Source organism: Typopeltis vanoorti, chromosome 13 (genome assembly GCF_054136105.1).
Source record: "Typopeltis vanoorti isolate ZY-2024b chromosome 13, IOZ_Tvanoo_1.0, whole genome shotgun sequence".
In the NCBI taxonomy this organism is placed as follows: Eukaryota; Metazoa; Arthropoda; class Arachnida; order Uropygi; family Thelyphonidae; genus Typopeltis; species Typopeltis vanoorti.
The window spans coordinates 67733774-68218647 of NC_143561.1; the positions used below are offsets into that span (position 1 = coordinate 67733774).

The 484874-nt window shown below is 35.5% G+C and overlaps 3 protein-coding genes and 1 non-coding gene across 4 annotated transcripts; 1 reads left to right on the forward strand and 3 right to left on the reverse strand.

Annotated features, from left to right (window-relative positions):
* Positions 1–47971: 47971 nt before the first annotated feature.
* DUBAI (Deubiquitinating apoptotic inhibitor) lies at positions 47972–260370 on the reverse strand. The gene is made up of 14 exons (XM_090402619.1): positions 260282–260370; positions 237392–237595; positions 231925–232002; positions 222269–222375; positions 203991–204183; positions 165617–165832; positions 156746–156847; positions 148634–148792; positions 132790–132998; positions 88325–88344; positions 82595–82630; positions 77254–77291; positions 63438–64514; positions 47972–48245 (listed from the first exon to the last, which is right to left on the reverse strand). The coding sequence occupies exons 2-14, from the start codon at positions 237590–237592 to the stop codon at positions 48075–48077; spliced, it is 2607 nt and encodes an 868-aa protein (XP_090258745.1). The 5' UTR covers positions 237593–237595; positions 260282–260370; the 3' UTR covers positions 47972–48074.
* A 12112-nt stretch (positions 260371–272482) lies between these two features.
* On the forward strand, positions 272483–303704 carry LOC150100247 (thiol S-methyltransferase TMT1A-like). Its single transcript, XM_090402971.1, has 2 exons — positions 272483–273259; positions 303309–303704. Exons 1-2 carry the CDS (start codon positions 272714–272716, stop codon positions 303543–303545), a joined length of 783 nt encoding a protein of 260 aa, XP_090259097.1. The 5' UTR covers positions 272483–272713; the 3' UTR covers positions 303546–303704.
* A 6000-nt stretch (positions 303705–309704) lies between these two features.
* On the reverse strand, positions 309705–466218 carry sgl (UDP-glucose 6-dehydrogenase sgl). Its single transcript, XM_090402533.1, has 13 exons — positions 465996–466218; positions 452089–452296; positions 447040–447177; positions 436013–436177; positions 397360–397557; positions 390696–390843; positions 386460–386554; positions 383040–383170; positions 382577–382672; positions 374638–374678; positions 360847–360938; positions 329825–330025; positions 309705–316490 (listed from the first exon to the last, which is right to left on the reverse strand). Exons 2-12 carry the CDS (start codon positions 452245–452247, stop codon positions 329849–329851), a joined length of 1440 nt encoding a protein of 479 aa, XP_090258659.1. The 5' UTR covers positions 452248–452296; positions 465996–466218; the 3' UTR covers positions 309705–316490; positions 329825–329848.
* TRNAK-CUU (transfer RNA lysine (anticodon CUU)) lies at positions 448205–448277 on the reverse strand. Its single transcript has one exon. It is a non-coding gene; the product is annotated as a tRNA-Lys (tRNA).
* Positions 466219–484874: the final 18656 nt, after the last annotated feature.

Here is a 484874-nt window from a genome sequence, read left to right on the forward strand (position 1 = left end):
CCTCCTCTGCTGCTGATGAGTCTATCTGTTTTGTACATAGTATAGTTCCGTAATTTGGGATTATTAGCTGGTCTGAGATGGATTTAATTTATCAGTATTATGTCATGATTATGCCTGTGGGAGAATTCTTGTAGTTCTAGAATTTTGTTTTTGAGTCCGTTGGCATTCCATCCAGTGATCATGAGAGAGTTGAGATGGAATTTTCTTCTATTCATTGTTGAGGGCTGTCAGAATTGAGTGGGTACCTTGTAGGAATCTTTTCGTGGAGGACTGCGAAGGATTCGTCATACTGAATTCTTGTAACATGGTAGCTAGTGAGGCAGTTAGTACTGATGTTAGATTTGAGCCTATATGGTCATGAGATGGAGTAGCCTTTGTTCGTGCTGCCTCTGCGTAAGGTTTAGGCATTTGTTTCCTTTCTTGAGTTGTCGGGCTAGAGATAGTTTGGACTGGGGTGTGACTAGCACGGCTGTCTTGAGCATCGCTGAATTGTGTTGGAAGGGTAGTTTTTCGTAACCTTCGGTTATTTGGGTATGTAATGCATCCCTTGTAGTTTGCGGGGTGATGTCCTCCACAACTGGCGCATTTAGCTGGAGTGGATCTTGGTTTTGTACACATGACGGTCTGGTGGCCCTCGCCACATTTTAAATTCCTGCAATTTGCCTTGCAAAGTTTTTGGGCATGGCTAAATCTTTGGCACCTATGGCACTGCCCAGCCGTCGACTTCTTCCTTAGTGGTTCAGTAGAAATTCTGAGGCCACATATCGTTGTTAGTTCATAAATCTCTTTCTATATCTTATCAATTTCTACGAGTATCAGTGGAATTGGCCGTTTATCTGCCCTGAGCATCCTGCTCACTTTCACTGGTGTTAGGTTCCGACTCATAAGATCAGTGGTGATTTCTTCACAGGTGACACCCTCGGTCACTCCGCGAAGCACAACCTTGAGATTTTTCTCACTGGGTAAAGCAAAAAGTATGATATGGAAGACTCTTGTTATCCATTAATCTTGTCAGCTGTCTGTAGTCAGTGACTGAGGCTGGTTGGATTTTGACTCCTTCATCTTGATTTTTAGCCCAGGAATATACAATTTTGTGTTCCCTAAGGGCTGTTGTGAGAGTGGGCCATTTGTCCTTGTCACTTAGTATTACTGGTGGAACCTTTTCGGTGTTCCTTGGGACTTCTAATGTTGGTATGTCTTCATCCATTTGGCCTTCAATGGTTCTTCTTCTGTTAGAGTGCTCCCCTTGAGAGATGTTTTGACAGGGGGATTTTGGTAACAGAGCAGCAATGAGATCCTCTTGTGAGATCTCATTCTCCTCCTCCTCTCATCCTGATCGTTAGAGTGAATATATTCTTTTATGAATCCTAGCCAGTCAGTTTCTAATTTGCTTATTATGAGTTTGAGTGCCTCTAGAGACTGCTCCTTGTTAAGGATCTGGATGTGATCTTTGATGTTGTCCTTGTCAAAATGGCGATTTCCTGCCAGCAGAAATGGGTTAAAAGCAGTATAATAATCCCGCAGGGCCGGGGTCCTGCCAGCAAAGTATCCTGTAGACCTAGACGGACTACTAGCAATGTATAATCCCGCAGGGCTTGAAGCCTTCCAGCAAAAGTCCTGTAGACTGAGTTGGTCTACTGGCAAAATCTTCTTAGAACCTAATTTAGGAAAAGGAGTATCAATACATGGCCACAGTTAGAAACCTACCTCCCTATAAAACCTTAATACCACCACCACTGGTCCGCACTGCGGGTGGGGCCTGCCAGCCATTTGACCTCTTGCACATTTCGTGCAGAGGGGGGGGGGGAGACAGGAATCACACTGTGTTAGCACCAGTGCAATGCGAGTTTACTGAGGTAACCTTGTATGCAATATAATCAGGCTCAGCCTAAAGTAACACGTCCGTTCTCATCAAAATCGCCCCTTCTGCCCTCCTCAATCCTTATAAGGACTGGCCTAAAGGGGCGAAGCAAGAATGCTTTTCATCTTCCCCACTATCTGTAGAGGACAGTGTAGGTATAAGGTGTTATTGAGCTATTAAAGCTCTGATCATGGCAGGAGGGTAATAGCAATATGCCGCGCCTCAGTTAGAACTTCATTGGCTACAGCATTGCTATCCATTACCCTCCAAGAGTATTCTCTCCTCCCCCCCTCAAGTCCTCAATCCTTATAAGGACTGGCTTAAAGGGGCTAAGCAAGAATGCTTTTTATCTACCTCGTTATCTGTAGAGGACAGTGTAGGTGTAAGGTGTTATTGAGCTATTAAAGCTCTGATCATGGCAGGAGGGTAACAGCAATAGCCGAGCCCCAGTTAGAACTTCATTGGCTACAGCATTGCCATCCATTATTACTCTCCAAGGGTATTGGATTGAATGAATCAATCACCGCATCTCACCAAATCCTCAATCAAAATGTTTCATAAAGTTCATATTATTTTGTTACTAAATAAAAAGGGGTGTTTTAATCTTCCTAAAAATTCTCTTTCTATTCTCAGTTAATAGAAGAATCTTCAAAAATATTTTGCTTTGTATTTAACTTGAAAGAAGATTATAGAAGATATTTTTTAAAAAATGTCTTAAGAATGATTTAAATTATCGGTTAAACTAAACAAGCTACATATTTTTCATAAATATTCTTGGCAACATAATCAGATCATAAATGAATTGCAGAAAGTCGATTAAGAACTGTATTAGTATCAGTGGCGGCCGATGAAAATTTTAAGTGGGGGGGGGGTGCTGCATATACAAAATAAAATTTAAAAAATTCTTTTTTTTTTCCCTAATCAGTAACGAATTTATTAATCAATAAATTTACATATTAAAAAATTGCTTTATTAAAAATATTTCCACGAACAAACACCAATAATAAAAGTTTCGTATCTCACAGAAATAACGCACGCAAGCATACGATACACTGCCCAAAGGAGCAGTGTCGCAATCACTTGTAACGTGCAATGAGAAGCGCAAACGAATATCGGCGAGTCTGGCTGCAATTCTGGTTGAACGTGATAATTCCGACACTGCGTTAGATGGCAGTGTATTTGTTTCGTAATCTAAAGCGTTAATCGAACGATTCTAATTATTAATCATTCAATCAATGTCGAAACATAAGCTGTAAATTTAACATGTTGTACTGCATTTATATAATGTTGTAAGCATCGTTATTATTTATAAACAGAAACAAAATTTAATTTTTTCATTCGGGGTGCTGCAGTGTCGCAGTTTAAGGAATGGCAAGTTTAGAAGATTCTCTGCAGAAGATTCGGATATTATTGAAGTAGCGACACAGCAGCGAAGGGAGGGGGAGGAGGAAATCATGGGTATCGACTGAAGAAAAACGGTAATATCGGTAAAACCTGTTTTTTTTTATGTTGAAATATTATTACATAGTTAGACTTCACATTACGGGAAAAAGTTCTGCTTGTAATTAGCAGAATTGTACTTCGAAGTGCAGTATGATCGGCGCCATCTGCTGAGGAGTTTACAGTTTACAGAGCGAGCTGTGTTTTGAAAGTCGGTGTACACGAGCAGGAAACTGATTTTGATTAGTGATCGGAATATTCCGAATGAAGGAAAAGATTTCTTTCTTTGCGTCAAATAGCCTTAATGAGAGACAGCAAGCTCGTCTGTGGTTTCAACTGGAGGTAATTTTTTTTTTTTCTTTATGTAAATTTTACTCTGTCAAAGTCTACTTTGGGTTTGTTGATGATTTTTTACAGATGTCGCGTGGGGTTGTAACGTAAGATGAGTGCAAATCTGGGGGTGGGGGCATAGCCTATCTCCAACTATTAGGCGAGTATATATATGTGATGTGTGCTCGAACTGCTCAGCCTGTTTTGTAGGATGAAAAACCCGAGTTTCTGGGAGAAAAGTCCTCTCATCTGCAATGAGATTAACTAGGGTTTTTGTACCGGGAATTCTGGGACGAAGTGCAAACAGTCACAAGTGATAGACATTCCTAGAATGATCCCTGTTTAACAAAAAGAAAAAGAGAAAAAAATCACTACCAATGGCAAACGGACTTCATGTTCTAAGTCAGTGTTTCTCAAAGTGTGGTATGCGTACCCACGGGGGATTACGTGAAAGGTCTTCAGGGGAGTACGTGCCAATTTTCGGTTATGCATCATTAACGCATGCAATCATTATTAAGAAAAAAAGAATTAATTTAAACGTATAAATTTTTTAGTAATATATATATATATATATAGCAACTCGCTCCCTGCGGTAAACAACACGTCCTCCTCAACAGCTACTATAACTACAACATTATAACAAGTAGTTTTATTATGTCCCTGAATAAGGTACAGAAACATTTGCAGGCTGTAATATATTTCTCAACAAATAGTGCAATTGGAGACAACTGAGATAAAAACAGCACTAACTAATGAATCACATGTCCCGTCCCATGGAAACTACTGTATAGACTCAAGCAAAATCATATGTTGCCAGTGCAACATATGGTTTTGTTTGACACCACCCAGTCGTGAATGTGTTAAAACTAAGAAATATATAGTGAATGTGTTTTAGATCTTATGCAATTCGGTTGAAGAGAATTAGCATTTCAACTCAATTGTTGAAATGAGAGCCAACCTAATTGTCGGCTTGCTTTTGTCTTTGGGTCTCGCGATCTTTTGTTAATTCTGCACCAATCAGTGGCGCACCCAGAGGGGGTCAAAGTGCCACTTATATTCGAATAAATACGTATTTTTTTTTTTTTTTTTTTTTTTAGCATTCGAATTCTTAAGTATAGATCATTGATTAAAGACTAGATTTATAAAACGCACCAAAGAGAGCAATATAGAAGATACAAGTAGCTGTAAGCAACAAGAAAACGTTGGTATAGTGTATCCCTTTCATTGATGATAAATTATTTAAATTAAGTAAAAATTTATAGTATCTTTTATAAATTTTGTTCTATTAAAAATAAATCATATTTTTGTTTACATGTGCATCTAAATTCAAATGATGACATATACTTCTTTCTTTATTTATTATGGTTATTTTGATAAGGGGATACTTTGAAATAATGAAAATTTAAGGAGCACACGGATATCTGAAGTTTGAGAAACACTGCTGTAATGTATGGTGAAATTATTATTTTTCATTTTAATTTTAAAATTTGGAAACCTATTGGTAAGTTAAAATTGTAGATAATTATTTAATTTTAATCTGGATCGTTCTTAATTTTATAATTTTTTTTTTAAGTCTCAGAATTAAAACAACTCAATCCGAAGTTTTGAAACCTTTTAATTCTGTGAAAAAAAAAAAAAATCGGAAAAACAATGTCTCATGTGATATTTTTTTTTTTTTTTTTTTTCAGTCCTATCAGACATAATAGGCGTAAATAGTCATATTTACGCCTATTATGTCTGATAGGAGTAAATATGTTTACGTCTGTATAAATAGACGTAAACAAACAAAATAGACGTTGACGTAATACAAATATCATATCGTTAGCATCCATAAAATTATTTTCTCTCTCTCTCTCTCTTTTTCTTAAATTTCGAATCTCTTGTTTTATAAGATTTCCATACAAATCTTAGATTCCTCATTTGGTTTTAAAAATCTAAAATAAAACGAAAAAAGTCAGATATTGTGTTTGATTTATCATTTTCTTAAACTGATCCTAGCAATTGCGTACGTGGTGTGTGAGATTTAGTGTAAAATTTGTGCGAAAAGAATGCGGTGTACCCTGGTCAGGAAATGTGACTGAGATATTCAAGTAACAAGGAAGCAGCAACTGTTAAAATTACTGAAAAGATAACCTCTTTGAGCATGTTTATAAAAGTGGCTCTGGACCTGCTGGAGTTAATAATGCTTGTTTTTTAATTATTAAAAAAAAAAAAAAAAGGAGGGAAAACCATCCTGGTTTGCGGTTTCGAAGTTTTTCCAAGCCTGCCTCTGTTTAAGTAAAGCATATTGGTTCATTGCCAAACGATTTTTGCACACGATACTTTCCTATTTCTTTGTCAATCTATTTTTGATTATTGCATCGTTCGATGCATAAAAAACTGTTGAAGGTACATACAGAATGGCGCTTATCATCGGTAGAAATGTTTAACTAGCAGCGCGATTACTACTTAATTGTAGATCTTAGTTATTAGCCATTAACATCTCATAGATTAATAGCTACACAAAAAGAAGACTTCAATTAAATTTTTAAGTTAACCAATGTGGGACGCAGACAGGGCCGTCGCCAGATTAGATCGCGCCCTGAGGCAAACAATTAAATATCGCCCCTGATGGATTATAAGACAAAAATATAAGAAAATCTCCAATTGCTAATTTGTTTTTATTACAAGAGAAACATTAATGCAAAACGATTACATAATAATATTAATTAAATGTTTGCTCTACGGGGATATATATATATATTAGGGTTATCAAGTAATTTTATAAATTTGGTTATTTTACTCCTAATCTTAAGTAAGCAAACAGTTAAGTTTGCGCCTGAACGTAGTTCAAGTCTAAAGGTGGTGCAACACCAGGCAACTCATTGTAAAGGTGGATAAAGCTCTGATCACTATTCTTAGTATTTTCCATAATGTAAAGCACATCTCACAAAGAGATGTATATATAGTGCAATGCATTATGGGTGGGGTCACTACCCAGACCGGTTTCAACCTTTTTTGAGGTCTCCTCAGTGAGTAGTACATCTAAAGCAATGTAAAGCACATCTCTTAGTGAGATGTGCTTTACATTATAGGAAAATACTAAGAATAGTGATCAGAGCTTTACCCACCTTTACAATGAGTTGCCCTGGTGTTGCACCACCTTTAGACTTGAACTACGTTCAGGCGCAAACTTAATTGTTTGCTTACTTGGGATTAGGAGTTAAAATAACCAAGTTTATAAAATTACTTGGTAACCCTAATATACATTACCCAAAGTAAAAAAACTTATTTACACACACACATACACACACACACACACACACACACACACACACACACACACACACACACACACACACACACACACACACATATATATATATATATATGACAAAATTTGGTGAGGACCACTTTTCTCTTGTATTATTTTTCAGAGAATTTTTAATTCTTCAAATAAATCTATTGCATCTACATCAGATTTTGAAAAATATCTTGTTGCTCTAATACGGCCCCCTACTGCAATATGGCTGAACGAGCGCCCTTAATTAAGCGGCACCGTGAGGCAGGCTACCTCTATGCTACACCCTGTCGACGGTGCTGGACGCAGGTTTCATTTTCATATGTGTTTGGCGTTACGTAAGTACTGCACGCCCACAGATGCGAGACCCGTCGACACTTCTGCGCATGCCACAAGAAGGAGAATCCATTCCGAAAATAGGGTAATGAATCCGTCTTCTGGAATGAGTTTGTTTATTAATACAGGTCAGAAAATTTAGCTTTTCTTTTATGATCATTGTAGTTTTTAAAGCGGTAATTATTTTGCTTGTAACAGTTGGAAAAAGTGTACGTATAGTATTAACAAAATTTTAAAAAAGTATAAAAAAAAATAAAAATTCATTCCTCCATTTCTTTCTCCCCTTCAGCATGAATTGACTATTCTTGGCAATTCGCCAAACTAGGTTCTCGGAAGTGTGGGCGTAGCGATGAGCGGATTGGATTTTAACCGAGCGATACATTGCTATAGAGAGTAAAGAATGCAAGAGGGATTGGAGGAAGCACAAAATTATTCGTACACAGGGTGTTACGTAGTTGAAACCTGGCACATCCATCACACAGGAAAGCTCATGAAGGGTGCAGTGATGGAGATGGACATAAGGAAAAGCCTGACGAGTGGGCAAAAAATGAGGCAGAATAACTGGATCCTGAGTATGTGTGATGGGGACACGAGTGCGGCAGATATCTGCCCTTGAGGAGGGGGAGGAAATGGTGCAGGTCATCCATAGGGAAGGAACTGGTGTCCTTCCCTATGGATGATCTGCATCTGAGGGATCATCATCATCATCATCATCATCAAATTCCTGCCTTGTACCCTCAAGGGGTGTACAGGATATGATGGTACTACATGAAAAATTTACGTCATTACTCAGCAGAACCGCTCACATTCTAGGGAAAAGCATCCACTGACAAGGCCCCTCACAGGCCACGCCGGAGAACACTCTCCCCAGAGACACAAAATGCTCTTAGGGCAAACCCCCGAAATCTAGCCCCCCCCCCTCACTGGGAGCAAATTCCGGAAGAAACTTAAGAGAGTGAAACTCTCTAAACTCTGCGTCCCATTTTAGTCGCCTCATACGACATGAATGGGCTACAGTGGCGCTATTCTTATCCCGGCTACCACACGGGGATTATTATTATTTTTTTTTTTTTGTCTAGATGGGTGAAGCAAGAATGCTTTTCATATTCCTCATTATCTGCAGCGGTCAATGTAAGGATAGTGTTATTGAGCTATGAGAGCTCTGATCATGGCAGGAGGGCAACAACAAGACCCGAACCTCAGTTAGAATTTCATTGGCTACAGCATCCATTACCCTCCCTGGGTACCCATTTTAGTCGCCTCGTACCACATGAATGGGCTACAGTGCGGCTATTTTTATCCCGGCCACCACAGGATAAAACTCATTCATAAAATTTTTAATAAATAATATTAATAAATATAATAGTTTGATGTTTATTATTGAATGGTGATTATGTACAAATGTATTTTTATTTAATAACATATAAATAATTTATTATTGAATGGTGATTATGTACAAATGTATTTTTAATTAATAACATATAAATAATTTATTACTAATAAGTTCATTATATATTATAAAGTTTTATTATTAAGTTTATTAAAATTAAATTGAATTGTGCTATAATCTGAAAATATTCATCTACTACACATCCGATATTTGAACTTCATATTAGTTAAATATGCATGTGTGTATGTGTGTGTAGTAGCAGTAGTATTGCAATTCGAAAAGACAGGCAGCTGACTGAACAGAAGAACCTAAACATTTACGTAATAGCCAGAGGAATAATTACAATGAGTATTGTATCGTACAGATTATAGACAATGGCTAAAATTTATATTAATTCCATAATTCTGTAGTGGACCATTGTTCTTGGTTTCTCCATGGCTGCAGGTAGAAAAGATATGATTTTACTTTTCATTAATTTTATAAGTTTAATATTGAAAATAAATCTATCCGAAGTTTAGAAACGCTTTAAGAAGTGTGAAATTGACGAAGCGATTCAGTGCAATTATTGTCCAAAGCAAACACATTTCATGTAAGGGTTCGAACACTATTGGACTTTTATTTATTTATTCGTATGGAGTTTCCTCCCTTTTTCTCCCCCGTCCCTACTGGGGCGAGTTGAGTCCCCTCATGGGGGGTTAAGTATTTATGGCTGTAGATCCGTGTGTATATGTGTGTGTGTGTGTGTGTGTGTGTGTTCACGGGGCCGGTTTGGTTGCTTGCAGGATGAAAAACCACAGATAAACTGGGGAGAAAAACCTTGCTGTCCAAGCCCAAGACCGGATAACTTTGCTATGGCTGAGGAAGATCCTTAAGCTTCTCACGTCTTCGACGGGAATCGAACTTAGGACACTCCTTCCCCAGGCATATGGTTGCAAAGCGCATAACCACTAGGCTAACCGCGTGGATACTATTGGACTGATGAGGCATTTAGAACGTACGCAAGAATCACATTTTAAAAGAATGCGGAACCCTCCAGTAGCTCAAAAAATATTATTATTATTATTATTCGTGACGCCTCCAAGGAGTCCGAAGACTCATCGCGGGAGGATACCTACTCTACAACTGCCTAGACCACTACACCGAACCTCTAATACCAATCATCTCCACCAACGCCATCTACCGTCCACCACAACTAGTATTTTTTTTTGTCTGTAAATTGCGTGTGTACTGAAGGGCCGATTTGTCTGCATGCGGGATGAAAAACCCGAGTTTCCGGGAGAAAAAACCCCGCTACCTCCGTATGAGATCGACTAACTCACCTTCGATTGAATAGTCCACTTAAAGATTCCTCCCGTCACAACGAGAATCGAACTTAGGCCTATTCCAATCGAAGGGCGCAATGTATCTTCGTTATTTTAAACTTTTGTAAAACGAGAAAATTAATCGAGATTGGATATCGATTGATCGCCGAAGATTGTTTCTCTGGAAATTTTTCCATCATCTTCCGTAACCCAAAGATAGCATCTGTTGTTGATCTACCAGACATGAAGTCAAATTGTTCCTTTGCAATCTCCACCTCCTTCCTCAATCTTCCATCAAGAACCCTTTCTAGGATTTTCATTGTGTGGGACATCAACTTTATTCCTCTGTAATTTTTACAGTCTTGTGCATCCCCTTTACCCTTGTAGATGGGGATAAGAGTACTCTCCCTCCATTCCTCGGGTATATTTTCCTGTTGGCAAACTTTCATGAACAGGTCTAACAGCAGGTCAATTCCCTCTTCCTCCAGTGCCTTCCATGCCTTCACTGGAATCCTGTCGGGGCCCACCGATTTTCCATTCCTCATCCTCTTCATGGCCTCCGTCACTTCCACTCTACTGATGTTCTGCACCATCCCATCAGAAGGCTGCCCATCTTCTCTGTGAGTCCTTGCATTTTCCTCATTCAAAAGTCCCTCAAAGTATATTCTCCATCTGTTTCTTATGTCCACATCCCTCCATAATACTCTTCCTTCAGCGTCTTTGATCTGCCACACATGTAAGATGTTCTTTGCTGCTTTATTTCTACATTTCGCTAGTTGGTAAATTTTTCTCTGTCCTTCCTTTGTTTCTAATTGATCATACAGATCTTGATATGCCATGGCCTTCGCCTATGCCACAATTCTCTTGGCTTCTTGCTTTCTCTCTCTGTACACCTCTCTGTCCTCTTCCACTCTTGACTCATCCCACTTCTGCTTTTCCTTCCTCTTAGCTGTCACTGCCACTTGTACATTATTATTCCACCACCAACCCTCCTTCTGCTCTCTAATCTTTCCAGATGTCTCACCAAGCACCTCGTTTGCACAGCTGAGGATTACTTTTGAATTATGTTTCCACCAATCTTTTACATTTTTCAGTCCAAGATTGGTGGAAACATTCAAAAGTAATCCTGTTTTATTATAGCCAAAATATTATTTGGGAAAAACTAATATTTTGGCTATAATAAAATATGAAGTAAGGGTGATGCCAAAATGTGGATGTGAAAGTTCAGTTGAAATTTCACTCTGCCTTAATCATGCCATTTATTTAACACTTACTGACGCATTTTATAAAAATATAATAAAATGCATAACAAATATACTTTAAAAAAATAATTTTTGCGAGCGAAGTTATATATTTCCGGGACTTAGTATAAATGCGAGAAAAATATATCCACTGCTGTATACTTTTGTGGAGATATTATCATATTGGATTACCACTCACTTAGTTTCCTTTGTTCCAGGAGACAATAAAAATTCAACTTCATTTTGAAAAGAGGCAGTGAAAAGAGCTTTTCACTGTCAGGTTTAAATTCATTTTAACTGTAAAATGAACATCATTTACAAACATAACGACATTTTTCCCAGAAAGGTGGATTTTTCTTACAGCAAGACAGACAAACCAGCCTATATACATGCAATTGACAATATGGTACGTATATCAATTTTAAAGGACTCTTCCTTAACTTTTACGGAATTTTTAACAAGCATAATTTATCTATTAATGGTCCATTACTTTTTTTGTGTGATTTATTGCTTTAATCCACCAATGATTTTCACTTTTCAAGAATATCATAATGAATTAATCAGAATGAATAAAATGTGGGAACCTTTTTATGTTTAAAATTAGCTCGTGATTTACATTTATAGATAAAAAAAAAAAATTAAATATTGTCTTGAAAGACAACGAAGACGAAATCTGAATAAATAAGGAGCTGCTTAAGAAATAAATTCAAGCATTTGAAAAAAAAAAAAAAAAGAAAGAAAGAAAAAGAAATTCTCTTAAACGCATTATCTCACACGAGAAACGTTAAAAGCATATTCACAGTTAATTATAATCTTGTTTAGGAGCGCCCTCTAATTTCAAATAAAACATTTATTATCGCCTGCAGTCGGGAAAAATCATTCTTAGTGTTATTCCTTTTAGACTTAAATTCCATTAGGAAATGAATAAATCAGCTAAACTGTAATGGAATTTAGACAGAGATTTACCTCACTACTAAATGCAGTTTTCTTGTGTAGGGAATAAACTTTCAATGAAAAAAAAAATGAATTAATTCACTCGTCTCGATGTGCTTATACAGTTGTGGGGAAATAGATAATTAATCTATTAAAATTAATCCGCGCAATCAACAAGAAAGAAATGTCAATACAGAGATTCATAATGATTAAGATGACGGAAATTTATTTAAATTATATTCTAGGTCATCCAAGAAACTTTGGGTTTATTTGGTAGTAATAATATAAAAATGAAATCCGACTAGTTTTGCTACACATACTTGTGGCGTATTTTGGCTTAGCTGAACAAAAATAGAATAAAAGGTTAACTTGAACTACAACATTATTAAAATACAGAACATGTAGAAACCGTTACAATATAAGTTGAAAAAACGGAAACTACAGAAACTGGCATGGTTAACTATTGTTTGATAATGTGCGCAAGTTAAAGGTTGCGTGCACTGAAATCTTCTGTGTAAGGTATGGGGCTCTTATACTATTCAATGTTATGATGTGTGTGTGGGGGGGGGGGGTGAAAAGCTAGTTCCGAGCTGTCTTTTCTCTTAATACTAAAGTATCCTTTTCAACTTTCAACATTACTGGCCTAAAGGGTGAAGCAGGTGCTTTTCATATTCCCCGCTATCTGATGAGGAAAACTGAGTGGGAAAAGATTTATGAGCCTGTTGCTCGCCCTAAGTGGGCCTGAGAATTAGTCATATATTGGAGTTGTGGTTTACAATAGCTTTTGGTCTTTTGTGCTTGGAGTAGTCTGTTGCGTCGTAATTTACCGCTAGTTGAATTAGATTATTGGGATGCACAGATGCTTTTGAGAAGAACTTAGTTGCCATAGTCTGCATGAAGGGTGTAAATATAGGGGACATTTGTGTCCCGGTGAAGTTGCACAGTACGTACGAACCATGGTGCGTTGAGGATCATTCTGAGACATTTATTTTGCACACGTTATAGTTTGAGGATAATAGTATTAGCAGTATGGCTCCAAGCCGGAAAAGCATAGGTGGGTATAGGACGAATCATCAAGTTATATATAAGTAGCTTGATTTTGGTGCTCAATTTGCTGTTCCTGTTGATTAGTGGATAGAGCTGTGCAATGATTTTTGATGTCTTTAGACATAGAGTTTTGATATGGGAGCTGAAAGTCAGCTTTCTGTCCAGCAATACGCCAAGATATTTGATATCGGTTTGCCATGGGATTTTTGTGTTAAACAGGAGGACATTTCCAGTAGGAAGCATTGATCTTCTGGCGAATAGCACGGCTACACTCTTCTGGGTATTTACTTGGAGTCGCCATTTGGCGAAGTATTGTTCAATTAGCAGTAGATTTTCCTGCAGTTTTTTGATTGCTAGGTGCGGTTTTAAAGATCTGGCTAATATCGCTGTATCATCCGTTTAGGGCTATCATAGATGATAGGGGGGGGGGTTGTGCGGACATCACACATATATATGGAGAAGAGAGTCGGTGCCAGTAGGGATCCTTGTGGGACTCCGGCTAAGTTGCGTTTTTGAGTTGAGAGTGTGCCATTTAAGTTAACTTGCATGCGCCTATCTTGGAGGCATGATCTGATCAGATGAATCACTTCCAATGGTATTCCAGATGTTATCATTTTGTATAGCAAGCCATAATGCCAAACTTTGTCAAATCTACTGGCTATGTCAATGAAAACATCCCCAGTGCATTGATGCCAGCTAAATCCCGTGGTGACATATTCCACTAATTTGAAAATCTCTTGTGTGGTGCTGTGAAATTGACGGAACCCAAACTGCTCCTCAGGAAGAATGTTTAGCTTGCGTACTGATTCTTGGAGTCTGGTGAGAATAACGTTCTCAGCAATTTTGCCCAGATTAGAGAAGATAAGGCTGATAGGTCTGTAACTTTGAGGTAGTCGCGGATCTTTTCCAGTTTTGTGGATTGGGATTATATCCGCCAGCTTCCAGTGGGAAGGGAAATATTCGTAGTGTAGGATGGAGTTTATTTGTTAGTCAGATGTACAATAGCTGTGCAAGGTAGTAGTTTTATCACCTTGTTGGTGATTCTGTCAGGTCCGGGAGCCTTTTTATTCTTTAACTTCTTGATTATGTCATATATTTCTGCAGGTGTTGGGTGCAATTTGACTAGAGCATGTGACAAAAGATTTGAGCGAAGATCTAACATGTCGATGGATCTTATATGTGTGATTGAAGTCGAGGTGGTCATATGAGGGTTTACATTGCTTTTCTAGAGTTTTTGCTATTGCCTCGGCTTTGTCTGTATCAGTATGGATAAGGCCAAGATGTGTTTGGAGAGGGGGAAGATGTTTGTTTTTGTTCTTGATGTTTATGATTAGATTCCATATGGAGTGGTTGTCAGGAGAAATAGAAGTCAATTTTTCTTTCCATATTTGACTTCTGTGCGGCGAGGGCATCTCTTACTGCAGAGTTGAGTCTATTTAAGATTCGTTTATCTTGAGGTGCTCGAGTATTGTGATATCTTTTTCTTGCCCTGTTCTTCTCTCTGATCAAGTTCATGATATCTTCTGGCAAATGGTTAGATCTGCAGGTATTTGTGGAAATAGTAACTGCTGCAACAGCTGTGTTGATTTATTTAGTTAGATCCTTTATAGCTGTTTCAATTTCCTTTATGGATTTAATGAACGGCACAGGACCAATATATTTTGGGAATACCTTGGATAGCCTATCCCAAGGTATATATGAGTGTGGGGGAGGAGACAGATTGTCCTGGTTTCCCAGCTTTAATAGAATGGGATTGTGATCAGATGATAGATCATTAATTGTCGCACTAGAGTTTTACATTCTGTAGGATAGTTACGTCTAAGACATCATCCCGACCGTATGTGTTCTGATGGGTAGGCGCTGTGGGGGTCTGCCACAACCACATTGTTGGATCCTGAGTAGTTAGCTAGGTAGGATGTGACCAATTTTATTGGTGGTACGGCTATTCCAGGTAGGGTGCTTAGCATTAAAGTCGCCGGCCATGATGACAGGCTCCCTATTGACCAGTACGGCATTCAGATCTGAGAAGAGTAATGTTTTTTGGGGAGGATTATATGCTGCGAAAATCCTTAGGTTTGCCCAGCGAACATGTGGGAATCTCAAGATTAATAGTGGATGGAATATTTATATAGTGATGATTGATATAATTCTTTATGTAAATAGCAGTGCCACCGCCTCCGCAGGATAATCTGTCTGTTCTGCACAGCTGGAATCCACTAATTTTGGGGTTATCTGATGGTCGCAGATGTGTTTCTTAGCAAGAGTACATCCAGCTGACGTCTTTGGGCAAACTCCAGGAGCTCCAAGACCTTACACCTTAGGCCATTCGCATTCCATGCTATGATCTGCAAAGAATCTGATTTTAATTTATTTCTGTTCATTGGTGAGCGCTGAGATAACGGCCTGTGTATCCTTTAGAAACCCCCCTCACCAAGCTCTACTAATAGATTTCTATTAGTAGAGCTTGGTGAGGGGTTGGATCTACTAAAATCCAACAGCATATTTGCCAGAGAAGAGGTAATGGTAGCTGTCAGATTGGTATGTGGTGTTGGCTGTTCCAGGGATGACTGTTTAAGATGAGTTACAATTTGCATATGTCCTAGACTGTTGTTGTTGAGTTATTCTTTTGGGAACCTCTGGCTTCGGCAGATGGGCGTCTGACCCTTTATGCTGATCTTCAGGAAGCTGTGAAGTAATCTCTGACGTAGGTCTACTGAAGGAGGAAGAGAATGTTCTTCCCTCAGCAGACCTACTTCTGATTTTCTATTTCTTGGATTGTGAGCGCATCCTTTGTAGTCGGCAGTGTGGGGACCGCGACAATTGACACATTTAACCGGGGTAGATTTTGGTTTAGTGGATGTATTTGTTGGGTGGCCTACCCCACATTTTTAACATTTAAATTCAGCCTTGCACATTTTCTGGGCATGGCCAAATTTTTGACATTCATGGCACTGTCCTGTTGAAGCACTTTTTCTTAATGGTTCTATTGTAATTTTCAGTCCACAGATGGATGTCAGGTTATAAATGTGCTTATAAGCTTGACTGATCCAGTGGCATTGGAGTCTTGTCTTTTTTGGTCATTCTTCTGACCTTAACAGGTGTTAGGTCTTGCTGGTGTAGATCCGCAGCCACTTCTGTGGATACATCTCTAATCACTACCGTGAGGTTTTTCTCTGATCCTAGTGAAAAGGTGTGGTACTGTATACCTTTGGCATTCAATTCACCAGTTAACCTTCGATAATCCATCACTGACCTAGGTTGGATTTTAATACCATCTGTGACATTCTTCGCTTGATTGTATGAGACCTATAAATTGGACATCGTAGTCCTTAGGGACATCCATTTATTATTTTCTCGCAGAATAATCGGAGGTATCTTTTCCCTTGAGGAGAGTCCAGGACAGGACCGTCTTCTTCCATTCGATCTGCTTTGGGTGGTTCAGAGGCTGCAGTTTTGCGAGCGCGAACCTCCTGATAATCAGTGTGGTCTGCAAGGGGATTATCATCAGCTGTTGTTGCTATTTCGCTGGCGCTGTCTTGAGGGATGCTGGGAAGAAGTTCTGAGAGTTGAGGGTCATCTGTATCAACTTCTTTCATCTGATGAATTATGACTTTTCCTGGACATTTGGTGTGCAGTAGATTGCCTACATGTTTGAAAATTGCCAGTTCTTTAAAATTAAGTTCTTCATATGGCGTCTCCATGGTTAGCCCTAAACTTTGTTCTGTGGGGCAGGCTATGCCTTGCCCTTACCACAATAATAAATAGACAGTTGCTTATCAAGTACAGTATATGAAACAATGGCGATACTAACGGCAGTAGGCCTAGCATATCGCCCTTGTTGTAAATTCAGTTGACTTACCTGCGTAAACCTCTTTCAAAAATAAACCGTTTGTTTATAGTAGCAAAACTATTAACTAGTTTTGTAGTAGCAAAACTAAATTAACTAATAAAAATCTCCTTAAATCACATTTTTCTATATCTCAGCTTTGATAAAAGACTAATTCAGAATTGTCCTTTGCGAATTTTGTTTGCGTGATGTATTTTCACTAAAGTCTCCTTATATCCTTATAAGGACTGGCTTAAAGGGGTGAAGGAAGAATGCTTTTCATCTTCCCCGTTATCTGTAGAGGACAGTGTAGGGATAAGATGTTATTGAGCTATTGAAGCTCTGATCATGGCAAGAGGGTAACAGCAATAGCCGAGCCTCAGTTAGAACTTCATTGGTATTATACTGATACACACACACACACACACACACACACATATATATATATATATATATATATATATATATATCAGTATAATACATAAAAAAAAGGACTGGCTTAAAGGGTGAAGCAACAATGCTTTTCATCTTCCCCGTTATCTGTAGAGGACAGTGTAGAGATGAGGTGTTATTGAGCTATTAAAGCTCTGATCATGGCAGGAGGGTAACAGCAATAGCCGAGCCTCAGTTAGAACTTCATTGGCTACAGCACTGCCTTCCATTATCCTCCAAGGGTCGTTTTCACTTCCCCCCACTAAAGTCTCCTTCCTGACGGTAGCCTTACTATAAAGATCATATGAATAACCAAAAATGGTGTACTCTTAAAATTTTCAATATTACTCAAATTTTAAAAATAATAAACATATTTTAAAACATTTACATAATATATATATATACCTTTCTTTTTCATTATATACAAAATACTTAATTAAAATACTTGAGTTAAATATTATTATATTTTTTGTACAATATGTATAAACTTGCGACACATCTTAAAACATAGTTGGCCTTTAAAAATCGGAACATAAGATGATGATTCAATTTTTAGTTCAGAATATATAGTTCCTGTAAACAGAACTTCGAGGTTATCAGGTTTACCAATATGTCACTGCCGATGTAATTAGTATAACATGAACTAACGTGAAGGTAATAAAAACCGAATTGAGAAAAAGTGTTAGCTATTAATCCACCGGTTTTGTTTCTCAAATGTTTCAATGTTAATTTGAAAATTTTATGTTATTCTTTGTTTTAACTGATTTTATCTTTTTTCTGTAATGTTGCAAGGTAGATTTTTCCATATGATTATGGAAAAAAAATTAACGTATGACACTAATCTGACAAGACGATCTTCAATCATCACGACACCAAGTCGTTATTGTAAGATTTAATTTGCATTTTTATTTGTTGAAAACTAGCTTGCGAACATTACATTTCGAACCAGAAAATAGCAATAAAATATTTTAAAAATTACTTTAGAGATATCGAGACAAAAATGAACTGCAAATGACCGGTAGAACTGCTTGGTTTGAAGCCATTATACTGTTATTTGAGACCATTAATCACTTCTAGATAAAACACCAAGCCATTTAAACCTTGGTGATAATACAGCGTTCCAGATGAACGCCCTAGGCTGCCATGGCGTGCCTGCTTTAACTTTCATGTAGCAGCCATCACATCATTTGTCATATTCAACAGAAATCTGTCTCTACGCATGTCGCTTACTTCTACAGATCACTCAGTTGAGCTACCGATACGTTGATGAGCTACCTATAGAAAGAATGTCTGTAATATGTATTTATTGTAGGTTGAAAAGCGTCGTCTGCTGTAGATGATGTAATTCTTACTTCGGCTGACAAGCGCGGCAGTGTAAGATGTAATTTCCAGTTCAAAAGACAGACGACGACCATAGTCGCTACTTATTTAGCACGAAGATGAAATATGGAGATTTTTTGTTGTAACCAAGTCATTTACCTGAAATGCGCTCGTCTGATAAGGTGGGTAAGGAAGAGAAATGAAAATAACATACGACCACTTTATTTCCGTCGGTAGCGAGTCGTTGGCACTCGCGAAATTCAAGAAAATAGATTGCCTCTGCCATGGATTCATTTTCGGCAGACGACGCGAAACAATCACATATCTCTGTTCTCTCTGACAAATGGAACTAAAAACGCTATCGGCTGTCTAATTTGTTTGCTGGATTCAAAAAACGCGGTGTTTGTCGTGCGCGATTTCTATTGCATACATAATTCAGAATAAATACTTAATGGTGTAATATTACTTACTGTCTCGAAGCAAAGAAATATTTATTTTAAAGAAATGAAAGGTGACCAGTTAGCGTCTCTCAAAGTTCTTTAGGCCTGAAAGGTAGTAAACTTATTTATTCTGGAGCAGATGTTATTTATTATCTGCTTATTATTTTTTACTTGTTTACTTTTTATTTTATTGTACACATGAATAACATAAATAAATAAATAAATGAATAAATATAAATATGTATATTTATATATGAATATTGTCAGATTAGTTAACAATATAAAATCCATTGTTGTATATTTTAAAACAAACCTTACATAGGTTTAAGGAAACGTGTCTCTTATAGGAATTTCATTATAAAAAGGAAATATGAATTAAGGAAATAGAAATGTGATGACTGGTAACTTAAATTCATAATACAGAATTCCATGGATAGTAAGGTTATGTTACATTAAAAGAAAAATACTGCTCAACTCATGTAAAAAGGACTGTAGGAAGAAGCAGACACTGAGCAGATTATGATGTTAAAAATAAGGAAAAATAAATTGTACGTAATATATATTATTAAGATCAAGAAATGTAAATCAAAATGCCAATTAGAATAAGCATTCTATGTACAAATGTATATATATTTATTTGGATTGTACGTAGATGCTTTATGGTTAATAAAATATACCCTAGTGGCTGTGCGCTTCGCAACCATAGGCCTGGGGAAGGAGAGTCCTAGGTTCGATTCCCGTCGGAATCGGATGTGAGGAGCTGAAGGATCTACCATAGCCAAGTTAGCCGGCGTGGACAGTAGGGTTTTTTCCCAGTTTATCCTGAGGTTTTTTTTTTCCATCCTGGACATAGGATACACCGGGGCGTAGGGTTAACCACGTTATCCCGTGAACGATTTGAGGTCCAATGATTAGTAAACCCTCGACACCTTGGGTAAAAATATAGGTAAAAAGAAGATGATATGAATACGAACTTATAAATAACTGTTGACCAGTAGTTGTTCGTATGTTTACAGACTTAAGAGAAAGTGAAGGAATTATGGTGGCCAGTTCAGCCGATTTCGACCAAATAAGGAATATAGTTGTTATTTCTTATGTCGTTTATCTCTCTCTCTCTCATGGAACTATTGTGCCAACAACAAGACAAATTTGACCTCTTTGGCCTCACCCTTCTTTTCCAGTTTCTGCATAGACAGCCAAAACAAATCACCTCTGATTATTCTTGAAACAACGCAGAACCTTCCACTAGAAAGACATCAGAAGAAAATCTTAGAATCTGGATACCAAAATGGTTTCTAGTCCTGATTCTCCCCATTTGTACTAAAAAAGATGCGCTCCCGAACTAACACCTATTCTTTATCATTTCTACGCTGTATTTGTACTCAGCTGGCACCAACCCCATTCAGCTGTCTCAAAAATAAAAAAAAAAGTGTCTCATACTTATTGTCCTTACCTCAGTGCTGTCGAAAGTAATAGAAAAGGTCATCAACAACGAACCTCTTCAACCCAGAGAACTTTTAGTAACTTCCAATATGGATTTTGCCAGCCAGTCATGATCTATGGCAAAGCTCCAGGTCCATGGAAAAGTTTGGAGAAATCTATCTTGTTGCACTCGGTATTTCTAAGGCATTTATAGAAGGCCTCTCAGCAAACTGCGATCTTATTACGGTCTGCATACTATCCTTTGTAAGTGGATTACGAGTTCTGTCTCACGAACGTTCTCTGCGTGTAATGGTGTAAAGTGTTCTCATGTAGGTCTCGCTCTTATTTCACTTACCCACTTCCTCATATATTTCTCTCATCGATCTCAAACCCTATCCACTCTTTTAGGGTACTTGTTTTTTTTTTTTTTTAAAAAACCCTATCTGGCTTTTGGAGACTGATTGGGAGTTCAATCGCCACCGGTAGCCAATCAGAGGTAGACTTTCACTAATTATAAGAGGCAACCGACGAAGAGACGGGCAAACAAATGCTGCCATCTCTTGGTACCTAGTTCTAACAGCATGGGTTACTCTCCTAAATAATGTGGGTTCTACGGTCGATTTTCTTGAGTTTAACCTGAAAACTCGGGAGAAAAAAAACCAGCTTGCCCATGTCAGACATCGACTAACTCAGGAACCGGTCGAAGAAAGACTTAGAAAACTTCCTCCAATCGGCGACTAGACTTCAACTTAAGTCTGTCTTCAAGCGACCTTGCGCAGAGGATGCAAGCTTCACTTCCACTGAGTCACACAGACCCCTGTACATATTCTCGACTAAATTTGTTTCATGGGAGAAAAACTCTGCTGCTGATGTTTGACTTGCCTTGTTTGAAAGAAAATAGCTGTATAGTTTCTTTCATCCTCGAAGAAATTCGAACCCAGATATTTTTAAGTTTTACCTTTATAAATTAATAGAATATTAAAAATAATGTTAATGAATATAAAATAAAATTATATTTAAATTAATTGAAGAGAAAATATAATCCGTCTTTTATCATGAATTTATAATAAAATTAATGATTGACATGAAAAAATAAAACAAAATAAGTTGTAAATGAATATAAATAATCTTCACAACCCACCCTCAATGAGAAGGTGTGACCATGTTTATTTATTTATTATTGTTTTTGAACAAAAAGCAAGACCTCAAGATTCAGGCCTTGATTTTCATGCCATCGACAATACCAAGCTGCTACACTACAGTAGGTTCAATTTTGACGTCTATTTTTTTTTTTTTTTAATTGTCTGGGAGCGATGTCTTGTCCTGTGAAGTATCTCCATTAAAGAGGTTGATTGACTATTATGGATCTCTATCTGAGATCCATAATGTGCAGTACAAAGATAAGATTGGTTAGAGGCTCTTCCACCTCGTAGTTCTCATTAAAAAAAAAAAATCAGCTAACGCCTTTATTCCTTTTATTCCCGTATAGGGAGTGGGCTAGGCCATTTTAGCCTTATCTAACTTTTGGAGACTGAGTGGGCAGTTCAATCTCCACTGGTCAATCAGAGATAGCTGGCCCAAGACTATAACTAATTAAGCGGCACGCAGTGAAGAGAGACAGCTCAACAAGTGCCGCCATCTCGTGGTGTTATGTAACACAATATATTTAATGTCTGAAATAGTGTGGGTTCTACGGTCGATTTTCTTGAGTTTACGAGAGAAAAAACCCACTTTCTCGAACCAGAGATCGATTAACTCGGGAACCGGTTGAAAAATGCTTAGAAAAATTTCCTCTAATCGCCGACTACATTCGAAACCAAGAATGTTTCCTTCGTGCGGTCAAGCGCTGTGGTGTGCAAACGCCACATCCACTGAGCTGCACAGGCTCCACCTAGTTAATATCCTATATTTGTAGAGATGGGAGTGTTCACAGGGCCGATTGGACTGTTTTGAAGGACGAAAAACCCGAATTTCCAGGAGAAAAAACTTCACCACCATATGAGACCAGCTAACTCACTTTCAGTTGAAAACCCTGATAAAGGTTCTTCATGTCCTAAACAGGATTCAAAAGGTCTTTCTAACCAAAGGGTTTCTTAAACTAACTGAGCTACTGAGGCTCTATGGGAGTGATATATATCTATCCTATATATATATAAAATGATAAGCCTTTTTATGTCACGTTTTTTGTCAAGTTATTTGAAACGTTTTGAAACTCAGGGCTACCCTGAGTGTCGAGTCTTCAAAATTTGAGTCATCAGAATTCAAGGAAAACCAGCCTACCAATCCGGAACTCTGGGGGGGGGGGGAAGCCGTAGACGCCAGGGGAGGAACCCCCTTTCGAGTTTTCAAAATTCGAGTCATCAGAATTCAAGCAGAACCGGCCTACCAGTCCCGAACTCGGGGGGGGGGAGAGTTGGGCGCCAGAGCCCCTAGTATATATATATATACAGGGTGTTCGGGATAAATTTGACAGTTTCGTAAGGAAAAAGAAAATCTTCTTTGTATCTATTAAATTTAATGAATTGACAAAAAAACATTACAGGCAGAGTTAATTACAATACTATCAACAAGATTTACTCAAAATAACCACCATTAGCATCGATCACAGCTTCATTTCTGCTTCGGAACCTCGAACAAGCTGATGCTACAGTCTCCCTGGGAAGGGCCGCAAAAACTGTTTTAATTTTATCCATTAACTGGGCTTTTGTATTACTGGAAGTGTGATTGGTGTCTTTTTCAACTGCGCCCCATACAAAATAATCCATGGGGTTAAGGTCTGGGGAGTTTGGAGGCCAAACATTTGGACTGGTGAAGTCGTAGAAATTTTCAGACAACCATTTTTGACTTTTCCCAGAGGTGTGGCAAGGGGCCGAATCCTGCTGCCATACATACGGCCTACCATTGGCTACCCTTGTTATCCAGGGCTTGACTACAGTTAGCAACTCCACGAACAAAGCCCGAATTCCAATGCCAGGGTTCTTCAACACCTGTTCCTGCAGATTTGCGAGGAATTCTGCTGTACGAACGCAATCAGATCGTCTGCTAGGGATCTTTCTTCTTGCTACATCCTCGTAGTCACCATTGCAAGTCTCTAGTTCATGCCTGATTGTTTTTACTGTATTCAGGGAGCATTGGGCAGCAGTCGTAATATCCTTATTTTGATGGCGGGCACGAATCATCATGATACAAGTTATTCTCTTCCATGATTCAGGTGGGTTCCAGCTATTCATCCTTTCTGACATCTTGTATATAAATGAAGAAGGGTCCAAACTTTTAAATGAAGAGAAGTGTGTGTTAATACATGTAACTTACGGAAAAATATAATTAATTATAAATATGTCAAATTTATCCCGAACACCCTGTATATATAAATATGTAAATAAAACATAAAGTTGGAAGTAATGGAGGCGAGTTGTAAAAGCAGAGGGGGGGTGGGAAGGTAAAAAAAAAGTAAAAGTAACACGGATACCAAAACATAATTCAAGCGGTTTTGGCAAGGCATTCCTGGATTGTTTTACCTGCTTCATTTAAAAAAAGCAAACGAATCTCATAAAAAAAGTGAGCTCAGTAGGATTGCAGTTTATGAAGCGGTATTTTACTGTCATTATCGAAGAACACACGCATTTATATATATATATATATATATATATATATATATATATATATATATATATATATATATATATATATATATATATATATATATATATATATATATATATATATGTGTGTGTGTGTATGTGTGTGTGTGTGTGTGTGTATCTTTGACTTGGAAGCCAAAGATATTTGGCTTCTAAATATCATATTGCCACGAGAGTTCACGTGACTTTATTTCGCTGAAGTAGTTCTCAGTTCAATATCAAAAAGTTTCAGTGTAAAAAAATAAATAAATAAATAAAATAAAATAAAAATTTGCTAATGCCTTTCACCATTACTGCTAACTGGCATAAAGCTATCAATGATTTTATAGGTATCAGGGGGAAGAGTATAGTAGACAATTGCCGTCATCTCATGGTTTCTAACTCTAACAATGCAGTTATGCATTGAAAAGAACTATGAGGAGTATAGCTAATGTATAGCTTTGCAAGAGGACTTGAATATGTTGGCCGAATGGACAAATGAGTAGAGAAACCAGTTCAGTGTTGCAAAGCATAGGGACCATGCAAAAATTCGGGCCCATAGATGGAATTCACGGTATGTAATTGGTGGGGGAGATCTTAGAGGAGGTTGACGATTTTAAGGATCTTGGGATGATGGTGGACAAGCACTTGAAGTTTCAGGGGAACATTTCTAAAACGGTAAGGACAGCATAGCGGATTTTATCAATGATGCGAGGTCATTGAAGTAAGATAGTAAGTAAGGATATTATGGTTCTATTATATAAGGATTTGATCAAGCCACATATGGATTGCTGTGCACGGATTTGGTCACCTGCTTTTCAAATAGATGAAGTATTGGAAAGGGTTCAGAGACGATTAACTAAGATGGTTGCTAGTCTATGGAATGTTCAGTATAAGGACAGATTGAAGGAACGTAATTTGTGACTATTTTTTTCTAAAACTAAATGAAATTATAAGCCAAAGGTTCGGATTTAATTCCATTAGCCAATATTAGTGCAAATTTTGGTTAAATTTATGTTGTATGTTTATATTTATTCAAAACGTTCATTTGATACTCCCCATAGACTTTCGCTCTGAATGCTATCGCAAGTTTTTTTTTTTTTGTTGTTGTTTTAAATCTACAAATAGAATCTGAACAGGCTAATAAAAATAACTCTCTAGTAAATTATAGTTTTAAAACGAATATTCAAATACACAACAATCTTAAAAATATTGGACAACATCATAATATAAAATTAAATTTTGTATATGGAACATAAAGTTCAATGAATTATTTGTTCGATGATAACTAATTATTAAGTTTAGAAGGCTTCGTAACATTCTGTAACTTAATAAGGTAAGCATTCATCAAACACAATAAATAAAATCCGCTAACGCCTTTTATTTTCCAAGCTATGAAATAAAAAAAAAGAGAATAATATATACAAATTGAGCTAATTATATTCAGAAATTTTGCACACATAATTTATTTTTAGTATAAAAATTTATTTGCATTATAAGTCGAATTTACATACGACATTTTTTTTTTATAAGAAACCATTTTTTTAATATAATAACTAAATGTTGTAATTCTTACTTCCCTAAAGTGGTCTATTTATAACTGTAATAGACAGATGTAAATATAACAAGAATTGTTATATTTCACTAACAAAGTTGTAACGCCGAGTAGAGAAATTTTCAGCTATTAGTGAGTTGTGTGTTTGTGCATGCGAGAGAGGAATTAAGTCAATATTTTTTTCAGAAACATTCATTTTATCTTTCATTTGAAAGTCAATGTTACTGGGTAGCATTCTCCACTCTGCGACGGCAAAGAAAGAGTGCTAACGTTCCCAACCGCGCGTTTAAATACATTCGTTTCTAAAATCACTTCCGATTTCGCTTTCATAAAATTCCACTGGATAAAGTACTATCACCGATAGGATACCACTTTCAAGAAATGAGATTTTTTTTTTTTCCCGCGTGTGTGAGTGAGCACGTGTGCGTGCTGGAGAACGCGTTACCAGAGAAGGAGTAATATTACATTTTGTTCCCAAAGGAAAACAGATTTTGAGTTTGTGGAGGGTAAAAAAAATAATAATTTATTATTATTATTAAATAAAATTATAAAAAATTAAAAAGAATAAAATAAATTAATCCAGCGATTCATATTTTACCGGGCTTTCTTATATAAGAAGCCAATTTTTCACATTTATTCTACTCTACTGTTTGTGTGAGAGGCCGCTCTAATTTCATATTCTTACTGCTTTATGCGTCTGCCTGTTTTCATGCTCTTTTTTTTTTTTTTTTTTTAATCACTCGCTAAAGAAATACATGACAATATATTATTCATTTGTGTCGCGTGCAGACTAAAGATTAGATTATCCAAATTTTTTTCTTAGAGGTCAAAACCAATTCTGGCCTCTACAAACAGGATGGTAGTCTCACTTCAGGTCACCAAAATTATCCCTCAGCTAACGGGACTTTTAACAAAATTTTGATGCCGTTTCAATTTTGGTTTACATTAGCCAATATAAAAATTAAACGAACGTCAGAGTGATCACCTATGTTTAGGATTCTTGGATTCATTTTCATCTTTAATTCAAATATTAAACTAAGTTTGAGCCAGAGTAACAGCTCACGTAAAATGTTGTGCTTAATACGTTTTCCAGAAGTTTACAAAAAAAAAAAAAAAGAAGTTTTTGCTAAATTCTAAAAGTAAATGTGAAATCAAAGGCCTCGTGACAACGTTTCCGTTAATCTACCAGAACAAAGATTGCTATAGGTATAATTTTACTCGTATATTAGATTTTTTTTTTTTTAACTTCAGTCATTTCCAGAGTTAATCAATCTCTGACACAAGCAGGTTTTTTTAAAAATGTAATTAAAGTTAATTAATTTAATTTAATTAAGTATCAACCGGTCGTGACTTTTTCTTCTATATTAACTAAATATGATTCGCTGTAGTAAACCAAGCAGCCTAGAGAGAGAGAGAGAGGTATTAATCTTTGGTCACAGCTATTTAGAGGTTAACATTTTTAATTCCATAAAAGGAATACGAAGAGGTCCTCTAAACGGCGAATCAGATATACCGGTATATATATATAATACATTTTTTAACTTGGGGATATTGTATATTAGGATAACCAAGTTATTTTATAAACTTGGTTATTTTAACTCCTAATCCCAAATATGCAAACAATTAAGTTGCTTAAATATAAAGAGCTAATAAGCTTCATTTCGGCAATGAAAACATTACTTAAATTAAGGGGATATAACGGTTATAAAACTGTTTATATATAACGGTATATATATATATATATATATATATATATATATATATATATATATATATATATATATATATATATATATATATATATATATATATATATATATATATGTTTTAAAAACTATGTGAGATTTAATATCCCCTTAATTTAAGTAATGTTTTCATTGCCGAAATGAAGCTTATTAGCTCTTTATATTTAAGTAACTTAATGGTTGCACCTGTTTGGATAACTCGTTCGCAGAGTATATAAGTTCTTTTCGCTCCACTCTTTGGTATTATTAGGTCTAGCTATTCACTGATGAAGCCTCAAAAAAGGCTGAAACCGGTCTGGGTAGTGACCTCCCTCCATAATGTAATAACAGCATACATTTCCTAGGAAATGTGTTTTTACATTATGGAAAATACCTAAGAATAGCGATCTGAACTTCTCCACCTTTGCAACGAGTTGCCCTGTATTGTACTACGTACTAGGATCACTTGAATTTGCTAAAGCTAGTGTTGCCGATACTTTATAGTTTACTATATTCGGCAAGAAACTCTCTGATTCCAATCTTTGAGTTTCTTATTCGGTTTTAAAACTATGTGGGATTTAATATCCCCTTAATTTAAGTAATTAAGTTTGCGCCTGAAACAAAGTTCAAGTCTAAAGATGGTACAACACCAGGGCAACTCATTGTAAAGGTGGGAAAAGCTCTGATCACTATTCTTAGTATTTTCCCATAAGGTAAAGCACATCTCACTAGAAGATGTATACTGCAATGCATTATGGGTGGGGTCACTACCCAGACCAGTTTCAACCTTTTTTGAGGTCTCCTCAGTGAGTAGCTAGACCCTAAATACCAAGGTTATAGTAAAACGGAGCCTTATCATTATAGGATTAGGAGTTAAAATAACCAAGTTTATAAAATAACTTGGTTATCCTAATATACAATATCCCCAAGTTAAAAAAATTTATTACATCTATATCTCCTCCAGATATTTTTATTAAAAATAAAAACACCTTGTTGCAACTTCTATAGGTAAAGTTGATAAGGCTCCGTATTACTAAAACCTTGGTATTTAGGGTCTAGCTACTCACTGAGGAGACCTCAAAAAAAGGTTGAAACCGGTCTGGGTAGTAACCCCACCCATAATGCATTGCAGTATACATCTTCTAGTGAGATATGCTTTACATTATGGGAAAATACTAAGAATAGTGATCAGAGCTTTATCCATCTTTACAATGAGTTGCTCTGGTGTTGTAACATCTTTAGACGTGAACATTGTTTCAGGCGCAAACTTAACTGTTTGCTTACTTGGGATTAGGAGTTAAAATAACCAAGTTTATAAAATAACCTGGTTATTCTAATATAATATAATATATATATATACTATAAATGTACTACTTTTTTTGGACTAATGTCCAAAAAAGTAGTATATTTAAATGAATACAGTCTCCATCTGTTCCAAATTAAGCTTCCTATTTTATTCATAATCTTAGTTCGAAGGTTAGTTATCATACGTAAATCTTGAATCATATCATGTAATGCATAATAATTTTATAACGTAATCTGTAGGTTTTTGCATTTCAACTTTCTTGGTTTCCCCCTAATCACTCACTACAAATCAAAATAAATAAACGGCAGTTATGAAGTCAACTGTTATGTACATATTTGCGGCTAATTTCTATATTATGCGGCAGTTTTGAAGTAGCGATATTTTTCCTACAGTTTATCTTTTGAAACGTGTAGGTGCATGCATCAAAATGAAATTTTATTTCCAAAATTTTCATAATAGGAATAATTTGCCTTTAATGGCTACATTAAAATTATCACCACACCTCCCAAAATTATCACCACACACACACATACACACAAATACTGACAGATAACATGTGCGCACTTTCTTTTTGTTTGAATTCGTTATTTTTCCAAAGTAATTGTACTGTTTCAGTTTTAAGCAAAAGACAAAGGCGTAGAATCTCTGATAAAATACCACTGGATATAAATTAAAAGGACTCGCAATCGGAAACCCCGAGTAATGCAGTTTAACACTATTTGTTCATAAAAAAAAATAAAAAAATCGTTCCTAAAATTGAAAGGTGTGACCCATATAATCTTATTTTGCAAGGAAAGGAAGCAAAATGTCATTTATTTTAATAAATATTATTTAAAAAATATAAATATTTGACATAATATTTCCAATGCAAACAAACATTTTGATTATTTCTTTTCGCACATGCGAAATTCGTTTTTATTTGGGAAGAGAGACAATAAATAAATTGTATTAGCAAAAAAAGGGTCAATCCATGAAATACAGTGCACATAACTACAATAATCCGTTAACGGCGCGGGGGTGGGGGAGTAATTGCATTTTAACAGATAAAATGCTGATGAAGGTTCATCAGCATTCTGCCTTTTTATTTGGGCAAAGGAATTTTGAGTATATTGGCAAACAGATATATTCAACATAACTTAGCCAGTTTTGTTGTAAAAAGTGCCGCATTTAAAGAAATATTAGCAGAATAATAATAAAATAGCAAAATTCATAATGCTTCAGAATAACTTGATAATTTTGATATACCAAAACAGATGAGACAAATAAATAAACTAGTTTCATTTTGTCACAGATGGTTTCTGCTGGACTACCTGGACTTTTAGACTATTGTTCTTATCAATATTGTAAAAACTCGATTGTAGCTTAAATATTCCAAAGCACATTACATCGATTTTGTACTTAGGTCAAGTCCCATAAGAATGTTGTAAAAAATAACCTTGTTTGTCTCTGTATATTTTGTATTAGATATTTTTGTAAATAGCCCTTTGGAAATTAACTGTATATGCTTCTTTAATATGAATAGGTTAGAGTGTTAAAAACAAAGGCAATGTTTTTCGCTGGAGCTGCATGTAATAGATCTACATGGCGGCATTAGAAAGGTTGTTTATTAAATTTTGTGTGTATGAGAAAGGCTTACAAGCTCTGCACGTAAACACCTCCGAACTCAGTCAGAAAGGTTCAAACAACTTTCCGATGATCGGCAACTTACAATCAAAAGAAGGCATAGAAGAGAACAAAGAGCGGGCTGAACTTGAAACTTAAGATGAAAGAATCATGCCGAATTCTTCGGGGGTTACAAACTTCGTGCGAGGTTTCAGAGAAGGTATAATAAAAGAGGACAGAGTGAAGTATATAGAGCTTCCCGGATCCAGAAATCGCTAGAGAGAGAGAGAGAGCTTTCCAGGGGTGCACCAATAGTGTCTGGCGCCTGTGTGCAAAACCCTAGTTGGCGCCCCTATACCCCCCCTCCAATTTATGAAAACGTATCAGTGAGTAAAAATGAAATACGAAATATATTAATTATAAGTTTATTGAACAAAAAGCAGAAATTACAAAAAAAAAATGTATAAAAAACAATAAACATACAAGAAGGGTACAAAAACAACAAAAATAATTTGGAAAAAAATAAAGTAGCTTATGTTATTTGACAAGAAAATCATTTGCGAATTGCACCTTATATAGTTTTACGCAAATTAACAGATAAACTTACAGTTTTATAAAAACAAACATATTAAATATTTTTGGGTACAAAATTAAACTAACTATATTTTATTGGACAAGAAAATCACTTTGTCATTTGTATAGGTATAAATAAGAAACAGATTAACTTACAAGTATATAAAATAGGAACATATTAAACATTATTGGGTAAAGAAATAGGTAAATAAATATTTAAACAGAAAGAAAAATCACTTTAATGGACACACCACCTGTGAGGCCTGGCAGGAAATATCCACTCAACAGACGTTAGACACTATGCTATGCACATGGGATCGATTTTCGTATTGGAGTATTAATAGGCTTCTAAAAGAGTAAGGTTATGATTGACCATCAAACCTAATGCGTAAGAAGTTGAGGATGAAAAACGATAATACATATCCTGTTTTTCCGGAAAGATTATTTTTATTTAATGCAACTATCTGAACATCTTTTCATCAGACTATTCAATATATGACAATAGCCCTGTAAAATGTCAGTTGCGCTAGATTGCTCGAAAACAGACTGTTCTCATTTCGATTCTAGTCCCGACTAGAGGAACGTCTTCGGTTGGATCCGTAGTTAGTCGATCTCTTGCACAGGCGAGTAGGGTTTCCTTCAGGAAACTCGGGTTTTTAATTCTGCAACTCAACGAGAGAATCATGGAAAGATCATATCGACTCCTTAGATTCAGCATTCTTGTTCCCTACACTGTTGTGAAACTTGAAATTTCACAATGAATGTTATGTGAATACTGCATGCAGTAGCTAGTGCGAATTTTGCATTAAAATGTAAAATGCACATAAAAATAAATATACCAATAAAAAAAGTACAAAAAATGCAGTTTAACACGAATATTTCTGTGGTATTAGAAAAATTACGCATCAAACAAAAGAACTTCGATAAGAAATTAGAACTACATTTGAAATTATAATAATATTTGCTCTGTGTGTAATTTTTCATACTATATTTTTATTTTAATAATCTTCACTAATTTATTTCACGAATAACTTCGATATCCAACAATCAATGCTTAGGTGTGTTTACTGCTGTGAGTGTCCTGATTATACCTTTCGCTTAATTCATCTCTCCACCATGCCAAAAACAAACAAGAAAGTCAACACAAGCCCTCAGAAGAGAGGAAAATATTCCAAATTTTACTTTCAATTAGATCATTTCTAGTGATAAAATTACACAAAAGAAAATCATGTCTAGAATTCATTCAGCCAACAAAACTGCTAACAACCCCCCCCCCAAAAAAGATGAGTTTTGAATGGCAAGCTTGTACGTGTATAATATCATTATACACGTACAAGCTTGTTCAATGCATCTAAGGCAAGTTGGAGATTCATAGATGAAGACTGCAATATTTTGCTAACAACATTCACTTTATTTAGAATATCAAATTTACCAAATCTTTGGCACCTGTGTGCATCACACACATTGCCTGTGCGCCCCTGTCCAGACGTTGCCAGAGAGGAGCTTTCCAGTTCCAGTCTTAAGAGAAGGCTTCGAGTTGCCGAAAGGAGATGTTCCAATCGCCGGAGAAAAGCTTCCAGGCCAGAGAGGAATCCCGGTTGACAGTTGGCAGCAATTCGAGTTAGTGGAGGCAGCAGTGGTCCAGGCATTTTTGGCGAGCCCAAGCAGAGGAGAAAAGGTGAGACAAATTACCCGAAGCACCTTCGCTCGGAAGTTTTTCTTTTCGCCGTGGGAGAATAACTTTTTGCTGGAGCTGTACTGCAGGACACAGTTCACTATTTTCTCAATGAGATATTTCTGAAGCCAGATTTCCTGAATGAAGCTCAAGATCTGAGATGAGAGAATTGCCTTAGAACTTTTTGTGTTCTAAGGCAATTTGACTTAAAACACAAAATAACTCTGTGTCGCACATTCAGACCTTCGACTGAATGTGTGACACAGAGCTTTTGTAAGTAAGTTATATCAGAAAAGAAATCAGCTAACGCCTTTTTATTCCCGTATACGGGGAGTAGGCGAGGCCATTTAGCCCTATCTAACTTTTGGAGACTGAGTGGGCAGTTCAATCTCCACTGGTACCAATCAGAGATAGATGGCCCAAGGCTATCACTAATTAAGCAGTACACAGTGAAGAGAGATGGCTCAAATGTGCCGCCATCTTGTGGTCCCTAACCCTAACACAATATATTTAATGTCTGAAAATAATGTGGGTTCTATGGTCGATTTTCTTGAGTTTACGGGACGAAAAACCCGAGTTTCCGGGAGGAAAAACCCGCTTGCCCGTGCCAGAGATCAACTAACTCGGGAACCGGTCGAAAAAAGGCTTAGAAAAATTTCCTCTAGTCGCCGACTAGACTCGAAACCAAGTCAGTTATATACCTTTGTATAATTCCTCTTATGTGTTTTAGTTGGACAATTAAGATTTAGATTAACAGTAACAAGAAGTGTCATTAAGAGAATCTATTGGCATATTTAAAGTTGATAAACAGTTTGTAAAAGTAACTCAATAGAGTTAGCTAACCTCTTTGCTAGTATATTAGAAGTTTAATAAGTGGAAATTGTAAACAGAGCAAATACGTTTTTGAGTTAAAGTTTTTGCGATCATTTTGAAACACGTTCCAGAGACAACAGGTTTTTTTGTATGCTGCTGCTATTTGTATTAATTAGTTGGGTAAGAGCAGTTTCTATATCACATAAATAGAGCATTTGAATTTCAAGTTTATTATTATTATTCATAAATTAAATTGATTTTTCAGTTCATTTTTTTGTGCATCAAGATTCTAGTCATTTTAGGGTAAAATGTCGAGTAAAAGTTAGCGTTACTATTTATTGCCTCTACGTTTTAACTAAAGCTGGAATTATGCTTATTACTGCAACTTAAAAAAATCAAAGCTTGAGTTGAATAAATCTTGTAATAAATAAATGTCGTAATTCTATAAATATGATGATTTTTACTATAATTTTTATTACCATAAATTCAAAATTTTTATTTTTACTGAGAATATCTGAACTTTACAGTTCATGAAGTTCGAATTTTTACCTTGATTAGGAAGCTTAATTTGACTGCATTTAAATTTTTTTAAGGATAAAAGGATAAAAAAAACTTTTATCCTTATACTAAAATTATTACCATACCTTTTAATATTTTTTCGGTATTCAGAATTTTTGTAGCAACTATGATGCTTGTCAAACAAAACAAAATCAATTGAAATCTTTTACAGAAAGATTTTAATTATCCTTATAAGGACTGGCTTAAAGGGGCGAAGCAAGAATGCTTTTCATATTCCCCGTTATCTGAAGAGGACAGTGTAGGGATAAGGTGTTATTGAGCTATTAAATTAAAGCTCTGATCATGGCAGGAGGGTAACAGCAATAGCCGAGCCTCAGTTAGAACTTCATTGGCTACAGCATTGCTATCCATTACCCTCTAAGGGTATTGGATTGAATGAATCAATCACCGCATCTCACGGTCGATTGAAATTTCCAAGATTTTAATTACATCTTTCTTTAAATTAATTATGATTCAATTACATGGAATATTTAAAAGTGTAAATAATATATTTAGAATTACATTAAAAGATTTTAAACTATTTAGAAAATTTAATATTAAATATAAAGTATCGTAGAAGTTACATAATTATTTATAATCCATCGATATAAGTTAGTCATTTATTTATATAAAATGACTTACAAGGTTGCTAGTTAAATATTACCGAGTTTTTTTAATATTAATATTTATTGTATACATGTGAAATTCGTTTATATTTTTGGGAAGAGACACAATAAATAAATTGTGCACAAAAAAGGGTCAAATATCATAGAACAGTAAAGGAAATTCCAAAAAACGGGTAATTAAACTGATAGTTTAGTTACCGTTATTTGGCTAGTACTTGTAAAGCAGTATACCGTATACAAGTGCATATACCTAATTATATGGTTAAAGTAGTTGTCGCAGTCGGTAAGAATATATTATTCAATTAATTATTATTATTATTATACTGTTACTCGTTTATTTTAACAAAACCAAGATACTACTGTTTCTATTTTTGTCTTTTTTAAGCTTTTAACGTAATTGTTTATTTTATTTATATGTTTATTTTGGATTTAATAAATATTGATTTCTTTTGATAGATTAATACACATAATGATGCCAAGAAAATTTGAATCCGGAGCTAGTAAAAGAAAACGACTTAGAGAAAATGAAAAACTGCTAAATAGTCAAAAGGAGGCAATTTTGTCTTTCTTGCGTTCTGTAAATGAAGAATTTCGTAGAAGTGAAGTTGTACTTCACAGTTCTCGGAATGAAAACGAAACATTGGTATTATCATCAAAACATAGGAGAGAAAGAAGTAAACGAAATAAATCAAGAGGATTCTGAAGAAAATTTTCAATCGGAGTCTGTACTTACCAGCAAGCAAGCTATCTCTTATCCTACCGATATAGCAGTGTGGCCACTTACTATTAATGAACAGCTTATCGAGCATATTTTAATAAATATGCACCAGAATGTTGGTAAAATAAAATCGAAAATTTAAAAAAAGAATACACAGAACGCAATAGAATATATGTCAGAAATGTAAATATATCACATTTTAAAAGAAAACCAAGTCCTGCAAATAGTCGAATTGATCAAACAAATACAATCTGAAGAAAATTATTGGAGAGAGGTTTTAAAAAGAATAATAGCTACCATTAAGTTACTGAGTAAACTAGGGCTAGCATTTAGAGGAAATACAAATGATATTTTTTCTGATTCTTGTGGAAATTATTTATCGTGTTTACATTATTTAAGTGAATTTGATGATTTTTTAAAACATCCCATGAAAATGTACGCCAACTGTGGTTCTGGCAGATCAAATTATCTTTCTTACCATACTTGTGACGAATTCATAGCGTTAATATCAGAAATTAAGGAAGCTGTTTATTTTGCAATAATACTCGATTCAACGCCAGACATTGTCCATAATGACCAACTAGTTATGATATTTAGGTATGTTGCCGCAAATTGAGAAACATTTATCGGGTTCATCAGAATTACACAACTTAATTCCTTATATTTAGAAGAGGTAGTATTAAAAAAATTAGAATTATCTTTGGATATAAAAATGTGCAGAGGGCAAAGCTATAATATCGCTGCCAGTATGACAGGTATACAAGTTTACAAGCTAGGCTGAAAAAACGTAGTCCCTCTGCACATTATATACCGTGCTCTAGTCATTCCTTAAATTTAATTGGCAACTATGCGGCGGAATCTTGTTTGGAAGCAGTGCAATATTTTAGTTTTATTCAAAATGTATATAATTACTTTTCATCTTCAACAAGAAAATGGGGTATACTTCTTAAACATTTAGAAAAAAAAATCTTTAACAGTTAAGGTGGTCCGCAAGAGCTGACGCTATATTGCCTTTGAAACGTGGTTATAAACAAATTAAAGACGCATTACTTGAACTATCCATTTCTCCTCATGAAAAACCTATTTCTAAATTAGAGAGCTCATCATTGGCTGAACATTTTGACAAACCAGAAGCAGTAATTTTAACAGTTATGTGGGACAAAATTTTACAACGAATAAATGCTACTAGTAAATCGCTACAAGATCCCGATATGGATTTGTTTTTAGCTAATAATTTGTTACACTTTTTAGTCGGTTTTATTTTAGATATAAGAAATAGTTTTGCTGCTGTAAATGAAGAAGCGAATTTATTAACAGAACAAAATTTAAAGACGAAAAGGAAAGAGTTAAAAAACGAAAAAAAAAATGAGTGACGAAGTTTCACACTCTAACAATGAGATTATATTACATGGGAAAGAAAATTTTGCTGTTAACACTTTTAATGTCATTTGCGATAAGCTAATTTTGGAAATTAATGAAAGAACAAAAAGCTATTTCGACATATTAGATATGTTTGACATTTTTTTGAAGGGAGATATAGATCAAGACAAGTACAAGACTAGTACTGATAAAATTTTACAAACTTATGGGACTGATATTGATCCAGAAAAATTTACTGATGAAGTTAAGCAATTTTTAATAATGATAAAGGAAGAAAATTCTTCAATTAAAATGTATGTACAAATTTATAAACGATGGGTTAAGGTCTACTTTTCCGAACGTAGAAACAATTTAAAAAATATTTTTGACGATGCCTATTTCAAATGCAAGTGCTGAACGCTCAGTTTCAGTGTTGAAACGAATAAAAAATTATTTAAGCAACTTGCACCAAAATGAAACAAGTGACCTGTCGTTATTATGCATTGAATCAGATGTAATGGACTCGATCAATTATGATGACATTATAGATATATTTGCTAAAACCAAAGGCAGAAAAAAAACTTTTAGTTATTAATTTTTTTATTTAAATTTGAACTGATTTATTTTTATATATATTTTAAATACAAATATATGCATACCAATGTTGTACTGTGTTATTAAAATGAGTCATGGAAATGTTGACTTTTATTTTCAATAAACTAAAAAAATGCTTATTTTTCAGGGCCTCATAATGATGTTGCACCTCGGGCCTCCAAAAGTATAATTGCGGTCACCGAAATATCAAAGCCAAACCTTAGATTTCAAATTACAGATAAAAGAACTATCTGCTAAAATGTTTCTGTGGTTTGATTATTGCTTCCGCTCCAGACAACTGTTCTAAACAAATCACAGAAATTGTTCTCACTGGTATGACGGCCTCCATTCCTTATTCTATCCAAAATTCTCATCCGCTTTCCAAGTCCTGGTTTAACAGATGTATGAAAGCAGTTGAAGGGGAAAAATTAGCTTACATAGATAGATTGACTTTTCCAACATGAGTTCTTTCCAGCATTTAAGTCTTAACACACAACAGACATTTGCAGGAACAAGAACCCCAGCTTCATATTCAGCCTATGACGAAGCTCAATAAATGTAAAATAACCATCTGCAAATCCAAGTCCAACTTCATGAAGACCAGTAGCAGAAAACATGCCTCCTGTTTTCTGGTCCTTTGCAAAGACCACCAGATACTTTTGCTCGCCTGTGCTTACATTTATTAATATAAATGTAAGCACAGGGTTGAGGTTATATAATTTATTTTATAACCTCAATCTTCTCCAAAATAATGGAGAACGATAGTAACATTCAACTTTTCCACTACCTACCAGTATGGCTTCTGCTAATCTCTTGACCAAAATCACCTACCACTGGACATGTGCTATGAAAATGAGTGCATTGATGTGTTATTGCCTTTGATATTTCTTCTGTTCATGTTTGACATCAAGGACTGCTTATCAAGCTGCATTCCTTTGGTCTATCTGCCACCATCTGTAATTGGATGTCAGCTATCATTCTCTCTCTCTCTGGTCGTTCATGGTGAAAGACCATCTCTTTGAGCTTTGCCACTAAAGCAGGAGAGTGTCTAACATGAATTCTTCCCAGCATTTAAGTCATTTAACACACAGCCATCAATAAACACGTACAGTGGAAAGGTTTAGAGACATATGACATGCTCAGTAAATTGCCTTCCTTTGATCTACCCATCACCCTCTGAAACTGGATAACAAGCATTCTCTCTCTGGTCATTCACTGTGTGTCACGATGAATGTTTCCCTCTCTTTGAGCTGCTTTATCAGTGCATGAGTGCCCAGGGTTATTTTCTATCAGCTATTCTTTCTCCTATACATAAACAACGTATTCTCAATCACCACTAAAATTTAAAACTTATGAATTATTTCTGGAATTTTCCATTTAATATTTTCTGACTGGTGTTGACTGTGGGTAACTAAAACTGCGGATAAGGGGGACTATGGTATTTCTAGTGTAGCCTTTTATTTAAAAAAAGTAATAATTTCTAAATGAAATAAAGTTAGTGATACAGTATTTTGATGTTTTATTAAATTTGAATATATACATATTTATACAAGAATACATATCAATAATGTATTTTCTATAGTAAAATTCTAGTCAATTTCTCCACTTCAAGAAAAAAAAAATACTCTAAAAGCATAGAAAAATATACTGAATGAACTGAATTCTTAGGCTAATGTACTGGGCATATGGTTTATACAGCTTAGGCCAATTTTACTATTATAAACAAACAATCTTTTCCAATAAGGTTTTTAAATAGTTATGGTTTCTTGATATTCACTATCCTCCTTTCCCATCTCTGTTTAAGAATCTGTTCTTCCAACAACCACCACAACAATAACAACAACAACAAAAAAAATATATATATTACTTGCATGAGATTTTTAAACTAAAAGCAATAACCCTGAAGATCATTCAGACTAGATATAACTTTATATATATATATATATATATATATATATATATATATAAAGCATTATATCAATCATATATATATGATTGATATTATGCTTAATTCATATTGGTGGACACCAAACTAATTTTCCAAGTCACAGCAATAAAATATGGTATTTTGTTATAAAACTTTCTTTACATACTCAAGAGACAATATTTCTTCTATATAAATTTAACTGTTTCATGTCCACTAACCGTAGTAGAGAATTACATAAAAAATACTACATAATTAATAAACTACTATAAAATATTTTTCAAACACTTTCTGTAAAAAAATTAACTTCTTGATAAATTGTGTTATTTATCATGAAAATTATTAGCTCACTATATATGTGATATAAAGCATTTGCTCTTCAGTTATGCATCATTTTGGCATAAATTATACATCTCTATATATTATACATCTCATGACAGAAACTTCAGTATCCTCCCGTCACCACTTCATGAAGTCCCCAGGAATTGGATACTTTTCTAATCATTGGTAAAAATCAAAGTGACAGTAAAGAATAAAAAAAATGTAAATTCTAAACAATAGTTTCCATAACAGTCAATTGCTTGTCCTTAGAAATATATATTTAAAAGGTTCAAAAAGATTCATTGGCCAATCTATGACACTTTGGTATGTAAGCAGAATTATCTTTAGAATTTTTTGAATGCTCCTCATTGGATGATGGCTAGTCAAATTCTACAGCTGGATGGTAACCAACAACTTAAAACATTTCACTGAGAAAAGAGATATTTCTTCATTTAACTTTACAGTGTTAGGCTATTCTAAAGTTTCAAAAGCACTTCTGTACAATTTAAAGATAAAATTCAGCCAGAATTGTAAAATTTTTAGAGGGAATTAATTTTTTTTTCTAAATACAAAGAATGAATGACTTATGAAATTTCTCTGTTTAAAGCAAACAAGCATATGCAAAAAAAAAGTATTATTTTATTTTTAACCCCCTCTTTTTCTTAGGAAAAAAAATTCTATATTAGCTTGTTTTTTTAATTGTATTTACTCTCTGATTGGGTGGTTATATATATTGGACCAAGATATTATACCTAAGCTTATCTAGTTCAGTTTCAGTTCTATTATTTTACAATTAAGGCACTTCAAAAGCATGAAACAAAGGATTAAAAATATTGCATAGTAATGAATTGTTTTGTACTGATAAAAAAAAAAATCTCATCTTTGTATTCCTTACGATACACTATTAACTGGTCTATGTTATTACTCACAGAAGATTTCTTCACATATATTTCAAAAATGTACGAAGTACTTGACTATCTAAGCAGCCAACATAATTGATTGTCCTACAAATTTCAGTAAAAATTCATTAGATGAGATCAAATTAAAATTCTATACCAATAATGCTATTAATACCATATCAACAATATTTGTATTTTTTTTTTTTTTAATCACAATATTTGGAGGCATAGGATATGCATGGTTTGTTAAACTGTGTTTGGTTTACTGAGGGTTACATTAAAATAATAAGCAAAATAACCAAACTTGAAAAACTAAATTGTCTAAAATTAGTTACAGACTATTACCATAATAAACTGCAAGTATGATTAACAATAAAATAAAAGATATAAATATATTTTTTTTTGTAAGCTACATTTTTAATGTATTTTAACTTAACGAGTTTTTGTACTCTCCATAAGTGGGCGAGTTTTTTTTTTTTTTTTTTTTTTTTTTTTTTTAAATCTTTAACTCTTATGTTGTCTTGGAAGAGATTTTCTCTATGATATTATTTATATACAGTAATGTGACTACATATTTCTATGTTACGCAGCTATTGCATAATGTAGAAATAAAATAATATTGCATTTCTTTGAGTAGTGTTTTTTTGTCAAAAGATAATAGATGGGGAGAGCTTAGCAAGGTCATAAAAAAAGCAAGAAATCAAAAAAGTTTACAAAAGAAAAGAAATATCAGAACTGTGTCACACAAAACTCAAATAAACATCATGTTCTGGTCAAGTTAAGAATGATTCAATATATTAAGTCCGAAAGATAAAGGCAGACTGGTGATTATTCATACAACATGAAACTGCAATATTATGCAAATAGACTCGTTCAAATGACACGCAATAAATGCATTATTCTCAAATGAACCAAAATATATGCTGCAAACAATTAAAAGTTGTAATGATTTCTGTTAAAATTTTAGTCCTTTTTTATTACTTTGTGCTGAATTGTGGAAGCAAAAACATGCAGAAGTGCATATATTTCAAAAAAAGACTAAAAAAAATAGTAGGTAACGTGGATAAAAGTGAATAGCACAAACTCAAGAGCTTCTTCTGAAATATGATTTTGGAGAAGTTGCTATAAACTGTTTATTCACAGATTAAAAATTTTTGTCTCAAGTAAAAAAGAACTGAATGGCCCTTCCCATAATTCAGCCTCGCCCAATTTTCAACTGCAGAAATCATTTTTACAAGAATAATATTTAAAGATTGTCAAATAATTGTTAAATATATAAACATATGGATTTTTAAAAGTAGGTCACAACCAACTGGATCATCAAGTCAATATAAAATATGATCAATATTTCCTCACTCACTAAAGTGTACAAATAATAGTGTTTTTTCTAATGTCAACCTTACCCATGAACGTTGTAAACTAATCTATGGTATAACAGAAAGACCAAGGGGAAGGGTTAGATAAGTTGGGATTCTGAAGAACATGCATACTTATTTTTTTTTAATCTAAGCTGCCATTGAAAAAAGGCAGTGGTGTTACAACAACCAACAAAAATCATCTACCACATAAAGACTTCTGCAAACATATATACCACAGTGAGATTCAAATCCATAACCTATCGCTAGCAAAGCCTACACATTATTCATTTGATCAGTAGCAAATAAATCAAACCACACTAACACTTTGCTTGTACAAATTAATCTGGAAACAATGTAAAGCAAAATCAGCTACACAGATGCATTATTATAGTTACTAAATTAAATAGCTAATATGCTATATTACTTGTTTCCTTTCCTTTATAAAAACATTGTCTTCTGTTAAACCAGATGTCCAACCAAAACTGGTAAGCATACTTCATAATTCACATGTAAAAAATGCATGCTCAATCATGATAAGAAATATTTTCATGATTCAGCATGCATTTTTTACATGTGAATTATGAAGTATGCCGAGGTAGTGAAATTTACAATAGTTTATTATTATTACATCCTCCATGGAGTCGACAGACTCATCATGGTTTAACTTATATAAGAGATATAAAATTAAATTTTAACATGCTTTCTTAATGCATAAACATCTGTATTTATTTGATATTTATTGCTGTTAAGTGACTGCATCTTACTATAAAAAAATTTACAGCACATTTAGCACTTGATTATTTCATGTCTTTCATGCAACTAATGGAAATTAACTTCGGAATGATGTCTGCATATATAATCCTGTTATGATTATTAAATTTGGATAATGTTATTGTCATAAAGATACATATAAAGGGGGAAAAAAAAAACATGCATTCGTTTCATTTCTGAAATGATAACTTTGTGATGATATTAGAGTTACACCAAAATTCAAATTGTATAGAGGTTACAATGAAATTTGATAATCATATTGTTTTTTGTGAGGCTTTTTAAAACTCATAAAACAATATGTATATTCAATTCAGACTTGAATTGTATGTTTAATTAATTCTGAAGTGGAATTCTCATGTAAATTTTGTATAGTCAAAAATACTCTGGTGTGCTAACACAAATGGACATAAACATGTGAAGATGAAATAGTAACAGAAATATTTATTTAAATATTATCAGAAAACATGTCCGCCCCCCCCCACCCTCAGTGGAACTAATTAAGCTAGCTTCTTCCATGATAACTGCACAAATTCTCTTTGCAATGCACACATATATGGGAGGAGGAAAAACCACATCCTCCAATAAAAGAGTACTAAGTAAATTATTGTAAACTTATTTGATTGGTTGATTTCATTTGGGTTGCTTCAATTTGCTATTTATTACTCAGATATTACTATAACCCCATTTATTTAAAATTTGTTCAGTGTATTTCTATTAGCTGCATTTTTAAGAGAAATAATCATTAAAACTTTTCATAGGTGTAATGATGAAATAAAGCTAAATGGGAAGTATTTCACAAAATTTCATGAGACTAAAATAAACATATAAAATCTGGCAATTTGGATGGAGATACCATCACATTGATAGCAACTTATTACAAATAACAGAAATGAATGATAGTTTGGACAAAAAAAAACAACTAGGATAAGGAAAATCATATTGTGCAGTATAAACAGATACAGAACAACACTCAATGAATGAATATTATTCACCTCTCTCTCTCACTCATTCACACACACTGTAGCTTTAAAATGTTACTTTTAGACTCCAAATGTGATTAATGAAGATCTGTTCTCTTTGAAAGTTACAATGACTGTAAAACATAACACACATAAATGTCTGGAATTTGGATTTGTCCTGTTCATTTTTTAGTGGTTTATGTATGAACACATGTATATAAATTCTTAACTAAATCTTCATGGAATGTACATAATTAACCTTTCAAGAGAACTCTGAACTAATATAATTGCCAATGGCATGTTTATAAATCACATTATATTTTATGAACTATAAAATAAAACCCACAGCCACATAACAATATGTATATTCATGTATATAAAAGAAAAATGTAAGTATTTAAAAAAAAGTAATCCATATATTTCCTACTGTACATGATGAAATTCTAGTAATGAACAGTAAAAATAAAGGAATTAGAATATTAATTTACTGAGTACTTTATATTGTCTCTGAACTTATAGTTCATGTTGTTCCTTTTGTAATCTTTGATATAAAGAGATAAGCAAAACTTTTAGGTTATGGGGCACCCTAGATCAGAACATGTCTTTTGACTGCAACTCTATTTTTTTTTTTTAAATTAAAAATAAAATAAAAATTCAATGAAGTGATCTATATATTGCTACCTTTGTTGTACTTTTGGCAATAATGTTCTTTGAAATTTGGAGTGGAGATTGCAGATGGTGATGAACAAGATATTAATGATAGGTAAAATACTAAGATGAGAACATCACTGAATTTTAAAATTTAAAACAAATATGAATAAAGGAGGAGTTAAAAGCATAAAAATAACAGGATACAATTCAAATATGAGAATAAATCTAGTAATGAATGATGCGATATTATTAGTAAATATACTATAAAATTGTAAAATTTAAAAATATTAAAAACTAGAACTTTAAAACTGTAAAGGATAAGAAAAAAAATGTAAAGGCCTTAAAAGTAAAACATAAAAATATGTGATGAAAGATGAAATCGATTTTATTATTATCTGAGACCTCCAGGGAGTCAAGGACTCATTAAGGGAGGCTATAAATCACCAACACCAGCTGTCACGCCTTCCCTTAAATTCATCCACACTAGATGTACTCACTATCCCTAAAGGCAAACTATTGCACTTGCTCACTGCTCTGTGAGAGAAAAACCTAGCTCTTACCCCTTTCTTGACTGTAAACAAACTTAATTTCCATGGATGACCCTGTGTTCTCTTCCCACCTTCCATATAACGAAAAATTTTGTCAGACGATATCCTATAACACCCATTCAAAAGTTTATAAACCTCTATCACATCACCCTTCTTTCTCCTGTTAACCAGAGATTGTAATCCACATACTCACAATCTATCCTCATAATCTACATCCCATAATCCAGATATAATCTTTATAACTCTTCTTTGCACCCTTTCCACAACTTCTTTATCCCCTTGGAACCTGGGAGACCAAATCTGTGCACAATAATCCAGGTGTGGTCTTATCAAGGCTTTATAAAGAAGCAAAATGACTTCCTTATACTTACATGTCAAGGTTCACTTATTTTGTGTTTCTCTTTTATTGCATGTGCTGCTAGTAGTTGAGGCTTTTGTGTTTCTTTTGAAAAAATTCATATCAAATTCATATATAGTGTAGGCTGTGTCAATGCTTTTAAAGTATTTTGATTAACTGAAAGTTTTTTTTGGTTGTTGTTGTTGAGGAGCTACCAAACCTCAGATATAATGTAGGGACAGTGGACATTGACAGTGTTGCAATGTGTTTTAATTTCAATGGCTTCTGATATTCTCAACTTTGTTTCATTTTTTTGGAAGCTAAGAATAGTTATTTTGTCCATTTGCAGAATGTGTTCAGCTTTATTGCATGTGCTGCTAGTAGTTGAGGCTTTTGGAGTTTGGTTGATTCGTTTTTTGGGTTTCTTTTGAAAAAAATCATTTATGGGTATACAAAAATCCCAATAATGATAATATAAATAGGAATGAAGAGATCTGATCATAGACCAACAAATCAGATCATCAATGGAAATTTTAAGATTTTATTATAGGAAATATTTATGAATTTCTTCCAAGGGTTGGTGGCTCTTATTTCGGCTGTTGAAATAACAGTTTGATTAATTGCTGCAGTTTAAGAAAATTTGTTTCAGATGGGTAATTTCCTGGTTTAAATCTTCATGAACCATTGTATATTTATATGTTTAATAATTAATTGAGGAAGTGCTACTGATTTTTTAACAATGTATGAGTGGTAGAATCAAAGTGTAGATAGTTTCTTATGTTAGTGGGTTTATGATAGATTTTGTATGAATAATGTTTCCTGATTGAGTAATCATTAGAGGTTTAGGAAATTTATTAGACTTTATTTTCGTCTTCATATTTTATGGTGAAGCAGAATCTCTTACTGAAGTTATTCAAGGATGTTTATAAATTTAGAATGTTTTGTTTTTCCCCAATACACAAGTTAAGAATATCAGAAGCCATCGAATAAAAACACATTGCAACACTGTCGATATCCGTGCTCCTAGATTATACTGAGGTCTGGCAGCTTTCCAACAACAAAAAAAACCTTGATCCAATCAAAATATCATAATGAAATTGACATAGCCTACATAACAAACAGTACGAAATTTTATTCTTTTATTTTGATAATGACTTTCCCAAAAGGGCTTAACTTCATCCCATAAATTGATTTCATCTTTCATCACACATTTTTATTTTTTAGTTTATAATCTTTTAATATTTTTTATTTTTAAATTTCACAAATTTTATAGTGTATTTACTAATAATATCACATCATTCATTACTGGATTTTTTAATAGTATCCTATTACTTTTATGCTTTTAATTCCTTTATTCATATCTCCTTTAAATTTTCAAATTCAATGGTGTTCCATCTTAGTTCCATCTTTACCTATCACTAATATCTTGTTCATCACCATCTGCAATCTCCACTCCAAATTTCAGAGATCATTATTGGCAAAAGTACAACAAAGGTAGGCAATATATATGATTACGTCAATAAAATTTTATTTTAAATTAAAGAATAGTTGCCACATTCTGATCTAGGGCAATCAATATAAAGAGATAAGCTTTGCTTATCTCTTTGTATTAATCTATTGAGTATACAAGAAAAAATCTCATATCATTCTAATATTCCTAAAATTCATTCTAATTAATTCTGTTAAATTAGTTAAAGTTAAATTTTAATTTCCCGATGTTTCGACCTTCATATTAAGGTCATCACATGGAGTATACAGATATATATATATATATATACAGAGACAAGCTAAATTACATTTCACACGTTTGATCAATGATCAACGGTTATTCTGAATAACCGTTGATCAAATCATTGTCTCTTCAGCATACTGTGTTAAATGTAATTTAGCTTGTCTCTCTCTCTCTCTATATATATGTGTGTGTGTGTACTCCAGATGATGACCTTCATATGAAGGTCGAAATGTCGGGAAATTAAAATAATTATTTATAACACGGTTGTACAGTCCATAATTTGTGTAAAATGAATGCTGATCACCATGTAACACTAAAGAAAAGTTGAAGTTAAAACTTGAGGATAATATAAATATATATATATATATATTTTTTTTTTTTTCCCCACAAAAAAATTAAGTGGTTGTAATCAAATGAAACCGATATTATATCATTATCTAGTTAAACACTACTCGGATCAGTGGTTCTTGAAATTATGATTTGTGAATTTCAGGAATCTTTAATGTCTGTGAAGGTTGAAGAAACATGAAACCTGGATAATTTTAAATTCCTTGTCTGTTCTGTCTCTGTCCATTTAGAAATCAACTTTTGTTATTTCTATAGAAAGAGAACTCCATCAAAATTAAAATTTATGTTTGGTGATACTTCAAAATTAACTCAAGGCACTTAGTACAGTAAAAATAATAATATTCCCTCAAAGTCTCTTACATTTGAAGAAATATACTTTAACTTTTAACAATTGGTAAATAAATTTAGGTTTCTCTTCTGTAAACGAAAGATGAATATTTAAAAAAAAATATGCTTCATTAATAATAGTATAGACTTTGCTTGAAAAATGTTATCATAGATGACTAAATAATAAACCATCAACAAAGACAAATAATTAGTCGTCTTTAAATGTAAATAATTTTTGCCACAGAATTGCATATCTCACCCACTGTTTTCTTTAAACTGCATTTTCTTAAATGATAAAATAAAAGTGGAACACTACTAAATTATTTCAAGTGAAATCAAAATACAAAATAAAATCTAAAATTTTAAAAACTTTAGGCTCCTATAATCAATCATAAAAGCTATAATATTAGCTGAAAATTTAAAAAAAAATACCCACGAAATTTTCCTTCTTTAAAATCTGAAATTCTCTAGGAAGTTAAAAAAAATACATATTTATCACGTATAAGCAAAGAAATTCAGAAAACTTTAAAAAAATCAAACAAATCAGTGGAACACTACTAAGTTATTTCAAGTGAAATCAAAATACAAAATTTGAAGCTGAACCCATTCCCCCAATGCCACTCCCACTGCTACTACCACATCCACCTGCTGATGGAGGAGGAGGAGGATCATTAAAGTCCCTAAAATGATTTGTGGGTACTAGAGAATTTTCTTTCTTTTTACTCTTTTTGGATTCTGTTTCTTGTTCCTACAAAGTAAATACATAAAAATAAGTTTTCATAAGATGGAATTTAATGAAACAATTTCCAGCAAATATTAACTGATTCTCACTATTGCAAACACTGGTATAGTGAATTCACTCACTCATTATGACCAACCAAAACTGAATAGCATCAATGCCATACTAAATGAAATTCATTATGACAAACTATTCTTTTAATGAGTTAAGGTTTATTTAATTACTAGTTTTGTACAACATTTTCACATACTTCTTGAGATTAAAATAAAAAAATAGAAAAATCTGAAGTACAAAGATGTTGTACAAAACTAATAATTACATAATTTCTTAACACAGTTCCATATGGTATTCACTACACAAAACTATTCTTTTAATCTCTAATAGCGCACTACAGTGAGGATCAACTGTACCAATACATCCAGTTTTTCAAATTTTTATTATTCTTAACCATATATTCTTACACATGGCATTTATTTGCTATAGGCATTGCAGCCTCTTATGTGTAGGAGTGATATAAAAAAAATAATAAAAAAATAAATTATTAAATAACTGATGCAGGAATTTAAAAAAAAAAAAAAAAGGTTGAGCAGTCTAGAAAAACTCAGAAACACTAAGAAAAATAAACATAAAAATAGAGAGATAGCAAAGCATGGAAGTTAATAAGATGTCAATGAGTACTAATAATATTAGCAGTAAGTGGAGTAAAACATCAGATAAATGATATAATATATATATATATATATATATATTTTTTTTTTTTTCAAGTAGTCTTTCATTTTAACAATTACTATTATTATTACGTGACACCTCCTGACACCTCCAAGGAGTCTGAAGACTCAGTGACGGAAAGCACCTACTCTACAACTTTTCACCAACTACAGAGAACTGCATCATCTACACCAACGCAATCTACTGCCCACCACCACTGGTATTTTTTTTTTTTTTTTACAGACAATCATAAACATCCATGCCCACGGCAGGATTCGAACCCACAGCCTTTTGGCCAGAGAGCAGATATGATAACCACTTGGCCAATCAGGCCGGCCTGGTTGGCAGCTTAATTACAAGCATCCTGTAATTAATGCTATTAATTACAGGATGCCTGAAATCAACACCATTAAGTGACCTGTATACTTTGGCTGGTATTGTACCTCCTTCAATTCGAAGATCTGCATTCTTAGCTGACAAAATAAGCAGACAATGAAGAATAAGAGCCACCCATTACAGATCAGACTACAGTGCCCAAAGACTAAGATCCTGACACTTTCTAGCAACCGTAGAACCACCCAAAAACCCTCCAGAGACAAGACTTCAACAATGGTTTGCACTATACCCTGAGATATTGGTATTCCAACAGCTGAACAGCTTCCAAGTAGTGCCCACTTGGACTGGAATACTTGGAAAAGCCTCAACAGACTACGAATGATAGGATGCTGTAAACAACTTCATCAAATGGGGCTACCTCACTGGATCAGATAATTGTGAGTGTGGGCAATCCATCCATGGAACACCTTCTTGCTCCCCCCCTTTTCAACTGAATATAAGGTCCTCTTCTGCCTTGTGCAGAAGAGGACCTTATATTCTGCACAGAAAGAGCAGATGATTGTGCAAGATACTGAAGGAACATCTAATCATATTTATTGTAAGGGTATATCATCCAGGTAGTGACTTTCTAGTTACTGATGTAGCAGAGGCTAATGTGAAAATTGAGGTACATGAACTACAGGTCTCAGTATATTGAAAAATATTAATGTGAATACAGCAGAGTTCCTGGACGGTATGTCAGGTGGTATGCTATGATAATGTGCAAGTGAACTGGCAGTAACTTATAGTTTCTTTTACCTTCTATTTTACCTATTAAATTTAAGATATTCTCATTTGTAATGTATCCTAATTTGCGGTAAATAATGTTGTACCAATTGCGTTTGGAATATAAAAGTAGGCCAGGGCAATACTTTTTTTGGTAAACTTTTCAATATCTTTATATGAAATTCAGTGGGATTGCATTCCAGTTGGTATATAGATAGTGTGGTCTCTGAGAATGATATCCATTTTTTGATTGTATTCATTGACATTAAGGATTACTATAGTGTTATCATTATCTGCTCTAATGATGACCACACTATTATCTTTTGTAGTTTCTTGAGGGCACTTCTTGAGTGCCCTCAAGAAGCTTAGCTCACTCTTCCATGACCTAAAGCAGATACTACTGATTCTTCCTGTTGTAAGTTATCCAAACAATTAGCAAAATATCTTACTCCCTTTGCCTCACTGGCCATACTATATCTTATATAAAAAAACTCTACCCATTATAAAACTTCTACTGAAAGTCTATTTGTCAATAATACAGGTATATTTGTCAGCTTTGACATCACCTAAGTGTTTATCAGTATTTCCTTGAATGACACTTCAACAATTTCAAAAATGTTTTTCCTCCTGGTATCACAGATCTCTTTTCCTTTTGCCATGTATTACAGCTTTTTCTCTTGGGGAACAAAGTTAACAACAGAAAGTGGGAAACTTCAACTTTGGGGATATAGATTAGGTGGAGGAAAGGACACATGGCAAAATGGAAATGGAATTTATATAATTACTAAGGGATAATTACCTGAAACAGCACGTGATGGAGGGGACTAGTAGTTTGAGAGTGTTGGATCTGGTAACAGCATCAGAAAATCTATCTATAACTACAGTAGCAACTCTACCTCTGATTGGGAAAAGGTGACCATGCAGTCATCCTGGGAGATTGCTCAACATGTGGAAATTTCAGTCAGGAAAAGGTTTTGACTACAAAACTGGCAATTATGACAAACTTAGGAGGCAACTTGGAGCATTGCCGCCAGAAGAAACTACGTGGAATGAATGTCATTAGTGCATGGGAAATACTCAAGGATTGTTTGAGTGAGGGAGTATCAGAGAGCATATCCAGGGTTAGGAGGATAAACCGAGTAGAGATTAAGTGGATGAGTGGCAATATAAAGCAGGAGTTGCAAAAAAATAAAGCGCTGTGGAAGGAATATAAACAAAAAAAAAGGTGATCAGCATACTCATGAGGATTATAAAGCACAAGCAAGAAGGATAACTAGTATGGAAAGGAAGGCTTTCTCACATTTTGAGAGAAAATTGGCTAAGCAAGCCAAAGTAAATCAAAAGTTTTTTTTACTACATTTAACTAGTAAGATAAAGAATGATTATGGAGAGATAACTTTGCTCGGTGAAGGTGACAAAAGCAGATGAAATAGTTCAGCTAAAAAATTAATAATAAGAAATAGATTCACTAAGTGATCATTTTGTAAGGGTATATCATCCAGGTAGTGACTTTCTAGTTACTGATGTAGCAGAGGCTAATGTGAGAATTGAGGTAGATGAACTACAGGTCTCAGTATATTGAAAAATATTAATGTGAATACAGCAGAGTTCCTGGACGGTATGTCAGGTGGTATGCTACGATAATGTGTAAGTGAACTGGCAGTACCTCTGACGAAATTATTTAATTTAAGTATCAGCACCGGCAAGGTTTCAAGGGAGTGGAAAGAGGGTAAGATAGTTCCATTACATAAAGGTGGCTCCATTACAGAAGTAGTAAATTACAGAACAATTAGTAGCTCTGAAGTAGCGATTGAAGTATTGGGAAAGTTGGTTTAAAGTAAAATTCAGGAATGGGTGGATAGGAATATGATACTCTATAAGGGACAGCATGGCTTTGTAAAAGGTAGGTCCTGCCTCAGTAGTTTATTTACATTTTATAATAAGGTGACAGCAGAATTGGATAACGGAAATAGCTACACCATGATACTACTGGACTTTGCAAAGGCATTTGATAGAATACCACATGGAAAAGTATTACTTAAGCTGGAGCATTGGGAATGGATATGAGGTTAATGGCATGGATAGTGGAAGAGAGCTTCTGCATGTCCAGATGTTGGTAGATAATGATCCCAACTTGTTCCCTTGATATCTCCAGAGCCTTTGCAATATTTTTGTTTGGTGTTTGTCTATCAAGGAACATGGCATGCATGGCATCGATGTTTTCAGGTGTTATCACTGTGGAAGGTCTTCATAACCTGGGGACATCTGTTGTCTCAGGATGCCCAGTTTTAAACTTGGCCGCCCATCTGACAATTGTCGAATATGCTGGGGTACAGTCCCCTAATGTCTCATGCAAAGTCTGGTGAATCTTAGTTATGGAATTTTCCTGCATGAAAAACTTTATAATGGCCCACACCTCTGGCTTCGAATTTCTTCAAGACCTCTGACCCCCCCCCCCCCCCAAATCATACAGGAAACCTACTCATACAAGCAGTTACATTCACAAGCTTCCTAATGATATGATCTCATAAAAACTCTAATAGTGCTTACAATCTTTGTTCCAGTGAGGCCTCTTTTTCAGCAGAACACAGCCATATATGCCTCACCACCTTCCTATCCAATGGATACAGTTCCTACAGAATCAAAACAACAAATCAATCCCTCGCCAAATCCGTGAACATCCCTTACCTTCAGGAGGATTTCAATGGTGCTATCACCATTCCTTTTGTTTGAGAAACATCTGAAAAAAAATAGCCAGAATTAAAAAAAAAAAAAATCACCTCTGCACCTCACGTCTCACTTGAAAATAACTACCCTTATCTGTTCCATCTTCTCTCTCTCATTCTTGGTGTATATAGAATTGTAGCACGGTAGCCTACAATAGGCAGACAGGAAGAACAGCCATCAATGTATATAATTCCTACAGAAGAACCTTAAAAATACACCTGCAATCATGACTAACGTTAATTAAGTCTTAAAGGCCATGGTTTAGATATTAAACATAGAATCAACTGGGGAGGGGAAGAGGAACCCACCATGCTCCACTTCAGCGAGTTCAGAAGAAAAAGCCTTTTTTTAGAATCTGCAACTGCCCTCTAAATCCAACCTAATCTGAATAAATATCTATGTTTAAAAATTCCCAAAATATTAGAAACATTAATCTTCCAAGATCTCAGTTTACAACTGTGGCTTTCAGCAGACACCCTTAGTCTGTATGTTACAAGATTGTATATATTGTTTAGCAAGTAGACCAAAGGATGTTCAGTAAGCTGGCATCCTTTGGTCTACCTGCCACCCTCTGGAACTGGGCAGCAAGTTTCTCTCAGGTTGTTTACTGTGAGCCATGGTGGTCCCCTCCCCCACACACACCCTCTCTGAGCTTCAGAACCAATGCATGAGTGCCTCTGGGCTCTTTTCTATCTTCTCTCTTTTTCCAATACATAAATGACATACTCTCAATCACTAACAATCCCATTCACAGCTTCACTGATGACAGCATACTTCATTCATCCTACTCATATGACACATCAGGCAGTGTTCAAGCATCTCAAGCTTTAAGAAGTCTGCACCTAGTTATTTTCATACCATCCCCAATTGAGTAATGACAACTTGATCATCTTCTATGACACTAAAATGCAGCCTTCCCTTACCCTTTTAAGGGAGAGGGCCCCCATAAAAGGGATCACAGCTATCCTTCATTTTAGAAATTATGGACTTTGCAACCGTGTTATAAATAACTATTTTAATTTCCCGATGTTTCGACCTTCATATTAAAATCATCATCTGGAGTATATACAAAGACAAGCTAAGTTTCATTTCACACAGTAAGCTAAAAAAAAAAACAGTGATTTGATCACTGGTTATTTTACTGGCATGACCTCTAGTGAAAAAAAAAAATAGATAAAATTACAAATTAATTAATTATTTAGAAACTACATCAAAGCTAAATTCTATTTAAGATAACATGAGAGAAACATTCTTTCTTATAAATAGTTTTCTTACAGTAACAATGATGTCCTATTTTTAATATTATACAGTAAAACCCTGTTTTTACGTTCCCGCAATTTACATCATTTTCCGCTGGTCCCGTCTTAAGGCCTATTCTTACGATATATTGTTTTCCCGCCATTAACAACTTGATGTGGACGTTATTTACCGTGATTTGCATTCTTTTCTAGGGTGGCAATACTGATTTTCGAATAGATTTCTGCAGAAATCTGCAATTTCAGTTCCCAGATGGCGTTGCTTTTGGCTGTAGTTTCGTTTCCGCCATCACGGTGACCTGCACGCTTGCAGCAGTAATGTAGTGATGAGTGATACTGTGATGTTTCAATCACAGTACCAATTGATACTGCAGAATTTCTGCTACGTAATTTAACGTGTGAAAGTTGCTTTCAAGTTGCAGTGGTGGATTATTCATGTTAGTGAAATGGAGAAAAAAGACAGAAAATGTATTTTGGTAGAAGAAAAGATGGATTCTGCGACGTGTAGATTGGCATGCCGGAACAGATGTGCAATTAGCAAAAGATCTTGGACTTTCCGTGTCCACTTTGAACACGATAGTAAAAAACAGGTCAAGCCCTGAACTCGATGCAAAGCAATCTGGCGCTATGTCAAAAAAAAAAAAAAAAAAAAAGCAAAAACAATCAACAATTAAAGATTTTCTTAAATAGATAAATGTAAGTAATTGTAAATTCATTTATTTTCAGTTATTAAATTTTGTAATCGAGTATGTAGACTCACATACTAGTAGTAAGTCATCTTTTAGCCTTTTTTAATGTTTTTTTACATTTCCTGCTATTTACACTTTTTTCCATCAGTCCCCTGATAAGTGTAAAAAAGGGGTTTTACTGTAATTGTTATATTAGATTTAGGATTCTGGATTATCTACAGTCCTGTTTATAGTTAACTCTTAGGAAGAAAGGTTCTGTGGATAGAATATATGCCTTCCATATGCTTGGGATTTTTAGACTATCATTATTGTTCATATTGGGGTAGTTGATAAGAATCTCACAGGCTTCTATGTAAAGTGTTCAGGGCATTATCAGAAAGGCCAGCTTCACCATAGTTATTAAATTTAATGTGTCGTTTATGTTCCTTTTGTGTGATAGGAATTGTGCATCCTGTTTCCCCTATATATAGTAGATTACAGGTGTAATAAATACGGTATATTCTAGGGTGGGCCAGCGGAGGGAGTGTGTCTTTGGATGAGTTGAGTAAGCTTTTTAATTTTGCAGGAGATTTAAAGGTGGCTTTGAGGTTGTATTTCTGTAGTATTCTGTTTATTTTATCTGAAATCCCTTTAATGTAAGGAATGGTTATAGTTTTATTGTAGTCTGGCTTATTTATTTATTTTTTTTTTGAGGTCTTGTAGAGAATTTTGTTAATAGTATTTTGGCAGTAACCATTTTCTAGAAAGGTACTGCTGATAACATTAAATTCATCTTTCAGCGCTTGTTTGTCGGAGCAGATCTTCAAAGCTCTGTTTTTTAGAGTATTAATGACACCTAGTTTTTGTGTTGGGTGGTGGTGGTAGGAGTTTATGTGTATATATTGGCCAGTATGTGTCGGTTTCTGGTAAACAGTGAAGGAAAGACTGTCAGAAGGAAGACGTGTGACAAGTATATCTAGAAATGGAAGTGTGTTCTGTTTTTCAATCTCAATTGTTAACTGTATGCGTTTGTGTTTTTGTTTAGGTGGCTAAGGAAAGTGTCTAGTGTCTGGCAGCCATGGGGCCAGATCACGAAAACATTGTCAATGTATCTAAGCCAGACTTTGGGTTTTAAAGGAGAGGAATCTAGAGGATGTTGCTCAAAATGTTCCACAGAGAAGTTAGCAATAGGTGGATAATAGCATGCCCATGGCTGTGCCTTCTTTTTGTAGGTAGAAAGTTTTGCCATACAAAATAACCAGAACGTAATACATGCGCAAAGAGCGCCATGATATCTGGGGGGAATTTGTTCTGTAAAAGAAAGATTGTGTCATTGATTGAGACATTTGTAAAGAGGGCAGAGACATCAAAACTGACTAAAAAATCATCCTTTTCCTAATGTAATGTCTTTGATTATGTTTATGAAGTGTTATGTGTTTCTGATATAGGAGGGGGAATGATCTACCAACTCCTTGAGTGTTGCCGCTAATTTCTTGGTTAGGTGATAATTCAGGCTGTCTACACCTTCGACTATCGGCCAGAGTGGTGTGTTTTGTTTGTGTATCTTTGGTAGACCGTAAATTCTCAGGGAACGAGCGTAGTGTGAAGTAATTTTTTTGACTTAGCCACCCAAACAAATAACACAAAAGCATACAGTTCACAACTGAGATTGAAAAGCAGAACACACTTCCATTTCTAGATACATTTGTCACACGTCTTCCTTCTGGCAGTCTTTCCTTCACTGTTTACTGGAAACCGACACATACTGGCCAATATATACACATAAACTCCTACTACCATCCAACACAAAAACTAGGTGTCATTAATACTCTAAAAAACAGGGCTTTGAAGATCTGCTCCAATCGACAAGTGCTGAAAGATGAATTTAAAGTTATCAGCAATACTTTTCTAAAAAATGGTTACAGCCAAAACACTTAACAAAATTCTCTACAAGACCTCAATAAAAAACAAGATAAACCAGACTACAATAAAACTATAACCATTCCTTACATTAAAGGGACTTCAGATAAAATAAACAGAATACTACAGAAATAAAACCTCAAAGCCACCTTTAAACCTCCTGCAAAATTAAAAAGTTTACTCAACTCATCCAAAGATCCACTCCCTCTGCTGGCCCAGCCTAGAGTATACTGTATTTATTGCACCTGTAATCTACCATATATAGGGGAAACAGGATGCATAATTCCTATCACACAAAAGGAACATAAATGACACATTAAATTTAATAACTATGGTGAAGCTGGCCTTTCTGATCATGCCCTGAACACTTTATATAGAATTGACTGGAAAAGCACCAGTTGTTTACATCACATCAAAACATGGTATGACGCAAATTTAAGGAAGCCTGTGAGATTCTTATCAACCGCTCCAATCTGAACAATAATGATGGTCTAAAAATCCCAAGCATATGCATGGAAGGCACATATTCTACCCATGGAACCTTTCTCCCTAAGAGTTAATTATAAACAGGACTGTAGATAATCCAGAATCCTAAATCTAATATAACTGGAACCTAAATCTAATATTGTTTACATCACATCAAAACATGGTATGAATGCAAATTTAAGGAAGCCTGTGAGATTCTTATCAACTACTCCAATCTGAACAATAATGATGGTCTAAAAATCCCAAGCATATGTATGGAAAGCACATATTCTACCCATGGAACCTTTCTCCCTAAGAGTTAATTATAAACAGGACTGTAGATAATCCAGAATCCTAAATCTAATATAACAATTATGATGTTAAAAATAGGACATGATTGTTACTGTAAAAAACCTATCTGTAAGAAAGAATGTGTCTCTCATGTTATCTTAAATAGAATTTAGCTTTGATGTAGTTTCTAAATAATTAATTAATTTGTAATTTTATGTGTATTTTTTTTTCACTAGAAGTCATGCCAGTAGAATAACCAGTGATCAAATCATTGTTTCTTTAGCTTACTGTGTGAAATGTACGATGACCTTAATATGAAGGTCGAAACATCGGGAAATTAAAATAGTTATTTATAACATGGTTGTAAAGTCCATAATTTCTAAAATGAATGCTGATCACCGTGCAATACTAAAAGAAAGGATACAGCTATCCTTCCTTTATCACTTATCCTCAGTGATGATACACAAATCACCAGACATGATCAGATTTCATTTCTCGAACTGACATTAATCTGTGGTCTCTCCTGGCATAAACACATCAATAACTTCCTCAGCCTCTAAAAAATGTAGGCATTCTTTATATGCAACTACTTTTTTGCACATCTAGCAGAACAAAACCAAATCTGCCCATTCTTAAAAAATTCTTGATGCTTGATGGATGACCCTTCCCTCAATGACTCACTTCAACCAATGTCTCACAGATGTAATGTTTCAACTGTCTTTTCTAGGTACTTCTATGACCACCACTCCAGTGAATTGGCAACAATCATTTCACCACTTTCTGCTGGGCCTGTTAAAACAAGAACAGCAGCTGCTCAAAATCTCTTTTCAGTCTAACTACAATTGGTGATTGATGATATCATCAATCCACTGCGATTTTAAGTGAAAAATGGCCACGCCGTTGTGGCCATTTTTCCTCTTGTAGAATCCAATCCAGTACTTCTTTTGTCCATCATTGATCTTGTCTTTGAGCAATATGCCCAGTCCAATGCCATTTCAGATGTTTCACTCTTCCTATGATGTCAGAGACTGGTTTGATTTCTTATCCATGTGTTCCTTTTGTGAATCAGTCTTGTGATACCAAGCATACTTCTTTCCATACTGAAATGTGTTGTTCTTAATTTTTGAATTTCGTTTGCCTTTAGCGTCCATGTTTCACAGTCATATGTCAATACAGGAAGAATACATTGGTTAAAAACTTTTCTCTTCAGGCATAATGGTAATTGGCTTTTGAATATTGAATGTAATTTTCCAAATGCTTTCCAACCAAGCATCATGTGTCTTTTAATTTCATCCAGGATATTTTGTCCCATTGATATCTGTTGTCCTAAGTACATGTAACGATCTACTTGTTTAATTTCATTATTGATTTTTATTATTTCTGGCTGGACATAGCTATTGAACATAATTTAGGTCTTCTTTAGGTTTATCTTTAGGCCAGCTGTTTTTCTAGCAATTTGGAGTTCATGGATATGAGGCTGTAATTCATGCACAGTTAAAGTAAAAATAACTGCAAAGCATAAATGGCTTAAATAGCTTCTATTTATCTTCAGATCTTTCCCTTCCCAATCAAGAAATTTGAATATTTCTTCTAAGTACACTATGAATAATTTTGGAGATATTGTGTCACCTTGTCTTATTGGAACTCTTCATTTTATGCAGATTATGTTATACTCCTAAATAAATCCAGTACAAGTCTTCAGGATTCCTTAACTAAATTCAATACCTGCCTTAACAAATCTGCATGAAAATCAACAATAAGATTTCGAATAAGAATGAAATGTCGTTTTTAGCATTAAGTTTTGAAAGGATATAAAATATCAATCACTTGCTAATTTAATCAAGTATATATTCTCCATTTGAATCAATAATATTCTTCCAATGTTGTGAAAGCTACATAATGCCATTTCTATAGAATTCAGGAGGCTTGGAGGAAAAGAAGTCACATAGGCTCAATTTCAATGCCTCTAATGTATCGTATTATTTTTTATTCATGAAATGTTGCAAACTTCAAAATAAGTGGCAATCTGAAGGTGCAAGATCAGAAGAATATGGAGGATGTGGAAGCTTTTCCCAGCAGAGTTCCTCAATCTTGGTACAGGTGATTCTTGCACTATGAGGGCATGCATTATTAAGGGAAAAACAACACCCTTTCGATTGACCAGAAGACACCTCTTTTCTTTCTTTTTCATTCAATCGATCGTGTTCACAGTATAATTCAGCTGTGATTGTTTGGTTTGACAAGAGTTCAAAGTGCATAATACCAGCCATATCCCACAACAAATGCTTAACAAAATATGCTGAGAGTAAAGGTCTTGTTTTGGCTGAGGTTTAGCCTGTTCTCCTTGAATGAATCCACTGCCTTTGGCACTTAACATTCTTGTAAAGTATCCATGCTTAATCAATGGTGACTACACAATTCAAAAACAGAGACCGAACCTTTCAAGAATGAAGAGCAGTGCAGATGTTGATGCACTCTCTCGATTGTTGTTTGTCAGTTCGTGAGGAATCCATGCTGAGCTTAGACGTTATTCGAAGCTCTTGCAAATGGTGATGGATGGCCAATGATGATGAATTAAGATCTTTTGCTAAATCTTCAATAGTTGCACCAGAATTTCTTGCAATAGTGGCTTCTAGCATATCATTATCAGAGAGACAGGACGCCCAGAGTGAAGGGAGTCGTTCAAACTGAAGTCCCCTTGTTGAAATTTTTGGAACCATCGCTTGCACTTTCACACATTCAAAATATTATCATCATACACTTCTTACACATTTTTTAGTCTTCTTTTTTGAACTCATAAAGTAAGATGTGCTTAATGTGCTCTTCAGTAACTCCATAGTAATAAAGTGTTATTTAAATAATAACTTATGTATGATGTTCTTGCAAGGTGGAATTCCCTAGAATGAGGCCGCCTAAGCTTAGAGGTACTTATAAAGCTTTAAAAATTCATATATAGACAAGCTGAGACATGTTTGAACAAGTACAGTATAAAAAATGACATTACTTTTGAGATGACCTGATAACTTAAATGTTTCTATCATATTTCCTCTTCTCTTCCTATCAACCAACTTCTGCAATTTACAACACTCGATCTATCAATGTAGGGAGCATTCCTCAGACCACTCACCAACTTGGTCACTCTTCTCTGCCACTACTTCATCTCCAAGAAATCCAAGCAACCAGACCTGCGCACAGTAATCCAGATGTGGACGTATCAATGCTTTATAAAGAGGAGTAATAACTTCTTTGTCTATGAATGCTAGTGTGTTCTTCAATAACCAAGTAATCCTATGAGCTACCTTGGAAGTTCAGAGGGCTGGTGAGCCCCCTGAACTTCAACTCTCTATTCAACCACCACCTCCAAGTCCCTAGCCTCATCAATTTCCTGGAGTATAGTTCCATCAATGTGGTATACAACTTGTAATCTTTTAATCCCAAAATGTATACCTTTACACTTTTCCACACTAAAGTGACATCCATTATCTTTTATCCATACTGCCAACTTATTTAAATCATAAAATGCACAGATTTCATGTGGTACTATTATGGTATTTTGTACACCCGTTGAGGATACATATCTGATGATGACTAATTAGAATTGCTCTCTCTCTCTCTCTATATCCTGAATGGAATCAGAATTCTAAGATTTTTGGGAATAATATGCTGACAAAGCAGACTAAGAGTTTAAGAGAGAAGGAAAAGAAGTAATATTTAAAGTGAGAAAGAAATTCAAAACCATCTGGATGCTGAGAATGCAACAGACGTGATGTGCTTATGGCAGGAAAAACTAAAAATAATAATTTGAGAGGAGTAATCTTCTCAAGTATCATTGTTGGATCCTACCTACTTGTTCTTAATCTATACTTTGGATCCGACATGATCACAATTACGATGTTCTTAACCTAAAAAATAGTTGCTAGTTGATTTCTAATACAAATATAGAGAAAATTTATATTTATAGACTGCGCCACTCTATATCTGAATTAGTTTAAGAATTGAAGATAAATCAACCCTCAACTATTTATCCTTAATATATATACTGGCCGAGTATATTTAACTAACTTAATTCACCCGCTTTGGTTCGAATATTTTATGAATGGTGCAGTAAAAGAGATTCAGGCAAAATACAACTTTAGATAAGCAAAAACAAACATTTTTTTTTTAAAATCACAAACTTTACACTTAGGATCAAATCACTAATTAAGTTATTAGAAACACTTCAGCCTTTCCTATAATACTGTCATACAAACTCTGACAATGGTAAATTTGTCATCTCCGATACAGTCTTCTCACAGTTCCTTAAGTTCCAAAATACAATAAAATCGCAGTAACACCGCTTTACAAGCAAACACTTTTAAATTTTCACTTCAGTTAATCTTTGCGATAGTTACTGTTAACATAAGGAAATTCTAGGATGAAACTCACACACTTCTCTGTACAGAAATATTAAGGTTAGAATAATCTTACCGATAATCTTTTATCTTCATCTACTTATACACAAACACTTTTTATAACCATAAACACTTTTAACAATAAGCAGCACTCATTAAAATCAATCTTCTAAGCATTAACTGAATTAATTCACGGGCACAATACATATAATCAGACGTTCTTGTATGAAGCACTACTGATTACTATTGAGCACAATAATTCTTAACTTGGGGTTTTATATGCACAGTTGTTCATTCCTCCGGCATTCAATTAATTCTTTAGGCACTATAATTCTAAACACAATCAATTTTATGGCCTCTACTATCTCTAGTAACTTCGTGTTTTACTTCAAGGTTCCGTATGTCCTTGAAAGGTCGGCGCTGAAATTAAATCCCAATTCAAATATCGCTAGTCTATTTAGTAGTCACTCAGCTGTCTTGCTGTCTTCCGTAGTCATAATTGTTATTCTACAACTTATTAGCTAACCGCCTCTCGACTAGTAGACTTTATTTAGCTGCTCGAGTGACTTGCCGACTCGCTATTATCGCACTGTGATTGCCGAATGCTCCGATTCCAACCTAATGCCAATCCCTCTCTAATAAATCTCTAATGCCTTAATAATTTCAGCGTTTGTCGCTTATATATCTGTTTTTCCCCCTAAATTGCTCACGTCATTTTTTTCTCAAACTCTTTTCAATCAACCTCACGTGGTGTTCCAAAACATGCTCGCTCACTTACATACGTTTCCATGACAACAAAACAAAATATAATAAAATTGAGCTATTGCATAACGTTAAACTTTCACAAACAGGAATAAATAAAGAATATTTATATTTCAATTAATGCGCAGTTAATTTATCAGATACAAATTCCTATAATATTGACATAATAATAATTAAAATAGCTTAATATTTAATACAGTCTTATCACTATTAATACATATATCTTTGATTAAATAATTAGATATTAGACAAAATTAAAGTAGTTATATGAATATTAAATTGTAAAATAAGTGTTTACATTAAATATTATTTACAAGTCTAGCCTTTGTGATGGAAGATCATGTTGGATTCTGAAGCAAATAATAATTACTCTAATCTCTACACAATCAGAATCCAACATCATGGTATTATTAAATATAAGATCTGATAACATATTGGGACCTGATAAATAAACGATTAGAAGAACACCGTTGAAACACTGTTGATAGGTTAATATAACTAATAAGTTAATATTATTACTAGCTACTAATAAAGTGAACTTAATTATGTAATACTATCATAGTATCCTGTCCAGCACTTAGGGTTCCTAGTTTGATGCAGACAAACTAAAGCTTCTTCTGTTAATTTGTGTATTCTCCGATCAGTGCTTATTCCAGAGAGACTTGCTAACTCACTTTTAGTTGAGATGTCCTTATAATCATTCCTCCTATTCTAGATTAGATTCAAACCCAGCTCATTCCAACCAAAGAGTAACTGTCAGAATATCTCTGTAATCAAAAAATACAGATAATATAATACTGATTCATTCAAGTGGAACTAAAGCAGGTTTATAAAAATATCAAATGAAAAATGACTACTGTTGAGAATTTGTATGTTTAATAAATAACTATACAGAGGAAAAATGATTTTTACCTGAAGGAATCTAATATTATCTCTTGTTACACTATCCCTCAAGTTTCTGCTGATCAAGGTATACTGGAATTCCTCATTTAAATCATTTTGAGACAAACTATCTTTTTTGTAGAATAACATGTATGCAGTGTCTTTAGGAAACCTCTGTGTGAGTGTTCTAAAAGAATCAAAGGAAGAAAATGACACTCTACTGTCATTAAAGAGGTACCACTTTCTTGGAAGGATGTCAATATCTTTTGCATCTGGTATCCGAGAATTGCACAAGAAAAGGTCTGGACAAGACGACCTTGCATAAGTATAATAATGACCCCTCTCTGCTGAACAACCAGAATGAACAATTACAGCATACAAATAATATGTTTCACTGACTGATGTGTTTGAATCATCTGGCGAAACACAGGGTAAGTGAAGTATAGATGAGTAACTAATTTCTTTAACTATTTTTTCTCGTGAGTTAGTGAGAGTACTGTAAGAGAACCTAAGAAGGGTTAAAATGAGATGTTCTGGTGATTTTAATATATGAACTCTTCTTTCAGCATTACACAAGTTATCACAGGTCTCACAATAATACTGATTTTCCCCTTCCAATTGTTCTGGCATGAAATAGTTGTTTAGTAAATCATCTAGACATAAACAGTTTGTCAGTTCTTTATCAGCACTATTACTTAATTCTGTTTGGGACTGTAGAGTAGAAATAGGCATCTGATTGTCACTATCCAGAGGTATTGCTAAGTGAAGGTCTAGAAAGTTATCACTATGTAATGAAGAAGTTTTGCAATTTAAGCAGTGATAAGTTATCTGCATTACTCCCCCAAATTCTTCTTGTACCACTGTTTTGCTTTTAATATCTCTTACATCAGCTATTGTATTTATGCTAGCACAGTTAAAATTACATTCATTTTCAACTTCGCTCTTCTGTTTATTATTAAACTTGTGTCTCACTGATGCCATCTCTTCATCTTCACTCAGATTATCTAAAAGATATCGCAAGAACTCTGAACAGTCTTGTTGTTGGCCAGGTTCAAACCATGCAGGTTTTGCTGTTTCAAAGAAGGACTGAGGTGTGTAAGCTGGCCTCTGAAAAAAAGAATACATGTTTAAAGTGCATACACATATGCAACATACATTACAAATCTAATTTTACATAGTTATGCCAAAAGAAACAAAACTATGAAGACAATAATTATGCAAGCATACAGTATACGACAATATAAATTATTTATTACATAAATAATAAATTAAGTATCATATCTTATGTATCATAAGACATCATTAGCCCACATGAAGAACAATAATGATGAAATCTGAAAACAAAAACAGTCAAATGTGTGTTCTACAATAGAGTGCATCCAAACATATATCCATTCATGTTAGAATAAAACGCTGCTAAAATAGACGGTCATTTCATTATGATTAAGGTTTTGGCTAATGAAGTAAGGCTTCAGTACTTTTGAATACTGCTCATATTATAAGTAGATTATGTGAAGGTCTGATGTTATTCTGCTGGATCCTATGGCTAGCACTGTCAATTCCATGTTCGGGTCAGATTTATGAGCTTTGAAAAATCATATATGGCTCTGATGGTCTGAAACACATTTTTCGACTGATCTTCCTGTTTGCCCATAAATTTCAAGAACAAAGAACTTGGTAAAAGCTTGTCCTTTGGAGAAGCTAAGAGATTGCTAATTTGGTTGATGGTTTTGAAGGCAGTGATGAGTTAGAATTTCCTCAAAATCTTTGCCACATATTCAAAACACCCTTAACTGTATTAATTTCCTTAAATTAAAAAACAGCAACATTTTTTTATCATCCACCAATTCCCAAGTGTTTTATCCAATAATACGTGACCATGTTTAGATGGATTCTTTGCACCACATACATTTTACTCTTTTGCTTTCAAATTTCATCACTGTTGCTCTTCACTTACAGTGACACAAAATATCATCATCATCATTATCAAATTCCTGACACGTACCCTCAAGGGGTGTACAGGATATTATGATAGTACTACATGAAAAACTTATATCATTCCAAACTTCCTATCAACAATTTTCCTCCAAATCCATCTGTTATCTGTCAAGACTCCAGCATTATCAGATTTTATATTTGTTTTCTAAGGCACTTTTTACTGTATCAATCCACCTATATCTTAGTTTTCCTCTAAGTCTTAGGTCATTTTCCTGCCAACCTGGCAGAGAACACCTGTTTTTTTAAATTTATCTACTAAATAATTTTTACTTAGTATACATGTGTTTATATAATTATGGAATCAATTATTTTCCAACTGCAAGGTTTTGGCAGAATGTATCTCATTCTAAATAGCTAAGAGACTTTTTTTAAATGTCATTTTACATGTTTGTTTCCAGTGTATTAGTTGTAGAAAAAAAAGTAAACTTTTTAAAACAAAATGGTTGTAATGGAAACTCTTAAATGAATACTAAACTAAAATTGCTACTCAGAATTCTCTAAGTCACTATATAAAACTAGTTTATTAACACTAGTGCATTACGAAGGTGGTCTGAAAATTTCTCGGCCTAACAATAAAAAAACAATTTTATAATTTCAAAATTATTTTTATTTTTCAACATAATCTCCATTAAGACTAATACATTTATTCCAGTGATACTCCAGAGCTGTTATCCCGTCCCTGCAGTGGTTCTCAGTAAGATCTGCAAAATACTCCTCTATAGCTGAAATCACCTCTTGATTCGAAGAAAAATGCTGACCAACGAGGAAGAGTTTTAGTTTTGAGAAGAGATAGAAGTCAGAGGGAGACAAATATGGGGAATAGAGTAGATGTTCCAACAATTCATAGTGCAGATCCCATAATTTTCCCATTGCCAAAACACCTTTGTGGGCAGGTGCATTGTCCTGATGAAAGATGATTTTTTTCTTCTGCAAACCAGGTCTCTTTTCTCATGAATTTGTTCGTCTAGTCTGGTTAAAAGATTGGAATAATATTACCCAGTTATTGTTTTACCCTTTTCAAGATAATTAATAAACAAAATGCTTTAAGCATCCTAAAACACCGATGCCATGACCTTTCCTGCTGATGGAACCGATTTTGTCTTGTTTGGTGCTGAACAACCAACTTCTGTCCACTGTTTTGACTGCTGTTTGGATTCTGGTGTGTAATGGTGAATCCAAGTCTCATCCATAGTAATAAATCGACATACAAAATCAGTTTTATTCTTGTTAAAACGCTCCAAGCAATGTTCAGAGATTTTCATGCAAGTGCGTTTTAGATCTGCTGTGAGCAAGCGCAGCTCCTATCATGCGTGAAGCTTTTTCATTTGCAATTCTTCATGCAAAATATATCCTACATGTTCTTTTGAAATGCCTATAGTCTCTGCAATTTCATGCACTTTGACTTGCCGGTCATCCAATACCATATTGTGCACTTGATCAATGATTTCTGGTATTATTACACTTTTTTGGACGTCCTTCATGTGGATCATCTTCAAGGCTAGTACGGCCAAGTTTAAACTCGGCAGCCCATTTCTTAATTATCAAAAACGAAGGAGAAGAGTGCCCATAAACTTTTATGAACTATGAATGAATTTCTTCTGGCATTAAACCTTCTTTTACAAAGAATTTTATAACTGCACGATACTCAATTTTATCTATTTCAAGGAATACACACAACACTTTTGCTTCTGATAGCTGTAAAAAACAAACTACTTGATAGAATGACTTGCAATTTCACAGTGATGCTTATGGCAGATGTACCAACTTGGGAAAAAAAAATCTTGCAGATAGTGTTGCCATCTATAGTCAAGGCCGATAACTTTTCAGACCACCCTCATATGTTACATAACATGTGCTACCAGTGAAAAATCTGTATAGATTTCAAGACAGCATAATATTAGATGACATTCAACTCCTACCTAAAGAAAATTGAAAGTGAGAGAAGTGTACTTTCAACAAGTTGACTGTAAACATAAACAAAGAAACAGAAAGACAGATCATTAAGAATTAGCTCATTATCTGTTAAAAATGATGGGGTACATTGCTAATAAAATTAAATTAAAATTCTAAATAAATTTTCTTTACAAGCTTCTTTCCTTTTCTATATAAACCTATTTCTATTAGATATTATTAATGTATAATGATAAGCTGTATAACTGAGAGGAGATCTCCACATAGCCTTTAAAGGAATGCAGAGAATCGACCAAGCGCTTCTGACCTGATGTCCAATCCTCACCTTCTCGTGGTGCACCCTGTTAGGTATCTACCTGGATACTGAAAGAACGAGGATGAGCTGGCAATTTGGGATTTAGCCGAACAAATTGTATTCTTATTGGGTTGAACTACAATATTAAATGATGGTACAACATGATAGAATTTCATGCCAGCTGGGGCGTCGCCCGGTTAAACAAGCCCCCCCCCCCCATTGTTTTTGCCAGAGAACCAGGGCGAACAGCGAAAAGTCAGCTACTGGAACAAATCCTAAAACACACTCCAACCTGAAGAAGCCTGAATGGCAAAGAAATGGAGCTAGCTGAGGAATTAGATAAGTACCAGATCGACATAATAGGGATCACTGAAACAAAAAAGACCAAAACTGGTGAGATCTTTCTGAGCAACAAACACAAAATGTTATATTCAGGCAATGACAATCAAGGAAAAGAAGGGGTAGCCATAGTATTCAACACTAAATACGAGGCTAAACCTCTTGAATGGCAGGCAATTTCAAGTAGAGAGTGATGTGGGCAAATATCAGAATGGGGAACTGGACAATGAGACTTATTTGTGCCTATGGTCCCACAGAAGGTTCTACTAAGGTAGAAGTGGAGGAATTTTTTGAGGGTTTAGAGAAAGTAATTGACACAATGAAAAATGAAAAGTTGGTTATTGTTGGGGATCTAAATAGCAGAGTAGGAAATGATTGTCAGACATACAAAAATATTTTGGGAAAATTTGGAGAAAAGAGCAAAGCTAATAATAATGGCAAATACTCATTGGATTTCTGCTCAGGACAAGGACTGGTTATTACTTACACCATGTTCCAACATAAAAATGTGCACAAATTCACATGGAGAAAAGAGGCAAGGAATAAGAAAAGTCTCAATGACTATATTATTGTTGATAGTGATGTCTTCTTCCTGATGAAGGACACCAGAGTACAGAGGATATGAAATTGGAAGTGATCAATCACCATTTAGTCTTGAGCAGGATAAAATTTAATTTCATGTCGAAAAAAATAACATGTAAGGAAGTTCAAAAGTGAATAAAATTTGAGCAGCTCTCAGATGTGAACTGTAGACTAAAATATACAAACATTATTCAAGAAAAAATGAAATCGTTTGAGAACAGGAATCAAACCTTGGAGATTCAGTGGCAAGCTCTGAAGAAAACATTGATTGATTCTGCCAGAGAGGCATGTGGTGAAGTTGTCTGCAAGGATAGAGAAATCAGAACTCCCTGGTGGACAAAGGAAGTTAAAGAGGCAGTGAAGGAAAAGAAGAAAGCATATCAAAATTTCCTGGCAAATAAGTTAGCTAGGGCTTTTAGAGAATATAGATACAAATGTAAGAAAGCTAAACACTGTGTAAAATTAGCTCAAGAAAAGTCATGGGAAGACTTTGGTAAGAACATAGAAAATAAATATCAAGAAGGTGGTAAAATATTCTGGAGGTTGTTGAAGAAGCTCAGAAATGGAGGAAAGAGTGCTGTAAAAGGAATTAGAGATGATAAAGGTGACATGAAAACGGGAGAAAAAGATATCCCTGAAATATGGAATAATTACTTTGAAAAATTGCTACATGAACACTGTAAACTGACCAGGCATGCAATCAGGAATACATATCCATACTTGAAGTAGAAAATGCCATCAAAAGTATAAAATGTGGAAAGGCAGCTGGAGTAGATGATATCAGACCAGAAATGTTCAAGTATGGAGGTATAAAAGTTTTACAGTGGCTACACTGCATAGTTCAGAGGGCCTGGACAGAAAGACGAATTCCAGATGATTGGAGTAGAGCTCTCATAGTACCCATATATAAAAAGGGAAATAAAACTGATTGTGAGAATTACAGAGTTATTTCTCTACTGAGTGTTTTTGGTAAGATTTATGCCAATATAGTTGAGAAACGGTTGTGAAGGATTGTGGAAGAAAAGCTTGGTAAGGAACAAGCTGGATTCAGGTCAAATAGAGGCTGTCAGGATCAGATCTTCACTTTACAACAAATAGTTGAGAAGTCATGGGAATATAACAAAGATCTGCATTTAAGTTTTGCAGATCTGGAAAAAGCATATGACAAGGTGCAAATACAGAAGGTATTCAAAACACTACAGTTGTATGGTGTCAGTGGATCATTATATCAAGCAATACTTAGTCTTTATTTGAGTTGTAAGTCAGCAGTTAGAATTGAAGGAAGTACAGGGAGATAGTTTAATATTAAATCTGATGTTGGACAAGGATGTACATTATCACCTCTGTTATTTATTATCTATATGGATTACATTATAAAGGAAAATGGTATTAAACCTGATATCAAAAATTTGAGTGTTAATGTCAGCTCCTTGCTTTATGCGGATGATGTTATACTTCTAAATAAATCCGCTACAAGTCTGCAAGATTCCCTGACTAAACTCAATAACAGTTGTGAAAGATATGGTATGAAGGTCAGCAATAACAAGACAAAGATAATGAAAATAGGCAGAAGCACTGAAAATATCAACTGCATTGTGAATGGAGAACCTATTGAACAAGTAAAACATTTCAGCTACTTAGGCACGATTTTCAGTGAAGATGGTAAATTAAATATAGAAACAGACAGCAGAATCAACAAAGCTGGTATGGTAGGAAGTCAACTGAATAAATTTATATGGAATAAGAGAGAAATTAGTCAAAACACTAAATTAGTTGTATACAAGACAGTGTTCAAACCAATTTTAACTTATGGATCTGAGAGCTGGGTCATAAGTAAAACACTTGACCAAAGAATAGAGACCGCAGATATGAGAGTTATGCCAATTATGCCCATATGGTACTTTTCCATGCTTTACTTCACATTGTTGGATCCTACTTCTTCTTAACACATACTTTGGATCCGACATATAGCTATTACGATGTTCTTAACTAATTGATAAGTTGTGAGTTGATTTCTAATTCAAATATAGAGAAAATTTATGTTTAAAGACTGCGCCACTCTATATCTGAATTAGTTCAAGAATTGAAGATAAATCAACCTTCAACTATCTCTCCTTAAAATATATGTTGTTATTATATATACTGGCCGAGTATATTTAACTAACTTAATTCACCCGCTTTGGTTCGAATATTTTATGAATGGTGCAGTAAAAGAGATTCAGGCAAAATACAACTTTAGATAAACAAAAACAAACATTTAATTTTAAAATCACAAATTATACACTTAAGATCAAAATACTAAATAAGTTATTATAAACACTTCAGCCTTTCTGATAATAAAGTCATGCAAACTCAGACAATGGTAATTCTGTTATCTGTAATACAGTTTTCTCACAGTTCCTTTTAGCTATTTAATAATGTTCCTTAATGATCATTCACATCAATATCTCATAGTTCTTTAAGTTTTAAATATAATAAAAATTTCAGTAACACCTCTTTACAAACAAACACTTTTAATTTTACACTTCAGTTAATTCTCCGCAACAGTTACTGTTAGTATAGGGAATTTCTAGGATGAAACTCACACACTTCTCTGTATAGAATTATTAAAGGTTGGAATAATCTTACCGATAATCTTTTTTCTTCTTTAACTTACACACAAACACTTTTTATAACTGTAAACACTTAAACAGTATACGGCACTCATTAAAATAAATCTTCTAAGCAATAACTGAATTAATCGTCGGTCACTACACACATAAACAAACGTTGTTGCATAAAGTACTACTGATCACTCATGAAATAAGGGAATACACAATAATTCCTTAACTTTAGGTTTTATATGCACAGTTGTTCATTCCTCTGACATTCGATTAATTCTTTAGGCACTATAATTCTAAGCACAGCTAACAGTAAACTTCAATTTTTACAGCCTCTACTATTCTAGTAACTCCGTGCTTTATTTCAAGATTCTGTGTGTCCTTGACAGGTCGGCCCTGAAATTAAATCTCAACTGAAGTAATCGCTAGGCTATTTGTAATCACTTAGCTATCTTCCGTAGCTTTATTTGTTATTCCGAAACTTATAAGCTAACCGCTTCTCGACTAGTAGACTTTATTTAGCTGCTTGAGTGACTTGCCGACTCGCTATTATCGCACTGTGATTTTCGAATGCCGAATGCTCCGATTCCAACCTAATGCCAATCCCTCTCTAATAAATCTCTAATGCTCCTAATTAATTAATAATTCCAGCGTTCGTCGCTTATATATCTGTTTTTCCCCCTAAATTGTTCTCGTGATCTAAAACACTTTTCAATAAACCTTCTGCTCATGTTGTGTTCCAATTCTCGCGCTCGCTTACTTACATGCATCTCCATGACAACAAAACAAAATATAATAAAATTGAGCTATTGCATAACGTTAAACTTTCACAAACAGGAATAAATAAAGAATATTTATATTTCAATTAATGCGCAGTTAATTTATCAGATACAAATTCCTATAATATTGACATAACAATAAATAAAATAACTTATTAATATTTAATACAGTTTTTTCATTATTAATACATTTATCTTTGATTAAATAATTAAATATTAGACAAAATTAAGGTAGTTATATGAATATTAAATTTTAAAATAAGTTATATACATTAAATAATATTTACAAATGTAGCCATTGTGATGGAAGATCATGTTGGATTCTGAACCAAATAATAATTACTCTAATCTCTACATAATCAGAATCCAACAACATAATATATATCTGTTATATTATCTGTAGACTGGTCCTTATCCTTCTTTCTTTTATTCTTCCTCCTAATGTTATTAGAGTATTCAAAGGCTAGAGGTGAACCTTTCTTATCTTACTTTGTTCTTCTTGTGCAGTGGTAGTCTTTCTCTCCCACCATGCCCAGCTAAAGCTAGAAGGCAAATGCCACAGAAGAGTGGTAAACTGGATGCATTAAAATTGCCAAAATCCCCTATGACTAGAAATCATTACTGAGTCAAAATAATGCTACCGCATCTGGGGAAGTCAATGTGATTGTTTTTAGATCACAGGAAACAGTTGAGAAATATGCTATGTGGTCAGCTCAAAAGATAATTCACCTCCTAACATTGAATATAAGGACTTTTCTTAAATTAGGAAATGCCAAATCGATGGAGAAAGTGCTAGAGAGGATTAAGTGGGATATTATAGGAATTGCTGAAACAAACTGGTCAGGAGAAGGCATAATAAATTTGAAGAATGGAAAACTATTTTACTCAGGAAGTCTGCAAGAGAATCTTGCAGACTTGTAGCGGATTTATTTAGAAGTATAACATCATCCGCATAAAGCAAAGAGCTAACATTAACATCTCCAATTTTGATATCATGTTTAATACCACTTTCCTTCATAATGTGATCCATATAAATAATGAATAACAGAGGGGATAATGTACGTTCTTGTCTCACACCAGATTTAACATTAAACCATCTTCCTGTACTTCCTTCAATTCTAACTGCTGACTTACAACTCAAATAAAGACTAAATATTGCTTGATATAATGCCCTATTGACACCATATAACTGTAGCGCATTGAATAGCTTCTCTCTTGGCACCTTGTCATATGCCATTTCCAAATCGACAAAACTTAAATACAGATCTTTGTTATATTCCCATGCTTTTTCGACTATTTGTCGTAAAGTGAAGATCTGATCCTGACAGCCTCTATTTGGCCTGAATCCAGCTTGTTCTTCACCAAGCTTTTCTTCCACAATTCTTCTCAACCGTTTCTCAAGTATACTTGCATAGATCTTGCCAGGAACACTCAGTAGGGAAATACCTCTGTAATTCTCACATTCAGTTTTATTTCCCTTTTTATATAGGGGTACTATGAGAGCTCTACTCCAATCATCAGGAATTCGTCCCTCTGTCCAGGCTTTCTGAACTATGCAGTGCAGCCACTGTAAGACTCTTATACCACCATACTTCAGCATTTCTGGTCGAATATCATCTACTCCTGCTGCTTTTCCACATTTCAAGCCTTTGATGGCTTTTTCTACTTCAAGTATGGATATGTATTCCTGACTGCATGCCTGGTCAGTGTTTTTTACCACTGTGCTGTCATCACTGCTTGTTTCATTTAGCAGTTTTCAAAGTAATTACTCCATACTTCAAGGATATCTTTTTCTCCCGTTTTCAAGTCACCTTTATCATCTCTAACTCCTTTTACAGCATTCTTTCCTCCATTTCTGAGCTTCTTCAACAACCTCCAGAATATTTTGTCACCTTCTTGATATTTATTTTCTATATTCTTGCCAAAGTCCTCCCATGACTTTTGTTTAGCTAGTTTTACACAGTGTTTAGCATTCTTGCATTTGTCTCTATATTCTCTAAGAGCACAAGCTGACTTATTTGACAGGAACTTTTGATATACTTTCTTATTTTCCTTCACTGCCTCTTTAACTTCCTGTGTCCTCCAGGAAGTTCTGATTTTTTTTATCCTTACAGACAACCTCACCGCATGCCTCTCTGGCAGAATCAATCAATGTTTTCTTCAGCGTTTGCCACTGAATCTCCAAGATTTGATTCTTCTCAAACTCTTTCATTTTTTCTTCAATAATCTTTGTGTATTTTAGTCTACAGTTCACATCTGAGAGCTGCTCAACTTTTATTTGCTTTAAAACTTTCTTACATGTTATTCTTTTCAATATGAAATTGAATTTTATCTTGGTCAAGACTAAACAGTGATCACTTCCAATTTCAAATCCTCTGTACACTCTGGTGTCCTGCACCAGGAAGAAAATATCACTATCAACAATAACATAGTCAACGAGACTTTTCTTATTCCTAGCCTCTTCTCTCCATGTGAATTTGTGCACATTTTTATGTTGGAACATGGTGTTAGTAATAACCAGTCCATGTCCTGAGCAGAAATCCAACAGATATTTGCCATTATTATTAGCTTTGCTCTTTTCTCCAAATTTTCCCAAAATATTTTTGTAAGTCTGACAATCATTTCCTACTCTGCTGTTTAGATTGCCAACAAGGACCAACTTTTCATTTTTCATTGTGTCAGTTGCTTTTTCTAAAGCCTCAAAAAATTCCTCCACTTCTACCTTAGTAGAACCTTCTGTGGGACCGTAGGCACAAATAAGTCTCATTGTCCAGTTCCTCATTCTGATATTTGCCCACATCACTCTCTACTTGAAATTGCCTGCCATTCAAGAAGATTAGCCTCGTATTTTGTGTTGAATACTATGTCTACTCCTTCTTTTCCTTGATTGTCATTGCCTGAATATAACATTTTGTATTTATTGCTCAGAAAGATCTCACCAGTTTTGGTCTTTTTTGTTTCAGTGATCCCTATTATGTCGATCTGGTACTTATCTAATTCCTCAGCTAGCTCCATTTCTTTGCCATTCAGGCTTCTTACGTTGATAGTACCGATCTTTAACTCTGGTGATGTTGAGTTGGGGTTTGTTTTCAGATTTGTTCCAGTAGCTGACTTTTCGCTGTTCGCCCTGGTTCCCTGGCGAAAACAACGGGGGTCATGTTAAACCAGGCGACGCCCCAGCCGGCATGAAATTTTGTCATGTTGTACCATCATTTTTTATTTTGGTTTAACCAATAAGAATACAATTTGGTCGGTAAAATCCCAAATTGCCAGTTCATCCTCGTTCGTTCAGTATCCAAGTAGATACCCAACAGGGTGCACCACGAGAAGGTGAAGATTGGACATTAGGTCAGAAGCCCTGGTCGGTTCTCCGCATTCCTTTAAAGGCTATGTGGGGGTCTCCTCTCAGTTATACAGTTATATAATACATATAATAGCTTAATGGTTCTGAAATTTGAATACATCAAATAAAATACTTATTATATTTCTTTAAAAAGTTTGGATTTTGGATGAGACAAAAATAATGTGAGAAACTAAAAAGTTAGAAAAAGAGAAAACTACAATGCTTCAATTCTTAACCAGAATGAACACCTCTTAATTTATGATTACTACAAAAATAAAATAAAAAATCCTTGCTAATAATTTTATTTTACGTATGTATAATACTAGTATGTGAATGTATCAGAATAGAGAAATGAAAAAATGACTGTTTAAAGTGCTTTTGCACTGCCTGTTATATCATTCTAACATGGACTCCCATTCATGCTAGAGGACCAACAAAACTTTGTGAGATTTTTGTGGTTTCAGAGTGTCAAATTATATTTATATTAGCAGATCATCATCATCAGTTGCATCAGTCTTAGGACTGGTAGCTCAGCAGCAATTTCCTCCATTCCGCTCTGTCATTGGCTTTCTTCTTGACCTCCTGGTAACTCCTCAAACCCATGCTGTCTTTGACTTGGTCTTTTCCTTGGTCTGCCTCTTCTTCTTTTCCCCTCTATTTTGCCTTCAGTTATTCTTTTCACAAGTCCATCATGTCGAAGTATATGTCCAAACCACCTATCCTTTCTAATTTTGATCGATTTTATTAGAGTTCTTGTTTCGTTTATCTCTCTCAGGACTTGTTGGTAAATGGTGAGCAAGTCATGTGTATAAGATTTGCTGATGACATAGTCCTTGTAGCAGAAAACAGAAGAACGTTAAAAACAATGCTAGAATTACTAAATAATAACCTTGAAAAATATAAAATGAAAATCAACACAGATAAGACTAAAATCATTGTTACAGGCAAAATCCCTATCAATACAGAGCATATGGACATCAGTGGGGAACAAATAAAACAAGTGAAAAGCTTTAAATATTTAGGAAGCTTAATAACAGAAGATGGCAGAATAAGAGAAGACATAAGATCAAGAATAAACAATGCAAAAGCCCAATTCTCTAAGATGAAGAGCATTTTAACAGCCTATAATTGAAAACCTACAATTGAAAAAAATTAGTAGACATTGATATGGAGCATTGCACTGTATGAATGTGAAACCTGGATTCTAGGCAGAGAAGATGTAAGAAGATTGGAGGCTTTTGAAATGTGGTGCTGGTGTAGCATGAACAAAATATTAGCAATGGCACCTACATAAAGGGAACAATGTCTATCACACTGGATAATAAATTGGTGCATAAGTAGTTCAAACATAGACAGACATTACTGAACAATGAAGTAAGATGCCAGTTGGCCAAGAACCTCAACCATTCTGAGCAACACTGTTGTTATTTAAAAGCAAAAAGCATGTGGAAATCAAGAATACTGCTGGTATTCACATTGTGTTGAAGCGTTTATGATATTATCCATGAATCTCTAAATTAAAAGGTACCAGTAACATGGTACGTGCACATTCTATGACAAGAGGCATTAAAAACTTAAAGGAATAATGAGACAAATGTTTCAGCAAGTCTGAAGTGCTGAAAAATAGTTTAGGGAGTCATGTTCATTTTGTGAAATATTCGTTTTACATATTGCTACAATATGTAATATAACAAAAATGCAGGCAACGATTGAATTATCCTCACATTTATATTGTAACTGGAAAGCATTTCATAACTTCAAACACAAACTGTTTTACATTAGCATATATTTAATACATCTATAGCAATATAAAATTATAACAATTTAAATCCAACAACTATTAGATCTAGTGTGAAAAGTTAAGCCATTCCAAAAACTACTACTACTGTCAACTTCATCAACAAATTATAGAAAAAATTAACAACATAAATGTTTAACTTTGCAATAACTATAACAGCAATTTTAAATTTGGAAGAGGAGAAGCAAAACAAGGTACTACCTGTGTCAGTAACAAATGTGCAAAAACTTCTTGTAATACTAAAAGTCGCTGCTCTTCAGGTGTTGGGACACACTGCATTATTTTCCAGCGGAAACTACAAAATTAAGAGTAACAATTATTTAGACTATAATTCAGAAATATATTTTCACATTATAATTAAAACAAATTCTAAAGATTATAGCCAGACTAATATTGTATTATAATAATTTGGTTCTTAAATTGTTTGTTTCTTCTGGTGATTACATTTATATTCTTTCTAAACTATCTTCCTCTGATATTTTTGCTAATGAATTGGTGTGTTGCTGCTTTTTTTTATATTAAAAAATATTCCATGGCTATTTTTTCTCTTTTTTCTTTAAATGTTAGTTTGTTAGGTCACAAATGAATTATTGGACTGTCTCAGTCAGATGGATCAAAACTAGGTGTAGATGTCAGGCCAATCATTTCTACTATGTAAAAGAATAAAAACCTGAAAAATAAAAAAATTGTTGAGCGCTTTGAGAGGGTGGTGGCAGCTTATGATGCTGTTACTATCATTGCTACAAAAGTTGACAAATAATTTTTTAAAACAGCAAATATGTTAATTAACTTGGAACCAATTTCTGAGTGTGATATAATATCGTGAGAATCTGTGTGTAAGAACAACAATCTTAGGTAACTGTGTTAATAATGGGAATGGTTATTATTATGGAAATGATTATGAAGAGAGAACGATTCTGTGTTTGCTGGTTAATTAGGTGGTCCCTCTTATACAAATCCAATCTTCCCTCAAACTCACTCCATGCATTCAAAAACCTGCATCCATTCCTTCTACACAACCTACACAACAAATCATTTGCCATCATAGCCTTTCTTCTTAATTCATTTTTATCATATCGAGGTAATATACTTACTATTTTTGGTTTCTCACTCTTGTCTCTTCCAACAACCCTTTCATGTCCTCTTTTATACTGAACTTATCACTAATTAAGTTAGTTCCTACTACAATTATGATCTCGTTTACTTTTCTTTTTTGTTTTTGAATTGCTTGCATTATATTTTTAATTTGTGCACATGGAAAACTTGATGTTACAACCCCCTCATCAATGGCATGTTTTATGATCGAGTGATCTTATCAAATCATCCTTTATTTACCAGATTTTTGTTATTATGCGCTAACTTACCTGATTCCGTGCTTTGTTTTTAATTTTGTTGCTGAACTTTTTTTCTATTCTCCTTGTGTTCCTCTAAATGCTGCTCAACCTGAAGAATGTTCCAATTCTTCACGTTACAATGCTGAACTACAAACTGGAAATTATGACAAATTGAAGAATACTATCTTTAGTCCCATAGTATCAGTTATTAAATGGGAAGGATATTTGCAAAGCATGGGAAGCTTTGAAATGGTGTTTAAATGAAGCAATATCTGAATGTGTCCCTAGAGTTTGAAGAACAAATAAGGCAGGAGTGAAGTGGATGTACAATGTTATTAAGAAAGTGATCCGTAAAAAGAAATAATGGTTAGTGTGTCAATGTAGGGTCTCCTCCTGTGATGAGACTTATGACTCCATGGAGATGTCTGCAATAATAATAATAACAATAATATATAAAGCACAGGAACAGAAAAGTTATGGGTATTGTATGGAAAGCTAAACTGAAGTATGAAAAGAAATTGGTTGTGCAGGCTAAAGGCAACGCAAAAGAATTTCATTGCTATGCTGCAAGTAAAAGAAAAAATGAACATACAAGAGTAACTTTGCAAAGGGTACCCTTGTGCCAGAAGCAGATGAGATTGTTCCAATAATGAGTGCTCACTTCACTAAGATCTAGTTGTGCACTAGATTGGTGCATATAGTTACCACTAAAATGGGTGAAAAGATAAAGGTGTGTGAAAATGAGGTTCAAGAGCTGTTGCATAACTTGAATATGAATTCAGCAATACCACCAAACAGGATATAAGCACATATGCTAGAGGAATGTTTAGGTGAATTGGCCTGGCCCCTTGACATGTTTGTATAACTTGAGTCTCAGCTGAGGAAAGATCCTACAGGAATGAAAAGAATGAATGCTAGTTCATTCTACAAGACTGGTGCAAAAAAAAAAAAAAAAAAAAAGAATGCATCTAACAGCTGAGCTATTAATATCTCTGGAATGGTGGTGAAGATTTTAGAGAAGTTGGTAAGAACTTTCATACAGAAATGGATTGACAGGCATGCTATATTTTACAAAGAACAGCATTGTTCATATTTTAAAATAATATTACAGCTGAGTTGGATAAAGGAAATGAACACACTATTATATTGGTGGCCTTTTAAGGCATTTGATAGGATATCACATGAAGACTGTCGCATATGGGATTGGAATATAAACTACTGACATGGATAAGTGGATGGGTGGGTGGTAATAGATAGGTATCAGAAAGTGGTATAAGAGTGTCAGAGGTTATAAAGTTATGAGATTTTTCATTATATTAAAAGCAGGGAGAGGAGACATGGGAGCATCCACAGAAGTTAAGTTTGTGTGCAGTTAAGAAAGGGGTGAGAGCTAGATTTTTCTCTCACAGAGCAGTGAGTGCTTCTAGTATGCGTGATGGATAGCCTCTTGCAATGAGTAACCCTGGAAGTCTTGGATAATAATAATAATTGAGCAATTCTGATCAAATATCATCTACTTCAGCTGCTTTCTACATTTAAGGTTTTTGATGGCTTTTTATTATTATTATATGAGTATCTCCATGGAGTCAGAAGACTCATCATGGGAGACCCACACTACACTTTATAAACACAACACAGTCATACCTCGACTTATGCTAATCCGGAGTTATGCGGTTTCTTATATGTACGTATTCCCGTCCCGCTTCACCACTAGTCGTATCTTTCCGGTGCCAGCCGAATACGCCAGTGTCGCACATGCTGTGAACAAGCACTGACGTGTTTTGCACAGTCTCCATTCATACACGATTTTTATAGTCTACAAACCTTGCAATTGTTTAGTGTTATGGTCTTGATAAAAATTTTATCACATAAAAAATAATAATGTCGTCCAAAAGAAGCAAGTCCGATTCTTCTACAGCTAGCAATAAAAGAAAAACATTGACTTTGGAAACAAAACTCAACATTATTAAGGATTTTGAAGGCGGAATGAAAATTTGTGAGCTAGCAAAGAAGTTCGATCTACACGAATCCACAGTAAGAACAATCATAAAAGAAAGGTTTACAGATTTTGGAGGACATAGATTCTAACAAGGAACAAATTGTAGCCGCAAGGCAAGGAATAAAAAAATCATTAGCTAGCTATGAAGAAATTTTGCGTGACAAGAAAAAGACATTATGCTGTCAGACAAATTTATGAAACCATCGACATCGAAGTAACTTTCTTTTTTTTTATGTACAAAAAACTACAATTATGATTATATTTCTTAAAAAATATAGGTGTTTTTGTAAACCTTTGGCCCCAATTAACTAATATTTTGTATGTTTCTATATATATATTACATGTAAATTTATACCCCGAGTTATGCGAATTCGACTTACGCACTTTTTGTTGGTCCCACCTACCGCATAACTTCGGGGTATGACTGTACTTATCATACAGCTCCTTAAATTCATTAGCTGTCAAGGCACATGCAGCTACTTCTAGTAATCCATTCAGCTGTCACTTTATTATAAATTGTGAATAATTACTAAGGCGGGACCTATCTTTTACAGAGTCATGCAGCTCCCCCATAGAGTATCATATTTCTATCCATCCATTCCTGAAGTTTACCTTTAACCAACTTTTCGAATATTTTAGCCACCACTGCAGAGATACTAATGGTTTTTTTAATTTGCTTCTATCTTGATACCACCTTTACACAATGGAACTATCTTACTTTCTTTTCACTCCTTTGGAACCTTTCCAGAGTTGCAACTTCATCAGAGTCCTTGCTAGTTCTCTTGCACATGATATGCTGTCCAGTCCCACCGCTGTATTAACATTTATATTTTTCAATATTATTATTATTTGATACCTCCAGGGAGTCCAACGGCTCATCGAGGGAGGGCACCTACTCTACAACTCTCTGTTTTCACCAACTACGGCATCTACCGTCCCCCACCACTAGCATTTCCACAGACAATCATAAACATCCATGCCCACAGCGGGATTCAAACCCGCAGCCTGTTGGCTGGAGAGCGGATACGCTAACCACTCGGCCAACCAGGCTGGCAATATGCTGAGCACTTCTAGTTTGTTTCACTCTGTCATATCAGTAACTGCAGTCTTTACTTGGATGATACAACCTTACAGAGTGATTATCCAGCAATTCAACTATTTCTTCAGCTTCTGTCAACTTCCTACCATAAGCAGTGATTAAAGTCATCCTTGCATAATTATTCTATCTGTTACTCACTACACAGCAAAAAAAATTCTTTGGATTTAGTCTGGCCTGCCTAGCTAATTCTCTCTCTCATAATCTGATTTGGCCTTTCTAGTCACACTTCATGATTGTACTTATACCATGGCACTTCTTCAAACTTCCTCCTAAGTTTGTCATAATCACCAGCTTTGTGGTTCCTTTCTTAACCAAGAATTCCATGTTTAGCAATCTCCCAGAAAAGAGTGAATGGTCACCTTCTCCAGTCAGAGGCACAGTGTCTACCATGGTTATGGATACATCTTCTGAAGCCTGTTACCAGATCCAGCACTCTTAAATCCCTGGTCATACTGTTTCAGGTAATTATCCCTTACTAACTGCATAAATTTCATTTCGTTTTTGACATGTGTCCTTTCCTTCCCCAATCTGTCTCCATAATAATTGCTCAGCCTTAATTCATTGTGATAATCTGCTGATGCATCGCATCTACATCTTTCTATGGACCCCCCCCCCCACTCCACTCTGGTCTCTAGTAACAACTAATAATATATTCTGTAAAGAGAATACATTGGGTTTATTTGGCAGTAATAAACTCAATGTCTCTTTACAATTAATTTTTACTGGTCAAAACTCTACATATTCATTAATAATACATTCTGTCTTATTGGTCTCTATCTTGCACCAAACAGTCTTGAAGTATATCTACCTCAAAACTAAAATCCTCCATATCTTCTATTTTTGTTTTATTGAAGTTCATCAGCAATATCCCTCCTCCTGTTTTATTCTCTCTATCTTCTGTGAAATATAACACTGTACCTCTTACATTCTATCCCTGCAACTATATCACTTTCTGTGAACCAGGTCTGATGCCAATAATTTTTGGTCAAGTCAATCTGACCAATGCCAAAATCTCCTCTCCTTTATTTCTGATACTTCTGCCATTTGTATACGTTCCTTTCAACATCTCCATGGATCCACAGTTACCCTTGTGCAATGTCATTACTAAGCCATTCAGATTAGAACCCTGTGAAACTGCATTCGGCACTGCCTAATTATTTCTCTACAGACACTCATATGTCACAGGATTAGTTGAGCCCCAACACTTAACTCATCCGTCGGTACTTCTAAGTTTCCCTGATTTTGCATTTCCAAACTTCAATGAATAACACTCCAACATCTAACTTGAAAACCATTCAAATGCAGTCCATCAAGCATATACAATTCCTTTCATCCATCAAATTCCCTGTATACATCTATAAATTGCACATCATTTCTCCTGCACAATCTTCTCATTAGCAATCATGAGCCTTCTTAATTCAGTCCTCTTACACCGAGGCAACAGACTCACAATCTTTACTTTCTCACTCTTCTTTTTTTGCTTCTATCGGCAACTCTTATCTTCTGTTATGGCATATTTCTTACCTTTCAAATAATTTGTTTCTGCCAAAACAATCAATTCTTTCACTTCTACTCTCTAAGCTAACAGCATCAATAACACTTTTATTTTTACACTTGGGAAACATGCTTTTGTGACTTTCTCATTAAGCAAACATCGTTTCATTGAATCTCCAAACAATACATTTTCCTTACTCTTTCATACTTTTCCAATTCACTTATCATTCATTCCATTCTGCTGTGCACATGCCAATCATTTTTCCAGTTGCTAGAGCTCATGTTTTATTCTGTAAAAAAAGTCTGTGCAAGTGTGCTATTTTTCTCTTCACTGTCACCTCATCATCATCCACATTGCTTTCAGCCATAATTCATATTTTATCCATGATCTCTCAGTACTTCTATTGCATTCTATACACTCTCACTATCCTGCTTCACACTGTTAATATTAGTTATTTCATTCTTTTGTTTTCAACACTGCTTGCATTTCTTACACTTGGTAGTATCATTTGGCAGCACATAAAACAGATACACCACATACCCTTACTCCACTCTCACTTTCATACCATAAACCATTCACTCTTAGCAATAAGTATACAGAAGAAACACTGTATCATAAGTAATTCCACATGTTAAGCTCAGTGAACAAGGAAGCCTTGGCCTCCACAGTACTCACTAATACCGTGCAAAATTCTCTTTAAATAATACTGTGTATTAAATTTTGCAACTGACACATACGCTCAATTACACAGCCTGAAGTAAGTAAAATACTACCAATAATAATTCCTAAAATTAATAATATCTACTAATACTTATCTGTATGCCATGTACAGTGTTGCTACTTCCATGCACTACCTAGTGTGTGCCTTGTTACTCCTACACTGAAGTCTCTTCTAACTGAAGTACTGATATGCACTTCTCTTGAATGTTTTCCATGTCCTTCAAACTTCCTTTGAAAGATTGCTAAATGAAACAAGGTTTCATTTAGCTAGGTCTTCCAGCAAGTCTCCAAGGTTGGCTCTTGTTTTGACACGCTTTCATTTTTACTTGAATAATATTTGTGCATTTGAGTTTACATTTCACCTCTGAAAGCTGCTCAACTTTGAAGTTTTTAAAACTCTCTTACACATTTTTCTTATCAATGATATTGAATTTTAACATGCTCAAAACTGAAAGGTGAGCACTTCCTATTTCAAATCCTCTATAATGTCCTGAATCATTATGAAGATATTCTATCAACAAGAAGAGAAGTCTCATTGACTATATTATTATTATTTTTTTTTTTCTCCAGGTGAATTTGTGCACATTTTTATGTTGGAACATTGTGTTAATATTGACTAGCCCATGAAGAGAAATCCAACAAGTCCTTATATATATGGAGAACCCATCCATGAGAGGTTGGTCAACCCACAGCAGGCTAGTACTGTGGATGGACAATAAGGAACTTACTCACATTTGACTTGAAAAGCTATGAGTTATATTCCTTGGGAAACATTATGTGGTGGAAGACTGTTCTAGATGGCAGTAGTGGAAAGGATAAACAAAGAAGAGGAAAAATTTGTTCTGTGGGCTTGGAGTTGAATTGTGAGAAGGTGTTGGTTAACTGTTGCAAGTGTTTGGATTTGCAAGAGGGTGAGGGAATTATTGATGCCAATTCTGATGAACAGTGACCATAAAAGTATTTATAGAAGATGCAGGCTGTGGAGACTGAATGTTTGCCTGTGCAAAAGTGAGTGAAATGTATTAGTGAGAAAAGGGTGATCAATAAATCTAAGTGCCCTTTTCTGTATAGAATTCAGTATTTTCAGGGAGATCTTAGGGGCACCACTCCTGATAAGAGAGAAGTATTCCATAGTTGTGATTAGTTATTCTGAGATGGTGAATCTCATCTTGAATAAAGATTTGAGTGTTGTCAAGGGTAAAATTGGAAGAACAGGGTTTTTTGTGGAAAAGCTATGTTTGGGTAGCATTGAAGCTGATAATTTTATCCAAATCCCATGTTTTGAAGATCAGAATTTAAGGTAGTAGAGGTTAATATGGAAACTGGTTATTTGTGCTTCGCAGGATATGCTGAACGAAAAAGAAAGAGTGCAATGTGCTGTCATCAGCAAAAGTATGTACTGGATTGGCAGTCAACTGGAGTAGATCATTTATATAGAGAAGGAAGAGGGTGAGAGAGAACAGAGCCTTGTGGAACTCCAGCATTGGTTGTATAGATAGAAGATAAAGAGCCATCCACCATCCGAAGTGAGTGTCCAACCAAATGATGGGAATTTTCTTAATAGACCTTTGTGCTAAACTCGATCAAAAGCCTTAGAGCCATCAAGAGCAACCACTTGAGATTTGCCAAACTTTCCATGTCGTTTGTCCAGGGATGGGTGACATAGGTTAGGAGATCCTCTGTTGATTGACAGTGATGCAATCCATACTGTCGGTCATTTATTAGATTTGAGTTTTCAAGGTAGCATAGGAATTGGCTGTTGATGGTTCTTACCATTACACCTGATAAACACCTAGAACAGAAATATTAAAGCAACTGATATAACCACAAGAAACAACATATCTTAAAACTTTTTAACTTCCATGTTTCATCAAAATGTAACAATTTGTTCTTTATCATGGTTCTACCTCAATTCCTTCATGGTGATTATCACAATTTTTCAGTACACCCTTGTAGATGGGTCACTGGTGAGGAAGAGATCCAAGATGTTTGGAGAGTGGTTGGGATTGTCTGGTATTCTGGTGGGCATGTGAACAATTTATTATTATTATCTGACCTCCATGGAGCCAAAAGATGTCTTAATCATATTTCCCTCTTCTTCTATTCACAAGGCTCTAAGCTGCATTCCCTCAATCTCTCTTCATATCTGATTCCATAGACACGACACTAACTTAGTAAACCTTCTGGACCTTCTCCAATACATCCTGATTCCCCCAAAAACCAGGTGACCAAATCTGTGCACAGTAGTAGTCTATGTTACCTGATCAAAGACTGATATAGGGGGAACCATAATCTCTTTGCTTCTGCATTTCAATGTCCTCCTCATTATTGGCATAATCTGTTGGTACGGACTTACAATTTTAGCAATGTGATCCCTAAGCTTTAAGTCTCAGTCCACCATCACTGCCAGATCTCTCATCTCCTTCAAAATTTCTCCATTAATTGTATATTGTACATCCCAACCTTGCCTACCAAATTTCAAGACCTTACAGTTTGCAACATTAAACTGACACTCCAATAGACAGTGTCCACTCACACTGTCTATTCAGATCCTCCTGCAAGGCCTCAACATCTGTTCTATTTCTCATAACCTTTCCCAACTTGGCATCATAGGCAAACAGCTGCAGATCTCCAATTAAGCCAGTCCCAATGTCATTATCATACAAGTTAAATAATAATGGTCCCAAAATAGATGTGGCATTCCACTAGTGACCTTCCTTTTTTTTTTTTGGGATACCACTCCTCCATATACAACCTACTGAGACACCCAATCAGCTATCCAACTTACTAATTTATTATCTAATCCTATCTGTTTCAGTTTAGCTACTAGCTTGTCATGTGGCAATCCATCGAAGGACTTTAAAAAATCCAAATACACTACTGTGTATGCATATATCAAGTGAATTTGTCACCTTGTAATACATAAGCAGATTATGTATTACAAGGTGTATTGCGCTTTTTGAAACATGTCCCCCACCCCTCTAACAAACCAATGCTGACCTTCATAAAGAATACTGCTATTATCAACTCACTTATGAATCCTAGTCCTCACTAACTTCTCTAATAATTAACAATCTCAGATGCTTAGATTGGGCTATAATTTGTAGCCTCAGTCTTAACTCTCCTCCCCTTTGGGAAGTGGAACAATTTTCCTCACCTTCTATTCCTCTGGGACCCGCCTTGTTGCAAGATTCATACTATTTAACATGAATTAAATAGTTGTGCCAAAGGTGCCATAGAGCATTATCCCAAGACACATGGCATTATATTGTCAATTCCTACTGCCATATTAACATTAAGTTTGCTTATTTCCTCATATATTTCCTGCTCATTCACTATCAGTCCTGCCTCTGCCATTATTCTATACTCCAGCTTCTCCTGATGTTGCCTCCTTGAAGATGAAATACACTGATAAACTAATAATTCAACTAAATCCTCTGCATTGGTTACCAATCTGCTAGTGTCATGAGCTAGCATAATTTTTCCACGGTCATTTTTCCTTCTACTTGCCGCATATTGAAAGAACTCACTAGGATTTTTCTTAGCTTGATTAGCTAATTTCTTCTCATACTGCACATTTTGCTGCCTTTACCAAATGAGTTACCTTCCTGGCCTACACTTTTGTACTTTTCATGCAACTGATCATTACCAATATTCATTTACACCTACCGTGTTTAGCTTTTTCACCTTTGGAACACACGAACACATCACACTGCTGCTTTTGATCAATGCCCATGCAGTATCTATCCTTCCCACACTATAGCACCCATTTGTCTTCTAAGCTTTCCATAATTATCAGCCTTGTAGTTCCACATACATCCATTCTTTATAGGAGTTTTCATGTGACTGGCTGCCACCCAGGCAATTACTTCATGTCACTCTCTCCAACCAAGGGAAGATTAGACACTCCATTCACAATCATATCCTCTGATAATATAACTAGATCTAAGCCTCTTAACCTCCCTACCGGCCAATGTGGATGAAATAGTGACACCAAATTGCACTTCTTATCCATGTTATTCAATTGGTTTTAGGGCTTCGTATCCAGATTTATCTCGACGTCTATAGACGTCATGGCCAGTTGGAGGTTTAACCTTTGTGTGCTCTCCATTATGTACTGCCTGAGATTGTTGTCTCTTAAGAACTCAAGAAATCTATTCTTCTTATGCCATGAGCTATCTTTTCATTTCAATTAATATTGCACTAGATCAAATCAACCACAATGATCACCCTTTACTTGCTTCCTAAGCCAAGTTGCCTAAATATTTCTTTGTTTCCCCCTTCCACATTCCCTGGCTTGTAGCAACACCCCACCAAATATCCTATTCTATTAACCTCCACATCACACCATACTGATTCAAAACCACTGCTACTTTTTTTTCTCTTGTATCTGAACCTTGTATAGATATAATTCCTCTGCTATCATCAGTAGCACTCCTCTTCCTTCTTGTCTTTCCTATCTTCACAAAAAACATCATATCCCTCATTTCTATTCCTGATGTCAAGATGTCATTCTCATCCAACCATGTTTCACTTATTCCAACTGTGTTTGGGCACATAAACTCAATCAATGCAAAAATTTTCATCTCCCTTATTTCTGGCACTCCTGACATTCATAAGTAAACATAGCAATTCATTTCTTGGTCTATAACCAGTCCTCCTCATGCTGTCCCCCCATCTCTGACTTATCTTCACTTGCTCCTGTCTACTCATCTTCACATAACTGCCGCATAGTCTAACAGACTCAATCTCCATGTATTCCTGGCCTTTCCATTTCTATGCTGACCATCCACATATGTTCATTCATTACCACTTTCGGAATCCACTCTTCCTTATACTGTGTCTCTCTGACCTTCCTGGCACACCTCATTTCCCTGTTCAACTTACTTTCCTGTTTTCACATTCTCTTCTCCATTCAGAACCACACCAGTCTTACCTAGTCCACTCTTCTGCTTATTCACATCATCTTTGACTTCCATTGATATCTTGTTTGCATCACTCATTACAATTCCTTCTAACAGCAATCTTCCCAGACTCGATCGCTTCCCAAATGACTCACTCCAAAACCATTCAGATGCAGTCCATTGCACTTATACAGTTCCATCCGTCCCTCAAACTTGTCCCACACATTCACAAACTGCACTCCTTTCTCTTCGCACATTTCCAGTAGCATTCCATTCAATATCTTTTCTCGCCATCACAACTCATCATTGTCATACCTGGGCAACATGCAAAACTACCCTTCCTACCACACTGTTGTTTTTCACTCTCCTCAATAATCTGCTTATATCCAACCAAATCATTTGTTCCTACCAGAACCACTAACTCCTTCACACACTAACTTCTCATATCTAGTGCCTCAATCACCCTGTTCATTCTCCCTCATGGAAAATATACCTTTTGCACTCTTCCTTCACCACACCTTTTTATGATCTAATCTCCATACAGCGCTATTCTTGCATCATTCACTACTTCTTTCTCTTCACTATCTTTCTTTTTATTCTTTAACACCCTTCCATTCATATCCACCGTATGTCTAATATTCATTCTGCATGTGCCAAATGATCTCACATTTGCGATTGCAAAAGTCATACCTCTCTACCTGCTTGATTTGTGCAATTGGAAGAGGACAACCAGCTGGTGTTGTGAACATTGACGTCTCTGAAGATGATGATTTCACTGTTTGGAGAGTTGGGTTGAAGAAAATCACCATTTAAGGAAAGGTGATTGAAGAGTTCAGAGTGGTTGTTTGTATGAGGAGAGCAGTAGAGACAGTATATTCATTTCTGCAGTCACTGAATGTAAGTATGTAGAAAACAAAATATATACATTTATTTGAACTATATGGGAGAAAGAGCAAATGCAAAAACAGAGAAGGCATTTAATCTGCTGGTCATATAAAAAAGAATTATAAAATGATTTGTGAAAATTATAGCAGCCTTTCTCAGTTATGTACATAACTTTGTACATATTTTGAATAACAAATTAAACTATTCACAGAGAGTATTAGCATGTGTTTACCAATCAGGTTTTAGAAAAAGGCAAATTACAATCATTAAACAATTAGAAAAGTTTTTGGCAATTTGTTATAAACATTCCTTAGATCTTTGATTTCCAACTAGTATATGGCAGCAGCAAGAGAGAGAAAAATTATGTCTACCTCTAATATTTATTAACTTAGCCCTGGAATAGGTCATCCTAAGAAATGCCAGTTGATGCCAAAAAGTACTCTAAGAAATAAATCAGTACAGACTACAGAGCATGCAGATGACATTAACATGATGTTAATGTCATCTGCATTAACATCATGTTATTTATTTATTTATTTTATTTTTTATATTTATATATTTTATATATAAATATAAAATATTTATATATTTATATATTTTTTCATTTATATATTTTTATATTTATATATTTTATCATTTATTTATTTTAATGTGACTCACTCATACTCAAGTTTACAAGTTTAATTTTTTTTATTATTATTTATAATCATTATCAATTTCCTGATATGGAAATTGATAATGATGGGTGGACAGACTATTATGACAGTACTAATAATTAAGTTTGCATTATTACTAATCTCCTATCAACAATTTTTCTCGAAATTAGTCTATTACTTGTCAGCACTCCAATACTGTCATATCTAACATTTCAGTCTTCTAAGACCTATCTGTGTCCTGACTGAAACAATCTACCTAGTTCTTGGTCTTCCTCTGAGTCTTTTCCTGGTCATCACATAACTGTTTTTATAGTTCCCCCCCCATTCTGTTGTGACCATACTACTTTAGATTAGCCCTGCCCACACATTCTTGAATACTAAAAATTTATTTACTATTTTATATCTATTTATCATTATTTATTAACAATCATTAAAATATTTTCAACAGGGGATTTGAACCAGCAGCTTGGGGGTTGGAAAGCAGGTATACTAACCACTTGGCCAACCTGGCTGCAAAATTAAACAGAACAGAAGAAAACTAAGCAGAAAACAGAATTGGATAAATTAGCAAAGAAGATAGTACTAAAAATTAATCAACAAAAAAAACTAAATAATGATTAATGCAATACAGAATCAGTGTGATAAAAGTGGGAAAATTGGGAATCTTGAAATACAAAGTGTGAAACAATTTATCACATGCTCTCTATATTTAGGAGTAATGATAACCAACTAACCAAATAAGGGGTAGTAGACGTGGAATGGAATAAACTATAGCAATTAGGCCATTTATTCTCTCTCATCAAAGTTCAGGTCAAAAGATACTGGAAAACTAAGTTACAAATACATAAATCCATAATTTAATAACTAGACATTTTAAAGGAATGCATAGACATTATGAATTAAATAACAGTTGGTACATAAATTAGAGAATTTTGAACTTTCTTTATTGTTCAAGGACATCATCATCATCAGGGAGAGAAAAAGACTGGTGGACAACATTCAAAAAACCAACATGTCAAAGCACACGTGTTTACTGACTTTTGTCCTGATCACAGTGAGAAAACATGAGAAACTATTAGGGTTTAAAGAAAACAAGGATTCTCTGTTTTCGCAATTCAACACAGGGATAAATCATTCATTAAAAAAATAATTTTTAGTAACCATATTAAAAGAATTGTCTGAAGAGAAGACTAAATTCATTTCTATATTTATAAGTGTCATTTTTTTATGTTATTTAAGTCCTATTTTATAAGGCTGTTATAATTCCAAAGGTATTAATTACTAAAAAGGCAATGACAGAATACCTCTATGCCAACTCTCTTCACTATCTACAAAAGTTTTGAATTATCATGACCTTAAAAAACAGGGCTTTACATATCATAAAAGATGACACAGCCAAAAAGAAAAATTACATTTTTTCTTCAAACAAGTCTTGAGATGGTCCTCCCAACCCCCAAAAAAAGTTCTTCATCACAAGTTGTTTTCCAAGAAACCTGCACATACTGCCATCTACCACCAATGTACTATCAACATGTCAGATATAAAGGTTCCATCTTACCACACATTTATGAGCTCTATGTAGGGCCTCCATATGTATAGCTCATAGTTTAAAAAAAGTTGTGAATATCAGAATCACTTTCCAACCAAGAACAGATTCTTCAAAATTTTTTCATGTCCCCTAAAGATAATCTTCCTTTCTAAAAACACCTGGTACATACAAGATCTCTTTTATTCATGTAGCAATCTACATAGGTAACAATCAGAGAAGATTTGAAATCTGAAAAAAAAAAAAAAAAAAAAAAAAAAAAAAAAAAAAAAAAAAAAAAAAAACCTTAGTGAAATCGAATACATAAAGGAAGGATAAATCAGGCCTTACATCTGGCATCCTCAAAGAACACTTCAGTATAAATTGGTCACCTGTCTTGATGCCTTACCTGGAAGATAAACTCCTATTGTGTACTTCAAAGAATCCAGGGATGTTAGTTCTCAAGGCACCCTAAATAGAAACCAAGGTCTCATTTTACATAATGTTTGAAAGTCTCTGATATGATTATGCAGCATATTAGACTACTCTATCAACCATTTAAAAACTACATGATACAATGACTTGCTTATATCTGATATAATAGGAAGTTGTGTACTGTATGAGTGTACAAGAAGTGCAACATGCTCATGGATTATGTGCTGTTTGAATGCAAGCGGTACTGAGCAAAAGGCAGAGTAAGAAAGAGAGAGATTGTGAATGTAGCTATGAAAGTAAGCAGTGTTAAGGATATAGATGAGTGCACGAAAGACAATGTGGTTGATGATAATGGCAAGACAGCAGGTGCAAGGTAGCAAGAATGCAAGTAGCATAAATGGCAGTGAGAAAGTAATTGAAGAGATGAAAGTAAAGTTGGTGAAGATGAGAAGGTCTTCCTCCTTACATGTATGAGGAATGAACTGAGGAGAATTACAGATTTGCATGAAAGTGTGAGGAAGAATTGGATGAAAGATGGCCTTTTGAAAGAGATATCAAATGATTTGAGAAGAGCCCTGTATGGGATTTCAATGATTAAAGATGTAGTGAGTGAAAAGGTGTATAACATTTATTTTCTGGGAGGTAAAATGAGTAGGGTGATTGAAGCACATGATATGTGCAAAAGAGTTGGTAGTGGTAGTATGCACAAATGCTTTGGTTGGTGACAAGGAGAATATAGGGATGGATGCCAGAAGGTTGTTGAGGAGAGTAAAAGATAACAGTGTGGTGGGTAAGGTAGTCAGTATGTTGCCCAAGGAAGAACAAGAGATCATCCTGGAAGTTGTATAAAGATGTGGTGAAAAAGGGTGTCAGTAGATTTTTTAAATGAAGAGTTGGTGAGTGAAATGCATTGCCAGAGTGTAAATGATTTCAAAGTTTAATATGATAGACATGTTGCTGGTTGAGTGGGCCTCCCACAATGAGTCACCAACTCCATAACATTAATAATATGATGAAGAGTTGAGAAGGCGAGTGAAGATTATGAATGTATGCTAGCAGTCATGTGAGGAGAAAGGAGCTCATTTTGTGAACATGTGGGATGAATTTGAGGGATGGATGGAGTTGTATAAAAGATATGAGCTACAATTAAATGGATCTGGGGTGAGTCAGCTGAAGAAACTGCTGTTGCAAAAGAAAGTCATGACTGAAGTGAATGGAAGATCTGAGGAAGCAAAAGGTGATGCAGAAGAGCAGGGTAGGAGAGTTTGTGAATGGCATGAGTGAGGAGAATGAGAGAGAAGGAACACAAAGCAGACAGGAAAATAGGAGGGTCAGAGTAGACAGAGAGACACTGTAGATGATGGTTACAGGAGTAAATTACAGGAACTATAAGACTAGTGATTACGACACACTCAGGAGGTGGCTTGCAGTTATATCATGGAATGAAGATTTAAATGGGAAAGAAATCAATGCTGTGTGGTCAGAATATCTTCTGCCAGATACTCAGGGACTATATGTGTGTGTATGAGTGCATAGAAAATAGAGATATGGGGGGTTAACATTTAAGTCTGAGAAGTGTAATATCAGTGTGATAGAGAGGAATGGCTTGGGGGGGGGGGGGGGAGTCATATTTGAGAAGTGGGGTCAGTGGGATTTAGAACCAGAAATGAGCAAGTATGTATGTTTACAAATGCCAGAAGTATTAAAAATAAGTGGAATGAAATTGTATTATTGATACATTTGTCCAAAAATTGTCAGAAAGGGAGGAGAAGGAGTGCTGTTGATGGTAATCGAGAAGTTATTATACCAATCCAAATTGAAGATGCAAGGAGCAATAGTGACAGTGGTTTTAAAACGGTATGGTGTAAAGTGGAGATGGACAGAATAAATTTTTAGGTGTTGCTATAAACTGGTAAAGTGGAGAGAAAACACATAGCATCTAGAAGCAAAAAGAATGAATTTCTAGTTTTTGACAGAAAACTATTTTATGCAGTACACAGTAGAGGGTATGTGAGGATTGAAGGTTTTGGATTTGATTATCTTATCAGAGGATGTTATTGTAAATGAGGTGTAAAATCTTCCTATCACTATAAGAACTATAAGACTGGGGATTATGACACACTCAGGAGGTGACTTGCAGTTATATCATGGAATGAGGATTTGAATGGGAAGGAAATCAATGCTGTGTGGTCAGAATACATTCTGCCATATACTCAAGGACTATCTGGCAGAAGCAATGTCTGAGTGTTTTCCAAAGGTTAGGAGATTAAATAAGGTAGGTGTAAAATGGATGACTGAACAGGTGAATCACGCAATTTGGGAAAAAAAAGCATTGTGGAGGCAGCATAAGGAGCAGCAATAATCAGTTACATATGAAGTATAAACAGCAAGCAAGGAAGGTTACTCACTTGGTAAGGGTAGAAAAAGTGCAGTATGAGCAGTTAACAAATGAGGTCAAAAGAAAGCCTAAGGAGTTTTTTTATATGTAGCTGTAGAAGAAGGAAGAATAATTATGGGAGGATAGAGCAAAGGTGTTAAATGAGAAATTCATTAAGTTATTCTATCTGTATGAATGTAACATAATGCAAAACTTAAGAGCAGTGGAAAAGAGGGAAGAATGACTGATGGTAAGTGAGCAGGAGTACAGTATATGAGGAATTAAGTAAACTTGATGTCAATAAAGTTCTAGGACTTGATGGTATATCACCATGTGTCTTGAGGAAAGATTCCAGGAAGTTAACAGCTTTAACTTTAATATGAGTCTTAGATTGGCTCCAAATTCCAAAGGAGTGGAAAGAGAGCAAAATTGTTCTGCTTCATAAAGGGAGTGATAAGACTAAGGTTTCCAATTATAGGTTAATGAAATCTGCTTGTCTGGAGTTATGGTCACAGTGTTAATGAGGCTAGTGAGGATAGGATTCAGAACTGGGTTGACAGCAGCAGAATTCTCTTTGATGGACAGCATGGATTTTTTATTTTTATTATTATTATTATTCAGGCCTCCATGGAGTGAAAAGACTCATCATGGGAGGTCCTTCCTAAGAAACACAAAGTCTATCAAGACTCATCAAGGGGAGGACCCCCCCCCCCCCCAAGAAACACAAAGTCTATCATACCACTCCTTGAACTCATTGACCGTTCTCGCTCTCACCACTCCATCAGGCAATGCATTCCATGGCTCAACCACCCTTAATGCAAAGAAACCACTCCTCACAGTTTCCTTTCGTAACTTCCAGGGATGGCCTCTTGTCATCACTCCTTCCCGCTGTTCAACCAAGCGAAAGAACTCCCCAGTGTCACCCTTGTAACCACCTCTCAACAGTTTTAAAAGTCTCAATCATATCACCTCTCCTTCTATCCACCAAACTCTGTAGTCCACATTCCCTCAGCCGATCCTCATAACTATCATTGTACAGTCCTGAAACCATCTTTGTTATCTGCCTTTGTACCCTTTCCACAGTTAATTTATCCCCTTCAAATTCTGGGGACCAAATCTGAGAACAATAGCCCAAGTGTGGTCTGATCAGGGTCTTATACAACGGAATGATAACTATTTTATCTCTGCAGGTCAGTATCCCTCTCATTATTGCAGCAATCCTCTGTGTTACCTTTGCAATACATCCCCTAAATTTCAGGTTTCTATCAAGTTTTGAGTCTCTGGAATGTTGAGTATGAGAACATTCCAGAGACTCAAAACTAAGGAGAATGCAAATTGCAGAGCCTATTGGATTTTGAATTTTGACAGATTGCATGATAATTAAATCGAAACAGATGGGGGTGGATGGATGATTGGCACTGGATTAGAGATTGGCTGTCTGATGAGTATTAGCAGGTTGTGGTGGTGGTGGTGTGGGGGGGGAGCGATATCCCAGAAGAGGAAAATATTGTTTACTTTGTATGGAAATGACATGCAAGGACTTGAATGGTGATATATAATTGTCTGCTGATGATGATGATGATGATGATGATGAGAAGTTGGAGAGAACACTATGAGGAGTAGAATGACTGTTGCGGCCTTGCAAGAATACTTTAGACTGGGTGAAAGCACATCAGACTATGGCAATGATGTGGAGAACACTAACATGTTAGAAGTAAGGGTGTTATAATTCCATTGTATAAGGCCTTGATCAGACTGTACATGGATTACTGTGCAAAGATTTGGTTGCCAGGTTTTTCATAAGATGACTTGTTGGAGAGAGAGAGAGTTCAGAGATGACTGACTGAAGCAGTTTTGAGTCTCTGGAATGTTGAGTATGAGAACAGATTGAGGGAATGCAAATTGCAGAGCCTATTGGATAGGAGGGAAAGGGGATAAGATCGAGGTATATAAGTTGATAAGGGATAATTGCCAGATTAATGTGGATGCAATTTTTTGCAGAATGAATGGAAAAGTGGGATAGAACAAAAGTTGAAATAAAAAGATCATCTGCAGAAACTATATAAGGAGGGTATGAACAAGGAAGGAGGAATAGATGTTTTGCATGGAGAGAGGTGGGTGATCGGTATGCATTGTCTGAAAGTATAGTAAGTGCCTAGACAATGAATGCATTTAAGTCATTGTATGATGAGCTGTGTGTGTGGGTGGGGATCTCCCATAATGAGTATTTTGACTTCATGGAGGGCTGATAATAATAATAATATGATCTGTACTATCATGCTTGAATTATTGATTTTATTTTTTTAAATAACTTGTATTTAGGAGTTTGACTTTTCTATCTAAAGAAGCTATTAGCTTCAAAGCTGTAGTCCTCTTTTATTATTATCCCAAGATGACTCTACAATGCAAATTGAGCTTTAGCCGCCTAGATTTTTGACACCTCCACTACCTATCTAGAGAAACGTGCTTCTCCAGTTTGGACACGGCAATTATATTATTATTATTTTGGCTAATGTTATCTATCCATCTTGTTTGTGGTTTTCTTTTGGCCTTGTATTAAAAATTTTACTGTTTATAGTCTTCTTAGGAATATATTCATCTTCCATCCGAAAAATATTACCTGCCCACTGCAACTTTTTTTAATTTAGATGTTGCACATTCATGTAGAGCTGGAAGCAAATATTTTTGTTGAATGAATTTAAAAAAAATGTCTAAAGGCAATGAAATAAATTCTTTAACACTGGTCAATGCAAAGGGGAAAAAATTAATGGCATTAGTGCATTGTTGACGTAAGAGGACAGATATCCTTACAGGAATTAAATGTAATATGTAGAGGCAGACAAGATAGCATATTAAAGTCAGAAGAGTACTGCTGAATGCAGATAAATTAAATCCAACCAGAATAAAAATCTCAAATGGTGATGGCAGTATGAGTAATATAAGCAATGAGGTCAAAGAAAAACTGCAGTATGCTTGGGTGCTGCTACCTGGGTTAAAAGTACTATGAACTACATAGACAGATAACCCTCATGAATACAAGGAGGATTATCATTATAGATTACTGGAGGAAAGAAAAAGCATGCAAGAGAAGAGAAAGGGAATTTATGAAGTTGCTGAGGAATAACTGCTTTAACACTTTGACTGCCGTATGCAACAAGTGTGCCTCACACATACACTTTCCGCTAGTGCCATGTGATACGTATCTGTTTCACAGGTTAACTTGTCATTATTCCTTAGTGAAACAGCTGTGTCTCACAGCAGCTATTTTTAATACATGAGCTGTATATAAGCATGGCATGGTGCACTAGAAACCAAGCTTAGCCCATCAAAATACTTGAAATTTTTCATGTATCAAAATAAGAAAATATATGTATCTATGTTTACTATTTTTTCATGCTTCAATAAAACAAAGAAGATAAATTGAAGTATTTATTTCAAAAAGGCAAGAAATGAAAGCTATTTTGATTTCAGCTTGAAAACAATAAATGAAACGTTATTTTTATAATTTTATTCAATAAATGAAAAAAAAAAAAAAGCTAATTGCTAAAGGATGCAATCATGGGCTTTGCAAAAGCATGTCACACAGTAATATTTTTCGCACTGGTCACATTTCCACCAAGAAGTCGATGCTTTCTTAGCTGCAACAGAAATGTTGAAGCTAAGAAACTTTCTGTTGATATTTTGTTATAGCAAACAACACATCTTTGCCTGCTGGATGTACCCATATCTGCCAACATGTTTATTCATCTTCTGGGATTGACGTTCTTGATTATTTTTAGACAGACCTAACAAAGATTTGGCAACTTACTCTCTAAAAGCAGTTATTGACATGTTTCTACTAGTCACACCTTTATAGAGAAAATAAGAGTTTACGACAGAACCCTAGAAGCATGTCGACAGCAATTTTTCTGTACCATTCGATGCCCTATCTCAAACTTGTTGAGTAAGATTTGATCTGGTCAGATAAATCTATGAAAGTCTTAGATTTGTTATAATCTACGACAGAATCAGGCTTATTTACTTCAGAATTTCAACAGGAGCTGACTGTCATCATCTGACCAACATACTTTGTAGAAAGAGTTAGGACATCACGTTTGTCCTGAAACTTTGTGACCACAATTCCTCTATTGCTCTCCATAAAGATACATTCAACTTTTCTTATTTTTTTTTAAATTACTTCTCCTGGATTTACTTTTTCCTGTTTTTCCTCAAGGTACTGACAAGTGTGTTTTTCTTTCAAGTAACTTATGGGCGAGATCTACACTCGTAAACTGTTCTGCCACAATTCAGAAGTGGGTCGCATAATTTCATAACAACAGTAGACATTTTCATTGGCATTTCTCAAATTTTTTTCTTTTCCGCAATAAATTCTGAAGTCATAGGCATAGCCCTTTGACGCATAACTTGAACAGTTTGACTCCGAATTTATGTCTTTTTTTTTTTTTTTTTTTTTTTATGTATTGCAGGAATGTTATCCTGCCTCGAAAAGGGACCAATGTCTTGTCTATACAGACTCATTCTCTGGGTGTGAAATAATGTTTGAAATTAGCTCTCAAAGATTCAATTAGTGGCGTGAGGTTATACAGTCTATTGGAAACATTATTATTATATCACACCTCCAGGGAGTCCAAAGACTAATCAAGGGAGAGGCATCTACTCTGCAACTCTTCGTCTCACTACTCCACCAACTTTCATCATCTAACACCACTAGTACTTTCACAGACAATCACAAACATCCATGGCAGGATTCGAACCCGCAGCCTTTTGGCTGGAGAGCGGATACGCTAACCACTCGGCCAACCAGGCCGGCATTATCATCTGCATAACATCTGCATTTTCATTATTCAGAAAATGCCAGTTTGATAGCAGCAGCTCGAAACGATTTCATAACATAACATTATTAATTTTATTTGAATATATTATTTTTTTTTTGATCAATAGACAGGTGAGGCAAACGGAAGAGACCCATCCAAAGCAAGTCTTCATTTCCTGTATGTTGGTATCTTTTCATTTGTTGATTCTCGCACAGGGCAAACAACTTGCATTTTTTTTCTGAGAAGCAGAATGATTAGTTTTGTTGATCATGAGTTCCAACAAATAATCATCTAAAGACTATCTATAAAAATCGATGGGCAACTTTTCAAACATAGTTTCCAAAAGTTCAACAAGTATTCCAGCATTTTCACCTTTGAATGGAAATTCCTTCAAATATCTTTACTTCGCCCCACAGCAGAGAAGGTAATTCATCTTCATTTTCTTTTTCTGAGGAATCATTTAGGTGGAAATTACTCGCAACATTCTCAATAGTTTCTGTGATGTGAAAATAGTTTCTGTAAAATAGTTTTCAGTAGACATGTTTGTGGATGAGGAACAAGATAGAATAACAGGAGGAACACCTGGAAGTGTTTTTTTTCATTTTCAAGAGCGGTCTTTCACTATCTGAAAACGATGAGCCACCTGCTTCACTTGGCTTGTACTCTGCATCATCAGATGAGCCCTTGAAAGGATGGTCTTCTTCTTCTTCAAACATCGATTCGTCCAAAAGTTTCTGCGATCTTTGCTGCTGCTGTCACTCGTAGTCACCCATATTACTAAAATAATAACGTTCTCAAAACATTCAATGTTTACATCAGAATTACCTAATGAAAAGAAGTACCTCTTTTTTGTTTTACTAGATCACTTAGCTAGCGATAAAACAAACAAAACAAAGTCACAACAACTCAATAAACAAATATACTAAGAAATCCAAACTTGGTAGATAGGGTATATGTGAAACACACATGCCTCACATGTCCATGTGGTGTTTTATTGTTGGCACAGTCTTACTTTTGCTCAGCAGGCCATGTGAAACACATGTGTCACACTGAATAAACGTCTCAACAAAAACAAAAAATTGTTTTCACAGCACGGTTAAGTGAAATAATCACTAGAATAACATAATATGATGATTCAGTGCAGTGGCCTGTGAAGATGGAAAAAAAAATTAGCATTACAGCAGTTAAATAAAGTGTTAAGCAGCAGATGAGTGAAGGGATTTTCAGCGCAAGAATAATGGATGCAGTAAGAGCATCTGAGAATATCACTACAAATTAGACATTATATCACCAAATGATGAGAGTGGTTATGTAGTTTTGACCTGGGAAGTGAAAAATTATGTGAGAGATTATTATTATTATTATTGTGTGTGTATTCATAATAAGCTTAGATGACAGCTTGAAGTAGTCCTAGCATGGAAAGCTAAACTGTCTGATTGAGGAATCAATAGTGCATGAGAAGTCACTGAAGGATATCTGAAAGAAGCTATATTCCCAAAGTTAAACAATAATCATTCTATGGTACTTCTAAGCTCTTGAATGCCCAAGACCTGCCCAGATTACATTTGCAACTATGAATTTTAGGATGAGGTGATTAAATTTTTGTATTCTTGTGTTTCTTGCATGTGTTCTCCCAGCTGGTTTGCCTGGTTGCGAAATAAAAATTGGAGGGAAACTTCTGCCACTGAGATCTGCTAACTCACTTTAACTGAAAAGCTCTGATAAAAGTTCTTTACATCCATAAGGAGAGATTCCAGTCACAAGACAGCCAGGTAAAAACCAATACTATCAGGATCATTTGAAGTATGTGTGTGTGATTGAAAAAAAATAAAAAAAAGAAAAGAAAAAAGAAGCATATGTATGCACGTGATAACTTATATAATTACACAGTACGGTTCTTAATAATCCTCTCAACAGGAATGGTAAAAAATTCGACTTTGTAGTTTATAATAACCTTAAAAAAATGAATTCTTTCTATAAACATAAATCTTATCTTATCCAGTGGCTTTAACAAGCCTTTAAGTGCCCACAACCTTCTAAGCATGCTTGGATTTTGTAACCAAAATAAGAGGATAAGTAGTTCAGCCATATGCCTCTAAGTTTGCCTGATTGCTGGATGAAAAACCCCAGATAAACTGGCAGAAAAAACCTTGCTGTCCACACCCAAGACCAGCTAACTTGGCTATGGCTGAGGAAGATCCTTAAGTTCCTTATGTCGTCGACGGGAATCGAACCTAAGGCATTCCTTCCCCAGCCATATGGTTGCGAAGCGCAAAGCCACTAGGCTAACCATGCGGACTCTATAAACATAAAGACATACATAAATATACTTTATTATTATTATATGAAACCTCCAGGGAGTCTAAAGACTCATTGAGGGAGGGCACCTACCCTACAATTCTCTGTCTCCACCACTCAAATCCACCAACTACAACGAACTGCAACTCACAACTACACCAATGCCATCTACCACCCACCACCACAACTACTAGTATTTTCACAAATAATCACACACATCCATGCCCAAGGTGGGATTTGAACCGGCAGCCTTATGACTGGAGAGCAGATACCTAACCACTTAGCCAACCAGGCCAGCTACTTTGGCAGCAACAGGAGGAAAATTAATATTAGATTATCTTAAATGAAAAGACAAAGTTCTCTTTAGATATTAGAGTTCACATATGCCTCTATACATATAAGAAATAAGTAGTGATCACCTTTTCTTGTTAAAATAAAATTAAGATTACTAACTAAATGGCTACAAATAACAAGAACAGAAAGAAAATTTTAAATATTTGTTATAAAACTAGATTATTAAATGACACAAATATACAATCTATATGAACAACGAATTAACCAATATTTAGATAAAATAAATTGAAATGAAGAAATAGAAATAGAATGGCTTAATATAAAAATGATACTAAATACAGCAGCAAATGAAAGCTTGGGAGAGACCAAAATATTCAACAAAAAGAAAAAACTGAAAATATGGGACAATACAATCAAAGAAATAATCAAAATGAAAACAGGAGCATATCATAAATGGTTAAGCAATAAAAGATTAGAAGATGAAATAGAATATAAAATAATGAGAGCTATAGAGAATCATGAAACAAATTTGTTTCTAATTTAGAACGTGATTTATGTAAACTAAGAACCAATGTATATAAGATTTTAAAGCATTTAAGTATAGATACTAAAGAAAGCATAAAATTAAACAACAAATTGAAATTAGAAGAATTTCTAAATTTCTATACAGAATTGTGGACAGATAAATATTTAAAAAATATAACTGGCAAACATTTAATGAAAATGAAATAGCTAAAGAAGATTTAGAAATCAGCCTGAAAGAAATAAGAAATGGAAAATCACTCCTATTATTTTTAAATAAAATCTATTCACCTAGTAATCAATCAATAGAATGGAAAAAAGCAATAGTGATCCTTATATTTAAAAAAGTATTACAGATAGCCCTAAAAATTATAGAAGTATAAATATTCTAAATTCCTGTTACAAAATATATAGCAGAATTTTAAATAACAAACTAATAAAATATTCTGAAAGCTTTATTTTAGAAGTATGAAATGGATTTAGAAAAGGATGACCATGTATAGACCTTTTGCATAAAATTAATAATAGAGAACACAAGAGAATACAATTTAGAAACACATATTACATTTATTGACTTAGAAAAAAGCATTTGATAAAGTTAAAAAAAAGTATTTTATTTATGACTATTAAATTATTTCAGGAAATTACAACGTATACTAAATATTAATTAAAAGAAAACTTTAATCAATACTTCCTATATTTTGACAATGTTACATTGCCACATTCATGGAACATAAAACTATGATATGTGCACGCAGGCACTAACAACAAGCAAACGAGGCAAAAGAGAGAGTAACTAATGTTGTTCCTAGATTCTAAAGGTGCCCCCTAGCGAGCTAAATTGGGTTGTCTTGGCTGTTGGGTTGATGTTCTCATGATGCAAGCTTCCCAAATTTGAGGCAGTCTCATGCACCCAAATTTGTTGAGGTTTGGGAAATTTTTTAGAGTTGAGGCTGATTCCATGAACAATCTTTTGTATTTATATTTGCTGCGGTGTAGTAAAGTGGCTTTCTTCCATCGTATTCTGTGGTGGGTATCCAGAGTATGGTCCGCAAGCTCAGAAATGGCTATTGTTATGTATTTTATATGCGCTATTGTTATGTATTTTATATGCGCCATTGTTATATCTTTTATCTTTATCCCTTTATATTATTCTTTATGTAATTTACTTTCTTATATATACTTTGGCTTCTATCTGCTATCTTTAACTTCATGTATCCCTAAGTCATCTATCTTACTTGAATATGTGATCTTATCGCTTATCTAGCAAATTTCTCAATTTTGGGCCCCCAGAAATACCTGTTCCCTGATCACTATAAGCTATCCTTATTCACTCAGGCAAATTTATTTACTGCGCCAGCCTGGGCCTTAAGGGTAGAGTTAAACTCAGCCTAAGGATAGTTATAGGGTATCAGGTGCTACTAATATCATTTACTAAAATTCAGAAGCCTTAGGTTTTCTAGTTTATTTGCAGTCATGCCCCCCCTTTCCTTTCTTGATTGCGATATCCCCGCGCACACATATATGATCACAGGTTCGTAATTTTATGAAGGGTCAGGGTCAGTGAGCATGGTCAGAAATACAAGCATGAAATGTATCAAACAATTTTAGTGGATTCATTATTAAATATAATACAGGAACAAAACAAATATCAATACTAAGTTAAGCTCTTACTTTCCTCTCACTCTCTCTCGTTCTTAAAAACAAACACATGGATTCTAAATCTTTACAATTCAATTTCCTCAACTTATTTGACATTTTAGTTTACAACTCATTAGGCCTGCTAGGCATTTAGCACATTTTTTTTTTTGTTTCCCCTGAGTGGGTCACGACAAAATATCTAATAAATTAATAGTTCTTAAAATTTGGTCCAAGAGTATAGAGTTATTCACATACATCTCAATTCTTCATACTTCCTCTTATCACAAACTCGAAATACACTCTCTTCCGTACTGTTAATCAGTTTCTCTAAAGGGGCTAGAACATACAAAAGTACTTATCTTCACTATTTCAGTTTCTCTCGGGGTTCTCTCCGTCCTTCTATTTTTCAGAACTCTGGCTATCTTGATCCACCGCCATGTGGGATTCACATGTTCTTCCTGAATCGTGCGCTGTTTCTTTGCTATGGATTTACGTCAATGCTTTTTCTCATTGACGGCCTACGTTCTATCTTGCCGTGCTCTGTGGCGATGCCATGCTGGAACTTCTCGAAGGTCAGCTCTTAAAAATAAGAACTGAACCATGATGAACACTTGAAGCACACAGTGAGAATACAGGAACAAACAAAAAGAGGGGGTTTCAATTCAGTGTTGTGGGTTTTATGTGCTCCCAAGAGCACCACCTTTCCGAGCTTGATTTCTCCTATCGTCCTGCTGATTGGTCCCCGACTGGGTGACCTCACTGATCCTCATGAGCTTTCCAATTCTTCCGGGAATGTATGTATCATGAAATTTTCTCAGATATAACACCCACGGGCGCTTACGCTGCTCTTGTAGCGTTTGGGCGACCTTTGCCCCATCCTGCCGAATTATTGGCATTCTTTTACATGTAGAATATTACTGAAAATTACTCTTACAATTGCCCCTTTTATTGACTTACAGTTACATTTGATATATAGATACATTAACTTTATTTTAAACAGTTCTAAATTATTTAGTTTGCAAGATGTTATTTCCTTCAAAAACATAGTTACACTGTGCTAAATGATAAGTATGCTCAATTTATGGTTATTTTCTGTTAGACTCTGGAATGGTGACGTCATGTAGAATGAGGTTGCTTGTTTCAGATCTAACACTATATTGGTGAAACAGGACGTAGTCTTTGTGTTTGGATATCCCTATATTAGCTGTCTTGCCTGTTTGGCCATAGTAGGACAGTTTACAGCTGCAAGGGACCTGGTATACTCCAGGTAGGTCTAGGGGAAGTGGTTGGTCTTTGGTGGAGCAGATAAGGGATGCCAATTTCTTATATGGTTTGTAACAGGTTATCAGGTCATATTTCTTTAGGATTTTGGTTAACTTTTCAGAGGTGTCCCGAATGTAAGGAATGGTAATAGATTTAATGCAATCTTTGTTATGAAAGGGGAGGGGGGGTTATGATTAATTAGTTTTAATATTTTCTGGATTTTTTGGGGATTGTAGCCATTGGCTAAGACAAGAATGTGGTTTAGTTCAGTGGTTAGGGTATTGTCATCTGAACACATTAATTTTGCCCTGTTATATTGTTATATAGGGTTTTTATAACCCCATATTGTTGTGGGGGGAGTGGAATTGTGGGATTATTCTTTTAATTAATATTTAGTACACATTGTAATTTCCTGAAATAATTTAATAGTAATGTGTTACCGACATATAAGCTTGTCAACAAGAAGTATTTTATTTAACATATTAAAAGAAAGACAAATACCAAATAATATTCTAAAAATTACTGAAATAATGTGGGATTCAATATCCCCTTACTTTAAAAAAAAAATATTCTAAAAGGTATCATAAGTATATATGAAAATAATCAAATACAAATAAGATTAAATTATGAACTATCATATCCAAGAGGGATAAACCAAGGAGTCCAACAGTGATGTCCCCTTTCAGCAACTCTTTTTAATATTTATCTAAATGCAATAATAATAAAATGGAATAAAAATTTCCATCAAGATATTAAACTTTCTCCTACTGTGAACTTAAACACTCTCCTTTCTGCTGATGACCAAATAATAATTACAAATTCTGAAGATAACTTACAGAAAGATATTTTAAATTTAAATGAAGTAGCCAAAGATTGTGGAATGATAATATCAACAGAAAAATTAAAAACAATGGCTTTTAAAGGACAAGCTCCAATAAGAACTAAAATAGTAATAGATAAGATTTTAGAACAGGTGAATTCATTTAACTACTACCTAGAATGTATGATTACATACGAAAATGAAAAAGATGGGAACATAAAAATTGTGAAATATTTAAAAATAACAGGTGTTATTAACTCTATATCTAAACCTAACCTAGTTCAAAAACAAACCAGACTAAAAAATACAATACATTAGCCCTATCAGTCCTATTGTATGCATGGATTACATTCATGAATACTTAGAGACATAAGGCTGACCTTCTTATCCTCATATATATCCTCAAGTATAAATTGTGAAATCTGGACAATAAAACAAAAAGTCAAATGAAGATTAATAACAGTTGAAATTAAGTTCATGAGAAAAACTGCAAAATATACTCTATTCGATCACAAAAGAAATGAAGAAAATTATAAAAGAATTAAGCCAGGAATCAGTAATAGAAAAAAATAAACATAAATGGATGGAACAAGTTGAAAGAATGAAAACAGAAAGATTACCAAAACAAGCCCTAAATTACAAACCATTAGGAAAAGAAAATCAGGATGTCCTCTAAAGAGAGTCAATGATGGCTTCTAAGACCGGAACAGACCAATCTAGGCCTAAATCCTTGAAAAGCATGATGATGAGTTCTTAATAATTTTCCAAATTTTTGGCATGGAAAGTCCATCACTAAGGTTGAGATTTAGGTGATGCAGAAGTATTTCAGAACTTTCTTTAAAGAGATGATCAATATTTATCTAAGCATCTATGTAATAATTTCGTGTCATTCCAAAGGATCATGTAGTTAGTATGCACGGATAGGCTTATGTGTTCATCAGACATGTTGTAATAGGTTTCACGGTATAATAAGAGCACAGATGGTTAAGAAAATAACTATTTATTAACTTAAAGCTAATATTTCGCTGGTATTATATCCAGCATCTTCAGAGCACACAACACAAAATTTGTTACAAATGTAAGACAACCACAATCCGGTGTAACAGTGGGGGCTAGTATAAGTGATTGCAGCGTGCAACACAAGACTAAAGTCCTAATATGGCGCCATCTAGGTAAAAAAAAAAAAAAAAAAATTCAAATTGAAAAAATATAAATTAAAAAATATTAATTTGGTCTTAGGATGACTGTCTCCCAAATCTTTGGTAGATTTATACAGCCATAATTGTTAAGGTTTGGAGTATGTTTTAAGGCTTCTGTTGATTCCAGGAACAACCTCTCTGACTTGTAGAAGCTTCTGTGCATTACTTTTGTTTCTTTCCAATTGATCCTGTGTGCAGGGGTATCCAAAGCATGGTCTGCCAGACCCGACTTACCATAGCGAAAGTGTCGGATATATTTTTTGTGTTTAGGGAAATAATTGAATTGAAAAAATAGGGAATTAAAACATACTCCAAACCTTAACAAGTATGGTTGTATAAATCTACCAAAGATTTGGGAGACAGTAACTAAGAGATCCTAAGACCAAGTAAATATTTTTTAATTTATATTTTTTCAATTTGAATTTTTTTTTTTTTTTTTTTTTTTTTTTTTACCTAGATGGCGCCATATTAGGACTTTAGTCTTGTGTTGCACGCTTCAATCACTTATACTAGCCTCCACTGTTACACCGGATTGTGGCTGTCTTACATTTGTAACAAACTTTGTGTTGTGTGCTCTGAAGATGCTGGATATAATACCAGTGAAATATTAGCTTTAAGTTAATAAATAGTTATCTTCTTAACCATCTGTGTTATTATTATACCCTGAAACCTATTACAACATGTAGTTAGTATTAATAATCCCATATTCTGCTGGACTCATTTTATTGCATTTCTTGGAGTTAATGTAGGATTTACACTCAGAAAGGTATACATAAACAGATTGGCCTGTTTGTCCAAAGTGGAATAACTTGCAGTTGCTTGGGACTGACCCCCCCCCCCCAGGTTAAAGAATAGTCTCAATGTAGCCCATGCATGTCGTAAGAGGAGACTAATTTGGGTACTGAGTGCCTGGGGGTATAGCTGGGCCACCCTGCCTCCAGGAAACAAAAACTTGGAGGCCTGGCCCTCCAGATTGGAGGTTTGCCAATGGGCTAACAACTCATTCCTGTAAAAAATATCTTTAATTAAGAAAGCTGGACTGACTTCAAGGAATGACACATGAAAACGAAAAGGTTAATGAATTTTGGAACATGGAATGTTAGAACAATGATACAGATAGGGAAAATGCAAAGTATAGTAGAAGAGTTAAATATGAATTGGATGTTACAGCATTACAGGATATAAAATGGAGAGGAAAAAGAAGAATAAATAAAAAAGATTATATTACATATTATAGTGGAGCTGAAGAACAAGGAAATTACGAAGTGGGATTTATAATTAGAAAGAATTTGCAAGTTACAAATTAAAGCGAAATTCCATAATATCACTTTTATTAACATATATGCCCTGAACGAAAATGCTGATGAGATTGTGATAGATCACCTTTACAATGATTTACAAGAAATGTGAAAAAAAAAAAAAAATGATGCCATGATAATATTAGGGGATCATAATGCAAAAACAAGGAAATAAGACATATTTCATGAAGCAAATGGCAAGCATAGTTTATATGAAGAAACCAGTGAAAACGAAAATAGACTTATACAATTAGCAATATCAAATAAACTTAGAATAATGAGTACATGGGGATCTGGATTATTTCAACAACCAAAGAATGTAATCAAATAGATCAGGTCCTGATTTTGAAAAGATGGGCAAGTTCAGTTAATGATGTATGAGCATATAGTTAAAATTGAATTTATATATAGAATATCAAATGTAGACCAAAAGAAAACTGAAAAGATAAAGAAATGGAACACTGAAGCATTCTGAAATAGGGAAATAATTGATAAATATCAGAAGAAAATAAAATATAACATTAAACAATAGAAAAAGGAAAGAATATAGAAGAAAAATGGGACTTAATCCAACAAAACAATCATCAATGCAGCTGAAGAAGAAATAGTATGGTATAGGAAAAATAGAAATGAATGGTTTGATGAAGAATGTGAGGAAATAACTGAATTGAAAAATAAAGCAAATGTTAGATCTTGAATGGGAGAATTTATATAAAAAAATTAATTAATTCAAGATTTAACAAGTCTAACATATCAACAAGGAGAAACTTGTACTTGAGCTATCAAAATTGTAAATAGGGCTATAAATACCTTTAAATTTAGAATTATAAAACATTTACATGGAAAGCGGCGCTAGTTCGTTTTCTCGGAAGGCGCTACACAAGGCAATGCGGTGTACCTGATCATCTCGCGGGCAAAGGAGACGAGTGCTGTGCAGAAGAATACAGCAGTAAAGAGGGTGCCAAGGATGCCGAATAAAAGGGGTTTACTCTGCTTATCTGGGCTTTTTGTCTTGTTCTCCTTGGTTGGATGCTGGGCCTCTCTCTCACCTTCTGATGGATTCTGGATCGCCCTGAGATGTTAGATGTCGGCACCCGCAGTTCCTGTGCCCTGACTAGCTATCTCCTTGGGACGCAATTCCTGAACCGGCAGCTCTGATGAGGACTGGCAGCATCAGAACCAGGCAGATGTGGGCACATCGCCAGACGTTCGGTAAAGCCAAGTAGGATGACCTCAATGAATAACCACGTGGATAAAGGCCTAGGGAAGATGTTCTGACCCGAATTCAAGGAAGAAGGATCGGGCTGTGTAAGACGAAAATATGAATTAAGTGACAGATCTGTTAATCCTCCCAAGAGCTGGTAATGTAAAGAATTTTGTTATTCCTTTCCCACTTAGAGTGAAGAAATGTTATATAGTTAATGAGCGAAGACAATGTAGTATAGAACTATTATAACAAGCCAAAAGGCTATTTTACTGGCGACATAAGTTAAGTTTAAGGGATATGGTAAATCCCGTATTATTGTACAGCTGGGTACGAAACTCGGATCAAAATCCATCGAATCCTAGAGTTTCATGCCGAAAAAACTATCGGCGAGCCCAAGTGTAAGTAATCACTTGGGAAGTACAACACCATGGCAACTCAGCAAAGGTGGAGCAAGCTCCATCACTGTCCTTAATATTCTCTCATAATGTAAAACGCAGCTCCTAGGAGATGTATTATTGTTTTACATTATGAGAAGAGGTCACTACCCAGACTGGTTTCAACCCTTTTTGAGGTCAAAATATAAGTACACCATTTTAGCAATTCGTTAGTAGAGGTATATGTAAGTTCGGTTCGCTTACAACCTTGATATTTTGGGTCTACCTACTCACTGATGAGACCTCAAAAAGGGTTGAAACCGGTCTGGGTAGTGACCTCTTCTCATAATGTAAAACAGTAATACATCTCCTAGGAGCTGCGTTTTACATTATGAGAGAATATTAAGGACAGTGATGGATCTTGCTCCACCTTTGCTCCGAGTTGTCCTGGTGTTGTACTTCCCAAGTGATTACTTACACTTGGACTCGCCGATAATTTTTTCGGCATGAAACTCTAGGATTCGAAGGATTTCGATCCGCGTTTTGTACTCGGCTGTACAATAATACAGGATTTACCATCTCCCTTAAACATAGTATAGAACTCTTAGGTGATTATCAATGATAGCAGTGGCTTAAATTCATTTCAAATTTCAAATCACTTCCCAAGTGATTACTTACACTTGGGCTCGCCGATAATTTTTTTGGCATGAAACTCTAGGATTCGAAGGATTTCGATCCAAGTTTTGTACTCGGCTGTACAATAATACAGGATTTACCATCTCCCTTAAACATAGTATAGAACTCTTAGGTGATTATCAATGATAGCAGTGGCTTAAATTCACTGATCATTTTGTTAAGAGAAAGTTTATAGATGAAATTTAAGACTTTGTATAATGTGTAATTTAATGTTTGATCTTATAGAAGGAGCTAATGATTGTATCCATTTGTGTTTTAGTAGGTTTAACTAGTTTTTTTTTTTTTTTTTTTTAGAATGACATAAAATTGACTGAGTGCACGAATGTAAATGTATAACTTTAAGATCTCGATAAATGTGTTTTATGTTTTGTACCTGACATTAGCCTGAGAATGAATTCAAATTACCACTCATAAAACGGAACCTAAGCGGAGTAGAATAGATGTTTAAAAGCCACGATTGCAAACAATATTAAACATAGTTGATATTGAGAAATTTGGTACTAAGAATAAGTGATAGATTCTTCACCTCTGTATGTTATCTGAGAAAGTTTCCCTAGTTAAGAATTCCTTCTAACTTAAAGATATTGGCTGGCACAGCATAACAAATAAATTTGCCAGTATCTGATTGGGAGACAATCTCAGACAGTAATCACAAAGGATTTTGTCCCTAATAAAAGGGTAAACCCTTTGTCTGAGTAATTGATACACATGATTAATCTGGAAATCGGCCAGATATATAGATAGTCTTTCTATATCATATACTGAAGGCAAAATTTAGGCTTAGATCTTGAGAGTAATTAGGGTAAAAACAAATTAGATCTCAACAGGGAAAGACAAGTATAAATTAAAACAAAGCGAAGTGGCGACGTAACACAAGGAAAAAGTATTTACAAAGGAACACAAGAAATAATATGAAGAAAAAAAAAGCAGACAAATAAAATTTTTAAAAAGAAGAAGAAAGAAATGCTGGAGAAGAAAGTGGAACAAATAGTGCAATATAATGAGAAAAGAGAAACTAGGAAATTCTATAAAGAATTAAAATAGTTAATACATAATTTTGATACACAAATGATAGGATGTAAGAATAAAGAAGGAAAAGTATTAACTGAAAAATAATTAGAATACACCCTTTGAGGGTACATGGCAGGAATTTGATGATGATGATGAGATCAAAACAATTGTAGAAACGTAGAAGAAAGAATTTAAGAACCAACTTATAAAGAAATAGTAGAAATAATAAAACAAAAGTTTTAAAGTACTAGGAGTAGATGGGATAATAGGAGAACTTATAAAGAATGCAGGTGAAATCTTATGAAAAGAAATTTATTATTTGATATTAGATATATGGAAAGAAGAAAAAATCCCAAATATTTGGAAAATTGGAATAATCCAACCAATATATATATATATATATAAATATATATATATATAAGGAGATAAGATGAACTGTCAGAACTATAGAGGAATCACATTATTGAATGTGACATACAAAATCTTATCAAGTATGATATTATTATTACTACTCAAGACCCCATGGAGTCAAAGACTCATCTAGGAGGTCCTTTTATGATACACACAGCTCATCATACCACACTTTAAACACACTCAAATTCTCTGCAGACACCACACTCTCAGGCAAAGTATTCCAATCATTCACAACTCTGCACACAAAAAACCTGCTTCTCACTCCCCTACTCACAACCTCTTTACACAGTTTCCAGGGATGATCTCTGGTTTTCCCTTGATCTCTCACTATTTTCTGTAGAACTTCTCCAACATTGATCCAATACAACCCCCTTACTAACTTGTAGGTATCTAATCATATCTCCCTTCTTCCTCCTATCCACCAGACTCTGTAAATTGCATCTTCTCAATCTTTCCTCATATTCGACATTCCAGAGGTCAGAAACTACCTTAGTCAGTCACCTCTGGACTCTTGTCCTTTTGAAAATCAGGTGACCAAATCTGGGCACAGTAATCCATGTGTGGCCTAATCAACACCTTATACAATTGAACAAGAATATCCCTACTTCTACAAGTCAGTGTCCTCTGCATCATTCCCAGAAGTCTTTGTGTTGTCTTCACAATTTTGACAATGTGTTCTCTAAATAAAATAACTGATATTTTCTCACAGTTATTTAAATTAATATTAATTATTAAGAACTATACTGTTTAACTATATATGTTTTTATCACATGCACACACACACACATACTTCATTTTTTTTTTGTCAACCACGTGCATACATCATATGATCCTAAACATATTGGTTTTTACCTGGCTGTCTCGCAACTACATATAAAAAGAGATTACATTCTCCATGTACCTTCACTGTTGTTTAATTTTTTAATTTCTAACAATATTACATTGATGATGATCCACGATATGGGAATCAAATTAGTTGTAGTTAAGTCATGCAAATTAAATAATTTTTATTTCAATTATCCACTTATTATTTTATTTATTTTATATTATTTAATTTTATTTTTTGCTAACTAGCAGGCCGGGTGGTTAGTGTATCCGCTCTCCAGCCAAAAGGGTGTGGGTTCGAATCCCGGCGTGGGCATGGATGTTTGAGATTGTCTGTGAAAATACTAGTGGTGGTGGTGGGTGGTGGATGCCGTTGGTGTAGTTGCGGTTTGTTGTAATTGGTGGATTGAGTGGTGCAGGCACAGAGAGTTGTAGAGCAAGTTCCCTTCCTCGATGAGTCTATGGTCTCCCTTGGAGTTGTCACATAATAATAATAATTTTGGTAGAATAATGAATAATGTAGAGCTATTCCTTAATCATTGCAATGGCTATGGTGGCTCTTAGAATCTCCAGAGAATAAATTGCATGGGAGATAAATGGATAAAAAACTTTAAAACAGAGCTGCACATAAAAATAAAATGTTCTGAATCCAATACCAAGATAAAGGCAATGAAGATATCCAAAAAAAAACAAAAAAAAAAAAAAGAAAAAAAGGCATGATAGGAGAATGATAGCCATTGTGAGGAAGGCATGTTGGACTATGCTACAATTTTCTTTTTTTGTTGTTATGTGACAAGTAGAGGGAAGAATGACCATACAAGAATTAATTCCATTGTATAAAGATGGTAGGAAAGTGCTAAATGGAAAACAAAAACAGTATAGTTGTTGAGTGATCATTTTAATATGATATACTTTCTAGGGAGACACATTAATTCTGGATGCTGAGGAGAGGGGAGGTGGAAGAATTAGTGGTATTGAAGCTATTGCAAGAGCTTGATTTGAACTCAATGGGATAACAGCATGGGTATTAAAGGAATAGGCAGGAAAATTAGCAGTTTCACTGAACTGGTACTTGGCTTGAGTCAGCATGAGCAAGTTTCCTGATGAGTGAAAGAAGGGCAAGATGCCACAATGAACTAATCAATTATAGACTGAACTATCTGGCATCTGGCCAGATCCCACATGGGAGGTTGTTAGATAAACTCAAAAGTGATAGGTATGCAAAATAAGCTTGTGATAAGGATACGAGAGTACACACTAAGAGAGATTAGATCAGCAAGTGGTGTATGGAGGGTTAAGAGGAAGGTGACAAATGGGTACTTACAGGGATCTGTACTTGGACCATCTGTTTAACTCACATATTAATGACACTAGAGATGGTCTAAAGGATGACATCCAATTATTTGCTGATAATGAAAAGTTGGAGAGGATAATAAAGAAAATAGCTGATACAGAATCTCAGTGAGCAAAGTATAATGAGTATCAATTCGATGTTGCCAAGTAGTAGGATTAGGTATGCATTTTGGATTGAAGATGTTGGAGGTAGAATATTATATTAATAACATTGGATTATACTCATCGTATCTGATAACTGAAATGTTGAAAAAAATACTGACTTTTAGGAATAAGTTATTCTCCTGCTTTATAACACTTTGATAAGACCACTATCCAGATTACTATGCCGAGATATGAGTGCTTGGATTCTGTGGAGATATTCGAAAAGATCCCGCAGAATGTGATCAAGGTGATATCTGGCTTATCAAATTGTGCTTTAAAAAAAAAAAATATATATCAAACTTCACATACACGAGTGTGGCATAAGACCTATAATACAACAGAGCTATGTGTGGACAAGCAGTCAGAGAGAAGAAATCAGTTAATGTATTTCTTGAAGAGCTGGAATTATTCATTGGGGAAAACTGTATGGGAAGATTATTCCAAAGAACAGAGACAGACAGAATGAAGGGATGGTAGTGATCAGTTCAGTAGAGCACCTATGAAAAAAGTGACTGGAGGAGAGAAGGTTGCCTATTAAGCAGTATTTTTTCTCTCATCTGAGGTAGTGCACTCAAAACTCACCCAAGAATTCTTGATAATATACAGAAGAGTGCAATCCACTTAATAGGTGACCCCCCCCCTCTCTTACAGGCTGCCTTCAGTCACTTTCCCACTTTCCCTCTGTTTATGCACTATGCCTTTTCTATAGGTACTTTCATAAGGCCTGGTCCACTGATCTGGCTATTATGATTTCTCCACTTTCTACTAATTATGCAAAACCTAGAGCAGCTGCTGGTCAACACCCATTACATTGTCCAACTCGAAATATACCAAATGGACTTCTCATTATCTTCCTTCATTCCACCAACCTCTGTTCTTTGAAACAGCCTCCCCTATACTGTTTTTTCCACTGATTATCATCTCCAACTCTTTAAGAAATATTAATAATCTGAGGGAGGTTTTGGATGTATCATCCCAAATGTGAGAGCAATATTCTAAGGTTGGATAAGTTGAGAAAAAGAGAAGTAATACTTATGTTGAAACACAGATGTGATGTATTTGTGGCAGGATAGGCAAGATGAAAGTCAACCCAAGAAGAGAAACACTGATCTTTGGTGATCAGAATATTATCAAAAGTGACTGAGAGTGATGCAAGATCTTTCTTTCAAGAAGACAGGACTGCATTTGAAATTCACTAGATTTTTATCTTCATACCACTTGAAAAAAGCAAGGATAGGTGACCCTGACACCTGAATCATTTGAGCAGTACAAAGTTTTGCGAATAAAGAGAAAGTCAATAATGTATAGGAGAAAGAGTGAGGGTAAAAATCACAGAGCCATGGGATACTTTTGGAGTATATCAGTAATCCAGAAAAAAATAATAATAGGACACCATTCACTAAGGCATGATGGCAATCCAATAACAAAGGGCAGATTGGTGGCCATAAATGGTAGCTTGGTAAGACCACGATGCCAGACTCATTCAAATATCTTGGAATACCAAGAGTGACATGGCAATGCGAGTTTCTCCACACTTTTCCATTGTTTGTGTCCAAAAGTGGACAAAGTTAACTAGAAGATCTGCTGTGGAGTGAGAAGAATCCATATTTGGTGAGCACTCATTAATCGGTGGGTCAACAAGTAATGAAGTGGTTTGCTGTTAACATTTTCCATTATTTTTTTTAGAGTATTGAGAAATGGGACAATAGTTTGATGGCTGATTTTTAGTTCTCTTTTTAGAAAAACGTGGATAAAAGATTGCTTCAATGCTGTTGGGAAGAAAATGGATGAGTAAGAGAGCTTGGGAAAGCAATACAGGATTAGTATTAATAGCATTAACTATTATAGTATTAGTATTAATTAGTATTAATAATATATATAATATTAGTATTAAGAGGATTAGTATTAGTATTAACTTTGGAGTATAAGCTTTTATTACAAGTGAAAGGATACCATGTAGATCTTTCTGATATCCTTTCAGCAAAATATCCAGAGGCATGCTGCAGACAGTATGTGATACACTGGGAAGTAGATTTGCATTGGCATCAGTCTCCCCCCCCACACACACACCCACCCCTAACTCTTCTCTAAAGGACAATTAGAAGAGAAAAAGACTGATAACAAGAGGGGTCTGCCTTATTTTTAGATGATATTACCACTGTACCATCAGGATGTAAGAGCGAGGCAGAAACATGTAATTGCACCCAACATTCTTGGCAAGGAATCAGAAAGTTTGACTGCCATTTGAGCTGCATGCAATCTTTTGGTATTTGTCCCCTACGAAGTCTGCTCTGGATTCATTGATGTTTTATAATTATTTATTCCTGTATAGGAAGTAGACGAGGCCATTTTAGCCCTATAACTTTTGGAGACTGAGTGGGCAGTTCAATCTCCACTGGTAGCCAATCAGAAATAGCTGGCCAGGCTATTACTAATTAATCGGTATGCAGTGAAGGTGGCTAGCAAGTGCCGCCATCTCATGGTCCCTAACCCTAACACAATATTTTTAATATCTGAATATGTGGGTTTGACGGCCAATTTCCTTGGGTTGACAGGACGAAAAACCCACTTGCCCGTGCCAGAGATAGACTAACTCGGGAACCGGTCGAAAAAATGCTTAGAAAATGTTCCTCTAGTCGGCAACTAGATTTGAACCCAAGTCTTTCTTCATGCGGTCAAGTGCTGCAGAGTGCAAGATCTGCTGTGGAGTGAGAAGAAGAATCATATTTGGTGAGCACTCATTAATTGGTGGGTCAACAAGTAATGAAGTGAAAGTTTATTTTTCACTCAGACTATAATAAATTTAGTTTAATCCTTTATCCAAGTGTGAGCAAACAAAGATTACGCCTGAAAGTATCTTCAGGACTGGGATAAGGTGGTACAACACTGGGCAACTCGTTGCAAAGGTGGAGCAAGCTAACATCACTCCTACCTCAGTATCTCCCATAATGCAAAACACATCTCCTTGCAGATATGTATAATGTTATGCATTCAGGAAAGGGCCACTACCCAGACTAGTTTCGACCTTTACTGAGGTCTCTTTGGTGGGAGCCAGGCCCAAGTAGAGATACCAGGCAGAAGCATTAGCAAGGTCATCTCTACCTATAGGAGTTGCCAAACGATGTGCCACCTTTTTATTAAATTACTCTGGATTTAGAGAAAGATGTTGAAAGTTTATTTTTCACTTGGTTAGACTATAATAAATTTAGTTTAATCCTTTATCCAAGTGTGAGCAAACAAAGTTTACACCTGAAAGTATCTTTAGGGCTGGGGTAAGTTACCCAAGGTGGTAAGCTTGCTCCACCTTTGCAACGAGTTTCCCGGTGTTGTACCACCCTATCCCAGTCCTGAAGATACTTTCAGGTGCAAACTTTGTTTGCTCACACTTGGATAAAGGATTAAACTAAATTTATTATAAGTAATGAAGTGGTTTGCTGTTAACATTTTCCATTTTTTTTTTTTTTAGCTAAACCACTTCTACCAAGCTACACAGGCCTCAGTGGCAGACTAAATGATGGGAGTTTAATAGGCCTTTGTGACAGACCTGGTCAAAAGCATTGGAGATGTCAAGGGCAACCACTTGGGACTAGCAAAACTTTTCCATAATATCTGTCCAGACCAACAGTGACAGAAAACATACTGGTGATTATTTATTAGTTGAAAGTCTTCAGGATAGCTCCATTCATTACTTTGGAATGAACTGGAGTAAGAGAAATTATGCAGTATGAAAACTTTATTACATACTACATTCACAGGATATAGATTTCTCATCCTTTTTAGGGATAGGTTAAATATGAGCTAATTTCCATATTGCAGGGTAGATTATCAGTGGAATACGAGTGTTGTAAAAAAGACAACACAGAATTCGAGTCAACTCTGAAGCATAGACCTTTAGAACAATGGGAGAATTGCCATCAGGGCAAGGAAACATTTTGATATCCAATTTGAGCAAAATTTTCCTGATATCTTTTTGTCGAAAGAACATAGTGGGCATTGAGCATAGTGTGTGTGGGATGGCTGGGGGACATTTACCAAAATCAGCAGTACAAGAATTGGAGAAGTAGGGAGCCAGGATTTTTTTTTCTTTTTTTTTCTGTGGGTGATGCAACAGCAGTAGGAAAAGTGTTGAGCAGGAGTTATGACCAATGGCTTTGGCTAGAGAGCAGAATGCATGGCTGCCATTTGGGCAGGATGCAAGTTTCCTGCTCTTTCAAAGTCAGGATTTTGACATGTTGATAGTTTTCTTGCAACTATTCTGAGCTTTGGTATAAGTGGTTTAAATGGATGGAGTTTGGATGCAAGCCAGTTATGGTATGCTCGATTCCTCTCTTGTACAGCTTTGGCACACCCATAGGAGAACCAAGGCTTAGATAGGGGAGATGGGAACATAGGGGTGGAATGGAGGAATAAATGTTTTCATGCCAATAAGAATTATTTCGGTGATACATTCAGCACTCAGGTTTAGATCAGATGGCTGGAAGCAATAATCCATCTACTTCTACTACACCACATGGTGTAGATTGTCATACTTGGTTTCATGTAATGTCATATGATGAGTGGATGCGAGTGAGTGTGTTCATGTTATTTCATAGGAGAAGAGATCAGCACAAGATTGTGGTCTGAGCCACCTACAGGACATACTACATTCACTGTGCACTTGGATGGGTTACTAGTCAGGCAGAGGTCCAAGGTATTTGGAGAGTGGATGGGGTTGTCTGGTAGGCATGTGTACTATTGGCATAAAGTCATTAATGATGGCAAATGACTTAGCCTCTCCATCTGCTTAATCTGTGTAATTGGAGTAGGAGAGCCAGATGGTGTTGTGAACATTAAACTCTCCAAGGAAAATGATCTCACTGTTAGGAAAGCTGGACTGAAGAATATCGACTTTTAAGGAAAGGAAATCGTAAAGTTCAGAATGACTAGTGGCATCAGGGGAGCAGTAGCGATAGCAAATGAATTTGATAGAATGAAATACAAAGATTTTCTGCCAAAGGAGATCAAAACTGGGAGATTCCAGGTTAGGAATTTTACAGTCTTACAAGGTATGTTTGGTGTAGACATATGCACAAACCCATCTTTAGAGTAAAAGAGCATGTATCTAGGAAAGCTGAGATGATTAGTTCTTGGGAAAGTAGAAATTTGGTTTTCTGTTAGGAAAAAGTAAGCGGGGTTTTATAGACTGGAGATGGACATCAATGAGGTTTGAATAGATGCCACATTAAAAAAACTGTTAAAAACATAACAAACTTGATAAAGAATTACATCTGGTATTTGTTGACTATAAACAAGTATATGATATGACTTTTCTTAATTTATATACTTTTCCACAAAAGTATATAAATATGATACAACTGTATAATAACTACATCCTATGCATGGTAAATTTCCTACAGGAACATTCATCAAGTTTTCAAATAAAATCTGGACTTTGCTAAGGAGATGCTCTCTCATTGACTCTGTTCAACTTAGCATCAGAAAAAGTTATTTGACCTAAATGAACAAAAGAGGATAGAAAGAACATCCTATTGGTTTATGCTGAAGACATTATTTTTGGAGACTCTCATCAAGATGTTATATAAACTACATCTAATTTCATTAAAGCAAGTAAGTCTATTTGTCATAAAGCACAAAAATACTAAATATATGTGCTTTTTTTCAAGGATCCATCAGGATTGATCCAATTTGGTTGTTGATAATTACATCTTTGAGAAAGTAGATAATTTTAACTATCTAGGAACCAACTGACAGCTATAATGATATGCATCAAGAGATAGAGGAGAAAATAAAGAAGGGCAATTGTGGATATTTTGCAATGACAGCTCCAGAAATCTAGAATATTATCAAGAAAATTCAGACAAAAACTTTATTTAATTACATCTATGACTGATATTAACCTATGGATGTGAAACATTGTTACAAAAACAAATGGAGATAATAGAAACCTTATCACATTTGAAAGAAAAGTACTGAGAAAAAATTTTGGACCATCTTATAACCAAAGTACTGGACTGTATGAACAAAAACATAATGAGGAACTATGAAACTTGTTTCAAAAATCCAATATTCCATCATTTATAAGTAAGAGAATTATCTGGTTTGGTTATATTTAGAGAGAGTAGATGGCATTAATCAAACAATAAGTACAAATAAAATTGTGAAAGAAAAGACTGACAGGAAAAACCTCAAACATGGTGGATGAATGGATGTGGTAAGACCTAAGACAGCTGGATAAACACTTTACACCAGATACAGCCTATAAAAGAGACAGATGGAGAAACCTAATGATGGCAGCATTACATCTAAATGGTCTATTAAGGTGTTGAGAAGTGAGGCAACTGATATGAAGTAAACAGCCAAAAAAGTAGTCTAGTTGTGAAAATAGTTCATGTGCAAATTTGTTTATTTATGTATGGGTAAAGGATTAAAGAAGAATATAATTTTTTGTCAGGAATAATTTACTAAATGGATGACTTTCTTGCTACAGCTATCTGAAACTACTTAACTTCAGGTGAAACGACTTTAAAAAGTCTTCAATAAACAAGTATATGATATGGTTTCCTAACCAGAACATATTTCTTTTGAATGTGCTATGAAGGTATCACTGATGAATGTTTGTCAACTCACGAATGTTCTAAAATCCATGTATCGCATTGAATACTCAATGTCTGGTATAGTAGAGAAGAGGAAATTTTAGTTAAAATGTAGAGAAAAGAAAAAACAAAACAAACAAAAAACCCTGTTAAATATTCAAAGCTTTATTTAATACAGACTGAATGGATCAAAGAAGGATACCATTATTGTAGGAAGAATTTCAAAATTTAGCATCTGCTAATTATAAGTTAGCAAATTATGAATGATTTAAGTTTTAACATCCACTTCTGCACTGTACAAACAATTCATTTGTTTGCAATTTTTTTTTTTAAATTTAAGATAAATTTTAAAAAAAATTGGAAAAAAAAAAAATCTTATCTGAAAACTTATTTAACAGAAGTGGTAACATTCTTTTGTATTTGAACAGGATGAATTCTAAAATCTATATTCATGTAATATTTCAAAAATGGATAGTAATAGGGGTTGTTGTAATATAGTATCACCCCTCATGAATAATTGAAGATTCAGAAATATTCATATCCTTTAAGATAGTGAAATGGTAAATACGGAAGAAATGTTTTTATAAAAAATCTGGCTATTAAAATTCCAAAAGATTGGTACACATACAGTAAGTTGCAATGGCATCTTATAAAGCAACCACTTTCTTAAAAATAAAAATTTGAGATTGTATGAGAATTTCAAGAAGGCAAATGAAAAATCAGAATACCATAATAATAAGCTGCAAAAGGAAACACTTCTAATGAAATGCGATAATTCTTAACTAGATTACAAGTAATGGAGTTAAGAACTCATCTAAATTTTCTACTTCATATTAATATTCTGCTGATATTCTTATTTGGATTGAAAATTAATCAGTACTTTGTACCATAATACACTGATTGTCATCAACACATTTTACAATAATATTTTCAGTAATAATATAAAATATGGTATATAAAAGTCAATCATAAAGTTCTAGCAAATGATCAAATTAATATAATCACATTCTTCAGCTTCCCTATCACATCAATATAGGTTTTCAGTAGAAGTAATAATTAGATCCCTTCAAGACAAACAGACCTGAGCTACAACAATTTGTATACTACAACATATGGAAATGGATATAGGATTGGTGAGATGGATAGGTGGTTGGTTGATGGAGAGATATCAAAGAGTAGTTTATTCAGGAGTAGAGTCCAAAAGACGGCCTGTGACTAGTGGTGTGCCGCAGGGTTCTGTTCTTGGACCACTGCTGTTTAATCTGTTCATTAACGATATAGGGAAGGATCTAAGTGGAACAATTCATTTGTTCGCTGATGATGCAAAGTTGGGTAGAGCAATAGTGAATGCAGAAGATGTCAAAGTCTTGCAGGATGACTTAGATAGATTGGAGTTCTGGGCTAAGGAGAATGGATGTCAATTTAATGTGACAATATGTAAGGTTATGCATTTTGGGGTGAAAAGATTAGCAGCAGTATACCACATTGGTGGAACTGTACTCCAAGAGATTGATGAGGCCAGGGACTTGGGAGTGTTGGTGGATAGGGAGATGAAGTTTAGGGGGCACATTGCAAAAGTAGCTAAATCAGCTCATCAACTCACTTGGTTGTCGAAAAATACCTTGACGAGCAGAGACAAGCAAGTTATTGTACCTCTGTACCTAGCCTTGATAAGACCTCATCTCGACTACTGTGCCTGGATTTGGTCACCTCGGTTCCTTCTTGATGGGGAGGAGGTGGAGAGGATCCAGAGGCGAGTGACTAAGATGATAACAGGTCTATGGAATGAACCATATGAGAACAGGTTGAAGATTTGTGGGTTGCAGAAACTAGTTGATAGGTGGAGGAGGGGAGATATGATTGAGACATTCAAATTGCTAAAGGGATTCTACAGGATTAATTCTGAGGATATTTTTGAGATCAGGACTGGTGGTGGGAGAACTAGGGGACACCTATGGAAGCTGGGCAAGAGTGTGGTTAGCAGGGGTGTTAGAGCTGGGTTCTTTACTTTTAGAGTGGTAAATGAGTGGAATAAGCTGCCAGAGTCTGTTGTGGGTGCTATGACGGTGAACGAGTTCAAGACAAGGTATGATAGATACTGTGAGAATGTAATCGCATAGTTGTGTGGACATGATGTTTAGGGCCTCCCTCGATGAGTCTAAGGACTCCTGGAGTCACCCGAAATAATAATAATAATAATAACTTTTATGTACTGAAATAATACATGTAAACTGAATGGAGTCAAATACATCAGTAATGTCCAAAGATGAAGGGGCATTTTTTTGATCAGTAGTTGAACCGACATAGAAAGACAGTTATTTGATTTGGTATTAAATAAGCTTTTACCTCCCTCTTCATCATTAAAATTAAAAAAACCATGGATTTTAATCACTTAAAATTTAAAGATGAACAATCTGCTACCCTAAGATGCCACTAAGTGCTAACACAAAATTGTACTGACAAATGTACATATTCCAATTATCTGTGGTCTTCCTCTTGATCCATTTCAAACATTATTTTTGGTATTTGTTCTAAATTCATTCTCATTATATGACCAATGAGTTCACCAGCATTTCTTATTTTACCGTTCTTATTTTTGCTAACATTATCCATTTAACTTCCATTTCCAGTGCTTGTATTCTACTTATGTCTCTTTTTTAGTCTTCATGTCTCTGCTGCATAAGACAAAAAAAAATCTGTTAATCAAAAGCTTGCACTTCAGTGGGACCTCAATGTTCCAAAGTAAACTATTTACACTGTTAAAAAAAAGTTTGAAATCCTCATTATCTCAGATCTAAACTATCATCAATAGAAAGTGCACTTCCCAGATATTTGAAGTTTTCGCTACTCTCAAGACTTGCTCATCTAACACCATTAACATTTCCATTTTCTCTACAATTTTAAACCATGTTCTCAATCTTTCTGTTATTAATATGTAGCCCATAGTTCTGTGTCATGCATCTCGATGTCCAGTATCTTCTGCAGCTCTTCTTTTGAATGTGTCCAAATCACCACATCATCTGCAAACACAGCTAATTATAAGTTAGCAAATTACGGACTGTTAGCCCCCCTTTCTAGTCATTAACAGTATCTAGGATGCTATTCATGATCACAATGAATAACAATGGAGATAATAATGGACTGTGACAAAGATGTGTCTTAAGAGTAAACTCTGAATTACCAAATTTAGTCTTCATATAGCTGTTAGATTTAACAAACATATTCCTGATCATGAATATTTCTCCTTTCCTATGTGTATCATTTCTAAACCTTCCCAGACTTTTTCTTGTTAAACCCAAATAAGGCCTTTTCCCAATTAAGAAATACTGTAATTAAGTGTTTTTTCCCCCCCTCAAAAAAAAAAAAAAAATCAATTTTATCTCTTATTCTCATTGCCATTATCCTTTTGTAAATCTTTGCACAGTGACACAATAATGTTATTCTTCTACTCAAGAAGAGTTGCTGCACTCTTCTTGAGTCTCCTTTATATAGTGGACTAATAATCCCCTTGTCCAATCATCAATCATCTTTTTTTTCCTCCAGATTTCTGAAAAAAAAAAGGTAATGATGACATATCTCCTTATCTCTCTCTCTTCCATTAGTCACAAGATTTCCACCTTCCAAATGGAAGGTGGAAATCTTGCGACTTCCATTAAAAAAAACCTGGTTCCTCACCACTTCTTTTATTTTTCATTAGTCCATAATAACATTTTCTTGTTCCCATTAATACCTTCTGCCAACTTGTGTAAATTCAACTCATCTTTTTATCTTTTCCTCTTTAATTATTATTTTTTTTTAAAATTAATTATTGCTTTTTGCATGGCTCTTTCTCTTATTATAAACAATTCTATCATCATTGGATCTGGTCTATATAAACTCCTGAAAAGCATTATTTTTTTACTTGAATGCTTCTTTAACTCTCACATTCCACCAACTCATCTCTTTTTGATTTTCTACCAGTTCATCTCTTTTTGATTTTCAAACACACCTTTAAAGATGGCTATAAGAAGCCTTTGATATCCATGACTATCTTGTTGCATTCTTTATCAAGGATGATTCTTTGCCTTTTCTGCATCCACTTGTTCTTCCACACACACACACTTCTGCTGCTTCTACCATTACATCTCAAAACTTTTCCCATTCTTGATGTACATTATCTGTAATTAACTCATCTGCCTTGAACCTGATAAGAGACTCAAAGGCTTACTTTACCTCAGTCTGTTTCAGCATCAATAGCATTGGCTTTTTCTTTTTTTCCCCATGTGAAGACTTGCCTTATGAAGACTTTACCTCAGCCTATTTCAGCGGTAATAGCTTCAGTTCATCTCTTTTTGATTTTCAAACACCCCTTTAAAGATGGCTATAAGAAGCCTTTGATGTCCATGACTATCTTGCTGCATTCTTTATCAAGGATGAAATAATCTGTTAATGATTTTCTCACTATCCCAACCATAACTTGTAATTGTGTAGCTTTGTCTTTTCTCAAACTAGCTCTTTCCATTTTTGAGATCACTTCTGGTGCAAGAATCTAATAACAAAGGTCCACCTTCATTTCACGAGAAAGGACAACAACACAAAAGTGATAGGATAAAAAATGTGATGACCTCAATGAACAATGACAAAGAAGGCAATTAAATCTAAATCTTCATTTATATCTTCACTAAATGATTTAGCAATAATCACCTTAAAATTCATACCAATAAAATTAAACAATTAAACACATATATATGTATATACTTCAAGTTAACAGATAAGCTAGATCACAATAACTATAAAATGGCATAAACAAAATGTAGCAATATCCAAAATTGCAACTGTAGCTTAGTCAAGCAAGTATTTGGGCCTACATATTGATTGCAATCTGAAATATGGAACTCCCATAGCTCATTTTTAACAAACAAGTTGACAGGATATATTATGTTAAAAAATTGTAAAAAAAAAGAATAATTTTTAAGATGCTTATGCTATTCTTGAGTAAATTCTTCACTGCAACATGGTATCATTATGTTGGGGTGGAGATTACTATAACATTACTGCTTGCTTTGATACGAATACAAAATAGAATAATTAGAGCTATAGCCATTACTGACTTTGCATATTCGACCAATGACCCATTTGCCATTACAGAAACATCTTTATTGTTGTATATTATATGTAAGAAATAACATTGCAAACTTTTCTGTATATATTACAGACTATGGTTTACAATATCAGCCAGAACTTACTGGTAGTTCCCAAGGTAAACAAAGAAATTTTTCATAAATCCTTTGAATACCTAGCAACAAAAAGGTGCAATAAACTGCAAAATGAAATAAAGTCAGTAACTCAGAATATGCTTTCAGAAAAAGACAGAGACTACCTCAATAAGATGATAGCAACATTGGACATGGGAGATATACAAAGTAGTATATTTAGACTTTGCAAAGGCTTTTGATAGATTACTGCATAATAAGTTGATAGTCAAACTAGAGCAGATGGGGATTGGATATTAGATGAGTGCACTGGACTGGAGCTGTCTGATAGGTATCAACAAGTTGTGTATGGGGGAGCAATATCCCAGAAGAGGAAAGTCACTTGTGGTGTGCCTCATGGATCTGCTTTAGGGCCATTGCTGTTTAATCTGTATGTTAATGATATTGGGGAAGATTTGAATTGGGATATACAGTTGTTTGCAGATGATGCAAAGTTGGGACAAACTGTGAGAAGTAGAGCATATGTTGTGGTCTTACAAAAAAGACTTGAATAAACTGAATGAATGGGCACATGAGTGAGAATACCAGCTCAATGTTGCAAAATGTGTCAAGTTTTAAAATTTGGAAAACAAAGAAGATGGGATGTAGCATTTACGTTTGGTGGGGATATATTGTTGGAGGTGGAAGAAATAAGAGATTGTGGGGTGATGGTGGATAAGGATCTAAAATTTGGAGGACATTTTGCAAAAATTGTGAGGACAACACAATGAATTCTGGCAATGACTTGTAGAAGTAAGGAGATTCTGGTTCCATTGTATAAGGCTCAGATTAGGTCACATATGGACTACTGTGCACAGATTTGGTCAGGTGGTTTTCAAAAGAATGAAGAGATATTGGAGAAGGTCCAGGAATGATTGACAAAATAGTTCCTGATCTCTGGAATGATGAATATGAAGAAAGGTTGAGACAATGCAATTTGCAGTCTAATGGATAGGAGGAAGAAGGAGTGATATGATAGAGATGTACAATTTGGTAAGGGATTGCTATAGGATTAACATTGAAGTGATTATTCATAAAATGGTGGGGGGGGGTCAAGAGGCCATCCCTGGAAGTTGTATAAGGAGGGGAGTGTGAGCAAGGGAGTGAGAAGTAAGTTTTTTGCATGGAGAGTTGTCAATGAATGGAATGCATTGCCAGGGAGTGTGGTTGTCTGCAGAGAATTTTAAAGTGTTTAAGGCATGGTATGATGAGCTGTGAATGTATATATGACAAAAGGGACCTCTTAGATGAGTCTGCGATGCCATTATAATATTATGTTCCATTATCACTTGTACTGTTGTAACAAGCTCGCTATTATAATATGTTATCATTTGTATCACTTCACTCTTAATAAATTTCACTTTCATTTCTTTGACAAAACAAAATGGATACTAATTTCCAAAATTTTTCAACTCCTGTTCTTTCTTCTCCAAACTATGCCTTAGGATTTCTCAAGATTATTACACTCTTAATTTTTATAATGCCCTCCAATGGTTCTTTCAAATAATGACTTTTCCTCTATATCTAAGCCTTGCATAGATAAGGAAGGGAAAAAAAAAGACATTATTTGATACTGGTATATATCTGGGTAAGTGAAATTTGTTTTCCACAAGCGTCATTATCCTATTACTGGTAACATCACACTTTATGAGGCTGCCATTTAATTCTTTACTGATGATAAAACCAATTCAATTTTCTGATTTGTCATCTACTCCTTTCCAAAACAAATCATAGTCTCCTCTTAAATTTTTCTTTTCTTGTTTTTTTCCCCCATTTCATCTTGCTCAAAATCCAAAACATCTAACTTCATGTCCATCATAACAACCACTAATTCCTCCTCTTTACCTGTCAAAAGTGTCAAATATGCTCACAGTTCCATTTACCATTTATATATGTCTGGCTTTCATTCCTTTGTTTCTTTTAAACTTAAATAAATTCATTGTCAGCTTGATGGGCACTGTTGCAACTGTACCATACTGCCAAACAAAATTTGCAAACCTAACACAGGTCATACATTCTAATTTTCTAGTAAGCACAGTCTAAATTTCATTATGCAACTGAATGATGATTTTCAAAGGCAATCCCCCCCCTCCCTCTCCAAGACATAACAGTTTAGAAATTGGTAGTAGCTTTTAGATTATTTTAGTACTGTGGGTAGATAAACTAAAGATCAGATAATATCCAACTCTGCTCCTGAGATAAAATAAGGTACTTTTTTCAAGTGTTTCGAGATCACTAAAAAGTAGCTCACACATTAAGCAATACAAATAATCTCATGCCTAGAGACTATAAAAAACATTCATATCCTAGTGGAATTCAAACCCATAACAAACTGGCTGTAAAGTGGAGATACTCTCCAACAGAGATGTTGTGAGGAATTTTGACACCTATGACCAGGGAAGAAAATTGCAACGTTCTAAAAAAAAAAAAAAAAAACTTACAGGCTCCTGCAACCAAATCTCTCACTATTGTTATTTTCTTGTCCAGTGTATTTTTAATGGTGTGTATTCACATGGCTGACTTTTTTTTTAAGGAGGATGAACTATGAAGGCACCATATCACAACATGTGTGTGTGTGTGTGTGAAAGATATATATATATTTCAAACTTTATTTCCATGAAAAAATCTGATAACATATTATTGAAAGCTGCATATATTTTTTTATATCAAATTAAAATTTCAACTTAAGCATTCAATTTAGCACGATAAAGCACAACTACAAAAGTCGTGTTTTATTGTGTTAAAGCACAACTACATAAGTTATTAACTTGCAAAACATAAAAAATAATGAAGTCTGATTCCTCTTATTTTTTTTGTATTCCCCCCCCCCCTCCCCAGCTTTTAAGACAGAAATAATTGCCAAAAAAAGTTTTGGGGGAAGTGGACTATGGTAATGCTCAGTGCTCAGTTTAAAATCTGCATTCCTCTGACTTTGTGGTGTTAAAATAATTCAAGTAAAGACATCACCTGGAGAATTTTCTATTAAATTGATAATTTTTGTTTAACCTCCCTACCGGCTGAGGTGGATGAAACAGTGAGACCAAATTGCACTTCTTATCCATGTTATTCGATAGGTTTTAAATTGTATCCAGATTTAGCTGAACATCTATGGACGTCATGGCTGGTTGTGGGGTTAATGATAATTCCATTCTATCCACAAAAGGTTGTCAGGCCAGACAATCCAGATAATAAATGTGAAAGTTTCCCAAGCCACTTCTGCCTCCAATAAACAGAGTAGAAGTCTGTCTCATGCAAAGTAATGCAACTCATCTGTCACCTAAAGATGTTCACAAGCTCCATCAAAAACCTTCAACCTATTGGTTGGAGAGTGGAAGTACAATCCTTATGACCTACCAGTACAGCATACTGTAATAACTGTGCAATACTGATATTTTTGATCTTTCACAGTTAGAGATATATCATGCTATCATTAGAAGTTAACTTTAAGACTAATAATATTATTAGTAACCCTTCTTATTAGCATACTCTAGTGTTGATTTCTTCTTCTTCTCTGTAACTCAACTCTCATTACAGCAAACACCATTATAACAAATTCACTTACTAGAATTAACTAGTAAAAAGTTCCAAGTGAAGTTCTATAGGTACAGTGCTAAAACAAATTGACTAGAACAAATAATTACAAGTTCTCTATAGTGAGAGTCAACTGTAGCAACATATATACAGTCCCTCTCATCTACATTTACACTAATCTCCTTGCTTCTTACTTTTTAATCTACTAAAATAAGACCTTTTCTGTATGTTTTACTTTTGACAATACCCAAATCTTCAGACACGATGACACTTCTATTTTCGGGATTACTCTAACCTTGTCATAAACATATGAAAAATATTGCCTCCTCAATATCCAAAAAATTAAGTCCTCAATTTTTGCTTGCAGCAATACTCAACCTCTGAAGAGCTAATTCTATACAAATTACAAATTCATCCAACCATTGAATACTCTTCTCACATTTGAAGTATGCCCCTAAGAGTTCCCTAAATATACTTGATTAGGTGCAGAAGGGAATAAGTTGATGAATGATTCATTGCTCACCAATTCAAAAATGCCAACTGGGTTTATCTTCATGCCTCAATTTCCTTGGTTGAATTACTTGAATACATCCCTGAAGCAATTCTTATTGGTGGAAACATTTATTATCTATTATGCTTCTCAAGTTTGGATGCTTTATAGACAAGAAGCATGCCAAGGCTGCATTACAGAAGAAATGGGCATACAGGAACTGGCTTTTACTGCAATCTCCATCTTACTTTTCTGTTTATACCAAAGTCAAAAATAGCTGTAAGCAAATCATCAACAAACAAATTATCAGTTTTCCTAAAAGGAACACTCACATCATGTCCAAATGACACTGTGGTGGATCTGAAAGTAATCATATGCATCACTGTAGGCAGTCATGCTTGGTACGTCCTTTGCAAAAACTACTGGCCATAACCTCTGTCCCACCCTCCTTCCACCTCTTTTGCACTTAGAGGGTTCAACTGCATTGTTATCCACATAAGAAACTAATCTCCTTGCTTCTTACTTTTTAATCTACTTTTTTGTCTACACAATCTTTGTTAATGTCCTCCTGCCATTCCAAATACATAACATTCAATATGCCCCTTTGACTTTTTGCCAGAAAGATAAAAAAGAATCTTCTCTTAATAATGTTACCCCAATTATATTGAAGGTTTGTAGTGCAGAGTTGATTCGTGTCTTATGTTACCTTTTTATTCTCTCACTAGTGTTCCACTACTATCTAACCAGCAGCTGGGAAATTAGTCAATATTTAACCATTCCTAAGAAGAGTGACAAATCTTTACAATCTGATTTTCTTCTCTTCAGCTCTTTCTAAGCAATAAAGAAAACCATTAGCACTTAACTTCCACACTGCATCTTGAAGCCTCTTGACTACTAAATGATTGCTGGTATGAGTTCTACCACTGTCAATTTAACAAGAGATCTTTTTGAATATGTTATCCACCTTTGGACAAGTGGCATGGAAAAATTTATATCTCAAGTGATTGCTCTTGATATCTCTAAGGAATTTAAGCATTTATTAATTGGGTCTGGCAAAGGTTTATTAAGTAAATTCCTATCATATGATGAACCTTCTAACTTCTGCAACTAGCTTGCCGACTTTCTGTCTGGACTCGCATTATATGTGATGGTGGATAGATCGTTATCCTCAAACTTTACAATTAATGGTAAATAAAGAACAAGACTTCTTTCATCTACTCTTTATTCTACACATCAATGACCTTATCCAAATCAGTGATGTTTACATAATCTATTATAGACGTTAACATTGTGGAAGAAGAATGCAATGTGTTCTGTCCTCAGGGTTGATAATTCTGTTATTTCAATTATTTAAATAGTCTCAGTCCCATTTTATTTCTTAAAAATAAGACCTTTTCTGTATGTTTTACTTTTGACAATACCCAAATCTTCAGACAAGATGACACTTCTATTTTCGGGATTACTCTAACCTTGTCATAAACATATGAAAAATATTGCCTCCTCAATATCCAAAAAATTAAGTCCTCGATTTTTGCTTGCAGCAATACTCAACCTCTGAAGAGATAATTCTATACAAATTACAAATTCATCCAACCATTGAATACTCTTCTCACATTTGAAGTATGCCCCTAAGAGTTCCCTAAATATACCTGATTAGGTGCAGAAGGGAATAAGTTGATGAATGATCCATTGCTCACCAATTCAAATTGTTTGTCAATGCCTTGCATTTATCAAATATTTCCATGGACACTGTCCTTCAGAACGAGCATTCATAATGCCTTCACTCTCTTCTAAATCTACTAAAACATACAGCATGCAACACTTTTTCAGAGTTCAACTCAAAACTCACAGAACAAAATTTTCTTCATTCATTCTTTCTACTGCTATCTTTTAGAACAGTCTTCCCACTTGTATGTGTGTGTGTGACTGACACAAAAGATCACACAACCTATAGCATATTAGTGGCAAGTATGGGCAGGAAAGGTGTGCCCACACATGGTAGTTCAAATTTCATCTTTCTCATCACCTTTTTGCCGACCTATAGTACATTAGTACCATGGGTAGGCAAAAAGGTAATGAGAAAGACTCAAACCATTTCAAAAGAAATGGTTCAAACCTTTCATGAATGGAATTACCATAAAAAAAAAATAACAAACCACCATTACTACCAATTCTCAAGGTATCTTGACTACTAACTTTAGTTTTCACAATGTATGTTTTACTTTTGCTTAATAATGATTATTGTAATGTTAAAAATTTGAAAGCTCCACTAAATCAAAATTATAAACACCTTTCTGACATAAAAAGGGCCTGCAATACACTATTCACATAGCATGTGTTACCCAAATTAACAAGTCCAGTCATTCCTGTTTCAGAACGCACAGATTCCAAATAGTCATGCTTCTTATCTCTCTCACCAAGACAGATTTTCTGCTGATTTCCCCATCGATATTCTATTAGCCATTTCTGCATTTGTTCCATGGAAGGAGTATTTAATCCCTATAAAAATGTTCAAAGTATACCATGTTTTATACATTATTTTCAAATAATTATGTTATGCAATAAAATACAATTAAGTAGAGTTGAATACGGGTGGTCCCCGGATTACGGACGACCTGACTTATGGTGTTCTGTACTTACGAATGGGTTCCCAAGGTTCCCCATAAGGATAATTAAATAATTAAATTAATAATTTGAGAACTACAGTGGTATCTCTCTAATCCGAACTAATAAAAACCAATAATTCGCTAATCCGTGCTCATTCAGATTAGCGAATTTTCCCCCAAGAAACAACAATAACTACCATTTAATACAAAAATAATCAGATTCCAATGGTACATCAATTTAATTCTGTAAATAAATGAAGTAACAACAGAAAATATAGATAGAAATAAAATAGATAGATAGATAGGAAAAAAAATTACTGTACTGTAATGTAAAACTTAAAAAATAATACAGTACATAAGTTTATTTTAATAAAAAATTTAGTTTATATGTACCTGTATTGTTGAGGATTCTGATTTAATAAAATTGTATAGTTCAGCACAACTTAATTCGCTTAAAAAATCACTTTCTTGTACACAACACAAAAAAGTTTCACAAAATAACACAAAAATAGTTTTTTTATTTCTTTGTAAAACAAGTCACTGATTTTCTTTTGCTTCTTGGAAGCTAAACTTTTTTCAAATGCTTCTTCTCAGAGCTGCATTAGCAATAAAATTTTGCGGAATGGCGTATAATTCTGCTTAGCCCATTCTATACATATATTAAAACTGTCAACTGCCTCTTCATGTTTTTTTTTCTTTGAGTTCTTAGTCATCATTATCGTTTTCTAATTCATTCTGTAGTGTCATATTTATAATTTCAAATTCACTTTTGGTTCTACCTGTAATCCATTCCGTAACATCTGTTTGTGAAATTTACGTTTGTGTACAGTATAAAAAAGCAAACGTGAACACACAATAAATCAAAATAGGCCTACAGTATAACCGTACAATCGACAGTATGAAAAAATACTGTGCTTAATAATAATAAAATAAATAATAATAGTTAAAATAATAATTATTAAATAAAAATAATAGTACACAAAATGATAATGCATCATAAATAAAACTTTATTTATTACGCATTTTTTTTTTCTTTCAAACCACAGTTTGGATTACAGGAGGGTTCAGATTAGCGAGATACCACTGTAGTTTCTTTCGCACATGGAAACAAACCCGCACTTCGCCACATTATTAAAGCAGCTCTTCCTGTTATTTGGAAGTCAAATTTAAGGACCTGGGTTACACTTGCCATATTTGAGGATTGGTTTTCTTGAACTGTTTTATTCCTGCTGTGGAATATTATTGTTTGGAAAAGAAAATTCCCATTAAAATTCTGCTTGTGCTGGACAATGCTCCTGGACATCCAACATCTTTAGATGACCTTCACCCTAATGTAAAGGTCATATTTTTACCACCAAACACTACATCATTACTACAGACAATGAATTTAGGGAGTCATTTCTGCATTTAAGGCTTATTACTTACGGCGTATATTCCAGCAAGCAGTCAGGGCTACGGAAGATGATATGATGACCTTGAGAGTTCTGGAAGAATTATAACATCTATGATGCCATCAAAAACATTGCTGATTCTTGGGAGGAAGTGAAGCAATCAACAATGAAAGTGGTGTGGAACTGTGCCATCAATTCTGTGATGATTTTCATGGCTTCTCAGAAGAAGAAGAAGAAGACATCGCTGAAGCCAGAAAAGCTGTGGTGGATAGTGGCAATCCACTGCAAATGGACATACATGAAAATGATGCCACTGACTCACTAGAGTCCCATTCACAAGAATCAAACAATGAAGACCTTATGGAGATAGAGAAGAAGCTGATAGAAATACAAGAACATGAAGAATCAGTAGATCCAGAGCCAAGAAAGTTTACATCAAAAGAATTAGCTGAAGCATTTTTTGTCTCATTGAAGTAGGATTTGTTAAGCTTGAGGAGCAAGATCCCAACATTGAGAGGTTTACAAAGGTTTACCGTGCAGTTAGTGAAAACATTAACTGCTACAAGGCCATTTATGATGAAAAAAAAAAAAAAAAAAGAAAGAAAGAAAAAGGCTGTGCAAACAACTCTAGATACCTTTTTCAAGAAATCGACTTCAGTGGTAAGCTCCCCTCCTCCAGCAACAGAATCAAATCCTGATTTTCCAGCACCATCTTCCAATTAATGTAAGCCTCAAAAATGTCCCTTTCAGTAAGCAAGACATTGATGTAACATTAGGCGAGTGTTAACCTTTAATATTCTTTTTTGAAATTTCTCCTATCTAAACGTTTTGTTGAGTTTGTTTTTATGTTCTGTTTGTTTGAATTAAGAGAAAGAGCACAATAGTTTCTGTAAACTTATTATTACAGTACAAGGGTATTATTATTACTACAGTATTACACTGTATTATATTGCCACATATGAGCCATTGTACTACTGTTATTATTATTATTACATATGCATTGTTCATCAGGAATCCGAGTTAAATACAAATCTGACTTAAAGACATTCTCAGGAACGTATCTCATTCGTAACCCGGGGACTGCCTGTATATATATCTGGTAAGCGCAGAATCGAGACATTATGCATAATTTCCAGAGAAACTGAGATGTGTTCAATAGTTTAATAAGAAATTAACCACTTAGCTAGTTATTAAATATAGCTGCTAAAAGACTTTGGTATATGTATTTAATCTGAGTGAACATCATGTGATAAGTATTTCAGTATGTGAATTGATATTTGCAGTTTTTTTTTGGACACTAATCATTATGGATTTGCAGGAGTAATGGACAGTTATTTTGTAATATATTCCTTACACTAAATGCAGATAGTCTCTGTAGCTCAGTTGGTATAGATGAGCCATTTAGCCAGAAAAACATTGGTTTGAATACCATCTACCTTTATCCAGCATTTTCAATCAAATGGTGAGTTAGCCAATTTCATATGGAGGCAGCGAGTTTTTTTCTCCAGGAAATTTGAGTTCCCATGAACACATATCTACAGACATAGGATACTAACTGTGAGATGGAAAAGATTAATGTCTCTCCATCTTATCTTTCTACTGCACATCATGGATCTCAGGTAGAGATCCATATGTGCAAAAATAAGACGTTGGGTAGCGTTTGTTGGCTAGAGCTTACTAAAGACAGTACTAATTTAATTTCAAGTCCTCAATTAAATTTGGTAGATTAAATTCTGGTACTAGGCCAGAATTTAAGTCACTAACGAACATAGTGGTAAACCACTGTGTTCGTTAGTGATTTGAGGATGATGTTTTTGCTATTTGGTCTGATTCTTGGTAATGATCTTCTGAATTTCATTTATAACATTAACAACACCCACTGACATAACATTCACCATTGAACTTGAAAGAGATAACTCCATAAGCTTTTTATCATTGTCTTATATGTCATCTTCCTGATGGGCTTTTAAATTTTCTGTCTATATATATAGGATGCCTTTACTGGCAGAGAAGATTGACTCACATTATCCAGCTCATCAGAAGTTTGGGTATTATCAAAACCCCTGCCAAATAAATCCATATTACTTGCACCCCCATGAGGAAATGCTTACAAAATTAATCATACTAAGAGAGAATGGGAAATTAACAGGGAATTTGTTAATGGTATTTGTTAAAACCATTAACAAAATAATTCAATAATTATTAACTTCTTCTGAAGAAATAATAATATGATTATTTTCCTCGGTCACCTCAAGGTGTTTATTTACAACATTCATTCCATTATTCCACCACCAACCCAGAAGGAGGGTTGGTGGTGGAATAATAATGTACAAGTGGCAGTGACAGCTAAGAGGAAGGCAAAGCAGAAGTGGGATGAGTCAAGAGTGGAAGAGGACAGAGAGGTGTACAGAGAGAGAGAGAGAGAGAAAGCAAGAAGTCAAGAAAGTTGTGGCCCAGGCGAAGGCCATGGTATATCAAGATCTGTATGATCAATTAGAAACAAAGGAAGGAGAGAGAAAAATTTACCAACTAGCAAAATGTAGAAATAAAGCAGCAAAGGACATCTTACACGTGAGGCAGATCAAAGACGCGGAAGGAAGGAAGAGTATTATGGAGGGATGTCGACATAAGAAACAGATGGAGAATATACTTTGAGGGACTTTTGAATGAGGAAAATGCAAGGACTCACAGAGAAGATGGGCAGCCTTCTGAGGGGATGGTGCAGAACATCAGTAGAGTGGAAGTGACGGAGGCCATGAAGAGGATGAGGAATGGAAAATCAGTGGGCCCTGACAGGATTCCAGTGGAGGCATGGAAGGCACAGGGGGAAGAGGGAATTGACCTGCAGTGGGATCTGTTCGTGAAAGTTTGCCAACAGGAAAATATACCCGAGGAATGGAGGGGGAGTACTCTTGTCCCCATCTACAAGGGTAAAAGGGATGCGCAAGACTGTAAAAATTACAGAGGAATAAAGATGATGTCCCACACAATTAAAATCCTAGAAAGGGTTCTTGATGGAAGATTGAGGAAGGAGGTGGAGGTTGCAAAGGAACAATTTGGCTTCATGACTGGTAGATAAAAAACAGATGCTATCTTTGGGTTACGGCAGATGATGGAAAAGTTTCGAGAGAAACAACGGGAGCTACATCTGGCATTTATTGATCTGGAGAAAGCATACCATGGAGTGCCAAGGCAAGAAGTCTGGAGGTGTCTGAGGGAGAAGAAGGTTCCGGAGAAATATGTCAGGTTGGTGCGGGAGATGTACAGAAATGTGAAGACAAGTGTTCGGACCTGTCTGGGACAGACAGAAAATTTTCAAGTAACAGTTGGCTTACATCAAGAGTCAGCATTTCTGTCCATTTCTGTTTAACATTGTGATTGAGGTGGTGACGGAGGAGGTGAGAGAAGATGCGCCTTGGACAATGTTGTATGCAGATGAATCTTGCTGTGTGCAGATTCAAGAGAAGAAGTGGGAACTAAACTGAAAAGGTGGAGAAAAATATTGGAAGAGAGAGGTATGAGACTGAGCAGAAGTAAGACAGAGTATATATGTTGCACAGTGGGTGGTGGCCAGGAGACAGATCTGGAGCTGGAAGGAAATGTCATCAGGAAGGTGAGGGACTTTAGATACTTAGGTTCAACAGTGGAAGAAGATGGAGGAACTGAGAAGGAAGTGGGATGCAGGATACAAGGGGTTGGAGGAACTGGAGGGAGATGGCTGGAGTGTTATGCGATAAGAGGGTGCCGATCAATCTGAAAGGCAAAATCTATAGGACAGTAGTGAGGCCAGCTATGACGTATGCTATAGAAACTGTGGCCCTGAGGAAAAATAACATCAGCAGGATGGAAGTAGCAGAGATGAGAATGCTTAGGTGGATGTGCGGTGTGACCAGAAAGGATCGTCTGAGAAATGACTATGTGAGGGGAACAGTGAAAGTTATGAACTTAGGAGCAAAGATACAGGAGGCAAGGTTGAGATGGTTTGGTCATGTGATGAGGAGGGAGGAAGAATATGTGGGAAGAAGGGTCATGTAGATGGATATTCAAGAAAGGAGGAAGCATGGGCGGCCAAAGATGAGATGGAGAGAGCTGGTAGAAGAGGACTTGAGGATGAAGAACTTGGATGTGGTGACAGCCCAAGACAGGAGGATGTGGAGAAGGCTCATCATCAACAGTGACCCCACTTAAGTGGGAGAAGCTGCAGAAGAAGAAAAGAAAGAAGAATTCCATGCAGGCTGAAGTATTATTGTCAGACTAGTCACCTTTGTAATGAGGTTAGGGTTACATCAATCTTCATAAACTTAGCAAGTCTGGACCAGGAGATTTCAACATTAAACAGATCAAATGGCATCGTATGACAGTTTTATATTATAATCCTTAGCATTTGTTTAAGTTAAGGGATATTACATCCCATATAGTTTCTCAGCCGAATAAGAAACTCAAAGAGTTTCGTGCCGAATATAGTAAAAACTATATATAAAGTTCGGCGATTCCAAGCGTAAGCAAATACCTGGATACTGCAGCAACTGACCCTAAAGGTAGTGCAAGCTGAGGCAACTCGTGTCAAAGGTGGAGCAAGCTCCGATCACTATTCTTGATATTTACCCATAATGTGAACTTAGCTCCTAGGAGTTGTATTATTGTTCGACATTATGAGAGAAGGTCACTACCCAGACCGGTTTCAACCTTTATTGAGGTCTCATCAGTGATGAGAAATTCGGCTGAGAAACTATATGGGATGTAATATCCCTTAACTTAAACAAGTTATATGTCGCCGAATTGAAGCCTTTGGCTCTTCATATATCTAATAATTTATTAGGACACCTCATGGCAAAACTCGTAGAAAGGTTGTAAGTTCTGTTCGCTACAAACTTGATATTAACTAGGTCTGCCTACTCACTGATGAGACCTCAATAAAGGTTGAAACCGGTCTGGGTAGTGACCTTCTCTCATAATGTCGAACAATAATACAGCTCCTAGGAGCTAAGTTCACATTATGGGTAAATATCAAGAATAGTGATCGGAGCTTGCTCCACCTTTGACACGAGTTGCCTCAGCTTGCACTACCTTTAGGGTCAGTTGCTGCAGTATCCAGGTATTTGCTTACGCTTGGAATCGCCGAACTTTATATTTATATATATATAGTTTTTACTATATTCGGCACGAAACTCTTTGAGTTTCTTATTTGGCTGAGAAACTATATGGGATGTAATATCCCTTAACTTAAACAAGTTATATGTCGCCGAATTGAAGCCTTTGGCTCTTCATATATCTAATAATCCTTAGTAATTTACAAGATTACCTAAAGAGTCATGTGATGACTTTCTTTATCAGCCAAATTTCAATAAGACCTATTGTCTTTTTTTTTTCTCACTTTTCAGAGATATCCAAAAGTATACAGTAAATTTAATTTTCTGTCACTCTATTAATAATTAATTATTAACAGAGATGTCACTTCTGTCTGAATGCAATTTTTTTATATGATTGTAACTGCTATTTTTTCTCTTCCCTGATGATGTCAAGATGGGCATGGTAGTCAAATGTTCTGAAGACCTATGTTCCTTTACAGGATTATCTTAAAACATCGGAAGAGTAGACAATATGAACAAATGCAAGTATGTTCAACATGGTAAGAAGATAAATATTAGATGGGTATAAGGTGAATGGTTTAGAAAAGGTTAATGAATACAACAATTTGGATTAAGCTGATAAGAAATTTAAGTTCAGGAATCACATTAGTAAGCCAATTAACAAAGCTCAGCAGACTGTAGGATTAATTAAAAGAAGCTTAATTTACTTGAGAAAAGAAGTAATGATACTGCTATTCAAACTTTAAGTGAAGCCAATATGGGATGGCTCCAAAGTTTTACTTGCACTGATTCCTAATGGATGTAAAGAAAATCAATGGGTATTCAGAGAAGATTGACTATGTGTATAGGGGGATTGTATTAGGATAGCTATGAGAACTGACTGGTTAGTCATAATCTGATGGAGAGGAGATTTAATTGAAGTCTGTGTAATTAGTTCAGGGTTATATAAGATAGACAGCACAGATTTGTTGCATTTGGCTGACCAAGCTCTCCAGAGAGCATAATAAAAAGATAGTAAAGAGAGGTTAAAATAACTACACAAAATTCAGGTTTTACTGTTAGGGTAGAAAATATGTGAATGGCCTGATGCGAATAAACTGTTGATTTTCAATCAACAGGTTACAGAAGTGGTGAATTTATAATTTTAAGACTGATACAAACATCTGTTGATTTTTAATCAATAGGTTACAGAAGTGGAGAATTTATAATTTTAAGTAACAACCATCATCTTAATAATCCAACCATTACAACTAATAGATGGATTATAGGTTAATTAAAATTTATGTAAAATAAAATACAAATATTGAAAGAATGAAAGATGAGTGAATATACACAAGTCACCCACAAATTCTGTGGAAAGTGATAGGTTTGTCCTCAGTGTTTATTACTCAGTATATGATACAACTCAGTCAGTTTCAGACTATGTAGTTGGTTTTCCTCTAGATCTCCAGTTTTACATTCACAAACATACAACTGGCTTTGAATATATTTGTAAGTAGTGACATATTTATATTCAGGAATAAATATGAATGCAATGGTGGTATTCATGTCATTATCATCCTAGATGGATTTATGTCTCCTGGTGGAAGGATGAAAATAATGCATAAAAATCCAACAAAAACCCACAACCATTGATAATTTTTACAAAAACCTCCCATATCTACTTTATCAATATTCACAGCCTTAATAGCAATATAAATGATGTGCATCACCATTACAGTCATCCAAACCAGATTTATTATTCATAATGGAACTTCAAATTGAAAAAAAACAAGACACCAAAAAGTTGGAGGCAATTGAACTTTGGTGCTGGAGAAAGATCTAATGAAGAAATTCTAAACATGGCTTAAGAAAAGCAGTCAGTAATGAACCATATCAATAAGAGAAGAAAAAGCCTAATTGGACACCATCTGAGGCATGGAGGACTGCTTACAGAAATAATGGAGGAGATGGTAGAAGAGAAGAAGCCAAGAGGCAGATCAAGAATTTCCTATATAAATAAATTAACAATAATAATTGGAGCTAAAAGCTATAAAGAAATAAAAGGAGAGCACAGGATTGGAAGTTATGACATACTGCTACTACAACCTAATCTTCAGACTGATGTACATGAGAAGAACAATTGAACATCAGCTGGTAACTTCAACTGTTATTCACATCAGCTGGCCAATACACACTACACAATTCCCTTTACCACAATGGCAGCACTTTTGTATTTATCAGAAAGGACACTCAATGTCAGAAAATGCATAACCTTGAAACTCCCTCCCCCTTCCATGTTTGATCTGCTTTGTCTTAAAATTTCTTTACCAAATCATTTATATTAATTTGGTGTCTTTACTATCTCCAAATTCTGATAATTATTCTGACCTCTCTGACTACCTATCTCTAAAGCTTAATTTTCTGCAATCAAAATATCCAAACAGTGATATCATCTTCCTTGGGGACTTCCATGTCCACATCTCAAATTGGATTCCCTTCTCTAGTTCCAATAATCAAGCAGGCAGAGATGCTGAGGTATTTACCATCAGTAATGTCCTTACCATCCCACCAACATCCATGATCTCTTCTTAACAAGCTCCCCTTCCAAATATGTTAAGTTCTCTTAGTAATCCAGAATCTTAGTATTCCAGTTTCCTTACTAGAAGGAAACTTGGGAGAGATTATGGTGTATTCACCTAACAATTCTCAGTCTGGTCCTCATAGGGATGCTAAAAGAGATGGTCTTCTATAACTTCTACTCCTCTCTTCCATGGCATGTATGACTTACTGCTTGTTCTCTCGATCCAACTACCTGGTAAGTCCAAATAGCAGAAATGGTTCTCGCTGAAATGAAGGCATGCTTTATTATTCTACCCAAAATTCCCAAGCCTTGGTTCTCCAACAAGTGAGACAATGCAGTCCAAGACAAAAAAAATTCAGTATATCATGAGCAGCCCAAGACCAAAACCAAATCTCCAGCATCACACTCGGACTACATTACAACAACTACTAAAAACATCAATACAGGTATCCCTTGATATACGTGGTTAATTAATCCTCGATGGACACCGTATCAAAACCACATTATTCAATGTTAAGAATTAATGGGAATAATTATAATGAATCCTGCAAAATATAAAAATTTAAACATCATTTATTTTTTAAGGTGACATGTATTTATATATTTTATTTATACATATTTGTTGCATAAAAACTTATCTAAATATTTATTTTTTATAAAAAAACTTATTTAACGTAAATTGAACAGTGGTAGCTTTTTTTTTCTCCTCCATGATTTTGCGATAACAATCAATTTTGTTTATCTAAACCGTGACTAATGTTCATGCTTCTCTCTACATTCGGATCTATCTCTAGTATAAGTTCTTTTGCCTTCTCAATTGTCCTAAACAATTTCTTCAAGTTCTTTGATAGTGATTTCTTTAGATACATCTTCCATTTCTTCTTCCTCTTCATATGTCTGTTGATGTTCGATTCCAAGATCTTTGTTACTTAGGTCTTTCGAATGTGATTCCAATAATTCCCGAATATTTTCTGAATCGACATTCTCAAAGCCAAGAACACTTCCAATCAAAACAATATTACCGATAACTTCATTGATGGGATTAATAGAACTACCAAAATTATTTGCAGATTCAGGCAAAAGATTCTTCCAGACTGCTCTCATACAGTTGGCTGTCACTTCTTCCCAAGACTCATGAATGTTTATAACTGCCTGTTTAATATCGTATTTTTTCCAAAATTCCTCTAGAGTGATTGGATCGTCCCCAGTTGTAGCTTGAATTGCCTGGGAGAAAGTTGTTCTTCTACTATAGTAAGCCTTGAATGCAGAAATGACTCCCTGGTCCATAGGCTGTATCAAAGATGTCGTATTCGGTGGTAAAAATACAACCTGCACATTACTATTTAAATCATTAAGTGAGGTGGGATGTCCAGGGACATTATCCAATACTAAAAGAACTTTGAAAGCTAAATTATTTTCGTTGCAATATTTTTCAACTGCTTGACAAAAATGCGAAGTGAACCATTCTTCAAGCAACTATATGGTAAGCAATGTCTTTTTATTTGATTCCCATATTACTGAAAGGGATTGTTTATTATAGCCTTTAAAAGCCCTTGGGTTCATTGTTCGATAAATTAGCATTGGCTTTAATTTAAAATCACCTTCTGGCATTACCTCCAAGTAAAAGTGTTAAGCGATCTTTGGATGCTTTATAACCAGGTGTGGTTCATTCTTTTCTTGCTAAAAATGTTTTTGTTGGCATTTTCTTCCAAAACAGGCCAGTTTCGTCTATGTTGAATATATGACGATTGTTGTACCCATTTTCTTTGATTATTTTCTTTAATTCAGCTGAATACCTGGCTGCAACATCTTTATCAGCAATTGCTGCTCCACCTGTTAATTTTACATTTTTCTTTCCAGATGGAGATTTGAAATTTTCTAACCAGCCTTTGCTTGCAGAAAATGTTGCAGTCACATCTTGATATTTGTTTTCTTTAAGTATAGAAAAAAAGGCTTAAAGCCTTGGGCCTAAGATTATTGCTGTCGATGGGAATACGCTTCTGATTACAATCTTCTAGCCAAAGAAATAGTAAATCTTCCATTTTGATCATTAACGGGTTTCTCTTCCTAGTACACTGCATACTCAAAGATGCAGATGCCACTTTGCCTTGTTCGTAGTACTCAGTGACTTTATTTAAAATGGCTCGTATAGTTACTTCACCAAAGCCTAGAGCTCTTCCGATGTTTGCTTTGCTTTCTCCGTTATCAAATCTTTTAATAATGTCAATTTTAGTATCCAAAGTAATAAGTTTTCGTTTATTACTCTTTTTCGAGGCCATGGTTACGAGGCCAGGGTAATTCTTTGCATAATTTGAAAATTATGTGATATGCAGATAGGCCGTAAGCATACACTGTAATACAAACACATATACGTCTGTACGTGCCACGCTCTGCTGATAAATTGAAGCACTATCACTGAGGCCAAAAGTGAGTTACTAACGTTGGAGCATGACTCGTACCATGTGATCTGATCGGTTTCATTGACCAAGTCTAACACTTTGCTTATTTTCAAACTTTTTGGGCTGCACTAATCAAATTTGATACTGCATATATCAAATTCTTTTTGATATATGACTTCCAAATTTATGATCACAATAATTTTTTGTGCACTAATCAAAGCCGCATATAACCAAGGAACCTGTACATCTAAATCTAATTCTGAAAGTGCAAAATGATGCAAACCTGTCTGCTGTTCAAATGACAGTCAACTCATTGCATCCCCTGCCATTAGACATAACTTTTACCCAGCCATGTTTCCAACTCTCGCACCAAATGGCATTATAGTAATATTGCCTAAAGAAAAGGGTGACCTACTGGCATCATCCTTCTCCCATTCTGCATTATAACCAAGGCAAAGTATCCTCACTTTACCAAGAACTGCTATCTAGTTTTTGGCCAGAAAGAAATTTAAAAAAAAAATATTCTGAAAAGCTTGGACACAAACAAGGTATCTGGTCCTGATGGCATTCTTCCATCCCAACTACACTAAAAACTCAAGCTCCAGTCAATATTTCCTACTCCACCTGGCATCTATCTTATAGTATGGAAGCAAGCCTATATTTAGCCATTCCACATGAAGTGATATGTCACCAACAAATTACTGCCTGACTGCTCTCTATTCAGTTCTCTCAAAAATTATGGAAGTGGTCCACCAACTAATCTTCAAGGCTTCACCACCCATCTTTTGACTCAAGCCATAGAAAGGTTCAGGAAACGCACATGATTGTCTCAACATTTCTCAAGGATTTCGTTATGTCTGGCACAGAGGCAATCAGCTTCTATCCTTTGCAACTGGGTTGCTGACTTCCTCCCTGATCCCTCACTATGCATCATGGCAGATAGTTTCTTCACATCAGATTTTATCCATAATAAAGAAGTATCCTAGGGATTTGTACTTTCATCCAGTTTCTTCTGCCTGTAAATCAGATCAAAATCTCATCCAAGTCTCTTTTGTCCAGGTATGCCAAAATTGTTTCTAAGATTGCTGGATTTTATCCAGAAAAGGACAATCCTGCTAATTAATGATCCTTCTCTCACATATCCACTTGTTAGATCTTGAATGATGGTTCTATCAAGAATAGAACTGCACTATTCAAGATTTAACAAGAACAACAATATCAAGCAAAAGCACACTTGTACTCTTGGCAAAACAGACATAATATGTGAAAATGCAGATGTTAACTTTGCTTAAGAAGGGAATTAAAATATAAAGGAAGAAATTGAATCCTAAATTAAAATGAAATCGAAGAAGGAAATAAGTATTAGATTGTACTATGTTTAAAGTATTATCTAAAATAGATGGAAATCTTAAACTTTCAAAAACATCAATATTAAACTATGCCATGTATAAAATCGCGTATTGTTGTGCGAACGAAAGTTCAAAGGTTGCAGTTTGACCACCAAAGATGACATAACGAATGATGAGGAGAGCGATCCTTGTTCAGCAAGGAGGTGACATCATTCAGTGACAGCAAATAGGAAAGCTTTGTAGACAAGCTTGGAGTATGGAAGAGGGCGCTATAGAAGAGTTTAAAAACGAACTCACATGGCTTGAGACTCTCTCTTTTGGCTCCTTTTACATTTCTGGTTTTGGTTCCTGTGGTGTTCCCTGGTCGTGTGTACCCTCCACGTGAGTTTCTGGCTCGTAGTTCTGAAGCGGGTCAGCATGGCTGATATCCGATAAGATGTCTGAAGATGGCATAGCAGCAACGTGTTTCCTGTTGCTAAGTGCCGTGAATCGAAGAAGTTTAGCATAAGATGACAGCAGTGTTTCGAGTTTTGGCCATCGGTCTGGTTCTAACTAATGAGAAAGCAGAAAAGGATTCCCTTTGAAGGTAAATTGTGTTAAAAGCAGCGACGCGAAAAGTTCGTAAGCCCAGAAGAAACAAGGGGCTAATTTGGGACGAGCATGTGACTCCATGTGGTGGCAAATCACCATACAGAGGGACAATCCATAACAAAGAACAGACGGAAGGATCGAGAAATCATCTAACAAGGTGGTAACGTACAAATCTTCATTTTATGTATTATCTATTAGTGACGAATGTGTAAAATGGACAGAAATTAGAAAAGAAGATAGTGAGATTTTAGAGACAGTTTCCTGTGTTATGTTGATTGAATTGGACTGGTAGTCTACGTTCATAAATTGTCTAAACCCAAGTTAATGTGTATGGGCCGTTAGTAGCAGTAATCTAGTTTGATATCGAGAGCCATGTTTGTGATTTAGATGAATCATGAGTGTGTATAAATAACTTGCCTGCTTGATTACCATTGCCTTGCTTTACTTGTAATTTAGTATTGATCTTGATTAGCTTTGAATATATGTGTTGTTCAAATTGTAAAGTTCTTAGATAATTAATAAACATGCTTTCCCATGTATACTCGAGTTTGTCCGAGTAAGAGATTGAATTTTACCACTCACGAAAATATCGAGCCTATGCTTAGAGGGAAAAGGGGAAATTTAAGATTGTCAAGGCCAAGACTGTATACTGAGAACTCTGAAATTTACTTAACTACTTAAACTAGATAAAGTATTACTTAATTTCTGGGAAGGTTTCTCTGGATAAGAATTTCTATCTTGAAGCTCTGACTGGCACAGCATAAATAAATTTTGTTAGAGCTCAAAATGGGAAACGGCCCTAGAAGGTCAGTTTAGAAGTTATATCTCAGCAGGCCAAAGGAGAACAATAGAGGTGAATTATAGGCAAAAACGACGATGTAACATACTTCAATCCCTCTCTCACAGACAGTTTCTGCCTTTGCCTCTTCTATAGATACTTTCACGGACAGTTCTTTGCTGAATTGGCCACTTTTATTCTCCTATTTTTCTCCAAAATCATTAGAACAAGAGCCACTGCTAACAAATACCCTTTTACTATCCATCTTACAAACTCCCTGAACCAACTTCACTACTTTCGCTTTCATTTCATCTAATTCTGTTCTTTGGAACAGTCTCCCCTGCTCTACCTTCCCCAAAGAATACAACCTTCAGCTGTTCACACAAAATGTGAACAGCTGAAGAACAGCTTCCTTTCTTCTTATCCTTTTGCCCGCACACTAATCTGCTGATAGGCCTTGTGACCTTTTATGTGTGGATGAGATATATAAAAAAAATAAAAAAGTTGCTCGTCAACATCCTTCAGCTGTTAATCTGCTGAAGGATAGCCTACAGCAGATTAAATGGCCTATAAGCTAATCTGCTTATAGGCCATTTATTGCCATCTCCAAACTCATCCAAACCAACTTCTCTTCCTTGTCTTTCAGTGTACAAGACTATTTAAAGAGAGCACAAAATTCTAAATAACAGGGAAAGAAACCAATTATGAAACTCAGAATGATAGCTGTACATTTGCCTGTTCTTACTCATCACGGTAGTGCAATAACAGCATATGGATAGTGAGAGCAGCACATAACACATGTCATATGATGTGATAACATAATTCTTGTACATCTGCATGCTCTGAAATGTTGGCCAACTTGACTCAATGCTGCTGAATTCTGCTGAATCTAAAACATTTCTTAAGCAAACAATGAGTAATGGAGCAAACAATGATGTCATTTTTCCCTTAGGTAAATGTCAGCATTGTAAAGAATGTGTAAACAGAGATGACTCATTCTTAGGTTTTAATAATGTTGGCACAATAATAAACTGAGATGATGAATATTTAAATAAAATATTAGCAAAAAAAAAAAAAAAGGAAAAGAAAAGGCATATAAAATAAAAAAGAAGAAAGAAAAGGTTCAGAGAAAGACTAAGATGTTGCAGTTAGCACTTGTTTAGAGAATATTCAGATCAAATCAGAGGCCTAACAAAGCACAGAATGCTAACAGTAAAGTGATAATGAATCCTTAATTTCATTAAATAGCTACAAGAGCTTGTGCATTCCTTGCAAACACATTTCAAAAAATAGTAATACTACTTATCATATTACAGTAATGATAATGACACAGAAAGTAGATTTTTCAGAAGATTCAAGATACTTACCTGCAGAGCCTCTAAAATGGGATCATAAAGCTCGGGAAATCCTGCATGTAAATACATGACAGTGTGAAAGAGCTCAGACAGAATTGAGAGATACTCCACATTTCCTTCAGCACTTTCAGTTCTCAACTGTTCTAAAAGGCCTGGCACTTTTGATGCAATCTATTAAAAAAAAACATTTTCTTATAATGAAATTATCAAAAAGTTATAGAAATAAAGTAAATGCTTTAATTCCATAAGGCATTTATTTCCAATATAGACAAATGTAGGCATATTTACATATTTGCTTTAAAATGCCTATAAATAATAAAGGCAAGTGATCCATTCCATTAGATTTGAAATGGAAGTTTTACATTTCTTAAAGGATTTTAAGGAGCAAATTTAACTGAGTTTAAGAAGTTGAAGGGTACTTTATGTTGTCAAGGAAGTCTTTGCAAAACGAACCTCATGACTTCACCTCTTCCTTCCTTTCACTTTTTAAGAGGTTACATTTATATTCTAAAATTATGATTAATACAATATCTGGTTTCAAACTGTTTCAGTCTTATTAGGATTCAAAGTTTGCAGTTCTGAATATTAGATTTAAGTGACTGAATCACAATAAACATGCAAGGATAAATATCAGCTACCATCAAAGAAGAATAAAAAGAGAAAAATAGAGGCAATTTTATCATGGCTGGTAATGTTTCTATAAAATAAGTCAATACTGAATTAGCATAATTAGAAATACTTCTCAGACAATTTCTGTGCTTGTTTTTTGCTCTTAAGTCATATTAAAGCATAAAACAAATATTTTAGTATGCATGATAGTATATCTCCAACATTTTAGAAGACCAATATTTGGGATAAATTTACATAATTGTATGTTAAAAAAATGTTGGAAAGACTGCTAACTACAACCTAAACAATTTATTACAGTCAGTATCAATATGCGCTTCCTCTTGTTTTTCTGAGACTGTGTGGAGGTCAAAGGACAACACCTGCAGAACACTTTGACAATCTAGCATCTGCAGAAGTAAAATAACATTTATTCAAGAACAAAACATACATGGAAACTATACAATACATACCAATAATGTAATGAAAACAGGATAATTAAATCTTGATTTAATCAAAAAGGAGAGAGGGGAAAACACCATCAAAAATGTAATCAAGAAACTCTTCAAAAATCTCATGAGAGTGAGAAATGCAATGACTGTGGCATTTCTCTCTCTCTCTCTCTGTATACAAATGTCAGAAGTATCAAAAATAAGAATAGCAGTTTTGATATTGGTCAACTCAACTTGGTCAAAAATTATTGCCATCAGCAAGACCTGATATTAACAGAAAATGATACAGTTACAGGGATAGAATGCAAGGGATACTGTCTTTTCAGAGTGGATAGGGACTTACCAATGATAGATGGAGAATTTGAACCAACAAAAATAGAAGTTGAGGAGGTTTTAGGTTTCAGGGGGATGGTGTTTGAGGTTGTTTGGTGTGAGATAGAGACCAACAAGACAAAATATATCATTGGTTACTGCTAGAGAGCTGGGAAGGGTCCATAGAAAGATGTGGTTGCAATGAATCAGCAGATTAAAACAATGAGTACAGGCTGAGTAATTATTATGGTGGACTTCAGCTATGGGAACACTGATTGGAGGGAGGAAAGAATGCATGGAAAGAAATGCAATTTATACAGTTACGTGATAATTACCTGAAACAACACGTCGTGGAGGGGACCATGGATTTGAGAATTCCTGGATTTGGTAACTACATCAGAAGATGTATTCATAACCAAGGTAGACACTCTGCCTCTGACTGAGGAAGATGACAATGCATTATTTTCTGGGAAATTGCTAAACATATGGAATTCTCAGTCGAAAGGATTTATGTGGAATTACAAAGCTGGTGATTATGACAAACTTAGGAGGCAGCTTGAAGAAGTGCCAAGGCATAAAAAGCTACAAGGAAAGAATGCCAGTAGTGCATAGGAAGTGGTCAGGGATTGTTTGAGAGAGAGGCAGTATCCACTCTCAAATGATTCTCTCATGGAATACTCAAACCGTCCTGAATGGATGAGAATGATGACAATTTATTATACATTATTTTTTTGTTCAGTTTTGTCTTTGTTTATATTTAATCCTTTCTTTTTACTTTCTGCATTCAATTATTATTATCACAGACCCCCCATGGAGTTAAGAGACTCATCATGGGAGGTCCCACTCTCGCATTCATCATACCGTGACTTAATGAATTCACTGTCTCTGCATTTGCCACACTTTCAAGTAATGCATTCCAATTATCCACCACTCTCCATGCAAAAAAAACACACCTACTCCTCAACCCCTTGCTCACACCCCTCCTTATATGGCTTCCAGGGATGGCTCTTCTTGTTCACTCTGTCTCTAGCCATTCTATGAAAAAATCTCATCCACATTAATCTGGTAATTACTAGAATACTACTTTCATGTTTGAGATTGTGAACTCAAGACCTCCCTAAAAAATTCTTGATGCTGTTCAGTAATGGGTAATTTGGTTGATTAATGACACTTCTCTCACAAACTCTCTTCAGCCACTTTCCCATAGAAGATCAGTTTCTGTATTGTGTCTCTTCTACAGATATTTCCATGGCCATTATTCAGCAGAACTAGCATCCATTATGTCTCCTATTTCTGTTAGAACTACAGGAACTCGAGCAATAGCTGCTTAACATTCCTTCACAATCAAACTGAATACTCACTAATCTTCTACTCCTAGTCATCTTTCATTCCTTCCACCTCAATTCTGAGGAAGAGCCTCCCCTGTGAAGCATTTCCAAAGGACTGCAACCTCCAATAATTCAAGAAGAATATCAGCAGATTACTCTGCTCCAGACTCCTGCCCATACATTTCATTTGTTTGCTATAGGCTCTTCTGCTTTTCATGTGTGGAGAAAAAAAATACTATATCTGTAAGTGAAGATTACAAAATAAGTCAAAATCATCAATAGTATGAAAGTAATAAATATTAGGAACACATCCTATTCTCCATACTATTAGTGCTTATAAAATACAATTCATACAAAGAACATAAGTGCCATTTAACAATTTGACTGCCAACTAAAGGATAATTTGTAGTTGCCTATTGAAATCAAGAAATGTATGAATTATCTCATATTTGTTGCTTTGAATTTTGTCATTGACAACATAATTCATAGTAGCAGGTGCAGTTATTTCAAATGGGGAAATGGGAAGCTTGGCATGCAGAATAAATATAGAGAAATCCAAATGACTCAGAGAAATAACAACAAAATTTCAGGAAAAATTTTTATTAAAAGATTACAGTAGATATACATTTTTTTTTTAAATAATGTCATTCTCATATATGTGTGTGTGTGTGTGTGTGTTGTAAACTTATACTACATTCACACCATGGATGAGTGTCAGGATTTTTTCATTTTTTGTTAATATTATATATTTCTTCTTGTATTTTTATTTCTGTTTTGTATTAATATTTTTTTTGTATGTGTGCTTTTACTTTTTTTTTTTTTTTTAAAATGTGGAACCCAGCTCTAGAGACTAAACATAAGACTCCAAGCTACTTCAGGCCTTCAGTAAGCTCGTCTCACACAAGTTGATGCAATTCATTGATATGCCAAAGAACTATTGATGTTGTCATTTGGGTATGTTAGAGTGAATTAAAGAATTAAAAAAAATTAAAGATCAAATTATTAAAGTGAATCCGAATAGTTTGATTTTGTATACAACATATCACCATTCTGCCTTGAGTTGTCAGAAAAATGGCAGAAATGAAGTAGCAATTGGAACTTATTACAGCTCATGAGAGAAGACCAATATAAATGCATTATATAAAACATTTATATTCCAATAATGTTCTATGGAGGAAAACTTAGAGGGCCCCCCTTTCATATGTAACAATAAGCCAAGAAAAACTAATTTCTGACATATTGGTATCTTTCCATCTATATCAGCTAGAAGAAATATCTAAATGGCCTTCTTTTGCAACATATGTTCAAATAATAAACTGAAGAATTCCTTAGTAAAAAAAAAAAAAAAACTGCCAAATTCTGAATAGACAAATTTGCACAATCAATTTCAATCAGGTATGAGACATTTCATGGATCAAATTTTTGTAACAGAAATATATGTAATAAATATATATATATATATATATATATATTTTATCAGGCATAAATGAAAAAAAAAAAAAAAGACTTGAAAATAATACAAAACTTACCATATTAGATGTACTCACACATTTTGAGAGCTTGTGTATGTATATTATGGGTTCAAAGTTTCTAGTCAAGCTCATTAGAAGTAAACAACACCAAGATTGCACAAAAATATCAGCTTGCAGTTACCATAAGTCACTTATTTTTATAGGTAAAGTCACATATGAAATAACTTGTAGTGAGTGATATTATAAGTAGTAGATATAATCATCATCATCATCATCATCAAATTCCTGCCATGTACCCTCAAGGGGTGTACAGGATATGACAGTACTACATGAAAAAATTACATCATTACTAACTTCCTATCTACAATTTTCCTCCAAATCAGTCTGTTACTTGTCAAGACTCCAACATTATCAGATCTTATATTTCTATCGTCTAAGGCACTTTGTACCGTATCAATCCACCTATATCTTGGTCTTCCTCTGGGTCGTTTTCCTGCCAACATGGCAGAGAACACTTGTTTTGCTAATCTTTCCTCTCCCATTCTATTTAAGTGACCATACCATCTGAGATTAGCTCTGCTAACGCATTCCTGAATGCTGACAATGTCAAGTTCTTTCCTAATATCCTCATTTTTAATATGATATTGCCATTGATGCCATCTGTTCACACCTCTAATCTTTCTCAGGACTCTCATATCTGCGGTCTCTAGTCTTTGGTCAAGTGTTTTACTTCTGACCCAGCTCTCAGATCCATAAGTTAAAATTGGTTTGAACACAGTCTTGTATACAGCTAATTTAGTGTTCCGACTAATTTCTTTCTTATTCCATATGAATTTATTCAATTGACTTCCCACGATACCAGCTTTGCTGATTCTGTTGTCTATTTCTATATTTAGTTTACCATCTTCAGTAAAAATTGTGCCTAAGTAGCTGAAATGTTTTACTTGTTCCACAGGTTCTCCATTCACAACACAGTTGACATTTTCAATGATTCTGCCTATTTTCATTGTCTTTGTCTTTTTATTGCTGACCTTCATACCATATCTATTACAACAGTTATTCAATTTAGTCAGAGAATCTTGCAGACTTGCAGCGGATTTATTTAGAAGTATAACATCATCCGCATAAAGCAAAGAGCTGACATTAACATCTCCAATTTTGATATCATGTTTAATACCACTTTCCTTCATAATGTGATCCATATAGATAATGAATAACAGAGGGGATAATGTACATCCTTGTCTCACACCAGATTTAACATTAAACCATCTTCCTGTACTTCCTTCAATTCTAACTGCTGACTCACAACTCAAATAAAGACTAAGTATTGCTTGATATAATGCCCCATTGACACCATATAACTGCAGCGTATTGAATAGCTTCTCTCTTGGCACCTTGTCATATGCCTTTTCCAAATCGACAAAACTTAAATACAGATCTTTGTTATATTCCCATGCTTTCTCGACTATTTGTCGTAAAGTGAAGATCTGATCCTGACAGCCTCTATTTGGCCTGAATCCAGCTTGTTCTTCACCAAGCTTTTCTTCCACAATTCTTCTCAACCGTTTCTCAAGTATACTTGCATAGATCTTGCCAGGAACACTCAGTAGGGAAATACCTCTGTAATTCTCACATTCAGTTTTATTTCCCTTTTTATATATGGGTACTATGAGAGCTCTACTCCAATCATCGGGAATTCGTCCCTCTGTCCAGGCTTTCTGAACTATGCAGTGCAGCCACTGTAAGACTCTTATACCACCATACTTCAGCATTTCTGGTCGAATATCATCTACTCCTGCTGCCTTTCCACATTTCAAGCCTTTGATGGCTTTTTCTACTTCAAGTATGGATATGTATTCCTGACTGCATGCCTGGTCAGTGTTTTTTATCACTGTGCTGTCATCACTGCTTGTTTCATTTAGCAGTTTTTCAAAGTAATTACTCCATACTTCAAGGATATCTTTTTCTCCTGTTTTCATTTCACCTTTATCATCTCTAATTCCTTTTACAGCATTCTTTCCTCCATTCCTTAGCTTCTTCAACAACCTCCAGAATATTTTGCCACCTTCTTGATATTTATTTTCTATATTCTTGCCAAAGTCCTCCCATGACTTTTGTTTAGCTAGTTTTACACACTGTTTAACTTTCTTACAATTGTCTCTGTATTCTGTAAGAGTAAAAGCTGACTTATTTGTCAGGAACCCCTGATATGCTTTCTTCTTTTCCTTCACTGCCTCTTTAACTTCCTGTGTCCACCAGGGAGTTCTGATTTTTTTATCTTTGCACACAACCTCACCACATGCCTCTCTGGCAGAATCAATCAATGTTTCCTTCAGAGTTTGCCACTGAATCTCCAAGGTTTGATTCCTGTTCTCAAACTCTTTCATTTTCTTTTCAATAATATTTCTGTATTTTAGTCTACAGTTTACATCTGAGAGCTGCTCAACTTTTATTCGCTTTAAAACTTTCTTACATGTTATTCTTTTCAATACGAAATTCAATTTTATCCTGCTCAAGACTAAATAGTGATCACTTCCAATTTCAAATCCTCTGTACACTCTGGTGTCCTGCACCAGGGAGAAAACATCACTATCAACAATAACATAGTCAATGAGACTTTTCTTATTCCTAGCCTCTTCTCTCCATGTGAATTTGTGCACATTTTTATGTTGGAACATGGTGTTAGTAATAACCAGTCCATGTCCTGAGCAGAAATCCAACAGATATTTGCCATTATTATTAGCTTTGCTCTTTTCTCCAAATTTTCCCAAAATATTTTTGTATGTCTCACAATCATTTCCTACTCTACTATTTAGATCCCCAACAAGGACCAACTTTTCATTTTTCATTGTGTCAGTTGCTTTTTCTAAAGCCTCAAAAAATTCCTCCACTTCTACCTTAGTAGAACCTTCTGTGGGACCATAGGCACAAATAAGTCTCATTGTCCAGTTCCCCATTCTCATATTTGCCCACATTACTCTACTTGAGACTGACTGCCATTCAAGAAGATTAGCCTCGTATTTTGTGTTGAATACTATGGCTACTCCTTCTTTTCCTTGATTGTTATTGCCTGAATATAACATTTTGTATTTATTGCTCAGAAAGATCTCACCAGTTTTGGTCTTTTTTGTTTCAGTCACCCCTATTATGTCGATCTGGTACTTATCTAATTCCTCAGCTAGCTCCATTTCTTTGCCATTCAGGCTTCTTACGTTGATAGTACCGATCTTTAACTCTGGTGATGTTGAGTTGGGGTTTGTTTTCAGATTTGTTCCAGTAGCTGACTTTTCGCTGTTCGCCCTGGTTCCCTGGCGAAAACAACGGGGGCCTTGTTTAACCGGGCGACGCCCCAGCCGGCATGAAATTTTGTCATGTTGTACCATCATTTTTTATATTGGTTTAACCAATAAGAATACAATTTGGTCGGCTAAATCCCAAATTGCCAGCCCATCCTCGTTCGTTCAGTATCAAAGTAGATACCCAACAGGGTGCACCACGAGAAGGTGAGGATTGGACATTAGGTCAGAAGCCCTGGTCGGTTCTCCGCATTCCTTTAAAGGCTATGTGGAGGTCTCCTCTCAGTTATACAGCTTTGACCCTTAAGCACCCCGTAGTAGATATAAAAGAATTATTTATCTACATACAAATTATTAGATAATTTGATTCTAGTTTCTTTATTTAAAAAAAAAAAAAAAAAAAAAAAAAAAAAAAAAAAAAATGTAGTCACAATAACAAAGTGATAAATGTAACTGGAATTATACATTTTTGAAGAGAAAATACAAACATTTTGGTACTATTAGCAAGCTGGCACAATAGGCAAACAGCAGTCAACATGTTAAGTGACAGTCCTTTTTATTAATAATTTAAACTGGGACTGCATAATTTAAAATGGGAATTAATAAATGAAATTATATTAAAATTAACTAAATTAAGCAATAAATACCATAAACTCACTTCATGAAAGAGTGTAGGAGAATGCTGATAAGACAGCAGCATATAAGAGAAAACAATCAAAGCAGGTTTCCGAAATACTTTAGCAAGCAAACATTGGAACACCTAAAGAGAAAAAAAAGTAATCAGAAAAACTGCTTAATCCTTCATTTGTGATATAATAATAATAATAAATCAGTATCAAGGAAGAGTATGGGATAAAAGTTAAAATAGGATATCTGTTTAAAAAAAAAAAAAAGTTACTTTATCACATCAATGACAATTCCATCCACAAAAGGTTGTAACCTATAGCACATTAATACATTAATACTGCCATCTTAGTTAACAGTAAGATAATCTAAGAATGCTGCTCTAGAGAACAAACATAATATGGTACTTTTTCAGGCTGCTTCCAACCTCTAGCAAACATCTGCTACCTAAAGACATTCACAAATATCAATACCAGAGTAAAATTGATATCTACTTTTTGTATATTGGAATGCAGAGATGCTACCTACTTAGCCAACAATTTTGGAGCAGTTAACATAAAATAATTTGAATAACAGCTGGTTATACTGCTTAATATGATGAACAGCAGAAAAAAACATATACATTAATACAATTGAAATGGTAATTATAAAATACTGCAGCTTAGCTTAAGGTAAGATAATCAAGGAACCCTGCTCCAGAGAACAAGTATAGTATGGTACTTTTTTTCAGGATGCTTGAGACTTGAAAGGAGGAACTTAACAATAGCAAGAGATTGAGTATTAACAGTTGGGTAAGTATAGTCTGAATTTAACAGTATACTGAGGGATCATTCTTCAAACTGAAGGCAAAAAATGGCTTCATTAGATTGTTGCTTACCAAAATAAACAATCACACAGATGTTTACATAGCCAACTAGATGTAACTGTAAATTGTGATACACCGACCTATTCAATAACTTTTTATCAACCTTACTGTACTGGAATTACTCTGATCACATCCAAATTCATGATATTTGAATTTCACACCATTCATCATAATAAATGCTAGTTTGAGAACATGTTCAAAGGTGCTCTTTCAAGGCCCTCCAAAAAAAAGCAACAAGAATGCACATAAAGGAAAATTGCCAGTCTTTCCATGTTGGTATATTACTCAGCATGTTAAATAATGTAACCAATTGAAAAGGAATATAACAATTTTGTATGAGTAAGAACAGTTACTGATATAAAAAGAAACTGCAATTTTATTTATGAATGCCAAAATAAAGGGTATGAAATTGCTGTATTGACAAGTTCATCCAAAAATTGTTGTAATAAGTGAAGCATAGTTGGATGAAGATGATATCCTGATGATAACAGAAACAGAAGACTACTATGTTTTGCATAAGGATTGAAAGAACAAGAAGGAAAGGAAGCGAGAGAGAGAAAGAGAGAGGGGGGGGGAGATTATGCAGATAGGATTAATGCCTTTATCAGAAAATCAATTAGATGTATATGAATTAGATTAATTCCCTTATCAGAAAATTAATTAGATGTAATTAATGACAATAACATGGCAGTTGCAGGCCAATAGAGCCTATCATGTTAAGAAGGTAAAGAGTACACAAGAAATAAGAATGTTAACATTGACAATACATGAACCTCTGTAGCTCAGTTGATATAGATGAAGCTCTTTGGTCGGAAAGACATGGGTTCAATTCCCATCAGTGACATTAGGAACTTTTATCTGGTCTCTTTCGACGTAAGGTAAGTTAGCCGATCCCATATGGAGATAGGGGATTTTTCACCCAGAAACTAGGGTTTTTCGTCCCCCAGAACAGGCAAACCAGCACCGTGAACACACGTATCTACAAACACACACACCGGGAGGCACAGGGCTAACCACCTTATCCTTGAGTTATAGTTGTGGTTGCAAAGTTTAAGAATAAACCTCCACACCGTAAAGATAGAAGAGGAGGATTAAGAAGCAAAGTAAACATTGACAATATTATAGAAAAATGACAAAATCTTATGGAATGGTCTGCAAGGACAAAAATCAGCATTAAATGGTTGTTCACTAAGTTAAAGGAGTCACAGAAAAGAAATCATATTGAATGTGCTTATCAAGTAAGTCATAGTATGTGCTGCCGTGAAAAAAATGCAGAGAAGGTGGCAAAATGTTCTGGCTATTGTAAAGGTTTAGAAATGATAAAGGCAACAGGAAAACTGAAAATAAGGTTGTTTTAGATGACTGGAGATAATACTTTAAGTCTTACAACAGATAAGCAGTGACAAACAGTGATAAGAAATATTCAAGAAAAATGCAATCAGAAGTGTGTATATATCATTACTTCAGGTAGAAAAAGGCTTGAGATGATATTCAACAGGAAATGTCAAATAAGGTCATTAAAATTTTATAGTGGCTATACTTGCATAATTCAGAAGGCTTGTTCAATTTTATCACTGAAGTAGCATTGCATCCAGATGGACACGATGATAGCTACTCCACACTTGTTTTTTAAGATATACAAAAAATAAAAAATATCAGAATTACACAGAAATTTCCTACTGAATATTTCAAGAAGATTTATGCAAACACACCTAAGATTAACAAAAATTGTAGAAGAAGCTAGGCTCAAGCCAAAAATTGTTCGTTAGGACCAGAATTTTACTTCATGATGAACAATCAATGAATCATGTGAATATAAACAAGTCTCTGTATTTAAGTGTTGCAGATCTGGAAAAGATATAAAGTGATAAGGAAAAGATATTCATGTCCCAACCATGATGTATGAAGGTAAGTTAATCTAAGAAAAGGACAGTGACCATACTAATGTATGGTCACTATCAATCACAGGGATCTGTGCTTGGTCCATTGTTGTTTAACTTGCATATCAATGATATTGAAGATGGTTTAGAGGATAATATCTTATATGCTAAAGCTGAAAACTGGGAAAAGTGATAAGACCTAACTGATAAAGAATCCATTGCATGCTGATTTAAGCAGACTGGTTCTATCAAAGAAATAATGAACATAATTTAAATGTTGCTAGCTCTGTATTTTGGACAAACATTGCAGACAGAGCATTATGTTAAATGGAAATTCACTGATAATCAATGAAACTAGAGGTTTCATTTATGGGCCACATTACTAAGATGATTTAATCACAGAAAGTTGACACACATTTTAAAAAAGAACACTAACTTGTAGGAAGAAGGAAATTCCCCACTTTACAAGGTCTCAATAGGACCATCTGGACTACTTTGCTCAGATATGGTCCTATGGATACTGTGGAGATGTGGTGGCAGTCTAAAATATCCAGATAACCAATATGATATCTAGCCTATTGTGCATGCAAGCACAGACAGAAGGAATGGGACTGAGAAACATGGAGGGGAGGAAATATGATGGAGAAATACAAGTTGGTAAGGTGATCTCAAAGTATAGGTATAAGTGAGATTTTGCAACTTATGAAAGTGAACTCAGGATAATCTCTGGAAGGGATTGCTTGAAAGTCAAACTAGATAACTGAGAGGAGACCTCCACATAGTTTTTGGAATGCAGAGAATCGACTGAGATCTAATTCTAATCTGTAGCGTGCACCATTAATAAATATCCACATGGATACTTAAAAAATGAGGTTAACAGGCAATTTGGACTGTGTTCTTTACTGACTTAAAAATCAAAAACAAAATGATAGTACAACATCAAGAAATATCAAGGCAGGTTAGGTGTGCCAGGTTAAAAAAAAGGGCTTCCACTGTTCTTAGAAAACCAAAGCAAACAGTGTAAAGGCAGCTAATGGAACAAACTCAAAATGACTATTTTGACTACTTCTACACCTGTTTCAGACTGTAGTGTAAGCTGAATGAGAAGCTGAAGTTTTTGATTACGCTATTGAACATATGCTGAATTTTTCTTGTGGACTGCAGAGGCAAATTTTTTAGAGAACCTAGGCTTGGATAAGGGGTGCAATATACAGTGGAATGGGAAATGATTATTTCAGTGATAATCATCATTACAGTGAAGGTTATTTCAGTTATTAGTTCATTGTTTGGATTAGCACTTATTTTTAATGGTATTAACACCACCAAACAATAATAAAACATCTTTTGATATTGTTTGATGTTGTTAATACTGTTAAAAATAAGTCACGAATAACTGTCAACACCTAAGCTTATCTGTTAGTTTGGATTAGGAGAGCAAATCTAAATAAGGAAAAGAGGCATGAAAATTCCAGTAGTCATTCCATTTGGCACTATTGTAGTGCCATAGAGTATGAGACTGAGATTGGATGGGAGAAGAATGATCTGTAGAAAAGGAGACTTGGATAAGATTATGATCAGAGTTGCCAAGAGGAGCACAGACATCCACAGTGCATTCGGAAGAGAGCTAGTTAAGAAACGGTCCAGAGTGTTGAATGAATGTCTTGGTATTTTGGTTGGTAGATCATGACTGATGGCAAATGATTCGACTTCCCTTCTGACTTGATTTCTGAAGTTGGAGAAGTGGAGCTGGTTCTCTTTATGGATGTTAGTCTCCTAAGAAGACAGTCTAGGTAAATAGATTTGCATGTCACAATAGTCACAATTTGGATAAATAGATTGTATGGAATCAACTTTTAGCAATAAGCAGTCCAAAAGGGCAGAATGGTTGTCAGAATTTGGGGAGCAGCAAAGACAGTTAATGAAGGGTAAAAAGTGAGATAAGGAAATCTTGAGGTAGAGAAAATTGAAAAGTGGGGATTCCAGTTCAGATAGCATTTGGCAAGGGATATCTGATTTGAAAAAGTACAACCCTTTTTTTGTGGAGCACATCATGCAAGATGTAGTTGGGATAGTTCAGGTAAGGTGTAGTTGTAGAGGATGTCAATTTGGGGCTCAATTAGGAATAGGAAAAAATTCAGAATCAATAATCAATCAAAAATAATCAATCTTTCCCAAAACCATGACCTCTTCAAAATGATTTTAGTAATGCTATCATCCTCTAGGTCTGAGGCACATCAGACCTAGAAACTTCTCAGTTTCAGTTGTATATAGAGTTCCTTGTTTCTGCAAGTTGGCCTGCTATTGGACAGACAGGAAGATCAGCTGCCATTCAAATGGAAGAATGTAAAGAATACATCTACAGTCATGACTATAGTCAATATGGCCTTGAAGATCATGCTTTGAATATAGCTCTCAGAATCAACTGGAAAAAGACCATCATGTTCCATCTCAGTAAATTTAGAAGAGGAAGACTGTTTTTAGAATCTGCTGCTGCTGCTCTTAAAAATCAGCCTAATTTAAATAAATATGGTAGCATAAAACTTTCCAAAATATGAGAATACTAATACTTTGAGATCCCAATTTACATTCTAAGCTGCCAACAGGTGTCCAAGGAGGGCACTTCACCTAGTTAAAACTATTCCTGACGATCTCTCTGTAAATGAGATGAAATACTGGAAACATTATATACTATTTTTAATTGTTTCCAAGTGCTGTTTCACTACATTTCATTGTGAGTTATTCCCAGCACATAAGCCTTAGCACATGAAAACTAAGGAAGAACTACATTTTTACCTGTATATGAAAAAGAGTTCATGACTACAGCCATATGTTAAATTTATTGCCAGTATACTAATAAATTATATTACACAAAAAATTTGTTATAAATTTCATATAAATTAAATTGCAATATGTTTTCAGCAAAAGTTACAAATTTCCTAAGGACATAGTTAAGGAATTGATGTACAGTACTTATAGAAAACTATGCAGAGAGACATTTCATTATGGAATATGTCCACTCCCAAACTGAGATGCAGCTTTCATAATGTTGTACCATGCTTAGCACCAAGTGATTCGGGAGTTCTTGAGACAAACTGGTCCACTCCTCCTTCAGAGCAAGAATAAGGGCCTTGTTTGTTTTCTGAAGGGGAATTTTGAGAAACAATGCATCTACCTATTGTGTTCCAAACATGTTTTATTGGATTGAGATCTGGGGAATGTGCTGGCCACTCCATTCAATTAATATCATCAGTCTCCAGAGGTATCTCTACTGCTAATGTATAGGGTGTCCCAAAATTCACGCAAGAAGTAATTTTGATAGAAAACACAGGTTTTTAATTAAAAATTGTAATTTCTTATTGATTCATAAAGTATACAGTATAAGGTTATGCATGGAATAGCATATCGGGTAAATGGCCTCCACGGTTTTGCTGGCACATACGCACTCTTTTGTCGAAATTTTCCATGACCGTTTTGCATAAATGTGGCTGAATTTCGTTGATACAGCGCTCAATTTCCTCTTTCAAGGCATGGGTGGTTGTGGGCTTGTTGGCATAAACCTTAGACTTCAAAAAAACCCCAAAGAAAAAAGTCCAATGGCATTAAGTCCCATGATCTGGGCGGCCAATTCTGATCACCAAAACGGGAAATTACACGACCAGGAAATGACTCGTGCAGTAATTGAATTGTTTCTCGGGCTATATGGCATGTGGCACCGTTTTGTTGAAACCACGTGTCGTCCACATCCATATCTTGCAATTTAGGCACAAAAAACTGGATTATCATGTCGCGATAGCGAGCACCATTAACTGTTATTGTCTTACCAGCCGCATTTTCGAAGAAGAATGGACCGATGATGCCTTCAGCCCAAAATCCGCACCAAACAGTGACACGTTGTAGATGCATTTGTTTTTCAACAATCACTCATGGATTTTCTGAACCCCAAATGCGACAATTTTGTCGATTAACAAAGCCATCAAGATGAAAATGAGCCTCATCGCTGAAGATGATTTTGTTCGAAAAATAACCATCCACTTGTTGTTGTTCCATAATCCATTCAACGAACTCTCTTCGCTGTGTGTGGTCAGTAGGCTTCAGTTCTTGAGTCAATTGAACTTTGTAAGCATAAAGATGCAAATCTTTCATGAGAATACGCTGTAGAGAGCTTCTTGAAATGCCCAATTCAAGACCACGGTGTCGAATTGATGTTCCTGGACTCTCAGCAACACTCTCACAAACTGCTTCGATGTTTTCTGTTGAACGACAGCCAGAGTGTATAAGATCACTAATTGATCCAGTTTCCTTGAATTTTTAAATTAATCTTTTCACAGTTGATGAAGTTAAATCACTATTCCGACCATATTTTGTATGAAAATTGCGAACTGTAGCTACCAAACCTTCATTATTTTTAAAATATTGCTCAACAATGAAAATGCGTTATTCTTTCGTGTAGCGCTCCATTTTTAATAACCCTGAACTGTCAGCTGTCTTTTTTTTCTCGTTGGCAACACTTTACCGCACAAATGGCGCTAAATTTAAATCTTGCGTGAATTTTGGGACATCCTGTACAGTGTGGTGTCATTGTCATCCATAAAAATGAATTCTTCACCTACAGCACCATGGAACAATTGAACATGACGAAGAATTTCGTTGCAATATCGTTCATCAGTCATAGTCCCCTTTTTCTAGCACTTGTAGCTCGGTGTGTCCATTAAGCATAATGCCTCTCCACACTGCTGTATCTATCTCTTTCAAGAACATTCTTGCAATGGTAAGCAACATCACTTATATGCCAGATCAAGTGTTGTCTAGAATCAGAGGAAAGTGTCTTGTCCAATTTTTATGAATACAACACCACTGAAAATGTGCTCTATGATGAGCCGTGGATAAAGGGAAACAGACTCAAGCCTTTGGATGCATAGGCCTACTTGTCGCAGACATCTTGCCACAGTTTGTTGAGATATCTGCGGAACTGTGCTTAAATGGATCTGACTTGCAATAAGCAGTCCTAACCTGCTGTGGTGCGTTGATTACGTTTTACCCAGAGTCTGGATACATTATGTGAGATTCCAAACTCTCTGGCAATATCAGTAATTCTGCAGCCTTCTTCAATCTTTCCAGTAATTCTTCCATACATGAAATCACTAGATGATGTCTTTGAGACATTACATGACATCCAAGTTTGCAACTTTATTCCTTCATGAAAAGAGCTTCCTTCAAACATTATTCACTGCACAAACATTAGTGCAGCTTTTTATCCTGTTGGGTGCTACCACATGACCCCTTCGCACACGATTCGAAAATCTGAATGTGTACCTGCTTTCTACCCCAAATCATCAGTTATACAAATTGTCACAAGCTGATTTGTCTAAATTTCCAGTTGTAATCTTCAGAAATAGAGTTCATTCTTAGGTTTTGGATACCAGTGTATATCATCAACAAAATGTAACCATATACGAGGCTGAATGAATACAGTGTCTAAGAGTTCTTTTTCTAGATGCTCCATAAAATAATCAACTATGGCATGTGATAGGACTGCCCATTACTGTTCCTTCTATTTGTTTACACACCTAATGGCAAGTCAAATAGTCTGCGGATGGTAAATTTAAATAGGTTGACAATGTCTTCTGAGAAATTACTCTGTTAAAATTGAAGAGTTTCTTGTAGTGGTGTGTTGGTGAATAGGAAGACTACATTAAAAGTAACCATAATCTCATTATTACACAGATATAGATATTTTATTTTATTTTTAAAGTCAACATTGTTTTATATAAGAGCTGGCATAGTCAGTGGGTTTTTTTTAAACAATTTTTATCTACTCAACTTACAACTGTTCCTTTGAACTCTAATAGTGTAATATCATATACTTCAGCTGTGATCAAGACATGAACTAATATATGTATGATTTATGACTTGTTATTGTGATTCATCTTTGGAATGTAGTTAATGGTCTATCTTCCTGATGATGCTCAGATAACATTGGATGAAACATATTGGAAATTTTTAAATAAATTCTATATAATTTTTGCTACATGTGTAAGCTGTGAATTTAATGTCTAGTGCACATATTCCATTAAAGTCAGTAACAAACTAAAATATATTCTTAGAAATAACAATTAGTAATTATGGATTTAATGAAAAGAGGTAGCATTGTAGTACTTACATGTTGAATTTTAGCCTCGTATATGTTTATAAGGGAAGAATACATCCTGGAATCAGCTAGTTTTTTCAAAATAGCTATTAACCAAAAGTTAATTTGAGAGGCTTCTGGCCATGCCAACCAATCAAGCATTTTGATTACTGCAGCAGTAATATCTTTGTCAGAATTTTTTTGAATCAGATTTTCAGTTACACTGTCTATAAGATCCAGAGGTAAACACTGAAAATTCAAAGAGTATTATACTAAGGACAAATTACAGACAACAAACACAAAAATTCCATTTTTAACAAAATTATTTAACATAAGATTTCTCGGAAAATAAAAGAGCATAAAACAAGGTCTCAAGACCTTGTACTGAATATAATGAGAACTTTTGTAGGAACATGGCTATATAAAGCAGCACTTACTATTTCATGTGTTGGTTAAAAAACTGCACTTTGATCATTAATCCTAATAGATGCTGTGTTATGAGGCAACTCTTACAATGTGAGTTACATGTATTTCAGCAAAGAGCTACACAAGGTTCCTTCAAAAAAGAAAATGTAAATTAAAACTTCTAACAGCATTTTTTTCGTGCAAATCCCACTAACAAAAGGTTTAGACCTATTCTTAGTATATATTCTTAGATAGATCGCTATTCTTAGTATATAGTAATTTCAGCTATAGGAGATCAGTGCAATGGAAAAGTGATGCAATTGTAGAATCATTCAAGAGATTACTTCTCTGTAGTGTGTTTTTAAGTTGATTGTCTAACTATTTTACTTTATTTGTGATTGCTTGCCATTACCTTCTATTTAGTGTTAAATACAGCAATATGTCTGGAAGAATTATTACCAATAGCAAAATAATAAATGTTTAACTACTATTGATAGAATAGGATTTAAGCTTATTACAGAATCTCACCCAATTTTAATGGCCCGCAGTGCAAGTGATCCTTCTTCATATTGGGTTCCATGTGCACGACAATGTGCCAAAATAGTGCATGCTTTTGAAAGTGCAGCAGAAAGTGAAGTGTATGGCTCACTGAATTCAAGGTTCCAGTTACTGTTTAAAGAAAATTCAAGAATATGGGCAGGATCCAACACTATGTTATAAGCATAATAGTATAACATCCATTGTTGGACACTGGTTTGTCACTGAGAAAGAAAGGAAGTGGCAACAAGGCAGCAAATGTAGATTGACTTGAAATGATATGGGAAATTTTAACATTGAAATAAATCCATTCATCCAGACAATTTGAATTGAGTATTTCACATTCTACCATACAATGATGTGTTTACAAAACATTGATTTAGACTATTTAAATTAAGGGGATATTTAATCCCACATTACTTAAAAACCGAATAAGAAAACTCTAAGATAGAAATAAAATCAGATTTTCATGCCAAATATATCAAACTATAAAAGTTTGGCGAGTCCAAGCGTGAGCAAACACCTGGGTGGTACAATACCGGGCAACTCTTTGTAAAGGTGGATAAAGCTAGGATCGCTATTCTTAGTATTTGCCCTAATGTAAAAACTCATCCCCTAGGAGATGTATGTTGTTTTACATTAAGGGAGATAGGTCTCATTAAGGGAGATAGTGATAATAGCTTTAATACTTTACAGTACGAGTTGTCAAAAAGGTGCACAGATAAATTAATGAAATAAAGAGCCAAAAGGCTTCACTTCGGCAATGTTAAAATTATTTAAATTAAGGGGATATTTAATCCCACATTATTTCAAAGCCGAATAAGAAAACTCTAAGATAGAAATCAAATCAAAGAGTTTCATGCCGAATATAGCAAACTATAAAAGTTTGGCAAGTCCAAGTGTGAGCAAACACCTGGGTGGTATAATACCAGGCAACTCATTGTAAAGGTGGATAAAGCTAGGATCGCTATTCTTAGTATTTGCCCTGATGTAAAACTCATCCCCTAGGACAGGGTTTCTCAAACCTTTTCTAAGACGGAACACCTTGGTTATTTTGTAATGTATTAATTAATAATAAAATTATTAATTAATAAATATCAATTAAACCATCATTAAATTAATTTGTGCTGATTTCATTGACATATCCTATTCTGATCACCAAAAATTTATATTATAAGCACTTATGAGTGAATGCAGACTTTTTCTCCTGTGCGCTGGTAGTTTTCCCCTCCTTTTGTACATCCTGGAGATCTTTGTAGGCTTGAGGTGGATAACTCACTATCTGTTCCGTCACAAACGCCTTCAATAAGAGATTTCTTAATACCAAAATTAAACAAAGTGCCTTGTCTCTTATTCATATTAGAATTTAAATCTGTATTCCTATTACTTTTAAAAAAATCAGGGGACTCAAGTTTCAGAACAAGCACTTACATACTGCAATACGAACTCGAAGGAAGAAAGTATTCAGCATTACTAGATTTGAGAACTGGATACAGACTACCTTGATCTTCAATTTCAATGGAAAAATTTTCTTTATACTTCCTTGCTGATTGGTCATTAACATTTGCAACACAGATGTTATTTCTTTCAGTTTTGAGAACAGAGCATACGCCGCCCATAATTGTCGGCTAGCAGGCAATTTTTATGATCGGTCATAAACAGCGGTATTCTCTTTCCCGATTGTTGAAAAATGTGTGAAAAATTAAGGATAATTCATGAATGTTCCCATGTTTAAAAATATGCTGCTTGGTCACTGATATTTGCTACACAGATGTCATTTCCTTCAGTTTTGAGAACAGCGGATATGCCACTCATTGTTATAATCCGCTTGCAGGCAATTTTTATGACCGGTCATAAACAGCGGTATTCCCTTTCCCAAATGTTGAAAGGTTTCAATGAGTGAAAATTAATGATACACAGATGTTATTAGGCATTCTGGGTCTGAGCTTTGATATATTCATGAATATTATTCTCCTCAGAATATTTCTGCTATAAAATATTTATTCATGAAAAATGCTTAGAAAACGAAAATGACAAATTCCAGAACTTCTCGCGGACCACCTATTCACAGTTTGATAAACCATGCCCTAGGAGATGTATGCTGTTTTACATTAAGGGAGATAGGTCACTACCCAGACCGGTTTCAACCATTATTGAGGTCTCATCAATGAGTAGGTAGACCAAATAATACCAAGATTATAGTGATAATAGCTTTAATACTTTACAGTACGTGTTGTCAAAAAGGTGCACAGATAAATTAATGAAATAAAGAGCCAAAAGGCTTCACTTCGGCGATGTTAAAATTATTTAAATTATGGGGATATTTAATCCCACATTATTTCCAAGCCAAATAAGAAAACTCTAAGATAGAAATCATATCAAAGAGTTTCATGCCAAATATAGCAAACTATAAAAGTTCGGCGAGTCCAAGCATGAGCAAATACCTGGGTGGTACAATACCAGGCAACTCGTTGTAAAGGTGGATAAAGCTAGGATCGCTATTCTTAGTATTTGCCCTAATATAAAACTCATCCCCTAAGACAGTGGTGTTCAACCTTTTTTACTACGAGAGCTACTTTTCTATAAAAAGTTATTCGGCAATCTACTCGCTTATATATAAGTTAATCAGTGATCTACTCTCTTATATAGATCACGTTCCCCCAACCTGATATCTGATTACGCACAAATAAACAACTAAAAACTTTATTTGTGTATTTAAAAATTTATTTATCACTTTTAATTATTTTAATACAACAAAAAAAAAAAAAAAAAAATATATTGGAATAAAATATTTATTTCTCTATTTTGGAAAACCAAAGTTAGAAAAAACAATGGATTGATTACAAACTCACAAGTTACAGGAAATGCTGGTTGATTAAAAAAAAAAAAAAAAGTTAATGTGAAATTTGCATTGTTTGGACCTTGCAATATTTTCATAGTGAAGTTGATATGAAGAAGTGGCCAATCGCAGACAATCATCCAAATGATCATTTGTAATTTGTTTCTTAATTGATTTTTTATGACGGTCATATTTGAAAAAGCGGATTCTGACAAGTATGTCGATCCGAAACACGACAGAATTTTTCACACAATATCAGTTAATATTGGGAATTTTTCATGTGCATACTTCCAAATGACTTCATTGTTTATTGATTTTAAATGTAAACTATTCTGAATGTTTATTATCTCAAGTTCTATTTCAGCTTGGTTTATATCAAACAGCCCACTAATTTTATTTGAAATTTCTGTGATGTTCAAGTTTTCTTGAAATGGATTATTGATAAAAGATACAATCATTTCAGTTTTATTAAAAGCTTTAAATCTTGAATTTATTTCTTACTCAACTAATTCTATTTCACGAATAAATTCTTTTAAATCATACCAAAGCATTTCTTGATTTTGTTCAAAAAATTTTAATAAATATGGGAGATGTCTTTTCATCTCTACCTTGTAACTCTAAATTTAAATTGCTTAATTTTGTACAGAAATCTATGAAAAATGATAAGTGTAACAACCGTCTTTTATCACTCAATTGTGGTAAAAGCATTTTCAGCAAGAAAATTTTTTATATCGTTAATTAATACAAAAAATCTTTCTAAAAATTGACTTCAGCTGAGCCAGCGAACATTATTGTACAACAGAAGTTCCCTATCATCATCTGCCTGTAATTTAAATAACCGCCATTGCAGGGCTTTTCCTCGAACAGAATTTACAATTTTAAATGTAATATCAAAAACATCTTTTGTGTTTAATCTTTTACTACACAGTACTTGTTGGTGAATAATACAGTGGTACGTTAAAAAATCTGGATATTTGTCATCGTTTTTACATAATGAAATGAAGCCTGATTTATTATCTATCATTGCAGGAGCACCATCAGTAGTAATAGACACAAGTATAAAAAGCGGAAGTTTGTGTTGTTTCACAAATTCATCAAATGCTGAAAAAATGTCTTCTCCCCTAGTCCTTCCCAATAATGGTATAATTTTCAAAAGTTCTTCTTTACTTGAATAATCTTGAAATACCATGCGAATAAATACCATTAACCGAGCAATATCAGTGAAGTCGTTTGATTCACCAAATTGTAATGAAAACGCAACACACTGGTGAATGTCTGACATTAACCTGGGCTGGAAACTTTTCTCTGGCAATTGGAACTCTTCCTTTCGGCAATTTGAAACCTTGTCTGCAGCCCAGAAGTAGTCTCTCTCTAGTGACGTCTCGAACCGAGAAGCTCCTTTCTGGAAGCAGGAAACTCCTCTCTCAAGCAACGTGGATCCGGGCAGTCTCTCTGACGGCGACTCTGGACCAGGCGGCCTCCTCTCTGACAGTAATTCTGGAACCGGATCCTCCTTCTGCTTGCTTCAGTCCCTTTTTATTAGGCCTCTTCTGAGACCTTGCATAAAGTTTGGCAACCCCCAAAGAATCGGTATGAGTCTTTCATCTTAAGTTTCAAGTTCGGCATGCCTTTTGTTCTCCTCCGCTTTCTTTTGATTGTAAGTTGCCGGCCATCGGAAAGTTGTTTGAACTCTTTCTGACTGAATTCTGAGATTAAATGTAAGGGGGATGGAAAATCCCGTATTATTCTACAGCCGGGTAAGAAACTCAGATCGAAATCCTAGAGTTTCATGCCGAAAAAACTATCGGCGAGCCCAAGTGTAAGTAATCACTTGAGTAGTACAACACCAGGGCAACTCGGAGCAAGCTCATCACTATCCTTAATATTCTCTCATAATGTCACTACCCAGACTGGTTTCACCACTTTTTGAGGTCTCATCAGTGAGTAGGTAGACCTGGAATATCAAGGTTTTAAGTGAACCGAATTTACATATACCTCTACTAACGAATTGCTAAACTGGCGTACTTATTATTATTATTATTATTAGACACGTCCAGGGAGTCCAAAAACTCATCGAGGGAGAGTGTGCCAACAGCATCGGACGATTGGTCCTCTTCCAACTACTAACTGCGCTCAAACTTACTTAACTGAGCCATTAGTAGCAGAGGCTCTACCAATCGACCAACCTAGGAGATAAAGAGCCTAACGATTTATACTAAGGAAGATAGGTCACTACCAAGACCAGTTTCAACCTTTATTGAGGTCTCATCAGTGAGTAGGTAGACCAAATAATACCAAGATTATAGTGATAATAGCTTTAATACTTTACAGTACGAGTTGTCAAAGAGGTGCACAGATAAATTAATGAAATAAAGAGCCAAAAGACTTACTTCGGCGATGTTAAAATTATTTAAATTAAGGGGTATTTAATCCCACATTATTTCAAAACCAAATAAGAAAACTCTACGATAGAAATCAAATCAAAGAGTTTCATGCCGAATATAACAAACTATAAAAGTATTAAAGCTATTATCACTATAATCTTGGTATTATTTGGTCTATCTACTCACTGATGAGATCTCAATAAAGGTTGAAACCGGTCTGGGTAGTGACTCCCTTAATGTAAAACAACATACATATCCTAGGGGATGTTTTACATTAGGGCAAATACTAAGAATGGCGATCCTAGCTTTATCCACCTTTACAATGAGCTGCCAAGTATTGTACCACCCAGGTGTTTGCTCACGCTTGGACTTGCCGAACTTTTATAGTTTGCTATATTCAGCATGAAACTCTTTGATTTCTATCTTAGAGTTTTCTTATTCGGCTTTGAAATAATGTGGGATTAAATATCCCCTTAATTTAAATAATTTTAACATCGCCGAAGTGAAGCCTTTTGGCTCTTTATTTCATTAATTGATTTACACTTTATGATTCAAATAGTACAGAAGTTACAAGCAAATAAATTACAACATACCACCACATGATAAATGATGATGATGCATTTTTTTTGGATACTAAATTGTTTTCTCTGATAATAACAGCAATAATAAGACAAAAAAAAAAGTGGTACAAAACATTCTACAATTTATACAATCTTTTCACATATAGCAAGTATATTTTTTGCAGAATGATAGAGGCAACCTTAATGTCAACCTAGTGAAAGTCTTCCTACATGGGTTTTTCAGACAGACGGAGAAAGTCAATTTGATTCTCTACTCCCTTTACATTTATTTTATTTTATTTTATTTTGTGTGTGTGAGAAACAAAGATTTAGATTTCTGGAGGTGGAACACAAAGGATCTTGTATACTAAATACAGGTAAATGACATGGCTCACCTATGCCAATGAATAATCACTGATGGTTGTGATCCTGTTCACACAAGACATGCCATAAAGCATCTGACAAAAAAAAAAGAGAAAAAGAGAGATCAAGCACCGTCTTGACATTTGCTGGACCAATGTGTCTGAAAGCCACTACAATTTAGTGAATTTCTGTGTCTCAGCAAAATCACTGTTGATCTATTTCTGTTAGATTCATGAAATATATCATTTTGTTGTTGTTAATAACTGTGCAGATGCTGTACTATATCTCTTGCCTTTTATTCTGATCCACAGTACCTGAATTCTAGAATTAGATAGTCCAAATAATTTCATTTGTTCTGGTCTTCATCTTAAAACTCCAAATAAGGACTGAAATCAAAACTAAAGAAGATGGCTTGGCAATTTGTGATTTAACCACCCAAACTGTATTTTATATTGGTTGAAACAAATCCATACAATAAAAATCCTGAACTGTATATAATATAGCTTGGTATTTTAAATACCTTGAATATAGTAGCACAAGTTTCTTATTTCATATTCAGACACACATTTCATGTTATATTATTTTTTTTACTTAATGTTCTGGTCTTGTACAGGTGCACACACAAGCATATCCTAATTTAGCAGCCCAATTAAATATTAATTGGGCTGCTAATCTCTAACTAGTAATTAGACTTAATTAAGTCTAATATCCAACTTGATTCATGTAAATATGGATATCTTGCCATGTCACTGGTCTTACTAAAACCAGTAAATGTCAAAACTGAAATTTGAGTAGAAGTTAAATGACCTTAGCAAGGCCACTGGTCACAATTTTCTATCCAATCCTTGTTTCTACTTTTCAAATAATGCATCAGTACTCCAGCCTACAAAGATGTGGGTTCAAATCTGCTATGGCAAGGATGTTTGTGAATGTCTTTAAGGTGTTTTCTTTTTTCATTATGCATTATGGAACAACCACCATGCTTACTGCAAGCTCAAAGTGGCTTGCAAAAAATACCATATTTGGTATTTTTCAGAGTAGAAATCTAAAAACCTTACTTTAGGATTTCCAGATTAATGAACCATAAGTCCACCATGGCTACCTTTTGTGAGTAGGAATGCCATAAAAAATAACAATAATAAAGAAACAAAGTCTTATTGAATATCTTCTATGACTAGAAATAGAAGTCACTTTGGCCATTGGACTGAATGGTGGCATCACTTTGAATTACAGTTTTCAAAATTTTGGAAAATTAACGCAGCTACATTTGTTGAGATTAAGAGAGCACTTCACAGTTAATGTCAACTACAAATTTTGACCTAACAACTTCTAAGTATTATTGCTGTTACTTCCATTTGACTTATGTGAAAGTTGTCCGAAGCATGGTCTGTCAAACTCAACTTACCATAATTACTGTTATTATTATATGGACATCTTCATACAGTCAGAAGACTCATTATGGGAGACCACCACTAATGTAAGTAAGAGATGGCAAGATGAAATTGTCAGAATTGCTGGAATGAAGATGAAAATAGAATGGAATGGAGAAAATTGGAGGAGACCATCCAGCAGTGAACTGATCAAGGTCAAAGAGGAAAACACTAACCATTATTCACACAATACCCATCATATTTGGTTTAAACTTATTTACTGACAACACACTCACAGCTGCCTCTGGCATCCCATTTCAGTCATTCATCAAACTCCAATAAAAAATCTAGTTCACATACCCATGAGTCTGCAAGAACTACTTTTTTTTGCTAGTTCACATCCTTACAGATGAACTAGCAAACACACCCTTACACAACTCCCAGTGTAGTCCCTTGCTCTTGCTTTTCTTGGTATGTATTGAAAAAATTTCTTCTGCTGCATTAACTGTATAAAACTCCTTTAGATAGCAATTTACATGTTTTCATTATATCCCCCTTTCTGTCTGTCAACCCATGCATCTTCAATCTGTTCTCAGAGGAAGCCACAATGGTAATAGTGCATGGTGTTTCATGTTCTTCAATGACAATCTGCAACCACTTGGCAATCTGTAGATTCTATAATTTGATAAAGGATGGAGTTTGTTCTTAGAACTGATAAGAGTTGCTATTTTCTTATATGGCATGCAAGTGATGAGGTGACTGTATTCATATAGTACTTTGATTAACACCAGCCTTTACACTTGGATGTAAGCAATCATTTGTTTCTTGCTTAATCATGATAATGGTGAGTCTAAAATACCGTTATATTATATATAAAATTGTTATTAATGTACATAATAAGTGCTGAAATCAAACTTTAACCGAATATTATGTTTGAATAATGGAGAAATATTATATTAAATGAAAAAAAATCATGGACATTTAGGTCAAGCAGACCATGCATTTTCACTACCCACAGACTCAAAAGAGAGAAAAGTACTAAATTATCATTGCAAGTATTAAAAAAAGAGGTGTTTTGTTTTGAAGAATCTGTAATTGCACTTAAATACTAATGTAACTGAAATAAATATGGATGCATGAAACTCAAGATATGAGCTACACAGAATGAGATCTTAGAATGCTTACTCAACAACCAAACTTCTTACTAGTGTCCAGGGGATTTTATGCTTTAAGTCTAATCACTTCCACTTTTTGTGTTGCTTATATGAATGTTATATTCCTGATGACATTTATATGGCAGAGACAAAATATTCAAGTGATCAAACCCTTGTTTAATTCCCTTCCATTTCATTATAATTTACCAGCCTAAATACATGCACTAGGTGATGTAAGAATAGCATGATAGTGAATAGGATCCAACCATCTAGCAAGTTCATATATACCTGTTACCTAAAGTCATGCTTAGAGATGGCGACTGTTTGGCAGTAAAGAACACTAACTAGTATCCCAAGAGATGGGTGAAACAATGCTTTTAATTCTTTAGTAGATATATGCCTGTGTAGTGCAATGTAAGTTTCTTCCTGAACATGAGTTCCGAAGAACACTTCAACTGGGATCATAATTTGTCCTAGCCTTAGTAGGTTGAGACTACATTTACGTAAAAGTGAACAAAAATGGTTTTTCTGTAGTGAAAAATTGCACCTGCTTACCAATATCCATGAAGAAAGATGGTCAACATCATAAATGACAAATGGTAGCAAAGTTGTTAAGCCTACAGAAATCACAAATCTATCCAATCTTCATGCTATTCAGAAGGGAGTAATCAATTTAAATGATAATCCCTTTTCACAAAGGCTCAATCCAATCATTTTCTCACAAGTGTTCTATTTCTGCTCTATATTTCTATACGTTACTTCCATTGACATTGTTTTAATGAACCAGATGAAATTATTATACAGTAAAAGGAATAACACTTATGTTAGTTAAATATTTAATATTTGTAGAATGCTAGGTTTCCTAGCCACTGTCAATATAGCAGAAAAAGAGATAAGCACATAATACAACACTTAAAATTGCAAGGACTTGACAATATATGAGGATGGTCTGAAAAGTTCTCAGCCTAACAATGAAAAAACGAATTTATAATTTCAAAATTATTTTTATTTTTCAGCATAATCGCCCTTAAGACTGATACATTTATTCCAGCGATGCTCCAGCACCATTATCCCATCCCTATAGTGGTGCTCAGTAAGATCTGCAAAATACCCCTTTACAGCTGCAATCAGCTCTTGATTCGAAGAAAAACGCTGACCGGCGAGGAAGCGTTTTAGTTTTGGGAAGAGATAGAAGTCAGACGGAGCCAAATCTCGGGAATAGGGTGGATGTTCCAACAATTCATAGTGCAGATCCATCCCTTAATTTTCCCATTGCCAAAACACTTTTGTGGGAAGGTGCATTGTCCTGATTAAAGAGGATTTTTTCCTTCTGCAAACCGGGTCTTTTCTCACGAATTTTTTCGCCTAGTCTGGTTAAAAGATTGGAATAATATTACTCAGTTATTTTTTTACCCTTTTCAAGATAATTAATAAACAAAATGCCTTTAGCATCCCAAAACACTGATGTCATGACCTTTCCTGCTGATGGAACCAACTTTGTCTTCTTTGGCATCGAACAACCGTCTTCTGTCCACTGTTTTGACTGCTGTTTGGATTCTGGTGTGTAATGGTGAATCCAAGTCTCATCCGTAGTAATAAATCGATGCACACAATCAGTTTTATTCTTGTTAAAACACTCCAATTGCTATTCAGAGATTTTCATGCGAGTGCATTTTTGATCTGCTGTGAGCAAGTGCAGCACCCATCTTGCACAAAGCTTTTTCATTTGCAATTCTTCATGCAAAATATATCTTACACGTTCTTTTGAAATGCCTATAGTCTCAGCAATTTCACACACTTTGACTCGTCTATCATCCAATATCATATCATGAGAGCATATATGACAATATATGCTATCAACTACAGGAGAATAACTCCATCTACAAACTCTTAGAATTCAGAAACATACATTTAAATACAATATTAAGAAACATAGGAATGAGGAGCATTACTTAGGATGACTCGATCAATGATTTCTAGTGTTGTTACACTTTCTGGACATCCTTCATGTGGATCATCTTCAAGGCTGGTACGTCCACGTTTAAAATAGGCAGCCCATTTCTTAATTGTCGAAAACGAAGGAGAAGAGTGCCATAAACTTTTATGAACTTTGAATGAATTTCTTTCGGCATTAAACCTTTTTACAAAGAATTTTATAACTGCACGATACTCAATTTTATTCATTTCAAGGGATACAGACAACACTTTTGCTTCAAACAGCTGTATAAAAAACTATTTGATAGAATGACTTGCAATTTCACATGGATGCTTATGACAAATGTACCAAACTTAGAAAAAAAAATCTTCCTGATAGTATTGTCATATATAATCAAGGCCGAGAACGTTTCGGACCACCTTCATATACTATCAACTGCAGTGGATAACTCCACCAACAAACTATTCAAATTCAGAAAAATAAATTTAAATAATTACAATATTAGAAAACACAGGAATGAGAAGTGTTACTTAGGATGTCTTCCCAAACTTGTGAAAATTTAAGTCAATCATTTTTGTTGAACTTCACTTTCTTTATATAATCTTTAAAGAAGAAAATAACTTTTATGTAGGACTTTAGTTTGAAAGTTGTGAAGCTCACAATTGCAGTCTGAACCCTAACAAATAAGATTGCTTTAAATCTTTAAAATTTTGGGAAGTTATCCTAAGTAATGCTCCTCATTCCTATGTTTCTTAATATTGTATTTAAATGTATGTTTCTGAATTCTAAGAATTTGTAGATGGAGTTATCCTCCTGTAGTTGATAGCATATATTGTCATACACTTGCAATTTTCAGTTGTTGTGTTGATCTCTTTTCAATTGTACTGACAATGGCTAGGAAACCTTACCTAAAATTTACCTATTTTCCTAATGCAAGTGTTATTCCATTACTGTATAATAATTTTATCATTATGAGGTACAAATTGTGGATGACAGAAGACATTTGTAGATTAATCAGAAGTCTTTATGTTGTTTGCACTTATAGTAGTTCATTGAATTTCTAAAGTGAATAACAAAACAGTCAATAAACGATAATTTTTTTCAATGATAAAAAGAATTTTCAACATAGCAAATCCCCTCACAAGTACTTTATTTCTAATGTTAAATCTTACAATCGGGTTGCTTAAGGGTCAAAGCTATATAACTGAGAGAAGACCTCCACATAGCCTTGAAAGGAATGCGAAGAACCGACCAGGGCTTCTGACCTAACCTCCAATCCTCACCTTCTTGTGGTGCACCCTGTTGAGTATCTACCTCGATACCGAACGAATGACGATGGGCAGGCAATCTGGGATTTAGTCGAACAAATTGTATTCTTATTGACTTAAACCAATATAAAAAATGATGGTACAACACGACAAAATTTCATGCAGGTTGGGGCATCTCCCGGTTAAACAAGGTCCCCATAGTTTTTGCCAGGGAACCAGGGTGAACAGCGAAAAGTCAGCTACTGGAACAAATCCTAAAACACACCCCAACTCAACATCCCTAGAGTTAAAGATCGGTACTGTCAACATAAAAAGCCTGAATGGCAAAGAAATGGAGCTAGCTGAGGAATTAGATAAGTACCAGATCGACATAATAGGGGTGACTGAAACAAAAAGACAAAAACTAGTGAGATCTTTCTGACCAATAAATACAAAATGCTATATTCAGGCAATGACAAGAAAGGAAAAGAAGGAGTAGCCATAGTATTCAACACAAAATAAGAGGATAATCTTCTTGAATGGCAGGCAGTCTCAAGTAGAGTGATGTGGGCAAATATCACAATGGGGAATTGGACAATGAGATTATTTGTGCCTATGGTTCCACAAAAGGTTCTACTAAGGTAGAAGTGGAGGAATTTTTTGATGCTTTAGAAAAAGCAACTGATACAATGAAAAATGAAAAGTTGGTCCTTGTTGGGGATCTAAATAGCAAAGTAGGAAATGATTGTCAGACATACAAAAATGTTTTGAGAAAATTTGGAGAAAAGAGCAAAGCTAATAATAATGGCAAATATCTGTTGGATTTCTGCTCAGGACATGTTATTACTAATAACTCCGTTATTAGTAATAACGGAGTTATTACTAACTCCGTGCTCCAACATAAAAATGTGCACGAATTCACATGGAGAGAAGAGGCAAGGAATAAGAAAAGTCTCATTGACTATGTTATTGTTGATAGTGATATTTTCTCCCTGGTGAACCAGAGTGTACAGAGAATTTGAAATTGGAAGTGATCACTATTTAGTCTTGAGCAGGATAAAATTGAATTTCATATTGAAAAGAATAACATATAAGAAAGTTTTAAAGCGAATAAAAGTTGAGCAGCTCTCAGATGTGAACTGTAGACTAAAATACACAAAGATTATTGAAGAAAAAATGAAAGAGCTTGAGAACAGGAACTGAACCTTGGAGATTAAGTGACAAGCCTTGAAGAAAATCCTGATTGATTCAGCCAGAGAGGCATGTGGTGAAGTTGTCTGCAAGGATAGAAAAATCAGAACTCCATGGTAGACACAGGAGTTAAAGAGGCAGTGAAGGAAAAGAAGAAAGCATATCAAAAGTTCCTGGCAAATAAGTCAGCTGGTGCTCTGAGAGAATACAGAGACAAATGTAAGAAAGCTAAACACTGTGTAAAACTAGCTAAACAAAAGTCATGGGAGGACTTTTGTTTAGGGGAGAAAAACGAGAGAAAAAATTACTTTGAAAAATTGCTAAATGAAACAAGCAGTGATAGCATAGTGGTAAAAAACACTCAACAGACATACAGTCAGGAATACATATCCATCCTTGAAGTAGAAAAAGCCATCAAAGGCTTGAAATGTGAAAAGGCAGCAGGAGTAGATGATATTCGACCAGATATGCTGAAGTATGTTGGTTAAAAGTCTTAAAGTGGCTACACTGCATAGTACAGAAGGCCTGGACAAAGGGACGAATTCCTGATGATTGGAGTAGAGCTCTCATAGTACCCATATATAAAAAGGGAAATAAAACTGAATGTGAGAATTACAGAGGTATTTGACTACTGAGTGTTCCTGGCAAGATCTATGCAAGTATACTTGAGAAATGGTTGAGAAGAATTGTGGAAGAAAAGCTTGGTGAAGAACAAGCTGGATTCAGGCCAAATAGAGGCTGTCAGGATCAGATCTTCACTTTACGACAAATTGTGAAAGCATGGGAATATAACAAAGATCTATATTTACGTTTTTGTCGATCTGGAAAAGGCATATGACAAGGTGCCAAGAGAGAAGCTATTCAAAATACTAAAAAACTGAAAACCTAAAGCCCGTAAAACTGAAAACCTAAACAAGAATCAAGGTGTAATTTTACCAGAAATTTGGAAAACTTTTATCAGATCATTAAACATCAAAGAAATGAACTTTCATAACAATTACGTCATGAGTCATCACGAATAAATCACGTTAACGAGACACGCACATTGTCACGCACAATACCAATTTTTTGTATGATTTAGAACCATCGGTTATAACCTAGTCTGTAACCTTCATTTTGTGCTTACTGATTTGTATTCCCTGAGGATGCCAATAGAAACAGATTGGCGAAACATGTAGGAGGATAAAAATAAAGCTACTTGATAAAGATTTTATAAAAAAGTGTAATAGTCTTATGAATAATTGTCAAGAAAAAATTCAACATAATCAACTTAATCTCTAGTCTTTGATCAACTGTTTCAACACTAATGCAACTCTCACATCCATAAAAGTTAAAATGGGTTTGAAGATCATATATACTGCTGGTTTAGTGTTACCATAGCAGCCACATGAATGAACCAAATAAACAAAAAACCTTAACATTAAAGTACTGGGGTAAAAATTATTTTTATGGCTATTTAGTCTATTTTAGTTTAGGAGTGCTCTTTTTGTATAATGTCATTGGCTTTTTACTTAAATTTTAGGACATTACTTATGTTTTATATGGACAGATATATGAAGAATATATAAGAACAAAAAAAACAATACCTTTGTGGGATGTTGCTGGCTGTCTTCTTTTTCAGTGGCATCCCAGCATATGGTGATATACATTCATTGTTGAAGGGAGGAATTATGTATGACTGAACGGAAGGGGAGTCGGAAAAGTGAGATTTGAGAGATGTGGGAGAATTATTGGCGAGTCAAGAACTATGTGAACTTTTTTTGAAAAATCAGGGTTTTTTTATATATTTTTTAAATTATTAAAGGTGGGCAGAGAATACTTGGGGATGGGGCAGAACATAGAAATTTTTGGGGAAGGAGGAGGATATTATGTGATAAGATCAAGGATAGGAGAACGGGGGTGTGAACTGTTTCAACAGTGCATCGTCTTCAGAGCTTGTGGGGGGAAGTGATGGCTATGACATGCCAGCTTTGTGTTTCTGTCTTTGATGTATCTGTGTTGTATTCCATTGGTCAGAGTCATGACCTAATTTTTATGTTATGGAGCTTCCAACTCCTGGAAATTATGTAAGGCCAGTGGACGTTTATTGAGTTTTTGTCACATTTTATGGCTATCGTTTCAATATTCTAAGCATTGTTTCATTTTCCTGCATGTCTACTATTATGGCATTGTCAATTTGTGGAGTCTGCTGAAGGTTGTGGACAGCTATTTCTGTTTTTCCTGTATTTTATATTCTGTTTTTCTTTTGGTTGTTGCGTTTTTTATTGTTTAAATGTTCTAGAATTGGGATGTTACAGTCACGGAAGTGTTCTTGTAGTCTTGCCCACAAGATCTGATAGTTGAACCTGTGTATGTGACATCACAATCTTGTTTGGCAAGGAAATTTGTAAACCACATTGTGGTGTTCTAGTATTTCTTTGTGTGTGTGAGATTTAGTAGGTTTTAGAAGTGTTGCCAATTTTTGGTTTGTGATGAACACCAATTTATAGTTGTGTATTTGAAAATGTATTTGTAGGCTTTGTATGGCAGTTTGATGATTTTTTACGTTGGGAAGTTTTGTTTTGGTTGTTGGATTGTTTTGGCAGGTTTTTGCTGTTTTGTTGGCATAATTTATTAGCTGTGTTGGGTAATTTCGATTTCTAAAAAGCTGTGTTTTCTTTATCTCAGTGTTGAGATAATTGTGTGTAGTCGAAAACTTGTAAGCATTTATAACTGTGCTGGGATGACTGATTTCTTAATAGAATAAGGATGGTATGAGCTGAAGTGGAGGTAGTTTCCAATATGTGTGGGGGTTTGTGGAATATTTTTGTGGCTATTCTGTTGTTTGTTCTAATTAATGTTAGGATAAGAAAATTGATGGATTTTTCATGTTCTGTTTCTATGGTGAATTTTAGTCTGTTGCTGAAGTCGTTAAGGGATGTTTGTAAAGTAGTGCATGTTGGTTCTCCAATGCATAGAACATTATTCACACATATCGGCCATAAAAGGTGATGCCCGGGGGAGGGGGGGGTGATTCTATGTGTGATAGGAATAATTCAACTAATTGTCCGATGATATTTTGGCCCATAGGGTGTCCGAAAATTTGGATATAAAAGTTACTGTTATATTTAAAGAAGTTTGCTGAAATTACTAGTTTACTTTTTTATTTTTTGGAAAAGGTCATCTGTGTTTTTATCATAGATTTGGACTTGGCAAGTAATGGTTTTAGTAGTTTGGCTACGAAATTTGATTAAGGTGATGTGGGGGTGTTTTTGTATGAGACTATTGGGCATACCGGGTAACCGTCTTTGTGGGTTTTAATTTGTCCGAACATAGAAGGGATACGTGTGGTGAGGGGTGTTGTGTTTTTCATTGTCAGTTTGTCTATTCTATCTTGTGGTTTACAAATTTCCTTGCCAACAAGATTGTGATGTCACCTACACAAATTCTATTATCAGACTTTTGTGGGCAAGACCACAAGAACACTTCTCTGACTGCAACATCCCAATTCCAGAATATTTAAACAATAAAAAACACAACAACCAAAAGAAAAACAGAACACAAAATACAGGAAAGACAGAAATAGCTGTCCATGCCCTTGAACAGAAACATACCCCACAAATCAACAAGACCATAATAGTAGACATACAGCCATAAAATGTGACAAAAACTCAATAAATGTCCACCGGCCCCTACATAATTTCTGAGAGTTGGAAGCTGCATAACATAAAAATTAGGTCACTATTCCGACCAACAGAATACAACACAGATATACAAAGCCAGCATGACATAGCCTCCACTTCCCCCACAAGCTCCCAAGACGATGCACTGTTGAAATGGCTGACACTCCATTCTCCCACTCCTGATCTTATCCCATAATATCCTTCTCCTTTCCCAAAAATTTCTACGCTCTCCCCCCATCCCAACGTATTCTCTTCCCACTTTTAATAATTTAAAAAATATAAAAAAAACAGGTTTTTCAAAAAGTTCACATACCTCTTGCCTCACCAATAATTCTCCCACACCTCTCAAAACCCCACTTTTCCAACCCTCCTTCTGTTCAGTCATACATACATCCTTCCTTCAACAATGAACGTATATATAGCTGGGATGCCACTGAAAAAGAAGACAACCAGCAACATCCCACAAAGGTATGTCTGGTTTTTTTCTTCCTATATATTCTTCATATATCTGTCCATATAAAACATAAGTAATGCCCTAAAATTTAAGTAAAAAGCCAATTACATTATAAAAAAAGATTATTCCTAAACAAAAATAGGCTAAATAGCCATAAAAATAATATTTACTCAGAGGAGTAACATGAGAATTTTCCCAGAAATAATACCTGGGGTAATAACTTTAAATTAAAATAGTTGACATTGAAATAAGGACTTGACATTTTGACCATCATTTTGGTCATCATCAGGAGCGCACAACACACACACACACACACACACACACACACACTACATAATGATTCACTACATTATGATATAGCATTACTTGGATGAACTGCTGATTCTAGCTTAACTGCTGGTAAGGAATAGAGAAAAAAATAAATAAAACAGAAAATAAATAAAAAATACAATTAGTACATGCATGGAACTACATCAATAGTTATTAGCCAGGATTTAATTCTCTAAATGTCTTGTTATTTTGCCTTTTTATTTTATTTTAGGGATGCTGGTTTAGTAGTGGCCTATATATATAGTTTATTTCTTAGTGGTTTCTGTATCCAATATCTGAGCAAAATAATATCTGTATATAGCAAAATCTATCCAGTAGGTTGCAGATAAGCCATTCCATATCCCTTGAACCCTTAGGCCATCATTCTTGAAGTCAGGGGTGATGGATTAGCATCTTACAGGCTTCTGTACATTTTCATAAGGAATGGTGTCTTTCCAATCACTTGTGTGGCACGTTTCAAGTACATTATCAAAGGTCTGATTTTCCAAAATTAAGGAATTTGACATATTGCTATTGTGCATCTGGTTTTCACTATGTAGAATAAGTTATAGGTTTGGAATAGATGGGGGGGGGGGGGGAGTGATCCTCAGAGGAGATGAGTAAATGTTTTAATTTTGTAAGTGGTCTGAATGTGGCTTTGATACTATATGTTTGCAGTGTTGAGTTTTTTTTTTAATATTTCCCTAATGTAAGAAATGGCTATAGCCTTATTGTATTTTTTTTTTTTTTTTTTGCAACACTTTATTATTTATAAAGTTTTTCATTATTATGGGAATTTCATTTTTAGAAAATGATCACTGGAGCAAACTGAACAAGAACATTTCTGTAATTTAGCAAATCTTCATTTAATTTCCAGTATGGAGACCATATGTTTCTAAACATAAATAGATTTATTAAAATAAACAACATAACTTTTGTAGGTCATCAAACTTACATTATCAGGGATATAAGACAAATAAAAAAGACTAGAGAAAATTAATTACATGCAACAGATGTTGTAAGAACACGTCAACACTAGTACATATGAACAGAAAGAACAAATAAATTGTTGTATTAGCTAATCTGCAATTTTGAACAATGCTAGTTGTTGCTGTCACATTCTCTGACATAATGCATGTTGTACACCAGTTCCATGGTTGTTAGATTTTTAAGGAATGCAGAAGAAACTTGGTGTAGGATTAAATCTTGGTCTTTGTTACACTGCATACCCAGGAAATACAGATTATTTCCTGTTTTTTTGCCAAACTTGGTGGCCTGTATTTCTTGTATAGAAGGCCATTCCTGATCTGTCTTTTCTTTTTTTTTCCTCAATGTCCTTTTCTGTTGTTCCCAACCAGGGGTTGATGTGTATCTTTCTACACCATCCTGTCTGGCGTGCCTACGTTTTGTAATAGATGGTGGTGTGATGCAGAATGTAAGAATTCCACTTATGATGGATCTTTTCAATATACAGAAAATAACCTAACATAAGTCAGTCTATACTTTAATCTTTTTTCTCCCTTAGATGCTTCAAGAAGGATGTCAAGGAATGGTAATTTTCATTGATCTTTCAGTTCAAGAGTGAATTTTATGTTTGGGTGCAAGCCAATTAGGTAATCTATAAATTGAACTTAGTCTTCTGTTGTTCCCGACCAAATAATAAAAATGTTGTCAATATAATGCAAATTATATTGACAACATTTTAATAAATTTTTATTAAAATAAACATTATAACCTGACAAGTTTTGTGAGTCATTGAACTTATGTCATGAGGGATATAGATCTTCATCAAAAAACTTTTTGGGTCGAACACAGTTAGGTTATTCAAACATTGCATAGAAAACATGTTCGTTACATTTCAGGTTAAATATTGGGAACAAACAAAAGGACCTGTGAGTTTTAATCTCCCCATCACCAGCCTCGGCAAATTTCTTTATAGAAAACTTCGAAAAGAATGCTAAAAAAGAAAAACTTTGTTGGCGTTTGTCAATAGCAAGTATTCTATAAAGAGATTTGCCAAGGCTGGTGATGGGGAGAGGAAAACTCATAGGTCATTCTGGTTGTTCCCAATATTTATCCTGAAATGTAAAGAACATGTTTTTTATGCAATGTTTGAATAACCCCTAACTGTGTCTGGCAGAAAACGTTTTTTGATGAAGATCTACTGTATCCCTCATAACATAAGTTCAACGACTCACAAAACTTCATAATCATCATCAAATTCCTGACATGTACCCTCAAGGAGATGTACAGGATATGATAGTACTACATGAAAAATTTACATCATTACTAACTTCCTATCTACAATTTTCCTCCAAATCAGTCTGTTACTTGTCAAGACTCCAATATTATCATTATCAGATCTTATATTTCTATCGTCTAAGGCACATTGTACCGTATCAATCCACCTATATCTTTGTCTTCCTATGGGTCGTTTTCCTGCCACTTGTTTTGCTAATCTTTCCTCGCCCATTCTGTTTAAGTGACCATACCACCTGAGATTAGCTCTGCTAACGCATTCCTGCATGCTGACAATGTCAAGTTCTTTCCTAATATCCTCGTTTTTGATATGATACTGCCATTGATGCCATCTATTTACACCTCTAATCTTTCTCAGGACTCTCATATCTGCGGTTTCTAGTCTTTGGTCAAGTGTTTTACTTCTGACCCAGCTCTCACATCCATAAGCTAAAACTGGTTTGAACACTGCCTTGTATACAGCTAACTTAGTGTTCCGACTAATTTCTCTCTTATTCCATATGAATTTAATCAATTGACTTCCTACCATACCAGCTTTGTTGATTCTGTTGTCTATTTCCATATTAAATTTACCATCTTCACTAAATATCTTGCCTAAGTAGCTGAAATGTTTTACTCGTTCCACCGGTTCTCCATTCAAAACACAGTTAACATTTTCAACAATTCTACCTATTTTCATTGTCTTTGTCTTTTTTAATGCTGACCTTCAAACCATATCTATTACAACAATTATTCAATTTAGTCAGGGAATCTTGCAAGCTTGTAGCGGATTTATTTAGAAGTATAACATCGTCCGCATAAAGCAATGATGCTGACATCCACATCTCCAATTGAGTATCATATCATGTTTAATACCGCTTTCCTTCATAATGTGATCCATATAGATAATGAATAACAGAGGGGATAATGTACATCCTTGTCTCACACCAGATTTAACATTAAACATCTTCCTGTACTTCCTTCAATTCTAACTGATGACTTACAACTCAAATAAAGACTAAGCATTGCTTGATATAATGCCCCATTGATGCCATATAACTGTAGTGTATTGAATAGCTTCTCTCTTGGTACCTTGTCATATGCCTTTTCCAGATCGACAAAACTTAAATACAGATCTTTGTTATATTCCCATGCTTCCTCAACTATTTGTCGTAAAGTGAAGATCTGATCCTGACAGTCTCTATTTGGCCTGAATCCAGCTTGTTCCTCACCAAGCTTTTCTTCCACAATTCTTCTCAACCGTTTCTCAAGTATACTTGCATAGATCTTGCCAGGAACACTCAGTAGGGAAATACCTCTGTAATTCTAACATTCAGTTTTATTTCCCTTTTTATATATGGGTACTATTACAGCTCTACTCCAATCATCGGGAATTTGTCCCTCTGTCCAGGATTTCTGAACTATACAGTGCAGCCACTGTAAGACTTTTATACCACCATATTTCAGCATTTCTGGTCAAATATCATCACTCCTGCTGCCTTTCCACATTTCAAGCCTTTGATGGGTTTTTCTACTTCAAGTATGGATATGTTTTCCTGACTGTATGCCTGTTGAGTGCTTTTTTAACACTGTGCTATCACTGCTTGTTTCATTTAGCAATTTTTCGAAGTAATTACTCCATACTTCAAGGATATCTTTTTCTCCTGTTTTCATGTCACCTTTATCATCTCTAACTCCTTTTACAGCACTCTTTCCTCCATTTCTAAGCTTCTTCAACAACCTCCAGAATATCTTACCACCTTCTTGATATTTATTTTCTATGTTCTTGCCAAAGTCCTCCCATGACTTTTGTTTAGCTAGTTTTACACAGTGTTTCACTTTCTTACATTTGTCTCTGTATTCTCTAAGAGCAAAAGCTGATTTATTTGCCAGGAACTTTTGATATGCTCTCTTCTTTTCCTTCACTGCCTCTTTAACTTCCTGATTCCACCATGGGGTTCTGATTTTTCTATCCTTGCAGACAACCTCACCACATGCCTCTATGGCTGAATCAATCAGGATTTTCTTCAAGGCTTGTCACTGAATCTCCAAGGTTCGGTTCCTGTTCTCAAACTCTTTCATTTTTTCTTCAATAATCTTTGTGTATTTTAGTCTACAGTTCACATCTGAGAGCTGCTCAACTTTTATTCGCTTTAAAACTTTCTTATATATTATTCTTTTCAATATGAAATTCAATTTTATCCTGCTCAAGACGAAATAGTGATTGCTTCCAATTTCAAATCCTCTGTACACTCTGGTGTCCTGCACCAGGGAGAAAACATCACTATCAACAATAACATAGTCAATGAGACTTTTCTTATTCCTTGCCTCTTCTCTCCATGTGAATTTGTGCACATTTTTATGTTGGAACATGGAGTTAGTAATAACCAGTCCATGTCCTGAGCAGAAATGCAACAGGTATTTGCCATTATTATTAGCTTTGCTCTTTTCTCCAAATTTTCCCAAAATATTTTTGTATGTCTGACAATCGTTTCCTACTCTGCTATTTAGATCCCCAACAAGGACCAACTTTTCCTTTTTCATTGTGTCAGTTGCTTTTTCTAAAGCATCAAAAAATTCCTCCACTTCTACCTTAATAGAACCTTCTGTGGGATCATAGGCACAAATAAGTCTCATTGTCCAATTTCCCATTCTGATATTTGCCCACATCACTCTACTTGAGACTGCCTGCCATTCAAGAAGATTATCCTCTTATTTTGTGTTGAATACTATGGCTACTCCTTCTTTTCCTTTCTTGTCATTGCCTGAATATAGCATTTTGTATTTATTGGTCAGAAAGATCTCACTAGTTTTTGTCTTTTTGTTTCAGTCACCCCTATTATGTCGATCTGGTACTTATCTAATTCCTCAGCTAGCTCCATTTCTTTGCCATTCAGGCTTTTTATGTTGACAGTACCGATCTTTAACTCTGGGGATGTTGAGTTGGGGTGTGTTTTAGGATTTGTTCCAGTAGCTGACTTTTCGCTCTTCACCCTGGTTCCCAGGCGAAAACAACGGGGGCCTTGTTTAACCAGGCGACATCCCAGCAAGCATGAAATTTTGTCATGTTGTACCATCATTTTCTATATTTGTTTAAGCCAACAAGAATATAATTTGGTCGGATAAATCCCAAATTGCCAGCCCATCCTCGTTCGTTCAGTATCCAGGTAGATATGCAACAGGGTGCACAACGAGAAGGTGAGGATTGGACTTTAGTCAGAAGCCCTGGTCGGTTCTCCACATTCCTTTAAAGGCTATGTGAAGGTCTCCTCTCAGTTATGAGAGGAGACCTCCCATAACTGAGAGGAGACTTTGATCCTTTGATGCTCTGTTTATGTTTAGAAACATGTGGTCTCCATACTGGAAATTAAATGAAGATTGGAGCAAATTGTTAAGGCTCTATTTTCAAGGGCACTAATGACACCTAGTTTATGTGTTGTATGGTGATGTATGTATGTATCTAGTATCTATGTAGGTTTACAGGATACATGTCATATTCTGCATATACATCATGTCTTCTCTCTGGATAGACAGCTAGAGAGAAGATGGGATGTGTATGCAGAAAAGAGTGCAGTATGATTTTCAATTTCAATGGTGAAATGAATGCATATTGCCAACATATCTGAGAAAAACTTTTTTCTCAGATATGTGGTTTCAAAGTAGGTGAATCTAGAGCTAACTGCTCAAAATGTTCCACATAAAACTTAGCTATAGGGTGGGGGAAAAGGAGATAATACATAAGGGAAACAGGACACACAATACCAATAAGAAAAGAACTTAACCATTACATCAAATTCCTTAATATGAAAAATCAGAGTTTTCTAATCATGTCCATTCCTTACACTGTATCAAAACCTGGTATGAACAAAAATTCAAAGAAGTTTGTGAGATGCTAATCCATCACCCTAAACCTCATTAAGAATGATGCCCAATGAGTGTCCCAAGGATGTAAAATTCCACATAACATCTGGAGACAAGGATAATAAAATAGCATGACTGTAGAGCCCCAATAATCCTCAAAAGCCAAGCACTAAATAACCAGATAATAAAAGAAACTAGCAAGAATAGAACTATAGGCAAATACTAAACTAGCATTCCTTACACAATAAATATGATTCTAAAGAAATAAGTATAGCCAACAGCTACTGATGTAGTTCCATGTATATATTATATTATTTTTTTTTCTCCTCTGTCTTTTAAGCAGGTCAAGCTAGGGGTCAATGGTAGACCAAAGTAATAATGCTCTAGTACACTGCAGTGAATCATTATGTGGATTGTATCCAAGTGTCTTACAAATATCTATTGGTGTTTTAAATTAAATTCTGAGCAATAGGCAGAGAGAACCAGTACATGAAATATCCTCAAACTTGGTGGATACCCTAACTAGATCATGGAGAAGAGATTTTGACAATTAAAAAATGTTCAAAAATGACTGATATGACTGATAAGGGAAATACGTTGCTGTGAGCAGGAGAATATTACGTTAATGTGAACCGGATGGTATGTGATTGTGAAATGATTCAGAGCCAATGACAAATGAAGCTATTCAATGATATTTATTTTGCTCATTTCATAAAATAATGTGAATACAAAAACATTTCATAGCTGACATTCTGCAAGGAGATCAGGATGATCAACAGAGGTGATATTCAATGTGCTGGTCTTTGTGCAGGATTGATACTGCCATATATCATTGTCTATAGCAGAATGCAATTGATCTGTCAAAAGGTTTTGCACAAGATGTGTGATTTTGTCTTTAAAATATACCAGCTGAAGAACTTTGCCCCAATACACAATGCTTTTGAAGTAATCCCAAAGCCAAAAGTCACAGAGGTTAAAGCCCAGTGAACGTGATGGCCATTTCATAGAAAACGAGCGTCTGAATACTGAATCTTCAGTTAAATGTTGACACAATAATTGCTGATTTCCATGTCCTATGTGGGGTGGTGCTCCATCTTGCATCAGTACTGTTCTGTTCAGGCATCCTCTTTGATCCAATTAAGGGATGAGAAAAAAAACTGCTCAACATGTCCCAATAATGAGCAATTGTGACAGGTGTGGTTTGATGGACTTCTTCAAAGAAAAATGGGCCAATAACAAACTTAGCTATAAATCCAATCCATACCGTGACATTTAGCGAACATAAGGGAACTTGTTCAAATGCATGGGAATTCTCTGTAGCTCTGATGTCACATTTTGAGTGTTTACTGACAATGCACTTCATCACTCCATAGGATGTTCCAAGGTCAATCCTCGTCCACCTCCATGTGTGTGCCAGAAATATCAACATAAGTGTTTCTTGGATGTTGACATTTGCAACTCTTGGCTGTGGCTGAGTTTATATCGGTAGTACTGCAATGTGTTGCACAAAGTTCTCATGCCGTTGTGTATGGCAAATCTAATTATCTTGCTATGGCATATGCACTGCATGAACCTACAGCATTCTCGCTTGACAGATCAACAACTGCAGCTACAACATCTTCAGTCATTTGGGGAATTTCTGATTTATGTCCTCTTCCTGCTTGGAGTGTCAAACTGTCTGTCTGTCTCTTCAAATCAACAACTATGTGTCGTACTGCATTTGGTGTCATTAGGCCTCTTCACAAAGCTTTTAGCTCTCTATACTCATGAAGAGCTGTTACTGTAGCATTTTTTTCCCATTCCTATAGAAACACAAGTGAGGCACATTCAGGCTAAATGAGACCCATCGCATAAGTTGAATAACTGTAGAATCAGCTTGGTTGCTACATTTATACCACCTTACGGCTCACATGGCATGCAAAATTCACTATACAGTCGGGTCTCTTTTTATGCGGTAGATATGTTCCACAGAAAACCGCATATAAAAAATTGCACAAAAAAGGCCTAACTTGGATTGAAAAATTAGAGATACATTCCATTCTTTTCTCAATCCGCATAAAACCGAAGCAATGAATTAAAATAAACCTAAAATTGCATAAAAGTTTATAAAAATTTATTTATAAAAATGTGCTTAAAATAAGAATGCCTAAGTTTGTTTTAAAGCTTTATTCATTTAATTTTATTGAAAAGTAACAATTTTTTTTACATTTTTTCATCAGAATTATTGTCGCTATTAGACAATATTTGGCAACGTTTGCGAACTGGTGCAAAATCATGTTCATCACCAGAAGAGATAGTCAGCGCCTGAGATCTGTATGGTAAAGGAAATGATTCTTCACAAACATAAATTAGCTTTACCTGCCTTCTGTGTTAAATTTTTTCTTCTGACAATGTAATCAGTGATTAAACTTTGTGATGATGATTTTACTAATTTTTTATACAGCTCGCAATATCCAGATACACAGTTCTTCAGCTCACGTTGAAATTTAAAGGCTCGTTCAGAATTTGTGTTATTAACAAGAAAATGACTTTCCAATTTATTGCACAGTTCAAGACCTCGAATTATATTTGCAGTGAGAGGTCAGGTTTTTCTTCCACTTCACTATCGTTTTCTAGATCTTTGACGATATCTAAAGTTAATCGATATCTAATAATATCATCGTCACTTAAATCATTATCCACAAACAATTGGTCCACATCATGCTGGCTAAATGTATCAAAACCTTCTCTACCAATTTCATGTGCCAAAGTAATGATTTCAGCTGATAATGTAGATGGTTGCAATGTTTGCAACACATCCAGACCAAACTGCTTTCCAGCAGGCATTTAAAGTTTGTGGTCTCATTTCAGCAATAGCAGATGCAACATGATTTAAACAGTCCAAAATAGTTTTTTTTTCCCCACATGTCAGTTACTGTTAATGATTCATTTTCTAGTTTATCCAATACAAAATGAAAAGTGTGCTTAAAGTAATAATTTTTGAAAGTAGTAATTATGCCTTGATCTAATGGCTGAATAATGCTTGTTGTATTGGATGAAAAAAAAAACACTACCTGCATATTTGGATATTCTAAATGCAAATGACTTGGTGCATTGTCAACAATTAATAAAACTTTAAAAATCGAGAGCTTTTTGCTTCATATATGTTTCCACTTCTGGTACAAAGCAATTATCAAACCATTCAGTAAATACAGCAGTTGTTACCCAGGCCTTTGTATTAGCTGTCCAATGTACTGCAGCTGTTTTAGAGCTTTGCTATTCAGAGCACGTGGTCTTAGAGATCAATTTACTAGGAGGGGGGGGGTCAACATTCGATCCCTGATGCAATGCTACAAAGTAACAACATTACTCGATCTTAGCTTGCTTAAAGCCCACCTTTTTTTCTCAGACTTTGCAATGTAAGTTCGACTAGGCATTTTCTTCCAAAACAATTCTGTTTCGTCAGCGTAATTTTGGCTAACTTCTCTTGAAAATTTTTGGCTGCTTCATCTGCTGCTGCAACCTTGCCTGTAATCTTCACGTTATGAAGTGCATTCCTTTTTTAAAATCCAGTTAGCCATCCTTTGCTAGCGAAAATTATTTATCAGCCTGGGAAAGCGAAATTAGATGCCTCCAATTGCTTCATCTGTTCATAAAACCGAAGTGCTTTTTGTTTAATTAAATAACCACTTATAGGAATTATCCTTTGAGTTAATTCTTTAATCCAAATTATGAGCACTGGTTCCATTTTTTCTAATAAAGCATCTCTTGAGTACGATGATAGTTTGGCACTTAGTTTTGTGCCAGAAATGACAGATTTTCTTATTGCGACTTCATTCTTTTTAATTGCTCTTATAGTAGATTTGCCTAAATTAAAATGTTTGCAAATCACCGTAGATCCCTCTCATTTTGCTAAGCGATCTAAAATTGCAATTTTCATTTCCAAAGAAATTGCTTTTATTTATTTTTGCTCCATTGGGCCCAATTAAATCTTTAAAATAAAAATTAGCAAAATTTAAACTTACGATAATGAAAAGACAAACACTTACTCACATACAATTAAACTTCACGGACACTCACTGCTTACACGTTACTCATGTTATGACAGAATGTGCTGCAATACATTGTTCATTATGTACAACGGGGAAACCCCGAATTTGCATGAAATATGCACCGCATAACTTCAAAACCGCATAATAAGAGACCCGAGTGTATTTTCTTGCTCAGAAGCACCATATTTCCCCTATTGGTTGTTTTTGAACTAATTTTTTTTATTATCAAAATCTCTTCCCCACAATCTGGTTAGGGTACCAGATCATAATACAATAAAACCAACTTTGAGGGTATTTTGTCTACTGGTTCTCTCTACAGATTACTCTGATTAGGGATAATTTAATTTGAACACATTTCAGCTTAACATTTCAACCTTTACACTGTATGTATAAAGGTTGAAATGTTAAGTGGTTAATTTTACTTTGAAAAAATAAAATTATTACTCAAAAAAAAGTAAGTGTCGTCATAATTTTTTATATAATGAATGACAATCAAGGTATAACAATAAAAGAAAGTAAAAAAATCCTCTAATAATGCATGTAAGTATGATAATAGAAATACTTACATCAATAACTGCTGCTAAAACTGATGAAGAGAATCCATCTGATGTTGATATATTTGAGTAGATTGCTTCCAATGTCTCTTGTATAGCAATTGGATGTAAACCCCAAAGTTTCTGAAATATTTAACATCTTAATTGATTTTTATGACAAATATCAGTATAATATTATAAACTCAAGAGCAGCAGTTTTTTCTTTACACAAACAAAAATTTCTGAATTCTTTTACAAAACTCTCTTTCTCTCAGAGAATCATCAACTGCCAATACTATAGGTTTAGAAAAGAAAATGTGAATAAATAACCACGTCATCAGTGCATACTAATCAGAAACTGTCCTTGGATGAGTAAACTGGAAAATATACTTGAGCTTGAAGTTTTAGAAGTCTTGTAGCACACACACACAAAGAAATGTATAAAATTATGTTAGGGAATGATAAAAAAAAAACCAGTGCATTTTGCAACAGCCTTCTAGGTGATAGCTGACCTTTACCATAGTAAAATGTCACCACCTTCCTTGAAGTGGAAGGACTTGGGGACTTAAAGTGGGTGATGCAATGTTTGATCCTCAGAGCAGAGTTTCCAGCTTCTATTCCCACCCATCCCCACTCCTCAAATCTTCAAACATGCAGTGTGAGTTATATCCTTCAAGAGCAAGCCAAACATACCATGAAGCCCAGAGCATTACACCACCAAGTGGGAAGATGATCTTTAATCTTTAAAAGTTCTCCCTTCCATGATCATAATACTATTTCCACTTTCCAGATCCAGATACTTGTGATTGTGTTACAGAAATTACTATCCATACTGGAACAAAAAACCTTCATTCTGTTCAAAATTCCTTGCCCAATATCCACATAATCATGGTTTTTCCATGAATTGAAAGGGAAGAAGAAAAAATAAGAGCATATTGTAAGTGGCTTGACAAAACTCCAGCTTCACTTACTGCATACAATAAAGCTCACAACAGCAGCAAAATAATCATTAAGAAAGCTAATTCTGATTATGAAAGAGTAAAATGTAGAAACTCGCATTTTGCACAAATGGTAGTCATACGCTACTCATAATTATCACTGGGCACAACCTCTGTCTATCTATACTAATGCCAATTTCTCTCTCCCATTCCCAGGTGCAGTTATTGCAACATCACTTATAGACACAGCAAACCCTCTTGGCATAATTTTTCTCGTCCAACTCCTGCACAGATGACGAAGGCAAATCTTCTCCAATTATACCTGGAATATCGCACTGCATGCTTCCTGTAGACTTCTATCGGAAAGCTATCAGAAGAATCTTGAACAAATCTAGCACCAAGAAGGCCTTGGATCTTGATAGCATGTGCTCAAGAGAAACACTTTTCAACTACCCCCCCCCTCTTTTTTATCATCTGTACAACGTATGATTTTCAGATGGCATCAACCTCACCACATGGAAGCCCATATTTAGGCAATTCCAAAAAAGAAGATAAGTGACATCAAATGTAATTATCAATGAGGTATCAAATCATCCACCAATTGGTGAAAGTGACCATGAGGTGATTACTTGGGTGGTTGCCAGCAGTGCAAGGACCCCTGTGAAAAAAGGGTATATGTGGAACTACAAGGGGGTGATTATGAAGAGCTCAGGAGACAGCTTGCAAGGGTAGCATGGAATGAGGAGTTAGCTGGAAAAGAGATCAATGCAGCTTGGGGGATTTTCAAAAAATATTTAGTAGATGCAATGTCTAAATGTATACCATGGGTGAGAAGGTTAAATAAGGTAGGTGTGAGATGGATGAATAAAGAGATTAAGCATGCAATACAGAGAAAAAGGGCATTGTGAAGGCAGCATAAGAGAAGTGGAAGTAACCAATTTCATGAGGTCTACAAAGACCAGGCAAGGAGGGTGACTTGGTTGGTGAGAGTAGCTAAAGAGAGGTATGAACAGCAGTTAGCTAATGAAGCTAAAAAGAATCCTAGGGAGTTCTTTCGATATGTAGCCAGCAAAAGAAAGAATGATTATGGAAGGATTACATTGATTGGAGGAAATGGTATAAAGACATCTGTTGCAGAATGTGTGGTGGAAATACTTAATGGGCAGTTCATAAAGATCTTTCAATCTTGTGAATGTGACTTCATGGAGAGATTAAGAGCAATTGATGATGGGGAGGAGAGACTGACTGTAAGTGAGCAAGAGGTGTTTGGGGAGTTGAGTAAACTAGATGTAAATAAGGCTGTGGGACTTGATAATATATCACCGTGTATTCTGAAGGAATGTGCCAGAGAGTTGACACCTGCCTTGACATATTTTTTTAATACGAGTCTTGCACTCGGTCAAGTCCCTAAAGAGTGGAAGGAGGGCAAGATTGTGCCACTTCATAAAGGAGGTGATCGAACTCAAGCATCAAACTATAGGCCTATCTGTGTGTCAGGTGTTGTGGTTAAGTTGTTGGAGAAGCTTGTGAGAACTAGGATCCAGAGTTGGGTTGACAACAATGGTATAATCTTTGATGGACAGCATGGATTTGCTAAATGGAGGTCATGTTTTAGTAATCTACTTACTTATTACAATAAAGTGACTGCTTCCTTGGACAGAGGAGAAGGATACACAGTAATATACTTGGATTTCGCAAAAGCATTTGATAGAGTACCTCATGATAAGTTGACAGTCAAACTAGAGCAGATGGGGTTGGATATTAGATTAGTGCATTGGATTGGAGACTGGCTATCTGATAGGTATCAACAAGTTGTGTATGGGGGTGCAATATCCAGGAAAAGGAAAGTCACTAGTGGAGTGCCTCAGGGATCTGTTTAGGGGCCATTACTATTTAACTTGTATATTAATGATATTGGCGAAGATTTGGATGGAGATATTCAGTTGTTTGCAGATGATGCAAAGTTGGGACGAACCATAAAGAGTAGTGAAGATGTTGTGGCCTTGCAAGAAGACTTGAATAAATTGAGTGATTGGGCAAGCAAATGGGAATGTGAGTTCAATGTTGCAAAATGTAAGGTTTTAAAATTTGGAAAACAAAGATGGGATGCAGAATTTATGCTTGGTGAGAATATATTGTTAGAAGCAGAGGAAATAAGAGATCTTGGGGTGATAGTGGATAAGGATCTAAAATTTAGGGGACACATCGCCAAAATTGTGAAGACAACACAAAGACTTCTGGGAATGATGCGGAGGACACTGACGTGTAGAAGTAGGGAGATTCTTGTTCCATTGTATAAGGCTTTGATTAGGCCACACATGGACTATTGTGCCCAGATTTGGTCACCTGGTTTTCAGAAGGATGAAGAGATGTTGGAAAGGGTCCAAAGTCGACTGACTAAGGTAGTTTCTGACCTCTGGAATGTCGAGTATGAGGAAAGATTGAAAAGATGTAATTTGCAGAGTCTAGTGGAGAGAAGGAAGAGGGGAGATATGATAGAGACCTACAAGTTGGTAAGGGGTTGTTATAGGATCAATGGTGAAGAAGTTCTACAGAGAATAGTGGGAGATCAGGGGAGAACCAGAGGTCATCCCTGGAAACTGTATAAAGAGGGTGTGAGTAGGGGAGTGAGAGGCAGGTTTTTTTCGTGCAGAGTTGTGAGTGATTGGAATGCATTTAATGCATTATGGAAAGGACCACTACCCAAAAAATTACAATACTGTATTTTTTAGCCTTCTTATAATGATAAAGAGATGTCAAATAAAATATACAAACAACAGTTCAGAAGAGACTGGCTCAAAGTGGATGCCTTTAATAAATGGCTATGATAAGACATAGTGATGATTCTAGAGCTTATTGTTAGTTCTGTAAATGCAAAGTCTTCTTCTTGGCTTCCTGTATTAGGCAATTGTTTGCCTGTAATGGTTTCAAGGGTCTAAAAAGTCTTCTGCCTATTTCCTCTAGGTTGTCCACTTGATCGGTGTCCCTTTGGTTTATATTTCCAGGCAAAATTTGGCCATCTGTCCTCATTCAGTAAATGCAAAGTAATAGCAAAATATTGAATCACATTTGCGAATCACAGTGAGACAAAAAAACATTGCTGAAATTCTATAGAAAGCTGTTCCTATAACAAACTTTACTATGGAAAAAAAAAAAAGTGAAAAACCTGGCCAAGCTGGAAGGTAGCTTAGCAAACAATGGCAATACATTTATTTGTATTGGCACTGTTTGCTTATTTTGTGCAATCACTTAGTGGATGTGTATAAAAATTCCATAATGGATAGTGAAATAGTGCCAGGAGTAAAATTGCACTGGAATAAGTGTGCAGAAATTATAAAGAATGTTTTGTGCTCACATTTTGAAGATTTGATTTATGATACAGGAAATGGAAAGTTAGTTTGCTAATAGGTGAATCTAATGACATCACAGTGAAGCTTCTTGAAACTGCTATTCCATATTACAGCAAGAAACACAAAAAAGAGTTATGCATACTTTTCTTCGTTTGGTAAGTTTAGAAAAGTGCGATGGTAATGGAACTGTAGATGCAATGAAAAAGGAGCTAATGATAAAAAATTAAACACTAGAAATCTATTAGTTTTTGGTACTGACAATGTCAGTGCTATGGTCAGAATAAATAATGTTTACCAAATACTATAAATTTCTCTTCTTAATCCTGTTTTAGGCGTGTATGCCCTTCATTACAGTATCTTCACACATATGCAGAATGTCCCCTTAGAAACAGTTTTTCATAAAGGTCAGGCCATTAATGATAAATCACCCTTAAAAATTATAAACAGGTATGAAACAAGGTCGCTATCCACTGAACATGCTGTGGATAGACTCCTAAAACAGTGGTTAGAATTACAAACTGATTTTTAAAATGCAACAACTGAGAAGTGCTAAATAGTTCAGATGCTGCCTGAAATGCTGTATTTTATTTTTGCATTCCTTGCTAGTTCAACTTCAAGAGGTAAATAGCAGAGTAGATAATACTAATATGTGACCAACAGATTTAATCAAGTGAGAAAGATCTTCAAATATGGGTCTTATCTGCCTTGTTAGATTCAAAACTCTTTTACCTGTTACACCTTCAAAATATGGAAACAACTACCGTGTTAGAGTAAAACTTCAGTTTAATATAAGCCAAAATAATCACTAGACGTTTTGACCTTTACATTAAGATCATCATCTGGAGTACACATATATACAAATAAACAAGCTGCACTACAATCTACATGGTATGCTGAAGTTACATTGATCTAGTCATGGTTGACTATTTCTTGTATCTTCTCTCCTTGTTTTATGTTGGAATATGGTGTTAGTAATGATTACTCCAGGTTCAGAACAGAAATACAGCATGTACTTATTATTATTAGTTATGCTCTTTTTTCCAAATTTTCCTAAACCATTTCTATATGTCTGGTAATCATTATCAACTCTCTGCTGTTTAGATCTTCAAAAATGGTCAACTTCTCCATTTTCTTTGTCGGCTGCCTTCTCTAATGTCTTGAAAAATTCCTCCACTTCCTTAATATTACTTTTTTGTGAGACCATATGCACCAAATATCCACCTTGACAAAATGAATTTTTTTGTGATCTGGTTTGGCTGAGTGGTTAGCATCTCTGCTCTCCAACCAATGAATGGGCTGCGAGTTCGAATCCTGCAATGGGCATAGAAGATTGTCTTTAGGCGGTGAAAGATGAATTTCATTGCTTGGTATGAGACCACTTCCCCACTTCTTGGAGGCCTGAAGTAGTTTGAAAAGTCATGTTTGGTCTCCAGAGCAGGGTTTTCAGAGTATGTAAAAATAAATTTAAATAAAATAAATAAATAAATATATATATATGTATTTATGAATGTTATAAAAATAGAAAAAAAAATCCTTAGCCCTCCCATGGTACAAATGTATTATAGGTTTAAAAATAAATCTTTCATGGGTGGGACCTTTATAAAAAAAAAGAAATACTCAAAAGTATATGTGAGCTTATAAGTTATATATACCTGTAACATCATAAACTTTGAATGATTTTTATTAAAATTATGCAAAACAAAATCAGTACCGTGTTTTAAATTTTACTTAACCCCTGTGAATATGAAGACTTGACTGTCTTCATATTCGCAGGGGTTACATTTCAACACTTCCTGTGAAAACATGAAATTCTTTACTCTCACCCAAATAGCCCCAGATGTTTTCTACATATGCCTAAACACTTACGTAACCATTTACAATTAATAGAAAAATGTTTAAATTGTTTAAAAGGTTTTAATTGTTTTACAATAATGAGTGACATTTTAGACTCATATTTTGAAAATACTGTATCAAAATTTTATTACACAGTTAAAAACAAGGCATGCACTAGGATATTCACCACAGAATTCAGTATTCATCAGTAGTAGGAGTCTTAGTGGCTGGAGAAGAAGCACGGTTGGCTGATGTCAAGACTTCCAGTTCGGTGTTCTACTACTCAATGGCTATATAGCTCTGTGGAAGGAATCTTCTTTCAGAATAACACAATCTCATCAACATTGAAAATCTGTTCAGGTTTACAAGGTCTAGCCAAAAAGTAATTAATTTTTTTTTTTCTCTGACAATTGGCAGCAGCATTGAGCCAACGATTACATGGTATTTTAGAGTGATTCACACTCTTTCAGTCAGTAGCAATTTCTCATCATTACGGTAAGCAATGTTGAGTTATTGTGTTTTTAGTAAGTGTATGTTTGTGTGTGTGTTCATTAAGAAAATGGAAAAGCAAATTCTTGAACAATGATCATCATCATCAAATTCCTGGTATACAGGATATCATAGTACTACATGAAAAATTTACATTATTACTAAATTCCTATCTACAATCTTCTTCCAAATCAGTCTGTTACCTGTCAAGACTCCAATATTATCAGATCATAATATTTCTGTCTTCTAAGGGAATTTTTACTGTATCAATCCACCTATATCTTGGTCTTCCTCTGGGTCATTTTCCTGTCAACCTGGCAAAGAACACTTGTTTTGCTAATCTTTCTCTCCCATTCTGTTTAAGTGGCAATACTACCTGAGATTAGCTCTGCTAACATATTTCTGGATGCTGACAATGTCAAGTTCTTTCCTAATATCCTTGTTTTTAATGATACTGCCATTGATGCTCAGTTCATGCCCCTAATCTTTCTCAGGACTCTCATATCTACAGTCTCTAGTTTTTGATCAAGTGTTTTACTTCTGACCCAGCTCTCAGATCCATAAGTTAAAACTGGATTGAACACCGTCTTGTATACAGCTAATTTAGTGTTTTGGCTAATTTCTCTCTTATTCCATATAAATTTATTCAGTTGACTTCCTACCATACTAGCTTTTTTGATTCTGTTGTCTATTTCCATATTTAATTTACCATCTTCACTAAAATCGTGCCTAAATAGCTGAAATGTTTTACTGCCTATTTTCATTGTCTTTGTCTTTTTAATGCTGACCTTCATACCATATCAATTACAACAGTTATTCACTTTAGTCAGGGAATCTTACAGACTAGTAGTGAATTTATTTAGAAGTATAATATGATCCACATAAAGCAAAGAGCTGAGATTAACATCTCCAATTTTTATATAAGGTTTAATACCACTTTCCTTCATAATGTGATCCATATAGATAATGAATAACAGAGGGGATAATGTACATCCTTGTCTGACACCAGATTTAACATTAAACCACCTTCCTGTACTTCCTTCAATTCTAACTGCTGACTTACAACTCAAATAAAGACTAAATATTGCTTGATATAATGCCCCATTGACACCATATAACTGTAGCATTTTGAATAGCTTCTCTCTTGGCACCTTGTCATATGCCTTTTCCAGGTCTACAAAACTTAAATACAGATCTTTGTTATTTAAGTTAAGGGATATTACATCCCATATCATTTCTTAGCCGAATAAGAAACTCAAAAGTTTGGCGATTCCAAGTGTAAGCAAATACCTGGATACTGCAACAACTGATCCTAAAGGTAGTGCAAACTGAGGCAACTCATGTCTAAGGTGGAGCAAGCTCCGATCACTATTCTTGATATTTACCCATAATGTGAACTTGAGTGGCACATGAAAAATTTTCCAAGACTGTGAGCAAATCCAGAACTCCATGATTGTCATCTTTTTTGATAGCCATAGCATGATTCACTGAGAATCTGTACCTCCAGGAGTGACTGTCAATTAAATTTACTACAAAGGAAGTAAATTTTAAAATGCATCTTATGGGCATCCAGAGATTCAGAATGATTGGATCTTGCATCATTACAATCACTTTCTCATTCTACACTCCCTACAAGTATTTAGCCAAAAAAAAAAAAAAAATGCAATTCAGTGTTGAAACAGCCACCATGCTAATCAGAGTTGTCTCCATGTAACTTTTTATTTTTCTCCAAACTCAAGAACAAGATTAAAAGGTACCCATTTTGAGAATGTATAAAAACATCCAAAGAGCCATGACAGGAACCATAAACGAGCTAACAGAAAGGAATTCTAATCCTATTATACCGTACGGAAAAAACACTGGAACATTTCATGCAGAAGGGGTGAGGGGTCACTTTGAAGGTGACCATGATGTATCAGACGATTAATTAACTACACAATTTCATACAAATTTTGTCTCATTAATTTTCTGCTAGACCTCATATAACCCTTATCCTAGATGAGCTTGAATTGCACAGGATAGGCCTTAGAAGCCTCCTGATCAGCTGAGGCAACTCGCCCGTAATCTTTACATTACAGAGTGAATAATTAATGCCTCTTGAATTTCTGGAACCGGTTTGCTGGTGATGAAAGTGGCTTCCACATAGCTGCTGGTACAGGGAGTTTGCCTTAAATCTGCTGTAAAGAACTAGGGCCTTAGCAGAAATCATACTAATTTTCACAGGCAGGCTTTTCTTGTGCTGCATCTTCGGTCCAAATGAATAATGCATATTACATTTTTAATATCACTTTATCAGGTACATAAGCTGCATATTTAGCATAAGAATTCGACCAGTTTGCACTGCCTCTTTGATCTCAGTTTCTTATCTGGAATTTCCACTTTCTTATTCCAAGTTATCACTTACTTTAGGCTTTTGTTTCTCACTAGATGCACTATGTTTAGAACTAGGTATTCATATATAAGCACAAGTAGCCTAACACTTACTGCTACTGCCAAAGCAAAAATACAAATCAGCAAATACAGATCCCATGAATATGGAGACCCCAACTGTATTAATATATTTTATAGCTAAGTAAGTTAATTTTGGAATTTAAAAGTAACTGTCTTACCTTCAGCAATTCACAGACTTTTCTGGTATCTTCTACAAAATGACATGAATAAATAACGTCAGCAGGAAGCACAGATCTTGAAAGACAATTTACAATATCTTTACAAAAAGTGACTGAAAATTCTCCAGCAGGTTTGCACTGTGGAAATTCTTGAAGAAGCAAACTCATAGCAACCATTACTGGCATGTCTCCTGATTTTCTAATGTAACTGATACAACTTGCTTGGACAATAGCACAAAGATGACCAAAGCCATCATGGTTTTCTCTTTGCAACACTTTAAAGGCTTCAGTAATTATTTCTAATGCTCTGCAAGAGAAATAAAAGAAGTTAATATACACTCCAGTTATTTGAGTCTTTGTACAGTCAACTCTTACTATAGCAAACACCAATGTATAGTAGTACTAGCTCACTATAACAGATTACTGAAATGTCCCAAGCAAGACTTCACAAGCACAATGCTATTCTAAAGGAAAAAAAATAACCCTTGCAGGCTATCCACTATAGCAGGGATTCTCAACCTATGGTACACGTACCATGGTACGTGAGTCACTGCCTTATTGGTACATCTAATATCTTGAATTAAATATAGTGGTACACCACTGGAAAAGGTTGAGAACCTCTGCACTATAGCAAACTATTTTGCTATATATATATATATATATATATATATATATATATATATATATATATATATATATATGTGTGTGTGTGTGTGTGTGTGTGTGGATATCCCTTGATTAACACGATAATTAATCCCTCGGTGTTACTGTGTATATCAAAATCGCGTTAATCAAATATAATAATCAATGGTAAAAATTATAATTCGTCCATGATTGATTACTGTATTAATAATTCGCTTTATATGGTACTCTTTTAGGAAAGATAAAAAATGAATGCAAAGTAAATGTTTAGTAAATGCTTGTACCTACATTATTTACAGCAATTTTTTATAAAAAAAAAAGTTATCAAGAGTTGTTTGAACAACTTTAGTTTTTTTCCCCCTAAGCATATATTCTACGATAACAAGCAAAATGACACTCTAGACCTCGGCAAACAAGCATTCTTCAATTAACATCTGGATCCATATCTTCAAGAAGATCATTGTCAATGAATTCTTTTGAATTTGAATCCAATATATCTTTTAACATCTTCTGCATCAACACCATCAAAATCAAGGTCATCACCACCTGCAACGATTTCTTCAACTACATTGTTCACAGAATTTTGAAAATCACCCAAGTTATTAGCGCATTCTGGCAAAAGGTTTTTCCAAACAGCTCTCATGCAGCTAGAAGACACTTGCTCCCACGAGTTATGAATGTTTTCAATTGCGTGTTTAATGTCAACATTTTTACAAAATTCTTGGAGTGTAATCGCATTTTCTTCTGTTGTTGTTTCTACTGCCTTTGAGAATGTCTTTTTAAGAAAATATGAGTTGAAAGTTGCAATGACGCCCATGTCCATGGGTTGAAGCAATGATGTCGTATTTGGTGGAAAAAATAAAACTTTCACATTCTCACACCGATCATTAAGAGAATTTGGATGAACAGGTGCATTATCTAAATATTTTTTTTAAATACAACAGAACAATTGGAGTTTGTAATACACCCACTCTTAATGCTTAATGAGAAGGAATGACGTCATCATGCTCATGACTTTCTTTCTCTTGGCCAGGAGACACTCCTCAAGGATTGAATATTTTTGATTGGCAAATTTAAAGGCACGTTAATTAAACTCTTGCAGCATATATAAAAGGATTGTTGCAATTAATTTGGGTGCATTAATCAAATCCCGTGCTAAGCAGAACAGCATTAAGCAAGGGATACCTGTATATATATATATTATAGTTTACAAATAGCCTCTTTATATCAAAAAGAAACAAATTACTAAAACATTCATTTGAATTTTTGTTGATTGAATGTCTCTTTATGCATGCAAATATCATTTATTCCTATTGGTTAGTGGATAACTATTGAATCATTCCACAATGTTCCAATTGTGGAATGATTCATTTAGATATTAGCTGATGAGCTGTCATTAATGTAACTGTTTATAACTGACAAAGTGCTGTTGCTTAAAAAAATGAATAGTAGCAGTAATAATACTACTATCAGGTTATGCAATTTAAACAATTCCAATGGTCTATTAGTAATACAGATGCAGAAGGAAGAGGCAAGTGAAGCAAACAGCCAGTCCCATCTAAACAAATAAAATTTCAGCGGTTCTATAAGTAAAAATATTTCAATACACGCATTGTACCATAAATATTTATTTATTTTTGTAAAGGTAAATTTAAATTTCAGAAACTTCCACAGAATATGGTTTATGAAATTTCATTGAATTTGGGATCTAAATCAGCAAGAGATTTTTCATTTATTTTGTATTACAGGTACACTGCTAATTTTATGGCAATGGATGTTCCAGCACCTGCTTTAGTCTAGACAAAATTATGAGACTGCATTTGAAATTCCTCTGACCACTTTACTATTTTGATGGACAACCACAGATGCACTTAAATAATTAAGCGCATGCTTGCTTAATAATGTGGGTATGACTGTGGTGAAGGATGGCTTCTAAGTTCAATAAGCATCATGGAATTCCTATCCATAAAGTTGTGGTGAAAAATGATCTAAAAACCACGAAGGAGATATTGAGTGTGGATGAATTTGTTAAACTTATAGCTGATGAGTACCTCAGTCCCAATATATGCATAATGCTGATGAAACTGCAATACACTGGTGAAGTAATTACTCCATACTTCAATATATTTTTCTCCTGTTTTCATGTCACATTTATCATCTAACTCCTTTTACAGCACTCTTTCCTCCATTTCTAAGCTTCTTCAACAAACTCCAGAATATCTTACCACCTTCTTGATATTTATTTTCTATGTTCTTGCCAAAGTCCTCCCATGACTTTTGTTTAGCTAGTTGTTTTACACAGTGTTTAGCTTTCTTACATTTGTCTCTGTATTCTCTAAGAGCACAAGCTGACTTATTTGCCAGGAACGTTTGATATGCTTTCTTCTTTTCCTTCACTGCCTCTTTAACTTCCTGTGTCCACCATGGAGTTCTGATTTTTCTATCCTTGCACACAACCTCACCACATGCCTCTCTAGATAAATCAATCCTTCAAGGCTTGCCACTGAATCTCCAAGGTTTGGTTCCTGTTCTCAAACTCTTTCATTTTTTTCTTCAACAATCTTTGTGTATTTCTGTCTACAGTTCACATCTGAGAGCTGCTCAACTTTTATTCACTTTAAAACTTTCTTAGATGTTATTCTTTTCAATATGAAATTCAATTTTATCCTGCTCAAGACTAAATAGTGATCACTTCCAATTTCAAATCCTCTGTACACTCTGGTGTCCTGTACCAGGGAGAAAACATCACTATGAACAATAACATAGTCAATGAGACTTTTCTTATTCCTTGCCTCTTCTCTCCATGTAAATTTACCTTTACAAAATTAAATAAATATTTATGGTACAATGCATGTATTGAAATATTTTTACTTATAGAACAGCTGAAATTTTTTTGTTTAGATGGGACTGGCTGTTTGCTTCACTTGCCTCCAAGAATAGAGTTACTGCCCTAGGATGCTGAAATGCAGTAGGCATGCACAAGATGTAAGCTGCTGCTGATGACAAGAAAAACTAAATAGTCTAGGGCCTTGAGAGACATTAGAATTTATCCTAATATATGTCATATCAGTTAAATAAAAATAGCACCAGTACATAATCTGTAAGTACATCACAGGGTTACTTTCCTACTATTTGACTTTGTGCCTCTGTGTATCATTTCCTGATGCTTGTCAGTCAGCTGCTTTTCTATCCATGTAGAATTCTGTCAAATGCCTTGGCACAATTCAGAAATATCATGGCAGAGTATATCCCTTTTCCTTATCCAGTCCTATTCATATTGAATACAGTTTAATAATTATGGTAAAATTCAGTTACAAAAGAACAAAAAAGAATACTGCTTTATCATAACAGAGGGTAATATTCAGTTATTTATTAAAGATGAAAAATTGGAGAGGATGACAAGAACATATTTGATACACAATTCTTGCAGGCTGATCTGAATGATTTGGTCCCATGGATAATAACAATGAATGTCGGTTGTTGTATGCTGCAAGGTTGTGCATTTGGTGGACAACTACAGGCAGAGTATTATATTAATGACAATTCAACATGAAAAACACAAGGAATGAGTAATACTATTTATTTAACCCTTTAACTGCTGAGAACGCATTATTACAGGCTCGGAAATATACGCCCGCTTTGCTGAGTCCGTATATGTATGGTTGGCAAGTCTCCCATATTCAGACAATTTTTTAGTATGGAAAGAATCGTCATAAGATATTCAAACTTAGCGGGTAGGTTCCTCCATCTATTGCTAACCAATTGAAGTTTATTTGACTTGGGTTTCTGTCCTTGTATGACATCTAAAGAGAAAAATTTGAACTGGTGCAACTAATCATATGCAGCACGATGCATAAATGACTGTGGGGATTTCAGGGATTTCACAATAAGGCATCTACCAGTAAATATCTGCATTATCTTACTGATGATCAAATTGATGAATTGTTAACAACAAATGAGTCGGGAGAAGAACTGTCCGAGTTAAGTGAATTGTGTACTTCAGATGAAGAAGATTCTGGTGATGTAAATGTTACAAGCGAGCAAGATAGTGACAAAAGTCTCGATACGAACATGTAAGCGAATGCGTACCGAAGATGTATTGTTTGAGTAGCGTGATGATGCATTTACTCCAAGTGTACACGAATTTGATAGCAGTAATTCGGGAATAATCATAGGTAATATCACTGATGATTCTTCAGCTTTAGATATTTTTGAACAATTTTTTACCATAGAACTAATGACAACAATAGCTGACGAAACAAATAATTTTCATACCTTCACCACAAATAATAGACCATCTACACCATCTTCACGACTAAAGCAGTGGAAAAACACCACCCCTCAAGAACTTTACATTTTTCTAGCTATTACAAAAAAAACTATTTTTCCACCTTCTGGATATGACCATACTCTAAATTCCCACTGTCTCTATAATGTAAAATTTGAAAAAAACACAAACTTAGCAGACTACCAACTCATGCTTATCAGGGAAATAATTCAAAAGTACCATATCCCCAGAACAACAGGGAGGTTGAAAGGATGTCCATCACCTGGAGATCAACCACTGCGTCTCAAAGAAAGATATTTCCCTTCTCTTGTACCTTCTACTGAAATATTTTTGATGAATTGTTAGGTTTTGAAATGTTTTGAAATTTTGAAAAATATCATTCCATGCTAAATTTTTAGGATTTTCATACCCTGGCACTTGGTAGGCTTAGTAATAACTGTGTTGTAAATAATAGTCATCTTTATATATTTTAATTAATTTCTACATAAATTAATATGTGTAATTTGCATAATCAAGTGGACATCCTTGATTATGCAAATTTCATAAAACACTATTATTGCCGAATAAGAAACTCAAAGATTGGTATCAGAGAGTTTCATGCTGAATATAGTATAATAAACTATAAAAGTATCGGCGATTACTAACGTGAGTTAATGCAAGTAGTCCTAGTATGTAGTACAAACGCAGGCAACTTGCAGCAAAGGTGGGTAAAGTTCTGATCGCTATTCTTAATATTTTCCATAATGTAAAAACACATTTCCTAGGAAATTCATGCTGTTATTACATTATGGTGGGAGGTCACTACCCAGACCGGTTTCAGCCTTTATTGAGGCTTCATCAGTTAAAATTAAATTAATACCAAAGGGTATAGCGAAAAGAACTTATATACTCTGCTATATGAGTTGTCAAAAAGGTGCATCCATTAAGTTACTTAAATATAAAGAGCCAATAGGCTTCATTTCGGCGATATAAACATCATTTAAAATAAGGGGATATTAAATCCCACATTGTTTTAAAACCGAATAAGAAACTCAAAGATTGGTATCAGAGAGTTTAATGCCAAATATAGTATAATAAACTATAAAAGTATCGGCGATTACTAGCGTGAGCTAATGCAAGTAGTCCTAGTACGTAGTACAAACGCAGGCAACTCGTAGCAAAGGTGGGTAAAGTTCTGATCGCTATTCTTGGTATTTTCCATAATGTAAAAACACATTTCCTAGGAAATGTATGCTGTTATTACATTATGGTGGGAGGTCACTACCCAGACCGGTTTCAGTCTTTATTGAGGCTTCATCAGTGAGTAGCTAGACCAAATTAATACCAAAGGGTATATGTTTGAGTTTCTTATTTGGTTTTAAAACAATGTGGGATTTAATATACTCTTATTTTAAATAATGTTTATATCGCCGAAATGAAGCCTATTGGCTCTTTATATTTAAGTAACTATTATTGCCATTTTTGTGAGTGAACAAGTGTATATCAAGAATGTATGATGCTATCCGGACTTCTTACTTCAGTAAGAATTTTAATTGATTTTATTTATAAATTTTTTGCAAAATTAATTCAGCACATCAGACAATGTCAGTAGAATATAAAATCAGCAGTTAAAGGGTTAAGGCCATATATTTCAGCCTGAATATTACAGGATATCACCAGTGGAGACAACAGTTAATTACAAGGTAGAACGCAAACAATGGATTAGCTATTTAAAAAAATTAAAAAAATAGTGAGGTGCGATTAGAACAATTTCACTATATCCTGTGGAAATCCTTGTGAAAGTAGATGTACTGAAGAAGATCCTGGTGATGTAAGTGTTACAAGCAAGCAAGATAGTGACAAAAGTCTCGATACAAACGTGCGTAAGCGAATGCATACCAAAGATGTATTGTTCGAGTGGCGTGATGATGCATTTACTCCAAGTGTACACGAATTTGATAGCAGTAATTCAGGAATAATCACAGGTAATATTACTGATGATTCTTCAGCTTCTCTCTCTTAACTAATGTTCCTAAAGGAACATTAGTTAAGAGAGAGATTGTATATTAAAGCTAACCATTGTATCAAAATAAGTTTTACAGTCAAGTTGAAGGAACCGAAATGGAAAGTAGACTCTCCCAAACACTTGCTTAAAATGATCTGGCTTTAACATATATATCATCATCAATTTCCTAATATACCCCAAGGGAAATAGTTAGGAAATATTAGGAAATAGTTCAGGTTGCAATGACAGCACTACATGATTAGGTTTACATTATTATTAATTTTCTATCAACAAATTTCCTCCATGTGATCACTCTAATATTGTCATAATCTAACATTCCATGCTTCTAAGGCAGCACTTCTGACCGAATCAATCCACCTAGACCTTGGTCTTCCTCTGGGTCTCTTTTCTGCCTTTGGTATCAAACACTTGTTTTGCTAACCTTTCTTCACCCATTCTATTTAAATGGCCATATCACTTCTGATTAGCTCTTCTGACACATTCTTGAATGCTAACAATGTCAAGTTCCTTTCTAATATCTACATTTTTAATATGATTCTGCCATTGATGCCAACAGTTCACTCTCCTAATTTTTCTCAGAACCCTTATATCTGTGGTCTCTAGTCTTTGATCAAATGTTTTATTTCTAACCCAATTCTCAGATCCATTTTTTAATGCTCCTACCTATTTTCATAGTTTTGGTCTTTTTATTGATGATTCTCATGCCAAATTTGTTACAGCCATTATCCAGTTTAGTTAATGAATCCTGGAGACTTGCACTAGATGTGCTTAGGAGTATAACATCATCTGCTTAAAGCAAAGAGCTCAGTTTGACAACTCCAATTCTAATATCAAGCCTGATGCCACTTTCTTGCATAATGTGATCCATATAGATGATGAATAACAGTGAAGATAATGTGCATCCCTGTCTTTCCCCTGATTTTACCCGAAACCATCTTCCCGTATTTCCTTCAATTCTACAACTGCTGACTGACTGACAACTTAAATATAGACTATGTATTGCTCTGTATAATGTTCCTTCACACCATATAATTGTAGTGTTTTGGAAAGCTTTTCTCTGGGGCACCTGTCATGTTTTTTCCAGATCTACAACACTTAAGTACAGATACTTGTCATATCCCTGCAATTTCTCAACTATTTATGTTAAAGTGAAAATCTGATCTTGACAAACTCTATTTGGCCTGAACCCAGCTTGTTCTTCTCCAAGTTTCTCTTCCACAATCTTTATTAACCATGCTACCGGCCAAGACGTATATATATACGTCCAGGTTACCATGGATGCGAAGTGCATATTAAAATTGTAATACCATTGATATTACATTGAAATATATGATGGATATGAAGCATATGATGATGCGTATTTGATCCATAATGGCCTGTAAGGTGGTTAAACTCTTTTCAAGTATGCTTGCATAAATCATATCTGGAATACTTAGTATAGAAATGCCTCTGTAATTCTCATATAAAATTTTATTCCCTTTTTTAATTACCCATCAAACTAATCAAACTCCAATCATCAGGAAATTCGACTTTCTGACGGCCCTCTGAATTATGCAGTGTAGCCACTGCAAAACTTTTATACCTCCAATACTTAAGTGTTTCTGGTTGAATATGATCTTCTCCAGCTGCCTTTCCACATTTCAAATTTTTGACGGTTTTTCTACCTCAAGTATTGATATGTACTCCTCTTTGCATTCCCCCTGAAAATTTGCTAGTATGGTTCTGTCACTACCTGGTTCATTTAACAGTCTTTCAAAGTAATTACTCCACAAAATAAGAATATTCTTATCTTCAGTCTTCATGTCACCTTTATCATCTTTGATTCCTTTTATAGTACTCTTTCCTCCATTTCCAAGCTTCTTCAATAACCTCCAGAACATTTTGCCTGGAATACTTATATATTCATCCTGATATTTATTTTCCATACTCTTACCAAAGTCTTCCCATGATTTTGTTTAGCTACTTTTACACATAGCTTATCCCTCTCATATTTTTCTCTCCAATTCTGTATTTTGTATTCTTTTAGGGCATCTGCTGACTTATATGCTAGGAACTTTTGGTATGCTTTCTTCTTTTCTAGGACTGATTAACTTCTTGTGTCCACCATGGTGTTCTCATTTTGCTATTCTTGCAGACAACTTCACCACATACATCCCTAGCTGAATCAATCAATGTCTTCTTCAGAATTTGCCACTGAGACTCCAAGATTTGGTTCTTGTTTTCAATTTGTTTTATTTTTTCTTCAATAATGTTTGTATAGTTGAGTCTACAATTTACTTGTAAAAGCTGCTCAACTTTAATCCTTTTTAAAACTTCCTTACATACTGTTCTTTTCAATGTAATATCCATTTTTATCTTGCTTAGTGGGTTGCTTAAGGGTCAAAGCTATATAACTGAGAGGAGACTTCCACATAGCCTTTAAAGGAATGCTTCTGACCTAATGTTCAATCCTCACCTTTCGTGCTGCACCCTGTTAGGTATCTACCTGGATACTGAACGAACAAGGATAGGCTGGCAATTTGGGATTTAGGATGAGTGCTCCTGGTAAGATTTATGCAAGTATACTTCAGAAACGGTTCAGAAGGATTGTGGAAGGGAAGCTTGGTGAAGAACAAGCTGGATTCAGGCCAAATAGAGGCTGTCATGATCAGATCTTCATTTTACGACAGATAGTTGAGAAATCATGGGAATATAACAAAGATCTGTATTTAAGTTTTGTAGATCTGGAAAAGGCATATGACAAGGTGCCAAGAGAGAGAGAGAGAGAGAGAGAGAGAGAAAAAAGCTACTCAAAATGCTACAGTTGCATGGTGTCAATTGGGGCATTATATCAAGCAATATCTAGTCTTTATTTGAGATGTAAGTCAGTAGTTAGAATTGAAGGAAGTACAGGAAGATGGTTTAATGTTAAATCTGGTGTCAAACAAGGATGTACATTATCCACTGTTATTCATTATCTATACGGATCACATTATGAAGGAAAGTGGTATTAAACCTGATATCAAAATTGGAGAGGTTAATCTCAGTTCTTACTTTTTGATGATGTTATACTTCTAAATAAATCCGATACAAGTCTGCAAGATTCCCTGCCTAAATTGAATAACTGTTGTAATAGATTTGGTATGAAGGTCGGTAATAACAAGGCAAAGACAATGAAAATGGGCAGAAACACTGAAAATATCAAGTGCATTGTGAATGAAGAACCTATAGAAGAAGTAAAATATTTCAACTACTTAGCATGATTTTTAGTGAAGATGATAAATTAAATATGGAAATAGACAACAGAATCAACAAAGCTGGTATGGTAGGAAGTCAACTGAATAAATTTATATGGAATAAGAGAGAAATTAGTCAAAACACTGAATTAGCTGTATACGAGACAGTGTTCAAACCAATTTTAACTTATGAATCTGAGAGTTGGTTAGAAATAAAATACTTGACTAAAGACTAGAGATCACAGATATGAGAGTCCTGAGAAAGATTAGGGGTGTGAACAGATGGCATCAATGGCAATCTTCTTCTTCTACTCTTCCGTCTAATACGAGTTGAGCCTTCCCTTCAGCAGGATCTTCCAGTCTTCTCTATTCCGTGCTGTTCGAAAAAGTTCCTTATATGTTCTACATCCCGAAATGTTCTTTATTAATTTCAGCCAGGTAATTCTTGGTCTTCCAGGTCTTCTTTTTTTCAGTTGGAAAAGTATTGATTAGGACGTTAAGAAGTCTGTCTGCTTTCGTGCATACAGTGTGGCCAAACCATCTCAGTTGTTGTTTTCTAATTTTTTCTATTATTGTCTTTTTATACAATAATTCTTGTCTGACTGTGCTGTTTGTTTTCTTTTCTATCCAACTTGTTCTATTTATTTTTCTTAAGCATTTCATTTCAAATGCCAGCAGTTTTTCTCCTCTCTTTTCTTAACTGTCCATGCTTCTGCTCCATAGATGACTGTTGGTATAATTATTGATTCATATAATTTGATTTTGGCTTGCTTAGATATCTTGTTGATTTTCCAGATTTTTTGTAATTTTCCAATAGTGGTCCATCCTATCGCTATTCCGTGTTTGATTGCTTCGAGTTCATCTATTGTTTCTGTTAGTTTTGATCCAAGATAAATAAAGTTGTCTACTTGTTCTATTTGTTCTCCATTTAGGGTGGCTGAGATGATAGTTCTGTTCCTCCCTATTTTCATCACTTATGTCTTTTGTATATTTATTGTCATGTCATATGTTTTACAGGTTTCATTGAGCTTGTTTATCAACCTTTGTAGTTCATTTGGGGTTCTTGCAATAAGGACGAGATGATCTGCATATCTGATATTATTTATGTTTAAACCATTGACCTTGATTCCAGGCCCATTGTCTATGGCCTTCTTTACAACTTCGTCTAGATATGTGTTGAATAGGCATGGGGATAATAGACATCCTTGCATTACTCCTCTTTGGATCTCTATGGGTTCTGTTGTGTGTCCTTTTTAATTATTGCAATAACGTATTATGTAATGTGTGTGTTATAATGTATTTTCCCCTATTCTTGTTTACTGAACAAAAATGTGAAGCTTTTAGCTATGTAAGTGTTGTGTCACAGCTTGGCAAATTATAGGTTGTTATATCAATGGCAATATCATATTAAAAATGAGGTTATCAGGAAAGAACTTGACACTATTAGCATCCATGAATGTGTTAGTAGAGCTAATCTCAGGTGGTATGGTCACTTAAACAGAATGGGAGAAGAAAGATAAGCAAAACAAGTGCTCTCTGCCAGCTTTGCAAAAAAAAGATCCAGAGGAAGATCAAGATATAGATGGATTGATACAGTAAAAAGTGCCTTAGAAGAGAGAATTATAAGAGCTGATAATGTTGAAATCTTGACAGGTAACAGATTGATTTGGAGGAAACTGTAGATAGGAAGTAATAATGATGTAACTTTTTCATGTAGTATTATCATATCCTGTACACTAGGGGTTCCCAAAGTGGGTGGTGGGATTACCTGGGGGGGGGGGTTGCTAAGAGGCAAGGGGGAAGCAGGAGGTGTACTGAAGGTATGCTGCAAAATGCTGAAATGTGCAATAATTAATTGCTGCTGTTTGATTATTATTATTATTATTGTTGTTACCAAGATCTTTTTCGTTGTTTTCCAAGACACTTTTCGCGTTTGTTGGTAATTTCTGAAGTCGTCCTTTTTTTACATTAATAGTATTGAGTGTGTTATAATGTATTTTCCCACATTCTTGTTTACTGAACAAAAATGTGAAGCTTTTAGCTATGTAAGTGTTGTGTCACAGCTTGGCAAATTATAGGTTATGTTATATTATGAGGATATAAAGATAAAGATTATTATTTACAAAAATTGCTTTCAAATATGTATGTATGCTTAATGAAAATTAACTATTATTTAGATATTGGTCAAGTGTAGGTGAATAACTAATTTAATTACCAACTAGTTTCGCCGGCTTGTGCTGTTGGCTTCATCGAGGTACAATCAGGAAAGCAAAGAAACGAAAATTACAAGCTAAACGTTAACTGACCTTCTTCAAATGTTCTATTCTGGAAGGCTTCATGGCATTATTAGAGAAGACCCTTTCATATAATAGGCATATTGGCAGCTGCTGGTTTGTTGGTGCTGATATGCATCCATATTTTAGGTATTCAATGCTGTACTGCCTACATTTCTTTTAAGGTCAGTTAAGGTTTAGCGTGTAATTTTCATTTCTTTACTTTCCTGATTGTACCCTGATGAAGCCGACAGCACAAGCCAGCAAAACTAGTTGGTAATTAAATTAGTTATTCACCTACACTTGACCAATATCTAAATAATAGGTAATGTTCATTAATCTTTGTGGTCAAGAATTAACAATTTCTAATGTATGTATGCTTATTTCTGCATGTTCCAGAATAGAAATGGCAGATGCAGATATGTCAAAGAAGAAATGTAGGCAGTATAGCATTGAATACCTAAAATATGGATGCATACCAGCACCAAAAAACCAGCAGCTGCCTATTATATGAAAGGGTCTTCTCTAATAAGGCCATGAAGCCTTCCAGAATAAACCAACATTTGAAGAAGGTACATCCTGACAAGTAAATAAGAATTTAACTTTCTTTCAATCTCTCTGAGGCAAATTTCAAAAGTGATGATCTTTTTTGATACCATTATAGAGTTTTTGAAGACAAAAAGGCTTTGCTCAGTGATGAACTCAAAGCTATCAGGCATGATGTTCCTTATTTATCAGATATATTTGCAAAATTTGATGAAATTAATTTGCTGCTGCTGCAAGGCAATGATATCAATCTAATTAAGGCCAAATCTTCTATCTCAACATTTATTTCAAAAGTTAAATCTGTTGAAGCGAAACCTAGGCCATCATGAGCTCTGCCAATTTCCCAGCCTGTCCGAGTTAGATGGAAAGCGTAGGGTGCAAACTGATGATCTGCAAGTTTCCTGTGACCATTTGAATATGCTGCATGAAGATATGACTGAGTGATTTAAGGATCTACTTTCATTGGAAGTTCCAGATTGGGTAATAAATCCATTTTCCAATACTGAGGTAGTGGGAGCCATGGAGGAAGAACTAATTGAACTACAAAATGACTTTGAGCTGAAGACAAAATTTAAGAAATCTTATCAAGAGTTTTGGTTGCAGAAAGAAATCTCTGCACACTATCCTTCGCTGTGGAGAGTGGTTAAGAAGTTCCTCATTGCATTTCCAACATCATATTTGGTGGAACATGGTTTTAGTGTGGTCATGCAACTTCTTTTGAAACAAAGAAATAGACTCCAGATAACTCAATGTGGAGATTTAAGACTCCTGCTAAGTGATATTAAACCAGACATAGGAAAACTGGTATCACTCCATGAAGCCCATCCATCACATTAAGGATTTTCTGACCATTCAAGTCAATGGCTGCTATTGAATAGCATTATAATACAATGTTTGATTAGATTTAATGTAAAGTTGCTATTAAAGTTAATGTTTTTTTTGGATTTAAAATAAATGTAAATTGTAAATTAATAATTTGTTTTAAAAATGTTATTACTGTTCCTTGTAGGTTGTGTGAATCGCTTTTCTGAATGTAGGGTGGGGTCAGGTAAAGAGGGGGTGGGCACTGAAGATGAGTTTATGGAGTCGAGGGGGCAGTGGCCCGAAAAAGTTTGGGAACCACTGCTGTACACCACTTGATGGTACATGTCAGGAATTTAATGATGATAATCCTGCTCAGTACTAAGTAATGGTCACTACCAATTTCAAATCCTCCGTACACTCTTGTATCCTGAATCAATGAGGCTTTTCTTATTATTATTATCAACATATGACCTCCATGGAGTTAAAGACTCATTGTGGGATGTACTTATTATTGCATACAATGCTCATCCAACCGTGTCTTAAACTGATTCAATGTGTCCACATCCACAACACACTCAGGCAATGTATTCCACTCACCAACCACCCTCCATGCAAAGAACCTGCTTCTCACTCCTTTACTCACACCCTCCTTATAGTTTCCAGCAATGACCTCTTGTTGTACTCTCTTCTCCCACTCTATGAGAAAATCTCTTCCATGTCTACCTGATAACAACCCCTGACCAGCTTATATGTCTCAATCATATCACCCCTCTTCCTCCTATTCATGAGGCTCTGCAACTTACATTCTCTCAATCTGTCCTCGTACTCCACATTCCAAAGACCACTGACTACCTTTGTGAATCTTCTCTGTACCCTTCCCAACATATCCTCGTCACCATGAAAACCTGGCAACCAAATCTGTGCACAATAATCCATATGAGGCCTGATCAAGGCCTTATACAATGGGATCATAACCTCTCTATTTCTGCATGTCAGGGTTCTCAGCATCATTGCCATTATTCGATGTGATGTCTTCATAACTTGTGCAATGTGGCCCCCCCTGAATTTTAGGTCCTTGTCCACCATCACTCCGAGATCGCCCATCTCCTCTACTTCTGTTAAAGTTTCCCCACCAAGTGTATACTTTGCATCCTATCGTTGCTTACCAAATCTCAAAAACCTTACACTTGGCAACATTGAACTAACAGTTCCACTTACCTGCCCATTCATACAATCTATTCACATCCTCTTGTAAGGCATTAACATACAAATTGAACAACAATGGCTCCAAAACTGCCCCCTGCGGCACACCACTGGTGACCTTTCTCTTTCGAGATACTGCACCCCCATATACAACTTTCTGATACCTATCTGACAGCCAGTCACTGATCTAACACAGAAGTCTGTTATCCAATCCCATCTGTTTCAATTTATTTAAGAGCTTGTTATGTGTCAGTCTATCAAAAGCCTTTGCAAAATCAAAGTACACCACTGTATATGCATCTCCTCTCCAAGGTATTTGTCACCTTGTTATAGTACATAAGTGTCTTTTCTTGTGTTTTCTCTCCATGTGAACTTGTGCAAATCTTTATGTTGAAACATGGTGTTAGTAATGACTAGACTTGAGCAGAAGTCCAGTAAATACCTACCATTATTATTAGCTTTGCCCTTTTCCCCAAATTTTCCCTATATGCCTGATGGGATTCCTTTCCTAATCTGCTGGTCAGATCTCCAATAAGGACCACTTTTTCCATTTTCTTTATGTCAGCTGCCTATTCCAATGACTCAAAAAATTCCTCCACTTCTTCCTTGGAGGAATCTTCTGCAGGACCATAGGCACAAATAAGTTTCATTGTCCATGTCCCGATTTTGAAGTTTGCCCACACAACTCTAATTGAAACTGCTTTCCAATCAAGATGTTTTATCTTCATCTTGAATGCTATCACTAGTCCTTCCTTTCCTTTATCATTATTGACTGAAAATAGCATTTTGTACTTATTATTTAGTAATATCGCACCTGTTTTTGTTTTCTTTGTCTCAGTAATGCCAATTATGTCCATATGGTACTTTTCCAATTCTTCTGCAAGTTCAATTTCCTTCCCATTAATAATCCTTATATTTATTGTTCCTATCTTCAGTTCTTCTGATGTTGGGTTTATTCTTCTTTTTTAGATGTCGAGTTGGAGTTTGTTCCAGTAGCTAACTTTTCTTCACCCTTGTTCCCTAATGAAAACATCAGGTGCCCTTGTTTAACCAGGCAACGCCTCAGCTGGCATGAAATCTCATCATGTTGTACCATTTATGGTTTAAGACAATAGAGAGTACAATTTAGTTGTCTATGTCCCAAATTGCCAGCCCATTCTTATTCATTCAGTACCCAGAAGATATCTACTAATGGGGCACACCACGTGAAGGTGAGGAATTGACATTAAGTCAGTAGATAACTTTTCAGGCACATTCCTGAAAGGCAACGTGGAAGTTATTTGGCCTTGACTCTTAAGTGGCCCCTAATATATATATATATATATATATATATAATTTAGTATATTTCTTCTGAGAATTTTTCATCCATTCGTTAATATTAGTGCTCTCCAATTTTGTTCCCTTTTATGCCTCATGACTAACATTTCATTGGTACTGAAGAGAAAACTGAGGGCTATTGTTCTGCCATAATAGACTATATATGATATTGGTTTGGTTGGCATTACAGCTGAAGCAAAATGTTATGATGCTAGCATTATGTTTGTTATGTTCTCTGGATAGTGTGCTTGTTTTTCAGGATGAAAATTCTGAATTTCCAGAAGGGAAAATTCTGTACCTCCTTATGAGACTTGTTAACTCATCTTCATCTGAAAAGTACTTATAAAGATTTGGTTTGAACCCCATAAATGGAGGATCAAACCAAGGTCTTTCCAAAAGGTGGGCAAACTGTTGCATAATCCTTACAACTATGTTATGTATCATGAAAATTCTGCCTTGAGAATGATTCTATTAAAGCATCTTACTAACTGCAAATAAAGAAGGATCAACTGATCTTTGCTTCTGATTTTATCATCATACTGGTGTCATTTTTTCCACTTCTGAATGCAAATAGTTAAATAATGAGTTCACTGAATACTGGCAATGTGTGTGTGTGTGTGCGTGCGTGTTGGGGGGTATCAATATGAATACTGATAGATCTATTTAGCAGGGTAAGGTAATAATATCTGGAACATTCTTAACAGATGTAGAAATTAAATTAAATGGAATGTTTGGCAACTTATCTGAAGTAAGAACAAAAAAATAATTAAAGAAATGACAAGACCAGTGTTTAAACAAATCAGAGGAGAGTTCGAACTCTGATGAGAGTGACATTTTCATTTGTGAGGATTTCTGAATCTTGGTTTAATAATGTTACTCTTCATGTACAAGAGGAGAATTATAAGGTAGTATTACAGGCTAATACTGATGAATTAGCTGTAATGAAAAATCTGGACTATAGAAACTGATGATTCATAAAATTCCCATTCAGAAAGAAAGTTTCATATATTTTAACTTAATAAGGAGGAAATCAGTACAATTGACAGGAAGCATCTTATTATAGTGGTGAATATAATGATAAGATTATGGGCTCACTTATTTATTAAGATATGGAAATGCAAGTAGTATTAATGGGAGATTTTAATATGGGAAATACTGACTGAGTGAATAAAACATCTGTTAATAAATTCGAAAGTATATTTTTGGACTATTTTAAGATAGTTACTTCAAACATCACATATATAAGCATGAAGAACTTTGAACCAAACAATAATATCAGAAAAGAAACTCATACTAGAAGTTAAATGCAGTGAAACAATACTGGTAAAGGATTAAAAATAATATTTAATTCTTCCAATATCAGTTTTAAGCACCTCCGTAGTGCAATTGATAAAACAATAAAACATTGCATTCTTTGAATGGAAAAGATCTGAATTGACTCTCGTCATGACAAGAGGAATCTTTATATTGCTTTTTTCAATTGAAGGGGTTAGCTGATCTTGTACAGAGGTAGCAAGTTTTTTTTCCCCCTCTTGGAAACTCAGGTTTTTCTGCATATAATCAAATCAGCCAAGAGAACACACACAATTCACAGACAAAAAACACTGTTAATAGTGGTAGCCAGTGGATGCCGTTGCATGCTGATAATAATGTCATTGGAGGATTAAACGGAAGACAATAAGTTGTGTGTGTGGTTGAGTAGTGTGCCCTCCCACAATAAGTCCTTGGAAGTATCATGTAATAATAGTAAAAGTATTTATAGAAGTGTTCACTATAGTGCATATCTGTTGTATTATGTTTTTAATTTGTTTGAGTCATCAAACTCTACAATACTTTGAAGAGAATATATTATAAGGATTTGATCCTTATATATTATAAGGATTTGAAAATGCTTAAAAAAAAAAAAAAAACCTAATGGTATAACCAAATACTACAAATTAGTCTCTCAAATACATCAAATATTGTGCTGCATTAAACTGCATGAAATTTTTGTTTGATAGTTAAGTATAAAAGTTGAACAAAAAAATCTGCAAAATGTATACAGGAAAATTAAATGACTGAACATACATAAGAAAATATGGAACAACTTATCTACTTACTTAGCTGCATTTCTAGGTTTCTGTCCAGTTAACAAATTACCAAGGTAAAGAGAATTAAATATCTCAGCAACAGAATTCTGATGGTAATCAGCCCAGGAAATAAAGACCTGAAATTTTTTTATAGAATTATAACTATTATTTATACATGCAATTTTGTGTGTGTGTGTGTGTGTGTGATTTCCAGCCATGAAAGTAGTAAACCTATAATACGTTAGTACCATAGGTGGACGAAAGATTTCTTTATTACTTTTTAGTTTCATTTATTAATATTATTTATTTATTACATAATCCAGAAACGCAGCTGGAATTAATTTATATATATATATATATATATATAATCTAGAAACTCAACACTAGAGACCAAACACGGACTTTTTAAAAGCCACTTCAGGCCTCTAATAAACAGAACAGAGGGTCTCACACCAGTCAATGAAATTCATCTCCCACATAAAGACAATTACAAACATCAATATCTGTGGTAGGATTCCAACCCTTTTGGTTGGATGGCAGATATGTTGTGGCTAACTGTGCCAGCAGTTTAATTATATAACTGGACATGGGTGAATTATGTCAGCTGGGGGGACTCCTAAAAAAAAAAAAAGTTTATATACAGGGTGTTCGGGATAAATTTGACATATTTATAATTAATTATATTTTTCCGTAAGTTACATGTATTAACACACACTTCTCTTCATTTAAAAGTTTGGACCCTTCTTCATTCATATACAAGATGTCAGAAAGGATGGATAGCTAGAACCCACCTGAATCATGGAAGAGAATAACTTGTATCATGATGATTCGTGCCCGCCATCAAAATAAGGATATTACGACTGCTGCCCAATGCTCCCTGAATACAGTAAAAACAATCAGGCATGAACTAGAGACTTGCAATGGTGACTACGAGGATGTAGCAAGAAGAAAGATCCCTAGCAGACGATCTGCAAATCTGCAGGAACAGGTGTTGAAGAACCCTGGCATTGGAATTCGGGCTTTGTTCGTGGAGTTGCTAACTGTAGTCAAGCCCTGGATAACAAGGGTAGCCAATGGTAGGCCGTATGTATGGCAGCAGGATTCGGCCCCTTGCCACACCTCTGGGAAAAGTCAAAAATGGTTGTCTGAAAATTTCTACGACTTCACCAGTCCAAATGTTTGGCCTCCAAACTCCCCAGACCTTAACCCCATGGATTATTTTGTATGCGGCGCAGTTGAAAAAGACACCAATCGCACTTCCAGTAATACAAAAGCCCAGTTAATGGATAAAATTAAAACAGTTTTTGCAGCCCTTCCCAGGGAGACTGTAGCATCAGCGTGTTCGAGGTTCCGAAGCAGAATTGAAGCTGTGATCGATGCTAATGGTGGTTATTTTGAGTAAATCTTGTTGATAGTATTGTAATTAACTCTGCCTGTAATGTTTTTTGTCAATTCATTAAATTTAATAGATACAAAGAAGATTTTCTTTTTCCTTACGAAACTGTCAAATTTATCCCGAACACCCTGTATGTATATGCTACAAAGAGAACTAGGGCTTCACTATAATAAAAAACTAAACACATAATATGCGATTTAATATTTTCATTTCAAAACATTGCAATAATTTGCAGATAACTTATTTGGTTGGACAAAGTTGTATAATAGTTTTCCAGTTTTGGAGCTCGGGGCCCCTGGCAGCAGCCAGGTCCAATACCCATTTCATCTGCCTTTGCAGATAGAGTAAAAAAATTTTCTTCTGGTAATTCTCATCTCATCTCATCTTCTTTATACCCTCTTTTACCTTGCAATGTTGAGGGTCCATTGATCATCGGACCTCACTCCGTTTACAGGATAAGGTGGTCAGCCCTATGCCCCGGTGTATCCTATGGCCTGTAGTGTTAAGTTCTCAAGGTCAGTTTCCCTGCTTTGCGGGATGAAAAACCCCAGAATAAACTGGGGAAAAAACCCTGCTGTCCACGCCCAAGACTGGCTAACTTGGCTATGGCTGAGGAAGATCCTTCAGCTCCTCATGTCACCGACGGGAATCGAACCTAGGACACTCCTTCCCCAGGCATATAGTTGCGAAGTGCGGTTAGCCTAGTGGCTTCTGGTAATTACTATCAATAATAATATATGAAATAAAAAGATGATAAATGGCTACTACTTTTCTTGTTTTTCTCTGTATTACTCATCATCATCATCAAATTCCTGCCATGTATCCTCAAGGGGTGTACAGGATATGAGAGTACTACATGAAAAATTTACATCATTACTAACTTCCTATCTACAATTTTCCTCCAAATCAGTCTGTTACTTGTCAAGACTCCAACATTATCAGATCTTATATTTCTATCGTCTAAGGAACTTTGTACCGTATCAATCCACCTATATCTTGGTCTTCCTCTGGGTCGTTTTCCTGCCAACTTGGCAGAGAACACTTGTTTTGCTAATCTTTCCTCTCCCATTCCATTTAAGTGACCATACCACCTGAGATTAGCTCTGCTAATGCATTCCTGGATGCTGACAATGTCAAGTTCTTTCCTAATATCCTCATTTTTAATATGATATTGCCATTGATGCCATCTGTTCACGCCTCTAATCTTTCTCAGGACTCTCATATCTGCGGTCTCTAGTCTTTGGTCAAGTGTTTTACTTCTGACCCAGCTCTCAGATCCATAAGTTAAAACTGGTTTGAACACTGTCTTGTATACAGCTAATTTAGTGTTCCGACTGATTTCTCTCTTATTCCATATGAATTTATTCAATTGACTTCCCACCATACCAGCTTTGCTGATTCTGTTGTCTATTTCTATATTTAATTTACCATCTTCAGTAAAAATCGTGCCTAAGTAGCTGAAATGCTTCACTTGTTCCACAGGTTCTCCATTCACAACACAGTTGACATTTTCAATGATTCTACCTATTTTCATTGTCTTTGTCTTTTTATTGCTGACCTTCATACCATGTCTATTACAACAGCTATTCAATTTAGTAAGAGAATCTTGCAGACTTGTAGCGGATTTATTTAGAAGTACAACATCATCCGCATAAAGCAAAGAGCTGACATTAACATCTCCAATTTTGATATCAGGTTTAATACCACTTTCCTTCATAAGGTGATCCATATAGATAATGAATAACAGAGGGGATAAGGTACATCCTTGTCTCACACCAGATTTAACATTAGACCATCTTCCTGTACTTCAATTCTAACTGCTGACTTACAACTCAAATAACTGACTTACAACTGTATTACTCAACAGAGTAAAAAAAAAAAAAAAAAGAAATTAAACTGTTTACTTAATATTAAAATTCATAAAGCTGACTCATCTGTTAAGATGAGATTCAAAATAATAAACAGACAAACTGCAAGAATTGTGCGATCTATAAATGCTGTTAAGATTGCATCTTTCATCCTGGATGCAGTCATAGTAAATATAAAAAACATGAGAAACCAAAACGTAAACAAAAAATGTTAGAACTCACTTTATGAAAGTGAATTATTTATCTTGAGGTAAACTGCAATACAAATATAAAAACAGGGTCTACATCAAAGAGATAGGACTCAGATATTAAAGATTAACATGATTTAAGATGTATGTGTAACCATCTTTTAATTCTAACATTTAAAGACTGTGAATCTGTAGTGCTTATAGTTTCTTCTCTTTACTCAAAGACATCAAAAACAGAATAATCACCTTCCTAAACTGATTTAGACTTGATAAATGTGCTCTGATTCTATTATGTTCAAAGTTTATGCCATTGTCTTGCTGTGTTGTATTTCTGAAAATTAAGAAACTTACTTATTTCTATCTTATCTGCTATATTAAATAGCGTAAAATTATTTAATATCTTTATCATAGTGTATTAGTATCTTAGTAAACTATGTACTAAGAATCGCCACCTCTATATGTAAGGTGGACTAACTCATTTTCATTTGCAAAAAATGAAGAAGGGTTTCTAATGTCTAAATAGGATTCAAACCCAATTCTTCCCAAGAAATTGAAATGGTCATCATCAACTGTATTATGGAAACTATTTTGCATATTTTAATAGCATATGTTTATTATGAAATATCATTACTTTATTCTCCAGCCAACAGGCTGTGTACTCAAACCCTAACGTGGCATGGATGGTTGCATTAGGTTATATAATGGTAGACAAATTCTGTTTTTGAGTGTGAGATAATTATCCTGTTTACTGGAGGCCTGATGTGGCTTGAAAAGTACTGTACTTTGGCTTTAGAACAGGAGAACCAAATTATTCAACCTTAGATAGCCTATGGTACTAAACGTACAATAGGTTTACAACCTTGTTTGTGAATAAGAGACACATAAAAAAAAATTTTTTTTAAGTAACAATGGCTCAACAGATAATAAATTTTTACAGCAGCAGCAGCAGTTCTGTCCATTTTTGTCATCACTGAACATGATATACAGGAACGCAAGACATGATAATTCATAATAATAATATACACAGTTTTATGTTATTTATCTCATCATTTATTGGGAATGAGATGCAGACTCAAGGGATTTACACATTCATCAGTAGCACACTCAGGATTTAATCTCGGGGGGAGGGGGGGGGGAGTTGAGTAGATGATTTGAGAATACACACTATGCATCGCATACGACCTATGACTGAGCATCTGCAATGATCACTAATTTATAAGTAGTATAGAAATAGAAGACACGACACAACATAAATTTAAAAAAAAAAAGAATTTTAATTAGAAAAAGGTTTTTGGAAAATTTTCTAGTGTTTTTTTTTCCTTTTTTTTTGGGGGGGGGGGCAGGGCCCCTTGCCCCCCTGTCTCTGGGTGCACCACTGACATCCATAATGGTTTAATACAATACAATACCTAGTCTAACCATAATACTGTTACAACTTTTCAGTGCATAAACCTTTAATCTATCAGTAAACCATTTACAGCTTTCAGCGCAAACAAACCACATGTATAAAGTGCATATAGTAGCACTCAATGTTTGAAATGTTCCCCTTTTGCCTCTGTGTACACCCTAAATCTGTGATGCCATATATCGATAACAGCATGCATAACATCCAATGGAAATGCTGCCAAATCTCTCTCTCTCTCTCTCCAAATCAACCTTCAGGCTTGCTATGCTGGGTGTTGGTACTTGCAGGCTACTCTTTCTCAAGTTTCAACCACAATCTGAAGTCCAATAGATTCAGGATGGACTTCCAAACAACCAATTAGATGGGGATATATGGTAAGGCACATTTGCCTCCAACCACTATTGTGTGGTCCTTGCCTTGTGTGCAGGGTTGGGTTCTGTTGGAAGGTCCAATGCCTGCTGTGAAACAAATTGTTCAGGAGCCATACCCCAGATTCCAGCATGGTGTCTTGATACACTTTGGCAGAGGTTTCGACCCCTTTCTCACAGAAATGCAACTCAGATACCCAGATACGTCACTCCCCCACCCAACCATCACTGACACAGGCCGATGACCTCTCCAAATCCTAGGTGCTATGCATTAAACCTTGTGAAGTGTTATTACAGCTACACGGTTCTCATAATTTCCCCACTGCATGTTAACCCATACAGCTAGACAACTCTCTTTCTACTGATAAACACGTGAATGTTGACTGTACACAGTCAAATCCACTTACAGAACCGAGCTCATGCAATTCTGTGGGCAGTGCAGAAGTTATAGCAGTATTTATGGAAAGACTGTGTACAATACACTGCTGCTTTCAACCCCTCTAACTTTTTTTTTCCAAAGTTTCAGACATGATCAGTCCTTATTCTTCTATTATCTAGAGTACCTTTAACTGCATTAATCCATCTGTATATTGGTCTCTCTCTCTCTCTCTCTCTCTCTTTTCTCTGTATCTATGTCTTTTGTGTCCAATTTTCCATGACCATACTGCCTCTGGCTGTTTCTATTTATCTTAAATATTAAACAGTGCCTAGCTTGTTGCTAATATCTTTGTTCTGCTACTAGTGTCATCAGTTAACTTTCCTAATTTTCTTCAAAAGTTGAATAAAAATAGTTCCATAATAATAATAAAAGATAAACTATCAGATACATATACTAAAAATTGTGCAAAGTAAAATGCACTTGTTCAAGCTGAAAATGCAACTGGCATTTTGTTCCCTATATAAAAGGGTTATTATTTTTTTCTGATTTTTTATGCCAAATTTGTTATAGCACTTATTCAATTTGATATATAAGTCTTGAAGATTTGATGAGCATTCATAAGAGAATAATAGCATCATCTGCACACACTAAAGAAATGAGTTTAATATCTCTTTTAATATCTAGTTCAGTATTGTTTGTTTTCCTCAATATATAATGTGGTCTATATATATATATATATATATATATATATATATATATATATATATATATTCATTTTTATATAAACTGACTAAAAAAAATCCGAGAATTATAACAAACTGAGATTTATTTGAAATGCAACATGTTTTGTCGGGATCGACTTCATCAGGCGTTAAGAACATAGAAAGTTATTAAAAGACACTGAAAACATTGAGACACTCTGAAGCTATACAATTATAAAGCTATAATATTTGACTGTAATCTCCTTGCCATATATCAGCACACTATCCAAAAAATTGAGTAGAATCCTAAAGAAGTTTAACATACAAACGTGCTTCTCGACTCTTCCAAAAATAAGATCAAGTTTCAGCAACTACAAACAATCTCACAACCCTCTACAATTCCCAGGTGTTTACAAAGTCACATGTGAGTGCAGAAAAACCTTACTATGGCCAAACGAAGAAATCTATCCTCCTACGTCTCGACGAACATCACAGAGACATTGCTTACAAGAGAACCAGAGCTACTGCCCTATCAGGTCATGTCCTGTTTTCAATAAACACGAACAACGAAAGCTGCCAACATGAAGTAAATTGGATAACAACTTCAAACCTACACATTTGCCACGATGAGGTAGAACGGCGCATTGTCGAGTCAAAAGAAATCACCTTGGACCCTCTTCATATGAACAATAATCTCAGCTATAATGTGCCGGACTCTTTCAGCTCTACTATCAGATACTGGAGATCGCGTGGTTCCACACACGCACAAGTGTACAACAATAGAACTTTAACACGGACTATAGCTCAAGTTCATAATAACTGTAATTTATGGTCGAATATTATAGCTTTATAATTGTATAGCTTCAGAGTGTCTCAATGTTTTCAGTGTCTTTTAATAACTTTCTATGTTCTTAATGCCTGATGAAGTCGATCCCGACGAAACATGTTGCATTTCAAATAAATCTCAATTTGTTATAATTCTCGGATTTTTAGTCAGTTTAAATAAAAATTAACATATCCCAACGGAGAGTTAATATTAGTAGTCATATATATATATGACTATGTAGAAAGTATTTTACCTTGGGTATAATAAATGTTAAAGATACCAAGCTATTTTAAACCTGGTTTTACTCCATTTCCCAAGTAAGCAAACAGACAAATAAGTCAAGTTTGCGCCTGCACGTAATGCAAGTCTAGCTGACCCTGCAGGTAGTGCAAGAACAAGGTAACTCATGGTAGAGTAGAATAAGTAAAAGTAGAATAAGCTCTGATCACTAATCTTAATATTTACCCATAATGCAAAGCACACCTCCTGGAGGAGATGTATGATGCTTTGTATTAAAGGCAAGGGGACCACTACCCAGACCGGTTTCGACCTTTATTGAAGTCTCATCAGTGGGAGCCAGGCTAGAAATACCAATATTTTAGTAATACAGAGCTTATAAGTATTTTATCAGAACAAGTTACCATAAGGTGTTTTAACCTTATTAAATAAAAATCTCAGGAGGAGATATAAATGTAGAAAGTATTTTACCTTGGGTATAATAAATGTTAAAGATACCAAGCTATTTTAAACCTGGTTTTACTCCATTTCCCAAGTAAGCAAACAGACAAATAAGTCAAGTTTGCGCCTGCACGTAATGCAAGTCTAGCTGACCCTGCAGGTGCAGGCGCAAACTTGACTTATTTGTCTGTTTGCTTACTTGGGAAATGGAGTAAAACCAGGTTTAAAATAGCTTGGTATCTTTAACATATATATGACTACTATATATGTATATATATATATATATATATATATATATATATATATATATATATATATGAGGTCTGTTAAAAAAAAAAAAAAGTATGTGATTCATGTAACTGCACAAAGAATAAGAGATGTACAGGATTCTATCTTTAGTCTCCTTCAGAGTAGACTATGCAGCAACACACTTGTTTTTGCCAATGCTGGAAATATTTATGTAAATACATTTTTTGGACAACCCAAAATTTTTGCTGTTGAATTTTGTTCAATGGCTTTGCAGAAATTTTTTGAGAGGGAAAAAAAAAATGTAGCCAAATCCAGAAAACACAGAAGCTGCCATATTTGTGGTATTCTACTGCTAAGCACACACACAAAAAAAAGCTCTGTGTAGACATAGCATGCACTTTGTTGAGATGTGCTTTATGTCCAGATCTTGGGTTAAAACTGAACTGTATAAGCATACAGAAATTCCAACTTGTGTTTTTAAATACAGTTAACAAATATAGAGTCGGCACAGTTTTTCTTTCTTGAAACACAGGTTTTATTTATGACCAACAAAAAAAAAAATAAGTCTGAGAATAGCAGACAGTAACAGATAAAAATATATTCAATGGATGTAAAAATACAAATAAACTACTGAAATCATAATGTGTACATCCTAAGAGCAATATTTCCACACATTATTTTCAAAGTCCATTGCATTTTTGAAAATTATGGAGACAACTACCGTGTTTGAATAAAAACTTTAGTTTAATATAACTAAAATCTACAATTAGACGTTTCGACCTTTATGTCAAGGTCATCTTCTGGAGCGTACAAATATACACAAGAAACAAGCTATACTACAATAAAACTGGTTCGTTAAAGACACTGACCAACTGCTACCACAATTGTTGGCCTGACCTACCTCTAGTGGAAAAAAAAAAAAAATAAACAAATAAAAAAAAATAAAAATTAAAAAATTAAAAATAAAAATTATACATCAACGCTAGAGTCCTATTATCTGTGTTGTCTTCTATATACATATATTAACATCATTCCAGCCAGTTGGAGTGGAATGGTTTCTAATACACTAGCGGATTGGCTAGAGTCCTGCCTTATGTTGAATCTTTCATATTAGGTTGGCTGAATGTGTGCCATCCAGATCCTTGGAATTTTCATACCATCTTTGTTATTGATATTTGGGTGGTTTATCAGGATTTCGCAGGATTCCTTAAATTTTCTTTCGTACCAGGTTTTTGTGCGGTGTAAGGAGCCAGTGCTTTTCCAGTTGATTTGGTGTAAGGTGTTAAGTGCATGGTCTGAGAGGCCTGCTTCACCATAATGGTTATATTTGATGTGTCTAATGTGTTCTTTCTTGCGTATAGGGATTGTCCGTCCTGTTTCTCCAATGTACGGTAAGTTACAGGTGCAGCGGATGCAATAGACTCCAGGATGTGCTAATGGGAGGAGAGGATCCTTAGAGGAGCTGAATATGGTTTTAAGTTTAGTGGGTGGTTTAAAGGTGGCATTGAGGTTATAATGTTGTAGGATTCTGTTGATTTTTTCCGATAGCCCTTTAATGTATGGGATGGCTGTGGTTTTACACGTCTTCCTTCAGGCAGTCTATCCTTCACAGTCTACCGAAAACCGACACACGGGGCCAATACATATATGGAGTCATTAACACCCTTAAAAACAGAGCCACAACTATTTACTCTAACCAGCAAGCCCTGAAACAAGAACTAAAAATCATTAGTGACACATTCATAAATAATGGCTATAACAAAAATACTGTCAATAAAATACTATAAAACCACAACAAAAACGAATCTAGATTACAGTAAAACCATAGCCATCCCATACATTAAAGGGCTATCGGAAAAAAATCAACAGAATCCTACAACATTATAACCTCAATGCCACCTTTAAACCACCCACTAAACTTAAAACCATATTCAGCTCCTCTCCTCCCATTAGCACATCCTGGAGGCTATTGCATCCACTGCACCTGTAACTTACCGTACATTGGAGAAACAGGACGGACAATCCCTATACACAAGAAAGAACACATTAGACACATCAAATATAACCATTATGGTGAAGCAGGCCTCTCAGACCACGCACTTAACACCTTACACCAAATCAACTGGAAAAGCACCGGCTCCTTACACCGCACAAAAACCTGGTACGAAAGAAAATTTAAAGAATCCTGCGAAATCCTGATAAACCACCCAAATATCAATAACAAAGATGGTATTAAAATTCCAAGGATCTGGATGGCACACATTCAGCCAACCTAATATGAAAGATTCAACATAAGGCAGGACTCTAGCCAATCCGCTAGTGTATTAGAAACCATTCCACTCCAACTGGCTGGAATGATGTTAATATATGTATATAGAAGACAACACAAATAATAGGACTCTAGCGTTGATGTATAATTTTTATTTTTTATTTTTAATTTTTATTTATTTTTCCACTAGAGGTCAGGCCAACAATTGTGGTAGCGGCTGGTCAGTGTCTTTAACAAACCAGTTTGATTGTAGTATAGCTTGTTTCTTGTGTATATTTGTACGCTCCAGAAGATGACCTTGACATAAAGGTCGAAACGTCGAATTGTAGATTTTAGTTATATTAAACTAAAGTTTTTATTCAAACACGGTAGTTGTCTCCATAATTTTCAAAAATGCATTCGGATCACCGTGCAAGCCTAAAAGAAAGTATTTTCAAAGTCATTTTCTACTCCTGTCTTTTCATATGAATTCTAATTATAGTAACTAATAGTTTATTCAAGTGTATTTAATACTTTTGTTCAATTTTAAAACAAAATTTCATACAAACATAATTTAAACTTGAAGACATAAAAATCTAACAAAATAGAAAATAGCTTCGTTAACTACATTATGTTAAACAAGCAAAGAAGTTGGTAGTGGTAGTAGGGACAAATTCTTTCACTGGGAACAAGGAGAATGTAACACTGAATATCAGGAGGTTGTTGAGAAGGATAAAAGATAATAGTGTGATAGGAAAGGTAGTCAGTGTGTTGCCCAGGTATGACAGTGATAAGATGAGGTAGAGGGCAAGAATTATGAATGATATGTTAGCAGAAATGTGTGAAGAGAAAAGAGTGCAATTTGCTAATATGTGGAATGAGTTTGAAGGAGGAACTGAACTGTATAAGAGTGATGGACTGCATTGGGATGGTTTTGGTGCAGGTCATTTGGAGAGGAAGGAAGAGTAATGAGTGCAGAGAATTAATCTGAGCAAGTATCAAAGCAATGTGAAAGAGCAGGAGAGTAAAGAAGGAGAGATTGAAATGGTGATGAATGAAGAAATGTGCAAGACAAACAGGGCAATGGAGAGACAGCGTGGACGGGGGGGGGGGGAGATTGATGCCCAAGAGAATGTGAATACGATGTAGACAAAAAGGGAAAAAGATGACTTTGGATGTAGGGAAAACAGTTGGATTCAAAGAAGGTTCTGGGATGAGTAAGGAGAAAAAGAAATGTCGCAAAGGAAAGTATGGAGAAGTCAGAGTATAAGTAGTATCAGTGAAACTTGTTATAGATCCAGGAATGAGCTGTTATGTTTGTATATGAATGCTAGAAGTATCAGAAACAAGAGAAATGAATTCAACAAGAGAAACGGAAAATGAATTCAATCAATGAATTCATTGATTGAGTTCGTTCACCCAAAAATTGTTGGAATAAGTGAGACATGGTTGGATGAGGATGATATCCTGACAGGAATAGAGATGGCAGGGTATGATGTATTTTATGAAGATAGAAAATGTAAAAAGGAAGGTGATGTGCTATTGATGATAGAAAAGAAGTATGTCTATATAAAGCAAGAATGCAACAGGAAATAATGGTGGTGATTTTGAGGCAGTATGGTGTGAGATAGAGGTAAACAGAATGAAATACTATGTTGAATGTTGTTATAGACCTGGTAATGTGGAAGGTAGTGACCAGGAAATGTGTAAGTAAATTAGCTAAATGAGGAAAAAAGTGATCATTATGGGTGATTTAATTACAGCAATATAGATTGGAATGACAAGATAGTAACCGGAAGTAAAGAAAATGACTTTATTGAGTTTCTGAGGGACAACTACCACAGGCATTATGTAACAGAGAGCACATGAGGATTGAGAGTCTTGGATTTGATCATCTCATCAGAGGATGTTATAAATGAGGTGCCAAATTTCTCTCCAGTTGGTAAGAGTGACCATAAAATGATTACCTAGGTAGTTGCCAACCATGTGAGGACTTCTGTGAGAAAAGGGTATATGTGGAGCTAGAAGGCTGATGATTATGAGAAACTCAGGAGACAGCTTGCAGCTATAGCATGGAATGAGGAGTTGGGTGGAAAGGGGATCAATGCTGCTTGGGTGATATTCAACTATATAGTAGAAGCAATGTCTAAATGTATTCCAAAGGTCAGAAGGTTGAATAAGGTAAGTATGAAATGGATGAATGAAGATATTAAGTATGCGATACAGAGAAAAACAGGCATTATGGAGACAACATAGGAGGAGTGGTAATAATCAATTCCATGAGGAATACAAAAAACACGCAAGGAAGGTAACTCGGTTGGTAAGGGTAGCAAAAGTTCAGTATGAGCAGTAGTTAGCTAACGAAGAAAAAAAAAATCCTAGGGAGTTTTTTCAATATAGCCAGCAAAAAAAAAAAAAAAAAAAAAAAAAAAAATGATTATGGTAGAATGATATAAAGAGTAGTTCATAAAGATTTTCATCCTTGTGAATGTGGCATCATGAAGAATTTAAGAGCAGTGGATGATGATGAGGAAGAGGTACATGGGGAAATAAGCAAACGATAAGGCTGTGGAACTTATCAAGTTTGCTTAATGTGAATACGTATGTAGACAAAAAGGGAAGAAGATGACTTTGGATGTAGGGAAAACAGTTGGATTCAAAGAAGGTCTTTGGAGAGAATAAAACTCCTCTCCAAAGTGCAAACTTACTGACATTAAACTGACAACCATTATCATATGCTCATAGTTCCAGGCTATTCATCATTATGCAAGTACTGCATATAAGTAACATCTGAAATAGCGATGTTTATCTTTGCATCATTAGCAAACAATTGAACATCTCTTGTTAGGTCCTTCCTGATATTATTAATGTATAGATTGAACAACAATGGTATAAGGACTGATCCCTGGAATAACATGACTGGTCACCTTAAATCTGGCAGATTCACCCCCTCCCACCATATACTATTTTCTGATATATCAGCCACCCATCCATTAATAGTTTATATTCCAATCTCATACATATCCTTCAATTTATGCAACAGCCTTTCATGTAGTATCCTGTCAAATGCCTTACCATAGGCCAAGCATCCTATAACATTCATTACAAAATATAAGCAAAATGCTAGGGCATGACCTCCCCATCAGTAAACCTATGCTGTTCCCATGTGAAGTATAGCTTGTGTGTCAACCCATTTCTATCTGCAAGTTCTTGCCAACTTCTTTAAAATCTTCATGACTCCAGAGATACTGATAGGTAAGCAGTTAAGACATCATTTTTGCACCACCCTTGTACAAAGGGAATAACACAGTCTTTCCATTTCTAGGAGATCATTCCTGATTTGAGACTCAAATTATACAGCCAGGTCAAGGGCCTAACCAGTTCAGCTGAATATTCCTTTGGCATGTGTACTGATATTCCATCTAGCCCTGATGATGAGTTCTTATTCAGGCTATGCAATAGCTCTAGAACTTCTTCCTCATACACCTCTATCTCTTTATCCAATATAGTGATAACACTCTGCACCATGTTGCATACAGTAGGTAGATAGATCTTAGCAAAAGTGAGCACTCATTACCTGAACAATCACATCTGTTATGACACAAACATACCATCTGCATTCAGTAGTTAATCTTCCACATTCATTCTTGCTTTTCCTAGTAGCATAATAATAAAATTATTTTAGGCTGTATAATAAATTTAGTTTAATCCTTTATCCAAGTGTGAGCAAACAAAGTTTGCACCTGAAAGTATCTGCAGGACTGGGGGTAAGGTGGTACAACACCAGGAAAACTCGTTGCAAAGGTGGAGCAAGCTACCAACACTGCTGTCTCAGTATCTCCTATAATGCAAAACACATCTCCTTGCGGATATGTCTAATGTTATGCATTAAGGGAAGGGCCACTACCTAGACTAGTTTTGACCTTTATTGAGGTCTCTTCAGTGGGAGCCAGGCCCAAGTTGAGATACCAGGCAGAAGCATTAGCAGGTCATCTCTATCTACAGGAGTTGCCAAATGGTGTGCCACCCTTTTATAGGTAGAGATGACCTGCTAATGCTTCTGCCTGGTATCTCAACTTGGGCCTGGCTCCCACTGAAGAGACCTCAATAAAGGTCGAAACTAGTCTGGGTAGTGGCCCTTCTCTTAATGCATAACATTAGACATATCCACAAGGAGATGTGTTTTGCATTATAGGAGATACTGAGACAGCAGTGTTGGTAGCTTGATCCACCTTTACAACGAGTTGCCCTGGTGTTGTACCACCTTACCCCCAGTCCTGAAGATACTTTCAGGTGCAAACTTTGTTTGCTCACACTTGGATAAAGGATTAAACTAAATTTATTATACTCTAACCAAGTGAAAAATAAACTTTCAACATATTTTAGGCTGCCTTTATCACACATTGTCAATTTCTTCTTGGGTCTGACTTTTTCTGGATATTGACAACCTTCTGGTACTTGTGAATATGTCTATCTGCATGCAGCTTTAGAATATCTTAAACCACCTTTGGCATCCAGGTGGTTTAAGATTCTTCTGATGTCTTTCTGGCAGATTACTACGGGAGACATACACAGACAAGCTGACTACAGAGTTCTCTGTAATCTTGTATTTCCACATATATCAATTTTGAATTCAAACTTTCTTTAAAATTTTTATGACTGGAAGTTAACAGAGTTAATGTTGATACTAAAGGTGCAAATTACTCTCAAATAATACTCTTATGCATAAAACCAGTTGCAATCAGCAAAACTATATCATTAGAGATAAGACTTTTTGATTTATTTTTTGTCAATCAGTCCTAAGTATAAAAAAAAATGTAAAAGGTAAGCCACAAGTTTAAACCTACCTGTAGTGCTTCTTTCTGCACAAATTCTGATTCACTGTCAAGTACTAACTCAATTGCTACAGACAAAACTGAAACGCTATCTGAAGCAGCTGTCTTTTGACTAGCTGCCTGTGAAAATTTTTCAATCAACTTTTTCTTTAATGCTTCAGGATGGTTTGACATAAATATCCCTTTCAAGAGCTTGTCCATTGTGAGTAGCATATCCTGTAAAGAAAAAAACATCAGTTTAAATAATGAAGAAAAGAAATGTGATGAGACATGACTGGTCGGTAGGACCAGTCATGTCTTCCTGAAGGAAGGAGAGCCCATTGGGATCTGCTTTTCACAAGGATGGGAAGGATTTAACTATTTATTTTAAAAAATAATCACAGTAGCAAAAATATAATTCAATATAATGACAACATGCCAAAATGACATTTACAACTTGACGTACCATCTGTCATTTTGGTATAATTTTTTTTTTTTTTTTTTAATAAAAGGAAAGAGAAAAATTAGATGCCACGAACACCTCCATCTCCATAGATCACTCCCATTCCTCCAGTTAACATGATTAATAAGGATCATAAGACCAAAATTTGCATACGTTGATTTTTTGCTACTATATGCCTCTTTTCTCTGATTACTATTGCCTTAATATAACATTTTGTATTTGCTGCTTAGAAAGATCTCACCTGTTTTTCTTCTTTGTTTCAACCATGCCAATTATGTCAATCTGGTACTTATCCAGTTCTGCTAGTTCTATTTCTTTTCCATTGATGTTCTTACGTTGATAGTACCAATCCTTTGATTAAATTTAACATCAAGACTATATTGCATTCTTGGAATCCAACAAGTCTAGATTGCTTTTCATGCTACTGACACCAGATACAGAGTTCTTTGAAACTAGACAAAGATTCTTCATTCCTGCAAGTTGAAATAGGATCATCTTTTCCTTGAAATATGTGAAATGCTATTGTCTGAAACCTAACTGTATGCCAATATAGAAGTTTTGGGAAGTGCTTACTATTGATTGTTCATCATGTTTATTTATTTTAATAATAATAATCATTATTATTAAGAGAAATCTACAGGGAGTCAGGGACTCATCAAGGGAGGCCACACATTACTCCTACCAGCTGTCATACCTCTTCTCAAATTCATTCACATTACTTGCACAAACAACATCTAATGGCAATCCATTCCAATCATGCACCACTTGATGTTAAAAAAAATCTCAATATCACTCCACTTCTTTATGACATTAATTCATTCATTCACAACTTCCAAGAATGCCCTATTGTCCTTTCATACCTTCCGTAAAATAAAAAATTCCATCTACTGGTATCCTCTATAACCCTTTCAAAAGTTTGTAAGCCTGAAATCATATTACCCCTCTTTCTCCTGTTTGCTAGTATTTGCAAGTCTACAAATTCTCAATCTTCTTCATAATTGATATTCAAACAATCCTGATATCATTTTTAACACTCTCCTTTGCACTCTCTCTCTCTACTATATCAGATTCATCATGAACCAGACCATTGCACAATAGTCCAAGTGAGGTCTTATCAAGGCCTTGTAAAGAGGCAAAATGACTTACTTATTTTCACATGTCAAGGTTCATTTCAGAATTACAATTATCCTCTGAGATGTATTTACAATGTCTTTGCTATTTAGCCCTTAAACTTCAACTTCCCGTCTACCAAAACTCCAAGATTCCTAGACTGAGCAGTTTCTTCTAGTGTGACCACACCAATTTATTATTATATTAATTATTTCATGACACCAACAAGGAGTCCAATGACTCATCGAGGGAGGGCACCTGCTCTGACATCAACGACATCTATGCCCCCCCCACACACACACCACTAGTATTTTTTTGCCTAAATTGTGTGTCCTGAAGGGGCCAATTTGTCTGTACTTAATCATCACGATCATCAAATTCCTGATATTTACCCTCTAAACGTGTACAGGATATGATAGTACTACATGAAAAATTACATCATTACTAACTTCCTACCTACAATTTTCCTCCAAATCAGTCTGTTATCAGTAAGTAAAGGGGATAAAAATCCCTTAATGCTTTTCAGCCAGTATGCGAAACTAAGATCTAAACGTTTCATGCCGACGAACTGTCGGCGGATCCAAGCGTAAGTGACCACTTGGTAGTGCCACACCAAGGCAACTCGATGCAAAGGTGGAGCAAGCTCCCTCACTATCCTTGATATTTTCTCACAATGTAAAAACCCACAGCTCCTAGGAGTTGTAGAACTGCTTTACATTATGAGGAGAGGTCACTACCCAGGCCGGTTTCAACCTTTTTTGAGGTCTCATCAGTGAGTAGCTAGACATAGATAATATCAAAGTTTAAGTGAAAAGAACTTGCATACCTTCGCTATACGAATGCCAGAAAGGTGTGCCACTATATTACATTATAACATATTATAACTAAGATGAAAAGCCAAACAGCTATTTTTTTTCTACCGAGGTTGATAAGTAAAGGGGATAAAAATCCCTTATTGTTTTTCAGCCAGTATGCAAAACTAAGATCGAAAACTACGATCTAAACGATCATACTGGCTGAAAAACAATAAGGGATTTTTATCCCCTTTACTTATCAACCTCGCCAGAAAAAAAAATAAAATAAAATAAATAGCCGTTTGGCTTTTTATCTCAGTCTGTTATCATTATCAGATCTTATATTTTTGTCTTCTAAGGCACTTTTTACTGTATCAATCCACCTATATCTTAGTCTTCCTCTGGGTCTTTTTCCTGCCAACCTGGCAGAGAACACTTATTTTGCTAATCTTTCCTCACTCATTCTGTTTAAGTGACCATACCACCTGAGATTAGCTCTGCTAATGCATTCCTGGATGTGACAATGTCAAGTTCTTTCCGAATATCCTCGTTTTTAATATGATACTGCCATTGATGCCATCTGTTCATGCCCCTCATCTTTCTCAGGACTATCGTATCTACAGTCTTGTCTTTGGTCAAGTATTTTACTTCTGACCCAGCTCTCATACCCATAAGTTAAAATGGGCTTGAATACTGTCTTGTATACAGTTAATTTAGTGTTTTGGCTAATTTCTCTCTTATTCCATATAAATTTATTCAGTTGACTTCCTACCATACCAGTTTTGTTGATTCTGTTGTCTAATTCCATATTTAATTTACCATCTTCACTAAAAATCTTGCCTAAGTAACTGACATGTTTTAGTATAGGTTCTCCATTCACAATGCAGTTGATATTTTCAGTGTTTCTGCCTATTTTCATTGTCTTTGTCTTTTTAATGCTGATATTCATACCATACCTAATACAACAGTTATTCACTTTAGTCAGGGAATCTTGTAGACTTGTAGCGGATTTATTTAGAAATATAATATTCCGCATAAAGCAAAGAGCTGACATTAACATTTCCAATTTTGATATCAGATTTAATACCACTTTCCTTCATAATGTGATCCATATAGAGCAGCGATTTTCAACCAGTGTGCCGCGAGATTTATGAAAACAAATTAATTGAAAGAAATAATGTCATAATTTGCACACTTATTTATTAGTGTCTGGTCTTCCATCTTCTTGTGTGTGTAAATCAATCAAAATTATGCCTATTTTTTGCCAGATCATCAAAAAAATTAAAGGAATATATTTTTAGTGTGCTGCAGAATTTTAATAATTAGTCTAGGTGTGCCGTGTTATAAAAAAATCACTGATATAGATAATGAATAACAGAGGGGATAATGTACATCCTTGTCTGACACCAGATTTAAACTTAAACCACCTTCCTGTACTTCCTTCAATTCTAACTGCTGACTTACAACTCAAATAAAGACTAAGTATTACTTGATATAATGCCCCATTGACACCATATAATTGTAGTATTTTGAATAGCTTCTCTCTTGGCACCTTGTCATATGCCTTTTCCAGATCTAAAAAACTTAAATACAGATCTTTGTTATATTCCCATGATTTCTCAACTATCTGTTGTAAAATGAAGATCTGATCATGACAGCCTCTATTTGGCCTGAATCCAGCTTGTTCTTCATCAACCTTCTCAACCATTTCTCAAGTATACTTGCATATATCTTATCAGGAATACTCAGTAGGGAAGTTGTAGAAATTTGACGGTACATATCAGAACACAAAATTATAAGTAAATAATTATTTATTGAGTTATTGCTAATATTTTGTTGGTGTTATAACCAGCATCTTCAGAGCACAAAAACACAGTTTATCACAGTACGCGAGACTAGAACAAGATAGTGTAACAAAGAGACTAATTTAACAAAATTGTAGTAACACAAAGACTAAAGTTCTAATTAGGTGCCCCCTATCTATTAAAAACAAAAAAACAAAGGCTAAAGTCCTAAAAAAAAAAAACAGAAAGCGAAAGCAGATACTAGTTATGTCTTAAGATGACTGTCTCCCAAATCTTAGGCAAATTTATACAGATATATTTGTTGAGATTCTGAGTATGTTTTAAGGCTTCTGTTGCTTCTAAGAACAATCACTCTGACTTGCAAAAGCTTCTATGTAGTACTTTTTTCTTCTAGTTGATCCTGTGTGCAGGGGTATCCAAAGCATTGTCTGCTAGGCCTGACTTGCCATAGTGATAGTGCCGGATGTATCTTTTATGTTCACTGATGCAGATATCCACAGTTCTTTCTGTTTGACTGTAGATAATGGAGGGATGCTGTCCTTGGGTGAATGGATGAGAGTTGCTAATTTGACACATGGTCTAAATACAGTGTATAGTTGATGTTTATTGAGAATTCTAGATATCTTTTCCGATGTGCCTTTAATGTATGGGATAGTGACTGTTTTGTTGTAGGTATCCGTGGTGGATAGTGGGAGGGGTTTCTTATGATTTTGTTTATCTTATGGGGATTATAGCCATTGGCCAAGAAGGTGTGGCATAAATAAGCCAGTTCAGCAGCAAGAGAATTGTTACTGGAACAGATTGCTCCCGCTCTGTGAGTTAGCATTTTTAAGATACCATACTGTTGAGAAGGGCGAGGGTGTGATTGTTTGTGTAAATATCTCCCCTGTACGTGTGAGTTTTCTAAAAACTGAAGAATGATAAGGGAACCATCTGGAAGTGTATCCAGGAAGGGCAGACAGTTATTAGCTTCCAGTTCCATTGTAAAGTGGATTTTTGGATGTTGGCTATTTAAATGCGTTAAAAATGTATCCAATGTGCATGGGCCATGTGGCCAAATAGCAAGCACATTGTCAACATAGCATAGCCAAAGCGTTGGTTTGAGAGTGGCTGTATTGATAGCAGGTTTTTCCAGGTGTTTCTATGTAAAAGTTGGCTAAGGGAAGAGAAAGGGGGGGGAGCCCATAGCTGTCCCATCTAATTGTTTGTATATTTTCCCTTTCCATGTGAAATATCCTGCATGTATTGTGAATTTAAATAGTTCAAATATATCGGGGGGGGAGTGTGACTTTAGCAGATTAAGGGTTTCAATTAGTGGTACATTTGTGAATAGTGAGGTGATATTAAAGCTCACCATTCCAGTTTGTATGTGGGAACAATGTAGACCCTATCTGCAATAGGGTGTACATTGTGAATTTTCGGTGCTTCATATATCCTGGGTGTTTTAATGTGGAAGTGCTTGAGTTTGTTTACTGTTTCTTTGGGCCAGGAGGTGACTTTTTTCAGTAATTTACGCACCTTATTCTTTTGTGTGTTGGTAGGATTGCGATCTATAATTCTGTATGTTGACTGATCTTGTAAAAGAGTGTGCATTTTGTTTTCATATTCTGTTGTGTCCATCACCATGGCTGTGTTCCCTTTGTCTGCTTTTGTTATGAATCTGGTTATTATTATGTAACTCTTTTAGAGCAATGATTTACTTATGAGGGATATTATTTCTGGGAGGCTTAGACTTAATTAGTATGTTGGCCACATCTAAACGTACGTTACTGGCTATTGCTGGAGGCAGGTCGTATATTCCCCGTTCGACGGAAGCCATTATTTCGGCTTTTGGAACTTGTTTGGGAGTAACAGCAAAATTGTGCCCCCAACTTAAAGTACTAATGCCTTCTTTGGTTAAGGTAAACGATGATAAATTCACAACGATGCAATCTTGTTGTAATTGCGGTTGTTGTGTAGCACTGCGCTCTTTGAAATTTTCTAACTTTTTGGTGCCGGTTTTTGACTATGATGAATTCTTTTCTAGCCATTGCATCAGTGATATTGTCTAAGATCTCCCATAGTCCCATAATCATTTACTTATAATTCTGTGTTCTGATATATACCATCAAATTAAACAACAACTCAGTAGAGAAATACCTCTGTAATTCTCACATTCAGTTTTATTTTCCTTTTTATATATGGGTACTATGAGAGCTCTACTCCAATCATCCGGAATTCGTCCCTCTGAAGTATGCAGTGCAGCCACTGTAAGACTTTTATACCTCCATACTCGAGCATTTCTGGTTGAATAACATCTACTCCTGCTGCCTTTCCACATCTCAGGCCTTTGATGGCTTTTTCTATTTCAAGTATGAATATGTATTATATTCCTGACTGCATATATCTTACCAGGAACACTCAGTAGGGGAAATACCTCTGTAATTCTCACATTCAGTTTTATTTCCCTTTTTATATATTATTGTTATTACATAGCACCTCCAGGGAGTCCAAAGACTCATTGAGGGAGGGCACCTACTCCACCACTCAATCCACCAACTACTACTATGTTCAACATCTACATCAACGCCGACCCCAGCCCGGTGGGCCTAGTGGTTAGCGTATCCGCTCTCCAGCCAAAAGGCTGCGGGTTCAAATCCCGCCATGGGCATGGATGTTTGTGATTATCTGTGAAAGCGCTAGTGGTGGTAGTCAGCGGTAGATGGCACTGGTGTTAGATGATGAAGGTTGGTGGAGTAGTGAGACGAAGAGTTGTAGAGTTGATGCCCCTCCCTCGATGAGTCTTTGAACTCCCTGGAGGTGTGATATAATAATAATAATAATATATGGGTACTATGAGAGCTCTACTAATTTACTGAAGAAAATCAGTGGTGTCACGTGCCCATTTCAGTTGGGTGTGCTGTTGTGTTGATTATACAACCCGCACTACAAAATTCACGTCAATTTGACTGTAAGATTGTATTTTTATCGATGTATAAAAGTTTTAAAAGTGCATAGCGCATCGGTGCTCATCTTAATTGGTCCAATGCAGTTAATTGTTGGATAACTTTGAATACACTAATTTATCAATTAACTGTAACCAAATCTGTGTAGAGTGGGAGACAACGTGTTTGTTTTAAGATACATCAAAAAACAATAATGAAGGAGAATGCTATATATACTTTCAAACCGCAGTTCGGATTACTGGAGGGTTTGGACTAAAGAGGTTCAGATTACCGAGATACCACTGTATTTGAATAATAGTAAATTTGGAAGAGGAGGTGAGGCTTACCACCTTCGACTACAATCATACAATCCGCAAAAGCTCTGGAAGAAAATGGGACATTCAGTAGATCATCAACGCTGTTTCTCTTCGTAAATATGAGCCAAAAAGTTATAAATTATTTGTAGAAAATTATATATTAAAAACTCATCTATATTGGTGTCCTAAAAACACAGCAGTTCACACTTCATGCACACAAAACAGATGAAACTCAGAAAGCAAAAACAGCAACCCATGACAAATGGAAGCATTCAACTGGATTGGTTGACAAAATAACCAATCACAGCCACTGATTTCTGGGTGCTACTGTCTTAAGTGCACATGCTGCCTCACCTTCTGGGTAGTTTAAAACCTCTGGAATGCTAAGAATTTTACCCTACTATTTGATATTATTAACATCAAGTTTATTCAATTCCTCATATACCTCCTGCTCGCTTACTAACAGTTCCTTCTTTCCCACTGCATTCAAGTTCTGCATGATATCACATTCACAAGAATGAAATACTTTTATAAATTGCTCATTAAATACTTCAACTATGTCCTCTGCAGCAATTATTGTTCTTTCATTTTCACCAATCAGTGTCATCTTCCATAATCATTCTTTCTTGTTCTTCTTCTCTCTTCCATCATCTATGTGGATGATGGTGAGGCCGAATGAATTCTTTCCACTTCTGTCTGTCCCGAGAGAGTCAGAATTCTGCCCAGTTTGGTGTCGCTTGTTGTGAGTTGGTTTTTAGGCACTCTTTTATTTTGTCTCTCCATCTAATTCTGGGTCATCTTTTGGATCTTTTACCTTCCATCATTGTATTCAGGGCTTTAGATGGTAGTTTCTCTGTTCCCATGGCCAAACAAACCATCACAGTCTTCTTTCTTGGATTTTGTCTATTATTGTCAGTGCCTTTGATCATTTTGTTTAATTTGAGTTTCGGATCTGGGTTAGTCCCGAGGGGGTGGAAAGAGGGGGAAATAGTTCCACTGCATAAAGAAGGTTCTAAGACTGCTGTTGTAAATTACCGACCATTCAGCATATCAGGAATCGTTGTCAAGGTCTTGGAGAAATTAGTCAAGAGAAGAATACAGGATTGGATAGATGAAAATGGGATACTGTATGGGGGACAGCATGGTTTTGTGAAAGGTAGATCATGCCTCAGTAACTTGCTCACATTTTATAACACAGTGACGGCTGAAGTGGATAAGGGTAATGGGTTTACAGTGATTCTACTGGACCTTGCTAAGGCCTTTGACAAGATACCACATGGAATTCTAATCAGTAAACTGCAGCATATGGGGATGGATATAGGGTTGGTGAGATGGATAGGAGGGTGGTTGATGGAGAGATATCAGAGAGTGGTTTATTCAGGAGTAGAGTCCAAAAGACGGCCTGTGACTAGTGGTGTGCTGCAGGGTTCTGTTCTTGGACCACTACTTTTCAATTTGTTCATTGATATAGGAAAGGATCTGAGAGGAAGTGTTCATTTGTTTGCTGATGATGCAAAGTTGGGTAGAGCAATAGTGAGTGCACAGGATGTCAAATTTTTGCAAGATGATTTGGATAGTTTGGAGGACTGGGCTAAGGAAAATAGATGTCAATTTAATGTGGCAAAGTGTAAGGTTATGCATTTTGGGGTGAAAAGATTAGCAGCAGTATATCACATTGGTGGAACCGTACTCCAGGAGATATTGGGAGTATTGGTGGATAGGGAGTTGACGTTTAGGGGGCACATCGCAAAAGTGGCTAAATGAGCTCATCAAATCACTTGGTTGCTGAAAAATACTTGAACAAGCAGAGACAAAAAGGTTATTGTTCCTCTGTATCGAGCCTTGATAAGATCCCATGTAGACTACTACTGTGCCCAGATTTGGGCGCCAGGGCTTCTTCTTGATGGGGAGGAGGTGGAGAGGATCCAGAGACAAGTGACCAAGATGATAGCTGGTCTATGGAATGAACCTTATGAGATCAGGTCGAAGATTTGTGGGTTGCAGAAATTGGTTGATAGGCGGAACAGGGGTGATATGATTGAGACATTCAAATTACTGAAGGGTTTCTATAAGATTAATTCAGAAGATATTTTTGAGAATAGGACTGGTGGTGGGAGGACTAGGGGTCATACATGGAAGCAGGGCAAGAGTGTGGTTAGCAAGGGTGTTAGAGCTAGGTTTTTTACTTGGAGAGTGGTGAACGAGTGGAATAAGCTGCCAGAGTCTGTTGTGGGTGCCATGACTGTGAATGAGTTCAAGGCGAGATATGACAGATACTGTGTGAATGTCGAATAGCTGTTCTTGACATGATGTTAGAGCCTCCATCGATGAGTCTAAGGACTCCTTGGAGTTGCCCGTAATAATAATAATAATAATTGTCATTTCTTCTTTTAGTCGTTTCCTAATGTCTTCGTTTCTTAGTCGATCCAGCAGAGATACTCCAAGTAATTTTCTTAGCCAACCCATTTCAGTAACTAATAATTTTTTCTCTTCCGCCTTTTTGAGATTCCAGCATTCACTTCCATAGAGGAGTATTGGGAGGACCATTGTTTCATAGATTCTTACTTTTGTTACTTGTTTGATGTCTCTTGACTTCCATATTTTATTAAGTCGTCCAAAGGTTCGGGATGCTTGACTTATTTGTCTGTTTATATCTTTTATAATTTCACCATTGTACTCAATAACTTCTCCAAGGCAGGTGAAGTTTTCTACCTGCTCTAGATTCTTACTATCAATTTCAATTTTCAGATTGGTGCTTCTTTTTCCTATTTGCATAATTTCTGTTTTGTGTATATTTATGTTTAATCCAGATTTTATACACTCCTCCTTTATTTTATCAGAAATTCGCTATAGATTTTCTTCTGTGCTTGCAAGTAATGCAATGTCGTCTGCAAATTTTAAATTTTTCACATTTTCCCCATATATTTTGATTCCGGAGTATTCATTGTTTAAGGCATCATTGGTTGTTTCTTCTAGTGTAAGATTGAACAGGTCTGATGACAGATTGCATCCCTGTCTTACTCCGTTCTCTGTGTGGAACCAGTTGATTAAGGTGTCCTCCATTTGTACCGCACTTTCAAATTTCTCATACAGATTCTTTATTATTCTTATGGTTTTGTTGGGAATTCCAAATTCTTCTATAGTTTTCTTCTACGGATTGGGTCTATGAAATTTATGTAGCAGCTTTGGTTGTACTCTAGTGTCTTTTCTATTAGCTGTCTTAAGGTGAATAGTTGATCAATTGTGCTTCGCCCTGGTCTGAAACCGGCTTGTTCTTCTACTAGTACCAGTTCTATATATGGCTTAATTTGTTTTCGGAGTACTTTTGTAAAAACCTTAGAATACTGAGGAGGCTAATGCCTCTGTAATTATTGCATTCTGTTTTATCTCCTTTTTTGTATATAGGAATTATGACTGATTTGGTCCAATCAGTAGGCACTGCTTTGTTTTTGTAGATCCTTTCAAATAATGTTTTTAATGGTTCCAAAAGTTATTCCTTTCCTGCTTTTAAGAATTCTGCATGTATTTGATCAATGCCAGGTGCTTTCCTAGTTTTAAGTTTTTCAATGCTGTGTGCTATTATTTCTCTGGTAAAGATATTTGTTTCTTCTTCCATTTCAGTGGCTGGAATCGTAATATCCTGGGAGCTGTTTTTATTATATAAATCTATGAAGTATTCTTCCCATCTGGCCATTCTTTTTGTTTTACTTTCAATTAGTTGTCCCTCTTTGTTTTTGATCATTATAATTTTTGTTGTCCGTGTCTCACTAATTTGGTCTATTTGTTTATATAATCCATGAAGGTTATTTTCTTTTGATAGCTTTTCTGCCATTTTGCATTTTTCTTCTAACCAGTTATTCTTGTCTCTTTTAATTAGTTTTTAAAATTTTTTTTAAAAATTTTAAAAACTAATGTATTGTATTCATTTCTGTTATAATTCTGTTTTAGTTTCATGCTTTTCATGTTTTAGTTTCATGCCGAATTTAATATTATTTCCTTTAATTTGCACCAATGTTCTTCGATGTTTATATTCTGTTTTGTTTTATCAGGTCTTTCTTAGAATATTGTTGTCTTGTAGTTTTTTTACATTCAGTGTCCTTTTGACTCTAAAGGTGCTTCCAGATTTTAACTTTATTCTTAGGTTTGCTAATACTAGCTTATGGTCTGATCCACAATCTGCAGAGAAGGATCTGCAGTTTAGGATACTTGATTTCCATCTTTGGTTTACAATAATATAGTCTATCATATTCTTGGTTTGTCTGTCCGGTGATATCCATGTCCATTTTCTTTGGGGTTTTGGATGTTTAAAGAGAGTGTTGGTTATTGTTAGTCTATTATTATCTGGAGCTGGAAGGAAATGTCATCAGGAAGGTGAGGGCCTTTAGATACTTAGGTTCAACAGTGGAAGAAGATGGAGGAGCTGAGAAGGAAGTGGGATGCAGGATACAAGCGGGTTGGAGGAACTGGAAGGAGATGGCTGGAGTGTTATGCGATAAGAGGGTGCCGATCAATCTGAAAGGCAAAATCTATAGGACAGTAGTGAGGCCAGCTATGAAGTATGCTATAGAAACTGTGGCTCTGAGGAAAAATAACATCAGCAGGATGGAAGTAGCAGAGATGAGAATGCTTAGGTGGATGTGCGGTGTGACCAGAAAGGATCATCTGAGAAATGACTATGTGAGGGGAACAGTGAAAGTTACGAACTTAGGAGCAAAGGTACAGGAGGCAAGGCAGAGAGGACAACAAACACCAAGAAGGAGTAGCACTTATATTAAAACCAAAGGCTCGAAACTTTCTATTGTCCTACAATCCTATCTCACCTAGGATAATTAAAGCAAGATTTAAAACATCAATCAGATCACTAACTATTTTTCAAGTGTACTCACCAACTTCGACATTGTCAGAAGAAGACATTGAGGAGTTCTATATAGATTTGCAAAAAAGCAGTACAGCAGACATCGAGTCAAGATCTCCTAATTGTAATGGGGGACTTAAACGCAAAAGTAGGCAAAGACTGGGATGTGGGAAGAAGGGTCATGCAGATGGATGTGCAAGGAAGGAGGAAGCGTGGGCAGCCAAAGAAGAGATGGAGGGAGCTGGTAGAAGAGGACTTGAGGATGAAGAACTTGTATGTGGTGACAGTCCATGACAGGAAGATGTGGAGGAGACTCATCATCAACAGTGACCCCACTTAAGTGGGAGAAGCTGCAGAAGAAGAAGAAGAAGATTATTTGAGCAGAAGTTTAGCAGTCTTTCGCCACGTTCATTGCTTTCTCACTGTTGGCCAGGTATCCCAGTCTTTGCCTACTTTTGTGTTTAAGTCCCCCATTACAATTAGGAGATCTTGACTCAATGTCTGCTGTACTGCTTTTTGCAAATCTATATAGAACTCCTTAATGTCTTCTTCTAACGATGTCGAAGTTGGTGAGTACACTTGAAAAATAGTTAGTGATCTGATTGATGTTTTAAATCTTGCTTTAATTATCCTAGGTGAGATAGGATTGTAGGACAATAGAGAGTTTTGAGCCTTTGGTTTTAATATAAGTGCTACTCCTTCTTGGTGTTTGTTGTCCTCTCTGCCTGAAGTTAAGATTTTGTACTGTCCATGGTGGAATTCTCCTTTTCCAGTCCATCTGGTTTCGCAGAGTCCAATCACTTCCCATCTGTAGTTGTCTAATTCATGCAGTAGTATTTCCAATACTCCTTCCTGGTGAAGAGTTCTTACATTCCATGTTCCTATGCTTATGTTTTTCCTGTCTATTAGGTGATGTTTTGTTCCAATAGCAGATTTTTTGCCTTCACTATCTTGGTTCCCTAATAGTGGGCACAACCCTTGTTTGACCGGGCGACGGTCGAGCCGGAATGTATCTTTACGTTGGCTAGAGTTCATTCAGTTTCACTGGTTAAGTTTTCGTCAAGTGTCAACCACCACTCCTTGACCTGAATTCAGTCGCTTTTTTTTTTTTAGTAGATAGTGGAAACTACAGTTTGAGAGGAAAGAGTCACCCCCCCCCCTCGCCCTCAAGTTGCTCCAATAGCACTGGGGAAGGAGTAAGAAGTGAGAGAGAGAGAGAGAGAGTAGAGGGAAAGAAGAGTAGAGGACCAGTCTCCAGATATGATATACCAAGTGTATATAGTATGAAATAAGATCAGGTCTAGTTTGGGTATCTCGAGTTTGCCATGCACGTACTCACCAATGCGAGCTCCCCTGAGAGTGTTTCTTCTTCTTTCTTCTACTGGCCACATATTGAAAAAAATTCCTAGGATTTTATTTTTTAGTCACATTAGCTAACTACTGCTCATACTGCACTTTTGCTACCCTTATCAAGCAAGGTCACCTGTTCTTTGTACTTCTAATGCAACTGGTTGTTACAACCACTCATCTTGTGCTTCTTCCATAATACTTTCTTCTTCTTCCAGAATACATAGCTTATCTCTTGATTCATCCATTTCACATCTGCTGTATTCATCTATGCAATATATTCTGATATTGCCTTTATCAAATAGTTCTTGAGTAGGGCCCAAGCAGCATTAATATCCTTTCCATCCAGTTCCTCTTTCTAAGTTATTACCGAAACTGTTTCTTGAGCTTTTCATAATTACCAGCTTTATAATACCACACATATCCCTTTCTAACAGAAGTCCTCAAATGACCGGCCAACCTGCAAGTGATTACCTCATGGTCACGCTCACCAACTGGTGGAAGATTTGACACCCATTTATAATATCTGATGATATGATCAAATCCAATACCCTTGATCCTTGTGTACCTTCTATTATGTACTGCCTAAAATAAATGTCTCTCAAAAACTCCAAAAATTCATTTTCTTTGCCACCAGATGCAGTTACTTGTCTATATTACCATAATTAAAGTCACCCGTAATGAATCACTTGTTTCTTGCTAACCAGGCAAGAAACAAGTTCCTTCTCATTACCCTTCATATTACCAGATCTATAGCAACACCTAACTTATTTCATCTGGTTCACCTCTACCTCACACCATACTGCCTCAAAACCAGTCACTATTTGCACCATGCAAATCCACTTTAGATGGGCACAACTCATCTTGTTCTGTCAACAGTAATCCTCCTCCCTTTCTTCCCTGTTTGTCTTCACAAAAAAATATTATATCTGTATTCCTGTACTCACATCTCTATTCCTATCAGGATGTCATCCTTATCTAACTATGTCTAGCTTATACCAACAATTTTGGGGTGAATAAACTCAATCAATGCACCAATTTCATTCTCCTTATTTCGAGTACTTCTGGCATTAGTTAACAAATATAAGAAATCATTTCTGGTTCTACAAGTCCTATGAACATCATTTCTCCAATGTGACTCTTTAACTTCCCCAGTTCCTTCCTCTATATCACTACCAATTTTATAACTTTCCTCACACCCAAACAAACTCTTCCCTCCAATTCCAGGCTTTTTTTTTTTTTTTTTTTGCCCACTCACAGATTCATTTCTGAATGTGTGAATGTCTTTTTGTAACTAAACTGATTTCAGAATGTCATTAAGTTCCAGATGATTGCATGTTTTTGCTGTTTGGCCTCATTCTGAAAATGAACTTACCACTTTCCTATAACGGCTCTATAGCCTCCATCCATGCATTCAATTCACCATGAAAAAAGAAAATGCTGGTAGTTTTACCATTCTTGGACATCCTTCTTACTCATACAGCCTCTCAAGCTTTGTCAACCACTATTGATTGAAAACCTACCTTTACTGGCAGATACATTCATCGAAAATGTGCTCATCACACCTCCCAAAAAAATTGGTGTTATCAAGTCATTAATTAACAAAGTACATAATGCATTCCTGTAAGCTTGAGGTAGAAATTAGTATTAATTTCTACCTCAAGCTTACAATAAGAATTTCTATCAAAATGTTAATGAAATTGAATGGTGACAACCCCAATCAAATCCAGCCGATAACTGACTCGTATGTTCCAACATCTAAGAATTCTTCAACAGACTACAGGGTTCCAATTCCTTATATTTCTGGCATAGCTGAACCTATTAGTAGAATTTTGAAGAAGTATCACCTTATTCTCACATTTTCCTCTCAACAAAATTTCTCATCTGCTACCATCTATAAAATACAAACTGTCACTTGTACCATTAGCTGGTGTTCACCAGATCCCACGTCAATGTAATTTGACATACTTTGAGCAGGCAAGCCGTTCTATTGAAAAAAGAATTAATGAACATCAATACTGCAAGTATTGATACTAAATATAGTATCCTGTGAGACGAAGCTCATCTCCACAGAAGCAGTTTTAAATACAAATGCATTTTCAAAAAAAGTTGTGAAGCCCTTTTTACATCGGCCTAACCTGAATCATGATTCTCCCCCCCCCCAAGATTCTCATTTTATATAAATATCAAAAATAGTTTTAAGATTATATATTAGTATTAATTTCTACCTCATGGCAACTATTTTTAATTGGTCAACTGTTGTTGTTGCTACTTTGTATTCCAGTTCTTCTTTGATTTGCTTGTTGTTTCTACATGCTGATGATGTACTGTTATTTTCAGTATGAAATATCTGTACTTTCATTAAAGTTTATTGCTGTGGTTATTTTGTAATTTTGTTGTTTGAGGAAGTTAGTAATAATGTAACATTTTCACGTAGTAATATCATGATATCCTGTACACCCACTGAGGGTACATTCAGGAATTTGATGATGATTCTATCCAGCCAGCAAACTGCACATGATTTGTTTCAGTTCAGCATTTGAATTTAAAATAGTAAATACAAATTTTTATATATATATATATATATATATATATAGATATATATATATATATAGTCCAATCACAGATCCAAGACCCTCAGCTGGCAACATGCCAAGAAGAGTCAATTCATGTTGAAAGGGGAAAAGGAATAAGACAATGTACGAATTCGTTGCACCATGCGAAATCACGTGCTTTATATGTAAAAGTTCCTAACTGTTGTACAAGCAAAATAGTTACCACTTTAAAAACTAGAATTTTCATAAAAGAAAAGCTAATTTTCTGACATAATAATAATAATAATAAACACTCATCCCATGAAACGCATTGATTACCCTATTAATCAATGCGTTAATCAGAATGGATTCACCTTCTTCTGACATATGCTAAAGTGTTGAGGGTCTCGCATCTGTGGTCGCACAGTATATTATATATATATATATACACTAGGGGGCTCCACCCACCTGACGCCTATGACACCCCCCCCTCCCCAGTTCCGTACTGGTAGGCCGGTTCTCCTTGAATTCTGATCACTCAAATTTTGAACACTCGAAAGGGGGGTTCCCAAGATTCTCATTTTATATAAATATCAAAAATAGTTTTAAGATTATATATTAGTATTAATTTCTACCTCATGGCAACTATTTTTAATTTATCAACTCTTGTTGTTGCTACTTTGTATTCCAGTTCTTCTTTGATTTGCTTGTTGTTTCTACATGCTGATGATGTACTGTTATTTTCAGTATGAAATATCTGTACTTTCATTAAAGTTTATTGCTGTGGTTATTTTGTAATTTTGTTGTTTGAGGAAGTTAGTAATAATGTAACATTTTCACGTAGTAATATCATGATATCCTGTACACCCACTGAGGGTACATTCAGGAATTTGATGATGATTCTATCCAGCCAGCAAACTGCACATGATTTGTTTCAGTTCAGCATTTGAATTTAAAATAGTAAATACAAATTTATATATATATATATATATATATATATAGTCCAATCACAGATCCAAGACCCTCAGCTGGCAACATGCCAAGAAGAGTCAATTCATGTTGAAAGGGGAAAAGGAATAAGACAATGTACGAATTCGTTGCACCATGCGAAATCACGTGCTTTATATGTAAAAGTTCCTAACTGTTGTACAAGCAAAATAGTTACCACTTTAAAAACTAGAATTTTCATAAAAGAAAAGCTAATTTTCTGACATAATAATAATAATAATAATAAACACTCATCCCATGAAACGCATTGATTACCCTATTAATCAATGCGTTAATCAGAATGGATTCACCTTCTTCTGACATATGCTAAAGTGTTGAGGGTCTCGCATCTGTGGTCGCACAGTATATTATATATATATATATATATACACTAGGGGGCTCCACCCACCTGACGCCTATGACACCCCCCCCCTCCCCAGTTCCGTACTGGTAGGCCGGTTCTCCTTGAATTCTGATCACTCAAATTTTGAACACTCGAAAGGGGGTTCCCCCCCCCCCCCCCACACACACACACTGAGTTCCAGACTGGTAGGCCAGTTCTCCTTGAATTCTGATGACTTGAATTTTGAAGACTCAACACTCAGGGTAGCCCCTGAGTTTCAAAACGTTTCAAATAACTTGACAAAAAACATGACACAAAAACGATACAAAAAAAGGCTTATCATTTTATATTATAGAGTTGATATCTTTGTTCCTATCTTCATGAATGGCATTAATAGATAAGCTTTTTGGCACAAGTAAAAAGATGACAATCTGCAGATATTACATAGCAGTAAAACACAGACCAAAATCAAAAATATATCATGTTCAGTGCTTGAAAAATTATGCATGCAAACCCCTATTTACCATGCAAAAAATACTCTTGTCCAAGCCCCTCTCCCCCCCTTTTTTTTTAATGATATGTGTCCCAATAAGTTGATAGGAGTTCTATAGTCACAAGGGTAATTGATAAGAAAATGCATATAATGAAATTAGTGGCATATCATAGGTTGGAAAAGATTTCCTTTGTGCTAGAAAGAATAGTAAAACAACATTATTTTTTTTTATTTTTTTTATAGAATACAATTTATTATATTAAGTTTTGTTACTAGAATGGCTGTGTATGTATGTGCAAATTTCCAGAAAAATATCCTTTATCAGTTGCATATTCTGGTTCAACCAAATCAATTGACAGTCTAATGGATGATATTCTCATAAGATTCTATGTGCTGGAAGTGTGGTTCTGTTCTTAGATTTTATGATATTACCAAAGTCCTTTCCTGGGATGCTGTGAAGATAAACAGGACTGCTATTACTTTGAAAAAAATAGAAATGTATCTTTTTGTAGCTAAACTGATTTCAGAATATCATTAAGTTCCAGATGATTGCATAATACCTTACTCCATACCATTCATGTAAAATGGTTTCTGTAAATGAGGAGTGATGTCTTGATTTCAGTCTTCATAATTTGTTATTCAATACTTCTGAAATTATAATTTCGATAATATTAAAAGACTACACAACCAATTGGCCAACCAGGTTTGACAATTTTTCTCAGTTCAGCTAAGAGGAGAGATAAAAAATTGTTTATCAAAACAAGCATCATGGTTAGGCTTTGTAGTTTTTATACTCTTTACTCTGTATTTTTCATATTAAAAATTAATCATGTGATTGATAATCTGCAATAGTTAAATAACTCTGATTTTGAACTAAGTAACACAATATGAATACTGCATAGAAAGAAAACTGCTGAATTCATCTTAAAAATACAAAAGATAAAGGAAGTGGTCAGAAAACAAAAGCCAAGGAGACTAAGATGTCAATGTATTACTTCTCTTAATCTGCATGGATTCTCTATTCAGCTTACTATTTTGTAAGTAGTAAAAATTCAACTCTTTCAAAGCAAAAATCATGCTGCGTCCTTATGTGATGGGCTAACTTAGAAACCCACACTTTTCTGATGAAAACGCACTGCTGTTCTGAATATGCGATTGGGGAAGTAAAAACAATGAAGAAAAAAACTGAAATTACAGAAAAATTTACTGAAGTTCATAACAGAATTTAAAGTATAAAATGTTAAATGAAGTAAAACACAAATTGAGAAAAGAGGACAATCATGGGGAGTTTCTTCAAACACTTGCATGTTTGAAGAAAGTAATTGCAAACAAAAGAAAGAATACACAATCATAAGGTCTGGGTTTCCTGGAAATATGAATACAATGGAGAAAACTATGAGATTAAAGAACAAAAATAGACAGAGATGAATTTGAATGATAAATATACAAAATTTTTTGACTGCATGTGACAAAGTTTCTTTAGTGTAGAAACAAGCTAGTTTAAATAATGAAACAGTGATTCATAACAGAATTAAACCCAGCAATAATATATGCATGAAATGAGCTATGCAACATGAATCAAATCTGTTACTGAAGTCTGGAATGAGAAACTGTGCCTTCGTACTATGTTAGATGGGGATGGGGATTCAAATAGGGATGGATATGACACTGCTTATGTAGATAGGAGGGCGGCTGATGGATAGACACCAAAAAAGTAGTATACAGAGGAGCAGATTCCAGGAGAAAGCAGGTGACTGGGTGTGCTGAGAGGTTCTGTGCTGGACCACTACTGTTTAATTTGTACAAAAATGATATAGAAAATAATCTGAAGGGAAATATTCAATTGTTTGCTGATGATGCTATACAACTGTAATAATTAATCAAGGCGATGTGATGAACTTGCAGGATGATTTAAATAGGCTGTTGGTATAAGAAAGTTAATAAGTAATGTTCAGTTTAATGTTCAGAAATGTAAAGTTATGCATCTAGGGATGAACAGATTATAAGCTGTGTACCACATTGATGGAAATGTATAACAGGAAATAGATGAGGCTATGGATTTAGGGGCGGGTAATAGATAGAAAGTTAAAGTTCAGAGTGCATATGGCCAAGGGTGCCAAGACAGCTGATAAGATTATTGGCTATTGAAAAAAACACCAACAAGTAGAGATAAGGTAATATAATAACCACATATGCCTCTAATAACCACACTCTTACTCAATTTCCCCTGGAAATTGAGTAAGAGTGTGGTATTAAAGGCAAGAGAACTACAATTTTTGTGAGTTGTGAGTGCTTTATCTGTTAATGGATTCAAGTAGAGGTATGATAGATATTATATGGTTAGTTTGGGTCTCCTACAATGAGTCTTCAGACTCCAAGAAGGTGCCCATACAACAATAACATCATTTATACTATTACACAATGCTTCTAAGGACTCATTAAACGAGGACATACCTCACAACTGCCATCTCCACCACTTAATCCTATGTCTACCTACAATGATGCTATCTACCAATGGTATATTTTTTGTGTCTGTAAATTGTGTGTGTGTGTGTGTTCTCTGGCTGATATGACTGTATGCAGGATGAACAATCCAAGTGTCTGTGAGTTAAAAAAAAGCATACTATCTCCATATGAGACTGCTAACTCACTTTCAACTGAAAAAGCCCACATAAAGATTCCTCCTCTTGTCATGATAAGACTTAGGTCTTTTCTGAAGGGAACAACATTTCAACTTTCAACAATACAGGTGCTTAAAAGCATAACTTAAAACAAATTAATAAGGAGAATTTTTCAATTGGAAAGAATAGAGGCAGTCAATTCTGTTAAAAATTTGAGTTATGCAGGATTATACATAATTTTAGTGTAGTCTTTCAAGTAGGGTTTGTGTATGATGATGGTGTTTTCTCCACCAAACTCAGTGAATTGTAGGCAGCATACTGTACTTACAGATATACAGGTTACAGATATAGCTATTAAGTTCCTCAATGTGGATATTGCTGATCTTCTTAAATAACAAAATTACATGAATAGAGCACTATGTAAACCAGCACAGGACAAGGTTCAAGGCATTCTTCTTCTGGAAATCATAATTGCACCTGAGAAACAGATCTCTTCACATATATATATCATTATTAGGCTTAACTGTTTTGTCATATGCTGCACTATTCCATCATTTCCACACAAAATGACTGCTACAAGTCAAATATTTGTGGGCCGATTAAATATATACTTAATATATATATATATATATACAGGCAAATTGGCAATAATACACATGCAAATTACAGACAAAAAAACACTATTAGTAGCAGTATATGTTATTGTGTATACTGGATGATCAGTGAAATAGTATACAGATTGTGGTATTGTGTGCAGATGAACATTTAAGTAATGAAGACCACTGATTGTGTGGAGTGCCCTCCTATGGTGAGCCTTAGGACTCTGGAGATGTCATATAATAATAATATATTTATTACAATTTCAAGAAAATCAGGAATATATATCAAATATAGGGTTTGATTAAAGATTTGCGAGTTGCAAAATTTTATCAAAGAGGCAGAAAAGTGGATACTTGATATAATCAGTAAAAGCGAAAGCTTGTTTACGACAAAAATTATTTTGAAATCAAAATCCTGCTTAATGCACTGACGTAAAAAGCCTAATCTGGACAATATATATATATATATATATATACAGGCAAATCGGCCATAATACACATGCAAATTACAGACAAAAAAACACTATTAGTAGCATTATATGTTATTGTGTATACTGGATGATCAGTGACATAGTTATACAGATTGTGATATTGTGTGCAGATGACCATTTAAGCAATGAAGACCACTGATTGTGTGGAGTGCCCTCCTATGGTGAGCCTTGGGACTCTGGAGATGTCATATAATAATAATAATAATATATTTATTACAATTTCAAGAAAATCAGGAATATATATCAAATATAGGGTTTGATTAAAGATTTGCGAGTTGCAAATTTTATCAAAGAGGCAGAAAAGTGGATACTTGATATAATCAGTAAAAGCCAAAGCTTGTTTACGACAAAGATTATTTTGAAATCAAAATCCTGCTTAATGCATTGACGTAAAAAGCTTACTCTGGACAATTTTGTATAGTTTCTAGCTTATTTTAACACGTAAGTTAATGGAATTGTATAAGATAGATACAGGTACAAGGGAGATTTCTAGATGCATGGTATGAAGGAAAATAAACAGAATGTTATTCCTAAAATGTGAGCAAGCAAAAGTACGATCAACAAGCTTTTTTTTTTTTTTTTTCCCCATCAATGAATAGAATAGGTTCCTGAGGAAATGATCAGCGCATCGGCAGTCAATGAAAAGCAGTATGATGGGCAACGTGCTGGCTAAAGTAAGCCTCTAAAGTATGATTATGATAATATAAAAATAGTATAGTCTTTCCCAATATATACCTAGCGTTTTAAATCTCGACAGATGACCGGTGAAACTGGAACTACAGTCACAATCAGATAAACTGTTGGCTCATCTTACCTACCTTTCAATTCTAATAAAACACTTACTAAACATCGAAGAGTACTTAAGGGCAAAAATATATGACTAGGAGGAATATACCTCGAAATCACATGGGCTTTTTGTTTGCATAGACGGCTGATAATAGCTACCGTATATATCTGAATAAATAAATTTAATAATATAATATAATTCTAAACTGTCCATACATTCGGGATAGCAAAAAATTAAAATGTCTGAATAACATCGAAGAGTACTTAAGGGCAAAAATATATGACTAGGAGGAATATACCTCGAAATCACATGGGCTTTTGTTTGCATAGACGGCTGATAATAGCTACCGTATATATCTGAATAAATAAATTTAATAATATAATATAATTCTAAACTGTCCATACATTCGGGATAGCAAAAAATTAAAATGTCTGAATAACAAATAGTTCTCACTTGTAATAGCAGATTTCATTTCTGCAAGATTTTAAAGAACATTACATCTATTTCAAAATGAGCAGACCTGTATACAAGCGAATCATTGCTAAAGCAGACGTTACGGTTACAGACATAAAGTCAACCACCCCCATAATGAAAATCAACTCGACCAGCTGCAGTTCACAAAGAGCATATGGTTTTACTAATAGGTGATGCAAGATAACAATGAATAGGCATAAAATAATTATTAAAAGCATACATTTAATTATAATACGCTAATAGGAATAAGTTTATCGCTAAGAAATCTTGTTAGGAGATGAAAACAGACTCAGCTATCGATGTCATATCATATCAATATTTGTTTTAATTATTATTTAGTTATTTATTATTATTATTATTATTATTATTATTATTATTATTATTATTATTATTATTATTACATGTGACTTCAGTGTCAAGGCTCACGATATAATGGAGTAATACTGATAAGCTTTGGCTTAACTTTCAATAAGCATCTTCCCTTTTCTGTCCCCCTCTTGTCATGCTATAAAAAAAACATTCCTGGTCTATGCGATTTGCTCCAACTTATATGCGCTAACTATTCCCGTTTCACATTACGTAGGAAGCTCAGCGGCATGTTACGGCCAAGTAACTTCACTTTTTTGACACTTGATTAGGACAGTTAATCTTACCTGCATTATATACTATGATGTTCAATTGCGTATGTTCTTCTGGCCGTTTTGCTTGTTTAGCGAGATGAAAAAGTCGAGTTACCTGGAATAAAACCCTGCTATCTCGGTGTAAAACCGACTAACCCAGTTTATTTGAAAACTTTGATAAAGGTTCTTCGCGATCTGGACGGCATTCGAACCCAGGTCTTTCCAAGCAAAAGGCATTATCGAAATCGACTGAGCAACGAACGTTCTCTATCATTAGTTATGAGAAAAAGGCCGCGTCTTTTCCCTTTTAGGAATAAAAGGCGTTGGTGATTTATTATTATTATTATTATAACTGGCTGCCTCAATCTTAGGACACGAGGGAGAAGACTCGATCTAGATTCATTCATTCCATTATACTTAGCACTTCCTCCAGTAACATATTTTATTCTCTGGTCACAAGATGAATCTTCTCCTCACGAACTTTCTAACCACTCCTACAGAAATTTCATATGTCCTCACAGATAATGAAAAATAACTCTTTATTTACTAAAATAAAGCTTTTGGCTCTTTATTTACTAAAATAAAGAGCCAAAAGGCTTCACTTCGGCGATGCAAAATTATAAAAATCAAGTGGATATTAAATCCAGCATTATCCCTTTATATTTACCATATAAAAACCTCTTGAAACTTACATGTATCAAACATATATCTCGCCTTTTCTGGTGATTTTTTCAACTGTGCTTCCCACAGTTATATTATAGCCTCATAATCAACATTTGATAGTCTTGATATGATCTCCACCTGTGCATATTTTTATCAATTCATCACATCCCCCACCCCTAAAAAAATAAATCAGTCAGGAGATGCTTTTATCAGATCCTTATACAGATGAACAATATTCTTTTTATCCCTCTTGTCAATGTCCATCACCCAATAATTCATTTTCCTTTACAATAAAACCTTCAATGTAGCATAGAAGTTGGCTGAGCATGCAGTATCTCTGTTCCTAAACTACAGACTGTAGGTTTCAATTGCAACGTGGCATGGATTTCAGTGATAGCAAAATTTCTTCTCCCAGCGCTAGGGTATCATTGTATATTGGAGGACTGGCATGACTTGGAAATCTTTCATCTTGATTTCTAGATCAGGTTTTTCAAAGATTATCTAATACTTCCATCAGTGTACAAAACGTGCAACAGGTTTCCAACCTGTCGTGAGTGAATATAATAAAAATTATGATCCCCCCCCCTTATTTCAACATTGCACTGAACTCCTTTTTCCATGCATGTTATTGAAATACAACCACACTAATAAATACCTGTCAAGAAATTCCATATATTTTTAAATAAAGCTAACAATATTGAAAAGAAACTCATTCTGCATCAAATGTAGTGCTTTGACAATATCAGTGTTCTCCTTTAGTTCTTCCTAACTTTTGCATTGATGTTGTGGTTATATCATCATCTTCTTTTTCTTCATCAAATAACAAGAGGAAGTCAACAACTGATCCAGGAAAGTACACATCAGACACAACCTGTCTTACCTATTCTTAAACTTATTTATGCTAGATGTACAACAGACAGCCTGTTCTGCTCACTCACTGCTCTATGGGAAAAATCTCACCACTTTCTTAACTGCGCAAAACTCAACTGACACGGATCCCCCCCCCCAATGTTCAATATAACGACGGAACTTTTCACCAGCCGTATTCTATAGCAGAGAAGGTTATAGGTCTCAATAAGATCACTCCTACTGCATATCAGTGTAAGCGAAGGTCATCAGGATCGGATAAAGAGGAAAAATTACTTCTACATCTATATTTCGTACAGAATAACAATTATCATCTAAGTTAGATTTGTTCTTTTTTCTATGTGACGTTTGAACGTTGACTTTTCACCACCATAATTCTGAGATTCCTGACCTCATCAGGAATCTCATTACACTTTGGTGTGATGAGATTTCAGCGTTATAACTTTCACTTATTAACATTTTGCACACAGGTTAAACTTAAACAAGTCATTCTGTAGATGCTGCATATTAGTAGCATCCCTGACTATCTTTGCATCGTCAACACACAAATGAATATCTCCGTTTGCATCGTCGGAAAACAATTGAACATTTGAATATCTTTAGCGTTTAGATTGAATAACAATGGTACAAGGACTGGTCCCTGAAGAATATTAATATTCATTTTAAACCTGGCTGACTCACACTTTCCATATACCACTTTCTGTTACCTGTCTGCCAGGCTCTCGTATCCAAGTCAGTAGTTTATATTCTACTGCAATATCTTCTAAATTACGCAACAACTTTACATGTGGTATCCTGTCAAATGCATCGGCAAGGTCTAGGGTATCATAGTATACCCATTAGTAAATAATAATATTTGGTTAACCGATCAAGTGTTGATCAATTTTATTAATTAACTGGACCAACTAGTTTCGCCACACTTATCTGTTGGCTTCTTCAGGGCACTTACATATAGGTTTAAACACTCTCACAATTATGCGTAACTGCAAAACTGACAAGAATAAAAACTGACTAGAATAATTACAAATAAAATAGTATCGAACGTGAGTGAAACACGTATCGCGTGTACAAGATCAGCTAGCTGTTACTGAGGAACCTTCTGTAGTTTGTATTAAAGTTCATTTCTTCCGTTTTTAAGGCTCTGATTAGGGTTTTCCATATCTCTGGGAGTATTAGGCCTTGATTTCTGTTATGGTTCACAATAGAACGGGCGACTGTGGCTGCTTCTTTGAACATTCTTGAATGGTAATCTTCCTCTAAGTAAGGGGAACAGCTTTTGTCCCACTCGATGACATGATTAGTTGTGGAGAAATGAGACGATAGGCCAGAAATGTCCTGTCTGTTGTTTTTGACATAGCCAATGTGCTCCTTTTGCCTGATTTCGAGGCTTCTCGAAGTCTGTCCGATGTAATTAGAGCCACATGAGCAATGGAATATTATAGACTCCAGCATATTTGTAGAAAGGATGGTTGTCTTTTGGAGATCATAGTAGTTTACGAATAGTATCTATAGGCTGAAATGCCACTCTTATTTTGTGTTGTTTGAGGAGATTGGTGAGCTTGTTGGAGATGCCACTTACATACGGAATTGCAATCGTTTTTATATATTGAATCTCTTCTTGTTCTCTTTGTGGTGGTTCAGAGAAAAGGATTTTATTGACTAGTCTTCTTGGATAGCCGTTCAAGTACAGATTGTTGGAAATAAATTTTAACTCATCTTGAAGGGTCTTGTTGTCCGTTGTGATGCAACTTAGAGGAAGATTACCATTCAAGAATGTTCAAAGAAGCAGCCATAGTCGCCCGTTCTACTGTGAACCTTAACAGAAATCAAGGCCTAATACTCCCAGAGATATGGAAAACCCTAATCAGAGCCTTAAAAACGGAAGAAATGAACTTTAATACAAACTACAGAAGGTTCCTCAGCAACAGCTAGCTGATCTTGTACACGCGATACGTGTTTCACTCACGTTCGATACTATTTTATTTGTAATTATTCTAGTCAGTTTTTATTCTTGTCAGTTTTGCAGTTACGCATAATTGTGAGAGTGTTTAAACCTATATGTAAGTGCCCTGAAGAAGCCAACAGATAAGTGTGGCGAAACTAGTTGGTCCAGATAATTAATAAAATTGATCAACACTTGATCGGTTAACCAAATATTATTATTTACTAATTTATGATCAAGAAAACAACCTTCATGATGAATAGTATACCCATTCTCTTTATGCAACGTTAACCTTTATCAGTTGTAACCAGGGGCGGCTCGTGCTGCAGAAACCGCAGCACCCCCAATTTTTCTCTCTATATAAATATATTTATTAATTTATTCATATTTGCTTGTAATATTTAATTTTATCATCAACGATCCTATGCAATTCTCTTATTTTGTACAAAAAAATAATAAAAATCCATTTAGGAGGTCTAGCAAGAAGGACGCTAGCAGCACTGTGCTTACACAGTGTTATATTGCTACGCGTGCAAGCACATGCACGTCATAGCAAGATGTGATCTATTAGCGTAATGCGGCACTGTCCATCGCGCAGTTCCACTGTAGTTTATATGCAGTTTGCGCCAGTAGTAGAGTGTTCGTAGTACTTATCGTGTTTACTCCGTCTTTTTAAATATTTGGACATTACAATTAAAGGATTTAATTGTAATGTCCAAAAATTGTAAATTGATTCCTTTATTTACAATTAAACCAATGGATTTTATTTTTAAGTAATTTTAAATTATGCTAAACTGTATAACTTTGTCTATAATAAACAATATTTTTTCATGTTTAATTTTTTTTTAATTTTTACCATAATTTTGATATTTTATCTAAAGACGTATACAGTGTATACATATACACTGTAAGTACAGTGTATATGTGTATTCATATTAAAAAATATGAATAAATTACTCAGAAATGAACTTCCTTTAACAAGCCCATACAGTTCCTTGAATTGTATAGCTTGTCTCTCAATCCTCTGTACATGAGTCCTTAGCAGCTTTTCCAAATTAATCAGAAGAGATACTAATGAGTTGACAATTAGATATTTCATTTTTTGCACCACCTCTATAACGATTTAGCATACATTCTTTCCATTCCTATGGGATCTTTCCTGTGCTATGAATCGAAGTACATCACAACTAACTCAAAGGCCTAACCAGTTCAGCTGAAAATATCTCATATATGAGCTGATATCCCTTCTGTTTCTATTGGCATTTTTGCGTGGGTTATGCAACAGCTCTAGAGCCTTCTCATTCACCTTTCTTTCTCTTCATCCAATGTATGAATAACACGTTGCACACGCCAGATTGATAGATCATCGCGAAGTGCGCGTTTATTATCCGAATAATCTCATCTGCTTTGTGACTATTCAGCAAAGTTATTATTCGACTGTCCTTTATTGCAACATAAAGATAAACAGATAACTGAAAATTCGTATCAATGAAAAATAATTAATGATTTTCTATCATGTCAGAAGTAGAAACTCAAAAAACTTTGAGTGTTATTTCGTACTGTGAGGACTTTACAATTCTTTGCTGTTTTTTTCCACTGCTGAGGAAGAGCGACTTTTCTTGCTGTTGCAAGACTATACAGAAGAGAGAAGTAAGTTGCTGTATCTGTCAACAGAAAAAGCCATGTATATTGAAGTTTTTATCAGAAGTTTCAAAGAAACGTCTTGTTGTTGTTGTTATTATTATTATTATTATTATTATTATTATTATTATTATTAATTTATTAAGTTAATTTAAATTAATAAATTAATTTATTAAGCCTGTGTAGCTCAGTGGAAGTAGCATGTGTATCCACGGCATTAGGCCGCCTGCATAATGCCTAATGTTTTCGATTCTAGTCACCGACTAGAGGAACTTTTTCTAAGGTTGTTATTTCCCGTAAACTCAAAGGAACTTTTTCTAAGATTGTTATTTCCCGTAAACTCAAGAAATCGACTGTAGAACCCAAACTGTTTCAGAGAATAAACATAATGTTACAATTAGGGACAAGAGATAGCGCAACTTGTTAGGATTTCTTTCTTTGGTCAGTTATTTCCGGTGGAGATTCAAGTGCCTCCTCAGTATCCGAACGTTGGATAGGACTAAAATGCGTCGAAATATTTTTTTTAGCTGATATTTTATTATTATAGTTGTTATTACAAAAGACCTCAAGGAGTCTGACTCATCACGAGAGGTCAAATATCACACACACGACACCATATCTTCTCTTGAATTCATTGCATTATCTGCATTCACAACATTCAAAAGCAAGCCATTCCAGTAATACAGCGTTCCATGAAAGAAAAATACCTCTAACCCATCTCTTAACTGCATTTATTCACATTCATCAATGTTCACTCGTTCTCCTCCGTTCCTACCCTCCATAAATAACGAATGCTGGTATCCTGTAAGACCCTTTCAGAAGTTTTAACTGTGTCATATCACTCCTTTATTCTATTTTTTAGCGTCTGCATTCCATAATTTCCCAATGACTGGGAATCTCTCCTGGTAATCTACATTCCACAATCCTAATATCATCTCTGACATCTTCTTTGCACCTTCACCTCGGAAATCTAGAGACCGAATCTGCATACAATAATCTAGAAGAGGTCGTATCATAGCCTTGTAAAGAAAAAAAAATGTCTTCCTTATTCTAGCATATCAATGTTCGTTTCAGCATTTCAATTATCTTCTGCATTGTATTTGCAATTTCTATATGACCCTTGAACTTCAAATCCTATCTACTAAAACTCTAAGTCCCCAGCCTGATCAGTTTCGTTTAGTGTAATCCTGCATATAATACACCATTTGGATATTTGGTACAATATTGCACCAAAGTGCAAAACTTTAAATTTACATGCCCACGATTCAACTTATACAAATTATTCTGCAAGTATTGCTTTTCTGTTTACTGATTACCATGCCTATCTCTTCAGCAATATCTATATATCATCTGTAAAAACGATCTCAATGTCATTAATATAAAGAGCAAATAACAACGGACCAAGGACTGCTGGGTAGACTATTGGTTACCATAAACCATGTACAATCATATGTCCCAATATACTACATTTTAATATCTATAGGTCATCCATCCTCTTATCCAAACGAATAATTTCATATCAAACTTTGCGGTTTTCTCCACTTAGGCAAGCCTTCAGTGCTGAATCCTCTCAAAATCTTTAGCAATTTCCACAATCGCTACATGTCAAAGAATGTTATGGTGGATAGCTTCTTGAGATTTGTTCACCTGCTCAAGTACTCTAGTGCTCTACTTATTCCAACATTCTTTCTCCTGTCACTTACCTCATGTGCTGTTCATAATTTAGCCGAAGACTGCATTTCCCAGTCATCTTTCTCACTCAACAAGCCGGCCAATGTTCACATATCTCCTACTCTGTGATCTTTCATAATCATTGTCTTAATAATGATTACTTTCCATGTTTCAGTGGAATGAAAACAACTTTTTCAAGTCCACTTCCTCCAAAACATAACCATTTCTTCTTTCACTCAAACACCATTACAATGCCTAATACTGTATAAATATCAAATATGTCCTGCCTAATAATAGTATTCTTGCAGTTCATGCATAAGGGGTAGAGTATCAAAACATCACTTTTGAAATATTTGATGCTAACCAGAAGAGGACGATCCAGGATGTTTCACCATTTTATTCCTTGCCTTTTCTATAACTATCCTGACAATGGATATCGGTAGACAGTTTCCACCTCTCATTGTCATCGCAGTAGAGTTTATTCCAATGTCATGTTAAACAAGAGGCGATATTTCCGATTCTACGACCCTCGTAACTATTATTTCATTCCATATTCGGAATCTGTTCTATTGTCGGTTTTTCCTCTAGAAATTTCTCCCAGAGGAAATCATACGTTTCTGCATTAAAGATCGGAAACTCTAGAATAGACTGAGAAAATACAAGCCTATGAAATGTTCATTCTATAATCAGTAAAAGGAATGGACCATCTAATGATTTCATCTACATATCTGACATCGCAGAGTTACCGTGAAGTTACTATGAAGCTATGCAGGAAAGTTTCACAAACTGTATTTGAAATAGGTGTTCGGTGTTCTGATGTTAATCAGAAATGTGAGCACTAGATTTCATGTGAACAATGCTTGGGAATTTTTGGCAGCCTATCAGCATTCATAAAACCAAAGCACTAGAAAAAGAACACCTTACAGACAGGTAGAGTAAGTCGTTACGAGTTTCATCTTCTTGCCTGTAATTACCTTGTTGAAAATGAAACTTTCTCTAAGATTTTGTTCCGGTCTGTTTCCCAGTCACTCGATCTTTAAGAATATGAAACTGTTGCAAATGGCTGTGGTATTCTCATCATCAATGTCTTCATATAGTCAGTAGATATGAATTGAACTGAATTACCAACAAGGACTAAGACTCCATCTTATTTCCGAAAGTTGGGACTAAAGAAATCTGCTGTTGCCTTCAAAAAATAAAGAGCTTTAGAGGATATATATATATATATATATATATATATATATTTATTTATTTTAATTTTTCCCACGCTTCCGTTAGAAGTGAAATTAATTTGTTGCGAATTTATATGCTTTATTATTATTATTATTATTATTATTATTATTATTATTATTATTCAAAGCTGAATGATTGTAGAAACTTTGAGAGTTTCCTCATTTTGACTAGAGAGCTTATAAGAATACAATCTTCGGCATTGGCGTCCTTAGCTTGCACTACTTCAAAGAACACGACCGCTACCCAAGCATTCGTGTATTTTTCCTTTTATTAATGCATTCGATAAAGGTTTCGCTGGCCTGACAAATGTTCCGAACTGTTTGATTTTCTTCAGAGACCATAATATCAGAAAAGGATCTCCAAAAACCTAGGCGATCCATCAGATCACTATAACCTTTAGGGTTATTATTATTATTATTATTATTATTCATTTTAACTCATGAATCTCAATCACTCAAATATACCCACTGGCAGTTCTACTCAGTGACACCCTTCCCTAACCAGAACTGCTCATCTCAAAGTGCATACAGCAAAAGCCCTCCCTCTGTCGGGTAAAGAACACTTCGGTAAAAGCAATAGCATAGGCAAGCATTCACTGGAATGCAGTGATTGGGAAACTGAACCAGGGCCAGCTCAAGATCCACAGCAGCTCAAGAAAGCAAAAACCCTCGTGCCATTCTGAAGTAATCCAATGTCAGGAGAATGTATTTTTCACAAGTGAACTTTCTGTCGGTGCGTAAAAGTAATAAATAAATAAATAAATCAGCTAACGCCTTTTATTCCCTTATAGGGAGTAGGCGAGGCCTTTTAACCCTATCTAGCTTTTGGAGACTGAGTGAGCAATTCAATCTCCACCAGTAGCCAATCAGAGATAGCTGGCCCATGTCTATCACTAATTATAGCAGCCACCGATGAAGAGGCTGGCAAACAAGTGCTGCCATCTCTTGGTACCTAACCCTAACAAGATATGTTACTGTCTGACATAATGTGGGTATTATGGTCGATTTTCTTGAGTTTATGGAATGAAAAACCCGAGTTTCCGGGAGGAAAAACCCGTTTGCCCGTGCCAGAGATAGACTAACTCGGGAATCGGTCGAAGAAAGGCTTAGAAAAAGTTCCTCCAGTCGGAGACTAGACTTGAACTTAAGTCCGACTTCAAGCGACCAAGCGTAGAGGACGCAAGCGCCACTTCCACTGAGCTACACAGGCCTACCAGTAATTAATAAAGAAAGAGCTATATTGCTTCATTTCGGCGACATAGATTATATAGAAATTGTGAACATTAAAGATCCAACATTAGTTCAGTCGAATGTATGTAGAAAGTATGAAAGTTGTGCGATCTTTAACATCCACCATTTCTATATAATTTACTTCTTCGAAATGGAGCAATATGACTCTTTCTTTATTAATTACTTTTACGCACCGATCGAGAGTTCACTTATGAAAATATATTTCTCTGATACTGGATTGCTTTAGTATTAAATGGGAGTTTTTGCCCTCTTAAGGTTTCTGCCTGAGAAGAGCTCTTGAGCTTTTGGGGGCTGGTGTTTTCCAGGATGGAAATGGATGATGTCTTTTCAATCAAGTGGCATACAACAAAACCACTTCGTCAACATGAAAGTGTCCTGTCTATCAATCATTTGTTGAGATCGCGACTTAAAACTAGAGATTCAAGTTGTCAAATCGTATAAGAATGAGTTGTTCATTATTGCTAGTGGAGAATCTGGAGGTAGGAACAATACAAGCGATGCGTGTTGTCCGTGCCGATTTCCACGGGGAAACAGTATGAATAAAACGTAAATCTTTAGACAAATAACAAAAATGAAACCTATTTTGGTATACGTTTGGAATTATACAATTTAAAAATATAACATTAATTCATTAGTAAAAAATTGAAAGAAATTATATGAATATGGATGTCTGTACAGCCTTTTGTAAATGCTTTCATAACACTAGGTAGAAGAAACACTTATAGGCTTGATATGGGTTTCGACTAAAAGAACTTTTTCTAGATATTCTTTCAAAATATATTATTCAAGAGCTAATCAATGTTTGGGGCAGACAAGTTGGATTTTTGATCCGGAAGCGTGAATTTTTAATCTTGCAACTCAAAAAAATTAATTTTGTGAATCGCTCTATTTCAGACAATACACTAGTGAATAACACGAGATGGCAGTAGCTGTCTGTCGTATTTTTATTATCGTTTAACATTGTTTATTATTATTATTATTATTATTATTATTATTATTATTATTATTATATGAGCATCAGTACCACACCCAGAGGGGAGCCAAGGGGCCCTGCTCCCCCAAAGAAAAAGGAAAAAAACACTAGAAAATTTTCCAAAAATCTTTTCCTAATTAATGAAATTCATTTTTTTTTATTTATGTTGTGACGTGTCTTCTATTTCTATACTACTTGTGAATTAGCGATCATTGCAGATGCTCAGTCATACGTTGTATACGATGCGTAGTATGTATTCTCAAATTGTCTATTCAACTCTCCCCCCCCCCCCAAGATTAAACCTTGAGTGCACCACTGATAAGCATCCCTATTTTTTTTTTTTTTTTTCACATGACTTCTCTGGCGTAAGTCAAATTCGAAGGCAAAATAGCATTAGCGCACATCTTATCAACCAACTTCTTAAATGTAACATGCTATCACATTATTACAACAGTTCTCCTGGAAGCAAAGGCTCATCAAGGTCTAGAGAGAGATGTATATCATTAACAATTACGTATATTACATACATTATATGCAATTTTTACTTAGTCGTATGCCACAAAAAGAAAAAAAAAAAGAAAAGTACAGTATAATGAAAGAAATTAGAGAACGTGTGTACTTTGTATATTAAGTAATTACTATATTTATTTGTTCAAAATCTTTAATTTTTCTGAATAACTTTATTTATTTATTTATTTATTTATTTTATTTTATTTTATTTTATTTTATTTTTTTTGCATTTCATTAATAATAATTTATTTAATGTTTCTTTAATTTTAAACTTTCCAAATAATAGAATTTGCATTTTAAGATATGAAACAGGATTAAACATTTTCATTGCACACAATCCAACTCAAAAAAATAAAAATAAAAATAAAAATAAAATAAAAAAATAAAATAATAATACAGTATATATACTGTATATATTATATACTTAATTTCAACGACATATTGTTATATTATTAATAAAAATTATATAAAGGTTGTATTATATAATATTATATAAAATTATAATAAATACATATAAATATTTTCCAAATATAAATAAAATGTTCCAATTTGAATTCGTTTATAATATTTACGATGCGGTCTTTTGCGTATATCTCGAGGGGGGGGGGGATGCTGGCATACAAGAGCCATCATTTTTTTTTTCCAGCTTATGTTGAATGTGTCAGTACTAATTAACATTATTTTTCCTTCTTTCTTTTTTTTTTTTTTAAGTGTGTATGTGTGCGTATGTAATTTTATCAATAATTTCTGTCATGCGCGAATTTAACCAAACGGCAATCTGATATTAGTTTTGTAGGTCTTATTCGGAAGTTGACTTACTGAAAAAGAATGAAGAAGAAACGAAGCTTTTCATTTGTGAACGGAGATGACCCAAGGACCATTTTAGAGAGAGAAAAAATATTTATACAACCGCTCCCGTTTTCTTCAAGGTCAGTAGGACACAGCGTGAAATCGTCTGCTCAAATAATGCACAAGGAAGTAAGAAATGGCATTCTTTTTAAGTCCGAAATCTATGATACATAAGTCAGTGAGTGCAGTAGCATGGCTGTGAAACAGAAACCTCACAGAATGGCATATATTGTGTTACAGTTCGGGTTGCATTCAACGTGGTTAATAATTATTAGTTTATTTTTATATTGGAGAAGCAGGACTTTGCAGAAGTGGATGTTTGCGTGGGTATTTGGAGGTTATATTTCTAATAATAGCAGTGCGCATATACGAAACAGAAAAAAGAAACTGTTCTCTTCTATGTTCAATTTAATGTCTACCGATCCCGAACTTAGATTACAAGGCCCCGGAGCAATACGAATTCTAGAAATTGGAGTTGGAAGTGGAACAAATCTTGAATTTTATCCTCCCAATTGTCGTTTGGTTTCTGTAGAACCTAACCCGTTCTTTGAAACTTATTTTAATAAAAACATCCGAGATTTTCCGCACGTGATCGTCGAAAGTTTTATTACTGCAGTAGCTGAAAATATGAAAGAAGTTGCAAGTGGCAGTGTGGATGTAGTTGTGTCAACACTTGTGTTATGTTCTGTAGCTGATTTAAAAGCGACTTTAGATGAGATCAAAAGAGTTCTAGTTCCCGTAAGTAGTAAATTATCCCTTAATCTCATTTATTATTATTTTTATTTGCATCATAATTATCAGTAATATTAGTAAATTGTGTAAAATTAATAATAATAACATAGAGTTCTGTGCTGACTTTTTTTCAGATCACATTTTTTAAAACCTTATACGCCTATTACTGAGATCTCCGTGTGAACAAGCGATGCATGATGGTGTAATAATAATAATAATAATAATAATTTTTATTGATCTCAAATATTTACATATATACAATTATCATCTTGAGTAACATTCAGTATATTATTTTACAAGGTTCAGCACTAAGTGCTACATATAAAGTAATTTCAATAATAATTATGATTACATAGTTTTTTTTTTGCTATCTTTTAAAATAATAATCAGAGTAATAATTTACAATTATGTAGTTCAGAGTTACACAAGTTATATAACATTACATGTAGTTTACTTTTTTTTTTTTTTCAAAGTTTGAGAAAGAGTGATTATACAACAGTATTTACACATGTGCAATTAAAATATTATATTTCCTATTTCTCACAAACATACAATGTAAACTCATTATTTACACATTTTTTTAATAATAAGAATAATTTATTACATTATTTTTTTCATGTTACATAGTTATATTATATTAATGATATCACATAATAATCAGTATCTTCTTTATTGTTAAATTTAATTAAGTTAAATTAAATGTAATTTACTGACTGTTTTGTTGCATTTCTACATTTGATTATAGGGATTATGTGTAGATGGGTGAGGCAAGTTAATCCCACCTACTTCGAAGCTTGGGTTAGCTTTTATGAAGAGAGTGGGATTTAGCCTTCACTATTTTTGTTGTTGTTACTGTTTTTGTATGGGATGCTGGTGATTTGTGATGTGTATATTAGTGTTAATGGTGTATTAACTTTGTTGGTATATTTTCCAGAGTTCGTTTTTTAATGTTCTGTAGTTATCTATGTGTTTTAAATTTCTTGGTAGGTTGTTGAGTTGCTTTGGTATCTGATGTGATCTCACAGAAGAACCGTATGAGTTGTTGAAGGGTGTAGGGATGTAGAGGGTTGTTGTAGGTCATGTTATACGATATGTGTCTCTATTGTTTCGATAGGTGATGTTGAAGTAATTCCTTGTTAATGTCATGTAGTGTTTTAGGTTTTTAATGCTCAGGATTCTATGTGTCGCCATGTGCTGGTCAGATATTGGTTGTTGCGTGTAAGGTGTCCAAATCACTGTTGACACAATTTTCCTATGTAATGTTTCTAATTTTGTTAGGTGGCTGTTTGATGTGTTTGCATAGACTGTTATACTGTATCTGAGTGGGATTCGCAGATACCGTGATATAGAAGTTTTTTTATGTTGGATGGAATAATGTCTTTTACTTGGATGCGGTGATCCGGAGTTTGGTGTGTAGGTATTCTGTATGTTTTGTCCATTTAAGGTGGCAATCTATATAGAGACCAAGGTATTTTGCATGTGTTACAGGTTTGATTTCGGGACATTTGCAGGTATTTTTGTTGTTAATGCAGCGGTATGTGTGACAGTGTATCGATAGTGGTGCGTGGCGCATGATTCTTGGGTTGTGTATTTTTAACATCTGTGTTTTGGTGCCGTTGATTAGAATTGCGTCTTGGTGTAAGTATGGTGTGATTTCATTTAGGTCTTGTTGTGCTTTGCAGAGAGCCGTGTTGACGTCTGTGTGGATTGCTAGTAGTGCGGTGTCATCTGCGTACTGAAATATTTGACTTCTTATGGCCATGTTATGAACATCATTAATGTATATGTTGAATAGTGTGGGTGATAATATGGCGCCTTGAGGAATACCGTGTTTTATTTGTATACCCCGACTGACATGTGCCTATTCTTGTTACTTTTGTTCTGTTTGAGAGGTAGTTCTTGAACCATGTATGCAGTGTTCCTCTTATACCTATTGAGTATAGTTTGGTGAGTAGTATGTCATGTTCAAGTGTATCAAATGCTTTGGTTAAGTCAAGCAGTATAAGGACGGCATACTTTTCGAGAGCTTTGTTTATTGTGTCAACGATGTCTTCTAATAAAGTGATGGTGCTTTTAGTTTTCTGAAAGCCGTATTGGTTTTGTGAGATGATGTTGTACTTCTGTAAATAGTTCTGTAGTCTGGTGTGCGTTATTTTTTCTAGAATTTTTGAGATGACTGGGAGGATAGCTATTGGTCTGTAGTTCTGAGTATCGTTTCTTTTGCAGTGTTTGTATATTGGCGTAATTATTGCAGTTTTTATTTGTTGTGGAATAATGCCTGTGTCGAATATTATGTTCACAAGTCTCAAAAGTATTGGATTTATTTGTTCAAAGTGTGTTATAAGGTCTGTGAGTCTTATTTTGTCTATTCTTTGTCTATGGAGTGGTCTTTGGTTTTAGCTGTAGGAGTGCTTCTTTCAGTTCCTGTTTTGTTATGGGCGTAAAATACATAGTTTGACTTTGTGTCGGTAGTATTTTGTTGATCGTTGGTAGTTTGTCTTTTTTGAGTTGTGTGACAACCATGAACTCATTCAACCTTGAAGGCATGGTTGAATGAGTTTGCTAGTTCCTCTTGATTTGTGTCCTGACCGAAGCTTTTTTGCAATAAAATCTTGTGTTGAAGTTTTCTTTTTTCGAGTTACTAATTCGTTGAGTGTTGCTTCATGTTGTCTTTGTATTCCATGAATTTTTGGAAGTAGTAGTGTCTTTTTGCCCTACGAATTTTTGTTGTTTGTTCATTTCTTGTGTTTTTGTATAAGGTTTGTAAATGTGTGTTACTGGGTGACTTTTTTCCATAGATTTTCTTTTACAGTAATACTATTTAGTATGTCGTGATTTATCCATGGATTGTTGTCTGTTTGTCGCCTCCTTTGTGGTGGCTTTGTTGCTTTTTTGTATATTTCTGTGAACTTTAGTTGAAAATTCTCGTATAATGTTACAGGATCGTTTATTTTAAGTAGGCAATTCCAGTCTGTACTTTTTTTACTTGGTTATCGATAATGCTCTTTAGTATGATCGAGTTTTGTCGACTTTTGGGGTGTTGGTGGGGGGTAGGTAACGTAATAAAACGAAGTTGAGACAAAGTAGTGATCGGCAATTTTGACATTAATTACTGATGATGTATGTATGGATGGGAGCCCGTATGTTGATATGATCAATGCATGATTATGTAATAATAATAATAATAATAATAATAATAATAATAATAATAATAATAATAATAATAATAATAATAATCAACTTGTTTACATTGTATCATAATATTTAGGGAGTTGAAAAGCCATGTTGTGTATGTATAATATTTTATGTTTTATTGTAGTATTTTTCTCCCAAAATCATTGTTATGTGGAATTATTGTACTAAAAAAAAGCAGCCATGTTGTCATTGAAGTGTCTCCGTAATGCAACCGGAAGAACGAAGAGGGAGATTGCCCTTTTCGATTCTTATCTTCCTCTTTCGGGATCTTGATTTTCATCCACAATTTACAGGATAAAAATACTATCAGTGGGCTGTTTATGGGGTAGTGTTTAGATATGAATAGTGGCGTCTTGTGTAAGATGAAGGATTAAATACTGTAGACGCTGGAGTCTGAGAAGTGGAATTATTATTATTATTATTATTATTATTATTATTATTATTATTATTATTATATTAAAGTTACGTTTTGGTTCTCGATTGGTGTGAGTTTTGGTACAGTTCCTGGAGACGAGAAACTGCTAAGTTGAATTATATAAAATTTTTATATGGATCTTTATCTACTCTCCAAGGAATAATTGTGAAAATTGAAGAATGAAGTGTGTCAAGCATTCATATATCCTCCCTGAGAATGCTAGACTCTGAACGTAACTGGAGGCAAGAAGGATACACTCCATAAAGTGAAATGAAATTATTTTCTCCTATTAGAAAATAATTACCGTATTTTTCGGACGATAAGACGCACCCCAAATTTATGAGACGATTTTTAGAAAAAAAGTATTTTATTATATAAAGATATTTACAAATTCTTACTTAATTTTTATTTATTGTTACAATCATTTGTATTAGCAATATTCAGCTCATCTTCACTCTCGGTACTATCACTGGTCTCGTTAATGTCACCATTCGTATTACTTTCGTCTGAACTATTGTTGTCACTCCCTTCAAAAACTGCGTCATCTTCGGTACCATCCATCGCATTACTTATCCCGCATTTCTTAAATGACTTTATAATCATCTCTTCTTTCAGAGCTTCCCATGAATTTTTCGCCCAGGTACATACTTCTGAAATTGTTGGCCGTTTCATACGTCCTGTTGCTGTAACATCGTGATTTGGCTTTGCCATCCATTTGTTCCACGCTTCCCGCAAAAAATTTTTGAATGGTTTATTAATAGATCCATCCAAGGGTTGTAATTGACTTGTAAGGCCTCCAGGAATGGCAGCTAATTCTGTATTCATTTCTTTTAGAAGCTTCTTGGTTGATTCTGTTTTATGCGCTCTGAATTGATCCCACACTAACATCGTAGGCTTTTTAAACAATGCACCTGGACGTTTTGCCCATATCTTTTGTATCTATAATTTCATTCCTGTTTCGTCCATCCAGCTTTTATCTTGAACGTGGATAATAATGCCACGAGGAATTTCATCTCTCGGTAGCGTTTTTCTCTTGACGATTAACATGGGGGAGTGGGGTAGTTTTGTTCCGTCCGCGCAACAAACTAAAACTACAGTGTAGTTTTTTCGTGACCTGTTGTTTTGATCGCTATTGATTTGGTGCCTTTTGAATCTACTGTCCGATTTGAAGGGACATCAAAAGTTATAGGCACTTCATCCATGTTATCAATTTGATTAAGCTCAATGTTAAATTTCCTTCTCGCTGATATGACAAATCTATTGAATTCTATAATTTTAGCTTCATAGTCAGCCGACATTTTTTGGGCTAGAGTGGTTTTTGTACGCATGCATAACCCGTGTCTTTTCATAAATCTAAAGCACCAAGACGGTGATCTGGTAAAATCTAAAATCCCATTAGCAGTTGCCCATCGTTTCGCTTCAAAAATTATCATTTTTCGTAGAAACAGATATTCCCATGTTTCGATGATTTGTTATTACCCAATTTTTCATTCGTACTTCTAATTCTGGCCATTTTTCTAGGTGCGAACGGAATGTTTTCTTGTGTTTGCATAGCAGTTTTAATTGTTCCTCTTGTTTTCTCCACACGCGAACCATTTTTTTCTGTTGGTGGGGGACCAAAATGTCTTTCTGTTGCTCTGTTTCCATATTGTTTTGCATACTTTATCACATTTAATTTATAACTCACGTTATATGAAAGTCTTTTTTTGTTTTACACTCATTTTTTTCTAATTTTAAGATAAAAATTTTAACGACTTATAAAAAATAATTCAAAAGAACCGTACAAAAGCACATATGTTTACACACTAATGACTATTGACGCTCTAAATCGGTGATTCACCCATATGCAGCGAGATATAATAACTTAGGTACCTACCTTCAGTGGCGTACTTACTAATTTTATTAACATATTGCGCCAGTAATTGAACTTCGCTAACAGCTTCGGTACAGTGTAAAGATTCGTATTTAAATATTACCTTCGGGACCATAAGACGCACCCCAATTTTAAGTCGATTTTTCTATGTAAAAAGGTGCTTCTTATGGTCCGAAAAATACGGTAAATACTCAACTAAATGTTGCACTTCTTGTCAGAGCGATTATTTTCAAGCCTATTTTAGGAATTTGAAGAAAGATGTTCTTTTTCAAACTTGCTTGCTAGAAGAAGAAGATATATGATGCAAAATAGTAATATCTTCCACTTCTTTTATCATGAACTGAGTATAAAGTGGACAGTAATTGAGATAATAATTGCAAAGGAAGTCATGTTCCTTGTATAGTGAAAATGAAACGACTGAACTTGAATTCTATTTTTCCCCTTTTATGTACATTAATTAATTTTATCCCTCAGACACAAATTTATGAGAAGACAATGTGCGAATGAGATCTCGTCCCTCCTTCGACCTCATATTATGCGGCATCATGGGTACGATTCTAAAATATCCTAACCAACCAGTAAATAAAATAAATTCTATATATAAATATAGTTAAGTTACTTTCTGGGGGACTATTAACATAATAGGCTGGACAGAGATAAAAGGGGGAAGTTTAAAAAGAAATTTATACTGGACTGACTTCTGCTCACAGAACTATTCATTTCTTCTCTGGAAAAATCTGTCGAAAAAGCCGAAAAATAAAATATATAAATAATACGAATTTTATGTGTTGTTCCTGGTGTTTGTTTTATCCAGCCAGCTTACCTGTTTTGCGAGACAAAAAAAAAAAAAAAAAAACAGTTTCCAGCAGGGAGAGGGGAGAATCTCTGCTAACTTGTGTATATTATATAAAACATAAGTGCATAAATTTGCTTACTTGTTATAATAAGACGACAAATGCATTGGATAAAGGTGTTGCGTACACAGCGGTTTGCAAAGGCGTTTGATAGACTGCCACATGACAAGCTGGTAATTAAATTGGAACGGATGGGGCTGAACAGTAGATTAGTGCACTGGATTGGAGATTTAGGTATCAGCGAGTTGTCTATGGTGCAGCAAAATCCCATAAGAGGAAAGTTACTGGTGGTGTACCCCAGGGGTATGTTTTTGGATCCATTATTATTTAATGTTTGTATGTAAATTATATTGGGAGAAGTCTGAATGGCGATATGTAGTTGCTTCCAGATGATGCAAAGTTGGGGAGAGCTATCAGGAGTTGAGCGAATGCTGTGGCTTTGCAAGAGGACCTGAATTCAATTGAATGTTGCAAAGTGTATGGTTTTGAAATCTGGGAAGCAGATATGGGATGTATTCCTTTCTGCTTGTGATTATAGACAAGGACCTAAAATTTCGGGGACATGTTACTAAAATTGTGAGGACAACACAGCGGATAATGGGAATGATGCGGAGGGCACTGACTTGTGTAAGGATGTTATGGTTCCGAAGGAACCATATGGATTACTGTGCACAGATTTGGTCACCCGGTTTTCAAAAAGATGAAGATATGTTGGAAAAAGTTCAGAGATGATTGACTAAGGTGGTTTCTGATCTCTGGAATGTTGAGTACGAAGACAGATTTACAAAATCAATTTGCAGAAATTGGTGGATAGGAAGAGGAGAGGGGATATGATTGAGACATATAAGTTATTAAGGGGTTAAGTTAAGGTTAATAAATCCCTCATTATTTTAAAGCCGGATACGAAAAAAAATAGCCTTTGGCTCTTTATTGTAGTTATTAAGGGGTTGTTATCAGGTTAATGAGGATGACGTTTTGCATAGAATGGGTGAAGATAGGGAGAGAACAAGAAGTCATCCCTGGAAGCTATATAAGGTTATTTTATCAATAAGGATCTGGTCTTTTTTCTCGATTTTTTTAAAATTGCCTTTTTGTTCAATCGGATAAATCTGATAAGTAGTGGTATATAAAATTTGCTGTAATTGCAGTGAACAGCTTAGGCGTAGTTGGTAGGCATGCCATTGGACGAGACTACGTGGGTCCTTATCATCTTTCATGAAGAGAAAGTGCGCCCAGATATCATCCAGTCTTCCACTGAGCCTGGCTGCAACAGATAATGAAATTGTTCTGCCATTCCATCTTGTAGATTGGTTAGACTGTTTTGCCAAAATCCACGTAGTTCGTCTTTGCCAGGTGCACTCCAGTTTTTTTTTTTTTTTTTTTTAATTTTCTAGCTTGTGCACTGACCATTTCTTTAGTAATAATGTCATTTTTCATTTGTTTTTGTTTCACTTCTGATTCTATTTCCTTAATCCATGAGACATCTTTAATATGTTCCATAGGATTGCGGTATATTGATTTTCAAAATGCGAGTGTTTCTTCTTTTTCTTTTCTTTTTTTTTTTTTGCATTTGTATTTCCTTGCAGAGATTGAAGAAAATGACTTTGGTTTAATCTAAATTGCATATTTTGCATGTATTGGTTGATTCTTGCTTCATATCTTTTAATTTTCTGCGCAGCCGCAATGATTCTTTGCTTTAGCTCTTCGGTAACTTCAGCAATTGTTTTGTTGGTCAAATTATATGCATTTATGAGTTTGTTTTGGATGCTATTATTTTTCAGCCGTCCTTCTTTAAGACTCTTTAAAGCTGCTCGGATAAGCGCGAAGTTTGTTGACTTTTCGTTCCAACCGGAACGAGACTCAAGGTGGACAGGGGAACGTAGCATTAGAAAGGCTGATGCTCCGTTTGCACAATAAAACTTAAAACATGAGTTTGTATTTTTTTTTTTTTTTTAAAGAGCCTTTGGTGGGTTACACTGTCCTGATAGCTGTTATCGCCCCAACCAAACGAAATATACAGTATTTTAGTTCAATACGAGAAACTCCGCATTTTGAAAAGGTAGTATGGACTGAGAAGTAAATTCTGATTATTATTAAGTATAACGGACAGACTCGTATAATGCATCGAGGTTACTTTATTAAAAATAAAACGGTACATTTATTGAAGATCATGCTAAATAGGATTGAGGTCAAAGTTGGGGAAGAGATGCTCGAAGAACAAGCAGGTTTTAGGAAAGGTAAGGGCACCAGAGATCAGATACTTTGCCTTAGACAGATCATAGAAAAATCTGGGTCAGTGAATTCTTTATATTTTCACTCCGTGTTTGAACTGTTACGTAACTCTCGGACAAGTCGAGGGCAATGCCTCTTGTGCCAATTAACTCCAGTGTGGAGAGTTAATTGGTCCCACTTCTATGATGGATCGTTTTCTTGGGTGTATAGTAACTATTTCATACACTTTTTCCTTATTCACCTCCTTAAGGATGAAAGAGCTTTGTTGTTCTAAATATTTTCTCAGTCTATTTTGAATCATTTATCAGTTTTTTCAGATTTGTTTTTAGCAGTCATTTAAGTTTCTTTCGCACACTTCCCCCTCTCCCAAACAGAATTACATTCGACAAGGATAACTGCAAGATTTATGTTAAAGTGATGCCGATTTTATTTATTTACTTATTATTTTTATTGATTTATGTCAGTTGGAATAAAGATTATAAGCGCTTATAATCCTTAATAATGATTAAATTATTAATAAATTAAATTAATTTAGAAAATTAAATTAATATATTATTAATATAATAATACTGTATAATATATTATATAGTAATATAATAAGAACTTATAAGCGTTTTACTTTCGTTTGCCTCTTGGCTGTATTTGGTGAATGATACGATTTTCAAGGATTCTTGAAATTAGCATTATCAAGTTAAAAAGTTTTTTTTTTTAAATTTCCACACATGAAATGCAAATAAATGCATTTGCATTTATTTGCATTTATTTGCACTTGCCCACACACGGCAAATAAATGCCGTGTGTGGGCAAGGGACAGAAGCAGATAACCTGTTGATACGCAGAATAACCAGTCTATTTCTCAATTAATTACATTATTTTAAATTTCATATTATAATACAAAATTTTGGAAAATTATGGAAGATTTTTAACTTAAGAATAACATCTCATTCAACTTACAGACAATTATATTCATCATCATTACACATACAATATATACAGGTAAGAAAGGCATCGCAATATATACGAAAAGTGTAATATCCAAAAGTATTTAGCTTTGGGATAAAACAGTAGCTAAGAATCACTATTTGTACATATACATATGACAAGGTCCTTGAACTATGCAATCTGTTGTAACCATCTGAAATTGATTATTTTATGCAGTGATTTTGAACAAATGTTCTTCATTTAGGTAGATGAATAAATATACTTTAATAAGAGTTTTGTATTTGTTTAGGTTAGTTTTATGTCTTATTACTAACGATTGAAAATTTTTCGCTTGGTAAGTGTAGATAGAGTATAAGCATTGCTTCTTTCTCTGATTTGAAAACTATTTTATTTTATGTCTTGTCTACTAAAGAAACCTCATTCTTTAATGCTAACGTTTCTTTATCATTTTTAGGAATAAATAGTAACCTATAGGTGTGCATGTTCATTATAATAAATTTATTGTACATTATAGTACATATATATTTGTCTATAGTCATTCGAATCATTTTATTTTGAATCGAAACCAGAGATTTCAATGCAGTAAGATAGATTCTTCCCCAGCTTAGAATTTCGTATTATAGTGTGATTTTATATTTTTAACATTTTTAAGTTTGAGAATCTATGAAGATAGTGAGCTCCATTTAACATAGCACGTACTCTATTAACTACATCAGTGACGTGCGGTTTCCAACATAAATTATAATTAATTTTTTATCTTAAATAACCTATGATGTTAAGTTTTCTACTTCCATCGATTACAATTTGAAACTTGTCCTAGTTTTCCAATCGTGTAAAAATACTGGAATTCACAACTGCGGAGAAAGAAACATGAAGTTTCAGGTTTATATGACTTCCACCCAAGAAAATTTTTTTTCTTTAATCCGTAAATAAATTTGTCCGTGGATGGTTTAAGAAGTTTATATAGTGCTTTATTTCCTCAGTAATCGCTTCAGAGATCGTACCACTGCTGGAAATACCTTTCAAACTCAGTCTCGAATATTCGCGGAAAGTTCCATGGTTACAATTTGTCCGACGATGAAACGGGGGAAAATTTGCCCCACACAGAAATATATTTTATAAGATTTACCGCTCTGTCTAATGATTTTAAGTTTGCAAATAGTTAGACTGAAAAGTTGTCCTAATCCTGTTGTTTAAAATGGGATTCAGATTTAAATTTATGGAATATAAATTTATTATATAATAAAGAGAGCCTGTGTAGCTCAGTAGAAGTGGCGTTTGCACTCTACAGCGCTTGACCGCACGAAGAAAGGATTTGGTGGTTCAAATCTAGTCGCCGACCAGAGGAAATTTTTCTAAGCCTTTTTTTGGCCGGTTCCCCAGTTAGTCGATCTCTGGCACGGGCTATCGGGTTTTTTCTCCCGGAAACGCGGGTTTTTCGTCCCGTAAACTCCAGAAAATCGACCGTAGAACCCACACTATTTTCAGACATTAAAAACATTGTGTTAGGGTTAGAGACCACAAGATGGCGGCACTAGCTTGCCGCATTCTTCACTGTGTACCGATGAATCAGTGATAGCCTTGGGCCAGCTATCTCTCTGATTGGCTACCAGTGGAGATTGAACTGCCCACTCAGTCTCCATAAGTTAGATAGGGTAAACGGCCCCGCCTACTCCCTATACGGGAACAACATAGGCGTTAGCTGATTTAAAAATAAATATAAATATAATTAAATTTGAATAAAGGGCTGTGTAGCTCAGTGGAAGTGGCGCTTGCATCCTTTGCGCTGGGCCTCACGAATATAGACTTATAGTTCGAGTTTAGTCGCCGACTGGTGGAACTTTTCTAAGCCTTTCTTCGACCGGTTACCGAGTTAGTTAATCTCTGGCACGGGCAAGCGGGCTTTTTTCTCCCGTAAACTCAAGAAGATCGACTGTAGTACCCACATTATATCAGACAGTAACATATCCTGTTAGGTTTAGGTACCAAGAGATGGCAGCACTTGTTTGCCAGTCTCTTCATCGGTAGCTGCCTATATTAGTGATAGACATGGACCAGCTATCTCTGATTGGCTACCGATGGAGATTGAACTGCCCATTCAGTCTCCAAAAGCCAAATAGGGTTTAAAGGCCTCCTCCCTATAAGGAAAAAAAAGGCATCAGCTTATTATTATTATTACATCGGCTCGAGTGCAAATTTATTACCCAGTGATTACGAGTGGTGATATTGAGTTGTTAGCGAGATAGTGAAGTGAGGAGACAATAGTTTTATTGACGGATTATTCTCAAAGTATTGGAACCATATTACAAAAAGGACTACAAGAGCGTTTCTGAGTGCCAGAACTCAGAAAAACCTACTAAGGTAAGTAGCAGCCAATTCTCTATATAACTTAGCAATACCAAGACCATGGAAAAGCCCTAACGTTCGAAGAAGTTTACAGAGAGTTCCTAAGATTAGGAAAACTCTTATACGATAACTGGTCAGGGAAGATAAAACTGTACGACACATTCCCCCCCCCCCCCGCAGCAGTCACAGACGACGTCATGGACGACCAAAACAACGAAGCTGACACACACCCTCAACAAGACTTAGCACTCTTGCCACAACCAGAAGAACAAGCAACACATAGCAGCGCCTACCAAACAGCAGAATCGCACACAGACTTCCAGAAAGTACAAAAGGAAAGAAAAATATCTAACACGACAGAAATACCCAAAACAAGAGAAACAGAAATAGACAAAGGAACAAATGAAAGAATACCTCCAGTCATCATAAGTGCCAAGGAACACTGGATATCGATCGCCACCGCTCTGCAAACAACAGGAGTCACCTTCACAAAAGCAACAAACACAGAAGAAGGAACACGCATTCAACCTAAGACATCGACAGACTACAGAAACATAACAAAATTCTTGAATAACAACAACCTACCGCATCACACATTCCAACTCAACAGCGACAAACATCTGAAAGTAGTACTAAGAGGAATCACAGAAGCAATATCATCAGAAGAAGTCACCACAGACCTACATAACAAAGGATTTAAACCCATTAAGGTAAGCCGAATGCACAAAGCAGACAAGACTCCCTACCCCTTGATCCTAGTCGAAATCTCAAAAGACCAGAAAGATATATACGACCTCCAAACCATCTGCGACCTAATTATAAAAGTAGAATCTCTGAGACGCAAATCCACAACACAATGTCACAGATGTCAGAAGTTCGGTCATGCACAGCGATTCTGCAAAACAGAATTCCGATGTGTGAAATGTGAAGGAAAACACACCACACTAGAATGCAAGAAACCACTCACCCAGCCAGCGAAATGTGCTAACTGCTGGGGCCCACACCCCGCCAACTACAGAGGGTGTACAGCGCATCCCCAAAACCAGAAGATACAACCCCCAAAGCAGCAAGCCCATACAAGAAAGCAGACCCACCCAACAAATCACAGCCTCCACAACAAACGGAAGAACATATGCAGAAGTTGCAAGATCAACCCAACAACAACAAGACTCCAAATCCAAAACAAAGCACCCACAGCAAACCAAGAAGACCAATCTCCTCAACATAACAAGCTGCATAAGGAGAGAGAGATGCTTGCAGAACTCCGACAAACTGACCCAACACAAGAGGTCAAGGACATCATTCTAAAACACACAGATTTTATTCTCTGCAATCCTTAATGGATAAAAGCAAAATAAAACCCAACTCTCTACAGATCATCAGCTGGAATGCTAACGGACTACCCAACAAAGCTATAGAACTACAGGAATTCGCAGCAGAAACCCAAGCAGACATCGTCTTAGTAAATGAAACACACCTGTCCATCTGACAAGACAAGAATCAACAACTACACCATGTACCGTACAGACAGAACTTGTGCAAGAGCAGGAGGAACTACCATCTTATCGCCACACCTCAAACAGAACACACGGAAACAACAGGAATTGAAATACACATGGAGAACACAAGCAGTATCATGGTATTTGAAGCATACATCTCCCCCCCAAATAAAAAACTAGAATCAGATCTGGACGAAATGCTAAATACAGGCAGAGCAGTAATCATAGCTGGAGATTTTAATACCAAACATTCAGCCTGGAGTAGCAGAAACTCAAATATCAACGGAAGAATACTCAACTCTTATACTACTTCACGAAACATAGCAGTAATAGGACCCACAGAACCCACACACTACGGAGCAACCGGACGTCCTGATGTACTTGATATAGCTATATTAAAAAACACAGCGCACAGCTATCAAATACATGCAGTCAACGAATTAAGTTCTGATCACAACCCCATCATATTGCAACTAGGCACCACACAAGATTTAACGGAAAATACCTCCACCTTTATAAACTGGAAACAACTTCCCTCAGCCTTCCAGGAAATTCTTGGCCCAGTACCACATATAATATCCACTGAAGACATAGAAAAAGCAGTAAAAACCTTTGAAAAACAAGTACTAACAGCAGTATCACAGGTAACACATACAACCAAATGTGCACCACCAAATAAACTCCCAGAGGACATAAAATGTCTTCCTCTATAAATCGGTAATAAGACCACAACTCGCTTACGCATCACCAACCAGGGGACACAGCTAAAAGCAACATCAACAGATTACAGACGATCCAGAACAAATGCCTGAGAATGGCATTTAATGCCCCTTGGTTCACGAGACACCTCCAGTTACACCAGGAAGCCAATCTTCCAGATATCAAAACCTACATGACAGGCATTGAAGAAAAATTCGTTACGGACACAGATAATCACCCACATCAGCTAATTCAACAGGCAGCAGACTACAAACCCTCAGATCATTTCAAATATAAAAAACCAAAATCCTCCATCGCAAGATAAAGCTAATACAGCTTACAATGCTCACAATGGCGGGTAATTTACCCACAGTAATCCTCTATCCTCTCATACACAAGCTAAAATCAGATTAAGGGATGAAGAGTCAAGGACTCGGTCTATCTCCCAAAGAAGTTCCAAGTTCCAAGTTATTATTAAATCGGAATAAAATTTGCTCTGTTACATTGTCTTATATCCAAGCTTATATACAAACAAACTGCAAATTTGTTTGAATTAACGTTTATTTTATGACATAATCTCCTCTTAGACTAATGCACTTGATCCATCGGTGTTACAATGCAGTTATACCATCCTTATAAAGCTCATTTGTCAAAGTCTGAAAAAAAAAAAAAAACTTTCTGTTGCAATAACTTCATCGGACGAAAATTTCTTTGCAGCCACGAAATTTTTGAGTTTCCGGTCATAGAATGGAGTCAGAAAGAGCCATATGAGGCGAATACGGGTGTGTGTGTGTGTGTGTGTGTGTGTGTGGAGGGGGGGGGGGAGCAACAATTCGAAACCAAGTTCGTAAGTTTGGGCTCTCTATTTGCAGATATGTGGGCTGGTGCATTGTCACGTGAAACAGTATCCTTCTCTTGGCCATTCCTACCTCTTTTTTTTTTTTTTCTTGCATAATTGTTATAGAAGATTAACTTAGTACTCTCCTTTTATAGTTTGGGCTTTGAAAAATAACGATCATTTTTTATCTCAGACGACTGACGCTATGACTTTGCTAGCCGATCAACTGCTTTTACCTTCTTCGGAAGTGGAGATTCGACGTGTTTCTATTTTGACTATGCTTGCATCTCCGGATTGAGTTGATGGATCCGAATCTCATTAGTAGTTATCTATGTCCTCGACAAATCTGATGGATTATTTGTAAAATGCTCAAAACGCTCTTTCGAAATTTGTCATCGGTGTTTTGTGGCGGTATCAATTTACGCGGCGCACATCTTGTGGATACTTTTGACATATCTGATTCTTGGTAAGTAAACTCTCTCTCTCTCTCTCTGTGGGGGGTGCTATTTTCAAATAGATTACCCACTTTATTGTTGCTATCGAAAGCGAAGGAACAGATACAAAGTATTATTCATTTCAGTTATAATTTTAGTTGGAGTGATACTCTTTCTTTACGAAATGTTTAATAACTAAAGATGAAAGGGTTAGAAATGCTGAAAACATTTTGGCGATTCAAACACCATCTCTATGTCAGACCTTCTATGTACTCACAACAAAACGAACCTGCGCTTTACGTTCTACTGGAAAACCTTGAACATCATTTCCTGGAATAGATCAGGAAATGTCTATGAGATAATACTGTGGTCTCATGTAATTAAGATCATTAGTTCGACAATTAACCTCCAAGTTATCATACTACGCATACGTAAAAGACGTCAAGTCAGTTACAATTCAATTTTTTTACGAGCGATTTCTGAATTTCTAAGGTTGTGGCCTCGTTGCTTCACTGATGGGATGGTCCAGTTTATAAATAAACAAGCAAAATAAATAAAAATAATAATAAAAATATATATATATATATATATACTCAATAATATATTGATTGCAAACCAACTTCCTTAAACAACATATCACAGAAGGAACTCGAGGTCAAATTGTTACATGTCATTATAGTCTTGGGGTGGGGGGTTCAGTTAAAGACGTAACTATTCTGCCTCCGGTTGGTGACAAGTGATTATGTGGTACTCACTTGGGAAGTGACTAAGTTTATGAATATTCTATTCAGAAAAGGTTACATGCTAAGCTACCAAGCAAGAAATTATGACCAACTGAGGAGTATGCTGGGTTCTGCGTCATGGTATCGGTAGTTGGAAGGATATCGACAGTGCATGTGAATGCGTTTAAAAATACTTAACCATTATGAAAGAAAAAGAAAGAAAAATATGAAAGAATAACTCTGCTGAATGCAGATAATATTCCGCAGATGTTTTTCAAATAAAGAGTTTCCATTTTGTCTAAGTTATCAACCTAGCGTGTGCAACACTGAGCTCACTGCTACCTCTTCACATACCACATGCACTCAGATGTATGAGGAGGATGTACTGGAGCTGTTGCACAAACTGAATAAGAATTCGGTAATAAGACTGATAGGATATTAGTACGGGTTCCAAAAGAGTGTTCACCAGAACTGGCTATTCCTTTGGCTATATCATTTTAAGTTTCAGAACAGGGAAGATTCCGCAGGAGTGGAACGAATGTATGGTAATACATTGGTCTTTGCGCCCTTGTGCAAAGACCGATGTATCCAACTATCGACCAATCAGTATCTCTGGAGTGGTGGTGAAGATTTTGAAAAAGTTGCTCGTATACAAAAATGGTTTGACAGAATCTCTACTTTGCAGTGAACAGCATGGGATTACTAAGAGAAGGGCGTGTTTAAGCAACTTGATGACATTCTATAATAATGTTACCATCGATCTAGACAAGGGGAATGGATACACCATGATACGTTTGGATTTTACAAGGCTTTTGACAAAATATAATATGGAAGACTATATCTACTGTTGCATAAATGGGAGAATATGGAATTGGATTATAAAATATTGGTGTGTACAAGAGGATGGCTGTTGTCAGATACAAAAAGTAGTATATTGGGGGTAGGGGGGTGAGTATGCAAGTTTAAGGCAATCAGTGGTGTACCAGAAGGATCAGTCCTTGATCCACTGTTATTCAATATATACATTAGTGACATTAGGAAGGACATGACAGAAGGCATACAATATATGTATATATATCAAGGAGAGGGATTTACGTAAATGCTAAGGGCACATGTAAAGTTCTTAAGAGGCCTACTGAAACTTTTCTGCTTTTCTTCGATAACGTGTTGTATGAACCTCGTACTGTCTTTTCAATTCAGTTGTAGGTTTCAGGTGGTGAGGAAAAAAATTAAAAGACAGAGAGGATTTAATATCCTTGAGAAGCATTATATTGCAATAATACAAATAGTTCTGGCCCTTGCGAAAGCGCTCTTTTGAGATCGCCCGGAGTTGTTGCACAGACAAATGAATGAAAATAATACATGAAATATTTCAGAAGATTTTCACGTAATAAATAAATATATCTGGTTGTTTTAATGATTTCACTTGATATTTCAATTGAGACAGATTGTAAGAATATAATGAGGTAAGGGATAAGTGGAACGTCGTTTTTCAATAACAGTTATTATTATTATTATTATACGAGTCCGCGCGGTTAGCCTAGTGACTATGCGCTTCGGAACCATATGCCTGAGAAAGGAGTGTCCCGGGTTCGATTCCTGTCGCCGACGTGAGGAGCTTAAGTATCTTTCTCAGACATAGCCAAGTTAGCCGATCTTGGGCTACCTTGGACTGCAGGGTTTTTCTCCTCAGTTTATCTAAGGTTTTTCCTCCCGCAAGCAGGCAAACCGGCCCCGTGAACACACGCATCTACAGACATAGGACACACCAGGAGACATACGGCTAGCCACCTTATCCTCGGGACGGGTACGGCTTAGAAGGGCTAAAGATATCCCCGTAACAGACTACTAGGCCTAATACGTGAAGAGAAGAAGTAGATTACTATTAGACCACCATGGAGTCAAAATAGTTATCGACATGAAATCAATAAAAATAAATTACGTTTGGAGCCAAGTTAAAACAGACGAAGTCTAAACGTTTCCATTTTACAAAGTTTCGCATGATCATTAAAGTTAAAGCAAAACTTGCACAAATGTCTTCCTGTATCATAAAACCGTTAAGAAGCCGGGGGGGGGGGGAGCCATCGAGCATTAGCGGGGAAGCAAAAAAAATGATGCACTAAATTGAAGAAGGGAGGGGAATTACTAGTACAATGAAATTGACTTACAGTGCAATTCTAATGTTTTCGCCATACCATAATATTTGTTTGTTTATACCATAATAGTTATGGTATAAACAAACCATAACTATTTTGATAAAGTTTCATTCTGTTTATTGGACGTGAATTTTCATATAAACAATTTGTTAATTCTCATAATAATATGCGTCTTTTAATTTAGATTTTCTGTTCATCTGTCAGTTATTCCTGTTTCCTTCCATGTTTAGCGTGTTCTGCACATTTTTGAAATTCATTTCTATAGATTTTCTATGGACTGTCTGAGCCTATAGTTGAGAAAGGCCTTGAAATTTTATATATATATATATATATATATATATATATATATATATATATATATATATATATATATATATATATATATATATATATATATATATATATATATATATATAATGAAGCTACCGAGGTTGTGAACCCACATCGACTTCTTTTGAATGAAGAAATCTTTGTTTGGTGGAGAAAGAAATAATTAAACGGAAATGGAACAAAGAAATTGGACAATTGCCAGCAACCTTTTGAGCACAATCACAAATGGAAATTTTCAGCATATCGCACTTCAGTTTCCAATGTCCTTTTTGGTGAGGAAATGTCAACATTCTAATATAGAGGTAAAAATGCGGTCCTTTCAAATTTCAAGGTTCCTTGTAGACTCTTGGATGTCACCAGTCACTTTATTTATTGATAAGCTACGATTGATTAAGTTTAAAACATTTAGTTACGGATAGTACATATTTTATTATTGAAATAATAAAGGATAGAAAAAAAAATCCTCTGTTACTGAATTACGGCAAATCAGTGATTAAAATTATTGTTAAAATAAATTTATATTTGTTCGACAAGATTCCTTGTAATCAAAGATTTCAACTCGAAAATCATAACAGATATTTCAGAGTATTTGTTTTATGATTCTATTTTAATGTGGTTATAGGTATCAGTATAAAATAAAATTAAAAAACAAACAGCATCACGGACAGTGTAAATTAACTACCTTGTTCGTATCGTAATTATGTTTACATGAAACCCTAATTATTTTGGTCCTAAAAGACCATCGAGCCTTACTGGTTATGGAGAAAATAATGAAAATTTATTTGGTTATTAAAAGCAACAGTCAGATTTAAATTGTGCGGTGTATCTCCATCTATTCTGAAAAAGTAAAATAAATTTAAAATTGTAATTTTTTTTCCCGCATAACAAAGAAAAAGAAAAAGTTAAAATTCTTCCCACTGAAAAAAAGAATATCAACCACGCTTGTTAAATATATCAGCATGAATGGTCAACTCTGGTAGTAAACAAGCTACTTTGTTGAAGCAACTTTTCCAGGGAGTCGGGAACTCGTTGAGGATGAACACATCACTCAACACTAGCTGTCATACCTTATCTTGAATTCATTTATTCATTCATACTACCTTAAAAGTTCAGCTATTCCACGAGAAAAAAATATATGCAAATCATTCATTGAATGCGTTCATTCCCAACCTCTGTGGATGCCGTCTTGTGATCTTTCCACTCTCCATGGAAATAGGGCTGACCCTATTTCTTTGAGACAAAAACGGGACGGGGGTTATGTAATATTCTGTATTCATAGAAAAGTAAGTCGATAAAAAATGTTTTTTTAATAAACATATTAAGCTTACCATTATTCTTCGGTGACAGAACTTACAAAAAAATTTAGATAGACGTAGAGGGGAACTGTATTTCACCACGATCGTACCATGAATATTTCTTCGATGAAGTGATCTTAACGCAGCAAATTTCGGTCTTTCAACACCTTATCATAAAACTTCTCACACTCCATGACATAATTTCGTCTTACAACTAACACAGTGCTCATTGTCTCAGCACTTAATCTAGGTTTCTCCTCTGACCATATACTGTTCATAACAGAAAATACTCTCTCAACAGATGCTGTACTTCCTGGAAGATGAAGAATAAACTTTACAATATTACACAAGTCTTGAAAGTCTAGGCGTCTTTTGCTCATTTCAGAAAATGTCTGTGCCCATCTATCAGACACAGGAATGTTTTCTTTATTCAATGTATCCAATTGCCTCATAATTATAGATTTTATGCGAGTCCACTGATCGAATACACGAGTTTCTTCTGTTTCTGTGCGTGTGATGAGTTCCTCGTTTAGGCTGTCCTGTATTTCTTTCCATTCAGGTGTCTTCCTTAGTAGCACCCACTTGAACTTCTAAATGTTTCCTAAACTGCGCTTACCATTGTTGACATATTCTAAGATAGAAATTCTCAACTACCTAAAAAAAACTTAGCCTTATTAATTACTCCTGAATCTAGTAACATTTTCATTTGTTTTTTGACTTCAGTAGTTACAAACACTTCACTTTTTCTGAACTCTAAATTGTTTACAAGAGGTTCAATGTTCATGGCTACTTTTGTAGCTGAAATATTATCTTTTTCAATTAAACTAATGTATGCTGGGAACGTAGACAGTTGATCTCTTACAAATGCCAACCACCATTTCAAACAAGGATCTTCAAACAATTTTCGCAACATAACAGGACATTTTTCTTGAGAAAGAAAATAAGAAAGAAGCCCATCAAACATGCTTAAAATTCTGTCAACTGATGGACCCAAGGACAAAAATTTTGTATTTCCATGCTCTAACAATTCAGCGTAATTGTTTCCTGCAAAGTCGCAAAAGTTTTTCGGTTCTTCAACTCTGTGTATATATTGAAGTATTTGTATATCTTCACTTCAAAACTTTCAATATCGACAGCACATTGGAGACAATTGTGTATAATGCCCCACAATCAATATTGATAATCCGCCTCTTGAGTTCAATTTCAAGTCTTTGCCACACATTATTTTTTGCCAAGTCTTTTGCAACCACCATAATTGGCATTCGTATTATCTGCACATAAAGCAACAATTTTGTTTTGTAAGGCAAATATGTCACTTCCTTTCTTCAACATAGCACAGGTAAGGAAATAAAGTCTATAATTTTGTCTTGAACACTACAATTTGGCACAAAGTACCGCACAACGATTGAAAAAAAAAACGGATGTATTTTTTTGTTTCATGCATCTAAACCGACTGCTTTTTGTTTTATTCAAATTCTCTATTACTTCACCCAATATGTATGGTGATAAATATGTATATATCATATGTATTTGGTACGTACCGAGGAAAATTTTGGTTCATAAATTTTATTTAACAATGTCGACAAGCAGTCATTTGCGCGAAAAATTTAGTCGTGAAGCACAGTATGCTAAGCAACAGGAGCCTCACTCGCTGCAATTTTATCGCTTTCACTATCACATCACGTCTCACCATAAACGAGTTGATGTTTTTCGCTGAAGCCAGTCTTTTCAGCATCCTTATGTTTCTGGCTACGTAGATTGTTGGTTGGTGTCTCCACGAGCAACGGAAAAATGGATATTACAATGTTGGAATACCACTTTTGTTCCAATACTACACAGCTTGTTCAGTTGAATGAATTTGAATTCTTTCTGGAGATCGTCGCTAAAACTGCAGTTTCGATTCTCTTTGACATTGCAAGACTAGACTTAAAAATAAGACCTGCTTTGTAGTTCCGCGTGTAACTTTTTTTTTTTTTTTTTTGAATGAAACATCCATATACACTGCTTGGAAAGAGGTCAATTTTAAATCTTTAAAAAAATATGAAATTTAAACCACCGGCATTGAATAACAAAGTCATCCGTGAGCAAAACAAAAACTAACGCTACAGCAGAACAGACGCCGCTTTTGAGACGCGCAAGTATTGCCAAAATGTTTTATTTTATTATTTTTATTTTTTTATTTATTTTCTTTGAATAAATCACTGCAGATATCGATATTCAGTATCGAACAATGCGACTTCATGGTTATACAAATTACTGATATCCATGATATTGATATACGATTATAAGTTATGAATAATAATTTATGTCTGACCAATATTAAAGTATATTTATAGTTTTTATTAAAAACGGGACAAAATTGACATTTTTATTAAAACAACGGGATGGCCGGGAAATATGAAAAAAAAAAAAACGGTACTGTCCCGTTCAAAACGGTACGTATGGTCAGCCTACATGGAAATAAAAATTTTCTTCCACTGATCCTTTCAGAAGTTTGTAGATCTCTACAAAGTGTCTGCAGTCCACAAATTATCAATCTCTCCTCATAACCTACATTCCAGATTGCTAATATCTTCTTTACTCAACAGTAAAATTATTAGAAAATGCGAGCAATTTGCTTAAACATGACCTTCCTTTAGTAAATCTATGTGCATTGTAAAGATAGATTCTTTATTAATCGATTATTGCATGCGATCTCTTAGTAACTTTTCCAAAATTTTCACTTCACTTCAGAGATACTGGTAAGTCGATAGTTCGACACATCAGTTTTTGCACCAGTCTTGTGCAATGGAATTATCACACCTTCTTTACGTTCCCGGGGAATTTTCGTTGCCGAGTCTCATATTATACAGCCAGTTTACCTGAAGTCTGTTTGCATTGATGCTAATATCCCATCAGTCTCTACTCCTGAATTCTTTTTCACTTTATAAAACAGTTCGAATACGTCTTCCTTATACACCGGAATTTCTTTATCCAGTGTATAGATCGCATGGTTCAAAACGTACTCATTCGAAGAGATTGAATAATGTCTTCGTCACCTGCCACTCGCATGTCATTAGCATTCAGTAGAGTTATGTTCACGTTCATTCTTTCTTTGACTTGTAGCATAATGACAAAATTCTTTTGTATTGTCTTTAGACAGCGGAGCTAGTTGCTTTCATACTTACAGCTTTCCGTTCAAAACGTAACTTCTGGCCCGTGCTTTATAACTTTCATAACTAACGTCATTCTTATAAATACAGTATTCCTTCTACGTAATCTGTTTCTTGAGAATCTCTTGCTTACTAAGATTGCACATGTATTTCATTCATATCTTCTTATTCTTTAGTATTTTCAACGTTGTCTTGCTGCCGATATCTTTGGCATCCAGCAATCACTACCATGTGATAGAACCTAGTATACTCGTTTGGTCATAATTTCCTGCTTTGTAGTTCCGCGTGTAACTTTTTTTTTTTTTTTTGAATGAAACATCCATATACGCTGCTTGGAAAGAGGTCAACGGCACACTCACAGGCAAGGTGCATCGTGCCATGTAACCAGTAGCGTGTTTGTAGCCGGTACAAAATTGGAGGTATTCCTGCAATTTATACTGGCTCTTATATATGAATCAATTCTTCTCCTGAAACTCACTCCATTACATGCCGACAGGGGCAAATTTTCCATGCTTGCTGCGCAAGCTCATTACATGAGAAAGAAGTAATATTTATTTGTTAATAAATGCATGCATTTATAAGCATTCCATTTAGGCTTTTATTTTTGTAGACAGAAGACGTCTTAAGCTTGCGCGGCAATAATTGAACTTTGCGTTGTGTATCGAAGGCCGATGCTTGCTCGTCTAGTCAAAGCTAGCTTGACTTGCTCGGTTGTCGGAGCTTCCAGGCAGGGGCGAGCCAGTAGTGTCCGGCGCCTGTGTGCAAAACTTTAGTTGGCGCCCCTATATCCCCCCCCCGCTCCAATCAAAAAATCACTTTAAAAAAACGTTTTTTTTTTAAAGTATTTCCTCTATGACGAACAAGACATAAGACTAATAACAAATCTGTATTGGAATCAGTCAGCTACCGTTCAATTAGACAACATTACCACCAGTGATATTAACATCAAAAGAGGAGTGAGACAAGGATGTGTGCTCTCACCACTCCTGTTCAACATATACGCAGAGGTAATCTTTAAAAAAGCATTGGAAGAATGTCCAGAGGGAATCACGATAAATGGAAAGATTGTTAACAACCTACGATATGCAGATGACACCGTGCTAATTGCAGATAACATTATGGATCTCCAAAAACTCATTGACAGAGTATACATAGAAAGCCAAACAATGGGAATAAATATAAACATCAACAAGACAAAATACATGATCATCAGCAAACATCCAGCCTCATCAATGAAACTGACACTCAACGGGAAAAATATTGATCAAGTGTCAAGATATAAATATCTTGGTTGTTGGCTTAATGAACGGTGGGATCCAGAAATAGATATAAAGACAAGGATTGAAGTTGTCCGGCAGTCCTTCATGAAAATGAGAACACTATTCTGCAATAAAGACCTAAACATGGAAGTCAGATGCCGAATGCTGAAATGTTACGTGTGGTCTATTCTGCTCTATGGAGTTGAAACATGGACATTGAAGGCGACAACCATCAAGAAAATCGAAGCCTTTGAGATGTGGCTATACAGAAGAATGCTGAAGATATCATGGACAGAAAAAATTACCAATGAAGAGGTCTTAAAATCCATTGGCAAAGCTAAACATCTTGTACAAATAATCAAGAAACGAAAAACATCATATCTTGGCCACATCATGAGAAACAGCAAATACCAACTTCTACAAACTATTTTGGTAGGAAGAATTGATGGCAAAGGAACTAGAGGAAGAAAAAGAATATCATGGTTTGACAACATCAAGACGTGGACAGGAAAGAGCAGTGCACAACTGCTCAGATTAGCACAAGAGCGCACTTTGTTCGCCAAGATAGTCGCTGACCTTCGATAGAAGATAGCACAATAATAATAAGAATTTCCTCCTCTTTGGGCCTGTGTGCGTCGCACACATTGCACATATGGCCGGCGCGCCCCTGCTTCCAGGTCATCGCTGCAGCACTGTGATTTCATTCGCGCGCATAGCCATTTCCGCTCCCTTCACGTCGTCGTAAATACAAGGCCATACGCAGTCAAATGTAGCTCTAGCCAGTGAGTCTAGTATTTTAAATAGAGATATAGGATTTCCATTTAAATTTATCTAGTCATTTCAATTTTAGTTTAGGCTAACCTTAACTGTCACTGCAGCAGACGACACCGAAAGCTATACGTTCATTTGTTGCAATAATGAAGTGTTGTCTCTATATACAAGAATACCATTACAAAATGTACTGTTTGATTATTGTCTGCGATCATTTCTTTAGTTGTGTCTTTACTATCTAGTATCGCTACAAGAATTTATCACCCTGGTTACTTCAAGAAGAAAATGCAACTTTTATTTATTATTTCCTTTCAACTTTAAGTGTTGTTTTGGGACTGCATAGTCACCTTCCAGAGTTCAGCGCACCCATTCATCCAGTTCTGGGCCATATATTTTTAAGAATTTATTCAAGCATTTTAACTTCCTAGTGTTTATCGAATGGCGAGTTAGTCTTTCGTGTAGATAATAGCGTTAGCCCACGTGGAACTGCAGTTTTTCCGCAGAGGAGTTAAACATACTAACAAAACTGCAGAACGAGCATGACCCGTATATGCATGAGGGTTAACGATCTTGTTCTTTAAAATGTCTATTAGTAAGAAAATAACACAAAGAATCCACCATTAGACTTCGAAGATGAAGAAAATCAGAGTATTGCATTATTATTATTTTTTATTTATTATTTTTTGAAATAAACGTTTCATTAGAGAGCCTGTATAGCTCAGTAGAAGTGGCTTTACATATAATGCATATTCTCTACATATGATCATTCATATGTAAAGCCACTTCGGTATATGGAAATAGAATTCAGTTGTCAGATTAATTCGCAACGTAAAATCCGAACCTGTATATGTTAAAAGAAACCTTACATAGGCTTGTTTTTTTAAGTGTCCTAACATGAGATACTAACGTAGATCGAATCCCATATGTAAGTGGAAATATACAAAAAAATATATGAATATCATATAATAGAAGGAAATATGATTTATGAAAATAGATATGTGACTGTTAACTTAAATTCATAATATAGAATTGAATGGATACAAAAGACATGTTATATTAAAAGAAAAAAAAATACTGCTCAGCTCATGTTAAAAGGACTTCAGGAAGAAGCAGACACCGAGCAGATTATGATGTTAAAAAATACGGAAGAATAAATTGTAGAAATATATATATGGTTAAGATATGAAAAAATGTAAATCAAAATGCCCAATAGAATAAGCATTCTATGTACATGTGTATATATATATATTGTAAATAGTTGTACATATATTTATTTTGAATGTACTTAGATGCTTTGGTGTAAATAAAATATAATAGTAGAAGTGGCGTTTGCACTCTACAACGCTTGATCGCACGACGAAAGGCGTTCGAATCTAGTCGCCGACTAGAGGAACTTTTTTCTAAGCCTTTTCTCGACCGGTTCAGAGTTACTCGATCTCTAGTACGGGCTAGCGGGTTTTTCGCCCCGTAAACTCAAGAAAATCGGCCGTCGAACCCGCACTGTTTTCAGACATTAAATATATTGTGTTAGGGTTAGGGACCACCAGATGGCGGCACTTACTAGCCGCCTTCTTCACTGAATGCCGATTAATTAGTGATAGCCTTGGGCCAGCTATCACTGATTGGCTACCAGTGGAGATTGAACTGCCTGCTCAGTCTCTAGAAAAAGTTAGATAGGGCTAAAAAAGGCCTCGCTTACTCCCCTATATGGGAACAAAAAGGCGTTAGCTGATAGCTGACGTTTCATTAGAGCGATTATCCCAATATGACTTAGAAGTTTGGTGACTTGCAAAAAGAGAGTTGTTTACTGACCGAACAGTAAAGATTTGGAATGGGGAAAGCATTCTGCATTTCATTATTTCTTAGAAGTTCGGTAACTCGATGAGCGTTTTTAGTATATCTGATAACAAAACTAGAGTTAAAAGTGTGTGCCTATGTTCAAGAACGCAAGAGTTACTAGAAAGGTTTTTTTTCATTTGATTTTAAATTAAAAATTTCAATTATATTCTTGTTTAACCCTTTATCCATACTGTAAACAAAGAAAGTTTGGCATGAAGTATCTTCACGACTAAGCTACTTTTTTATATAGAGGCTAATGACTTCACATTAATTGCTTTAGTATGTATCCCATAATGCAAAGCACTCCCCTTCCCCTTTCAGGCATGTATAATACAATGCATAATGGGAAAGGCTACTACCCAGACTGTTTCGACCTTTATTGAGGTTTCATGAGCGGAAGCCAGATCCAGAATAAGGCAATTAATTGCCTCCGTAGCGCAATTGGAAGAATGACGGTACGTTGCGCCCTTCGATTAGAAAAGGGCTAGGTTCGATTCTCGTCATGACGGGAGGAATCTTTATATGGACTTTTTCAATTGAAGGTGAGTTAGCCAATCTCATACCGAGGTAGCAGGGTTTTTTCTCCCGGAAACGCGGGTTTTTCATCCCGCATACAGACAAATCGGCCCTTTAGAACACATGCAATTTACAGACAAAAAATACTAGCTATGGTGGTGGTTGTGGGTAGTAGATGGCGTTAATGTAGGTGATTGATAGTAGAGGTTCTGTGTAGTAGTGGAGACGGAGAGTTGTACAGTGGGTGTCCTCCCGCGATTAGTCTTCGGACTCCTTGGAGGTGTCACGATTATTATTAATAATAATAATTAATGTGAAGTCATTAACTTCTATATACAAATAGCCTAGTCATCAAGAAACTTCATGCAAACTTTGTTTGCTTGCACCTGGATAAAGGATTAAACAAGATAATTTCATAGCATTTTTAATATAACACAAGAGTGGGTTGCTTGTGTTCTTGATATAAATGTTTACATCCTCTTTCAAAAAAGAAATCGAACTTTTCGAAAATAGAAGAAACTAGTGGCGCCTGTCGAAAGCGGCAACCTTCATTAGTGTTGTATCAACTGTTTATGACATTTGTTTCATTAGAAGCCGAGTTATAATGCCAAGGGTGACAGTTCGTTTTGACGAACGGTCGGAAAATGAGTTTCAAACAGAAAGCTGCGATTGACTTTTGTGTTAAAATTGGTAAACGTTTTACCGAAAAGCATCAAATGCTTCAAAAAGCATATGGTGATGAATGCTTATCTCGTACTCAAGTTTACGAATGGTTTAAGCGATTTCAAAGTGGTCGTGAGACGCTTGAGGACGACGAAAAGCCGGGACGTCCAAAAACTGGACTGAGCGAAGTTAACATCCAAAAAGTGCGTGATTTCATCAAAGAAAACTCGAAATCGTCTGTGAGATTGATTGAAGATGAATTGGGATTCCAAAATCAACTGTGCACGACATTTTGACCGAGAGTTTGGGCCTTTGTAAATTGAATTTGCAATTTGTTCACTACAAGTTGACCGACGACCAAAAAAATGTATCGAATTGAACACTGCAAGGACTTCATTAAAACCGCTCGTAAGGACTCAAACTTCCTTGCAGCGATCGTTACTAGTGACGAAACGTGGCCTTTTGAGTATGAGCCTGAAACAAAACGCGCCAGTGCTGAGTGGAGACCACCAGAAGTGGGGCATCCGAAAGAAAAAAAAAAGTCGCTTGGAGAAGTCAAAAGTAAAGACAACGCTGATTTATTTCTACGATTCCAATGGCATTATCCACAAAGAATTCGTTCCGCTTGGCCAAACGGTCAATGGGGAGTTTTATCTTGAAGCGATTGATAGCGAGAATTCGTCGCGTACGGCATGAATATCATGACGACCGACCGTTCGTCAACACAGTCGCTTTTGGTATTATTACTCGGCTTCTAACGAAACAAATGTCATAAATAGTTGAAACAACACTTATGAAGGTTGCCGCTTTCGACAACAAAAAGATACAACAGGTGGCGCCACTAGTTTCTTTTATTTTCGAAAAAGTTCGGCTTCTTTTTAGACAGAGGGTGTGTGTGTGCATATATATATATATATATATCCAAGATGTATAATGTACTATTTAGAACAAAAGGAAGATGGTCTTAAAAAAATCTAATAATGCGTTTTATCAGATATATTTTGGGATAGGTATTCAAGATAAGAAAGTGACACATTTCAAGTTTACAGCACAAGCAATGAGTATTCGCTACATAAAATCCACTAACATCTTTTATTCTCCTAAAGGAGTAGACAAGGGCATTTAGCTTATCTTTTTGTAAACTGAGAGGACAGTTCACTCTCCACTGGTAGCCAATCAGAGACAGATTATCACTAATTACAAACATCTGGAGAAGAGATGGCAGACAAGTGTAGCCATCTCATGGTCCATAACACAATATTTGTGATATGGACCATGATACATTTGTGATAAACAATGTGGATTTTATTTTCGATTTTCTTGGGTTTATGGGACAAAACCCCTGAGTTTCTAGAGAAAAAAACCCTGCTTACCTTTGCCAGAGATTGGTTAACTTGAAGAGTTAGAAAAAGTCCTCAAGGATGATTTTTTCTGAATTGAGAGAATTAAAATTCAGCTTTCTTATTAGAAAAAAACTTGACTGCATCAGATTAAACTCTGGAATTGGCTGAAAAAGCCTAGGAAAGGCCCAATTAGTAACAAGAGACCAAGATGTTTCTTTTACAAGCCTAGCATTACAGAACACAGTGAGGCTCCAATATATAATGTCTTATTTCGTGTATATATATATATATATATATATATGTACACACACTCTTTGTACACTGTGTAAACATTTTGTACAATACAATTATATGAGAGGGAGGGGGGGCTGGAAAGTTCTGATAAACATCTAGAACAAGAATGATATTAAAGCAACTACACAAGAAAGAACATACTAGTATCAGAGTTACAAAGGTAACTTATGTTCTTATATTCTCATGTTTTTTCTTGTGGTTATATCAGTTACTTTAATATTTTTGTTCTAGGTGTTTATCAGAACTTTCCAGTCCCCCCATACATTTATGCAAAATGTATGTGGGAGACTTTTATATATATATATATAAAGATATTAGAATATATATATATATATATGAATGTTTTATTTTATTCATTATACTGATACATTTGTGATGCTGTTTTCAGGGAGGAAAATTCTTTTACTTTGAACATGTTGGTTACCAATCTGGAACTTGGGGAAGATGGTTTCAGAATGCTATTGAACCATTATGGAAATTGACTAGTGATGGCTGTCGTTTAACATGTCCCATTTCAGAAAACATTCAGAGAGCAAAATTTAATGATGTAACAGAAGAACAAGCATATTTGATTAGTGAATTTTATTTAATACGGCCACACATAATTGGCACTGCTACCAAATAGCCACAAATTGCCAATTGCAGTTTTCATTTTCAAGGTAGTTATCATTTCAGCTGTTTAAAAAAATCAACAGTACTATGTATGTATAATGAAATGTTTGCGCTGCTGTGTTTTATCACTGTAAATATTTATATAATAAAAATCATACAATGACTTTTATAATTATTGCCAACTGTGTAGAATGCTACTGATATGATACAGGATAACATTAACTAGGACTTACCTTTTAAAAATATCTGGCTAATAATAAACTGTATTACACTTTAAAACATTTCTACATGACATAACATTGAATGAAGAGTCACTGCAGCTCCTTCAGAGAGAGAGAGTCCAGATCTTGCAAGCAGCTGCACATTTTGTCATCTGTACTTCTACAGCATGTTCTATAGGTCAGGTAATTATACTAGCTGAGAAATATGTCAGAACTTTTTGTCTTCTCTAAACCATCTCTATCTACAAATTTATCTTTTTGGTCTGTAAAGAGTCACATTTTCATCCTGAAAACTCTTTGCAGGATAGAGTTTAGTGTTATTAGTTGTATAGGTTGGAGGAGGCAATTTTCAACCACCGAGAGGTACTACAATAGTGGTGAATTGTGGCTTCAGCAGAGGAGGCAGCATCTGTGATTCAATCATAAAACATTTCATTTAATATTCTGCCTACTTGGTAAGTTAATTATATATAATATCAGGAGCAAATATTCCAGGTGTGCAACTCATCCACCAAATAGCAATATCACTGATATGTTTTTGCATTTATTCCCGTCAAAGACTCCCCTAATTGTTTCCAGACTGCGTGATTCCTAAAAGTAAACACAATATACTGATGCTTCATGAAGATGACACTTTTCGATGTGCAAACATTACATCACATTCACATTAATAGCCCAGGTGTGCATTCAAAATACATACACCTTAGAAAAGATGTACAGATATTGCAGTGGATCAAATTCTTAGTGTTCTAGTAGTTTTAAATTGCTCAGAAGGCAATGCACAGTGAGCTCTGAGACAATAGCCAATAGTACCTAGAGGCTGTGAATGGTTATTGTGTCAACTAATCCAACATTGAACATTGTCATTTGTTTAAATGACAATGTTCAATGTTGGATTAGTTGCTATTTTTGTTTTGTTTTGAGTTTCATCTGTTTGTGTGCGTGAAGTATGAACTGACGTGGTAGACAAATTTTTAATATATAATTTTCAATAATTTATAACTTTTTTGCCCATATTTACAATTGGAAACAGTACTGTAGTCGAAGGAGGTAAGCCTCATCTTCCTATTCCAAATTTGAGCAATTTAAATATACCAACCAAATATTGCATTCTCCTTCATTGTTTTCTAATATACAGTATCTTAAAACAAACATTGTCCCCACTCTGCACAGATTTGGTTACAATTAATTGATAAAGCATTCAGTTATCCTACAATTCATTGCATTAGACCAATTAAGATGAGCACTGATGTGCTATGCACTCTTAAGACTTTCATATACTGATAAAAATACAATCGTATGGTCAAACTGACGTGAATTTTGTAGCAGAGGTTGAATAAGCCCCAACAAAAAACCCAACCAAAATGGGCAGCGATGCCATTTTTATATATATATATATATATATATATATATATATATATATATATATATCGATAAAAATACAATCGTATGGTCAAACTGACATGAATTTTGTAGCGCAGGTTGAATAAGCCCCAACAGCAAACCCAACCAAAATGGGCAGCGATGCCATTGATATATATATATAATAGTAAATATCTAAAAATGAATTAAAAGAAGTATCTACATTTTAAATTTAATATATTAAAAATTTAAGAGTTGAGGGCTATTAGTTTGCATATAAGCAGAAATACTGGCCAGTTTATTTCTCTTTAAATTCACTGTGTAATTTTGGGAAGCAAAAATAAAATATTCATAAAATTTTGCTGTTATTACAAAAAAGATTACAAATTTTATCAAAAATACTTTCAAACATTATCAGTTGAAACTAAATGAATAATCAACTCGCTCTCTTAACTGTTTTTTAGGAAGAAGAGATGTAAAAATATGAAAAATTAGAATCATCTTGGTTTATAATTAAGTAATATTTCTGAAATTTGAAGTTGATTTTACAGCCTCTAATGAAGTCAGTATGTGAATTAGAAATTGATAGCCTGACCAATCTTATTTCTCACCTGCTTATTGCTGAGCATAAAGAGGCTATAACTCTATAGGCTGGATGGAACCTACCAAAGTATTTAATCAGGATCATATCAGATAATTGTGAGATGTGATTAACAACATGCTCACTGAAATTGACACTTCTGAATACAGTTTTGTTGAAATTCTACCTAATAACCTTTAACTACTGTTTTCAGATATGAGATGGTGATGCAGAAGATGGCAACATTCCATCATTCAACATGTCGATGATCATTGTTTACAAGCAAGAAGCATCTCTAAAGTTGTACTAACGTTAGAGATGAAGCCTATCTGAAAGTGGCCAATACTGCTTCTTCAACAAAGCATACTACTTGTGATATATGACAGATTGTCACTACAGATGCATGCATATCAGGCAATATGCAACATACATGAAATTCTGAGGACATACTGCAAAAGTGAACAAAATGGTATGAATGATAACTTGTAAAAAAAAAAAATACATAGACCAGCAGGGCTAGGAAAATTATTCATTTTTAGAACACTCTGATGCAGCAACCTACTGTACGCAGGTTTCTTGGAGATGAACAGGTAGTAGAAGAGGTTGATATAGGCGTCTCTATAAGATCAGACTAAAAGCTTGCAGGATTTAAAAATTTGCTAATAGTAGAAAAGAGGGAATATGACAAACATATATTGCTTAGAAAATCAATGGACACCTCCATGAGCAAGGTGCATCGAGCCATGCAACAAGTCACATGATTGTAGCTGGAATAAATTGGAGAAATATGATGCTTTGAAGTCAGTGCAACTGTGTATGGTCAAAATGACTGTGAGAGTGACTGTGAGATGGAGTTTAAAAGAGATGTGATAGAATGCCATGAAGACCTAATCTGTTTGGCAAATTGAGCCATCCTAAGTCAACAATCAGTGATACTGTACTGAGATGGAAGCACAAGGAGTCAACTGCAGGTGTTGACTGTAGGGTGCTACTAAGGATAATATGTAAATACTATCATTCGTTGACCAACACATAAAATGCGGAGTTCCAGGCATCAACTGAAACACGAATCTGCACAAAAACATTCAGAACTGAGGCTTACAACATGGGTTTCCATGGTAGGACTGCAATACGCAAACCCCCCCCCCCCTGAACCAACCTGCAGCATTGTCTTCAGTGGTCCAAAGGCATTTCTGAATGGGTGAAAAAATTTATGAGAAAATGTAAACTCATTGCTACCTACAAACCGTCAATCAAATTCATAACCTGCTACCTTCTCCAAAAGACAAACTCTCACCATTGATGATGCCTGATATATATATATATACAAAGTACCATGTTCATGGAACTTGTTTTACTACAGACAAACCAGAAGATCTGTCATCACATGCAGTTCATCAAACATCACAAATATGGCCTAGCACAATGTGGGATTGAAAACATTAGCCATAGGATCCAATGGGAAAACACCAAGCTTTTATACACTACATATAATACAAGGGGGGGGGATACCCAAAAATAACCAGAATTATTTTTAAAAAAATTTTTTTATTAAAAGTTCATAATACCATATTCCAGTCTCCTTCAAAATACTCTCCATTTGAGTCAATGGCACTTGTGCCAACCTTTTCTACTCTGCTGGAAACAATTCTGGAACTGTTTATGGCTTGCAGCGACTTTTCTTTCACTTCATCCATATCAATGAACCACTGCCCTTTTATGGTTTTCTTTATCCATGGGAATAAAAAAGTCACATGGAGTGAGATTTTTTTTAATCCTCTGTGAGCAAATGAGTCACAAATTTAGCAGACACACGTTTCATTTGCTGGTATGAATTCCATGATAAATTTGTCTCTTTAGAAACTTCCTCAATGGTCTTTTGACAATCTTCATTGATTGCTTGACAAACTTTTCTGATGTTTTCGCCATTTCTGCTTGTTGACTGTAGGGTGCTAATAATATGTAAATACTATCATTCATTGGCTAACACATTGAATACGGAGTTCCAGGCATCAACTGGAACACGAATCTGCACAAAAACATTCAGAACTGAGTCCAGATCGTGGTTGGTCTTCCACTGACATACCCCTATTTTTGAAATTGGAAAACCACTCGTAGACCTGTGTTTCACCTAAAGCATCATCCTTAAAGACTTGCCGAAGAATAACAATAGTTTCAGCTAAAGTTTTACCCAAAAGAAAAGGATTATGTGAACTCTCCACCTGCATCACATTTAGCGGCATTCATCCGTAAGTAGAAAATGCATGCCTCAAGTTCAGATTCCTGTTATTTTTGGGTACCTCCTTGCGTGTGTGTGTGTGTGTGTGTATTATAATATATATATGTGTGTGCAGTATATCTATGTATAAACAAGAACATTTGTATAAAGGAAGTGCTGAAACCCTAATCTCAATCATAATGACCACCTCACCATTCTTGAAGTGCTGGAATTTGTCATCCTCAACTGTATATGTATTAAATAAATTTATGATCTCATTTGTTTAACTCAAATTATCTAATCTTTATTTTTATTTTCAGCCCAATAGTTTTTAACCTACGAACACGACTGTATACATTAAGAGATTCCAATGTATTCAAATTCCTTATTGTTCTCTGTTCACACAGATGTCTTATATGTAAAACAAAATATCGGCATAATAAATTGATTTTTACTGTGGTACACATGTGATTCTATAGTTATAGATACTCCACAGGCCTCATCATACAAGAAAAAAATATATCAGAGTCCCAATGGGAAAAGATTAATTTGGAGAAAACTGTCAATAGAATACTATCCTGTTACACTTCTGACTACTCTGAATGACCATTATTGTGGATACAGTTCCCCCCCCCCCTTTTAATGTAAATCACTGTCATGTGAAATGCAAAAGGCATGAAAATATAGTCCACTTCATGAGTACAGTCAACTATCACTATACTGAGATCCACAGGCATAAATTATTCACTATAATAAATATGTTATAGTGAATAATTGCTTGTGACAGTGTATTTCACTTACCATTATGCCTATATCACTTTGGTAGGATCTATTTCGTAGTTGGTTATTGTGAGCAAGTTGTTCATTATAACATTTTCTTCTCTTCTTATCTGCAATTAATTTTAAATATATTTTAACTTTGTTTTACATGTAGCAATTGCATCTTGTATAAGACTAAGCAAGGTATAAGGTTAATTTACAGGATTAATCCTCTTCAAAAGGAATATTTGGTGAAAGCATTTCTACTTGGTGACAAAGAAGATACTTCTTTTGCATGAAGTATCTTCATGACCAGGCTATACAGAGCCTACTGACTTCATTTGCCTTAATATCCCCATAATACACAGTACATTTCCTTTTGGACACATGTATATTGCTAAGCATCAGGGCTGGTGCGAGAGTATCTGATGCCCCTTGGCAAAGAAACTTTAGGCGCCCCTATACATTGTCTCTCTCTCTCTCTCTCTCTCTATATATATATATATATATAGTCATACTCACACAAGCACACATACACTACATATTAAATAAGTTTTAGCACCCCTAAACCTGATTTCTTTATTTATATTCTCTTGCTCTTTGTTTTTGTAATATTTCTTCTGTCCTGTGCACAATATAAGTCGATGTGTCATGCTGTAGCCCAAACTTAGGCTTATTCACCCCCCCCCCCCCCCCCCCAAGATCAGTATAATCTCGTGCAGCCTATGTATGCAGTTAACTGAATTAAGTAGATTTTTAATATCTCATATTTTTATTATTGTCTGGTCAGACAATGGACTTGGAATAAGTGTTATATGTATGCAAATTTTTAAACCTGAAGAAAGGGCCAGTAATTTTTTTTTCCAAGGATCAGTATCAGGCTATGGACCACAGTTCAGGAAATGCTACTGAAGACTGTTAGCAAACTGACATGTAACCTTTCTATTCCAAAGCCGTTTGTTCCTGACATTTCATTTCTGTTTACTCTTCATACAAAAATTAAGCAGACTGTGTTAAAAAGAACTATAAAAATGGACAAACATGGTGCATTTATTATCACAAACATTAACTTGGTAACATAGCACATTACTGGAGATCATAAACAATCCCAGAGAACTGCCTATCAAGAACATAATACAAAAAGACAAAAATCATTGTTTTGATGGATTTTTTTTACCTATATTTGTACATAAAATTGCACAACTCTTTAAAGATCTGTAGAAAAAGGTTTATCGGTTACAAATTAATAAACTCTAAAGCAAGAATTCAGGCCATAACTACTGTTAGAGATGAGACATTAATAAATTATTTGATAAAGATATTCAACAATTTCAACAAGCTCACTCTTTAACTTTTGATCATACATGGCATACTATGGTCCTATTCAGAATATCAATATTCAAATTCTTGTCACATAAAAAAAGTCATCCGATTATAAAAGATAACTAATCTATATTTCAGACACTTTGAAATATATTTAATTACAAGATCATCCAATTTAAATTCAGGAAGACAATGACTGAATGAGATATGTGCATAAATCATCCTATTTAAAGATTAACACTAAAAAAAACTACATAAAGCGCACATATATATATACCCTACCCACCCAAGAAGTATCACTTTTCTGCTAAGAATATTATAGAAAAGCTATTTTAGATTATTAAATACAGCCACAAATCTGATTAATTTGTTATTTCTAACATTTTTTTAAGCTACGTATTAAATACATGTTGGAAGAGTACATAATAAATCCATTTTCAAAGGTATCAGTTTTTTGAGGATATCAACTATTATATCAGACAAAGAGTTCTCGTTTGCTCGATTTTACTATTGTTAGAGATGAGACAACAAACAGAATGTGTTTGCTTTCGCAGGTTTTATACAAAAACAAGAAAAACACCGATATTTTATAACTGTATAAATAAAAAAAAACTTAAGAGAAAAGTGTATCCAAGTTTCAAGAACAAAAATGCAGTTGACTATGTAATAAATAGGATGACTAGACACATTACGATAATTCCTCAATTACTCAACCACAGTGAGAGAACAATTTGCCAGATGGAAAATCGACTCTATCAATGCTACAAACTCAGCCTCTTTATTTCTTATCCACCGTCAAATGAATGAATCCTCAATTAACCAACCCTTGAATGGATTGGTGTGTTGAATACTTCTGGTTCAGCACCATGTAATTAACACACTAATCCATTCAAGGATTGGTTAATTGAGGATTCGTTCATTTGAAAGTTGGATAAGAAATAAAGGGGCTGAGTTCGTAGCATTGATCGAGTCAGTATGCCCAAAGATAATTGGTATAAGTGAAACTTGGTTGACTGAGGATGATAATACTGTCAGGACTAGAAATGGTAGGATATAGAATTTTCCAAAAAGATAGGAAGGTGAAGAGAGAGAGAGGGGAAGGAGTATTGTTGATGACAGAAGAATTGTGTCTTTCAAGAGTGAAGTGAAAAATGGTAGTGCATGTGAAGATTTTGAAGCTATTTAGTGTGAAGTTAGGCATCAACAGAATAGTATAATAGGATATTGTTAAGGGCCAGGGAATGATTGTGAGACCACTGATTGTGAAATATTTAAACAAATTATTTGGGCAAGTAAAAGGAAGGTGATCCTAATAGGAGATTTTAATTATAGGAACAGGGGCGCTGGCCATATGTGCAATGTGTATGATGCACACAGGCACCAGGATAGTAAAGGTGCCAAAGAGGAGGAAATACTTAATGGCATGCCCCTTATAGGAATGTGGATTAGACAAAAGAGATCTCTTCTGTCTAAGAGATAGAGGCCCTGATGGCATTCCTCCAATTATCCTGAAGGTCTGTGCATCGGAACTGACTCCTATCCTATGTCACATGTACACACTCTCTTACTCCACTGGTGTATATATATATATATATATCTCAAAACCTGGAAACTGGCCTATATTCAACCCATTTCTAAAAAGGATGACAAATCACTGCCATCTAACTATTGCCCTATCTCACTCACTTCAATCCTGTCCAAAGTAATGGAGAAGGTCATCAACTCTCAACTCCTAATCTACCTTGAAGATACCTGGCTATTAAGCCACCACTAGTATGGATTCCGTCAAGCCGTTCAACAGGACATCTACTCTCATACATCACCCATCACTAGACAAATGCCATGGAGAAATTTGGTGAATGCCAAGTAGTTGCACTTGATATCTCCAAAGCCTTTGACCGAGTCTGGCTTACTAAGCAAACTACCATCATTTGGACTGTCCCAGGACTTCTGCAGATGGATTGCCAGCTTCCTGTCTGGATGCACACTATGTGTGATAGTAAACGGCTTCCTATCCTCTCACCATCCAACTAATGCTGGGGTCACACAAGGTTCAGTTCTCTCACCAACCTTCTTCCTTCTATATATATCAATGACCTACTTCAGTTGACCTCTAACCCAATACACAGTTTTGCAGATGACAGTACATTACATTCCTTTCATTTGACAAACCCTACTCTACACAACTCACCTCAACCCCCAGAACATCAACCACCACTGCCCTTAATTCTGACCGCCAATGGGGGGCTCAGATAACCTTGTCAACTTCAATGCTAGTAAAACCGAATTCTGTCTTATTTCTCACAAAAAAAAGAGCCATTTTTCCCCAGCATTGTTTTTGATAACACTCAAATTCTCAGACAAGATGAAATTTCTCTTCTCGGAATTACCTTGACATCAAGCCTCTCCTGGCATAAACACATCACAACCATTGCATCCTCAGCTTCCAAAAAACTAGGTTTTCTCTTTCGTTCAAGATGCTACTTCACCTCTAAACAGCTGTTAACACTATACAAGTCACAAATCTGCCCAGACACATAGACACTTGGTCTCTGCAATCTGTATATTCTATAAATATTTCCATGGGAAATGTTCATCTGAAACAGCATCAATAATTCCCCCACCCTGTACTAACCCCATTGGAACGTGTACAGCTGCCGCCCAACATCCTTTCACAGTACACCTCGAAACCCACAGAACAAGTTTCTTTTCCTCCTCATTCATCCCTGCTACTGCAGTACTGTGGAACAGTCTTCCTCCAGACGTCTTTCCCAAGGAATACAACATACAGGCGTTTAAATCAAATATAAACAAGTTTCTTCTTTCACAACCCACCACCCATATACGGTACTAATGTACTATAGGTTGACCAGCCAACCTCCTGTATATGGGGCCCAACATAAAAAAAAAAAAAAAAAAAAAAGGTAACAAGGAGATTCAATTTGTTGAGTTTCTGTGGGATAACTATTTTAAGCAGCATGTGATGGAAGTAACATGAGATTTTTGGGTGTTGGATTTGATGATATCCTCACAGAATGGGGTTGTGAATGAGGAATCAACACTGCCACCTGTTGGTGAGAATGATCGTGAGGTATTTGGAAGAAACAGGAAAAGACTGTTATTATCAAGAGGGTATACATGTGAAACTATAAGGTGGGTGATTATGAGAAGCTCTGTAGTCAACACTAATATCAATACATTGGGTTGATGAGTTGTGCAGAAAAGATGTTGACAGTGCATGGGAAATGATAAGGCAATATCTGACACAAAAAATGCAGAATTGCATACCAACAGTTAAGCGAATAGAGCACAAAGTGAGATGGATGAACAGTGAAATCAAGCAAGCAGTGTGGCAAAAGAAGTTATGGAGAGGTATAAAACAGCTTGTAATGAACAGATGCATGAAAAATATAAACTGCAGGCCAGAAAAGTGATAAGCATGAGAAAAGGAAAAAAAATAGAATATGAGAGGAGACTGGCCAGTTATGTCAAAGATAATCTAAGGAAATTTTTCTGCTATGTGGCAAGCAAGAGGAAAAATAATTATGGATGGTTGACACTAGTGAATAGTTATGGTGGCAGAGTAACTATAGTAAATGATATAGTGGAATTATATAATGAACAATTCATCAGTGTATATCATACTGGTGCGAATGTAGGAGGCGAGTATTAGGAGAATTAAAGGTAAAAGAATCAGAAGTGTATCAAATATTGCTTGTGTTAGATGTTAATAAGGCTGCAGGAATGGATGATATATTATATTACCACGTATTTTTTAAGAATGTGCAAAAGAATTAGCTATGCCCTTGACCTGGTTATTTAATGAAGGTCTTGCAGTGGGCAAAGTCCCTAAGGAGTGGAAAGAAGGCAAAATAGTAACTCTCCACAAGCATGTTCTAAAACAGAAGTTTCCAATTATAGACTGGTCAAAATGTTGGAAAAATTGTTTAGAAATAGAATACAGGACTGGGTTGATGGACATAAGATTGTTTATGATGGTCAGCATGGTTTTGTGAAGGGCAGGTCTTGCTTTAGCAATCTACTCACATTTTATGATAAAGTGACAAATGTGTTGGGTAGGAGATTCATATATACAGTGATTTTCTTGGACTTTGCAAAGGCATTTGATAATTACTTTATGACAGATTGATGTAAAAGCTGCAGAAGATGGGATTAGATATCAGATTGGTTAGATGGATTGAAGATTGGCTTTCTGAAAGATACCAGCAAATGATGTATAATGGAGGAGTATCTCAGAAAAGGAAGGTGACCAGTGGCTCTTTGGCCACTACTGTTTAACTTATTTCTTAATCATATTTCATGTGGTTGAATGGAAATCTTCAAATATTTGCTGATGATGATGCAAAGTCTGGTAGAATGCTAAGGAGTACTGCTGATGTAATTCTCTACAGAAAGATTAGCTTGGAGAAATAAGTGGGGTTATAGTTTTAATATTAATAAATGCAAGGTGTTATACTTTGGGGTACAGAGAGAGAGAGAGGGGGTACTGAATATCATCCACTTCAGGAAGTGGATGATATTTGGGATCTTGGGGTGATATAGTGGGCTAAAGTTCTGAGGGCACATTGCAAGTCTTGCAAAGACTGCACATCATATTGCTGCTGTGATAAAAAGTACACCGACATGTAGAGATATCGAGGTGGTGGTGTCTCAATCTAAAGCATCGGTCAAACCATATATGGACTATTGTGCTCAAATTTGGTCCTAGTTTTCATTGTCATGTGGAAATGCTTGAGAGGTCCAAAGATGAATGACTAAAGTGATATTGAAACTATAGCGGTTGAGGGAATGTGGATTACAAAGTTTGGTGGATAGGTGAAGAAGAGTGTGAGGAGTCGATTTTTTACATGGAGAGTTTGTTAGTGCATGAAATGCATTGCCAGAGCATTGTGAATGCAGGGAGTGTAAATAACTTCAAAGTTCATTATGATAGACACACTATTTGAGTGGGCATTCCACAATGAGTTTATTGATTCCATGGATCTTACCTTTATAAATTAAATATAGAAATAGACAACAGAATCAGCAAAGCTGGTATGGTAGGAAGTCAATTGAATAAATTCATATGGAATAAGAGAGAAATTAGTCAGAACACTAAATTAGCTGTATACAAGACAGTGTTCAAACCAATTTTAACTTATGGATCTGAGAGCTGGGTCAGAAGTAAAACACTTGACCAAAGACTAGAGACGGCAGATATGAGAGTCCTGAGAAAGATTATAGGCATGAATAGATGGCATCAATGGCAATATCATATTAAAAACGAGGATATTCGGAAAGAACTTGACATTGTCAACATCCAGGAATGTGTTAGCAGAGCTAATCTCAGGTCACTTAAACAGAATGGGTGAAGAAAGATTAGCAAAACAAGTGTTCTCTGCCAGGTTGGCAGCAAAACGACCCAGAGGAAGACCAAGATATAGGTGGATTGATACGGTACAAAATGCCTTAGACGATAGAAATATAAGATCTGATAATGTTTTAGTCTTGACAAGTAACAGACTGATTTGGAGGAAAATTATAGATAGGAAGTTAGTAATGATGTAATTTTTTTCATGTAGTACTATCATATCCTATACACCCCTTGAGGGTACATGGCAGGAATTTGATGATGATGATGGATCTTACCTCAACAATAATTGAGAGATTACTGTATTTTGCCTCAAATAGTGTTTTGGTATTATCCCAGCATTCTCTCCAGTTGCCAATTTTATATTTCAATGTAAATGTTTTGATCAAAAATGGTTAATACTTATTAAGGCCAGCTTATAGCTCAAAGTCATCAAGACAATCATGACTGCAAAATCGCATGCTGAAAGCAAATGCATTTATTTTCATTAAAAAAAAAATTGAACTGAAGTTACAAGATGAAGTCATTCTTTTCACAATCATATACAACATCATATGGATTAATGCTTCAGAATTTGTGCCAGAGTGTCCCAGTTTTACGGTAACTGGCTACTGTGGTTAGCAATTAGAATACTAAATTAACAATCTGATGAAAAACTGAACAGTGGAAAAAAACATAAAAACACTATAAAATTAACAGAACTTTAAAATATTAAAGCATCACATGTTTGTTCATAATGTATGAATCAAGCCTGTAATTACATTTAATTTGAAGCTTCATTTCAATTTTCTTAAATTTCCACTCAATGCCAAACAAAAAACTTAGAATTATAAAAATGATAAAAATTAAAATTATAAAAAACATGATCTAAGTACAGAAAAATGAGAAGAAACCATTAAAACAATTAAAACAAATAGAAACTGGATAATGCAAGTTTTAAAAAAATCTAATGAATAAAGCTAATAATAATTTATCCAGTTCATTTAAATATAAAACATCGATATATATTTTCAGACCAGCTGAGATTAGTTTACAACTGTTTCAGAATTACAATTCATGTCTTCAGATTCTGTTCGGCTAGTGTCACATACTCCTTATCCACAAATGCATTTCATTTTCTTATTCTGTAAAATAGAAAAAAAAAAACTGACATTTTGTAACAAAGAGTTCCTACATAGTACTTACAAAAAATATATTCAAATAAAATAAATCTCACACAAATGATGTGGAATGAAATTTCAGTCGTGAATGTATAGTTACAGCAAATGTGTTGGTTTCCCAAACTTGAGTTACAAAGACCTCAGAAAATACAAAAATTCGTAATGTTAGTTCATTAAGAACTAAGCTCTTAATGAACTAAGACCATATTTGTTACAGATATGTTCTAAGATCCTTATTAACTTGGATAATGTTTAAAAAAAGATGCATTTATATATACCTACTATGATGCTGAAATGTTGCTGTGTCACCATTGGATCTAACTACAGATTTTCTACAATGAATAAAATCTAATGCTATCAGACTAAGCCAACATACTACTCAAACACATTCCAACTATGATCATCTAAATATTCCTTTTTTTTTTTTTTTTTGGTCAAAGACATTCTTGTGACTAGTTTACTAGATATACACTATCAATCCTACCAAAAGTCTTAGGACCATATTTAAAAAAGAAAAAAAAAAAATCCCACCCATGAAAGATTGTAAATCGATCTTAAATTTTAATTTTTTTTTTTTTATAATACAATTGGGCAGCTAAAGTTAGAAAAGCCAGACACAACACTCTGCTTTATAGACCAACCATGAAACTTTTTCAGACTACATTATGCCTCCAATAAGCAGGTTGGTAGTCATGCACCAAACTATGAAATTCATCTTCCACCTAAAGATAATTGCAACATTGATGTCTGATGGTATTCAAATTCAAGACCTATGGTATATATGCAGAAAGTTTTTTTTCACTTACAAAGTTAACTATTCTTACCATGAAATTGTAGTTTAATTCTTTATAACCCAAGTGTAAGCAAATAATAGTGTCTCTTCACAACTGGGCTACTTGTATATAGAGGCTGTAGAGTTCACATCAATTGCCTTAATATTCCACTATGTCAAGTATCCATTACTGGTTCCAGTGAGAACCAGACCCAGAAAGATACCAAGCTTGAACTAATACAGTTGTCATATATTATCCATATACAAGTAGCAAAAAAAAAATGTATTACCTTATTAAGATACCCTGGATAACAGATAGGCATAAAAAGGCCTAAAAAGTTTATTCACTTGGATAGAAAGCAAATTGTACTTGCCAAGAAATTATATTCTTGTTTAAATCCTTTTCTCAAGTGTAAACAAACAAAGTTTCTGCATGAAGTATCTTCAAGACTGGGTTACTTATATAGAGCTATTGATTTCAAATCAACTGCCTTAGTATCCTACAATGCCAGTTATGAAGATATTTGGCATACAAACTCTATTTGCTATACTTGGATAAAAGATTAAACAGTATAATTTCTTCACTTAAGCAAGTGAAAAACTTCCTACAACTATTTCTGATATAGAGTATTTTAATAATAAGGTGAAATACCTTTTAATTCTTGTGTATGGCTTCTGCATTAATTCAACCTTAGTATCAGACTTTGGATTTGACATCTCTACAGAGGAAAGTAGCTATTAGTTATTAGATTTATTCTGTTTCTCTTTTCTTTCCTACTTTATTACACCCAGTAATTTTATTTCCTTTGCTTAAATTAGAATTCATGACTGCATTGCAAATCCCAAACAAGTGATCCCTAGTAGGAAAGCTTAAAGTTTGAGCAGACAAGTTTCAATGAGTTACTGCAGATGAAATACAAATACACAGACTAGCTCATATTTAACCCAGAAAACAGCTAAGGAATATGACAGATCCAACAAATTCAATGTATAAAAAATATCACACAAGGAACCAACATTTATTTATCAAGTGCAACCCCTCGAGGAAACAGAAATGCACCTTATAAGCCAAGAATTCTTCCAGTTATCCTGTGATCAAAAGTCATAAAATAAATTTTACAGAAGCCAGGAGCATGTAAAAACATTTACAAAGGAGTCTGAACACAGTCAGAGATGGCAGCTGATTACCACACACACACTCACTATATTTTCAGACAATCTAGAACATCCAGTACTACATGTTTAACTCTAAAAAGTGAAAAATCCTTCAAGGCAATACTGCATGCTATAACAAAATCTGTAACCACTGAGGAAGTCACAAGTGACCTCCAAAACCAGAGTAAATCCTGTGAAAGTTAGATGCTCCAAGCAGATAAATGGCCATTGCTTCTTATCTCCTGGTGGAAATCAGCAAACAATACTGAGATATTGGTTGTCAGGTGGCACAACTGTGTTTGGAGAGCACCAAAAGTTGTTTAGTTTTAAAAAAATAGTGTTATTAGTTAAAACTATGTTAAAATTAGACTGCATTGTAAGGTTAATTAGTTAAGTTAAAGTTTTGTTTTAAATATTGTCAATATAGTCTTCTGCACAGCAGACAATGGCATCCAAAGCATCTTTGTTTAAGTAATTTAATCAAAGGGATTTCGTGCAGTGCAATGTCTGCAAGAAGTATGCATTACCAAATGTAAATGAAATTTGATATGAAAGTGTGCCGAAAATGCTATGAGAGCAAGGGTCAAAAGTGTGTATAAGGTTGCAAGATTGAAGTAGTGGAAGGAACTGAGAATATATTTGAAAATGTGTGCGATGTAAGATAGGATTGAAAAAGAGATTAAATGTGACATGAGAGAGTAAAAGCGCTGATCAAAATAATAGTAGTATGACACATGGAAAAAATGAAGAGTTGGCTGTAATGAGGGAGGCAGCCCAGTTACAAGGAGTGATACAGGGCAAAGTGGGAGCTACAACAAATGCAGAAACATCTTGCGAGTGGATCAGTTGATATCAGAAAGAAAGAAGTGCAAGATAAGAGAAATGAGGGCTTGACTAAGAGAGAGAGAGAGAGAGAGAGAGAGAGAAGGAAAAATCAAGGAGCAAATCATATATGGAGGTTCAATCATAAGAGATGTGATCAGTGAGAGACTGACAAAATCGTGCTTTCCAGGTGCAAAGATTAATAATGTTGGTTCGGCTATTAGAGCACAAGAGGATAAATTTATTTAAATTTATTATTATTTGTCACCTCCAGGAAGTCCAAAGACTCATTGTGGGAGGGACTCATCTGCTCTACAACTCTGTCTCCACCACTCACGATCCACCAACTGACTGCAACTACACTAACGGCATCTACTGCCGACCACCGCCACTAGTATTTCCACGGACAATCACGAACATCCATGCCCACGGTGGGATTCGAACCCGCAGCATTTTGGCTAGGGCGCAGATACACTAACCACTCAGCCAGCCAGTGAAAGAGATGCTTGTATTGGCTGGAATGAATGATTTGAAAGGAGAAAAAGTATGGCAAGAGAGAAATAATTACTGGAAGATAGTGAGTTTGTTGCTGCAGTATGAGAGAATAGAGTGAGAAGGAGGGCTATAATAGCAAATGACTTGACATGTAGGTTATACAGGAGTAGTGTGGAGTTTGTGGATGTGTAAAGCGAGTTTGATGGGCAAAAGAACTTATACAAGAAAGATGGTTTGCATCTGAATGGATTTGGTGTTCAGAGTCTAGAAAAAGTGTTGTTAAATGAAGTGAAAGTGGATGTGCAAAATCAGGGAAAGGAAATTAGAGCTTGCATGGATTCCCTTTTGGAAAGAGGATCATAATAAAGGATCATGGTTTAACCCTTGGTGACAATGGATTCCAGCACTTCTGATTCCCTTGGCCAAGCTCTAAAAATATGCAGGTTCAGGGCACACACAATGTTCCATCTGAATCGAAGAGAGAAGTCTAGGCACCCATCATGCACTGACCTTTGTCATGTGAAGCTGTTTTGAATGAAACAAAAGATGGTTGTTATAGCAAGCCCCACCCCTGCTGAGATTTCTTGGGTCTTCAGCTATCTGCCATTGAGTAGTTCCTCCTCAACAAGAGAGACATTTTCCTCAGTCATCACTTCCACAGGACAACCATCATGAGGATCATCTTCAATACTCTCTCTTTCTCTTCATAGGTGAAACTGTTTGATAGCACTTGAAGAAAGCCCTTCTTCGGCAAAAAACTTCATCACAGTACAGTACTCAATTTTTAACATCACAGCCACTTAGCGTGCAACTTGTTAGTCAAACAAGTGCCTCCAACTGAATGACGTGAGTACAGAGTTGAAACTGGTACACTAACCCCCCCTCCCCTTGCCAGCAAAGGTTGGTTGATCTCTGCTACTAATGGCTCATGCAAAAGTTAAGCAAGTTTGAGCGCAGTTAGTAGTTGGAAGGGGTTCAATCATTCGATGCTATTGGCACACTCTCCCTCAATGAGTCTTAGGACTCCCTGGAGGTGTCTAATAATAATAATAATAGATGGTGCTCACTGTCATGGCATTTTAAAGTTAGCATGAATTTTGTATGTCAGTCAGAAAACTTTTGGAACCCACCTCATATAAGAGAATTTTCTACTATATTCACTTTGTTAAAATCACTATTACATGTAAATCGATACATTAATAATGCACAATGATTACAATTAATTTGCTTTTCTCACAATATAAATGCACTAACAACCAAAACTGGTAATATGAAATAGAATATTTAAGTATATTTAAGATAACTTTGCCTGGGGAGTATGCCAGTGTTACTAAAATTTTAAAAGGGATACATGGTGATTGAAAGTTTGGGAAACACTGCTCTAGAAGAAGCTTGGACTTACAAAATGTTTCTGAAGTTTTTCTTCTTAAGAGCAAAGGAAAAGGTTACTTATTACAAAAATACAACATGCAACTGAAAATATACTTTGCTCCTTTCTTTCCTAGTTATATGGTGATCAGCATTCATTATTAAAAAATTATGGAAACAACTACTATGTTACAGTAAAACTTCCATTTAATATAAGCCAAAATAATCACCTGACATTTCAACCTTCTTATGAAGGTCATCATCATGTGGAGTATACATACATATATATACATACATACATATATATATATATATATATATATATATATATATATATATATACACATACATACATACATACATGGGTGGTCTGAAAAGTTCTCGGTCTCGACCATAGATGGCAACACTATCAGCACGATTTTTTTTATAAGTTGGTAAATCTGTCATAAGCATCTATGAGAATTTGGAAGTCATTCTATCAAGTAGTTTGTTTTATACAGCTGTCTGAAGAAAAATTGTTGTCTGTATCCCTTGAAATTGATAAAATTGAGTATCGTGAGGTTAAAAAAACTTTGTAAAAGAAGGTTTAATGCCAAAAGAAATTCATTCGAAGTTCATAAAAGTTTATAGGCACTCTTCTCCTTCTTCATTTTCGACAATTAAAAAATGGGCTGCCGAGTTTAAACATGGCCATACCAGCCTTGAAGATGATCCACGTGAAGGATGTCCAAAAAAGTGTAACAACACCAGAAATCACTCACCAAGTGCACAATATAGTATTGGATGACCAGCAAGTCAAAGTGCATGAAATTGCTGAGATTATAGGCATTTCAAAAGAATCTAGGATATATTTACAGCAGATCAAAAACGCACTTGCATGAAAATCTCTTAACATTGCTTGGAGCGTTTTAACAAGAATAAAACTGATTTTGTATGTCGATTTATTACTATGGATGAGACTTGGATTCACCATTACAAACCAGAATCCAAACAACAGTCAAAACAGTGGACAGAAGCCAGTTGTTCAGGGCCAAAGAAGACAAAGTCAGCAAGAAAAGTCATGGCATCGGTGTTTTGGGATGCTAAAGGCATTTTGTTTATTAATTATCTTGAAAAGGGTAAAACGATAACTGGGGAATATTATTCCGATCTTTTAATCAGAATAGATGAAAAAATTTTGGAGAAAAGACCCAGTTTGCAGAAGAAAAAAAATCATCTTTCATCAGGACAATGCACCTGCCCACAAAGGTGTTTTGGCAATGGGAAAATTGAGGGATCTGCACTATGAATTGTTTGGACATCCACCCTATTCCCCAGATTTGGCTCCCTCCGACTTGTATCTCTTTCCCAAAACTAAAACTCTTTCTCGCTGGTCAGCGTTTTTCTTCGAATCAAGAGGTGATTGCAGCTGTAGAAGAGTATTTTGCAGATCTTACTGAGAACCACTATAGGGACGGGATAATGGCAGTGGAGCATTGCTGGAATAAATATATTAGTCTTAATGGAGATTATGTTGAAAAATAAAAATAATTTTGAAATTATAAATTAATTTTTTCATTGTTAGGCTGAGAACCTTCGGACCATCCTCGTGCGTGCGTGTGTGTGTGTGTGTGTGTGTGTGTGTGTGTGTGTGTGTGTGTGTGTGTGTGTGTGTGTGTGTACACACACACACACACACACACAAAGAAACAAGTCACATTACAGTCTACTTAGTATGCTAAAGTCACTAATTATGGCTCTCTTTGTCTAAGTATTATGTTCTAGTTATTTTGCATGGCAAAATTTTTACTAACAAAAACAAGGTACAGCCATGAGCTTGCCAGTATTCCTCCCTCCACTCCCACTGCTAACTTTTATATGGAAGTTTTTGAGCAACATGTTCTAGATTCCTTTAAAACCTACAGTTTCGCTTAGATATGTTGGCGATTTTTTTAATCTTAACAATGGCTGCAAACTTTAAACACCTTCCTCAACCACCACAACCAACAACATGAGCGCATACAATTTATCAATGAAATAAATTGTATGCGCTTTCTTTCCTAGATACACTAGTTACACATCTTTACTCAGGCAGTTTATCCTTCACTGTCTACCACTAGCCTACGCATTATTATATTGGCACCACCATGGAGTCCAAAGAATCATCATGGGAGACCCAATCTATCCGTACCTCTTCTTGAACCCATTAACAGACAAAGCACTCACAACTGACACTCGCATCCCATTCCAACTCATTCACAACTCTCCAAGCAAAAAATCTAGTCCTCACACCCCTGTTAACCACATCTTTATTTAATTTTCAGGGATAAAAAGACACACACCTGCACTCAGGAAGCTTTTTCTTTTTAAGCTCTGGAAAGCTTGTGTGAGTGTTTACAAACATCCATACCTTATGTGGGATTTGAACCCCACAGTCCAATGGAGTTTACATGAGGACAACAAAGTCACTATTTTAACCATACTAAAAAACTACTGACAAACCAATTACTCCATCATGCAGGTACATACTACCCAATATATACATGCTAACTCTTATCACCACCCTTCAAAGAAAATTCAATAATTAACACCTTCATAATACATCTAAACAGAGCGATAACAATTTGCTCTAATGAACAAGCTCGTAAACAAGAATTACAAATTATTAGCAAAATTTATAAACAATGGCTATAGCAATAATACCATCAATAAAATTCTTCATAAAACTTCACCAAAACATGCAAATAATATAGATTACAGTAAAACTATAGCTATCCCATACATTCAAGGGTTATTGGATAAAATAGACAGAATTCTACACCATTAAAATCTTAATGCTACTTTTAAATCACCTATAAAATCAAAAAACAAATCAACTCCTCCAAGGATTACCCCCCCCCCCCCTTTCATCCTGGGGTATACCAAATCCATTGCACCTGTAAGTTACTTTATATTGGTGAAACCAGATGCATAATTTCAATTCGTAAAAATGAACACAAACACGTTAAATTCAACAATTTTAATAAAGCAGGCCTCATATCATGGTCTTAACATTTTACACCAAACTGATTAGATATGCACCCATTCTTTACATTACCCAGCATGAATGTAAATTCAAAGGAAGTCTATGAAATTTTGATCAACCATCTTAACCTAAACAATAATGTTGAAAGTTGAAAGTTGAAAAGTTTTGCAAGGAGTCATCCTGGTGTTGCACCACCTTACCCCAGTCCTGAAGATACTTTCAGGTGCAAACTTTGTTTGCTCACACTTGGATAAAGGATTAAACTAAAACTATTATTTTATTCTAAACAATAATGGTAGCATAAAAATCGCAAGAATTTGGATATCACATATTCAGCCCACATAAGTTCCTTCATATGTGTTCCTACCATCTATTCTGTTTTTTTTTTTTTTTGTCTAATTTATTTGCAAGTAATTATGTGAGAGTACGTTGCTCTCTAGCTTAATATATCTCTTAATGATTTGTAATCTAATAGATAGCAGGACTTTGATGTAGTAATGATTCTCCCCCCACTGGAGGTTAAGCCAGTGGTGTTAACTGTTGACCAAATTAATGTGACTGTGTAACGTAACTTGTTTCTTTGTGTATGTGTGTGGTGTGTACTCCATATGATGATCTCGATATGAAGGTTGAAATGTTAGGTAATTATTTTGGTTTATATTAAACTGAATTTTACTATAACATGGTAGTTGTTTCCATAATTTTTTTTTAATAATGAATACTTTATTGGGGTGCATAAGGGTCAAAGCTGTATAACTGAGAGGAGACCTCCACATAGCCTTTAAAGGAATGCGGAGAACCGACCAGGGCTTCTGACCTAATGTCCAATCCTCACCTTCTCGTGGTGCACCCTGTTGGGTATCTACTTGGATACTGAACAGACGAGGAATGGACTGGCAATTTGGGATTTAGCCGACCAAATTGTTTTCTTATTGGTTAAACCAAAATATAGAATGATGGTACAACATGACAAAATTTCATGCCGGCTGGGACGTCGCCCGGTTAAACAAGGCCCCCGTTGTTTTCGCCAGGGAACCAGGGTGAACAGTGAAAAGTCAGCTACTGGAACAAATCTGAAAATAAACCCCAACTCAACATCACCAGAGTTAAAGATTGGTACTATCAACGTAAGAAGCCTGAATGGCAAAGAAATGGAGCTAGCTGAGGAATTAGATAAGTACCAGATCGACATAATAGGAGTGACTGAAACAAAAAAGACCAAAACTGGTGAGATCTTTCTGAGCAATAAATACAAAATGTTATATTCAGGCAATGACAATCAAGGAAAAGAAGGAGTAGCCATAGTATTCAACACAAAATACGAGGCTAATCTTCTTGAATGGCAGTCAGTCTCAAGTAGAGTAATGTGGGCAAATATAAGAATGGGGAACTGGACAATGAGACTTATTTGTGCCTATGGTCCCACAGAAGGTTCTACTAAGGTAGAAGTGGAGGAATTTTTTGAGACTTTAGAAAAAGCAACTGACACAATGAAAAATTGGTTCTTGTTGGGGATCTAAATAGCAGAGTAGGAAATGATTGTGAGACATACAAAAATATTTTGGGAAAATTTGGAGAAAAGAGCAAAGCTAATAATAATGGCAAATATCTGTTGGATTTCTGCTCAGGACATGGACTGGTTATTACTAACACCATGTTCCAACATAAAAATGTGCACAAATTCACATGGAGAGAAGAGGCTAGGAATAAGAAAAGTTTCATTGACTATGTTATTGTTGATAGTGATGTTTTCTCCCTGGTGCAGGACACCAGAGTGTACAGAGGATTTGAAATTGGAAGTGATCACTATTTAGTCTTGACCAAGATAAAATTCAATTTCATATTGAAAAGAATAACATGTAAGAAAGTTTTAAAGCGAATAAAAGTTGAGCAGCTCTCAGATGTGAACTGTAGGCTAAAATACACAAAGATTGTTGAAGAAAAAATGAAAGAGTTTGAGAACAGTAATCAAACCTTGGAGATTCAGTGGCAAACTCTGAAGAAAACATTGACTGATTCTGCCAGAGAGGCATGTGGTGAGGTTAGCTGTAAGGATAAAAAAATCAGAACTCCCTGGTGGACACAGGAAGTTAAAGAGGCAGTGAAGGAAAAGAAGAAAGCATACCAAAAGTTCCTGTCAAATAAGTCAGCTTGTGCTCTTAGAGAATAAAGAGACAAATGCAAGAATGCTAAACACTGTGTAAAACTAGATAAACAAAAGTCATGGGAGGTCTTTGGCAAGAATATAGAAAATAAATATCAAGAAGGTGGCAAAATATTCTGGAGGTTGTTGAAGAAACTTAAGAATGGAGGAAAGAGTGCTGTAAAAGGAATTAGAGATGATAAAGGTGACATGAAAATGGGAGAAAAAGATATACTTGAAGTATGGAGTAATTACTTTGAAAAACTGCTAAATGAAACAAGCAGTGATGACAGCACAGTGGTAAAAAAACACTGACCAGGCATGCAGTCAGGAATACATATCCATACTAGAAGTAGAAAAAGCCATCAAAGGCTTGAAATGCGGAAAGGCAGAAGGAGTAGATGATATTCGACCAGAAATGCTGAAGTATGGTGGTATAAGAGTCTTACAGTGGCTGCACTGCATAGTTCAGAAAGCCTGGACAGAGGGACGAATTCCCAATGATTGGAGTATATCTCTTAGTACCCATATATAAAAAGGGAAATAAAACTGAATGTGAGAATTACAGAGGTATTTCCCTACTGAGTGTTCCTGGCAAGATCTATGCAAGTATACTTCAGAAACGGTTGAGAAGAATTGTGGAAGAAAAGCTCGGTGAAGAACAAGCTGGATTCAGGTCAAATAGAGGCTGTCAGGATCAGATCTTCACTTTACAACAAATAGTCGAGAAAGCATGGGAATATAACAAAGATCTGTATTTAAGTTTTGTCGATCTGGAAAAGGCATATGACAAGGTGCCATGAGAGAAGCTATTCAATACGCTTCAGTTATATGGTGTCAATGGGGCATTATATCAAGCAATACTTGGTCTTTATTTGAGTTGTAAGTCAGCAGTTAGAATTGAAGGAAGTACAGGAAGATGGTTTAATGTTAAATCTGGTGTGAGACAAGGATGTACAGGGTGTTCGGGATAAATTTGACAGTTTCGTAAGGAAAAAGAAAATCTTCTTTGTATCTATTAAATTTAATGAATTGACAAAAAAACATTACAGACAGAGTTAATTACAATACTATCAACAAGATTTACTCAAAATAACCACCATTAGCATCGATCACAGCTTCAATTCTGCTTCGGAACCTCGAACAAGCTGATGCTACAGTCTCCCTGGGAAGGGCCGCAAAAACTGTTTTAATTTTATCCATTAACTGGGCTTTTGTATTACTGGAAGTGCGATTGGTGTCTTTTTCAACTGCGCCCCATACAAAATAATCCATGGGGTTAAGGTCTGGGGAGTTTGGAGGCCAAACATTTGGACTGGTGAAGTCGTAGAAATTTTCAGACAACCATTTTTGACTTTTCCCAGAGGTGTGGCAAGGGGCCGAATCCTGCTGCCATACATACGGCCTACCATTGGCTACCCTTGTTATCCAGGCCTTGACTACAGTTAGCAACTCCACGAACAAAGCCCGAATTCCAATGCCAGGGTTCTTCAACACCTGTTCCTGCAGATTTGCGAGGAATTCTGCTGTACGAACGCAATCAGATCGTCTGCTAGGGATCTTTCTTCTTGCTACATCCTCGTAGTCACCATTGCAAGTCTCTAGTTCATGCCTGATTGTTTTTACTGTATTCAGGGAGCATTGGGCAGCAGTCGTAATATCCTTATTTTGATGGCGGGCACGAATCATCATGATACAAGTTATTCTCTTCCATGATTCAGGTGGGTTCCAGCTATCCATCCTTTCTGACATCTTGTATATGAATGAAGAAGGGTCCAAACTTTTAAATGAAGAGAAGTGTGTGTTAATACATGTAACTTACGGAAAAATATAATTAATTATAAATATGTCAAATTTATCCCGAACACCCTGTACATTATCCCCTCTACTATTCATTATCTATATGGATCACATTATGAAGGAAAGTGGTATTAAACATGATATCAAAATTGGAGATGTTAATGTCAGCTCTTTGCTTTATGCAGATGATGTTATACTTCTAAATAAATCCGCTACAAGTCTGCAAGATTCTCTGACTAGCTGTTATATATATTTGTTATATATATTTATATATATATCTCTGACTAGCTGTTGAATAGCTGTTGTAATAGATATGGTATGAAGGTCAGCAATAAAAAGACAAAGACAATGAAAATAGGCAGAATCATTGAAAATGTCAACTGTGTTGTGAATGGAGAACCTGTGGAACAAGTAAAACATTTCAGCTATTTGGGCACGATTTTTAGTGAAGATGGTAAATTAAATATAGAAATAGACAACAGAATCAGCAAAGCTGGTATCGTGGGAAGTCAATTGAATAAATTCATATGGAATAAGAGAGAAATCAGTCGGAACAATAAATTAGCTGTGTACAAGACAGTGTTCAAACCAGTTTTAACTTATGGATCTGAGAGCTGGCTCAGAAGTAGAACACTTGACCAAAGACTAGAGACCACAGATATGAGAGTCCTGAGAAAGATTATAGGCATGAACAGATGGCATCAATGGCAATATCATATTAAAAACGAGGATATTAGGAAAGAACTTGACATTGTCAGCATCCAGGAATGCGTTAGCAGAGCAAATCTTAGGTGGTACGTCACTTAAACAGAATGGGCGAAGAAAGATTAGCAAAACAAGTGTTCTCTGCCAGGTTGGCAGCAAAACGACCCAGAGGAAGACCAGGATATAGCTGGATTGATACGGTACAAAATGCTTTAGATGATAGAAATATAAGATCTGATAATGTGGGAGTCTTGACAAGTAACAGACTGATTTAGAGGAAAATTGTAGATAGGAAATTAATAATGATGTAATTTTTTTCATGTAGTACTATCATATCCTGTACACCCCTTGAGGGTACATGGCAGGAATTTGATGATGATACTTTATTCCTACCTAAATTTCATCCAAGCCAACCTTTCTCTATGCTTATCACATAGACAAAGGAAAAAAAAAACACAACACAGCAAAACCTCACTGGTCTTAACTCTCACTGTCTCCAATGAGATGTTGCATCAATCAGATTGAAACAAAATCAGCTGCTAATAACTTTATAGTTATTAGGACTACTTTATATTTTAATGTTTTCAATTAATAATAATTATAATGTATATAATAAATATAATATAATTATAATAATTGATATTTTAATGTATTTTAATATAATATGCAATAGAAACAGAATATCAATTATACCTTTTATGTGAGATGATTTATCTATTTATTCAAATTCTCAATGTAAGGTCACTTTCAGATTCAGTTTTCAATGATGCATACAAAACAACTTCATTCTTTTCAGCAAAGAAACTTTTGTAAATTTTACTAGCATCACCACATTTTATAATAATATTAATACATGTAAATTAAATCTGACATTAATACAACTTAGATTCATAATTTTATGGTAGTTGTTTTGCATCAAATGAGTCACACTACCAAGTGGTGGAAAGTTCTAATGCCTAGCTTATGAATTACACAGTATAATAACAAGTTTTAAAAAAAAGATGGTTCTTTTTAGTCAAAGAAATATAACTTACATTGTAATTAACAATAAAACTACATTAGCAAACAAGATGATCAGCAAAATTTCGGTTAATGGAAGGACGACATGTTTTCATTCCTATAGTTTCTACATGGAATCCAATGGACTGGAGTTTCTTAACATTCAGCATCTTTCGACCATCAAATAAGAAGGCTGGTTTAAACATGTTATTATAGATCTTCTTATAGTCCAAAAGCTAAGAAATACATAACAAGTTATCAGGTATCACCATATATGAGTACATAGATATGGATATTATATATATATACATATGCACGCACGCATGCACACACACACACACAAAGCAGGACATAAAATTTTTTCATGCCCCCTGCCCAAATTTCTTTGTACTCCTCCATGCTGAATTATTAAGTGCCCACTTAGCTTCTACCATCTCTTGCATCTTCTCAATATTTCTTTTATCTTCTTGTATTTTCTGTTTAGGGGGATACCATTCAAATATTTCTTGCGACCACTTTTGAGCGTTACTTCTTGCAACATATAATTAAGTGGAGTAAAAGGGTGGATGAGATGATTGTGATGGTGGGCACGAATGAGGTTGAGGTTGTGTGGAAGACTGAGAGAGGGAAGATTGTGTGTGTTGGCCAGGTATGATAATGCAGAGAAGAGCATCAATGATGAATAGTATAATAGCCAAAATGTGTCAAAAGAGAAGCTTGGAATATGTGGAGGGCATTTGAGGATAGAAATGGAGAGAATGCTGTTCTCTGAATGAGTCAGCATGTCAATGCAGGGAAACTAGAATTATCAGGATGGATGGTAGCAGGAGTGGCCTCTTGTGGGAATAGGTGGTTGGGGAAAAGGGGGAATACATTGGTTAATGCTGAATCCAGTGGAGCTTGGAGAGAATAATGATAGGTATAGAAACAGTGACAATGCCTTGATTATTTATACTAATTATCTGGAACAAAGAAAATAAACTGGTGGCACTGATAGCATCAGACTGTGCAAAGATCATTGGGATCTCTAAACTTGGTTGACAGAGGTTGATACACTGACAAGAAAGGAAGGGAAAATGTGGTGGTGGTGGAGTACTGCTTATGATAAGTGATGACTTTTGTCCTCTCAGAGTGGAGAATTTGGAGGGCAATGGTACTAATGGTTTCAAGAGTATACGGTGAGAGATAAAGGTGGGTAGGTGAGGGGGGGGTGTTACTGCAAGCCAGGGAGCACAGAGGGTGAGGAGCAGGAGATGTTTAGGCAGCTGAGTTTGGTAAGGGCAAGAGGAATGATTGTTACGGGAGATTTTAACTACAGCAGTATAAACTGGGAAGAGGAAACTGCATGTAGTAATAAGGGAATGGAATTTTTAGAATTCTTGAGAGACAAATGTCTCAGGCAGCATGTAGAAGGAACACAGGGTTCAAGCGTTTTGGATTTGGTCATAGCATCAGAAGACCCAATTATAACTGAGATAGCATCTCTTCCCCCACTTGGAGAAAGTGACCATGTGGTTTTGATTTGGAAGATGAATAGACATGCAGGAGTATCAAAGAAAAAGGAAAGCATGTGGAATTATAAAGCAGGTGATTATAATAGTCTATCAACTTGGGGCAGTTCCATGGAAGGAGAAATTGGAAGGGTGAGATATCATTAGTGCTTGGGAACTTGTGAAGGAATATTTATTAGCAGAAATAGAAAGCTGTATACAGTGAGTGAAGAAGAGAACACAATTTGGTGTAGAGTGGATGACAAACAATATCAAACAGGAACTAGAAGCAAAAAATAGGTTATGAAAGAGATATAAGGAGAGGAGGTGGAGAGCAGATGCATGAAGAATATGAAACTCAGGCCAGGAAAGTGACTAGTATGATAAGGAAGGCAAAACTGGAATTATTATTACGGGTATCTGCATGGAGTCAGTAGACGCATCGCGGGAGACCCAAACTAGCAAAACAATATCTGTCATATCTCTTCTTGAATTCATTTACAGAGAAAGAGCTCACAACTAAGTCAGGCAATGAATTCCACTCATTCACCACCCTCCAGACAAAAAACCTTGTTATGACACTCTTGTTAACCACACTCTTCTTTAATTTCCAGGGATGACCTCTTGTTCTTCCATCACTATCACACAGCTGAAACATTTCCCCTGCATCAATCCTATAAAAACCTTTCAGTAATTTAAATGTTTCTATCATATCCCCTCTTCTCTGCCTATCAACCAACCTCTGCAATCCACAAGCTCTCAATCTATCAATGTAAGGAGCATTTTTTACACACCAACTTAGTCACTCTTCTCTGAACCCTCTCCACAGCCTCCTCATCTCCAAGGAATCCAGGTGACCAGACCTGAGCACAGTAATCCAAATGTGGAAGCATCAACGCTTTATAAAGGGGAATAATAACCTCTTTATCTCTGGATGTCAGTGTGTTCCTCAACAACCAAGTAATCCTATGTGCAATCTTGGACACCTTAGCAATGTGTCCTCTGAACTTCATCTCCCTATCTACCAACACCCCTAAGTCCCTAGCCTCATCAATCTCTTGGAGTACTGTTCCATCAATGTAGTACACAGCTGGTAATCTTTTAATCCCAAAATGCAAGACTTTACACTTTTCTACACTGAACTGACATCCATTATCTTTTGCCCATTCTACCAGCTTATTTAAATCATCCTGCAAACTTTCAACATCAGCTTGATTTTTTATTGTGCTACCCAACTTTGCATCATCAGCAAACAACTGAATATCTTCCTGTAAGCCATTTCCTATATCATTTATATACAAATTAAACAAGAATGGCCAAACAGAGCCCTGAGGCACACCACTGGTCATCTGCCTCATCCTGGACTCGGCTCCTCCATCCACCACCTTCTGGTATCTCTCCCTGAGCCATTCTCCTATCCATATCACCAATTTAGTATCCATTCCCATCTGCTCCAATTTGCGTAACAGTGTTCCATGGGGTATCCTGTCAAAAGCCTTAACAAAATCCAGAAGTACCACTGTGTAGCCAGTTCCTTTGTCCAACTCAGATGTCATTCTATTATGAAAAGTTAATAGATTGCTAAGGCAGGATCTACCTTTAACAAAACCATGTTGGCCTCTATAGAGTATCATATCCTGATCTACCCATTCTTGAATTTTTTCTTTAACCAACTTTTCCAATACTTTTACCACTACTCCTGAGATGGTGATTGGTCTGTAATTAACTACCGCAGTTTTAGAGCCACCCTTATGCAAAGGAATCACTTTGCCTAACTTCCGCTCCCTAGGGACCATACCAGAGTTCAAACTTAAATTAAATATCCAAGTAAGAGGGGTTGACAATTCATTTGCACCCACTAAAGTTATCCTTCCGAAGTCATTCTTCCTTTTACTTGCCACATAGCGGAAGAACTCTTTGGGATTACCCTTGATCTCTTTGGCTAAGGTCTTCTCATAATCTGATTTAGCTTTTCTTACCATGCTGGTAACCATCCTAGTTTGAGCCTTGTACTGCTCATGGGTGTACTGATTGCCTTTCTCCTTGTAAATTCTCCATAACATTTTCTTTTTTTTCCGGTCAAGCTTGATACTACTGTTCATCCATCTAACGCCTGCCTTGTTTGACTTCCTGACTATGGGGACACAAACTGATATTGTTTTCCTCAGATACCTGCTGATTTTATCCCATGCACTGCTAACATCTTTCCCCTGCAATATGTTCTGCCATGGAATGGCTGCAAGCTCGCTCCGAAGCTTGTTATAATTGCCTAACCTGTAGTTCCGTATATACCCCTTCTTAAAGAAAAATCCACAGATTTTGCAACCTCCCAAGTCAATACCACATGATCGCTTTCACCAATTGGAAGTAACGAGGGCACCTTACTTATGCATATATCCTCTGAACCAATAACCAGGTCCAACACTCTCACACCAAGTGTCCCTTCAGTTATGTGCTGTTTCAAGTAATTATCTCGTGGAAGATGTATGAACTCCACTTCCTTTTTTTGCTATGTGATATTTCCTCCTTCCAATTTGTATCACCATAATTAAAATCCCCCATAATAATCACTAAACCTGCACTCGTTGCTTTCTTTTAGGGTTACACGGTGATCAGCACTCATATTTGTAGATTTAGGGACTCAAAAACACACGTGTTGAACAGATTATTTTATTAATTACAAATAAAATAAAACTTGATGTTTCGACCTCTATATCGAGGTCATCATCGGAAGAATACAACTGTATGCAGAACCAAGCTACATGCTCATGCTTTCTATATCAGTAAACTAAATCTACGCAGTTAATAAATCTTTTTTCTAGCCTGACCTCTAGTGATAGAAAAGAAAAACAAATAAATAAATAAAAAAAAAAAAAAAAAAAAAAAAAAAAAAAAAATATATATATATATATATATATATATATATACATTATAAATAGATAAATGCAACTACAATAAACTGTTAGAGTCCTCATGTATTAATATTCTGGATAGTTACAAAATGATTTCTTTCAGTTGCTATTGAATGTTCTAAACACTTCACCAGGTTGTCTTCTTGTAGTGGGAATTTTTCTAATGCTAGTTTAGGATGTTATACAGGTTGTAGATGGGTCCTCCACATTCTTGAAATGGTGAGGCCATCATTTTTGTTGAGATTTGGGTTGTGTTTGAGCATTTCACAAGACTCTTTAAATTTTCTCTCAAACCAGGTTTTGGTGCGGTGTAGGGACTTGGTATTTTTCCAGTCAATTCTATGGTATGTTTGGAGTGCATGGTCAGAAAGGCCTGTTTTACCGAAGTGGAGGTATTTAATGTGTCGTTTGTGTTCGTCTTGTCTGATTGGGATAGTTCGCCCTGTTTCCCCTATGTATGGTATGTTACATGTGCAGTGTATTTTGTATACCCCTGGGTGTGCTAGGTGTGGAAGAGGATCTTTAGAGGAACTGAGTAGGTGTCTTAGCTTATTTGGGGTTTTAAAGGTGGTTTTAATGTTGTATTTGCGAAGTGTTCTGTCTATTTTTTCAGAAATGCCTCTAACATAAGGAATGGCAATAGCATTCTTGAAATCTTTTTTGTTCTTACTGGTGTCTTTATGGAGGATCTTGTGAATAGTTTTTTTATTGTATCCATTTTTGATAAATGTTTGGTTGATGATTTTGTATTCTTGGTTTAGAGCCTGTTCATTTGAACAGATAGTTAGGGCTCTGTGTTTAAGGGTGCTTATGACACCTAATTTTTGTGTTGGGTGGTGGTAAGAATTTTTGTGTATGTATTGGCCTGTGTGTGTAGGTTTGCGGTAAACTGAGAAGGAGAGACAGCCAGAGGGAAGACGTGTGACAAGTGTGTCTAGGAAAGGAAGAGAGTCATTTTTTTCCATTTCAATGGAATTGGATACGTTTGTGTTGTTTGTTTAGGTGGCTAAGGAATGTATTTAGAGCTTCGCGGCCGTGGGGCCAAATGGCGAAAATATCGTCGACGTATCTGAGCCAGATTTTGGGCTTTAGACATGCTGTCTCTAGAGCCTGTTGCTCAAAGTCTTCCATATAAAAGTTAGCTATTGGGGGAGAAAGTGGTGAGCCCATGGCTGTACCTTCTTTTTGAAGGTAAAAATTGTTTTGCCATACGAAATATCCGGAGCGGAGTACGTGGGCAAAAAGGGCCGTGATGTCATGTGGAAATATGTTCTGTAGGAGCAAGATCGTGTCATTGATTGGGACATTGGTGAAAAGGGAAGTTATGTCAAAGCTGACTAATAAATCTTGGTCGGTGAGTGTAATGTTTTTGATTTTACTGATGAAATGTTGTGTATTTTTTATGTAGGAAGGGGACTGACCTACCAATTCCTTGAGTGTGGCAGCTAATTTTTTTGCTAAGTGATAATTTGGGCTGTCAATTCCTTCAACGATTGGGCGAAGTGGTGTGCCAGATTTGTGTATTTTTGGCAGGCCATAAATTCTGGGCGCACGGGCATACTGAGGTATTAATTTCTTTGTCGTTTCTTCGGACCATGTGTGGACGGATTTGATTAATTCAGTTGTTTTCTTTTTGTTACGTTTTGTGGGATTGTAGTTAACCTTTTGGTAGGTGTTATGGTCCGATATTAACTGGTTCATTTTTTCTATGTATGTAGTATAGGACGGTGGAATTGCCTTTATCGGCTTTCGTTATTATAATATCCTGGTTATTTTTTAAGGATTTAAGTGCAAGATTTTCGGTTTTGTTTATGTTGGTGTTTAGTTTTTTGTTAGAATTTAGTATACACGATGTTTCCATTCATATTTTATCAGCCAGAATGGTGGGGAGGGATCGTAAACCTCTCTCGATATGATACACGATATCAAGTTTGTTCACTGACCTCGGAGCAATGGCGTAGTTCAAACCTTTCTTTAGCAGCGAGAGTTCACCTTCGGTGAGAACATGGTTTGATAGGTTGATAACTGAGCATTGATCCGATGGTGGTTGGTGGCTCCTAACATTGTTTGTGGGCGATTGGTTGCTCCTTATGACATCGGTTTGTGGTTGGCTGTTCCTTTCGTAATGGCGTCTTGATGATCTTGTGCTTTTCTGTTGTTGTAGGGCTTGAAATTTCATTATTAGTTTTTCTTTATTTTTCAGTAGTGAGTGCTTGGCCGAGTCGTCGGTGATCCTATCTAGAATCTCCCAAATTTCTGGAATAACGTAGTCAGATAATTCAAATTTAAGTTGCAGAACTTTGGTTTGGGTGGATGCTAGATTTTTACGTGCCTCGTGGATTTGTTCTCGTAATAAGGCTTTTTCCAACCGGGCATAAATACGGAGCGCTTTGGTTGATTTAAACTTCTTTTTTAGTTTAATGCAGTTTGGAATTATGTTGCTGTCTCTACATCGTTTCAAAAAGGCTAGTCGATTTGTTAATAAAGAAACACGTATCTTCAGCTTACCGTAGAGGCTGCACTGCTTGTGGGTCACATCTCCATGGATTATGATAATTCTTTCTTTTAGGGTTACACGGTGATCAGCACTCATATTTGTAGATTTAGGGACTCAAAAACACACGTGTTGAACAGATTATTTTATTAATTACAAATAAAATAAAACTTGACGTTTCGACCTCTATATCGAGGTCATCATCGGAAGAATACAACTGTATGCAGAACCAAGCTACATGCTCATGCTTTCTATATCAGTAAACTAAATCTACGCAGTTAATAAATCTTTTTTCTAGCCTGACCTCTAGTGATAGAAAAGAAAAACAAATAAATAAATAAAAAAAAAAAAATAAAAAAAATAAATAAAAAAAAAAATATATATATATATATATATACATTATAAATAGATAAATGCAACTACAATAAACTGTTAGAGTCCTCATGTATTAATATTCTGGATAGTTACAAAATGATTTCTTTCAGTTGCTATTGAATGTTCTAAACACTTCACCAGGTCACCAGGTTGTCTTCTTGTAGTGGGAATTTTTCTAATGCTAGTTTAGGATGTTATACAGGTTGTAGATGGGTCCTCCACATTCTTGAAATGGTGAGGCCATCATTTTTGTTGAGATTTGGGTTGTGTTTGAGCATTTCACAAGACTCTTTAAATTTTCTCTCAAACCAGGTTTTGGTGCGGTGTAGGGACTTGGTATTTTTCCAGTCAATTCTATGGTATGTTTGGAGTGCATGGCTGATTTGCTGATGCATGAATTCAATATCTCCTCCTGTACTCCCTGGCAGCAGCAGCAGCATCCAACTGTATATTTGGTTGCATTGGTCACTATTTCGCACCAGACTGCCTCAGATGAACTCTCAATTCACATGTCTATCATCTTGATATACTACTTTCTTTGGCTGCAACACATCAGCTATCATCAACAGTACTTCTCCCCCTGTTCTATCTTCTCTATCCTCCCTGAAAATATTGTACCCATCACATTCAATTCCAGTGACCACATCTTCTACTGACAGCCAAGTTTCATTAATGCCTACAACTTTTGGTGAGATTGCACTGACTAATGCCAAAAATTCTTCTCTCTTATTTCGAATGCTTCTTGCATTGGTGTACAAAAGTTGCAGATTCCCTCTAGATCTTGTACCGGCTTTAGAACTGATATATAAGTCACTAATTTCAATAGTCCCATGCCGATTTTTATTCCCTCTCTTCTGCAATTTATTCTGTGAATAAGGATCAATAAATATACAATCAGTGCTCAAGTTTCTCTCTCTTGCACTCAACCTTTTCAATATTAGTTTCCCTGCCAAATTACTTCAACTTGTTCAGAAAACAGTAACTTCTTCAATCGCTTATGTCCTTCTATGTTCAGATGCAGCCCATCTCTAGCATACAACTGTCTGTTTCCTTCAAACACACTCCAAACATCAACAAATTCCAGACCTCTTTTTTTGCACATCTTGCAATCATATCATTCATTATCATCGCTCATATACTTCACTCGTAATTGTCAAAACAAGGCAGCACACACATTATCCTCCCATTGACACTTTTCCTCTTCACAATATCTAACAATGTTCTTAAATCTTTTCCTACCCGATTTATACCACCACTCAGGTCATTTGTACCAACCATAACTATCATCTTGTCTGCTTCATGCCCTCTCTTTATTGCTAAAGCCATTCTTTCTATTGTCCCACCAGCTAAGCACTCCTCATGCATACCACTCTCCATACCCTTAATAATAGAATCACCATATATCTTACCACTCTTAAATTCATTCAAGTCCACACAAGCGTCACTCATGGACTCATTTTCATTGAGTAATGAAACGTTCCTAGTTTCATTACTCAGCACTCTATTACTTACCCCCCCCCACTCTCACGGCATCTTGTTTCTTCTAGGCCTATTGTGGTTTTATTTTGTTGACTCCCAATCACTCCCATACTATTTATTACTGCATCATTCACCAAAGACTCACCCATACGTAATCCTGTTCCAGTTACTTCAGCTAAAGTAATCTCTATAGTCCTAATTTCTCTGTATAACACATTAAACTCAATTTTAACTTCCAGTATCTCCTTACTGAGCACTTCCAATTCCTCATGCAGAAGATGAAGGTCATTTTTTATTTTCATGAACGCCCGCTGAAGTTCTTCCGCTACGGTCCCAATGTCAGCTTCCATTTCTAAATGCTCTAGCCTATCCCGACACTTCTCACACACATCGACATTTTCGTTCTTCTCATTTAGCCAGACCGACCACAGATCCTTTACATTCTTCGGCGCATACATGTAGCAGTTTCCGCAACGCATCCATTGCGAAAAATCTAACGCTGAGCCAGCCTTTCGTGCAGAAGTAGAAGTCCTGCACACCACTGACATACGTTTCTTGTTGGACACAATCTTTACACGTTGAAGTAGTGAAACAAACAGCAGTGAAAACACAATATATACAACACAGTTCCAAACAATAACACCACTGAAGGAGACTTCAGTGGTGTTATTGTTTAGAACGATGTACAACTGCAGCACAATTTGAGACAAAAAGCTATACTATATTTAAATTTAAAAACACGCTTTCTAGCCTAACTAAACACGACCACCACATTCACCAAGGACACTAGCGCCACAATAGGAATATAAGAAGAGATTGGCCTGAGATCCAAAGAAAATCCTAAAGAATTTTTTAGCTATGTGGTCAGTAGGAGGAGAAATGACTGTGGAAGAATGACATTGTTGGATAAATATTTTTCTAATGTTTTTCATCTTCTGCCCTTTGCAAATTCTCCATTATGCAAAGGACATAATGGAGAATTTCATCCTGGAGAAGTAGGTTTTAATACTAGAGGAATAGGGCAGGTTCAAGGTTTAGAAGTGCAAGAGGAGAGTGTGTTTTAATGTCGATAAAGCAGGGAACTGGATGGAATTTCACCATTTTTGAGAGAATGTGCTAAAGAACTGACAGCTCCCTTGACCTGGCTTTTCAATGAAAGTCTGACCATGGGAAAGGTACCCAAGGAGTGGAAGGAGGATAAGATAGCGCCATTGCATAAGGATGGTCAAACTATAGATCTGTTTGTACTTGTAGTTGTTAAGATCTTGGAGAAATTAGTGAGATCATTTACAGTGTTAGGCAGATGAAGATAATATTATCTATGAGATTCAACATCATGGATTTAAGGGATGCTCTTGCTATAGTAATATGATTTCCATTTATAAAAAAGTGACAAGAGCAGTTGATGAGGGAAAAGACATGCTTTTTTTTTTTTTGGATTTTAAAAGGCATTTGACAGGGTACCACATGATAAGCTGATATTTAAGTTGCAGCACAGGTTTAGATATCAGGTTAGTGAACTGGATTCAGGACTGCTATCTGACAGGTATCAGAGAGTTGTATATGGGAAAACAATAATAACCTATATTGTTTAACCCTTATATCAATCGCATTGTCAATGGATTGCAGGAGAATATTTAGTTGTTTGCAGATAATGTGAAGATGGGAAGGGTTATTAGTAATAGTGCAGATGTGGTAGCCCTGCAAGAGGATTTGAATAAACTGTACAGATGGGAAAATGAAGGAAGGTTTCAATTTAATGCAGCTAAATGTAAAGTACTGAAATTTGGGAGGCTGCATGCTCTGTTGGAGGAACTGTACTGGAAAAAGTGCGGGAGGCAAGGGATCTAGGAGGGATGACTGATATAAACCTGAAATTCAGGGAACATATTGTAAAGGTGGTGAAGGTAACCTAGAGGATTGCTGCAATACTGAGAAGGATGCTGACCTGCAGAGATAAAAGAGTTGTCATTCCAATGCATAGAACCCTGCTGAGACCACACTTGGACTATTGTTCTCAAATCTGGTCCCTAGGATTCGAAGAGGATAAATTAACCATGGAAAGAGTGATGAGGTGGATAACAAAGATGGCAGCAGGACTGTACAATGTTATTTATTAAGAAAGGCTGAGGGAATTTGGACAACATAGTTCTGTAGATAGAAGGAGAGGTGATATGATTGAGAATTTGAAACTGTTGCGAGGTGGTTACAGTGTTGACACTGGGGAGTTCTTTTGTTTGGTAGAACAGGGAGAAAGAGTGAGGACAAGGGGACCATCCCTGGAAGTTATGAAAAGAAGTTGTGAGCAAGAGGATAAGGAGTGGTTTCTTTGCATGGAGGGTGGTTGAACCGTGGAATGCACTGCCTGATAGAGTGGTGAGCATGAATGGTCAATGAGTTCAAGGAATGGTATGATAGACTGTGTTTTCCAGAATGAGCCTCCCATGAGGAGTCACAAGACTCAATGTGCTGCCTCATTAGCCAGGATCTTTTTATGTGATTTTTTTTCATGAACTGCTTCATTAACAATATATCATCATCATCATCATCATCATCAAATTCCTGCCATGTACCCTCAAGGGGTGTACAGGATATGACAGTACTACATGAAAAAATTACATCATTACTAACTTCCTATCTACAATTTTCCTCCAAATCAGTCTGTTACTTGTCAAGACTCCAACATTATCAGATTTTATATTTCTATCGTCTAAGGCACTTTGTACCGTAATAATCCACCTATATCTTGGTCTTCCTCTGGGTCGTTTTCCTACCAACCTGGCAGAGAACACTTGTTTTGCTAATCTTTCCTCTCCCATTCTATTTAAGTGACCATACCATCTGAGATTAGCTCTGCTAACGCATTCCTGGATGCTGACAATGTCAAGTTCTTTCCTAATATCATCATTTTTAATATGATATTGCCATTGATGCCATCTGTTCACGCCTCTAATCTTTCTCAGGACTCTCATATCTGCGGTCTCTAGTCTTTGGTCAAGTGTTTTACTTCTGACCCAGCTCTCCGATCCATAAGTTAAAATTGGTTTGAACACAGTCTTGTATACAGCTAATTTAGTGTTCCGACTAATTTCTTTCTTATTCCATATGAATTTATTCAATTGACTTCCCACGATACCAGCTTTGCTGATTCTGTTGTCTATTTCTATATTTAGTTTACCATCTTCAGTAAAAATTGTGCCTAAGTAGCTGAAATGTTTTACTTGTTCCACAGGTTCTCCATTCACAACACAGTTGACATTTTCAATGATTCTGCCTATTTTCATTGTCTTTGTCTTTTTATTGCTGACCTTCATACCATATCTATTACAACAGCTATTCAATTTAGTCAGAGAATCTTGCAGACTTGTAGCAGATTTATTTAGAAGTATAACATCATCCGCATAAAGCAAAGAGCTGACATTAACATCTCCAATTTTGATATCAGGTTTAATACCACATTCTTTCATAATGTGATCCATATAGATAATGAATAACAGAGGGGATAATGTACATCCTTGTCTCACACCAGATTTAACATTAAACCATCTTCCTGTACTTCCTTCAATTCTAACTGCTGACTCACAACTCAAATAAAGACTAAGTATTGCTTGATATAATGCCCCATTGACACCATATAACTGCAGCGTATTGAATAGCTTCTCTCTTGGCACCTTGTCATATGCCTTTTCCAAATCGACAAAACTTAAATACAGATCTTTGTTATATTCCCATGCTTTCTCGACTATTTGTCGTAAAGTGAAGATCTGATCCTGGCAGCCTCTATTTGGCCTGAATCCAGCTTGTTCTTCACCAAGCTTTTCTTCCACAATTCTTCTCAACCGTTTCTCAAGTATACTTGCATAGATCTTGCCAGGAACACTCAGTAGGGAAATACCTCTGTAATTCTCACATTCAGTTTTAAGGGTCAAAGCTGTATAACTGAGAGGAGACCTCCACATAGCCTTTAAAGGAATGCGGAGAACCGACCAGGGCTTCTGACCTAATGTCCAATCCTCACCTTCTCGTGGTGCACACTGTTGGGTATCTACTTTGATACTGAACGAACGAGGATGGGCTGGCAATTTGGGATTTAGCCGACCAAATTGTATTCTTATTGGTTAAACCAAAATAAAAAATGATGGTACAACATGACAAAATTAACAATATATATATATATATATATATTATATTTATTTATAATATACAATATTTATTATTTTCCTGAGCTCCAGAGAGTCACAAGACTCATCATGGTAGGTCAATGCTAGACAACAAAAGTGTATCAAACCACTCCTTACTCATCCACTGTCTGAATGAACATTTGCCACCATCTCAGGCAATGTATTCCACGTTCCTATCACTCTCCATGCAAAAAATTTATTTTATTCTTTTACTCCTTACTCTTACTAACATGTGAGATTCTAGCCATATGAAAAATATTCAAAGTGTCAATCTGATAATAACCTTTCAATGTATGACAGTATTCCAAGATTGGGTTGTTTAGGATTTATATTGTTAGCAGCTAGAAAACTGAGAAGCAGAATCTTTAGCACAAAAATACCTCAAGTTTTTTGGAGAATGAACAAGATTTGGATGAGAAACGTTTGTGCCAAGAAAGGCTGTTACTTAAGAATCAACCAATGATTCTAACTTAATGTTCAAATCCTCATGTGGTACATCCACTTAGTAGGTATCTACTGAATACCTAAAACAAATGAGGAGAAGAAGACAGTTTGGGTCTTGGGTGACCAAATTATCTTGTATTGGCTAGGATGCTGTCTGGTTAAACAAGGGCTGCATTATTATTATCATTTTTTTTTTTTTTTTTTTTAAATCAGGGAACTAGGGTGAATGGTGAAAAGTCAGCTACTGGAAATTTAATGTTGGCAGAAATGAAGTTAGTCACTATCAACATAGGAGATAACAATGGAAGGAAGCTGAACTGACAGAACTAGAGAAGTACTACATGGGCATAACCTGTTGTTACTAAGACAAAGAAGACTAAAACATGTGAGATCTTGCTAAATAGAGGTAATAGTAATAAAGGAACAGGGATAATATTCGACATCAAACATGAAAAACTTTTTGAATGGCAGGCATAACTAATGAAGCTTATTTGTGCCGGTGGTCCAACAGAAGTTTCCACTAAGGAAGTGGAGGAATTGTTTCAGTCATTAGAAAAGGCAGCTGGCATGGAGATTTAAAACAGTAGAGAATGAATCGTAAGTAAATATAAATGTTTTGGGAAAATTTAGAGAAAAAGGCAAACGTAACAACAATGGTAAAGTGTCAGCGAAAATTTTTGGATTTGCACAAAATCACATAGAGAGTAGACACAAGCAAAAAAGTGTTATTGACTGTTTTATTATTGACATTGATATCTTCATCCTAGCTCAATATACAAGAGTTTATAAGAGATTAGAAATTGGAAGCGATCATAACACTTAATTCTAAGCATGATAAAAATGAGTAAAAATGGCAAGCTCTGAAGAAAACATTGATCGATTCAGTCAGAGGCATGTGGTGAGGTTGTCTGCAAGGATAGAAAAATCAGAACTCCATGAGGGACACAGGAAGTTAAAGAAGAAAGTATATGAAAAGTTCCTGGCAAATAAGTCAGCTTGTGCTCTTAGAGAACAGAGACAAATGTAAGAAAGCTCAACAGTGTGTAAAACTAGCTAAACAAAAGTCATGGGAAGACTTTTGTAAGAACATATAAAATACATATAAGGAAGGTGGCAAAATATTCTGGAGGCTGTTGAAGAAGCTTAGAAATGGAGGAAAGAGTTTGTGGTAAAAGGAATTAGAGATGATAAAGGTCACATGAAAAATGAAGAAAAAGATATCCTTAATGTATGGAGTAATTACTTTAAAAAATTGCTAAATGAAACAAGGAGTGACAGCACAGTGGTAAAAAACACTGAACAGGCATGCAATCAGGAATACATATCCATACTTGAAGTAGAAAAAAACATCAAAAGCCTGAAAAGTGGAAAGGTAGTAGGAGTAGATGATATTCGACCAGAAATGTTCAAGTAAGGAGATATAAAAGTCTTGCAGTGGCTGCACTGCATAGTTCAGAAGGACTGAACAGAGCAGATGAATTCCAGATGATTGGAATAGAGCTCTCATAGTACCCATATATAAAACGCGAAATAAAACTGAATGTGAGAATTACAGAAGTATTTCCCAACTGAGTGTACCTGATAATATTTATGTAAGTATACTTGAGAAACAGTTTAGAAGGATTGTGAAATTGGCCTGAATCTAGAATTGAGAAATCGTGGGAATATAACAAAGATCTGTATTTAAGTTTTGTAGACCTGCAAAAGGCATATGACAAGGTGTCAAGAGAAAACCAATTCAAAATGGTATAGTTATATGGTATCAATGGGGTATTATATCAAGCAATACTCAGTCTTTATTTGAGTTGTAAGTCAGCAGTTAGAATTGAAGGAAGTATAGGAAGATGGTTTGACATTAAATCTGGTGTGAGACAAGGATGTACATTATCCTCTCTATTATTCATTATCTATATGGATCACATTATGAAGAAAAGTGGCATTAAACTTATATCAAAATTGGAGATAGTCATCTCAGCTCTTTACTTGATGCCGATGTTTCACTTTTAAATAAATCCAGTACAAGACTGCAAGATTCCCTAACTAAATTGAATAACTGTTGTAATAGATATGGTATGAAGGTCAGCAATAACAAGACAAAGACATTGAAAATAAGCAGATGCACTGAAAATATCAACTGCATTTTGAATGAAGAACCTATAAATTCACTTTTAAATAAATATAGATTCACTTCTAAATAAATCCAGTATAAGACTACAAGATTCCCTAACTAAATTGAATAACTGTTGTAATAGATATGGTATGATAAATTTAGTTTAATCCTTTATCCAAGTGTGAGCAAACAAAGTTTGCGCCTGAAGTATCTTCAGGACTGAGGCAACTCGTGGTAAAGGTGGACCAAGCTTTCATCACTCCTTCTCTCAGTATCTCCCATAATGCAAAGCACATCTCCTTACGGTCATGTATGATGCTATGCATTAAGGGAAGGGCCACTACCCAGACCAGTTTCAACCTTTATTGAGGTCTTGTCAGTGGGAACCAGACCCAGAAGTGGTGATACTAAGGCAAAAGCAAAGGAGAGGTCACATTTACCTATACGAGTTGCCAAAAGGTGTACCACCTTATTATTAAATTACTCTGGATTTAGAGAAAGATGTTGGAAATTTATTTTCCACTTGGTTAGACTATAATAAATTTAGTTTAATCCTTTATCCAAGTGTAAGCAAACAAAGTTTGCACCTGAAGTATCATCAGGACTGTTGCCTCAGTCCTTAAAGGATTAAACTAAATTTATTATAGTCTAACCAAGTGGAAAATAAACTTCCAACATCTTTCTCAAAATTCAGAGTAATTTAATAATAAGGTGATACAGCTTTTGGTAATTCATATAGGTAAATATGATCTCTCCATTGCTTCTGCCTTAGTATCACCACTTCTGGGTCTGGATCTTGCTGACGAGACCTCAATAAAGGTTGAAACCGGTCTGGGTAGTTGCTCTTCCCTTATTGCATGGCATTATACATGTCTACAAGGAGATGTGCTTTGCGTTATGGGAGATACTGAGACAAGGAGTGATGAGAGCTTGATCCACCTTTACCACGAGTTGCCTCAGTCCTGAAGATAACTTCAGGCGCAAACTTTGTTTGCTTACACTTGGATAAAAGATTAAACTAAATTTATTATAGTCTAACCAAGTGGAAAATAAACTTCCAAGATTGTGGTATGAAGGTCAGCAATAACAAGACAAAGACAATGAAAATAAGCAGAAGCATTGAAAATATCAACTGCATTTTGAATGAACCTATAGAACAACTGAAACATTTCAGCTACTTAGGCATGCTTTTTAGTGAAGAATGTAATTTAAATATGGAAATAGACAACAGAATCAACAAAGCTAGTATGGTAGGAAGTCAAATGAATAAATTTATATGAAATAAGAGAGAAATTAGTCAAAACACTAAATTAGCTGTATTCAAGACAGCGTTCTAACCAATTTAAACTTATGGATCTGAGAGCTGGGTTAGAAATAAAGCACTTGACCAAAGACTAGACAGAGTATGCGAGTCCTGAGAAAGATTAAGGGCATGAACAGATGGCATCAGTAACAATATCATATTAAAAACGAGGATATTAGGAAAGAACTTAACATTGTTAGCAGAGCTAATCTCAGGTGGTATGGTCATTAAAATAGAATGAGAGTGGAAAGATTAGCAAAACAAGTGTTCTCTGCCAAGTTGGCAGGAAAAAGACCCAGAAGAAGAAGACCAAAGATATAGTTGGATTGATAAGTAAAAAGTACCTTAGAAGACAGAAATATAAGAGCTGATATAATGTTGGGGTCTTGACAGGTACTGGATTGATTTGGAGGAAAATTGTTAATAGGAAGTTAGTAATGATGTAAGTTCTTCATGTAGTACCATAATAATATTCTGTATACCACTTGAGGTATATGTCAGGAATTTAATGATGATGATGATAAAAATGAGTATCATAATGAAAAGAAAAATGTGTAAGAAAGTTTTCAAAAGAATTAAAGTTGAGCAGATTTTACAGAGGAAATGTGACTCAATTGTATAAATGTTATTCAAAAAAGCTTAAGAAAAGAACAAAACTGGTTCAGCTAGGAAGTCATATGCTGTGAAGTTGTCTGTAAGAATAGAAAAAGCAGAACTCCAGGATGGATGCAAGACGTTAAAGAGACAGGTCAAAAGAAAATGAAAGCATACTGAAATTTCCTAACTCATTTCCTCTGTAAAATCTGCTCAACTTTAATTCTTTTGAAAACTTTCTTACACATTTTTCTTTTCATTATGATACTCATTTTTATCATCATCATCAAATTCCTGACATATACCTCAAGTGGTATACAGAATATAATTATGGTACTACATGAAGAACTTACATCATTACTAACTTCCTATCAACAATTTTCCTCCAAATCAATCCAGTGAATACAGAGAACAATGTAAGAGAGCTAAGTTATTCGTAGAAGTCGCTAAACAAAAGTCAGGGGAAGATTATTGAAAAGCTTAAAAATGGAGGAAAGTGATTCTATAAAAGGAAAAGGGAATCAGATACGACAAAATTTTTTGTATATATATATATATATATATATATACACATACACACAGAATATCAAGACAATGTAGAGTAATTATCATTCTATAAAAGGCAAGTGTCATATCCCTTACAAAGATAAAGAGAATAACACTGAATGTTATGTATTGTATATATACATACATACACCTAAACCTCTTTCTAAGCGAATTCAGAGTTCGCGAATTAGAATGTCAAAAATATTTTTTTACGCAATTTTTATTCACTTTTAAGCGACCAACCTAAAGTCTAAGTTAGGAAAAAATCTGTAATTCTAGAAAATTCTGAGAATTTTGTAGAATTGCATTCTCATTTCAATTAAAAAAATTCTAAATTCTTACGAATTTCATTTATTGGGAATTCCCCAAATTACATAACTCACTGCGCATAAAAAATCAGTTCTTAGCAGTTTGAATTTGGTGTTTGAGTAGACAACACAGTTACCGCATTTTCTGCATTTGCATTTTTCAAGTGAAATCAAAATAAAAATCGCATTATAAATTATAATTTTGCCAAGAAATAATAAATGGTAAGCTACATGTAATTTTCAAACTTTCATTTCATTAACCGAAGATTTTAATCCAGCTCTTACATGATGTTGCCGATAACCCCCAAAAAAAGGAAAGCAGTTTCCTTGGATATAAAAATTCAAATTTTAAATCGCCTTCAAACTGGGGAAGGTGCAACGGCTGTGGGTAAGCATTTTGGAGTCAGTGAATCAACTGTCAGATCTATAAAGAAAAATGAAGAGGCTAATAGAAAAGCGGTATGTTCTGGTACAAAATCGAATGCAAAATTATCATCATACACAAGAGATGCTGTTCTGGAAAAGGCCGAAAAAGCTTTAGTGATGCGATAGAAGATGATGTACAAAAAAGAATGCCAGTTGACGGAAATTCCATCAAGCAATCAGCATTGAGATTTTATGAACAGATTAAAAAACTGCAGCCAGATACTTCATCTCAAGCGAGGAAAAAATATGAATTTCATGCAAGCGATGGTTGACTGGCTAAGTTTATTAAAAAACATGCTCTTCATAATATAAAAATTAAAGGTGAAACGGTTTCTGCTGATGAAACAGCCGCTAAAGCATATCCACAAAAACTTGCTAAAATAATTGAAGATGGAGGTTACACTCGTGAACAAGTTTGGAATATGAATGAAACCGGTCTTTTCTGGAAAAAAATGCCAAACAGAACTTGCATATCAAAAATGCAAAACATTGTTGGTGGGTTCAAAGCAACAAAGGATCGCATCACACTCCTTTTTGGTTCGAACGCTTTAGGAGATCGGATGTTAAAACCACTGCTCATAAATCGATCATTAAGACCACGGCCAATGAAAGAAGTAGATTTTCGAAAATTGCCAGTTCATTGGATGGCCAACAAAAAACCTTGGGTGACCATTGATATTTTCACTGAGTGGTTCCACAAATATTTTGTGTCGCTATTTGAATGACAAGGTTCTCGAATTTAAAGTGCTTTTGATTCTTGATAATGCACACAGTCATCCTGCTATAGAACACCCAAATGTGCAATTTTTTTTTCTGCTGCCCAATATCACATCATTTTTACATCCTCTAGATCATGATATAATTGCGACTTTTAAAACATTATGTCAGAAGAACATTTCAGTACGTTTTGAACAAGCTAAATGATGATGAAACACTGTCAGTTATGGATGTGTAGAAAAAATTTTCAATTATGGATTGTATTGATCTGGTTTGATTATTGTTATCTGAATTGAGACCAGAAACTATGAATACATACTGGAAAGCTATTTGGCATGCATGTGTTAAAGAGAATGCTCCTGTTCCCTTCAATAATACTGCAGAATTTCCCAATATAAGAAGTTTGGTATGTGAAATTGGCAGAGAAGGAGTTGATGATCTTACGTCCACAGATATCGAAGAATTGTTAATTGATAAACCTCTTAGCGAAGATGAAATAGTGGAGATTGTTTCTGAGACTCCTGAAAGAGAAGAAGTTAATGATAATGATCAAGATAATCCTACTTTTACTGTTGATATAATTAAAGAAGGTCTTAATCTGGCCAATAATTTAGGCAATTATTTTACCCAACATGATCCAAATGAAGAACGTGTTGGGAAATTTTCATGTGAGCTTAAGTTGTTAATGTCTTCATATAGAGAATTATATCGCAACTTATCTAAAACATTAACAGAGCGATTAATAACTGAGTTCATGCCTAAAACTACTGAAACAACCAGTGGTACTTTTGTTCAAGACATGACAAGAAGAATTCCACAAGTTGAGGCAGAAGTCGATGACGATAATACCATATCTATTAGTTCTTCTAGTGATATCACAGTCTCACGAAAACGAAAGCTTTCGCATTTATTGTCAGAAACTGATAGCGAATAACATAATTTTTTTATAGAATCCTTAGCAAACAACTGAAATGAATCCTTTCTTTTAGGCTTACACAGTGATCAGAATGCATTTTTGAAAATTATGGAGACAACTACCGTGTTTGAATAATAACTTTAGTTTAATATAACTAAAATCTACATTCGACGTTTAGACCTTTATGTCAAGGTCATCTTCTGGAGCATACAACTATACACAGGAAACAAGCTACACTACAATTCTTATTATTTAACTGGTTTGTTAAAGACACTGACCAACCGCTACAACAATTGCTGGCCTGACCTCTGGTGGGGAAAAAAAAAGTATACATCAATGCTAAAGTCCTATTATGTGGAACGAATAGACAGTCCTAATTACCACTCAGCCAAGAAATTAGCGGCAATACTCAAGGAGTTGGTAGGTCAGTCCCCCTACTACATAAAAAACACACAACACTTTATAAACAAAATTAAAAACATAACACTTGACAAAGATGACTTATTAGTCAGTTTCGACGTTTCTGCCCTTTTCACTAATGTCCCCATCAATGACACAATTCTCCTACTACAGAATAAATTTCCGCCCGACATTACGGCCTTCTTTGCCCACGTACTACAGTCCGGTTACTTCGTGTAGCAAAACAAATTCTACCTACAAAAAGAAGGTACAGCCATGGGCTCACCACTATCCCCCAAATCACTAACTTCTACATGGAAACCTTTGAGTAAAGGGCTCTTGATTCCGCCATGCTAAGACCGACAGTCTGACTTAGAAACGTTGACGACGTGTTCTCGATCTGGCCGCACGGGCGAGAAAAGCTAAACATATTCCTTAGCCACCTGAACAAACAACACGAACGCATACAATTTACCACCGAAATCGAAAACGTCATCAACGTTTTCCTAGACACACTAGTCACACGTCATCCTTCAGGCAGTCTATCCTTCACGGTCTACCAAAAACCGACATGCACTGGCCAATACATACATGCTAATTCATACCACCACCCATCACAAAATATGGAGTTATTAACACCCTTAAAAACAGAGCTACAACAATTTGCTCTAACCCTGAAACAAGAACTAAAAATCACCAGTGATACATTCATAAATAATGACTATAACAAAAATACTGTTAATAAAATACTCCATAAAACTACAACAAAAACGAATCTAGATTACAGTAAAACCATAGCCATCCCATACATTAAAGGGTTATCGGAAAAAATCAGAATCCTACAACATTATAACCTCAATGCCACCTTTAAACCACCCACTAAACTTAAAACCATATTCAACTCCTCTAAGGATCCTCTCCTCCCATTCCGCACATCGTGGAGTCTATTGCATCTGCTGCATCTGTAACTTAGCGTACATTGGTGAAATCAATGTACGGTAAGTTACAGGACCACTCTTACCGTACTCTCAGACCACGCACTCAACACCTTACACCAAATCAACTGGAAAAGCACCTGCTCTTTACACCACACAAAAACCTGGTACGAAAGGAAATTTAAGGAAGCCTGCGAAATCCTGATAAACCACCCAAATATCAACAACAAAGATGGCATGAAAATTCCAAGGATTTGGATGGCACACATTCAGCCTACCTAATATGTAAGATCCAGCATAAGTCAGGACACTAGCCAATCCTCAGGTAGTATTAGAAACCATTCCATACCAACTGGCTGGAATGTGTACATGATGTTAATATATGTATATAGATAGATAGATACTTGTTGTTGTGCCCAATGTATTTCTACAACCAACAGAAAACACTAATAATAGGACTCTGGCATTGATGTATAATTTTTTTTTCCCCACCAGAGGTCAGGCCAACAATTGTTGTAGCGGTTGGTCAGTGTCTTTAACAAACCATTTTGATTGTAGTGTAGCTTGTTTCCTATGTATAGTTGTATGCTCCAGAAGATGACCTTGACATAAATGTCGAAACATCAAATGTAGATTTTAGTTATATTAAACTAAAGTTTTTATTCAAACACGATAATTGTCTCTGCAACTGAAATGAATATTTTTTTTAAAGTTATTAAATTCATTATATGTATGTGTGTTCTCCATGAAATGTGAATAAAAATCTTATGATTCTAACGAATTTAATATTTGTTTTTTTCCATTATTTTGCTTATATTTCAGGTTTGGAACCAATCTTCACTTTTTCTATGGAGTCAGTAGTTCTTTTTACATGAATTCTATTTACGTGTAATTTTTCGGAACGTATCTATCACGTAAAACGAGGTTTAGGTGTATTTGTTTTAGTAAATTATTTATTTTTTTTTATACTTGAGCTTCTTCAGAATAAACAGCATGCTGAGTTTGAAGGCAGCACATCATCATCATGGATACAAATATAAAACATTCTAACCAACCAAGAAACAAATTGTTGTTTATTATTTTAACGGTATAATAGAACACAGAAACTAAGTAAATAATTAATTTATTAACTAGATGCTGATACCAGCATCTTCAGAGCACAAAAACACTGTTTGTCACAATACGCGAGACTAAAACAACATGGTGTACTTCAACAAAACTGTAGCAGCAACACAAAGACTAGAGTCCTGATTTTGGCGCCCTCTATATGAAAAAAAAAAAAAAAAAAACCGCTTTTATATATTACTAGAGTCCTAGAAAAGTGCTAGTTTTTTCTTAATATGACTGTCTCCCAGATCTTCGGCAAGTTAATACAGCCATATTTGTTGAGATTTGGAGTGTGTTTTAGGGCTTCTGTCGCCTCTAAGAACAATCTCTCTGATTTATATGGGTTTCTGTGTAGTACTTTTGTGTTTTTCCAGTTGATCCTGTGTGCAGGGGTATCCAGAGCATGGTCTGCTAGGCCCGACTTCCCATAATGATATTTCCGGACGTATCGTTTATGTTCGCTGATGCGGATATTCACAGTTCTTCCTGTTTGACCGTAGTAGGCTTGATTGCATGAGCAGGGTACTTGGTAGACTCCTGGATGTGATAAAGGAGGAATGCTGTCCTTGGGTGAGCGGATGAGGGTGGCTAATTTGCTACATGGTCTGAATGTAGTGCGTAGTTTATGTTTATTGAGAATTCTTGTGATCTTTTCGGATGTGCCTTTAATGTAAGGGATGGTGACTGTTTTGTTGTAGTTCTCTGTGGTGGATGGTGGGAGGGGTTTCTTAGGAGTGTTTAGTATTTTGTTTATTTTTTGTGGATTGTAGCCGTTGGCCAAGAACGTGTGGCGTAAGTGAGTCAGTTCAGCAGTAAGAGCCTTGTCATTTGAACAGATTGCTCTCGCTCTATGGGTTAGCGTTTTTAATATGCCATATTGTTGAGAAGGATGATGGTGTGATTGTTTGTGTAAGTATCTGCCTGTATGTGTGGGTTTTCTGAAAACTGAAAATGATAAGGAACCATCTGGGAGACGTGTGATGAGTGTATCCAGGAAGGGCAGACAGTTGTTGGCTTCCAGTTCCATAGTAAAGTGGATTTTTGGATGTGCATGTATTGTGAATTTGAATAGTTCAAATATATCAGGGGGGAAGTGTGACTTCAGTAGATTGAGGGTTTCTATTAGTGGTACATTTGTGAATAGTGAAGTGATGTCAAAGCTTACTATTAAGTCTGAGCTTTTTAGGGTGAGGTGTTGTAAGATGCTTTTTAGGTGTGCTGAAGCACACCTAAAAAAACTGTAAAGTCAGATTTTCCCATCCTGAAAACTCAAGATTTTCACCCTACAACTCAGAAATATCAACTCTAAATAGGGTTACCATATTTTAGAAAAAATATCCCTGGACACTTCATAAAAAATTAATTTCAATGTTAAGAAAGGTGATGACTCATAAGTTATATGCCCCTGCATGACAAACAAAAGTTGGTACGAAGAAATAAAAGGAAATCATAAAGCAAGGAACTCAATCAACAAAATACTCAAAATATTGAAAAGCAGATTGCATACCTTTTGCAGCAGGTCTATTGTGAAAATGATGTGGATGGATGGGATTCTTGTATCTGTTCTATGCTAGTATATTTTTTATTAGATAGTATTTTCCTTAAAAACTATTTGTTGGATTTTATATGGTCATAAAAATCACTAGAAGAATATTTGGAATTTACTTTCATGTTTAAAAGTTCCTTTACTGTTGACACCTGCAATCGACCTCTTTCTCATGACCATATGTTGCTCATAGTTGAGAAAATTCTTTCTATTGGAGCTGATGTACCTGGTAAACACAGCAAATTCTACTAACTTGAATATATTTTTGAAGGTGATGCCAGCATTCTTAAAGATCTCAAACAAAGACAATCATTTATCTTGAATGCTTAAAGTTTTTGAGTCCCATTCTTGTTTTTGCTGTAGAAATTTGTTTAGCATTGACCTTTCAATCAAATAATTCATCTGTGTTTACTGAATTATGTACTATTGTGCTGAAAAAAATTTGCACTCTGTTCTAAATCAGCCCAACTGCCATCAGAAGTTAAAAATATCCAATTAAATTTTTTTGCCTGTTCAGTACTCTTACAGGACTGCAAATAGTTTATACTGATTTCATAAAACTTGATGTTCTCATAGAATCTTCCTGATTAATTTCACCATTTCATACTAGCTTACTTAAATGTTGTTCTGCCAAAAATGGCACTATTTATGATGAAATCTTTAAGTTTATTTTCCAATTTAGAACATTTCATCAACACCTCTGTTGCTGTTACAGAATTGGACTCTACTTGCTCGATTACAGTCTGAAATAAATCTTATTACCTGATACCTCCAGGGAGTCCAAAGACTCATCGAGGGAGGGTACCTACTCTGCAACTGTATCCACCACGCAGTCCACCGATGAATAGCAACTACACCAATGCCATTTACCCATTACCACCACTAGTATTTTCAGAGAGTCACAAACATCATGCCCATGGCAGGATTCAAACCTGCAGCTTTTTGGGTGGAGAGCAGATACGCTTACCACTCGGCTAGTCAGGCCAGCAAATAATTGTAAAGTTCCATGCAAAAATAGAAGTATACTTCATTTACTGGATTTTCAAAAAAACTTATAAAATCTTTGGACATTGTTCGCTTGAAAAAAAATATAACTTTAGACCTTCAAACATACACCCTCTGTCCAAAAAGAAACCGTAGAAAATAAAACACAGGTCAATTATAATTATTCAAATCATTTATTTCAATCAATATACTCTCCCTCAGCTTTGATACAGCATTTGGCATGGTCAATTAATTCATTAAATGAGTTTTTATATCGGTTTTTGGGATACTGTTGAGGGTCATGGTTACTGCCGTTTGAACATTTTCAATGGTGTCGTAATGCTTTCCTTTCATCGGCAAATGAATTTGGGGGGAGAGAAAGAAGTCACAGGGTGCTAACTCAGGTGAATACGGTGAGTGATCCAACACATAAACTTGTTTTTTGCTCAAAAATTGTCTCACAATGTTCGAACGATGAGATGGTGCATTATCGTGCAAAAGTGACCAGCTGCCTGCATCACGATATTTATGCCGTACACGATGAATTCTCGCTATCAATCACTTCAAAACTTTGGGGTAAAACTCACATTGATCATATGGCCAGGCAGAACAAATTCTTTGTGGATAATGCCCTTGGAATCGTAGAAACAAATCAGCATTGTCTTTACTTTTGACTTCTCCAAGCGACTTTTTTCAGATTCCCCTCTTCTGGTGGTCTCCACTCAGCACTCTGTTGTCAACTCATATTCAAAACACCACGTTTCGTCACCAGTAACGATCATTTCAAGGAAGTTTGAGTCCTTACAAGTGGTTATGAAGTCCTTGCAGTGTTCAATTCAATACATTTTTTAGTCGTCGGTCAACTTGTGGGGAACAAATTGCAAATTTAATTTACAAAAGCCCAAACTCTCAGTCAAAATGTTGTGCACAGTTGATTTTGGAATCCCCAACTCATCTTCAATCAATCTCACAGACGATTTCGTGTGTGATTTTTGTGTGTGATTTCATCATATTTTCTTTGATGAAATCGCACACATTTTGGATGTTAACTTCGCTCAGTCCAGTTTTTGGATGCCCCGGCTTTTCGTCATCCTCAAGTGTCTCAAGACCACTTTGAAATCGCTTAAACCACTCGTAAACTTGAGTATGGGATAAGCATTCGTCACTGCATGCTTTTTGAAGCATTTGATACGTTTCGGTAAAACTTTTATCGAAGTCTCTGTTTGAAACTCATTTTCCGACCGTTCGTCAAAACACACTGTCACTCTTTGTATTATAACTTGGTTTCTAAGGAAACAAATGTCATAAACAGCTGACACAACACTAATGAAGGTTGCCACTTTCGACAACAAAAAGATACAACAGGTGGTATCACTAGTTTCTTCTATTTTCGAAAAATTCGGTTTCTTTTTGGACAGTGGGGGTATCTAAAATTCTTTGTACTGCAAGCAATAAGCTCAAAAATCTTGAACTACTATGAGACAAAATTGTTTTGTATTCAATATCTACAAATTTGCAGAATTCTTTAATTTGGGTGGTTTTGACTGTGTATACATGAAAATATTTGTATATTTTAATTACTATCACTTCAATATCCACAGGCAGTGTGTCTGCAGCAATCTGAACATAATTATTTATTATATGTGTCGAGCAGCCATTGCCTAGAACAGGCATTGGCTGCTCGATAGTCTTATCTATCGAGCAGCCTTCTTTATAATCTTCTTTTAGTTTTTTTGATACAGTTTTCTCACCCCTATTTATTCCTCCAAAATTTGTATTGGTATTATCAGAACAGTAACACATCACCTTTTTATCAAGAGAGTATTTCTTGACATTTTTCAAAAGATAATTCCAAAGATTATTGGGATCTCTGAGACATGGTTGACAGATGATGATATAATAACAGGAATTGAAGTGGCAGGTACTGCATTTTTTGGCAGGATAGGAAATAAAAACGTGGTGGTAGAGTACTGCTTATGATAAGTGATGACTTATGTCCTCTAAGAGTGGAGGCTTTGGAAGACAGTGACACTAATAGTTTTGAAAGCATATGGTATGAGGTAAAAGTGGCCAAGACAGGATATTTAGTGGGGTATTGCTCCCTGGTTTATAACAATACCCCACTAAACAACTCCTGCTCCTCACAGAGGGTAGGGAGCAGGAGATGTTTAGGCAGTTGAGCTTGGCAAGTGCAAGAAGAATGAATGTTATGGGAGATTTTAACTACAGCAGTATAAGCTAGGAAGAGTAAAATGCATGTAGTAATAAGGGGATGGAATTTCTAGAATTCATGAGGGACAAATGTCTTAGGCAACATGTAATAGAGGGAACAAGAAGTTCAAGAGTTTTGGATTTGGTCACAGCATCAGAAGAGCTGATAACAAGTGAGATGGCATCTCTCCCACCAGTTGGAGAGAGTGACCATATGGTTTTGACTTGGAAGATGAATAGACATACAGGTGTATCAAAGAAAAGGGAACATATGTGGTATAAAGCAGGTGATTATAATAGACTTAGGTATCAACTAGGAGCAGTTCCATGGAAGGCAGAATTGGAAGGCCAGGATATCATTAGTGTTTGGGAAATTGTGAAAAGATATTTGTTTGCAGCAATAGTAAGCTGTATTCCATGAGTGAAGAAGCAGGCACAATTTGGTGTAAAGTGGATGACAAACAATATCAAACAGGAACTGCAGTTGAAAAAGAGATTATGGAAGAGATATAAGGAGAGAGAGAGAGAGAGGTGGAGGTCAAATACACAAAGAATATAAGATGCAGGCCAGGAGAGTGACCAGTATAGTGAGGAAGGCAAAACTGGAATATGAGAAGAGATTGGCAGTAAGATCGAAAGAAAATCCTAGGGAATTTTTTTAGCTATGTGGATAGTAGGAGGTGAAATGATTGTGGAAGAATGACATTGTGGGATAAAAATGGGAAATAGAGTGACTGATGCAAGGACATAGTGGAGTTGTTCAATGAGCACTTTATTGGAGTATTTCATCCTGGAGAAGAAGGTTTTAATACTAGAGGGATATGGCAGATTCAGGGTTTAGAGGTGCAAGAGGCGAGTGTGTTCCAAATACTGAGTATACTGGATACCAGTAAAGCTGTGGGACTGGATAGTGTGCTAAAGAACTGACAGCTCTGTTAACCTGGCTCTTCAATAAAAGTCTGGCTGTGGGAAAGGTACACAAGGAATGGAAGGAAGGTAAGATAGTACCGATGCACAAGAGTGGTAGCAGACTGGAAGTGTCTAATTATACGCCAGTTTGTGTGTCATCAGTAGTTGTTAAGGTCCTGAAGAAATTAGTGAGGGAGTATATACAGCATTGGGTAGATGTGGGTAATGTTATTTGTGAGAATCAACATGGATTTGTTAAGGGGTGCTCTTGCTTTAGTAATATGATTGCCTTTTATAATAAAGTGACAAGAGCAGTTGATGAGGGAAAGGCATACACTATCATTTTTTTAGATTTTGCAAAGGCATTTGACATGGTGCCTCATGATAAGCTGATATTTAAGTTGCAGCACATGGGTATAGATTTCGGGTTAGTCAACTGGATTCAGGATTAGCTATCTGATAGGTATCAGAGAGTTGTGTATGGTGGGGGCAATATGAAGGAGGCAGAAGGTTACAAATGGTGTTCCACTGGGCTCAGTACCGAGACATGTATTGTTCAACCTTTATATCAATGACATTGTCAATGGATTGCAAGGGGATATTCAGTTGTTTGCAGATGATGTGAAGCTGGGAAGGGTTATCAGTAATAGTGCAGATGTGGCAGCTCTGCAAGAGGATTTGAATAAACTAGACAGATGGGCAAATGAATGGGTTGTCAGTAAATGCAGCAAAATGTAAATTCTTCAAGTTTGAGAACCATCGATGGGAGGATGCATACTCGATTGGAGGAGCTATACTGGAGGAAGCAGGGGAGACAAGAGATCTGGGGGTGTGGGGTGATGGTTGATAGAAAACTGAAATTCAGGGAGCACATTGCAAAGGCAGTGAAGGTAACCCAGAGGATTGCTACAATACTGAGAAGGATGGTGACCTGCAGAGATATCATTCTGATGTATAAGATCCTGATCAGACCACACTCAGACTATTGTTCTCAGGTTTGGCCCCCCAGGATTTGAAGAGAATAAATTAACTGTGGAAAGGGTACCGAGGCAGATAACAAAGATGGTTTCAGGACTGTACAATGTCAATTACAAAGATCAACTGAGGGAATGTGGACTGCAGAGTTTGGTGGATTGAAGGAGGAGAGGTGATATGATCAAGACTTTTAAACTGTTGAGAGGCATTGTAGACATTGGGGAGTTCTTTTGCTTGATTGAACAGCGGGAAGGAGTGATGACAAGGGCCCATCCTTGGAAATTATGAAAGGAGGCTGTGAGCAAGAGGGTGAGGAGTGGTTTCTTTGCATGGAGGATGGTTGAACTGTGGAATGCATTGTCTGAGAGAGTGGTTAGAGCAGGAACGCTCAATAGGTTCAAGGAGAGGTATGATAAAATTTGTGTTTCCTAAAAACGACCTTCCACGATGAGTCTTTTGACTCCATGGAGGCCTGGATAATAATAATCACACAAGATGTCTGAAGTGTCTCCTGGCACATCTTCAAAATGTAGGAATTTTATCTAAATCCTGTGATCTGAAGTAAAGTACCGAACCACTAGAGGGACTAGTTTTATGTCTTTATGATTTGAACTATCAAATGTTAAAGTTATGTAATTAACAGTTTTTAAAGCATCCAACAATCAGCCGGCCTGGTTGGCCGAGTGGATAGTGTATCCACTCTCCAGCCAAAAGGCTGTGGGTTCGAATCCTGCCGTGGGCATGGATGTTGGTGATTATCTGTGGAAATACCAGTGGTGGGTGGTGGTAGATGGTGTTGGTGTAGTTGTGGTCAGTTGGTGATTGAATGGTGAAGACGGAGTTGTAGAGCAGGTGTCCTCCCTGGAGGTGTCAAATAATAATAATTAATGGTGATATCACATTTATAATTATTGCTTCAGTGTTTGTACCAGCAGCTGAAAATTTTTGTTTGAATAACTTTTTAATTAACTTAAGCATACAGTCTGATGTCTTGAAACTGATTTCATGCACTGCAGAACGATAAGCAAATACAGCTTCTTTAGCAGCACATCTAAGGTCATCATCATCAGTAGCGACTGTCGATTTAAAATAAGCAGCAATACGAAACACTATTTATTGTTCTCTTGTGTTTAGCACTTTTTATATGATATTCTATATCACCTCTTCCCTTGTGTGCAACTGAGAAGTCTCTATTACACAATGCGCAACTTATACGATTACTGTCATAAGAAGGTTTTAAAAACTAATACTCAGCTTGCAACTTTTCATTGAAACTGCATTTTCTCTTTCCAAAAAAAAAAAGTAGCAGACTTTTCAGGCACAAACATCAAAACACACAAGGAGAATTACTAATCACTAAACATGTAAGCACATGTAATTTAAAGATCCCTGACTGTTTTCAATCCTGGACACAGTCGTGGACGTAATTACAAATCCAGGACTGTCTGGGCTAATTCCGAATGTCTGGTAACCCTAAATCTAAACCTCAAGCTTTTTAATGCAACAACAGTTAAGGTTTCAAAACAAGAGATAACAAAAACTGTCTTATGTAATCTCATACTTGAAGCTTTTGATTATCAGCAGTCAGAGATGACTGAGGGTGGAAACCAGAAGCTCACTGATTTTCAAGAGTTCCACCTGCTCCCTTTGATAATAAAAGGTATTAGAGGATTTTTTTAAGTGTTATTATACTTACCAAAAATTCATCCCACTCAGTACAAATCACTATCGCATGTGCACCATCAGCTGCACTATATGGATCACTGTGGATAGCAATCAGCTGCATAACTTGGAAAAAGAGAGGGAAAGAAAAGATAAATTAATTCTTATTTTATTTAATAAAGAGTAATGTTAAAAATTTGGAATAGTTATGTTTTTTTAGATATTATACACCTAAACCTCTTTTTATGTGAATTTTTTTTAAGCGAATTCGGAGTTACGCGAATTGGGATATCAGAAATAATTTTTTTTTATGCGATTTTTATTCACTTTTACGTGACCAACCTAAAGTCTAAGTTAGGAAAAAATCCGTAAGTCAATAAAATTCTGAGAATTTTGTAGAATTGCATTCTCGTTTTAATTAAGCAAATTCTAAATTCTTACGAATTTCATTTATTGGGAATTCCCCGAATTACATAACTGACTGCACATAAAAAATCAGTTCGTAGCAGTTTGAATTTGGTGTTTGAGTAGACAACCCAGTTACCGCATTTTTTGCATTTGCATTTTTTAAGTGAAATCAAAATGAAAATCGCATTATAAAATTAAGAATTTTTCCAAGAAATAATAAATGGTAAGCTATATGTAATTTTCAAACTTTCATTTCATTAACCGAAGATTTTAATCCAGCCCTCACATCATGTTGCTGATAACAAAAAAGGAAAGCTGTTTCCTTGGATATAAAAATTCAAATTTTAAATCGCCTTCAAACTGGAGAAGGTGCAACGGCTGTGGGTAAGCATTTTGGAGTCTGTGAATCAACTGTCAGATCTATAAAGAAAAATGAAGAGACTATTAGAAAAGTGGTATATTCTGGTACAAAATCGAGTGCGAAATTATCATGGTACATAAGATGATGTTGTTCTAGAAAAGGCCGAAAAAGCTTTAGTGATGCGGATAGAAGATAATGTACAAAAAAGAATGCCAGTTGACAGAAATTCCACCAAGCAATCAGCATTGTGATTTTATGAACAGATTAAAAAACTGCAGCCAGATACTTCATCTCAAGCGAGGAAAAAATATGAATTTCATGCAAGCGATGGTTGACTGGCTAAGTTTATTAAAAAACATGCTCTTCATAATATAAAAATTAAAGGTGAAACGGCTTCTGCTGATGAAACAGCTGCTAAAGCATATCCACAAAAACTTGCTAAAATAATTGAAGATGGAGGTTACACTCGTGAACAAGTTTGAAATATGGATGAAACCGGCCTTTTCTGGGAAAAAATGCCAAATAGAACTTATATATCAAAAATGCAAAAAAAACTGTTGTTGGTTCAAAGCAGAAAAAGGATTGCATAACACTCCTATTTTGTTCGAACGCTTTAGGAGATCGGATGTTAAAACCACTGCTCATAAATCGATCATTAAGACCACAGCCAATGAAAGGAGTAGATTTTCAAAAATTGCCAGTTCATTGGATGGCCAACAAATAAGCTTGGGTGACCATTGATATTTTCACTGGGTGGTTCCACAAACATTTTGTGCCAGAAGTTAGATGCTATTTGAATGACAAGGGTCTCAAATTTAAAGTGCTTTTGATTCTTGAGAATGCACCCGGTCATTCTGCTATAAAAAACCAAAATGTGCAATATTTTTTTCTGCTGCCCAAACCATTTGAATGACAAGGGTCTCAAATTTAAAGTGCTTTTGATTCTTGAGAATGCACCCGGTCATTCTGCTATAGAAAACCAAAATGTGCAATATTTTTTTCTGCTGCCCAATACCACATCATTGTTACATCTTCTAGATCAAGGTATAATTGCGACTTTTAAAACATATTATGTCAGACAAACATTTCAGTACGTTTTGAACAAGCTAAACGATGAAACACTGTCAGTTATGGATGTGTGGAAAAAATTTTTAATTATGAATTGTATTGATCAGGTTCAATTATTGTTATCTGAATTGAGACCAGAAACTATGAATGAATGCTGGAAAGCTATATGGCATGCATGTGTTAAAGAGAATGCTCCTGTTCCCTTCAATCATACTGCAGAATAATTCCCTAATATAATAAGTTTGGCATGTGAAATTGGCAGAGAAGGATTCAATGATCTTACGTCCACAGATATCGAAGAATTGTTAATTGATAAACCTCTTAGCGAAGACGAAATAGTGGAGATTGTTTCTGAGACTCCTGAAAGAGAAGAAGTTAATGATAATGATCAAGATAATCCTACTTTTACTGTTGATATAATTAAAGAAGGTCTTAAACTGGCCAATAATTTAGGCAATTATTTTACCCGACATGATCCAAATGAAGAACGTGCTGAGAAGTTTTCACATGAGCTTAAGTTGTTAATATCTTCATACAGAGAATTATATCGTGACTTATCTAAAGCATCAACACAGCGATTAATAACCGAGTTCATGCCTGAAACTACTGAAACAACCAGTGGTACTTTTGTTCAAGACATGACATGAAGAATTCCACAAGTTGAGGCGGAAGTCGATGACGATAATACCATATCTAGTAGTTTTAGTGATATTACAGTCTCACGAAAACGAAAGCTTTTGCATTTATTGTCAGAAACTGATAGCGATAAAATTAAATTTTTTTATAGAATCCTTAGCAAAGAACTGAAATGAATATGTTTTTTTTTAAGTCAATAAAATTCATTATATGCATGTGTTCTCCATGAAATGTAAATAAAAATCTTATGATCCTAACGAATTTAATGTTTGTTTTTTTCATTATTTTGCTTATATTTCAGGTTTTTGGAACCTATCTTCACTTTTTCCATGGAGTCAGTAGTTCTTTTTATGCAAATTCTATTTACGCGTAATTTTTAGGAACGTATCTATCACGTAAAAAGAAGTTTAGGTGTATATGATTCTACTGATATCTTTAAGATAAAATTTCATCTCTGTAAATACACACACACACATGATACGATAAGAACTGAATTGGTATGTATGTCCATGAATTTTGAAGCGTGTTTTCAATTCATGATTAGTAAAATGAAAATTTAAAATGAATTTGAGCACTGTATGCTCAAACTACTGCAATTTTATTACTATTTTAATAATGTCAACAAAACCTGAAACATCGAAAACTTGTAAAAGGTGTTTTTTTTTTTAAACTTCCCAATCATTTTTAATACAATACACATATCTTAAACTGCACCTCATTTGGTTAATGCCATTAACTTAATCTGTTTATGGATTTCATTCAAATCAAAGGTTAAAATTAAAAATTATGCACTTGAAATGCAAGTTGCAGATCAACTGAATGGAGAACAGAGAGTGAGACATTAGGTATAAATCCACAGTTAACTTCTTACACTATATACAGGGTGTTCGGGATAAATTTGACAGTTTCGTAAGGAAAAAGAAAATCTTCTTTGTATCTATTAAATTTAATGAATTGACAAAAAAACATTACAGGCAGAGTTAATTACAATACTATCAACAAGATTTACTCAAAATAACCACCATTAGCATCGATCACAGCTTCAATTCTGCTTCGGAACCTCGAACAAGCTGATGCTACAGTCTCCCTGGGAAGGGCCGCAAAAACTGTTTTAATTTTATCCATTAACTGGGCTTTTGTATTACTGGAAGTGCGATTGGTGTCTTTTTCAACTGCGCCCCATACAAAATAATCCATGGGGTTAAGGTCTGGGGAGTTTGGAGGCCAAACATTTGGACTGGTGAAGTCGTAGAAATTTTCAGACAACCATTTTTGACTTTTCCCAGAGGTGTGGCAAGGGGCCGAATCCTGCTGCCATACATACGGCCTACCATTGGCTACCCTTGTTATCCAGGGCTTGACTACAGTTAGCAACTCCACGAACAAAGCCCGAATTCCAATGCCAGGGTTCTTCAACACCTGTTCCTGCAGATTTGCGAGGAATTCTGCTGTACGAACGCAATCAGATCGTCTGCTAGGGATCTTTCTTCTTGCTACATCCTCGTAGTCACCATTGCAGGTCTCTAGTTCATGCCTGATTGTTTTTACTGTATTCAGGGAGCATTGGGCAGCAGTCGTAATATCCTTATTTTGATGGCGGGCACGAATCATCATGATACAAGTTATTCTCTTCCATGATTCAGGTGGGTTCCAGCTATCCATCCTTTCTGACATCTTGTATATGAATGAAGAAGGGTCCAAACTTTTAAATGAAGAGAAGTGTGTGTTAATACATGTAACTTACGGAAAAATATAATTAATTATAAATATGTCAAATTTATCCCGAACACCCTGTATATTTTTATACTTATTTTTACACGATTGTATTTACTTCTCATTTAAAACTGAAAACTATCAATCAAATGATATCGCTTAAGGATCAACTAGATCATAGGTCGCCAATAGCAGGCCCAAGGTAGGATAAAAACTATATTAAATTGTCTGCATTATCAATTTAGCTATTAGTTTCAACCGCAGATTTTATGATTGATATATTCTAGTTATATACTAGTTATATTCATTATTTCTGATGACAGAAACCCAAAGAAATGCGACATTTCAGAGCAGCATGACACTATTCAATTGGAGTGTGTGACCTTCAAAGTGACCCCCTTTTACCAGTCAAGGGTGGAGATAGGCAATGACTTTTGGAAACTGGTACCAAGGGAAAAATATCCTACATTGAGTGATTTCAGCTTGAGAATTGCATCTATGTTTGGAAGCACATACATATGTGAATGCACTTTCTCAACTATAAGGGTGGTTAAATTGTCACAAAGAAGTTGACTGACTGATGACCACCTTCAGGATTTGTTATGAATATTGTCATCATCTTTAAAAATCGACTTTGATGAACTTGTTGATGCACATGAAAGCCCACAGTGTTCTCATTAAGTTGTGTTACATGTAAAAAAACCAGAAATATATAGTTAAATTTAATTTAATAACTTATATTTAAATCAATCAAGTATTTCATATTGTTCTCCCTGTAGTAAAATGATTTAATATAGTAATTCACTACATATAACTATTGCCCTGAAAAAATGCGGAGTTTATTTTTATTTAAATTCTGTCTAAAAGTGTGCACCCCGTGACGCTACCACTCATCATATATTGTCTCTCATATAGAATGAAGTTGGCCATGCCTGAACTAGCTAATTGGGAAAACATTGTCTTTTAAGGAATGTAAAGAAATGACCAGAGCTTCTGACCTAATTTCATCCTCACCTCCTTGTAGTGTATCTGTTAGTAGCATCTACCTGGATATAGAATGAATGAATCAATAATGGGTTAAAATTTTGGGATTTAGCTGAACAAATTTTATTCTTACTGACAAACCAAAATATAAACACAGTGAGTCAGGTACTGAAACAAACTCCAAATGACTATCAGCAGAATTCAAGATTGGCATCACCATTATAAGAGGAACCAATAGAGAAGTGGAACTGGCAAAAGAACTAGAGATGTTACATTCAGGAAATAACATTCAGGGAAAGAAAGGAGTAGCTATAATATTTAACATTAACTGGGTAAACATCAAAATGGAAAACTGAACAATGCAAGTTATCTGTGCCTATGGTCCCACAGAAAGTTCTACTAAGGAAGGAAGAAGCATGGATTTTTTGCGTTATTAGAGAAGGTAATAACAAGAGGAAAATGCTGGTCCATGTTGGAGATCTAACAGCGAGTAGGAAATGAATATTAGGCATACATATATGTTTGGGAAAAATTTGGAGAAAAAAGCAAAGCTAATAATAACTGTAAGTACCTAATGAATTTCTGTTCAGGACATGGACTAGTCATTACTAATACCATGTGAAAGTATAGAGATGTAAACAAATTCACAGAAAGAGAAAATAAGAAATAAGAAAAGTCAATCTCACTGTTAATGTTCACATCAATATCTTCATGCTGGTTCAAGATAGGGGACTATACATGAAATTTAAAATAGGAAGTGATCATTCAGTTTTAAGCAGGATAAAATTGACTATCATATTGAAAAGGAAAGTAATCAAGTTTTTAAAATCATCAAAGTTGAGCAGCTTGAGTTGGATTGTAGATTCAAATATAAAAATATTATTCAAGAAAAAAAAAGGGGTTGAAGATAAAAATGAAACTTTGGAGACTTGCTAACACTCTGAAGAAAACACTGACGATTCGCCCAGGTAAGCATGTGAAGTTATTCTGCAAGGATAGAAAAATTAGAGCCTCCTTGGTGACTCAGGAGGTTAAACTAGTCATGGAAAAGAAGAGAGCAAATCAAAAGTTCTTGGCAAGTATGTCAGCACATGCACATACATTGAGAGAATACAAAGTAAGAAAGCAGCTAAACAAAAGTCATGGGAAGAATATAGAAGATATGTTCCTCTAGATTTGGTCTCCCAGGTTCCAAGGGGATAAAGAAGTTGTGGGAAAGGGTACAAAAAAGAGTTGCAAAGCTTACATCTGGATTATGAGGACAGATTTCAAGTATGTGAATTACAGACTCAGGTTAACAGGAGAAAATAAAGTAAAGTAAAGTGAAGTAAAGTAAAAAGTGAAGTGAAGTGAAGTGACGTGATGGTGATAATGATATGATATGATAAAAGAGGTCTATAAACTTTTGAATGTATTATTTTTACTGCTATTTTGCCGGCTTTCGTTAAGGAGTGTCATTGGCTTTTTACTCAAGAATTTTTAGGACATTATAGGTGTATTTTAGAGACAAATATATGCAGAATAATAGAGGAAGAAAATTCGCACATACCTATATTTGGCTATCTTCTTTCTGTTGTTAGGATGTTAAAAGGGAAGGGGGTTTTGGAAAAAGTGTGTGTGTGTGTGGAGGGGGGGGTAATGTGGGAGAATTAATTTGAAAAACCCAGGTTTTTTATATAATACATACATACTGTATATTACTATTTTTAAGGGCACTTTTTTTTGGGGGGGGGGGAGATGAAAGAGGGGGTTGAAAATAGAAATTGTTTATTTTGAGGAAGGAGGAGGGTTTATGGAAAAAGGGGCCGGGGATAGGGTTAATGGGGTGTGAGCCGTTTCGAACGTGTGTCGTCCTTGGAACTCATGGGGGGAAAGTGGATGCTATGTCATGTAGACTTCATGTTTCTCCCTTTGAAGGGCTGTTATTTCCTATTGGTGAGTTGTGACCTAATTTTTATGTTATGGAGCTTCCAACACTCAGAGATTATGTAGGGTCAGTAAACGTTGATTGAGTTTTGATCACATTTTATGGCTATCGTTTCCGATATTCTAAGCATTGTTTCATTGTCTTGTATGCCTATTATTATGGCCTTGTCGATTTGCAGGATGTGTTTCTTCAAGGGTGTGAACAGCTATTTCTGTTTTCCCTGTACTTTGTATTCTATTTTTCTTTTTGATGTTGCATTTTTTAGTGTTTAAATGTTCTGGAATAGGGATCTTACAGTCATGGAAGTGTTCTTGTAGTCTTGCCCATAAAGACCTGATAGCAGAACCTGTGTAGGTGATATCAGTTTTTATGGAAAGGAAATTTGTAGACTACGTTGTGATGTCCTAATATTTCTTTGTATGTGTGAGATTTAATGGGTTTTAGAAGTGTTGCCAATTTTTGGTTTGTGGTGAATACCAGCTTATAGTCAGTATGTTTGTAAATGTATTTGTAGGCTTTGTAAGTGTTCTGGATGTATGGCAGTTTGATAACTTTTTGTGTTGGGAAGTTTGTTTTGGTCGTTGGGTTGTTTTGATGGGTTTTTGCTGTCTTGTTTGTGTAATTTACTAGTTGTGTAGAAGAGTTGTGATTTTTAAAAATCTGTGTTAATTTCTCTATTTCTATGTTGAGATAATTACTGTTAGTTGAAAACTTTAAGCATTTATAAATTGTGATAGAATGACCGATTTTTTTAATTGAATATGGATGGTATGAGTTAAAATGGAGGTAGTTTCCGATATGCATGGGTTGGTGGTATATTTTCGTGGCTATTTTGTTGTTTGTTCTAATTAATGTTAGGTTTAGGAAATTGATGGATTTGTTCTGTTCGGTTTCTATGGTGAATTTTAGTCTGTTGCTGTAGCTGTTAAGAGACGCCTGTCCAAAGCATAGAATATCATCCATGTATCTACCATAAAAGATGATGCGGGGGGGGGGGGGGGGGGGGGCAGGAGTGATTCTGTGTGTGCTAGGAACAATTCTGCTAGTTGTCCACTGATGTTTTGGCCCAGAGGGAGTTCAAAAATTTCAATATACGTGTTTGAACGACTTCTTTATTGAACTTAAAGAAGTTAGCTGAGATTATTGGTTTGATTAAGTTGATCATATCATCATCTTCATCAAATTCCTGCTATGTACCCTCAAGGGGTGTACAGGATATGACAGTACTACATGAAAAAATTACATAATTACTAACTTCCTATCTGCAATTTTCCTCCAAATCAGTCTGTTACTTGTCAAGACTCCAACATTATCAGATCTTATATTTCTATCATCCAAGACACTTTGTACCGTATCAATCCACCTATATCTTGGTCTTCCTCTGGGTCGTTTTCCTGCCAACCTGGCAGAGAACACTTGTTTTGCTAATCTTTCCTCTCCCATTCTGTTTAAGTGACCATACCACCTGAGATTAGCTCTACTAACGCATTCCTGGATGCTGACAATGTCAAGTTGTTTCCTAATATCCTCATTTTTAATATGATATTGCCACTGATGCCATCTGTTCACACCTCTAATCTTTCTCAGGACTCTCATATCTGTGGTCTCTAGTCTTTGGTCAAGTGTTTTACTTCTGACCCAGCTCTCAGATCCATAAGTTAAAACTGGTTTGAACACTGTCTTGTATACAGCTAATTTAGTGTTCCGACTAATTTCTCTCTTATTCCATATGAATTTATTCAATTGACTTCCCACCATACCAGCTTTGCTGATTCTCTTGTCTATTTCTATATTTAATTTACCATCTTCAGTAAAAATCGTGCCTAAGCAGCTGAAATGTTTTACTTGTTCCACAGGTTCTCCATTCACAACACAGTTGACATTTTCAATGATTCTGCCTATTTTCATTGTCTTTGTCTTTTTATTGCTGACCTTCATAACATATCTATTACAACAGCTATTCAATTTAGTCAGAGAATCTTGCAGACTTGTAGCAGATTTATTTAGAAGTATAACATCATCCGCATAAAGCAAAGAGCTGACATTAACTTCTCCAATTTTGATATCAGGTTTAATACCACTTTCCTTCATAATGTGATCCATATAGATCATGAATAACAAAGGGGATAATGTACATCCTTGTCTCACACCAGATTTAACATTAAACCATCTTCCTGTACTTCCTTCAATTCTAACTGCTGACTTACAACTCAAATAAAGACTAAGTATTGCTTGATATAATGCCCCATTGACACCATATAACTGCAGCTTATTGAAAAGCTTCTCTCTTGGCACCTTGTCATATGCCTTTTCCAAATCGACAAAACTTAAATACAGATCTTTGTTATATTCCCATGCTTTCTCGACTATTTGTTGTAAAGTGAAGATCTGATCCTGACAGCCTCTATTTGGCCTGAATCCAGCTTGTTCTTCACCAAGCTTTTCTTCCACAATTCTTCTCAACCGTTTCTCAAGTATACTGGCATAGATCTTGCCAGGAACACTCATTAGGGAAATACCTCTGTAATTCTCACATTCAGTTTTATTTCCCTTTTTATATATGGGTACTATGAGAGCTCTACTCCAATCATCGGGAATTCGTCCCTCTGGCCAGGCTTTCTGAACTATGCAGTGCAGCCACTGTAAGACTTTTATACCACCATACTTCAGCATTTCTGGTCGAATATCATCTACTCCTGCTGCCTTTCCACATTTCAAGCCTTTGATGGCTTTTTCTACTTCAAGTATGGATATGTATTCCTGACTGCATGCCTGGTCAGTGTTTTTTATCACTGTGCTGTCATCACTGCTTGTTTCATTTAGTAGTTTTTCAAAGTAATTACTCCATACTTCAAGGATATCTTTTTCTCCTGTTTTCATGTCACCTTTATCATCTCTAACTCCTTTTACAGCACTCTTTCCTCCATTCCTAAGCTTCTTCAACAACCTCCAGAATATTTTGCCACCTTCTTGATATTTATTTTCTATATTCTTGCCAAAGTCCTCCCATGACTTTTGTTTAGCTAGTTTAACACACTGTTTAGCTTTTACATTTGTCTCTATATTCTGTAAGAGTAAAAGCTGACTTATTTGCCAGGAACTTTTGATATGCTTTCTTCTTTTCCTTCACTGCCTCTTTAACTTCTGTGTCCACCACCAGGGAATTCTGATTTTTTTATCCTTGCACACAACCTCACCACATGCCTCTCTAGCAGAATCAATCAATGTTTTCTTCAGAGTTTGCCACTGAATCTCCAAGGTTTCATTCCTGTTCTCAAACTCTTTCATTTTCTTTTCAATAATCTTTCTGTATTTTAGTCTACAATTCACATCTGAGAGCTGCTCAACTTTTATTCGCTTTAAAACTTTCTTACATGTTATTCTTTTCAATATGAAATTCAATTTTATCCTGCTCGAGACTAAATAGTGATCACTTCCAATTTCAAATCTCTGTACACTCTGGTGTCCTGCATCAGGGAGAAAACATCACTATCAACAACAACATAGTCAATGAGACTTTTCTTATTCCTAGTCTCTTCTCTCCATGTGAATTTGTGCACATTTTTATGTTGGAACATGGTGTTAGTAATAACCAGTCCATGTCCTGAGCAGAAATCCAACAGATATTTGCCATTATTATTAGCTTTGCTCTTTTCTCCAAATTTTCCCAAAATACTTTTGTATGTCTCGCAATCATTTCTTACTCTGCTATTTAGATCCCCCAACAAGGACCAACTTTTCCTTTTTCATTGTGTCAGTTGCTTTTTCTAGAGCGTCAAAAAATTCCTCCACTTCTACCTTAGTAGAACCTTCTGTGGGACCATAGGCACAAATAAGTCTCATTGTACAGTTCCCCATTCTCATATTTGCCCACATTACTCTACTTGAGACTGACTGCCATTCAAGAAGATTAGCCTCGTATTTTGTGTTGAATACTATGGCTACTCCTTCTTTTCCTTGACTGTCATTGCCTGAATATAACATTTTGTATTTATTGCTTAGAAAGATCTCACCAGTTTTGGTCTTTTTTGTTTCAGTCACCCCTATTATGTCAATCTGATACTTATCTAATTCCTCAGCTAGCTCCATTTCTTTGCCATTCAGGCTTCTTACGTTGATAGTACCGATCTTTAACTCTGGTGATGTTGAGTTGCAGTTTGTTTTCAGATTTGTTCCAGTAGCTGACTTTTCGCTGTTTGTCCTGGTTCCCTGGCAAAAACAACGGGGGCCTTGTTTAACTGGGCGACGCCCCAGCCGGCATGAAATTTTGTCATGTTGTACCATCATTTTTTATTTTGGTTTAACCAATAAGAATACAATTTGGTCGGCTAAATCCCAAATTGCCAGCCCATCCTCGTTCGTTCAGTATCAAAGTAGATACCCAACAGGGTGCACCACGAGAAGGTGAGGATTGGACATTAGGTCAGAAGCCCTGGTCGGTTCTCTGCATTCCTTTAAAGGCTATGTGGAGGTCTCCTCTCAGTTATACAGCTTTGACCTTTAAGCACCCCTTGATCAAGGGATGCTTTATCAAGGGTTGATCATATCACTAGGTGTTAATTTTTTAAGGGAATGCAGAGTGTGGTCTTCTGTGAGTAGTGTGTATATGATGTCTAATGTTCTGGGGATGTCCACGTTAGTGTATAGTGAAGTTGCAACCAATGAAGTGAGGACGTCTTCCTGGGATAGGGTTATGTTATTTATTTTTTGGAAAAGGTCGTCCGTATTTTTTATCATAGAGTTTGACGTTGTAAGTAATGGTTTGAGCAGTTTGGTTACGAATTTCGATAAAGATGCTGTGGTGGCATTTTTGTAGGAGACTATTGGCTGTATCGGGTAACCATCTTTGGGGGGTTTTGATTTGTCCGAACCAAGGGGTACATGTGGTGAGGGGTGTCGTGTTCATTTTGAATGTATATTATAGAATATCACCTGATGAAATTTTTTGTTATATGGAAGGTGGGAGAGAACATGGGGAATCTATGGAAGTTAAGTTTGTTTGCAATCAAGAAAGGGGGTAAGAGCTAGTTTTTCTCGTTTTCCCTCAACAGAGCAGTGAGTGAGTGAGTGGAATAGTTTGCCTTTAGGATAGTGAGTGCTTCTAATTTGGTGCACCTGGTTTGGATGATTTAAAGCATCCCTTGATGAATATTTGGTCCCTGGAAGTCTCAGATAATAATAATAATATCAGAAAGCAGGCAAAATGTTCTAGATAAACTAGCTGCTATACACAAGACAGTGTTCAAACTAATTTTAACTTATGGATCTGAGAGCTGGGTTAGAAATAAAGCACTTGATCAAACACTAAATAGCGCAGATATGAGTTCAGAGAAAAGTTATTGACGTTTGTAATGAGTATTCTGAAACACCCTGTGTGTGTGTGTGTGTGTGTGTGTGTGTGTGTGTGTGTGTGTGTGTGTACATATATATGATTAATTCCTTGTTAGAGGAGGGGGGGGACTTTACATTATAAAGTTATCACAATATACACATACCGGCCACTGAATTAGAAACCTTTACGGAGATGTATGTAAACATCACTTACAGTGTATATGCAAAATACTTCGTCATGAGCATCCCCGCATGTTCTAGAAACTATTTAAGAATGGTGCTGGACAGTAATCATCAATAGATCGCTTGGAAAAAACAAAGGATCTTTTGAAAATTCAATAAAGGGTTTATTGTGGGTGCCCGTCTGGCTGGAGCCATAATTTTGAAAACAGCAGAGCTGACTTGTTTCTCAAAAGGTGAGATAGCCTGACTGTTTAATCAGTGGAGAAATCGTGGTCCTAAGATCTGTCAGGAACAAGACTGCTGTAAGAAGGTTTGTATTCAAAAACAGCCTATGTGTAGTAATTAACCAAAGCATTTAATGAAGGTTGTTCCTGATGCATATCTTACTATGTGCAGGGAATTGAAGGGGATCGCTATTGGTAGTTGCATGCCTATATGGAAACCAATTATTTCTGAGAAGAACTGGAAAGTTTGACCAGTCACAGTGTAGTCGTGTCCAGTCATGGCGTTCTACACAGTGACTGGACACTGGAAAAAAAAAAGTCATGGCCCAATGAGTCATGCTACATCATATTCTGTACTGGTGGTAGGCTGAGTTTGGCAGGAGTCCCATGAAGCAATGAATCCAGCTTGCCTTATAAACACAACTCAAGGTGCTGGAGATGGTGTCATGGTGTGGTGCATGTTCTGTTGGCACAGAATGGGTTTCCTGATATTGCAGTGAGATTGGGTATCACCCAAGGAATATCTGAGCATTTTTGACGATCAAGTCCATCTTGCAATGTTGATTTTTTTATCCAGTAGGTGACAGTTGTTTCATGGATAATGCTACTGCCCAGCAGTGTATGGGACAGAATGTTCTGAATGTATGGGTAGAAAAACAGATATGGGAGCAAGTCCTATTGCATGAAATCTGACTTAAAGGACTATCTGGTGAATGCCTGGAATGCTGTAGACAAAGATTCAATCAAACACCTTGTAAAATCTGCCAAACCACATGTGCTGAAATTCAGGCTAAAGGAGGTCCAACAGGTTTTTAAATAAAAGTGTCTAATTCAGTGGCTGGTATGTGTATTATTATTACAGTCAGTATCATTAATACTAATATATAAAATTTAAAGCTAGTATAAGGCAAATTACTATTGTTAGTCAAACAGTGAAATCACAGAAAAATTAAAACATATTAGTGCTATATGAAAAAGTCTTAATAATACCTTTATCTGGTTCTTCTGTTATATCTGGATTTGTAAGATCCCTGAAAATATTTTTAAATAAAGTATTACTATATATATATATATATATAAAATACTTATAAGCTCTGTATTACTAAATCTTGGTATTTCTAGCCTAGCTCCCACTGATGAGACCTCAATAAAGGTCGAAACCGGTCTGGGTAGTGGCCCCTTGCCTTTAATACAAAACATCATGCATCCCCTTCTTGGAGATGTGTTTTGGCATTAAGGGTAAATATTAAGATTAGTGATCAGAGCTTATGCCATCTTTACCACGAGTGTAGAGGCTTAAGTGCTGTGAGGACATCATGTTGGAGGCTTAATGGATTTTTTACAACACTCAAAAAGAATTAAAATAAACTTTAATACTTCCTATATTTCATCCTAGTCACTAGGACATCTACGGGGATTACAAAAAAATTAATGTAACATATGCACAAATAACAAACAATACTAAGCCCAACCACGTGGGTGACACTAAATTCCTATCTAGGTAGAGCGCCCTCTAAGGGCAGTAGTAGGTGGCCTGGAATGTAAGGTGGGAACTCTGGTGATGAGTGTTTCCCAAATCTTTGGAAGCTTAATGCACCCATATTTATTGAGATTTGGTTGGTTTTTGAGAGCTGCTGCTGCTTCTAAGAAAAGTCTCTCTTTCTTGAATTTGCTGTGGTGGAGCATGGTGGTTTTCTTCCATGATACTCTGTGGGTGGTGTCCAAAACATGGTCAGCCAAGCCTGAATGGCCATAGTTGTGTTTGAAGATGTAAGACTTGTGTTCCTCTAGACGGATGGATGCTGATCTGCCTGTCTGTCCAAAGTATGTCAGCTTACAGAAACAGGGTACTTTGTAAACTCCAGGCAGAGAGAGAGGAGGAAGCTGATCTTTCGTAGAACGGATAAGGGTAGCCAGTTTGCGGTGGGGCTTATATGCTGTGTGTAGATTGTATTGTTTTAGTATCTTGGCTATTTTTTCAGATGTGCCACGGATGCAGGGTATGGTGATGGCATTTTTAAAAATCTTGTTGACGTGAAGGAAGGGGAATGGGGGAGGAACTGATTATTTTTTTGATACTGTGATCACTGTAGCCATTGGAGAGGAAAGTGCTGTGTATGTGGTTAAGCTCATTAGTGAGGGCGGTTCCACTGGAACAAAGATTGTGGGCTCTCTTGGTAAGAGTTTTAATTATGCCATATTGTTGAGAGGGGTGGTGGTGGGAGAGTTTGTGAATGTATCTGCCTGTGTGTGTGGGTTTTCTGTATACGGTGAAGGTAAGTGTATCATTAGGCAGGCGTGTGACTAAGGTGTCTAGGAAGTGTAAACAACTGTTCTTTTCCTTTTCCATAGTGAACTGGATTCTTGGATGTAGACTATTGAGATGACTGAGGAAGGAGTCTAACGTGTCTGGGCCATGAGGCCAAATAGAGAACACATCATCTACATATCTTAGCCAGATAGAAGGTTTGAGTGGGGCTGAGTCTATGGCTCGTTTTTCGAAATCTTCCATATAGAAATTGGCAAGGGGGGGGTGAGTTTGTTGCAATCAATGCAACAAACTCGGCTCTCTTGTTTTGAATACTTCTTACATTTGTGTACAAATGTAACGATCACTTGTCTTTGAAGTTATTCTACCAGCACCAACATTCTTTATTCTAGATGCTATACCACACCTCTCTCTCTCTTCTGTCTGACCACTCCCATTTCTCTGATTCTGACTCTGATTTCCATTCCTACCTATATTATCCTCACCTTTATGCATTTCATCACTTGTGCTGTTGCAACTACATCTTCAACCTCATATTGTACAATCTGTTTAGTTGTGCTATCCTGCTTCAACAAGTAGACTGATCATTTACTACATTTACTTCATGACTGCGCCTTCTCAGAAAACAATGCCCAACACCAAACCCCACACCAACAAATGCAATCAATTAACTTTAAACTTCAAATTCCTCAGATTTACAAATTGAACCCCCTTTTTCTCAATTCACTATTATCATATCTGGGCAACATGCTTACTATTTTTACAACAATCAATTATTCTTTACCTGCTGCAATAACTTCCTTAAGTCTCTATCAACATTTACCCCCCCCCAACTAAGTCATTTGTGTTCACAACTACCACTAATTTTGATGACCAGTCTTTCCTTTTCTACAGCACATCATTATTTGTTTCACTGTTGTTTCACAGGAAAGCATGTTTTCTGCACTTTACTAGTCATCACATCTCTAATGACTGGGTCCCCCATACAATGGTATACGACTATCCTTTGATTTTTTCTCATCATCAAATTCCTGACATGTACCCTCAAGGGGTGTACAGGATATGATAGTATTACATGAAAAATTTACATCATTACTAATTCCCTATCTGCAATTTTCCTCCAAATCAGTCTGTTACTTGTTCTTATAGAAATATCAGATCTTATATTTCTATCGTCTAAGGCACTTTGTACCATATCAATCCACCTATATCTTGGTCTTCCTCTGGGTCGTTTTTCCTGCCAACCTGGCAGAGAACACTTGTTTTGCTAATCTTTCCTCGCCCATTCTATTTAAGTGACCATACCACCTGAGATTAGCTCTGCTAATGCATTCCTGACGTCAAGAACTTGACATCAGGAGTTAAGAACTCCTGATGTAAAGTTCCTAACTAATAACCTCATTTTTAATATGAGATTGCCATTGATGTCATCTGCTCATGCCTCTAATCTTTCTCAGGACTCTCATATCTGTGGTCTCTAGTCTTTGGTCAAGTGTTTTACTTCTGACCCAGCTCTCAGATCCATAAGTTAAAACTGGTTTGAACAAGTTTAGTGTTCTGACTAATTTCTCTCTTATTCCATATGAATTTATTCAATTGACTTCCTACCATACCAGCTTTGTTGATTCTGTTGTCTATTTCTATATTTAATTTACCATCTTCACTAAAAATCGTGCCTAAGTAGTTGAAATGTTTTACTTGTTACACAGGTTTCCCGTTCACAACACAGTTGACATTTTCAACAATTCTACCTATTTTCATTGGCTTTGTCTTTTTAATGCTGACCTTCATACCATATCTATTACAACAGTTATTCAATTTAGTCAGGGAATCTTGCAAACTTGTAGTGGATTTATTTAGAAGTATAACATCGTCTGCATAAAGCAAAGAGCTGACATTAACATCTCCAATTCTAATATCATTTTTAATACCACTTTCCTTCATAATGTGATCCATATAGATAATGAATAACAAAGGGGATAATATACATACTTGTGTCACACCAGATTTAGCATTAAACCATCTTCCTGTACTTTCTTCAATTCTAACTGCTGACTTACAACTCAAATAAAGACTAAGTATTGCTTGATATAATGCCCCACTGACACCATATAACTGTAGCGTATTGAATAGCTTCTCTCTTGGCACCTTGTCATATGCCTTTTCCAGATCGACAAAACTTAAATATAGATCTTTGTTATATTCCCATGCTTTCTCAACTATTTGTCGTAAAGTGAAGATCTGATCCTGACAGCCTCTATTTGGCCTGAATCCAGCTTGTTCTTCACGAAGTTTTTCTTTCACAATTCTTCTCAACCGTTTCTCAAGTATATTTGCATAGATCTTGCCAGGAACACTCAGTAGGGGAATACCTCTATAATTCTCACAATCAGTTTTATTTCCCTTTTTATATATGGGTACTATTATAACTCTACTCCAATCATCAGGAATTCGTTCCTCTGTCCAGGCTTTCTGAACCATACTTCAGCATTTCTGGTCGAATATCATATACTCCTGCTGCCTTTCCACATTTCAAGCCTTTGATGGCTTTTTCTACTTCAAGTATGGATATATATTCCTGACTGTATGCCTGTTGAGTGTTTTTTACCACTTTTCTTTGTACTACTAAATTCCTCCTTCTCCTCATTGTCATCAGTCAATCTCGTCTTTAGATTTAATATCCTCTTCGAGATGTTTCATTTCGCTAACTCTTATTTAAGCTCTTCTACTATGGTCCCGACTCTTGTTACTATTTCTAATCACTTATATCAAGATACTTTTCACATATGTTAATGTTTTCCTTTTTCTCATTTATTCAAATAGTTCACAAATCTTTCACATTTTTTGGTGTATACATATGGCAATTTTCACAATGCATCCACTGTGAAAAATCCAAAGCAGAGCTAGATCTTCATACAAAAGCCTTCTGTGCTGCTGATGCCCATTTCTTTATGGACACCATTTTCAGAAGCAGTACAAACAAACAAGTAGCAAAACACAATATAAACAAAAAAATTCCGACAACACTACTGAAGGACACTTGTATCCAAACTGAAAAAACACAGCACAATTTGTGATAAAAAGGTACATTATACACCGATTTAAAAACACTTTTTTTTAGCACAGCTCAAATCTACTGCTACATTCATTTGCCATGAAGAAGGTTCATAACATAGGTTACACACTGTCATTACACAGGTGAATTTGTTATTATAATGATGATCACTTTCACTATTATTAAACAAGACCTCATGGAGTCAAAGACTCATCTGGGAGGTCCTTTTATCTCACACACATCTCATCATACCGTGTCTTAAACACACTCAAACTCCTTGCAGACACCACACTGGTGGATGGAAGTCTGCTGTATATGATTATCAACATATACCGCAGACTTCCATATTCTATAGTGTTGGTATATGATTACCAACACTATATCTGGGACTGCAATAGAAACACATACTGATTACTGTGTGTACACAATGTACACAACCTATTATCATGGAAACATGATATCACCCCCAAAAACTCAATCAACTTATAGGTGACTTCCAGTATGAAGACTGGACATTCCCTGAATTGTATACTTACTATAAATTTTAAAAAATGTATAGTTATGATACAATTTATTACACATATAGTAACGTTATGCTTTATCTTGAAGAGGTCTTGACACATTTTGATGAATTAATAAGTAAAAGTGAGCAATTAGAAGCAATCTCACTTCTTGGAAAATTCAAAATACAAATAAATAACAGAATCCAATATAGAGATTTTTAAGCCAAATGTGGGAAGAAGGTTCAATATTACACACTGTCATTACACAGGTGGATTTATCATTGCAATGATGTTCACTTTCACTATAGTGGATGAAAGTCTGTTGTATATGATTCACCTTAAATCCATAATAGCAATGCCAGTTTTAGCTTGTGTTAACATTGTTAACACAAGCTAAAACTTGTGTTCAAAAAATTCACTACAGAGAACTGTATTTGCTAGCAGATGAAACAAAACTACATCTCAAAATTAAGCTCTTCTACAGTCACTAAATGCAGATGAACAACCAAATGCAAGAGTTGTGTTATGGCAACAGATGTCAAAGGAGGATATGCCTCATATAGAAGAGCAGGCCAGTGAAAAGCTTTAGTAATGCTATAAAGTCCTTTTATGAACTCAGCATTAATAATAAGACTTTACAACATTTTATTAATGTTATGAAGGCTTTTGAGGGCCAAAATATTCAAGATATTTATTAGAGTTGGCAGCAAAGCTTCATGTGGTTGAAGAAGCCTGCCTGAGCCACTATAATTCAATAAATGGACATAAATAGAATAAAGGGGCTGATCCAATGCTATTTGAAAGGTACCTTTAGATTTATTATTTTCTGTTTTTTTGTAAACTGTAAACACATGAGAGAGAAAGAAAGTGGAGGAAAACAGGCTGTATCAATTGCAAAGGACAGGAAATGCTTTTAGGTGTATCTGACATCAGATCATGCAGAGGCCAATAGAAAGTTTGAGGATGAGGAGCATAGTTTAAGAGTAAGTAGAAGGCAACATCTCCACCCCTGCTCCCATGTAAAGATTTTGAATTTTGTAAAATAAAAATAAAAAAAAAATAAAAAATAAAAAAAAAAAAATTTCTGGGAATTTATAGTTCAATTTCTTATACATCATTTGTGTTTGGTTTGAAAAAAAAATTTTTTTTTTTCTGAAGAAATGGACAATATTAAAGATTTTCTGTCCACACTGGATTTATTCAGTATCTTTCTCTCCCATGCAAATGAAAACATCCAGTACACCTCCTTCCCCACCATACTAGACAGACAAAAACAAACTGCCCAAATCAAATGAAGCTACTGAATTATCCATCTGTGCAATAGAAACAAATCAACCATGAATTGAATCCACAGAAATTACCAATCTCTGGATTTATTCTCTCCAGCACTTTCTTAGTGAAACAGTATTCACAAAACTGTTGCCCATTTCTTATAACTCAACCCCAAAACATATACCTGTTTGAATGATCTTTTACATATACATACAAAAATTGGACCACTTTCAAATTTATTTTAAGTAAAACAATCTAATACAATAAAAATCTATCCAGAATCAAATCCACAGTCTACTCATCATATAATGCTCACAGTGCATTATCTTCACATTAGACTTCTTTTATGCCTCTTGCTCAGTCCAACAGTCACATCCAAAATAAATTATAATCCTTTCTTAAGAGATAATTCTTTCTTCTCCCAATTCCAAAATCTTTTTTTTCTTTTTTTTTTATTTGCTGCTTACAGAAGAGATATGCCCACTTTCTCAAGTAGGTTGGTTATTTAAGGTTTCTACTGATTCCTTGAGAAATCTTTCAAGTTTGTAGTTAATTGTATAAATAACATTTGGCTATTTCAATGGTCACTATTAATGGAATGCTCAACCAAACTTGATTTATCATACTGTAAGAATTAGATACCAGATGGTGATAAGACCTCTGGTGATACACTGTATTGGTGGCAACTGAATTTATTTGCAGCTCTTATACAAACTTGCTTTTATTTACTTGTTTCCTTGGGATGGCTTAATGGATAACATCTCTGCTTTGAAATCAAGAACATTTGAATTTCTGTATGGCATGGATTTTGTGAAAGTCTTGAGGTAGCAGATGATTTTCACTGCTAATATGAAACTACAACCCAGATTACTGAAAGTTTGAAGCAGCCTGAGAAAAGCACTGTTTAGTTGCAGGTTTCTGAATTCTCACCCTTAGCTACACACCACACTAACAGGTTTGCAATTTTGTAAGTGGTTGGAGGAAGGGGAAAATTATCATCTAAAAAAAAAGATCTAATCAACTGCATCTATGTATTTTCCAAGAAAGTTAAATATACAGACAGCTCTTACTGAGTTTTTTTCAAGTATCAACAAAAAAATTGAAAATATGAACATTAATTGCCATAAATAAATGCTAAAACATTCATAAATGTGATATTTCAAACCACATGCATAGTATACAACACAGCACTGTATCTATGCTGCAATTTTCAAGAATGTTTCTTTGCAGTCTTTTTCAAATTTATCCATCTTATTAATACTGTACAGCAAGTCAAAATGAATTAATACTATGGGGAGTGGTGTTAATAAAAAGAAGCGGTGAAGATGAACAGACACGTGTGTGCATTTGATGATAATGAAGAATAAACATTCTTTAACATTTATTTGTTATTATAATTTGCTTGATTCAAGAATATGTTTTCATTTCTTTGGATAAATAAATTGTTGTTTAAGTATAAGCTACCATTTTGTTGACCTTTATTTAGCATCACTATGGTCCAACTTCATTGTTGGGAATGTAACTCCTGTTTTTAACATTAAGTCTATGGGAAATAAATTCCCACTTTATGAGCTCATGCTAGGAATGAGCTAACTTTTAAAGTTAGGAACTATCTATAATTAAATTCTCTGATTAAAGGACTTTAGACTTTAAAAAATATTAATTACACTAAGACTAAATCTTTATGCTACTTTTTAATTAACAGCAAAAGCAGTTAAAGAACAATACATTACCACTTGAAGAAATATGAACATTTAGATGAATTACATAAAAATAATTTTTTTTCATATTATTTTTCTAAATATTATATAATTGTCATACAATACTCACTTCATAATTTGTTCTCTTTTAACTTTTGGATCATATATGCACAAATTTGCTCCTTCTTCTAGTAAATGTTTACATATATAAATTGCTGCAGATTCCCTGTTGAAAATGAAAAAGAATGTAAGAAACTGTGCTACTAATAAAAACCAGGTTGTTTTAAATGTACTAGCAGACTAAGACTATTGGTATTAGTATATATTAGTACATATATCCCATCCCAAAGGCTGATTTGTTTCATAATGAGAAACTTAAATTTCCTGGTGTAAAAATTCTATTACAGTAGTCAAAAAATTTAGAGAATTTAAATACTAGATTTTTCCAGTAAATATGGAAAAGTATTAGCAATAAGCAAAAGGCATCATGCTTAAAAAAATCTACCTATTATTAATATTGTAATAATGCAACTAATTCTATAAATGAAAATGTATGTTACTATAAATTAAGTTTTTGCAAAATTTATACCAACCGTGTGTCTCCGGTATCCTTTTTAAATGCAAATCCAAGAATTGCAATCTTCTTATCCGTAATGGTGTTAAAAAGACTTTCTGTTATGCGTCGGGCAAACCTTGTTCTTTGAAAACTGTTCATTTCAATAACCTATAAAGAAAATTTGCATAATTCAATAGAAGGCAGAAAGTAGTCTTTTTTTTTTCTCTCCTTTAACAATCATAAAGTGTAACATTGGTATACACTGACTGCACAGAAAATAAAATTTCAACATCAGAACCAGGTAAAACTGCATCCAATAATAAAAAATTAATTATATGCTCTCTTTCTCTCTCTCTCTCTACATATACAAAGCAATGTTATTCCAGCTGGCTATTCTTCAATGCATAATTATATAACAATCTTTACAGTATTTGAAATGTACACATTTATAGTGCACATAAATATTGTAACACAGAACTATATTACAAACAGATTTTTTTTTTTTTTTATATCACACTCACAAACAAAAGGCTGTGAGGCCTATAGTAAATAAATTGCATGTGTGTGTGGGCTCAGGTCAATAGCAAAGCAATCGGTTTGTATTCACCAGACTAAAAAGCATCATTCCATCTACAGAGTGATGTAGATGGAATGAAAGACTGGGAGCAGCAGCAGCAGGTATTCAGAGTCAACAGTTCAACTGTAAAAGGACGTTGGATAGCTGTTGCTGTAGGTTTAGCAGAAATGAGAGGTAGGGGGGTTGCATGACAGATGATTGTTCTTCGAAACAGCATCCATGGAATTATCATGCAGAAACCGACCATCTATGATACAGTGACTGGAGACCGTGAAAGCGGAGTCATAAATCAAATTGCTCTCTTCTGAACAGCATAGATAATTTTTTAATTTTGTTAATAAGATAATTAACAATTATAAAGTGTAACATTGGTATACGATGACTGCACCAAAAATAAAATTTTAACATCAGAACCAGGTAAAGCTGCATCCAATAATAAAAAATCCATTATATGCTATCTCTCTTTCTACATATACTTCGAAACAGCATCCATGGAATTATCATCATGCAGAAACTGACCATCTATGATACAGTGACTGGAGACTGTGAAAGTGGAGTCATAAATCAAACTGCTCTCTTCTGAACAGCATAGATAATTTTTACAGAGGTCTTAGGTTTTCCAAATTTGGGAACATTTCTGATTCATTTGGAGTATGTGGACAAATGAAAAGTAATCTCTGAGTAAAAGTGGATGCAAAAAATGCTATGGAGGCACCATTGCACCTCCGTAACACAATTGGAAGAACGATGGTACTGTGTGCCATTCGATTGGAAAAGGCCTAAGTTCAATTCTCGTCATGATGCGAAGAATCTTTATCTGAGTTTAAATTGAAGGTGAGTTACCTGATCTCGTATGGAGGTAGCAGGGATTTTTCTCCCAGAAATACAGGATTTTCATCCCGCATACAGACAAATTGGCCTTCAGAACATAAGCAATTTAAAGAAAAAATACTAGTGGTAGTGGTGGGTAGTGGCAGTAGTGGCAGTAGATGTTGTCAGTATGATTGATGATGGCAGTAGCGGTTGGTGTAGGTGGTGAATTAAGTGGTGGAGATGGAGATTTGTAGAGTAGGTGTCCTCCCTCGACGAGTCTTTGGATTCCTTGGAGGTGTCACAAAATAATAATAAAAGTTTTTTGAAAGCTAAGAATGCTATGAAAGTCACATGATTAAGGCAAGAAAGGATAGGAGTAAAAGTCAGTTCAAGAGAGATCTGGTTTTGACTGGTAAGCTAGGATTATGAAAGGAGGGGAAAAAAGAATTTTTTTTTGTGTGTGTGCACGCACAAAAAGATAATTGTTTTAGAAGCATTAAAGGTGACCAGGTTGCCACTGCCTTGCTGAAGGATTGTGTACAGTTCAGTTTAGAACACTTATTGCAGACTATCTTGAAACATGAAATGTTTGAGCACTGAAAGGTTTGTCATGTAAGTGGAATCAGTGGAGAGCGACATCAACAAAACTATGAACAGAGTATGACATCAGTGATAGCAAGTTTTTTTATGTATATGAGGAAGAGAGTGGGGAAAATAAGGAAAGAATTGACAGGAAAATCTCGAGAGAGAACACTTTCTGCTATTACCCGCAGAGAAATACTTGAGTGAAAACTGGCAATTGGTTGAGAAGTCTTCAAAACCTATGAAATGTCCTGGAAATTATAAATGGCAAGTGCAATAGCACAGGCTTCTCCAAACCTTTCCATGACATATGACCAGAAATGGATGGTGCCATGTGTGATGTAGGCAAGATCTGCTGTGGACCTTGACTGCTGAAATTTATATTAGTGGTCATGGATTAGCTGATAGTTCTCCAGCTATCAGAAGCTGGCTGTTGAAGGCGTCCATTATTTAGACAACACTGAGGTAAGAACAATAGGTAAATTACACTTATTTATATTTTGAATTGGCTGTATATGGGTTTGCTTCCGTGTTGTAGAGGTAGATGCCAGCAGAGTATAATATAGTGTATGGATAAATGATAATGAACAGTTGTTATTTCAGAAACAGACATTCAGTCAAAAACATTATGATGCTGAAGGAAAAGCTGTTGCATAAGAATGAGCTCCTTAAATCCATACATTCAGTTTTGTAATGCTCTAACGTAATAATCAGAGTTAATCATGTACCAGCATGCATGAAGTCCAGATGAACCATGTCATTCACATGCCAGAAATCAGTCATATGCTGTCACAAGTGCTATGCTAAGCTTATACTCTAAGCAGTAGGCTTAGAGGATTATGACTGCTCAAGTTTTTGGAATTTGTCAAGATCCACTATATGGTGGAACCTCAGCAAAGAGTAGTTTACTTAATATAATTAGAGTAATGAAGTGAGAATCTGCATGGCTTACAAATAAATGTAAACTTTAATCAAGAAAAGCATAAATATAGAACACAGTAAGTGCAAAAAAAAATAAACAGTTATTTATAATAAAAATATAAATTCTAGCAAAAGTTGTAAAATTAAATACAACATTTAATTAACATGCACTCTGCAGAGATATGAAGAAGAATCTGGAGTTTTGTTGAGTGAGTTTAGAATAGAGTACTAGACCAGATTCACAGATATCAATATAATCAATACCTATTATAACAACGTCTCAAAGTGTCTCGGAATCCAAAATGGTCAGAAGAGTGGGATGAAAACAAAGTAACTGGTTCTGTTGAACAAATATTGTTCTACAAAAGACAAGAAAGATTAAAATAAACCATATACTTGACTGTCTCGTATGCTCTGACTGCAGAATCCATGACAATTTCTATACTGACTATACAAGGCAATTTCTTAGACAAACATTTTTTTTTTGTACATAACAAAATTGATAAAATAAACCTACACTGCATATTGAGCTAAGCATTCTTTAATTTTTGACATATACTATACCTGACACCAATAAGCTGCAACTTCAGGAAGATTAAGGCACTCACATAGGTAGACCAAATTTAATACATCTTTTTGAAAACAACTCCCACCAAAACCTGTAACAAAAAGGAAAAATATATAAAACATTTTTAGAATGAAAGTTCAATTAAGGAAAAAAAAATTAGTTAATTCAACATATAATTCACAGATCCCTTGAGGATCCTGGAGTTACATATTTGGAATCTACCATATAGGTCCTTGCCCATTAGTACTGTATATCACTAATGGGTTGCTTCAGTGATGTTGAGTGCCCCCATTTTGGATGGGTGGGCTGTTAAGCAACCCATGCTACAAAATTCACATCAATTGGACTGTATGGTTGCATTTTTATTGATGTATGAAAGTTTTAAGAATGCATAGCACATCAGTGCTCATCTTAATTGAATGAGAATGAGACATTCAGTAGATCATCAACACTGTTTTCCCATTGTAAATATAGGCAAAAAAAAGTTATATATTATTATAACTAAAATTAAAAACTTGCATGTATTGGTGTCTAAACACATCAGTGTTTAGAACACTGAAACCAAAAACAGCAACTCGTGACAAATGACTACATGGTGGTTTACAAAACCACACTAAGAATTTGACCTGCTGCACCATCTGTATGTCTGTTCAAGGTGCTCAAAAGTGTCCAATATTTGTGATAGCACATCCAGGCTATTAAGGTGAATGTGATGCAATGTTTACACATCGAAAAGTGTTCTCCATGAAACGTTAGTATATTGTGTTTAATTTTAGGGATCATACAGAGCCAGGAAACAATTAGGGGAGTCTTTAACAGGTATAAATGCAAAAATATAATATCAGTGATATTGCTATTCCATGAATGTGCACCACACCTAGAATACCCTGAGAATATATGACCCTGTGTTGCTTAACAGTAATTTAATTTTTGTATTTTGAACATATTAAAACACAACAAAACTTATTATTATTACGTGCCACTTCCAGAAAGTCCAAGGACTCATCACAGGAGGGCACTCTACTTCGCTAAATACATCTCACTCTCTCCACTACTACTTAATTCTCATACTACAACACTACTATTATCAACATTATGTACCACCCATCATCACCAACAACAGTATTTTTTTGTCTGTAAATTGCATGTGTTCTGAAGGCCAATTTGCCTGTATGCGAGATGAAAAACCCAAGTTTCCAGGAAGAAAAACCTACAACCTTATATGAGATCGGCTAACTCATCTTCAATTGAAAAAGCCCACATAAGGATTCCCCCCCTCGTCATGACAAGAATCGAACCCCAGGTCTTTTCCAATCAAAGGGTGCAATGTTCTGCTATTCTTCCAAATGCGATATGGAGGCACTACATATTGTATAATATTTGTGTATGCTCCTTAAAAATTTCTTAAAACAGCACTTTCTACATGACCATGATGATTCTGGATTTAAGAAGTCTGCCAATGTGAATTTTTTTCCTTTAATTTTTTTCAATTTTATATTGCAGTAGAGTTTGAAGTATAAACACAAAATAAGTGATGCACATATTCTGTGAAATATGTACAAATTGACTCTCAGAGTTAATCATGTACCAGCAGTCATGAAGTCCAGATGCACCATGTCATTCACATCCCAGAAATCAGTATGCTGCCATAGTGAATTTTCTCTAGAATAACATTCTAGAGAAAATTCACTATGCAAACTGTTCACTATAAATTTCTCTAGTAGATATTAAAGTTTTCTATACTGAGTCAAATGTACATACAATGTATATACATTTATACAGCAATTTTTTTTAGATAATATGTGTGTGTATCTGTCACATCCATCAATATGATTCCTTGCTCTAGATAGATTTTACTGACATTCATTATTTGGCACTGTAGCTAATTTACCTCAAATTTTGATTTCAATCTGACTGGATGATATTTAGTGAAACTTGGTAATCAAAATCTGAATTAAAATTTGTAGCACATCTCAATTTTGCTTTCAATCAGTCAATTTTTAGTGGCAAAAGTAGGCATAAACAATATGTCAGAAATAACACCTGTCATTTCACCTACATCTGTAGGTGAAATATAATAGTGCCATTGTAAAGGAAAGCTTTGTTGGAACAGCTTTCCTTTACAATGGCACTATTACATTATAGGTTTTGAAAAGCTGGACTGGTTAGTCGAGTAGTTAGCATATCTGCTCTCCAACCAACAGGTCGTAGGTTCAAATCCAAGCATGAGTATGGGCACCACCACTTTACTTATTGGAGGCCTGAAAAAGTTCCATGTTAGTATGTTAGCCTCTAGAGTAGAGTTTCTGGACTAGGTAAAAAAATAAATAAAAAAGCAAAAAATTATAAAAGTTAATTAAAAAATTAAAAAAAAAGTTTTAACACTCACAGTACTAACGTACTATACGTTTACAACCTTTTGTGAGTGGGAATCACATAAAACCCTTGTGGTGTGTGTGTGTGGGGGGGGGGGAGATTAAAAAAAAAGACAATTCAGTTTCAATTGCTGTGATAACAAATGATGTTAATATACAAGATTAATGCTACAATGATATGTACCTTTTTATGCCTTTTTGGATTATTTCCATACTTATTTTTTGCAGGATAGTTATTTTTTTATGTGATCCAAAACAAAGAGAGTGACCAGCGATTTTTATATTGTGTTCATAGGAAGCTGGGATGCACATACCATTTATGTTATGGCACAGCATAGTTTGAACATTATCTGAACAGTGATCTTGATAATTATACGAGGGTGGTCTGAAAATTTCTCTGTCTAACAATGAAAAAAAACGAATTTATAATTTCCGAATTATTTTTATTTTTCAATATAATCTCCCTTAAGACTAATACATTTATTCCAGCAATGCTCCATGGTAATTATCCCGTCCTTGTAAATTATAAAAAATATAGTGGTTCTCAGTAAGATCTGCAAAGTACCCCTCTACAGCTGCAATCACCTCTTGATTCTAAGAAAAACTGACCAGTGAGGAAGAGTTTTAATTTGGGGGAAGAGACAGAAATCAGAGGGAGCCAAATCTGAGGAATAGGGTGGATGTTCCAATGATTCATAGTGCAGATTGTTTAATTAATTTTCCCATTGCCAAAATACCTTCGTGGGCAGGTGCATTGTCCTGATGAAAGATGATTTTTTTCTTCTGCAAACTGGGTCTTTTCTCACAAATTTTTTTCATCTATTCTGGTTAAAAGATTGGAATAATATTCCCCAGTTATCGTTTTACTCTTTTCAAGATAATTAATAAACAAAATACTTTTAGCATCCCAAAACACCGATGCCCATGACTTTTCCTGCTGATGGAACTGACTTTGTCTTCTTTGGCCCTGAACAATTGGCTTCTGTCCACTGTTTTGATTGTTATTTGGATTCTGGTGTGTAATGGTGAATCCAAGTCTCATCCATAGTAATAAATCGACGCACAAAATCAGTTTTATTCTTGATAAAAACGCTCCAAGCACTGTTCAGAGATTTTCATGCGAGTATGTTTTTGATCTGCTGTGAGCAAGCGTGGCAATCATCTTGCACAAAGCTTTTTCATTTGCAGTTCTTCGTGCAAAATATATCCTATATTCTTTTGAAATGCCTATAATCTCAGCAATTTCACACACTTTGACTCACCGGTCATCCAATACCATATCATGCACTTCAATGATTTCTGGTGTTGTTATACTTTTTGGATCATCTTCAAGGCCGGTATGGCCACATTTAAAATAGGCAGCCCATTTCTTAATTGTCGAAAATGAAGGAGAAGAGTGCCCACAAACTTTTATGAACTTCGAATGAATTTCTTTTGGCATTAAATCTTCTTTTACAAAGAATTTAAAACTGCACGATACTCAATTTTATCCATTTCAAGGGATACAGAACATTCTATCAAGTAGTTTGTATAAAACAAACTACTTGATAGAATGACTTGCAATTTCACATGGATGCTTATGACAGATGTACCAACTTAGAAAAAGAAAATCTTGCTGATAGTATTGCCATCTATGATCAAGGTCGAGAACTTTTCAGACCACCCTCGTAGTTATCAAGATTACTGTTATTTTATACCATTTCACAATAATTTTTTACTTTCATTTTTAGCAATGGAGATTGTTATAAAATATCATAAACAAATTACTAACTTCTGATTAGTTTGTTCTAATACTGTTTGCTATAGCAAGAGTCAGCTGTAGCACATTATATTACTATGCTAAAATAAATTACTAACCAACACTTGCTTGGAGAAACTTTGGCCCAATTCTTGAATCAGTTCCAACAGCATGTGCAACCTCAGTAACATCTGCTCCAGTAGCTTCGCAAACAGCAGATATGGCATTGATACTGGATATCCTTTGAGCAAGAAAAGCATTGGCAGCCTTGGTAATGAAAAGCAAAGTTAAGAATTAAATACACCATTCTAACAATACGTAATTTAAGCAGAATTCTAATGTAAAAAATTAAGTCAAAAACCAATGTCTTTAAGCCTGAACAAGATGATTGTCAATGATAAAATTATTTTAATATTAAATTTTTCATTTACAGAGATTTGTGTAAACACATTGAAATGTTTTACAAACACACTATAGCAAGTTTCATCATAAACTACCAAAAGCCCAAACAAAATCTCTTAGGTACAATGCAGTACTAAAAAAATTCACTATAGGAAACTATCCATAATTACAAATTCTTCTGTGCTCCCTACAAGTTTGTTATAGTAAGAATTGATTGTAGTGGGCAAATGTTAAATTTCATGAATCTAAATTCTTAGATATACAACGTTTGTATGCCCACACAGTATTTATTTGCTACAGGCCCTGCTGCCTCCCATGTGTGGAGACAAAAAAAAAAAATAAATAAACAATTTAAATTATATCAACCCTATGATATATGTCCTCATTAGTCCTGCAATGAAACTCAAAAATAATGGCTCTCAGTTCCAAGATTAGCAGGTTTCTTGGTTTCCTTGGGAACAACTTCTATTGTGGACTACCATAATAAGAAAATCAGAAGGCTCAAGGTGGAATCAAGAGATGGCCAAAAAATGGCCACATCATTATAATCAAGGTAAAAGAGCAAGATTACAACAATGACCATGTAACAGAAAAATGAACACGACAACTGATGCACGTGGTGTGGTACATCAATTTTCTATAAAGCGCTGAATAACTAGTAAGCTGAATTAATAGGAGGAATAGTGTTTGCTAAAGATTTTTATGCAATGGCATAAAAATCTTTTAAAACTTTACTGATAATTTCATGTTTTCAAATGGAATCTCTGTAAATGAAAAACTTATTAATGTTAAAATAATTTTATTGTTGAAGAATTTTGTAAAATATAGTTCCAAAGCTTCAATAACCCTCTCGAACTTAACAGGTCTCATAGTATGCAACCGCATACTTATGTTAGGAGATGGCTTCTGGTATTATTACATCAATATTTTAAATTAATCTAACTTTGTAGTATTAGTAACCGATCAAGTTAAAGTATCAAAGTTGCAAAAATCATCATAAGCTGCTGTGATAAATCAAATCACTATTGTGAGTCACAGTGTATTAATTTTGGCACTGCACATTAAAGAAAATTATATTCAGTGATTGGATTGTAATTCTATGTGCTGATTGAGCACTGAGAGAGAGAGAGAGAGAGAGAAGAGCAGTGAGTAGTGCCAATTGTTAATGTTGTGCAAAATAGTGAAAAAAGTCAAAGGTAAATATTAAAATACTTCATGTGACTTGATAAAAGAGGAATTAAAAGGTATTTTTAGTAAATATGGATAAAAATCACTATATTGTTTTATATGAATAGTAGAAGTCAAAATATCCACAAAAACATGTAAAGGAAGAATTCAATAGTGAATGTTCATTAATAGTGGATTCCAAAACTTTGAATAGTTTGCAGTTCACTTAAGGGTCAAAGCCAAATAACTAGGAGGAGACCTCCATATCACCTTTGAGGAATGCAGAGAACTGACTAGGGTTTCTGACTTAATGCCCAATCCTCACCTTCACTTGGTGCACTTTGTTAGCAGGTATCCACTAGGTACTGAACAAACAAAGATGGGCTGGCAATTTGAGACTTAGTCAACCAAATTTTACTCTCTATGGGCTAAAACCATAAATGTATATATATTTTTTTAAATAACGAAACCTGTGGTGCGTTCATAATTAGAAGAAACACACGTATAAACCACAGTGAAAAAGAATCTCCACAGGGTATCTCTTTTTTGGATTTACACATCAAAAGAAAAGAAGACGGTTCCATCGCCACTTCCGTCTTTTGCAAGCCTACATTCTCAGGTCGCTACATTCACAATTCTTCTGCTCATCATCCATCTCAGAAATCTGGCATTATTAAATCACTAGTTTCCAGAGCACACAAATTCTGCTCCTCTAAAGAATCTTTAAACCAGGAATTAGAAGTTATCAAAAATACAGCGATGCTAAATGGATATAATCCCAAAACAACTCAAAAAATCATCAGTCACTTCTACATACATCAAACCAGACAGGAAGAAGTGCATAGGATTCCCATACCTTACGTTAAAGGCATCTCAGAACGTCTTTCTAAAATTATGAAGAAATACAATTTTGCCACTACTTACAAACCTATCAACCAAATTTACAACTTATTCTCATCCTTGATGTTACCTGGTGTTTATGAGATTCCATGCTCATGCAAATTATCTTACTTTGGACAGACAGGTAGGTCTGTTCAGAAACGCATCTCGGAACATCAAGACCACATTTGTCTTCTTAAACCGCAGAAATCTGGCCTCTCTCAACACGGAATTGAAAATCCAAACCATAGGATTCATTGGGAAAAGGCTAAACTTTTACACAGATCTTTATTTAAACATGAACGTTTATACAAAGAAAGTTCTGAAGCCCTACTACAAAGACCAAACCTAAACCGCAATGACATTCTTACTATTCCTAAAGTATGGGAAATTATCATACAAAACTGTGTTAAATAATTAACGTTTTTTTTTTTTGTTTTTGTTTTTTTGTACTACTTTAGCACGTTATGCACGTTTTCATGAGATTCTATTGTAATCATGCACCCTAACTGTATGTTATTCCTAATTTTTGTTTAAATACTGTACTGATGATGTCCTAAGATACTTAGGATGAAATATTTACAATTAAATAATTTCAATGTGGTTTATACGTGTGTTTCTTCTAATTATAAATGTATATGATGGTACAGCATGATCAGATTTCATGCCGACTGGAGGCATCACCCGATTAAACAAGGCTCCTGCTATTTTCACCAGGGTGAACAGTGAAAAGTCAGCTACTGGAACAAGCTCCAACTCAACATCTAGAAGAAGAATAAACCCAACATCAGAAGAACTAAAGAGAGGAACCATCAATATAAGGAGTATTAATGGGAAGGAAATCAAACTTGCAGAAGAATTTGAAAAGTACTATGCACACATAACTGGCATTACTGAGACAAAGAAGACAAAAACAGATGCAATTATTGCTAACTAATAAGTATAGATGCTATTTTCAGGCAATAATGATCAAGAAAGGAGTAACAGTCATTCAACACACAAACATGAAGATAAACATCTTGATTGGAAAGCAGTTTCAAGGAGAGTTATGTGGGCAAACTTCAAAATGGGGACATGAACAATGAAACTTATTTGTGTCTATAGTCCCACAACAGGTTCTTCTAAGTAAAAAGTGAGGTATTTTTTTGAGTCATCAGAACAGGCAGCTGACATAAAGAAAATGGAAAAAATTGTCCTTGTGTATATACTGGACTTCAGCTTAGGACATGGACTAGTCATTACTAACATCATGTATCAACATAAAGATTTGCACAAGTTCACATGGACAGAAGACAAGAAATAAGAAAAGCCTCATTGACTACATCATTGTTAATAGTGATATCATGCTCGTTCAGGATATGTGATTGTACAGAGGATTTGAAACTGGAAGTGACCATTGCTTAGTACTAAGCAGGTTAAAAATGGATATCACATTGAAAAGAAGTATGTAAGAAAGTTTTAAAAATAATTAAACTTGAGCAGTTTTTACAAGTAAATTATAGACTCACCTATACAAACATTATTGAAGAAAAAAAATGAAACAAATTGAAAACAAGAACCAAACCTTGGAGTCTCAGTAGCAAACTCTGAAGAAGACAGTGAATGATTCAGCTAGGGAGATATGTAGTGAAGTTGTCTGCAAGGATAGAAAATAAGAACACCATGGTGAACACAAGAAGTTAAAGAAGCAGTCCTGGAAAAGAAGAAAGCATACCAAAGTTCCTAGAAAATAAATACAGATATGAGATTAGATGAGATATCAGCTCACATTTTAAGAGAATGTGCAATGGAAATGGTGATGCATTTGATTAGGCTGTTTAATGTAAGTCTCAGCTCTGGCAAAGTCCCAAGAGAATGAAAGGAGGGCAAAATAATTCTTTGCATAAAGAAGGATCTAAGTCTATGGTAGCAAATTATAGATCAATCAGTATTTCAGGAGTGGTGGTAAAAGTTAGTCAAAAAGAGAATTCAGGAATGGATAAATAAGAATGTGATACTCCATGAGGGGCGGCACAGTTTTGTGAAGGGTAGGTCATGCCTTAGTAATTATTATTATTATTATGAGCCACCTCCAGGGAGTCCACAGACTCATCGAGGAGGGGCACCTACTCTACATCTTTCTCTGTCTCCACCACTCAATCCACCAACTACAACTAACCGCAATTAAACCAATGTCATCTACCACCACTAGTATTTCCATAAACAATCACAAACATCCATACCCACGGCAGGATTTGAACCTGCAGCCTTTTGGCTGGAGAGTGGATAAACTAACCACTAGGCCAACCAGGCCAGGTAATCTGTTAACTTTTTATAATAGGGTGACAGTTGAGTTGATAAAGGGAATGGCTACATGATGATACTGCTGGATTTTGCAAAGGCATTTGACAGAAGATACCACGTGGAACTCTATTATGCAAACTGCAACGAATGGGATATATGATTGATAGAAACCTGAAGTTTAGGGGACATATTGCAAAGGTGGTGAAGGTAACACAGGAGATTGTGCAATTATGAGACGGACACTGACCTGCAGAAATAAGAGGGTTATCATTCCATTGTATAAGTCTCTGATCAAACCACACTTGGACTATTGTTCTCAGATTTGGTCCCCAGGATTTGAAGGGGATAAATTAACTGTGGAAAGGATACAAAGACGGATGACAAAGATGGTTTCAGGACTGTACAAGGATAGTTATGAGGTATGAGGATCGGCTGAGGGAATGTGGACTGCAGAGTTTGGTGGATAGAAGACGGAGAGGTGATATGATTGAGACTTTTAAACTGGTGAGAGGTGGTTACAGGGTTGACACTGGGGAGTTCTTTCGCTTGGTTGAATTGAACAGCAGGAAGGAGTGATGACAAGAGGCCATCCCTGGAAGTTACGAAAGGAAACTGTGAGCAAGAGGGTGAGGAGTGGTTTCTTTGCGTGGAGGATGGTTGAACCATGGAATGCATTGCCTGATGGAGTGGTGAGAGCAAGAACGGTCAATGAGTTTAAGGAGTGGTATGATAGACTTTGTGTTTCTTAGGGGGGGGCTCCCCTCGATGGGTCTTGACAGACTATGTTCTTGGGAAGGACCTCCCACGATGAGTCTTTTGACTCCATGGAGGCCTGAATGATGATAATAATAATAATAATATGAAACTGGCGATATCGATAGACAAAAGGTGGCTGATGGAAAGATACCAAAAAGTACTACATGGAGAAGCAGAATCCAGGAGAAGGCAGGTGACTAGTGGTGTGCTGCAGGAATTTGTGCTTGGATCACTGCTGTTTAATTTGTACATAAATGATATAAGAAATAATTTGAAGGGCAATATTCAGTTGTTTGTTGATAATGAAAAGTTGGGTAAAGGTAATAGTTAATCAAGGTGATGTAAAAAGTTTGCAGGATGATTTGAATAGCCTGATGGTATGGACAAAACAAAATGGATGTTGATTTAATGTGGAAAAGAGAAAAGTTATGCATTTTGGGATACAAAAATTACAAACCAAGTACCACATTGAACGAAATGTACTCCATGAAATTGACTGAAGCTAGAGATTTGGGGGTAGTAGTGGATATAGAGTTGAAGCTTAGAGGACACATTGCTCAAGTAGCCAAGATAGTTCACAGGATTACTTGGTTATTGCAGACCATGCTAACAAACAGAGATAAGAGAGTTATCATTCCTCTTTATAAAGCCTTGATACAACCACATATGGATTACTGTACTCAGGTCAAGGTTTCACCTGAGTTTCTTGGGGATGAGGAAGTGGCAAGAAGCAAGTGAGTGGAATGTTTCCTATGAGGACAGATTGAGGGTTTGTGGATTGTAAAAGTTGGTTGATAGGCAAAAAGAAGGGGGAGATAGAAACATTTATGTTACGTAAAGGCTGGGGGGGGTAGAACAAGAGGCCATCCCTGGAAGTTGGATAAGAGTGCAGTTTGGAAGGATTCAATTTTTCGTTTGGAGAGTGGTGAATGAATGGAATGGATTGCCTGGGTCAATTGTTAAGTGCTTCATCTGTTAATGATTTCAAGGAGAGGTATGGCAGATATTGTGCTGATAGTTTGAGTATCCCACAATGAGTCTTAGGAAGGACTCCATGGAGGTCCCCATGCAATAATAATAATTTTTCATAGAACTCAAGGTAAGTTAACCAGTTTCATATAAGAATAGCAAGATTTCTCAGAAATGCAAATGGCAATTCACAGCCATAAACACTTCACTGACAAAATTAACTTCCATGTCATAGAATTAATTTGGCTGCTATGATGTCAAGTTGCTTGGCTATGACAGACTACTGAGTCAAACATGTTAAAGATAGAAGAGAATTTTGATACTTACTAACTTAGACAACTCTGAAGACCATGTATTCATAGTAATAATTTTGTCTTTTGGAATCCAATGTTTATAAACCCAACAGAGCTCATCTACTGCAGCTATACCTTCCACAGTCTGGTCTCCTCCTATAAGAATGCGGTCAGGATGGAGAAGATCACTGATTGCTGAACCCTCAGCAAGAAACTCAGGATTGGATAATACCTAAAAGAGAGAATAACTGACTGAAATGTTCTGTGTTCCAGAGTTAAAGTACATCATTATTATAAATGGTATGGTATTACACTAAATAGCAAATTATAAAACAAAGAAAGGTGTATATACCTGCTATAAAAGGATATCTTCCTAATTGGAGAAAATGATCATCACCTAGTGAAACATTATTATCCAACTTAATAAAGACCTAAAGTGGTCGATGCTAAGCTTGACCCCCCCCCCTTTCCTTTTTTTTTTTTTTCATTTAAAATGAGTGATAATACCCATTAAGAGAATGCTAAACATACTTGGGGAACCCAAACATTCCAGTTCAAAGGTATATGGTAAAATGGTTGCTGATAATACACAGGACCAAACCTGTGTCAAATGTGCTAGCTGATCTGACCAGATCAGCTAGCACATTTGACCAGATAGGAATCTGAAGAGTATGTGAGAACACAGTTGAAGAAGCCACACTATGCATGAAAACTGGGTAATCTCTGTACAGGTGACATGTCAAAGAGCATTTCCACTCATTACATGTCCCTATGTCTCTATTAAAATATTCACAGAAACAAATCATAAAAAGTATAACAAAAATCATAATCACTGCAATAAAAAAATGACTCTCTCAAAACCAACTCCATAAAAATTTTAAAATAAACAAAAAATCTTAGCCAAAAATCCTACCAAATTGCAGCTATAATAACCATAGGCTATCTGAAATGTCCAAATTACACTGTATGATTCCTTCTGACAAAAGGATTATGCCTTCTTGAAATCCAATATTGTTTGCTAGAGAATGCCAAATCTAGAATTTTCTGCTTTTTGCTTCTCTAACCTGGATTAAGATTTCCTTTCCCATTCAGGAATTCATTTGCTGTATTTACTACTCTCCACATTTATCATTGTGAAAATCACTCTGACCTCCTCAACTTCTTATCCCAGAAGCCTCATTTTCTTCAATCAATTATACAAGCAGTGAAGTCATCTTTCTAGGTGACTTCAATGTCCACAACTCCAAATGGTTTCCCTTTTCCAACCATCAAGCTGGAAGAGATGTGGCAGTATTTGAAATAAGTAATGATCTAATGAAAATTGTCCATCTACCAACCCAAATACCAGACATCCCTCTCAATTCTCCCAATATCTTTTAACTCTTAATCAGCTCCCCTTCTAGGCATGGCACAGAGATCACAATCATCTTTCCACTCAGTAACTCAGGTAATAATCTTGTGCAAGTTTCCTCACTAACAGAATACCCTTCCCTCAACCACCACTCAATCTTATTCTTTGAAACTACAAGGGTGGACAAGTGGGACAATCTTGGTGAGCTTGTACTTTTCCTTCCTTCCTTTCTTTCTTTGATGAGACTACTCCACTGCCTCAGCTTTCCTGATACAAACATTTACTCTGAGCAGGTTACAGAAATTATTCTCACTGGCCTTCATTCCTCACTCTCTCCAAAATTCCCACCCACTTCCAAATGATGGTTTAATAACAGGTGTACCAAGGGAATTAAAATAATAATAATAAACAAATTCAGCATACCACCACAAGTAGTTTGTGACAAGAACTCCGACTTCATACTCAGCCTACATTCAACAAATGCAAAACAACGATAAACAGACCAATAACTATATAAGGGCAGCCAGCAGAAAATTTACTAAATATCTAAGTGGCAGTTGGTAACTTTGGTCCCTTGTAATGGGTGCAACCTCTGCTTCACTTGATCTCACCTCTCTCTCTCATCCAGATGGAACCACTATTACAGTGCCAAAACATAAGGCTGAACTTCTGGCATCATTTTTCTATTGTAACTCCTGCACAGATGGGCAAGATAAATCACTTCCGACCATACCAGAAAAAGTGCACAGCATGCTGCCTTCCTTTAAAATTGGATTGTTTTGTTGAAACAATTCAATGGTTGGATTATTTCAACAAAATTTAAATCTTAAAAATTTTAAACCACCTAGACACCAAAGTCTTCTCATCCTGATGGTATCTCCCTAGTTGCATTCAGAACATCTGTTCTCCATCACCCTCTACAATCTTTTATACTCAGCTGGTATCATATTCCAACATGTGAAAAAATATCTATATTCACAACCCATTCCAAAAAAGAGAAATAAAGCTAACAAACTATCAACCTGCTACCCTGAATCTTTGTTCTCTCCAAAATAATGGAGAAAGTCACTGTCACTAAATTCCTCTGCTACTTAGAAGCACTCTATTTATTCAATGACCACCAGTATAAATTCTGCCACTCCATCCAGACCTCCAGTCTATCCTACCCACTACTGGGCACTGCAATGACAACCTGTGCTGTTTTTGATATTTCCAGAGCATTTCACTGTGCTTAGTATTGAGGCTTCTCAGTAAATTGCCATCGTTTGAGTAACCTTCATTCTTTGGATAAACTTTCTGCCTGATCACATCATGGTGGATGGCTTCTGCTCTATTAGCTTCTCCAATGTAGGAGTGCCTCAGAGTTCTATTCTATTTATTATTATTATTATTCGTAACACCTCCAAGGAGTCTGAAGACTCATCGTGAGAGGACACCTATTGTACATATCTCCATCTCCACCAAACCTCTACTACCAATCATCAACATCAGTGCCATATTCTATTGCCTAAGGATGAGAATCTCCCACATTTGTGGGACTAAGAGGCAATCATCCTCATTTAAATCAGAAGGGCGTAATAAAGCCTCTGAACTTTCCTTAAACCAGACACTCATATATAAAACTGCTTCTATGAATTTGGCAAGTATCAATCCAAAGGATTGTGTCAGGTTAGGTTCACTGTGGGATTTGCAGCACCAAACAAAATATTGGCGTTTACTAATTACCCCCTCCCCCCCACACACACACACTTGAACAACTAGTCTATCTAACATATGAGAAATAATAGTCACATGGAATTTGATAAATGCAGGCTAAATACAGAGGTGAAAGTATCATGATCAGTATGAAATTCAAAATCTTACTATAGTTCGCCCACCGTTTCCAGGTCCCTGCTTCGCGTCTTTCCAAGAATAGTCGATTCATGCTGAAGGGGAGAAAAAAATGAAGGACGTCCGAACTGGTCGCCAACACGCGAAATCACGTGCTTTATAGGTAAAATTTTCCAACTGTTATACAAGCAACATAGTTAACTACAATAATCATAAAAGAGAAGTTAATTTTCCGACCGGTAATAATAAACAACTCATCCCACTATAAGGACTGATTACCCTATTATCGGAATGGATTCTTCTTTTTCTGAGATGCGCAGAAGTGTCGAGGGACCTCAAATCGGTGGGCGAACTATAATGGTACTAACATAAGTAAATATCAGGTGAAACTTGTTTAAAATTGTACCAATAGGTTCAGAGATACCAGAAGTATATGAAATAGGAATTTTATGTTCTACTGTGGTAGCCATGGGTATATAATTGCAAAAGTCCAAAAATATGTTGAGATTATAAAAATTTCATTGCTTGAGTATTTGATTGTGAGAAGCTTTTGCTGCAAGGAAAAGATGAGGAAAAAAATGTTGTGAACATCATTAACATGTGCTCACTAACATTTTAACTCTGATCATAGATATCTTATCACCAGCCTCTGGTACTTTGTCCACCAATGTATATCATAAACCTACCATCACTGGCACGCACGCACGCACGTGTACGCACACACATTATCATTTATCAGATATATATAATATATACACACACTAGAATTTATTAGATTCCTTACAACTAACTTATAAGTGGTCATTCAGACAAAATTAAAAAAAAAAATAGTAAACACTAATAATACATTTGGTAATTCAAATCCCACGAAACCTTCAGAGGCTTATTATGCCATTCTAATTTAAATTTGAATGATTGCCTTTCAATACTAAAAGAATGGGAGATTATAATCCTTGGAAATCATCAAAAAAAAAAAAAATGAACAATTAATTGCTTGTTTTTCAAGCACATTTATGATGTTAGTCAGTGTTTCCCAATGTTTTTTGGATCATGCCCCACCTCAATGCCTCAAAGATTTTGATGTCCCCCCCCCACCTCTAGCATAATAATCAGCCAAGTGTTCTGAAAAAGTATAATATAAATATGTACTTTAAATAAAAAAGGAACATAGGTAAAACTGTTTTTAATTTGACTTTCTTCAATGAATATAAATTTTATATTACACTTCATATATTATAAAACATAAATCGAACTGAATTCGGGAAAATAAAATCCAAGTTAATGTGATCCTTGAGCTTGATGTCTGCTGCAAAGAGTTTTTATTTGAAGTACTAATTTAGTCATTTTCAATCTCAAATCCCCATGGTTTGTGATATTCAGATGATTTCTTTATTTTTCAGTAGCAAGTCATTTACAGCACTGAAGCCAGATTAAACTAAATACGATGAGGAATTGCAACAGTATTTTTTTTTGCAAAACTAGTTGAATTTCAGATTTCGTTTCTGTCTCATCAGAAAGCCATGCCATTGTTCCTTTTATGTTAAATAAATTTCTAATAAACTCATTATTTTGCTTTTCTGAGAATTCTTCTTGATACTGTAATTATGTTGACTGCTGTACTAGTGATGTAAACTTTTTTTCTCGGAAAGTCAGAGTTGCAATATCAACAATTTATTGCCGAAAATGGCGATTTTTTTTGAGTATATCGGTGATGAGGTGACAAACGCAACATCATTTTCTAAATGCCCCCCCTGTGGGTGTATGCCCCACATTGGGAAACACTGATGTAAGTGATTGTTTATATGATATACATTCTGCCTAATTTAAACTGTTTGTTCATTTCACGTTGTATTATTTTCAATAGGAATATTAGCTGCTAATTTTCAATAAATCTTTTAAATCTATGTTTTCATATTCCCAGAATCCTATCTATAGTTTTGCTGGTGACAGTATATTCCATTTCTCCTCTGCTCATTTGACAATTCCTGCAATTCAAAATATCCCAAACTTCAAGATCTTTTACCACAAGTACCTTACACACTGATATGCATACCATATTTCAATGAAATAAGGATAACCTAGTCACCTTAAGTTATCAAAATGCAGTCTTGCTTTCTTGTAAAAAAAAAAAAAAAAAATCTCATTTCACTTATACTGCCTTCAATAATACACAAACAAACCATGCATAATCAGATCTCTCTCTCATACCTGGGATTGACATTTAATTCTAGCCTTTCCTGGCAAATGCATCATATTAATGGGAATTCACTAGAGGCTGACATGTGTACAGTGGGTGATTAGAAAGATAAATAATTTTTTTCAAATTCAGTTAATAATATTAGATTGATGAAGAAAAAGTTGGATATTTTGTATTATACATGATACTATTGGTATGGTATCAATGCATGATATAACAACAGTAGCCAAGATGTGTCATTAGGTAAATGTAATGAAATTTTGTCAGAGCAATGTGAGTAAAATATATTCATTACAAAAGGTGAAAGATTTGTACATTAGGAAAGCAAGCCTGGTGAGTGAATATGTAGGAAAAGTTTGAAATCGACTGCCAGTTGTGCAGGGAGAGTAAAATGTGAAATAGAGTAAAGAATATTGACAAAAGGAGGGAAAACTTGTCTGTGAGACTATTGAAAGTGTAACAGTGGAAGGTCAGTAGAACAAAGAGGGCCTCATAAAAGAAACAGTACACTTAGGTTGAGTACTTCATGGAATAAAGTATGACATCAAAACGTAAAAATCTCACATAATCGTTTTTCTACAGTATTATATATACTGAGTGAAAATTTCATAAAAAGGTTTCAGGTTTATTATATGATAAAGTAATCTTTACAAATATATGTATGTTTTTTGCATTTCTTAATGTAATTGTACACTTAGTATTATTAGAACCACTATACGGAAACAAAGAAAGATATGTGAGAGTGAAAGTGAGAAGAATGATAGTGAAAGTTGGATGTATGTTGGACCGAAAGTACGGAAACAAAGAAGGATGAATGAGAGGGAAAGTGAGAAGAGGGGGTCGAGAGTTAGAAAGTTAGAAAGATTTAATGATAGAGTGAATGTGTCGCGAGGCTCAGAAGGTGAATTGGATTGGATGAAGCAAGAAATGAAATGGATGCGGAATGAAATTAAGAGAATTCAGGTCAAAACTATTAAAATAAATCATGATGGCATGAAAGAGATAACAAAAGATGAGCGAGTGGCATTGTATGGCGACTCCATTATTAAAGGTGTGCTAGAGGATAAAATGCACAAGGTATGTTTTCCAGGCGGTAAAATGAGTAGAGTGATTGAGGCATTGAATATGAGGCGGGAACGAGCAAAAGAGTTAATTGTATTAATTGGTACGAATGATTTGAGAGAGATCAAAGAGCATGTCAAAATGAATGTCAGGAGACTGCTTGGAAAGATAAAGGAGAATAGTGTGACAGGAAGGGTGGTCAGTGTGTTGCCTAGGTATGATTGTGGTGAAATGAGGCGGAGAGCAAGGATTATGAATGATATTCTGGCTGAAATGTGTGAGGAGATGGGAGTACAGTTTGTTAATGTGTGGAATGAATTTGAGGGACGAAGTGAGCTGTATGGGAGCGATGGACTGCATTTCAGTGGTTATGGTGTGAGTCGCTTGGAGAGACTGCTGCTGGAAGGTAGAGAAGTGAATAGAGAGAATGAATCAGATCGAGAGGGGAGTGATGTGGAAGAGCAGGAGAGTAAGACAGGAGAGATTGAAGGAGTGGAAATGAATGTGGAAGTGAGTGGTATGAGTATAGAAAATGAGAGAATGGGTGTGCAAGAGGAGCAGGGAAACGGCGAGGCTCAGGGTGGACAGGGATACACAGCGTGAGAAAGGTGGATGCTCCAAGAGGAGGTGAGAGAATGTGTAGGCAGGAAAGTAATGGGATGATCAGGGATCAAAAGGAAACAGATGGAATTGCAAAGGGTTCTAAAATGAAGAAGCAGAAAGGGAAATGGCCCCAGTCCAGCATGGAGAGATCACATCGAGTGAGTGGTATCAGTGGAACTAGCTGTAGATCCAGAAATGAGTTGTTGTGTTTGTATACCAATGCTAGAAGTATAAGAAACAAGGCGGATGAAATGGTTGCACTAATTGCGTCTGTGCACCCAGAGATTGTCGGAATAAGTGAGACATGGTTAGATGAGGATGACATCCTGACAGGAATAGAGATGGAAAGGTATGATGTGTTTCGTGAGGATAGAAGGGGTAAAAAGGGAGGGGGAGTGCTATTGATGATAGAGAAAGAGTTATGTCCATACAAGGTAGAGATGCAAGAGGGAAATGGGGCCAGTGGTTTTGAGGCAGTATGGTGTGAGATAGAGGTGAATAGAATCAAATACTTGGTGGGATGTTGTTATAGACCTGGTAATGTGGATGGTGGTGATAGTGAAATGTATAGTCAAATAAGCCAAGCAAATAAGAAAAGGGTGATCATTATGGGTGATTTTAATTATGGCAATATAGACTGGAATGAAGAGATAGCAACTGGAAGTAAAGAAAATGAGTTTCTTGAGTTTTTGAGGGATAACTACCTCAGACAGTATGTAACAGAGGGCACAAGAGGATTAAGGGTCTTGGATTTGGTCATCTCATCGGAGGATGTAATTATCAATGAGGTATCAAATCATCCACCGATTGGTGAAAGTGACCATGAGGTGATTACTTGGGTGGTTGCCAGCAGTGCAAGGACCCCTGTGAAAAAAGGGTATATGTGGAACTACAAGGGGGATGATTATGAAGAGCTCAGGAGACAGCTTGCAGGTGTAGCATGGAATGAGGAGTTAGCTGGAAAAGAGATCAATGCAGCTTGGGGGATTTTCAAAAAATATTTAGTGGATGCAATGTCTAAATGTATACCACGGGTGAGAAGGTTATATAAGTTAGGTGTGAGATGGATGAATAAAGAAATTAAGCATGCAATACAGAGAAAAAGGGCATTGTGGAGGCAGCATAAGAGAAGTGGAAGTAACCAATTTCATGAGTTCTACAAAGACCAGGCAAGGAGAGTGACTTGGTTGGTGAGAGTAGCTAAAGAGAGGTATGAACAGCAGTTAGCTAATGAAGCTAAAAAGAATCCTAGGGAGTTCTTTCGATATGTAGCCAGCAAAAGAAAGAATGATTATGGAAGGATGACATTGATTGGAGGAAATGGTATAAAGACAGCTGTTGCAGAATGTGTGGTGGAGATACTTAATGAGCAGTTCATAAAGATCTTTCAATCTTGTGAATGTGACTTCATGGAGAGATTAAGAGCAGTTGATGATGGGGAGGAGAGACTGACTGTAAGTGAGCAAGAGGTGTTTGGGGAGTTGAGTAAACTAGATGTAAATAAGGCTGTGGGACTTGATAATATATCACCACGTATTCTGAAGGAATGTGCCAGAGAGTTGACACCTGCCTTGACATATTTTTTTAATACGAGTCTTGCACTTGGTCAAGTCCCTAAAGAGTGGAAGGAGGGCAAGATTGTGCCACTTCATAAAGGAGGTGATCGAACTCAAGCATCAAACTATAGGCCTATCTGTGTGTCAGGTGTTGTGGTTAAGTTGTTGGAGAAGCTTGTGAGACCTAGGATCCAGAGTTGGGTTGACAACAATGGTATAATCTTTGATGGACAGCATGGATTTGCTAAAGGGAGGTCGTGTTTTAGTAATCTACTTACTTATTACAATAAAGTGACTGCTTCCTTGGACAGAGGAGAAGGATACACAGTAATATACTTGGATTTTGCAAAAGCTTTTGATAGAGTACCTCATGATAAGTTGACAGTCAAACTAGAGCAGATGGGGTTGGATATCAGATTAGTGCATTGGATTGGAGACTGGCTATCTGATAGGTATCAACAAGTTGTGTATGGGGGTGCAATATCCAGGAAAAGGAAAGTCACTAGTGGAGTGCCTCAGGGATCTGTTTAGGGGCCATTACTATTTAACTTGTATATTAATGATATTGGCGAAGATTTGGATGGAGATATTCAGTTGTTTGCAGATGATGCAAAGTTGGGACGAACCATAAAGAGTAGTGAAGATGTTGTGGCCTTGCAAGAAGACTTGAATAAATTGAGTGATTGGGCAAGAAAATGGGGATGCGAGGTCAATGTTGCAAAATGTAAGGTTTTAAAATTTGGAAAACAAAGATGGGATGCAGAATTTATGCTTGGTGAGAATATATTGTTGGAAGTAGAGGAAATAAGAGATCTGGGAGTGATAGTGGATAAGGATCTAAAATTTAGGGGACACATCGCCAAAATTGTGAAGACAACACAAAGACTTCTGGGAATGATGAGGAAGACACTGACGTGTAGAAGTAGGGAGATTCTTGTTCCATTGTATAAGGCTTTGATTAGGCCACACATGGACTATTGTGCCCAGATTTGGTCACCTGGTTTTCAGAAGGATGAAGAGATGTTGGAAAGGGTGCAAAGGCGACTGACTAAGGTAGTTTCTGACCTCTGGAATGTCGAGTATGAGGAAAGATTGAAAAGATGTAATTTGCAGAGTCTAGTGGAGAGAAGGAAGAGGGGAGATATGATAGAGACCTACAAGTTGGTAAGGGGTTGTTATAGGATCAATGGTGGAGAAGTTCTACAGAGAATAGTGGGAGATCAGGGGAGAACCAGAGGTCATACCTGGAAACTGTATAAAGAGGGTGTGAGTAGGGGAGTGAGAGGCAGGTTTTTTTCGTGCAGAGTTGTGAATGATTGGAATGCCTTGCCTGAGAGTGTGGTGTCTGCAAGGAGTTTGAATGTGTTTAAGACCCGGTATGATGAGATGTGTGTGAGATAAAAGGACCTCCTAGATGAGTCTTTGACTCCATGAGGTCTTGTTTTAATAATAATAATAATAATACAGTTAAACAGTATCATAACAAAAGGGGACTTAAGTGTATTTTAGTAGCAAACATGCTTACTGTATGTAGTAATCCTTAGTTACTTGCACAGAAATAATGCTGTTATAATAGTGTTCTTATGCCATGCACTATGACAACGTGAAAGCATTGTACTCATGGCAGCCATTTTGTCACTAGAGTTTCGCTTTGAATTTCGGTAATGGGTATGGTGTTAGCTTTGAGTTTTTAGAACACAAATCAGTTATATTAGATTAATGAAAAAAAAAGTTGGATATTTTGTATTATACAAGATACAGCAGTCATGGGAGTAACACGAATGCTGGGAAGTAAACGAGTAAGAAGGCAAGGAAGGAGAGCCAGAAAAGTGGAATAAACTACCAAGTTAAATTTCCTAATCTTGGAAAAGTTTTTATATGCTTCTTTATCTACTCTCCAATAAGGAGATGTGAAATTAATAATAAACTATAGTATAATAGTTATATTTCATGATAGGGTAATGAGCGTGTTAGATAAGAGAGATTCATATACAGTGATATTCTTGGACTTTGCAAAAGTGTTTGATAGATTACCACATGATAAGTAGGTTGAATGATACCAGTAGGTTGTGTATGCTGGAGCAATGTCTCAAAAAAGGAAGGTAACCAGTGGTGTGCTCCAGGGTTCTGTTCTTGGGCCCCTGCTATTTTGTTTGTAAATGACATATCATGTGGACTGATTGGGGATCTTCAGTTGTTTGCTGATGTCAATTCCCTTTAGGAAGATTTGAATAGACTTTTTACTTAGACAAAAGAGTAGTTTTTTGTAGTTTTAATATCAATAAGTGCAAGGTGTTGCATTTTGGAGTGCAGAAATATAAGGCTTATATCCACTATAAGCCTTATAAGCCAGTGCCATACTGTAAGAAGTGGATGAGATTTGAGATTTGGGAGCTGACAGTAGACTGAAGTTTAGAGGGCATATTGCTAAGTGTTGCAAATGCTGCACACATTGTAGTTCTGCTATGATAAGAAGTACTCTAACATTTAGGGATAAGGAAGTGGTTATGCTATTCTATAAAGCACTAGTCAGACCACGCTTGGACCACTGTGCTCAAATCTGGTCACCTTGTTTTCAGTGTGATGTGGAAACATTGGAGAGGATCCAGAGACGAGTGACTAAGACAATATCAGGACTTTGGAATGCTGGCTATGGAGAGAGAGAGAGAGGTTGAAGAATGTGGATTGCAGAGTTTAGTGGATAAGAAGAAAAGAGGTGATATGATAGAGACATTTGTGAGATGAAACAAAAAGAGGGGAAGGCAAGAGAGAGAAAATACCAGGGACCATTCCTGGGAGTTATGTAATGGTATATGAGGAATAGATTTTTTTTACATGGAGAATGTCAGTGAATGGAAGGCGTTATCAGAATGTGTTGTTAATGCAACACATTCTGATAATGTTAAGGATTTTAAAAGTCAGTATGATAAATATGTTGTCAGTTGAATGAAACTCCCATGATGAGTCTTTTGACTCCATGGGGCGGTGCAATAATAATAATAATAATAAATAATAATATATCAAACCTTCATAGATTAGCTAGAATGTTTTGTGCTTATTGAAAAGCAAGCAATATTCCAAGGAGCAAATGGAATCTGTAGTAAGGTTCTTTTTTACTGGAAGCTCATTTGGAACAGTTCACTTATATGCATTCCTATTATCTGAATACAAAACTTGCTTACTGGAAGAATTATGCAATTCCATTCATCACATGAGATTTTTAATGTTTACTGTACTCTAAGTAATTTGAGAGATTAGACAAAATGAATGAAAAACAATAAAATAAGTGCTGCAAAGAAAGTTCTCACATGGTCAAGTGAAATTACGAAACTTTCAGCTGAACAGGCATCCATCATTCCTCCGCTTTCCGTTAGGTCTGTTACAACACTAGCACCAGCTGTCCCAACATCTTATATAGTCCAAATCTCTTCTTCCTCTTGTATTCCCATTTGCCTCTGTTATTAAAAGTTTTTTCCACACAGAATTAATTATTATTATCCACACTGGAAGAATTTTCACAATCTATCATACCTCTCCTTGAACCCAGTAACAGACAAAGCATTCATAAGTGATTCTGGCAATTCAACGCTCTAAGCAAAAAATCTAATACTCACTCCTATAGTTTGCCCACCAATTAGAGATCCTTCGACACTTCTGCGCATGTCAGAAAAAGGAGAATGCATTCCAATAATAGGGTAATCAATCTGTTTTCTGGAATGAGTTTGTTTATTATTACAGGTCGGAAAATTTAGCTTTTCTTTTACGAACATTGCTGTTCGTAAAAGAAAAGCTAAAATTACACTTACGAACATTGCTGTTCGTAAGTGTAACTATTTTGCTTGTATAACAGTTGGAAAAATATATGTAGAGTATTAACAAAATTAAAAAAGGTATAGCATAAAACAAAAATTTAACTAAGTTTATTTTTAAGAAAGATTTCTATAAAATAAAAATAATTATCTTTTTATATAATTATTTTTAAACAGAAAAACAGAATTTTTTTCAAATGAACTCAGATATTCTAAACTTACAGTTGAGAGAACTGAGACACTTTAATGTCCTAAACCGATTAATTATTTATGACTTGTTGTGATTCTTTTAACAAACCCATGCAAAAAAAATGTTGGAAAAAAATACCATTATCAAATCCTTTTAATCTTCAGAGTGATCTGAATCGGTGTCCAAATCGCCATCACTTTCACTTAAACTGATCACCAAAGGTTCGCATAATTCTTTGATAATTCCGTCTCTGTCCCAATACATATTTTCCAGTGAGGTGACATGAGAGCAACATTTTCCCCAGTTTTGACCTGTAATACATTCAATTGCCTGTTCGGAAAGCTTAAAAAGTTTCGACATGTCAATATATCCCCAGTTAAGCTGCAATGGCGAATGCAACTTTTCACTTCTGCCAAAACATACTCAATAGCATTAATATCGCAATGATATGGTTGTAGCCTCAAAGCTAGAAATCCGTGCTCTTTGAGCATCATGTCAAATTTAAAGTTTAGTTGTGGGCGAGTTTCTTTTGACCAAATTAGGCAATTCAATTTTTCACATATCTGGGGAATGAGAAATGTTATTTGCCAATAGAGAGCCAATCCATAAGAACTTGCTTCTTATTAGACTAATTTGGAACTTTGTTTAATCGAATAGATATGAAGCGTTATCATTTATAACAGCAGCATTTTTAGGAAGGTTTGCAATCAGTTTTTCTTCTGCCCACTTTTTGAAGATCGTAGAATTCATTTGACCATTGTAATCTCCAGTAGTTGAATTGGCTTTGTATAGTAAGTTTGAATTCGCTAAAAAACCCATTTCTTCACCTGCACACAAAATTATTATGCGCTGTGAGGCATTTCCGGTTTGTGGCACTCCACATTCTTCTTTAGACTGCCAACATTTTCTGTAAGTTAAATTACTATCAATCCAAGTTTCATCTAGATACACAATCGGTCTTTTCTCCTCCCTGAACCATCTTATTGCTCTCAAATATTGTGTTCTAGATAAAACAATGTCACTTCGCTCCATGATGTTTCCTTTTATTCTGGGACTTTTTAAAACAAAATCCGATTTCATGAAGTATTTTCCTGAAAGTTTCCTTTTCCAAGGAAAATTAATTTTTTCTTTAAGTACAGGAATATTTCGGAATAGTTGGCACTTTTTTCTCGACCAAGTAAAATTTGTGAATAGTTCTTCTTATGTCTACATCAAAATCATTCAAAGCTATGGTTTCGATGGTTTTCTTTCTCTGGCGCTTTTTTTAGGAGATTTAAATTTTGGCTTACCTTCACCTTTTGATTCCCTACGAATTCTTTTAACAGTCGACTCCCATACGCCTGCAATTGCACTTGCACGTTTTATGACTTGAGAAAGGGGAACAGGGAGACGGCCTTCTGACGATTCTTTTTCGCAGAATGTCAGCACATTATTCAATATTCTTTTGCAAGAGCTACTGAAACGTAGTGGATCCATCACACAAATTAATAATAAAAAAAAAATGCAAAAAAGCGACAACAAAAATCAAGCTACTATTTATACTAGTATAACGACAGACAAGAAAGCACGTGATTTCGCATGTTGGCGACCAATTCGTACATCCTTCATTTCTTTCTCCCCTTCAGCATGAATCAACTATTCTTGGCAAAATGCCAAGGAGAGACCTACAAACGGTGGGCATACAATACTAACCACAGCTTTATTCAACTTCCAGCAATGACCTCTTTTTCTGGCCCCTCTAGCCAAGTGTTGAAACATTTCCCCCCTGCATCAATCCCACAAATCTCTTCAAGAAACTTAAATGTTTCCTATCATATCACTTCTTTTTCTTCTATCAATCAACCTTTGCAATCCACACACCTTCAATCTATCCCCATAGGGAGCATTGCACAGACCACTAACCATCTTGGTCGCTCAACCCTGAATCTTCTCCACTGCTTCCTCATCCCCCAAGAAACCCAGGAGATCAGACCTGAGCACAGTAATCCATGTGTGGATGTATCAAGACCTTATAAAGTGGAATGACAACTTCCTTATCTTTACATGTTAGTTTGTTCTTCAACAGCCAAGTAATCTTATGAGACTACCTTAGCAATATGTCCTCTTAACTTCAACTCTCTGTTTACCACCACCCCAAAATCTCTAGCTTCATCTATTTCTTGGAGTATAGTTCCATCAATGTAGCACAGCATGTAATCTATTTATTCCAAAATGCATAACTTTACATTTCTCCACATTACAGCAATCCCTCGATTAATGTCCCCCGATTAGTGTGTTTTCAATTAGTGCATCATTTTTTTTCGATACCCAAATTTGATTAGTGCACCTATACACATCTTAAAAAGAATTTTTTTCCGATTTTAAAAATTTTCGATCTACACATTTGTTATGGCTAACTATTTTAAAATATCACTCACTAGGATGAAATAATTTAGTTACCGATTGGAAACATTTTACAAAGTTATTTATTAATGGCATACTACACTATTTCCACGTACACTATGTTCCAAATTTACTTCCAAAATTATGTCGTCTGCTTTACATAACATTTTGCTGATCATATCTCATGCAATTGTTTTCCTTACTTTTTTATTTTAAATTATTTCCCTAACCTTTAATCATGAGTAAAAGAATTAGTGAGCAAAAAAATAGAAGTGTGAAAATGATTCTAAAAGTAATCTGATTGGGAAAAAGAACTTGAAATAATAAAGAAAAATGAACAAGGCGAGTCCAGAGCAAAGATAGGACAAGAACACAAAAATGGGTGAATCATTGCTGAATACAAAGAGAAAGGTAAGGCTACTTCAAGTTCATCATGCATGCAGTCGAAATCAAAGTATTATGATGATCGAATTAGAGAGACTTCTTTTTACATGGATCGAAGATAAAAACGGATCCCGCTAAACACTGGCCTTATTAAATCAAAAGCATTGTCTCTTTGTAACCTGGAAAGAAAGGGCTATCAATGATGGAAAAGAAGAATTCCACATTAGTGCTGGGTGATTTGAGCGTATTAAAAAGAGAAATAGCCTATAGAATGTTCTAATCAGGCGAAGCTGCAAGTACAGATAAGGAGATATCCAGAGATTCTGAAGAAAATTGTGTAAGAAAGGAACTATTGTGATCAACAAATATTTAATATCGATGAAACCAGCTTTTTTTTTGGAAGCGAATGCTTTCCAAGACTTTTCAGGCCAAATCAGAGAAATCTCAGCCTGGTTATAAAGTCACAAAGTCGAATGAAATTACAGCTAGCAATATGCGAGCCATTTGGAAGCACATTATTCCACATTGTGCAAATCATTTTAGAGGCTTTTCAAATGAATCTAAGTTAATTAAATCTCATTCTGAGAAGTTGAGTGATTCTGACTTGCTAAATTTAGATGCACAACGGGAAGATCCTGAAGAATACGAAGAAAATTTAATCACTGATAAGCCCAAAGAGATTCAAAGAAACAATTCGAAAATATTTTTTGTACAATCGAAATTTTTAAGCAGCAATGCTTAGAGGCTGACCCTAATGAAGAGAAGCAGTAAAATTTGCAGAAGTAGTAGAAGAGGCAATAGGGTCATACCGTCAGCTGTATGAAAAAAAAGAAACAGAATGCCTGCCAAACTATGTTAGCTCAATTCTTTGTTAAGAGGCAGAATAATAAATTATATTCTGAATACGTTTTATTGTCTTTTAGCTTCATGGTTTTCCTTTAACTAGGCCCTGAGACATACCCTAATTCTTTTATAAAAAAAAAATTAAGGATCAAAAAAAAAATTTGAGGAACGAATTATACTTTTCCTCATAGATTATTATATTCGATTAGTGCATTTTCGATTAATGCGCCTGTTTTAAAGAACGCATTAGGTGCACTAATCGAGGGATTGCTGTGCTTTGACACTCATTATCTTTATCACCCATACGGACAGCATATTAAATCATCCAACTCTCCAGCTCGCCTTGATTAACTATTACTCTACCTAATTTTTCATCAGCAAAGAACTAAATATTTCCTTTGAGGTTATTTCCTATATCATTTTTGTACAAATTAAACAGCAATGGTCCCAGCACTGAACCTTGCAGCACACCACTAGTTGCCTGTTTTCACCTTGATTGTCTTCCATACACAACTTTTTGATATCTGTCCAGTGGCAACTCTCTTTATCCACATAACCAGTATCATATTCATCTCCATTTATTCTAATTTGCATAACAGAGTCCCAAGTGGTATTCTCTCAAATGCCGTTGCAAAACCCAACAGAATCATTATGTAGCCATTTCCTTTATCCAACTCAGCTTTTACTCTACTATAAAAAGTTAGTAAATTACTAACGCATAACTGCCCATTCACAAAGCCATGTTGCTCACTCATACAGTATTCATCGATAGCTCAGCTTGCAGATTGGTGGATGGCAGAAGTGAGAATACTGATATCCATAGATCGGTGGTTCAAACAACTTCGACAGATATTTTTGCATTGGTTATTTCATCTCAGCCAAAGGTTATTGGCATTATTGAGACATAGCTGACAGAAGATGATATAGCTAGTGGAAGAGAATGTGAAGGGTATAATGTGTTCAGGTAGGATAAAGAGAAAAGAATGGTTATTGATGAAAGCCAATAAACCGCAACCAAAGTAGAAGTTCAACTGCAGGCCAGTGAAAATAGCACATATGAGGCTATCTGGTGTGAAATAGAAGCCAACAGACAAATATATATATATATATATATATATATATACATACAATGGAATTCTGCTATAAACCAGGGGATGGAAAAAATGATGGAGATAGCATGCATCAGCAAATAGGCTCAATGAGTGGATGGTGGGTAATTCGCCAATTAGTAAGAGTGATCATATGGTCTTGACCTGGGAGGTGGCTAAATGCATAGAATTTTCAGTTAAGAGGGGATATATGTAGGATTACAGGGCTGGTAAGTGCAAGGGCTGGACGTTGATAGTTTATGGGAAGTGGTGAAGAAGTGTTTGAGGGAGGTAATGGCAGACTGCACAGTATATAGGAGAGTAAATCAAGTGTGAGTTAAATGGATGAATATCATCATTAAGCTGGAGCTGCAAAGAAAGAAAAAAATTGTGAAGGGAATTCAAAGAGAAAGATGACCAAGCAGGCACATGAATAGTACAAAGCACAAGCCAGAAGGGTAACTAAGCAGTGTGGTAAGAAAGGCAAAAGCAGAGTATGAAAAGAAATTAACAATGAAGTCAAAAGATAATCCCAAACAGTTCTTTCTATATGCTGCAAGTACAAGAAAGATGTTTATGGCAGAATGATTTTAATGAATGCCGATGGTAGGGAGGTAATTGAATCGGTTGAAATAGTAGAATTACTAAGTGAACACTTTGCAAGAGTATATCAGAACTGATATATCAGAACTGGAAATGAAATGGAGATGCATAGCATATTATTTTTAGAGGTACCTGTGGCATAGTAGAATTATTAAAAGAACATGTTAAACCACAGTAATAACTTTTAATTAATAAAAGGTACAGGTATTTCATATTAAAACTAATAGTACATCTTCAGTGTCACACAAACAACAATAGGAATGGAATACAAGTAACGAACATTCGGTGGATCCTATTAAAATACAATTGTTGCCGCATGCAAGGATATAATAGTAAATAACAATTAATCTTTAAGATAATTGTTTTTTTTATTGATTACATAAATTAAAAGTCTCCCAGATCTTCGAGAGAGAGAGAGATAGAGAGACAATCATTTTGATTTAAATTCGGTCAGAGTAAAATAGCTTCACAACTTCACAACTAAGAGATTAAGCATGCAATACAGAGAAAAAGGGCATTGTGGAGGCAGCATAAGAGAAGTGGAAGTAACCAATTTCATGAGTTCTACAAAGACCAGGCAAGGAGAGTGACTTGGTTGGTGAGAGTAGCGGTATGAACAGCAGTTAGCTAATGAAGCTAAAAAGAATCCTAGGGAGTTCTTTCGATATGTAGCCAGCAAAAGAAAGAATGATTATGGAAGGATGACATTGATTGGAGGAAATGGTATAAAGACAGCTGTGGCAGAATGTGTGGTGGAGATACTTAATGAACAGTTCATAAAGATCTTTCAATCTTGTGAATGTGACTTCATGGAGAGATTAAGAGCAGTTGATGATGGGGAGGAGAGACTGACTGTAAGTGAGCAAGAGGTGTTTGGGGAGTTGAGTAAACTAGATGTAAATAAGGCTGTGGGACTTGATAATATATCACCGCGTATTCTGAAGGAATGTGCCAGAGAGTTGACACCTGCCTTGACATATTTTTTTAATATGAGTCTTGCACTTGGTCAAATCCCTAAAGAGTGGAAGGAGGGCAAGATTGTGCCACTTCATAAAGGAGGTGATCGAACTCAAGCATCAAACTATAGGCCTATCTGTGTGTCAGGTGTTGTGGTTAAGTTGTTGGAGAAGCTTGTGAGAACTAGGATCCAGAGTTGGGTTGACAACAATGGTATAATCTTTGATGGACAGCATGGATTTGCTAAAGGGAGGTCGTGTTTTAGTAATCTACTTACTTATTACAATAAAGTGACTGCTTCCTTGGACAGAGGAGAAGGATACACAGTAATATATTTGGATTTTGCAAAAGTTTTTGATAGAGTACCTCATGATAAGTTGACAGTCAAACTAGAGCAGATGGGGTTGGATATTAGATTAGTGCATTGGATTGGAGACTGGCTATCTGATAGGTATCAACAAGTTGTGTATGGGGGTGCAATATCCAGGAAAAGGAAAGTCACTAGTGGAGTGCCTCAGGGATCTGTTTTAGGGCCATTACTATTTAACTTGTACATTAATGATATTGGCAAAGATTTGGATGGAGATATTCAGTTGTTTGCAGATGATGCAAAGTTGGGACGAACCATAAAGAGTAGTGAAGATGTTGTGGTCTTGCAAGAAGACTTGAATAAATTGAGTGATTGGGCAAGAAAATGGGGATGTGAGTTCAATGTTGCAAAATGTAAGGTTTTAAAATTTGGAAAACAAAGATGGGATGCAGAATTTATGCTTGATAAGAATATATTGTTGGAAGTAGAGGAAATAAGAGATCTGGGAGTGATAGTGGATAAGGATCTAAAATTTAGGGGACACATCGCCAAAATTGTGAAGACAACACAAAGACTTCTGGGAATGATGAGGAGGACACTGACGTGTAGAAGTAGGGAGATTCTTGTTCCATTGTATAAGGCTTTGATTAGGCCACACATGGACTATTGTGCCCAGATTTGGTCACCTGGTTTTCAGAAGGATGAAGAGATGTTGGAAAGGGTGCAAAGGCGACTGACTAAGGTAGTTTCTGACCTCTGGAATGTCGAGTATGAGGAAAGATTGAAAAGATGTAATTTGCAGAGTCTAGTGGAGAGAAGGAAAAGGGGAGATATGATAGAGACCTACAAGTTGGTAAGGGGTTGTTATAGGATCAATGGTGGAGAAGTTCTACAGAGAATAGTGGGAGATCAGGGGAAAACCAGAGGTCATGCCTGGAAACTGTATAAAGAGGGTGTGAGAGGCAGGTTTTTTTCGTGCAGAGTTGTGAATGATTGGAATGCCTTGCCTGAGAGTGTGGTGTCTGCAAGGAGTTTGAATGTGTTTAAGACCCGGTATGATGAGATGTGTGTGAGATAAAAGGACCTCCTAGATGAGTCTTTGACTCCATGAGGTCTTGTTTAATAATAATAATAAAATAACAACTTTCTTTAAAAAGGCGTTCATATTTGAACCTGCATCTATGGAGGATAATAGCATTTATCCCACTGGATATCATGAGTAGTGTTAATACTGTGTTGTGCTAGATCAGACTTCTGAGGTTTGTTGTATTCAATATGACATTGATGTTTCTTAATTCTTTGTTGTTGTTTTTTATTCTTTTTTCCACAGAACAGCCAGTTTGTTCAAGATAAGAAACATCGCATTCACATGGTATTTGTTAAATGCCAGCCAAAGATAGAGATGACAGTTTATCCTTTGTAGAATGCAATAAAGAGGAAATTTTGTTGATAGGAACATACGTGGTAATCAATTGGTACTTTATTAAAATTCTACCTATAGGTTCTGAGATTTGGCATTCTTAAATCTCTAGAAGAGCATATAAAGTTTGCTCTTCTCCAGTAATCTTACAACAAGAACTTTCCATCATTAAAAAGTTAATGGAATCGAATAATTAGAATCCCAATCAAATCTAACAGATAATTGAATCTTATGTTCCAATACCTAAGGTTTCTTCAACAGTCCACAGAGTTCCAATCCCTTACATTCCAGGAATCTCAGAACTTATAGGTAAAATTTTGAAAAAGTACCAATTGATTCTCACATATGTTCCTATCAACAAAATTTCCTCTTTATTGCATTCTACAAAGGATAAACTGTCATCTCTATCTTTGGCTGGCGTTTACCAAATACCATGTGAATGCGATGTTTCTTATTTTGGACAAACTGGCTGTTCTGTGGAAAAAAGAATTAAGGAACATCAATATTATATTGAATACAACAAACCCCAGAAGTCTGGTCTAGCACAACACAGTATTAACACTACTAATAATATCCAGTGGGATAAAGCTATTTTCCTCTATAGATGCAGGTTCAAATATGAACGCCTTTTTAAAGAAAGTTGTGAAGCTATTTTACATCGACCGAATTTAAATCGAAATGTTTGTGTGACACTGAAGATGTACTATTAGTTTTAGTATAAAATATCTGTATCTTTATTAATTAAAAGTTATTACTGTGGTCTTACGTGTTCTTTTAATAATAGCATATTATGGAAACTTAATATGAATACAGCTGTGGGATTGGATGGTATACCAACTCAAGTTTTACATGTAGGTGTACTAGGAAATTGTTAGCGTCCTTGACCACATTGTTTAATCTAAGTCTCAATTCTGTGTTAGTCCTGAGAGAGTAGAAAGAGGGGGAAAATAGTTCCATTGCATAAAGGAGGCTCCAAGACTGATGTAGCAAATTACTAACCGATCAGCATATCAGTTGTTGTCAAAGTACTGGACAAGTTGGTCAAGAGTAAAATACGTGAATGGAGAGATGGAAATGGAATACTATATAAGGGCAACATTGTTTTGTGAAGGGTAAGTAGTACGTCATTAACTTGCTCACATTTTATAATACAGTGACAGTTGAGTTGAATAAAGGTAATAGGTTTACAGTGATACTGATGGACTTTGTAAAAACTTTTGATAGTATACCATAAGGAATTCTAATCAGTCAAGTGCAGCACATGGGAATGGATATAGGGTTGGAGGTAGATAAGACAGTGGTTGATGGAGAGATATCAGAGAATAGTTTATTCAGGAGTCCAAAAGAAGGTCTGTGACCAGTGGCATGCCACAGGGTTCTGATCTTGGACAGCTACTGTTTAATTTATACATTAACGATATATGAAAGGATCTGAGAAGAACTGTTCAGTTATTTGCCGATGATGCAAAGTTGGGTAGAGCAATAGTTAATACAGATGTTAAAATTATGCAGGGTGATTTGGATAGACTGACAGTCTGGGCAAAGGAGAATGGATATCAGTTTAATATGGCAAAGTGCAAGGTTATGCATTTTGGGAAATAATTACCAGCTGTGTACACCCCATTGGTGGAACTATAATCCAGGAAAGTGACAAAAACAGATTTGGGAGTGTTAGTGGATAGTGAGTTAAAGTTCAGGGAGCACATAGCAAAAGTGGGTAAAGCACCTCACTGGATTACTTGGTTACTGAAGAATATATACTTTGACAAACAGAGACAAGAAGGTTATTATTCCTCTTTACTGAGTTTTGATAAGACTCCATCTTGACTAATGTATGCAGTTCTAGATGCCAGGGTTTCTTGGCGATAAGGAAGAGATAGAGAGGATCCAGAGGTGAGTGACCAAGATGGTAGTAGGTCTATGGAATGAACATTATGAGAACAGGTTGAAAGTTTGTAGATTATAAAAACTGGTTGACAGGCAGAAAAGGGGTGATATGATTGAGAGACAAATTACTGAAGGGTTTTTACAAGATTAATTGAGAGGAACTTTTCAGAACAGGTCTGGTAGTGGAAGAACTAGGAGCCATCCTTGGAAACTGAGTAAGGAAGTTGTTGTGTGGGATTCCCCCAATTTTCTTCATCCATCCCTTAGGACCGGTTTAGCCCTCTCAATGAGGGATTTTTAAGTACGTATTCCTGATTGTAATCTGTGTGTGTTCAGGGGGCTAGTTTCCCTGTTCTGAGGGATGAAAAACTGTGTTTCCAGGTGAAAAAATTCTCTAACTCCGTATGAGACCTGCTAACTCACCTTCAGTCGAAAGAGACCAGATAAAGTTCCTCACATCATGGATGAGAATTGAATCCAGGTCTTTCAAACCAAAGGGCTTCGTCTATACCGACTGAGCTACGAAGGGTCAAAGGTGTAGTTAGTAAGGGTATTAGAATCATTTTTTGTTTGGAGAGTGGTAAATGAGTGGAATAGGTTACCAGAGTCTGTTGTGGGTGCCATGACTGTGAATGAGTTTAAAGCAAAGTATGATAGATACTGCACAAATGCTTGATATGATGTTTAGGGCCTAACTTGATAAGTCTAAGGACTCCTTGGAGTAGCCCATAATAATAATCTTATCCACCCCCACCCATTCCTGAATTCTCTATTTGACCAATTTTTCCACCTGAGATACTGACTGGTCTATAATTTGGTACTGCAGTTTTAGAACCTCACTTATGCAAGGGAATTATTTTGCTCTTTTCACTTCCTTGGAACTCTACCAGAGCTGACGCAAATTAAAAAGCCTAGTCAGAGGCATTGCCAGTTCCCTTGCAAATTCTCACAAAATGTGAGATGATATCCCTTCTAATCCCACAGCTCTATTTACATTGAGATTCTGCAATATCCTAAGAACCTCGAATTCATCCACCTCTGTCACCTGCATCAGTCTCTGTCACATATGTTACAGCAGTACCCTCACTTGGATGACATAGCTTTGATTTGAAAATTAATCTATCTCCCATAGTCATTCTTCCTCTTACTTCTCATGTAACGAAAGAACTCTTTGGGATTTCCTTTGGCCTGCTGAGCTAGATTCTTCTCATAATCTGATTTTGCCTTGCTTACCATGCTGTTCACCTTTCTTGCCTGAGCCTTGTACTGTGCATGATTTGAAGATCAATACCCTCCACAGCTTTCATCTAACTCCTACCTGATTAACCCACCTCACCTTAGGTATACAATTTAATTTTGCTTCATCTGGATATCCCTTAATTGGCTCTCATGTACCTTGCAGTGTTTTATGCCATGGCACAGATTCAAGCTTCCTCCTATGCTTGTCATAATCACCTGCCTTGTAGCCCTTCTTGACAGAAAATTCCTTATGTTTTACAATCTTACAAGTCAAGACCAATCAGAGGCAATGTAGCCATTTTGGTTATGGATAGCTTGTCTGATCCTATGATCAGGTCCAATATTCTCATGCCCCTAGCCCCCCTCCCCTCCACCGCATGCTGTCTGAAGTAGTTATCTCTCAGTTGGTGTATTCTATTTCCTTCCTACCCTTCTTCCTTCCAGTCTATATCTCCATAGTTGAAGTTCCCAATAATAATCACTCGACCTGCACTCATTGTACTAATTTGCTGATGCATATCTTCCAGATCATCGGTGGAATCCTCTGATCCATAGATATAACCAACTATATATTTCATCTTACTGGCCTTGTTCATAGACCAAATGAACAGCCACCCTCTTGCCTATCTCCTATTCTTTTTGGCTGTAATACATCCACTATCATCAACAGTATCCCTCCAACCATCTTGTCTTCTCTATCTTCCCTGAAATACTAAATGCTTCACATTCTATCCCTGTAACTACATAATTTGCTGTCAGCCAAGTCTCACTAATGCCCATAACTTTTGCCAAGGTTGCACTAATCAATGCCAAAGACTCCATCTTGTTCCTGATTCTTCTGGCATTAGCATATAGAAACTGAAGAATCCTTTTAGGACCCTGATCATCCTTACTTCTTGAATTGACTACCTTATTCAATATTTTTACCTGAGAGACTAGACTCCGTACTTGATCATTCTCACACTCACCACATGGGTGCCTTCACACAAACTCACCTGATTCTACCCTAATTGCTTAAGTGCTCCTGAATTTGCAATTCAGCATACTCAGTGAACAATGCTCTCTCTAGACAACCAAAACCCAAACTATTTAGATGTAGTCCATCAGTATTATACAAATCCTTCTTTCCATCAAACAGACAGACCACAGATACAAAAATCTTACATCATTCCTTCTGCACAACCTACATAATGATTCATTTATCATCATCATCATCAAATTCCTGCCATGTACCCTCAAGGGGTGTACAGGATATGACAGTACTACATGAAAAAATTACATCATTACTAACTTCCTATCTACAATTTTCCTCCAAATCAGTCTGTTACTTGTCAAGACTCCAACATTATCAGATCTTATATTTCTATCGTCTAAGGCACTTTGTACCGTATCAATCCACCTATATCTTGGTCTTCCTCTGGGTCGTTTTCCTGCCAACCTGGCAGACAACACTTGTTTTGCTAATCTTTCCTCTCCCATTCTATTTAAGTGACCATACCATCTGAGATTAGCTCTGCTAACGCATTCCTGGATGCTGACAATGTCAAGTTCTTTCCTAATATCCTCATTTTTAATATGATATTGCCATTGATACCATCTGTTCACGCCTCTAATCTTTCTCAGGACTCTCATATCTGCGGTCTCTAGTCTTTGGTCAAGTGTTTTACTTCTGACCCAGCTCTCAGATCCATAAGTTAAAATTGGTTTGAACACAGTCTTGTATACAGCTAATTTAGTGTTCCGACTAATTTCTTTCTTATTCCATATGAATTTATTCAATTGACTTCCCACGATACCAGCTTTGCTGATTCTGTTGTCTATTTCTATATTTAGTTTACCATCTTCAGTAAAAATTGTGCCTAAGTAGCTGAAATGTTTTACTTGTTCCACAGGTTCTCCATTCACAACACAGTTGACATTTTCAATGATTCTGCCTATTTTCATTGTCTTTGTCTTTTTATTGCTGACCTTCATACCATATCTATTACAACAGCTATTCAATTTAGTCAGAGAATCTTGCAGACTTGTAGCGGATTTATTTAGAAGTATAACATCATCCGCATAAAGCAAAGAGCTGACATTAACATCTCCAATTTTGATATCAGGTTTAATACCACATTCCTTCATAATGTGATCCATATAGATAATGAATAACAGAGGGGATAATGTACATCCTTGTCTCACACCAGATTTAACATTAAACCATCTTCCTGTACTTCCTTCAATTCTAACTGCTGACTCACAACTCAAATAAAGACTAAGTATTGCTTGATATAATGCCCCATCGACACCATATAACTGCAGTGTATTGAATAGCTTCTTTCTTGGCACCTTGTCATATGCCTTTTCCAAATCGACAAAACTTAAATACAGATCTTTGTTATATTCCCATGCTTTCTCGACTATTTGTCGTAAAGTGAAGATCTGATCCTGACAGCCTCTATTTGGCCTGAATCCAGCTTGTTCTTCACCAAGCTTTTCTTCCACAATTCTTCTCAACCGTTTCTCAAGTATACTTGCATAGATCTTGCCAGGAACACTCAGTAGGGAAATACCTCTGTAATTCTCACATTCAGTTTTATTTCCCTTTTTATATATGGGTACTATGAGAGCTCTACTCCAATCTTCGGGAATTCGTCCCTCTGTCCAGGCTTTCTGAACTATGCAGTGCAGCCACTGTAAGACTCTTATACCACCATACTTCAGCATTTCTGGTCGAATATCATCTACTCCTGCTGCTTTTCCACATTTCAAGCCTTTGATGGCTTTTTCTACTTCAAGTATGGATATGTATTCCTGACTGCATGCCTGGTCAGTGTTTTTTTTATCACTGTGCTGTCATCACTGCTTGTTTCATTTAGCAGTTTTTCAAAGTAATTACTCCATACTTCAAGGATATCTTTTTCTCCTGTTTTCATTTCACCTTTATCATCTCTAATTCCTTTTACAGCACTCTTTCCTCTATTCCTAAGCTTCTTCAACAACCTCCAGAATATTTTGCCACCTTCTTGATATTTATTTTCTATATTCTTGCCAAAGTCCTCCCATGACTTTTGTTTAGCTAGTTTTACACGCTGTTTAGCTTTCTTACATTTGTCTCCGTATTCTGTAAGAGTAAAAGCTGACTTATTTGCCAGGAACTTTTGATATGCTTTCTTCTTTTTCTTCACTGCCTCTTTAACTTCCTGTGTCCACCTGGGAGTTCTGATTTTTTTATCCTTGCACACAACCTCACCACATGCCTCTCTGGCAGAATCAATCAATCAATGTTTCCTTCAGAGTTTGCCACTGAATCTCCAAGGTTTGATTCCTGTTCTCAAACTCTTTCATTTTCTTTTCAATAATCTTTGTGTATTTTAGCCTACAGTTCACATCTGAGAGCTGCTCAACTTTTATTCGCTTTAAAACTTTCTTACATGTTATTCTTTTCAATATGAAATTGAATTTTATCTTGGTCAAGACTAAATAGTGATCACTTCCAATTTCAAATCCTCTGTACACTCTGGTGTCCTGCACCAGGGAGAAAACATCACTATCAACAATAACATAGTCAATGAGACTTTTCTTATTCCTAGCCTCTTCTCTCCATGTGAATTTGTGCACATTTTTATGTTGGAACATGGTGTTAGTAATAACCAGTCCATGTCCTGAGCAGAAATCCAACAGATATTTGCCATTATTATTAGCTTTGCTCTTTTCTCCAAATTTTCCCAAAATATTTTTGTATGTCTCACAATCATTTCCTACTCTACTATTTAGATCCCCAACAAGGACCAACTTTTCCTTTTTCATTGTATCAGTTGCCTTTTCTAAAGCCTCAAAAAATTCCTCCACTTCTACCTTAGTAGAACCTTCTGTGGGACCATAGGCACAAATAAGTCTCATTGTCCAGTTCCCCATTCTCATATTTGCCCACATTACTCTACTTGAGACTGACTGCCATTCAAGAAGATTAGCCTCGTATTTTGTGTTGAATACTATGGCTACTCCTTCTTTTCCTTGATTGTCATTGCCTGAATATAACATTTTGTATTTATTGCTCAGAAAGATCTCACCAGTTTTGGTCTTTTTTGTTTCAGTCACTCCTATTATGTCGATCTGGTACTTATCTAATTCCTCAGCTAGCTCCATTTCTTTGCCATTCAGGCTTCTTACGTTGATAGTACCGACTATCAACATAAGAAGCCAAACCCCAACTACAACATAACTCTGGTGATGTTGAGTTCGGGTTTGTTTTCAAATTTGTTCCAGTAGCTGACTTTTCGCTGTTCGCCCTAGTTCCCTGGCGAAAACAACGGGGGCCTTGTTTAACCGGGCGACGCCCCAGCCGGCATGAAATTTTGTCATGTTGTACCATCATTTTTTATTTTGGTTTAACCAATAAGAATACAATTTGGTCGGTTAAATCCCAAATTGCCAGCCCATCCTCGTTCGTTCAGTATCAAAGTAGATACCCAACAGGGTGCACCACGAGAAGGTGAGGATTGGACATTAGGTCAGAAGCCCTGGTCGGTTCTCCGCATTCCTTTAAAGGCTATGTGGAGGTCTCCTCTCAGTTATACAGCTTTGACCCTTAAGCACCCCTGATTATAAATGATTCATTTATTACCAATGCCATCCTCCTCAGTTCACCTCTATCATAGCATGGACAGAGACTTACAACCATCACCTTCTCACTCTTCAGTTTTGCTTCATCTAACAACTCCTGTATATCTTTTCTCATAGAACACTTCTCGCCTATCAGATCACTTGTGCCAATCAATCAATAACTATCCAATTTTCAAGAAGAATGTTAGTAGATCATTCTTTCTCAACCCTCACCTACATACATCACCAGTAAGATGTTATTAGTTTCAAACTAACTTTGTTCAAATGACATCAGCAATATCATATGCCTGGAAAATGAGTGTCCTGAATTCGCTTCCCATTGCTAAATGAGGAGCTTAGGATCTTTCTCAGACATAGCCAAGTTCGTCAGCTTGGACTGCAGGGTTTTCTCCCCAGTTTATCTTTTTCAAATAATTTATTTCAAAATTAATCTATGGACACACCTGTAGGTCTAACTTATAGTGAAAGATAAATAGTGCATGTAACTTGTTGTCATAGATTCAAATTACTTCATATTTCAGACAGCAGCAAGGCATATCTCTGATATATTATTATTATCCCAAGACCCAATGGAGTCAAAAGACTCATCTAAGAGATCCTTTTATCATACACACACAGCTCATCGTACTGCACCTTAAACACACTCAACTTCTCTGCAGGCACCACATTCTCAGACAAGGCATTCCAATCATTCACAACTCTGCATGCAAAAAACCTGCTTCTCAATCCTCTTGCTCACACCTTCCTTATACAGCTTCCACGGATGTCCTCTGGTTCTCTCTTATGTTTTTCTGTAAAACCTCTCCAACATTGATATTATAACAACCCCCTTACTAACTTGTAGGTCTCTATCATATCACCCCTCTTCCTCCTCCTTCCATCCACTAGACTATAAATTGCATCTTCTCAACATTTTCTCATATTTGACATTCCAGACATCAGAAACTACCTTAGTAAGTCATCTTTGGACCCTTTCCAACATCTCTTTGTCCTTTTGAAATATATATATATATATATATATATATAAAATATATAAAATATAAATATATAGAATATGTCTAAATAACTTAGGGAATTGAAACAACATAGATCCGAATATAAATTAAATTATACTTTAATAGATATTTCCGATATTTCGGCAATGTCACATTGCCATTTTCTAAAGGAAATTACAAAAAGGCAGGTGCACACAGGCAATAACAATACAGTAATTAAGAATGAAGATATGAAGCTATCGTTCTCCTAGAAGTCCTGATGGTGCCCTCTGGCAGGCTAAGTAGGCGTTCTTGGCACCGTTGGGCTGAAGGTCTGCTGACGTATGCCTCCCAAATTTGGGGCAGTCGCATACAACCAAATTTGTTGAGGTTTGGAGAGTTTCTTATGGCAGAGGCTGATTCCATAAATAATCTTTCGAATTTATATTTGCTCCGGTGTATTATTGTTGCTTTCTTCCACCGTATTCTGTGGCGATTATCCAGAGCATGGTCTGCAAGACCAGAATGGCTATACTTGTAAAACCGGATGTAGTCCTTGTGTTCAGAAATTCTGATATTCGCTGTCCTGCCTGTTTGGCCAAAGTACGACAGTTTACAACTGCAAGGGACCTGGTATACACCAGGTAGGTCTAGGGGAAGTGGTTGGTTTTTGGTAGAGCGGATAAGGGATGCCAATTTTCTGTAAGGCCTGTAACAGGTGGTGAGGTCATGTTTTTTTAGAATTTTGGTGATTTTTTCTGAGGTGCCTCGGATGTAGGAAATGGTGATGGATTTAGAGTAATCTTTTTTGGAGGGGGGAGGGGGGGGCTGTGGTTTGTAGGTTTCAATATTTTTTTGGATTTTTTTTTTGGGAGGGGGGTAGCCATTGGCTGAGAAAGTGTTGAGGATGTGATTTAGTTTAGTGTTAAGGGCTATGTCGTTAGAACAGATTTGTTTAGCCCTGTTGTATAGTGTTTTTACCACTCCATATTGTTGTGAGGGGGGGGGGATTGTTGATGGATGTATCTGCCTGTATGGGTGGGTTTTCTGTAAACCCACCCATACAGGCTGGCGGGTGACTAGTGTGTCTAGGAAAGGGAGGCAGTTGTTTTCTTCTTTTTCCAGGGTGAACTTGATTCTGGCGTGTTGGTTGTTTAAGTGTGTAAGGAAGGAGAGGAGTGTTTCAGAGCCATGTGGCCAAATAGCGAAAACATCATCATCAACGTAGTGAAGCCATATGGTTGGTTTTTGTGGGGCAGAGGCTAAGGCTTTTTCCTCAAAGGTCTCCATAAAGAAATTGGCCAAGGGTGGGGAGAGTGGTGAGCCCATGGCTGTCCCCTCTATTTGTTTGTAGAATTTTCCCTGCCAAACGAAATAGCCCGAGTTCATTGTGAACTGAAATAGGGCTGAGATATCGGGGGAAAATTTAGCTTGGATTAGCTCTAAAGTTTCCTTGGGACATTTGTGAATTAGGAGGAGACGTCGAAGCTGACCATTATGTCAGTATGTTGGAGTGTAAGGTTTTCTATGCTGGCTTTGAAGTGGGCTGAGTTTTTTATGTGTAATGGTGTGTTGCCAGTATAGTGTGTGAGGTCTTTGGCCAAATGTTTAGCTAATTTGTATGTGGGGGAATCAATGCCATCCACTATGGGACGTAATGGCACATTTTCTTTATGTATTTTTGGGAGTCCGTAAATACGGGGGGGGGGGGGGGGGTATAGAGTTAAACGGTTTTAATCTGTTGGTAACTTCTACAGGCCAAGAAGTGACTTTCTTAAGGAGCCTGTGAAGTTTTCTAATTTGTGAGTTGGTGGGATTGTAATTGATAGGGAGGTAAGTAGCCCGATCTAATAGAAGAGCATTCAGCTTACCTTTGTAGTCCTTTTGGTTAAGTACTACAGTTGTATTTCCTTTATCCGCTTTGGTGATAACTAATTCTTTATTATTTCTCAATTCCTGTAGGGCTTTAAATTCCTTGTTGGATATATTGGTTTTGGGTGGTTTTGCTATGGAAAGGACACAAGCTACATCCTGTCTTACATTGTTGGCGATTTGATGTGGAAGGTGGCGGATTCCTCTTTCAATCTGGATCATAATATCCTCACTTGGTATTTTTCTGGGAGCAATGGCGCAGTTGTGGCCACGTGAAAGCACGTTGAGAGCTTCGGGCTTCAGGGTGACTGAAGAAAGGTTGATTACGGTCTTGGTAGCAAGTTTTGGATTGACGGTAGAATTCTTTTTTAATTTATCGAATTTCTTCATCTGTCGCCTTCGTATCTTTTCAAACTCTTTGTCTGCAGCGGTACACGAGATGTCATGTAAAATTGACCACAGTTCGTAGTTCGAGGTTCACGAAAGTTCATCTTCGAGGGTACGAATAGCTTCGTTAATTTCGGCTAAGCCTAACCGCGTGGCGGTGATTTGTTCGCGAAGTAACGTTTAGCTAGTGCGGTTGTATATACGGAGCGCTTTTTGCGAAACAAAACGGTGCTTCAATTTTACACAGTTCGGGATTACCTTGTTATCCCGGCAGCGTTTCAGGAAAGTCAGACGATTTAATTGTCTAGACAGCTTCAACTTCATTTTACCATATTGGCGAGCCTTCCGTGCGATCGTATCTCCGTGGATGATGTTGATTCTCGTAGACAGGCTTATACGTTGGTTATGCATTTCTAAATAACTTAGGGAATTGAAACAACTTAGATCCGAATATAAATTAAATTATACTTTAATAGATATTTCCGATATTTCGGCAACGTCACATTGCCATTTTCTAAAGGAACTTACAAAAAGGCAGGTGCACACAGGCAATAACATTACAGTAACTAAGAATGAAGATATGAAGCTATCGTTCTCCTAGAAGTCCTGATGGTGCCCTCTGGATGGTGCCCACAATGAACTCAGGCTATTTCGTTTGGCAGGGAAAATTCTACAAACAAATAGAGGGGACAGCCATGGGCTCACCACGCTCCCCACCCTTGGCCAATTTCTTTATGGAGACCTTTGAGGAAAAAGCCTTAGCCTCTGCCCCACAAAAACCAACCATATGGCTTCGCTACGTTGATGATGTGTTCGCTATTTGGCCACATGGCTCTGAAACACTCCTCTCCTTCCTTACACACTTAAACAACCAACACGCCAGAATCAAGTTCACCCTGGAAAAAGAAGAAAACAACTGCCTCCCTTTCCTAGACACACTATTCACCCGCCAGCCTGATGGAACTTTGGTTTTCTCAGTTTACAGAAAACCCACCCATACAGGCAGATACATCCACCAACAATCCCCCCCCCCTCACAACAATATGGAGTGGTAAAAACACTATACAACAGGGCTAAACAAATCTGTTCTAACGACATAGCCCTTAACACTGAACTAAATCACATCCTCAACACTTTCTCAGCCAATGGCTACCCCCCCCCAAAAAAAAATCCAAAAAAATATTAAAACCTACAAACCACAGCCCCCCTCCTCCCCCCTCCACAAAAAAGATTACTCTAAATCCATCACCATTCCCTACATCCGAGGCACCTCAGAAAAAATCACCAAAATTCTAAAAAAACATGACCTCACCTCCTGTTACAGGCCTTACAGAAAATTGGCATCCCTTATCCGCTCTACCAAAGACCAACCACTTCCCCTAGACCTACCTGGTGTATACCAGGTCCCTTGCAGTTGTAAACTGTCGTACTTTGGCCAAACAGGCAGGACAGCGAATATCAGAATTTCTGAACACAAGGACTACATCCGGTTTTACAAGTATAGCCATTCTGGTCTTGCAGACCATGCTCTGGATACTCGCCACAGAATACGGTGGAAGAAAGCAACAATAATACACCGGAGCAAATATAAATTCGAAAGATTATTTATGGAATCAGCCTCTGCCATAAGAAACTCTCCAAACCTCAACAAATTTGGTTGTATGCGACTGCCCCAAATTTGGGAGGCATACGTCAGCAGACCTTCAGCCCAACGGCCAAGAATGCCTACTTAGCCCGCCAGAGGGCACCATCAGGACTTATTTCTAGGAGAACGATAGCGTCATATCTTCATTCTTAGTTACTGTATTGTTATTGCCTGTGTGCACCTGCCTTTTTGTAAGTTCCTTTAGAAAATGGCAATGTGACATTGCCGAAATATCGGAAATATCTATTAAAGTATAATTTAATTTATATTCGGATCTACGTTGTTTCAATTCCCTAAGTTATTTAGAAATGCATAACCAATGTATAAGCCTGTCTACAAGAATATAGAATATGTATATAAATATATAGAAATATATATTTGAAATATACATCTTCATGCAAATTAACTTTTGAGAGGGACAAACAGTCTATAAAGGAATTAACTTATTAAATTACATAAGATACTATCCCGCGGTTTGAAAATAAAACTTCTTTATTACATTCATTGAAAGATCAAATAATTCAACAGTGAATGAGATGTTAAAAAAAAAAGGAAAAAAAAGTAAATTATGCACAAAAAATATTAATATATCTTGAATGATATCTCCAATAACTCACTGTGGTGAGTATCCGCACAGTTAGCCTGGTGGCTTTGCACTTCGCAACCATATGCCTGGGGAAGGAGTGTCCTAGGTTCAATTCCCGTCGCCGACGTGAGGAGCTTAAGGATCTTCCTCAGCCATAGCCAAGTTAGCCGGTCTTGGGTATGGACAGCAGGGTTTTTCCCCCAGTTTATCTGGGATTTTTCATACCGCAAAGCAGGCAAACCGGCAGTGAACACACACAGATCTACAGCCATAAATACTTAACCCCCCATGAGGGGGATCAACTCACCCCAATAGGGACAGGGGAGAAAAGGGAGGAAACTCCATATGAATAAATAAATAAACTGTGGTGTGTGGATTTCTGGAGCCCTGCTTTTAACTATTCCTCTAAATTTTCTCATAACATTTCTATATGTCCAAAATTCATTTTCTAATCTGCTGTTTGTTTTTCAATAAGAACCAACCTTTCCTTTTTATCAGTTTCTCTTTCTATCTAATCTGAAAAATTCACAAATTCCAATACAACTTTCTTACTAAAACCTTTAGTTGAATTAAATGCCAACAAGTCTCACAGTTCTATTCATTATATAAAGCAGCGGTTCTTAACCTTTTCCAAGTCACGGAACATTTTTGATTATAAGAAAAATTTGGGAAACACCAAAGGAATTAGGATCATTAAACTAACAATAAAAATATGCATGGACTTGCCTTTTATAAAAATTGAACTTATTTTAATGCGATACTTGAGCTTGTCGGCTTTTGTAGATTTCAGCAATATCAGGCCTAATGTGATATAGTCTATATTAGTAAGTCTTTCATGCTTTTTAGTTTTTATATTGATTAATATTGAGAAACCAAGCTCACACAGATATGATGTTGAAAATTGTAACAAAATTTTCAGTGCCCTTGTGGAGAGAGCTGGGTATTTGTCTTGGACAAAAATCCAAAATTCCTCAAGAGTTATTTCAGAGAATTTCATTTTTGAAGTATGATCCGCTGACAGGGTAACTAATTGTTCTTCTTGTAACGAAAATTCACAACTTGATGTATTAACTGTGCCAAATAGATTTCATATCCAGTCATAATTTGTGTATTTAAGGAAGGAAAGTAACTTGAAATCTTTTCTTCCAATATTGTCAAATGTTCTGTTATAATGGAAATAATTCCCTCAACATTTTTATTATGGAGCGAAGGAAACATATCTACTGTATTTTTTTCTGATATGCGGTTTTTCCAAAAAAAGATTTTTCTGAAAAGCTGACAGTTAAATATGCCATTTTAACATTGGTCGTTTTTCAAAATTCTAAGAATGTTCTTAGAATTTTGAAAAAAGACCAATAATTCATTCTTAAGTTCTAAGTTTACCCCTGGATAACCATCTTATTTCAGTGTGCAAACGCAAAGATTCATACTTGGCTTCCATAGATATGCAGTTTTTTTAAAAAAGCATGCTTTTAAAGGTCTTGACTTGATGTAATTTACCATATTTACAACTTGGTCTAGTACAGATCTTAATATTGCCAGTAATGTTTTTGAAACTAGAGATTCTCTGTGCAAAAAACAGTGCATAGATATAATATTTGGGTTTATTTTCTTTGCAAGGGTAAAAAATCTTTTAATAGAGCCCACCATTGATGGAACACCATTCCGTACAAATTCCTACACACAGCTCCGATGAAATTTTAAAAGTTTCTAAATATGACGTAAAAGAGTCAAAAATATCTTGTCCTGTTGTACATTCGTTAAGTTCTCTTCAGCATAGAAATTGATTCACTATTTCGTTTTCATTAATGAAATGAACGAATCCTAGTATATGAGCTTTACCGCTAATGTCAGTGGACTTGTCAATTTGTAAAGCAAAATGTTGTTTGGAAAGTTTATTGGTAACTGTTTTCTCAATATCATCTGACATATCTTTAATTTTATTTTTTACTGTATCCATGAGGAATTTTCATAATTTCCTTTTTTGCTTCATTGCCAAACATATTTACTATTTCACAACATGCTGATAAAATAAGAGACGTTACTATAGTATGTGGTTTTAATTTTACAGCAATTAATTCAGCTACCTTATATGATGCAAGTTGTGCCTTATTGGAAATTTTAACAGTCTTTTCAAAATATTTTACTTGTTTAACTTGCATGTCCAACAATCTCTTGAAATAATCTTTAGTTTTTGAAGCAAGATTGGCATGCTTCTTAGTAAAATGGCATTTCGACTTAGCAGGAACCATTGCACTATTGAATAGTTTTTCCCAGCATACAAGACACCAGGGAATAGGACATTCTTTCTCAAAGGTCCATGTAAAACCACAACTTAAATATTCATCCAAATATTGAACCAAAGAAGATAACATTTTATTATGTATAATGTTGTCTTCTGTATGAGACGTATTTGCAGCGACATCATTACTACTACTTCTTCCACTTGTACTTACCCCATCATTAATATATGCCTCAGAATCACATTTTCATTTAATAATAACTTTATCCATTGTGTACTACTACTACTATGATGTTAGACAACCCACAAACCAAAATACACAATAAAAATGGACTGCGCACTATTACGATGTTACACAACACACAAACCAATATTATTCTATTGGTTTAGAATTCAACGATATTCTATTGGTTTAGAAGTCAACGTGCATAGTAGTCTTCAGTTGTTAGGATCAGAGTAGCCAATTACATGCAAAATTGTGTCATCTTTCACCGGCAGAACACTTGTAACCAGTTTACGAAACACCAGTGTTCTGGGGAAGCAGTTAAGAATCACTGATATAAAGTATTATATTTCTGTTAAGGACATGGACAATTATTATTAATGCCACATTCTGATGTAAAAGCATGCATAATTCAAGTGAGGAGAATACACAAAAAACAAGAAATTTCATTGATTATGGACCGGTTCACAATAGAGGATGTACAGAGCATTTAAGATAAGAGTGGCTGACAGACAACAAAGTAGTATATGGTGGAATGGAATCTAGAAGAATGAGGATGACTAGTGGAGTGCCTCAAGGCTTGGTACTAGGCTACTACTCTAATTTGAATATTAATGATACAGGAAATTATTTAAGGGGAGATGTTCAGTTATTTGCTGATAATGCAAAACTGGGGAAGGAAATAGTTAATAAGTGCAGAATGATTTTAATAAAGTGACAGTGTGGAAAAAGGATAACATTTGTCAGTTTAATGCTGCAAAATGTAAGGTCATGCACTTTGTGATGTGAAAAAATTACATACTGTGTATCACACTGATGCATAATGTATTGCAAGATTGGATGAAATCGCTGAGGCAAGGGATTTAGGGGCGAGTAGGAGAGTTGAGTTCAGAGGTTATAATACAAACTACTTAGTTTATGAAAACCAAAGTAAAGATAGGAAGATTATTATCCCTCTTTATAAGCCACTGCATCTTGATTACTGTGCACAGATTTGGTCGCCAGTTTCTTGAGGATGAGGTGGTGTACATGATCCAGAAACAAGTGACAGGTTTGGAAATTGCTCCCTATGAGGACAGATTGAAGGTATGTGGGTTACAGTAGTTGATAGGCAGAAATGAGGGAACTGACAGAAACCTATCAATTACTGAAGGGGTTATAAAAGATTGACACAAAAGAAATTTTTTCCAAGACGTGACAAATAGAGAACTAGGGGTCATCCCTGGAACTTTTTCAGTGCTATATTTTCCGGCCAGCTGCCTTTACATTTCAGGTTTCTGATGCATCTTTTTACTCCTCCAATACTTCTGCACTACTCTTGAATATTTCCTACTTTTTTCTTTCACTACTTCTCATTTAACAACTTTCAAAGTATTATGTGGTTCCCACCCACTATCCAGCACACTTTTCAGCAAATGTTTATGCACCTCCAAGAAGACAATGCCAAACTACACACAAATTACAAACTAAATTTGAAAGGGAAAAAAAAAATGAAGAGATTCTTACTCACAACATCTACTATCAAAGATTATCACCCGTTCCAATCAACAGCTCATTTTGTGAAAGGAGAAGTTCAACAATATTGTGGCATTCAAGACTAGGTGTTAAGAGTATAAACTGCTTGTGGAAAAATGAATCACAGAACATATTTTGTTCCGTGATTCATATGCATAATGAACATATTAAAATAAAAAAAATTCATTAAGCATTAAAATAAAATATTAAAATTGTGAAAACAATTGGGTCACTCTTGCTATTTCAAAATGCTGACAGTTTTGAACATTGTTTATTAACCCTGCGGAAGTTGCGGCTGACTACAAACAAGCAAACTGTTTACTATAAACATTCTTATACATATCCAGTGTATAGCTTGGAGGTCATGACTAGCTGTGCATGCATATATTACGAGTGATATTCCACACTGTTTATGTGGCCAGTTTTAGTTTATACGTAAAGGTTTGTGATATTTGATAGTAAACTGTATCTGAGAGATACTGTAAACTCCAATGTCAGTATAGTATTGGTTTATTTTTTATTTTTATTTACTTACTGTTGAAAATGGCTGGAAAAATATATTGATTGGATAATCCATCAGATGTTGAAGAGAATGATAGAGTCAAATGCAAAAGTGATATTTGATAGTAAATTGTATTTGAGAGATACGAACTCCAATGTCAGTATAGTATTGTTTTTTTTTTGTTTGTTTCTTTGTTCAATAATTTCTAGATTGTAACTGGAAATAAATAAACCATCACGTATTATATTTGCAGTGTTTTTTTTTTTAAGTTTTATTGCATTTTAGCACATACTAGTAATGGATGTATCTCTCAGATACATGCGACGTATGCTGCAATTTTTTCAACTGCGACCTTTGCAGGGTTAATGAATACAGTACAAGTTTGAAATATATCAAATTAATACTATGGAAGAAAAACTTACCTGATATGTCACTCTAGGCCTTACATTAGCTCTCAGAATACGATTTATGCTCTCTGCTGCTTTAACAGGAACTGTACTTTTTTCAACAACAATCTTGCTGCTCTCAGCTACTTCTGCAATGCTACGAGCAGCAGCCTCTATATATCTCAGATCAGCTGCACGTCCCTACATAAGAACCAGTATAATCATTTTATATCATGTATTTCATGATTATCTTTAAAAAAATATAAAATTGTCTCACTAATTTATTCTAGTACATTCTGGTCTTCTGTTTCCTTACTTCTAAGTAATATCACTGTGGTAGAACAATCAAATGCAAAATATTAATGCAACTAATATGTGACTGGCAATTACCCAGTCAAATTTGAAGGGAAAAAAAATCAGTGCAAAACTGACTTAGTTTTGCACTACATTTGGGCTTCACTTTCAACATATGCCATTCCTTTATTGTCTGTCATCATCATCATAATCATCATATTGCTCATCAAGTTTGGCTCCGAATATTTTATCACCTTACCTTCTAAAATTATGCAACCAGGTATATATTTTTTAACTACTTTTTAATATAAATTAAAATTTCACATTAGATCTAATTTAAATTAACATTTGGTTGGAGAGCAATGTAGCTCCATCACCTAATAAGCTCTTTTTTTTTTTTTAACAGGATAAATTCATATCCATCCTCTTCCTAAAAACCAAAAAAATTCAGCAACTAACCATGAATAACAGGGAAAATTAATGTTAAAAAATCATAATCATAAACTATGAACAAAGCTACAATGCTGGTCAATGAATGAGTAAAACACAAGTTACTGAATTATTCTCAATGCCATCATAGTAATCACTTAGTACCAGACTTAGTACCACGTACCAGACTTTGTACATGGTGGGAAGATCACAGTTTTTTTTTTTTTTTTTTAATCTGTACAAATCAGAATGTCATGCCAAATAGCATTAAGATCTCTGTTACTTGCAAGTGCAAAAAATTATATTGAATTAATTTCTGCACTTGCAAGTAACAATGATGATTTATGGTTTTAATGGTGCAAAGAAAGCAAAGATCATACTGCACCATATCAAAGGTTAAAACAGTACACAAGGTAAGACAATTACAAACAATCCGTGTCCATGGCAGGATTCAAATCCACAACCTGTTGGTTGGAAAGTGGGTACACTAACCACTCAGCCAACCTGGCTGGTGATTTCTGAGAAATGTAATTCAGAGGACTAGTGTAACTAATATTTTAATATGATATAGAAACATTTCGTAATTTAACTTAATTAGTGAAATATTTTTAAATAATGTGATATACCCTTCCCCTTCCTCCTTGCCTGCAATAAGTTTTTGATGGGATCAGTGACTTATAGTTATGCAACTAATTGTAAATATTTTGCACTAAAACACAATGAAAAAAAACCAATAAAAATGAAAAGACATTATGTAATGCATTTCTTTTTCATCAAGTATTCTTTCCTTGACTTGACTAAGAAGTCTGTCTTATGTGTTGCACCAGCACTAATCGCAAAAAATTAATAATTCTAGTATAATCATATTTATTGAAATATAATGCATTTCACCTATCAGCTGTAAGTTTACCTAGAAATAGATTTGATATAAATTAACTGAAAATCATGTCTAAAGACCTTTGAGTTTGCTGCTTACGAGATATTTTCTAATATACATATCCTTATGCTCTGCACAAAACTCATGTATTTAAATTTAATGAACTTGTTATATATACTGACCATTCATTATGATTCAGTGACATTGGTCCAACTTCTTCAGGATTAACCAATGAATAAGATAAACTATCTTACTAATGACAATTCAGGTTTTACATTTCTTCATGGGTCTGGCTGAATATATTATTTTTTGTAAGTATCTCTCATTGAAGTCCATATGAGTCAGTTGAGATTTTCAGTGTCATAACACAAAGGTTTTCACATACAGTCTCATCCACTGGTTTCTGTTTGGATCCTGGACTTCAATTAAAATTGTGAGGCTCAGCTGCTGCTGCCATACTTCAAATGGACTTCACAGACAATGACAAACAAGAAAAACATTTTTCATATGTAAACTGCAAGAGTAAGGACTGCTTATCATGCTCCCAAGAAATCTATACATAAATTATTTTAGTCTGTTACAGACAACATGAACAACAGTTCAAAGAAACTATATATATAAATCATAACAAAAGATGATAATGACTTTGCCAGAGTTTGGAGTGCTTTCATAAAAATCTGCAATAATAAAATAATAGCTTATGACAGCAATTACAGTGGGTAACAGCAACAGTGGACATCCACATATCATAAATGCAGCTACTCAGCCTGAATTGTTAAACATTAGAAATATATTTCAAAAGGGTTATAACTTATCCACATGAAGAACTGAGTAGATGGAACACATTATCAGGACATGTTGTTAATCTAGCAAGTGTTAAGGATTTTAAGGTTCGATATAATAAATGTCATATAATTTATGAGTCTCCATGGAGGGAGTGAAAATAATATGAAATATTCAGCCATTGAAAAAAAGCTTCAATATGAGATGAAATTAACTGATTTCAATTTTACTGTTTTTATACCTAAAAGGAACAAAGAAATTTCAACAGCAATACACTTACTGTTGTGTGTGCACATACACATGCACACAGTTTTTGTGAAGATATATGCATGCTGCAACTTATGTTTCAAATGATTTGGCAAATTACACACACACACAAACAAGTTTTCCTCTTCTTCCTTAAAAGAAATGTGGCCATCAGCATAACCCCACTGCCAACACCACTCTATAACCTATTTTTCACAATATCAATAATAAATTTGTAATTATAATACACTGACTATTATGAAAGGTAATGTTTCTATAATAAAAGCTATCATCAGCTTTTATTCTAAATTAAAGCAATCTACAGTGAATATACACGAATACTGTGCAAATGATTGAGGTTAGGGACTGAGGACTGTTGTAATAAGTCCTGTGTATATCGATTAACATCCGACCTCCATGGAGTCAGAGACTCATCATGGGTTACATGATTACAGAAGTTACACAAATTAAGCTACACAATTAGTTTTGACAGTTAAATCAAACCATAAAATTTCAATTAACTTAATTTTTAATTTATAGATTTTTTTAAAAAATTTTATACCATGAAAGCAGTGGATTGACATAATAGGGGTAACTGAAACAAAAAAGACAAAAACTGGAGCAATAAATACAAAATGTTATATTCAGGTAATGCCAATCAAGGAAAAGAAGAAGTAGCCATAGTGTTCAACACTAAATATGAGGCTAATCTTCTTGAATGGCAGGGAGTCTCAAATAGAGTGATATGGGAAAATGGACAATGAGACTTATTTGTACCTATTGCCCCACAGAAGGTTCTACTAAGGTAGAAGTGTTTGGATTTCTGCTTTGCACATGGACTGGTTATTACTAACACAATGTTTCAACATAAAAATGTGCACAACTTCACATGGAGAGAAGGGGCAAGGAATAAGAAAAGTCTCATTAAGTATGTTATTGTTGATAGTGATGTTTTCTCCCTGGTGCAGGACACCATAGTGTACAGAGGATTTGAAATCAGAAGTGATCACCATTTAGTCTTGAGCAGGATAAAATTGAATTTCATATTGAAAAGAATAACATGTAAGAAATTTTAAAGTGAATAAAAGTTCAGCAGCTCTCAGATGTGAACTGTAGACTAAAATATACAAAGATCATTGAAGAAAAAATGAAAGAGTTTGAGAACAGGAACCAAACCTTGGAGATTCAGTGGCAAGCCTTGAAGAAAACCCTGATTGATTCAGCCAGAGAGGCATGTGGTGAGGTTGTCTGCAAGGACAGAAAAATCAGAACTCCATGGTGGACACAGGAAGCTAAAGAGGCAGTGAAAGAAAAGAAGAAAGCATATCAAAAGTTCCTGGCAAATAAGTCATGTTGTGCTCTTAGAGAATACAATGACAAATGTAAGAAAGCTCAACACTGTGTAAAAAAACTTGCTAAACAAAAATCATGGGAGGACATTGACAAGAACATAGAAAATCAATATCAAGAACATGGCAAGATATTCTGGAGGTTGTTGAAGAAACTTAAGAATGGAGGAAAGAGTGCTGCAAAAGGAGTTAGAGATGATCAAGGTGACATGAAAACAGGAGAAGATATCCTTGAAGTATGGAGTAATTACCTCGAAAAATTACTAAATAGAACAAGCAGTGATAACACAGTGGTAAAAACACTCAACAGGCATGCAGTCAGGAATACATATCCATACTTGAAGTACAAAAAGCCATCAAAGGCTTGAAATGTGGAAAGGCAACAGGAGTAGATGTTATTCGACCAGAAATGCTGAAGTATGGAGATATAAAAGTCTTACAGTGGCTGCACTGCATAGTTCAGAAGGCCTGGACAGAGGGACAAATTCCAGATGATTGGAGTAGAGCTCTCATAGCACCCATATATAAAAAGGGAAATAAAACTGCATGTGAGAATTACAAAGGTATTTCTCTACTGAGTGTTCCTGGTAAGATTTATGCAAGTATACTTGAGAAACGGTTGAGAAGAATTGTGGAAGAAAAGCTTGGTGAAGAACAAGCTGGATTCAGGCCAAATAGAGGCTGTCAGGATCAGATCTTCACTTTTCGACAAATAGTTCAGAAATCATGGGAATATAACAAAGATCTGTATGTAAGTTTTGTCGATCTGGAAAAGGCATATGACAAGGTGCCAAGAGAGAAGCTATTCAATATGCTATAGCTATATGGTGTCAATGGGGCATTATATCAAGCAATACTTAGTCTTTATTTTAGTTGTAAGTCAGCAGTTAGAATTGAAGGAAGTACAGGAAGATGGTTTAATGTTAAATCTGGTGTGAGACAAGGATGTACATTATCCTCTCTGTTATTCATTATCTATATGGATCACATTATAAAGGAAAGTGGTATTAAACCTGATATCAAAATTGGAGATGTTAATGTCAGCTCTTTATGCAGATGATTATACTTCTAAATAAATCCGCTACAAATCTCCAAGATTCCCTGACTAAATTGAATAACTTGTAATAGATATAGTATGAAGATCAGCAATAACAAGACAAAGACAATGAAAATAGGTAGACACGTTGAAAATATGACTAAACATACACATGTAATCACAGTAATAAAACTTTTAATAAGTAAATATTTTGTTATAAGTATCATAGGACATCTTCAGTACAGTGAGGAATCCACAGGGTATCCAGGAAGGAGATACCATGTGGATACGCCTTCCTGGATGTACAAATCCAAAGAAAAGAAGATGGTTCAATCTCCACTTCTGTCTATCGTAAGCTAACTTTTTCAGGATGCTACATTCGCAATTCTTCTGCTCACCATACATCTCAAAAATTTGGCATCATTAAATCATTAGTAACCAGATTCTGCTCCTCTTGGTTACTTTAAACCAAGAATTGGAAATAATCAAAAATACAGTCACACAAAATGGATACAATCCAAAAACAACACAAAAAATCATCAGTCACTTCCCCACACATCAACCTAGACAAGAACAAGCCCATAGGATTCCCATACGTTATGTCAAAGATATTTCCGAATGTCTTTCAAAAATGATGAAGAAATATAAATTGGCTGCTACCTACAAACCAATCAACCAAATCCATAATTGGTTACCTTCTCCTAAAGACAAACTCTCACCTCTTATGCTACCTGATGTGTACGAGGTTCCTGTAAACTGCTCTACATAACAGATGCATTTCAGAACATCAAGACCATATCCATCTCATCAAACTGTAGAAATCTGGTCTCGTACAACACGGAATTGAAAACCCCAACCATAGGATCCAATGGATCCTACGGTTGGGGCCAAACTTCTACATAGATCTTCATATAAATATGAAAGTTTATATAAAGAAAGTTCTGACGTCCTATGTCACAGACCTAATTTGAACCATAATGATGTTCTTACGATCCCTATAGTCTGGGAAATTGTCATCCTAAGTTATGTAAGATAATTTTATATGTTATCCCATTTTTTTTTTTCAGATATATTTTAATTTAATTCTATAACATGCTACCGCATGCATAGAGGGATTCCATTGTAAGCATGTGCCCTAACTGTATGTAATTCCTAGTATTGTTTGATTTAACTGTACTGAAGATATCCTATGATACTTAGGATGAAATATTTACTTATTAAAAATCTTATTACTGTAGTTATGTGTGTATGTTTAGCCATGAATGCTTCACAGGTTTCATTATACAACAAAGCATCGAAAATATCAACCTGTATTTTGAATGAAGAACCTATAGAACAAGTAAAACATTTCAGCTACTTAGGCATGATTTTTAGTGAAGATGGTAAATTAAATATGGAAATAGACAACAGAATCAACAAAGTTGGTATGGTAGGAAGTCAATTGAATAAATTTATATGGAATAAGAGAGAAATTACTGAAAACACTAAATTTACTTCTGCCCCAACTCTCAGTTGGGGCAGAAGTAAAACACCTGACCAAAGACCAGAGACTGCAGATATGAGATTGTCTTGAGAAAGATCAGAGACATGAACAGATGGCATCAATGTCAATATCATATTAAAAATGAGGATATTAGGAAAGAACTTGACACTGTCAGCATCTGGGAATGCGTTAGCAGAGCTAATCTCAGGTGGCATGGTCACTTAAACAGAATGGCCGAGGAAAGATTAGCAAAACAAGTGTTCTCTGCCAGGTTGGAAGGAAAAAAGACCTAGAGGAAGACCAAGATATAGGTGGATTGATATGGTAAAAAGTGCCTATTGAAATATAAGATCTGATAATGGCATTAATGGCAATGTTGGAGTCTGATAATGTTGGAATCTTCACAGGTAACAGACTGATTTGGAGGAAAATTGTAGATAGGAAGTTAGTAAAGATGTAAATTTTTCATGTAGTACTGTCATATCCTGTATACCCATTGAGTCTACATTCATTGCAGGAATTTGATGAAAGCAGTGCACAGATTGCATTTTAAAAATTTCTAGCTTTGTGTTAAAAAAAAAACAAAAAAAACTAGCATTATGATCAGGGTCCATAATTATTACAAATTATGCAAAACTTACTCTATACACACACACACAAAAACATACTCACCCAAAACCCTCAACATTTTTGTAATGATGATATTCTAATACATCAACATGATTTTGTTAATAATTGGTGGATTTTTATATTGAGGAGATATTCATAGATATTATATCTTAATATTAATCCTACCATAGAGATGATCTCTGTTTCTAACAATTATTTTTTTTAATTACGAGTGCACCTATATGTTATTATATGCACAAGGGTTCACTCCAATTGGTGCAATGATCTTAACTCTTTCTTTCAGAATCCAAATAATCACTGACTCAAGACCAAAATACAAAATAAACACATTTAATAAAACAAAAACAATATATATACACTTCAAACAAATATTACATAACTAACTACAAATTAATTGGATCCAAGGCCTTTTTAAATAAACTTACACTTAAGACTAGACTAAACACAGACTAGACTCTATCTACAAAAAGAAGGTACAGCCATGGGCTCACCACTATCTGCCCCCCAATCGCTAACTTCTATATGGAACCTTTGAGCAAAGGGCTCTTGATTCTGCCATGCTACGACCGGCAGTCTGGCTTAGATACGTTGACGACGTGTTAGCGATCTGGCCGCACGGGCGACAAACGCTAAACACATTCCTCAGCCACTTGAACAAACAACACGAACGCATACAATTTACCATCGAAATCAAAAACCAAAATTCGCTCCCGTTCCTAGACACACTAGTCACACGTCATTCTTCAGACAGCCTATCCTTCACGGTCTACCGAAAACCGACACACACTGGCCAATACATACATGCTAATTCATACCACCACCACCCATCACAAAAATATGGAGTCATTAACACCCTTAAAAACAGAGCCACAACTATCTGCTCTAACCAGCAAGCCCTGAAACAAGAACTAAAAATCATTAGTGACACATTCATAAATAATGGGTATAACAAAAATACTGTTAATAAAATACTCTATAAAACTACAACAAAAACAAATCTAGATTACAGTAAAACCATAGCCATCCCATACATTAAAGGGTCATCAGAAAAAATCAACAGAATCTCCTACAACATTATAACCTCAATGCCACCTTTAAACCACCCACTAAACTTAAAACCATATTCAACTCCTCTAAGGATCCTCTCCTCCCATTAGCACATCCTGGAGTCTATTGCATCCGCTGCACCTGTAACTTACCGTACATTGGTGAAACAGGACGGACAATCCCTATACGCAAGAAAGAACACATCAGACACATTAAATATAACCATTATGATGAAGCAGGCCTCTCAGACCTCGCACTCAACACCTTACACCAAATCAACTGGAAAAGCACCTGCTCCTTACACTGCACAAAAACCTGGTACGAAAGGAAATTTAAGGAATCCTGCGAAATCCTGATAAACCACCCAAATATCAACAACAAAGATGGCATGAAAATTCCAAGGATCTGGATGGCACACATTCAGCCTACCTAATATGAAAGATCCAGCATAAGTCAGGACTCTAGCCAATCTTTAGCTAGTATTAGAAACCATTCCATACCAACTGGCTGGAATGATGTTAATATATGTATATAGTAGACAACGCTAATAAGAGGACTCTAGCGTTGATGTATAATTTTTTTTTTTTATTTATTTTATTTTATTTTTATTTTTTTCACCAGAGATCAGGCCAACAATTGTTGTAGCGGTTGGTCAGTGTCTTTAACAAACCAGTTTGATTGTAGTATAGCTTGTTTCCTGTGTATAGTTGTATGCTCCAGAAGATGACCTTGACATAAAGGTCAAAACATCGAATGTAGATTTTAGTTATATTAAACTAAAGTTTTTATTCAAACACGGTAATTGTCTCCATAATTTTCAAAAGTGCATTTGGATCACTGTGTAAGCCTAAAAGAAAGGACTAGACTAAACCACAAAGACAAAATGTTCATAGCCAGTTTCTTTCTCTGTCAAAGCCCTTTTCCAAAGATATATGACTTTATTCTTCATTTTCACAGGATCCTTTCTCAATACTTATGTAGCACACATTAATTCTTCCTGACTCAATTCTGTCTCTTTTTAGTAGAAATAATAGTTAGATCTGGCGTCCTTAAGACAGGTGAATCTTCCTAATCAGAGTTTTCTCAAACATTCCTTTAGAACTTAAATAGCAAATTTCTTCTTTTATTCACTAATGTTTATTGACAGTCTCAACTCTTCCACTTTAAAAGACTCACAGTTCTACGATTCCCTTTTCAGAACCTACTTTCATTAGTGTTTCCTCCAACATTCCTTTTAAAATGCCTATAGCAATATTTCCCTTTTATTTATCAATACTAATTCCACTTTAAACTTCATAGTTCAGTGATTCCTTTTTCTGAATATATTATTGATTTACCTCCGACTGTCACATAAAAAAACTCAAATTCCTCTGAATCTAAATATCTGCCGGCCTGTGTTCTGAATTCCTTCTGAATGCTATCTTTGTTTACTCTCTCATTGCTTCGATACGAAACTTGTCAGCTGTCAATCACACATCAAACTTCTCAGTGAGCATGTGTACTCCATGAAACTGGTAAGCAAAAAGTTAGGTGTAAATAATGGCTGACACGTTGTCTCCGTTAGCGACAAGAGAGAATGTCCTCATAAAACACAACTTTTGATAATTTTAAATTACAATAAAATTCTTGTAAGTTATACAAATATCAAATCTAGTAAGTACATCAATTTTTTAACTTCTTTACATATCATTTTTGACAAAACAATTTCAATAATGGGCACATCGCAAGTGCCGACAATGCGTGTTATGAAACTAAAATTAATAAACATTTTAACATAAACAATTCGTAAAAATATTCAGAATTTTAATTATGATTATTTTTACAATTTCTAAATTGAGTAGATGTGCTGTATCATTGTTTGGAGAACATTTCTTTTGTGTGAGAACCATTCCAAGAAGGCAATACCAATATATGAGATGACCAAAAAGAACAGCAAAAACAAAACATTGATTTTTTTAGAATATATAATTTCTTAGATTCTTTTTGTCACAAGAATGACCCTATATACATATGTGTTTTTTAAAGTTAAAAAAATTGTTCAGAAAGTTATTTTTTATTGAATAAAAAATATTCTGTTTTGTCCAGTCTGCAGCTACTTGTCATGGGCAAGCATATCCGTTGAGCCTTGATTATGTCTGTTTAGATGTAATAAATTAATGTTTATTATTATTATGTAACACCTCCAGGGAGTCTGAGGACTCAGTGAGGGAGGGAGGGCGTCTACTCTACGACTCTGTTTCCACCACTCAATCCACCAACTGCAACCACACCACCACCATCTACCACCTACCACCACCACTAGTATTTCCACAGACAACCACAAACATCCATGCCCATGTTTATTACTTCTGAACATTAATTTAAGATTAATATATTACATATAAACATAATATATTAATGTTAATGTACATTTAAAATGCCCAAATAAAGTTTGAATTGTAATAGCAGTCATTAATAAAAGGATTTCAAAAAACAAATTTATTTGGTGCATTTGGGCATCATTCATAATTGAAGGAATAAAATTACTAAATCAAGTATAAAATTATTTGGTAATATTTAATATTTTCTTATGATTTTTGAAGGATAACACTGAATAATATAGTGTAATAAATATTAGTTCAAATCATCAGAACCCATTATAATTAGTTCTCACAACATGTAGGAATTACAGGAATAATTTGTTATAGTGGATAGTATTGTTATAGTGAATTTTGTTTACGATGACATTGCACCTATTGGCATTTTGTGGGGACTTTTCACTAATTTGTTATGTTGAAGCAAATCTGTTATAATGGTATTTACTGTAGTGAGGTTCAAATATATCTGGCTTCATATACTTTCAAATTACTAATCACATTAAAATATATAAAAAATGTTAAAGCAAGTTACCTTTCCAAATCCATAGGTCTTGGTTGGTGTATTAACTGAAATAAAAATTATATCAGCTTTCCGAATAGCACCAGATACATCATTTGAAAAGAAGAGATTCCTTCCACGACACGTTCTCACAACATCATCTAATCCAGGCTATAACAAAATAAATAAATAAATATTGGTTTGCATTAAAAAAAAAAGTTGATACTATTAGATAAAAATAACTATCTACATAATAATATCAACTTCTTTTTAAGCTCACATTAAACTTTTAAGCACAGAACTGAAAATATGAAATAAATTTAAAACACACCTGAAAAGTGACTGGTTATTACTGCAAAATTTGCATCTGGCTATCAATATATATATATATTTTTTTTTTTTCAATTTTTGATGTTGAGCCCACACCAGAGGTTGGTTGATCAACCTATAGTACATTAGTACTGTATATGGGTAGTGGGTTGGGAAAGGAGGAACCTGTTTGCATTTGATTTAAAAGACTGCATATTGTATTACTTGGGGAACACATCAGGGGGAAGACTGTTCCACAATACAGCAGTAGCAGAGATGAAGGAGGAGGAAAATAAACTTGTTCCATTTCAAGGTGCACTGTAAAGGGATGTTGAGCATCAGCTGCACATGTTCTAACAAGCTTAGTACTAAGTGGTAGAATTATTGATGCTATTTCAGAGGAACATTTGCCATGGAAATATTTATAGAATACAGGTAGTTCTCACTTTACAAATTTTTTGAATCAGAATTTTTATTTTAAATTGTGTGCAGTGAAGGTGATTACAGGTGTGTATGGGGAATTACGCAGTATGTAATGATGATGTAATGATCAGTTAGAACGAGCCTCAGTCACTCACGAGCCTTGCCGACACAAGTATGTTATTTGTAGTTGTTTTCAATTATACCTGATTTTTTATTGTTTTTCTTTATTATTATTATTATTATTATTTGAAACCTCCAGGGAGTCCAAGAACTCATCGAGGGAGGGCACATGCTCTACAACTCTATACTTCTCAATCCACCAACTGACCGCAACTACACCAACGCCATCTACCACCACCACTAGTATTTCCACAGACACTCACAAACATCCATGCCCACCACCACCACTAGTATTTCCACAGACACTCACAAACAACCACTCGGCCAGCCAGGTCGGCAAAAAAATTGCCCAATGTGGGGCTCGAACTCACGACCCCGAGATTAAGAGTCTCATGCTCTACTGACTGAGCTAGCCAGGCTACATTCTTTTTAACTATAACCCTATAATTATAAAAGAAGCAACAGCGCAAAATCAGAAAATGAGCCAAAGAAACAAAGAAAAGCAAACTTATGTGATCTTAGGTATGGCTAACCAGTTGTAAATGGAGGTTTCGGAAGGTGATGTTAATGAGCTGCTTCAATCTCGCACTATGGAACTCTCACCCAATGATCTCCTTGAATTAGAGGAACAAGAAGAAAGAAGAAAAAGACAAAGAAAATAACAAATATGAAGCTCCAACTCGGTTTTTCACTTTAAAAGGCCTACAAGAAGCATTTACACTTCTCGAAAAAGCTCAAGCAATCTTTGAAAAAGATTCAGACTTTGAAAGATAGTAAATTTTCCTGCAAAATGAATAATGCTTCTGCTTACTATTGAGCTATTTTAAATTTAAAGAAGTGAACGTCAACGAAGCAGATGACACTCGAGAACTTCTTTGAAAAAAAAAAAAAAGATGCACCGAACCTTCCTACTACCTCGATTCACCCAGTGATATAGAAATGAGCTAATTTTTTTTCCAAGAATCTTTTTTAATTTAAAATATTTCTTATGTTATTTTTAAAATATAAGTGCCGTTTGCACTCTACAGTGCTTGACTGCACGACGAAAGGCGTTCAAATCTAGTCGCCGACTAGAGGAACGTTTTCTAAGCCTTATCTCGACTGGTTTCAGAGTTAGTTGATCGCTGGCACGGGCTAGCAGGTTTTTCGTCCGTAAACTCAAGAAAATCGGCTGTCGAACCTACACTATTTTCAGACATTAAAAATATTGTTAGGAGCCACCAGATGGTAGCACTTAATAGCCGCCTTCTTCACTGCATGCCAATTAATTAGTGATAGCCTTAGGCCAGCTATTTCTGATTGGCTACCAGAGGAGATTGAACTGCCCACTCAGTCTCCAAAAGTTAGATAGGGCTAAAAAACGGCCTCGTCTACTCTCTATATAGGAACATGAAGGTGTTACCTGATGGCTGATAAATTTTTGGCCAGTCAAGTCTTTTCTTATCATTTAATATTCATTTTATATTTTTTATATTCCTTCTTACAAACATAACTCTCGCTTGTAGCATTAGTTCTAAGGTAAATAAACTCCCACTTTATGGATGGTCACCAGGAACCAATTATGATAACTAATATTTAAGGAATTGACAGTGTATACTAGAAATATAGATTAAATAAACTTTAATATATACTTTCCGATATTTCGGCTAACGTCACGTTGCCATCTTCTTGGGAACTTACTACAAAGACACGTGCACACAAGTACTAATAACAGCAAATGAGACTGAAGCTAGGAAGCTAGTGTTTTCCTAAAGTCTTGATGGTGCCCCCTGGTGGGCTATATTGGTAGTTCTTGGCCTTTGGGCTGAAGTTCTTCTGATAAAAGTTTCCCAAATTTGGGGCAGTCTCATGCATCCAAATTTGTTGAGGTTTCGCATGTTCCTAAGGGCCGAGGCTGATTCCATGAATAGTCTTTCATACTTGAACTTGCTGCGGTGTATTACTGTCGCTTTCTTCCATCTTATTCTGTGGCGAGTATCCAGAGCGTGGTCTGCAAGCCCAGAGTAGCTGTACTGGTGAAATCGGATGTAATCCTTGTGTTCTGAGATTCTGATATTTGCTGTCCTGCCTGTTTGGCCAAAGTAGGACAGTTTACAGCTGCAAGGAACCTGGTATACACCAGGTAGGTCTAGGGGAAGTGGTTGGTCTTTGGTGGAGCAGATAAGGGATGCCAGTTTTCTATGTGGTCTGTAACAAGTGGTCAAGTCATGTTTTTTTTAAGATTTTATTGATTTTTTCCGAGGTGCCTCGGATGTAGGGAATGGTGATGGATTTAGAGTAATCTTTTTTGTGAAGGGGAGGGGGTGGTGGGTTGTGGATAACTGGGTTAAGTATTTTTTGGAGGGGGGTAGCCGTTGGCTGAGAAAGTGTCACGGATGTGATTTAGTTCAGTGGTTAGGGCTTGATCATTAGAACAGATTATTTTTGCCCTGTTGAATAATGTTTTAATAACTCCATATTGTTGTGAGGGGGGGTGGTGGGATTGTTGGTGAATGTATCTGCCTGTATGGGTGGGTTTTCTATAAACTGAGAAAACCAAGGTTCCATCAGGTTGGCGGGTGACTAGTGTGTCTAGGAAGGGGAGGTTATTGTTTTCCTCTTTTTCCAGGGTGAATTTGATTCTAGGGTGTTGGTTGTTTAAGTGTGTTAGGAAGGAGAGGAGTAAATCCGGGCCATGTGGCCAAATAGTGAAAACATCATCAACGTAGCGAAGCCATATGGTAGGTTTTTGTGGGGCAGAGTTTAGGGCTTTCTCTTCAAACGTCTCCATGAAGAAGTTGGCCAAGGGTGGGGAAAGTGGTGAACCTATGGCTGTCCCCTCTATCTGTTTGTAGAATTTTTCCTGTCAAACGAAATAGCCTGAGTTCATTGTAAACTGAAATAGGGCTGAGATATCGGGAGGAAATTTAGCTTGGATTAGCTCTAAGGTTTCTTTGAGGGGGACATTCGTGAATAGGGAGGAGACATCAAAACTGACCATTATGTCATTATGTTGGAGTGTAAGGTTTTCTATACTGGCTTTGAAGTGGGCTGAGTTTTTTATGTGTGATGGTGTATTGCCAGTATAGTGTGAGAGCACTTTGGCTAAATGCTTGGCTAGTTTGTAAATGGGGGAATCAATGCCATCCACTATGGGAAGTAATGGCACATTTTCTTTGTGTATTTTTGGGAGCCCATATATGCGGGGGGGGGGGGGTCTAGAGTTATAGGGTTTTAGTCTGTTGGTAATCTCCACAGGCCAAGAAGTGACCTTCTTAAGGAGCCTATGGAGTTTTCTAATTTGTGAGTTGGTGGGATTGTAATCAATGGGGAGGTAAGTGGAACGATCTAATAATAAAGCCTTGAGCTTACCTGTGTAGTCTTTAAGATTGAGTACCACAGTGGCGTTCCCCTTATCCGCTTTGGTGATCACTATTTTTTTGTTTCTCTTCAATTCTTGTAGTGCCTTGTATTCACTAATGGATATGTTGGATTTTGGAGGTTTTGTTTATTGAGAACACAGGCTACATCCAATCTAATATCGTTGGCGATGTGGTTTGGAAGTTGGCGAATCCTGTGTTCAATTTGGATCATTAATTCCTAGGTCGGTAATTTCTTAGGAGCAATGGCGAAGTTGTGACCGCGTGACAGAGCGTGGAGTGCTTCTGGCTTTAAGGTAGCTGACGAAAGGTATATTTATAAATACTGATACCATGTCTGAACTTAAACTTATACAGTTATTTATTTTTTGTAATTGTGCTACTTTAATTTTTTTAACTGTAATCCCATCGATAAAATATTGTGAGCCTGCAGCACATTTAGTACCATAGGTAAGGGTTAGATAGGCTGGAAGCAGTGATTAAGAGAAAAAAGATTGTACTTTTTCAAATCACTTCAGGAGTCCAGAGAAGTGGTGGTAAAATCATCTACTACATAAATAGTGTAACATATTAAAATCATGTCTATATAAGTGAAAAGGCAAACAGTAAAGCAGCTTTTAAAATACTCATTCACACTGGAGTAATGAAAACAACACAAGAAAATAAAGCAAAAGATTTATACAAAACAATGTACCTTTTTTATATGCATGGAAGATATGTTAAAGAAAAACATAAAAATTAAAATCTCAAATATTTATTTTAAGATGTTGAAATAGTAACATAAAATTAATGACAGACTTTTAAAAACAAGACTTGTTTTCTCCTTAATCTACTAACAGTATAAAATAGCAATGTGAAAATAATCATTCACCTCATATATAGGAAGACTATCTGAATTCCACTGTTGAATTCTTGCCACATTTTTATCAACAACTATTACTTGGATGTCTGGGCACTTGAATGCTATTACACTACAGGTTGGACCACCAACATAACCAGCACCTAAACAACATATAGTCTTAACCACCATGCTGGAAATAGTTGATTATATGGGAATGAATATTTCTGGAATTCTTTATCTAGATAAAGATGAAATTTTAACATGTATTATAAATACTTAATTATACTGATTATGCAACATATAAATGTAGTTTGAAAGCAAGCAAAACAGAATGAGGAAGATATAATGAAAATTTAAAATAAAATAACAATAAGAAAATTAATAATATTATGACAGTTAATATTGAAATAAACCATACAATAGTGATATTACATAATAGTTATGGTGTCTGAGAATGCGTATTATTGCCACTAAATATATAAGTGATCATGCAGTTTTGACTTAGGAGGTGACAATATATGCAAGGGTGTTGACTAAGAAGGTAATATGCATGAAACTATAAGGCAGGTATTTAAGGCCATTTATAATAAACTGAGAAAACAGGCTTGAAGCAGTTGAATGACGTGACAATCTTCATGGTAAAGGAATAAAGTGCATGAAAATTAATCAAGGGGGGGGTGCCTATATAAGCAATATTTGAAGTGTCCCAAGAGTTAGGAGAATTAAATGAATGAAGTCAAATGAACAAGCAACTTTATAGCAAGAGATTATTATTATTATTATTATTCAGGCCTCCATGGAGTCAAAAGACTCATCATGGGAGGTCCTTCCTAAGAAACACAAAGTCTATCAAGACTCATCAAGGGGAGGCCCCTCCCCTAAGAAACACAAAGTCTATCATACCACTTCTTAAACTCATTGACCATTCTCGCTCTCACCACTCCATCAGGTAATGCATTCCATGGTTCAACCAGCCTCCATGCAAAGAAACCACTCCTCACCCTCTTTCTCACAGTTTCCTTTCGTAACTTCCGGGGATGGCTTCTTGTCATCACTCCTTCCTGCTGTTCAACCAAGCGAAAGAACTCCCCAGTGTCAACCCTGTAACCACCTCTCAACAGTTTAAAAGTATCAATCATATCACCTCTCCTTCTATCCACCAAACTGTGCAGTCCACATTCCCTCAGCCAATCCTCATAACTATCACTGTTATGAGGATCAGCTGAAGGAATGTGGACCTCCCCTCTGAAAACCATCTTTGTACAACATAATGATAACGGTCGTATACAACGGAATGATAACTGTTTTATCTGTGCAGGTCAGTGTCCTTCTCATTATTGCAGCAATCCTCTGTGTTACCTTCACCACCTTTGAAATATGTCCCCTAAATTTCAGGTTTCTATCAATCATCAACCTCAGATCTCGTCTCCCCCACCTCCTCCAGTAGAGTATGCAGTGTCCCATCGATGCATAAAAAGAGGATATTGTGAATCAAATATCTTCAGATTAGTGATGAGCAGGTGAAGAATTAGATGTCATGATAGCATCTTTAGTAAATGTGTTCAAGAAGAGGCATGACAGGTATTGAAATATGAGTGTCTAAATGGGTCCTCCTTGATGGATCCTTTATAATAACATACTATACTAACCTTCAAATATGAAGGCAGCTATAGCATGCAGTATACTGTTTTGAATCAATTTTTCAATCTCAGCTGAGCTACTTATTTAATTCAGTGGGAAGTCAGACTGATCACTGTAAGCCTAAATCAATCAACAAGTGTTATATTGCACTTAATATTTATTCTTTGCCTCACTCACAACTAGTAGCACATTCTATGTAGGCTCCACATAAGCACCAAATCTGTGTCTTGCATCCTTACTCACTATATCCGACTTCCAGGGATGACCTCTTGCTATTCCTTCCCCATTCTATGAATACCTTGGTATCAAGCTGATAAAATCTCCTGGTCAAGCTTATCTAACATATCAGCTCTTTTCTGCATATCAACTAAGCAATGTGGGTTGCATTCCCTCAATGTATTTCTTATATAATGAGCCCTGTGGAGTATCCATAACTATAGAATAACATGTATATAATAGTAAAAATAAATTTATTATGTAACTCTTTTGTCTTACATTTCATAGGACATCATCAGTACAAACATTGAACGACAATAAAGAACTGAGTAAAGAAACAGTAGAGTGCATGCGTTAAATTGGAACCCCTCTATGTATACAGTCGATGGATTAAAACCATTGGGCTAAAATAATTAAAATTCGTTTAAAATAAAATATAAGACAAATTAAATAAATATAACAAATTTATTCAATACAATTAAGAATAACAATTTCCCACACTTTTGGAATAGTGAGACAGTCATTACGATCGAGGTTAGGTCAATAAAGTAGGATTTCAGCACTTCCTTTGTATAAATATAAACTACTCATCATTTTCCAGATTTTTATCCCATATAACTTCTGCATCAATGACTGAAAGTTTATGTAAATTGGATGTTATACTGTTTCACTCTGAAATCTAGCATAACAGGTTTTGTTTCAAGCATAATTAAAAGTAGGCATTTCCAGTTTTGTCTTTACAAATAATAGTGAAATGATTTACGGTAGGATCCTCACAAAGGACTTAAATATGTTTCTTGCAGAAATAAATAAATGGGCCTGCTTCTGTAGAAGGATCTTGATATCATCAATATTTTGGCAGAATCTGTGACAATTCAACTGTAACAATATTCCTTTTGTTTTGTAAATTTATCTAATTTATAAGAGTACGAGGACTTACCTTTGTCTGGATTGTGATTGTAAGAGACAAAGCAATGCAATACTACCAAAGGAACCCTTCCCAGCTCAATATCCATGGATCACACTGCATGGCAAACACAGCAGCAGCAGGATGTTGAATTCCCAGGAAGGTAGGATAGCAAAAAAGACTCATGCAAGTAGAGCAAAAAAACATGGGAAGAAAAGCATAGACAAAAATGAAATGGGAAGAGACCATCACTGGGAGGTCCTCTCCACCATGAACAAGTGTCCTCACATGGAAGGAGCAAAGGACAGGATTTACCATAGTGATTTACTTGCTTTCTATCATAGAGTAATAGTTGAGTTAACAAAAATGTCTACATTGGAATTTAAAAGGATTCCACATGGAAATATTACATGAACTAGGCAAATGGAGATAGATATGAAGATGATAATATGGATAAGAAGGTTGACTAATAGACTGAGAGTAGAATATGGTGGAATATTTCACTACAAAGAAAAGCTAGGTAACTAGTGCCAGAAGGTTCTATACTTGGACTGATGCTGCTGCTGCTGCTGCTGCTGTTTAATTTGTATATTAATGATTCTGGGATGAACTGAAGGAGAATATTCAGTTGTTTGAAATCTAGCATAACAGGTTTTACTCTGAAATCTAGCATAACAGGTTTCGTTTCAAGCATATTTAAAAGTAGGCATTTCCAGTTTCGTCTTTACAAATAATAGTGAAATGATTTACAGTAGGATCCTCACAAAGGACTTAAATATGTTTCTTGCAGAAATAAATAAATGGGTCTGCTTCTGTAGAAGGATCTTGATATCATCAATATTTTGGCAGAATCTGTGACAATTATACTGTAACGATATTCCTTTTGCTTTGTAAATTTATCTAATTTATGAGAGCATGAGGGCCGAGTATGTGTGTGTGTGTATATGATTTAAAGAATAAAAGGGAATATATATATTTGAAAATTTTTTAATTTCTATATTAATTTATATTGCCACAATCAGTTCTTAAATATTTTGTACATCACCTTAAATTATATGTATAATTGTAGATTTGCAACATTTGTGAGGCTTCTAGTGATTAACAAATACCTTGGTGTCTCTACATGTAATAATAAGTGCATTTGGAATAGGGCAGCCAGTTAGAGTTGTGAATATTTAAACTCCTCATCTTTAAAGTCTTCATCCTCAGTCAAAGTGCACAACCTTACATTTTGCCCAAATTGTCAGTCTATTTAAATTATACTTTAATATTTCTACGTCATCTTTATTTGCTATTGTCCCTCCCACCCTCCCAGTTTGGCATCACCAAACTGGGAGGGTGGGAGAGAACAATTTAATTGATGTAATTTGCAGAGTCCACCAGATTCTGCAAATTACATCTTCTCAATCTTTCCTCATTCTCGACATTCCAGAGGTTAGAAACCATCTTAGTCAGTCGTCTTTAGACCCTTTTCAACATCGCTTCATCCTTCTGAAAACCAGGTGACCAAATCTGAGCACAATAGTCCATGTGTGGCCTAATCAAAGCCTTATACAATGGAACAAGAATCTCCCTACTTCTACAAGTCAGTGTCCTCTGCATCCCAGAAGCCTTTGTGTTGTCTTCACAATTTTGGCAATGTGTCCCCTAAATTTTAGATCCTTATCCACTATCACCCCTAGATCTCTTATTTCCTCTACTTCCAACAATATATTCTCACCAAGCATAAATTCTGCATCCCATCTTTGTTTTCCAAATTTTAAAACCTTACATTTTGCAACATTGAACTCACATCCCCATTTGCTTGCCCAATCACTTAATTTATTCAAGTCTTCTTGCAAGGCCACAATATCTTCACTACTCTTTATGGTTCGTCCCAACTTTGCGTCATCTGCAAACAACTGAATCTCTCCATCCAAATCTTCGCCAATATCATTAATATACAAGTTAAATAGTAATGGCCCTAAAACAGACCCCTGAGGCACTCCACTAGTGACTTTCCTTTTCCTGGATATTGCATCCCCATACACAACTTGTTGATACCTATCAGATAGCCAGTCTCCAATCCAATGCACTAATCTAATATCCAATCCCTTCTGCTCTATTTGTTGTTTTAAGGATACTTGCGACATAAGACTGAATGATATAATCACGTAATCACAAGAAAGATATTTATTTAACCAAATATTTCGGTCTGGAAATAGCAGACCATCGTCGGTGGTATTACAAGAACAGTTTAAAAAATATACAAGCTAGAATACTAACAATAGATCGTTGAAATTAGAACATGCCGCGTGATGTTATATCACTAAGTATGAAACGAAATATTTTGAAGTAGAAACATGATTGAATTTGCTATTAAAAAAAAAAAAAAAAAAAAAAAAAAACTGTGATCTCTCTTACTTTGGACAGACTGGACGTTCTCTTGAAAAAAGAATCCAAGAACATCAATCATCCATTCTTCACAATAAACCTGAAAAGTCTGGTTTGGCTCAACACGGGATTGAAACTGACCACAGCATCCTTTGGTCCAAGACGCGCCTCTTACATAGATCCCGTTACAGGTTCGAACATTTGTTCAAGGAAAGCGTGGAGGCCTTGCTCCATCATCCCAACCTGAATCGTAATGACTGCATATCTATATCAAAAATCTGGGAAAGCCTAATCAAGATTACTCATTAATTTTTTTTTTTTTTTTTTTTTAATAGCAAATTCAATCATGTTTCTACTTCAAAATATTTCGTTTCATACTTAGTGATATAACATCACGCGGCATGTTCTAATTTCAACGATCTATTGTTAGTATTCTAGCTTGTATATTTTTTAAACTGTTCTTGTAATACCACCGACGATGGTCTGCTATTTCCAGACCGAAATATTTGGTTAAATAAATATCTTTCTTGTGATTACGTGATTATATCATTCACCCTTCTGCTCTAGTTTGACTATCAACTTATCATGCAGTAATCTATCAAAAGCCTTTGTGAAATCTAAGTATATTACTGTGTATTCCATCTCCTCTGTCCAAGGAAGCAGTCATCTTATTGTAATAAGTAAGTAGATTACTAAAACATAATCTCCCTTTAGCAAATCCATGCTGTCCATCAAAGATAATACCATTGTTGTCAACCTAATTCTGGATCCTAGTTCTCACAAGCTTCTCCAACAACTTAACCACAACACCTGACACACTATAGTTTGATGCTCGAGTTCGATCACCTCCTTTATGAAGTGGCACAATCTTGTCCTCCTTCCACTCCTTAAGAACTTGACCGAGTGCAAGACTCATATTAAAAACATATGTCAAGGCAGGTGTCAACTCCCTGGCACATTCCTTCAGAATATGTGGTGATATATTATCAAGTCCCAGAGTCTTATTAACATCTATAATAAATTTAGTTTAATCCTTTATCCAAGTGTAAGCAAACAAAGTTTGCACCTGAAGTATCTTCAGGACTGAGGCAACTTGTAGTAAAGGTGGACCAAGCTCTCATCACTCCTTGTCTAAGTATCTCCCATAATGAAAAGCACATCTCCTTGCGGACATGTATAATACTATGCATTAAGGGAAGGAACACTACCAAGACCGGTTTCGACCTTTATTGAGGTCTCATCAGTGGGAGCCAGACTCAGAAGTGGTGATACTAAGGCAGAAGCAATGGAGAGGTCATATTTACTTATACAAGTAGCCAAAAGGTGTCCCACCTTATTATTAAATTACTCTGGATTATTAACATCTACTTTGCTCAACTCCCCATACACCTCTTGCTCACTTAGAGTCGGTCTCTCCTTCCCATCATCAACTGCTCTCAATTTCTGAAGTCACATTCACAAGATTGAAAGATCTCTATGAACTGCTTATTATGTATCTCCACCACACATGTTCTGCAACAGCTGCCTTTATAACATTTTCTCTAATCAATGTCATCCTTCCATAATAGTTCTTTCTTTTGCTGGCTACATATCGAAAGAACTTCTTAGGATTCTTTTTGGCTTCATTAACTAACTGCTGTTCATACCTCACTTTATAATTATAATTACTATTATACTATTTAATTACCAGTACAAAAGTATTTAAATATGTTAACAACCAGTATGGCTGTATCCGTGCATAAAGACTAAATATTAGCCCTGCATATAACTACTCTTGATACCAATGATTCACATATACTTTCAATGTTGTATGTACTCTGGAAAAGTCAGAACCACTGTATTGCTTTCTTCTCTCATGAAGCAACTCTCATGCAGTCATATACTCATATGCTGTGTGGCATTATAAACATACTAAATGGGATTATCATCAAAGTTTATGTGCTTCGTTTTCATGATTGATTACTATTTTCGGTCTTCTTATCCAGGCATGTGTGCACTGAATGCATAACAATATTCATTGGTATTATTATTATTATTTTGGGCAACTCCAAGGAGTCGACAGACTCATCAAGGGAGGCCCCAACATCACGTCAAGAACTATTCAACATTCACACAGTATCTATCATACCTCGCCTTGAACTCATTCACAGTCATAGCACCCACAACAGACTCTGGCAGCTTATTCCACTCATTTACCACTCTCCAAGTAAAAAACCTAGCTCTAACACCCTTGTTAACCACATTCTTGTCCAGCTTCCATGTATGGCCCCTAGTCCTCCCACCACCAGTTCTATTCTCAAAAATATCTTCTGGATTGATCTTATAGAAACCCTTCAGTAATTTGAACGTCTCAATCATACACCCCTTTTCTGCCTATCAACCAATTTTTGCAACCCACAAATCTTCAATCTGTTCTCATAAGGTTCATTCCACAGACTTGCCACCATCTTGGTCACTCGTCTCTGGATCCTCTCCACCTCCTCCCCATCAAGAAGAAACCCTGGTGCCCATATCTGAGCACAGTCCAGATGGGGTCTTATCAGGGCTCGATATAGAGGAACAATAACTTGTTTGTCTCTGCTTGTTAAAGTATTTTTCAGTAACCAAGTGACTTGATGAGCTGATTTAGCCACTTTTGCAATGTGCCCCCTAAACTTCAACTCTCTGTCCACCAACACTCCCAAATCCCTGGCCTCATCAATCTCTTGGAGTATGGTTCCACCAGTGTGATATACTACTGCTAATGTATGGAAACCTTTGCCATTCCATTTTAAATCCCTGTCCATAATCTATGCATTTGTTGCAAAAGAAGCTGTGCCAAGGCTGTAAAAAAGTAGAATCAAACATATTACACATAACTATCATCTGAATCTCCATCTTTCTTTTTTCAATTATACCACAGCTTGAAATAGTCACATGCAAATTATATTGTGTGTGCTTGGATTCTATTTCATCATTGACCACAGAGAAAGAACCCCCCCCCCACACACACACACACAATTCTTACTTTTCTAATACTTTAACTGATGATCTCAGTCCCCTTACTATTCCGAACTTGCAATATTCAATATATCCTTTGATATTTTGCCAGAAAAAAATAACACTTGTCCAAAGTGTATACCAAAAAGTTTCCTGGTTCTGATGGTATTTCTCCAAATGTTCTGAAGTTTTGTGTTCTAGAGTTGACATCTGTTCTATATTACTTTTTCCAACACTCCCAAATCCCTGGCCTCATCAATCTCTTGGAGTATGGTTCCACCAATGTGATATACTACTGCTAATGTATGGAAACCTTTGCCATTCCATTTTAAATCCCTGTCCATAATCTATGCATTTGTTGCAAAAGAAGCTGTGCCAAAGCTGTAAAAAAGTAGAATCAAACATATTACACATAACTATCATCTGAATCTCCATCTTTCTTTTTTCAATTATACCACAGCTTGAAATAGTCACATGCAAATTATATTGTGTGTGCTTGGATTCTATTTCATCATTGACCACAGAGAAAGAACCCCCCCCCCACACACACACACAATTCTTACTTTTCTAATACTTTAACTGATGATCTCAGTCCCCTTACTATTCCGAACTTGCAATATTCAATATATCCTTTGATATTTTGCCAGAAAAAAATAACACTTGTCCAAAGTGTATACCAAAAAGTTTCCTGGTTCTGATGGTATTTCTCCAAATGTTCTGAAGTTTTGTGTTCTAGAGTTGACATCTGTTCTATATTACTTTTTCATTCTTGCTATCTCTCATATTCCACTGGTATTTATCCTACCGCTTGGATATTAGCCCATATTTAGCCTATTTCTAAAGGCAAGAAATCTTCACCACCCAATTTCTCTCACTTAGTCTTTCTACATACAGGAGAAAAACCATTAACATAACTATTAACCTTAAAACCTTTGCATAAACAACTGCCAGTATGGATTCTGTCATCAACTGAAAAAGGATCTTCTTGTTTATGTCACCTACTGCTTATAAAATTCATTGAAAAGGATGAGGAAAAGCAAATGATTGTACTTGATATTTCTACATTTAGAATCTATTACATTTGCCAGAAAAGACTATTAAGTAAGCTCCCATTAAATGATCTTCCTTCTGACTTCTGCAATTTTCTTGGTAGCTTTCTCTCTGGTTGCACAGTGTGTGTGTGTGTGTGTGTGTGTGTGTGTGTGTGTGTGTGGAGTCTTTATCCTCAAATTAATGCTGGGACTCCACAAGGATCAGTTCCTCCACCTATTTTCTTATTTCTATATATTATTATTATTTTTAACCTCCATGGAGTCAATAGACTCATCATGTGAGTCCCACTCAACCAGCAACATGTCTGTCATAATGAACTTTGAAGTAATTTACACTCTATGCATTCATAATGCACTCTAGCAATGCATTCCATTCATCAGCAACTCTCCAGGAAAAATATCTACACCTCACACCCTTCTTCACTACATCTTTATACAACTTCCAGGGATGGCCTCTTGTTCTTCCCATCTTAACATCCATTCTTTTTATAATTTCTTCTGTATTAATCTGGTAGAATCCTTTAACCTGGGTCTTTATCATATCTCTTCCAAATCTGAGCACCAAACTCAGTAATCCATATTCCCTCAATAATGTATTATTATTTTTTTTTCAGTAATCCCCATAGAGTCATCGTGGGAGGCCCACTCAACCAGCAATACGTCTGTTATAATGATTTATAATTCCTTCCATGTATTCATCTACAATCCCTTAACTAAGTTGAAGGTCTCTCTATCATATTTCCTCTTATCCACATTGCCTCAAACACTCTTCATAAACACTTTAGGGTCCTAATATCACTATGGTCATTTGATTTTGGATCCTCTAGTGTTTCTAAATCACAATAAAAACCAGGCAACCAAATCTGAGCACAACAGTCCATGTGTAGTCAGACCAATGCATTATATAGAGGTGCCCTCACCTTCTTATCCCTTCATGTCAATGTACTTTTTATCATAGCAGCAATACAATTTGCATTCTTTACAATACTTGCAATGTGCCTTTGGAACTTTAGTCCCCTGTCTACCATCACCCCAAGATTCTGAATCTCATCCACTTCCTGAAGTACAGCTCCACTAATAGAATATGTAGTCTTATATCTCTGTATCCTAAAGTGTAACACTTTGCATTTATTAATATTAAAACTAAATCCCACTCATCTATCCAAGATAAAAGTCTATTCAAATCTTCCTGTATAGAATTTCAGAATCAGCAACTGATAATTCTACCTAACTTTGCATCGTCAGCAAACATTTGAAGATCTCTGTTTAATCCACATGAAATATCATTAACAAATAAGTTAAACAGTAAGAGCCCAAAAACAGAACCCTGAGGATGCCACTGGTCACCTTCCTGTTCTGAGACACTGCTCCATCATACACAACCTGCCTGGTATCTTTCAGAAAGCCAATCTTCTATCCATCTAACCAATTAGTTATATAATCTTATCTTCTGTGGCTTATACACTAACTGGTCATATGGTAATTATCAAATGAATTTGCAAAGTCCAAGAAAATCAGTGTATACGAATCTCCTTTATAGAACACATTCGTCACCTTATCATAAAATGCAAGCAGATTGCTGAAGCAGGACCTGTCCCTCACAAAACCATGCTGACCATAATAAAGAATCTTATGTCCATCAACTCAATCATGTATTCTATCCCTAACAATTTTTCAAAAATCTAACCACAACTCAGATATAGACTAGTCTATAATTGGAAACTTCTGTCCTAGACCCATACTTGTGGAGAGGTATTATTTCGCCTTCTTTCCACTCTTAGGAACCTTCTCCACCACAAAAACATATATCGATTTACTGATGATCATATGCCATGCTACACTACACTCCTCTTTCTCATTTCACATTCATTGCACAAATGGAAAAATTTTTCAGATCACCTTCTACAGTTCTAAATTCTAATCTTGACATTATTCAGTAAGATTCTGATAATATCATTGTTCATTCAAAGATAAAAAAAAGTTAATCTTGTCTTACTTATTGCAAAAAGAAACACTTTAATCTTATTTATGATAATACTCAATTCTCTAGAAAATATGATATTTGGAATAAGAAGAGAAGTCTCATCTAACATCAAGCATTTCTTGAGAGAAAAACTTAATTTCTTGGATGCTAAAGAGCAATATTTGTGACATGTTTACATATACAAAAATTCAACTCAATTAATTGCCTCTTATTCTTCATTATACTCCTATTTTTAAGAGAAACTATTTTTCAAAATTCCAACCTAAGATTTTCAAAGATTCAACATCTTTTCATGTCAATAATAATTAAACATTAAATAACACAAGAAATAAAAACATTTATGTCAATACTTAAGTCATTAATCATTAACTCTCCTAATATTCACAAAATATTCCAGTAATATATTTTGCTCATCCACCACTCTCCATAAAAAAAAAAGAAGAAAAAAAAAAATCTGCTCCTCAGCTTCCCACCTTCACCACACTTTCACATAACTTCGAAGGATGGGGCTCTTGTTCTCACCTTCCACTTTATGTATAATCATTTCTATATTAATCCGATAAAAACTTCTTGCAAACTTAAACATATCACCTCTTTTCCACATATCCACTGTTGCAGAGGCCTGATACTGTTTTAGCTATCATCTCTGAACCCATCCAGTTACCTGTGGAGAGGAAACTAAAACACAAAAGATCGTGCCTCACTCCTACTTGTTCGTGTACACTTTTATCATTGTAACAATGTGCTGTGTAGCTTTTGCAACATACCCTTTGAGCTTCAGGCCACTGTTAACTATCATCACCTCCCAATCTCAAATCTTTTTCACCTCTTGAAACATGGATACCACCTATATAGCATACATCTTTCAGCAGCATAGCATGGCTAGGACAAGCAGTGTGCTTGATTCAGGCAGTGTGAGTGTGTTCTAAGGGGTGCAATTTGGTGTCACAAAATAATTTTTTTCACTCTTTCCCAACATTGTCTACTTAATTCTTTGTGAAGGAAATCAACATCAGCTACTTTTTAAGTTGGCTTTTCATCGGCAAACGACTGATTATCTCCTGAAAATCCACATGACATCAACAAATAAATCAACAATAGGGATCCAAGGGGAAAAAAAATCCTGCAATACACCAAGTTACCTTTTATCTGGAATGATACACAATTTGCTGGTATCATTCAGCAAGTCAATTTCCTATTCATATGAACAAGCTATGATCTATCTCCATCTTCTCCAGCTTATACACTACTTATCATCATGCAGCAATCTATCAAATGACTTTACAAAGTTCAAGAAAAAAAAAATTCACCTGTATGAATCATGTTCCATACTCTACACATTCATTACTATCATCAAATGCAAGATTGTTAAAGCAATGCCTTTGGTGATTTGTTGATTATTTGACAAATGACAATACGTCAACATAATTTTCCAATGAATGCTATAACACAAGAGCATGTTTCTTCTAAAATAAAAAATGTAGGAACTTAATAAGGATGAAAAACAATTTGTTGAGCCAGTAGTAAACAATTCAAACCATCAGAATCTATAACATTCAGGTGTTTTTGAAGTAATGTAGAGTGAAGCTTGAGACAAGTACTGCACAACTGATTACTAAATAATATAAACTGCTTTAGTTTTTTAAGTGTTTTATATTTATCTATAAATTCTGTACAAAACAATGTGAAATAAAATACAAGTAAAAACTCAATTATCCAAACAACCTTACTTATCTGACTTTGGTGATCTGGCTTAGAACAAATCACTAAAAATCTATTCATTTAATCATAGTACCCCTAAATCAGCACATCTGAAGACTGGAGAATTGTATCAGTCAGTAAACAATGTTTTTTCAATGTTGTGGATTTTTTTTTTTTTTTTTCACTAAATATAAAAATAAAGAATATGAACGGATAAATATATATATAAGTCAAAAAATACTGAATTGATTTTATGACTGATTAGGATTATAGCAAAGCAGCTAAGACCATAAAGTGTATCATGTTGTTAGTGAATGTATTCTTGGGCTGACCTCTCTCTATCTTTGTATGTGTGTGTGGAATTATGGCTGATGCAACTCAGGCTATGAGGCCAGTGTATCATGTCTATAAACTGTATTTCTGGCTGGTTTTCCTGTTTTCCAGGAAAATTTTGGTCTTTGCATATTAAATATACATCCCTTAAAATGTTACTACCCAAGTCACTGAGACTCAGAGTAAAAAACATTTTTTTTTTTTTTTACTCTGAAATGCAGTATTATCACATTTTCAAACTTTTCTCTATCTATATTTTATTAAAATAAATTTTTAAAAAATGTATTTTGTGATTAGCTTTGATGTGTAAAATGAGTAACACCACTAGTAAATAGCATTAACAATGGCAATGGATCAAGATTTGAATAAAAAAAAATGCTGTTAAAAATTGCTTTTTAACAGCAATTTTTCATTTATCACATTTATTTGAAAATTTTAAATTGTATAATATTTTTTTAAAAAAAATCATATAGTGAGGTATCTTATTATTTCACTGCAATTCTGTAATTTTTGAGGAGAGGAGCAACTGCATCCTCCTCTGGATCTGCAACAGATTAAGATCTTTTGCGTTTTTTACATTTCTTACAATCGATGAACCAATAACTTGAGTAACCCATTCCGGCATTAATACCGGGTTAACTAATAAAAGGGAAGAAAGTTAACTGAGGCGTGTCAATTTTATAATTCTTGAAATGAGCTGTGTTAATAAACACGTGGTAAAAAATAAATATCAATAAACGCTGGTAGTTACCTGATTTTTCCACCTGTTTTTCAGTTTCGATTACCAAACTGCTTAAGAGTAAACTTTACGAAATTTAATACTGAACATATATCATTTTGAAACAACTATTAAACGGAAACAACGAAGAGTACTATTTAAAGTTACCTCCTTCATCGAAAAGATTCAACATCTCAAAAAATAAATAAATAAAATAAATAATATTCTTTTAGAAATGACGAACATCTAGCTTAAACATTAAACCTCCGCCACGTTATTTACAATTACACCTACACACGATTTTGACAACCCGGTACGAGAAGCAACGTCATCGGGTCGTAACCCAACGCACGCTTACTGGACAACCTCACTGACCTCTATGTAGCAATCAATGACATACGCTCTGCTGTTCCAATTTTTAGAAAATATCAATGTATTAGTATTACTGATAACTAAACCTTAACTAAAAAAGATAAGAAAGGTATAAACAAATCCATACTTTTTCACAAGAAGTCTCCATCAAACGTCTATTGCTAATTTGGAAAGGAAGAGACGTTTAGTTAAGCGCTATTTTTTACTTCAAACAACGAAATTTAATTCAGCGGTGATGTGAGTCATCAGCGGTTGAAGTCACAAATTAAAAAAATAATAAAAACAGCAGAAGAAGAAGATGCATATTTATAGAAATTGCTTCACACCTCAACACTGTTTTCGCTTTTTCAAAAGAAAAAAAAAATAATAACCACACACTGAAGTTAACCCGCCGAAATAGCTCAAGCTTGACCCCCATTTTCACGCATCTACAGTATAAAACATTAAACAAGGTCAGATATCAAAGTTCTTTTGAAGCTCCAGAAACTTGACATGTGGGCATTCCTTCTCGGTTACACATTTTATGAAATTGCGAAAACATATAAATTAAAACAAAAAACTAGGCATTGCATTATTTTAATGATTTTGTTAGTCGTAGTTTTTGATGCCTGACTACACCATAAAGTTGCTCGCCCTGTGTTTACTGCTAGCAAGCGAAAAACTTCACAAGAACGCCACTGTCCGGAATGACCGAATGGAGAGTTTTCTATGTATGAGACTGTAACTACCAGGAATGAATGTTTCTGGTTCTTTAAGTAACTAGGTAACTGCGCTGCACCTTGAAAATCATAACCAGAATACTATCGGGTTCCTCGGAGGTTTGTGGCACACAAGACAGAGAAGACCATGTATCGATATTGAGCAGGCTTCCCCAATTCATATAATATTTGACCCATCTAGGGTACTAATATACTAATATTTCATAACCATTCGAGGGTAAAATTATAACATACTGGAAAAGAATGCACTTCTATTCACATCATAAAAATTATTCGCATTTAGAATGAGTGCTCTCTGGCTGGCTACCTCTCTTCTACTTATTTGTTTTAAGAATGATAAAATGGTAAATCATCACGTGCAAAAATCTGGACATTTTAACCTTTGAGCAGCATAAAGTGTCCGTTCTACTATAATTAATTACTTGAGACAGCTATTGAGAGCTCTTTCCCTCTTCGTAATATCTTAAACCAATAATATTATTCTTCTTTGAAAAACATTTAAATTCTCTGTCGTACTTTTTTTGTCTTATCCAAGTTTTGTATTTATTTATTTCGTATCTAAACACAAGTGGTACAACATTATTTACAACAAATTAGGATACATTACAAATGAGGACAGCTTAAATTTGGTAGGTGAATTATACAGGGAATAATAAATAATATATGAAGAAAAAAGAAATTATTCATAAGTTATATACAGTAAATATGGTCAGATGTTCCTGAATATCTTGTGCAATCAATTTCTCTTTCTGTGATTGAAGAAGGGGACAAGAAAGAATGTATTCCATGGACTGGAGTGTCCTACACTACAATTATCTGGTCCAGTAAGGTATCCCCATTTGATGAGGTTTTGTTTGCAGCGTCCTGTCGTTCGAAGTCTGTTGAAGCTTTTCCAAGTATTCCAGTCCAAGTGAGCACTAGGAGGAAGATGTTCAGCTGTTGGAATACCAGTGTTATTCTCAGGGTATAGTGCAAGTCATTGTTGAAGTTTTCTCTCTGGAAGGTTTTTAAGTGGTTCAACAGTTGCTAGGAAGCTATGTTAGGATCTTAGATTTTGGGCACTGTGGTCTTGCCAAACAGTGGGCGGCGCTCATCATTCATTTGTCTGCTTCTTTCGTCAGCTGAAAATGTAGATCTTCGAATTGAAGGGAGTGCAATACCAGCCAAAGTATACAGGTCTCTTAGTGGTGTTGGTTACAGGCATCCTGTAATTTAGCGGCAGCTTTCATTCAGTGCTAGGTCAAGGTTTTCAGCATGGAAGGATCTGGACCATACGGTCCAGACCCTTCTTGCTTTACTATTCTTCTGCTAAATATGTGTGTTTTATATGAAAGAGTGCGATCAAGAGTCACACCGAGGTAGATTGGGTTCCAGGAATGTTCCATATTAGAGCCTTCCCAAGAACTCTTCCTGTTGGCTTCCTTATTGTTAAGGTGGAAAAGGCCAGTCTGGGTTTTCAATGAGTTTGGTTTTAATTGATTGCTGCTGTAATATTTGGTTAAACTATTTAAGGCAAGTGATAGAGTAGTTTGAATGGTCTTGAAATTTTTTGATTGAGTAGCTATGGGAAGGTCATTAGCATTGATAAAATTTCTAGTTCCTGGAAAGATGGAGGAGATCATTGACGTATATGATGAAAAGTAGAAAAGTTTTGTATTTCATTGATATCAGTGACACAAATAAAAAAAAAGGATGTAATAGGGAAAGTTTTCTCTAGGTATCGCATTGGTGAGGGTCTCTTTTAAAATTATTTCCGATTTCCTATTTTACTTTTTTCAGATGAAGGATATGATTTTCTTTAAAAAAAAATAGCTTGAAAGTGCACCTCCAAATAAATGGAAAAGCATCAGATCAAGATGGTATCAAAGCAAAACCGATAAAGAAAGCTGGTGATATGAAAGAATCTGAGTTATTTGAAATTATTAAATTGAAAAGGAGTGGCTGTGCACTTCGCAACCATATGCCTGGGGAAGGAGTGCCCTAGGTTCGATTCCCGTCGGTGATGTGAGGAGCTGAAGGATATTCCTCAGCCATAGCCAAGTTAGCCGGTCTTGGGAGTGGACAGTAGGGTTTTCCTCCAGTTTATCCTGGGTTTTTTCGTCCCGCAAAGCAGGCAAACTGGCCTTGAACTCAACGCTACAGACATAGGATACACCGGGGCATAGGGCTGACCACCTTATCCTGTGAACGGTTTGAGGTCCGATTATTAATAAACCTTCGACACTGCAAGGTAAAAGAGGGAAAGAAAGATGAGATTATGAGAAACAGCGAGCGCTTCCAAAGAGAGTTCAATAATCCTTATACAAACGGAAGCTAATGCTACAGATTGTCAACCTTATTGTGCATTTATCTCTTGTCACATGCTTCAAAAATCCTTCTCAAAACAATACGAAACAAAATAAGAAATAAAACGGAAGAGAACATGAGTGAAGACCAGTGTGGATTTAGGCAATAATCTGGGATAAGGAAGAAATCCATACTTTAAGCCAAATCATAGAAAAGAGAACGGAGGAAGAACGGAACACACATACACTATGTTGACAAAAGTATTTGGATACCATATATGCCCTACAAATTTCGGATCCTACCATATGCAGATATTCGGAGAGTGTCTTCATAAATCTGGCAATAAAAGATGGGATGTTCTGCATGATTGACACGGTACTCGATGTCAAGATGCCACGTTCAGCTGAGCTAACAGACTGCCAACATGTGATGGTAGTTGGGTCTTGCATCAGTGGCAATTCTCTCCATGACATTGGTACCCCTCTGTATACCGAAATCTACCGTTGCTTATGTCATTTGTAGATGAAAAGTTGATAGTGCTATCACAGCAGGAAAGCGCCCTGAGAGTCCACCGACACTCACTGACCGAGATCGACAAGCTCTGTCTTGGAATGTTTGAGCATCCTGCACGTCATTAGCGGCGGACAACGCATTCAACCTGAAAATTCTGCAGGAACATTTGTCAGCGCTAGAACTGTCTGCAGAGAATTGCTTATAATGGCAGAGCTGCTGTTGTTTTTGTGAACAAGCCACACATCATCCACATCAATGCCAAAAGACGTTTGGACTGGTGTCTTTCACACCATTCCTTGTCCGTAGATGATTGAAAAAGGGTCCTGTGGATGACGAATGACGCTTCCAAATGCTCATGCTGATGATGTTGTTTGGATCTAGAGGTTACCCGGAGAACGGTTTCGGTAGGACTGCATTATTACAATTGTCAAATTTGTCAATCATTGCATCATTATAATTGTGCCCCATTGAACTGAAACACCTCCATAGCAAGATTTTTTAATGGTATGGGGATATTTCATTTCGATGGGCCTTACTTCATTGGTAGACTTTCCCCATACTATGACGTCTGACTGGCTATCTGGACTCCTGAAAAATTTTATGCTTCCGACGTTGTGAAAGTACTTCGGCAGTGAACCTTGCATGCTTTAGAATGACAATGCTCATTCTAAACCAGATTTGACTTAGAATGCTCATTCTAAGTCATTCAGCACTGAGAGTGTCCGAGGCTGGTTTCCATATAATAACACTGAAGTTTTGGACTACTCAGAATTTAGATATCAACCCCATTAAACATATTTGGAACCAATTAGAAGTCGAATTTGCTCCCGACCACAGCTGCTGTTATCAGCAACGGTATAGCTTTGCGCAAGAAATGGAAGAATATTCCTGTTTCAACGAATCACCCAACCAAAGATAGTCCCACTTGGTATTAGAAATGTAATTAAAACACACTTAATTTTTACAATTAAGTGTCTAAATACTTTTGTCAACATAGTGTATTACTTTTGTGAAGGCATTTGACCAAGTAAATTGGGTAATATTATTCAAAGTATAGAAAGAACTCATATAGACTAGAGAGTAATATATGACCTATGCTCAGAACAAACAACTAGAATTGGAAGAGATGAGAACAATGAAACTGCTAAAATAAATAAGACAGGGATGCTCCTTATCACCACTTCTTTTTAACTTATATATTGAATAAACGATACATAAAATAAACGCGGAAGTTGTATGATATTAGCCACTATTTCCGCTAAGATCAGTGATGAGTATCTCTCTCTCTCTCTCTCTCTCTCTCTCATCAGTGATCAAAGCTTACCCTGGATTATATTTGCAGATGATGCTGCAACAATTGCTGATTCAAAAAAAGAACTCTTAAATTGTTTTGGCGGTTATGGAGATAATGGTCTAAAAATAAATAATATGACTATAAATATTAAGTTCTGGTGACCATAGTTCCGGTCACTAGTAGAAACCGCTAGGCTCTGCTATATTTCTGCTGAACTATAAGGTTCAAATATTAAATATTTATGGAGTGTTATAACCGAGGGCTCACTTTAGTGAGTATGGGCATGGCAAACCCGAGGTACCTGATGCTAGACCACCCCTTACTTCATGTAATATACATCTGTTATATTATCTGTAGACTGGTCCCTCCTCTTCCTTCCTTGCTTCTTTCTTCTATTCTTGCTCCTTACCTCCAATGCTATTAGAGTACTCGAGGGCTAGGGGTGAATCTTTCCTATTTTGCTGTGTCATTTCATCTTATGCACTATTGTGAGGCACCAACCCGTCTGGCCAGCATGGTGCTATGAGGCCAAATATCTCACCATGAATGAATGAATAAAATAGGAAAATTACATACTGGCTTGTCCGTCGCCCAGCATAAAAAGGGACGCGTCTTGGACTTAGGCAGAGGGTCTAGGTCGAAAAATATGCTACAGTCTCCACTAGCTAGAACGAGTCCACCTACAGTGCACAATGATAGAAGGATATTAGTAGGAACATATAACTGCAGATCTCTACGGGATGATGATAGAGTGGAAGAACTGATGAAGGAATTGGAACATATAAAATGGGACGTTGTGGGCCTTTCAGAGATAAGAAGGAAAGAAGAAACTCTCATGCGATTAAAAGATGAACATCTACTCTACCACTGTGAATGTGACAGAAACTCAACTGGTGGTGTAGGATTCTTAATAAATAAAACAATCAAGGACAATGTCCTGTTTGTAAATTAAATAACATCAAGAATAGCTGAACTAAATAAAAGATATCAACTGAAAATTATACAAATATATGCCCCAACTATGGAGCATCCAGATGAAGAGATAGAAGATTTCTATGAAACATTAGAATCCACATTCAATAATTCTAAAGACTTCTACATAATTATAATGAGTGATTTTAATGCCAAAATTGGAAGCAGAGATGACCATCTGAACTCCATCAGTAAATTTGGATTTGGACAGAAGAATGAAATAGGAGAAAGACTTATTGAATTTGCAGAAGAAAATAACTTCTTTATTATGAACAGCTTTTTCAAGAAGAAAATCAACCGAAAATGGACTTGGAGAAGCCCAAATGGACAAACTTACAATGAAATAGACTTCATCCTCTCCAACAGAAGATATATAATAAATAATACCGAAGTGCTTAATAGTTTTAACACGGGAATTGAACACAGACTAGAAAAGCAAACGTATGGATCAACAAAAAATAGGAACGGAATAAGCTCATAAGAAAAAAGTCCAATTTAGTGAATCTACAAAATCTCTAATAAAAGCAGTTATAGAGAATTACTCAAAAATGAACTAAAAAAAATTAAACACAGCTACTACCATCGATGATGCTAATGAAATATTACAAAATCTATCTTGAATTGTGCCCTAGAAATAGGAGGTGTAAAAAGGCACCAAGGTGAGGAAAAACTAAGACAGGAAACCTTAGATCTGATGAAGGAAAGAAGAGAATATGAAAAGAGATTTGAATGACACCAATAAAATAGAATATACGAAAATTTGTAAAACTATACGTAAAAGGATGAAACATGAACTTAGATAGTATAATACTAGGAAAATTAAAGAAACAATAGAAAATAATAGTAATAGGAAGGTCTTAAGACAAACATTATCAGTTGGAACAAAGGAAATAGCTGCTGTAAGAGGAAAAAATGGTGAACTGATAAAAAATAGAGATGTAATAATCAAAAGAATTCAGGAATTTTATACTGAACTCTATGAAAACCAAGACCGGGACATGCAAGAATCCTTTATGGATAACTCGAGTGAGAAAGAACACGATGCCCCTGAGATCTTACAAGGTGAAGTGGAAATAGTACTGTGGGAAATGAAGAATGGAAAGGCCCCAGGAGAAGATGGAATTATGCTAGACTTCTTAAAACTGGGAGGAAGCCCTGTTATGAAACAGTTGAGTAAACTCTTCAACAAATGCCTAAAACAGAGAAAAATTCCGAAAAATTGGAACAATTCACTTCTAATATTAATTTTTAAAAAGGGCAATAAGGAAGAAATTAAAAACTACAGACCTATAAGCCTACTCCCCATCATATATAAAGTTTTCACAAAAATTATAAATAATAGAATAAAATCTAAACTAAAGGAAATGCAATTCTGTGAGCAAGCTGGATTTAGGAAGATTTACAATACTTTGGACCATATTCACACATTAAGACAGCTCATTGAAAAATCAATTGAATACAATAAACCCTTATGTCTGGCCTATATAGACTATAAAAAAGCATTTGATTCAGTAAAACATCTGCAACACTAAAAGCACTTGAAACCCAGGGAACTGAGAAACCATATATTGAAACACTAAAATATATTTACAATGATGCAACTTCTGTAATTAAATTATATAAAAACAGTGAAAAGTTCCCAATACAAAAAGGCATCTGGCAAGGCGACACCATATCTCTCAAATTATTTACAGCTGCACTAGAGGAAGTCTTTAGAAGCCTTGATTGGGAAAGAAAAGGAATAAACATAAATGGAGAAAGGCTGCATCATCTAAAATTTGCAGATGATATTGTCTTAATAGCAGATGATCTTGAAGATCTGGAAGAAAGGCTAAATCAGCTAAATGAAGCCTCCAGAGAAATTGCATTAAAAATAAATAGAGATAAAACAAAAATAATGATGAATAAATATATAAACCATAGAACTATCAAAGCTGAAAACCATGAAATAGAACAAGTTACTTCATATGTATATTTGGGCCAATTGTTAATCTTTGAGGAGTGCAAAAGAAAAGAGATTGAACGAAGAATTCACCTTTGATGGATGGCTTATGGGAAAATGAGAGACACAAAAGTGAAATCCCTATGAGTCTAAAAAGGAAAGCTTTCGACCATGCATACTTCCTGTCCTAACATATGGAGGAGAAACATGGACTTTAACAGAAGCCCTAAACAAAAAGCTGAGAACAACACAACATCGCATTTAAAGAAGTATGTAAAAATAATATTAAGAGATAGGAAGACAAATATGTGGATAAGATCTCAAACAGGTGTCATGGATATTGTAAAATACATTAAACAGGCAAAGTGGAGATGGGCTGGCCATATTGCCAGATGCAGTGATGGGAGATGGACTAGAACAACAACAGAGTGGAGACCAATCGATGGAGCACGACAAAGAGGAAGGCCCAGAAGAAGGTGGAGAGATGAACTGGAATAAACTGCAGGAGTGAGATGGATGGGAGAGGCAGAAAACAGAGTGATCTGGAAAATCATGGGGAGACCTCCATCCAGCAGTGGACAGAACCAGAAGGTTGAAGAAGAAGAAGAAAGTTATAACCGAAAATGGGAACAGTCAACGCGACATAACATGCAGAATTTCAATAGCAAAGAAAGGTTTAACAAAATTAGATATTTTTTCTCCTCTCACACAAATTTAGAACTTCAACAAAAGTTTATAAAAGCGTATGTATGGAGTATTGCTCTTTATACAAGTGAAACAATGACCTTGTCAAAACAAGATAGAAAAATGGAAGCATTTGACATATGGTGTTGGCAAAGAGTGCCGAAAATTAAACTGACAGAAAAAAAAAATGTCGAACGAATAAAACTGAGAAACATTCCAAATAATAAAATAGGATAGAAACATTATTATTAAAGTGGAAAATAAAAGAAAAAATCGATAACACATCTTCGGAGGCAATTTTATGAAAATGATCTTTGAAGGAAAGGTGATGGGTAAGAGAGAGTATGAAAGACCAAGGCAGAATTTTAAGTTTCTGGGACAAATGACTAAGAAATTAAAATGCTATAGCTACACGAAAAGGATAAAACATGAAAATGATGCAATGAATAAGAGTGAATGGCATCAGAAAAGGCGCATTATTTTTCCATGACATCGAAGACAAGGAGAAAGAACACTGATCATTGAACCATTTTCTATCACTTTACTGCTCAAATATTTCCAATCTTAATTATATATAACAATTGATTCTGTAATGTTACTTATTTTCAGTTCATTCAAGATACTGAAACATCAGAATTGAACAAAACTGTATCTGAAATGCAGGCTACTGGAGGCAATGAAGTGAAGTGAATTCCAGATTTCACCACCATGAATAAAAGTACAACTGTCTCGGAAAAATGATCTATGCATAAATTGCCAAACATACATAAAACTATATAAATTAACATACACATTAACTATATAAAAGCGGTTTCAGCGACAGAATGCAATGTTTACATATGTCAGGGAGAGAGAGAGAGAGAGAGAGAGAGAGAGAGAGAGAGAGAGAGAGAGAGAGAGAGAGAGAGAGAGAGAGAGAGAGAGACGATTTTTCAGCACGTGATGCATGCTTCCTTAAAATCGGCAAGGATATAAAAGATTTCCCGGTTTGATAAACATGAATATATGACAGGAAAACAAGTACTTCCGATTGTGCTCTTAGTACTAAAATGCAGTAACAGAGGTTTTCTTGGATACAGCAGATAATTTGAGAAGTTGATAATTTGTTCAAACTCTGTCATAATAAGAAATTCCTACTGTTGGAGCTATGAGGACAACAAGTTCCAATACCACACTCGAACAACAAAGGAGCATACAAATCCTGTAGTATCGAAAACAGTATCGAAGTAAGATAAAACAAATCCACTAACACCTTTTTTATTCTTCAAAGGCAACAAAAAGAAATCTTTTAGCTTTAACTTTTGGAAATCTGTGGGTCGACAGTCTCAATTAGCAATTACCAATAGTTGAACTCCTGGCTACTGATGATTTTAAAGGCATTAAGGTAAGAACAGCAAATAATTTACATCTTGCGATTCTAAATCCTACCTCAGATTACTCTATCAACTGATTTGAGTTTTACAGATGACGTTTGGGAATTCTGAGACTAAAATCCGAGTTTCTAGGATGAAGAACCTAAGTGTTCCACCACACATCGAATAATTTGGATCAAAGGACACGAATCAGCCATGAAAAATTGCTTTAAACACTTAAACAACTTACACCAGCTCGAGGAACATTTTCAGTATCATGATTCGTCATAATTATTCTTTCTAGTAAGATTCAAAAAGGATGTTAAATACTGTCTGTTGGTATTACTGGAATTTGCATAGACAATCAGGATAAGAATGAAGTAAAAATAGATGAAGGTTGATTATTTTTTAGTGTAGGCAAAGGTACAACCTATTTCAGGAGAATAATTTCGGTGTAAAATTGTAAGCAGTGGAGGATAAAAATTACTTCTAACAACTAAAAAAGATAATAGGGCATGGTTGTCTTGTTGATATGAAGCATGTTTCTTATTTTTTAGACATTTCCAAAATCGCATTATTTGTTTGCAAATAATGAACCGGATCCTCAAATTTCAAATTTTAATACAAAAGGGAAGGGAAGGGCGTCTGACCTGTCGATGGTAGATAGTTGCATAGTTTTTATTCTAATCTTGTTCATTCTTGGCATATTTGACTTAATAATTGAAGCTTTGATTAGGTATAAGGATTTAAATTAAAACGGAAATTACAGTTTATTTATAAAAATTGTTTAAAGTTCATCATAGCATATGTTTTTGGATCAGCAAGCTGCAAACTTATCATAACAATCAAATAAAGACAAGGAATTATGTAAATCATCTGTTTGGCATTCTGATAATATCCAATAATACGACTTTCTGTCTGAGAAATGCTAAACTATATTCTTCACAGAATATCAAACCAAGATTAACGTTATTACTAAATTCCAACGTCTTCATTTCGTTGAGATTTCTGCTGAGGATTTTGATGAGGAAGAGATCTAGAGTGCTTGAAATGTGGTCAGCAATATTTGTTCATATGGCAGCCATACAAAAAAAAAAAAAAAAAAAAAAAAATGTATTTGATTGTAAGTGGCAACAAATGCTAGGATTTCTAACATCTGTGGGAATTTGGCTGGCAAAGGAAGTCATTTCGAACTGCGAACATTAAGATCTCCAAGGAAGATAAAATAAGTATTGAGGGAAAAAATAAAGAAGTAGAAAAGTCCAAAAATAAACCTAAACGAACAGAATCACTTGTAATACCTATGCTGGTAAAGGATACCACAAATGAAATTAATAAAATAGTATAAATGGAATAAACAGAACCAAAATGGATTTATTAAAATCTACCATGACTTAATTATGTATATTCTATAAGATTGAAAATGAAATTAGGAAACGTGAGAGCAGTAGTCAAAGAAAATGATAGCTCAATATCAATTTTCAGTTTTTAAGAATGAAAATGAAATTCATTGAGGTTGAGATCATATACACTCCTTCAAATCCACAGATGTGGCACATTTTCACAGACCTGTGATTGGGAGGGACACGGAACATGCAAGGACGAATTCCTTTATGAACATTACACTTCAGGAAATTTATCGAACTCCTCAAGAAACTAGTATCTTGTATATCCAATTTATATGATTAGACTATTTTTCAAACACACTATAAAACAGGGACTTTATATGCTGGAGTTTAAACATTCCTGTATTCTGGATTTCGAAATTATGACTCCAATAAAAAAAGCATCTGTTCCCTGGAACTATAAGAATTTCACTTTTGTGTATAATTATACCACCACTTCTGCCTATTTTCATCCCTATATAGTCTCCTACAGCACAATGAATTAAAGTCAGTTGACTTCAAGGATCCGGTTCATTGTTAAACAAATAGACTTTGCTGAATTCAACATATTCAACATGTTTCTGCTATTATACCTGATGAATACTAACAGTACACAAAGTACATTAAATCACATTTTTCGCTCTAATAGTATTTTTTGTCACTCTGATTTAAATATTTTATTGCATTACCTCCACTAATTACTCCAGATAACTCTGAGTACAAATATTTTTCTATTTAGAGCTATGTGAATATGCTGCAGTTTTTACGTCTTAAAACTCTGTTTCTGTTTTCTTATTCTTCCTTTTTTTTCTTATTATGTCCATATTCCCCTTAATATTAAGTGATGGGCAATAGTAGATTTAGAACGCACACTTCGGTAAATGCAACGAATGCAGCATCTGAATAATAGAAAATTGATGTCCATTTTACAGCCTAAGAATTTTTATATTTATAATATTAATATCAAAATTAATCCAATAGTTAATTGTAGTTTAGTTCTGAAATTAGTTCATCTTCTCCATATGCATATGTCCTAAGAGAAAGAGTTAAGCCTACTTATTCTGTAGTCTCAAGCTTCGCTTTTCTCTCAAGAATTCTTTTTAAACATTAAAAGTAGAACTACCAAATGCGGTAGGCAGCCTCCATTTATCATAGCTTAGTACAATGTAAAGGTTTAATTTGTCTCAGCTTGTAAGTATGTAGCTGTCATGCCATTGTCCTAATTTGCAAACAAGTTCCTGATACGAATCCTATTTTGCTTTTGATTCTGATAGAGAGAAAATAACTGTTTTAGGGCATGACAGAAATAATTCTATTAAAAAAAAAAACAGCTAACGCCTTTTTATTTCCATATAGGGAGTAGGTGAGGCCGTAAATTATATATTTAGTTTACTCCTTTATCCAAGTGTAAGCCAATAAAGTTTGCGCATGAAGTATCTTCTGGGCTGGGGCAACTTGTGGCAAAGGTGGACTAAGTTCTCATCACTTTCCTTAGTATCCCATAATGCAAAGCACATCTCCTGGCTGAATGTATAATGCTATGCATTATGGGAAGGGTCACTACCCAGACCGGTTTCGACCTAAATTGCATTACGGGATACTAAGGCAAGTGATGAGAACTTAGTCCACCTTTGCCACAAGTTGCTTCAGGCGCAAACTTTGTTTGCTTACACTTGGATAAAGGATTAAACTAAATATATAATTTATAGTCTAACCAAGTGAAAAAAACTTCCAAAAAATATATAAGTATTATTATATTTTCTATATTTTCCATGACTTGGATAAATTTTTATTTTATTTTCGAGAAACAAATCTTCCACTATTTTAAAATGTAATATTAAAATAGTGGAAGATTAGTTTGTAATACTAGTTAGGATTACAAACACAAACAGGTGATATCGGTCTGCCTTATTCATGTCACTTTTTGCCTAATCACGCTAGGAAGATATATATTCATCCTGCTGCAATAACATAAAGGTGGAATCTAGATACCAACTGATTTTAAAAAATTAATAAATAAAATAAAATAAAAATTACGGCACAAAGGATGCAACCTTCTCGCTTCGAGGAATGAAAAAGCATTAGGGAAGTTAATTAGTATTATTTTTATATTAAAATATAAGCTATTTTTTGTTCGACTGGAAACTCATTATAAGATAGTAAATCATGTTATAAGAAGATGTGTTATTCTCTCTCAGAGAGAACAACACAACGAGAAGTGCTGAACTGTTGTGGGGAAGACTTCCCTTGACCTCACCCTACGTTCCAGTTCATTCCACAGATCAGGGCTCTGTGGAGGCCAGTTAAGTGTGGTGACGTTCATGTCTACAAACCACCACGAAGTTACATCAACAACCTTAGAACACCGTGCATTGCCTTGCTGAAAGAAACAACAGTCATTTCCGTAGAAACGCCACAAAGTAGGAAGCGTTGCATTGCTTAGAATGCTCAGATAACTCTCGGATTTTAATATTCGTGGCATCACAAACAGAGGTCAGAGGCCAAACCAGGAAAAACATGACCAATATCATCACACTGCCACCTGCGAATTTTATAGTTGGATTTATACACTCTGGTAAGAGACACTGACCGAGCATCCATCCATCTAGTCGGTAGAAGGTATAGCGTGATTCGTCGTTCCATAACACAGCTTTCTAAGCTTACAAGTCCTACTGTATATGCTCTTTGCACCACTGAAGACGACACTGCATGTTGGTTTGGGTTCTGTGGGGGATTCCATATTACGGTCCTACTATTCAAATGCGTGTTTTGAGCTTCGGCAATGAAGATTTTTGTAATTCATGTTCCAGTCGATGCCTGGAACTCTGCAGTCAACTTGTCGGCCGACGAATGGCAGTTTTTACATATTAACTCGAATCCTTCGTAGCACCATACTGTCTCTTTTGGCGAGTGTGGTGGGTTATCCGTTGAACGTATTCCTTGCACTTAGCTCCCAGCGCTTCCATCTCAGTATGTATCACTGATTGTTGACCTGGGAGGACCCAATTTGTCAACAATTTGCTGAACAGATAGGCCTGCAACATGATATACTTTCACAACGACTTTCAAACTCTTTCACTTGCCTTCTGCTCAGCCACTTCACCCGAATACAGTTGTACTGACTTGGGGCAAAAATTTATACCGGTCATAAACATGACTTGTTACATGGCACGATGTACCTTGTTCATGGGGTGTCCGTTCACTTCTTTCCAAGCAGTGTATATTCATGATCGACTCTAGACAAGTTGGCATCCCAAAGCAGGTTTAATAAGAAGAGTCCCTATTAGCCCATGCGTCTAAATCAAAGACTGTGTAGATTCTATACCTTGCTTTTCTAGATCCAATCATGCATACATACAACCTGAAAATATATTAAATAATTCATTACTAAAGAAACAGTTTCTGGACCACAGAACCAAAGAAAAAAAAAATTTCAGTAACCCGAATTTCTGTTGAAAAGTAAAGGGATACAATCGCAAGGAAGAAGTTCATCTTCATTGATTATGTAAGTGAGAATAGTTAACGAAACAATTTAATTAATTAGACAAGTGACGCTGTCCAGTGGACAGCGTCACTTGCCTGGATTCACCAGGTCGAGGGTTAGAATCCCACCATGATCATCGATGTTTCTGAATGTATTTAGATGATAGATGCACTTTAATGCCCTTTGTAATTACTATCACCCTCGACCTGGTGAATCCAGGTCGAGGGTGATGGTAATTACAAAGTGAGACATGACTTTTTCTGCCTGGTTTTTGAGTGGAATGCTTTCCTGAATGAAGTAATAAGTGCACAAACATTGAATTAGTTTAAGATGGCGTATGTTAAATATTCTTTTAGACTGGTTCTTACTGTTATCTCCATCGCTGAGTCTTGATTCCAGGAGGTCTTTGTAATAATAATAATAATAATAATAATAATAATAAATCTAGCATGGGCAGGATTTTTTTCTGAAGCTACTGTTTTCCATCACAAATGTTCAATAAAATCAACCTATTTCAAACAATATCGCATGGTGCTAGGATTAGAGACCACGAGATAGCAGCAGTTGTCAGCCGTACTTTCTTTTCTGCATGCCAATTAAAATCGCTGATAGACGTGCTATATAATCTGTGATTGGCTAAGGCTGAAGGCCCAGAGGTCTTGTTAAGTAGATTAGGGTAAATGGCCTCTCTTCAGGGAAGAAAAGGCGTTAGAGGATTTTTATAATAATAATAAACACAGCAATAATAATAATAATAATATGAAGTGTACAGCACATGAAGTGTGTGTGTATGTATGTGTGTATATATATATATATATATATATACTAGATGGTTCCACCCCCCTGGCGCCTACGGCGCCCAACCCCCCGAGTTCCAGGCTGGTAAGCCGGTAAGAGCCAATAAGCCAGTAAGCTGGTAAGACAAAAAACGTGACATAAAAACGTTTCAAATTTCCAAATATATATATATATATATATATATATATATATCGCTTTTATTACCATACAGGGAGTAGGCCAGGTCTTTTAATCTTATCTAGCTTTTGGAGACTGAGTGGGCAGTTCGATCTCCACTGGTAACAATCAGAGATAGCTGGCCCATGACTATCACTAATTATGACTGGCAACCAAGTGTTGCCATCTCTTGGTACCTAGTCCTAACAGAATCTGTTACTGTCTACATTTATGTGGGTTCTGTGGGACGTTTTCTTTTCTTTAGTTTACGGGACGAAAAACCAGTGCCAGAAATCGCCTAACTCAGAAACTGGTCGAAGAAAGGTTCAGAAAAAAGTTCCACCAGTTGCCAATTAGAGTTGACCTTAAGTCTATCTTCGGGAAGCCTACTGCAGAATATGCAAGAGTCCCTTCCACCGAGCTACACAAGCCTCACTAGGACACACATACACCCCCTACACACACACACACACATACGGCATGCCGTGCACACACATTTAAAATATTCACTTGAATAACAGGAAATGAGCACATTGCACAGTTCATGCCATCACCACTTAAGTGAGCTATGTTTCCTGGAGGTAGGCAGATAATAAAAATAACATAAAATGAAATAATACAATAATATATTATGTTGTTATATTTTATGATATAATAATACAGGTGGCCATAAAATAACTTTGCCTCTTTGGAGGCATCTGTAGCTAAAACCAATAAACAGAATAAGACCAAATTTAATATTGAGACTTTTCAAGCATGGGGAAATGATTTCCATGAAAAAAAAGATTTAGTACCAATAGGGGAAATTTTGGCGCTGGCGGAGCTGAAAGCAGTCAGATATTTGCAGTAAACCCAAGTAAAAAGGATTATACAAATTTTACTGTGCGTACGTGACAGCAGCACCACCAATTCCACTTAAAAAGGGATTGGGAACGTTCAGGCAGTTATAAGAATGACTGACCAAGTGTGCTCAATATGCATCCTACCTTGCCTCAGCTTGCTTTACTTGTTAAGTTGTTTTACCATAAACAGTGCAATGTCGTAGTGGCTCTTAGGGAATTTAGAAGCTTCATAACCTGCCTACAGGTCCTATGTCAACTGTAGCACTCAGAGCTATGATTAAGAAGTTTGAAGAAACTGGATCACTAAGACTTCGACCTTGCAGAGGACAGAAAGTAGTGCAAGAAGAGACCTTTCTTGTGTAACAGACGTTACACAAGAAAGGTCAGCACATTGAAAATCCTGTATGTGGTCTAGGGGACCCTTTTTCTGATGAATAAAACATTATTTCCTGTGTGTTCAATCATTACATTAATTTCTGTGTCTCTCACAAGTTGTTGTTTTAGTTTAATTATTATTATTATCATTGTAACGCACCTCATATCCAGCTGGAATGAGTGATGTGGCTGTCGCTTACACCGTCGAAATGTTATTCCATTTTATCTGCCTTTAATGTAATCATCCGCTTGTTTTAGGCTTTGCAGCGCAAAAATTTCCCCTATCGGCGACTTTTGTTACTTTTTTTTTTTTTTTTTCGTGGAAATCATCTCCTCATGCCTTCAAAAGTCTCAATATAAAATTTGGTCTCATTCCGTTTATTGGTTTTAGCTACAGATGCCTCCAAAGAGGGAAAGTCATTTTATGGCTACCCCCCTGTAGAATACATCAAATAAATAAAAATTCATCTACTGCCTTTATTCTGTTATATGGAGCAGCCAAGACCATTTTAGCCCTATGTAACTTTTGGAGACTGAGTGGGAAGTTCAATTTCCACCAGTAGCCAATCAGAGATAGTTGGCCCAAGACCATCACTAATTATAAACGACAAACAATGAAGAGACTGGCAAGCTAGGTGCTGCCATCTCTTGGTATCTAACCCGAACAGGATATGCCAGTTTAAAACAGTGTGGGTTCTACGGTTGATTTTCTTGAGTTTAAGTGGCAAATAACCCGAGTTTCTTGGAGATAAAACTCGCTTGTCCATGCCAAACAACTAACTCGGGAACGGGTTGACGAAAGGACTTAAAAAAGTTCATCTATTGGCAAATAGACTTGAACTTAAGTCTAACCTCAGGGTTAGTGTAGAGGATGCAAACGGCACTTCCACTATCCTAGCACTAGGCCACAGGAAGAAAGACCATTGTAAGTTCGATTCTCGTCTACGACTAAAGGAACTGTTTCAGTGCTCTTTTTTTTTTGCCCTTTTTTGTTTTAGTGCTCTTTTTTTGCCCTTTTTGTTTTAGTGCACTTATTTGCCCTTAACCATCACTATTAGTGATGGTTAAGGTTTGAGGTTGGCAATCGATCTTTAAAGAAAGTTAGGTTAAAATCCTTTTTTCTTCCCTTGGCGAATAGAAGGGGTTAGCAGATTTATTTATTTATATATACAGGAGGTCCCCGGGTTATGGACCATCTGACTTATGGCGTTCAGTACTTACAAACATGCTCCCAAGGCTCCCCAAAAGGAAAATTAATAATTAAATTAATAATACGGAACTAGTTTCTTTCGCGCATATAAACAAACCCGCACTTCGTCGCATTATTAAAGCAGCTGTTTCCGTTATTTGGAAGTCAAATTTGAGGGCCTGGGTCATACTTGCCATGTTTGAAGATTCGTTCTGAACTGCTTTATTTCTGCTGTGGAACGTTATTGTTCAGAAAAAAAAATTCCCTTTAAAATTATGCTTATGCTGGACAGTGCTCCTAGACATCCAACATTTTCAGATGACCTTCACCCTAATGTGAAGGTCGTATTTTTGCCACCCAACACTACATCGTTACTACAGTCAATGGAACAAGGAGTCATTTCTGCATTTATGGCTTATTACTTACGCGTACATTCCCGCAAGCAATCAGGGCTATGAAAGATGATGTGATGTGATGTCCTTGAGAGAGTTCTGAAAGAATTATATCATTTATGATGCCATCAAAAACATTGCTGATTCTTGGGAGTAA

Excerpts from the sequence above, each read along its gene's own strand:
- DUBAI (XM_090402619.1), bottom strand. The coding sequence starts at position 237,592 with ATGCTACTCACAATGGACAAGCTCTTGAAAGGGATATTTATGTCAAAC. Across the intron at positions 82,631-88,324 it reads ACCAAGAAATGAATTGCTAT|TGCCGAATGCAGTTTCACAG; the intron begins GTTTACTTATGA and ends ATAATTAGGCAG. Across the intron at positions 77,292-82,594 it reads ACAGGGTTCTAATCTGAATG|TATTACAAGAAGTTTTTGCA; the intron begins GCTTAGTAATGA and ends AGCGACTTTTAG.
- LOC150100247 (XM_090402971.1), top strand. The coding sequence starts at position 272,714 with ATGGCTGTGAAACAGAAACCTCACAGAATGGCATATATTGTGTTACAG. Across the intron at positions 273,260-303,308 it reads TCAAAAGAGTTCTAGTTCCC|GGAGGAAAATTCTTTTACTT; the intron begins GTAAGTAGTAAA and ends TGCTGTTTTCAG.
- sgl (XM_090402533.1), bottom strand. The coding sequence starts at position 452,247 with ATGGTGGTTAAGACTATATGTTGTTTAGGTGCTGGTTATGTTGGTGGT. Across the intron at positions 447,178-452,088 it reads ATAGTCTTCCTATATATGAG|CCTGGATTAGATGATGTTGT; the intron begins GTGAATGATTAT and ends ATTTTGTTATAG. Across the intron at positions 390,844-397,359 it reads CTTCAGAGTTGTCTAAGTTA|GCTGCCAATGCTTTTCTTGC; the intron begins GTAAGTATCAAA and ends TTCATTACCAAG.